The sequence below is a fragment of the Chrysemys picta genome, chromosome 6, assembly GCF_011386835.1.
Source record: "Chrysemys picta bellii isolate R12L10 chromosome 6, ASM1138683v2, whole genome shotgun sequence".
NCBI classification, from domain to species: domain Eukaryota; kingdom Metazoa; phylum Chordata; order Testudines; family Emydidae; genus Chrysemys; species Chrysemys picta.
This window is the reverse complement of record NC_088796.1, coordinates 12835675-13318852: the sequence shown is the minus strand read 5'-3', so window position 1 is coordinate 13318852 and position 483178 is coordinate 12835675. Positions and strand designations below refer to the sequence as shown.

At 45.4% G+C, this 483178-nt stretch overlaps 2 protein-coding genes across 3 annotated transcripts; one reads left to right on the top strand and one right to left on the bottom strand.

Moving 5' to 3' along the window:
- Positions 1-7461: 7461 nt before the first annotated feature.
- LOXHD1 (lipoxygenase homology PLAT domains 1) lies at positions 7462-304601 on the top strand. Of its 2 annotated transcripts, none has more exons than XM_065549964.1 (47): positions 7462-7595; positions 12202-12431; positions 17186-17344; positions 19507-19658; positions 20351-20500; positions 24793-24966; positions 28428-28623; positions 98446-98560; positions 113191-113271; positions 113794-113978; positions 134579-134677; positions 136625-136773; positions 145192-145315; positions 147044-147294; positions 148407-148542; positions 151744-151904; positions 153434-153520; positions 162412-162547; positions 166458-166612; positions 170808-170968; positions 178031-178107; positions 178947-179143; positions 179524-179716; positions 181512-181672; positions 186989-187292; positions 189469-189623; positions 190769-190902; positions 192177-192325; positions 195024-195128; positions 196664-196792; positions 198073-198237; positions 201528-201709; positions 205460-205576; positions 219452-219614; positions 223828-223982; positions 225577-225786; positions 227222-227345; positions 236682-236890; positions 243278-243463; positions 245989-246116; positions 250694-250811; positions 261435-261612; positions 271592-271777; positions 290949-291119; positions 295274-295412; positions 298263-298424; positions 303984-304601. In XM_065549964.1, exons 2-47 carry the CDS (start codon positions 12287-12289, stop codon positions 304462-304464), a joined length of 7494 nt encoding a protein of 2497 aa, XP_065406036.1. In that variant the 5' UTR covers positions 7462-7595; positions 12202-12286; the 3' UTR covers positions 304465-304601. The 2 variants fall into 2 exon arrangements, with proteins under 2 accessions (XP_065406036.1, XP_008164275.3); XM_008166053.4 differs by lacking the exon at positions 7462-7595 and adding an exon at positions 9414-9517.
- Positions 304602-324245: 19644 nt separating this feature from the next.
- ARK2C (arkadia (RNF111) C-terminal like ring finger ubiquitin ligase 2C) lies at positions 324246-433325 on the bottom strand. The gene is made up of 8 exons (XM_005305408.5): positions 433113-433325; positions 349394-349703; positions 344933-345058; positions 334264-334393; positions 332312-332416; positions 330071-330166; positions 327552-327658; positions 324246-324942 (listed from the first exon to the last, which is right to left on the bottom strand). Exons 1-8 carry the CDS (start codon positions 433171-433173, stop codon positions 324825-324827), a joined length of 1053 nt encoding a protein of 350 aa, XP_005305465.2. The 5' UTR covers positions 433174-433325; the 3' UTR covers positions 324246-324824.
- Positions 433326-483178: the final 49853 nt, after the last annotated feature.

Genomic DNA, 483178 nt, shown 5'->3' with positions numbered 1-483178 from the left:
GTCCTTTTCTGCAGAACTGCTACCTAGCCATTCGGTTCCTAGTCTGTAGCAGTGCATAGGATTCTTCTGTCCTAAGTGCAGGACTCTGCACTTGTCCTTGTTGAACCTCATCAGGTTTTTTTTGGCCCAATCCTCTAATTTGTCTAGGTCCCTCTGTATCCGATCCCTACCCTCTAGTTCATCCGCGCTCCGGCCGTGCCACAGGTTTTTGTTTTTTCGTTCTGGCCGCCCTTTTTTTTTTTTTTTTTGCTTGGGGCAGCCAAAAAGCCAGAGCCGGCCCTATCTAAGTATGTCGACTTAGCTATGCTATTCACGTAGCTGAAGTTGTGTATCTTAGTTCGACCCCGCGCTATAGTGTAGACAAGCCCTAAGAGTTCTAGCCTGGAAACAGTCAGTCTCAGCCTCTCTCTCTCTGCAGTGGTAATACTCCCATCACTGCTGTTTCTAGGCATCATCTTGTTCAAGCCAGTTTGTTTATGTTAAGCCAAACAACTCCAGCAGGTTCTATTTCTGTTATCTGTACTGAAAAGTCTAAAAGTCCCATCACACTTAGGAGTGTGATGGGAGCAACTCGTGGGCTGCAACATTGAGCAACCAATGTTGCAGTCCATGAGTTCATTCCAAGTGCTGCTTTACATGGGAGACCAAACAAAATGATTCCAATTGAGTGGGGAGAGCTGTGTAAGGCATATTAAGTAGGTGAGCATTTTAGTTGGCAATTTCTGATACAGTGATCAGCAGTGAAATGGTTAACAATGGTTGGTTTGTTTAAAAGGATTCTAATCAGGTTGAAAAGAGATGACTCTAAAGCAATGAACAGGGGAAGCTTACGCATCTCTAGATGCTACTGATTCATTCTGTCTGCCTGCAGATTTACAAGCCACAGTGCATCAGTTTACATGATTTTTTCAGAACCAAAAGAATTAAAACACCAGTTTTCAAGAATTTGTGAGAATACAAAAAAAAAAAAAAAATAACAGGAAGCCCCTAATTTTTCTGGAAGTCAGAGATTTTCCATGCTGTTGGGTTACTATTGCTCCAGGTTACAAGCAGCTGAAACTAGGGACTGATAATAGAAATGCTGCCCTCTCAGTGTTAACTAACTGCTCCATTCTGAAGAAGATTGAAATTGCTTTGGAGACATAGCATTAAAATGAATACTGGAGGGAATCAGTGCTCATTCTTGCTGACATTAAAACTGATGGGTGCGCTTCCTTCCTACAGCTGCTTGTGATTATCGTTAGTGATTAGTCAATCAAGAAGAGGAAACATGTGGAGAGGGAAAGAACGAGTAGACAAACTTACTCTGTATGATATAATTGCAGTCTATCAGGTTGCAGATCGCTCAGCTAAGCAAGCAATCAAGAAATGGTTCATTTCCTTAACGTCGCAGTGTCACCCTCCATAGCAGTGCATGCAATCCTTCGTCTCCATCAATGGGTAGTGAAATTATTGCCTCAACTGATGGATTCAGGTCAGAATCTTCTCCCACCAGCTTGGACCAGGTGACTCTGCCCACCACCAGCCCCATTGGAAGCAGCCTGGGAGCCTGAGTATCCTTCAGGGGGCCAGGTCCCCGATCCTCCAGCCATTGCCTCCCGTCTCCCCCAGTGGGGACACAGCAGGGGTGGGGAATGGGAAACTGTTTACTTTGGGAAAAAATTGTAAATGAGAGATTTTCTAAATGTGAGAGTGAGGCTATGGCTCCTCCCCGAGCCCCTTCTACCAGCATAGAAATGCCCACCAGGAACAGAGCTCCCAAAAGCCTATGCTGCCCTTACAGAGCCTTAGCCCTGCTCCTCCAGCCTTAGCTTCCATTTGCTGGTTAGAGGGCATTTTACAGTGGTAACTTTCCCCCACTGCTCAATAGTAAGTAGCATCTCCCTTCCTTTCTCCCTTCCCCACAACGCAGATAAGGGCAGTAGGGGTGTCATGACAAGACAGACATCGTATTTCAAGGGAATCATAGAATCATAGAATATCAGGGTTGGAAGGGTCCTCAGGAGGTCATCTAGTCCAACCCCCTGCTCAAAGCAGGACCAATCCCCAACTAAATCATCCCAGCCAGGGCTTTGTCAAGCCTGACCTTTAAAACCTCTAAGGAAGGAGATTCCACCACCTCCCTAGGTAACCCATTCCAGTGCTTCACCACCCTCCTAGTGAAAAAGTTTTTCCTAATATCCAACCTAAACCTCCCCCACCGCAACTTGAGACCATTACTCCTTGTTCTGTCATCAGGTATCACTGAGAACTGTCTAGATCCATCCATCAGAATGGATGTCTGATGTCAGACACACCCCTTTTCTTGGCCTCAGCCATGACTAGTATTATTATTGTTGTTATGCCACCATGCTCTCAGCACACCCATCACTGCTCCAGCCAGGAACAGATTGCAGCCCACAAAAGAATCTAACACCAATTTCTGTGAAGAACCATCATCCTACTTCGCTGAAAAGATCAGGAAAGCGTCACAAACAGCCTGGATCCGATCTGGATATACCCACCAACCAAGAGCCCCCCTGCATCCCCAGAATTCAGTACAGTCACTCATCAAGAAGTATTGGACACTCTAAAGGAGTCTTGGCCCAAGACCTCTGGATCCAACCTATCTATGCCCTTCCCAGTTTGTGAAAGAGAGTCATGAACAACTGATGCCACTCCTGCCTCATTCAATGGCTAGGGGAGACTGTCCCATCCTGGTGGATGATGACTTGGCCTCAATTATACACAGCTTTGTCAACTCCCCCGCCCTCCTGGACTGCAGCAATGGATATACCTGGGCATGAACCCACAGCCCTTAAGAAACTCCAACTATTAGAAAACACTGCAGTGTGTCTCCTAAGCAACATGGGCTACCATGAGCACATCAGACCTGTCCTCCTTTCTCTACACTGGCTTCCCCTAGAATATCTAGTCAAGTTCAAGGTCTCTATCTTTATCTTAAAGGAGCTCCATTGCCTAGGCCCTGCATATCTAAAAGACCACCTAGAGCTCCAGGATGAAGACTGTGGTCAACACCTCCACTCTTCAGGCACAATGGAACTTTCTACCATCAGGGTAAAGCTCGTCTGTGCAGACACAAAGCTTTCTCGGGGGCTGGTCCTACACTGTAGAACAAACTTCCTCAGGAACTAAGGACCATCACAAACTTCACCACCTTTTGCTCCACGTGCAAAGCGCACTTCTTTGACCTGCTTTCTCAAACATAAAGCCATAAAAGCATGTACATTAAAAAGCAAACAAACCTCACAACCAAATCCCTGCCCAAAACAAAACATTCCTCTGCACACCCACTTCTCCCCCTGGGGAGGCTGAGGGAGAGAACAAACAACACATGACAGATGTTAGTCATATTGCTTAATGCACTACTGGAAGGCGCTCAGATACATAACGATTGGGAGTGGTAAAGAACCTATCTAGAACAGACCACAACAGAACATGAAACAAGGGCATTCCCATTTGTTTATATGCAGATGATCCTATGAAAACATAATTGGCATCACCAGAGGTTAAGGGGAAGATTACCATGGGACAACGAGAAGAACAGGGGAGGCAAGGGGATAATTACCTTTCTCTATCAACTTATTTTAGACATTCCTAGAATACCCTTCACTGTAGTATCTGAGTACTAGTAATGGGGCTGAAATAAAGAATATAAGAGAGGGTTGTCACGGGGAGAATTGTCATGCATTCATTTTGTTGTATTTATGTAGAATCAATATCAAATGAAAGTTTGCTTATGTTTGATTAAAGAAATATGATTTGTAAAGAAAGGCCCTAACTAGCCAGCAAAAGAAAGGCCTTGAGTGTAATGGGTTGTAGGGCTAGAAGGAATGAAATAGGAAGGATGTCTGGTTCAAAGAATACCGAATGAAATAAGGGGAAGTTTCTAAAAAGGAGGCCTCCTGACTGATAGGGGTGACTGCAGATGGTTTAAAATAAGACAAACAGAATCTGTTTTCATAGATTCATAGATTCTAGGACTGGAAGGGACCTCGAGAGGTCATCGAGTCCAGTCCCCTGCCCTCATGGCAGGACCAAATACTGTCTAGACCATCCCGGATAGACATTTATCTAACATCAAGTGCCAACAGATTTTCCTACCCACATAGCAGTGTTATCTCAAAAATTAGGGCTTATGTGAACCCATGTGCAATGGAAGAACTGTTCATTTTCAAGCGGGAGGGAAGAGATAGGGAGGAAAGGCCTTGGGGAGAAAGGTGATTGTAAATCTTATCTGGATTAAGACTGGAAATAAGGGTGAACTGTCTCAGAGTGGATTTTATCTGACATCACCAACTGGCAATGACATCACTTCTCTGTTAAAAGGTATCAAAAAGTACACTCTTAAAGGGTTCATTGCTAATACCTGCCTGACTGCATTGGAGCCGACCAATATGGGTCTAAGCAGCCCTTGGTTTAGCCCACTGGTAAGTATCTTGATCAAATGCTTATCAATGTTTTGTTACTGTTCGGTTGTAGTAAATTGCTTATTATGCAGCCTTTTTAGGCATGTTTTGAACAATTGTATAAATACCATTTGGCCTCTGGATGTAATAAAGAAATTTATTGTTAAATTAGTGTTGTAATAATATCCTTCATAAATAATAATAATTCCAGCAATTGATTTGGTGTCACAATGACTTCATTATTGTATTGCATGGCTTATAATCGTGAGAGTGAGACCCCATTGTGCTAGGCCCTGGATAAACACATAGTAAGAGCAAGCCCCTGCTTACAAGCTAAAGAGGCAAACAAAGGCTAGGAGGGGAAGCAGTCTCAGAGAGGGAAAGTGACTTGCCCAAGGTCACATAGCAGGTCAGTTGCAGAGCTGGGACTAGAACCCAAGACTCTTGGGTGCCTGCCAGATACCCCATCCACCGGATCAAACTGCCTCTTATGGTTGTGGTGATATTTCATACTTGAAAACCTCCTAGCTGTCCGTTGCTTACTCTAAAATGTTTTTTTTCTCTTAATGTAATGTAGTATGTCCATCACAGATCTGTGAGTGGTTGTCATGTGCACAGGTGTGAAAGATATACCATCTTCCCAGTGAACTTGTGAGACTATGGCCATGCATGGTTCCTCTTTCTGAAGACAGCAGTATAAGATTGTGTCAAGCTTTGGGCATCAAATTCAGTGAACGGCATCAGGGGTATAAATATTTAATGTTTTTTTATTATTTTATTTTATTGTTACAATTTATTTGTTTGTGGCAGTGGCCAGCAATGGGCTAAGCACTCTACAAGAAGAGAAAGTTCATGCTGCGAGGAGCACACAGGCTAAGGACAGACAAATAGATGATGTGAAGCTTCCCACATCACATCATCTGGGGTTGGGAAACATCTCACTACCACCTGCCAGGGGGTCAGTTCCCTGACCATCCCACCCACAGGCCACACCTTACAGTGCAGCTCCACTTACCACACAGCACTGAGATATGTTTATAAACAAAAGAGGTCTAAGTTTATTTAACAAAGAATAGAGATTTGTATGTTAACAACATCAATAATGGAAACAAAGGGTTACAGATAAAATCATAACACTCATTACAAAGCCTAAACTCGGCTAACAAGATGGTCTCTTGTCAAATAAGCTCCTTCTCACAGCATTTTCAACAAAGATGGCTGAGAGACCCTTCTTTTATGGGCCCAAGTCTACTGGCAACTGACAGGAGCGTGTGGATCACCTTTTGGTGACCTGCCTTAGCTCACAGCCCTTGAGAACATAATTTTCAGTATGCAGGATATACATATTTTCTGTAGACACATCTCAATGACAGGGGTGAAAGTAAGTCAGGACACTTACTGGTACGGGGCCGGGGGGGAGGGGCCTCGGGTGGAAGGGGTGGGGCCTCGGGTGGAAGGGGTGGGTCTGGGAGGTCAGCCTACCTCAACCAACCCTTCCAGGCCGCCTGGCCCATGCCGCCTGGGGCTCCCATGTTGATTTAAAGAGCCCTGGGCCCTTTTAAATCGCCGGCCCCAGGGCAACTTCTCCCTCCCCCGCCCTGCCTGTCAGCGGCTGCGGGGTGGGGGGGGGCAAAAGGGGCAGGGACATTAAAGTGCTGCAGGGTCCTTTGCCGTGGCACCACTTTAAGGTTGCTACCCCTTCCTCCCCTCCTTAGGGACCCGCCCAGCAGGGCCGCTGACAGGGGAGGCAAAAGGGACAGGGACATTAAAGCGCTACCGCCGCAGCCCTTTAATGTGGGCTGGGTATGGGCCGGTGCAGGCTCACTTTCACCCCTGCTCAATGATTATGAGGACTGGTGCGACACAGGCTTTCATTAGAGACCTGACATGACATTCTTTAACAAACTAATATGTAGATACCAGACCTAGGGGATCCCTGTATCTCTTATGCACCCTTATGCCTGCTACCAGCTGGATGGTTGTTTGCAACTTATTTTCACATGATGGAAGTGTCCAATGTATTTTGTACGCCACACATTTTCTTTTCCCTGGTCACTTGTTTCCTCAACACCATTTAAAAAAGTGCCTGCCTTTCTGAAATAGAAGTAGATGAAATTATGAATGGGACATAGAATGTCAAAGTTCTTGACCAACATTAATGGATGTAGTCTCACAACAGCTGTGTGAGGCTAGTAAGCATTATGATCAATGTAATAAGCAGCTTTGACTGCTGCTTATTATGTTAATCATAACTGTTTCAGTCTTACCTTGGGGGGAGGGATAGCTCAGTGGATTGAGCATTGGCCTACTAAACCCAGGGTTGTGAGTTCAGCCCTTGAGGGGGTCATTTAGGGATCTGGGGATTGGCCCTGCTTTGAGCAGCGGGTTGGACTAGATGACCTCCTGAGGTCCCTTCCAACCCTGATATTTTATGATTCTACCTTGTGCTCCCTCAGTTGTTTGTTGTCTGTTTTACAGCTTCTCTACATGGGGACACTCAGAAAAGTTAATCCAAATTAACTAAAGGTGGGAATTTAAAGTGGATCACTTAAACTGCACTAAAGCCCCTTGCAGAGCCTGTTAGTCAGAATTAATTCAGTTCAGCTTGATGTAGGCCTGGTCTACAGAGTGCAGCAATGGGCCATATGGGGTTGTGACTTCTAAAGTGCACTAATTGGTCCATGTAGACCTTGCTGGTGCACCCTAAAAGTTCCCTAGTGCACTTTAATGTAATACTCTTTGAAATGGGACTATGTTAAAGTGCATGATGTAACTTTTAGTATGCACCAGCGGGATCTATATGGACCAATTAGTGTTTACCTGTGAATTTTCCCTCAAGGACTTTCCATGTCAGACAGTCTGACCTTTTCTCAGTGGACTGCATTAGGACCAGAATTGGTTTCTGCTATTGCATGCTTGTTAAGTAGTTTGAAAGGGAAGAAGGTATTCTTCCAGGAAATCCCTAAATTAAATGTCAAGGCTCAGCTGCAAATGGTTTGATATTTAAACTTGTATATAGTTTGTATTTTTTCACTTTGGAAGCTGTCGTTCTGCAGAGGTCTTCCCGAGGGGTGGTTCTAAACCCACACTCAAAGGTCTGGTCTGCCCCCAGTTGCAATGAAGGCAGGGAATGTGACACCGTGAAGACTTTCTGCCCTGGGAGGCACCTAGAATGAAAACCCACGGGTAAGACAAGAATTTTCCCTGTTTCTACTACACCTGATTCCACTAAGAAATAGCTTTGCTTTTTTTAGACTAGCCAGGGATGGAAAGTGTTGATGATGACACTGCTCTTGCTGTTAACTTGCATTACAAACCATATGGGGTTCACTGAAGTGTCCAACAACTTGACAAAGATTTGTACTGGGTCTCAGAGCTGGTAACTAATTAATAAAACCATGAGGCTGTTGTCAGTGCCTTGGCATGTCTTAAGGGAAAACAACATGCTCTAGTCCAGGGGTCGGCAACGTTTGGCCTGCGGCTCGCCAGGGTAAGCACCCTGGCGGGCCGGGCCAGTTTATTTACCTGCTGACATGGCAGGTTCGGGCGATCGTGGCCCCCACTGGCCGCAGTTCGCCGTCCCGGGCCAATGGGGGAGGCGGGAAGCGGCGCGGGCGAGGGATGTGCTGGCTGCGGCTTCCCGCTGCCCCCATTGGCCCGGGACGGTGAACCACGGCCAGTGGGGGCTGCGATCGCCCGAACCTGCCGCATCAGCAGGTAAATAAACTGGCCCGGCCTGCCAGGGTGCTTACCCTGGTGAGCCGCGTGCCAAACATTGCCGACCCCTGCTCTAGTCTGAAGGACAGTGGATGATACTAAGGCAAGACGTTTAGAGCAGCTTGACTCTAGCCCACGATTTCATCAAATGGAAGGGGGCAGGCAGACGGTGAAATAAAAACATTCATTTGAAGCTGCAGGCAGATGCTTTTTGGTTTGAAGCTGGCTCACTTATCCCAGTCAGAGGCTCTGCGAAAAGAAGGCGTGACTTTTTCATACTTTCGTGAATTTTACTGCAAATCCAGCAGGGGATGCAGAAACTGCAAGCGTTTTTTTTTTCCTCCAAGAAGCTAACAAAAAGTGAATGGAAACAAGATAGATACACTTTCCAATTTATATTCTCCTTCCACAAAATACATGTAAACGTGATCCGCAAAGGGGGGAAAAAAGGGATTGGGACATTGTTTTGCTTTTGAAAGACGTATAAAGAAGGCCAGAAAAAGTTTATTTTTAAGATTTTCTTCTTCTTGCTATCAATATCAGTAATAGCAAGTCTGGCTCAGCAAATGTTGGATCTGGATTATGGGCATAATTATTATGCATTTGTATTACAGTAGAGCATAGAGGCCTCATGGAATGAGTAGAGCCCCTTTTGTGCTAGGCACTGTACACACATGGGGAAAAAAGCTGTCCCCAGCCCCGCAGAGTTCACAATGTAATTATAAGGGCTTGTCTACAGGGGGACACTCATGACGGGGGTTGTTCGGCATTACAGTAATGCAAATACAAGAGCGTATTTCTTGCATCACAGCGGTGGCACAACTTTTGTACTTGGGCAATACGACACAGTCGTCACCATAGTGTAATAGATCCCCACGCCGGGAAAACTACTGCGCGGTGGATCTGGGCACACTATAGACGCTCCTGAGATGGCTGAAACATGGTTTATTCTTGCAATGAAGATGGGATCAAAGCGGGTGTTAACCAGGATTTTCCAGGCTAGGCCAGGGCCTTGATTTACGGGACAGGGCCGCAGTCTGGGTGACTGGGCTCCACCCAGCCTAGCTGAGGCCTGTTGTGCTGGATGGGATTTCGGGGGGGGGGGAGCAGGCCCCCGCAGGGCGGCGCTCGGGGGCTACCGAGCCGGGCTGAGGAAGCCGGTGGCCAACCGCGGGGCGCGTCCGGGGAGGTTTGAGGCAAGAGCGCCGGGCTCCGGCTTGTCCCGTCTCCCGCTCCGCCCTTCAGCCCGCCCGGCTCCGGGCCCGGCCCCGCCCCGCCCCGCCCAGCGGCGTCCTTAGCAACTTCCCCAGCCGCCGCCGCCGCCGCCGCCCGGCGGCCAAGTGAGCCCGGACTGGGGCAGCCTCCCGCGCCCCGCAGCCCCCCTCCGACAGGTGTGTCTGTACCCCTCCCCCCGGACAGGTGTGTGACCCCCCCGAGACAGGTGTGTGACCCTCCCCTCCTCAGACAGGTGTGTCTGTACCCCTCCCTCCCCTCCTCAGACAGGTGTGCCTGTACCCCTCCTCCCGGACAGGTGTGTGACCCCCCCGAGACAGGTGTGTCTGTACCCCTCCCCCCGGACAGGTGTGTGACCCCCCCGAGACAGGTGTGTCTGTACCCCTCCCTCCCCTCCTCAGACAGGTGTGTCTGTACCCCTCCCTCCGGACAGGTGTGTGACCCCCCCGAGACAGGTGTGTCTGTACCCCTCCCCCCGGACAGGTGTGTGACCCCCCCGAGACAGGTGTGTCTGTACCCCTCCCCCCGGACAGGTGTGTGACCCCCCCGAGATAGGTGTGTCTATACCCCTCCCCCCGGACAGGTGTGTGACCCCCCCGAGATAGGTGTGTCTGTACCCCTCCCCCCGGACAGGTGTGTGACCCCCCCGAGATAGGTGTGTGACCCTCCCCTCCTCAGACAGGTGTTTCTGTACCCCTCCCTCCCCTCCTCAGACAGGTGTGCCTGTACCCCTCCCCCCAGACAGGCATGTGCCCCCCCCCTCGGACAGATGTGTCTGTACCGCTCTCCCTCAGACAGGTGTGTGACCCCCCCTCCCGAGACAGGTGTGTGTGTGCACCCCCTTCTTCCCCCTGAGTCAGGGGTGTCTGTACCCCTCCTCTCCAACCCCGGACAGGTGTCTTCATCCTCTCCCCCCAACAGGTATGTCTGCCCCCCTCCTGAGACAGTGGTATCTGCAACCCCTCCCCTCACCTTCCCCACAGACAGGTGTGTCTGCACCCCTTATTCCCTGGACAGGTGTGTTTGCACCCCCTACTATTCCCCCCAACAGGTGTGTCTGAAACCCCCTTCCCTGACAGGTGTGTCTGCCCCCTCCCTCCTGACAGGTGTGTGTGCACCCCCCCTCTCTCCAACAGGTGTGTCTGCACCCTCTCCCTGCCAATTCAGGTGTGCCTACTCCCCCCTGACAGGTGTCTGCACCCTCCCCGAGACAGGTGTGTCTACAACCCCTCACTTCCCCCCACCCTGACAGGTGTATGTGCACAGTCCCTCCCCTTCTTGCTGAGACAGCTGTGTGACCCCCCTTCCCTGTAACAGATATTTTTGCCCCCTCCCTCCCCTTCACAAGACAGGTGAGTCTGCATCCCCTTCCCCCACTACAGGTGTGTCTGTACCCCCTCCCCTCCAGCAGGTGTGTTAGCACCCCTCCACTCCCCCAGACAACTGAGTCTTCATCCCCTTCTCCTCCTCCCTTTTCCCCCAGAGATGAGTGTGTCTGCACCCCACCCTCCCCTTCCTCTCCCACCCAAGACAGATGTGTCTACACCCCCTGTCCCGACAACTGTTTCTGTATCCCCTCCCTTCCCCCCCAAGACCGGTGTGTCTGTATTCCCACTCCTCCCCTTCCCTGCCTAAGACAGGTGCTGTCTGCACCCCATCACCATCCCCCTCAAGACAGGTAGGTCCCCCCCCCCCGATAGGTCTTTCTGCACCTCCCCAGCAGGTGTGTCTTTACCCTCTTCCTCACCCCTCCCCATAAAGGTGCCAAGTGTGTCTGCATCCCTTCGCCCACCCCAGTAATGGTGCCAGGTTGCATCACCTCCACCCAGTAATGGTGCCATCTGTGTCTGTAACACCCCACACGGTGTAATGTGTACTTCTTCAACTCCCTGCCTCCAAATAATGGTGCCCGGTTTGGGCAACGCTCCCTTCTGCCATCATGGTGCTAGGTGTGTCTAAACCCTTTCCGTCCAAAATGTGGTGCTAGATGTGTCTGCAACACACACAACACGTGTCCCCGAATGGTGTGGGGTGCATCTACAACTCCTTGCCTTGGTGCCTGTATATTGTTTTTCTTTTACAGCGGGAGTGGGCAAACCTTTTGGCCTGAGGGCCACATGGGGGTTCTGAAACTGTATGGAGGGCCAGGTAGGGAAGGCTGTGCCTACCCAAACAGCCTGGCCCCTGCCCCCTATCCGCCCCCTCCCATTTCCTGCCCCCTGACTGCCCCCCTCAGAACCACTGACCCATCCAACTCCCCCCCCCCCGCTTCTTGTCCCCTGACTGCCTCCTCTCCGGACCCCCCACGCCTCTAACTGCCCCCTGGGACTCCACCACCTATCCAACCAGCCCGCTCCCTGTCCCCTGGCTGCCCCTATCCACACCCCCGCCCATGACAGGCCCCCCGGGACTCCCACACCCATCCAACCCCCCTTTCTCCACCCCATCCAACCACCCCCTGTCCCCTGACTGCCCCCTGGGACCCCATGCCCCTTATCCTACTCCACTGCTCCTCGCCCCCTTACCATGCCACTCAGAGCATCAGGACTGGCAGCCGCGCCACCCGGCCGGAGCCAGCCATGCCGCCGCGCTGCCCGGCAGGAGCTTGCAGCCCCGCCGCCCAGAGCGCTGAGCTGAGGCTGCGGGGGAGGGAGGACAGCAGGGGAGGGGCCGGGGGCTAGCCTCCCCTGCCGGGAGCTCAAGGGCCAGGCAGGAGGGTCCTGTAGGCCGGATGTGGCCCATGGGCCGCAGTTTGCCCACCTCTGTTTTACAAATACCTTCAAAACAAATATCTTTGTGAATACTTGGTTTGAATGTTGTTCTTGCCATTTCACTAATGCAGGAGAGGTACTGAACCTTCAGGAATTTAATAAGACCCAGCCCCAGTCAAGATTTGTCACCTGTGATCAACTGGACACTGACTGAAAATGCCAACCCAAATGCAGTATTATAACTCCTCTCCTTCAGTGACCGGGATTCTACATCCCCAGACTGCACAGTGTGCCTTTGAGAACATGAGACCCAGAGACCCCTATCCCAGGCATACTGCACCACGGATACAACCCTCCACAGGTAAGGGTGTGTGATGGAATCAATCCGGTAACTGCTACATGCTCTCATTGCATAACTTTGGTTTATTCTGTGGCTGGGGAAACACAATTTGCAACTGGTAAAGTCTTAAAGTTGTGTTCTTCCATCAGTGCACATTTGAAACTTCTGAAGTGTACACATACAACAACAAGAAAAGCAGATCCCTTATATTGTAAGCATCCTTCTGTAACCGAAACATCATAACATGTAGGTTAAAAATAAAGTAGAACTACCACTAACTCTTTTTAATGGACACCGAGTAGTGCATTCATTTACCACGAATTGTGATTGTGCAGGTGCAGATGACAGTTAGATGCATACATGGCCATTTAAGGATGTAAAAATACTTGATCTGTGTATGTAGTCCTGGTGTTTGTGTACAATTGCGCAACCCTATGTGCACATTTTGAAAATCAGGCCTTATGTGACTTTCCCAAGGGCACACAATATATTAGTGGCAGAGCTGGAAAGGGTACTCAGGAGCAACGTTCCCTGTAAACTGTCTGCATGGGCGGCCATGCAGCAATCTTGTGTCTACCGCACATGTCACATGTCAGACCTGAGTAAGGAGCAGAGTGGGGAAGGCAGGGGTTCCTGATAGGGGTGGGTGTAGGAGATCACAGGGGGAAAGGAAGGTGCTTCTGTGCATTTAATGACCTGGCAAGAAGGGAGGGCTGTGGGGAAAGAGGCCTTGGTCTGTTGAGTAGCTATAGCAGGCACACAGCCTTCGCTACCTGGCTCACCCTTGTTGCTGCTTAAGGGGTTGCGCACCCCCACAACTGCACTGTAGGTCTGTGAACCCCTGTGAGTCTCCCCCACCCAACCTGGAGAGAGACAATTAATAAATAATACAGGGAGGTGTGAGTCTGATCATTACTAGTCCTAGCAATTCTCTCTTATGTCTTGCTGTTTCCTTATTATGAGATTATGCTTTAATTCTTTTGGGAAACTTGCAACTATATAAACCCGTGTTTCTGTTAAGGTCTCATCACGAGATCTGTTTCTCTGCCACTTGCAAGTTTCTATTGAGATGAATGGTCATTTTATTTTGCCTTAATCTTACTGTATCTATAATGCTGTCATATAAATCAGTGGTGTGCCCTTGCTTGGAATACTGTGTTCAGTTCTGGCTCAAAAAAGTTATAACAGAAGTAGGAGTTTAGAAATAGGTGATGGAAAATGTCTGGAAGAGTGGAGAGACTTCTGTATGACATGATATGAAAAGATTGGATCTGTTTAGTTGAGAGAGGAGAGGAGTCGGAGGAGATATAATAGTGGTATGCAAAATAATGAAGAGTATACATCCATATAGTGGGTGCTCCTATTTATCTTTTTCAATAAAACAAGAACACGAGGATCTTTAAACTAAAAGACGATAAATTAAGAATTTCATTTTAGTTTGGTCATCTTTATAGTTACAGGCCTTGGCTACACTTACCCGCAAGTTCGACGGCTGGAAATCGAACTTCTGGGTTCGACTTATCGCGTCTAGTCTGGACGCGATAAGTCGAACCCGGAAGTGCTCGCCGTCGACTGCGGTACTCCAGCTCGCCGAGAGGAGTACCGCGGAGTCGACGGGGGAGCCTGCCTGCCGAGTGTGGACCAAGGTAAGTTTGAACTAATTCGAACTAAGGTACTTCGAACTTCAGCTACGTTATTCACGTAGCTGAAGTTGCGTACCTTAGTTCGAATTAGGGGGGGTAGTGTAGACCAAGCCTTAGTGTGCTGTCGTATAAATACTTTCCTTCTGAGTGCATATATATAGTTAGATCAGTGTAAGAAGTCTGAAAAAAATAAACCTGTAAGCTTGCCAGAGGACAAAAATGTACTGCCCATTGGAGTTTGTATCCCGCTCACTACAAAGAAAATTTAGAGGGAATGTTGCCCAGGAGTCCTGACTCCCATTCCCCTTCCTTGATGCTCAAGCCTTTTTCCTAAAGTAGTCAAGGATGAAAATAACAAGCCTATTTAACAGTAAAAAATCCACAGTTTGAACTAAGTAGGCACTTATGCTCACCTGCATTGCCGAGGGTAGAGTCAAGCCCAAAGCCCAAAATATAATTAAGTTTACTGGGTTTTTAAAGTTGAAATGTGCCACAAGGAAGTAATTGGTGGTGAGCATGGCTAGGTGCTGTAGTGATACTAGGAGGTCTGTTGTGTTGTCATTATGTGGAGGAAGGGTGATTGTGCTGCCATGAGACTTATTCATGAGGAGTGATAAAAGGTTTAGGAAACCAGACCTATGAGGAAAGGTTAAAAAAAACCTGGGCATGTTTAATCTTGAGAAAAGATGACTGGGGGGACCTGATAACAGACTTCAAATATGTTAAAGGCTGTTATAAAGAGGACAGTCATCAGTTGTTCTCCATGTCCATGGAAAGTAGGACAAGAAGTAACCAGTTTAATCGGCAGCAAGAGAGATTTTTGTTAGATATTAGGAAACATTTTCTAACTGTAACTCTTCTGCCTGTCAGAGCCAGCAGCAACAAGGGCCGGGTTCAGTATCTAGGGGTTCCTTTTCAACAATACAACACAAAACCAGCTCGAGCCCCCACCCAGTGACCTGGGATAATTATACACCACCCCCTGGGTGCCTCTAGGAGGCAATAATTCCTCTCTTGCAGGCACAGAGTCTGAGTGTGGCAAAAAACTTTTAATAAAAGGAGGGAAATAATGTGGCATTGATTTGGGGAAACACTGCAAACAGGGTTTATAAACATAAACCCTGAGCAAAAGACCCACCACCGAGTAAGTTGCGCAGTGTCCTTTCCCCCGAGGTTCTTAAGTCCAGCAACCCAAAAGTCCCTTTAACGTGCCCGATCCTTCCTTGCACCCCACTCACAGTTGCTGTCCTTGGACAGTGCAGACCCAGAGTTCAGAGGTGCAGACCCAGAGTTCACCTCCCACCCTGGGTGGATGCAGGGGAGTGGGTAAGGAGGCATCTTACTCGCTCTGCTGCTCAGGCACTCACTTGCCACCCCTCTCTGTAGGGCTCTGCTCTGGCACTCTCTGCCCACCACCCTGCTGGCCACCCACCACGCCTCTCTGCCAACCACCCTGCTGGCCATGCCAAGATGTCTTCAGGGCCCCCCACTTAACACAGCTCTCAGTGATTTCAGTTCTGAGTGATTTCAGTTTAGTGGGGGAGCTTCACTGTTGCTGTACAGTGGGCAGTCTCTTGCATCAGACACACTGTCCCAAAGCAGATCTAAAACTTACAGCTAGGTTTCAGAGATTTCAGCTCTGTAGCACGTAACAAGACTCTCAATTGAATCTAAATTAGCTCTTTTATTACACAGTGGAGAGCAGAAGGGTCAAATTGTGTCTAGGGCTTTAGGCAACACTCACACCACCAGGTACAAGTGTTTGCCATCCCCCTCTCTCAACTCACTGGGCTTTGGAACCCATGTCCCCTGCCTACCGAGTGCCATTTCGTTGAGGGTGAGTCCCTCAATCGAGAAATGCCAAGTACAGTTTTGCTGCCCTTGATTCACACAACAAGGATAACAACCTTTTATTACTCCTGCCCCACTAACAAGGAGACTGGGGATTCCACACCAGCCAAAAGTGATAATTTGGGCAAGCAATGCCATCTTGCTGAGCAGCTAAGCAGGGTGGGTGTGCCTATGCAAACGAGATCAGCTCCTGAAGTCCTTTTCCACAGCTGACCACTAGATGTCAGGGGAGAGCTCATTCAGATTCCGCTTACATAACTATAAGGATAGTTAAGTATATTTCAGAAAGTTTGTACAGATACACCCCAATCTAGTACAAGATACGATGGTTTGACAGAACAATGAATAGGGATGTTTTGTCCAAGATATCAGGAACAAGGGAGGTAACAAACAGATGTCTTGAAACACGTAAGGTGGTACGTACGTTGTGTATCCCCATTGTTTGTCTCCGTCTACAAATGTCAGGGTACCTCGCCTCAATCCTTTGTGTAGCCTAGCAGAGACTCCTGCTGCTGACTGAGACACTCCTTGCCACTGAGCACTCGTGTTCGTTGTACCTGTAACCACGGAGCCAGGGTACGAGGACTCTGCCTTGAGGGCAATGAACCGGGCCGAGTGCCTTTGTCACTGAACCGCAACTCTGATAGTCCTTTATGAGTAACTTCGAGGTCTGCTGAATTAGCATGATCAGCTAGTCCACGGAATAGAAGCACTGAACAGCCTGACCAGTATTACCGAGGCAGTGACTTTCCAGCCTTCAGCACTTAAGAACACTTGGGACCTCTGAATCTAAAAACCTGAGCTTCTACTGCCTATGCTAAAAGGCCTAGGTCTGTTAGCATAAAGGTTGTCGTGCACTGGTCACTACAGGGGAAGAGAGAGCTACACTGTGTGAGGCTGGTTACACACGGACCGATTTGTGTTGGCCAAGATTGCAGCTAGGATGTCAGGAACTGAACTGGGGAACCCTCGGAGCTGAACATGCGAGTCTTGACAGCTTTAGCTGAAGAGCTGGGCCCTGTAGCTGGGGGGCTCTGTCAGACTCGCATCTGATGTGGATTGGGCACAGAGGGGGACATGTAACCCACACTGACATGTGCGTTACACACACAATACCCTCCAGTCCTGGCTCATCAAGGCATACCCTCTCTACATACACGTCTTGCTGACGGACTCACCTCTTTCACAAAGCCCACAATGTTTTTTCGATTATAAACTCTTTGTCATCTGTCACTTTTAGAAGTTGTGACACATCACTGGTGATTATTTGATTCTGATTAGGATTCCAGTTCCGAGATGTTTCACCTCTGCGGAACAAACCTATTTGGAATGACCCACGCAACAAATCAGATGCTTGGACTAAGTCTCTCCGGAGATATAGGGTAACCTTGAATCACAGGCCTGTTGAATCTGTGCTGAGCAGAAAAGCACCTTTTGCAGGTAAGTAAATATTTCTGATTCAGTTGACACAGTAAGAACATGTCATGATCTGGTGATTCCCTGGCTGGGATAATTTGAATGAGGTGTTAAGAATTAAATCTACTGAAAATCTTTGTAAAAGGAGCAGATTTTGACTGTGGGTTTCAATGTGCCTGTTATTAAATATAATGAATCCTGCTGTCATCACTGTCTGTGACATGTACCTGACTAAGAGAAATGTGTACAGAAGGATTTCAGAAGACTTTGTACCAAATGGCCACATTTCTGAAGCAGTACAGTAGGTCATGAGTTCTCAGACGTTTTAATACTATGCACACTTTCAGTCAGTTGCAATTGCTTTGCCTTCAGTGTGCCCCAGAATCCTGTGTGTCATATTTTCATGGCATTTTTGTGGAGTTACTATGGAAAATGGTGCAATGATAATGAAGCAAGTCCTTAGAAGACTAGAGACTTGCAACAGGAGGTGGTTCATGAGCTGCGCTTACTTTATTCTACCCAGGTTTTTGTACTGTGCCTATCACTTGAATACCATAGAAGCCTTATGCAAATGATTGTGGCCCACTGTGAGTAGCGGTAGGAAGGTGGATCCCTGCCTATAAGCTGAGAACTTCTGAAGTAGATCAAAAACTACTATTCACTCCAGACTGTAAAGCCAGTTTACCAGTTAATCCTTTTGCATTATTTAGAAATTCCTTTAGCAATGAATTCTCAAACATGTTGTTAGCTAGTTCTGAGCTGTTGTTGCAAAAAGCAGGCTGACTGAGACATGTACATATATACTCCCCTGACTTGGCTATTACTTTTGATTTCTATGATTTTTGCTTTTTAAAACATTTATCAAACATCTTTAAAGTCTTTATCATGTATATGGCGAGGGTTCAATTTTGAGAAGTGCTAAATACATTCAGTTTCCATTGGGGAACCAGGCCCTTTGCAGTTTGTATATATTTCATCATGTGTGATTTATGCTATTTTGATCATGGGTAGTGCACATTTTCATTGAGATTGCTATTGAGCTTTGGCATCCAAAATTAATTAGTTCTATGAATAGGAAGCTTCATCTTTATCATGAGAAGAAGAATTAATTTCTGAGGAAAAGTGAACATATTCATTCTCACGTTAAATGTCTGGAAGAATTTTTGTACGCAGTGTTGTTGTAGCCATGTCAGTACCAAGATACTAGAGAGACAAGGCGGGTGAGGTAATATCTTTTATTGGACAAACTTGTTGGTAAGAGAGAGACAAACTTTCAAGCCACATGGAGTTCTTCAGCTGAGGAAGAGCTGTGTGTGGCTGGAAATCTTGTCTCACCAACAGAAGTTGGTCTAGTAAAAGATATTACTTCACCCACATTGTCTCTGGAAGACTTTTTTTACCTTTTTAGACCTTTTAAACTTGTTTCTATTGTCATCAAATGCTGTACCTACAGAATCCAATTTCTTCTACAAGAAAGAGGATATTATAGCTAGAAAGACAAAATAGGGTGTGATAATTCCTTATCACTACAATTACTCTTCAATAGTTCTTAATTTCCATTACCTAGCCATTTTCTAGATGCAGTAATAATACCAACAATTGAAAAAAATAGCAGAAGAGAGATTAAGGAAACGCTGGGATTTGTTCTCTGTAATCCTTTAAAAAAATCCCATTTACTATCATTATGTAATCCAGATACAAAAATGTCATCAAATGTAAAAGAACAGGAGTACTTGTGGCACCTTAGAGACTAACAAATTTATTAGAGCATAAGCTTTCGTGGGCTACAGCCCACTTCTTCGGATGCATATAGAGTGAAACATATATTGAGGAGAAATATATACACACATACAGAGAGCATGAACAGGTGGGAGTTGTCTTACCAACTCTGAGAGGCCAATTAAGTAAGAGAAAAAAATATATATATGTTTCACTCTATATGCATCCGAAGAAGTGGGCTGTAGCCCACGAAAGCTTATGCTCTAATAAATTTGTTAGTCTCTAAGGTGCCACAAATACTCCTGTTCTTTTTGAGGATACAGACTAACACGGCTGCTACCCTGAAACCTGTCATCAAATGTAAAGATGCTGCTATATTATCCTAAACTTGTAACCTATATAATAACATGAAGACATGGTCTTATATACTTGCTATAAAATGCCTTTTATTTATTCTGTTTTTGTAGCTCGAACCTTAAGTGCTGGCTTGAGTGGTCATAGGTATAGAAATGGTTGTGTTGATGTGTTGCCACAGTATAGTTCAATAAATGATCCCCACTTGTTTGACTACTATGCCAGGAAGTTTGGACTGCGGGGGACTACCAGGTGTCTTCCAGTTGTACGTACTGTTTTATTTCAGTTTATTTGTCTATTGCACATTAGTAGGAATACTATTATGTATTTATCTAACCCTTCATCCTGAAGAATTCCAAAGCTCTTATCAGCCATGTGTGTGTATATAATATATACAAATATAACATTCACTTCATGCCTTGCTGAAATGCAGCCACTTCTGGGGTGAGATGTTTAATGCAGGCAATAACATTGCACAACTCTGGAAGATACATAGTAAAATAATGCAGTGTCCAAGCTTTAGGGGGACTTTAAGCAAACTAGAATTTGATCAAGACGCAGTATAACACGCTGTTGCAAAAATGTGCTGTGAAATCTTTAATAGTCACAAGTAGTCAGTATGTCATACATCCCATTTCGACTTCAGTACCATTCTCTCTCAGCTGGTTTTGTAAAATAAATAATAATAGGGCTATGTCATCCTATTTGACATTAGAATTTGTACTTTCAAAGTAGTGTATCACATTATTTATTAGAGAATGTAGAGAGTAGGAATTATATTTATGCCAAGGATTCCAAATGTTTGAAAAAACAGCGCAAACCCCACTTGCTTTACTTCTAAACACTAAACAAACTCCCCTTTCCACAACAACAACAACAAAACAAAACTCTATACAAAAAAAACCCTATAAGGTTTCTCAGCAATAATTTTTCTTCTCTGTTTTTAAACTTCTTAAGTCTGATCACGTGAAGGGACGTCACCAAAGTGCACCCCAATACAGGTACAAGAGTGCTGGTACCAGATCCAGTTCTGCAATGCACAGCAAAGTGTTATACAAAGTCACTGTGAAGACTGGAGATAAGAGAGGTTCGGGAACTGATGCTAGGGTAAGAACATTTTAAATGTCAAAGCCTCCAAAACGGATAGGATCTTTTCTCTTTATATTTAGCAATACTGGAAAAATAATCCTCAGACATAAATTTGATTTACATCTGCTATAAAACTTCAGCCATTTAAAAATCAATTACTGGTGGGTTTCAAAATACAAATTGTCATTTTCTGTACGTGCTCTTTAATACTAATGTGGTAGTAAGTCATACGTGTTTCTAAAGTGGGTCCTTCAGAAGCCATTAAAACAAGGGTTACTGATACCCACTAATCTGAACCAGTATTAGTTCTGTCACTCTGGCTGGGGGACCCATTAATCAGTGTTTATCATTTTCAACTGTATGATTTCTTAAATAACCATAATCACAGTGCAAAGGCAAGAGGATTACAGGTTCTGTTTGCTGTGAAGGAGACCAGATATTTGATGAAAGGATCCCAGTTATCCATCAAAATAAGCCTGAGTCGGTTGGGTTCCTAAAGATTCCTTATTACCGCTTTTTAAGCCCAGTATAACAGACATAAACTCTGCATAAGAAGACTGGACAAGATTCCCCTCAGAACTCATCAGCTCATTAGCTTTGAGCAGCTAACGAGCTCTCTGCTAATTGACAGATGGATTTCCTTCATGCTGAGCTTAATGGCTTGCTCATTGGCAGTGCAGAGAGCTACCACAACCTAAATGAGCCCCGTTAATTGAGTAGTCTAGCACTTCTATGTTGCCTTTCTGTTTAGTGATCTCAAACAGCTTTACAACATTCATGAACTTAGCCTTACAACACACCTGTGAGAGAGTTATTGATAAGGCTACAATTTAGTCACAAAGGTCACAGAATCTGTGACATCTGGTGACCTCCATGACTTCAGCCTGGAGTCGTGGTGCACAAACCCTCGCAGCTCCCAGCTGTGGGCGGTGGGGGACCCTGGAATTCCGACACCCAACCTATGGTGGGGGCCCCCGGAGCTCCTAGCCACGGTGAAGCTGCCCCACTGCAGGTGGTGTGGGGACCTGCAGATCCCCATTTTGTCACAGATATTTTTAGTAAAAGTCACGGACAGGTCACAGCTTCCATGAATTTTTCTTTAATTCATCTTAGCCTTAGTTATTAATATATCCAGTTTATACTTTTTTGGGGGGGGAGAAGGGATGGCTGGAGGCAGAGAGAGGTTTAAGGGCTTGATTTTTTTCCCCCCAGAGGCACTGAGCACCCACAATTCCACTAAAGATCAATGGGAGTTGATCGGTCCCTATCCCTTATGAAAATCAGGCCACTTATTTAGGTGTCTAAATATTGATTTGGGAGCCTAACTTTTAGACCAAGATTTTTAAAAATTAGTGCTTAGAGACTTCCCTGGGGTCACACAGGAAGACTAGATGTTGGGCCTGTGTCTTAAAGAGAAAACAGCCTCTCCTCTCCTACAACAGTAATTTTAAGAGTGGGATTTATTAGGCTATGTTTTGTTTACTGTGGAAAATTACATCGAATTTAAAATCCTTTAACGGGATGAGAGTAAAAGAGTGTCTTGTGTTCACTCTGTGGATCACACAGGCATGAGTTGAGTTCATACCAGCATTCCTTGGCTAAAAGAATGTGTCTGCTTCTCACTGACCCCAGCTATAGTCTTAAAAGATTAAAAATTAAATCAAGGGTCTAATTTTGAAAAGTACACGAGCATATTACTTGTATATGGAAGCATGTGTAAGTTGCACATGCGTTTTTGCACTTACAATATCAAATTGGATCTCAGTGACTGTTTGGGTGCACTAAAGGTAAAATTCGCCAAAGTGGCCAAATCTGACTTGCAAAAGAAACTTGGGTACTTAGGCCTGGTCTACACTAGAAATTTAGGCCAGCATAGCTACATCACTCGAGGGTGTGAAAAATCCATACTCCTGAGCCATGTATTTAAGTCAACGTAAGTCCCTGTGTAAACAGTGCTAAGTCAAGGGAAGCGTAGACCTCTTTCATCAACCTAGCTACTGCCTCTCCAGGAGGAGTTCTTCTGTCAGTTTAGGTCAGCATAACCAGACATAGTGTCTATGTTGAAGTGCTACAGTGGCACAGTTGTTAGTTTCAAATGTAGACAAGCCCTTAGTACCTTAAGTCCTATTAAAAATGAACGGGACTTGGGCTCTTTTGAAAAATTTACCCTACTAGTTGATTTGCATGCATGGTGGTAGTAATTACATCTGCAAATTAAGCAAACATTTTTAACGTGTGATTGTGTGTGCACATTTTTGAAATCCAGGTCTTTAATCTGTTGCACATTTATCACTGCTCATAATATGTTTTACTAATAAATTGTAGATTTAACTCTTAATAACTCCTTTAATCTTAATGAACGTGTCACAGAGATCTTTAACATTTTTCTCACTACTATCTTTCCTGTTATTTTTCCTCTCTCCCTGCCTCAGAATGATATTTTTAGACTTCAGAATAGAAATCTTTGATATTCTTGGCACTCTTATGCGTTTAAATTATATAATTGACTGGATGATTGTGATTACACCAGGGTAACATAGTCAATACAGTTTCTGAAATATTTTTTCCTGAAGCAGAAAAAGACACGTGTGTGAGGACTGAAAGCAGAAATTAGTTTAATCTTAGGCTATAATCCTGCAAACACTTAACCACTGGTTTAACTCTGGTCATGTGAGGATTCGCATTGGCTGTAGTGGCACTACTTCCGTTACCAGAGTTAAGTGGATACACTGCTACTGCTGTTTACATGATCAGACCCTTAGTAGAATGTCTCTTGTTTTCTAGCTGAATAACTGTTGATTTGGAGACTAAGAGGCAATGGCTGATTTTAACAGTTTTTTAAAAAGATATAAAAAATTCCTAGTGCTTTTCAGTTACATAACACCTTCCACTTGAGCCTTTCAAAGAGCTTTACAGACCTAAACTAGTGAAGCCACAACACCCTGTGAGTGAGGGATGTATTATTGTCTCAATTTTACAAATGGGTAAACCGAGACATAGATTTGCAGGGACTTGCCCAAGGTCAGTCGATGAGTCAGTGGCAGACTGGGAAGTAGCGATGAGTTGTGACTTAGGCTAGGTCTACACTAGAAAATTAGATTGGTATGACTACGTTGCTCAGTGATGTGAAAAATCACCACCCTTGAGCGACGCAGTTAAACTGACCTAACCCCTGGTGTAGGCTACGCTAGGTTGACAGGAGAATTTTCCTGTCACCATAGCTACTGTCTCTCAGGAAGATGGAGTATCTACGCTGATAGGAGAAGCCTTCCTGTTGGTGTAGGTAGTGTCTTCACTGAAGTGCTATATTGGCATAGCTGCATGCTGCTGCAGAGTTTTAAGTGTAGACCTGCCCTAAGTTTCCTGCTTTAAATTGTACTATTATTATTATTTATTAAAAAGCTACCTTTATAATTAGATTTAATAGCAACATCTTAACCACATTTTTAGCTTTCAGTTAATTAGAATGTAGGAGACAATTTTAAACAAACAGTTGACTTGACAATATTTAATATACTGGAACGAAGTTTATAACAGCAATGTTCTTGCTAGGATATGGGTACCAGTCCCTTTTGATGGTTTTATAGTAGGAGCAGCTGTGACTGTTTATAGTCTGAAGCTTCCATTCTTCCCCTTCCCTTTCATCTGCTTTTCAGTTATTCATAACTTTTTCAAACAAATTCATTCTAGGCTGGAATTTTCCATGGTTGGCCTTGGGTCAAATACAGTTTTTTTTCTTGTTTCTTTTGAAAGTTCAGCAACATGTTCTTAAATGAATCAATTAAAAATATATATTCTGATGTGCCCAGAAACCTGGACAATGGTTGCCTATTTTCATAGTTACAGAAATAAGATCTAGTTGACATGTAATGTAAGAGTAAAAGTAAACACAAAGGGACTGACTGATCCAAATAGGCCAGACTTGTGTTGCGGGGAAGTGGGTGATTTCATGATACAAGTTGAAATGTTGTGACTTAATTCCCTTTATAATATGTGCAAACTGTTTATATTCTGCTCCATTTGAAGTCAGTGGCTAAACTACTATTGACTCCAGACCTGGTGTTAGAATGCATTTATTTGAGAGATTTAGGGCCAGATTCTAATCTCACCTACACTAATGTAAATCCATAACAACCCCAATCAAATCTACAGTTACACTGCTGTGAAACCAGTATAAGTGAGATCCAAATCAGGGTCTTACAAAAGTGAATCATTTACCTGCTTACCATATCTTCCTAGACAATGAAATCTTAAATGTTTTTAAGGTAGCTGAGTTATTAATACAGGGATATTTGTTATATATTTCTTAGGTATTTCTTAAGATGAAGGGCTCTAAAGGAAAATTCAGCAAGACACGTTTATATAAGAAAACTGGATCTAATGTATCTCAACAAACAGCTGTGTTTAAAGTCTCCAAAGGGTCAATTAATACCTTTAAAATTCATGGTCCAGAAATTGGAGAAATCCAAAACATCACCCTGGAGGTAAACATTTTTTGTGACTTGAAATTAGTATAATTTGCTTAGTGGGGGAAATGTGTATATATAATTTTATAGATCTGAATGGGTCACTTGTTGACAATATTTTAAATTGAGGCTCACATAATTAACTAAAAAGGGAAATGCAATCACAGCTCGATAGACCAGAGGTGAGTTGAAGGAAAAATAAGGTGTGACTCCCAGCTTCTACCCATGCTATGCAAAAGCATGATAAAGATAATAAAAGCTGTCTGAGTGTGCGATAATTTTAACTTTTGAGGCTATAGTTTTAAGAAGTCCATGCATGGGAACAGCAAATCAATCTTCCCAATTAGGAGACAAGGTATAGCAGTGAGAGAAACCTTGCGATAGCGACAAGTTGCGAAATTCTGACCCAATTTTTAAGAAGTTCTTCCCCTCCAGCAAGACAAGGAAAACAAAACCAAAAAACCTCTCAGGGTTTTTTTGGGTCAACCAATGGGAGCTAGTTAGGACATTGAGAATTGAATTCAGATCTACACCCCTCCTCCCCCCCGCAACATTTTGAGGTGTTCAGATCTAGTTTTGTGTTTTGGATTAAGGCCTAGAAATAATTCAACAATTATTATTTCTTCTTTGACAGCTTGAATTGACGACATGGGGTTGAGTCTGGAGAAGGGTTTGAGAGGGAGAATCCTAAAAAAGGAAAAGAAAGGAACATAAAAATTCTCATCACAGAGTAGCTCCAATGTCCCAGAGTCCTGAATCCTATCTCTGATAAATACCAGTAAATACCCCTCTCAAACCTCTTGGAGCTAATATCATGATGGAGGGAAGCTTTCTTCCTGATACGTGAAGATTGCTGACCATTGACTTTTTGTGTAGCTAGTGTTTCTGTAGAGTCTTACTCCTACAAATGACCAGTCCCATTTTTTCTTTTTAAAATTTAAGAAGTTGATTTTGTTGCTCTTTGTTATACAGCTTTCTTTCTGTTGGAACCACAGTGAAACTGGGTAATACATATAGAAATAAGAGCTCTATGAGGTGTTGGTTTTATTACATAAAAAATTCTTTAAAGAATGTTACGGTCTGTCTACTGGCTTCTCTGCCTTTCACTCACACAGACTCACTCATAGCTGCACCAGTCAAACCTCTTGCTCCAGCATTTTCAACCATTTCAGGGAAACCCCTCAGACCACATGGCTTCACTCTGCTCAGTCTTTACCATGTGGCCGATTGCTTTGCCTAGTTGTTTCTGTTGTCTCAGGCTATCTCATTCCTTCCATTTAGTCTAAAAGAATGATAGGTAGCACACCCATCAGCTTTAGTAAGGTCTTTGATAGTCTGTAGATCCAAGTTCTGCTTGATGGCAGCCATTAACAACATCCAGTGTAACTAATTTAAAAAAAAAATGCCTAGGCCTTTAAAAAAAAGTAAACAGCAAAACAGACATTTCATCATGTGAAATCATATTGACATCCACGCGGGTCCTTAATAGGGTTTGATCTTTTAGCTCCATAGCACAAACCACTGTCACTTGAGCTAATGGAGTTACTAGTAGCAGTAGAACAGGGATTGGCAACCTTTGGCCTGCAGCCCGCCAGGGTAAGCACCCTGGTGGGCCGGGCCAGTTTGTTTACCTGCTGCGTCTGCAGGTTCGGCCGATTGCAGCTCCCACTGGCCGCGGTTCGCTTCCTGCAGCCCCCATTGGCCTAGAGTGGCGAACCGCGGCCAGTGGGAGCTGTGGCCAGTGGGAGCCACGATCAGCCAAACCTGCGGACGCGGCAGGTAAACAAACTGGCCCAGCCCACCAGGGTGCTTACTTTGGCAAAGATCCCTGCAGTAGAAGGTTGTTCTATTCTGTGTGGACCAGCAACTAGAGAGGGAAGAAACACAAATTTTGTAAGTGTTTTTTCACAAGTATTTGCTAGACAAGGAAGGAATGTAGAGAATCAAGAATCCTGGATTTAATTCCAGGTGAGTTTCAGTGGCTATAGATCCTTCTGCGCCTGTCCTCCTAGCTGTCCTTGCCCTCCTTCTGCTCCTCTCTCAACTCCTCCCTTGTACTTGACCCGACCTCTGCTCCTGTCCACCATCATATCTGCCTCTGTTCTTGTCTGTCCCTGTCCTCCTTTCTTCTCTTCTCACTACTCTGCTTTTGAGCAAGTCTCAACTTCCTCCTTGTCTTCCATGGTAAGGAGACATCAGCATGCAGAGGAGGAGGGTCATTGAGAGCACAGGAAAGACCAGACTTGAGAGCAAAGAGAATGTGCCACAGCTGCCTTTAGCTGCTGGGAGGAGCATGATATTTGTTTGAAGTTGTTAGTGACAAGGCGTGCAGCAGAATTTGCAGATTCATAAGAATCTGACAGGGGCTGCAATGTAAACGCTTTTGCTATGGCCCGCAGGCAAGGCATGACTGAGGTTACGGAATGAAAGACTACATGCTACATGCCGTCAGATGCACTGAAATAGATCTGAAACCCCTGAGAGGCCGACACAGATTGGTCAACGTGGCAATGCCTGAACCACCTGCACACGCAAACTGGCAGATCAAAAGCGAACATGATCAAATGGGGCTATTCTAATGACACAAATATATGCGAGTGTGCTGAGGTGCTGACCATGGAGCATCTGCTCGTTTCCCGACTCTTTGAGGAAACCTGTACAAAGGAGGATCCCGCTGCAGCAATGGAAAGAACCTTCACTTGTGCACAGTTCTGGAAAAAATATCTAGTTTGTGACAAGGACATAAGAAGAAGAAGCTGGGAGGAGCAATTTCAGGAAAAGTCTTGCTCCACTCTTTTTTTTTTTTTTTTTTTTTTTTTTTTTTTTATAGAGATATCCCATCTCCTAGAACTGGAAGGGATTTTGAAAGGTCATTGAGTCCAGCCCCCTGCCTTCACTAGCAGGACCAAGTACTGATTTTGCCCCAGATCCCCAAGTGGCCCCCTCAAGGATTGAACTCACAATCCTGGGTTTAGCAGGCCAATGCTCAAACCACTGAGCTATCCCTCCCTCCTGTAGCTCTGAGTGGAGCATGGTCATTCGCTGTGTGGAGATGGTGCATATGAAGTCTAAATAACCCACAGGAGCTCTTTGAGGATGGAGGATAGCCTGTGCTGCCAGCCTTTAACAAAATTCATATGTGAATTGCGACTTTCAGAGGTTTACGACTTGGACAAATTTGGATGTTTTTCACAACAATGGCAAAAGACACATTCCTGACTCTAGGCCGACCTTGTGCCAAATTTCAAGCCTTTACAGGTCACCACCAGTCTGTTAGGACAATATCTAAATGAAAATGTGGCATGTCCCATAGGTGTTAAGATTTGTGTGTGTCTGTGTATGCCTGGGTAGTATATGGACATTATGGCATGTAGATGTATGCATACATGTAACACATGCAGTGTGTGTGTATTGAAGTTTCACTAGACCTCCCATCCCTGTAATCTCACTTTTTAAGGCTTTGCATGTTTCTGTTTAAGCATGATGGTCTAGAGAAGCAGCAAGCCTGGTATGTGGAGGAGATAACTGTGACCAATACAAGCCGTGAGAAGACTTGGCACTTCCTATGTCGACAGTGGCTATCATTGTATCACACTGACTGCCAGCTCAGCCGCACCTTTATGCCCACTGGCAAAGGCAGACTCGCTGTCGTGGATGGAAAACCTGACCACACAGGTAAGCACAGTGCAGCCCTTTCTGCAAGCTGCAAGGAGGATTTCTTTCATGGTAAATGCCTGCCCTCCCCGTGTACACCCCAATGTGCAATGTTCAGTTTCTTGGTGGTAATGTTTCATGCAAGCAGGTAGCAGGTGGGGATACATTCCTTTTATTAACATACTACCGGTTATCTGTATCTAATGGTACATGTTGTAACGTGAAATGTAACAGATAATGCAGTTCTCTTTCACATTAGACTGAAATTGGTTGCTCTGTGCAGCAGCTGTCAGCTTATATATAGGAAATGTATATTCATCATGAATTTTTATTGCCTGCTTTAGTGTCATGCTTGTATCTGGGAATCTAAGCATAGGTCACTGCACTATTATTTAGTTCCAGACTGTGAATGAGAGGCAGGAAAGCTGCCCAGTTCATGCACATTTTTCTTGCTGTGAACTGACACAGTGATATTCCTGGGCGGTGCGTATCCATCTGGGTTGCTGTAGAATCTGTGTGCCAAAACAAAGGGACGCGGAGCTAACCAGACTTAAATAGTATAAATGTTGTTCCCGACTGAAAATATTGGCTTCAGGATCCCATCAGAGTGTTTCTTCTTAAAAACACATAACAGCAGTAGGAGATTTACTAACTGAAAAAAAAAATGACAACAATAATAAACAAATAATACAAAGCCAGGCTGGCTTGCGCTTTACATAAAATAGGATATGGGAGGGCGGCAGAAGAGGTAAGCAATAATTACTGGTTGGAAACAGGCAGAATTGGTAAGGAATGAACTCTATTCTCAAGCTTGTAAGAGAGCAATACCGTGTAAATAACAAACCTTAAGGATAAGTGAGTATGTAGATGGTGTCCTTTAAACCACATTTCTGCCCTATTGATTCTTGACTTTTCAGGACATAATTTTGTGACACTTGCCTAGTTCTGTGGTAAAATAAATTCATGATCTGCCGACAACAGGAACAACTACACCTCTACCCCGATATAACGCAGTCTTCAGGAGCCAAAAAATCTCACCGCCTTATAGGTGAGACTGCGTTATATCGGGTCTCCAGCTGCTGTGGGGAGCTCTAGGCCCTTTAAATCACCACCAGAGCTCTGGCAGCCAGCTTGGACAGTGATTTAAAGGGCCTGGGGCTCCACACGAAGTCAGATATAACGCGGTAAAGCAGCGGGGCTCGGGTGGCGCTTTAAAGGGCCCGGGGCTCCCCGCTGCTTTACCGCGTTATATCCGAATTCGTGTTATTAATGAGACCATGTGTAGAGAGTGGCCCACCTTCACAACTGGGTGACAGAATTAAGGCATAAATTCAGTATTCTCTTCCTAATGTGGTTTTGTTTGTTAAAACTGCGATATAAACTTCATAGGGTTTTGTCCTGTTTGATTTGCACCACACACTCCCAATGCCCATGCATAGTAACCATAACAAACTCCAGGGTGATCTGTACAAACTCATATCCACCACTGGCAGCAAGTAAAACAATTGTTAAGAAAATGAATATATGCAGTGTAGTTGTAGCTGTGTTGCTCACAGGATATTAGAGAGACAAGCTGGGTGAGGTAATATCTTTTATTCAACCAACTTCTGTTGGTGAGGGAGACAAGTTTTCGAACTTTTCGAAAGCTTGAGCTCTTTTTTCCGGTCTTGAGAGCTCCATGTAAGCTCGAAAGCTTATCTCTCTCACCAAAAGAAGTTGGTCCAATACAAGGTATTCCCTCACTTACCAGGTCTCAAGAAAATGAATGGGCATTCGATTATAGGCTCTGCCACAGATTCTTGTATGATCTTGGGCAAGTCACTTAGGCCGAAGTCATGAAACTTGAATGCCTAAGGTTAGGCACTTAAATAAGTGCCAGTCTTTCAGAGGTGTTGAGCCCCTGCATTTTCTTTTTATCCTGGGACCCCGGTAAATCAAGGGGGGTTGTGTAGACATAGCACCTCTGATAACACTGCTCTACAGCCAAAATGCTTCTGAAAAAATGTAGTCAAACTTTACTAATTCTGGGTCACTGAGAACGAAAATGATGCTTAAAATTGTTGATTGGCTCTAGTTTTCAAGATATGCTATTGGGTCAGTATATACAACCCTTGACTTGAGAATGGCGGAGGATAAGTGAGTTATAAAGGGAAGGGATCTCAATTTAAACCAGAAATGACTAAAATACATCTTTGACTGGATCTATGAATAAATCTATGACTGGGTTTGGACAGTACTTTTTAGGCAAAACAATGAATGATGGAATCTGAAGCTGGTATTGCGTCATACATGATATGAATTGCATCATGTTATTCCTAGAAGTCATGAATGATGCAATCATAACGAAGCTTGCATCACTCTGCTGAACAAATTGCCCTATATCAGCTCTAGAAATCATACAGTGTCGTGCTCTCTTATTTGTCAGTGTTTGATTTTTGCAAAGGGACACATTTCTGTTTAGCCAAAGTGAGCAGAGATGCCTCGTACTTGTGTGAACAGTGCAGATAACTTCTGCTATGTTTGTGGTGACGTGACTTTTGCCTCACAAAAGCGCAGTATAACCACTATGGTTAAGAAAGCCTCTCACCTTTATTTTGGCTGCAAAATTGGAGATCAGGACAAGAGGTGGGCCCCACACATATGCTGCAACCCTTGTGCAACAAATCTTCACCAGTGGTTGAACAGGAAAAGGAAATCTATGCCTTTTGCAGTGCCAATGATTTGGAGAGAGCCAACAGATCATACCAGCAATTGTTACTTCTGCATGGTGCCTCCAGTTGGGAAAGGTGTGTCAAAGAAGAAAAAGTGGACTGTGCATTATCCAATCATTCCATCAGCTATACACCCAGTACCCCACAGAGAAGGACTGCCGGTTCCTGATGCACCAGAATCACTCTCACTTGAGTCAGACGAGGAAGAGGATGAAACTTCTGGTCCTGAACCATCAATGTCACAGGACCCACATTTTCTCCCATCCTCCTCCTCTGAACCACACCTCATAACACAAGGTGAACTGAATGACCTTGTCAGGGATTTGGAACTACCCAAGAGTAAGGCAGAGCTGTTGGGTTCCAGACTACAGCAGTGGAATCTCCTGGCAGGTGATGTTAGGGTTTCCATGTTCCGTGACCGTCAAAAGGATCTTGTCCCATTCTTCTTCATGGAAGGTGATCTTGTAGCCTGCAACAACATCGATGGTGTGATGGCAGCCCTCAACATCGTTCATGATCCAGATGAGTGGAGACTGTTCATTGATTCATCGAAGACGAGTCTTAAAGCTGTTTTACTGCATAATGGCAATGTTTTGCCATCAATTCCAGTTGGTCATGCAGTCCATATGAAGGAAACCTATGACAACAAGAAACAACTTTTGAGGTGCATAAACTATGACCAACATCAGTGGCAGCTTTGTGGCGATTTGAAGGTTGTTGCTCTCTTGTTTGGTCTGCAGACTGGATACACAAAGTACTGCTGTTTTCTCTGCGAATGGGATAGTCGTGCAAGAGATTCCCACTACATCAAGAAAGATTGGCCACTCCGACAGTCATTGGAGCCTGGGAGGAAAAGTGTTCAGCATCCACCACTTGTTGAATCAAGGAAGATTTTGTTACCACCCTTACACATCAAGCTGGGTCTGATGAAGAACTTTGACAAAACAAGCAGCTTTCAAGTACCTCCGTGGAAAATTTCCAAGGTTAAGTGAAGCTAAGATAAAGGAAGGTGTCTTTGTTGGTCCTCAGATTCATGAACTTCTTCGAGATGATGCATTTGACCATGCACTGCGTGGCAAGGAAAAGACGGCATGGAAAGCCTTCCAGTTAGTGGCAATAAATTTTCTCGGAAACAACAAGGCAGACAACTACAGGTTGTTGGTGGAAAACCTCCTCAAGGCATACAAAAGTCTTGGTTGCAACATGTCACTAAAGATACATTTTTTGCACTCTCAGCTAGATTTTTTCCACCAAACTGCGGAGCAGTGAGCGACGAGCACGGCGAGCGATTTCACCAGGACATTGCAACAATGGAGAAACACTATCAGGGCAAATGGAGCCCATCAATGCTTGCAGACTATTGCTGGACAGTGACAAGAGATGCTCCATTTAATGAATACAAGAGACAAGCCAAGAAGCGCCGAGTAGACACTGAATAGGACTAAACTATGTGCATAATAGTTTTTTGCCTTTTGTTTCATAATAAATTTTATTTATATAACCCTTTTGCTGATTTTTAAAGTGTTCCATAAACGGGACAGGTGAAATATTATCATGTAAAGCAACCATAAACACATGAAAAGACCTAGGTTTACAATTTATGATTAAAACTCTATTATCTACACAATATATATTGACATAAAATGTAAAAACTTAAATATCTTAAACAGTAGCCAATCAGTTGTTTTAATTGTCATATTTGAATTCCGCACATCAAAATACATAATAAATAGCACATGTTATCTCTGAAGCAGATGACGTCTCAAAAATTGTAGACCAGTGTAATCAACCCACTTATTTAGTGCCACCTATTGAATCACTAACCCCACTTTCTGCAGTGCCTCGCTGTTCCTTGGAGGTCTCTCATGTTTATATACTGAGTCAGATGTTCCCACATATGCACCCAACCTAGCTCTGCTTAGCTTGGGAAATCTGATGAGAGTGCTATTGAAGGTGGCACAATTGCAATTTATTTTGATGCTTCTGTTAGTGCTTGAATAACATCTTTGCTAAAGGTCAGACGCCAGCTGTGACTCACAGCATTTTGCCTTGTTTTTTATTCACAGGGAAGAGAGTAAAGAGAAAAAAGTCAGTTTAACTTTACCTTTCCTGGGTTTGTCACATCTTCTTTTTCCTGCAATATTAACATTGACATGTGGTGGGGCAGATTCACGCTAGGTCTGTCTGTAATGGAAAGGCTGCCAGGATGGGTATTGAGGCAGCCTGTGCAGGTGAAAACATTGGGAAAATGCATAATAAAGATATTCAGGTGTCGGGAATTAGGACCTGCAGCAGAGCCAGTCTCCGGGCTACCTAATGCACCCAGCTGGCCTGTAATAGGCTGCCTAATTGGCTATGCCACCTGAGTGGACGGGTCAGCAGATTGACTCTTAAGCCCAGCAACAGTTGCAGTTTAGCAGCTGCTCAATGCATTTTCCCCTGGCTGTGACAGTGCTTGTGCCTGTTTCTTCCCAGCCTTGGTCCCCGCCTTGCCTTGCTCCAGATAACCGGGTTCTGACCCTCGGTGCTGATTCCTGACCTCTGACTTCGGCTGTGGCATCTGACTGCTGACTCTGACCCTGGGCACTGATGCCTGCTCTAACCACTAGGCATGCTCCAGCCACTAGCTATGACCACCCACATCCCAATCGCTGAGAGCAGAAGCGCTGTCCATACCCCCTGGCTTGAAGTAGTAATAGCAACCGAATGCCTGGCTTAATCATATACAGAGTTTACAGTTTTATGTGACGGCTTTCAGCACCCACACTGTAAACATTGTTCCAGCGCCCGTGAAGATGTCCAGAGCATGTGCTGATTTGACACATGAACTCCATAGTCTCTGGTGGCAGGAGACTATGGAGACCTCTGCAGAACCCCAAGTTGCCCAGCATGGTTGAACTTCTAGGGGAGAGTAGTGTTAAAAATGTTACCTGTGTTCCCCAGGGGTGAATTCCCCTGCAGACAGCATTGACCAGGCTGGCATGGGAAGGTGTAATTTGCACCTCCTTCTGCCAGCACAAGTGAATCCTGACTAGTTTCTTTTTACATTTTAATAAAGAAAAATCAGAAAGGTTCAGGGTCAGGTTTCCCTTTGTGAACAAGTCTTGTTATTGTGAACCTTAATTGGCTGTCAGGTCACCACCAGTGCACTGCCTAAAAATAGGCGTCTCCCTGCTTTATTTATTTATTAGGGTAAGTATTTAAAGGTTAATGTCCAGGGCTGCAAGCACTGCTATACCAGACGGTGGCTGCGCTATAGAAACGTGCAGCTGCTGTTGTACTATACGGGCAGAGGTCCACATTTTCCAAAGTGGCCTTTAATTTTGGGAAGCCGCAGAGTGTTCAGCACTTTTGAAACTTGGGGGAATAGTCTGTTGCCAGTTAAGTACTTAAGCCTTTAAATATGCATAATGAAAGCACAAAGGTGTACATACAATAGGTCTCTGTATTTATAATCCTGCATATTGTACAGTAGATGTAAAAGGATTGGGATCTGATTTTTATAAAACATTGCGTCCTTCAGCAGCACCGTCTAGGGACAAACAGCACACAGTCCTACAGCATGCTGCAAACCAGTGAGCACTAAACTGTGGCTCCCTAATGGAGTTGACAGGCATCATCATCCTGCCATATAGTAATATTTCCTGGCAGTTGTTGAGCATAAAATAAGAATGGCCATACCGGGTTAGGGCAGTGGTCCATCTGGCCCAGTATTCTTTCTTCCAACAGTCGCCAGTGCCAGATACTTCAGAGGGAATGAGCAGAAGAAGGCAATTATTGTATGATCAATAACGTCCAGTTCTCTAATCCCAGCTTCTGGCAGTCAGAGGTTTAGGGACACCTAGAGCATGGGATTGAACCCCTCACCATCTTGGCTAATAGCTAACCTATCCTCTGTGAAATTATCTAATTCTTTTTTGAACCCAGTTATACTTTTGGCCTTCACAACATCCCCTGGCAACCAGTTCCATAGGTTGACTGTGCTTTGTGTGAAGAAGTACCTCCTTTTGTTTGTTTAAACCCGCTGCCTATTAATTTCATTGGGCGACCCCTGATTGTTGTGAAGGGGTAAATAACACTTCCCTGTTCACATTCTCCACACCGTACATGATTTTATAGATGTCTATCATGTCCCCACTCGGTTGTCTCTTTTCTAAAATGAGAGCCCATTATGGTAAAGTGTCTCTGGAATAGTTGTCTTTTTTTGAAGGAACAATAACACCTCTTCAAAATATTTCCTTGATTTTAATGGTACAGCAGCTCCACTGTAGTTAAGCTTCTGTCAAGTCGTCTGTTTCAAGGGCAACTTTCTAAGACCTCTATAATCAACATACTTAGTCAGATTCCTTTGAAATTTGGAGTGCCGCAGGAGGGTGCATGGTAGGGTTAGTAACCCAAATTTGGGGTCATTTGAACTAGGGGTTGTAGAGATATAAACCCAGAAAAGAATAGCCATTTTTCAAAATATTTCTAGGTGGGTTTTTTTGTTCAGAGATAGAGGTCAAATTATTGATGTGATGCAGGTCAAAATGATCTCAATCTGTTGAGTTTTACCGAAGGTAGTGTGTGGCATCCACTAAATTTGCAGGGGACCCAAATTGAGAGTGGTATTTAAGAAAATGTACACTTTTACAGTGCTCATGCGCCAATACAGAAAAACAGCTAGTTCCATTCCCACTATTTTATATGCTTTAAAGCGCAACCCTTTCAAGTGCTCTAAAATCTGACCTGTTAATTTGGAGTGCTTTGAAATTTGTGCCTCATGGGGGCTTGGGGTAGCGTTATTGATCAAAATTTGGGGTCATTTAACCGAGGGGATTGAGTTTCATCCCCCACATCCCTCCAAAAAATTTTTTTCTTCTGCTTTGTACTGTTAAACTGAGTGGTACTAATGACTGGATGGCTCAGAGACCTCATTGAGACTGATGGCCGTGAACTCATCCTTCAGTTGACATAACTAAGTTAATCACAAAGGGGGGGAGGGAACTATCACTGGAGGTTGCTACAATCTATGAGTCGTGGGTGGCAATTTTATTTTCTGGGGAATGTAATAAAAGTCTTTTTGGGGAAAAATTAGACCTGGGAATGCTTCCTGAAAGGGGAGAGATGGGGGGTGGAAGAGTGAAAGAGATGCCAGGGCTCAAGCAAGTAGGTGCAGGGGCTCAAGCAATTTATTTACTTTCATAACTGATGTGGTAAGCCGAGAGGTGCTGGGGCTATTAATTGTCAAGCCAAGAGGTGGCCAGGCTCAGCCCTGGCAACCCCTGGCACAAATTAAGCACTGCTCTTGGCACTATAAGATTCAGGAGGTTTCAGATCCTGGCATACATTCAAACACTTAGTCAACTCCCCAGAAAGAATACCACACATGTAAACTTAAGGACCACTTCTCAGCCTTTTAAAACTCCCTTACACATACTCACAGGAGACCATCTTAAGCTACACTTCACTTAACCATCATTAAAGCATTGGAATCCTCTCATATTCCACCTCACTGCTGATAATATCCTTTGTAATAAAAGCCGTGTGCCCTGATACTGACAACCTACATAATTTTGCAAAGAAATGATGGATACTGCATCCTGAAGGTACCCATGCACCTCTTCCCTTTGCTGTCACATACTAGAGGGTGGAAAACCTAGATCTTCTCCTATCACAATCACAGCTTGGTCACACACCTCAAAGAAATCCACAGATCTCACAAATGCATCTCTGCCAAACAGAGCTAACTACTGCCTGTACCATCAGTACAGCTACACCTGACACCGACCACACTCGCTTTACCTGGAGTGCATTCAGATAATAAATGCTTAGACTGCTCTCATATCCCAGCTCACGATTGACAATACTCTTTGTAATAAAAACCCTGGGCCCTGCTAATTATATGGCATACACAATTCTGCATTGAAATGATGCAGACTGGATCCTGATGGTACCCCTGCAGCTCTTCCCTTGCTTACACACATTGGAAGGTGCAAAACATACATCTCCTTATATCAGAATCACAGTTCTGTCACACACCTCAAAGTAACCCACATGTGTCCTAAGATCACAAATGCACCTTTACCAAGCAGGCTCAGCTACTGCCTCCACCACTTAATGCAGGTACACATAACACACTGCCTGCTTCTAGAGTGTAGGCAAATAATTGCCATTGGCTACTGCCTGCTCCAGGAGGAAATAGAAAAGAGCACAATCCTTTCTTTTCTTCCCCTTTTTGTCCTGTAATAGTGTTAGATGGAGTCCTGGAGATGAGAGTGAATGGGTTATTAAAGAGCTTGTACATTTCAGTAACTGTGTATATGTGTTCATGAGGCATATTGGGGCATGCTGAAAGAGGGCAGAGTTAAGGTTGCATGAGCAACCTTAACTGTGCATTTCCTAGTTTTCAGAAGTTTGAATGTTGTTCAAAGTTCTGCAAGTGGAAGACATGCCACCAAGCAACCGTAACTCTATGTAAGTGTAGTTTTTTGCCACTGAATATTTCTTGCAAATCAGAAGTAGGTCCTCCCATGCCAGCTGGAGATTCAAATAACAATCTTTTCTCCTGTACCACTAACAAAGATAAGGTATATTATAATATTATCCTCAGTGCAGATTTTAGAAACTTTCCTATAGAAACAGCAATAACTAAATATCAGGTAACGTGCATAGCTCTGGTAGCAAATACTAAACTTCACAGAGGCATAGATCTTTCTCCTCAGTGTCTTAAATGAAGAAATCTCTTGAAGAAACTTTAACCCCAACCCTGCTCTGACACTTTGTACCTCGGGGGAACACCCTGCACCCTCATGTTCATCCTTATAATATGATTGTGTGGTATCCAATGCTCAGTTTGTCATGTCGGGTGTCTTCAGAAGGCTCATGATGCACTGAGCATTGTTGTTATAGTGATGTTATAGGTTGTAATTTCATGTATCTAGTTATGAGGCTGAAAATGTGTCCTCATGGCTTAAAAGAAACCCAGGCAAAACTCTCCAGGGGCAGAGGGGCAGTTCACACCTCATCAGGGCATGTATGGGACAAACCCAGCTCAGCCTCACAGGAACAAAGGATCTGTTGGACTCTCGAGTGAGTCACCCCCCTATCCTTGGTCAGTTTGGGACTAGGATGAAGTAATGCATACCTGACTCTGAAGCAGAGGGGCAAAGCCAAGAGGGAAGAAAGAACATGATAAAAGGGAGAGACGTTTGCCATGCTCTCTCTCTTCCACCTCCATCTACAGACACCAAGCGACTGAAGCGCTGATCAAAGGGGAGAGCTGGGCAACCAGTCAGGCTGTGGTGAGAAGCATCTAAGTTTGTCAGGGGACTGAAAGAGTTAAGATCATCCTAGAATGCGTTTTGCTTTTATTTCATTTGACCAATCTGACTTCTTGTGCTTTGACTTACAATCACTTAACATATATCTTTTGTGGTTAATAACTTTGTTTGTTTATTCTACGTGAAGCAATGTGTTTGGTTTGAAGCATGTCAGAGACTCCCCTTGGGATAACAAGCCTGGTACATATCAATTTCTTTGTTAAATTGACGAACTCGTATCAGCTTTTAGTGTCCAGTGGGAATAACTGAACACTGCAAGACGGAGGTTCCTAGAGTTGTCTGGGACTGGAGATATTGGCTAGTGTCATTCGGTTGCACAATCCAAGCAGCGGCTGGTCAAAAGTGCTCAGTCACATAGCTGGTAGCAGCTTACATGCTAGAGGCTGTGTGGGAACAGCCCAGGAGTCGGGGTTCTCACAGCAGAGCAGGGTATGGTTGGCTCCCATAGTCAAGGTTTGGAGTGACCTAGCAGATCACCAGTCCAGATAACACCTGGGGAATGTCACAGTGGCGTGGATTTCCCCCAGCTATGAAATGAGGATAATAAAACTGATCTCACAGGAATGTTGTGCAGTTTAATTAATTAATGTACCTAGATACTGTGATTGGTGCTCTATAGATTTTTTTAAAAGATTTGTGAATTACATTTAAGATTCTTGGATAAAGCACTAAGTATTATTGCTGCTTTAAACACTGTTGGCATAGGATTGAAAAATCAGAGTCTTATACAGATGCTATCAAATGGTTTTAAGCCCAAAATATAGTTCTTCAGAGATTTTTTTTTTTTAAGAAAACCTAATGGTCCCAATTCATTTCTAGTGTAAGTCCACTGGTTTATAGGGTGTTATGCCAGTGATGAAGTTGGCTCAATGGAAATAATGCTTTTCATGTTTTTTTTTAACGTCAGTGAAAACACTTTTTAAACGTAAGCACCACCCTACCTGGCTGGGGCTTGGAACCAGACAGAGCAGCATTGTATCACAAGTGGAGTCCTTGGATTCTGAGTTGTCCGTAACTCTTATTTCTCCAAAGGTGCTCGGTGAGATTTTTCTAAGGTCTTCAGCACTCACCTAACTTTGCTCCAGTTGGAATCAGTGATACACTGCCCATTGACTCCAGTGGGAACAAAGTTAAGCCAATGTGGAGCGCTTTTCTGAAAATCCATCTTTGTTCTGCTGCCCAAGTAGAAGGTGCTTGGGAAGGGGAGGTGAGCCTATGAGATGGTCTTTTTCTGTGTGGTCTACAGAATGACAGAACCATGGGTGAACCACTGCCCACTGCTTACATTCTAAAGTAGAAATGATAGTTCAGTGCCCAGATGGAGGGAAATGTGCAAGACCATACAGGCTGAATAGCAAAACAGCTTCTTACAGCTCTCTCCATTTTAAAAATCTAGATGTTCTTAGCTATATAAGTAAGGATTTTTCAAACAAATCTTTGATTTTTATTTTGATAGAATCCTTTTGCCTCTCTGCAGTGACATTAAAAGCCTGAATTTCCCCTTGTTAAAAAAACTCCAGCCATTCAGCAACCCCCTCCCCCCCTGCCCCGCCACTGTATATTAATGATACTGAAGTTCCCCTTTAGCTGCTTTGTAAAAGTTCACTAATGTAAAGCATAGATGAAGAAGAAGGTAGGGGGAAAGGGCAGAATCTCTGTACAAAATGCCATTAGTGATTCCTCTTAGTTTTCACTTTTATCATCTTCTTTCCATCTAGCAGAGGTCAATAGGTCCTTGCCGGCTTCATATTTTTTTAAAGCACTCATTAAGTCTGAAAGGGCTCTCAGTTGGCTGACGCTTGCACTTCAATACCAGAAGTGATAGCTGGTACATCTTGACTTCTCTCCTGGCTGGATCATTCATGCTCCTGAGATAACAGGAAGAGAGCTTCCCTTCTTAAGTGGTTTGGTTAAACAATCTGCTCAGCACCAAGTCCTGAATTAAGGGAGTGGACAAGACCCGCGTCAGCTAAATTGCAATGTGGTGGAGAAAGAGACTTCAGTCTTCTAGTGCACGTACTGGTAGGATAACATTTTGTCTTTTGTGTTGAATGTTTTTTAAACCATAGCCACTTGCAAACAGTTTGGAGTATTCCTGTAGATTATAATGTGGTTTTGTTTCAGAATCTAATAATCCACAAAAAAAATGCACAGATGAAGATATCCTTTTATCTCTGTCAAAAGAAAGTAGTTACTATATGTGAACAAAGCTCTTACCTAGAGGTTGGAAGCATGCAAAAAAAAAAAAAAAAGCCTTGCATTTCTTCCATTCACCTCCGGTCTAATATCAATATTGGCAATCGGACAAACACAACCAAAAGTAAACCCGAATTTGTGGGGTGATCTTCTTTGTCTTTTGAATCCCAACAAATTACTGCCTGGGGAAAGAAATATCGGATGAGATAAAACTGCTGTTACTCTTTAACCTAGATGGGGCATAGCTTTCAGAATAGGCATATGTTAGTATAAAATATTTCATTGTTGCAGAGCCCAATTGGCATTCCCCTATTACTGCTGACCTTTAAAGGAAGCGTATTAATAAGGTTCATGCAGGTTAATAATAAGAATAGGTTAATAATTCAGGATTAAAAAGACAGACTATGTCTTGGTAGTACCTTATATTTTTTAATTATCATAAATTCATATGGCTGTTCGGCTACTAGGCTGCTAAGTATAGGCTTGAGTATAAAATAAGCCGGTTTATAGTTTGCTTTTTCAAATGAAATGGTGAAGAACGTTGCTGGGAGTGAGCTGTTTTGAAAATCTGACCCCAGTTGTGATTCCTGATCCTCGCTGAATGTTCTGGCTGGAGTCAATAAATAAGGGTTGAAGATGCCTTGTTTTTGTTTCTTTTTATTTGTAAGTGAAAAGGTGCATTAAGCATCCAAAAAGAGTGACCAGTGCAGTTATTTTATTTTAATTGTTCCATTCTGTAGAGTCTCATGAGATGATGTGAGGTATCATGTCAAAAAGCAGCATGATTTATCTACTTCTTTCCTAACTAAGTATTGATTTTTGGACACTATTTATTATAATTTTTATCTATACTCATTGCAGGAGCTGGCTCCCTTCCCTATCCCGTGCTGTTCTCTGAAAAAGCACCCTATTCCTAATATTACTAACGGTCAGTCAAGAGCTTGACCAAACAAATATGTCTTAGAGATTGTCCACATTGGAGATTTTAGCATTGATGTGACTGGTTTGAAACTGTGGTGAGTTTGCACAGGTGCAAATTCCATTTTACACCAGTGCAGTGAGTGTGCGCAAGGGGTTGGTACCAGTTCAGCCACATCAGTGTAGCTACACCAGTACAAAAATCTCTCAAGTAGACCTGTGCTCTTGATGTGTTCTGAATCCCACCAAGCTGGTCAGAGCAGGTTCAAGAGTTGTGTTCTCCCCTCTGAGGATGACGTGCTGCTAGATATGGTGGATCTAAGTTCAGGAATCAAACCATGACGGAGGCCCAGCCAAGCACAATGCCTGCCATAAGAGAGAGGTGGTAACTGGGTCTGAGTTCATTTAGTGATTTATAGATAGTAACCAAAGCCTTGATCCATCCTTGGAAATGACTGTAGCTCGAGTCCCGTTAACTTTAATGGCACTTTGTTTGCTTAATTTTAAGTACATGCTTAAGTGCTTTGCTCGACTAGGTCCTTAGTAACCAGATCAGAGCATAGCGCCGCTGTAACCCATTAGGAGTACATAACACTTAACTCAACCCAGAAGCAGAGCACCCCATCTCTTATCTTTCAAAGGTAGCCCTGATTGGAGTACACTACAGCAATCCTAGCACTGAGATACAGTGGTGTGGATCTCGGTGGATAGCTCAGAATCAAGGAGGAACAGTTCCAGCCTCCTAGTCATCAACAGATGGAACCAAGTACAGTAGGCCACACATCACCTAGACATCCAGGACCCGGGTGGATCCAAAGTTACTCAGAGATTATGAGCCATATTGGCTAGGGACAGCTATATCTAAGATAGATAGTCCCAAACTCAGTCCCAAAGTCCCTCAGGGAAGGGGAGGTAGTGTATTCAGCTCTCCCTCCAGTGACTTCATCAGGATGACCTAGGAGCTATGATCAGCCCATGTCTGCCAGAAGGAAACCATCAACAAAGGGACAAGTGGAGAGATCCCAGCAAAACATTTCTGGAAAAGTTTCCTGTTTTGAAATATTTACACAAAGGTAAATAGTTAACTTCTTAGACATGTTATAAAATCTCGTAAGTGGCTCTGTATTAGACAATTGTTTGCACTTTCATCAGGGGGCTTCGCAAAGTATTGCGTGTCACAAAACCATGTGAGGTAGGTAAGTATTATTATCCCAATTTCATGTATAGAAACAAAGACTCTAATCCAGCAAAGCACTTAACCACATGTTTAACTTTAAGTATGTAAGTATTCTCACCACAGCCAACGCGCTTAAAGTTAAGCATGTGCTAAAGTGCTTTGCTAGATCAGGGTTTAAGAACCTGGAGGTTAAGGTGTTTTTTTGTAATCCAACTTGAGAGTCTAAAGGTAGGCACCTAAGCATAATTGTCCTGATTTCTGGAGATGCTGAATGCCTGCAGTGGCTATTGAATTCAATGGAGACTGCAGATTCTCAGCCCCTGTGAAACTCAGGTGACTTACTTAGCTTAAGTGACTTGACTAATGTCACAGAAGTAGTCGGTTGCAGAGCTGAAACTAGAATCAAGGAATGTTGACTCCTTGTTCTCTACCCCAAGGCTTGATCCTTCAAGGGGCTGAGCACTCTGGCCTGATCCAGCAAAGCGCTTACGCATGTGTGAGGTTCTGTTGAAGTCAACGGGTGAAATTCTGGCCCCATTGAATTAAATGGGAGTTATGCCAGGATGTCACCCTATGGGTCTATCTATATGCTGAGAATGGATCACATGCTGAAGTGCTTAGCTCGATCCAGTCCGAATGCTCAGCACCTTCCAGAAGTGAGCCCTTACCCACTAGAGCCGTGGTCTCCAAACTTTTTTGATCGCGCACCCCTATCAGTAAAACATTTTTGAGCACGCACCCCCTGCTGCGCCAGCTCTACCATTTTTGCCAAAGCAAAAAAAAAAAAAAGCAGCGCTCCTCCTGCCACGCACCCCCAAGGATTCTCTTGCACACCCCCTGAAGTGCGCGCACCCCATTTTGGAGACCACTGCACTAGAGTACACTATGATATGGATCGTTTTAGTCTGCCTCTTAAGTGCAGTCAGGATATGTGACAGAGAAGAGAATCCAGCATCGTCTGTGACTTAGTAAGTATCTTCCTGTCTGCCTGCTGGAAAGGATGGTATTAGCACTTCCATTTTAATCTTGCCCTCATAAAGATGCCCTCTAAATTTTCCATAGCAAATTACTTAAGCTGTTTGATATTGCACCTCTGCCATGTTACTTCATGTTACTCCTTTCTATTCTGGGTTCAGCTCCAAGCCTTTGCAAAGAAAGTGCTGGTAGGATTGAGTTACTTCTTACCCTTTTTTTTCTTTCAAGTATTTGTGTGTGTGCTTAGATGCTCTTGTGCCTGTGACATTAGAAGCCCCGCTTGGCATTGTCACACTGTCGTTTTCTCCTGGCTAATGGCAAATACAAGTAACTATATCGCTCTGCTCTTATTTCTGGAGTTCAGCTACTTAGTAGCATAATGTTTATTCATAATCTTGCGAAATCCTCAGTTAGATGATATTGTGGATTAAGCTTTAAACAGCATTTCCAGGCACCCAACTGTCTGGTGCTAACAGTGTGAAAAATCACCAGTTGTTTGCTTCTTGACAGCTGTTCGCTGAGCCCTGTAATATGGAACAGTTTGGGCATTGCACTCAAAATATTTCTGAATGCAAAGTAAATTAGTACGGGAACAAAAGTTCAATGGGAAATTCAGTAGTCTACATTCTCGGGCAGGTTTTTAGTGAGATGCCTTGGGATCTAGATCCAGAGCTTGTGGGCTGAAAATGTACCTTTTATTGCATAGAAACTGGCTCATTTGCATTCAGCTATCTGGCTAGTGTAACAAATGTGTAATTATGCACAGACCAGGATTGCCAGCTAAACAGGACATAGGCTGCATGAAGAATAGGACTCGGGGACCTTTTGGTTCAGAATAAAGATCTCTGCTACTGAAGATTGAGAAGTCAGTAAATGGAGGTTTTATATTTTCTGGATGCCATCCACTAGACTAGAGGGCATCACAACAACGAGAGAGTTCGGATTCTATTTAGCAGCAAGCAACAGAGGGTCCTGTGGCACCTTTGAGACTAACTGTTAGTCTCAAAGGTGCCACAGGACCCTCTGTTGCTTTTTACAGATTCAGACTAACACGGCTACGCCTCTGCTATTTAGCAGCAGGCAGCGGTACACATATACCTGTATGCTGTATTCACTCTGAGCAGCAGTAGAAGCAGCGGCCTTGCTTCTTCGTGACCTATTGGACCCTTGAAATAAGTAATGGCCATGGACGTCCTTCTCTCTAGCTAATGTGGTTCAGGAAGTGATGTGCTTGGTCTGTGATTTGCAGGAGGAAAAGGAGATGGGAACCGGATCTTACTGCCTTTCAGCAATCCGAGCTGGCCAAATGAGAGCAGAGTAGTGTTCATGGTGGTTCTTCTGGCCAGGGGAGAAATCAGATGCAGCAGCAATTAGCAGCAGGATAGGGTGGATGGGGGAATTAATATGGTTTAGTAATAACGGCTGGAATGGGCCGGGCAACTAACTTGTTCCTGGCATGTGAGGAGACTCGGGTTTTTGCTTGCTGTATGGGGCTTGGAGCATTTTAGTGGCAGCACATTTATGGCCATGTTCATTGACATGCTGCTGAGGCATATCAGCACATTATTAAACTGGGGAGTAATTTCATGTGACAGAGTTCCCTGTGTTCTGGGAAGCAATTTGCATGCTTACAGCTACTTACATCCACATATACCAGGTGGCAGCTACTGCAGGAAATAACTAGATCAAATATGAGAACCTTCAAGTAAATCCATTGCACAGACAGATAAGAGGTATGAATATTTCTTGGGTCTGAATCCATGTAATCCTGAGAGCTTCTTCATTTTATGTAAGCCTAATGGAAATTTTCCTATTTATTTTACCTGATCCAGACAAGTACAGCTGCAATTATTTTACTTTTATCCTTTCCAAGATAACTTTTTTTGCCCTTCTGTTTTTTTGGCAGCTTTTAACAATGCCTCTAATTCCCTCTCCGTGTGGCAGAAGTTTTCTAAAAAACCCAGTTCTGTTAATATGATTGTCACTTGCCTTGATTTTCCTCTTACCTAGAGGTTAAGATAATATGAGTGAAGAAGCCTGCAAGTTCCCTGAATTTCACTCCCAGTCCACCTTGCTTTGCTGGTCTGTGCTGCAAAGCCATATTAAACCTCCTCCGAACAAAGGATCTCAGGAGAATATTACTACAAAGAGAGAGAGAATGCTGGCTCAGAAAATCTGCATGAGTGAAGGCTGCCAAGAGCGAGAAATAAAACTGCCTTCTGGATGGCAGGGTCTTCAGCAGAGAAAACTGCCAGTGCGAAGGTCAGCCGGCTAACCAGAGGCAGAGTATCTAGCACAGAGAAAGTATGCATTTCTCAGACAGTTAGATCAGTCCTGGCCAAGGAGTGCTCCCAAAACAGCTTTATTAGTCCCTGAAGAAAGGGCGCATCATGCATTTCTCTAGAGCAACCTTCCTTTGATTCTCAGTGACATTGATGGGGTTGTTACAGGCCTGCTGTATCTGCATATATGTAAATAGTTCATAGATAAAGTGCCAGCAGATGGCATTCAAGAATAGTTCCTGAATTTTGGAGGACCGATAAAACTTCTTGTGGACTGCAAATGGTTTCCTCTGGCTGTTTTCTACATCAGCTCTAACGGGTCACATTCAGCTCTCATCTGGAAGAAGGGTCACTGCTGGGATTGGTTGGGACCAAAAAAAAAAAAAAAAGGTAAACAATGGGGAGATGGGGAGATATTAGCACGCCCATCCAAAAGTATATTTTTTGTCTTGAAAAATATGGCTTTGTTGGGCAAATTGTCTGCTTTATTGTTGATCGATAGCTAATCTAATGTGCTAACAACTGAAGCTGTAGGAAAGTATATTCCATTTTCAAAGTACTGTGCAAACAGACAATTACTTAACAGAGGAGATAGCATGGCCCATTGGAATAGGAGTTGGGACTCCTGACTGTTATTCCTGGCTCTGCCACAGGCTTGGTGTATGACCGTGGGCAAGTCCCTTAACCCCTCTGTGCCCTTGTCTGTGAAATGTGGATACTAATGCTTTACCATTGTAAAGTGTTTGAGATCAATGGATGGAAATCACTACATAGGAATGTAACCGCTATCCTGTTACCTGGCACTAGCCAATGTGTAGAAGGCAGCTGGTTTGTTAGGATGGGTTGAGGTTGAGCTATTTTGTGGAATTATCTGTTTAAGTGCAACTGTATCTGATATAATCAGTTAGAGCTGTGGTTGTACGGTGTCTCCAGGATGTACAAAGTGGCCTACGAGAACAATTTCAATACACACCATGCTCTAAGGAAACAAGGAGCCTTTCAGGACGTGAAAGTAAGAACTCTTAGTGTCAGGGTACTACAGGGAAGGAGTGTGTTGTGGAAAAGGTAATACTTCATAAAGCAAATGAAAAATCAAACTATTCACCCATTAGCACCTTCCGCATCCCTGGTCAGATCCCTGAATCCTTAGAAAGACACCCTAGTTCATGCATGGATAATTCTCAGACTTCTACTGTCCTTAAGGCCCAGTGCAGACAGGTGTGTATCTGGAAGGTGCAGTCAGGAGTTGGGGAGTGGTCTCCAGTTAAGCAGTTCATAGCTGTGTAACAGGGCGGTAGAATCTAGGTGTCTGCATGGGGTTAGAGGGCTATTCTGCCGAGTTATCTCTGTGTCAGGTGTCCTGCACTGCATAGCGAGGCAGAGGTGTGTTTGCGTAGTGACTGAGGTAAGGTGAGGTGTGTCCAATTAGCTTCAGTCTAGGGGCCTGACTCTCATGTAAGCTGTCCAGGTGGGACTCAAGAGGCAGTCCGTTGAAGTCAGTGGAGTTATGCTGGTGTAAGGATCTCAGAATCAGGCCCTAGGAATATTTAATGGGGTTGGAGTGTCACTGAGGCAGAGGCAATTAGATACAGTGACTGGGGGGAGGGGCGGGGAAACACTGAGAATAACCAAGGCTGAATCTTATATGGTAGTGATGTGTAAATGCCAAACCTCAGGAAGAGGGTATGCTTGAACCTTCTCTTGAGTATATATGCTTTGTGAGTAGCAGGGTGGTGATGCTACCTGCTTAGAAAGTACTGGGTAGTATGACTTATAAGTTCAGATGGCTGAATGCAGTGTCCTCCACAATTAGGTTGCAAAAAGAGAGCAAATTTGCGATTTTGGTGCAATTTGGTTGTGTGGCAGATAGAACCATAGGACTTAGAGTCAGGAGACCTGGGGGTTTTATTCCCATCTCTCCCACTGACCTGCTGTGTGACCACTGGTTTGCCACTCACACATCTCTGAGCCACTGGTTCTCCTGCCCCCGCCACCTTGTTGGTCTTGTTTATTTAGATTGTAAATTTTTCTTGCTGTGTGTTTGCACAGGCCTTGGCACAATGAGGCCCCAGTTTCAGCTGGGCACTCTAGGGGCTACAATAATAAATATAAATAATAATAAGCTTTTTCATTATCTAGGTATAATGATGCAGAGGTCTGTCTGATGCTGATTACATGGCATCCTTGAAGATAAAATGTCATTGTAGAGCAGAGGCAAGTCTTTGGATCCATAATGATAAAGCCAGATTGATTGATTCAGCCATTTTTGCTAAGAAATTTCAGAGTACCTCCAGCCCACAGCATAGCCTTGTCAGAAGTGCTCTTTCCTATAACTGTTCCTGACCCCATACTCAAGGGCTTGGCAGATGGGGGAGGAGGGGACTGCAGTCAAAGGCAGGACGATGGTGATGCTCAATAGCGTTTTGCAATGTGATGGCATCCAGAAAAGGAAATTGATTAATACTGCAAAGCTAACTTTGCAGCCTTTGAAGAGTGGCTGCAATCCTCTTCTATTAGGATTGACTGATAGACAAGAAAAGGAGTGAGGTTACCCCAGGTTTTCACTGCCTTGTGGAGCAGTGAAGACATTGCTTATTCTGCCTTATTTCAGTTCTGTGCTGGAAAGAGCAACCGGTGTAGTGAGAAAAATACACACACATTTCAAGTTTGAGTGGTAACTGTGATAGTCTGTATCATCAAAAAGAACAGGAGTACTTGTGGCAGCTTAGAGACTAACAAATTTATTTGGCCACAAGCTTTCGTGGGCTAAAACCCACTTCATCGGATGCATGCAGTGGAAAATACAGTAAGAAGATATATATATATAAAAAATACAAAGAGAACATGAAAAATTGGGTGTTGCCATACCAACTCTAACGAGACTAATCAATTAAGGTGGGCTATTATCAGCAGGATTAAAAAAAAAGGGTAAACATACAGCTTCCCTCTGTTGTGTTAAACTCCCCAGTTTCACATTGTTTTTAAAAAGGAAAGGAAAACCAGCCAGCTAAACAGGCATGTGCACTATGAAAATCCCCAAATTGCCATCCTAGACAAGTCACAGCCTATAGGCCTGAGCCACTGACTGTTACGGACCTGATTCTGACCTTGCGTATCCTGGCGTAACTCCATTGGCTTCAGTGGAGTTACTCCTCATTTCCCCCAATGTGAGAGGAAGGTCAGGGGCTGTGGGTATGTGTGCACTTGGAGCTGGGGGTGTGATTTCCAGCTCGAGGAGATGTATTCGCGCCAGCTCTCAATGCGCTAGTGTGCTAAAAATAGAATATAGCCACAGCAGCATGAGCTAGCCGCAAGTAGCCACCCATCCGAGATTCTAGCCACATACGCGGGGTAGCTAGCTCGTCCTGTGCGCACGCTGCTGTGACTCAATGAGAGCTCGCATGAGCAAGTCACCTCCGGTTGGGAATCACCCCAGCTCTAAGTGTAGACATATCCTATATATTTAATTATCACGCTAACAGTTATGGGCCTGATTCTGCAAACATTCCTGGGTGCCGTGTTACCATTGTAAGTGGGCCCATTGGCTTCAATCATAGTAGTAAGCACTACACCTGGTAATAAATATTGGAAGGAATGGTCCCTTAAGTACCATGTGCTTTGTGTTACATGTATCCAGTTTTTGTAGCTTGGTAGTTTGTGTGACTAAGTTATCTAAATCCAAAGTCTCAATAAAAAAAGGTTATTTTAACAAGCAAAACTTTGGAAATGGCGGTTAGTTTTTATTTTAATTTGCCGTATAATAGTTATGGTCAGACTAAGCAATGCTGAGAGATTTTGGGGGTAATTTTGGATTTGTCAGGCAATTAACACCCCGATCCACTGAAGTTAATAATGGTTTTACATTCAAAATCAGACCATATGTTGTTATGGAATTTTAAAAGGCTGAATTACTATTCTGTGTTCATTAAACCTTGATGCTGTTTTGGGTACAGGTAACTTTTCTTCCTTGGAAATTTGTATTTAGTAGGTCTTAGTGCTAATGACCAAAAAAGTTAAACGTGGTTTCAGTTAGAGGGGTTGATTTCTGATTTAACGAAAGGGTGTGATGCAGTCTATGTGGTTTTATAAAAATATGCTAATGAGTGAATATAATGTAACTGGAATATGCTTCATGCAAAAGGTCTCTTGTAAGGTATCATTACAAGCTTATAATCTACTGAGTGTGATCATCCTATATGTATAAATGTATCACTCTTGTATCTGAAACTAGAAATATGAAATATAACTCTGAGGGCCTATTGTAATTATGCAAAGTGTGGGCCATTAATGGTGGTTTGGAATCTTGATGGCTCCCATTAACCAGGACAATTGTCTGCAGATGGCTGTGTTTACCTGTAAGTCTTCCTGTATACCTGTGTGCTGGCAAGTGGGCAGTGAAGTCTTGCAGTGACATGTGATCATGTCACCTGAACTGGAACCCATCTTTAACCTGGTGTCTTTCCATTGAGAAGGAGAGGGTGGGAACCCAGAGAGGGACAAAGGATTCCCACCTTATGCAAAAGAGATATAAAGGTGTGGAACAGAACAAAGGAGTAGAGCCATCATGAAGAATCCCCTAGTTACCACCTGAGCTGGAACAAGAGCTGTATCAGGGGAAAGAATTGTGCCCAGGCCTGGAAGGTGTCCAGTCTGAGGAAAAAACTTACTGAAGCATCTCTGAGGATGAGATTATGTGTATTCAGTTTGATTAGACATAGATTTGCACATTTAATTTGATTTTGCTTGGTGACTTGTCTGTCTTGTGCTCAACAGTAATTTAAATTTATTCTGAATTTAAAAGGCTACGTTTTCCTTATTTGCTGCTTTTTTCTCTTGTGGTTGTGGTACATTCTCATGTGAGTTTGGAGACCCACTGTCAGGTTAACAATATTAAAACAAACAAAACACTCCTACCCCACAACCAATATTAATATATAGTTTACAGATAAAACTACAGATTATTGCAATTGCCAATTTTTAAAATGTAACTTTTGCTGATAGTGCTATTTAACTTTTTTTTTGTAATATTTCTTTCAGATTGCAAAATGTACAGGGGTTGGTTAGTTTCACTTTTGGTTCTAGTCAATTTCACTCTAAGGTTCTCAGTGCAGCAATGTCTGGGCTGCAAACACAGCAGAAAAACCTTTGTTCAAAAAACAGTGTGTTTCCAATTGGATTTTTTTAAATGGAAATTTATAAATTGATCTTATCCTTTGTAAAAACCTATTTTTAGAAAATCTAAATCTAATCTTTTGGGCAGATAGAGCCTATTTAAGATCCATCATCGAAGTTTCACTGTCCAGGTAAAAGACTCCGGAAGCAGCCCATACATGTCTCCTTCCCATAAGGCCTCTCTCTGAGGCCTTGGCTACACTTACCCGGTAGTTCGGCGGCGAGCGATCGAACTTCTGGGTTCGACTTATCGCGTCTAGTCTGGACGCGATAAGTCAAACCCGGAAGTGCTCGCCGTCGACTGCGGTACTCCAGCTCGGCGAGAGGAGTACCGCGGAGTCGACGGGGGAGCCTGCCTGCCGAGTGTGGACCAAGGTAAGTTCGAACTAAGGTACTTCGAACTTCAGCTACGTTATTCACGTAGCTGAAGTTGCGTACCTTAGTTCGAATTAGGGTGGTAGTGTAGACCTGGCCTAAGATGAGACCCTGCCTTGTTAAAGTGTGCCACACACACTAGTAGTTTTGGGATACAGACAAGTGTTCCCCTCTCCTCAAGCAAGATGCCCTAAGGCTGCTTTCTCTTGGCTTCTAGAAATGAGAATGCAGTAACCCACAATGCAATCTTAACCCCAGGAAGTAAATGTATAATCCTTGTGCAGGGGAAACAAATACAGAAGGCAGAAGTAGGGGCCTGGGAGTCAGGACACTTTTTCTCTTGACTCTACCACTGATTTGTTAAGTAATCTAGGGCAGGCACTTACATTGCTCTATGCCTCAGTTTCCCCATCTGTAAAATGGAAGTAACTTTTTCCTTCTTGGCAGGGTATTGTAAAGGTTATTTAATGTTTGTAAACTGCTCTGAGATATTCGGAAGAAAAATATAGAGGTGCAAAATAGCATTATGAAGACTTTGTTTGTCATGGCCATGACTTTTGTGACAGAAAGCTGACACATAGGGTATTCCATTTTTTGAAAGCATAAGGTCTGATCTTTAATTGGTTTAAATTGGTGTAGCCTCATTTAAGAAAATGCTGACTTGCACCAGCTGATGATTTGACCGATAATCTCTGTTAGTAACCTGCTATTGCGCCAGACTCCTGCATATTTACCTCTGTCTATGTCCTGTGTAGCAGAGTGTAGGGTTTTTCTATTGTAACTCTTTATTTAAATAATCATATAATGGGCCTAAACGATTTTGTTTGTAAAATTATTTGACTTTCCTCATATCTTCCGAAGGCAAACCACCGTTAAAATGTTCTGTGGTATAATTTTCTCTTTAATAAAAAAGCCTAAAATTATAAAACTGCGGTTTTTCATGCACATCCTCTGTACAGCGTTTAGCCCAGTGGAACCTTAAACTTCGAAATATCACACTGGCTCAAGGCATTGCTTGTTAAACAAACAAGCATTCCCATATTTCTTGGGTAGTGGCTTTCAGCAATAAAGATAATGGAATTACCTAGATAACTTACTCCTTATCTGGTATATCTAGTTTCCTTCGTTGTGCTTTGACATTCATGCTTGACTTCTCCACCTCTCTTATAATAAATGAAAAAGGTTTCACCTTGTTGACAACACCAGCTTTTGGCCCGTTATCTCCTCTACATCGAGTGCTCCAGTAATTAAATTACTGCAGGTACCTAGCCAGCTAACCTCATGAATGCCATTAATGAATATGTTTTAAGGAGGAGAGTCTTTATTGTTAACTTACAGGAGAAGCACTTTCATGAACTGCAGTGCAAGAATGGTATTTGGATGCTTTTGAAAGGATTAGTTACGCTTTGTTCTGTGGTACTAGATGATTTCATTTCTGGAGCTCTCTGAAGGCTTTTGTATGCTTTCCATTTTCCTCTGAAGAAGGTACATTTGGAGAAGTAGGCAGATTAACTGTGTTCCCAATCCCTTGAAGGAAAAGCTGAAATATTACCTTCATCATTATTATTTGATGTGCCTATAGGACGTGCCACCTGATTATCCGTCCTCCCCCTTCTCAGCACCCTTTACCCTGTCTGCTATTAACAAATTTGACCCTGCCAGCAGCTAGGGGATCTTGGGGGACAATTACTGCACTGGTGGGGTGCAAAATAAACTTTATTAAGAAAATGCAAAAACAGGGAAAATTCAATAGTGAGGGGTACGGGGTTTGTTAAGGTAGACAATTGGGGAGGGGTTTCTTTTAGTAAATAGGATAGGGGGTTTCAATAGTGGGGTCCAATACAGCTGGTAACCAATTAACACTGAAGCATAAATGTAACAGGTAGCTAACAGTTCCTATGTAAAGGGTGTGTCACAGCAGCATATAACCAACTAACAGTTATGGGTAAAATGTGTTAAATAACCAACAACTCTAGGTAAAAATATGTCACAGTGGTGTAAATGTAAAATGTTAGAGAGAAAAAGGGTAACCAGTGGGGTTTTATGCTAGACTTCAGTAATACAATTGAGGTTTGACAGCAGCAGGAGCGGGGTGAGCATGCGGGGGAAGGGATTAAAGGCTGTGGTAGAGGAGTGAGGTTGGGGGATGGGGGAAGAGGAGCACGTGGTGGAGCAGAGCCCAAAGGCAGAGGCGCTGCGGAGGGAGATTTAAACTCAGGGAGACACAGAGAGCAGACAGGCTGCAAGTTTAAACAGCAGAGAGACTGCAACGAGTGACTGGGGAGCTCGGGGGGAGACACGGGCAAGCCCGGGGGGAGGGGGGGTTAGGGCAGCGGGAAGACAGACTTAACCACAATTATACAGAACACAGTAAAATCTTATCTATGATCTAACTTAACCAAGACTACACAAATTAGCAAGTAACAGAACACAATGCAACAATTTTTTTAAACCTAACTTACAGAGCACAATACAAACAATTCTTTAAACCTAATTTAACCACAGCTCTGCAAAACGAAATTACAACTTATCTAGACTAAGAACCTGATTCTAATAGGTGCACCTTACACTATGCCGCTGCTTTGATCGGGAGGAGGAGCAGTTCAGAGGGCAGAGTGGTGTGTGCCCAGGGTACAGCCCCGGGGGGTGGTGGGGGTGGTGAACTAGTGGTGGCTGCAGCAGTGGGGTGGCTGCAAGCCGGCAGCCCAGGATACAGTCCAGGAAGGCACAGCCTAGCAGCAGCACAGGCTTATTTCCAGCAGCAAAGGCGCTGCGGAGCAAGAAACAGATTACAGATACAGACCAAGGAGTTAGCTTGGGTCTGTCTGCTGGGGAAACAAGGCCAGCGGCTAGGACAGGGGAAGTTTGCAAGAGGGAGTTCTTACCAATCCCCAGGACAGCAGCAAGCGCAGAGACGGGAACGGCAGTAGCATCGGCGGATGGAGAGAGGACTTGATTCGCTTACAATAATCAGGAGATCTCCAGGCACAAATTTGTTGTTCGTGGGAGGGGAGTTTAAAAACGGGGGTACGCTCAAAAACAAACGAGAGCAGGGAGAGGGCCCCCCAAAGACCCCTAGCTGATCAGACCAGGTGGCAAAGCAAGGACCTTCTCCGAGGTCTGATCAGAAAATGTCCGGCTTTAAAGGCAAACTCAGGCAGTTTCCCACCAGTACTTTTGATTGGCTCCTCTTGATCCAGGGGAGGAGAGAAGGCAGGGAAAGGCTGCAGGTAAGCATAGGCATGCCTGGGCATGTTCTGAGCCACAGGTATGACTCATATGCTTAATTAGTTGGCCACTTCAGGTCTTGCATTTCTGGGCAGCGCCCCCCACACCGAGCCCGGGTCTGAACAAAAGAACCAAACAAAGAAGCAAGAAGCCCCCTCCCTAGGCAGAGCAATGGTTCCAGTTAGTCTGTACAAGCCATTCCTATGAATAGGACTGTGACTTTAGTTAGCACAATGGCCGGGAGGGGCGGCCACACAGGACAAACAGAAAGGAGAGGGGAAAAAGGAATGCAGCAGGGGGACAGCTGTAACAGACAAAATTGCTCACTAGTGAGGACAGTGAAAGGTTGGCATATCTGGCCTCTTGACCTTCTGTTATCCCGTATCCTTGTGAAATGACAATGAAAGCACATTTTTGTGTGCCCTATACTGGCAATGCCCTCTTTCTGCTAGCTGAAGATCAATCTCCCTATGCATATACTTGCAACTCTGTCCACTTGACATTTCTTGTCGCTGCAGTAGCTGTCCCTCTCTCTTCACAGACAACTGTAGAAGAGTCAACTCCTAACACTGAAGCCTGGTCTACACTTAAAATTTAGGTCAACATAACTACGTTGCTGAGGGGTACGGGGTTTGTTAAGGTGTTGAGCACTATAGCTCTGCCGACCTAACCCCCAGTGAAGATGTAGCTAGGTCAGTGAAAGAATGCTTCTGTCAACCTAGCTACCATTGCTCAGGGAGGCGGTGTTCCTGTAGTGAGAGAAAACCCCCTTTTTGTCGCTGTAGGCTACCTCTACGCTATGGGGTATATGTGATGTAGTTATGTTACTGTTGTCCCTGTAGTGTGGATATGGCCTTGCACTTCCTCACCCACTCTGAAAAGTAAAGATCTCTTAAAAGGGAAGATTTTGATTGCATTATCCCCTGAGTCACATTGTATTGTTTATTTGGAACCTTATGTCTGCATTGATTTTTGTTACATTGGAAATCGGCTCTATATGCAAAAGAATACATTACTCCTGTAGAAATAAGAATAGCGTAGCTTCTTGTACCCCACTGAGTGTGCGTGGGAACGCATGTACTGATGACTTTGTAAGGACATATGATAAGCCATAATCACTGTTCAATCTATTTTTAATTGTTACTAATTGCTTCTCTTAGCCTCGTTTAAATCTTGTGAATTAAACAGATAAAACTTAAACGGAAGAGAGCCTGTGTTTTCACCAACATTACAAGTTTGTTCTCATAAAGGAATTTTGTTTCATGCTCTCAGCTTGATGATAATCTTCTTGTCTAGGATTGTGTCTTTTCAAATAGTGTCTGTGGATAGTTATTAGTTAGCTAGGGTTACCATATTTCAGCAAGCAAAAAAGAGGACGGGAGGAGCCCCGCCCTAGCCCCGCCTCTGCCCCTCCCACTTCCCGCCCCCCCCCAGAACCCTCAACCCTCCCCCCATTCCTTGTCCCCTGACTGCCTCCTCCTGGGACCCCTGCCCCTAACTGCCCCCCAGGACTCCACTCCCTATCTAAGCCTCCCTGCCTCTTGTCCCCTGACTGCCCCAACCCTTATCCACACCCCCACCCCCAGACAGACCCCTGGGACTCCCACGCCCCATCCAACCACTCCCCACCCCCTGACAGCCCCCCCCAGAACTCCCAACCCATCTAAACCCCTCTGCTCCCTGTCCCCTGACTGCTCCGATCCCTCTCCCCACTCCTGCCCCCTGACAGCTCCCCCCCAGAACTCCCAGCCCCCCACCCTCCCGCTCCTTGTCCCCTGACTGCCCCCTCCTGGGACCCCTGCTCCTAACTGCCCTCCAGAACCCCACCCCCTACCTAAGACTCCCTGTTCCTTGTCCCCTAACTGCCCCCTCCTAAGACCCCCCCCCAACTGCCCCCCAGGACCCTACCCCCTACCTGTACCCTGACTGCCCAAAACTTTCTCCACTCCCCCCAAAAAGCCCCCCCCCCCGTTTCTTGACTGCCCCCTCCAGAACCTCCCTGCCCCTTCTCCTGCCCCCTGGCCCCCTTACCCTGCTGCTCAGAACAGGGTGTTGGGCTCTGTGCGAGCCGAGCCGGACACGTTGCTGCGCTCCCCAGCACAACAAAACCCGGTCCCTGGCTCTGCACAGTGCTGCCGGAGCCGGGCTGCAGGGGAGAGCTGCCGGCTCAGAATGCAGGGCGGATCCGGCTCCTCTACAGCTGCTCTGGAGTCCAGCCCGTGACTTCCCTGCAGCCCTCCCAGCCGCTCGCTCTGCTCTGCCGGGGGAGGGGGGAAATCCCGGACATTTTGAGTTATTTACAAATTCCCCCCGGACGCTATTTTTAGCACAAAAAGGAGGACATGTCCGGGTAAATCCGGACGAATGGTAACCCTATAGTTAGCAGTTGTGTGCACGGTAACTAGTGTACCTTTCAAGATGCAGCCATGCTGCAGATGCTAGAGTCATGCTCCTTCTCAGCCTAGGAATTTGGTAGTTATGCACAGACCCATGTGAGGCGCCAATGACAATAGAGGGGAAAGTGCAGTCTAGGAGTTAGATTGTGGATCCAGATTCCTGTGATCTGTTCCCAGCTTTGCCACTGTCTCACTGCCACCTAGGGCAAACTGACTCAACCTCTCAGTGCCTCAGCAAAACAGGTGTAATACTTAACTATCTCAGAAGGCATTTTTTAGGCTTCAGTAATGGGTGCAAAGCACATTGAGGTCCGGTGATAAGAGGCTATGTAAATGCCACATTTGGTGGTGATGAAGATGTACTAGATAGTGTTATACCATTGCTCTCTGCTGGATGGACTCAGGCCTGCCCAGGTGTGTAGCCATTTGTGCCAATAGAAAATGGCCTTCAGCAAACTTGGTAAATAAAGACCCGTGGCCAATATTTTCAAAAACAGGTGCCGAAAGTTAGGCTCCTAAGTCTGTGTTTAGAACTCTGAATAAGTGGTGTGTTTGCAAATGTGCATAGGCACTAACTCTATGGGTGCTCCGGGGCTGGAGCACCCACAGAAAAAAGATAGTGGGTGCTCAGCACCCGCTGGCAGCTCCATAGATGAGCGCCTTCCCCTCACCCCGAGTGCCTCCCATCTGCCTGCGACCCCACCAATCAGCTCCTCTCCCTCCCTCCCAGTGCCTTCTGCCCACCGCAATCAGCTGTTCAGTGGCATGCAGGAGGTGCTGTGGGGGTGGAGGCTTGGGGGAAGGGATGGAGTGGGGGTGCGGCGGGAGCACCCCCCGGGGAACTGAGTAAGTTGCTACCTGTGATGCTGAATACCCAGTAGCCAATGAAAGCTGCTGGTAGGTCAACACTTCTGAAAAGCAGGCCACAAAGCATATGTCTGCAGTGCAGAGAGTGTGTGTGTGTGTGTGTGTGTGTGTGTGTGTGTGTGACTGCAGCAGGAGCAGACATACCCAACCGAGGTTTAATCTAGCTAGCTCAGATACCAATAATAGCAGTGAAGCCTGCTCAGGACTGGGGCACTTTACTCAAGTGGCTAGCCCATGCTGAAGTCACTGCTGGATTAAAGCGGTCTTGGCTAAATCTACATATGCTGTAATTGCACCTCCGATTGCAGTGTGAACATGACATACCCTTATTTAGGTCCCTAAACATGGCCTTAGGAACCTAACTTTGGGTACCTGTTTTTGAAAATCTTGGTCTAAATCTGTAGGTGTAGTGTTGGTTCCTTCTAAGGTTTCTGACTTTGAACAGTGCATTCAGTCTATGTGTCTGTGTTCATGCAGTCATGCAGCTAGCACAGGGGATTGGGATTCAGGACCACTGTTTCTATTCCTAGCTTTACCACTGACTCCTTCTCTGATCTTGGGCAAATCACTTAATCTCTCTGTGCTTCAGTTTCCCCACTTGTAAAGTGGGTCTAATAACAGTTACCTCACAGAGACATATGTGCTGGAATTAGGGGTGATGCTGCACTCCCTGGTTTGAAGTAGTAATAACCCAAATGCAGTAAAAGCTGTTTTATCTGACATTTTGGGGGAATAGGGGGTGCCGGTAAGTGAAACATGCCGGTTAACAAAGAGGGAGGGAGTTTGGTTGCAGGAGAGCGTGCAGGACTGGGGGTTGGGGCACGGGAGTGGCTGCAGGCTCTGGGAGGGAGTAATAACAAGCCAAATACAGTCAAAGCTGTTTTATCTGGCATGTTGGGGGAATAAGAGGTGCCGGTAAGTGAAAAATGCCGGTTAACGAAGAGGGAGGGAGTTTAGGTGCAGGAGGGGGCTTGGGGCAGGGGGTTGGGGCATGGGAGGGGTTTTGGGCTGCCTCAGGCGGCTCCCTGCAAGTGGCGACATGTCTCTGCTGCTCCTAGACGGAGGCGCGGCAGGCTGCCCCATCATGAGCGCTAGCTCTGCAGCTCTCATTGGCTGGGAACCGGCATAGAGCTTTCCGGTTGGTACAGGGCTGGATAACACAGCTTTTATTGTACCTGGTTTCCACCTTCAGCACCCCCACCATAAACATTGTTCCAGCACCACTGCGCAGTGGTGTTGTAAAGCTCAATTAAGGTTTGTAAAACATTCATACCTATGTGAAGCAAAAGGCAGTGACCTGCAGCTAACTAGCAGCTGTGAATGCAGTGAGATCTGGAGAAAACTGTCTATTCTACCACTAATAGGAAAGAGGCCGCACTGTCCATTAAACAGTGTTCTGATATCTAAAAGTCTCACTCCGTTAAATCACATTTTACCAGCAGGGGACGTTGTATCCATAGATGTGAAAACAGAGAGCTAAGGAGAAAGACCACTCAAAGATTCAACCTTTTAAAAATGCATCTTTTCCTGAGGTACCTCTGCGACATGCGGTGTTTGACAAATTAGGCCCAAATCTTGAACATACAGAACTGCTCATGGGGTAGAGATGGAGGATATATATATATATATAGATATAGATATATTTTTTTCTTCTTCCCACAAAAGTATTTTTTTCTCTCAAAAACATGAGCAGCTGGTGTGAGACTGAGAGGAAATAAAAGCTCCCAGTAGATTTCATAAGCTGTTCTTAAATGTACAGTACATGAAGCCAATGTGGTACAATCAATATTTTGATGAACACCTCACACAAAAGTCACCCCCACAGCCTGTTAATCCCATGTCCCAGCAGCGTGCGTGTGTGTGTGTGTGTGTGTGTGTGTGTGTGTGTGTGTGTAAAAGACTAGAGAGAGTGTTGGTTTTTTTCCTTCATCCACTGAAACAAAGACATTTATCAGATCTCTAACCTGGGCATACAAACATGCTGGCCAGCAAGAAGTATTTACTAGAGATTTTCCAGTTGATGGGGAAAATCCTACCCTAGCCCCAGCTGTGTGGAAAAGATCCGTAACACTTGTGAACCACTATAGTTTTGCTGCATGTTGCAGGGGGAAGCTGCGGAGTAACGCTCTGTATGTGTGAGTGGAGAGAGGGCAGGGGGGAGGGAGGTTATGTGGGTGGCATGGAGGTAGCCATTGGGTGTGAAAACTGTGTAAGATCCACTGGCCAGTGCCCTGTGTTAAGAGATTGCATAGAGGGCTGTGAGTGATACTAGTCTCCAGGAAGGTGATGAGGTGTTCCCATTGATCCCATAGATAATGCTAGCAACCCACTCAACATGTGTATCTTAAAGAATTCGCTTGGGGCTGTGTACAAATGTAGCCCCAAGTAAGAAATGAAGAACAACAATTGTATCCATCAGCTAAAAGATCTCAAAACCGTGAACCATCTTAGTGTAAATTCATAGATCCATAGAGTTTAAGGCCAAAAGGAGCCATTAGATCATCTACTCTGATCTCCTGTGTATCACAGGCAGGTAAATTTCTCCCAGTTACCCCTTTACTGAGCCCATTCTTAAGGTCAGCTCCTCAGTGGGGACCAAGAGGAATACAGCACAGCTGCGGGTGGGAACAAAGGTGATTTTAAACTACCTTTGCATTCCCCCATTCCTAATTAGTGCCTAATCCAGTACTCAGTGTAATTTGGAGCATCCTAAGGACTACTATAGCAGCTACAGATCTCCAGGGGTTAGGGGTGCCCTGCCCACACCCTCTGTTTCCCTGGAATTCTCCCTAAGCTGGGAACTGGGGATGGTGTAATACAGGCTAGCGGGACAGTTAAGCCAGCTTTTTCAGCTGCTTTGCGATGCCAGAGTGCACCCAAGGATCAGGTCCTTAATCTAGGTCCATGTCCAAGAAAATCATTTAGGAGCATGTACGCAGATCATTCTCTACAAACACTAAGACATTGTCCTCACTGCCTATCCTTCACCACATATGACCCCACGACTACCGCCAAGATGGCCCTGTACTAGGATGAGATCAACTCATGGACGAAGAACAGCTGGCTGAAACTGAACCCAAGCAAGAGAGTGGTGATGTTGGTGGGTAGGAGAAAGCATTTTTGAAGTGTTCACAGTCATGGGGCAGTTGGCTTTGGTTGCAGATATACACCCACAACTGGTTACTTCAGTCTGTAGTCTAGAAGTCCTCTTGAATTCCTCCGACATTGACTCTCACATAGCTGCATCCACGAATAACTTTTTCTGAAATCTCCAGTTGAGTACGAAACTCTCTCATCCTGGAGAACGATGACCTGGCCTCAGTTATTCATGCCTTCGTCACCTCTTGGCTTGACTACAGCAATGCAATATATCTGGTCATGAAGCCTTCAGTATTTAGGAAACTCCAACTACAAAACGCTGCAGTGCATCTCCTCAGCAACACAAGCTACCGTGAACACATCACACCTGTCATTCATTTGGTACACTGGCTTCCCATAGACTATCAAATCAAATTCAAAGTCTCAATTCTTATTTTCAAGGTGCTCCATGGCCTGGACCTAGACTATCTAAAGCAGTGGTTTTCAACCTTTCCAGACTACTGTACCCCTTTCAGGAGTCTGATTTGTCTTGTGTACCCCAACTTTCATCTCGCTTAAAAACTACTTGCTTACAAAATCAGACATAAAAGTGTCACAGCACGTTATTACTGAACAATTGCTTACTTTCTCATTTTTATCATATAATTATAAAATAAATCAATTGGAATATATTGTACTTACAGTTCAGTGTGATGCTTGAGCCTGTTTTTCACTTGTGAGTCTTTTATGGGGCCCCAGGCAATTTCCAGGCTTGCTATCCCCTAATGCCAGACTTGCACTTGTAACCCCCTAAACCTGTCCCATGACCCCCCTGGGGTCACAACCCCCAAGTTGAGAAACACTGATCTAGATGATTTGAGAACCTCCTGGAAAACCTCTGTGTACCCCAGAGGTACATGTATCCCTGGTTGAGAACCAGTGATCTAAAGGACTGCCTAAAGCTCCAAGATGAAGACAATGATCAACCACTTCACTCCTCTGGCACAATGGAACTCTCTCAAACAAGAGTAAAGTTCATCCGCGCAGGAGACAAAGCTTTCTTGGGCGTTGATCCGAGACTGCGGAATGAACTCTCACAGGAACTAAGGACCATCACAAACAAAACCAACCAGAAAAAAACAACCAAAACAAGACATCACTGCACATGCTTCTTCTCTGGGGAGAGGATGAGAGAACAAACAGGTGAGAGATGTTAGTTGTGTCACTTAATGCATGTGATGGGATGGCCTGCCATTAAGGGCATTAGTGTCTAGTGGTCAGCCCTCTCCACCAGCTGGCATAGCCCTTTAATGACTTTGAAAGGCCCAATAAAGATATTCAAGGACCTAAGGAGGGATAGGGATAGAGAGAAAGCCATCCCATTAATAAGTAGTGGTTGGGAGAAAGACAGATATTGTTTCTTTAAAGGCCTGGGATCAGGAATCTTTTAGAGTGGGTGGGGCAAGGCTCCTCTCTTTCCCAACAAATCAGGGGATGAAGTGGGAGAAAGGAGCCAACACAAAGGCTGCCTCCTCCCTTACAGCAGCCAGACGCTGACACGAGGAGGCTGGCCTGCTTAATGCTTCAGAGTGGAAGGCTAATGGGAGAGGGTGTTCAGCTGAAGGGCGCTGGCAAAAGCCATTCCAAGGCATCAGGGCTGAGAAGAGGGCCTCCTGCTTGAAGAAGGGAAGCACAGGTTGTCCTAAGGCAAGAGGCCTAAGAGACGAATCCCAGCTCAGGAAGAGGGCTCAGGGGAAACTCCAGTCTGAAGGAGGGAGATGTTGCCTGCTCTAAAGATGACAGGCAGAGGGCCTGGAGAAGAAAGCACCTTCGAGAAAGCACCTTCATCACTGGCTAAGGAGAAGCTGTGAGGAACCACAGATCCAGGTGGGGATAGCAAAGTCCAGAGACCTGGCAAAGATGTTGACAAGCAGGGTGAGGGTAGGAGCAGCCCCGGGAAGTGGTGGAAGGATTGAAGAAACAGTCTTTATCTGCCTAAACCAAGGTCCCTGCGCAGGAACACAGATGAGGGGACAGGCCTGGGTTCCCGTACCTCTCCCCCAGACCAAGAGGAGGAGCATGAATGTTTAAAAGAGTAAAAGAGGCCATGAATGACAAGTTCCAAATAGAGGTAGGGAGCGGGACTTTAAGGCTGTTAGATTGTGACTTTTCCATTTTTGGACTTTTCTCTTTGCCCCGGAAGGGGAATGGACTGGGTAGTACCCTGGCCAGAGGGCTGGGCCATGGAAAACAACAGACCCTTGGGGAACCAGAATTGCTAAAGGGGGCGCTAAACTGGAAAGACTCCTTGAACACCATCCCTGAACATATGGAGATGCTGTGGACGTGAGAGGTGTGCATACAATGCACTGATGGAAGGAGTTCAGATACAGGTGGTGAGTACAGCTTAAAAGCTTCTGTTTGCCAGAAGCTGGGATGGATCACTTGATGATTACCTGTTCTGTCCATTCCCTCTGGGGTGCCTGGCATTGGCCCCTGCCGGAGGACAGGATACTGGGCTAGATGTACCTTTAGTCTGACCCCAGAATGTCCGTTCTTATGTTCTATATAGAATAAAATAGACTATGAAAAAGGTGCGGTCTTACCTTGTGTTAGCTAACGTGCGATAACCCACATGAAGTGAAATCCTAGTGAAAACAAGGAAGTTTGTACTTTGCAGTTTTCACAAGTGTTTGCAGGATGAGGTAAACCCTAAACTCTTCCATAGTCTTTACCTCCACGTGCTCACTCTTGAGCAAACTGCCATGCTTTCATTAGGATGTTATCTCGTGTTAGTGAACAAGAGGTAAGGACACACTCCCCCCCACTCCCCTGCCCAGTGAAGACTCACCTAAAGGGGCCACATTCTGATCTGGGTTACACCTCTGCAAAGCTGGTGTAACTCAATGAAGTTAGTCTGGGTTTACCATATTCTGGCAGAATTTGGTCCTAGATCCCTTTTTAGGGAATCTCTTGCTGAAATCCACCATAAGAATATAAACTGGTATAAATACTGTTGGCAGTTTTAATTAATGATTCTCGCCAATAGCTTGGTAGCTTTCCCAGTAGTTCTTTATGCTCCATTAAAGCCCATTATACTTCTGCCATCTAATATTCAAAGAAAGACCAAAGGATGCTGGAATGGTCTCAGCACATGACTTTTAATTTTACAAAAGTAAAATAATACCAAGTTGAGACAGAAAATGCTAAGTGTTTTTCCAAGTTTAGTGTTAGTTTAATTTTCTTCTTCAAGACTTAGCCAAACAGTCGGCCGTCGCAACATTCACCGCCAGGGCTTCACAGACCGAAAGTCCAATAGATGGAATAGACTTGATGCAGCCATGTAATAGAGGGTCTTCCTCTGGGCCGGGTGGTGGAATTTTATCCCGGATGTTACAAGCTATCTGGAGAACGGCGTTCACTGGAACATCTCGTGGCATTCTCACGACATGTTTGAAAAGCATAAACTGCGGACAGTTTAATCTACTGAATGTAAAATGTCTTTCTTGTTATGCCTGCAAGCCTGTTGTGCCAAAAGGCAGTGTCACAGGGCGCCTCTGTCACTACCTAGTGTACCGCACTGCCTGGCCAGTTCAGGTGGCCTGTCACAAACACATAGCAGGTTGTTACCTTGTCACCACGTGTGTATTTATTCTTTCCTTGCAAAGTAATATAGCGTCCTGCTGTCTTACAGCAAGGAGAAGCTTCTACGCAGCATTTACTTCTCAGTCCAGGCTCACCCTCTGAGATTTCCTTCTGTGCCTTCCCCATTGCTTCCTGTTCCTTCCACTTATATCTTCCCAATTACATGATTAGCCCAGTGGTCACCGCCCAGATGCTCATAATCCCCAACAGAAGTTGATTAATTTGGTGCATCCCAGTGGATTTGGCAAACACAGGGTGGAAATGAAACACTGCCAGCTCATTTACGCACTTATCCTGATTGGCAGCAGCAACTCTGGAGACTGCAGTAGTGGGACAGAGTTACTCTTCTGTCTTGAATTGCTTTTGGAGATGTGCACTGGGCAATATCGAATCATTGTTAAAACTGGATGATGGTAATCTGGATTTTTAGCAGCCAGATTAGAGCAGGAAACCCCATGAAGTAAATAAAAGGGCCGATGGGGGAGGTTTATTTTAGAAAACACAAAGTTACTTGCTGTACATATGGTATGGTAGTAGACAACACTGGGCAAGGCATTTTAAGCCAGAAGGAATCACTATAATCATTTAGTTTGACTAGTTGTCCCTAATGATCATAGTGATCCCTTCTGATCTTAACATCTGAGCATCATTACAAGGTTGTCAGCAACGTCCTTGCACAAATCTGAGATTTAGAAGTTTAGGCCAAAACTGCTGAATGTGTGAATCCACCTTTAGGCATCTAAATACGTGGCCTGATGAAGTGCTCAAATCTCAAGTCATGAAATCACAAAAGAAATGAGCTTTGATTATTCAGCTGTCCGGTAGTTTTGAGGGATTTCTTTTTCATTTTGAGTCACACAAACACAATGTCCATTTTAAACTGAAATGTTTATCCCTGCAAAACATACTGTGGGCTGGTGTCATTTTATGTCAGGGAATAAATGTGAGTAGAAACTTCATTATTATTTAGATAACACACATACTGCATATGCAAAACAAGTGCTCATCAGTGAAAATGTGTTTGATCCCCAGTCCCTTTAGGGGTCCAGAAATGCATTCCAGTGTCCAGGCGTTCAGCTCGAGTTGATTAGCACAGCTCCTTTGTCATCAATGAAGCTATATTGATTTACACCAACCGAGGCTCTATCCCCCACCTCCTTCTTGTTAATGGTGACCTGCAAAGGGGAGGGAAGGGGGAATGGGCTTGTGACTGTTTTTTCTTCTTAATGAGGAAGAAAGAAGGCCTGAAATATCTAGTGAGATGGCAGACATCCCAAGAGCTCAGCAAGTGAAAGCTGACCTATTATGAGGGAAAGAGATTGTTAGTCAGATTGTTTAAACCTTTGAAACCCATTATATTCAGTTTTGTTTGTACTCTATATATTAAAGGACATTATTCAATGATAGCTCCCAGCTAGGCTATGATATAGTAATGCATTCTTTCAGTAATAGACCCATTAAAGAGTCCAGTGCATATTTCAGTAACTCTAAGTTGATGGAGATGGTATACTTCATAGACGCCTGGTAAATGGCATACCCGCATAATTGAGCCAATTGCCTGGGAACAGATTTATCCCACTTGCACCAGCCTCCTTGTGCCTTCTCCTTCCCTTCTCAATACAGGATTCCCCCTCTCTCTTCTTCCCCTTCTGCTGTCCCCTGGCAGTATTTCCCCTCCTATTTGTGAAAAATCCATTTAAATGGTTCACCTGTTGTCTGCTAATCTACTGCAGTTAGTGTGAACTGGTGTTTTCTAAACCAGACTTCCCCCCCATATGACTCTTTGTTCAATTCATGCCAGTTTCCTGTTCTAGTTTGGCTAATAAAAAGTAGGGCTTTGGAGCGGAGCCCGGAGCTGGAGCGCGGAGCAGCTCCGGAGCAGTGGAGCTGCAGGTTTTTGCCTGGAGCTGAAGCGGAGCCGGAGCACAGCTCCAAAGCCCTGATAAAAAGTCCAATTTACCATAGGTGAGTTTTTTTTGTTTTTGTTTTTAAGATTTAACATTGCACAGTGCTTATTTTTTAAAGTAATTTCTGCAATAGAAGCAACTCTGTCTAAGCACCATGACAGAGTTGAGAGCTGCTGTCGGGATGAGTGTATAATTCAACTGGAATATGCTTCCGTTTCCACTTGGGTTTGCCTTGGTCACTGTGGTGCACCTATTATAGGAGTTGCATTTTTAAAAGCCCCCAAATATTTGTTTACATGACACGCTGTAACAATTACAGGACAGGTAGTGAGGATCACCTTACAGATAAGAGACATCTCAGTCTTTCTGGAGGTGGCTCGGGCTCTGGACCAGATCAGATTTCATGACAAATTAAAAACACATCTCCACCTCACTCCACTGGGAGCTGTCTTTGGCAGCATAAACCACTGCTTGCTGTGTAAATAATCTGCATGGTGGACCAAACCCTCAATGCAACTCTGTGGAAATAAATGGAGTTACACCAAAGCTGAATCTGGCTGTATGTTTGTTTGCATTTCATTGTTTTATTTGTTAACACTGAAAATAAAAAATGATTTACCAAGCACTAGTTAATATTGTATCATGAATTTCTGTGGTGTGTATCTGCAACTAACTCACATTTAACTCATAATTTGATAAACCACCTATGCTGCAGGAATTCAGTGCGTTCTATCTTAACTGTAGCAGATGGTAGTGGGTGACTCCTTATTATGATCCTATCATGCTACCATCCTACCTGTCATGAATTTAGCTCCTGTTCCTTTCATTAATATGATTTAGTGCCCATATAACTAGCAAGCTTGGTTACATACAGCTACAGCTATACCATAGAAATTGAATATAGTTTTCCATATAACAATTTTTTAAATTAAATTGCAAACTTTCTCTGACAAATCCAATAAAAGCATATTTATAAAAGACGAGATCAGATTTTTTTCTTTCTTTTTACATCTGCAGCCAGACCTTAAATCATCCACTCTTGACTGTGACTCACATTCACGCAGACTGATGTTATTTGTTGTCTTCTTATATACTGTATTAGGGAATGGATTTTAAAATAGCCTTGCTGTCTGAAATGACAGCATGATTTGCACTGTTGTAAGCAGGTGTGGGATGATCAAACTTTTATGTCAGCAAAGGTCAATTTCACCTTACTCTCAGAAACTGACCAAAAAATTGTAAGTGATAATCATCAAAATGTACAGATAAGCAAAGTAAGAAAAGTGCTGCTTGAGAACTTAGAGTAAAAAATACAGTGATATAGACTTTTGAATTAGCCGTGTTACCAATGGACTTGTGAATGAATAGCAAAAAGAGCTATGATTTGTTGATTTAATGATATTTACTTTGTATATTTTGTCATGTGACGTTTATCGGTTTATAAAGTTTTAACTTTTTGAATATCAGTGTATCTACTGTCATTAAATAGTCTGATCCCCCATAATTTCCTGCAGCTATGAAAATTTAAATTGATAGAAATCTAAAAAATGCTTGAAAATAAACATTGATATCCATTGAAATTATAAAAAGAAATCAAATTCTGCCAAGCCTAGTTATAAGGTACAGACTATGGAGAATTAAACTTTCTTAGCATACAACAAAAAGACACTCCTCAGTACTGGCTTAGCATAAAACAAACAAGACTGGGCACAATCTATGTTGCACCATCCTCCCTAGCTTGAGGTTATGCCATTATTTGTTCTTTTTTCCCTTGAACCCACTGTAGCAGCATTTGTCCATGATAGCAACCAGAGTGGCACATGCCCATGTCCCGTTGCTAAACCAGTCTGTTTGTTCCTTTGGGCTTGGCCAAGTTAGGTCATTACAAGGGCACCGTAGAGCGAACAAAGCATTTTCATTTGCCTACTCTATTTAATTTGCTGAGTATTAATGTTAATTTGATTAGAAACATGGCACTGTAATCTAGGGAACAGAGTAATGGGATCCTGGAGTGGTTTACGATGCTGCGTAGGACTCCATGTGGAGGGCATCTGTGCTGCTTTTCCTGGTCACTATTGTTATGATATCTGGACTGGTCAAAAAAAAATCCATGTAAAATTGAGACCTCTCTTATCTGTAAATTGATCCTGACACCATGAATAATGGAGAGGAAATGCAGACCCAGTAAGGTAAGGTAACTGGATGGGTCTCCTTTTTCACCTGTCTGTCTGTCTTGTGGTCACATGACCTTAGTATCAGTAAGTAATTTTTCATGAGGTTCCTGAAACTGCTTCAGTCAGTGAAGGGATAAAAGCATATTTTTTTCCCCCTTCTAAGCTTGCATGCATGCTAAGGGCAAGGAAGAGTTTGACCATGTGGCCCTGCCTGACCTATTTTCCAAAGAACTATTTCCTTGATTGGCTAGTTCTGATACCATAAACCCAGATTGTTATGTGATTCTCATCTAGAGCCGCAGGGCTCTAAAAACAGAAAGTTCTCAACATGGATCAATGAATAAGTAATGTCACCGAAAAAGAAGAAAACCCCAAGGCAAGAAGAGACAGAAGAGGACAAAGAGGAAGGTGCATGGGTCAAAGAGGTGGAGGAGAGGCAGGAGGCGTTAGAGGAAGAGGGAAGACCAATTGCTAATGAGATCAGTGGTTCAGGAAAGAAAAGCAAGCTTACAACATACCAAAGTTTAGCTGGCAAGGAGGAAAGGGATGCAGATGCTGAGGAGTTAGAGGATCCCAGTCATAGATATAGGAGGAAAAAGAAACAAGGCGTTAGGGAAATAAATCAAAAGGGAACAAATTGGAAGGTAAAGGATCAAGGGAAGAGTGGCAGAGATCCAGGAGAGGTGATAGTAGTGTGTGATATTAAATGCAGTAAGGAGGAGAACAATAATGACATGAAAGAGAAGATTAAGAAGAATAAAGCAACAGAGGAGGAGGAGGAAGATGAGGAAGATGAAATCCATGACAAAAAGAAGAAAAAATCCTCCTCCACTGAGGCCTCTGAAAAGAAGAAATCAAAGTCCAAGGAGGCATTGGATAACGGCGAGGTGAAGAAGAAGAAGAAGAAGGACAAGGGACATGAAAATGCCAGCGAAGATGAGGATGAGGATGCAAAAAAACAGAAGAAAAAGGCTAAAAAAGGCAAGGAAGAGGAGAAATTGGACAAGAAGAAGGGGAAAGGTGATAAGTCCAAGAAAAGAAAGAAAGAGTTGAGCTTCGCAGAGCTATATGAACAGGAGCTGCGGGACTATCACACGGATTCCACCAATGAAACAGAAGATGAGTACAACAAGAAAAAAGGTGAATCTTTCTCTTTGAGCTGGCTCCTGATGCTGCTTAGTTTGCAGATTGGGTGGGGTTTTTTTAGCTCTATGAATTCCCCTCTGGGCGTCTTTCCTAACAGATAGAGCTCTTGTCGTTCCTGCATGGGGAATTCTTAAGTTTAAAAATGTAATATGGATTATTCACATGGAAGAGTCAATAAGCTACTGGTACGATGGTGTGTGTGTGTGTGTGTGTGTTGGGTCTTCAGTTTGTGGCCATTTCCTATATAATTCAAGGCTCCATGAAAAATGTATTCTCCTAAATATAAAAATGTATTATTTGTATTATGATAGAGGCTTCAGGTGGGGATCAGACCCCCATTGTGCTAGACGGTGTACATACTTATAACAAAAAGATAATCCCTGCCCCCAAAGAACTTCCAATCGAAGTATGTGGTGAGAGACAACAGGTGATTTCACCAAACAGGTGAGGGGGGGAGCACAAGGTGACCGTGAGATGATTATGATTAGTGTAATTAGCAGCACTCCTAGCTGTCCAGCCCTTGTAAGTATCCAAACAAGTCTAGAGAAAGTTCTTAAGTGCTCATCCTTAGCTTCAGTCCACCTCGGATGCTAGAACCTGTTGTATTTGAAGGGGGAATTGTTGGCCTGGATGCTGGGGGTAATCTCAAGCTCTTTTGGAAAGGAGCAATGGGAGCTTTAACTTCCTCCTCCATGGTTTCCAGAAAAGACCTCCATTTATCGTTTCATCTGAAGGGTGGCATCTCTCCAATCCTCCTAACGCTGTGCTGAAGTGTTAATGTTGGATTTAAGCCCAATTCAATGAGTGGGATGTGAAACCACAAGCTTATGGTCGACAGGGAAGAGTGCTGCGAAGTGAGCAGTAATGACCCATGACACATCTCCAGCACCTTAAATGTTTCAGCAAGCAACCCTCAGTAAATTAGAGGGTGCTCACAACTAGGGTGACCAGACAGCAACTGTGTAAAATCGGGACGGGGGGGGGGGGAGGAGAGGGGAGGTAATAGGAGCCTATATAAGAAAAAGACCCAAAAATCGGGACTGTCCCTATAAAATCAGGACATCCGGTCACCCTACTCACAACTAAAGCAAGGTTATATATAGAGCAAAGAAATGGGAAAGGAACAGATAATGGACAACTGGGAGATGACACTCATCTATCCCAGCACCTGTGCAACTGATTGTCCTGGAGATCATATGCCAGTCACTGAACCTCTCTGCACTTCACTTTCTCCATTTGTTAAATAGGGATGCTAATACTTACTCCCTACACTTGGAGAGCCTCAGAACTGCATAAATTCAAAGTATCAATTATTATTTGAACCACATAGTGGGATGGGAATGGTGACTCATGGAACAGTGTTTTATGTCACTATTTGAAACAGAAAAGTGACTCTAATTCTGATTCTGAGAAAAGTAAGTTTTTATATCCTGCATTAGGAAATACACACAATTTATTTTGCATAGTTATCTTCCTTCAAACCACAGTTTCTTTAATGCAACAGAGTAACAATAATTGTTATACTTTTCATACTTATACATTCAAAGATTTTTTTTATGGCTCAAAATACCCTGCAGATCATCTAGTCTGACCTCCTGCATAATGCAAGTAAAAAAAAAAAAATCCACCCTGTCATTCCTGCATCAAGCCCACTGGTTTGTGGCTGAAATGGACTGAAGTTCCAGTCCTGAGACTCTTCCTCTCACAAGTGCTCGCAATGAGTTCAGTGGGGCTACTCATGTGAGTAAGAGTTCCAAGACTGAGCCCTTAATTAGTTCACTCAGTCAGTTGGATTTAGTGAAATGTTAAATCCATAACATAGTAAAACCGCTGGTGGTTCTGTATCATCACTGGAGGGTTGCCCTGGGAAATGGACAGAAACAATAGAAAATACTACATAAGTGAACATCTTAGCCCCCTTTTGGTGAAGTCTTCCTTGAAGCACCTTTTAATAGTTCAGATTTGGCTTTATGAGACCATCAGACCCTTGGTTTTACTAGGGTGTTTAAGGGCTCCCAGAGGACTCCCTGGCTGATCAAGGGTCTTTTGGGATGTTTCCACTCTCCAAAAAGGCAGCTTCCCAGGTCTTTATCGAAATGTGTGTGTGAGAGAGACAGGGAAAAAGTGGGGGGACACGTGGAATCAGCACACAACTCCATTCCCTATTACTCCACAAGAGAAGGGCGGTTCCAGAGAACTTTGGCTTAATGCTCGTTTTAAAAGTGAATCATTTGTGCTCTTTAGCATCAACAGCATAAACAATAGGGAGCCGGCTGGCAGATACTAACTGCAGCTACATCCTCTAAACTACTTGAAACAATTATGAAATCCTATAATCCCTTTGATGCTTGATATGTGAAGAGTTTCATCCCTTTTTAGTGTCTCCTGTGCTCTTGCTGCTACATTGCCTTTTTGTTCTAAGCGGGCAAGTTTCTTTTTCGCATGACTTAGTGAAATCTTCAGTGCTGCTTTTTGATGGCATGAACATTGCCTGAAACGTGTGGTGTCCCCTTTGCGGGATTTTAAAGATTTGTTCAAACCCTCCTGTAGGGCCGGATTAACTCTCCCGTGGGCCTGGGGCTATTAGATTTTGTGGGACCCCGTATACAAGTCTTTTTCCTAACGATCACAATTAAGGCATCGAGGCTATTAACTAAACTTGCCTTTTAATTAACATAAAGCTGTTCTGTGGTTACATTTCAGTCTTAAAATATTTAGAATATAGTTAATTCAAAATACCCTACTTCTTATTTTAGAACAGCTGTTATATTCGTTTATTTCTGGGAGGGAGTTTGGGTGGAGGAGGGGGCTCCAGGCTGGGGCAGAGTGTTTGGGTGCAGGAGAGGGTGAGGGGTCCAGGCTCTAGGAGGGAATTTGGTTCAGGAGGGGATTCTGACCTGGGGCAGGGAGTTGGGGTGCAGGAGAGGGTGAGGGGGGCAGGCTCTGGAAGGAAGCTTGGTACAGGAGGGGATTCTAACCTGGGGAAGGAGGTTGGGGTGCAGGAGGGGATGCGGGGTCTGGAAGGGAGTTTGGGTGCAAGAGGGGATTCTGACCTGGGGCAGGGAGTTGGGGTGCAGGAGGGGGTGCGAGGTGCAGGCTCCAGCCGGGAGGCACTTACCACAGGCGGCTCTCAGCGGGCAGCGCGGCAGGCTCAGTCAGGCTGCCTGCCATAGCCCCACGCTGCTCCCAGAAGCGGCCAGCTGCTGGCACATCTCTGCGCGCCCCTGGCGGGAGGGGAACAACGTGTCTCTGTGTGCCGCCTGTGCCCGCAAGTGCCACCCCCGCAGCGCCCATTGGCATGGCCAATGGGCGCTGTGGGGATGGGGCGGGGGCAGCGCGCAGAGCTGCCCCCCACCACCAGGGGCCGCAGAGATGTGCCAGCAGCCAGCCATCTCTGGGAGTGATGTGGAGCCATGACATACAGGCAGCCTGCCTGAGCACTGCTGCACCGGGGCCCCCCTTAGCCTGGGGCCCTGGGTGCAGCCCCTAAAGCTCCGTGTTAATCTGGCCGTGCCCTCCTGTCCCTCCAGACTGCGGGGATGCTGGCTACCTTTGATGCTAGTGAACAGACAACAGCGCTGGATCTTAATTCATAGTGTGCAGGTTGCCTTATTGTAAAAAGGAAAGGAGGTTGTGTAAATGTTTTATAAGCTGTGGATTGGTAGTGTCGCATCTGGTGACTTCTTGATCTTTATTAGTAAGGGATTCCATCCCTTTGTTACATTTGACTGATGACTGAAGAACAAGGGGAATCCAATTCCAAGGGACAGGGAAACAAAAGGCATAAAGTGGCAGGGTGATGCTGTACAGGAAATTATAGCTGAAATAACTGCCATTTTTAACTGAATTGCAGCTATTGTCTCTTCCTGCAACCCCAATGTTAACTAAGTTTTTTACTTATTTATTAGCTACAGCTTGCAAAGTTCTTTGTACAGTATATCTCTAATTGCCATTAATCCAGCAAACGTGGTGGGATTGCATAGTTTAGGGTTAATAGGTGCTCATTGGAAGGCTTTAAAGTAAATTGGGATAAATATGTGGCAATACCATCACACATCATTTAAATTCATCAGTAGTGTGAAATTTTGAGAGCCCCTCTAAATAGCCTGGAGTGAGGTGTGGTAGAAGGAATGGTGCTTTAAAATTAGTGGGCCGAATTCTGCTCGGTTACACACACAGGCATCCTCTCTGACATCTGTAGAGTCCGGCCCAGGGAGTCAGACCTGTGCATCCAGATCCTGTAGCTATTGCAACCTGGACTGCCTGGAGAGTCAGCTGGTTTTATGGAAACGGAGCAGCGTCCTAGGAAGAGCTCTGCAGCCGCTGCAGAGCAGGAGGTGGCAACAAAGCCTTCTCTCAAGGTCAGTTGGGTACATAAAACCCAACCCTCTAAGGCAATTCCCTTCCTCCTCCACACCCTTCCCTAAGTACCCATACAGGCTTACCTGCTATTGTCTGTTCTGGGGATGAGGGGCAGTGGCTTGACCATGCACCCTTAATGCTCACTCCTGGGTTCAGTTGCCTCCTTCAAAGGGCTCTATGGGTGCTGCTGCTTGGCTGATCCCACCATCTTCCAGCTTCAGGGAGGCCACCAGCGAAGGACTACTGTCACCACAGCTATACATAGCTCTGGGTTGGCAGGGAGTAACAGGATTACCTGCTTCCTCCCCCCGTCCCTGCCCCTAGCGTGCACACAGGACAGCCAACTAAACATACCCTCTGCAGCCAGCTGCTAGACTGAAAGAGTCTGCAGCCCCCATGCCTCTCAGGACAGCAGGGGATCATGGGGAATCTGAAAGAGTGCATGCTTGCCGGAGAAACCTCCAGTGGTTCCCTCACCTCTGCAGCAGGGAGTAAAGGGTGCCATCTGCCTCTGTGGGCACAGCAGCGGAGTGGCTGGTAGAGGCCAATGGCTTCAGCCTATGTCTGTGAACGTCCATAGGCCTGGCTTGATGGTTTGTGGGTAGGGCTGGAACTTGATCCCACCTTCATTTCAGGCAGTTCAGGGTCAAACATTTCATGCAGGCTACTTAGCCCTCCTTGCTGTGTTGCATACGGTCCTGTTAGCTCCCTCACAAGTGTGCACTAATATCCAATGGATCCTTTCACCATCCTGCCCAGCATGGAATGGCACAAGGGTGAGCTTGGAGCCTGCTGGTTTTCTTTAGTCTACTGGATTTTCTGATTCAGTGCATGTTCAACAGCTGCCCAAACGGTTGTTCTTTTTTTGCAGAGAAACGCATCATGAGCCTCCTGTTCTGTGGGTGGATTTCTGATGAAACTTCATTGATATTTTTGACAGCTATTGTATCTCATTGGCATGCTTAACAGCATTCATGATTTTTCTCTCTAAGGAGCTGCCTGTAACTCATATTAAACATCCCCGTGATGTACATCTCATTTCAACAGAAAGGGCATTATGTAAATCTCCCTTGTATCCTAATGATAAGCCTTTTCTGCATCTATTGTGGTGTATAGGAATTGGGTCGTTTCCCTTTAAATAATTTGTGAGCATTCTAATGGCCCTCACTATCTTCTGTGTTTCAGAAGCCCCCAGAATCCTGTATACAGTTGCCACCTCAGGCCACTCCCCCCACCCCATCAACAACAAGAGTTGACATGTATTAGCTATGTATTACTAAAATGTTTTAGAGACGCATTTTAGAAATGTTTCCTGGAGATCTTTAGTTGGAAGCTGCTGTAGAAATGTACATTATTATTCGGGCCCTGGATTTGTCATGATGAGTTCTTGATATAATGGTCTTGTAAGAAGGCTTGGCTAAATAAAGTGATCTGAAATGAACTCCTTTAAACAGTGGTACCTTTACGGTCTGCCAGTCTGCAGAGCTGGCCAGGTACTGTGTACGCTTTGCTCTAGGGGAATGCAAATTCTTCAACAGGACAGCCAAGAGAGAAATTCATTGAGAAATCTTATCCAGCCATCTGGAGCAGGGACTCTCAAAAACTTTTCCTTGGTATGGACCAGAGCTTAACAGAGAGATTTACTTATAAGCATCTCCCCTCACATTTGTGTGATCAGGTATCTTCCCTTTAGCAACTACAGAAATTCCATACATGGGAAAAAACATTAGCCAAGTGGTCAGTGTATTTTTAGCCTTCTTCTTAAGGTAATTTAGCAGCTGGAATCAAAGAGGAGAGCAAGTAACGTAACCAACCAGCTCTCCAAGTACCATATAATGTCACATACCTGTGTGATACACATGTGATGAGCTGCTTTCATGATGCGCCGTTAGCCTCCTCACCTGCTTTCTGCCCGCTAATCTACACAAAATGCAGTTAGTGAGTTACCTAAGTAAAAAGTTTGGGAACCTCTTGAAGGTCTTCAGATACAAACGTGACATTATTGCATATAAGAAGACTGTTTTTAAGATATAATTTGAGGGTTTCACTAAGTAGACACACTTATCTAGGAACGGTGTTAAGGCGCAACATAGTCACTTATGTTCCAGTCCAGCACAGCACGTTAAGCACAAGTAGGTCAGCATGTGCTCAAGTGATATGATGAATCAGGGCCCTATATGGTAGGGAAGAAAAATTCCCTACACCCCAGAAATTAACAGGTGAAATTTTGTGGTCTGTGTTATGTAGGAGGTCAGACTAGATGATCACAATTGTCCCTTCTGACCTTAACATCTATGAATTTATAACAGCATTGCCATTAGTGTAGTCTTGATTTGTAGTATAGGAAATGATAATCTTAGTAAGGACAAGTACAATTAACTAAAACTTATAGAACAAACATTACTGAGGTTAGCCAGTTTGAAAGTTTAGAACCTGATCCTGCAAAGATTTACTCAGGAGCTTAATTTTTCACACTCTGAATATTCCCAGTGATTTCAGTGAGACTACTCACAGCGAGTACGGTGTATAACTGTTTGCAGGATCTTGACCTTAAGCATTTTTTTAATCCACAAAAATATCCAAATCCAATATTCAGAAAAAACATTTTAAAAGTGTACTCATGACACATTCATGCCCCATTTAAACTGGCTTAGCCCAGATGGCAGACACAAAATACACATAAAAATACAGCGGTAGTAGCAAGGCTGCCATGCGAATTCTATAGCTGTCCTGCTGGGGAATTCTGGCTGACATCTGGGTAAAACTAAATGAAGAAGAAAGGCCGGATTTTTAAAATGTCACCTCCCTTCTCAAACCTGAATATTTGGTCGCATTAGGACGTTGCCAGAAAATAATTGGGAGTGCAAAAGGAGAAGCCCAGCAAGACTGAATTGAAAATCAGGTGTTAAATGTACAGTTTAGTGTATGTTCAAATTTCTCTTTTCCAGAAGGGAGTGTCTCTTTGGCTGTAATTCAGTGTCATTCAATGGAATTCATCTTGGATATCCCCTGGAGGAAAGGAGACATTTAAAGGTGTCAGGACTAGAGCTAGGTTACACAATCATAACCGCAAAAAGAAGAACAGGAGGACTTGTGGCACCTTAGAGACTAACAAATTTATTAGAGCATAAGCTTTCGTGGACTATAGCCCACTTCTTCGGATGCATATAGAATGGAACATATATTGAGGAGATATATATACACACATACAGAGAGCATAAACAGGTGGGAGTTGTCTTACCACCTCTGAGAGGCCAATTAATTAAGAGAAAAAAACTTTTGAAGTGATAATCAAGCTAGCCCAGCACAGACAGACAGTTAGATAACAAGTGTGAGAATACTTACAAGGGGAGATAGATTTCAATGTTTGTAATGGCCCAACCATTCCCAGTCCTTATTTAAACCGGAGTTGATTGTGTCTAGTTTGCATATCAATTCTAGCTCAGCAGTTTCTCGTTGGAGTCTGTTTTTGAAGTTTTTCTGTTGTAATATAGCCACCCGCAGGTCTGTCACTGAATGACCAGACAGGTTAAAGTGTTCTCCCACTGGTTTTTGAGTATTTTGATTCCTGATGTCAGATTTGTGTCCATTAATTCTTTTGCGTAGAGACTGTCCGGTTTGGCCAATGTACATGGCAGAGGGGCATTGCTGGCACATGATGGCATATATCACATTGGTAGATGTGCAGGTGAACGAGCCCCTGATGGTATGGCTGATGTGATTAGGTCCTATGATGATGTCACTGGAATAGATATGTGGACAGAGTTGACATCGGGGTTTGTTACAAGGATAGGTTCCTGGGTTAGTGGTTTTGTTCAGTGATGTGTGGTTGCTGGTGAGTATTTGCTTTAGGTTGGGGGGTTGTCTGTAAGCGAGGACAGGTCTGTCTCCCAAGATCTGTGAGAGTAAAGGATCATCTTTCAGGATAGGTTGTAGATCTCTGATGATGCGCTGGAGAGGTTTTAGTTGGGGGCTGAAGGTGACAGCTAGTGGTGTTCTGTTATTTTCTTTGTTGGGCCTGTCTTGTAGGAGGTGACTTCTGGGTACTTGTCTGGCTCTGTCAATCTGTTTTTTCACTTCAGCAGGTGGGTATTGTAGTTTTAAGAATGCTTGATAGAGATCTTGTAGGTGCTTGTCTCTATCCGAGGGATTGGAGCAAATGCGGTTATATCTTAGAGCTTGGCTGTAGACAATGGATCGTGTGGTGTGTCCTGGATGGAAGCTGGAGGCATGTAGGTAAGTGTAGCGGTCAGTAGGTTTCCGGTATAGGGAAATCCCACTGAGGATTACCTAAAGAAACTACACCATCTGCTAAAAAAACTCCCTGACAAAGCACAGGAACAAATCTGTACAGACACATGCCTAGAACCCCGACCAGGGGTATTCTATTTGCTACCCAAGATCCATAAACCTGGATATCCTGGACGCCCCATCATCTCAGGCATTGGCACCCTAACATCAGGCTTGTCTGGTTATGTAGACTCTCTCCTCAGACCCTACGCTACCAGCACTCCCAGCTATCTTCGAGACACCACTGACTTCCTGAGGAAACTACAATCCATCGGTGATCTTCCAGAAAACACCATCCTGGCCACTATGGACGTAGAAGCCCTCTACACCAATATTCCACACAAAGATGGACTACAAGCTATCAGGAACAGTATCCCTGATAATATCACAGCTAACCTGGTAGCTGAACTTTGTGATTTTGTCCTCACCCACAACTATTTCACATTTGGGGACAATATATACCTTCAAGTCAGCGGCACTGCTATGGGTACCCGCATGGCCCCACAATATGCCAACATTTTTATGGCTGACTTAGAACAACGCTTCCTTAGCTCTCGTCCCCTAACGCCCCTACTCTACTTGCGCTACATTGATGACATCTTCATCATCTGGACCCATGGAAAAGAAGCCCTTGAGGAATTTCACCATGATTTCAATAATTTCCATCCCACCATCAACCTCAGCCTAGATCAATCCACACAAGCGGTCCATTTCCTGGACACTACTGTGCTAATAAGCGATGGTCACATAAATACCACCCTATACCGGAAACCTACTGACCGCTACACTTACCTACATGCCTCCAGCTTCCATCCAGGACACACCACACGATCCACTGTCTACAGCCAAGCTCTAAGATATAACCGCATTTGCTCCAATCCCTCGGATAGAGACAAGCACCTACAAGATCTCTATCAAGCATTCTTAAAACTACAATACCCACCTGCTGAAGTGAAAAAACAGATTGACAGAGCCAGACAAGTACCCAGAAGTCACCTCCTACAAGACAGGCCCAACAAAGAAAATAACAGAACACCACTAGCTGTCACCTTCAGCCCCCAACTAAAACCTCTCCAGCGCATCATCAGAGATCTACAACCTATCCTGAAAGATGATCCTTTACTCTCACAGATCTTGGGAGACAGACCTGTCCTCGCTTACAGACAACCCCCCAACCTAAAGCAAATACTCACCAGCAACCACACATCACTGAACAAAACCACTAACCCAGGAACCTATCCTTGTAACAAACCCCGATGTCAACTCTGTCCACATATCTATTCCAGTGACATCATCATAGGACCTAATCACATCAGCCATACCATCAGGGGCTCGTTCACCTGCACATCTACCAATGTGATATATGCCATCATGTGCCAGCAATGCCCCTCTGCCATGTACATTGGCCAAACCGGACAGTCTCTACGCAAAAGAATTAATGGACACAAATCTGACATCAGGAATCAAAATACTCAAAAACCAGTGGGAGAACACTTTAACCTGTCTGGTCATTCAGTGACAGACCTGCGGGTGGCTATATTACAACAGAAAAACTTCAAAAACAGACTCCAACGAGAAACTGCTGAGCTAGAATTGATATGCAAACTAGACACAATCAACTCCGGTTTAAATAAGGACTGGGAATGGTTGGGCCATTACAAACATTGAAATCTATCTCCCCTTGTAAGTATTCTCACACTTGTTATCTAACTGTCTGTCTGTGCTGGGCTAGCTTGATTATCACTTCAAAAGTTTTTTTCTCTTAATTAATTGGCCTCTCAGAGGTGGTAAGACAACTCCCACCTGTTTATGCTCTCTGTATGTGTGTATATATATCTCCTCAATATATGTTCCATTCTATATGCATCCGAAGAAGTGGGCTATAGTCCACGAAAGCTTATGCTCTAATAAATTTGTTAGTCTCTAAGGTGCCACAAGTCCTCCTGTTCTTCTTTTTGCGGATACAGACTAACACGGCTGCTACTCTGAAACAATCATAACCATTTTTTATTCATTGAAATTTGGTCTGGTTGGTTTTTTTTTTTTTTTTTTTTTTTTTTTTTTTTTAAAGTTCATGAAACATCAATGTAACTTCTGCATTTTCAGAAAATTTAAAAGATTTCCAATGAAATTTCACTGGGATTATTTTTTACTATCTCACTTTTTACAATGTAATGAATAGCCACTTTTGCTCAAACATACATTATAAGCTGTTTGGGGCCGGGACTGTCTTTTTTTTTGTACAGCACCTAGCACAACGAGTTGTTGGTCCAGGGCTGGGGCTCCTGGGGCTCCATTATGTTTGATAATACAAACAATACATAAAATCCAACAGTTCCACCAAAGCAACATAGACCTGATCTGTTAAGAACTACTCTGGAAGACAGGCAGGCATGAGTTCCATTCCCATCTCGGCTACTTACTAATACTTTGCAAATCTTCTCTCTAGCTTTCTATAAGGTTGTCCATCACGGTAGTCTCTGAGCACCTACGTTGTGAATATTATTCAGTTAAGACATAAGTAATAGTAATTGCTCCCATTTAGTGGATGGAAAATCTGGACTGTGTATGAGTTACTGTAGTCTAGTAGAATAAGCACAGAGCTGGACAAACTGGGTTTTTATTTTAGTTCTGACATGGATTCTTGTGCAGCTTTGGGTAGGGCTATTAATTTCTCCTAGCCCCGGGAAAAGCAGAGATTCACAGTGGAGTTGGTGTGATTCAAATGTGTAACGGCATAAACAGCACTGCTCTAATTTATGATTTAGCTTCATCTGTCAAGCATTATGGGTGCGATCAGGACACAGGTTCCAGATACTTTCACAACATGTCTTCTGTCCAATTTGGTTTTTATCTTTGTGGCATTATTGCCGCTGTTAGCAACGTTTGTTTATTGTTGTCAGCCTGCAGGTGAAGTCTTTCTCCAGGCATTGTTGGCCTGAGGCCCTTATGCCTTCAGTTTCTGTTCCCTTCAGAATGAGAGAGGCTGGAGTCTGGCAGGTGGTGCATTCCATTCCTGCTGGAGGGTGCAGTTCCATTCAGCCCTGGCAGTGCTGACAGGAAATGTCAAGCAGATTAGTCCTTGCTAACATGGTTCCAGGGCCTTCAACTGCTGTGCCTGCTGGCGTGTTCAAAGAGATCTTGCAGCATCAGATTGATTGACATCACTATCATAATCACCTGTAAGGTGATATTTATTTAAAAACAGGTTGCGTACAAATAATTATAGAACAAAGGAGGTTACTTTGCTAATTCACTTGCGTGGTGTGACTTCATGGGCAGATATTACAGACCAGTGACTCAACATTTCTGTCATCTTTTGTGTGATAATCAGATTCTGTCAAGTCTTTCACATGCTTCACTCTTCTTCACTCTTTCAAATTCAGATCCAAATGTATTTTGCAGTATCAATTTGGCATGGTCACTTCACTTTGTAGACGTTTATATCATGATAATACTTACCTAGCCACCTACCTTTCTCTTGCTGCTGCGAGGATTAATTAAATGATGTTTATAAAGACTGAGAAAAGGTTAGGGGGTCACACTTTACATCAGTTCCATTTATAAATCAATTATAAAAGGGTTAATTAGTGATTAGTAGCTGTTTTTAATAAATGGTTAATCGATTGTTAAAGATTGTTACAGTCATATTGCTTATCATCATGTCTTATAATCATCTAGAATATCTTCTAGTTATGTATTTATAATATATAAAAAACTCATTTCTAACATTCTTGTGACATCTATCAATCATTTATTAACCTGTTATAAACCATTTATACATGAAACATTAATCTAAAGTGTGACTAGATAGGGAATCAATTAATGTTTGCAAAAAATACCAAGGGGCAATAAAGTATTGTTACTGTCGTATTTTTAATCTTTATTATAGGTGGCACAGGTAGCAAAGCCTATTGTTAGGTTTCCTGCCAGGTTCCATTATAAAGACCCTGTTTTCAGATGCTTATAACTTTGCTAAACTTTATCTGTTTAGACAGAAATTTTCTTGCCATTCATATTCAGACTGAATAGTTTTGAAAACTGTCAGAAAAAACAATTCAGCTGTTTCTCAGAGAAGAGATAGGGAAATATATATTGTTTTGCCCATGTTAAAAATCTTTACAACTTTTTCATTGAGAAGCTCTAGAGCCCCCATGGTTTGGAAAAGAGACAGGAAATTTGGCTGGGAGTTTGGGAGGGCATAGGCGCCAACACCATGGGTGCTCCGGGCTGGAGCACCCACAGGGAAAAAATAATGGGTGCTGAGCACTCACCGGCAGCCCCCTATCAGCTTTCCCCCCCAACCCCCAGTGCATCCCGCCTACCGGCGGGCCCCACAAATCAGTGCCTCCCCATCCCTCCCCACGCCTCCTGCCCAATCAGCTGTTTCCTCTTTTGAAAACGTCTTAGCTCTTCCTCACTAAAGGGGTGAGTATTCCTGCTCTGTGGCATGATTCCCTGTTCTAGGAGAATGGAGAATGAAGCTCCTAGACTGACTCCCCTGACTTTCAGAAGCAGCAGAACTTCTGGTAGGAGTGGAATTTAGAGGGTGTGCAGAGGAGGGTCAGCCAGATAAAATGACTGACTGCCCCAAAGGCTTGACGCTGAACACTCAAACAGCCAAATGTTGGGTGCCTCACACACGCTTAGAAGAAGCTGCTTGCAGATGGATTGTTGTGGGGCACGTTGTATTGGCACAGGCTTTGGCGGCTCGCTGTTGCTGATAAAAGTCAACATCATACCTTATACAGACTGTGTTGCAGAGCTGATTGCACCTTTCCCACTGGACAGTCATTTCTAAAGCTGCGGTCTGGACACACGATACGCAGACAGCCCCATGCCCTGGCAGGCACTTCGCTGTGCTTGGCAGATATTGAAAGAAGTGGACCAGTTTTCTCCCGCAGCAGGCCAAGCCAAATGCCTTTTCCCCAAGGCATGGCATTTTCCTGCAGCGGATTTTCAACTCAAATAACTAATATGTCAGTTTCTAAGCTAATTCAACTTTGTTGTTTCAACGAAACACCAACATGTTTGTGCTCTGGCTGTGCTAAGGCAACGGCGCTTTTTATTCAAAGCGAGAACACCAGATGAATCAATATTGGCCTCTTGCAGTGCATCAGAAAGAAACTTTGACTTTGCAATGGCTGATCAAGCATCACAAACTCCAAACTGTAACTGTCCTCGCCTGCAGGAACATACAGGATTCTGCTCTGCTTTGGGTTTGTTTTTCAGTAATATACAATGTTTCAGGGCTCAGGATAATGGTATCTGTACTGGTGCTAAATGGGATGCAGAATACAACAATCCTGTCTAGTCTGTGTCGGGATGTCTCACAGAATCCATTGAGACATTATTAATTTTGAATTTCTTTATATGATGCTTGAACAGAACAAATGTATAGCAGAGTGCAATTGGTCCAGAGACTCATGAAGAAAAAACTCCCTCTAGCTTTGAATAATTAATTTGGAACCCACAACAGGATTCAAATGCTGCTTTTGCTAGTTCCTATAAAGAACATGCAATCTTTTATGAATACATAGGTAAAATCTGTTCTCCGTAACACCGAAGTGAATCCACTGAGGTCAAAGATTGACACCAGAGTAAATGAGACCAGGGTTTGGCTGATTTTGCATATGGCACTGATATTTCTGCTCGAGATTAAGGCACCAGTGACAAGATGAAAACCCCAGTGATTTCTGACGGCCTAATCTATAGCCCATAAGATAGATGTGGATGATGGAAACCAGGTGAAATGCTGTTTTGTGAATCTTCAACTAATATGTGCAATTCTCTTTAGTGTGCAGTGCTGGCCCCATAATTTGTTGCCAGTGCTTTTAGGTACATTTCTGAGACTCTGCTCATGCGCTGAACGTTAAGCACATGGTTAAATGCTTTGCTAGAATGGGGTCCGAATTATCAGCACCTCCCAGGAGTCAGCCCTAAGTGAATATTTACAATATTCAAGGAATTCTCTATTTGAAATATAGGAAAGTGTAAGAGACTTCAGCTACTGACATAAACCTATTCATCTTTGATAAAACTGGCAAGGTTCTGAGGCTCTCAGCAGTATCCGTAATCTATAGTTACTATCTAATGTTTTCCTAGAACTTTTGGCCTAACTAGCCATGAATGTACAGACTTGCTTGTGTCCCCCCCCACTTTTATTCATTAGTAGGGGCATGTCTGAATATTATTAATATTTCTATACTGCTGTCAAGGCTGTATCCCCACTTTGAACTTTAGGGTACAAATGTAGGGGCCTGCATGAAAACTTCTAAGCTTAACTACCAGCTTAGCTCTGGTCCGCTGCCACCATCCCAAGGCTAATTTCCTTCCCTGGGTAGCCTTGAGAGACCTTCACCAATTCCCTGGTGAATACAGATCCAAACCCCTTGGATCTTAAAACAAGGAGAAATTAACCATTCCCCTCCTTCCTCCCACCAACTCCTGGTGAATACAGATCCAACCCCCTTGGATCTAAAACAAGGAGAAATTAACCATTTCCCTCCTTCCTCCCACCAACTCCTGGTGAATCAAGATCCAAACCCCTTGGATCTTAAAACAAGGAAAAATCAATCAGGTTCTTAAAAAGAAGGTTTTTAATTAAAGAAAAAGGTAAAAATCATCTCTGTAAAATCAGTATGGAAATTAACCTTACAGGGTAATCAAACTTAAAGAGCTCAGAGGACTCCACTCTAGTCTCAGGTTCAAAGTACAGCAAACAAAGATAAACACTCTAGTAAAAGGTACATTTACAAGTTGAGAAAACAAAGGAAAACTAACACGCCTTGCCTGGCTGTTTACTTACAAGTTTGAAATAGGAGAATCTTGTTTAGAAAGATGTGGAGAACCTGGATTGATGTCTGGTCCCTCTCAGTCCCGAGAGCGAACGCACTCCCAAACAAAGAACACAAACAAAAGCCTTCCCCCCCTCTAAGATTTGAAAGTATCTTGTCCCCTTATTGGTCCTTTAGGTTAGATGCCAGTCAGGTTACCTGAGCTTCTTAACCCTTTACAGGGAAAAGGATTTTGGAGTCTCTGGCCAGGAGGGATTTTATAGTACTGTACGCAGGACAGCTGTTACCCTTCCCTTTATAGTTATGACAACTGCCAAGGTGTGCTAGGGGTTTCACACAGAAATGAGAAGATAAAGCATGTGTCCAGCGTCCAGAAAGGATGGAATTCCAGCAGAATTGTACAAAGCAGTAGCTCAAAAGGCTATTGAGGTGTTTCACAACATCTTGAGTAGCATTTGTGAGGAAGAAGAAATGCCCCAAGACTTCAGAGATGCTATTATTGTACCACTATTCAAAAACAAAGGCAGCAAAGCTGACTGTGGAAATTGCATAGGCATTTCTCTCCTCTGTACAGCAGGGAAAATACTAGCTCGCATTCTGCTGAACAGACTCATTGCAAATATATCTGAGGAGAATCTGCCAGAAGTGTAGTGTGGTTTCAGACCAGGTCACAGTACTAGGGACATGATTTTTTTTCATAAGGCAGGCCCAGGAAAAATATTTAGAGCAGAACATGGACCTGTATGCAGTTTTCATCAACTTGACCAAAGCCTTTGATACAATCAACTGAGAAGGTCTAAGGGCTATTCTACATAAACTGGGCTGCCAAAGAAGGTTCATACAAATCATCTGTCTGTTCCATGTCCATATGACAGTGCAAGTACTCTTGAATGGTGACTCTTCTGATGCATTTGAAATCTCAAATGGAGTGAAGCAAAGCTACGTACTTGCTCCAGTGCTGTTCAACTTGTTCTTTGCCTGTGTCCTCAGCCAGGCCACAAGGGACATGGATCAGGGGATATACATCAGTTACGAACTCGATGGTTCTCTCATTGATCTTTGAAGACTTAACGATAAGACCAAGATGCTGGAGAGATTTCTAGTTGAGACACTTTTTACAGATGACTTCACCATGATGGTCCATAGACATAAAGACCTTCAGGTTGTCGTTGATAGATTTTCTGAATCATCCCAGCTCTTTGGCCTCACCCTCAGTCTCGGTAAGACAGAGGTCTTGTTCCAACCAGCAGCTCATTCCAATGCCCCAGTGCCAGCCAGCTCCATCCAACGCACACAGCTGAAAAATGTGGATCAGTTAAAGTATTTGGGCAGCACCATCTCTAGTGATGATTCCCTTGATAAGGAAATTGCCACCAGAATCAGTAAAGCAAGCCAGGACCTTGGCCAACTCCAAACAAAAGTCCTTAACTTGAAGAGTCCTTAAAAGTCCGCCAAATTGAAGATCTACAGTGTAGTGGTTCTAACATCTTTCCTCTATGATTCTGAGACATGGACTCTTCAGAGCTGGTACATTAAACAACTTGAGGAATTTCACATGCGCTCAATAATGAGCATTTGCTGGCAGGACAGAGTGATCAATATTAAAGTCCTTGAGAGAGCAAACACAACCAGCATCAAGGACATACTACTGAGAGCACCAGAATGAAAGACCACTGCCAACCGGATCCTGTATAGGCAGCTAAGGCGGGCAAAAGAAAGAAGGTTTTTCCGTATAAGTGCTTCAAAGATCATTTGAAGAGCAGTCTCCAGTGGGCTCAAAGAGTTTGAGAAAAATGGCTCAGAACAGAACTCACCGGAAATCTCTTATAAGATGAGCATGCAACAGGTTCAAGCGGGATCAGTGAAATTGTCTCCAGGCTGCACGTGAAAGATGCCACAGACCTGCATCATCAAACATCACGGATACAGACTTCCTATGCCCTTAGTGTGGCCAACTCTGTGCATCAGGATTTGGACTTTGGAATCATATGCATAGCCATAGATGAGAATTGTGACAATATCATCGTCATGGTCAGTGATGGACTACTACTACTAATCATAGAACAATGGAGAGTTAGTAGATTACAGCTTATAATAATGAGACATAAAACCCACACCTCCATTGAGTGTATGATTTTTGGTGTCTAGCTGAGTTATGAATTTAAGCTCCCAGGCTCCTCTTTTGAAGGTGTTGTGCAGGTTTCCTTTCAGGACAAGGGCAGAGAGGTCAGATATGGCGTGATTATTTTGTGAAAAGTGTTCACCCATGGGTGATAGGGTGTTTTTGTCTTTTTATCATTTATCTGTGTGCATTCATTTGAGAGCGCTTTGATTGTCTGGTTTCACCCACCTAGTTGTTGTTGGGGGATTTGATGCACTGAATGAGGTGCACCACATGTTGTGAAAGGCATGTGTAGGACCCATTAATCTTGAAATGTGTTGTTGTTTTTTGGGGGGAGGTGCGGGGGATCATTGTACTAGTAGAGATATATCTACATATCTAGCTGTGACACTCTACAGATGCTCCCCGGGTTACGCAAGACTCGACTTACGCAAATTCGCACTTATGGAAAAAGTCCCATAAGCCAGAAATAGGATTTTTGAGTTGCAGAAATTTTTGCATAACGTACGGGTATACATTTCTGACTTATGGAAAATTCAAGTTACGCAAGCCTTTCGGAACGGAACGATTGCGTAAGTCGCGGGGCGTCTGTACTACCTTTCCCAGACCTGAAGGAGGGCTCTGTGGAGCTTGAAAACGTATTACTTCCTCATAGTTTGGGTTCAAAGGCTTTTGTTTCTTCCTCTTGCTCTCTTAACTAGACTACCCTATGCTGGCAAACCCGCTAACCTGTATATGACCCTTCACAACTTAACAAGAGGATTGCCATTGTAATCAGGAGAATTCACTTGTGTGTGGATATCTGTAGCGGGGTGGTTACCCCGCTCCTGCCCTGAAGGGCTTAAAACAGCCCTGGGAGAGGGCTGGGGCAGGGGAAAAGCTGGGCTGATGGGGGAAGCAGCCTCAGATGCAGCCAGTGCAATCAGGGCTCAGCTGGCCCTTAAGAGGGTGGTGGGCCAGAAGGCAGAAGAGACACTCTCTTTAGCTCCCTAGAGAGAGAAGGACCTGGCTGCCTGGGAAGCTGAGGAGGGTACCTGAGCTGGTGCAGTGCTGGGGAAGGACAGAGGGAGCTGGGGAGCTCCAGCCTAGCAAAGCTGCAGGCCGAGGTAAGGGCCCACAAAAGGGTACGAGGGCTGCAGAGGGGCAGCCCAGGAATAGACAGAGGCAGCTGATCCAACCCCCCTTGCCGATGATGAGTGGTTTACAGACTGCCGTCTGCCCCAGTGAGCGGGGGCTAGATGGCGACTGGCAGCACCCACTGAGGCAAGGTGGGGATAGAGGGTTGGGGGGCCCCCTGGAGGGGGAGACCCAGATTGTGGGTTGCTGCGGTGGGCAGAACCCCTGGGCAAAGGGCACCTGGGTCTGGGAGGGACACGGGGGCCAGCGGCAGGCGAGACAGATGCTCCGGAGCTGGAAAAGAGCTAATTCCCTGGACAACCAGCAGGAGGCGCCGCACCACTGAGTCTCATCCCGCCACATATCAAAGAAATGTTAATTAGGCTAGCAACCTCTAACCCATTTACTTGTGTTGATAAGAATCAAAGAGTAGATGCTAAGTGCATTTGTCTGTGTTTACTTATGTCCTGTTAGAAGAAATCCAATTAGCTTGTAGATGCTAAATCCTTTTCATGTCTTGTAATGCTATATTACGATTCTTGATTGTCTCTGGGTCAAAAGGGATATTAGCGTTTAAATGAAGCTCGGGAAGTTTGAGAACCCCTGAACCAAGGGCTTGTCCACACTGCCCTGCAGTTTGGACTACAGGGGTGTGAATAGGAGCGTGCACCGAAGTGCTGCACTGTAACTGTCCTGTGTGGACGCTGTGGGCACGTAAACTAGGAACCTTTAATTTCATTAATGTAATCCCGATTGAAGAGGACTATATTAATGTGAACTAGGAACCTTTTAGTTCGTGTCCGCAGAGTCCACACTGGGTGGTCACAGCACAGCGCGTTGGTGCACACTGCTCTTCACATCCCTGTAGTCCGAACTGTGGGGCAGTGTAGACATAGCCTAAGGGTATGTTTATACTGCAAAAAAAAAAATGCACGGCTGGCCTGTGCCAGTCGACTTGCGCTTGTGGGGCTCGGATTGTGGGGCTGTTTCATTGCTCTGTAGATTTCTGGATTCGGGCTGCAGCTCGAGCTCTGGGACCCTCGCACCCTGCAGAGTCCTAGATCCCAGTCTCTAGCCTGAGCCAGGAAGTCTGCATAGCAATGAAACAGCCCTGCAGCCCAAGCTCTGCAAACCTGAGTTGGCTGGCACCGACCAGCCGTGGTTTTTTCTTTGCTGTGTAGAAATACCCTAAGCATTTGTGCAAATAAGCCCCTAGAGTTAGGGCTAGGGTTTGCAGGCCTCTCAGAAGAAGTGTGTTATGTGGAGGGATTTGAAGGAGGAGATGGTGGGTACGGTCATGCCAGACCAGATCAGGTAGAAGCATCAATGAGAAGGAGCATGCATGCCATGATATTTGTTCATTTTCCCTTCTGGTGAAGTATAGAATTGGCATCACCCACAGCTACCTCCTGAGCACTTGTATGCTACGCTTTTGCAGATCAGGTTAGTTCTTTTGCATAGTTTCTCTTCCTGGCTGGCTGTCCATGCTCATCCAGGTAGGTTAAGTGCTTATTTCAGCCACTCATCTCTAGGCAAAACTAGTTCTGGTCAATAGTGACCAAAATCATCCAATGGCTGTTCATTAACCGGTGGGACATAAATTGGTTGTCTTAGTTCAATTTGAGTCCTAAAACCACCCTTACACTCGATGCTAACTGATACCAGTGTTGGCAATGTCAGCAGAGACTGGAGACATGAGTTGACTATGCGGTCACCGTGGAGATGTTCCCTCCAGGCTGGTGCTGTGGAAGCTCTACCTGCTGTTGGCTAGAGGACTTCAGTCTCCAGCAGTCTCAAGCTGGCATCTTTCAGAAACATTACGATTGTTTCACCCACAGCTTTGGAAATAGGTGTTTCCTCCTGTCTGACACCTGAAAATGGCTGGATTCAGGGCCGGCTCCAGGCACCAGCCCAGCAAGCAGGTGCTTGGGGCGGCCAAGGGGAAGGGGCTGCATGTCGGGCTGTTCGGCGGCAATTCGGCGGCGGGTCCCTCTCGGAGGGAAGCACCTACCGCTGAATTCCCGCTGAAGAAGAAAGCGGCATAGTGGAGCTGCCGCCGATCGCAATTGCGATCACGGCTTTTTTATTTTATTTTATTTTATTTTATTTTATTCTGCCGTTTGGGGCGGCAAAAACCCTGGAGCGGTCCTGGCTGGGTTAATAATAACCGCCCTCTTCGTGCAGGATTAGTAACTGGATGCAAGTTGTATCAGTAACACCACAGTGTATCTGTATAAATTGATTTTGCATTTTCTACAGTCCACTCCTAAAATGAATCAGTTTTGGATGCTAATCTCTGGCAAAGTAGTCTGTGTGTATTGTTTCCTTTAATTGTGTACTATTCTTCAAATCAGAGATTTTGCATGCTCATAAGAAGCCGTAGCATGTCTGCAGTATATTGCAAAACAGTGGGATTCATGCCCTTTTGCCTATGTTATACCCATTAATATTTTGTATGTCTTGAAGCCTGGCCACCCAGTTCTATCAATAAGAGATGAAGTATCTGTGATAAGACTTTCATCAGCATTTTTAAAGACATGTCATTAGTCAGCTTAATCATGGTCTCAGCTGGGGATTCACTATCCACCAGATGAGACAGAGTTGGAACCAGGCTTCACTTGCTATTATTAAAGCACTCAGTAATTGATGTGATAATTGGAACAGGATAGTCTGCACTAGTGACTGCTGTGCAAGATGCTTGAGGAGCTGGACGTTGCCTTTATCTGACTCTCACTGAGAGAGACATGAGATCTGAGCACAAGACTAGGAGCCAGGCATTCGTGAGTTTAATAATGGCTCTCATTCTAACTCCCTGAATAGACCGGGACAAGTTACTTAGGGCACGGTTTTACTATTTTTCGGTCCACTGCAAAATTTTCAATGCCCCCTGCCCTCTCTGTGCCTCATTTTGCTCACTAGTAAAATTCTGTACCAAATGGAGCATTGTTCGTATTAATGGGTAAGAGTTTGTAAAGTTCTTTGAAGACAAAAAGCATGAACTCCATGTAGGAGGGAATTAGAGGAATAGGTATTAAATTCAAGCGTTTAACCTGAGTCTTTTTTCTAGGACCTAATCTACCTCTTCAGAGCTGTAGCCCCGACGTAGCAAAATTGAGATCTCTAAACCAAATTCCACCTTTGGATGTAAGTGTGGGTCCTGCAGAATTCTGATTTCAAGGTTTTCAGTTAATTCAACTGTATTGCCTCATGTAGTAAAGTACAGGATGTTTAGCTTTGGATTCATGAGGGCTGGGTACATTCTCTCAAAGCTGGAATAGCCAATTTACTCAAGAGCAGTTGAGTACATTGCCACATACATCTGTGGAGAGTGAGTGCAAAGTGGTACACCCATGAGAATTGTAGCCCTTTCCACCCACTTTCTCATTTGCCACAGGTCTACACAAGATACAAGGCAGTGGTGAATCAGGCCTCTTGATTTTTGCAATGGTTCAAATATATAAAAAAATAAAAAATAATAAAGACAGGGTCTGAACCAAACCTGGACCCAAAGATCTCTGAACTTTGAGGCAGTTTAGCTCCAGATCCAAGTTTTACAGTGTGGTCCCACCGCTATAGGGAAATGGAACTATCCTCTTCTTGAGCACAATGGCTTCTGCTCTGACTCTGTGTCCAAGGGAGTCAGATAGCATTAGACTCTAGTTTCAAGAGAAGCGATGTGTCTCTGTTTTCATGATGATGTCTTCATGACATGGAAGCCTTGTAACATCGTTTACTTAGGCAGCTGAGTGTACTGGCTGTAGTGCAAGAGCTGGGAATGGCAATAGTCTCTCACTTCCTGCAGTACATTGATTGTGGAATTGTCTAAACATCTTATTAAATGACCTTCTGATGTTGCAAATTCTGCCTGGCTCCCATTTCCCTCTGTCATCATTTTGTCCTTCTGTGGAATGTTAATTTTAATTAGTACTTAACAGTGTTTTTAATAATAGCACATGTTCCCCCGGCAGAGTTCATTGCATCTGTTTGTGTCCTCCATGCTTAAATTCTTTCCCTTCATAACTGTGGATATGTGCACTGCCAAGAAACCAACCCTGCTCTACTATATGAGTAAATTGTGTTCTTTGTCTTGCGTGTGTAACACACATCCGTGCATATTCACAAAGTTGTGCTTCCATGCACCGGCACGACTCCCATTGCAGGAGGTATAGAAGTATAGAACTCACACTTTTTTTTTGCTACTATTTTGTTCTTTTATTTTTCTTTGATGTCTTAAGGTCTGGTATCTAGGAAGTCTTGGAAGTGAAGGGAAATCAACCTAGACTATCTATTCCACAGCAGTCACCCTCCGCCATTGTGTAGTATGCCAATGATGTCCATAAGTGGAGATAAAATGCACAGCAATCTCATTCAGGGACACAAAAGAAGAGGGTGCTTAATGAGGGAGATGTAGACAAGTATAACTTATATTGTCTGCAACATACAATTTGTAACAACTCTGAATACTTCACTAGTCATGAAGTAACTCACTAAACAACTGCTGACATTTTGACAGAATATATGCTTGTTCTTGATGTAACACTGGTAGCTTAAGGGTGTAATTTGTTGCTGCAGCTGATTTAAAAGCTATTCATTGTCCTTCCATAAGCCTGTTTCTCAAATAACTGGGGAAGTGACTTTTCATCAGTACACTCACATGGCCACCTAGAATGAAAAACAAGGATGGACACAAAGGTTAATGCCATCACCTTTAAAAAAGTAAGAGACCAGATGTTGCCTGGTTTCTGCATGGGAAGAGGAGTCTTCAGACAGGGGTCTTTTACAGTCCTGTCTGAACCCTCTGTCATGTTATTGATTTGAACTGGGACCATATAGAACATGGTTGCAACCAAAGTCCTGTAGTGGCACCAAATCTTGTATAAAGGGTGTCAAATGAGGTGTGTAAGACAAAGTTATGGTTTGCTGGTTATGATTATGCTGTCTATATGTGTGTATCAATTTTGTAGTTCAAGTTATGAATATTGGCTCTATACTGTCTGTATTTCAAACTTATGCTATGCTTCTGGGAAACTTCCCAGACAAGTTGGCGTTAGCTGTGCTAACACCATTAAGGTCCCATTAAGGACCCATCAGCTATACAATTGACCCATTGAGAGAAGACAAACACGCCTTGCAACTCAGCAAAGTATGCAGGGACTGGCCCATGTGACTCCAGACTCCATTTTACTGTAATTTTCCACAGTAAGGACAAAGATGTGTTCTTACACCTGGAAAAGACTATAAAAGGCTGATGCCTCTCCTCCATCTTGTCTTCAATCTTGCTTCATACCTCTGGAGGAACTTTGCTACAAACTGAAGCTCTGAACAAAGGACCGATGACCCATCCCAGCTGGAGATGTATTCCAGAGACTTGATTTTGAACCTGCAGTTTATTTCATCACTGCTACAAGCCTGAACCAAGAACTTTGCCATTACTGTATGTAATTGATTCCATTTAACCAATTCTAGCTCTGATCTGTATCTTTTTCCTTTTATGAATAAACCTTTAGATTTTAGATTCTAAAGGATTGGCAACAGCGTGATTTGTGGGTAAGATCTGATTTGTATATTGACCTGGATCTGGGGCTTGGTCCTTTGGGATCAGGAGAACCTTTTTTCTTTTATTGGGGTATTGGTTTTCATAACCATTTGTCCCCATAACGAGTGGCACTGGTGGTGATATTGGGAAACTGGAGTGTCTAAGGGAATTGCTTGTGTGACTTGTGGTTAGCCAGTGGGGTGAGACCAAAGTCTTCACTGTCTGGCTGGTTTGGTTTGCCTTAGAGGTGGAAAAACCCCAGCCTTGGGCTGTAACTGCCCTGTTTTAGCAATTTGTCCTGAATTGGCACTCTCAGTTGGGTCCCGCCAGAACCGCATCGTTACACCCTCACAGCCTGCATGTCAGCTGGATACGATGACAGGGTCAGCTCCTGGGCTGCAAGCCATGCCAAAGGGAGTGAGGAAGGACAGAGACTGAGGCTATGTCTACACTACAAATCTAAGGTCTCCCATGTAGCTGCTCTGTGCCAACTAAACCAGCCCCAACGAGTGGCAGTAGCTATGTCAGCGGGAGAGCGTCTTCCCGCCCCAACATAGTGCTGTCCACACTGGCACTTCTGTCAGTGTAACTTTTAAGTCGGTCCGGGGTTGTTTGTTTCACACACCCCTGACCGACAAAAGTTTTACTCATAGGCGCCGACTTCGTGGGTGCTCCAGGGCTCCCTCCTGCCAGTGGTCCCGCTGATCAGCACCTCCTCCTCCCTCCCAATGCTTCCCACCTGCCGCGGATTTTGCTGGCCGTCAGGACTTGATGTAAACTAGCTCATTTTTCTTTCCAGCCAAATAGTTCCTAGACTTTTAGGCTAAAACTCTGAATGAGTTTCTTCCCTGCCGGTGTTGAGATGGGTGATAGTGGATGCTCAGTGTGAACAGTTTTGGTGAATGCTTTGTTTCTTTTTTATGTGTGTATGTCTGCAGCCACAGAAAGGTGCAATAATAGAATATGTAATAATTATTACATATCCAGACAAAATTTACATTCTCACAATGTTAAGATGGGACTGCCGAGTTTAAAGGTCAAAAGTTCAGCCTTAACTCCACCACCTTGTGCCTAGAAATATAGTTGATATCAAAGATATCTATTATTCATAGACTTTAAGGCCAGAAAGGACCATTAAATCACCTAGTCTGCCATGTATAACAGAGGCCTCGTCTACACTAAAAAGTTAGGTCGAAGGAAGCTGCCTTAAGTTGACCTGTTAATGTATATGTCTATACTACCGGGTCCTTTATGCCGACCTAAGTCACCTCTAATGTCGACGGCTGTAATCCACCTCTGTGATAGGCATAGCGCTTAATTCAATTTTCATGGGTCGACTGCAAGGTAGTGCAGATGCAGCGTTGTGTGATTTGACATAATTGCCTCCAGGTGGTGTCCCACAATGCTCAACTTGGACCCCTCTGGAGATCATTCTCAACTCTGCTGCACTGCAGCCAGGTACACAGGAAACTGTTCCTCCCCTGCTAAAGCCCCGGGAACTTTTGATTTCCCATTCCCTGTTTGATCAGCATTGGGAGCCTGCCAGCTTGAGCACAGCTGATCATGGAGACTACACGCCCCAAACACGCTCCAGCTTAGTCTGCACAGGAGGTGGTGGATGTGATGTTGCACCTCCATATGATTTTATTAAAATATGCTAATGAGTGTGAATATAATGTAACTGGAATATGCTTCATGCAAAAGGTCTCTTGTAAGGTATCATTACAAAGCTTATAATCTACTGAGTTGATCATCCTATTTGTCTGAATGTATCATTCTTGTATCTGAAACTAGGACTATAAACTATAACTCTGAGGTCCTATTGTAGTTATGCAAAGTGCGGGCCATTAATGGTGGTTTAGAATCTTGATGACTCCCATCAACGAGGACAATTGTCTATAGATGGCTCTGTTTACTTGCAGGCCTTCCTGTGAGTCAGGTCAGGAAGAATGAAGGCTGGGGGTGTCACAGGACATGTGACCATGTCATCTGGTACTGGAATCCATCTTAAACCTGGGGATTTTCTATTTAGAAGGAGGGGTGGGGACCTAAAGAGACAAAAGATTCCCGCCTTGTGCCTAAGCTATATAAGGAAGTGGAACAGAACAAAGCGGGCTGCAGTCATGAGAAATCCCCTAGCTCCCACCTGAGCTGGAACAAGGACTGTACCAGGGAAAGGATTGGGCCCAGACTAGTCTGTGAAAGAAGTTTATTGGAAAATCTCTGAGAGTGAGATTTACCTACATTTAGTTTCCTACTGTATTAGTCTTAGACTTGCATATTTTTGTTTTATTTTTCTTGGTAATTTATTTTGTTCTGTCTGTTATTACTTGGAACCACTTAAATCTACAAGTTGCACTTTGGGATAGCTACCCACGATGCACTGCTTTGTGCATCGATGCAGGTACTGCTAGTGAGGACACACTCCATTGAGACAATGAGCATGGTGTGGCCATGCACAATTGACTTAATTAATTCGGAGGCTTGAGGTTGAATTAGATAAGTCAACTTAATTTTGTAGTGTAGACAAGCCCAGAGGCCATAGAATTTCATCCAGTTACCCCTGCATTGAGCCCAATAACTATTGTTTGACTAAAGTATCTCTTTCAGAAAGGCATCCAGTCTTGATCTGAAATCTGCAAGAGATGAAGAATCCTGATCCAATGGTTAATTATCCTCACTGTTAAAAATTTATGTCTTATTTCTAACTTGAACTTGTTTGGCTTTAACTTCCAGCTATTAGTTCTTGTTATGCTTTTCTCTGCTAGGTTACATAGCCCTTTAATACACCCTTCATTTTCTCCCCATGATGGTACTTATACACCATAATCAAGTTCTCTTCATCTTTTTGGTAAACTACACAGATTGGCTCTTTAAGTCTCTCACTATAAGGTGTTTTTTTTTCCTGCCTTCAGATCATTTTTGTGGCTCTTCTCTGCACCTTCTCCAATTTTTTAACATTGTTTTTAAAATGTGGATACAAGAACTGGATGCAGCATTCCAGTATCCGACTCAGCAGTGCTGTAAAGAGGTAAAATCACCTCTCTACTCTTGCTCACTACTCCCCTGTTTACACATCCAAGCATCACACTAGCCCTTTTGGCCACAGCACTGCTCTGGGAACTCCTGAATTGTATGTCCTCTATAACCGCTAAGCACTTTTCAGAATGACTGATTTCCAGGACGCAGTCCTTTTCCCCCCTGTAGGTATGAGCTGTATTTTTTGTTACTAGATGCATGACTTTGCATTTGCTTGTATTTAAACTCATTTTCTTTGAATGGGTCCAGCTTACCAAATGACCCAGATCATTCTGTATGGCCACCCTGTCTTCACCATTCTTTAACATTTACACTTCAATGAGATCTACAAAACAAGTCAAATTTGAACTTTCTAGCTTTATTCGTTTCTCATTTAGCCTTATGCAAATATCTCATTGGAACAAATAAGGAAGAGTACATTGCTTTGACACATGCATAAATCAAAAATAGTTCAACCAATTTTGCTCAAACATTAATTACAAATTTACCTCTGGGCTTAGACCAAGTATGGAACATGAAGGAGTTTGCCTGAGGATGTTATGAGGATGCAGTTGGAAAAGTGGCAGTAGAAGGAATTTATAACTCAAGCTAGTGGGTGCTCCTAGTGGCTCCTAAATCCAAGGATCTAAGAGTGGAATTTTTAAAAGCACCTAAGTGACTTAGAAGTATAAGTCCCTTCACTTAGGTATTTTTGAAAATCCGAGGAGTCTAATTATAGGTACCTATTTAAAAAAACAAAACAAAAACTTGTTATATAAATAACATACATTAAAAATATGTACACGCATGCATGGATATGCACACTGAGGCTTATTTTGTTCGAATTAACTCTGTCCTGCCCAATTCCAATCTAAGTAAATTTCATCTGTCTACATAAATATCCGCAACAATTTTAGTTGGGTAAATTCTAACCTGTAGTGTTAAGCAGTGATTGTGTTCCACCCCACAGATGGATACATTTCAGTAGTGGGTGAAGTGATCTGTGAGTAATTTTTCTTTTCTTTTCCGACAGTTTATGAGGTGGTGACTGTGACGGGAGATGTACGAGGAGCAGGAACTGACGCCAATGTCTTTGTTACTCTCTTTGGAGAGTTTGGGATCACACCGAAGACTCATCTTACCAGCAAGTGAGTATTAGAGAGAATTGTATAATCCTAAGGGCCACCCTGCAGTCAGTGATTTTTATTGCTTTTGTTGAAACATAACAGTATTTTGCTGATAGATGCAGATGGAACATCGCCTAAATATATGCAGATTTTGCAAGGAAAATGCAGATTCATACTATTGAATATTTCTCACTCCAATACCCTACAAACCCTCATGTGTAAAGATGTGCTGCAGACCATACTTTGTAAGGTCCAACCCTGCAATTTGCTGAACACTCTAATTTCCCAAGAAGTTAGATTGGAGTGGAGAGCACTCATTGGCTTGCAGGTCTGGGCCCTGTATGCCTTGTGTGCCTACATCTCTTTCACGCACAGTTCTGTACATCCGCCATGGTAACGCCTGTAGGGTTCTTGGTACATCCTGACTTCTTCATCACAGTATTGAAATGAAAGGTCAATATTTTCTCACCTGGGTGCCTAAAGTTAGGCTCTTGACTCCCTATATAGTCACTTGTGTATGTAGCCTGTTTTTCAGAACTACTGACCACCCACAACTTCCAGAGAAATCATCGGAAGCTGCCCGTGCTCAGCACCCAGGGTAGAAAACGTTGACCTGTGCTGTTGAAAGTTATGGTCCTGAACATTTGTATGGGGCACGGAATGTAAAGGGTTAACACCCTGGCCTAGAGATGAAGGCCAGCTGTCTGGAACCAGTGCAAATAAGAGTTAGTGGATGAGGAAAGTATGGGCCAGACCTTCCTCTAGTGTAAATCCATTGATTTTGATGGAGCTATGCCAGTGGACGCCAGCTGAATGTGTAGCTCTGCACATAAAGGAGACATTGCAGAACACTGCGAATTTTTTAAAAAACAACCTGTTTCTGCTTTATGGGGCCTGGCACTAGGCTGTGGAAGGTTGGAACACATTATTGGAAAGAGCTAAGACCAGTCAGGGAAACCACTGCAGGGGTCTTCACGGACATTATTAACTTGCAGTTAAAAAACATTATGCAGCTTTCCTTATGGCACAGCAGACTTGTGAGACTACAGTTTTATTTGAAATATGCCTGGCTTTCCCTGGCCCTGTTCATAAGATCCATTTTTCACCCACTGGCTCTTTCACAGAGGAGAGAGCCAGGGGCGGCTCCAGGCACCAAGTGTGTGCCTGGGATGGGAAGCTGTGGGGGGCAGCCTGCCGGTCACCATGAGGGCCTGCGGGAGGTCCACTGGTCCCGCGGCTTCGGTGGCAATTCGGCAGCGGGTATGCCGAAGCCGCAGGACCGGCAGACTTCCCGCAGGCATGCCGCTGAATCCGCGTTACCAGCGGACCTCCGCAGGCACGCCACCAAAAGCCGCCTGACTGCTGTGCTTGGGGCGGCAAAATACTAGAGCCGCCCCTGGAGAGAGCAATCCAATATAATCGGCACTTCACTCATACCCCATAGGCTCCTGAAAAAGCTCTTGGACTAATTTGGGTTTTATTACATAAGCATCTGAGGGCAGGGTTTGAAATTTGTGTCACTAATGTAGACATGTACAGTTCTGTGCACATGGTTGCATGTGCAAAATTGCTCCCACCCACGGAGAGTCTATTTTTTGAAAAACTATTCTACAAATTCTTCTTATTAGTAGCAGTATTTATTATTTGTATTACTCAGTCTCTCAAACTAAGAATGAGAGCCCTTTGTGTGAAGCTTTGTACAAGTGTGATGGCTGCCATCTTGGCCAGCACAAGGGGCTGAACCAGGAATATCCAAGGTAAAAGCATGAGCTGCTACAGTTTGAGCTAACAACCCAAAGCCCTCAAACTTATCCTGTAACAGACTCATATCATTCGTGGATTGACCCAGACTGGAATCTGTAACATACACTCACCAGCGGGTTACACAAGTGCAGTGACAGTCCTTGCCCCAGAGAGCTTACACGCTGAATAGATAACACAAATAGGGGAAACTGAGGCACGGGGTGTTGAAGTGACTTACCCAAGGTCACACAGTGGCTGAGCTGCGAATAGAACCCAGAATTCCTGCCTTCCAATCTAGTGCCTTATTCACCAGATCATATTTTTTAAAAGATAAATATAGGGGAGAGAGGTAGCTCAGTGGTTTGAGCATTGGCCTGCTAAACCCAGTGTGGTGAGTTCAATGCTTGAAGAGGCCATTTAGGGAACTGGGGTAAAAATCTGTCTGGGGATTGGTCCTGTTTTGAGCATGGGGTTGGACTAGATGACCTCCTGAGGTCCCTTCCAACTCCATGATAATTTTGATTTTAAAACCCAAGAGAAACCATGCTCTGTTTGCCCCTTTTGAAAATTATTGACTCTGAGGAGAGAAAATCTTTTTGATTTTTTGAGCATTTCACTTGATTTGGAGTTCACAGTGCTCCAGCAAAGATTACACTCAGTCTGATTGCTTGACAGGGCTATGCTTTATCTGTATCTGCTCAGACTAACGTGCTGATAACAAAATTGTCTGCAATATTAAAATATTATTGCTCAATAGTTTCTAACTTCCCCTTTGGCAGAACAATGTTTTAATAGAAAACCCTTACCTGTAGAATCTAAAGGGGATTATTGGTTTTATCTTTCATTATGCTTGCTAGTTTAGTTTGGTTGCAAATGTGTTTCAAAAAATACTAACCCTCTGTTAATGTCATACGGTAACTTCACATTTTCTCCGTTTCTACAGCACCGACAAGAGGTACCTGAAGCTATTTTAAATTTTATCCTCAAAAGAGCTTCTCTTCCCAGTGAAGCAACTCAAACATGAGACTCTGTAAAGAAAAATGATATGGGAATGGTAATGAAAATACATGAAATTTCAGACCTGTTTGCCATATTTGATATTCTGAAATCACTACTCACAGAGGTGATTTGTTTTGTTTTTACTATTCCAGCCATTATTAGCAACAGCAGTGAGAACTTGCTGTGTTTTTATTAATCTAAAAAAAACCCTAATACATCATATCTCTTATCCATAGATCTCAAAGCACTTTACAAAGTAGGTATCATTTTCCCCATTTTACAAGTGGGGAAACTGAGGCACCGAGCTACAAGGTGACTTGCCCAAGAGGAAGTGAAGATATCCCAATAAAAATGCTGGCTATTTTTTAATCCGTGGTGACCTTAAAGTTGTATAAGTCAACTTCGCTGACACTCTAGTTAATGAGTTTTCCTTCCAGAAGCATTAGTTGTATTTCTCTGAATGAAAGAAAGAAGAGACGGTGGTGGTTTTACTCTACGACTGGCATAAGTATGACTGTGTTCAAAAACATTGTGAGGATGGCTAGCATTATCAACTTCATCCTTGTTATGGAGGAAAGCAGAGGGCTCAGATGGCTGGAAATGAGAATGAGAGTCATAGCAAACAAGCCTTTTTGCATTCTGAGGTTCTTAAAATTTAGTCCCCTAGGAGATAACCATTTCTACCCCGACTCATGGTTTCCTAAGTGCCAGCTAAAATTCCAGCACCTATAAGCAAATGCTTATAGAATTGTGGTGGTTTACCAGGCAAAAACAAGAGGAAATTATTCCAGATATAGGTTGCTGTCCTATTGTTTAATCTTTTCTCCCAGATATGAAGTGAGCAATGGAATAGCCAGACTGCCCCTAAATGTTTTACTCAACTTTGTGAATATGGCAAAAGGATGGAATCTCATGCATCTTCCAACTAGGAGTTTATATAGAGTTCACGGATGAAATGACTGCAAATGCATGACATTTTATACATGTTTATTTTATGGCATAGATGATATGATAAAAAGATAAAATACCATGCATTTCCCAATGAAGGTACTACCATTTCAGCTTCTGGTTAGCACAGGGGTGGTTTTTTTTGTGATTGTGTGCTGGTAGTGAAATACATGACATTTCAGACCTTTTTGTCATGCACACATGCCTGCAAAGTAAAATTATGACAAAACATGACAAGGTGATGAAATATCATGTTTTTTAACATTTTGTCCAACAATAAGTTAATTGTAAAAACCTACATGAATTATCATACTGACTTGTCATAAAAAACATGAATTCTGGAAACGGAAGCTTCCGGAATCTTTCCAGTATAATGAAAGAGAAGTTTTTTGATCTCATTAAATAGGTTAAGTCGTGACTAGGATCTTCAATATACTGGGCCAAATTCTTTTTTTGACTACAGCTCTTTTGCACGTCTTTTCCAGCACAAAGCAGTTGTAAAGCTGGTGGATCTGGTATAAGGAAAATTTGCAGGTGGCAAGGAGCGAGTGTCATGGCTTTGTGCTGCTGGCATCAGAGCCTCAGCATAGTAGGTCATGGCTAGGGTAATGGCCATAACACTGATGTGCTCTGGCTGCTGTGGGCAGCTGGGAGAAGGCTGGAGTAACCTTGAGGCTGGGTAGTTCGCACAGCCCCCAACCATGCCCAGAACCAAAGAGCAGATGGCCACTTTGCTTCCCAAGTGAGGTCCTGCACTCAGTGCAGCTCAGTCAGACCCAAGCACAAGGTAGGGAGACCAGATGTCCCGATTTTATAGGGACAGTCCTGATATCGGGGCCTTTTCATATATAGGCTCCTATTACCCCCCACACCCTGTCCTGATTTTTCACACTTGCTATCTGGTCACCCTAGCACAAGGCCACTGTAAAAAGTTTGTCTTTTCATGGGTTTCACAGTGGGTTTGCACGCTGACTCTGACTAGACCCAGATTCAGAGTCAGCAGTCCCCTGCCTTGCCTCACAGAATTATGGCATCTCTCCTGCCTTCGTCACCTCCCATAGCTGTTCTGCAGGTGTCCCCTGTTCCCAGGGGTGTCCTCTGCACCAGGAGTAGAATTCTGAAGATCCTCCACTAATTTTTCCTGACCTTAGCCACCTTTCCCCAAGATTCGCTGCACTGTGGCCTCTACAGCTCTTGGGCTGAGGGCGATGGAATGGGATAGTCTAAATAAATCACATCACTAGGGTAGCAATGCTGCTACCACTAAATGTATTACACGCCAGTGTTTAGCTAGCTATGTTATTTTTGTTCATTAAATTACAATCTCACAGTTACCCAGTCCTATTTATGACAAGTGGAATATATATTCATGTATTTTTTTCTAAAATAAATTAATTTTAAAAATGGTTTAGCAATTACTGAAACTTGAAACAAAGGTGAAAGAACTGTTCCTGGCTAGGAGCAGATTGGTAAGTGATAGGTGGGTTGTTGTAATATTAATGAGATTGAAGGTACTGTGGATTGATTTAGTTTTTTTAAACGTGCTGCAGTTTTTGAATTGGCAAACTCTTCTACCTGGTCTTGAATTACCTTCACACAAGGTTTTTCTGATTCACAATTCAGTCAAATAAAGATGAATTCAGGAATATCTACACATTGGGCCAGATCCTCAGTTGATGTAAATCTCTATAGCTCTACTGAAGTCAATGGAGCTTTACTGAATTAAATCAGCAGAAGATCTGGGGCGAAACCTTACTCCCATTGAAGTCAATGGAAAGGTGGCCATTAACTTCAATTGGGCCAGGATTTTACACTTGGTTTTTATTTAATAACTATAAAATAAATCAATAAATGTAAGGAAGGGAAGACAGTTAACTTCAGTAAATACATTAACCTAGAAAGTGTTGTTATCCAAGGTTTTTCTTAAAATAAGAAAAATCAACCTATTTTGCATGGCCCATGAAAAGCACAGCTAGAACAATGCTCCAATCTCCAGCAGGCTTAGAAACACTTGTGCAAGAAAAGGGACTTGACTGACACATTTTTCTTTTAATGGCTCAAATTGTGCTGTCATTCATACTAGTGCAATTCCATTGCATTCAGTAGAGTTGATGAGGTGCTGCAGATTAATACTGGTGTAAATGACAACACAGTCTGGAGTTATATATTTCCTTTTTTTTTTTAAAGGGCATTCTTGCTCTTTCACCCACAACCTTTTGTTAATCAATAATCATTGTTGTACGCCAAAAACTACATGAAAAAAATGTTAAGGTTGTGAAGTCTAGTACTCAAAAATTAGGAAATGCCAGATTTCAAGTTGCCTGTGCAACCTTAAATTGATCCCTCTTCTGCATATGCATTATGATGATGTCTTTAATTCAGTAAGCAACACCTGGGAGCTGCAATTGTAGGGAAAGTCTTGCTCAGGCCCTGAATCCTTGGACACATTCTCAGTACAGATAGAATCGTTGAAGAATTCAGCAGCTAAATTCTAAGAAGTTTCTACTGAGCATGTGCACATAGATTTTTCAGAGGTTTATAAATGTGGCCAAAGTAGTGTGTGTTCTCATGGGAATAACATAATACATATCACTGATGTAAAGGGGAACACTCTACCAATTTTCAATTCTCTACTCCAAAGCATGGAAGTGGTAGAGCTTCTTAATAAAACATTTGCAAGAATATTTTCAACAGGGCATTTTTCCGTAATCTCATTCTCAGAAATTACTGAAGCATGCTGAAACATTCAAAAAACAATTCAGCCTGAAACTAATAGCTGTCTTAGGAAATTTTGGCTCAAATGATTAAAGTCTGGCAAAGCTGTAAGAACTGAAAACAGGGTCTTATAATGGGAAGTGTTGAGCAACCTTAAGTATAGGTCCTAAATTTCTACAGCAAATAACTGATATACAAAATACATAACAAGAACATCACCATTAACCCCTCATTAGTCTTAAAAGTATGGAAATTATGACTTAAAGTGACACATAAATGTCATATATATTTGTACAGTTTATTCATTCATTTCACAACAATATCCGCCTAAAAAGTCACATTACAATAACAACCTTAACTCTCACCCACAAGACATACATTGAAAGAGCTCATAAGCTTGTGTTGTGGGTCAAAGTTAAGGTTATTGGAACATGTAATGTGAACTTTCAATCACTGGGTTTTCACCCATCACTAATGTTAAATGAAGGTATGGGCTGCAAGGGTGATAGAACGTTTATTTGTTACTTTAAGTCATCATTTCCATGTTTTTGAGGTTTAGGTGTAAATCAGTCACATTTTTTGTGTGGCAGTTAGCACCAGCAGTTAATTACAACACTTGACTTGCTGGCACTCTCGCTTTGGCCTTTAGCCACTGCCAATTACTTTCAGCACCTGTGCCAACTGCTGCAGCCATGTATAGAACATGTTTGGCAGCTGAGACTTAAGGGCTGAATTCTTGCATTAGCTTTTCTAGCATGGGCAGCTAAGGCATTGAATTGGCTTCTTAAATGGATTCTTGGCAAGTCCACTGTTGGCTGTAAAACAATTTCTGAGCTATCATAGATTTAGCCTAATGCTGGGCTGTCATGTCCTACTGGACACCATCTCCTCTGCGTTCTCACACACTTTGATTGCACAGAATTACATCCTTATCAGTGTGACCATTACATCATTGTGCAGAAGCCAGGCAGCAGGGTTTACATGCTTTGTTTAAACAATTTGCTTAGCCCCTGCCATCTGATGACAGATTATTCCTAGCCAACAGGAAATAATGTCCTTGTCATATAGATGCTTGTCAGGAGCGAGGGAAGCTCCCTAAAAGAGGGGTTGCCACTGGCACCCAAACCGTGGCCCCACCTCCACACCACCCATTTCCCCCTAGCCCCTGTCCTCGCACCATCCCTTTCCCTGAGGAACGGTCCTCACACAACCTCTTCCTCCTAAGACTTCGCCCCCACTCACTCCTCTCTGCCCCTTCTCCCCGTTTCTCACCCTTACAGCCAGTAAAAAGTGGCTTTTAAAAGTGGTGGGGCCATGCTCCCGCCCCCATTCCAGCGCCCCTGATGCTTGTACTTGGTGTACTTTCTCAGCTGCCACCTTTCCCATCTGGGGTGTCTTCTGATGTTTGTCTGCCATATGCACTCCTTTCTGCAGATTACTGATTTAGCACCATTTTATCAGCAGAATGACAACAGGTTATAGTGGATCACAAACTAAATATGAGTCAACAATGTAATATTGTTGCAAAAGAAGTGAACATCATTCTGGGATGCATTAGCAGGAGTGTTGTAAACTCGGAAGCTTGTCTCTCTCACCAACAAAAGATATTACCTCACTCACCTTGTCTTTCTAAAAGGTTTGATGACAGTTTTGAAGGCCAAAACATCTGGATTATTCATCCCTCATGGAAAGACAATAGTGACCGTGCTTTAGGGTGCATCCACACTAAGGCCTGGTCTACACTAGGGGGGCTGGGGGGTCAATGTAAAATACGCAACTTCAGCTACAGGAATAGCGTAGCTGAAGTCGACGCATCTTATTTCGATTTACCTTCCGTCCTCACGGCGCGGGATCGACGGCCATGGCTCCCCCGTCGACTCTGTTACCGTTGCTCGCCCTGGTGGAGTTCCGGAGTCGACGGGAGCGCGTTCAGGGATCGATATATTGCGTCTAGACGAGACACGATATATCGATCCCTGATAGATAGATCGCTACCCGCCGATCCGGCGGGTAGTCTGGACGTACCCTAGGAGAAAAGGTGCTCTCTTACCACATCTTAGCTAGCACATGGTAAAATCCTGTTGTGGACAAGGCAGTTTGTAGTTTTCACATGGAAGTCAAAGAAAACAATAGGATAGAGCCTATGGCTTATCCCCACTAGCTAGCTCATGTAAGAACTGTACTGTATTGTGTCTTGTCCACAGTAGGCTTTTACCACATTAGCTAACACATGTTATAAAAACACCTTTTCTTTTTTTCATAGAAAAGGGCTGAGAGTTGATCTGTATCACCTACGGTACCTTCTAGAGTCATTTCTACTAGAGGTTCTTCTAAAACATCAATAGCAGCTATAATAAACAAGTCACAATCAGAGTTAACAAGAGTAACAGAGTTACTACTAAGATACTAAGAAGATCTCTGTGCTAATCCAATGGAGCAACTCTTTAATTTATCCCAAATTTATATCTTTAATAAGAATACTACGGACTTCTATTCAACCTTTCCTCCATGATCTCAGAGTGCTTTTACAGATTATTCTATGTGGGTGTGCCAGATGAGGGGGAGAGGGAGGGTTCATGATGTATGCAAAATACATTGTCAGGTAAAATGTGCATCAGAAATATAGTTTAATTTATCATTAATCCACTGATTTTTGCCTTTCTTTCAAAGCTAACATCATTCAATCTACTGCATTAACAGTAAAGACTTTTGGTCCTATTCCTATACCTACCTATTTTAGCAATAGGTAGGAATTTCTGTATGTTCCTAGAGGCTAAGCTTTGCAAAGGATTGTTATTAGCTAATTAAATAGGGAAAACAATTTCCCACAAATGTCCAAAATTTCAATTTCTTATGTGAATTTCGATTAGGCAATAATCTCAAGTTTCATCTTTGCTTCCCACACACATTAAAATACTTGAGATATATACTAGTTCTGAAGGTGAATTTTGAATTGTATATTTGACTGTAAAATTTGCAATTTCCACTATATTAATCAGTAACAGATCACAGGTATTGTTTCTATGCCCAAATTGGGTGATTTATATAATTAATCCACACAGAGAACTATAAATATTACAATTGACTGTACACTTCAAAATCACCCTGTGCCAATTAGCTACATAAATCATTCAGTCGGGGAACAGACCACTATGTGACTTGTGTAATGAAAAAAGCATGGTGCAAATTATGACTTCTACATTCACTTGTGAGAACTGCAAGTATGACAGTCTGCAGGCAGAGAATTATTCAGCTGAAGACGTTTATGGATTGATTCATAAATTCTAAATCCAGATGGGACCACTGTGGTCATCTAGTCCAAGGTCTCTCAACCTGTGGGTCAAGACCCCAAATTGGCTCCGTCACCAGAATGTTTCAAAGGGTCATATGGCAGCTTCTGTGGCTCCTGTCCCACGGGGCTGGCTGGGCGGCCTGCTCCAGGCACTGCAACCTCTGGGGTCCCACCACCATTCAGGTTTGGCCCAGGTGTCATGATGACAGGAGTCTGGGTAAGCCAAATTGGAGTGAGTGGCACAGCAATCCCATGAGCCAGGTCACAACTCCACTCACACGAATTTGGTCCAGTCAGGTGAGAGGGGCCAAACCTGAGCAGTGCTGCAAGCCCAGAGGTTGCAACGCCTGGAGTGGAAGCCAAGCCAAGCCAGTCCCACACAGCACTGAAGCTGCAAGAGCTACCACTGTGGGGTGAGTGTCAGGCAGGACCCAACCTCTCCCTGGGGCAGACATGCCAAACCTGTGAAAAAAACACAGAAATTGAGCTTGGTTTTGGCTTAATAGGCTTGTGAGTTGCTTGTTGGCTAGTTTTTGGCTTGTAGGTTGTTGCCTTTTTTTTTTTTATTGGCTCCTGGCAAGCGGGGGGGGGGGCAAGCAGGGGCAAGGTGGAGAGAGTCACGGGTGCACAGCAGGCCCAACACCGTCCCAGACTGCATGCCGGGGGGATCTAGTCACATAGAGTGTTGGGGTTCTTAGGGACTGGCTTGTTTTGGCCTTGTTTTGAAATGGGATTAGCTTGATTTTTGGCTTATTGTGAAAGTCGGGGTGCTTATTTACCGCGTGAAAGTTGGCAACTGTGCCCTGGAGCAGGACCCACCTGAAACCACCCTAGGGCCTGCACTCCCAGACTATTTACGGGGTTGCGACAGGCCATAAACATTTACAAATGGGTCCTGAGCCCAAAAAGGTTGAGAACCACTGCTCTAGTCTGACCTTCTAGGTGAGAGAGGCCACTGGAGTTCTCTGAATGATTTCCTATTTGATTGCTTTGGATAACAAATGTATTTGAGAATTCCATACTCTACTCAGTGAAATTTGTTGCATATACTATCAATTGTGAACTAGTCACTCAGCTTTAGTTTTTATACTGTTACCCACTGTATTACACCTTAATGCTGTTAAATTCAATCCACATCTTCCAGATCATCATAGAAATGTGAAATAAAACCCAGCCTGAAACCTAGCCCTGTAGTCCCCCTACCCTGGTATCCAAGCCAATGTGAATTAATGTTTCAAGAGAAATTATGCAAGGTGGCATGTCAAATACTTTGCTAACGTCTAATCATGTCTAAAACCCCACATCTGAACACCTCCGAGCTTTGAGTCTCAGAAATCTGGAGCTGCATTTTCAAGTCAAGTTTTCCTCTGCTTTATTTATCACTAGAGAGCTTGGTAATTACAGTCCCCCGTGACTACATTAGCTTATAGTATCAAACTCCTTAGTGATAATAGGTCCAGGAATTTTCTGCTGTCACTTCCAGTCTTGATGGGTCTGTAGCAGAGGCCCACAAAAATTTCTCCTTTACTTTTTAGTTTTTGTAACTTTATACAAACTACTTCACTAGTTGGAACTTTCTCCCCACTGTATTTAATCAACTCTACTAAGTACAACATTATTTGTTTTTTCCTCAGCATTCAATTTCAGTTCTTTGATGCTATGCAATCAGTTCAAGGGCCGGGAGACTTTAAATGCTCATTGAATTCCACCCACAGTTTAACAATTACATTTTCCAGCAGCGTGTCTCCCGTGCCACAGACACAGTTCCAAATCCCTTCACAAGCACCTTCAAGACAAGTGATGCATACACCCTGAAACCATTTGAAGCAGTGAGTGCAGACACATGCTCTTTGCTGTTTAAACACTGAGCTTTCATTCTGCATCTTGAAACTGCAGTATCGTGCTTGTGTCACAAACATAATGAAGTCACATATAAACTTAATACCAGTATTACGACATTTCGTGTTGTCACGTGAATGCTGTAAATCAGCAGCAATTCAAATTAGTCTACTAAAAGCTTTTGGACAATTAACTGCAGTTGATACTTTTACATAATTGCTGTAGTACTCTGGGAATCTGCAGTACTGTACTGATCTCCAGGGCATGAGTAGGAAGATGCTGCTGTCATTACAATGTTCACTCACCCCTGGCAAACTAATTGTCTTGCACTTGCTGACTGTTTTCAGTTTGACAGCCAAGCTGCGGTTGAGGGACGCTCTACTGGGTTTAATTGTCTCTTGCCATAGTGTTCTGGCAAGGTTAACTCTTTTAGCCTCTTTATGCAGCAACAATGGTCTAGCACAATATGCTCAGTATCAGTACTGGGGGTGAAAGCTACACATGTATTTGCAGAATACAAAACAGGCAACCTTTAAACACTGGCACACACACACCCTAAAGTGGCGAGGGAAAAGATCTGAGCAAAACTGGATGTTATTGCTCAGATTATTCGTATTCATTGACTTTCTGAGAACAAGTTGCTTGTCACTGCGGCATTGCCATGGTGATATGCTGTAATTTTTTGTTTTCGAATAGGATGACTGCTTTTTGTTGTAGATGTTCATTAGTATTACAGTGGAACCGAGAGTCCCAAATCTGAACTGGGGCTGCATAGTGTTAGGCGCTGTACAAACCGAGAAAGAGACAGTGCCTGCCCTGAAGCCAGACAAAGTGTGCATGGAGAATAGAGACACAGAAAGATGAATTGACTTGTGCAAGCCACATCGAGGTCCCTGGGAGAGTGGGGAATGGAACCTGGATACCCTGACTCTCACTGCGCTAGTCACTGGGCCATGCTGCCCTAAACCTACTGTCACAATTTCAGGGCACCTGAATTTCCCCTCCGTGGCCACCAAGGGCACCCACTTTCAGCTTCCAGCTCCCAGCCACCACCGCTGTTAGGTGAGAACCGCATCTCATTCACTCCTGACTGGGGTTCTTGGGACCACTTGGCTCTTGCCTACACTGTGATATTCGCAACAAGCCAGACTGCTTAAACAGGCCAGGGCCTGCACTTTACTTTCTCTGCAAGGGCTGTCAACAGTGTATTGCCTGAAGTTATAAGTTACCACACAGCTCCTTCTGACCAGGCACATTTACTCTTAAGCAGTGGTGAATTAGCCACTGGGCCAATGCCCAGGTGCCCCAGCCAACTGGGGGGGCCCTGGAAAAAATCCGCTACCAGGCGACAGAAGCCTGGAGCCCCAGTCACAGGGCAGGGGAAGCCCCCCCCCCAGTGGTCCCCGACCCTGTACCTGGCAGCAGTCGCGGGACAGGGGAAGCCTCCCCCAGTGGCTCCAAACCCCACAGCAGTAGCTGTGAGACAGGGGAAGCCCCACCTCCCAGCGGCTCCAAACCCCATTCCTGGCAGTAGCTGTGGGACAGGGGAAGCCCCCCACCAGTGGCTCCTGACCCTGTTCCCAGCAGAAGCCCTTGGGTGTGGAATCCTCCAGCATCCCCACCCATCCCCGGTAGAAGCCGCAGGGTGGCAGGGGAAGCCCCAGCCTCTGACCGCACTCTCCAGCAGAAACGCCGGGTGGGCAGGATGGGAAAAGCCCCAGCGCCCCAACCCTGGTCCCCCACAGAAGGGCGGGGGTTGGCGGGGGAAGCCCAAGCTCTCGGGCCCCCGCTGCGGCTCTGGGACTGGAGGAGCTCTCACTCCTTGCTGAACCCCAGGGTCGGGGCCAGAGCTTCTCCAGTCTTGGGGCTGCAGCGGGGGATGGGGGGAAGGGGCAGAAATGAGCACAAGGAGTTGTGGGGCTGCAGTGTGGGGAGGAGGCAGAATACAATAAAGCCTATCAAGGATATTGCAGGAAATTGCCTTATCTGTCACACATACCTCTGTCAAATGCTTAGCACTTTACAAATAAAGAAGAAGAAATAGTCCCTGTCCTACACACATTGCAATCTAGTTCTGGGGAGGCAGTACAGGAACTGAACATGGTCATTTTTTTAATGGTCTCGGTATGTCAGAAGACGCAGGGGGAAAGAAATCTTTGACCCAGCCGCGCCGTCTTTTATCTGTGCCTGAGCTCCAGAATAGAACTGCCAGCCACAGAGCAGCGCTCTGGGCCATGGAGCCCCTTTAAAACACAACCCTTGTTCTGTTGTTGAAGAACATGCTCCTCTTGTGATGACGTTGGGATGTGCTGAGAAAGCAGAAGGAAGAGGGAGCAGCCTCTGCAGATATGGAGCAGAGAAATGAGCTGAGCTTCTGTAAGCCAACAGACAGGAAGGTCCAAAGTGCCTGTTTCAATGATGCTGTCTAACTTGTGTAGTCATCCAGGCCAAAGCAAATTCTGAGACAAAGTCTACCATTCTGAATTTGCACTTCACAGTGGTCTGAATGACAGCACAAGGTGCAAGGCGACAGAGAAGTACGCCCCAAGCCTTTGCCCGTGGATTCTGTATTTTAGTACCTATCCACGTAGTTTTAGATGAATTCAAGAACAGGAGAAGAGATGTAAAAAAATTTTTTTAAATAGCCTGGAATTTTAAAGATGAAATGGCGCAATGTAAAAATGTCCTCACTGAAGATTGTTTTCTGTTACCTCTGAAAGCCATTAGCAGAGTAACAATCCACTCACTACTGCAGCTCTTTTCTATGCTGGTGATTGTTTAATAGGTGAAAGATTTATTTTTAGCTGATATAGAATATGACCCAAGGTTTGCATCCATTTGGGCCAGCATTGCATTTCTTCCCAAGCTGGTGTGTTGGAGTCTGAGAGGGTGCCTACAGACCTGTCAAGATATTAGCATGGAAAAATTATTTTAAAAAATCCCAGTACATTCAGACCTTTTCACAGGAATGAGGATATTGAAAAGTAGGTTTGTCCAATAACAGAAATGAGGATACTTCATTCTTAAACTCTGACCTTTGATGGGTCTGTGATGATGTATTTGCTGACATAGTAATGATTTTCTTAATGTGTTTTTTGGTATATGTATATTACAGGAGTAGAACTGCCTTTGAGAGAAGTAAAACAGATGTGTTCCGAATAAAAACCAACAATGTTGGACAAATAAAGAAGATAAGGTATCGTGTAAAATTATCACTGCTATATACAGGACATCAAGATGCTGGGGTTAATTTCCATACTGATTTTACAGAGATGATTTTTACCTTTTTCTTTAATTAAAACCCTTCTTTTTAAGAACCTGATTGATTTTTCCTTGTTTTAGATCCAAGGGGGTTGGATCTGTGTTCACCAGGAGTTGGTGGGAGGAAGGAGGGGGAATGGTTAATTTCTCCTTGTTTTAGGATCCAAGGGGTTTGGATCTGTATTCACCAGGGAATTGGTGAAAGGTTTCTCAAGGCTTCCCAGGGAGGGAATCCATTGGGAATGGTGTCAGCGGGACCAGAGCTAAGCTGGTAGTTAAGCTTAGAAGTTTTCATGCAGGCCCCTACATTTGTACCCTAAAGTTCAAAGTGGGGATACAGCCTTGACACCTTGCCTAATATAAAATGTGCCACTGAATCAATGTGCTAGTTGCTGTCAAAAATCACACCAACCAATCCAAACTCTTAGGTATATTTTGTTCCTTCTTTGTGCTGTAGAATTGAGCATGACAACACAGGAATGAACGCAAGCTGGTTCCTGGACCGGGTGGTAGTGACTGACATGAACAGGCCTCACCTCCGTTTTTACTTTTCTTGCAACAACTGGCTGAGCAAGGATGAGGGCGATGGACTTTATGTCAGAGATTTGATGGGCAGCCTAAACCCCATGGATGTGCCCAAAGGTAAGTGTTTCTAGAGAAGCTGGATGATGTGGTTCATTGTCAGTAGAAGAGCAAGTGTAGCCCAGTCCAATTACACATCATTGGAAGAAAGATGGTCACAATTCCGACCATGAATATGAAGCGTTTCCAAATTCTGGTAGCATTCTACAAGCAGCCTTTCTATAGACTCCAACCTCTTCTCTGTAACTCTGCACCAGTTCTCGGATACCTGGGGCAGAATGTGGATGATATCATGATTTAATTGGTGCCTATTTTTCAGAGTGTTTTAAGCTAATGATGTTGAAATGAGGCCAGCACAGCTTGCAAACCTGACAGGTATGCCCAAGCTGACATCAGTGTGTATGCCGGGGGGTGACATACAGTGTACGTAACATGAGTAGGGATCTGATCTGGGACCAAGATATGAAAGTTGAACCTGCGGACTAACCTGCAGGTTGTGTGTGTCACCTCCAACTGCTAATGGGCAACCTCAGGTTGAACTTCCTCGCCCATGCTGTGAGTATGCTAGTACAGTCTAGATTTGGGCATGGAGATTGAACTAGCCTCTCCCCCTTAGACTGGCTTTGAGGGAAGGGCAAAGGCACATTGGTTGGGCTGTGGGTGGGGGAAGCTTGTGCTTCTGTTACATACCGAACGTCTTCAGCGGATAAGTAATGGACTTCTTGCTCCAATGCTGTCAATCGGGCCTTTGTGCCTTGGTTTCCACATATGTAAAATTGGGATAATACTTACTCCACCTTCATAAAGTGCTTTGAGATCCTCCAGTGATAGGTGCTTGGCAGGGGGTATGTGAACCCCACACCGGCCAGGAAGGGTTAATGAGCTGCTGTGGGCTCAGTCAGCCTCACTCACTTCACCTGCTTGAGCTGTCAGGCTTGGAATGGGTCATTGAAAGGAGAGAGCCAACTCAGTTGGGGACAGACAGGGTGGGAGAGCCGGCTGACAGCTCCCAAGCCATGTAAGAAGCCTGCGTGGGGAGCTGATTAGCAGACTTCAGACAGCCACAGCCTGCCTGTGGGAGGGTAGGTCTGACACCAGCTGTTAGTCTGAGGTTTCCCAGGTGGTGGGTGTTAAAGCAAGCTGCTGCAGCCGGGGTCTGCCTGAAAGGAAGGGGGCTGAAAACCGAGCCCAGCAGAGCTGAAGGTGCTTTTGGTTCGGGGTTATGTTGAACCTTGCCTTGGGACATGTCTACACTGCAGCTGGGCGCCTCCCAGCCCGGGTAGACAGACTCGAGCTGGCACGTTAAGAACAGCAGTGCGGACGCTGGGGCTCTGGCACAGACTCGGGCTGGCCTCCTGGGGTCAGGTGGGCTCAAGAACCTGAGCTGCTGCCTGAGCCACAATGACCACACTGCTATTTTTAGCACACTGGCTCGAGCCCCACTAGCGTGAGTCCGGCCGCCTGGGCTGAGTGGCTCGGTCCCAGGCGCAGTGTTGAAGTCTCTGAGTGACTGGGCAGGAGGGCTAAGCCACATCCATAACTGATGTGCGCTGAAGAGTCCATTGGGGAAACTGAGGAAGGGCTTCTGCAGTGCCACGCCATGCCTTGAGGGGCATGCAGGGATGGCACCTCCCCCATAGTGCTGTTTAAGTGCAAATTATTATTGTTCTTATGGTGGCTAGGGTTCCATCAGAAGTGACCTGATGGAGATAATCTATTCTTCCTGTTACTAATGCCGTAACACAGATTGTTCTTGCACTGTGTTCTTAAAGAGTTTTGTCCTTCTAATGAGTTGGGTCCTTCTAAGGGAGGTTTTCGTGCATGAAAGAAATATGACATATCCTTTAATACTCAAAAGTAAGTAAAAATGCATGTGGGAGCCATTTATAAGAGCAGGACCCTGCAGGATCTGAATGAGACAATGTCTGGAGGCACTCAGCCAAAAATCTATCCAGTGACTACATACCTCCCATTGTGACTGTGTGCTCTGATATGTTTTGCTGCTTCTATATTCCATTTATTCTGTGAACTTGAAGAGTTCATGATACTTTAGAGGGATTGGGGGGAGGTAGCATATGATTCAAAGCAGTGCTCAATCAAAGAGAGATCCCGCAAGGGCAAGCAAACTGCCTAAGCTGTTTCTCAGTGGATCCTTTACATGACACAACCATTTCTTTGAATCCAGTATTGTTCCTTTTTGGGGTGGCTGACTCAAATTTAAGTGTGTGATTTCCTGCACCCTCTTCAAAGGCCCGTCTCTCTGCTTCTGTGCATGTACACAGTCAAGAGGGATGGAAAAGGCTCATGGACCAGACCCTCAGCTGATGTAAATCACATTGTGCCACTGATTTCAGTGGAGCTATCTTGATTTTCACCATATGATGATCTAGTCCCATGTGCTTATCAGTCTAATGAAGTGGTTTTATATTCTGTACTGGCCGATGACACTGTATTTGGCACTGTACATACAGAATGGATGTAAATAACATGATTGCAGTCCCAAGGAACTCGCACAGGTACAGGGAGAGAGGCAGCAGAAATTTCTACAGAAATGTTTGCCATCATGTCATCTATTTAGCTTATTTTATCTGCTAGAAAATCATCCTTTGAAATTCTGCAACCTGTAAATGACACAATTGTCCGGATGAACCTGGGGAGTTGGATCTAGTCCAAAAATGAGAGTGAAATGAGGGAAGGATTGGATGCCTTCCAGGCACTAGCTATGAATTTGTAACAGAAGAGGACTAGCTCAGCCGTCTTAGGTTGCAATTCCCCTTGAACCATAATTAATGAAAGATAAGCATTCACAGGCTGCTGAGGTGAACTGTCAACCTGTCAAACATTAATGTAAATTTATCTGAATTCATTTAGCTCCATCTGAATCATGAACGTCTGAAATGAGATTGTGATATGATTTTCCTTGTACACACAAGCTGTTTGCCCTAAGAGTATTTTTTTTTTAATCTCAAAAGGATGAAACAGAGACATTTAATCCTGGCTCACTGGTATTTTCCAGGCTACTAGGCAAATGAATAATTATGTGCACAGGTGATATTGTGTGTGTGTGTGTGTGTGTGTGTGTGTGTGTGTGTGTGTCTAAAGATTAGTCATTCCCGACGAAAGCCATGTTCTGATTGGCAGAGTACAAGACAGGAATTCTTGTCTCTGATGAATTTCCTGATCCTTCTGTTCTTGTTTCATGTATCGTTTTTTTCCCCTCTTGGGAGCCTTCAGTCCTTCTTTGTGAACATTCTAGGCACAGATGCTGGAGACAGGTTTTTCTTACTCTTCTCTCCACCTACAACTGCAGTAGTGACCTGATAAATTCTCCTGTGGCATACAGACTCTCATCCTCCCTTTTTCTCCACCCCCTTTCCCACACCATATTCAACTGGCTCTCTCCTATGGTCTTTGTCTGGAGGTTTCCCTCACCTTTCACTATTGATGGTTTATTTTTCAGTCATGAAATACATAGGTGACTGCTAAGAAGTGCAGGTTTTCTGTCACTTCTCTGAGATCTGGGCTGTAGGAAACAATGCATTGTGATGGGGAGACTTTCGTGATTTTTTGCAGAATTTCAGTATTTTTCAGTAGAGTATTCACGTTGCAACAGCCTCTCTACTCTGTATATGGTATGGTGTTACAGCCTTACTATAAACACACTGGTTTTCACTTGCAGAGGGATTCATTCTGGATGGAATTCACCCCTGTGCATAGTCCTGTTAACACCTAACCCCTCAGAACAGGGATTTAAGTAGTGCCATAGGCCTTCTGCACAGGGCTGGGGGAGGGAAATTTCACCCTCTCTCTTACAAAATCAGAATTCCAGCCAGAGTGCAACGGGATCTCCAGAGCTGCCATTTCCTTGATACCTTGCTGAGCAGCGGCAACTCCCAGATTCATAAGTGCCGACATCCACTTTCTTTTGTTTGTGTTGATTTAAACATTGTTAGATTTTTAAAATCTTTCTTTCAGAGTAAGTCCTTACCTGTGTTACTAACAGATTATTAAAATCCGAAGTATTGTTACAAATCACATGTTTATGCTCTGTGTTTATTTGCTGTGTTCCATTCAGCTTGAACAATGACGAGACTAGTCAGCTTCTAGTTAGTTTTTGACTTCTGGTTCTCATGCACTAGCAAATTCTGCCGGGTTCCGGTTATAAATCCCTACAAGCACCAGTACAAGAACCTGGATAGACAGATTGAAATGACTGTTACGATGGAAATGAGGGTTTCAAAAACATTACATGATTTCTATTAACGGTAGGCGTTTAAAAACTTAAACAAAACAAAACATTAAAACTGCAACGACCTCCCCCTAAACTTTGAGCCTGAACCACCTGACCGAGTCATTTGAAAGTGGGGCAGTTAGAGAATCAGATCAGGCCAAGTAAAATAGTTACAGGTCTGTCGCATCTTACGCGCATTTAACATGCGTGATTTCAGCTTTACGCGGTTGGCAAAAACAAAACCAAAACCAAAAAAAAAGAGGAAAAATAACGATTCTGCCCGCCATTACACTCAATGTAATTTTGACTATACGCAATTTTGGCTTTACGCGCTGACTGCAGAACGTAACCCCAGCATAAGATGCGACAGACTTGTATTGCGATTCTGCCCGCCATTTACATAGCCCCTTTTGTTCCTTGTGCTCCCCGCTATCCTCTCACCTCACTCTTCCCTTCATCTATTTAACTCATTCTTGGCTTAATGCCTTTTGCCTTGTCACCCCTGATGCTTCCATCAGTTTCCAAGTGTGACGGATTCCTCCAGGGGTGCCACCTGGAACTGAGGCACCACTGAGACCCCCAACCTACCAGTGGGGTACTACTGAGATGGGTTCCCCCCCAGGGTGCCACCTGGAACCAGGGCACCACTGAGAACTGGGCTCCCTCTCACAGTGTACTGCTGTGACAAGCTGCAAAGCCCTCCAGCCTGCACTTTCACCAGCATACATACAGGTTGGGACATACTGTGACAGTGTACCCCATAAGGCTTTATGGGGAGGGGGTGCTCATAAATGTATGTATGACATAACTGGAATATGTTTTGTGCTGCCTGTGCCATGTAATATATCTCCGTAAAGGTTATGGTCTACTATATCTGTTCATCCTATTTGTACATATATATCATTTTCTACTTGAGGTTAAGAATATGGGCTGTATGCTTGCTTGGTTTCTAAGTAAGCTTTGGGAGGCATTTGGTCAGCTTCTTTAGGAAGGAATTCACCAGGTTAAGTACCTGATCAGGAAACACTTGGAGAACAATGCATCTTGGAATGCTCCAATCCACATAAGAAGTCTTCCTGGAGACATGCAAGATACCATGTGGACAATGGCTTCGGCCTGTAAAGACTGAGTCATGCAGGGACATGTGACTTGCCCAGGTGACTCCAGAACTCCATCTTGGAGCTGGACTTTGCATAGGAGGGAGGAGGAGGGTCTCCACCTACAAGAGAGAGTCTATTTAAACCCGTGGGCGACCCCTCCATTTGGTCTTCAGCTGGCTAAGGAAGGAACCTCTCCACCCCCTCAGGATACTTGAAGGGAACTGGAACAAAAGACAGTAGCTATAGGGGGTGTGAGTGATTGCTGGACCCAGGCTAAAAGGAGATTAGCCTGTAAAAGGGAGCATTCTGGAACTGGTGAGGAACTTATCTGTATTTAGTTTGATTAGACATAGATTTGCGCATTTTATTTTATTTTACTTGGTGACTTACTTTGTTCTGTTACTACTTAGAACCACTTAAATCCTACTGTCTGTATTTAATAAAATCACTTTTTATTTAGTAATTTACTCAGAGTATGTATTAATACCTGGGGGAGCAAACAACTGTGCATATCTCTCTATCAGTGTTATAGAGGGCGAACAATTTATGAGTTTTCCCTGCATAAGCTTTATGCAGGGTAAAACGGATTTATTTGGGTTTAGACCCCATTGGGAGTTGAGCATTTGAGTGCTAGAGACAAGCACACTTCTGTGAGCTGTTTTCAGGTAAACTTGCAGCTTTGTGGCAAGTGATTCAGACCCTGGGTCTGTGTTGGAGCAGACAGGAGTGTCTGGCTCAGCAAGACAGGGTGCTGGAGTCCTGAGCTGGCAGGGAAAACAGGAACAGGGGTAGTCTTGGTACATTGGGTGGCAGCTCCCAAGGGGGTTTCTGTGATCCAACCCGTCACACATACCCAGCTGCAGTTACATGCAGGTTTTCTGACCAGTCCCTGCATAGGAAGGCTACAGCTAGGGTAACTCCTAGGTCCTCAGGCACGCACCCCCTCTGGAGTGTAAACCCAAAATTATATCGTCTTGTGCTGCACAGGGAACTGTACAGTGTAAGCTCATAAAATTTGCCTCCTCCCTCAATGTGGAGAGGAATATGCAACAGCCTTTTGCTCCTGAGCTAAGATTCCCATATGCTTCACTCCAACTTAGATAAAGCAAAAATAAGTTTATTAACTACAAAAGATAGATTTTATATGATTGTATGTGATAGCAAACAGATCAAAGCACATTACCTAGCAAATAAACAAAAAATGCAAACTAATCTTAATATACTAAATAGATTGGAAATGAATAGCAGATTCTCACCCAGAGATGATACAAGCAGTCTGCAGATTCTTAAGGGGCAAACTGCACTTGCTTTACAGATTGGAATCCGCAGGTGATTCCAGGCTAGAAATCCCTTTAGCCTGGTTCCAGCACTTCTCCCAGTTCAGTCTTTGTTCCTCAGGTGTTCCCAGGAGTCTTCCTGTGTGGGGAGTAAAGAACACCAGATGATGTCACTCCCTGCCTTACATAGCTTTTGCATATGGTGGGAACCCTTTGTTCCTAAAGCTTGGTTCCCAGACCAGTCTGTGGAAAAACACTGATAGAGTCTAGAGACATGTGGTCTTATCACGTGTCCTTGTAGAGTCAATATTTGGAGGCTGTTTGTAGCATTCTCATTCTCCTAAGGTCTATTGTTTTTAACTAATGGCCCATTGCCTGGAATAGGCCCTTCCCCACCCACTATCTGGACTGAAAACATCTTGTCTAGTGGGCGTTTCCCAGGTGTTGGGTACATTGGAAATACAGATACATAGTCAATATTCATAACTTCAGATACAAAAATGATACATGCATACAAATAGGATAATCATATTCAGCAAATCATAACTTTTCCAATGACGCCTCACATGGCATAGCTTGCATAAAATACATCATAATTATGCTATAATCATATCATAATAACATCACTATGAAAAATATGGGGTGCTGTGTCACACCAAACACCACCTCTCTTTCCCCAGATCCTTCCTTAAGACCCATTTCTTTCACAAAAATGTTCCAGGACTGGAAAATCTGATCTCCAGGATTGGGGCATTCATGTGCCAGCAGGCTAAATGACCTTGGGTGAAATCCTGGCCTCACTGGAGCCAATAGGAGTTTTGCCATTCACTTCAATTTGGCCAATTTACGTCTTGTCTTTATGGCCTGACCAAAAACCTACTAAGGTCAAGGGAACCTTTCCACTGATTTCAGTAGTCTTTGATCAGAGCCTTTGTGTGTGTGTTATAGCACTGCAAGGCCTCGCTATGTTTTCTCTATGGCAGTAGGTTGAATTGTGGTGGGGATTGAATTGAGAGGGAGTTGGTGAGTTTGGAAAGGTTGTTGGCTCAGTCATCAAGCTAGTTGGAGGCTAGTGTATATTTTAAGAACTGATCTGTAGAAGCACCTCAAGCTTTGGAGGGGCCCATTTAAAAAAAAAATCTAACTAAATAAAAATGAACAATAAAGATGGTTAAAAATGCAACCAAAATCCATATTTTTACTCCATGAACATTTTATTGAAAAATGTGGGCAAAGTTTCAAAAAGCAATGATCAGTTTAAATAATTAAAAATAGAGATTCTCAAAGGGTGTTAGTAGTGGCTGTGATAGCTCAATGACTGTATTTATGAAGAGGGATCATCTGAAGCTCCCTGCTGAATGACCTGAGTTCCTGAGGCCTGGTCTACACTACAGAGTTAGGTCGACACAAGGCAGCTTACATCGACCTAACTATGGAAGTGTCTACACTTAAATTTCGCTCTCGCCAACGTAACTGCCCCACTATGCCGACTGACCTCCACCTCCACGAGTGGAGTAGAGTCGAGGTAAATGTAGTTAGGTCAACACCGTGTCAGTGTAGACACTGCGTTGCTTATGTCAACTGTTACTGGCTTTTAGGAGCCTTCCTACAATGCCCCCGCACTGAAAGTACAATCAATACAAGTGCTCCTGGTGACAACGCGCACCACCAACAAAAGAAGCAAAGTGTAGACAGACACAAGTGATGGAATTACTGTGGCGGCTGTATGCCGATGTAAGTTAGGGCGACTTAATTTTGTAGTGTAGACACGGCCTCAAGAAGAATATGTCACATTTAATGTGCCTGTCAGAAGAACTTCTTTATCCTCTCCCAGCTCCCTGATCCATAAACACAGTTCCATAGGCCCATGGTCTTTTGACAAGTATGTTGCTACAGATTCTTATTTACCTAAACGCTGCTGTGGGTAGCCTGGATTAATTTACAGCATAGATATTAATTGCAAGGACGGGATCTTGTTCAGCCTTATGTTGTTTCCCCTTCATGAATTCTTAGGGTTGTGTGACTGCAACCGAACCTTGCACAAAGGACCGTATCTAAACTGAAGTCAATAGGAGGCTTTCCATTGGTGTCAATGGCTTTGGCCCAAACACCCATTAGGAAATGAAATTGCTGCCAACTTTCAGTGGATTGAGAATAGTAACATTAGGACATAATCCATGGCTCCTGGTGTACTGCTAAAGCACCAGTGTTTGGAACTCTTTTGGATTGAGGAGAAGCATTGCCAAACAAAACATGGGAGCACCTTCGCTGCCCAGCCTGCATTCGAGGTGGCAGGAGCCTCTCACCTTGCTTTGGAACTATCCCCAGGGCTGCTGATGTTCTCTTCCCTGTTTAGGTGAAGCTCAAAGCAGCACGGGCAGGCTCTGGAAAAAGCTGTGTCCAGACCTCCTCAGCTGGATGGAGGAGCCATCTGGTTCCTCGTGTGTCCACATCAAAAAAATCAGCACCAACATTGAAACCAGTTGGCTCCTTGCTGGCAGTCTGAACAGAAAGCCAAGGACTGAATTGTCACAGATATTGAACTGCCTTGCCATTCCTCGGAGAGGTCCATCTTGGGCAGTACTGAGAAATATTGGTAGGGAGTGAGAAGAAATTTGTACTGTCATTGTCTGCGATGTACCTATTCTGTGGTTTAATGGACAGTGCTGTCAATCCAAAACCTTTTGCCTTTTCACTGTGGTTTTGTCTAGATTAAGAAAAGTGGCTGGCGTTTACTAACATGCTAGCTAAACATGGCCTGATCATGACCTTTCCCCTTGTGAAGTCACAGGTTAATCATTTTGACCTCAATTTAGCTGATCGAGGTCTGCCCTAGGCTTTCCATCACATAACTCTAGCCTACCTGCAAACTAGGGATAAGGTCGTGGTTAGGCCAGGGTTATCTAGCGCATGTTAGCAGACCATGACCTAACCCAGATCTCTTTTTCTAATCTAGATAAATCCTGTAAAACCATTCTTTTACAAAGAGAAAACAAGGAAACTAATTTTCAAAAGGGCATTTTACTTTTCTAAGCTGTAAAACCAATAAAGAAGTATAAGCACCCATAAATAACCTTAGACTTTGCATAGTTTAAGTTAATGCTGAATTATAGGTCATAACATTTTCATGAAATCCTGCCAACTTGGCTATTCCAAACGGGTTCAGAACTAAAGACTGGTCTCCAACTGGCTCCTAGGCCGTTAAAACTCCAAAGTTGCTAAAGATCAAACACAATTGGCAATAAATGTTGCAGATAACAGTTTATGCAACCCCTGACAAGGCTGCATATTTAGAATAGGAGAAAACTATTACTGTACCCTGTGTGTGAGCTAAAATGATCTAACTGTTCCATTTGCTTAATTAGTGATAACTCTTTCTTTGGGAAAAGTTTAATCTTATCCAGCTTATTAATAATAAATTTGATTACAATGGAGCTGTATTATGCCTCAGAAATCTAAAAGGGCTATTGAACAAACATGTCATTCTTTTTGCTAGGAAGCAGAGGTAATGCATTGTTCATCAGAAACTTGAGGGAGGAAGCAGCCAGCGTAATTTAGTGTATATATTATCCTCCAAGTTAAAAGGACCAGGAGTTGCTCACTGATTTATATTATTATTTTTATTATTTGGCAAAAATTGAATATTATAAATAAAGATTAGCCATATCTGTGACTACATCCAAGTAATACAGCTGCCTAAGTTGCTTCCCTAAAAGAACACATCTGGCAACAAGAAATTGAGTCATTATGGATGGGAACTAATGACAAATCCTCCAAGTGAGTTTCTGTATGTGAGCACTCTGCTTAATTTTTTTTTTGCCAGTATTCCTGTAATAGTAAATTATTGAAGGTCAGCTGACCAAACTGAATATTGACATGGGTCTGTTACTTCTTCACATGCTTTCATAGCCACTTGTTAGTACGTTCTTGTGTAGAGTGAAGGTAGTGAGATCAACCAAGGAGATTGGGATTGAGTCCCTCAACAATCAGAGGAAAAGGAAGACCATGATCAGTAAGGACCATAGAATACATTTTCTTCAAATTTTATTATGGTTGGAATTTATCTCCAAAAAGAGACCAAACCACCCAGAACTTGTTTGTCTGGATGCACATCAGTATATGCAAGATTAAAATGTGTTAGCTAATCTGTGAGTGTTTGAGTCGAGTCTAGCCACAATCTGTACTATTCAAAGACAGAATGAGGTTTGCTTGTTTGTTTGTTTTTTGCTAGGAGGAAGCAAACTCCCTTTTGTTATGTTTTAATATTAGCCAATTTGAGGAATTATGAGTTCTTGACACAGTTAGGGCTTGAAAAAGCCCTCAGTTCAGCAAAGCACTTAAGCATGTGCTTAAATCCATCCTGATTCAAAGCAAAGCACATGCTCAAATGCTTTGCTGAATAGGACTTAAATATCTTAAATTGTGGCCAGTATTTCTTAATAATAGGCACAGTGCTACAAGCAATGGTATAGCAAAGCTCTTTGGACTTGGACTTGAGATACAATTTGGTGTGATCCTGTTAGATTTTTGGTTTGATTTTGCAAACTCTCTTTATGCAGAATTCCCATTGAGTTTAACAGGAGTTTTGCACATACTAGGGTTGCTGGATTGCGACTTTAAGTGAGGCTGAACTAATGAAAAACAATGAGAATCTTTGAAAGCTGTGAGAGTTAAGTAAAACTAAAGGAACTCGCCCCAATACACCAGTGCTTCATCTGTAGATTGCTTCTGATGAACTGTTTCGCAGGAATGTCCCTATTGGGTTCCATATACGCTCAGCATTTTGATGGAGATGAAGTGGGTGAAGTAATATATTTTATTGAACCAATTTCTATGGCCCAACATAAGTTGATTCAATAAAAGATATTACCTCATCCACCTTGTCTCTCTCATATCCTGGGACCAACATGGGACCAACAACAGCACTGCAAAAAACATTTTGCTGCACGTTTTAATTTCATACTGAGGCCACACCTGTTGGGGCTTGATCTTGTGGTCTCTGGGCTGCACAATGCTGAAATGAACAGCTGAATTAAACACAAGAGGGTATTGGGCAAAAGGAGAATAATCATAATACTCAATGGAGGAAACAATCATTTTCCTTTTACTGTTAAGGTTTTGTTGCATAATAGCAATCATCTCTATTGCTCTGGAGCATACGCAGAGCAAAAAACTTTTGAGACTAATTAGCTTTGTTTCAGGGTTGCTTCAGACTCAGCAGCTGTTTCTAAATGTATGTACTGCAAAATAATAGAAATACTCTCTGGAGTTTCTTCCCTCCTAATACTGCATTTTGATAGGGTGATAGTCTCCACTCGTGGTCAAATTCGGTTAATAGGAAAGCATCACTGAACTCTTCATAAACATCCCCGGTCCTCCAAATGCTCTTGTACCTCCGAATACACAACCAGTCTGAATTCCCAGTTCAAATATTCAGTTGAAGGAGCTAATGACAGACTAGGAAAGCTGCCGTTCATTACCAAGGATAGTCGTCCGGTACTCTTGACAGGAATTAATTTTCGGAGGCACAGAAACGACCTGCTGATCTAATGACTTCCACATTTTTCTTGCGGGGACAGGGGAAACGATCTTTTATTGGACAGTGTGCAGTGTTTTTATGCAGCAAAAAGCCAAACCTTTCCAAAGGTGCTGGGACAATTTGTATAGTGGGGGTGCGGAGAGCCGCTGACTGTAAACTCTGTATCTGATGGAATCTCCTTCCAGCCAGGGCGTGCAGCAGCACCCCTAATTCCATCTCTCTCTGGGAGCCTGAGCCAACTCCTCTTGAGCTCACGGGGAGTTTTTCCATTGACTTTAGTGGCAGTTGTTCTGGGTTCTTGTTGTCTGTCTCACTCTGCCTGTTGTATGGCCCCTATTATTTGTAGTCAGCAGGGAAGAATTATCACCCTCCTTTCACAGTGAGTTATTGAGGCACAGAGGGTGGGATTCACAAAGGTGCTTAGTCACCTAAGCCCCCAGACTTAGGCACCAATGTCCCGATTTTAGGTGCCACTGCGATCCATAAAACCCCTGCTTGGCTGCCACCAAATCCTGTGGGCGCCTAAACTTGCTTGGCACCTACGTTTTTGTGGTAAAAGTTGCCTAGGTTCCTTTGTTTCTGCCTCCAAGTATGTGTACTGCAGCCTTACTCAGGCTGTCTGGACACCTATCTCCCGCCTAAGTCCCAGAATGAATCATGAACCAGGGGAAGGTCGGTGTGACAGGTTCCCCCGGGGTGACACCTGGAACTGGGGTACCACTGAGCCCTCTGAACCACCAGCCTGGGCTCCCTTTCACAGTGTACTGCTGTGACAAGCGGCAAAGCCCTCCAGCCTGCACTTTCACCAGCATTCACACAGGTAGGGACATACCCGGCGGCAGTTACACACAGGCTCTCTAACCACCAGCTTCCCAGCCTAGGACCCCCAGAGCAGTACTGTCCTGCCCTAGTCAGATCTGGCCAGTATATGGGTTTAATACCCAGTCCACCTCTGCCTCAATGTGAAGAGGAGAATGGGGGATGCAAACACCCCAACTGAGTGCCCTAACCACTGTGCTAGGGGTGAAAAAGGTCCTCCTCCTTGTCCTCTCCTTCTTCATCTCCCCACCTCCCCGAGCTGTTTTGTGTAGATCTAGGCAGTCTCTGAGGACGCCTGCTGCCATAGTCGCTGACTTTATTATATTTTTCCCCAGGCGTGCTCCATCCCCACTCAGCCTGACCCGCCACTACTTCATCCCTCCCTCTAATGCCTCGCTCTTGCTCCGCCTCTTCCCGCCCCCACTCCACCCCCTCCCCCATGGTCCCACCCTTGCTCCACCTCTTCCTGCTCCCGCTCCACCCCCGCCCTGAGGCCCCCACCTCTGGCTGCTCTCCCCCAAATCCCTCCCCCAGCTGCCAAACAGATGATCAGTGGAACCCCCCAAACAGCTGATTGGGGGCGGGCTGCCAAACAGCTAATAGCAGGGCTCTGCAGAACAGCTGTGGCTGGTGGGTGCTGAGCACCCACTAATTTTTTTCCATGGGTGCTCCAGCCCCAGAGCACCTATCTTCCCCCAGCTCGTTACTTGCTAGCAGAAAGAGGCACCTCCCTGAAGCCTGGACTTAGGCACCTATCTCTGAGAGCAGGTTGGAGCTTAGCACCTACCTCTCTCATTGGTATCTCCCATTAGCTAGCTTAGGCAGTTTTCTTCTTAGCATGTGCTGGCTTTTGTGAATCACATTCGAAGGCATCTGTTTGTCTCCAGTCATTGTATAGGGAGCCTAGGTACCTAACTCAGGCTCTGTGAATCGCGCTGTGTTCCTGTGATTTTCTCAGCACCTAAAAGCTGTTGCGATGCTCAGTGCCGAATTGCCTACGTCTCTTTATGACCAGAGAGAGAAATTGACTTTTTGAAGGTCACATAAAGAATCTATGGCAAAGCTAGGAATTGAACTCCCATCACCTGAGTCACAGGCCAGTGCCCGGCCCAGGCTTCCTTCTTCCTCTAGGGTGAATTATTCTGCTTTTCAGATTAGTTATGATTCAATTTCTAGCGCTGCCATAAAGCTGGAGTGCCAGCAAATCACAGGCAACAGGGCTGGCTCGTTTCTGCACACTCCACTGCGTCTTTATGGATCCCAAACACGCGGTGGAGTAACAGTCATAGCGTTCGTCAGTGTGGGGATGCATTTTAACAGACTACTCCCATGGCTGTGTTTGTAAAATGGAATTAAAATGATTAGAAGTCATCTAGCCAGGTAATCACAACGCTGCCTAGAGTTAGGTCTCTGGCTTTTTACCCAGCGTGTTATATATCAGACGGCTGTGCCATTGCTTGATTGTTTGATGCCCTGCTGGTAACCTGCCACATTGCAGGTCATGCACAAGGAAGCTAGTCAGAAATGTATAATGGAGAGCGTCACCGAGCACAGTGGGAGATGATAGCTTTAAGTAATGAAGCATGATCTTCCCTGCTTATTGCAATAGATGAGTTTGGCAGCTCGTGCTTGAGGGCGCCATCTAGTGGCTGAAATTAGATTTAGCTAAAACTATTAGCCGCCCCCTCCTCCCCCCAGCACTTTCTGTTTTTTTTTTTTTTAAAGTACTGCTGAGATTCCCTCTTATGGAATTTCAGGAGACAGACTTCATACCTCCAATGAGTAACTGACAGCTAAATGAACTGCACAGTTAGTGGAATAGTGTGGCATGGCAGAATGGGCATCTGGTCAATATCAATTTGCCAGTGGAAGGAGGGACTGAGTTTAAGCTGAAAGGAAAATAACGAAGTGGTTTTCAAATTTCTGAATGGACTGGGATGGATCCATAAGTTGTCCACGGCTACGGGTGCCTGGAAGTAAGAGTACTTTAGAACAAGTAGGGACGGATGGACAAGTAGGGATGGAGTGACTCAATGGAACCTGTGAAATGCATTATTTATTTGTATTACGGGGGGGCGAGGGGTCGAAAAGCCCCAGCCAAGATCAAGGCTCCATTGCATTTAGTGCTGGATGTATTCCATAGTAAGGGACAGTTCCTGCTCCAAAGAGTACAATTTAACTAGACAAGGGGGGGAAAGGGGGATTTACACATGGAGAACTGATACCCAGAGAGAGAGAGAGAGAGATTACTTGCCCAGGGTTTATAGGATGTCTGTGGAACAGCTGGGAATTGAGCTGAAGCCCAGGCTGGTGCCAACAGTCACACGACTCTCCCACTTCCCAGCAAAACAAACCCTGAACCCTTTAATGCTAGAAAACTCAATCTAGCGCCAGGTAGAATTGCCAGTTAGTTCACTTGGCTGTTGACAGCTGCACCCGAGTTTGTTAGGAGCATACAACACAATGAAGCACTTGACTACTGCACCTCCCACTTCTTCAGTACACCCAGGGCCATGTCAGTTAGTGCCACCCCATTACTTTCCAGAGATAGCATCCGTGTAACATCTCTCAGAATCCTTCCTGGGGACTGCTTTATGAGTGCCACTTTCCTAGATGAATTGTGTCAGTGGAAGCTGGAATGCCTGTAAGTGCACAGCATACATGATTGCATGGAAAAAGAAAAGGACGGCAGACATTATACACGCATAGGATATACCCTTGCAGGTTACACAGGTTGTGCACTAGTTACCGTGAAGATGTAGGAACATCAGGAAATAGTTGAAAGCTCTAATTTCAGAAACGCTGAAATATGATGTTCCTGAAACACCATGTGAAATTGATGTTTGTCAGCTATTCACTGAATAGCAGCCATGAAACTGACAAGAATGTCAATTTCCTTAGCAGCTCTGCAGCAGGGAGCCAGCCTGACCTGTGATGGGCCCCCAGGGCTGCTAGGCTCTCTTCTCCTGCTGGGGGTCTGGAGTCTGGCAGGTGTCCTGCCATGGAGTGGGGATCTTAGCAGCCCCAAAAGACCTGGCTTTAGCCAAGGCTGCTGCCACAGAGCAGGGACCCTACCAGCTCCCAGAGCCCTGGCTCCAGCCAGGAATCTGGGGTTGGCAGGCTCCCTGCCACAGTATGGGCAAATTCCCATATTTAAAAATGTACAACTACAAGAATCAAATATGCTGGTCCATGTGCTGAGAACCTCCAAGCTCAACAAAGAAATATATATATATGTGTTTTACAAATTACATATATGCATGCACTGTAATGACACCACTGGTTTGACAGATATGTCCTTTATTAGTGGGGACAGGAGGAAACTAAGTGTACCAAATGACAAATATAAAAACAATTTCATATATATCTCTGCAGATGTCTAGCCTGCAGAGTGTACATCTTTATTATGATCAGACAACACTCATTTCCCAGGTGAAAGCCCAACCATGGGGCTATTGTCTATTCTGGGGTGGGGTGAGGTCTCTTTCTCTGTCTCTCTCATTTTGTTGTGAAAAACTTTGAAAGGTCTAATCTTCATTCTGATGTGTAACAAAAACAAATACTGAAACAGTTTTTGGGGTTTTTTTTGGTGAAACGGAATGTGTGTTGTCTGAAAGTTAACCACACGCACAAGTGTTTGCAAGAGCAGGGCTATCCCACTTTAGTTTGGAAAGTTCTTTTCTTCCTCCTCTGGCTGTGCAACACGACACTTGGTCCCGTCAGCTCTTCCAACTCGATGGCTGATCCATGAAGTCATTGCCTCAAATTTGCATCCTAGGGATGTCAATGAAATCTTCAAGGTATCTTATCTGGCAAGCTCTTGTACAATCATCTCTCTCACTGACCGGTCCTGCTCCAGGGAAGATTGTGTATTAGCTGCTGTTTGCAAAAATGGGTCAGCTCTGGGTGTGGCTTGAAGAAGTCCTCTCTGCTGTCATGTTTGGACACTTATACCCTAATCCTGATCCCGTAAACGGCTCTGTGCGGAACGCAACATGGACCAGTGAGAGGTTGTGTCGCTTCTTGTCCTGAAACCTAAGTGCCTTAAAATGCTCTGCTGCTATTGGTCCCTGTCTGGATGCTCCCAGCCAGCAGATGACTATGCACTGAGTGTCTATGTGATGAATAGCCCTGGTTCAGCAACTCTGACTCCAGCAGCCTGCTTGTTACACCACATCCACACTCTGCTCTTCACCAGCCTTGGTTACTAGTAGTCAAATGACCTCAACATACCCCACATCCTGAATGGCCCCCAAACCATCTGCCCTGAAATGTCCAGCCCTCTATTGGAACATTTGGTAATAAGGTCCGTTGCTCCTTTAAAGAGACAAAAATACAACAGTTTGTTGCGTTAACTGGAGTTAAACAATCACTTGGATTCAAACGCCGCACTGGGTTAGTTTAGATTGGATGTAAAGGAAGTTTAGTAACAAAAAGAGAGGACTGGAAGTGAGTTCAAGTGTAAAAGAGAAAGGCAGAAACAGCTACCAGCAAATAAAAGTGAGAAAGTGAAATCCTTTGGGGCTCTTTGCCCCCCTCTTTTTTTTTTTATAATCCAGTGAACCTTTGAAATCTGCCCTTCTCAAAGTCCAGTGCCCTTCAGTGAGGAGAGGTACCATGGCGTCTGATGGAGAAGGTTCCATGCTGGTTTCTTCCCCACTGGTGCTTTTTACCATGCACGTTGATCTGACCCTGCAGACTCCAACATGCCAATGAATGGCTGCTTGACTGTGGTTGCCAATTGTCTGTGATTGCACCTGGATGGAGGCATCAGCCTTTTTGTCTGGAAAAAACTTGTTTACCTGCACCCCAAACTTACTGATTCAAACATGTTTTAGTCCCATATTTCTTTCACATTTGTACAGTCCTTTGGGTGCTTACTGTACATACAACATGAAAGAATATTAATGATCAGGGTGTTACTGGTTTTTCCAATGATACCTTACATGACACCTGTTAGATACAGATTATGAGGTACACTGAATCAGGGTCCACTGAACTGGTCAGGCCAGCTGAAACTCACTGATACCAGAGCCTCTTGCTCTCTGGCATTGGGATGCTCTTAGGGTCACAGCATGTTTCCTCCTTCACCAGATTGGGGACTCAAGGCCTAATAATGCTGTTAGTAGCATGTGGGAACAGAAGTCCACCAGCAAGATCAAAGCATTAAACTCTACCGACTCTGGCTTTGGATGTTTAGAAATGAGAACTGTCTGGGGCTTGCATCTCCTGTTGTTGCATTAGCTGTACTGGCAAAAGTCTTCAGGAGTCCTCGCTACTGGGAGTCAGGTTCTGCCCCTTTACTTCTGGTTATTTATTATTAAGAGCATTTTAACTCGTATTATTTTATTGTGTGGTGATGCATTTGGTGACAGGGGCTCTTCAACTGTCAACCTGATTTTTAGTATTTAAAAGATTAGCTGTGACAGGTATTATATTTGCCCCGCAGCCCCCTGGCCAAATTTGTAGTTCTGCAGTTGCATTTCCTACAGATTCAATGAAAACTCATCAACACATCTCGAAAGAGGAATATTAAAGACTTGTAGCAAACTACCCAGGAACAGTCTCTAGACCAGGAAGTACTTGGCAAATAACATAAAATACACCCCTATCCCAATATAACGCTGTCCTTGGGAGCCAAAAAATCTTACCGTGTTATAGGTGAAACCGCGTTCTATCGAACTTGCTTTGATCCACCGAAGTGCGCAGCCCTCCCTCCCTTCCCCCCCGGAGCACTGCTCTAGCGCGTTATATCCGAATTCGTGATATATCGGGGTAGAGATGTAATAAAAATATACAAGTAATTTGTAGGCTGTTCATGGAGAGAGAACCTTCGCTAGATACGTTATTTGCTGCATGTTGTTCACTCAGGTCTAAATATCAATGGAGCTTGCCACCTGGTATAAAGAAAGATGAGTACTGCAACAGTACAATCAGTCAACTAAACTAGGGTGGGATTTTTAAAATTGCTGAACATTGTCCTAAATTTCCATTGAAGTCAGTGGGTATTTTTCCATTGATATCAATGGGAGCCGGGGTTAGGCTAACCTTGATCGTATCTGAAAAATCCCATCCCTAGTTTTGAAGAGTCTGGACAATGGAAATATCTGTGCTTCTTATTGATGTAAGTGCTTTTCGGGCGCCTTAGTGCCACATACGATATAGCATTGCAGTTTGGCATTACAACGTCAAAAGTACAGTGCTTGATACCGTCACTCGCTTATGACTTTTTTTATATTCTAGAAAGCAGCAACATTTTTAAACTGGATGGGATAGCGGGATGGGACCTTTCCAAGTCTTTGCACTTCTTCAGTTGACTGATCTTTCTTCAAACTATTTGTTATCGCCTCCTCTTGCTGAGTGTCGGCTAAGCTGCAAAGTTAGCTGCCGTGTAGTGTTCAGAATTGGAGGGGTCAGATCTAAAGCAGTTGTTTGGGTTAGTCGGATCATTGATGTTTCAGAAAAACAAGGCTAACATAGACCTTAGTGTGTTGAATGGCCATGTGTCAGCACCACAATTTGCACCACTTGTGTCATTTGTTCAAACTTCCGGTAAAAAAGGCCAAGAACTGAATGATCTGCTCCTCCTGCCCTGAGAAGTGGACGCCAAAGGTCACTGAGATCTGACTAGGGAAAAGGTCTTCCTAGAATGGTTTGCACCCCTTCCACAGAGGGAGAGAAGATGATCCAATGCTTTGGGTGCTAGCCTAGCCTGTGGGATGCCTGGGTTCAGTTCCCTCCTGTGCCACACGCATCCTGTCTGAGCTTGGATAAGTCATTTAGTCTCTCTGTGCTTCAGTTCCCTATCTGTAAAATGGGAATAATAGCACTGCCCTTCCTCAGAGGGGTGTTATCAGGATAAATACATTCAAGATTGTGAGGTGCTTGGCTAGTCCAGTGATGGGGGGTTGTAAGTACTGTAGATAGAAGAAACAGGGAGTATCAGATGTCTCTGTGGCACAGTTTCCAACCCCACAGAGAGCTCCCTGCAGAATTGGGATGGGGGGGGGGGGGCGCTAATGCAAGGAGGTGTGTGCACAATACCCTCCAGCAGAAACTCCACTTATCTTGTCACTCTTATTAGGAGAGGGATCAGTGTAGGATTAATTTTGGGAAAGTTTTGGGGGAGTATTTCAATTGCCTTGGTTAAGCTTTGGTTTTCCTTCTTTATTGAAATTTTCTTGTATGTGTTGGCAGCCTGGCTCTCCCTGTAGTGGCAGTGTTACAACAGCCAGGAAAGGCTGTGAATGGAGGCCTGCGTACTAAACCAGGATTGTCATACACATGTTGGGTGAAATCCTGACCCCCCATAATGGCAAAACTCCCACTGACTTCAGTGGGACCAGACTTTCACTCTTTGAGTCTGTTGCAATAGTTACCATAGCATTCCGTGTACTAACCATTATGAACAGTTTTCAGAGTAGCAGCCGTGTTAGTCTGTATCCGCAAAAAGAACAGGAGTACTTGTGGCACCTTAGAGACTAACAAATTTATTAATAAATTTGTTAGTCTCTAAGGTGCCACAAGTACTCCTGTTCTTCTTATGAACAGTGGCTCCTAGCATCCCATATTGTCCAAGTGCTCCCAAGGCATATTGCACCACCGTGGCAGGTCTGAAATGTATCAGTCTGCTTTATGTTGATCCATGGCTTGTATTGTTAATATGCTGGGCATTTCTCCTTCTGTCTTTGCAGTTAACAAGTATGTGGTCAGAGTGTTTACCGGAGACATTAGTGGCAGTGGAACAGATGCGGATGTCTTCATTAATATCTTTGGCGAGAATGGAGACACAGGTATTCAAATGCAAATCATTTCCTAAAATACTTTTTCCTGCTCTGCCCTAGGCGAGCCTGATAGCTGAACAACAAACAGCACAATCTGGAAAATGCAAAATGATTTGGCTCCGTGAAAGGACAACAAATGGCCTGTCTAGTTTAGGATTTTTCAGACCCATAATTTTCAGCAGGTGCAACAGCAGAACAGCTGGAATGTGAACAAGGGTCAGGCTTTTCTACCGCTGTGTCATCTAACACAAAAATTCCTGGTATAGACACACGGGCATAGACCAATTCAACAGGGAAACAATCCACTAAAATATCGGATGTCAATGTGATATCCATACATGAAGGGAAAGCAAAATATTGGCAATCCCTTTTAGGAAGCTGAGAGAAGAATTTTGTCCACTCATATTCTTTCAAACTTTAATCGTTGACAATGATTGAATCTCTGTCCAGTTAAAGAGCGATCGTGTCACCATTTGTATCACCATTTAATTCAAATCAGCTGATAAGCTGCATTTATTTTATGAAACAGAGGCTGTAGCAAAACATCATAGTATGCACTTGATTTTAGTAAACATTATGTTTCATCTATAAGATCAGAATAATAATTAGAGATGGGCCCAAACCAAACCCCCGCACCCACCCTTGCAGAAAAGTCTTCAAGACTTCAGGAAAAAAATGAAGTCCTTTCTATAGTTTAGCTATCCTATAGAATTTAATACAGAAAGATATCACTTATCTTGCATTCTAGGGAATGGTTCTTTAACATTTGTTGAAAGGATTTCATTCCCTATTAAATTCTATCGGCTTTTAGCATAATTAATGTCTAATACTATTGGTTTTATCCCTGTTCAATTCTTCAACACTTTTCCATAAAAGCAAACTCCTTTGAGTTCAGAGGTGTTGAAAATCCAAACCTGGACCCTAAATTTGCACATAACTCCTCTCTTTATAGTGGTCTTGAGCAAAATTCAGAATCCAAAAGCCCCTGAGCTTTGAGGCATGGTAAATCTGGAATTCTGCAGCTTGTATCTTCCCCCGAAAAGTATTTTAAATGGTTGGATAGACTTTTAAAAGCAGAACTGTTTGAAATGTGGCAATAGAGAAAATAAAAGAGCCACCCAGTCATCTATCTTTGGAAACTTCTGAGTGATGTAAATAACTGTCATAGGGCGACCTGGCCTGGAGCAACCTCCTACAGCAAGCCATTACATGACAGGTGTGCCTGCCTCAGTTTCCCTTTCACACAGGCTTACTTGCTTAAGTAGTACCTCTCCTTAGGGCCAGTTAATTACCAAAATAATGCCCAGTAAGAGTCCCAAATATAGTTTACTTCTCACACTCACTGTGTATAGTCCTTAAAATCCTGTTTTTCCCCATGGGAATCCTTCCAGCCTCTGCTGGGAGTCCTTCCATACCATACTGCAGTATCTTCTGCCACACCTGGGCTCTTCGTCACACACCGCCTGTCCTTTTACCAGGACAGCCACCACCCCTCAGCCCTTCCGGGTGGGTGCAGCCCCACTCTTCCCAGTGGGAACTCTCCCTGCCGCTCTGCTGGGAGCCCTTCAGCCCTCTGGCTCCAGCTCAGGCGTGTCCGCCCCCTGCCGTCAGCCCTCTCTGGCTCTTGGCTCCAGCTCTCCGACATGAAAGCCAGCAGTCAACTCCCTCTGCTGTTCTCCTGCCTTCAGCCCTCCAGCCCTGGCTTGGGGAGATCAGCCAGCAAACCCCACTTGCTTTTTTGTGTGCTGAAGGAATGGTGCTATGTCATTGGATTATAAAGTTCCCTGTCTTCTACTATCCGCACTGTAGAGAAGCAGTGCTTTGGTACTGGTTGTTTTAGTCATAACGGTAGCGTTGCTCGACAGAGATTTTTTTTAAATGCATAAATATGTACTGAACCCTTCACCAACTTTTTCCCATCTCATTCACCTTTGCCTTTGCTATTGTTTTGCTTAGGGGAGAGGAGACTGGACAATGACAAGGACAACTTTGAAAAGGGAGCAGAGGACAAGTTCACCCTTGATGCTCCAAATTTGGGAAAGTTACGGAAAATGACCATAGGCCACAATAACAAGGGTGGCTCTGCTGGCTGGTTCCTTGACAAGGTTAGTTATTCCTTAGGAGACAGTTAATTAGGGCTACGCTGGGACCAAAATGTCTAACTTCTCATCTACTCACTGGTTCGAAACCAACAGACCCAAATACTCACTGGTAATTTGGTCATTCAAGTTTCTTGTTACTCAGAAAAGTGTGAGTGAAGCATTCAACATTCAAAGCTAATAACCACACCAAAATCTTCTGAGAGAGTTGATTTTTAAAACTGCAAATCTGGTGTTGACGATGGTATGTGAAGGACGAGTGCAGGTGTTATAGCAGAAACTTCTCTTACCTGCCCTGCCAGCGAATTCAGTCATGTCCTGCAACACTCTAGTTTTGAGCCTGCTCTAAATAGTTGGTCCAATAAAAGATATTACCTCACACACTTTGTCCCTTTAATATCCTGTGACCGACATAGCTATAACACTGCATATATTCTAAATAGAGGCGCTCAAGCATGTGACCAAAAACCAGAGGCGCTGAGTTTCTGAGTTCCTGGGGAGTGCTTGATCCCCACTCTGGCCCAGGCCTCGCCCCCACTCCACCACTTCCCTCAAGCCCCCCTCCCCGCCTCTTCCTGCCCTCGCCCCTCCCTCCCAGTGCCTTCTGCAAGCCACTGAACAGCTGATCACCAGTGGGTGGGATGTGCTGGGGGAGGGGGAGGGGAAGGAACTGATCAGTGGGGCTGCGAGTGGGTGCTGAGCACCCACTGTTTTTTTTTCCATGGGTGCTCCAGCCCCAGAGCACACAGGGAATCGGCATCTATGCCGAAAATGGAGACCAGGTTGTAACTCACCATTGACTTGACCTAAGTCAGTGTTTGGGCCCTGGACTGCAGAGGTATAAGTACTCTGCACCTTCTAACATCAACCCTCCCCGTCCTCTGCTTGCCTCACTCATTCAAAGAAAGAGAGACAAAGAAAGGCCTGTTAATGTGACTCACACCTGTGACAAACACTTATTATTTTACAGGCCAGTGCAAGGTCCTTGCACCACTGAGCTCCCATATAATCCCTCAAAATAATTTAGTGGTACAAGGGCACGCTATAGAGAGTATACAGTTTAGTGTGTCTCGTTTGAATGAAAACTGTTGCATGATCATTTGCATGGTAAATGAAGGGGGGGTTAAATGAGCTACTAACTTTTCTCTGTATCTGCTAATGTGCTCACTGCTTTTACTCCGCATGACTGCAGCTCACCACCTTCTTTGTGCAACCAAAGGACCTCTCATTAACAGTTCTCCTTGCAAGTCCCTGTTTGATTTCTTTCCTCTCCAGCCGCAAACACTCACTGAAGTTAATGGCAAATCTGTCATTTGGAGCATTTGTGATTAGGGGCACAGCAAATGAGTCAAATTGCTGGACCTCTTACAATATAGAAAACTTACCCATGCAGTAGGTATACCGCATCTGGGCAGATTAACAGAAATCGTCCATGTGATTTCAGAGTGCTTTTAGCTCAAGTGGGTCCAACTACTACAGAGCACAATATAGGTATCATTCTAAAAGGTGAGCTGCAGTCAGTGGGAATTGTAGGTTCCCATGTCAGAAAATCATGTGGAATGATCCATGTTTTGCCAGCAGATCCATCCTGACTTATTTTCAGTAATTCCAGGCATAGCTATAATCCTTGTGTAGGAGATTTTCAAGGAACACCTCTTGTAAGTGCTGCAGGACATGGTGTTGGTGATTCAACAGATGGGACATTTCCTGCTAAGTTATTACTGAACCAGTTCCCCAAAATGATGTTAGGGAGCTCTGTACTAGATAGTGTCATTGTTCAGATGAGATGCAAAACCACGGTTATAATCTGATGATTATTATATATATTAAAAAGGGTCCTGATTAACACTGAAATTATGTGGTAATGAATATCATAGTAATTTGTCCTAAGCCAAACTTTGTAACCCACACCATTCACCCTTGAAACTTTTTGTATGTTTTGTTTAATTATGCATTCATTAACTACCCAAACATGATCCAGTGATTCTGATTTAAGCGCAGGTTACTTAAATGCTTGTTTAACAACTTGCAAAATAATTACCTTTGATATCTGGGTGATATGAATCATTCCCACATCTTACAGTAATATGCACCATTTTGGAAACATGGACAGACATAAAACACAAAGAAATATAGAGGACAAAATGTTAATAAAATAGTGTGTCTTCTTTCAAAGCGTCACCAGCACAACCTTATCTGTTATTGTGTGCATTGGGATCGTGCCCAGAGTCCCCCAGCTGTGCATACACAGAGACAGCCCCTCCCCTGAAGCGCTAACAATATAAATAGACTAGACAGCCAAAGGGTGGGGAAGAGGAAGTATTATTATTCCCACATTTGCAGATTAAGCAATTCGTCCACGATCACACAGGAAGCCTATGGAAGAACTGGGACTAGAGCATAGATCCCTTATGTGTCAATTCAGTGCCTTGACCTTAAGACCAATTTTGCTGTCTGTCTGACTTTGCCTTTATCTTGGGGCCTTGTTGTATGGTTCACTCCAGTTAGCTGTCTCTTCCCACTGCAAGGATTGCAAAAAGACTGCTTTTCAAAACTGGCTTGCCCCAGTTACTAGTATCGTTTTATTTGCTTTGTGCCAGCAATGTGTTTGCCTCCTGTCAACTTGACAGAGTTAAGAGTCTCAAATCACAAGGCTCATTCTAATTCAAGATGCAGAAGCTAGGCAGCCCTTTCATCCATTTGTTGCTGGCTCTAGGGATGGTCCAGCAAGGTGCCAAATTTCTTCATCTCAGGGGTGCTCAGGCTTTGAGCCCTTGGAGAAGCAAGTTAAAGGATAGAAGGTGAACTGAGACAACAGTGGTCCCAGTTCAATCAAGTCATTCCTTAGAACGGCACTGCAGAGTGTTTTATAACCAAAGATAAACACTTCTATAACTCACTCAGAGTTCGAACTCCTGGTATTCTCCTATCAGATAATAAAAGGTTAAAGAGTATTTAGATAACTTGAATATAGTGACATCAGCAGGGCCTGATGAATGCACCCTAGAGTGCTGAAGGAATCAGGGGCTGAACCATTGGCAAAAAGGCAATTACTGCACTATATGGGGTTGTATTACTACGAATATCACATGTAAAACAAGTCAGATAATTATTCTGCCCTATTTAGCATGTTTAGGTCTAAAGCATGTGAAAGTTCAGAGGAGAGCAAGAAAGATGATTAAAGATCTGAAAAATAAGAGCTGTGAGTAAAAAGTTAAGTGAACTCAGCAAGTTCTCTTTGGAGAAAAGCAGGCTGAAGAGAGATGGGGTTAACTGCCTGCAGATGTGTGACTAGATTTTATAAAGGGGGCAGCAAGGACCGAATGGGAAACTCCTCATTGTAGGGAAGAGGTAAAATGTAGGTTCAATACCAGAAAATGTACAGAGAACACGCAGCCACTGGACCAAGCTCTAAGAGGAGGTTTTGGAATTGTTTTCACTGAAAACACTCGAAGATAGGCTAGACTACACTCCTGTTTGTGAGAGACGATTTAGGAGTAACAAATTCTGAATTCAGTTTTGCACGTTTACAGGGAGCTGGACTAATCGACCCAGTAAAGTTTCTTTTGGACCCTGCTGAAAATGATTTAAATAGGTCCAGATCCAAAGCCAATGGAATTCAGTAACTTCCTTGTTACTAGAGCTAAAAGAGAGTGTGTAAAAGAGCCTGTGACCCAGGAACGACAAAGCAAAGAACTGAAGCATGCACTTGCCATTCCAGCATAAAGACAACTCCAACCGGAGTCCTTCCTACTGTATTGAGTGGAGATCTGAGTCCATCATGTTTAACTCAAGCTCACTAAGATTGGAGAGTGTGTTAGTTAAATCTGTGTCAGATGGTGCTTGCTTGAAGAAGTGCATGAAGGGTTGGATGCTCTTGAGGCTATGCCATGGGACTAAGGGTTGAGGCTCTTTGGTTCTATTCCTCACCCTGCCACTGATTCTTTATGAGAATTTGGGTGATTCAATCACATCTCACTCACCTCATCTTTATAATAGAGATAATACTTCCCATCCACACAGGTGTATTGGAAAGCTTAGATGAGGGTTTGTAAAAGTGCTGCAAGTTTCTCAGATGGAAGGCTGTACATAGGTTATATGTATCTATGTGTGTATATATATATATTGCACATTCAAAAACTATGTTAAAAGAGCAATAAGGTTGCAAAGTCAAGTACTCAAAAATTAAGAAATGTTAGAATTAAGGTTGCCCGTGCAACCTTAATTCTGCCCTCATGTATTTATGCATTATGATACAGTCTTTAATTACATGGTCACATGCTATTTTTTCCACAAGACCCCTGTCTCTTTCATTGCACAGGATGGACAGTGCTCAGTTAATGACCAGCAGTTCAATATTTTGTTTTATCCTCATTGTCACTAGTCAAACCCTGCTCTTTATACAGAATTATTAATTTCCACTGGGGCTATTCTATGATGTTCATCACAACAGTATCTGAGTGCTTCACAAACGTTAATACATTTAACTTCACAACACCCCAGTGCGGCGAGGGAGTGATATTATCCCCATTTTACCACTGGGCAATCGAGAAGGGAGATTAAGGTCAAAAGTGTCCACTACTTTTGGGTACCCAATTTTAGATGCCTAGGACCTGATTTTTCAGAGTACTTAGCATCATATAGCACTTATATCTTCAAAGCACAGCTTTCATTGATTTCAAAGGCAGCTGTGAGTGCTCAGCAAACCAGATTCTAGTTGGGCACCCAGAAAATAAGGAACACACAATTAGTGGCCATTGGTTAAAATGATTTCCCCAGCATTACCCAGGAACTCTGTGGCAGAGGCAGAGATAAAATCCAATTCTCCAGGGAAGCATTCAACTGCCTTAACCATGAGACCATCCTTTCTCATCCTGCAATCCTCTGCCTCATTTACTACATACCTTCCAACTTCTACAACAATTGGGGCAGGGGTCCTACAGCAACAGCCTCCTTAACTAAGCAACCCCAACTCATCCCCAGTACTGTGGAGCTGTGGGAACTGAAATTGTGCAAAGTCTTTTAACTTGGCCAAATTTGGATGTTTTTTCATGGGCACAGCAAAAGGCCCATTCTTGACACAAAGGTCATATACCCCTGCTAAATTGCAACCCCCTCCACCAAAGCATGGAGTCGCTAGAATTCCCCAACAAGATGGTGGTAAGAATATTTTTTAAATGGCAAAATAATGTACTTTCCCTATTCTCTGAAACAGCTGAGCCATTTTTTGCTGAAACTTCAAAGAAAAAGAATGAGCCGTTCTCAGACACGCAGCATAGAAAATTTCAGGCCAAACAGTTAAAATTTGACAAAGTTATAAACAACTGAAAACATGGTTTTATAATGGCAAGCTTAAGTATAGGCATCACTACCTCCCGTGCCTATAAAATAAGTAAAGAAATAGCATATAAATTCACCACAACCTCAGCTGGTGTTGATTTCCTGATTTACACCAGTTGAGGATCTGACCCAGTATTTTTGAAGCCTAGGTAACATAACTGTTGGTACACTAAAAATGTAAGTATTATCTCACTCTTTAGTATCATTACTGGGGTCTAAACCAAAGTTTGCCATTTAAACTGCCAAGTGGGAACAGAGAAAATGAAGAACAGAGCCCTGGGGAATCCCTCTGATAAGTGGGAACAGACCACAGGAAAAGGAGCATCATTAGGATACTATAAATAGTCCCTGCATGACATAGACTTTAGAGCCACTTAGTTTAGGTCAGTGGTGGCACAGACACTGGGGAGGTGACAAAGGTCAGCCAAAAACTAACCCTCCCCTTTACAGCAGTAATCAGTAAGATAGTTGTGAACATAAATAAAGCAGTTTCTGAGCTGTGAGCTTGACATGAAATCTAGCTGGAATGTAAGTTCGAAGGTGCAGGGTAAAACAGCACAGAATTTGTTTTTCTCCTCGTGCTGTTTTTCCCAAAGTGTTCTATGATCTAGTGAGGGAAGCTCTGTCAGACTCCGACACACCCGTCACACATCTCTGGTCATTCCTCGCACACTTCCCGAGCTGTGGATGATGCTGTCTAGTTGTTTATGCTCAGAGTGAGCTTGCCAGCTCTAAATATAAAATGAAATGTGAATAAAGAGAAGCATAAGAAAAGCATTAATTTATAAGAGAGGGCTTCTAACCATTGATACTCCTATCATGACTGCTATTGGGCACTGCTATGATAGACACCTCCCGTCCACATGTACCTTAATGGAGCAGTCTTTTCTAGGATCCAGTGCACTGTTGCTGCTTGATTTCCCAGCATGCATTTACCACCCAAACTCTGGAGACAAGCTCCATTCAGGGTTTGACTAGATGCCATTTGAACCGGAGGCAGCTGGCACTACCAGCTACAACCAAAGTCTTAGATCAGGGGTGGGCAAACTTTTTGGCCTGAGGAAATTGTATGGAGGGCCGGCTGGGGCATGGGATTGGGACTCATAGTGGGGGGGGGTGAGGGCTCTGGCTGGGGGTGCAGACTCTGGGGTGGGGCTGAGGCTGAGGGGTTTGGGGCACAGGAGGGTGCTCCAGGCTGGGTTGGAAAGGTTTGGAGGCTGGGAGGGGGCTCTCGGCAGGGGCAGGAGATTGGGACACATGGGGGGGTGACGCTCTGGCTGGGAGTGCACACTCTGGGATAGGGCTGGGGATGAGGGGTTTGGGGTGCAGGAGGGTGCTCCAGGCTGGGATCAAAGGGTTTAGAGGGCGATCAGGGCTGGGGCAGGGGGTTGGGGCACAGGGTGGCTTAGGGGTGCAGGATCTGGGTGGCGCTTACCTGAAGTGGCTCCTGGAAACAGCAGCCCAGCCCCAGTCTGGCTCCCACACAGAGGTGAGACCATGCCGCTCTGCATGCTGCCCCGTCCGCAAGCATCATCTCCGCAGCTCCCACTGGCCATGGTTCCCAGCTAATGGAGCTGCAGAGCCGGTGCTTGGGGCGGAGGCAGCATGCGGAGCTCCCTGGCTGCTCCTGCTTCCGGGCACTGTGTGGGGCTGCTGCACGCGTGGAGCGGAGCAAGGCACGCCCCTGATCCCGCTTCCCGGCTGGGAACTTGAGGGCTGGATTAAAAGGTCCGATGGGCCGGGATGTGGCCCGTGGGCCATAGTTTGCCCACCCCTGTCTTAGATGAATGATAAGGTTGGGAATCACTGGTGTCTGGATTTTGGAATAAATAATTCTCAGACTCTCTCCCTCTGACCTTGAAGGCTGAGGGAAATACAACAAGAACAGTCTAGCCTGGAGAGCAAATCTTATTCACTAAAGACATTCACCAGCAACATGAGGGGAGATTCAGATTTTTCATGTCTAGCAGAAAATCTATTCTCCTCTAATGGTATAAAACATTGCAGTAACACTATGGAAATGTACCAATGTTTTGCAACAAAGGACATAGAAATTGTCATATCTGATCAGACTAAGGGTTTGTCTAGTCTAGTGTCCTGCCTCTGGTAGTAACAGATGTTTCAGCAGAAGGTCAAGAAACTGCAAAATTGGTAAGAATGGCCTTTCTGGCCACACAGGGGAAGTTCTTTCCTTGGCTCATCAATGTAGAACATATTTAGTGGGCCCAGAAGCCAAGTCCCACCTAACTCATGGAGGATAGGTCCATCAGCGACTATTAGCCAGGATGGGCAGAGATGCAAAACCATGCTCTGAAGTGTCCCTATCCTCTGTTTGCAAGACGCTGGGAATGAGTGACAGGGGATGGATCACTTGATGATTACCTCTTCTCTTCATTCCCTTTGAAGCACCTGGCATTGGTCACTGTCAGAAGACAAGATACTGATCTAGAGGGACCTTTGGTCTGACACAGTATGGCTGTTTTTATGTTCTAACTAGGAGTTGTTTCTGCTGTAGGTTCACGGCCTCCATTGCAGAGGGAGGGTGCAGAACTGTGAAAGGAGGAAGCTGCTAGTTCAGGAACGGAGTCACTGGGTGAAATTTTCTGGCCTGTGTTATGCAGGAGGTCAGATTAGATCTATTGTCCTTTCTGGCCTTAAAATCTGTGAAAAAAATCTTTGAAAAAGGCGTCGTCATGGGGCTACAAGTTTAGCTGCCATCCAGACTAAGCATAGAGAGAAGGCAGCCAGCTGACTCTAGGGAGGAGTAAAGCAGGCCAGCCAGATGGTCCTGCTGTCAAAGGCAGCTGAGAGCTCCAGTAGGGGGCAGATTCTGACAAAGTTCACTAGGCAAAATAGCCACATTAAAAGGTGATGTATGTGCTGACTTGCTGCAGCTTTCTGTCAGCCACAATTGTGGAGAGGATGGTTTCATCTTGTTCTCTAATAAATGTATTTTAAGTCAGGTAAAACAGAATGGGCAATTCAAATCCTGCACCTTCCCTGCGCTCTTTGGTCTCCTCTCCATGTAACGCCTCCCTTCGCTTTAGCTTCATGTCGGTCACAAACTGGCTCCTCTTTTCCTAGGTGATCATCGAAGACATTGGCAATAAATCTGTGTACGAATTCCCAGTTGGTCGCTGGTTTGCGTTGGATGAAGATGATGGGAAAATTCAGCGGGACATTCTTGTGGGAGGAAGTGAGGCCACAGGTAAAGGCAGTGGGCCTGATTCTAGGGTTCGGGGTGAAGAGAACTGGGGAGGGAGCAAAGGTTTAAATAGCACTAAAATGAGATCCCATAAGTGGAGCGTAGGAAGTGAATGTCCACCTCCAACATGGTCATAAGGGGCATGTCATTCACACAGCTGGGTTAGGGTTCGAGAGGCTGATATAGAGAGGCAGAGTCCACTCCTTCATGGTCCTTGGACCATAGGGACCTTTGCTGTGTGGAGATCTCTAGCCATGCCCCGTTTAGAAGTTAACATGCCATGTTTGTGATTCACCATGGAGACCTGCTGTGGACCAGACATCTGTGACATTCCAGTCCTCCAGTGCCCAGATCACCAAGCATAGCAGATGCATGACATGTCCATTGATGTAGGTCAGGAAGCACCAGCATCAGCAGGCTCCAGGCTGATGGCTAATGGAAGAAGGATCCAGTGTATGCATCAACATGTCGACCGTCTGCCTTCAGAATGTGGGTTACCAATGCCAAATGGCTTAATTATTTATCCGAGTAACTGATGAAAAAGCTTCCAATGTGCTGCTCATCGATCAATTTTATGCTTGATACTATTGCCTGGGAAGCAGAATCTCCTTTTACAACGCATTAGGTTCAATTCCAAACTCTAATATTGACTTTATGATTGTCTAACTTAATTAGAACACACAGACAAATGCTCTATCATTGTTTGAGGAAATCTGAGCTCCTAAGGTTTGATAAAGATGCTCCACTTGCATAGAACGTGCCAACATACAAATGTTAATGCAACTTTTAAAAAGACATGACTGTTTATAAAACACCAAGTTCTGAAGCTCCTACTTAAGAATAAATTGCCATTGAAGTTTGAGCTAGTTAACCTGAGCAGGGACTGCAAGGCTGGGCCCAAAATATTTATGTGTGCACCTTGGAACATTCTTATGGTAGTAGGAATGTTTCCCTACTTATTAATGGAGGTTAGGTGTGAACATATGTGTGGGAGCCAGAAATGGCTAACTTCTAATAATCCCAGCTGGGCCATTGACTCTGTCTGTGACATTGATGTCTCTAAAGTGACATTTTCAGATTTTTTTCAATGGACATAGAAATTGCCTTGCTGGATCAGACCAGTGTTTCATCTAGTTCTGTATCCTGGAGCTGATTTTCAGTGGCACTGAAGATCTACAAGTCCACTTCACTTGGAACTTCTGGTGCTCAGCTCCTCCTCTCTTACTTAGGTGATTAAATATGGATCTAGGCACTTAACGTTAGGCACCCACATTTGAAAAAATTGGTATTGACAACTATGCCTCAGTCTCCTAGCTCTTAAAGTGGGGTAATCTCTGTGCCTACCTTGTGAAATGTAATGCGGAACACTCTAAAGATGTTACAGATGTGTTCATTATTTTTCATTTAACTTAACTGTTATAGCAAGAATGTCAGAACCACTGAACTTCAGCTCAGGGTTCTTTCTTTCTGAGACCTTGTAGTAGAGAGGCTATCACCATATGTGTACTCCTGCTGGAATATATGACGTTATATAAGATTTAGCTGTGTGTTTTATCTGAAGTCACCATGGCATGAAAAAACATATTTACAGCGCACTGCATGGAGGTTGAAAACAAAACACCCTGCAGGAAATCAATGCAGCAATGAACCACATTCCAAGTCAAGTCAAAAATTGTTACTTTCACTTTTTTTTCTTTCTATCTGACTCTCATTTCTTTGTGAACCCCTCAGGTATTGTTTACAATGTTGCTGTAATGACAGGGGATGTCAGAGGGGCTGGCACTAACTCCAAGATCCACATAATCCTGCATGGCTCTAAAGGTTTAAAGAACAGTGGGAAGATTTTCTTGGAAGGAGGTGAATTTGAACGGGCCAGGACAGATCTATTTAACATTGAGATAGCAGCTCTTCTCAGCCCCCTGAGCAGAGTCACAATTGGGCATGATAACTGCGGTGTCAGTTCTGGCTGGTTTTGTGAGAAGGTGAGAACAGGTCAATGTCTTTAGGCAACTGTCAAATTATTTCTCATTTGCAGTCTGCCCTGGACAACCAAATCAGTTTTAAAATTCTACTTTTATTTAGATTACAATATCTCCAGTGTATTAAGTCAATATTATGCATAATGCATGCTATGAGACTGATTGCCACTAATATATGTTAGATGCATAAATCAATCCCTCATTAACTGGGTCAATTGCTCGTTTGCTGTCACAAAGATAGAGATTATTTTCTGCTCAGCACAGAAGCACTGTTAGATGTTTGCATAATGCGTATTGCAGAAATGCAATTTTGTGTTGTATTCAGAACTTCAAAGTTAAGATCCGGAGTCAAACTTGCCCATCATTTAGGAGCTGTTGTGATCTTGGGTTTTGGATGGGTCAAGAACAGGGAAAAGGGTCAACTACATCAGTTTATTAGGGGTCCAAATCTGGGTTTTTCAGATCTATGGGTTTGTGTCTATGCCCATGTGTTCTGCCATGAGATTGTCAGCTCTTAATTCTAGCTTACCAATAAAGGGGCAACTTTCCCTCTACAAGATGGAAGGCCATGCAGTTTCTCTGGGAAATGATGTAGTTTAGCAGTGGAGACACCTGAATCATTTGCATAACTTGGGTCTCCTGCCAATCACTGAAAAGTGTGGCTGCCCGACCCTCAGTCCACTTGGGCTGTTGAATTGAAAATGAAAGATGCGTGCAACAGGCCCCTGTCATTGACTTCAGTGGTTCCTGTTACATCCTGCAACCCCCACTTCCCAAGCCCGTGTCTTTGGAGGATGAGCAATTGACCCTTTTCTCCCTCCAGGCTCTACAGTGGTGTTTGGCTTCTGCTTGGTAGGCACATGTCAATGCACCCTAAGAAGGATCTTCTGGGGCAGTAGGAGGGCAGAAACCATTTGTTGCACTCATAATTGGACAAGAAACACCCTGTTGTTTTTTTCTGATGACTTCCCAAAGAGCTTAACTTTCCACAGAGGACTCACAACTCCTTGCTCAGTTGTTGCCTGAGCTGTGGCAGGTTTCAGACATCTCTAATTTGGGCTGCTAGTGAAAGGAAATGGATAACTGGACTCTCTTTCCTGGACTTCTTTTCCTAGGTGGTGGTTTATTGCCCATTCACTGGCATTGAACAAACCTTTCCTTGTGGGAAATGGCTGGATGAAGATGAAGGAGATGGACTGATAGAACGGGAGCTCTATGAAATGGTCTCCCTGCGCCAGAAGAGACTAAAAAGTATGTATAGGGGCAGGCAGGGCACAAGCAGATTCCTTCTATCCTCAAACTCGCATGCTACCTATCCTGACACAATATGGGTAGACTCTTCTGCAAGGCAGAGGCCTAGGTAATGCAGTGATCAAAGCTCTCAGGTCTTGCTTTAATTCCAGTTTGAGACAGTTAGATGGACATGGGTTTGGGGGTTTCAAGAAATTAAACTTTGAAAATATTGTAAAGGAATGCACTGGTTTCCTTATGTAGGGGAATTATGGGCTTCTCGGGTTGGGTCACTGAGCATGAAGAGAGTCCCTATAGCACCTTTACACTGTAGACATGTTAGATCTAGAGTTGTTCTCCCTATAATATTAAAACCTGCTCTGCTAGTGAAGCTGAATATCTCCCTCCTCACCCCCACCCCAGTGTATCCTAAAAAAATGGAGAAGAGGAAAAATAAAAGAAGCAACCAACTCTGTTATTGTTGATTTTACACAGCTTGCAAACCTTATTTTTCACTTAGGGTGAGTGGCACAGGAGTAAAAAATCCTATAATATTTTGTCATCTTGACCAACTGCAGAATGAGCCTCTCCAGGTAGCAAAGTTAAGCATTTGATCTCCCTGCATTAGAGAGAGGCACTCTGAAATGCATTTGGCTAGGTGTGCCATTCCAGAGGGCAGAGGGCAATATGGTTCAAGACCTGTTTGGTGTCTTTGCAGCAAGAAGGGAGTTCCTACTATTTCACCCGTATTAGAATGTACATGTAATGTGACAAAGTTCCTCCTCTATCTTGGTGGGTCCTGCGCTTATTGGTGGATTTTCTTGCCTCAGAGATTCACCATGTGGGTTGGGGAACAACCCAGAAACCATCCCCTCTGGAAGAACCCACAGTCCAGGTCAATTGGGAGGTTTTGGGGGAACCCGGGCCCGCCCTCTACTCCGGGTTCCAGCCCAGGGCCCTGTGGACTGCAGCTGTCTATAGTGCGTCCTGTAACAGCTGCATGACAGCTACAACTCCCTGGGCTACTTCCCCATGGCCTCCTCCAGACACCTTCCTTAGTCTCACCACAGGACCTTCCTCCTGGTGTCTGATAATGCTTGTGCTCCTCAGTCTTCCAGTAGCACCCCCTCTCACTCTCAGCTCCTTGTGCCTCTTGCTCCCAGCTCCTCACACTCACACCACAAACTGAAGTGAGCTCCTTTTTAAAACCCAGGTGCCCTGATTAGCCAGCCTGCCTTAACTGGTTCTAGCAGGTTCCTGATTACTCTAGTGCAGATCCTTTCTCTGGTCACTCAGGGAACAGAAAACTACTCATCCAATGACCAGTATATTTGCCCTCTACCAGACTCCTGTACCCCACTGGTCTGGGTCTGTCACAGTAAGTAAAAGGTTTTAATTAGCAAAATACATGCTATTTAATCAGAATGCCTCTGTGGATTCCAGTTTGTCCTGTTTAAGCAGCAGTTCCATGTAAACTAAGTTTATCTAAATGTTATCGTTGCATTATGTCTCTCACGCAGTCCATTTAACTAAAGCATTTATGACCTTTAACTGCCATATTATCAACTCTGATTGTTATTGACAGGGTAATTCCCTGGTTGCCATTGTATGCGAGATGGGCAGAGAACATTAGCCTTGAGAAATCTGTGCCCTTTAAATGCCACATTAAAGAATTGTAGAAGCTGGAGATGGGGAAAACCTATTATGTCATCCAGTCCATCAGCTTGCCAGTGCAGAATTGTTTCCTACTGTACATTTATTGGAGTATTGTTTAAACTCATTTTAAATGTCCACAGAGACAAGTCTGCCTGCACTGCTTTTGGAAGAGTATTCCACAGACTAATAGATCTCACTGTTGAGAAGCTTTTCTTGCTGTACAACCAAAATTTTTCCTTCCTTAATTTCATTCTAGACCCCTTTGCACCAAATGATTCCTGTCTCTCTTCGGTGCTTATATCCAGAAGAATCTCTGCTCACCAAACCCTGCTTATGAGAACCTGTTAGCCAAACACCCAGTGTCACTTGATGTGTAGGGAGATGAGTAAGGTGACAGCCTGAAGGCTTCAGATTTATAGAGCCACTAAGATCTGCAAAGATGTGGCAAATGCTTGGGGAACTCCTAATCTCCTCTGACAGCTCCATCCAGACTCTGTGCTTGGTTCCTTCTTCTTTGACCCCTTTACTCCCTTGGCAATCAAATAATCACTGGGTTTTGCAGTCTGTTACTGTCCAATTTTTAAGTTCTTGGCAATTTAATTTTACAAATTACACTTGTGCAATGTACAGCTACAGTAAGGCATGGATCTATGCTACGCCAAGCGTTGTATACTATTGTTATACCGGAGGCAACTCAACCAATCAACACCTTTACTTTGCAGATAATTTGTGTGCAACAATTTCATTAGTTGAGGGGACTGCACACATGATGGATTACTTGGCCCATGTACCCAACTGCCACTCACACAAATCAACGCAAATCACCCAGCACAACCAACCTCACCTAGACACATATTGAAACAATCATTCAAGCAACTACACAACCAGCATACACATATAGCCTCTTACCACAGCACACACCCCTTATTGGCCACTTGCATAAATCCACATAACTCTCCCAACATACCACAACCCTCACAGAACAACACAACCTTCACACACGATAACCGCAAACTCACATAGTCCCTCACCACAGCACACACCCCTCATTTTCTACCCACAGAAATCAACACAACGCAACCCACACACAAAACAACCCAACCACCCACACAACAGCACAACCAGCACACAAAATAACCCCACACATCACTCTGAAGCCTAGATTGTCTGTTAAGTCAGTGTGAAGTGATGGAAACAGACACAAGCCTGGCTGGGAACTCTTTTGGTCTGTTACTGTCCAGTTTTTAAGTTCTCCGCCATTTTTGGCCTTTTGCACATGTGACTTTACAAATTACACCAGTGCAACAGCTCAGGCTTTCAGCTGCTACTTAGAGTTTAAAGGGAGTCACATGGTTAAATCTCCATGCAATGCATGGAATGTTATTCCTGTATGACTATAGATACCTGATTATGTATATGCCTAAGAGGATAAAAGGCCTGAATTTTTCTCATATAAATACCCAGCCTCCTCTTGTTCTAGTGAAGTTATAGGAATGTTTTTATCAGCGTGTTTTAATATTTTTATTTGCTGTTTGGTTTATAAAATGGTTTGACTCTTCTTTGTAGAAAATCCCTGGTCACTTTGGATCTGGACAAGTGACATTAAGAATGCAGGGACAGATGCCAGCATCTTCCTCCAGATTTACGGAGACAAGGGGAAGTCAGATGAAATGAAACTAGACAACAATTCAGACAACTTCGAATCTGGACAAACTGACAAGTTCACGGTCAGAACTTTGCATTTGTGGCAGAAGGACTTGACTGTGGTTCTCTTAGGGCAAATTTCACCTCTCTGCAGAGCTCCAGCAGCCCAAGTCCTATACACCAATTAAATCCCACTTTAAGCTTTGGACAAATCCTTTGCTGATGTAAATAGGTATAATGCCATGGACTTCCGTGGAGACATGAAGATTTACACCAGCTGTGGATCTGGTCCAAGTTCTTAAAATAGGGCTTATGGCTGTTCAGGTGGTGGTGACTTGAAGTAATGATAGTATCGCATAGTACGTTCCCTCCAGAGCTCTGGGCTATATCCTCAGGTGATGTAAATTGGAACAGCTCCATTGACTCCAGTTCATTTGCTGCACCCATTTGTTCCAGTGGAGGAGATGGTCCATTATGCCTGCAGAGGGGAGGAACAAGCACACTACCTACAGTGGAGCTGGGGTGGGGGGAGCTCATTGACTAACAGCCCTTGTTAGAACCTTGGGAAGAGCAGTCTATCCACATTCCATGCAGTGCTAGCCTCTTTGCGCTTGCACAAGTGTGACTGTCATGGCTATTAGTATGCTTAGGAATAGTTTATATGTACAGTGCCCCCAAAGTGCTCTGGGCTCTAGAAAGAACAAGTAGCAGACAAGGTTCCTGTCCCAAATAGTTTATAGTCTTAACCTGGCCACATCTCCAGTCTCCTTGGACCTTCTCCTCAAAGAGTGACTAGTGCTGATGTCAATATTGCCTGCAGAGTTGGGGTTAGGTAGAAGCTTCCTGTGCACGCTAGTACCCCTAATTCCTTGACATGCTTGCATTTGACTGGCCCTAAAACTTAGTTATGGGTTGTCCAGAAGAAGGTTAAAAAGCAAAGAGTTCTGATTACCTACCCTGTTGTAACAATAATTCCTGTATGTAGCCAAAGCTGTAGCTGTCTCACAGAAAGAAGTGCATATGTTTTGGAGGCTTTGTTTGGGGAACAGCTGTGGAGGATTCCGACAAGAATAATGCTGTGAGATGAAGGTGCTCCAAATATTATAGCTGATAGCCCTTATTCAGATGACTTATTCAGGGGACAGCAGATTCTCCTCAGTGCCCAACAGTGAACAGCTCAGGCCAGTGGTTGTCCCCACATTGGTTTCTATGCAGTCCTCCGCATCTGGGAAAAGTTGGCTCTGATGTTGGGACTCTAGGTGTGCAAAGCAAGGAGAACACGGTGTATGGGTGTGTGTCAGTATCCTATCTAAGGCAGAACTCCAAACTATGGCAGCAAATTCTATTCCATGCCCGTGACTTCAGTGACTTTCATGACTAAGGGTTGCAGGATTCTGACCTTACGTTATTTATCATGAAAGTAAATTCATCAAACTGTCTTTGCGGTGTAGGGAATGTTACCTTTCTAGCAGAATTCATTCTCAGCCCCTGTTCTTCCTCCTTTTGACCCTCATTGGAAGCTGTGGATTTCAGGAGGTTTTAAGAGCAATGTATGTGCCTTGCTGAGTTATGTAATGTGTCATTTTGGGTATGTTTGTGTTTGTTTATGTAGATTGAGCTCCCTGATCTGGGCACATTTTATAAGCTCCGGATATGGCATGAGAAGAGGAGCCCTTTTGCTGGCTGGCATCTAGACAAGGTGAGATGATTGAAAGGCAGATTGCACCTGAAAAAGCCAAGTCCGCTTTCAATGGGGCAAGTCATCCTCTCTTGTCACCAAGACAAGAGACATATTACAAATATGCTGCGTTAATGAGCTAGCAGTTGCTTTCAGTATGCAGTGGACTGGTATTAGGAGTCTGAATTGGCATCTCCGTTTACAAGAGTGTGGTTCTGCTGTGCAACGGTGAGGATCAGGATCTGGGGAGTCTGCATGGAAGGTGCACACGCTCTGCATATTCCAGAGCACAGCTCCACTGGGGCATCCCTGCACACCTTTGTCTAACCCAGCTGTGGGGGATACCAAGAGAGAAGAGGGAGCATGGCTGGTGGATAGGCTGCTACAAAGGCCCACTGAATATTGTCCCCATCTGAGTAGGGATGCAGGTGCTGCAGGAGATACCATAACCTTTAGACTGCAGTAGTAGCTAGAGATTGACTTCTATTGGTGTTTCATGGGCTTTGGGAGAGGATTCCTTCTCCTCTCAGCTCCATGTCAGTTCCTCACTCCCACCCCCACCCCCCCCACCCCCCACCCCCAGTATTCAGCCCAGTCACTTTGGCTGTCGGGTTGCAAGAAAACTTACCCTCAGAAATGGGAACTGTTTCCAAGTCCTTTGTTTAATCTGAGCTTATTACCGAGGAAGTTTTGGTGCTGTGCTCAGATCCTGACGGCGGGAGGGTAGAAAGGAGTGCCCCTCATTGCCCAGCAGTGAACAGCTCAGCCCACTGATTGTCCCCACACTGAGTCCTATGCAGTCTTCCTCCACTTGGGGAATATTGGCCCTGATTCTGAGACCCTGGAGTAAGGTGTTCAAAGCAAGGAGAACATTGTGTATGGGTGTGTCAGAATCCTAAGGCCTCCCAACTGATCGGCAATGGATCCTAATTCCCGCCAAGTCAGAGGTCCTGGATTTCACACATAATTATTCTATCACTAGCCAGTCTGAGGACTAGAAGCTAGCCCAGTCTTCGTTGCAGGGGACTAAGATTTCAGGATGGATTTGGGTCTCCTGATGCTTCATGAAGATGACACGTTGGGTAGCAAGTGTGGAAAGGAAGGTGTGTAGATCAGCCCGCTCTTGTAGCATTTACTGTGAAAAGTAAACCAAGTGTAGCGCCCCTCTCCACCCGGGGGCCAATCTGCTGACAGGTTTTGATGGACAGGTCTGGGTTCTTCTGGATCCCGCCACCCACTCAGCAGGGAGTATCTTCTTTATTTTTTCCTATGAATTTATTTGGTGGTGCCTCCACCCCCCTCACTCCTTCCTGGCAGGATCACCAACCAGTACAGCTTGGGAGGAAAACTTTAACCACAGGGTAATCCCAACTTACTTGCCAGATAGTTGGAGACTTCCAAGAAATATCACAAACACATATAATATATTCAACACAATAATTATATTAAATAGGAGACAAATATAACAGGGTAAAACACTATTTTTAGGGTCACCGGTGCCCACTCTGATAAAACCTGTGACTTTACTTTGTTGGGGCCCTTGATGACCTATGACCACAAAATTCTTCTCTGCAGTGGTCTAGCAGTGTGGCTGACGGGGTTCAGTACAGCCCAAAGGACTCACAAGTAAGAGAAGGTGGTAAATCCCTCCACAGGTTTAATATGCAGCAGGTTATAAAATCCCCAAACCCTCACTCCCTGGCTTGAGGACACAGTTCAGGGAGTAGGGGGTCCCCAAAACAAATTCCCTGACTGACTAACTAGAAGATGGTGTACTCACAAACTCCCTGAATGATCCTCAGGTTCAGAGATGACTCTGGACTCCTCAGTCACTGCAGAGGGGCTGATCTCTGCTGGCAGGGATGCTCTTCAGGCAGGAATCAGGCTGCTTCGGTCCCAGGATTTCGCCTCACCACGAAGGGGTGCAGGGCTCAAGGTGCAGATTACACAACTGTACTAACATCCAAACTGTAGCCTCCTAGCCCAGCAGCCAGACACACACACGGAGCAGGCAGCAGCCCTGGCCTAGCAGACAGAGCAGAGCTGACCATGTGGTGACCGGTCTCACCTAGGGAGCTGGAGGGCTAACTCTAGGGTTACCATATCTAATAAATAAAAAAAGAGGACCCTCCACGGGCCCTAGCCCTGCCCATTTCCCCACCCTAGCCCCGCCCCAACTCCGCCCCTTCCCGCCCTAACTCCGCCCCTCCTCCCTTCCACTCCCAGCCACGGGGAAAGGGCTGCCCCAGCGCTGCCGGCTTCACGGTTTGCCGGGCAGCCCCCAGACCCTGCGCCCCCGGCCGGCGCTTCCCCAGCACAGCTGAAGCCCGGGAGGGGAAGCGCCCAGCCAGGGGCGCAGGGTCTGGAGGCTGCCCGGCAAACCGTGAAGCCGGTAGCGCTCGGGCTTTGGGCAGCCCCTATGCCTCCGGACCCTGCGCCCCCAGCTGAGCACTTCCCCTCCCGGGCTCCGGCGGCGCAGGGTCTGGAGGCATGGGGGCTGCCCGAAGCCGGTAGCGCTCGGGCAGCCCGGCTCTTAAACAGAGCCGAAGAGTCGGGGAGGAGCAGAGCCGCCGCGGCTGGGCAGCCCCCCGTGCCTCCGGACCCTGCGCCGCCGGAGCCCGGGAGGGGAAATGCCCGGCTGGGGGCGCAGGGTCTGGAGGCACGGGGGCTGCCCGAAGCCAGTAGCGCTCGGGCAGCCCGGCTCTTAAACAGAGCCGAAGAGGAGCAGAGCCTCCAGCCGCGGCGGCTCTGCTCCTCCCCGACTCTTCGGCTCTGTTTAAGAGCCGCGCTGCCCGAGCGCTACCGGCTTCGGGCAGCCCCCGTGCCTCCGGATCCTGCACCACCGGAGCCCGGGAGGGGAAGTGCCCGGCCGGCAGCTGGGGTCCGGAGGCAAGGGGGCTGCCTGAAGCCCATAGCGCTCGGGCAGCTCGGCTCTTAAACAGAGCCGAAGAGTCAGGGGAGGAGCAGAGCTGCCATTTTCCCAGACGTGTTCGGCTTTTTGGCAATTCCCCCCGGACGGGGGTTTGACTGCTGAAAAGCCGGACATGTCCGGGGAAAAAGAGGACGTATGGTAACCCTAGCTAACTCAGCCTGGCTGGGGATGTTTCCGAACAAAACTCTACAAACTGGGAGTCAACAGTGGAGAGGGAAAAGCCCAGCTGAGGGATCTTGCTTTCAGGTCTCTAGAGGCCTGTTCTCAGGGGGAACCCTGAATGCAGGCCTGGGACTCACCAGCTCCCCACACAGCCAGTCCTGCCCCGGCCCTGGCTGGCTCCAGACTAACTCAAAAAATGGCTTCTCCCCTTTCCTGAACTCCCTGGGAGGGGCATCTCACTCCCTATTGGTTGCCGGGCAAACTGAGTTTGCCTTGGCTCCCACCTCCCTACCAGGGACAGTGCCTCTCCCTGAGTTGCCAGCAGACAGAGCCCCAGGAATCTAGGTAATCTCCTGGGGGGGTTACACAAGGAATAGTAATGGGGGCAGGAGGCCAACGGTCTAATATTCCCGTCGAGTGCAGTCACTGCAGGAGATGAGAGGGATGGGAAATGGCAGCAGCAAACAGCCTGGACTTCAGTGCCTAAAGGGTACATCCTTGCTCCCCGTCTTACACAGACAACTATATTTCGCCCGTTGCCTGTCGTATAGATGTGCTTTCCTGGGGCTCTCAGACACATTATCTTCTGCAGCAGGACCAGCAAGCAAGTGCCTTCCCAGCCTGTTTTGGCTGATTGTAAAGAGAAAAAGATTCCTAACAGCCAGAGCTGGGAGAGTATGACGCAGTCTCCCAACGGATAATGCTGGAAGCCCCATGCTTCAGTCATTTACCTCTTCAGTGAAGGAAACAGTGGAGACTCTGCTGTAGAGGGCACCCCTGTCCTGTCTGGGGGGATAAACGATAACCTACTGAAAAATCTTTACTCGTTTCTTATTTCTCTTGCTCAGCCAGCACCAGTTCTCTTTGTTACTTAGCCAGCAGGAAAATGTTCTTGCGAAGCAGGGTCTAGTTTGTTTCTCCATTACTTTGACACTGATTATGATGCTGTCAGCCTTTCCCTAGGTCTGGAGGCATGGAGTTCATCCCTAAGCTTTATTCTCTCAGCCGAAAAATGCAGGCCACCAGACCAGCTCCGGATCACTTGGAAGATTGTGCCTAAGAAAACATTCATTTCATGCTACAGCCGTAAAGACCAGTGATTCGCCATTTACCGTTTAATAAGGTCACATTGTTTATTCTTTAGTATCGCTGATGCAATTGGGCTGGTCTCTGCCCTCTTTCACCCCGAGGAAGCTGTACAAGCATAGGCAGGTTCTAGTTGAGCTAGTAAACTGTGACATGTTACAGATGCATGCTAGCTCTGAAGATACATCCAGAATTATTCGTGCTTCATGAGCCTTCACTTGCTATCGCTTTTTCTCCTGAAGGAGGGGATGATGCCCTACTGAGGAGGAATCCCCACTTTGTCGCTCTCAGAGGACTCCATTCACTCCCTTCCCTGCCTTTTGCGAGCAATAAGTGGGGCTGGTGTGGGAATATATCATCTTTATATCAGATGGAATGGTCTTGTCTTGCTCCCTCCAGGACACTCCCTTATTTAAGTGAGGGAGCTCTTGAGTAACCGCAGTGGGAAGCTAGGAATGTTTAGAATGGGTTCTGGATAGTTATGTATTCAGTTCTCCATCACAAGGGCAAGGAACACGCCATGGGGAATTATGGGATTCCAGAGGACCCTCAGCTAGTTGCCTGAAGATAATTATTGGACTCCGGGAAATGACATGTTCCCACAATAGATTTATCTCGGTGTGCCGTTCTTTGGAGCGCAAGCCACAAATGCAGCCTCTTTGTGGAGCACCAGAAAGAATCTGGCGGTCACCAGGATTCACTAGAGCTGGTGGGACCATTTTTCATGGGAACATTTCTACATCTAGTGGAACTGAGATGTCTATCCTGGCTTCTGCCCCAGAGTCTGTATGTTACCATGCCTGGTTTTGGCATGTTGCTTCACCATAGCACCACTCAACTCAGCATGTATGAAGTTGGCAGCACCACTGAAACTTTCTACTGTAGGGTTTCATACGGGCATCCATCACTGTAGTATCTGAGTGCCTCCAAAGTCAAATTAATTGGCATGGCAAGGTCCATACTGGAGTTCATGGAGTTTCCAGCTCCTCCTCTTCCCTAATAGGAAGATCCGTGTCGGGTAACTTTTTGCGGGAAGGGTGGAAGGTTGAGGATTTTTTTCACATGGGGATTGTTGTTATAACTGTCATTCTGGTCAGTCTTTATCAAACAGAGAAGTCTTGCAGCGTGTTCAGATTCTGGGTGTCCAGTCTTCTCTGGTAGTTTGTTCCATAGCTACAGAGGGTCCTGTGGCACCTTTGAGACTAACAGAAGTACTGGGAGCATAAGCTTTCGTGGGTAAAGTGAGGTTCTTACCCACGAAAGCTTATGCTCCCAGTACTTCTGTTAGTCTCAAAGGTGCCACAGGACCCTCTGTTGCTTTTTACAGATTCAGACTAACACGGCTACCCCTCTGATACTTGTTCCATAGCTGTTTCCCTTGACCAAGAACACCATATTTCCAGCTCTCTCACACTTCTTCCTGGCTTTATGATCTGCATTGTCTCAGTAGAGTGCAGCTGTCTTGGCCATTTGTAGATGATGATGCAGTCTCTAAGGCTAGGTCTATACTACCCGCCTGAATCGGCGGGTAGAAATCGATCTCTCGGGGATCTGATTATCGCATCTCGTCGGGACGCGACAATTGATCCCCAAATCGACGCTCTTACTCCACCAGCGGACATGGGAGTAAGCGCCGTCGACGGGGAGCCGCGGAGGTCAATTTTGCCGCCGTCCTCACAGCGGGGTAAGTCAGCTCCGATAGGTCGAATTCAGCTACGCTATTCGCATAGCTGAATTTGCGTATCTTAAATCGACCCCGCCCTGTAGTGAAGACCTGCCCTAATATAACTGGGACCTAAACTACTAATAATGATCAAGGTCCTGAACTGGAAGTGGAAACAGACTGCGAGCCCGTGGAGGGACTGGAGCAGAGTGGCCTAGTCCATGGAGAAGCCAGGCCTCTACATTTTATACAAGCTGGAGCCTTTGTGTTGTTTTTGTCTTCAAGTTCAGGTACAGGTGAATTGCAGTAACCAGGCCTGGAGGTGACAAATGCGTAGATTGCCATGGTGATGTCCTTGTCTGGGAGGAAGGGGAGGCATTTCTTAGCAAGCTGGACATGGGGAAAAAATTGTTTTTGTTACTGATGCTATGTGATCCTCTAGGGTATCGTGATGTGTGAAACAAGACCCCAAGGTCCCAGATCACATTCTGATGAGCAGGGATGAAGGGGTGTACGCCTGCAATGGAAGATGAGGACAGTCTCCCAGCATGTTCTTCAAAGTGTTTAACCCTATTGACCTGGTCACTTTGGTCTTGCCGGATTGAGTGTGAGCCTACTACTTTTTATCCAGGAGATGATCTTTTCCAGGCTTGTGGCATCATAGTAGCAATAGGACTAGTATGCAGATGGTGCTTCCTTCCCCTGTGCCATGTGGCCTTGGGAAAAGATTGCAGAGAGCAGCCAACCAGAGATTCTAGCTGGGAGGGCCAGAAGCAGCCAAAGCAGGGACCTCTGGATCTTAGACATTCAGAGCAGTTTTAACTGGACTTTCTCCTCCCTGTGCTAATTGGCTGGTTGTTCCAACCTTCCCCCACTCCCTCACAGTCCCTTGACCTCAGCTCTAGTCCACATCTGTCCCCCTTACTCTCTCCTTCTCTGCCCCATTCCCTTTGCCCCCTTCCTTTCCTTTTCTTTCTGTTTAGCTGATCCCCTCCTAACTAACCCCCTTTACCCCTCCCAAAATAGTGGAACTAATATGTTGATTATTATTATTTATTTATTTGTATTGCCATAGCACCTGCAAGCCCCACTCATGGACCAGGACCCCATTGCGCCAGGCGTTGTACAAACACAGAACACAAAAACAGAGCTTACAGTCTAAGTCTAAATAAAAGACGTGAGACAACAGATGGATACAGACAGACAAATGGGGGAATACAAGGAAACAAGGAGGCAGTATTAGTCAGCATGGTAGGCAGTGGTTTCAGCACACCAGCCACCTAATTGTTGTCAAGTTTTGTGTAGGCCTTACGGCAAAGGAGAGTTTTAAGGAGGTTTTGAAGCTCCTGCCAAGTGGTGGGGAGGGGAGGAAGTTCTGAAGAAAGCACAAAGGTGCTTGTTTGACAATATAACAAATGGGCGATGGAGGCTGGCGTCATGGGCTGATTGGAGGCGGGAGTCAAACTTTCGATACTGGATGAGAGATGATAGGTAGGGTGAGGTCAGGTCATAAAAGTCACAGAATGTGAAAACAAGTAGCTTATGTTTGATGTGATAGAGAAGGGGGAGCCAGTGGAGGGATGCCAAGAGAGGGTGACAATGTCAAAGTGATGGGCTAGGAAAATGATCTTTGCAGCAACATTCTGAATGGATATGAACATGGCAAGATTACATTTGTCCAGGTCAGAGAAAGGGCTGTTGCCGTAATCATGACACAAGATGATGAGAGCCTGGACAAGAACTTAAGCTGTTGTGGAAGGACAGGAAAGGCCGTATTTTAGCAATGTTATGCTGAAAGAATCAGCAAGATTTAGACGTAGCCTGGATATGAGGACTTAATGAGAGGTCCTACTTGAAGATGACACCCAGGTTACAGGCATGAGCGGCAGGCAGAATGGTGTTGTCTGTGGTGATTGAGAAAGGAGATAGCAGGGAGGGCTTTGGAGGGAAGATGAAGAGCTCTGAGATGATGGGAGCCATGTTTTAGCTATGTTTTCCCGCCATCACATTGTTCACTCTGCTTGTGTTTTATACTCTTACCCTCACTCTGTGTCTTCTTGTCTATTGACATTGAAAGATCTTAAGGACAGAGACCATCTACTACTCTGTGTTTGTACTGCACCTAGCACAATGGGGCCTCGTTCTTGGTTGGCCCTTAAGCACTATGTAATAAACACAATTAGGTCATGTGGGTTGCACATTTGTCAATGAAACCATGTAGAAAATGCTGAGGACAGCAGGTCACAACATTTCTTATTCCATGAGGCTGCTGGGCTGGGAGGTCTTCACACTGAAAGATGGGCTGGACTAACGGAGGGGGAGAAAAGCTACTCAGGGAAAATGGGATTTTTTTCCTTCCAAATTCGGAGTGTCAGTTGTACTTTTAATAGTTATCCTCATTATTTCTTAGTAAAGATGAGCCCAAGCTGCAAAGTCCAGATGGCTTTTTCCATGTCGGCCCTTCAGCACTGGACATTATTTTGATCACCAAGCCACCACCCTCTCTCCATTCATATCTCTCCTCCAGACTCACTTCTTCCTGATACACAATCCAACAATAATAGATACATTTAAACAAAAATCCCAGTCATTCCACACAGGGTATCCTGCCTGTTCTGCGTCTTTCTGTTTTGAACTTGCAATCTCCTCAGGGCATAGATTATCTGTATGTTATCTCTATGTTGTCTGTATAGCGCTGGGCATAGTGTGAGCACATAAGAAATTCTGAATAATAACGAGCTTGATCAAAACTTTTTTCTAAGTTTTTTTGGGGGAGGGCAGATGTGATTGAATCAATGGCTTTGCCTTCAGGAGGGTGGAGAAGGAAAGGAATGAAAAGGAATCAGATCTGACAGACGTTAGTCTCTTTGTTCAATGTCCTAATTCTGGAAGGTGCTCATATACCCCAGTGATGAGCATAGTAGGCGAACCTGAATAGGCTCTCTAATTATTAATACTTATTCCTTCGTCGCTCTGAACCTACCCTTCCTCCCCTGGCAGAGCTCATTGGGAGCTTGTCATTTTTGTTTTTAAGCCTGCGAACTCATGTGGTGTTTCGGTTTAATTAAGATAACTCTGCTGAAAACGCTGACAAAAGAGAAATATACGTTCAACTGTGGCCGTTGGCTGGATGTAAATGAAGACGACAATGAGATCATCAGGGAGCTCCCTGCAGAGGGACCTCTAGTGACTGAAGTCATGCCAGGTAAGAATCAAGGATTCCTTATAGAGGCTTGTTTAGTGACTGAATAGAAATAAATCCTCTTTGTTTCAGTGATGCACAGATAGACCTGTGCAATTCAATTAGCCTCTTTTTTTGGCAGTGATTTTCCTACGGGATTTTATTTTTGCACCATTAGCTGCACAAAGTGTTTGAAATTGTAGGCTCTGTTTTGAGCTGACTTAACAGTAGAGATGGGAAAGATCAGGCCAGAACACAGTTGTTCCTTAAAGTGTATTTTCTTTCTACTTATGCAATTTCCAGTCCATTTTTAAATGGAAAGTATAAGATTTGAATGTGTGTGTGTCTATATAAAAATATTTAAATGCTTCACTGAAATGGTGTCTAAAAAGTTTTGTAAAGATATATACACCAAAAGGGTATACACTATATTTTTATCTATACACACAAGGAAATGGGCACCTTTCGTTACATGCAAGTACTCAAATATATGTTTATCACCTTTAGCTTTAATGAAGGAGCTTAACAGGACTCCGTTTATTCAAGAAGAATTCCATCCTATTGCTTTTAGAACTGAATCACTGAGTACAACCTCTCAACTGTATTTCAGAAGCATTAAACTTACTTAACAGAGACTTTCTGTGAGGGGGGGAGGATACTGCACATCTACTTGCTGTGGGGTTTCCTGCACCTTCTTGCACCTCTGTAACATCTGGTGCTGGTCAGTGTTGGAGACAGGACACTGGACTATCTGGACCATTGCATGAGTCTGTTCTCATATGGAAATTCTTGAGAACTCAGTGATCTGTAAGCATGAAGAATAATTGTAATTGCAAATGTTATTAAAATGTCACACTGGGTTTTGAAATTTATTTTTAATCAGCTATGAAGAGGAGGCCTGAGTTAAAAAAGTTTATTTGTTAGGGAACACCGGCTGATGCTGTTTTAGTTCTACTGTTCAGCCAAGTTTCAGGCTTGAGCATTTAATGTGCCTAAACTTGCATTTAGATATCTAAGGGCTAGATTATGAAAGACTCTACTCAGAGTAGTTATCAATGGTTCACTGTCAAACTGGGAGGATGGATCTAGTGGGGTCCTGATAGGATTTAGTCCTGAGTCTGGTACTATTCAATATTTTCATTAATGACTTGGATAACAGAGTGATGTGTATGCTTATAAAATTTGTGGGTGACACCAAGCTGGGAGGGGTTGCAAGCACTTTGGAAGATTCAAAATGATCTTGATAAATTGGAGAACTGGTCTGAAATCAATAAGCTGAAATGCTATTAAATGAAAAATACTACACTTAGGAAGTGTGATCGGCGTCGGCCCACCTACCCGCTAGGGGGCGGTGGGGAGCTACAAGGTCACTGGCTGGCCTGGGTCACGCCTCCGTCAGCGGGGAATTAGCGGCGGGGCGGCCGCCAGCCAGAGTCTGTAGCGCGCCCCTCAGGCAGGGGAGCGCCAGCAAAGGTGAGTAGCGTGCCCCTCAGGCAGGGGGGCGCCGGCAAAGGTCAGTAGCGTGCCCCTCAGGCAGGGGGGCGCCGGCAAAGGTCAGTAGCGCACCCCTCAGGCAGGGGAGCGCCGGCAAAGGTCAGTAGCGCACCCCTCGGGCAGGGGAGCGCCGGCAAAGGTCAGTAGCGCGCCCCTCGGGCAGGGGAGCGCCGGCAAAGGTCAGTAGCGCGCCCTTCGGGCAGGGGAGCGCCGGCAAAGGTCAGTAGCGCGCCCCTCGGGCAGGGGAGCGCCGGCAAAAGTCCCGGCGTGGCTCGGCCGGGTAGGGGAACGCAGGCCCACCCTACACCACTGCGTTCCAGCCCAGGGCCCTGACAGTGGCAGGATGAGGGTCCCGCCACTGGATCAGCGGGGTCCTTCCGCAATACAGACTCACCACTGTGCAGCTCTGTCCCTGGGCTACTTCCTACCCGATTGCTCGTCCGAATCCCTCTGGTCCCGCCGGTGCGTCGGGGTAGTCCGCTGTTGGCAGCTCCAGCTCCCCCTCAGGCTCAGGCTCCTCCAGCTCCTCTGGGTACTCGGCTGCTGGCCGCTCCAGCTCCCCCTCCGGCTCCTCCAGTTCCTCTGGGTACTCGGCAGCGGGCAGTCCTGGCAGCCCCAGTCCGTCCTCCAGGTGAGGTCTCCACTGGTCCAGGGCCTCCCCTGGCGTGGCAGCAGGGTCTGAAGGGAGCAGCCCGTGGTCTGCGTCTGCCTCCCTCCCTGGTGCTGCTCTAACTGAGCTAAGGGCCCCGCCCTTTATACTTCCTGTTCCACCCCTCCCCTTCCGAGGGGTGGAGCGAGCTTGGGCTGGCCCTGCCCACTCAGGCTGAGGGAAAGGCCCTTTACCCTCAGGTTCGGAGGGCAGCCACCCTGGCTCCCTACAGAAGGAAAAATCCAATGCATAAATATAAAATGGTGAATAACTGGCTAGGCAGCGGTAGAGCAGAAGAGGATCTGGGGGGGTTATAGAGGATCACAAATTCAAAATGCGTCAACAGCATGATGCTGCTGTGGAAAAGACAAATGTCATTCTGGAATTTATTAACAGTAGTATCACATATAAGACATGGGAGATGATTGTTCCACTCTACTCAGCACTGGTGAGGCCTCAGCTGGAGTACTGTGCCCAGTTGCGGGCACCACACTTTAAGAAAGAAGTGAACAAGCCAGAGAGAGTCGAAAGGAGAGCAACAAAAATTGAAAGAGGGTTAGAAAACATGGAAAGTTGAAAGAATCAGGCACGTTTAGAGAAGAGAAGGCTGAAGGGAGATTTGATATGATTTCAAATATGTAGAGGATTGTTATAAATAGGATTGTGATCAATTGTGCTCCATATCCACTGAGGGTAGGACAAGAAGTAATCAGCTCAGTTTGCAGCAAGGGAGATTTAGGTTGGATATTAGGGGGGAAAAGACTTTTAAATTCGAAGGATAGTTAAGCACTGGAACAAGTCTCTTAGGGCTGGTCCACACTAACCCCCCAGTTCGAACTAAGATACGCAACTTCAGCTACGTGAATAACGTAGCTGAAGTCGAAGTATCTTAGTTCGAACTACAAGGTACTTACCGCGGGTCCACACACGGCAGGCAGGCTCCCCCGTCGACTCCGCGTACTCCTCTCGCGGAGCAGGAGTACCGGCGTCGACGGCGAGCACCTCCAGGATCGATTTATCGCGTCTAGACAAGTTGCGATAAATTGATCCCAGAAGATCAATTGCTTACCGCCGAACCCGGAGGTAAGTATAGACGTACCCTTAGTCTCCTGTACAGCTGCACGAGATGGGCTGCTTTGTCCCTTTATTACCTTTCAGTGGGGATGATGATGTCTACCTGCCTCACAGGGATTGTTGTACGAATTGATTACTTTGCAAACTCTTGCAAGGTGCCGAGCTTCATGTAGCTCAGTAGCAATTGTACTGCATACAGGTGAGTGAGTTTGTTTGCACCTCTCTTTGGTTAGTTTTGAAAATCTGTTGTTACAGTCTCGGGCTCTAACTAGCTCACATGTATCTTCTCGAGCGCTTCCAGGTCACTCCTGTAGCTGGTTGGCTGGCTTGCAAAGAATGGGAAAAAATAGAAAGGAAGCCTAAAGCTGGATTCTCTCTTTCTAAAACGTATTAGTCTGTTTATTGGTGGGTTTGAAGTCTCTTCGCCCTGAAGCTCTTTCTCAAGTTTGCAACCAACTTTCCCATCTGAATGCTTTGGTAGCGTGCAAGAAAGGGAAACCAGAACTGGTATTTATACTTCGTTTTCCCCCCCTTTTTTCTGTAGCAATGTACTGACTTGCGGCATTCGTAAAGTAAAAGTCAATACATCAGCAAAATTACAAAGTGAAAGTTTGAGCTGTGAATCAGAATGTTTGGAATTAATTATGGAAAATGAAATACATTTCAATTGCAATAAATTGCATTCTGAAGTTGCTTTATTAATTTGTGTCTTCCCAGTGATAAAGTACCGGGTGACCGTCTGCACCGGGACAGTAAGCGGAAGCGGAACAGACGCCAATGTCTTCGTCAATCTCATTGGGGACCAGGGAGATACTGGGGAACGTATCCTCTTCAACAGCATAAACACCATGAATAAATTTGAGAAAGGCAGTGTAAGTTGGCACCATGGCTCCTTAAGCCTGTCTGAGCATGCTGCTTAAAACGTGCGATGGTTGGCAACTCGCTGAGCTCCTTTGGCAATGGGGTTGGGGGAATGTAGTTTCTAGGACTGTTTAAAACGTTGTCGATACCATCTTGAATCACAGGAGCTACATGTTGCACTGAGGCATAGGAGCAGCTGCAACCTCAGGAGATTCAGCTGCAAGCTTGGCACTGATACTCCTTGGGACAGTGGGGGTCAGTGGAAATCATGTGCATGGCAGAGGTGTCCTGATAGGTTTGAGTGGAGAGGGTTAGGTGAGGAGGATGGCAAGAAGGAGGAGTGCCCTTTGCTTGACAATGTCTGGATGTGCATGGTCTGGCCACCCCAGAAGAAAGACAGGAGGCAATGGATGTGGAGTACCTGGTAACCAATTGTACAGTGCAGGTCATCATCCTTTCCTTAATCATTTCCACATGATCCCCAACTAAGTCCCAGTTATCCTGCTGCTGGGACCCCACCGCCCTCTTCTCATAAGAGGGGTAAGGGCGCTATAAAAGGCGGGTGAGTCCAGCTCCCACTGTATGAGACACAGGAACCCCAATCCCCTCTTACTCAGCTCCCTTAAGGGACACTTTCCATCATATTCTTTTCCAATCTATTTCATCCGATAACCATGGTCCCTTCCATACTGAATACCTGCCCTGGACATCCACCACAACTTTTACATACTCAGTGGCATTAGTTGCATGCCCCTGCTCCACCTCACATGGTCTCAGACCTGCTGTGGGGAAGGTGAGAAAACCCACCCTGCCTTGGCCAATCTGGCAGTGAGGAAAAAATTCCTTCCCAGCGCCCCAAGGAAAAGGGCAACTAGTGTAATGCCCACAGTGGGTCAAGAGAGGGACTGGTCCTTTTGCTATGTGAGCCTGATGCAGGTAAAAAATGGCCTCCCCAGGGCTGCATGGGATATAAATACCCCTAGCCTCCACTCTTCTGGTCAGCAGGAAGGGCAGAGCAGTTACCTTCTTCTGACCTGGCCCCAACTGCTTCCTACTCTTCCTGCCCATGCCTGTAAGCTTTTCCCTACCTCCTCACCCATTATAGGGGCAATGCCCCTTGTCTTTCAGCTAGCTGGACAAAGACTTCCCCCGCCCCCACCCACATGGAAGACTGCAGTGAGCACATTCATAGCATCCTGTAAGGAAGCGACTCTCGTTTTGGTCTCTAGGCTGAACGTTGACTGTCGTGATGGTTTCCTGGAGAGGAAGAATTCTAGGAAACTCATCAGTCCTCCAAGAATGAAAGACAGACTTCCCCCATGATCTGATGTTGGGGAGAGCAGGCTATTTGGGCAGGGGAGGGAAGAGCAGAATGTTGCAGGTAAAAGTCAGAAATTCATTATAAGACCAAAAGGGACCATTTGTGAGAATCTAGTCTGACCTCTTGGTGAACACAGGCCGTAGAACTTCCCTGAATTAATTCCTGTTTGAACTAGAGCACCTCTTTTAGAAAAACATCCCATCTTGGTTTAAAAATTGCCCATGATGGAGAATCCACCACAACTTTTGGTAAGTTGTTCCAATGGTTAATTACCTTTCCTGTTAACATTTGCAGCTTATTTCTTCAATAAAATGTTTCCTCTGTATGCTTTATTCTCATTTCCACCCCACTCGCATTGCCACACCAAATTTTCATGTCTTATTCATGCAGTTATTTTCTTGTCAGAATATCATGTGTTTTTCTGTCCTCCCTGGAGGAGCGTGAAATGGCCAGGGTTGGACACTGTGCACTGATTCTGTGCAAAGCATAGAATAATGGAAAGACTCAAAAGTAGCTAAGACAATGCATCGTTAACTAGCAAATAATGCACTGATCTGTCCCATGGGGTCAACCTACTTAATATGCATTCAATTGTGCCTAACACTTTATATTTCTGGTTTTCAGTTTAAGCTGTTAAAAGCCAGGCATGCATCTCTAAGGGAAGAATTTGAGAATCTGATCAGAGAATCACTCAAATTCACCATTTGTGTGTGGATTTTTTTTAAGTCATTTTTAATTAAAAATTGTAAGTGGCAAGAAAATGTAAATAGGAAAGGTGAGATTTTCAAAATTGGCCATTTAAATTGTGACTTCCAAATCTACATTCACAGATGCGACCTGATTTTACATTTCTAGAGCTTCCAAACTCCCACTGAAATTCTTAGACGTCACAGGGTGTTTTGGGGGCTCCCAGGATGCAGAACCGAGCCCTTATTGTGTCTACAAAACCTGTATTTGTGCACACAGTTGGCATTTGCATGGCAGGATGCATAGCTGTGCTTGAAAACTGTGTATGCAATTGCATATTTACTCATGCAAATGTGCATTTTGCAAGTGTAATATATGCACATACATATTTTTTCAGACCCTATTTATAGGCCCAGTTTTGAAAAGTAGGCCCAAAATGTAAGAAGAACTTAAAAAATATGGGATGATTTATTCCGGTAACAATGTAACAATTTTTTAAACTGGAGGAAAAGTTACCTCTTACCAAATAATAGCAAAGCAAGTCTCATTTTTCTGTTAGTTGGAAGCCTGCTTCTGTGGTGTTCCAAAATCATCATCATCTTAGTTCATTTCAGCTAGAAATATATTTTAAACACAGATAACTAGTTTCTGACTTATAAAAATGATTTGTATGGCAATTTGCATGAAATAAACAGTGGATAATAGCAAAAATAAATTTTTGAAATCCTGCTCATGCTGTAATAGCAGCCAGACTATATAAACTAACTTGGGATGTATTAAAGAATAATTGTTCTTTTGGCAGGGTGAACTGAAAGCTGGTGAGTGAAACAGAAAGATCTACAGGGCTTAACTCTGACCAAACAGAACTTGTCCATTCAAAAAAATGCACTAGTTTAAATAAATTTAATGAATTAATCAATCAATTAAAAATTAAAAATAAATAAAAAACAAATAAAAATAAGTAAAAATAAAAAAGTGCAAACCTCTAATCTAGATGCATTTAAACCAGTTTAACCCTAGCTTATATTAGTTTAGCTCAAGTGGGTAGTTTACTGATGCAAGCTAAACTGATGTAAGCAAGGGTTAAACCAGTTTAGTTCGTATACATTAGCAGGTTGCACTGGTGTAATTTCATTGACTTAATTTATACCAGAGTATGGTAAGCGCTCATTTATTTACACCATTGTATGGTAAGTGAGCTCAGAATCAGGTCCAGCATAGCCAACTTCATTAAGTTAGGTCAAACCTGCTAGGTTTTGATCAGTGAATAGATATTTGTGAGTCTGATCCTGTGACCCTTTATTATGTACGTAATTTTTGCTTACACAAGCACACCCATTATTTTTAACACTTAAAAGTTCAGTAGTATGTTTTTGCTGCCTTTTTTTGAAAGGACAGTTTTGCTGAAAACTTTAAAAACATATTTTGAAAGTAGTGGCTGATATTTTTGTAATAATCTTTCTTGGTTGGGAAAATTTGTCACCCTCCTAACCCTCTGTCTGGGCATTAATGAAGACAGGCCACCAGCAGCAGCAAATTTGTGCTTTCTGTGGACAGAAGAGACAAATGCACCACAGCACTATGTTCCCTCCAATTTTCTCCTGCCTAACAAGGCATTAAAGCAAGGGACACTTGTAATTGCATCAGGAGCATGGTAAACTACAGTGTGTATATGTCTGTCTAAGGTACTTATATGGCCCCCATTACTGGAGTATCTGAATACCTCACAATCTTTACATGTATTTAGCTTCAGAGTGCCCCCCTGGGGTGAGGAGGTACCATCTCAGTTTATAGTTGGAGAACTCAGGCAGAGAGAGACTAGGTGATTTACCCTAGCTCCCCCAGGAAGTCTGGGCAGAGTAGAGAACAGAACGTGGGTTTCCCAGGTCCCAGGCCAACACCCTTAGAACTGGACCATCCTTCCTCCCAGGATGAGGTATGAGACTATGGGTAGGAGTAAGCACCCAAAAGCTCTGGCCGCCATTGCTCTATCAATCCCACCCGATGAGGCTAGCACAGATGTTCTGGTTTATTCTTTGGTAGATTAACTTGAACTTAATCCATTCACCTGCTTCTGAGGGATCTTCTACATCCTGCAGCCCTGGGATTGGTTTGATCGCAGTAATAAATGCTTGTGTTTCATTTTGTTTCTTAGGAGCCATATTGCCTAATCTTGTTTCTTTTTCTCTCTGCCAAAGGCTGATGAGTTCTACATTGAAGCTGTGACTCTGAAGCAGGTGAGGAGGGTGAGGATAGGGCATGATGGCAAAGGAGGAAGCAGTGGCTGGTACCTTGACAAAGTGATAGTGAGGGAAGAAGGGCAGCCAGAAAATCAGGCTGTGGAATTCCCATGCTACAGGTACTGGAAATGATGCTCTCAAATGATGCCTTTATTTATTGATTTGTCACACTTTCAAGAGCCTAATTACTGTTCAGGGCTGGAATCTTCTGAGCTCATCTAAATCCTGCCAGATAATTTGTTGCTTGGCCTGAAAGCAAAATGTGTGGATTGGGAGATTAAGTATAATATTGCCCTCTCCTACTAAATAGGCAGCAATCTGAAGAATAAACTTTACAGTGATTAACCCAATGGTGCTGAGGATTTCCCAGAGACAAAATGCCACCTTCCAATGATGAAACCAATGTTAATTCAACCTGCTGGTGCAGGAACACTCTCATTGTTACTGAAGCCACCTAGTTTTGTTGCAGATGTGGAGCCTTCTTCTGCCCTCACATGCATGTCCCATGGTCCTGAGAGCTGTGGCATGCTAGTCTCTTGTTGGGAGTATGCAAAATCAATAAGATGCTGTCATGAAAAACTCACCACTTGAACGGAAGTGCATATTGCACAAGGGCGGGTGGGGATCGTAGAGAAAAGGGCCGTGACTGTGCCATTCAGGCAAGTTACACATGTATTCTTCTCTTTCCTCAAGACAATAAGTGGCCGAAAAGAAGGTGCTGTAGCTGAAGCTTCCCTTGGAGAAGTTATAGCTAGCACTCATTTTCACATCCTACACACAAGTGCTAACCAGTATCTGCCTCAAGGTGAAGAGTGCAAATAATCAATAGCTAGGTGAAAACACAACAGACACAGCTTTAACATAGAGACCTGGGTCCTTCAAATCCCACCTTTCTGTGCAGAGGATTTCACGCTTTGCAGGGTGAATTCCACTGAATAACACTGAATTGCTGTTTTAAAAAAAAAAGGCGCTCTCTTCCCACAGGACCGGTAGAATTTTATATACTAATCTGATTATTCTCAAATTGCCAACAAATGTAAATCCACTGGGTCTGATTCTGATCTCATGTTAGTATAACCAGCAATTACTCCCCAGAAGTGAGTGTAAAACAATGTGAGCTCAGAATTAGACCCACTGAATTACTAAAGCCACATCACATAATGGAGAGCAGAGCCAACTTGCCAGTGATGTAGAATTTGACATGAGATGCAACATCACGTTCATTGTGAAAATTGGTCAAGTTTCCAAATTATAACCTCCTTAATCACAAAATAAACCAATCATGTTATGATGTTGCCAATTTTTAATACCCATTTAATAAGTTAACACACAATATGGTAACCAGACAGGCATTGACTTGGACATGAAATGTCCACATTGAGAACTGTTATGCTGAGTATCTTCAGAGATCCTCACAAGTCTAGCCATGTGATACATCTAGCTCACATTAATGACTACTTCTGAATAACCTCATGACTGAAGCCACTTAATTAATGGCCTTCATCCACCATGGGGTGAAGATCCTGTTCTAGTAAGGTTACAGTAAAGCACTTGGCCCACCGTCCAGTTGTGATAGAAGAGATTTCATTGCCCGTTAAAAACAACAACTATAAACAAGAGGCTGGAAATTAAGACCTGACTGTAGAATATCCAGTTTGCATATTCAGCCTTCACTCCATGAATCATTGGATTCTGCTCTTCGTGTGTTTTCCATGATCTGTTGTCCAAGTGAGACCATTGTCACTCACGTGGGTTGTTTTGCTGTCCTTGTGCCACCATTATCCGTTCCTCTCAGATGGAAATGGTCACATGACTGACAGAGTGGGAGTGAGTGGAGCACTGTTCCTATCACTGCCTCTGGTGCCTGCGTCTTCTGCAGGATCATGAGAAAGTGGAGCAGAATGACAGTCTACAGTTGTCGTGGAGGCTGGAGGTATCTGTAGGCAAAGGTGCTCACTCACTGCATCCTCCATAGGAATGAATAAACTTGTCCATGACCTGCAGCGTTTGGATGCTTCCACTCCTGCTGGCCAGGGATACCTCCAATTCCCTTGCTGCTCTGGATATCATTCAGAGGGGCCTGCTCCTCCAGGATACAGATACTTCTAGAAACTTGGCTAGGAGGAGCAGCCCTTCCTTAGTGAGCCAAGGCAAGCATGTGGTAGTGAGAGGTTAGAGACTACAATTCAGAAAGCCCAGGGGAAGCATCTGTCTCAGTCAATCTGTTGCCAGCTGGTGGATATGTTGTTGTACCCATCACCCTTCTCTTCTGTGGCCTGATCACCTTCAATTGTTACTATAGCACATTGACAAAGTCCAGGGGAAATAATTTTCTTTCTGCTGTTACTTAGGACTGGTCCAAGGACATGCGCTGAGCTCAGCTGCTGCTGCTGTGATCCAGCGCAGCCAGAGCACAAAATACTTTCTCCCAACAGGAACAGATCATACTGGGGCAGAAAATGCTAAACCTTCTCCCACCGGTCTGGATGCACTGAGATATAGGATATAATTCCATTGTGGGGTGTTGGTTACACCGCTCTCATGATTTCTGATGCCAGAAGGACATCAACATGGATTTCCCATCCACGTAACTCACTGAAGTCTGTTTTGTTCTTCTCATTTATATGTGTAAACATGTGGCTAAGATTTTTTTAAATTTAAAAGCTTTTAACAATAAGCATTTATGTAGCACTGGAGGAACATCCACTAATTAAATCACAACAGTCCTACAAGGAGTATTAGCAAACTGAGGTACAGAGAAACTAAATGGATTAACAGTGAGTTTGCGGCAGAGCCAGGAATAGAATCCTGGAGTAATGTCTCCCAGTCCTGTGCTTTAAACTACCAAAATAGTTGCTGTGAAGAAAATGTAATGGCTCATAGTTATTCTCAGAGTCAGTGCATTAAAAATGCTCCTTTGAAGTACATTTCCAAGAGCTCTGTGTAAGCTCAAATGCTTGTCTCTCACACCAACAGAAGTTGGTCCAATAAACGATATTACCTCACCCATCTTGTGTCTCTAATATCTGAGTGTTCTTTGCAGAGTGCTAGCTCATCATTCAGATGCCTTGAAATCTTTTATGACTTTCTGACATTAGAATAATTCAGATTTTTTCAAAGTGAATCACTGAACCATTCAGTGCAATGACTGAAGCCATCTGTATATTATAAGTACCTTACAGTTTGGATGCTATAAACATAAATAGTGCTAACAATAAAAAGGATAGATGAAAGGGTTGAATAAAATAAAAACCACCTTTCCCACCCAAACCTAGAACCGAACCTATTTTGAGGATCAAAGCTTAGGGGTTTTATTTTTCGTTTTCATTGTGGGGCTCAGTCCAAAGCCAGGAACGGAGGAGCTGACAGCCAGTAATATCTCTGGCAGAAATGAAATGGAAATCAAAGACAGCCCAATCTCATGTTAGGCCAGGTCCTCAGCTGGTGTAAATCATTATACCAGCATTGAAATGATTTTATACCGGCTGGGAATATGGCTTGATATTTCTAGCTCAGCTTTGCAGACCCAAGAAATCTGAATATTTGTGATAAGCTTTGGATAAGTGTCCAAACCTGACCCGAATCTTTGAACTTCCTGTGGTTTTCACATCATTGTGCGTTTTGTAAATATTTGTGCAATATGGGATTACAGAACACATCATTTTAGTCTGATAGAGTGTGTGCAACTCAGAGTGGTACCAGAGTGAGGTATGTGTATGTTAGAAATATCTAGACAGATGTATATAAACTACCTAGGGATTATTGATGATTTTACATTGCAAACCAAGTGCTTCTACAAGTACTTTGTACAACAAGTACTTTGGCTGTTAGGTCGAATGAATGCTATTTTAAATGGCCTGATGTGTTTAGAATGTGTTGATCCATTAGTGCCATAACCTAGTTGACATCATTCTAAACCTCGTTCATTATACGTAGAGTTCTTTTGCCCCTCCGAATTTTTGCAAACCTTGCTGCTGAGCATGGGAGGCATCTTGAGCTTGACGTACAAGGAACAAATATATAGATTCAATGCTTTATGACGTTCCATTATGACTTCCGTGGAACAACATTCAAATGGCACGTTGTGAAGAAAAGGAGAAACAAGAATTTGTTTCAAATCAAAATCACTCATCTCTCATTATTCACAAGTCTTCATCTTGCGCTGCTTGAAGGGATGGTGTCTTTGCCACAGCCTGCTGTTCTCTTGGCTAACACAAGATTGGGCAATGGTAGCTGCCTTAAGTCATTTCTCTTGGTAGTCTATCCCCATCTTACTTTTCACCAGCCTGTAGCAAGCTTTCCACACCTGATTTAAACTCTTCCTTGCCTCTTCATCAGTAGCCCCCGGCAAAGAGCGAAGCTCTTCTCCGGAGAAGTCTTCCTTCATGAATTCCTTTGCAGCACTCCCTTCTCCACCAAGGAGGCAGTTAATATTTGCTCTTCTGCACCCAAAGCTCTGTTTCTTGTGGAAGACATTTTGATTCTCTCACCTTGGCTCAGGAGGTGTCCTTGGATTCACTCCATATTGGGTGATTGCACCAGCAACAGCAAAGGATACAAAAACAACCACATATACACCAGCAATGGAAGAAGCAGCTTCCAAGATGACTGATGCTAGATTAGTACAAAAAGCAACTGGCATAAAGTTGGCCATCTCAGGGGCTTCTCTCGTCCTGAAGGGCATTCTGAATTTAGAGGATTGTGGGGTGGGCAGAAATTAAGTTCTGTTTTCTGGCGGTACCCCATTTAAGTTCCATGTATGCAGAGGCATCTTGACTTTTGTGATGACTTAATCCCCTAGTTGTTGGATACCTGTCCAAGGATGGGACCCCTGAATCATCAAGGACTACACGACACACAGGTACTAAGGATCAGTTGCAACAGGTAAAAAAACCCCAAACCCACAACTAATACAAAGACTTCCTTCCATAAAACATACGTTCTGAGACGCTCTTCATGTGTCCTCCGTACTCTCCACGCTTGGCTCCAATTCTTTACATCAATCTCTCATTCTCCAACACAGATAGCTGTGCTTCTATAACCCTACAGTCCCTCTCACTCACCACTGAGGGCGAACATTGCACCTGATAACCTACCACAGTGTTAAACTGATGTTTCTTCATGCTGATATAATTACCGCTAAACCTCTCCAACACACATGGCCACATGTTTTACAGAGTGAAAGGGAAGAATACTGGGTAGATTACATACCCGACAACCAACAAAAGATTAGTGGGGAGCCTGGGGTGGGGGAATGGCATTACATGTGTCTCTTTTCTGCATGCTTCCGTGCACTTAATATTGTTGCAACATCCTGGTGGCTATTTCATGTTCCCCTTATGAATTCTGGCCTACAGAATATTCCTGGTGCTCTTGCCAACTCTGAGTTTTGCTTCATGTTTGGAGTTCCTGCATACTGCTGTTTCTTCCGCATAGCACCTGTGCTGATATTATTTCTGTGTGCAGGGATGGGAGGAAGGAGATTCTAACTCTTTTTTTTTCAGATGGAGGACATTAGAACCTGAGAAATTAAAAAAAAAAATAGCAAAACTGGTGGGAAAGGGAGTTGGTGGTTCCGGATTTGGCTCCGGATCCCTTCACCTCTAGGTCACCATTCAAATCGAGGTGGTTGTGACTTTGAAGGTGTTACAGCTTGATGACCGTTTGGCCTATGAGAAATGAGAAGATGGCCTCATTCTAATTGTTAGTTGACGTTTGTTCACATTCCTAAACCACTGCCTCATGGGCTTCCTTGTAATGGCAGTCTCAGCAGCAAGGCTGAAGATTGGCTATGATGGAAACTGAACTCCCCCCTCCCTTTGTCTCATGGGTAAGGATGGAGCACGTTGACGGAGGACAGCGTGGGGAAACTTGCGCTGCTGCTGCCCTGCACTTGTTCAGTGGCTAAAGAGGACTTCAGCCTCCAGGGCTGTCAATCTGGCACTTCTCAACAGCACTGTCGGCCCTTTGAAAAGTGCTTTATGCAAAACAATTAATGTTGTTGTCGTTTCCCCCCCCACCACCACCTTTCTAGTTTTGGAAATCATTATCAAACTCCTTTCTCTACCAAGGTTTTAAATAATCTTGGTGAAATGTCCAAAGTTTCTCCCTTGTTTTTTGTTCACCCCAATTGGTTCAAAACAGTATTTTTAGCTGCAGGGATGAAGCAGAGTAGAAAAATGAGCTGGGTAATTCAGAACATTAGTATAGCTCTTTTGTGAAATCAGCTCTGATTACCTGATGCTAGATGGTTGAAAAGGCCAGCTTAGACCTGTGTGGGACCAATGAATCTAGAATGATACTTTTAACAACATCTAACACTTTGAAATAATTTGTGCTACAATCTCCTGATCAGGGAAGTGCAAATCTCTGTGAATACCACACCTGTATTGAAATGATTATGATATTTTTTTTCCTTTTGGCTGTAATTTCTTCCTCCTTGGGGTTAAAAGAAACAGCTCTTCCTTTTAAGTTTAAGTTTGAGTCCACAGTTCTATTTGCAACAGATGTCTCTCCTTAATTAGCCTAATGATTTGCTGTTACATGAATGATGTGATGCAAATATATTCCTCCCTCCCTCCTGTGTTAGCACTCAAGGGTGAAGCATGCTGCTTCCACAGCACATCCGGCTCTGGAATCGAGGCAAGGTCCAATAATATGGTTCAGCTCTTGTCTGGTGAAGGAGAAGTGTTTCCTGGTTACCCATAGACAGCATAGGATGAAAAGCTAAAGGAATTGGCAGTCATAAGAAAAGATGTCAATAGCCTTATCTGATATTATTGTCAGAATAAAAGACCATAAGAATTTCCAGATAATGGGCAAGATTTTCAAAAGGCCCAGCCTCCCGGTTTGCAGGAGTGATTTGTATCTGCTGAATTTACACCTTCTATTTAAATGCAAATGTGAGTCACAATAGATGCACCTCTACCTGTGTTTCAAATGGAAGATGGACCTTTTGAAAATATTAGCTCTTCGAGAATTTAGACTAATGTGTGACTGCTGCAGGGTTAGATCACACTCATGAGAACTAGGTCTCGTCTTCTTCACAGATGAATAGCCACCTAAAAATGTCACTTTATCTACACAGTGTTTCTTTTTGTTACATGTTATATTTGTCTGGACCTTAAAAACCCTGAATGTGGTAAATATTAGGAGATAACTTACTTTTATTTGCAAACCAGATGGCTTGACAAAAATGAGGATGATGGTCAGATTGTTCGAGAGTTAGTACCGGCTGGGGATTCACCGATCCTGAAAAGTGAGTTTGGTCTGGGACAAAGAAGGCTTTGGGTTGGGCTATTTATTTATTTTTAAATCAACAGGAAAACTACAATATTTATACCAATAACATCCAAGAAATGCGTGCTGAGCCATATGGGGGGAAATCTGTGATCTTTAAATCCTAGTTTATGAATGGGATTAATTCACATACAAGAGGATGACCGCCACATTTTTGTGTAATGGAAAGAGTTTTTAAAAATTTTTAAGAATGACTTGTTTTGTATGACTAGAGATTGGATCCTTAAACATTTGCCTTCTGTGCAGGGTGAATTCCATTGAATGACACTGAATTTCAGCCAATCAAAAATAAAATAAAATAAAAAAGACAAAGATGACAACCCTCCCTTATAGGGATTTTAAGGCACCAGGAGTGTAATTTCCTAAAACATTGCTAAATGAGAACAAGAACATAGCTCTTAGTAATTATTTGGCATGCAAAAATAAATAAATAAATAAATAAAGAGTGGCTAAAATCAAACTGTAGGCATAAAAGTAGATAAAGCTACTTCAGTTTCTAACAAAGTTTCCTTTTCATGTTTTGGTAACAATCTAACCCTGTGGGTCTGTCATCAGACATTCTCAGTCCATTCATATATCTGTTAGGGTTTTCACCACTTGTACAGCTGGTGAACACATCTCATAGGTTTATGAACTCCTTCCAGTCTGCTCCTCTGGGCAAGCCTCTGATGCAAATGTTTCCAAGTCTCTCTGATTCACGCTTGTGCTCTGTTCTAATTTGCAGCAAGCTTCAATGATTCAGGATGAACTTTGGCAGTGCATCATGTGTCTGTGTTGTGTACATTCATCTCTCTTTAGATGTCAGCTATCACATCAGTGTGAAGACAGGGGATGTTCCTGGAGCCAGCTCAGATTCTAAAGTTTTTATCAAACTATATGGTGAAAAGGCAAACACCAGCAAGGAGCCTCTGTTAGTTTCTGATAATGACCTAGGCAATTACTTTGAACGTGGGCGAGTGGATGAGTTTATTTTAGAGACACTGGATATTGGAAAGGTAAGACTTAATCACAAGTGGGTCAGTATTTTATGCCAGTGATTTGTGTAATAATCAGCACAGTACTAAGGGAACTGCTGCACTGTAAGAGACAAAACGTTACAAACTACCTTTTCAAATAGTCTGCTACAATTGCAACTAGGGATTTTTCTTAGATACTGGTTTGCACATGTAAGGGAATGTTTCCACATGCAGTGTGGCTCTCTGCATGTCCAACTTGCATGTTTAAGGGCACATTGTATGTTCACAAGCCGATACATATAGAAAAGGTGTGCATGCACACAGTGAAAGAACAGAACGTACCGGGGAAGTAGATTTTTATTTTATTAAGTAAATGCCTTCCTTGTTCCCCTTGCTCCTTTTTGCTTTTTCTTTTCAAGATCAACCGACTTCTGATTGGACATGATAATGTAGGGCTCCGATCTGGTTGGTTCCTGGCTAGTGTCCAGATCACAGTTCCTGTCCATGGAAGGCAGTACATGTTCCCATGCAACCGATGGCTTGACAAAGACGAGGCTGATGGGAAGGTGGAGGTGGAGCTCTACCCAAGTGAGATTGTGTCCATTGAGAAATGTGAGGGAGCAAAGCGTTTGTTGTTATTATTATTATTATTTATTATCCGTATTACCGTAGTGTCTAAAAGGCCCAGAGATGAAGCAGGACCCCATTGTACAAACCCAGAAAAGACAGTCTCTGCCCCAGTGAGCTTACAATCTATGTATAAGACAAGAGAAAACAGATGGATACAGACATAGACAAGGAAACCATGATACAGTATTGGTCAGCATGACAGGCAGTGGTAGCAGCACACTGTTTGTGAAAGTAAATGGTAAAGCCCTGTTGCTGTGGTCATTTACAATCAGATGAGAAAAAAATGAAAAAACACAAGGAAAAAACACTGTAGGGTTTATTCTTGCATGGACAGGGATATTGCTGAGATGATGTAGTAAGTTGCCTCCATCTCTGACTTCTGAGATTCTGGAAGAACCCGGGCTATGGCCAGGCTCAGTGCAGTCAGACACTGGGTTTCCTTGGCTGCAACATCAAAGCATCTCTTTGCTGACCTGCAGCTCCCATGCTGTTCCAGAGCGGCATCCTCACACAGCTCTTCCAGTTCATTACAGTCTTGACTTTGCAACAGCATCTGAATTTCCAGTCCCTAGTCGCTCTTGAGAGAAGTTTTATGATAGATACGAATGAAGATCCATTCTGGTTTTGACTGACATCGGTACATTAATTTTCATTTCGAACCAAGATTAAAAGTTGACCTCGTGTCCCAAGGAGGAAAGATGTAGTGCATTTCCCCATGGCTCCACATAGCTCCCTCCTCACTACTATATTATGGAGAGGCTCTAACCTCTCCATAGTTAATGTTGCAACGAGGTTCCATTTTTAAGGCCCTATTTTAGTAGCCCTCTAACTTTGAGTTGGGAGATTCACTTGACCTGACAAGCCAGTGGTCTGATGGAGAATATTTTTATCATCTGCTACTGGACTGGGTCAGACTACTTTTCTTGAGTGAAAGGAAATTCAGGATCTGGTAAATGACTCCTCTTGCATTCTCAACCAAAGTTGAGTTCCCCTTCAGGGAAATGTATATAGGTCCGTTGTCCAAATGGGGTAACAGCAACAGCGTTTCTGAATGACTTGCCAAGAGTCCATATGGGAAGTCTGTGGGTGGTAGACATTTGGGGTATGTCTATGTTGCAGCTGGGAACAAGCCTCCCAACCTGGATAGACAGACTTGCACTAGCTCCATTTGAACTAGTGGGCTAAAAATAGCAGTGTGGATGTTGAGGAGAGGGAGCCTGAGTCCAAGGTCGCCTGACCCCATCGGTCTGAGCTCGGGCAGCTGATCCAAGCCACTGCGCAGGATGCAACATCCACACTGATACTTTTAGCCTGCTAGCTCAAACAAAGCTAGAGTGAATTTTTCTACCTGTGGAGGCATGCACCCAGCTGCAGTGTAGACATGCCCATATTGTATCCACTAGATCATTCAGACTGATCTCTGAGTTTGGCTACTTGTAAAATTAGAACATTAGACAAACGATAATGTTTAGCTAGTGTTTGGAGTAGATTTTTAAAGCTATATTATTAGACACATTTTTCAGGTGGTTTTACCAAAGCAGAATGTGTCAGAGACATTTCTGGGAGATACCCTAGCCTATTGAGATAGATAGGCATTGGCTGTGGAGCCATGAATTTTTTTATACATGATAAAAATATTCTATGTGTATTATAGATAATTAATTTTCATCTCAAAGCAATTCTATGCATTTCACCATTAGCAAACTCACCCCAGAATTAAACTAAGGAACTTTGTGTATTAACTCCTCCATTACATTTATTTTTTCTTTTGGAATAGTGGTAAATTATGAGGTGTCTATAGTTACGGGGGACGTGCGGGCAGCAGGCACCAATGCAAATGTCTTCATGCAGCTTTATGGCGAGACTGGCAAAAGTGAGTTGATCACCTTGAAAAGCAGGTCAAACAACTTTGAGAGGGGAGCAACCGATATCTTTAAGGTACGATGAAGGCAGCCTTTACTGTTTATCTGAAGGGAAAGAAATGAGAATCAAAATAATGAATTTTTAACAAAATGGCAATGCACATTCACTTTTCAACATTCCTGCTCGATTGGCTTTTGCACATCATGAAAAATAGACTAGTCTCCCTTTCAGGTTTCCATGCACTAGTATTTAGGATGCAGGCACTGTAGAAGAAAAGAAATATTCATTTTAGCTTTGCAAAACATTTGTAAACCTATATCTTGGCCTTGATCTAGTGGCATTATCCCTTATGTTTTAATTAAGCTTTTGTATTTAATCGAAAAAGCATGCATGACATATTGTCATGCTTACTTTAGAATGTGCCATTAATTACACATGGCACTTGTGATAGAGATACACATTATTGGCTCAACCCTGCCAATCCTTGCTACTGGAATTACTACTCTTTGTTCCGTAGGAAAGAGTACTCAGATCGTGCTAATAGTGCTAGGGGTGATGCAGAGCCATGTCACCCCATGAAGCCTGCTGCTTTTAAGGGGTGCATCATATGCTTTTCTGTACTTTATCTGTTGAAGGTGCTAACAGTACCCTCCTACCATAGTATCTGAGCACCTTATGATGTCTCTACTGTATTCTTCCCTGACCCCTCCCTACCAGGGTTTGGAAGGGCAGTGCTATTATCCCTATTTGCAGATGGAGAACTGAGGCCCAGAGAGACTAAATGACTTGCTAAGGCCACACGGTAAGTCCAGTGGAAAAGAGAATTGAACTTGGGCCATCTGAGTACTAGGCAAGTGCCCCACTGGGTCTCTGTCAACCTGGGCCTGGCAACCAAAGAGTTAGTGCAGGAACTGCTGGCCAATGCTGATTGGCTGCCTCATAACACCTGGGAGAATAAAAGAGCTGAGGGGCGGGGCAGCTGCCAGAGGAGCAAGGTGGTTAGAGAAAGAAGGTCCTGCCAGCAAGCTGGTGAGAAGCCTCCCCTGAGTGACAACAACCCAAAGAAGGGCAGATCAGAGGCACAGGCTGCAGAAGCCTACAGACCCAAGAGAGGAAGGAAGGAGCTCAACAGGGGAATTGTTGAGAACTGATTCTGCCTGCCTGGGTTCAGGGCCCTGAGCTGGAATCCAGTGGAGTGGGTGGCCCAGGTTCCCCTACCTACCTCTGAACAGAGATTTAAGAACCAAAGGGGGTTCCAGGCCTCTTGAGGACAAGGACCAGATAACCTTTGCCAAACATGAGGGGAAGAGGGCAGGTACGCTCCAGTGGGACAAAATTAATGTTCTTGCCTCTAGAATAGGTCAATAGAGATTCAGACAAGAAGGGCGGACTGACCACCTCGTTGGTCTGAGCAGACTCTGTGCAGTGCCCTGTCTGGCCAAAGGGGGTGCTGACACAGTGGGGCACTGTCCACAGGAGGTCAGAGCAACTCAGTCGCAGCCCCTGTGCTATTCTGAGCACAAGGCAGCAATTCAGTGCAGTCCTGAAACAGGCCATGCAATGGAGGGCTAACACTTTTTAAAGGAAGTAAATAAGAACACTTAGGAAGTCCTGGATAATTAATGACTTCTTTACGCCTCTCATAAGAGGGAGGCAGCATGGTCCACTGGATAGTGCAAGGAGATCAGTCAGGAATAGGCTGATGTGTGTGCTGTCTCTTTAAGTCTATTGAAGGAAGCCGGGCAGAAGAGAGGGGTAGGTGGGGAAGGGTCTAGGCACAAGTCCTATCGTGAAACAGAGTGAGGGATAAAATGTTTGCTTTGTTCTAATAAAGTTCCCTGTTAAGTGTTGAGAAACGGACTTGTTCAGTGATTCTTTACCATTGTCACATTATGCCTAGTACTTTTCCTCAGTAGATCTCAGAGCACTTTATAAAGGTTGGTGTCATTATCCCCATGTTACAGATGGGGAGATGTAGGCACAGAGAGGGTAAAGTGATTTCCTAAGGTCACCCAGTGGCAGAGCTGGAAATAGAACCCAGGTGTCCTGGGTCTGAGGCCAGTGCTCTATCCACGAGGTCACACTGCCCCCGTAAGATAGAGATATGCATTCCTTTCCAGACTGCCTTGCTTTGTGCGTTTGCACGGCTCCGTTAACCTCTCTCGGCCTCCATTTCTTCATCTGCAAAACAGGGACAACTTCTTTGAGTGTTTGGAGGTCCTTGAATGACCAGCACTTTATAAATACACCTCTACCCCGATATAACGCTGTCCTCGGGAGCCAAAAAATCTTACCGTGTTATAGGTGAAACCGCGAACTTGCTTTGATCTGCCGGAGTGCGCAGCCCCCCTCTTCCCCCCGGAGCACTGCTTTTCCACGTTATATCTGAATTCGTGTTATATCGGGTCGCGTTATATCGGGGTAGAGTTGTACTTATCGTTTGTTATAGAGACAAGGGCGATGAGGTAATATCTTTTATAAGACCAACTTCTGCTTGTGAAAGAGACAGGCTTTTGAGCTATACAGAGTTCTTCTTCAGGTTAACATATTTCACGGGTTAACTACTTAAACGAAACATTCAGTCTGTTCCATTCTGAGTTCGTTCCCCAGACCTGAAGATGAACTCTGTATAAGCTCAAAAGCTTGTCTCTCAGCAGCAGAAGCTGGTCCTATAAAGGATATTACCTCACCCACCTTGTCTTTCTAATATCCTGGGACCAACACAGCTACAACAACACTGCATATATAATTTGTTATAACGTTTCAAATACCAGCTGTACATTCATCTGTTTCTAAAGTAAATGAGCTTCCCCTGACACATTAAATCTTACAGATTTTTATAAATCTTCTATGTAGATCACTCTATTTACATAGCCATGATTGTTTCCTATTAAATGCTTACACAATTTGGAAGCCTTAAGTTTGATGTGTTATCCATTTTCTGCAGTTTTCCAAGTACACAAGGTAGAAGTTTGAAGCATTAGGAGATGAAGGATCTCTATCTTTCCCAGTATTAATATTTACAGGAAGATATGGGAAAGAATAAGACTGTATGAGCTACATGTTAATGAGACAATGCTATCAGCTACAGACAGGGAATGCTGGATGAACATGAGCTGGGAAAAGAGACCCTTTTCTCTGTGCTGGGATAGGTGGATCGATTTCATTTTCCTGATAAACATCTCTTTTGCAATTGATTATTGTTTTAATCTGATAAAAATGCTTCTAGGCTGAAGTCTTCTATACTAAAATGACAAATTAAAGCCTGAAAAAGAAAATATTCACAGGGTTCATAGCATATAAACTACATATCAACACAAAAACCCACCATAACTAAAAGTGTCATTGGTTATGGGGCCACCATGCTGAGAAACACTTTCTAATGTAGTGGTTCTCAAACTTTTTGGGCTCACAACCCATTTATAAACCTTGATGGCCTGTCATAACCCAGAGATCCCCAAGACACCCCAGATCCGATGCCCTCCCACCTCCCTGCAGAGGTCCATCCAGGGGTGGCGGACTTGGAGCTAAAATTTTGAGATATGATCAACCAGATGTGAACTCCACGGGCCTCTGGGGGGAGGATTAGCAAACCGAGACACCCCCCCCAAATACAGCTTCCCCAAATGGCCCATGGGGGACAGAAGGTGAAGTGGGGGGGGGAATTTGGGGGCCTGGAGGTGAAATGGGGAGATTGAGGTCCTGGCAGTGTAATAAGGAAGGAAATGGGGGCTGAGGGAAGGCTATGGAGGCAGAGGTGGCCAGGGGAGGAACAGAGAGCCAAAACACCTCAAAAAACACACAGCCCCGTGTGGGTAGAGGGGTGATGAGGATTTGGGGCTGTGGGGGTAAAATGGGGTGGTTTGGGGCAGAAGGGGCCAGGGGTGCAGTGGGGAAATAGCTGGGGGCCAGGATAGGTGGTATGACAGAGGGGGTGTTTGCCCGCTGTGGGGGGGATATATATCGGGGGACCAGTACTTACTGGAGAATGTGTTATTTGTGACCCAAAGCAGCAAGTTGCTCTTCCCCATGCCTGTGGGAAGAAGGGGCAGGTCAGGGGGAGCAGCAAGGATCCTCAAAATCCCTGCCCCCCGGCATATCCCAGAGTGACCTGCTGCATCCAATGCAAACAGACACCAACCACTCCCTCCCAGCCCCTGTCCCGTGAAGCTCACTGGGTTCAGCTTCCCACACTGGGTATTACAACCTCTGCAGTTGCAGCTCCGTTCAGATTTGGCCCCCTCTTCCTGACAGGGGGCCAGCCAGGCCAAATTTGTGTGAATGGAATTACGACCTGGCGCAGGAGATCGCAATCCCATTCGCTCAAATTTGTCCTGGTCGGCCCCCCGTCTTCTTGACAAAGGGGTGACTGTGCGAAACCTGAGCAGTGCTGTGACCTCGTGCACCAGGTCGCAACATCCGGAGGGGGAGCTGAGCCCAGCCAGCCCTGCAAGGCTTTGACACATTCTGGCGACCCAATTTTGGGTCACAACTCACAGACTGAGAAACCCTGTTCTAATGGGGCAAGTTACTAAATAATCTGGGCAAATAGTCTAAAACAATGAGGTGCCCATTCTTCATATCTGCTTTACTGACTAGAGAGACCTGCTCCTTCTCCCCCTGTATAGCCTCCATCACTGTAGTGTCTGAGGATGCTACGATCTTAATGGAGTTTACCATCGCAGCACCCCTGTGAGGTAGGGAACTGTTATGGGAAACTGAGGCACAGGATAGCTTACATTACTTGCCCAAGGTCACACAGGAAATTTGTGGCAGAGGTAGGAATTGAACCAAGTCTCTTGAGTGCTAGGTCAGTGTCCTTACCACTAGGACAGTCTTCCACTTTGGTTTACTATACTGCATCGCTAATATTTATTTAAGGAGCGCCATATGTATATACAGCATTTTACTGATCACCCAACACCCCACCCACCAAAAAAAAAACCAAGGTTCAGACCTTAAGAAGCTTGCAGACTGATAGAGATGAATACAGTAGTCAGCCCAATAATTTAACAAAGGCACAGCGACAGTGTTGGTGAGAGCAAGAGAGGCAGGACTGGTACCCAGTAGATCTTAGTTTGAGTGTCTCTGCCACAAATGTTCTGTATGACCTTGTGCAAGTCACTCGGTCAGTTTAGATGATATTTGGTGGAAGTGCACTACACAGTAATTTAGAACAGGAAGTGAAAAAGAACCCTCAATCCAGTTGAAACTGGGAAGTGGGGCCGGGAATGACCTGTCACATCTCACAATCAAGGTAATAGTGAGGTAATAGCTTTGGATGTAATGGTCCATGTTGAGTTTTAAGCATGTTGAGTTTTAGGCACTGGTTATTTGTGAAGAGAAGACATTTCATGTTCTCTCAGGCCTTAAACTTTTCTTTGGTGGCAGATAGAGGCTGCAGATGTTGGCAAGATCTACAAGCTCCGAATTGGCCATGATGGGAAGGGCATTGGGGATGGCTGGTTCCTGGAAAGTGTCACACTTAAATGGATGGTAATGAAGGTGAAGGAGACTGATAAGAAGAAAAAGAAGAAGAAGAAGAAGAAATCCAGTGAGGAAGAGGAGGAAGACTCCCAGCCAGAAGAAGTGATGGAAGTCTGTAAGTTCGTGGCTCACCGCTGGTTGGCTACAGATGAAGGGGATAAGGAGCTGGTTGTGGAGCTGATACCCGAGGATGGATCTGGACTTGAGGGTAAACTTCCGCAGTAAATACGTGTCCCTAAGCGTCTCATAATCAGTAAAAAAAAAAATTACATTTAAGAGAGCAGTACACAGTTAAGCACTCAAAAGTCTGGAAATGCCATAAAGTCGTATATATCCCCTCATCTCTACCCCCTTGTGCACTCAGGATAGCTCAAAGACTGTGCTTCTGCCAGGCTGCTACACCATCCCCACGCCCAGCGAAATGGAAAAACAGCAAATTTAACAATGAGAAAAACGAATACTTTTCACACCGCATGTACTTCTAGGGGAATTCTGCACCAAAACATTTTAAAATTCTGCATATTTTATTTGTCAAAATAACACAATATAATCACACCAATTTCAATTATTTTGGTAATTTCTTTCAAAATACCTCTCAGCAAGTATGTCTGTAACAATACAGGCAACAACAAAAAAAAAGATTCAGGAAATGTTTGTTTAACAAATAGATTCCTTACAAGGCATATTCATACAGAACGTTGAGTAATTCATTTAAACCACAATACAGAAATGTATTTCCTGCACCCCTCAGAAGTAGTGCAAAGGCTTGGGGGAGTCAGGGGTAATGAAAGAGCTGAGGGAGAGGGTGGGTGTGGGTGGGAGAAGTAGGGAACAGGATTTTTTTGTGGGGGGGAGGGATGTTAGGCAGCTGGGGAGCCTCCCCCATGCAGACCCTGGCTGACCCCTAGCCACTCCCATTCAGTCGGTCACATCTGCCCTATCCCTATGTATCCCTTCACCCTCCTGCCCCTAGTCCCCATGTGGCCCTGCAGTCCTCCTCCTGCATCCACATGTGACCCTCAGCCCCTCTCCCCCAAACTCATGCGGTCCTGCAGCTCCCCTCCCATTCAGTTCATGGCTCAATCCTGTCACCCCACTAGCTCCTGTCTGTCCCTCCCACTAGCCCTTCTGAACCCCAGTCTGTTACCCTCCTGTAGCCCCGGGTGCCCCACTCTGTCCATCCTGTGCCTCCTCACCTGGCTCTACTGTGAGGAACACAGCCTCTTCCCCAGCCTCTCCGCCCTCTGGCTGCCCTCTCTTCTGGTGCCACAGCAGCCCCTGGCCGGCAAAATGTATAATTGCAGCGCCTCTCCAGCAGAATCTATATTCTGTGGAGAAAAAAAAATCTGAATGAATTCTGTGCGTGCACAGTGGCACAGAATTCCCCCAGGAGCAAGCATGTAATTAGCCTGTGGAGCTTACTGCTACAAGATATCATTGAGGCTAAGGGTTTAGGAGGTTTAAAAAACCCAGCTTCAGCATTTATATGGCTAACAAGAATGTACGACATTACAATAGATAGGGTAAAAAATATGATCTAAATCCTCATGCTTCACAGCAGAAGCAAACGTGGGGGTTTGGAAGAAACGTCCTAAATGGCTGGGTTATTCCACAGTGGTCCAGTAGGGGTTTCTTGAAACTTCCTCTGAAGCATCTAGTGTTGACCACTGTTGGAGACTGAATATTAGACTAGATGAGTGTAAGTGTAACCCACACACCTGCTGGATGTGGTGCTCTGTCCCATCTAGTGAGACCACTTCAAGAGAGAGATTAATGAGTCTGTTCTACAACCTTAGCTACCAGCCCTCTGGCTTCTGGCTCATGCAGTAGAGGCTCATGCATTTAGCTGCAAGAGTCCCAGGTTCGATCCTGCCCACCGACAACCGGAGTCTGTCAGCGTTACATAAGTTGGTGAGCAAAAAACCTGGCTAGGGAAGGTTGAAATAAAGCCCAAGTAAGAGTTTAGTTCAAGGCCCTTTCCTCAGAGCTGGCTTTATTATCACAAAAGGATTGGAAACAAGAGTAAACAACTCAGAACACTTGGTCCCAGCCAAGCTAAGAGGGCAGAGGACACAACATTCTTCCTTGCTCTCCTGGCCTACTGACAGCTCCCATGGAGGGACTTACCTCAACTCTTACCTCCTCTAGAATGATCCAGAAGCATTCCTTTATATAGTTTCTGGCAAGCGGTCACATGACAGTCACCAGATCCCTCTCCATCGTGTGCCCTGTCTGGACCACAACTCAGAACAAACCTCATCTTAATAGGGCTGGCCATGCCTGTGCTTATAGGCCAGCATGTTGTTATAATGGACCACTGGTCTGATCCAGCATGACAGTTCTTACGTTCCTATGTCATCTCTTCTGTGCAACTTCACTTACAGAGAACACCTATGAGGTCCATGTCGTCACTGGGAATGTGTGGGGTGCTGGGACTGATGCTAATGTCTTCTTGAGCATCTATGGCGAAGGAGGAGGAGACACTGGTGAGCGCCAGCTGAAAAGGTCCAACCACCTGAACAAGTTTGAGAAGGGCCAGGTAAGGCATTAATTAGTCACGCAAGCAAGCGAAAGGCAGGTATGATCCTCTGTCCTTGAACACAAGCTGCTGATCGTTCATTGCTCCATCTTCTCAGTAAACCTCAGGCTATTCTTTGAATTCAAAGTTTGGACATCTGGTTTTCTCTCTTAAACAAATAGAGCTGGGAAATACCTCAATATATATTTCAGTGAATATTCACTTGAATGAAAAACTGGATTTGCTTCGCCTGGGTTTGTGCCTCTTTTGTGGCTGGATTCCTGCAAGTGTTCTGGTGATGTAATTTACTGGCAGAAATGTTTGGAAACTGCAAATTTTAAATGGATATTAGATAATATATGTCAGAATTAATTTTGAATGTCTGAGTATTTGCATTGGAAAATTGATCCTAAAAGTTACACTCATCTGGTCAGGGAGCAAAAACAATATCATGTGACCTATCTGTCCAGTTATAATTTGCAATCAACAGAGCAACTGTTACTAGTAGGAATTATTCAGAGAATAATTTTGAATAATGAAAAAAACTGAGAAAATGGTAAGCTGCTTGCAGGCAACTTGCAACAAGCAAAGAGGCTAAATTTGCCCCGTAATCTGTTTATTATGAATTATTAGCTCAGATCTAAGAACATCATAATCTGAGCATCGTTCTTTAAGTGGGAGGAATTCTAAGAAAGAGACGTAACACCTTATGCTTTTGGTAGCCGAGGAAGCCCAAAGTCTATCAACAAGCTAATTGCATTAAGGTTTCTAAATAGCATGAAGATAAGGACCGTATTGTCAAATTGTTATTGTTGTTAATGGGTAAGCTTTATGGACGCTGCAAATGACAAAGGGAGAACTTCTTCAGTAGCTTCACCCAAAGCATATTGAAGTCCCCAGGAGTCTTTCCGTGGACTTAAAGGGCCTTTACATCAGGGTTCAGATGCTTTGTTGCAAAGTGAATTCCAAGAAGAGATAAGGACTCTGGAAAGACTGAGAGTTAGGAGAGACAGATTAAAGCTGCTGATAATATGATTTTAATATCTGAGAAAGCACGAGAGAGTTTTCACTTTTTTTTTGTAATGGAAAAAATACCCTGTCCAGGCACTGACTCCCTGTAGGCTTGGGTGTGAAACACCAGTCTGCCTCTGTTTCTGCTCTTGCAGGAAGATATATTCACCATCAAAGCCATTGATCTGGGAGTACTGAAGAAACTGCGAATTCGTCATGACAACTCCAGCGGCAACGCAGCCTGGTTCTTGGACAGAGTGGAGATTGTTGATCTCAAGGACAACACCAGGTGAGCAGATTGCTGCACTCCATTCATGTGATCGGACCCATGGGATTCATACTTCCGGTCAGATAAATATAAAGCCTTAGAAATACAAAGAACATAGTGATTTTGTTACATGTGTCACGAATCCAGTCTGGATGATCCTCTTAGAATGCTAAAATAATGGTGCTGTTGGATGTGGGGATGAATCTCTCATACGTGTGTGCAGAGGACCCTGGCTCTGTGCAAGGGGTAGGAAGAGGGTATAAAGATGTGTGTTCAGGATGCACATCAGTCCCACTGTCATTACCCATCCAGAACTCGTCTCAAAAGGCACTACAGCTCCCGTCTCTGTTTCTATAACCCCCCTTCATGAGAGCTCCTGGGGTAAGTTGCCAGTGCAAGTAGCCCTGGGAGCCCAGCAATAATGGTGTCAAACTCACTGGGAGCCTAGAGCCAGTAATGAGGCAGCAGTGTTCAATACTGATAGCTTTGGGCTCTGGAAAATCCCCTGAGATCTTCTGGGATCAAAATGGAACTCAGGGGCCAGTGAAGTTTGGAAGCAGAATCTACCATTTCTTCCAGGAGGAACACACTCCACTTGAAGGAAATTCCTGTTGCAGAGTCCTTGACCTATGGTATGGGTTCCCTCCTATAGCCTGGACTCTGGAAGCTTGTGACCCAGCACTTGGTTTGCTTTTTACATATATTGAGTGGGGGGGGGAGATAAACCAGTGGGCTAAATCCAAAGGTCCTGACCCAGGCAAATTCCCAGTAACTTGAGAGGGAGCAGACTGAATACAACGTGAGCCCCCAATCCATTGGAATGCTTAAGTATGTGCTCAACTTCAAGCATGTGAATAGTTCCATTGACTTTAGTGGGGCTACTCCCATATTAAAAGTTAAGCATGTCCGTAAGCGCTTTGCTGGTTTGGAACCTGAGTGAGGACCTCAAGACTCGGTCCGTTGTGTGTAAATATAAAGTATATTTTGCTGTGAGACCATCATTAACCCTTAGGTTATTTATCTGCTTCTGGGCCTCAAAATGAAATGAGCCAGGCGGGACTGACAGCTTGACACTCAGTATCTATCAGCAGGCATCAATTGCCAGGCCTGGATAAGTCCACATAAATGGAACAAAAGACAAGGAAGGAGACACATTTATGCTTATCAGCTTTGAGTGCTGTTACTCTTTGTTAACGAGCCTCTCATCTTTGCTAATTACTGCTGTTCGTGTCTGTGAAGTGCTCTGAAGATGAAAAGTCCTGTGTGAGTGCTGTGTGCCACTGTTATTCTTGCAGGTATTATTTCCCATGCCAGCGGTGGTTGGCAGGTGAGGAAGATGATGGTCAGATTGCCAGGGAGCTGGTTCCAGTGGATGAAGCATTTATAAAGAAAGATTTGGACAATGATCATCAATCTCTTGCATCTCTGGGCCTGGAACAGAAAGGTTTACATCAGTCTTGTGTTTCTTTCAATGAGTAAAAGGAAGACAAGTTATTAATAGCTCTAAGACCACTATCAATTAGAGTATTTGTTAGGCCATGAAAAAGTCCCCTCCTGGATTGTCAGGGTTCCCTCCCCACTCTGAACTCTGGGGTACAGATGTGGGGACCCGCATGAAAGACCCCCTAAGCTTATTTCTACCAGCTTAGGTAAAAACTTCCCCAAGGCACAAATCCTTTCCTTGTCCTTGGACGGTATCATTGCCACCACCAAGTGAGTTAGACAAAGATTCAGGAAAAGGACCACTTGGAGTTCCTATTTCCCCAAAATATCCCCCCAAGCCCCTTCACCCCCTTTCCTGGGGAGGCTTGAGAATAATATACTAACCGACTAGGTACCCAAGGTGAGCACAGACCAGACCCTTGGGGTTTTAGGACACTAAAAACCAATCAGGTTCTTAAAAGCAGAACTTTATTATAAAGAAAAAAGTAAAAGAAGCACCTCTGTCAAATCAGGATGGAAGGTAATTTTACAGGGTAATAAAAAGATTTAAAACACAGAGGATTCCCTTTTAGGCTCAACTTCAAAGTTACAAAAAACAGGAATAAACCTCCCTCTTAGGACAAGGAAAATTCATAAGCTAAAACAAAAGATAATCTAACGCATTTCCTTGCTTTACTTACAATTTTTGTAATCTTAGATGCTTATTTCAGGTAGGGTTTTAGGAGAGGTTTTTTTCCCTACCTGGTCCCTCTCTCTGTCCTGAGAGAGCACAACAAAGAGAGCACAAACAAAACCTCCTCCCACAGATTTGAAAGGATCTTCTTCCCTTATTGGTCCTTTTGGTCAGGTGCCAGCCCGGTTATTTGAGTTTCTTAACCCCATACAGGTAAAAGAGGGATTTTATGCTACCCGTAGCTGTATGTTTATGACATGAATCATGAGATTATTTAGTGCGAATAAAATGTGAAATACTCAGTGCCCTGTAAGATAATGAGCCCCACCCCTCCCCTGTTCTCATGAACTTTAATCACCTTGCAAGACTGGACCCAGTGTGTGGAAGGTAAAAAGATGGCAAACATCTGTTTCAGTCTCTCCCTTTCTCTTGCAAGGAGTGAGTGCTACAATACATCTGAATTGGAATGCACAGCCATCATTAAAACCATAGCCACTTAGTAGTGCTAGTTAGCAATGGAAACGAGGAGTCCTTGTGGCACCTTAGAGACTAACAAATGTATTTGGGCATAAGCTTTCGTGGTCTATAACCCACTTCATCAGATGCAAAATACAGTAGGCAGGTACAAATATACAGCACATGAAAAGATAGGAGTTGCCTTACCAAGTGTGTGTGGGGGGGGACGGGACGGGGGGTCAGTGCTAACGAGGCCAATTCAATTAGAGTGGATGTGGCCCATTTCCAACAGTTGACAAGAAGGGGTGAATATCAACAGAGGGAAAATTACTGTTTGTAGTGCTAACGAGGCCAATTCAATCATGGTGCATGTGGCCCATTTCCAACTGTTGACAAGAAGGGGTGAGTATCAACAGAGGGAAAATTATTTTTTGTAGTAACCCAGCCACTCCCAGTCTTTATTCAGGCCTAATTAGTTATCAGTGGGTACAAGTTTGGATGTGAAACTGACCAGGTGTCAGTGACTAAAACCAGAGACTTGTTGCTATCAAGGGAAGGAACCTGAAGATTTATCTTTTTTTCATTCAGCACCCTGCTGTCTTCTGATCAAAGGTGGTGCTAGCCCATTGGGGGCTGTAAGCAAGAATATTTCCCCCCCAGAGACATAACATATCCTAAAAAAGCAAATATGGGGCCTCCTTGAGCAGCTTGGGGACCTATGCAATTGCTTGGTCTGCTTATGCCTCGTGCCAGCTCTGCTTATGTTTATCTTCCTGAAACTACCTTGTATCCAGTGTGCTTGATTGCCCATGCCAACAACTGAATAATGACGCAATCACGGGGCCTGATCCTGCAAGGTGATGAGTGTCCTGGACTTCCACTGACTCCAGTGGGAGTTGAGAGCCTTAAGCTAAGCCCCTGCATCCATATTTATACATCAGAATAAGTGGGCTAATTTTCAAAAATGTTGAGCACCCAGCAGCTCCCATTGACTTCAGTGGGAGCTGCTTCTGAAAATCAGACACTCCTTTGGGTGCCTAAATATGGATTGATGAGTCTAACTTTAAGCGCCCATTTTTGACAATCTTGGCTTATTATTTTGTAGTGTTGTGGAGACAACTTCTAGGAATTTCCACAGCTCTTAAGAGTTTGCCACACTTTTCAGCTGATGGTGTTGTGGGAAACAATGCAAATCGGATATAGTGAAGGGCTGTCTGCCTATGTAAAATCTGGTGCTGTAAATGAAATGTTATTGTAGATTGCAGCAGGAAACAAATCTGAGAAGCATGTGAGACTCCCAGGAAAGAAATGGGAAGTCTGAACAGCTCTCTCTTCTGTAACGATGGAGAAAGTATTACTGAATGAAGAGCGGTCGCGGATCCTGCAGCCCAACAGTCCTGTTTCACTCTAGCAAATATCAGTACAAGCGACAGGAATTACTGTCAGAGCTTTAGGAATACAATCTGACTGTCCAAAAATAAATAAATAACACGTGCAATGAAACAAGAAGAAATAGAATTAATAGCTGCTCAGTGTTCACACTCTCAAATTAAGAAATGCTTTTTGACAGCTAAATCAACTACTTATACTGTGAAAGTGAAAACCGGGGACAAGAAGAATTCTGGGACAGATGCCAATGTCTTCATCATTCTTTATGGAAATAAAGATGACACGGGTAGGAACCAAGTACAGCCCATGTATGTGTGAGAGAGATGGGGTCCGTGCTGTTGGTATAATTGACTGAAATGGCTGAGGAGTGTGTGTGTGTGGGGGGGGGGGGGGGCGTTTTTTGCTTTCCTCAATACAATATCTGTTCTTAGTTAAGATGATTTCATATTCTTGCTGTAAGTCTTTTTCTTATCAGAGTGCATATGGAAGTCAATGTTATTTATCATTTTAGTTACTAGGGGATAGATCCTCAGCTCCTGCAAATCACTGTCATTTCATGGGCCTCAATAGAGCTAGGCCAATCGACACCAGCTGTGTAAGCCGAATTGTTGACAGCATAGATTAAAACAAAGAGTAGGAAAACAGAACACTGGGTCTGGGTCAACTCATTTGTATCCCAGCAAGGAATCAGCCCACTCTAGAAACCCAGCTCATCTTCACTGCTGAGGTGTTGCAGAAATATTTGATCTGTTGATGAGCAAACCCTGTTGGGACCAACACCATGCTTATGTAGTGAATCTTAGTATTTGTGACAGTGACAGACAGTGAAGAGAAGTGTAGGGCAAATTCCCTTACACAACTCGGACCACATCCCTACTGGCCCTTCAACAGCATAGTTGCTGTGGCATTGAAGGGAGACCTCTCAACTCAAGAGAGATGTGATGTGTATTTTGGTGAGTTTTTTATATTCAGTTGAAAATCTAGGGTTCAGCGTGACAAAGGACAGATTGGACACCAAATCTCCAGAGGTGAAAGGCCATTTATTACCCTGTTGCCACATCCCCTGTTCCTGTTTACAATCCCAAAGTATTGATTTTTATACATTAAACCAGTGATACCCAGACTGCAGCCAACAAGCCGCAAGTGGCTCTTTAATGTGTCTCCTGTGGCTCTTTGAAGCACATGATATTAAAATACGGTGTGATTTAATTATTAACCAATCAGTATGGCCTTCTTAGCCATATGGGGGGGAGGGATAGCTCAGTGGTTTGAGCGTTGGCCTGTTAAATCCAGGGTTGTGAGTTCAATCCTTGAGGGGGCCATTTAGGGAACTAGGGTAAAAATCTGCCTGGGGATTGGTCCTGCTTTGAGCAGGGGGCTGGACTAGATGACCTCCTGAGGTCCCTCCCAACCCTGATATTCTATGTATTCAAGTATAAGTGCTGGAAGTAGGTGTGCTGGGGGTGCTGCCACACCCCTTGGCCTGAAGTGGTTTCCATCATACACAGAGTTTACAGTTGGGTTCAATGACTCTCAGCCCCCCGCACCCCACTATACAAATTGGTCTAGCATCCCTGCCAATCAGGATGCTTTTACTATGTTATTAACCAATTATAGTTGATAATATAATAATACCCGGGCTGTCATTTTACTGTGAGAATAATTATACGCGCACGCACACACACGCAGACCTATATAGTAAACAAAACTATGAATTCACACTACTTTTTGGGGTAATGCTGATTGTTAATTTGGCTCCTGAACCACTGAGGTCTGAATATCATTGCACTAAACAATGTCTGTATGTGCTACAACAAACAGGGATAATCAATCTAAAGGCCTCCAAAACTAACAAGAACAAATTTGAGCGTGGGAAGCTCGATGCCTTTACAGTGGAATCTGTGGACATTGGAGACCTGAAAAAAATAAAGATTGGCCATGACAATAAAGGTAAGATGATAAGATGACCTGGCACAACATAGCTTTCCTTGTACCACATTGGGATGTGTGTGGTGTGTATGTGTTATATTTGGAAATATTCCTTTCATGACTTATTTATTAACATGCTGGACACTATTATCATCAGGGGCTTGGTGCTTTGCAGACAAATACACAGGCTCTTTCCCCAAGGAGCCTGCAATTTAATTTAGACGTGGTACAGCAGTGGTGGCAAACGAGGTGTGAGCAGTGTTGAAACACAGCAGTTTTTTCATCCTTTTGTAAGCTGTGATATTACAGCAGGAGTATGCACCAGGGTGGAAAGGCTGCCCAGGAGAAGTGAACGTTGCAAGGGAATTGCTGTACAAAACCATTATTCCATGAAAGGGGTGATGCCAGTCCTCTGTCTGGCTTTATAGCCACCTTGTGGTATATATTCAGGGCATTCCTACCTGATTGCTATGCTTTAAGATGATCTGGATTTCAAAATGGGATCTGCAGATAATAAAATCCAGGTGTTAAATTCACACAAAGGGCCCAGGTTTTCACATGTAACTAGTGGTTCCAGATGCCTCCATTTTTGAATGCCTAACTTCAGACATTTTAAAGGGGCCTGATTTTCAGAAAGGGCTGCAAACCCTCCCTCTGATCATGAGGCCCCTTTAGTCTCCCACTGGACAGTCCGACTCTGAGGCACCCCAAACCCCTCGCCACTTTTGAAAAAATTGGCCTTAAGTTCTGACGAAAGAAGCAAGAGTGAGCAAGAGTCTAATAAAAAGAAGAACAGGAGGACTTGTGGCACCTTAGAGACTAACAAATTTATTAGAGCATAAGCTTTCGTGGACTACAGCCCACTTCTTCGGATGCATATAGAATGGAACATATATTGAGGAGATATATATACACACATACAGAGAGCATAAACAGGTGGGAGTTGTCTTACCACCTCTGAGAGGCCAATTAATTAAGAGAAAAAAAACTTTTGAAGTGATAATCAAGCTAGCCCAGTACAGACAGACAGTTAGATAACTAGATAACAGTTAGATAACAAGAGTCTAATGGTGACCAGTGAGCTCCTCCTGTGTTCTGACCCTGGTTTTCACTCCCTCTGGGACTTTGAGCAAGTCACTTAGCAGTAGCCTGTCTACCGCAAGTGACTTTTCTGTAAAACAGGATGATAACACTTACCTCTTTCACAGGGATCTTGCAGGATGAATTAATTAGTTCATTGTCTGGAAAGCGCTTTGCTGGTGAAAAGTGCTATTCACTCTGAGTATAATCTCCTGCTACAGGTGGCTCTGCTGGCTGGTTTCTGGAATGGGTGGAAATTGATGCCCCATCGCTTGGGCAATGCCTGAAGTTCCCTTGTGGCCGCTGGCTGGATAGATCAGAGGATGATGGAGCCACTGAGAGAGATCTCTTCCCTGCAGAACTGCAGACAAAAGAATATGTTCCATGTATGTAGCATTTTGCCTCGTGGCAGACATTGAATTGCTCATCTCTAAGCCCCCTGCTTTCCCCTTTCCCTATTTCTGTGGGGTGGGAATCCACGGTACTTCTCATCCCTCACATTCACAACTTTGGGGCTCTCTCTGACTCTTCTCCACACATGCTGGCTATCGCCAAATCTTGTCACTTCTGCATCCATGGCTTTTTTTAAATCTACCCCTTCCCTTTATAAGGAAAGATGGTCCAGTAGTTAAGGTGCTAGCCTGGGACTTGGAAATGGAGTTATATTCCTTGCCCTGCCACAGACTTCCTGTGTAGCCTTGGCCAAGTCACTTACCTGTCTGTGTGCCTCAGTTCTCCTTCTGTAAAACATGGACAATAGGACTTGCCTTCTTCACATGATTGGTATCAGGATAACTAACCTTAAAGATTGTGAGGCACTCAGATACTGCAGTAATGGGGACCATAGAGCTACCATAGGTTTATGGATTCTTTCTTCTCTCCCCTGCCCAAACCCTTGTTCATGCCATTGTTCCTTCTCACTTGGACTATCCTCCTTTCTGGACACCCTGATCTTTACCGTCACCTCTTCAAACTATCCAGCAGTCAGAAGCTAAAATAATCTTTCTCTGGTGATGCCCTGACAATGTCCCCTCACTTACGTCCCTACCTCCACTACTGCTCTGACCATGTCTCTCAAGCACATTTGCACTTTCTTTCCACATAAAACATTAGGGGTGGAAGAAGGGGTGCTCCTTGTACCCTTCCCCACCACCATTCCTGGTGCGTTTGGTCTGCTGTCAGACACAACTGGCCCCAGGTTTGGAATAATAAATATACAGACCCATGGGATGAATGTCAACCCATCGCAAGGCCTCTGCACACATAGACCACACTGCATCCCTAGGGATCATCAGTGTCACATTTCAACCCTATGGGACTTAACCAGTGCATAACCCTTGCGCTGGTCCTCTTCAGCTCTCACCCGTAGTACCGTGGTTTTGCTTCTCACCGTGTTTTTCCTGAGATGTATCACACATGGTAATATGATACATAACTTGAGTGGGTAATTTTTAGGGGTATCACATGACGTAAGAGTTTCTGGAATGCCAGCTCTTCGTGTACAATATGTGCAAAGCTTATTTATGTCAGCAGCCCTTTTGCAGCATCTGGAACCAGCAATCAGGGCTATGTAGGAGGAGACTTGCAAGGCGCTAGAACCAAGCGTAAATACACATGTGCGTAAATACACCCGTTGTACTATTCACAGTATTCTAATTTCCCAACCATTAAAATAGTGATTTCAGATTGCCACTAAAATGGTCTGACATGTCTCCTGATCGCTCACGCCAAATTATTTCCCTGAGCATGGAGGATGAAAACCTGTCATTGTTGTGCCCGTTAAAACAGTGCCTGTGGGGTACAACCTGAAAACGAAAGGGGATTCTGACAGCTGAGAGCTGTGACCTTCTTACAGTGCTGAGTTGCTGATTCAGTTCTAAGCTGATGTTAATATTCAAATGAAAAAACCCAAGCATAGCAGACTTGAGAAGATCAGATCATTTTTATTTCATAACACATAGCAGGTGATTTTGTTCTCCAGGATTAGTTCTTTATTTTTACATATTGCAGGAAACGATTTCAGTTTATCTGCAGCACAGGCGAATAGGTTTCATTGGTTCTGGCAAAAAAGAATATTAAGTACCTTCAGGCTGATTGTCTCTAAAATCAAACTTCTTCATCTCTGTTCTCCTGAGAGCTGTGTTTAGAAAGCCTGGATAGTTAATGAATGATTATGCTCTGATATGCATAATCACAGTTACTCCAGCAATAATAGAAGTGGTGCCAGAAATATGCCATCTGTTCTGATCTAGGATGCTGAGTCCTAGAACTGCCAGCACTGTAGCATAAAGCATAACAACGAATATTGAAAGGGGTGGAGTGTGGGAGAGCACAGGATTATAAGCAGCTCAGAAAGATGCATAGAAAAAGGAAGAGGATGGTTGAAGTGGGGTTTGCTATACATGAACAGGTAAACCAAAGAGAACAGAAGGCCAGCCAGAATGACAGAGAAGGGATAGAAGAAATGGAAGCCAATTTCTGCACAACTCTAATGGAGACCGGTAGCATCCTAAGTGTGAGTCAGCAAAGAGATGATCTCTATTAGGGTTCAAGAACTGCAAAGAGGCCTTTAATAATTTGAAATATAATCAATAATATTAATGCTGAGCTCTTGTCGGGCACTTTTCATCCATATACCTCAAACCACTGAACAAAAGAGAGTAAATATCATTCTCCACATTGGAAACTGAGACACAGAGAGGGGAAGTGACTTGCTCAAGGTTATGTAACAGGTCAGTGGCAAAGCCAGGAATCTGTCCTGGTCTTGTGGCCCCCCCAGGCCAGTCCCCTATATCCTGGGCTAGTCTATTTCTTACATCAGGAAGAGGCTGAAAAGGAATAAGAATAAGAAAGAACTGTAGGAAGTACGGAATTAAAGGCAGCAGTAAATTCTAGAGAGACCAAAGTAGGAACAATGAAGGATTAAAGGGTCCAATTCATTGTTGCTCTGCACCCTGTGTAGTCACAATTCTAATTTGGTAGCATTTTATGCCCGCTTTGCACTACTGTAGGTAACTGGACAAGGTGCAGGGCACTGGAGAATCTGGCCTCAAGAGAACACTAGATAAAAGAGTGAAATGGAAATTAGTTCTTTAAAGCGAGAGACGGGTTCACATTCCCCCACCCACCCCCCCGGTTGATGTTTCCTCTGCAAGCTAATACTTAAAATAGTCCAGAAGTTTTAATGAGGTTTATATAGAATTTTTCATACCAGCTCCAGCTAGTTCAGTTTTGCCAGTTTGTTTAGTTACTCAAAAATCTTCTGAGTCTTTTCAAGACTCAGCGTACTGTGGGAGATTCATGTTTCCATGACTTTGCAGTATAAATATTCAGAGCTCTTTTGACTCCCAGGATTAAATCCAATGGGTCAGATTCCAACCTCAGTAAATCAGTATGAATTCAGAGTAGCTCTGTTGGCTTCATTGATTTAAATGGAGTTCTCCAGATTTATGCTGGTGTAACTGAGATCAGAATCCAGCCTCATGACTTGCAACGTAATGTAACAGTTAATTGTGCATAACTTGTGTGTGTAGAATTCCTAATGATGCTTTGTAAATTTCTAATCTAGGTTTGAGTTTGTTAAATTCTAAAATGAATTATAGACTTTCCCACTTGGAAGCCTTGCTTTTTGCTCACAGCCCGTGGTTTGTTTTTTGTTTTCCTCTGCTTAACTTAGTTGTCCCTTACGAGATCACAGTTTACACCAGTGACATCTTTGGAGCTGGCACCGATGCAGATGTTTTCATTGTTCTCTATGGAAGTAATGGGGTCTGCAGTCAACAGAAATCCCTGTGCCAGAACAAGAGAGAGCAAAGGTTGTGCTTTGAGAGGAACTCAGTGGATCAGTTCATTGTGGAGGTAAAATAAAAAATATTTGCTCTTTTGCAGGAGCAATGATTGGGTGAGGGGTTTAGGGACACAAAATGGAGTGGAAAAAAATTGAAAAAGGACTCTTCATGACAGCTGGGTGAAAATTTTTGGATGACTAATTCCGGACAAAAGATTCATTTTTGGCTGACCTGAAACTATTTGTGAATTTGACATGAATTGTTTTGGCCATTCACAGAGTGGCCAGAGAAGGAAAAGATGGAGGTGCTGCTGGACCCTTGTAACCTTTAGCCCAGTGGTTAGGGAACTCATGTGGAGAACCAGGCTTGAATCTCTGCTCTGTGTTCAAATCCCTCTTCTGGAATAGACCTCAGGCAGACTTTTTCCATTTACCAGATAGTCTAAAAATTTCAGATGTGTTTCAGCCCAAACAGAATTTTTTTTCCAGTTTTTTGGAACTTCCACTGAACCAAAAAATCAATTACTTGCCCAATGCTACTCTTTACCTCTCTCCTCACTGGAGACTTGTGCAGGTACTGCTGTGGGGGAGAAAGGATGGTCTAGTGGTTAGGGCACTAGCCTAGGACTTGGGAGTCCTGGATTCTGTCCCAGTGCTGCTACAGACTTCCTGTATGATCCTAGGCAAATCACCAAGCCTCCTTGTGTAACCCACACACCTTCTTGGTGTAGTTTTCTGTCCCATCTAGTGGGACTGAGACCACTTAGAGAGAGAGTCAAATGAGTCTGTTCTACAGCATTAGCTAAGAGGCAGTTGGCTTTTAGCTCATGCGGTAGAGGCTCGTGCACTAAGCTCCAGAAGTTCCCGGTTTAATCCTGCCTGCCAAGGACCGGGGTCTGTTGGTGTTACAAATGGGGTCTCGGCCAGGATTTCAGCTGGGAACTCTGAAGGTTGGGACATGCTTCCTCAGCTAGGGGAAGTATGTAACCCCACACACTGCCTGGGTGTGGTGTTCTGTCCCATCTAGTGGCACCGAGACCACTTGAGAGAGAGAGATTAATGAGTCTGCTCTACAGCGTTAGCTAAGGGCCATGTAGCTTTTAGCTCATGCGATAGAGGCTCATGCACTAAGCTCCCCAGGTTCGATCCTGTCCACGGACAGACCGGGGTCTGTCGGGGTTACACTTGCACCTCAGGTCCCCATCTATAAAATGGGGATAATAGCCCTATCTCACTGCATGTTACAAGGATAAATACATGTAAAGCACTGTAAGGAGCACAGATACAGTAATAGGAGCAACATATGATTGATAAGTAGCAACTCCTGCCATTGCTTGCTAATGGCCTCATCTAGAACCTTTAGTCAATTATAATTTCTCTTCCTCTCTCTCTGTCACACTTACACATATTCTCGCTTGCTCTCTGTCCCTCCAATATTTCAAAAGGAAACCCCTTCTAAGAACCAAAGGTAATGTCTGAAATTGCATGCCCAAATGGGGGATCTATATGCACCATTTTGTGGGTGCACTTTCAGAAGGCACTTTTGAAAAGTTGGTCCATAATGCCTAATGTTTGTGTAGGAATATATAGAGGATCTGTTACCTTACTGTAGGAGCTATGATTTCAGAATATGTTGGACCAAGTTTTCAAAGAGCCTGATGTATTTCTGATGTGTTTGCAAACACATACATTAGTGCATGCAAAAGATACATTATGTAGCTAACTGCCCATTGACACATGCAATGCTGGATTCAACAGTCCTTGCTCACAGCAAACTCTCACTGAAGCCAATACATACCCAAGGTTATGAATTGGCAAATACTGCAAGTTACGGAGGTGTTTTAAAAACCTGGCCCTATATATTATTTCTGTTTGATATTTTCATCCACTGGGTACCACAGAGACTAAGTTCCCAGAGGGACTTAAAACCTTTTTGTGTTTCTTTTCGTTTTCTTGTGGTGGTGTTTTTTTAATAATCAAGACCAAACCTTAGAACATTTTTAAACAAATTAAAATATTTTCACCTCAAATTGTTGTCCTAGGACACAAATCACAATAAACCCTCCTCTTTACATCTTTCAAAGAACAGAACTTACCTCCATGGAGTTTCCCTGGAGTTGTCCAGGATGGAGTTTGCCATTAATCAATCCATGTGTAAAAAATCTTGAACTGCACATTATTTTAATGTTGTAATCCTTAGGATTTATTTTCCCTTTAGAAGAAGCTGAGACATCAGCACGTTTTAGACTAAGTACATGAAAATGCAGTTTGTTCTGTGGATTTAGAAGGAGATATTAACTGGTCCCCAACATTTATTTTTTTCTTTACCAAACAACAACAACAAAAGCAGCAAATTATATTCTTCTTTCACCTATTCATGAGGAGCCATAATTTGAAGCTCAGTAGACCTTGAAAATAATGCTGGGATTTCAGAAAATACAGAGCTGAGAATTGCCTTTTTGTTTTAGTGGTTTTACTGCCGGTGCTGTTTGGTATTCTGCAGAAGGGGCAATAAAAGCATTAAAAAAAACATTATCAGCTGCAGTTCTGAGTGGTGATTTTCTGGAGATGCCTAAAGCGGTGCAATAAACACATCTTTTTTTAATACCCATCTTTACAGTCACATGCCACTTCACTGCTATGTATAGATTGAATGCCTCATTGAAGGATGGTTATTCAGGCTGTGCAGAGGAAAAATAACATCGTTGCACCTATATTAATGTTTTTGGATGAATTCAGAGAATTTGAATTTTTATGCTAGTAAGAGATTGATAATCTTTCAAGGCCCCTTCCAGTTCTAGGAGATGGGATATCTCCATTTATTATTATTATTATATTATTATTATTATATTATAGTCAACTCAGGTAGAGTGAATGCAGACCTCATGCAAGCTTCCCTAACCCATTCTGTTGCAGCACCACACCCTGAATTGCAGCAACCAGTCTATTTGAATTCCCTGAAATTAAATTAACTGTGTTTCAGTACATGACAGTCTTGTCATGTTGGGGGCAAGCAGTAGGGGAACTAAATTGATCCCCGGAAACTTGAAACATTTGCAAGATCGAAAAATAGTTGGTATACAAATCTCTGTAGGGAAAACGCTAGCTTAGCAGGCCCCTCCCATGTGAAAAGGAGGCATTCAGGCAGTGCTGATCTACACTCAAGCTGACACCGAAATAACAGAAAGTGCAAATCCAAACCAATTTCATTATTTTGGTGCAACTATGTTTACAGCCTTCTTTTCAGAATATAAGTGGCTAAAGGGGCAATCAGAAAATGAGTGGCTATTTAAAATATTGATCTATGTGATTTGCTCAAAGTGGCAGTCAGAGTCTGTGGCTGAGCAAGAAAGAGAGAGCAGATTTCCGGGCTCTCAATCTTGTGCTTTGATTTCAAGACCCTCCTTCCCCTGTTATAATCATGTATCAATAATCTAACACAGAGCTGTAAAAAAAAAAAAATCAAACCACAGTAAACTTACAGCTTCTGAGGATTGGTTCAATTCCCATTCCAGCTGAAGAGCTTGAGGAAATGCTCCACACACAGACTTGCACCTATTTAACAGAGTCTGTTCCCAACATGTAGTTATTTCAGTGCAAGTCAATGTGGACACACTTATTTCAGAATAAAAACAATGTGGAGCCTCTCATTCCACGTGCATATGGATGCTACAGTGAGGCTAATATTTTCCCCTTTGGGAACTTAATATAGACTGAAAATAAAAAAATGGATAATGAATCAGTGGATCTTGGCTTAAGCTGTAAAGGAATTGAGGCTGCCGCCTATTACTCACTTCATAATCTATTTTTTGTTTCCATAGCTAGAGGATGTTGGAGACACGATTGAGAAGATTCGTATTGGGCACAGAGGAGGAGGGCTTAATTCTGGATGGCATTTAGATCGGGTGGAGATACGGAGACTTTTGCCAAATGGGAAGGTAGGCATTGAATCATTGGACTTTGTGGAAGGCTTCCAGTGGCAGCTGCTTCTTTCCTTCCCAAAGTAGAGCTGCAATATACCAAGAATGATTAAGAGTGAAAAATGACTCCCTGGAGAACAATGCTAGCTAATGAAGTAGCAAGACCTTGGGGACCCTGGGGCAAACATTTATTATGGTGGTTTATTCTTCAAATGTTGATTCTAAAACTCTGCAGCGTAACAAAAAAAAATGCGTAACCTCCTCCCCTCCACCATTCTCAATGTACTTGTTGAGTAGAATAAAGGTATCAGGGCTCACGTTAGAGCAAAATATTTCAAGACTACGGATGGTTAAAAACAGATTGATCAGGCAACCAGTATGTCAGACTGATGGCCCAGTTATCTGACTTTAAAAACTGAGGACTTGTCTGCTTTCGGTAGCTACGATAAAGATCTCATGGTGGTTTTTGTAAGGGTAGACTTTGGGAAAAATTTCCATTTCCACCACTGTTATGTAGTGCACGCTGGCTAATGTCCTCCCACCCCAGAGTTGGCTGCATTTCAGTGTTGTGAAATGACTGCTGTATGTGTAGATTGTAACGAGTTTGGGCAACTTTGGAATGACTGTGCACTGTATAAATGGATAGGCCACTCTGTCGGTCTATAGGGGCCATACCTGATCTGCAAAGGCCAGGGGAGAATTTTCTGTGAGGCAGGAGTAGTTAAGGGAAACCATAATCAGATGTATGCTGCCCCCTTACATGAGTGTCAGGAGTGTCAGAAGAAATCTTCCCGGTGCTGAGCACTACAGAGATTGTGGGATGCTCCAGGATGTGGTTCTGCCCCTGGCTGTACTGGGGAGTCTGTTGTAAATTTGGGCAGCCCTTGAGGCTCTCTAATTTATGCCAAGAAGGTGCACCAGCCCTCACTAGCCTGGGATCGTTCCCTCACTACCTCTGGGCTGCTACTTCTCTGCTGCACCTCCTGTAAGGCACAGAACAGAAACTCTCCCAGGATGTTTAATGCTCCATTTCTGTGTGGAGAACTTTCAGGTTTGACCCAGCGACCATTTTATTCCTGAGCCAGACAGGAAGCTCTTTACAATAAGGCCTAGGTCCACAAAAGGATTTAGGCACCTAACTGCACCTTAGGCACCCAAGTTCGTACTTCAGATCCTCAGATCCCCCACTTAGTTGCTGCCCAAGGGCCTGAGGTGCCTACGTTTCCACAGATAAAGTCCTTTAGGTACTAAAACTCTGCCAGTGGGAATGAGCACAGCTGCTTCAGTCCTACCACTCTTCACTGGGCCAGGGAAAGAGAGTGAGAATGACTTCATAGCCTAGTGGTTAGGGCACTCCCCCGGGGTGCGGGAGACCCAGCTTAAACTCCCTGTACCAATGACTAGTTCATTATTTATACAAAGTGGAGCAGTTTCAACAGGAGAGATGGAGGGAGCCTCCCCTTCCACTCCTTTGAATACCCCAGAGCCCAGGTGTTAGGGCATCCTCTTGAGAGGTGTGGGTTCAAATTCCTGCTCCACATTTGCACAAAAGGGCTTAGGCACCTAACTCCAAGAGAGGGTTCCTGGCTGTGAATCCCTAGCAGAGATAGGTGCCTAACTCCTTTTGAGGAGTGGGGTTTAGGCCACACCCCTCTCAATGGCATTTCCCTATTGGCTAGTTTAGGTAGCTCCCTGTTGAACATGCTGTGTTTTGTGGATCTCCCTTTCTTAAGTGCCTCCGGGCAGGTCTACACTACAAATTTACATTGTGCAGTGGCGCCACTATGGTGCATCTGGTGAAAATGCTCTAAGGCAATGGGAGAGAGCTCTCCTGTTGGCTTAATAACTCCACCTTCACGAGGGGCGGTAGCTATGTCAGCAGGGGAAGGTCTCCCGTCGACATAGCACTGTCTACAAGGGGGGTTGAGGTCAGTATAACTACGTCGCTCTGCGGTGTATGCAAGTAAGTATGTAGTCTAGACCTGACCTAACTCTGCCCATACATTGTGTAGGGAGCTTGGCCGCCTAACTCATTAGGCAGTGGGGCACATAAAGTTAGGCTCAGCATTGCAACACCTAAGTCCTCTTTGTGTATCTAGCGCTAAGTGAACAGCATTATAGGATGTGGATGGAAGTGTGTGATGTCTACAGAAGAAACATATGTGTGAATGGGGAAAATACCCCTGGGTTGACTGTAACAGGACTGGTTCTCAGACTGGATTTACATAGGACCCTACTGCTAAGTGGATAATGGAGATGACTGAAGCGCTATAAATGCAGTTTGGTAATCAAACATGGGTGAACTTGTAGCAATGGACTGAATTCAGTCTCCATGGATTGGTAGCACTTCTATTTCAGATTGCAAAGCCAAGCAAGCTACTGCTGCTATTGCTGTTGCTACTACAGTAACTTTCATCATAATTAGGTACAATGAGGACACATGCTTATTATTTCTTATTGTTTGCCTTCTTCATCTCTTGAAATCCTAGCTCATCTGTTTGTGGGACCCAAGGGAAAGGCCAGCACCTCATCCAAAGATCTGAATTTTCCTTGACATCCCCTTGAACTTTGGAAGATTTGGATTCAGGTCTGACCTTTACAGACCTAGCCCATCTCTAGTTTCCATGCAGCTGTCCTCATTCATAAAGACCCAGGGGAGAGAGTTATAGAAATGACACTTACATATATCTATGTTTGCTATATGTAATGTTTTTTTTACAGTTTTCCATGCAAACTCTGCAAGGGACGTTAGAAAAATGCTCCAGTTAGAAATCACTATGTACACAAATTTCAGGCTTTCCAAGACCTTGAGCTGGCTGTTTTGGAAATCTTTGATTTCTAATCCCTGACAGACTTGGGCCCAGTCCCCTTGGGAGGAGGCTTTAGAAGCATTTAAAGGGGTCCACAATCACCTCCAATCTGGAGCCATGTCCCAGCTGGCTGGTCAAGGTCAATGCCTCTGGCTATTATTGAAAAGAAATTGTTCAATGTCCATTAGAAAGGACACCAACTGGTGCCTTGAAACACAGCAACAGTCCAGTGTACCCTTACTAACTACCATTTGGCTTCAAACCACTCAATCCTGCATAATACCATCAAGAAAAGTGGTAACGAACCAATGCCAGCAGTACCTGGCCTCCACTCATATCATGGATCCCTCTCTTTCTGGCTCCAAGGTGGGACATGGTACAGAAACAGCACTGGTTGCTCTGATGAATGACCTCCCCAGGGCAATGGACAGAAGTGAAAGAGCAACAGGGGATATTAGTCAATCTCTTATCTGCCTTTGGCAGTGTTTGGGCACATCTATACTGAGCTAGGGGTGTGATTCTAACCTTGTGTACACATACTCAATGAGAGTGAACATGAGCATGGAGTATGGGAGGTTATGGTCCCAAAGAATGCTCCTGGAAGCCTGCAAAAAATATCTACACACCCCCACCTGCTAATGACCTTCCTCAAGAGCCATCTGGGAAAACTAAGCCCACTGACACACAGAGGGCACCCTAAGTAGTGGGGGGGAGCAATGTGAGGGATCGCCAGTCTTGAATGTGGGTCCCCGAGTAGTCTTCAGATTGCAGCCACCTCCCAGCAGCTTGCTGGCCCCACTGGGGAGTGTGGTCAAGTGGACCTTAGCTCACCATAGGCACCATCCATCAAGCTCCCAATTGTAGGAGGCATCCGGCCTCGCTGATTGGCTCAGACTCTCTGTTTAATCCAGAAGGAGGCACAGGAAGTTGTCTGAGCAATTTACACGGATCCCTGGCTGGCCGCGATATTGGACCTTGCCTTCTCGCATGGCTCCTCAGCCCAGTTTTGTTCCTCATTCCCGCCTTCCCATCTTGTTCCTAGTCCCTGCCCTTTTTGTTCCAGATCCCTGCTTCTACACCCCACCCCTGACTATGATTCCAGCTCTGACCCTTGGCTTGACTCCCAACTCTGTCTTCAACTCTGATGCAGGCTTCAGCTCCTGCCTCTGGCTCTGACTACTAGTCCTGGCCACCACTGCTGTGACCATGAGGCCTGACCACCTATGCCCTGGTCTACAACAGTAGTCCAGACAGCGGCAGCATTGGCACAGCTCACCCGTGCTGGGTACAAATCTGCCTGAACTCCATGGGCAAGAACTCAGCATGGCTGAGCCGTTCCGGGGCTACCCATGCTACTGTGGTTACTCTGCTATTTATACTTGCACTAACTCTCATTGAGCTAGTGTGGGGATGTGTACGGGAGCTGGGAATCACAACCCTGGTACACAGTGTAGCTGGTACACAGTGTAGTTCTTGCTGACCTGTCTGCGTGTCCCAGCAGAAGTGGTGGAATCGTGCTATAATGGCTATTCTCTTTTAATTCCAGTACATCCCAAAGCACCATCATGATGACAGCTGCTCCTCCTCCCCAAAGGCTCTGACATGCAAAGTCCCACAGGGATAAATCCTACCGCTGCTCCTGTTTCACGTTTCTGTTCAACACAGGTTGCAATGTTGCAATCAGTCTGTGGCATTCAGCTCTATGCATCCTGTTGAACCAGCTCAAACAGCCCTGTCTCCCAGATAACTCAGTGCACAGGGATGCTGGATCCAAGGAAAGCTGAAGTGATATTAATTAATAGGGTACTGCTTTGAGGAGGTGGCAAGCACCACCATTTCACCTGGAACCAGTGGTCCTTGGGTACAGCTGAGAACCTGCTTGACACAGGGCATGGCTCCTCTCCTGCCTTCTTCCCCACAGAAACAGCACAGACTCCTGATGCAGTATCCACTAAGCCCTTCTCCCATCTCCTCCCCTCCTTCTCCAAGATGGTTGGCATTTTTCTTCACTGCTCCTGTAAGGTTCCAAAATTATGCTAGCCCACAGTCTATAGATGGGCAGCCTCTTTTTAGATGTCCCTGTCTCCCACACTGGTAACAGGTAATTTCCCGCCTCCCCAGAGGGGACTCTGTGTTTTTTTCTCTTTTCTTCTCTGTAGACTTCACCCCTAACACTTCTCCAACCCTCTTTCCAGCTCCGGCCTGTTAGACAGACATGCCCCCTAGCAGGGAAAATTTACTTCCTCAAACTCTGCCGTGAGTTTCACCACTGTCTCCAGGGTTGTGGGTTGGTGCCTCCTAACCCAAAGATGAGTGTTCCCCTGGAGGCCATGTAGAAATTGCCCAAGGATTATGGAGTCCATGATTTTGCCCACAGTCTGAGTGCCTGTCTTTAATGAGTGGGTGGCCCAATCAGTTAAACTTTGAGCACATGCCCTGGGCTATACACATCTGGCCCATCTAGCAGCCCAAAACTTCTGCTGCTATTTCTCTGTAGACAATCCCACATGGTCAAGTATGGCTGCCTTAATGGCATCATAGTCCTTAGCCTGTTTGTCACCCAAGGCCATGTAGGCCACTTGAGCTTCTCCTGCCAAATAGCATACTAACCAGAGAGCCCATGTTCCTCTGTCGCAGCCAGCTCCCATTGCTACCATCTCAAATATCACTAGAGAAGCATTGGGGTCATCAGCAGGCCCCTTTTCCACAGGCTGACCCCCTGGCTTCAGTTACTATTCCCCATTTCGGGACCCACCAGTCTCGGAAGCAACGGCTGCTGCCTCTGTGCTTAATCCCTGATAAATTCCTGCAAGCGCCTCTGTTTCTCTGCTTGCCAGGCCAGCAGGGGTTCTCTCTCCAGTTTGTGTGACGGATGGAAAGATTGCATGCTCTGCTGCAGCTCCTTCTGCTGGTCCACCAGCCGCTGCAGAGTCTGCTCCACCATCCGGGTGCCAAATACTCGCAGAAGCTTCCCCCCTTATGCCTCTCAATTGCCACAATTTGGGGAGTCAAGATCCTGGGCAAGCCCCATGTGTCACAAGGCATGGCTTCTCTCCTGCCTTCTTCCCCACAGAAACAGCACGGACTCCAGTGGTTGTGCCTTCACCTTATTCTTTTATTTAAAATTCCCTCCACCACTTCTACAACAATCCGCGTGCAACAGTTTATTTACAGTGCCAAAGCTCTTTTGGCCCTCTCCCCAAGAACTGAGAGGAACAGAGTTCTCCCTCCCTTGAGGCTTCCATGTTACTGAGCTCAACTTGCCCTGGTCCCCTTCCTCTCCTCCCCCTTGGCACTTCCTTCCTACCTCTTTAATGGCCTTGGGCTGATGGGGTAATTGTCTCCTTAGATCATCCAGCCAGCCAGTCTGATTGACTAATTACCCCTCCAGCTTTCTCCACGGGAACTAATTAATATCTGAGTGATCAGAGTGCAGGCTCACCTGTTTGCACCCTGCACTCTGTCATACTGTGCCTTGAACTTTAACCTTTGTCAATAGTTCAATAGGAAATGGAGGCCCAGCAGAGAGAGGAGGTTAGAGCTGCCTAGTGTCTCTTGATAGCGACCCTAAAGAAGTTTTTGGAACATTGCTGTGGGCGGACTGCCAAGGAATCTGCATCCATTTCTCAGCCATAAGAAAAGTTGCCTCCGTATGAGAGAGTTCACTAAGAAAAGGATATGATAATTTCTTGTTTGGTAACAATGTTGTTTTAAGTGAATCAAAGGGAGAGGATGAAAGGAATTAGGGTGTATAGTTTGAAAGCTACAGTTGCTGAGCATGGGCAAGGAATTGCTTACAATCAGTCTTATAACTAGAAGGATAATTGCAGGTGGCTAGCACTGTTGAGAGATGCAAAACCCCCATCAGTGTAACACAGTGAGTGTTTCAATACTATTGAAAGCACTCTTTTGGTGGTAGAACCTACATCTTCACTAGGAGAGTTTGCTGGCATAGGTCTACCAGCAAGGCTTTGCTGGTGTAGACTAGGCCTCTGATATTGATTCAGTATTTATTGACACAGAGGACCACCTGCTGAACAATCAATATAATTTCCTGAGACCCACAGGTGTTCCTCAGAGATCTCCCATCCAAGGATCAACCCAGCCTGCTCCTGTTTAACTTGTGATAACCGATTGGGCTACAGCATATGTGGTGGTGTTGCCAGTTCTAGAGGAGTAAAAGAAATGGGTATTTGACTCTATGGGGAGTTTCAAGAGCACCATGCCCAAGGGCAAATACGCTTCCTGCCTGCTTGCCCCTATCAGGCCCACATGTTTGACTCAGCACTTTGGACAGCTCCCCCTGCTCCGTGTCTGGTTGCCCTCTCTTCAGGCAGGGAGGTGGGTTCTGAACCAAGCAGCCAGTCAACAGTTAAACCAGCATTTAAAGGATGTTAAGTGAGAAGATGGAGCAAAAAAGCCCTCACAACCTACGATAAAGCAGAGAGATCCACAGTTTTGCTGAGCTTTGATTCTGGCATGTGAAAAAGAAGAAAGCAGAGCACTGCATGATGCCGCTGTAATCAACCGCAGGATATTATGACCTGCCACAGGATAGCAATAAGCTGCCAAAGCTTCTAAAAGCCGTGCTACCTGATTAGACTGTTAAGATGTATCTGTATGTTGCGAAGGAAAAAATGAGGTCAGTAACTTTTAGAGTAAATTGAAAGCTCTTGGGTAGGAAACTAAGCTCATTGCATATCAGTAGAGCTCTGCCTATGCATGTCAATTATATCTGATAATTATATTTCATTTGCTGCGACTCAGACGGCTAAAGCACTGAGTTGAGCAGACTGTCATGCCACCTATAGCTCAGAGCCAAAAATCAAACTCTAATGAAACAAATCCCAGTTGTAAGCGCCGTGAGATTTTACAGTCGTTACCATAAAATAATACACTTTGTGTCACTGTAATAATAATACCATCACTAACAAGTCCTCCAATGGAAACTGCGGCAATGACATGGAGACTAGTGATTACAATACAGTTAACACTTGCCATGACTACATTATTTCCATTGTGCAGGCTTTTAAAGCTAGAGTCCCCCAAATACTATATAACCTAATATATAACGTTCACAGCAATGACTCAGGCACATACAACCAACCATGATAACACCATCGGCATTTAGGATCAGTTAAAATTTAAAGCAACCCGTATGCTTCTTCAGTCATGGCTTTAATGGTGAATCACATTAGGAATCTCTAACTGTAATAGGGAATACCAACGCGGAGGCACAAATGCCGTCTCTTCCTTCTCATTGACACTAGATTATAACTGGGGGAAACCACGTCAACTGGTAGTTCTAATTGTAATGAATTGTTTGGAACATAGAAAGAAAATACCGGTTACATTTCCTGGACTGCAGTCATTATGTGTAGAGCCGTATAAATCCGTGGATATCTATTTTTGCGGATCGTGGATCAGATGTGGATACAAATGTTGTATCTGCGCAGGGATCTAAATATAGGAACTTGAAGGCAGGGAAGCAGCTGTCTGCAGCTCATAGTCTATGAGGCTGCTTCTTCGCCTTCAAGATCCTATATTCCCTCTACCCCCATATACAGGGAAAGGGGAGGTGATAGATCAAGAAGCAGATGTCTGCAGCTCATATCCCATGAGGCTGCTTCCCCACCTTCGAGATCTTATATTTCCTTTCCCTCCATATACAGAGAAAGGGGAGGTGATAGATCAAGACAGGCAGCAAAATCACCCCCATACTCCTATCGCCGCAATTTAAGCAGCCAAGCAATTTAGGAAACCTCTCCCAACTTCATTGCTGTATCAGGTCACTTGGAGAGGGAGGCAGCTGTTTCTGCACAGTAAGTCAGGAGCTGCAAACAGCTGCCTCTTGATCCATCAAGAGGATTTTGAGTATGGAGATGATACTGCCTTATTTGGAGAAACTACTGCTCAACTGCTGCTAACGCTGGGAGTGCTGCGACAGACTGCAGAATCTATAGGACTTAAAATAGGTGGTGATAAAACCAACGCTATGCACGCCTCTTGTAAAATGGAAATGAATGACCTGTCGACACTGCATGTCGATGACAATGGCATTGAATGGGGGAATAGTTTTATCGATCTGGGTAGTCGGTTGAAAGCAAGAGGTTCGGTATCCAAAGTCATACGTTGGGTCGGTCTTGCATCAATGGCATTTCATCACCTTCGGTGGCCTCTCTTTGGGAAGTGGGAGGTCTGCGTGACAACTAAACTATGTGTGTTCAATGCAATAATGATGGGAACTCTGTTATATGGAGCAGAACCATGACTGTAAAAAACAACTGAGGAGAGGAGACTAAACAGTTTTTGGTATCAACAGTTCTGGCGTATTCTTACCATCCGTTGCTTTGATTTTTGTCACAAACAAGGAAATGCTTAGATGATGCCAGTAAGTTGCAGTCTTCCATCAGTTGAGAACAAAGTGATTGCAATGGTCGGATCGTATCCAATGTGCAGATGAACCTCTGTTTTTACAGAAGGATCGTAGAGATGAGGAAATAGATCACAAAGCTGACCATGAATGAGATTGGAAAAGAAAGACTTACAAGGGATCATTCAAGATGGAAGTCTGTTCTATGTGACACCTCCTTCTGCGTCCTAGGTAAAATGGAAACAAGAACTCCTGAAAGTAAAGATTTACAATAATCTAAAGTCCTATTTGATTTGTATATTGCCATTCAGACAGGCCATGCTCCAAAATGCGTTAGAGTTAACTTTTGCAAGTACAAGGTTAAATAACAGCTGTGAGAGGAACAGCGAGAGGAATGAAGAGGTATATGCAATGGAGAAATCATGTTTCTGGCTGAGATTTGGAATGAGAGGAAGGTTATTCTAAATGACAGGAGCTGCAGAGGAGAAGGCTTCTGCACCAATGATGGAAATGTCGGGAAGTATAAAGAGGATGACAGCATTACAGCAGAGTGAACAGGGAGGGTAGTGGAGAGAGGATGATAGGGGGAAGCAAGGCTGGCTCTCGACCAAATGACGACCCAGGAGAGGCATGTCTTTGGCCCCCTCCATTTGTTAAACTTTTCAGGACCTTATTTTTTATTGCATTTGTAGCCCATTTCACGACTTTGATGCACAATTTGCATGCATGATTTATCCCTGTCGTATTGGATGATAAATTTGCACGCTAGGATCTGTCAGTCTGTATTTATTCATGCCATATATAAGCAAATAAAAAATTGTTTTATCTAAGCTTATAGAAACTTTTTTAATTTTAAGAATAACTGAAATGTACTAACATCAAGAAATGGAACTGTGCACCAACATTGGGTGGACTGGTATTAAAACATGTTACAGTAGGTGACAGACTTAGAATGTTAAACCTAGTTCTTTTGTTCTAAAGGTCACTTTTCTCCCCTTTGTCCTTGTGAACTGAAGCGCATCGTCAGAGAGATCCAAAGATTGGCCAATGGTATTTTCAAGCAATAAAATAACGAGCGATATCAGTGTATTATTGGCCATCGTTGATCAAAGATATGTTTTAATGATCCTTCGAAAAGCTGCGCTTACCGCTCACGACTGTGACTGGCAGTATGAGCAGAATCCTCAAAGCTATCCATGCATTAGGAAAAATGTCCTTCAGCCCTGCATCATGAATGAATTGGAGAACTTGGAGTGGAGAGTGTGATGGATGTTGTCCAATTCGACATAGAGGTCTTTATCATTGATGTCCAAACATTCCCCATGTGTCAGCATCCGGTGAAAGGCCATATAATTGTTCAAGAGTGTTTTCCTGTCTGCTGGCAACTTACTAATATCATAGCACACACACACACAGATCTTTTCATAGTGCTTCATTAGTCCAAACCTTTCTTCGATGGACACTCGAGCAATGTCAATGAGCGAGCAAAAAAACTCCTTTTTGAATTTCTTCTAAGCTTCCCGTCATCTCATCTCTGCCCTCATAACCAAACTTTCTCTTCTTCCAATGAATACGAGTTTCCTTGAAGACAGGCTCAACTCCTAAGTTTTGTGCCATTTCTTTGGCAGCAGTGATGGCATCTTCAAATCCATTGTCTCTGTAGGCCACAATGAAATCACGGCAGCTTCTCATTAAAATAGTAGCGGTCACAATGTCCATCGATAGTTTGTAATGCCTGGCTTACAACATTTGGATGGAACAGGATATTGTGCCAAACCACAACGGAGACCAGAAATTTGAAGTCAATGATCTAGTTTGCCAGGCTTTGCACCTCGTGTTGGATTCTGGCTTCGGCTTTACTCGACTGTGCCAGTTCCATCAGGGTGTCATAAACCTCAGTCACTTGATACCTCACTGGCTTTATGCTGTCAATGAGGCTCTCCCAGTGAATGTCACTTAGCGGCTTCAAGTCAAATTTGTAACATTGTCCAGGAGGATCTTCTACGTGACAGTTGATGCTGAAAACAGGATGTATATCCGTTGCAGTACTTCAAAGAGAGATACTGACTCTAAAGCAGATGACACTGCACCTGACACAACCAGATTGAGAGACTGGCAGCCAAAAGGCACGAAGAAAACTCTTGGATTCAGCACAAGGATCCTTGTCTGGACCCACTGTTTCTTCCCTTCATGTTTACGCCATTGTAGTAGTCTTGGCCATGGCAGTCCTGAAGCTTTATTTTATTCTTATTCAAAACCTTCATAAACAGTTGTGTTAGGCCTTTTCCAGTAGCGTCATCCACAGACCAGAAACCGATAAAATGTTCCTTTACTTAGATACAGCTATCCTCGTCGTCAACAAATCTTAATGTAAATGACATCTTTTCACTGTGACTAATGTCAGGACTGCAGTCCATTATTACAGTGTAGTATTTCACTTTGCCAAGCTCCATCAATATGTTATCAAGCACCTTCCTTGCCACAAGGTCAATCAATTTGTTTCAAATTGTTTTGCGGCAGTAATGATCCATAGCTTCTTTACGAACTACTTGACATAGGTGCTCACACATGACATCATCGTATTTCTCAAGGAGCTCTACCAAACCAAGGAAATTACCGTTATGTTCGGTGAACAACTTATCTGAGTCCCAGAAAGGTAAATTAGTCTATGCAAGGAAGAGGGTAATTGAGATCAGAGGCTCGAGACTCTGTTATCAGGCGTAAGCAAGTTCATGGAGGGTTTCAGAAACAACGAGCACTAAGCTACACAGGGTCTTGAAATGAGCGGGAATGCCTGTGGAGTCATTTGAATATAGATTTGAGGTGGCCCCATGGAGAGGAAGGGTAGTCCGGTGGCTAGGGCACTAGCTTGCGACTCTGGCAATTTTGGTTCAAGTCCCAGCTCTGCCACAATCTTCCTGTGTGATTGCAAGTCACATAGTCTCTCTCTGTGCTTCAGAATAGCACTGCCCTACCTCAGAGAGGTGTTGTGAGGATAGATACATTAATGATTGCAGGGGACATACAAGTACCGTAGATATAGAATCATAGAATAGAATCACAGAATATTAGGGTTGGAAGAGACCTCGGGAGGTCATCTAGTCCAATCCCCTGCTTAAAGCAGGACCAACACCAACTAAATCATCCCAGCCAGGGCTTTGTCAAGCTGGGCCTTAAAAACCTCTAAGGAAGGAGATTCCACCACCTCCCTAGGTAACCCATTCAGATGCTTCACCACCCTCCTAGTGAAATAGTGTTTCCTAATATCCAACCTAGACCTCTCCCACTGCAACTTGAGACCATTGCTTCTTGTTCTGTCATCTGCCACCACTGAGAACAGCCTAGCTCTGTCCTCTTTGGAACCCGCCTTCAGGTAGTAGAAGGCTGCTATCATATCCCCCCTCACTCTTCTCTTCTGTAGACTAAATAAGCCCAGTTCCCTCAGCCTCTCCTCGTAAGTCATGTGCCCCAGCCCCCTAATCATTTCCGTTGCTCTCCACTGGACTCTCTCCAATTTGTCCACATCCCTTCTGTAGTGTGTGTGGGGGGGGGACACCAAAACTGGATGCAGTACTCCAGGTGTTGCCTCACTAGTGCCGAATAGAGGGGAATAATCACTTCCCTCAATCTGCTGGCAATGCTCCTACTAATACAGCCCAATATGTGTAATTGTGTATAAATGTTACATGACAGGCAATGGCACATGGCTGTTTGAAAGACAACAGCACGGAGCTGCAATAATCAAGGTGAAAAGAACTGAAGCCCTGTATGAGGATCCCATTTGAGATGGAGTCAAGGCAGTGACACATTCAAAAGCTTTTTCTTCCTTTATGTTGTGTAGTTTGTGCATTGTCTGGAAATTAACTTTGTTCTGTTCACATTTGTGGGATCTGCAGTTTATATGAAGATTCATGTCCACTTCATACAGAGTTACCCTGTTTAAATAACACTTTGAAGGCCTTGAAGAAGCCTGTTACTTCTCCTTAGCAAGTGATCTGACATTGATTTTATTTGCTGTTCCACTGTTTTCATGGCTTCCTTGATAGGATAGAAATCATGCTTCTTTCTCCTAAAGTAGTCGAAACAAAGGATAAAAACTGATTTCATTTTTTTCTTAAAAGTACTCATGGGAAATGGCTTGAGAGTGCTTGAGTTTTAGTAGTATTGGGCAAAATCATGAAGTTTGCACTTCAGCAGAAATCCTGGAGTATGTACTCAAGCAAAACTACTGACTTCAAGTAGAGTATTATCTGAATAAGGACTGATAAAGGGTTACAGGATCCTGCAAACCCATATTCACAAACGTCTTCGGTGGGACGATACTATTGGGAATAAGGGTTTTCAGGATCAGGCACTGAACCCACTGAAATTAGAGAGGGAGAATACCTATTAGATTATATAGTCTATCCCCTGTTAACTAGTGGAGTAGTGTACTCTGCATTATCTAGTGCTTTGTTAGTCTCGTTTGAGCACAGTTTAGCTTTTGATACTGAATAATGGAAAGGATTTTATTACCTAACAGTATAATTTGTTCTGCTTCATTGCATACTTGCGTTGTCTGGTTGTTGCACTTAGCACAATTTTTAATCTGTGCATACACACGTACTGGAATTCACTGTGCTTGCAAATCAATGGCCGTGTCCAATGGCTGAGAAGCAACTGACTAGCTCTCCCTCTAAAAAATAATATGTCTCTGTCATGGTATACCAGGGTTCGGAAACAATCACATTTCCATGTCAAAGGTGGCTTGCAAAATCTGAAGATGATGGCGAGATTGTAAGAGAACTTGTACCATCTGATATCTTTACTGAAAAACTCCTGAAAGATGGGACACTAAAGCAGATAGAACAGGAAGTTGAAGAACCACTAGAAAGTAAGTAAAATTCCACCGCGCCTTGACTTATTATTTTGACCCTTTGGAACAAGCCATTTGGATATGTAGTTCAGGTAGATGCATGCTACTAAAGGTTGCTTCTTTGCAATTATGGCCATTGAGTGAAAAATCAATCATTTAAGCTGCCATATTTTATGGGAAAAAGCGAGTATCTCCCATCTGGATTACTGTAACTTCCCGTTCTCTGGCCTCCTTGATACCCAACACGCTCCCATCCAGTCCTTACAAACACAGCTGCTACAGTCATCTTCCCTGCCTGCTGTTCTGATTGTGTCTCACACACATCCTTTGAATTTCTCTACTGGCTCCCCTTTATACACAAGTTTCCAACATCTTGTCTTCCAGGCCCTGCAAACATCTCTAGTTATTTGTCCTCATCTCCTTTCATATTTTCCTCCACCCCTTCTGCTCCACCTACCAGCCTTGATGCCCCATTTGGAACTTTTTTCCACAATTGTCTTTGCACTTTCTTCCACACTGCCCCTTAGGCAGTGGTGAGCTGGAGCCGGTTTGCACCCGTTCATGCGAACCGGTTGTTAAATTTAGAAACCGGTTTAGAACCGGTTGTTAAAGGGGTGGGCAAACTATGTGGCCCACGGGACCGTCCTGTCTGGCCCGCCTGAGCTCCTGGCTGGGGAGGCTCCCCGGCCCCTCCCCCGCCTTCTCCCCTCTCGCAGAGCCTCAGCGTGCCTCCTGCCGCTTTGAGCAGCATGGTAAGGGGGTGGGGCTGCGAGCTCCAGCGGGCTGCGCGGCATCCATACACGCTGCCCTGAGCAGCGTGGTAAGGGGGCTGGGAGGAGGGGTTGGATAAGGGGCAGGGAGCGGTTGGAGGGGGCAGAGGTCCTGGGGGGGTGCGGTCAGGGGACGGGGAACGGGGGGGTTGGGTAGGTGTGGGAGTCCCGAGGGTCTGGGAGGGTGGTGGTGGATGGGATCGAAACAGGCAGGGGACAGGGAGCGGGGTGAGTTGGGTAGGGGGTTGGGTCCTGGGGGGCAGTTAGGGTGGGGGGTCTCCAGAGGGGGTGGTCAGGGGACAAGGAGCAGGGGGGGTTGACAGGTTGCGGGTACTGAGGGGGGCAGTCAGGGGCAGGACGTGGGTGGGGGTCGGATGTACTCACCGGGCGGTTCCTTACCTGGTCTTCAGCGGCACTTCGGCAACGGGTCCTTCACTCGCTCTGGGTCTTCGGAGGCACTGTAGGACCCGCCGCCGAAGTGCCACCGAAAACCCGGAGCGAGTGAAGACCCCTCACCACCGAAGTGCCGCCGAAGACCCGGTAGGGAACCGGTTATTGGGATGTTGGGAGCTCATCACTGCCTTTAGGTACATAACACCCTCCCAGAACTGGTCTGCAGGGCAGCTACCCAATCCTTATTCAGATCCCTCTGTAAGTAGGTTGAGTTCCTATCCTGCCCTGAACAGAGAATACAAATGCTATGCAACATCTGGATTTACCCTCTTCCTGGTATTTGGCTTTCTAACGTAAATAGCAACAACACCATATAAATTTCAGCCTAAACTTCTCCCTCGAACTTGGCTGTTGCTAAGGATTTCTCTGCAACACCTCCCTGACCCAACCCTTAGTTACCTCTGCCCTAGAGAAAGATTCTTACCCCTCTCATATCCTGATTGGTGCTAATTGAATCCAACTGCCAGTATTACTTGCCATCTTCTTTCAGGGTTCAAGTATCTGGTAACAGGACGATTCAACCATGGAAATCATCCCATCCAGTATTTCTTATTCTCTTTCACGGCTTGATTTGTAGTTACACTATGCCTAGGACCCTACCAAATTCACAGCCATGAAAAATGCATCACTGACCATGAAATCTGGTCTTGTGTGTGCTTTTACCCTATACTATGCAGATTTCATGGGGGAAACCAGTGTTTCTCAAATTGTGGATCCTGACCTAAAAGGGAATTGCAGGTGGGGAGTCGCAAGGTTATGTTAGGGGGCTCGCAGTATTGCCACTCTTACTTCTGTGCTGCCTTCGGAGCTGGGCAGCCAGAGAGTGGCGGCTGTTGACTGGGCGCTCAGCTCTGAAGACAGCGCCCTGCCAGCAGCAGCGCAGAAGTAAGGATAGCAGTACCATACCATGCCACCCTTAATTCTGCGCTGTTGCTGGCGACGGCTCTGCCTTCAGACCTGGGCTCCTGGCCAGCAGCCACAGCTCTCCAGTTGCCCAGCTCTGAAGGCAGCGCCGCCACCAGCAGCAGCACAGAAGTAAGGGTAGCAGTACCGCAACCCCCCTAAAAAAAACTTGCGACTCCCCCCCCACACACAAACACACACACAACTCCTTTTTGGGTCAGGACCCCTATAAGTACAACACCATGACATTTCAGATTTAAATTGCTGAAATCATGAAATTTACGATTTTTAAAATCCTATGACCGTGAAATTGGCCAAAATGGACCGTGAATTTGGTATGGCCCTAACTATGCCATTCTGTCAGTGTACATAATTTATGCACACCTTAAGACCTTTTGTAGTTATAAGACGAGCTAGCAGGTCAAAGTGAGGATTAGACAGGAGCCTGAGGTTTACCTGAACCTGCTAACTCATATTACAACTACAAACTACCTTGTCTTCATTAGGATTTTACCTTGTGTTAGTTACCAGATGTTAACTAACACCAGGTAAGAACATGCTTTTTCTAGTGAAGACAAGGCCTCAGAATATTAAGTTCTTTGAGACAGGACTGTATCTTCTGAATTGTTTTTACAGTTGATTTTGGGCACTAGCCCAATATAAATAATAAAAAATAACTGCTTCCTTCGCTATAGTAGTGCATTCTGTCCCAAAAATTGCTCCTGAAATGATATGAAAAGAATCAAATTTAATAAACTGATTATGCAGAACATATGTTGGGACCACTCCACCCATTATTAAAGTGCAGTTATTTTTTGGCTGGAACACCACAGTTTAACAGAGTATAGCAATGCTACACAACCATTTAGGATATAATGTCAGAAAAGTGCTTTATTCAGTTGAAACTGCAGGTGGAATTTAAGTAGGTACGTTGTAATTAACTACCCAAATTGGAATTTGGCCAGCACGCCAGAGTTCACACCTCTACTCTGATGAAAAATGCCAGAGTATTTTTGATAACCACAAGCCATCAGAATATCTTTTGTTATGGCCCCTACTGCAGCATAATGCTCTCTGTGGTTAGTGAAAAAACACAGCAGAAAAAGTGAAACTGCAGCAAACCAAAAAATATTCTCAGGGCTAAATGAGCCTGCTCCATCTCCCACTGCAATTACAATGGAAGCTGGGGCAGCCCCTGTATTACTCTGAGAGCTAAGTGTGAAAGGACTCTAAAAAAAGCAAAAACCCCCACACCTTAGCTGTGAAGCTATTAATGTACAAAGAAGAATCCCACCATCAAACATGGTAAGTCTCCAATCCCAAGTCTTTGTGCCTCCAATAAAAAGTGCAGCTTTTTCTCCTTCTCATTTTTGAATCATGTGGGAGTAGCATGGGAAGCTGCCAGTGAGACTCTCTTTGGGGTTTGTGTGGCACTAATGTGAGTAAAAATCTGTTAGCTGCTATTTGCGTTTCCAGGGAACGTTCTTTCAGTCACTGTTTGTTCTCCTCATGTACATGGGGCGAAGCAGATACCCGGAAATAGCTGCATTTAACACATTAGAAAAGCACATTCCTAAAGATTGTTATGAGATTTCATTGGATCACTGTTGAGTGAGCTCAACAAAGCAGATACTTAAACAGTACAACTCCAACATGTCTTACATTAAATATTGTCCAAGCAAGAAGATTCTGGAGTCTGCTCTCTTCTTCCTGTGCAGGGAATTTATACGGGTGAGTCCCATTAACTCTGGTGGTAATTTCCCATTGAAATCCCTAGACCTTGTTTGTGGAGAATAGAGTATTAAGAATCCACAACTCCAGACCACTTATCCCACTCAGATGCAGTGGAGAGCAGATCCTGAATCCGAATCCTAAAAGACACTGAGTTCACTCAACTCCCATTGACATTAGATGAAGTCAGTAATAATAAGGATACTTGGCATCTTTAATTGCACATTCTGTGTTCAAGGCACTGTAGAGACATTAACTAGATGGGAGTTCATGAGGGCTCAGCACCTCTTACACTGCCCTCAGCATATAGGATTAGGCCCTGAGACTCCATCTGCTCCCAAATCATATATTTAGATATCTGTTTCTTTACATAGTTCATACATACAAGATAACTGTGTTCACTGGCGATATCTATGGCGCTGGGACAGATGCAAATGTTTTCCTGACTATATATGGAGACCTCGGGGACACCGGGGAGAGAAAACTCAGCAAGTCTGAAACTAACTCCAACAAGTTTGAAAGAGCACAGGTACAGATGAAACTGATTGGTAGCATTTTCCGTATTGCAGGCCTTAAGCAAAGTGATGAACGAATGTTGTAACTGCCCTTCCCTAGTTGCAAGTACCAGTCTGTAAGGATGGTCAGAACTGGTGGATGGCAATCCTGACACAAAGGATCATGTTTATTACCTCTTAAAACCTTACATTTTCAGTTTAATGTTGGTGCTTATGTACTACAATGATAGGCTCTATAACAATACCTAAGATGGACAAGATCTTTCTTTGCTTGGAGTCAGTGAGATAGGGCCAGTCTGGCCCATATCAAGCCTCCTAGGTTTCAGCTGCAACATTGGAAGTATCCAGTGTTTAAATTTTGCAAGGGCTAAGCCCGGGCATTTCTTGGCTTGGCGGTTCATAGCCCCGACACCTCTGGGCTTGCTGCATCAGTTATGAAAGTAAAAATATTGCTTGAGCCCGGGCACCTCTTTCATTACAAATTAAGCAGTGGAAGCACCAATCATTGAGGGTATGGTTACCATCCCTTGAGCTGATTTGTATCTCCTAAAAGGGAGGGCAGCTTTGGTGAAACTGACCATAATGTGTATTATAATTAATCTTGGGGCATCATCTTACGACACATTTTTGTAAGCTCTTAAAATGTGATTCTACTCTGAGAAGTGACGTAAAAATGGCACTAGGTTGTTCCATGTTTGTCACTCCGTGATTTCCAGATCAAATGTGCTTATTTTAAAAGTTACCAACAGCCATCCCTGCAGACTCCATATTATATCTGAGGGTATGTTTACTCTGCAAAGAAAAACCCGCTCACCAAGTCACAGAGCATGGGTCAATCGACTTGAGCTTGTAGGCTCAGGCTGTGGGACTAAAAATAGCAGTCTAGCTGTTCAGGTTCGGGCTGGAGCCTGGGCTCTGAGACTTTCCCCCCTCACTGGGTTTTAAAGTCCAGCTCCAGCCCAAGTGGGAATGTCGGCACTGCTATGTTTAGCCCCGGCTGCAGCCGGAGCCTCGTGAGCCCAAGATAATTGGCCTGTGGTCTAAGACTCACTGCCGTGGGGGTTTCTTTGCAGGGTAGGCATACCCTGAGAGTCCAGCGAGTTTCTTTCCTGCTAACTTCACTAGCAGTTGTGTATGTATAATAACCAAGTGCAGAATTTGCTCCATTGTCTCCAATGTGTTGCACCAGGTATAAATGATGGCAGAATTTGGAGCTGCAGTTGAAATGTAGTTAACAGTTCTGTTGTTGTGTTAACCAGAGGAGAATCCAGCTCGCTTTCTCTTCGCTTTGTTGTCCTTGGAGGGCTAACAGCAGTAAACTGTAAAATCTTACTTTTGACACTAAAGTTAGCAGATACCGGCTCCAAGTGCTCAACACATCTGTTCCCTTTGAGTAAGAGGGTGACTTTTTACATAGTCATGTTCACAGCACAACCACACTTTAAACCTCTCCCTCTAAGGACAGTTTTAAAGGACACAGACTCTTTTACAGAAAACTCTGCTGCAGTTTTTAATCAAATACTGTCCGGTAGGGCTGGGTTTACACATGCATTGTATACATTAGCTACTGTCCATTACGAGAAACTATTGCTATTAAACATCCTGTAGGAGGATAAGTTCACAATACAGGCTGTGGACCTTGGGATTATATACAAGATCAAGATTCGTCATGACAACACCATGCTGAATGCTGACTGGTACCTGGAAAAAGTAGAGATTCTGGATGAAACCACAGAAGAATTGTACCTCTTTCTGTGTGAACGCTGGCTTTCTACAAAGAAGGAGGACAAAAGGATAGAGCGGACACTTTATGAACAGGTACAGTAATAACATCTAGCACAATGATTCTGACCAGGGCTTCCGAGCACTACTACATTGCTGCTAATAAAAATGAGATGCGTGGCCTTTCATCTGTTTGCAGTCCAGCACAGTTCATTAGTGACCTAAACGTGTTACCCCCGAAGGTTGTTTTTTGGCCTATGTAAAATGAATTGGTGGTTCTCACTCTGGTCCCCCATCACTGACTTCTTTTGTTTGCAGTCTCAGTGGAGAGGCCAAGGACTGAATGGTTAGTGGAGACTTACCCTCTTCAGATCAGTATCCAAGTGCACTGGCAGGGCGGTGTAGAGAATGCTGCACTGTTGCTGCCTGTGCTGTCCCTACCCTGTGGATAAGTAACAGATTTCTCTCTCTGGAGCTCTCAATCCAAAATTCTGGGTTGTATGGCCCCTGCCTCTCCACCCATCAATCCTAATCATCAAACAGGGCAGCATCTTTCACCAGCACTAAAAATATGCAGTGAAATGCCCTCTTGCCAGCACCTGGAAAGGCTTCGTATGTATTGTTTAATCAGTCTAATATAGCTAATTAGAATTCAAAGTACATGTATTAATTAAAATTAGCAAACAGGATTAAGTTAATAGGCGCGTCTTGCCTTTATACAGGAAGGCACAGCACTGCAGCTGATTAACGTCTGTTGTGTTTAAGGGGTTTGCTTTACAAAACATAGTTACATTTTAATTGAAAGTTACTACTAAAATTATCATTAACAAATAGGGCCAAACTCATCCCGGGTATAGTGCCAGAGAGGTAAGCAGGGTTGCACCAGGGATGATCCTGGTGCCTTCAGGGCCGGCTCCAGGCACCAGCTTAACAAGCAGGTGCTTGGGGCGGCCAAGGGAGGGGGCAGCACCTGCGGCAATTCGGGGGCGGCAGGTCCCTCACTCCCTCTACGAGCGAAGGACCTGCCGCTGAACTGCCGCCGCCGATCGCGGCTTTTTTCTTTTTTTTTTTTTTTTTCCCAATTGCCGCCGCCGATCGCGATCGCGGCTTTTTTTCTTTTTTTTTTCTTGGGGTGGCAGAAATGCTGGAGCCGGCCCTGGGTGCCTTGCATCTAATATAATTACAGTTCCCAGCAAAGAGTCCTCTGAGCCCACCCAATTGCTCAAATTAATTCCCTCTCAATGAGACAAAATTAATTAGATCAAAAAATCACAACACATTTTTGTTACCTACATTAAGCACATGCCAGTTGCCTTCATTGTAGTACTCCTGGAAATGGTGGAGTTAAGGTCATTACAGTAAAGTAAATGGATGAGCTGTAATAAATGATGAGGAATCATGCTTATGAGAGCTGTACTGAGCATGGAGCAATAGAGGGATTTTGTATAATGTTGTTTGAGGCATATAGGAACAGCTGGCAATACCGTGAGCACTGAACCTGGTTACCTTCACATATGTGTGTTTTAATTAGAGCTATGATGGTGAACGGAACAGCCTGGGTGGCTCGTCTCTCAGCCTGAAGAGCCAAGATACCAATGGAAATGTGAAGAATAAGAAGAAACTCAGCTTGAACGGGTCTGCAAAGGAAGGCTCATGTAAGAGAACTGTGAGCGTGTGTGTGTCTGGATGCACATGTGTGTTCTTGATTTGAGTTCTTTGGGCGATGTTTTTATACTGGTGAAGACCAAAGTGGGGCAGAAAGGTAAATTGTTCTGGTCATCCTGCAGCTGTACCACCTGGGGCTGTGATCCTATGGGATCTCATAAGCTCAGCAGAATCAGGCTGGATTGGTGCTTGGATCTGTTTGTGTATTGCTATTTCTATAGTGGTCTTCACCATAGCAAGTGAATAATCTACACAGTAAAAGACACTTCCTATACCTCCAGACTTCTTCTTTCCCTCCCACCTAAATCTAGGTTATGTAGTGCTAGAGCCCGGGGGTTGAGTCCTTCATCTCCCATGAAAACAAATTCTGTAAGCAATGTGTTTTGTGTGACATGAGCACATAACTAGGTAGATTCTCCAAGAACACCCTCTCCACAACCACCCCAGGTGAAACCTGCATGGGGGACTTCTAACACAAACCCAGAGCTCTTTAGGAAGCAGTATGGCTGGTTCATAGGGGGTGCTCTTTTCCTCAAGTCTATGTTGACTCAGTACTTTCTCATAGTGTTGCTGAAGGTGCTGTCTTTTGCATGAGACTTTTGTGGGCATTAAAAATCCCATGACTGTCTTTAAGAGTTGGGGTGTTAACACTGATATCCTGGACAAATTCCGGCTCATGCAACTGCCTTCTGACTCCTTAAAATCCCCCCTGCGTTTTAATTTGGAAAAGGGTTCTCACTTCCCCTTTCCTAATCTGCAGTGTAATATTATTGTCAGCTGCTAAACAACTGCCGAGTTTCATGTGTGCATTCAGTGGTGGGCAAAGTGATCCCTGCGTATATTGTTTATCATTTGTTAAGCACTAATTGTGTGATTGGCTTTGTACAAAACTCAGAGGAAGATTTCATCCCAGCCACATGCAGCCTCCTTCCAGCCAATGTCACCTTGATAGCTAAGTATAATGCCCTGATCTTGGGTGGGTGACCAGGGCACGGGGAACCTCGCATATTCCACTTAGCACCTACTGGCGCAGGGACCAGTGGCCTCAATACCACTGAGTGCTAGGACAATACAAGGATGAAGGAAAACTGAGGCAGCCACTGGCCCTCCTGAGGTATAATAGCAGGCATGTCTAGATGCATATGGTTTTGAGAAGGGCAGCACCTTCACTAGACTCGCAGCCAATCGTCTAGACTCACAGGATTTGAGACAGGCAGCTAGCCCCTCAGATGAACAGGGCTTTTGGGGAAGACAGCCACCTCCCCAGACACACAGAATCATACACCAGTTCCCTCCTCCACCCTCACCTTCCAGACACCCAGGATTTGAGAGCAGGAGAGTAAAGGCAGCTCTCAGGAAGGGACAGGTTTGGTGGAAGAAGTTGTACAAGGCGTATATAGCTTGTGCACTGCTTCCATTCAAGTATGCAAAGCTCTTTGAGATCCTTTGCTGTGATGGGCTATATGTATGTAAAATGTGTTATCACCAAATAACACCCTCTTCTGTACGGGTTAGAGGATCAATTTCCAGCGCAGGCTTTTACTTGCTGCTTGTATCAGATGCTCTTCCCAGCACGCGCTGTCTTCTGAGGCCTCATGTCCTATGTGGCATATTAGATCTAAATTAAACTCCGTGGGCCCTGAAATTCTATGGCACTGTTTGCCACCCGTATCCCATTCAGGACCCTTCCCCGCGCGGCACAGTCAGTACAGTATGAATGGCAGTGTTTAGTTCATTTGATTTTAAATTCATTTATTTTAATCTGCCCCCGGATTTTCAGCGTGCTGCAGATTTTCCTCCTGCAATGCATAGCTGCATTGCAGAAGCTGGCACACTGGTGATTTTATAGAATCATAGAATCCTAGAAGATTAGGGTTGGAAGAGACCTCAGGAGGTCATCTAGTCCAACCCTCTGCTCAAAGCAGGACCAACACCAACTAAATCATCCCAGCCAGGGCTTTGTCAAGCCGGGCCTTAAAAACCTCTAAGGATAGAGATTCCACCACCTCCCTAGGTAACCCATTCCAGTGCTTCACCACCCTCCTAGTGAAATAGTGTTTCCTAATATCCAACCTAGATCTCCCCCACTGCAACTCGAGACCATTACTCCTTGTTCTGTCATCTGCCACCACTGAGAACAGCCTAGCTCCATCCTCTTTGGAACCCCCTTTTAGGTAGTTGAAGGCTGCTATCGAATTCCCCTCCCCCCACACACACACACTCTTCTTTTCTGCAGACTAAACAATCCCAGTTCCCTCAGCCTCTTCTCAGAAGTCATGTGCCCCAGCCCCCTAATCATTTTCGTTGCCCTCCACTGGACTCTCTCCAATTTGTCCACATCCCTTCTGTAGTGGAGGGGACCAAAAATGGACGCAATACTCCAGGAGTGGCCTCACCAGTGCCGAATAGAGGGGAATAATCACTTCCCTCGATCTGCTGGCAATGCTCCTACTAATACAGCCCAATATGCCGTTGGCCTTCTTGGCAACAAGGGAACATTGCTGACTCATATTCAGCTTCTCGTCCACTGTAATCCCCGGGTCCTTTTCTGAGGAACTACCGCTTAGCCAGTCGGTCCCCAGCCTGTAGCAGTGCATGGGATTCTTCCGTCCTAAGTGCAGGGTTTGGTAGCTGGGAGGGGGACAGTTGGGTCTTTTGGCACTTAGGGAGGTATGTGAAGTGGTTTTGGTTTTTGGCACTCAGGAGGCTTTGGATGCCAGCAGTAGGTTGCTTCTGTTCTTTTCTGGGGATGATGATGGCTTTACATTTGAGAGGATGAGGTTCTGACTGTCCCCCTTAGTTCTCTCGGCTGCTTTCTACCCTGCTGCTCCCTCAACCAATGCCAGCTGCTACACCATGAATCCTGGATAATTCCATTAGATTGAGGTCTCTGCTAAAATGATCAGCAGTAAGAGATGACACTTTTGCCCTGTAGATTGTCCTCATTAGGCTTTACATTTACACCTCTTGAGATGAACTGGGCAGTTCACACATCTCCCTTAGAGCTATTATTTCAGGCTGTCTGCAGACTCCGGCAGATGTCACTGCACTGGTGACAGATCATGTTTTCGTAGAATCATAGAAGATTAGGGTTGGGAGGGACCTCAGGAGGTCATCTAGTCCAACCCTCTGCTCAAAGCAGGACCAACAACAACTAAATCATCCCAGCCAGGGCTTTGTCAAGATGGGCCTTAAAAGCCTCTAAGGAAGGGGATTCCACCACCTCTCTAGGTAACCCATTCCAGTGCTTCACCACCCTCCTAGTGAAATAGTGTTTCCAAATATCCAACCTAGACCTCCCCCACTGCAACTTGAGACCATTGCTCCTTGTTCTGTCATCTGCCACCACTGAGAACAGCTGAGCTCCATCCTCTTTGGAACCCTCCTTCAGGTTGTTGAAGGCTGCTATCAAATCCCCCCTCATTCTTCTCTTCTGCAGACTAAACAATCCCAGTTCCTCAGCCTCTCCTCATAAGTCATGTGCCCCAGCCCCCTAATCATTTTCATTGCCCTCTGCTGGATTCTCTCCAATTTGTCCACATCCTTTCTGTAGTGGGGGGCCCAAAACTGGACGCAGTACTTCAGATGTGGCCCCACCAGTGCTGAATAGAGGGGAATAATCACTTCCCTCAATCTGCTGGCAATGCTCCTACTAATGCAGCCCAATATGCCGTTAGCCTTCTTGGCAGCAAGGGCACACCGTTGACTCATATCCAGCTTCTCATCCACTGTAATCCCCAGGTCCTTTTCTGCAGAACTGCTGCCTAGCCAGTCAGTCCCCAGCCTGTAGCGGTGCATGGGATTCTTCCGTCCTAAGTGTAGGACTCTGCACTTGTCCTTGTTGAATCTCATCCTCGAATTTGGCTAGGTCACCCTGGACCCCATCTACCTTTAAAGGCTCTCTTCCCAATGGCAAAGGCTAGAGACTTAATTTTTTAAGAAAGTGAAAGCACTGATTATGGAGCACAATTGTAAAGCAGCTGCTTTTAGAATGGGGTATTTTGGGGGCCATTTACACACCTTCATAATCTCAGTCTGCATGGGCCCAGACAGTATTTTGCTCTGTGTTTATAAAGCCCCTGGTCACCATGGAATCTATGCACACATGCAGTATTTAACCGCCAAAAAAACCCACAGCTGGTGTTCCTGGTTGTCCTCTCTTGCTTTTTCCATTTCAGTCTTAGGTTATGAATCTGATTTTATGTTGCCCATCCCACCCTGTAACCCTACTTGTCTTGGTGCCACTCAAATCTTCCTCTTGTTCTTCACTCATTCCACAATGAGCAGACCCAGTATTGTGCTTATGAAGGAGGTGTACTCACCACCTGTCGCACTCCCTTGTATCCGGGTGCAGTGCTGCAAGGGTCCTCGTCTGCCCCTTGCCAGGTCTTCAGTGGCTCAGCTCTCTGGCCAAGTCACAGGAAGTTCAGTCATATCACTGTCAGCTGGGAGCGAGCTGGTAGGTCACCGGCAAGGCTGAGCCTGGCCTTAAAGGGCCAGCCAGCCTGTGACAGTGCTGCAATGAGAAATGAGTGAGATCTTTCTGTAATTCTCACCTTCCTTCTGATACCGCTTCCTCAGCAGAGGAATGAATAACTGCCTTACATCCATCATCTGGGCATTCCATGTAACTTCCCAAATCACGTGTAAAATCTCAATGTCTTCCATTCGGCACCATCGCTAACTATAATGGTTTCCGCATTCTTTTGCAGGTATAGCAACTTTTAGGCCTCCAGTATTTTCAATACGTGGAGAAGTACCACAGTCCCAGTAAACGAGAGAGGTTGTCCAATGCCCCAGAGGGAGACTGAACAAACAAAGACGTGATTTTGTAGTGGTCAGGGCACAGGATTGCAAGCCAGAACTCCTCTGATTAACTCATTGGATACCCTTGCGCAGGTCACTGAGGCCCAGATTTTTAAAGGTTTTTAAGTATATGATGTGCGCAGCATTGCAACACCTAACTGATTTAGGAGCTTAAATCTCATTTTCAAAAAGGATATAGGCCATTAAGAGACAAAATCCCATGAACAGTCAATGGGATTTAGGATCCCAGGTGCGTAAATCACTTTTTAAAAAGGAAACTTAGGTTCTTATGTCAGTTTGGCGTAGCAACGCTGAGCACAGCAATGCTTAAGTATCTTTAAAAATCTGGGCCTTAACATCACTCAGCTTATCCATATGTAAAATTGGGGATGATAATACTTTCCTAGCTCACATGTGTGCTGTCAGATTTAATGCTTGTAAAGTGCTTTGAGTTCTATTTAAGTTCTATATAGTATTAGCAGTAATTGTATGAAGAAAGCCATTTTAACCTACCACATGACAGGGAGAAGCGGTCTTCCAGTGGAAGAACTCTCCAAAAGGAATTCAGAATACTCTTTAATGAAGGTGGGAGGCTACAACGTGACACCTCTTGTGGCGTGTGTCAAATGTATGTTACCCACATCGTAATCTTTTCGATGAAGAGACGCCATCATTGCATTGCTTAAACAATTGTACTACAGTGACTTCATTGCACGCTCATTACACTGATGTGCACGATTAAGCATAATTGGTACCGTATAGTGGAAAATAATTCTTGCCTAATGTTTAATTCACTTCTGTGCTGTTACAGTCAATTTCAGAGGCCTGAAATTGGGGTTGTATGAAACTCATTGGTTTCAGCTCACAGGGGAAAGAGCAGATTTAATTTGCATGAATTCATGCCCACGTGTAAGTTTTGCTGGAAGTTTCAAGTTCAAACCAAAAGCAAAAACTTCATCAACTCCACTGTCGTAGAATCCTAGAAATGTAGGGCTGGAAGGGACCTCCAAAAGTCATCCAGTCCAGCCCCCTGTATTGTAGCAGGACCAAGAAACCTAGCCCATCCCTGAGAGGGGTTTGTCGAACCTGTTTTTAAAAACCTCCAATGATGGGGATTCTACAGCTTTCCTTGGAAACCTGTTCCAGAGCTTAACTACCCTTTATGGTTAGAACGTTTTTCCTAATATCTAACCTAAATCTCCCTTGCTGCAGATTAAGCCAGAGGTGGGCAAACTATGTGGCCTGCAGGACTGTCCTGCCCAGGCCTTGAGCTCCCGGCCAGGGAGGCTAGCCCTTGGTCCCTCCCCTGCTGTCCCTCCTCCCCCGCAGCCTCAGCTCGCCGTGCCGCCAGCGCTCTGAGCGGCAGGGCTGCGAGCTCCTGCTGGGCACCGCGGCGGCGTGGCTGGCTCCGGCCGGGCGGCGCAGCTGCCAGTCCTGCTGCTCTGAGCGGCATGGTAAGGGGGCGGGGAGCAGGGGGGGGTTGGATGGGGGTGGAGTCCTGGGGGGCGGTTGGGGTGGAGGGTCTCGGGAGGGGGCGATCAGGGTACAAGGAGCAGGAGGGGTTGGATGGGTCAGGTGTTCTGAGGGGGGCAGTCAGGGGGCGGGAAGTGGGAGGGGGTGGATGCGGGCGGGGGCCAGGCTGTTTGGGGAGGCACAGCCTTCCCTACCCGGCCCTCCATACAATTTCAGAACCCCCATGTGGCCCTGAGGCCAAAAAGTTTGCCCACCCCTGGATTAAGCCCATCAGTGGACATGGAGAACCTCTTTATCTATCACCGTCCTCTTTATAACAGCCATTAGTATATTCGAAGACTGTTATCAGGTCCCATCTCAGTTTTCTTTTTTCAAGACAAAACATGCCTAGTTTTTTTTTTTTAAACTTTCCTTATAGGTCAGGATTTCTAAACCTTTTATCATTTTTGTTGCTCTCCACTGGACTCTCTCCAATTTGTCTACATCTTTCCTGAGGTGTGGCACCCAGAATTGGACACTATAGTCCAACTGAGGCCTCACAAGCCAAATAGAGTGGGACTGTTACCTCCTGTGTCTTACATACAACACTCCTGTTAATACACCTCAGAATGATATTAGCCTTTTTTGCAGCTGCATCCGCATTGTTGACTCATATTCAATTTGTGATCCACTATAACCCCCAGATCCTTTTCAGCAGTACAACCACCTAGCCGGTTATTCCCCATTTCGTAGTTGTGCCTTTGATTTTTCCTTCCTAAATGAATTACTTTGCACTAGTCTGTATTGGATATCATCTTGTTGAATTCAGACGAATTCTCCAATTTGTCAAGGTCATTTTGAATTCTAATCCTGTCCTCCAAAGTGCTTGGCATCACCTGCAAATTTTATAAGCATACTCTCCACTCGATTATCCAAGTAATTAATGAAAATATGCAAACCTTAAATCAGTCCAGGATCACTTGAACCTGGGCCAAGTGTTACTCAAAAGATTTGTGAGCCTTGCCCCCTGTAATTGTGCCTTAGTGGGTCACAACGGCGGATGCCAACTTCAGGACAAACTGCTGAGAAACAGGGCAAACACAACCTAAAACTGGTGGTTAATCTTCCATGAGATATACCAAACCAGCAACAAAAGTAAACTTCTGTTTCACCACACTGGCTACCAAGAAGTCATAAAAGCAGTTTCCTTGGGCATTTCAGTTCTTATGTCACCACCAAAAACACTGGATTTAAAGGTGAGTGGTTCTTTACAACCAGTCTCATCAAATAAAAGGTTCTTCTGATCCCAAAGGACCAGCCACACACCCAGGTCAATATATAACTTAGATCTTACCCAATAATCATGCTGACGCCAGTCCTTTAGTATCTAAAATCTAAAGGTTTAATCATAAAAAGAAAGAAAGGTGAGAATTAAAACTGGTTAAAGGAATCAAATACATACAATAATTGCAAGGTTCTTGGTTCAGGCTTGTAGCAGTGATGGACTAAATTGCTGGCTTGTTAAGTCTCTGGTTGCTTCCAAATCATTGGAAGGACCTCAGTCCCTTGGTTAGAATGCTCCCATTAGTATAAGTCCATAGTCCAGAGGTTTGAGCAAGACAGAGGCAAAATGGAGGTGTTTTCAGGGCCTTTTATAGCTTCTACCATGTGGAGGGAATCCCGCTGTTCTTACTGCGGAAAATTACAGCAACAAGATAGTGTTTGGAGTCACATGGGCAAGTCACGTGTCCATGCATTTCAGCTAGTCACAGCAGGAAATTCCATTATCTGTAGATGGGCATCTTCCATGGGCCATGTCAGTTAAATGTTCTTTTGATGAGCCACTCAATTTGAATAGTCCCTCCAAAATGTGCTGGCTGGCTACCTTGTGGGCGTTACCCCAGGAGCAAACATTTGAAATCCGGGTATAGAGTCAATACTTATAACTTCAAATACAAAAATGATACATGCATACAGATAGCATAATCATATCCAGCAAATCATAACCTTTCCATAGACATCTTACATGCCACATTTTGTACAAGATTTGTTGCAAAAATATAACAGTGGTTGCAACAGTGATCTATATGGTCATATTTTAATCAGATAACGCCACCCCTTCCTGCCACCCCAAAACCCCCCTGTTGATTAACTTGGGCCAAGTTTGGAGTTTGTGCTGAGGCACATTTCACAGAGTTTTGAGTTTTGTTGTGACCATGTTGTACAGCTTGGCGTGACATGTTCTGAGAAATCATAGGTGTATTCATCATCTTTCTCTTCACCGTCCAACAGACCTACCCCTGGAAACCACTTGAAAAGCAGCCAGGCACTGGAGAAACAGCTCTTCCTTACTAACAGCTGAGCTGAAATGTTTCAAAACCACTATGAAACTACCTAGGGAAGCTCCGAAGCTATGGTCTGAAGGGTTTTTTCCCTAATATATATTATATAATGTATACATATTATTCAGTGTCTAATCTTTAATATGAGAACATTCATAGTTTACCTTGATTGTATAAAGGGACACTGGAGCCCTGAAAGTGCCACATGTATCAAAATGATCCTTGAATAAAGAACAAGGAGGAACTACAGTGGTACTGGGGATGTTCAGTCAATGATTCTGTTTGGCTTGGATCTAAGGGAGTTTTATGTGCCTTTATTATCCTATGAGTGTGTGAACTCTTTGGGCTGCTGGCCGATTGATGATGTAGGGCTTGAGTCTCGTTGACATTAATGTCCCTTAATGTAAATCAGAATCAGGCCCTTAGTCTACACAGGAGAATTCTGCACTGAAATGCACCCTATGTATCCTTACGGAAGTGAATGGGGCTGCATGGGAGGTAAGTCAAGGCAGAATTTGGCCCTGTTTGTGTGTATATGGGAAAATTTCCCGGCACCCATTCATAGTCCAATCCTGCAAGGTGATGTGCACCTCACAAATTGAGATTACTCCACACCTCTCAGGAGGCACTCCGCACCTTTTAGGATCAGACCATTGGTACTTGAGCTGTTGGTACATTTGCGTCTCTGTACATGTTTTCTGATTAATGGAACTTTGTCTATTGCAGTGATTCCGTATCACCTCATCATCACTACTGGCACAGAATATGATTCAAGCACCGACAGCCGAGTTTACGTCATCATTATGGGTCCTCAGAAAGTGCAGACAGGCAGGCTGTGGCTGGATCTCCCGAAAGAAAAGAAAGAGTTTGCTGATGGCTCCGTGGAGAAGTTCTCTGTTATGGGATTAGATGTTGGGGAGATCAAAAAATTGGAGGTACTGTGTTAACAAAGAGTGGTCATTGGAGGCTTGAATGAAGCATGTTTCACCTATCTGCAGTATAGTTAGAAAAGGGCAAAAGAGGAGGTGTTTGGATCCAGAATAGAAACTGGGATTCTCTCAAGTTGTTCTCTCACAAGATTTCAACTACACTCAAACCAGATTCAGCAAATAAGTCCCTTCTGGTTTTAGATCTGACTTAGAACCAAGACTTTAGAGGGCAGGTTTAAAATCTGCAAAATTTAAATGGCTTTGCAATTGATGTCCCAGTTTTGTCCCATCTCTAATAAAAAGACAGTTGCTCTTCCATAGGACGGTTGTTTTAACATCTTCAATGTAAATTTGTTTTTTTATCTGGTGCAGTTATAATTTATCCACAGGTGCAGTAAAAATTTCCGGGCTCCTATTCTCTATTCACCTTTTCCCTTTGTTGATTTTTGCAGTGCTTCCAGTTGGGTTTCATAAACTGCTTCCAGTGAGAAAAGCATCTTGTATAATTTTCTAGCTAAACATGGAAATTGTTTTCACAGCTTGGAGGGCCTCACAAAAGAGAATTAATCATGGCTCATAAGCAGTGTGCACAAATCAGAGATCCTAGAGAAGGAACCTTTCTTTTTTTATTGTTATTATGGCTCAGGGAGACAGAATTTACATAAACTCCCCATCAGTGAGTTTAAACGTAGTATGAATCTTCAAAATTTACATCATTCTTGCTCCACATGGCCGCTATCACCTCCTGAAAGTCAACCCAAGTCCCACAAGTATTTTAGTCTTTCTGCTAGCTGAAGCCTACCAGGACTGAGGATTTCAATAGGCACTGCATTCCAGGCCATGCCCAGCTGTTGCTGTTAACCTTCCAGATGTGCTGCAAAGCCTTTTTAGAAAATTTTGTCCGGAGAATGAGGAGTGAAATATACAAAGGGAGAGAACTCCTAAACAAATTGAAAATCTCTGAACTTGCATGCCGTGTTGCAGCAGGTAATGGTTAGAGTGAAATGCTTCCATTAACTTTCATTCAAGCAGTGCATTCTGACACCTTGAGCTGTGCTGTCTAATAGCTTTTAGTTTTTTATCAAGCCAGTTTCTTAATGCACTCTAAGTGCCTAGTTATTAACTTTAGGCCAATTTGTATCCAAGCATTTTTGGTGCAGATTTTCAAAGTTAGGCAAGTATATAACGCCATTTCCCCCTCCCCCTCCAGTGTATGTTTATATGTAAATGTACCTCTGACCTGGACAGGTAAGTTGTGGGTGAGCAAGTATTGGCCTCCGCCAAACTGTGAAAAAGGAAAGGCAAGAAAATCAGGAGTCTAGGGAAAGAGGGATAAAGAAATGGGCAGGAGTGGTGGGAGGAAGGGAGGGAATGGGGAACCGGAGAAGGAAGTGTGAAGTAGGTAGAGACACTGTGAGGAGGGGCACAGGCAGGACGAGGGGAGAAAATAATAGAGAGGAAAAGGGAAAGGGGTGGGGGGAAGGAAATGGTGCGAAGGTGAAATTGAGAGAGAGGAGGAAGAAGAAGAAAAATCAAGAAATAACACACAGCTTTTAAGTTAGCCTCTGGCCATTTGGGCTCCCAAAGCTTCAATAGGCCCTAGCATTCTCCTATCCCCCCTTCTATTCATTTCCCCACTTGTCCTTTTTAATGTGCCCTGACTCTGTTTTGATAGTCACCCATTCACGGTTTTGTGCCTCTTTTCATGCAGTCCCCTGTGCCTGGAAAGTCTCTCCTGGTTAAAATGCATCTCAGCTATGACATCCACATGCCAGTCGGCACTGGCTGCCATGACACGTGTGTTTATTTTCTTGTACAGTATTGTACCCTTTAGGTACCGGGGAAGAAAATTGCTAGCCATCTACTTGATGGAGATGAGGAACACCTGGGTATTTGGAGTTGGCATGTGCTTGCTATTAGCAGAACGTGAGAGGATATAGACATAAATTCTTGAGCAGAAATAACATAGTATATTGCAGAAGATGCTGGAATAGTCTCTGTACTCTGTTCGACTGGCTTTACTAGCATAGTAATATCTGCACTGTGATGCAGTTTGTAATAATGCATTTTTATTCTGCTTTCTGTAAAGAGAGAAACAATGAAGATTTGAGTGATATGAGAGGGCCCCTTTGCTGCCTGCTCTGCCTACATCTCTAAAACTTTGTAATGATGCATTTTAATTTACCCATTGAAATAAAAATAATGTGGACACCTGGTAGTCACAGGAAACGACAGGCAGGCACTTGGTGAAAACTGAATAGTGCTTTCTTAAACTCATGTTCATTTTTTTTTCTCCTAATGAAGAAAAATAGCCCAACATCTTTGATTTCGACTGCCACCGAGAATCACAATATTATTTAAAATTCCACATTTCCCCCTACGCATGGGGTGTCTTTCCTGAGCTGATATGCTAGGGAACTAGTCCTCTCCTCATTCAAATCCCTCCCCAAGAGTCACTTCTGACATGATACCTACAAGAAAGAGCTGAGCTCCTTTCGTTATTACAAATTCTGCCCCACTGTGCTGTGCGCTGGCCCTGGCTGAATAAGGACCTGATCTGGAAAGATGCTGAGCATCCTCTGCCCTCATGAGTCCAGGAGATTCTCAGCACCTCCGAGCGTCAGACCCTAGCCATGTAATCTCTTTGCTGTGACCTTTGTCTGTCTTTCCCTTTCTGTTGTTTTATTTTACCCTAGTGTGTCACATCTGAAATTTGATTGTAGGCTCTTAAGGGCAGGCTCCCTGCCTTATTATCAGTATTGTGAAGAGCCTAGCAAACTTTAGACTCTGAGAAATAATAACAGTGACTAAGATTTTCAAAGGAGCTGTGGGGTTAGGCATCCAAATCTCTCTGAAATTCTGCTTCGTTAGGATCCTTTCAGCATCCCAGCCAGAAATATCATCAGTCTTCCTAGGTGGTCATTACGGCTCTATGTTCAGAGACTACCCTCTGGTGTGATTATGACTTAAGACCATGCAATGTATTGATGTGGCTTATTGCACAATTCATTTAGAAAAGGAACGAATATGACAGCTATTTACCATTCCTGCAGGCTCAAAAGTAACCTGCTAAGAAAACTCAAAATTAAATAATCCCCGAGTTATGTTCTGAATGCCCCACTGGCCATGCTGTAGTGGTTATTCATCACTGAACTAAGTTTAACTCCAGTCCTCAGAACAATGTTTAAAACCTTAGGGTTGCCAACTTTCTACTTGCACAAAACCGAACACCCTTGTCTCACCCCCTGCCCCGCTCCTCCTCCGAGGCCCCATCCATGCCCCGCCCCTTCTCCGAGACCCCCACCCCGCGCTCATTCCATCCCCCCTCCCTCTGTTGCTCGCTCTCCCCACCCTCACTCACTCCAGACTGAGGCAATTGGTTGGAATGAGAGAGGGGTGAGGGCTCTGGCTGGGGGTGCAGGCTCTGGGGTGGGGACCAGGATGAAGGCTCTGGGCTGGGGGTGGAGCTGAGGGGTTTGGAGTATGGGAGGGGGCTCCGGACTGAGGCAGGGGGTTGGGATGTGGGAGGAGCTACGGGCTCTGGGATGGGGGGGGTGCGGGTTCTGGGGTTGGGCCAGAAATGAGGAGTTCAGGGTGCGGGAGGGGCTTGGGGTGTGTGGGGGTGAGAGCTCTGGCTGGGGGTGTGGGCTCTGATGTGGGGCTCGGGATGAGGGATTTGGGGTACAGGAGGGGGCTCCAGGCTGGGGGGTTCAGAGTGAGGGAGGGTGCTCCAGGCTGGGACTGAAGGGTTCGGAGGACGAGAGGGGGATCAGGGCTGGGGCAGGAGGTCAGGGCACGGGAGGGTCAGGGGCGCAGGCTCTGGGCGGCTCTTATCTCAAGCAGTTCCCAGAAGCTGCAGTATGTTCCTCCTCCCGCTCCTATGTGTAGGGGCAGCCAGGCGGCTCTGCGTGCTGCCTTGTCCACAGGCGCCGCCCCCGCAGCTCCCATTGGCTGCGGTTCCCCCTGGCTGCCCCTACGCATAGGAGCCGGAGGGAGGACATGCCAACTGCTTCCCGGGAGCTGTGCAGTGTGGAGGCTAGCAGGGAGCCTGCCAGCCCCATTGCACGGCGCTGTAAACCGGACATTCAATGACCCGGTGAGTCACCAAGATCCCTTTTCGACCGGGTGTTCTGGTCAAAAACCAGACGTATGGTCACCCTAGAGGACTGATGAAAGTCTGCTGGTCTTCTGGATTCTCAAAGGTAGCCCAGAATGCAAATACTGGTGTCAAGAGGTATCCCAGAATGATGCCTAGTGGGACATTTGTAATGAATTGAGACGAGAAGCAGACTTTCACAGGAGTCCCAACAGAATTTCCCCTAAAGCTACTCTGTCTCTGCTTGCTAGGACTTCCCCATCCTCCTCATTCCTGGCACCTTACTACAGATTTAAAGAAACAGTGTACATGTTCTCATAAGGGCCGCTGAGTTGACAGGGAGGGTGCAGAAAAGCAAGTGCTGTATTCCTATTCCCCACACACTCTCGGAATCTGAGAATTACTGCATCCACTGTAGACTTGAATTTCCCTAGTGGTTAGCTCTAATTTTCTGCAGCTGCACAGACATTATCATTGTAATAATATTCCTAATAGGAGTGATGGTTGAGACTGTTGGATGAAATGATCATTTGTTTTTGGATGGAGTAAGATACCACAGACTTGTCATCCTCGATAGAGCTGTTATTCTTAAAAAGTTATTAGCTATTGAGAATGGTTCCGAAAATAATTTGTAAAAGTTGAGAGCTAAGAGTTCCGTATCTCTTCATGATGCATACGTTTTGCTTTGAAAATAATGAACTGTAGGCAGCTCTTATTTCCAGCCTTCTGTGAACAGATTGTTCATTAGAATGACGGACGGAGAGAAGTTTTCTTTTTGTGATTGGGATACATAATTAGGCTGATACGGATGTGCTAAGATTAATCTCCCCAGTTATTTAACAGTGACACACGCGTTCTTGGAGAGGAGTTTGAAGGATTAGCAGTGGACTGCAGCTGTACCATCTCCGGCTGTGATGTTGACAGATCTCATAGACTAAGGCTGGGAGACCCTTCAAGGAGCTGCAGAATGCTGATAACTAAATATGAGGCGTTCTTCACCCTGAGTCAGTACTGAACCAATGCCCAGCCTAGTGCTGGAGTTACTGTGTTGTGTCAGGTACCAGCTTTCAGCTGTCTAGCTAAGGTATGCAGATGGCCCCATCCACCATAGTATCTGAGGGTTTGTCTACATTGCGGGATGGCCACAGCTGGCCCAGGTCGGCTGACTCAGGCTGTGGGGCTCTAAAGTCATCGTGTAAATGTCTGGGCTCTCTGAGGGAGAGAGTCTCAGAGCCCAGATCCAAACGTCTACATTGCTATTTTTAGCCATGTAGCCCAAGCCCAAGTCAGCTGACCCAGGCGCCAAATGCCATGGATGTTTTAATTGCAGTGTAGACGTACCCTCAGTGCCTCACAATCTTTAATGTATTTATCCTCACAACATCCCTGGGGAAGCTATGGAAGGACCATTATCCCCATTTTACAGACGGGGAACTGAGGCACAGAGAGAGTAGGTGACTTGTCCAAGGTCATACAGAAAGTCTATGATAGAGTAGTGATTTGAACCCAGTCTCCCACTTCCTAAGCTAGTGCCCACTGGACCAGCCTTCCTGAGATCCTGTCTGAGATACTGATCAACATTGGGGCCCCATTGAGAGAAGCAGACACAGTCCCTGCCCCAAAGAGCTTACAATTCAAGAAAATGAGCCACATACCAAGGTTAGGGAAGAGGGAAGCAATCCAATATATCTTTTTTATATACAGACACAGATGGGAGCGGGGTTGATGTGTGTATGGGAGGGAGTGTATGGTCTTGCAGCATGTGATGAGGCCATTCTGTACATGAGGAATGGCAGGGAAGAAAATGCAAACTAAGAGGAGCCAACAAGGGGGTGGTCATAACTGTTATTGTTGGAGTGGAAGGGGTGATACCATAATAGTGTGGGACTTTTTGGAACAATAGGGGTGTTTCTTGACCATGTTTCAATGTGGCCAGTTGCTTTATGGCTATTTAATATCGCCCCCCCCCCCAACGTATTTACAGTTGGGTATGGTATTGTCCTTCACGTCTGTCTAGGTTTTAAAACCATGCCCATCAGTATGACATCTGAGCACCTTAACTAATATTAACTGCCGAGGCTACTGACATCCTTTCTTTCGTGTAGAAATGTCATGCATTGTCTTACAGCTGCTCTGTTCCTCCTGGAGGTGGCTGCATTTCAACAGTACATGAAATAAACTGGCTTTGGCTGTCATTACCAATTAAAACTTCTGGTCTGATCATTTCCTATTAGGATCCCTGGATATGTCTACATTTCCTTTAACAGTCAATGTTTTTATCTGTCTGAATGTCATAGCTGGGTCATGATGGTGCCACACCAGAGAGCTCCTGGCTAGTAGAAGAGCTAACACTCATTGTGCCCACTAAAGGGGTCATGTATACCTTTGTCTGTAAATGCTGGCTGGCCAGGGACCGCGGGGATGGTCTCACTTCACGTGTCTTCAACATCCTGGATGCAGATTGTGTTACCATTGGCCACAAGGTATGTTCTAAGATCTTTTTACTCTTTAGCAATTAAATTAAAACCTACATCTATATAAGTGTGTATGTGCCATATATGGTAACAGATTATAACATAATTACAGTGAATATGTTTGTAGATTACTGTACTTTCTACATGAGGTTTGGGTTTCTTGTTTTTAAAGGGTATCTTTATTATTTATTTATAATTTTTGCTTAGTATCATTACATGTTATAAAGCACTGTATCTATTTACAATTCTAAAAAAAATAATTTCTAATCTGTTATTTTGTATGCACAGGAGATCATTTCAAAGTTAACAAAGTAAGATGTGACTTTTTGTGTGTACGAAGTTTGAAGTTTGTTTCTGTACAAAGTTTGTGTTTCAAAAAACATTTCTTTTTGGTTTTGCTCAATTAAAAAAAAGCATCTGGAAACCATGAGACTTTTATAGCTTTGCTTATCTCTGAATCAAGTACCAAATGATTTAAATCAAATGTAGCCTAGAAAAATTAGGAAAGACAAAAACATTTGAGATGAGATGTTGTGTGCTATATTTTAAACCAATACAAATTAAAAAAGCCTGAATTATGCAGTCCTTGGAAATAAGATTCATAATGGAAATACTAGCAGACAATAATGTTGACGAGTGAGACAATCATACAGTGTTGGTCTGAAATCTCTGTTGGTAAATCTATATTCACAGCTAAATCACCCTGCTGGTAAAACAGTAATTTCATACATTGCTCCTGACTTCCAACCAAATGAGATTTACTCATTAAATCTTTTTTGTACCCCAGACAAACAGAAGTATAATAACATTTTTTACTGACAGACACAGCCACTGCACACAGTCTTCAACAGTAGAACCTAGTGCACTCATAAAGAAGACTTTGGGCAGAAAACTGGGGCTAAGATCTACTTTATCTGAAATGTTCCACCAGTTCTTTAACTTCCACCTTGGCAGCTTTCAAAGACTCATACTGGAGACATCATCTAATGTGTCATCCATAAATCAATATTGATGCTAATTAAGGTTTAAGCCTAGTTTTCCATTAAAAGCCCAGCGTTGCCCACCACTTTGCCAAGTTTTCCAAAAGTAATTCCACCCACCTGAAATCTCATATGTCATGTTATGCCAGAATTTTGCTGGAAGATTTAGGGGAAATTAGGGACGGTGACTGTGAGCTGAGAGTTCAAATACTGAAGTGTAGGTTTCACTTTTCAAACAGTTCATAACATATTTTGTCCCATCTTTCCTTATAAATGGCTTGGATCAGAAACTCCAAATTTGTTGGCATTGGTGAGGACTGGCACCCTTAACCATTTTTGCATAGTTAATGGTATGATTTTTCTTCACCTCCTGTGCAGTTAGCTGCTGCATAATTTCAATGTATCAGTTTTAATTTATTTTCCCTCCTATTCCTTTGACACTCTTGAATAATGTGGCATCCATGACTGATGCCTATAAAACCTACATAATATATCACACCAATAAGGAGTACAGTGTACTGGGACTGTTTCAGATATCCCTCCACTGATAAACCCAAGCGCCTTAGTTACCATGTAAAACATCTGCAAAAGTGCCTAAGTGACTTAGGTAACTAACTTCCATTGACTTTCAGAGGGACTTTTGGTCACTTAGGTGCTTATCCAAAGTCCCATTGAGCATTGGGACTCAGGGACCTAAATCACTTAGGTGCTTTTGAAATATTTTACTCCATGAGTCCAGCTGTTCACGTCTCAGAGAAAGAGAATAAAGTAAAACGAATATGTTGAAAATGACCCCAAGTAGCTTCCTATGCATAAGCTGGCACAACTTTAAAGTCTGATATCTTGGGACCTTCCAGAGCCAGATGCAAGTGCTGTGTATCTCACTGGGAAAGTGGGAATCTCCACTTTGCCAGTTTTTGCCTTGCAGTGTGGCGAGATATGTATCTGGCTTTAAACCTGTCACTGAAGCAGGACTGAAAATTGTCCACTTAGGGCATCAGAGCAGTAACATTTGGGGAGGTGGGTTGGGGGGATACTGTATGTGAGGAGAAGAAATAAACATTTTCCTAGCAAGTTGATTTTTTAAAGTGGCAGCAGTTTGAAGCTGCTTGAGGGACTGGAATATCAGAACAGTCTAGAGGGAGATGGATTTTTGGGCAGAGTGCAGGTGAAATAGACAAAGCTGTATGATCACTGCCATTTATCACCTGCCTCTGCAGTTCATCAGATGCCTCTTACTTCCAAAGCGTGTATGTGTGTAGTAATAACAGAGTCTCTCTCACACTCAGACACATTGTGTGGGCTGTCAAAACCCACTAAAAAGGGTTAGGTGATGAAAAAGGAAAATATTTCATGATACGTTTCAGCCAGTAACTTTGCAATAGAAAATATCAGTATAAAGGGAACTGGTCTTAAAGGTACTGGGCTATGATAACTGCACTTAAAGAAGCAGACAAACTGCAGAGCCTGACTAGCTTTTTGCTTAGGCTTTTGTTTGGATCAAGAACAGCTGTTTGTAGTGAGATGCTTCATGATTGTTTCAATCCTTGCCAGATTCTATATGAAGTTACAGTTGTGACTGGAGACATCCAAAATGCTGGAACGGATACCAATATTTACATGACTCTCTTTGGGTCCAGCGGGAACACGGAGGAGATGCGGCTGGAAAAAAATGGAGAGAGGTACAGTATCTTGTCCTCTTTGGTCCTTAAAAACAGGCAACAACAAAGCTCAGCTTTCAAATTTAAACACAGTCAGGGCCCTGCTCCCACTGAAGTAAATGGCAAAAGGGCCATTGACCATTTCCAAGTTGTGGTATTGGACTTAACAGAGCAGTAGGAAGAAATATACTGTGCAACAAATGATATATCATCCTTTGGCATTTGCACAAGTCTTGGAGTTTATCCTGTTTCTGTGCAGTCTTAAAACTAGACAGTTTAAGGAAAAGTGTGATTACTAAAGTCTTGAGTCAGCTTCAGCCAGGATCCTATATATTCCATGGTATCATAGGGGCAGTATCTGATGTGGAATCCACCTTTGCAGGAGAATCTAAGATTTGGGGGTTTTCTAAATTTATCTTTCACAAATTGAACATAAACCGACACTGTAATTCTGCTGACAGTCTGACAGAAAGGTGTGGACTGACCCACCCCTACCAAGGGGTGGTGTACTCTGTAGCCTCAAGATAACCTTTGTAACTATTTCACTAATGATTACTTTCACGGACACAGCTAAAATATTTACCCCATCGTCCTAATCTGACTCCATCGCCTCCCCAGGTGCTTAAAGTTCTAACTGACCCTTACTCAGCTGCCAAAACCTCCAGCATCCCCTCTGATAACTTCTGCCATCCAGTGGTACCTTGTCAAAATGTGAGGACAGCATGGAATGAATATCACAGGGACGACAGCAATGATTATAATATTCCATTTCAATTTTAATTAAATAACCCCCTCAATTTTTAATATTTATACGAAGCTGCTACAGCGTTTCCAGGCTGCCCCACCAGAGTGCTGCAGGATCCAAGGATCCAGCCCTAGACTTTAGACCCAGTTTGCTGTCGGGGACACCGGACCTTTTTTGCCTTATCGCACGTTAACTGACTGAGTTCTGATTCTGGGTATCGCGCACTGACTAGGGTTACTGAAAAGAAGAGCTCTGTGGGCAGGATGATGAAGAGACGTTATACTTGCAGATGCCAGTAAGGAATAGTTCCATGGGCAAGTATGTTCAAATGACCTTGACGCCGTCCTTTATTTCGTTATGCAACGAGAAGGGTGCTGTTGCTTTGTTTTGGAAAGGTAGAACGCATTGACCCCTGCCTAAAATCTCTGCATCATCTTCAAAGGATCCAACCCAGCAGAGTGGATATGCTCCCTTCCGAGCCATGCAGGCGACAGAGTGTCATAGCTTTTGGATCCAGATAGAGATATGCAAAAGACAGTTTGTTTCCAGGCATGCTCAGGTGCTTTTAACCTAAGAGCACCAGCAGATGAGCTTCCCCTGCCTGCTGCCCTTTGCAGCTCCCTACGCTTAGCTGGTCTGTCTTCCGGTGTTTTAAGCCCAATGTGCAACCCCGGGGGGACCGTTGTTTTTCTTGTTTAAGAAACAAAACCAGTCCCATGTCAGCTGAAAATGCCTATGAGGGATGGGAAGAGACTCCCAGTCACTGGAGAGGAGTCCTTCAAGATAGCTCTAGATATCCCAAACTCCCCCAGTTGACTGAATAAGCCGAGAAATAACTTACATTATTGTAACTACTGAGGGAGGCTCACAGAGCTTCTATGACTAATTTTAAAGAGACCTTTCCACCACATACTACATTGTGTGCCGTGAGTCACCACAGAGGCCTATCTTCAGGACAGGGCCCCTCAAAACATAGTGAAAAGCAACTGACGCAGCTGGCTGTACAATGGCTCTCAAGGAATAACAGCTAATGTGTGCAATATATAAAGCAGCTTTGCCCACACTGTAGCTCTGCCACAAGATGTCACAGACCAGGGCATGGGTAGTCAAGCCTACTGCTTGGAGCAGCCACTGTCCAGCCTAGCGCTAGAGTCAAGATCCAGGAGCCAGAGCTGAGGGTCAGGAACCAGGAGTCAGAAACCGAGTAGGGCTGGAGTGGACTGGAGCAGGGTAGGAGCAAGGCAGGAACAGGACTGGAGCAAGGCTGAGAACAAGGCAGGTACAGGAGCGATTGACGCTGTGGGCATACACATTGAGCATCCCCTGGCTGAGTGCTACTAGTGGTCTTCAGAGCAGTCCTGGCAATGCCACTCCAGCAATAGGACCATCTAGCTGATTAGGGGTGTCAACTGCTGTTAGCTAGCTGCTCCAGGCCCAACTGCAGGCCCTCATTCCAGACCCAAGATTGCTGTAACCTGCCTATTACTTGCATTGCCATGGCTGTCCTTAACACCCTCAGCAAAAGGGAACTTTACACAAGGTGCACATTGCCTGTTTACTTGTAATTCCTGTTGTCTCTCAGTCCAGCAATTCACAACACAAACTTCCATTGATTCAAGTCCCATACGGAAACATCCGTAGTCATCACACAACTGGACAGAGAGGGAGGGAGGAGAAGGCACTGAATACAAGATTGTTAAAAGAGACAAGATTGTTCATATTTATTGGGGCCATCCAGTACCAGCTCATTGACAGGAGCTCGCCACCTTACAAAGAAACAACTCTCTAACCTGTCACAGATTTAAGGCGATTTTAGTTACATTACTGTTTATTGCCAAGACTTCTAGGCAATAGAAATATTTATAGGTAGAGGCATGGATAGGAAAACTTAATGAAATCCGGCAGACAAATGGTTCAGTGTTCTGAAGAAGACATTTTGCTAAATACTTTATCTCCTCCAGTATTATCACCCCCAGTTTTTATTCAGATTTACAATTCTTATGTTCATGCTCATATAAATTAGGGATAGGAAAGACCTATTAGGTCCTCCAGTCCATCTCCTTAGGGTGATTGTTTCCCTACAGCGTAATGAGTTCTTGTGAGTAATGGGTTGGATATGAAACCTACAAATTCTGAACAGGATATTGACTGATGACAGCAGGTTGAAAGAACGGGATGATGGGAGACTGCTTAGACTAGAGTTATTTAGCCTGGAAAGGACAGAAGTGTGATGGGGCATAAAGCTTTACGAACAACGGTGTCCATAATGAAAAGTGATGGTTTACTCCTTTTCATTTTGTCTTATAAAGTTAGAAACTGGAGAATCAATCCACATCAGGCATGAAAGGAAATATTATTTTGCAGTGTATCGTGAACCTTGGAACTCACTACCAGAGAAAGGCACTGAGGCAAAGAACATAGCACACGTTTTCAAAAGGGTGAGGGTGAGGTAAATTTAATCATTAATAATTAGAAATGGACCTGAGTCCAAACCCCACACCTGATGCCTCTGTAAGTCTGGGGAAGTTAAAGTCTGGATGAAAATTTTGCAGCGCATGCCAAAACTATTGGTAGCATCTGCAGCTATGCAGGCTGAGATGATGGCTCAGGGATAATCAGATTTATTCTATAGGGTGTAATCTGACCAGAGGTTGAAAAGAAATTTCCCCCTCATATCACAGAGTTGCACAGCTGGTAGCAGGTACAGCCCACTGCCAGAAATGGGGTACCATTACTATCGATTATCTAGGCTGTAGTAGTGCCCACAGTGTACAAAGCTGTGTCCAAACACATGCCCTGGTCCCTAAAAAAGCTCACCGTCAGAACTTTTAAATGCTGGACAAAGGGGAAGACCATACAACACATAAGTAGAGGAGCCAGAGTGGTGGCTGGTCGTTCCACTGGTGTTTGGGGGGATAGTTTATGACCTATCTCCAACTGCCATGCTAGCTAGTGATTAGTAGTTGGCTATTTTCTTGTAGGTCTACAGCAATTCTGCCAGCCTGTGTGGGATATTACAGGGTGGGCCTCCCTGGGGGATGCATTGGCTGTAGAGAGCCTGCAATAACACATGCTTCGCACTATAGGCGAACAGTGGCCCCTCTTGATTCAAAGGCTAAACTCCTGCTGACTTCAATGGGGCCAGGATTTCTCACTGTAAGCATAGATCCTAAGCAGCTGGGGAACTAGACATACACTTAACCAATGTACTACGTCATTCAAGATGCACATTCCAGCCCATTAGTTGGCCCTTTTTTCCCCTGTTGCTCCTCAGCAGCAAAGGCCAATGTTCCCTATACCCTCTTCTCCCTGTAATGCAACAGCATGACAGAATACAACCGATGGCTTGAGGCCGAGTTCCCAAACGCTAGCCTGCCCCAGGTGTAACAGGAGATGGCCTCAATCTGCAAACTTCAATTCCAGAGTCAATCTCTCAAAAAGTTTGGGAATATGTAGATGGGGTTTGTAGTTTTGTCCCGTCTTTACTAGTAACACGGTTTGCATGTACACCATGTAAACGTAGTTATATCTGTGTTACAACCAGGGTAATGAGCCAGGCTGTAGATTAGCTTGGGCAACCTACAGCGGGGTTTGGATTGTCTTAATTCTCAGGGGAAAAGAATTCCTGTCCAAACTGGGCAGGGGAAGCTTGCCAGAACCATGCTAGCATGCAATAACCAGAGTGGAAAACTTAAGTCCAAAACAGTGCACATAGAACGGGTGGTTTACAATCATTTTTACTGAGGTTGCTGGTTTGGTTTGAGCTGTAGTATGCACAGCGCATGGTGAATGCATCAGCACAGGAAACCAAGCCAGATAATACAAAACCTGCGTGACCTTTTAATTTCTCCAGATTTGAGAGAGGTCAGGAGGACACTTTTATCATGGAGATTGCAGATATTGCACCACTCAGGAAGATGAGGATCCGGACTGATGGAAAGGGGACACGCCCAGACTGGTTCCTGGAAAAGGTAACGTGGTTATTTCCTGCAGTACACAAATCTGAACTCTGTTGTGTCGAGGCCCGAGCCCTAGTGGGGGGAGAACAGAAAGGGACCAAGCTGTGAGTAGGAACAGTTGCCTTTCTCATTCACACCATAACTAACATTCTTGTAGTGTTTCTTTCCTTTCCATTTCTGAATTCTTGTCCCGGCAGAATCTGAGACCAGGAGGTTGCGGGGTGCGGGAGGGAAACAAATGCAAGGTATAACTTTACCCAAATGGCCTCTCTGCTGTTAAACATCTGTCTTCCTCACTAGGAAAGAACGCTGGCTCAGTGCCAGTGCACCTGCAATATGTTATGGACTGTATGATGTAGTGAGAGCTTCTAGAAAAACGGAGCTGCTCTGTCTGTATTGAAGAAATTATCATTCACTAGCAAGTGTTGGTAAATAGCACCAGCTGAGTTGGGTGGTACATTATAAAAAGACACTTCTGGGCAACTGTAAATCCTGTAAAAGTGGAATGCATCTCCCTCCCCCCATGCCATTTTTTTTTCTTTTTTCATATGGCAACTATGGATTATTGCTAATGCACGTGCATGATCTGTGGATCCAGCAGATCTATATGAACTGTGCTAATGTTCACTCATCAAAATGAGTAAAATAGAGTATCCTGTTTGTAGGCCCTACAGTAATAGTTACTCTTGCTATATTTTCTCAGTAATGAATCATGGTTTAAACATGGGCGGCTGTAGGAAGCGTCTTTCCATTCCTACTACACACACACGGGAATCAGGCGCCAGGCAGGAGCACTGGGAAGAGGGATCAATAAGCAGATGGGACAGCACTGCATTGGGGTTTTCAAATATGGGATGTAGCAAAGGCCATCACCATATGTATCACTGACAGCAGATACTTAGGGGGGCACATGCTGCTTCTTCCACAGTTATGTGTCAGCAGCCCCCCATCAACACCCTCTCTCCCCCCCATTCCCAGCGTCACCAGCCGCCCCACCGATCAGCACCCCCCCTCCCTCTCCACACCTCCCAATCAGCTGTTTCGTGGCGTGCAGGAGACTCTGGGGGTGGGGGGGGGAGGAGTGAGGGCATGGCAGGCTCAGGGGAGGGGGCGGGAAGGGGTGGAGTGTCTGGCTTTCTTGTCAGTTTCACAGCTGCAGACACTCTTGGCGGTCTTCTCAATTTCGGAGCTCCGTGCTGCAGCTGTGAAATTGGCAAGAAAGCCGGGCAACTAGAGCCAGCTGCCCCCGGCTCCCCGCCAGGCTGCGCCCACCCGGCTCTCCACTCCCAGGCAGCTGGCCCCAGCTCCCAGCGGGGAGGTGAGAAGCCCGGATGGCTGGCCCCAGCTCCCAGCGGGGAGGTGAGAAGCCCAGATGGCTGGCCCCAGCTCTCAGCGGGGAGGTGAGAAGCCTGGATGGCTGGCCCCAGCTCTCAGCGGGGAGGTGAGAAGTCTGGATGGCTGGCCCCTGCTCCCAGTTGGGAATGGGGAGGTCGGAAGCCTGGGTTACTGGCCCCCACTCCCAGCTGGGAGTGGGGAGCTGAGCATAGCTGAGAGCCCTGGCTCTCAGCCCCCCACACTGCCCCTCTTCAGTCAGTGGAAGCGCTCCTGGTGAGGACACGCACCACCAACAGAAGGAGGGTAGTGTGGACATCAGCCACCACAGTTGGTCAACCTAACATAGGTTGTCTTAAGTCTGTAGTGTGGATGTGCCCTGAGACGCCAGGGAATTTACTATTCTTCTTCTTCTTCTGTCCTAATTTCCTTGTGGTATATTTGTAGCCCAATGGTCATTGTTTCAGGACACAGGAAAGTTGCTCTACATTTGAACCCAAATTCAGGTTGTAACAGTTTTTATTGCAGGGTCATTTCTGTTACTCTGAGTGAGCCTCATTTGTCAGTTGGCAGATTCAGTAAGGGCAGAGTTCTTACCCTCTCGCTACGCTTTCCCCAAAGCATGTCAAGCTCAAATATTCTAAAGTTTTTCTTTCATTCTTTAAGGGGAAGAGAGTGATTGGTGACATTTTCAATGAGACTTAGATTTCTAAGGTTACGTTTCTAAGAGCCGTAGGTTTCTAAGGGCCAGATTTCCAAAGGTATTTAGGCACCTCAAGATGCAGATAGCTGCCTAATGAGATATTCAAAAGTGCCTAGGCAGGTGAGGTGCCTAACTCCCAATTAAATTAATACTCCTTCGTTACTAATGGATTGGAAAGTACTTCAATTTCCTCATGTGATACAAGTACATCAACCTGCTTCTTTCCAAATACAGAACAGAAATATTTATTGAACATTTCTACGTTTTCAACATCATTATTAACAAGTTTTCCATCTTCATTTAGTAATGGTCCTATATTTTTGTTAGGGTTTCTTTTGTTCCTAATATACTTTAAAAAAAATCCTCCTTTTTATTTTCCTTTGCCCTACTAGCCATGGATTTTTTCCATGATGACTTTAGCTTCCCTTATCAATTTTCTGCACATAGTAACTTATAATTTATATTGATTGCTATCTACTCCACCCCCCATTTTTTCCATTTGTTATGTATTGGGAATTTTTTTTCTAATTGCTGCCTTCACCACTTAACAAGGATGGGCTTTTACCCAAAGTTGTCCTCTTTCTTGACTGTAGAATTGTGGCTTTTTAGCTGTCTAATATCCTCCTCTTAAACAACTCCCAATTTTCATTCACATTTTTCTGTCTAAAATTTCCTCCCAATCAATTTTGTTCATCTTCCTCAGTTTGAGGAAATTAACCCTTTTGAAGAACTGCTGCATGGAACTGTCTTCTTTTGGCCCACATTAGACATAATTAGGTCATGATCACTGGTCCCTAGGCAACCACCCACTGGGGTGATTAATTCATCTTTATCCACATTAGCAAGGTCCGAAATAGAGTCATCTTATGTTGGCTGCATTTTGTGTTAGAAAATTACCAGCTATAATTTTAGAAACACTAAGATGTTTTACTACTGGCTGCATGAGACCTACAACATATTTTCAAATTGAGGATGCGAAAACATAATTTTTATTTCCACTCACATTACAGAGAGGTGCTTAAGGAGTAATGCATACTGTTCGTTAGTTTGATTCGGTGGTCTGTAACAGACCCCCACCAGTACCCTCTCCTGGGTTTGTTAGTTAGAGCATTGATTTTGCATTCAAGTCCCAGTGGTTCTGAGATATCAATAACTATAAAAAAGTTAATGGTATCTGTAATGTAAGGTGCCATCTCTTTCATCCACTCTATCCTTCCTAATCAGGTTGTAACAATGTAATGATTTGAACATTCTAATAAAGTGTCCCATAAGGTTTCAGTAATACCAATGATATCATATTTCTTCTCAGTGAGCATTTCCAATTCTAATTGTTTATTGCCCAGTCTCCTAGCATCGGTATGTAAGCAATTGAAATTTTCCTTCTCTTTACATTCTTTGTCACATTGGTTCAATTTGTTCATTACAGGCTGAGTTTGTACAACATTCACCTCCTTACCATCCTCCCCTCGGATTGTTAATTTAACAATGGCTGCTCCAACTAAGAAGTCCCTTGCTGAATTCTCTGTCCACTCTTCTTAATATGGAGTCACCAATGATGATTGCTTGTCTTCTTAGGACAGCTGAAGAATCTCTCTTGGTAGCTGATTGCTTCATACCATATCACAAGAAGGTCCATCGAGTATGTCTCCTGTAGCATTCTGTTCCATTCTTCTAGAGATAAATTCATTGATAGTTGGCTCACTGAGCTGACTCTAGCTGGACTGAATGCCACCTGTTTCTCTTTCCTCCCTCTTGGTCTTAAATTGCCTGTCTTCTTCTTTGGTTTATACTCTCTCCAATGGAAAACCCTCCCCATGTGGAATCTGTGGCAATAATTTCTGAATCTGGTTGTCCAAAAAGACTTTGTTTTCTCAGACACTAAACAGTGTTGATACTTGTGCTTCCAGACTATGTATCTCGTCCTCCAGTATGGCCACCAGCTTGCATTTCATGCACCAGAAATCTTGACTGTCTTCCAGCAGAAAGGAAAACATAGCACATCCAAAGCAAAACACAGCAGTTGTTCTCTCGCCATTCAGATTCCACTACCTGGCATAGAACCATACCTAAAACAGAAGGAACCACACTTCCTATTCCAATTCCCTCCAAAACTCCCTTGGTTACTGCTCCTGTTCGCCTCCTTAAATGTTCACTTGGCAACTGACTTATATATTAAGACTTGCTGCTTAGCTTTACCCCATCAGAGACTTCGAACACCAGATCTGATCAAAGAATCCCAGCCACATGGTCCTCATGGAGATGCAACAAATAGACCTCTCCTGGCCTGACCTGTTCACCTGGTAACCACCAGCCACACAGCCTCACAGGGTATGTCTTACACAAGCATTAAAAAACCCCGCTGCTGGCCCTGGCCAGCTGAGTCGGGCTTAGGGTGTCCAGACAGCAAGTGTGAAAAATCAGGACAGAGGGTGGGGGGTAATAAGAGCCTATATAAGAAAAAGACCCCAAAATCGGGACTGTCCCTATAAAATGGGGACATCTGGCCATCCTACTTGGGCTTATGGAGCTCGGGCTCCAGGGCTGAAAAATCGCTGTGTAGACATTCGGACTGGGGCTGGAGCCTGAGCTGTGGGACCCTGCCAGGGTGCAGGGTTCCAGAATTCGGGCTCCTTCCCAAGCCTGAATGTCTACACAGCGATTTTTAGTTCCACAGCCCGAACCCTGTGAGCCGTAGTCAGCTGATCTCAGCCAGCCACCGTCACGCCCCGGGTATTTTATCCCTGTGTAGACATACCCACGGAGACAGACAAACAACTAATGCACCAAATTCTTTTGAAATGCTTTTGAAAATGGGGTTTAGGGTCCTAAGCCATGTGGGCGTGTGTAAAAATCTTGCCCTCATCTCCTTTTTAGTACACAAATACAGGAGAGGGGAAAGAAGCTGAGAAAGCTGAACTTCTCTGTTAGCTATAGTGCAATTTTTGGAACATTCTTTATTGATTCTTTTTTCCTGAGGTAAAAGTACAACATGACATTCTCAACAAGTGAACCAGGACAGGAGTGATCCATAAAACAGGAGGAGGGAGCCATTGTGTGTCCTGATTTGTATTCCGAATTGGAAAATGTATGTAGCTTGGTGTGACATGAAAACTGATCTGAACCATTTCTCAGCAATGCATATTAAAACCACATCATGAAATACATGTGGGGATATTGCTAAAATCTCAGACAGATGGTTCACAGTTAGTGCTAACTAGCATGGTGAAATGAGAAGCTAGATTAAGCTATCAACCCCATAATTAACCATTTGTTGCTCTATTTAGCCATAGGACATTCTCAGTTTTCTTGTTCTGTTGAAATAACAATAAACGTTCTTTTTCATTCTCTTTGGTCTTTTTGTAAACAGTTCGCTGATCATAATTTATGCCGCTTTTAGTTTACTAGAAATAGAAGTGTATAAACACCAATTAAAATGCTTCAAAGATGTACATAGCTAAACCTCTCAATTTACCAGCAGAAAAGATATTTTTCTTCATAATTCTTTTTCTCTATTTGAGATACGTTGCAACCCCCCATTCAGAAGCTCAGTGGGGTAAATAACCGGATACTTAAGATCCAAACTGCATTAAAAATGCAAACGGATTTAAAAGTAAGACTTAAAATATTTAAAAATGGATTTTAAATTATGACTTCAAATATGAATGGGATCAAGATCTTGATGCATAGCATGTTGAGCAGTAGCCATCATTGTTCATTGTTATTTATAGATCCCCAGATATTAACATGCCATTTTACAAACTTAGTCCCCAGTTCTGCAAAAAGATCCCTATGTGCGCACACAACAGTTTGCAGCACTGGGGCTATACAGTAAGGGGTTGAAAGCTCTGAAGAGCTTAGGGAAAAATTCAAAACTTGCACCTGATTTGGGGTGATGCAATTTTGAGACACTTAAGGCCTGATTTTTCAGAATGTTGGGCACCTATATCACCAACGGGAATTGTGGGTGCTCAGCACTTCAGGAGATCAGGCCCTGGGTGGCTGAAGTCAGAAGACCCAACATTCAAAGCACTCAAAATTAGAGGCCACTTTTTACAACTCTCCTGCTGTTGTTGGGTTCTGGGCCACATGGCAGCTCCACCTAGTGCCTCAATGGTTATACATATCCCCTACTGATGAGTCCCCTCCAAGGATCCTGCTAGCGAAGGTAAAGCATCCCAATGGCTCTGGGAGGTGAGGTAGAGGGTTGGGAAGTAATGGGAGGAGATGAGGATTTGCTGAGTGAGAGAATGGGAAACTGTTCGGGTTAGGGTTAAAAATCTGGACATTTGATTCATTGGGGGTTGTACAATCCATGCCCCGTCTGCTATGAAGCTGCCTTAATAAAGCACTCCTTGCATTGCCCAATACCTACAAACCATCCTGAAAGCAACCATCTGAGTTGACATTGTTTGGTTAGAATTTTCCTTTATATTATAAAAATTCCGCGAGAGTTTGAGACCGTTCATTCAAAGCAGAGCCCGCAAGTGTTCTCCCTTTGCAATGAAGAGGGGGTTATTCTCTTTCCTTTTTCAGTGTCCTAATGAGAACAATCACAGAATCAGAACCTCGTTATGGATTCTTCTACACGTGTGCTGGGCACTTTAAAGTATAAGCACAAGGGCAATTACCCCAGCGTTGGTTTGTGTACATTGGGGAGTCTGCAGGCCCCCCGGGGGAAGCTGTTCAGGCTGCTCTCTTCTGGGAGATGTGGGGAGAGGTAAATTGAAATGACTGAGTTACCAAACCTCTCCATTACAGTACTCAGAGCAAAATAAAATTGCAAAATTGCTTGGGTGCAGATTAAGGCTCCTGCCAGTGATGGTATTCACCTAACTACACAGCAGACTACTGGGGCTGTATTTATACACACTATTCCTGAAACACCTTTTTTTTTTAAAGTGAAGGATTGTCACAGGGTGTGCCTGCCCTATAACACCCCCTGCTGGCCAATAATGGCATTGCAGGCGCTCCCTGCTCCATTGACTCCTCTGAGGTGGGTCCTCTCAGCTTTCCTCACACAGGCTGGAGTTGGCAGCAGTTCTTTTGCTCCCCTTGGACTCCACCTTCTGAACTCCCTTTAAGTCTCTCTGCTCTGGAATAGAGCGTTCCTCAAGGAACCCATTTTGAAGCACTTGGAGGAGAGGAAGGTGATCAGGAACAGTCAACATGGATTCACCAAGGGCAAGTCATGCCTGACCAACCTGATTGCCTTCTATGATGAGACAACTGGCTCTGTGGATATGGGGAAAGCGGTGGATGTGATATACCTTAACTTTAGCAAAGCTTTTGTTATAGTCTCCCACAGTATCCTTTCCAGCAAGTTAAAAAAGCATGGATTGGATGAATGGACTATAAGGTGGATAGAAAGCTGGCTAGATCGTCAGGCTCAACAGGTAGTGATCAACAGCTCGATGTCTAGTTGGCACGCAGTATCAAGCGGAGTGCCCCAGGGGTCGGTCCTGGGGCTGGTTTTGTTCAACATCTTCATTAATGATCTGGCTGATGGGATGGATTGCACCCTCAGCAAATTTGCAGATGACACTAAGCTGAGGGGAGAGATAGATACACTGGAGGGCAGGGATAGGGTCCAGAGTGACCTAGATAAATTGAAGGATTGGGCCAAAAGAAATCTGATGAGGTTCGATAAGGACTAGTGCAGAGTCCTGCACTTAGGACAGAAGAATCCCATACACCGGTAAAGGCTGAGGACCAACTGGCTAAGTAGCAGAAAAGGACCTGGGGATTACAGTGGACGAGAAGCTGGATATGAGTCAGCAGTGTGCCCTTGTTGCCAAGAAGACTAACAGCATATTGGGCTGCATGATAGGAGCATTGCCAGCAGATCTAGGGAAGTGATTATTCCCCTTTATTCAGCACAGGTGAGGCCACACCTGGAGTATTGCGTCCATTTTTGGGCCTCCCACTACAGAAGGGATGTGGACAAATGGGAGAGCATCCAGCGGAGGGCAACAAAAATGATTAGGGGGCTGGAGCACATGACTTATGAGGAGAGGCTGAGGGAACTGGGCTTATTTAGTTTGCATAAGAGAAGAGTGAGGGGGGATTTGATAATAGCCTTCAACTACCTGAAGGAGGGCTCCAAAGAGGATGGAGCTTGGCTGTTCTCAATGGTACCAGATGACAGAACAAGGAGTAATGGTCTCAAGTTCTAGTGGGGGAGGTCTAGATTGGATATTAGGAAAAACTTTTTCACTAGGAGCGTGGTGAAGCACTGGAATGGGTTATCTAGGGAGATGGTGGAATCTCCATCCTTAGAGGTTTTTAAGGCCCGGCTTGACAAAGCCCTGGCTGGGATGATTTAGTTGGTATTGGTCCTTCTTTGAGCACGGGGTTGGACTAGATGACCTCTTGAGGTCTCTTCCAACCCTAATCTTCTATGATTTTATGATTGTCTGTCAAGCTTCTTCCCCTCTCACAAGCTCAGCTACGCTGGGTTACCTTCAGGGCCGGCTCCAGGGTTTTGGCCGCCCCAAGCAGCCAAACAAACAAACAAACAAACAAAAAAAGCCGCGATCGTGATCTGCAGCGGCAATTCGGCGGGAGGTCCTTCGCTCCGAGCAGGAGTGAGGGACCGTCCGCCGAATTGCCGCTGAACAGCTGGACGTGCCGCCCCTCTCCGAAGTGGTCGCCCCAAGCACCTGCTTGGTAAGCTGGTGCCTGGAGCCGGCCCTGGTTACCTTTCCATCTTCCCTGCTCTGGGTAGAGCCCAGACTCCCAGGCTACTTCCTTGGAGTCCTTTCAGAGCCTTCCACAAGAGCCCAGACTTGTGGCTCCTCCCACAAACTGATTTTTCTTAGTCCTTGTTTGAGACCCAGGAGTTTCAGGCTGTCTCCTGACCCTGCGGCAGCTAATTAGGGCACGGGGGCAGGGGAGGGGCTGACTAGCTAGCTCCAGGTCTCCTGATCCTTAAAGGAGAAGGCCACCCTCTTATAGAGATACTGACGTTCCCGTCAAAATCCTAATAGGGTCAACTATCACTTATTAATATATTTAGATGTACAAACATTTAAATATTCACATCAGAGCCTTAAGGGGCTGTGCTGAAAAATAGTTGAAACACAATCCATTGCCCCACTGGCGTTGGCAAGCCAGCAGCCAATGCTCTCAACAAAAAGAACAGAGAACAAACAAAAAGAGCCCCACCTCAATGCTAGGATCCTAACCCTTCTGATCCAAATGCAATGAAAATAACATTGGGCTCAACCCATGGGCACTGAGGCCTAGCTCCTTAAAGGTACTTAGCCTCCTAACTGCCATTGAAATGAATGGAAGCTTCAAGAGGAGAAATTGAGGGAGCTCCCCAACATCAGACTAGCCCACATCAGGGTGGGTAGAGCATGCTCCTGCGAGGTGGGAGACTCCTGTTCAAATCCATTCTCCCCCTCAGGCAGAGGGTCGCATTGAACTGCGGTCTCCCCCACCCCAGGTGAGTCTTCTAACCATTGTGCAAAAAATTATTAGGTGGGTGACACTACCACTTCCTTGTCTGCACATCTTGTGTGGAGGGAGGCAGGTGCCTAAATCATGCTCACAAGGAATGACTTTAGCGGCCATACTCCAGGAGAGGGATTGCTAGCAGCGATCGGTGACTCCTTCCAGCATGGACTTAGGCACCTATTCCCATGAGAGGGCTGGGGCTTCAGAAAGACCCCTCTCATCAGCATCTCCCATTCATTAGCTTAGGCAGCTCTCTGCCTACCATGCTGACTTTTGTGGATTGCAGTCTAAAGTGCTTACCTCTCCCCAGTCATTGTATAGGGGAGCCTAGACACCTAACTCAGGCTTCAGGGATTGCAGTGTTGTGCTGTGATTTTTCTAGGTGCCCAAAAGTTAGGCATTGCAATGCTTTGCATCACAATGCCGGAGTCCCTTTGTGAATCCAGGCCTGGCTGTTCCCCACCAAGTATTTTCCTGTAAGTTTTTGTCAGGATATGATGCAACTCACAATGGTGCCAGAATGTATGTGTGGGGCACGGGATCACGAGTCCTGGGAACAGGGTTTGGTTGCGTCTTACATTGAAGATAAATTATTGCATGAGTTTCTGTTTCAATTGACATTTGCTTTTTTTTTTTTAAATCTCTCTAGTTTGGCAACACTGCCATATGCCGATCAAGCAGCACCATGCCAACCTCCTCTTGCGGGGGCTCATGCAGCCGCTTAGCACTTCCTGATGCGCTGCTTCACTTCTGTGTTCTTTCTGCTTCTGCCAGTTAGTCATATAAACTGTTGTTTGCCTTGCCCCCCTCCAAAGTAAGCCGTAGATTTTTGTTTGGTGTCCTCTGGAATACCTCTCCAATTCTTCCGTTGCCTTTCCATCATACGAAGGTCCAGCCTTGTGGAGAGGATTAGCTCAAGAACAGCACACAGTACTTCTCCCATCCCACTGGAACCATCATGAGACCAGTAAAAGTTGCTCAAAAGGAGCTGGTGACCTGAATACGTGTGTGTTAGACTCAGTGCTGGTCTGTGGCCAGAGTTCTACCAAACATGCTATCCGCTCTCAACTGCACAGTGCTACTTCTAAGCCTTATCTCTGCCCTTATTTTAACCGTGGCTGAAATTTCCTTCGTTTCCCCAGATCATCATGAAGAACCTGTCGAATCAAGAAGTGACCACGTTTACATACAGCGAATGGTTGTCCAAGCTCAGAAATGCTAAGGGAGCTCTTGTGTGCGAGATGCCTGCAGTGATAAATGAAGAGCAGATGATGGAGAATACCACATATACTGTTCAGGTTAAAACCAGTGATATTGGAGGTAGGGTCATTTTGTCAATTTCTGGTTTTCTAGCACCAGGCTCAAATTTTACCTACAGATACAATCTCATATTTCAGTGGAAATTATGCTATTTCTGAGGGCAGAATTTGGTCCTACAGTCCTGGAACCTTGAAATTTCTGGAGGATAAGAGTGTCTTTATTACAGAAACTCAACATTATGCAGTGGAGAACAGGAAATCTGCTACAGAGCAAATATAATTTTAAGCCTCTAGGTCTGTATTTGACTAAATTAAATTAAATTAAATTATTTTTTAATTTAAAAATAATGCAGCTGCTTCCCCTTAAAGAATCAATAGAGAACAATTGCTAGACACATTGCTACTGTCACTGGTCCTTTCTTGATCAGGTCCTGCTGTTGTGTACAGCAGAAGGTTGTTCTTGTGGTTAAGACTCAGGGATCTGGGTTCAATTCCTTGACCTGCTACAGGTTTCCTGTGTGACTTGGGTAATTCCCTTAACTGCTTGGTGCCGTGGTGTATTTCTCTGTGAAATGGGGCTGACGATATTCACGCCTTTGTAACGTGCTTTGAGATCCTTGCAGGGATGGTCTAAGTATACCTAGTTCTGCCTCAGTGCAGGGGACTGGACTAGATGACCTCTTGAGGTCCCTTCTAGCCCTAAAATTCTCGGATTCTATGAAAGTGCAAAGTATGTAAAGAGCATGAAAAGCCAGCCCCAGGGTAAGACCCAGACTGTGGAACTTTGGAAAAGTTCAGTTAATGACAGAAGAAAGTTGCAGAGCTTCAAATATCTCAATAAAATGGGCTTGCAATGCCATTAGCTGGGATCACTGCCTATTTCCATGGGATCCTCTCTCCAACTCCTCTGTGCATCTTACACTCATTTTACACAATCGCTGAATGCCAAATCAGTGCAAGATCCACTTTAGATACACTCTGTGAATCTTACACTCATTTTACACAATCGCTGAATGCCAAATCAGTGCAAGATCCACTTTAGATACACTCTGTGAATCTTACACTCATTTTACACAATCGCTAAATGCCAAATCAGTGCAAGATACACTTTATCACGTACACACTCTTTCTGACTGGCTTATCCCTGCTCTGGATCTTCCAACATTGCTCAGTCTTCAGCTCTCTTTTATTTCCCCCTTTCTAGCATTGAATTTACACCATGTGAAGGATTTGTGTTTAGAATATAAAGATCGCCCCTGACGAGGTGTCTTAGTGACATTGCTGCCTTGCTGCCCACTGCATGCCTTAAAAACATGTAGAGAGACAAGGTGGGTGAGGTCTATCTTGTATGAAAAGGATCTCTGGGTATCTTGAAAAATGTGTGTCTGTCCAACAGAAGTTGGTCCAGTAAAAGATATTACCTCATCCACCTTGTCTCTCTAATATCCTGGGACCAACAGGGCTGCAAAACATTAAAAACATGTCATGGAGTACTAAAAACAAGAGAGAGAGTATGAGGATGTGTTTGTGTGCCTGACCTTCCATCTGGTATAAACAGTATGAGCATAGTGTCAACTTTTTCTGCAATTCAGCCCTGGCTCACAAAGGCAAGGGGCATAGAAATGAGAGCGGAATGGGAGATGACAGCAGCAGCAGACTCACCTCCTCTTCATGTTGAATGAAGGGTGATGGGTATTAATGATGAAACATTTTCTTTTATTATGATCCATGGCAGCTGGTGGGAGAGAACAGACGACAATGAGGATGAGTTTGGATCAAATTATACACTGGGCTGCATGATGCTGCGCTTTAGCCAACATATCTGGGAAGGGGTCAAGTTGTGAACCACGCACTTGTCAGGAAAAGCCCTTCTCTCTAGGTAATAAATTGCTTGTTCGGTATGTCGAGCATGATGCATCTGCCACTGTCATACCGATGTAAACCAGCAGTAACTCCACTGAACTCCACTGCTGTAAAGAAATGCAGAATCAGGCCCATTTATTTCTCATTATAGAGTTATTTTCTGCATCCATCTCCACAGCCTCTGGGTGCATTTGAGTAATTTAAACATTAACACAAACTCTGCTACCTACCGGGACACTGTAGAATTGTCCCACCTCCGGTCAGACAGCCCCTGTGCTGTTGAGGAGGATGAAAGGCCCAGGGAAGCAGAGCAGTCAACGGGAGCAGAGGGAAACCTTCCCATAGTTGGGACCCTCCTTCCAGATGGTGCTGGGGTTACCTCTCGCACTGAGGTTACCTTTCCAGGGAGGGAACTCCAGTTGCTAGGAAAAGGCAGGTGTTAGTAATGGGAGATTCGATCATTAGAAACGTAGATAGCTGGGTTTGTGATGACCGGGAGAACTGCGTGGTGACTTGCCTGCCTGGTGCGAAGGTTGCGGATCTCTCGAGGCATCTAGACAGACTTATGTGTAGTGCTGGGGAGGAGCCGGTGGTCGTGGTACATGTAGGTACCAATGACATAGGGAAGGGTAGGAGAGATGTCCTGGAGGCCAAATTTAGGCTGCTAGGGAAAAGACTGAAATCCAGGACCTCTATGGTGGCATTCTCAGAAATGCTCCCAGTTCCACGCGCAGGGCCAGGTAGGCAGGCAGAGCTTCAGAGTCTGCGTGGATGAGACGATGGTGTAGAGAGGAGGGGTTTATTTTCATTAGGAACTGGGGAAACTTTTGGGATGGGGGGAGCCTATACAGGAGAGATGGGCTCCACCTAAACCAAAGTGGAACCAGACTGCTGGCACTAAACATTACAAAGGTTGTAGAGAAGTTTTTAAACTAGGAGATGGGGGGAAAGCCAACTGCTGCAGAGGAGCATGTGGATCGGACAGAGACTTCTCTTAGGGGAGAGTCTAATGATAGAGAATCTCCAGGTTATAGTCAGGAGCAGAGAATGGAGGAGGATAATGTAAGGGCCAGATCAGATGATAAACATTCACATAAAAAAGAATCTAACACATCAGAAAAGGGCAGACAAATAAACAGTGACAAGTTTTTAAAGTGCTTGTACACAAATGCTAGAAGTCTAAATAACAAGATGGGTGAACTAGAGTGCCTCGTGATAAAGGAGGATATTGATATAATAGGCATCATAGAAACCTGGTGGACTGAGAGCAATCAATGGGACACAATCATTCTGGGGTACAAAATATATCGAAGGACAGAACAGGTTGTGCGGGGGGGGGGGGAGTGGCACTATATGTGAAAGAAAATGTAGAATCAAATGAAGTAAAAATCTTAAGTGAATCCACATATTCCATAGAATCTCTATGGATAGAAATTTCATGCTCTAATAAGAATATAACATTAGGGATCTATTATAGTCCACCTGACCAGGACAGTGATAGTGATGATGAAATGCTAAGGGAAATTAGAGAGGTTATCAAAATTAAGAACCCAATAATAGTGGGGGATTTCAATTATCCCCATATTGACTGGGAACATTTCACTTCAGGACGAAATGCAGAGATAAAATTTCTCGATACTTTAAATGACTGCTTCATGGAGCAGCTGGTATGGGAACCCACAAGGGGAGAGGCAACTCTAGATTTAGTCCTGAGTGAAACGCAGGAGCTGGTCCAAGAGGTAACTATAACAGGGCCGCTTGGAAATAGTGACCATAATACAATAGCATTCAACATCCCTGTGGTGGGAAGAACATCTCAACAGCCCAACACTGGGGTATTTAATTTCAAAAGGGGGAACTATGCAAAAATGAGGGGGTTAGTTAAACAGAAGTTAAAAAGTACAGTGACAAAAGTGAAATCCCTGCAAGCTGCATGGGCACTTTTTAAAGACACCATAATAGAGGACAAATTCAATGTATACCCCAAATTAAGAAACACAGTAAAAGAACTAAAAAAGAACCACCGTGGCTTAACAGCCATGTAAAAGAAGCAGTGAGAGATAAAAAGACTTCCTTTAAAAAATGGAAGTCAAATCCTAGTGAGGCAAATAGAAAGGAGCATAAACGCTGCCAAATTAAGTGCAAGAATATAATAAGAAAAGCCAAAGAGGAGTTTGAAGAACGGCTAGCCAAAAACTCCAAAGGTAATAACAAAATGTTTTTTAAGTACATCAGAAGCAGGAAGCCTGCTAAACAACCAGTGGGGCCCCTTGATGATCGAGATACAAAAGGAGTGCTTAAAGATGATAAAGTCATTGCGGAGAAACTAAATGGATTCTTTGCTTCAGTCTTCACGGCTGAGGATGTTAGGGAGATTCCCAAACCTGAGCTGGCTTTTGTAGGTGACAAATCTGAGGAACTGTCACGGATTGAAGTGTCATGAGAGGAGGTTTTGGAATTAATTGATAAACTTAACATTAACAAGTCACCGGGACCAGATGGCATTCACCCAAGAGTTCTGAAAGAACTCAAATGTGAAGTTGCGGAGCTATTAACTAAGGTTTGTAACCTGTCCTTTAAATCGGCTTCTGTACCCAATGACTGGAAGTTAGCTAATTTAATGCCAATATTTAAAAAGGGCTCTAGAGGTGATCCCGGCAATTACAGACCGGTAAGTCTAACGCCGGTACCGGGCAAATTAGTCGAAACAATAGTTAAGAATAAAATTGTCAGACACAGAAAAACATAAACTGTTGAGCAATAGTCAACATGGTTTCTGCAAAGGGAAATCGTGTCTTACTAATCTATTAGAGTTCTTTGAAGGGGTCAACAAACATGTGGACAAGGGGGATCCAGTGGACATAGTGTACTTAGATTTCCAGAAAGCCTTTGACAAGGTCCCTCACCAAAGGCTCTTATGTAAATTAAGTTGTCATGGGATAAAAGGGAAGGTCCTTTCATGGATTGAGAACTGGTTAAAAGACCGGGAACAAAGGGTAGGAATTAATGGTAAATTCTCAGAATGGAGAGGGGTAACTAGTGGTGTTCCCCAAGGGTCAGTGCTCGGACCAATCCTATTCAACTTATTTATAAATGATCTGGAGAAAGGGGTAAACAGTGAGGTGGCAAAGTTTGCAGATGATACTAAACTGCTCAAGATAGTTAAGACCAAAGCAGACTGTGATGAACTTCAAAAAGATTTCACAAAACTAAGTGATTGGGCAACAAAATGGCAAATGAAATTTAATGTGGATAAATGTAAAGTAATGCACATTGGAAAAAATAACCCCAACTATACATACAATATGATGGGGGCTAATTTAACTACAACAAGTCAGGAAAAAGATCTTGGAGTCATCGTGGATAGTTCTCTGAAGATGTCCGCGCAGTATGCAGAGGCAGTCAAAAAAGCAAACAGGATGTTAGGGATCATTAAAAAGGGGATAGAGAATAAGACTGAGAATATATTATTGCCCTTATATAAATTGATGGTACGCCCACATCTCGAATACTGCGTACAGATGTGGTCTCCTCATCTAAAAAAGATATACTGGCACTAGAAAAGGTTCAGAAAAGGGCAACTAAAATGATTAGAGGTTTGGAACGGGTCCCATATGAGGCGAGATTAAAGAGGCAGGACTCTTCAGCTTGGAAAAGAGGAGACTAAGGGGGGATATGATAGAGGTATATAAAATCATGAGTGATGTGGAGAAAGTGGATAAGGAAAAGTTATTTACTTATTCCCATAATACAAGAACTAGGGGTCACCAAATGAAATTAATAGGCAGCAGCTTTAAAACAAATACAAGGAAGTTCTTCTTCACGCAGCGCACAGTCAACTTGTGGAACTCCTTACCTGAGGAGGTTGTGAAGGCTAGGACTAGAACAGAGTTTAAAAGAGAACTGGATAAATTCATGGTGGTTAAGTCCATTAATGGCTATTAGCCAGGACGGGTAAGGAATGGTGTCCCTCGCCTCTGTTTGTCAAAGGATGGAGATGTATGGCAAGAGAGAGATCACTTGATCATTGCCTGTTAGGTTCACTCCCTCTGGGGCACCTGGCATTGGCCACTGTCGGTAGACAGGATACTGGGCTAGATGGACCTTCGGTCTGACCCGGTACGGCCGTTCTTATGTTCTTATTCTTCCACCCCTCCTGCAAGTGAGGGTCCTCTATTGCAAATGACCTGACTCCAGTCTTCCAAAGATCAGATCTAGGGGCTGTCAGAAGTGCTTCAGATGTTAGCTATCAGCATGAAGGTAGATAGGATGAGAAAAGGTCTCTAAAGCAGCCAGGTCCCAGGTTATATTCCTTAAAACCAACACCTTGAATTGCTCCCTAAAGCAGATAGGAAACCAATACAGTGCATGAATGCAGGAATAATAGGTTTACAAAGGCCTGTTCTAAGATCCTTAGAATCCTGATACAGTAATACACTCTCTGGATGCTAGTCCAGCCTAAGATAAGTGACCCTTTAAGAAGATGTGGGTGATTTTATGATGTCAGGGCCCTATCTTGAGACATCCTTTTTTGAAAATCCTGGCATGTCTATTTTGGGTTAAATGTACCCTAAGTCCTGCTTTGGGCACCTAGATAAGTGGCTTGGTTTTTGAAAGAGCTGGTCTCCCAGTAGATGGGATAGAAACTTGAGACAACTTCAGCTGGACTATCAGAGGTGCAGAGTACTCACAACTTCAGATGAAGTTTAGTGAGGGGTATATTTGGGTCCCCAGATATGAAGGTACTCAAAATTTAAAGACATTTTTGAACATTTGTCCTTAAGAGACTTGTCCAAGGTAATGGTGGGTCCATCTGATTCAATGGTGCAGTACTATGCAGTGAGTGTAGGCAATTTTTACTTGAGAACGTTGGAAAGGGAGTTTAGGGAAGGGAATCAGCAGCGAAGGAAGGAAAGAAACATGGTGAGAGCTGTTCCTTTTTAGTGACTCAGGTTTAAACTATTTAATTCAAGATATGACAGAGACATAGCTGGAAATAGAACCCAGATCTCTTGATGCTCAAAACCATCCTCTCTCCTTAGTGATCTTGATTTAAGTCCTCTTTCTATATTTTATTTGTAGCCATCAAATATGTGGCACTGCAAAAATAAAAATCCTGAACTAATAATTATATTGCGCTATCTCCAGAACTCATTAATGAATATAGTTGGCCTAAGAGGCAGGTAAATATTAATATCTCTACTATGATACGATCCGTTATTGTTGTTGTAAGCTCTGCTACAGTTTACAGGTTTCAGAGTAGCAGCCGTGTTAGTCTGTATCCGCAAAAAGAAGAACAGGAGTACTTGTGGCACCTTAGAGACTAACAAATTTATTAGAGCATAAGCTTTCGTGGACTACAGCCCACTTCTTCGGATCCGAAGAAGTGGGCTGTAGTCCACAAAAGCTTATGCTCTAATAAATTTGTTAGTCTCTAAGGTGCCACAAGTACTCCTGTTCTTCTTTCTACAGTTTACAGTTCACCAAATATGAGGTGATGGGTGCAGTCCGTTTCTAAGTGTCTGATCCAAAGCCCAGTTCAGTTCAAGGGAAAACTCCCACTGACTTCAGTGGACTTTGGACTAGGCCCAAGACTGGTAAACCAGTACAGCTCCTCAAAGAGTAAAGGACCCACTCTGGCTTCTGCCACCAGGAGCATGACAGCTACCTCATCACACTGACTTGACCTCTTTGTTTTGTTTGTCAGTTACATGTCAAATTTGCTGCAGTTCCTAAGTGTGTGTCTGTCTGTTTCAAGGAACCAAAAAAAGTCAGCTAGGTGAAATAGCCATTGATTCAGCCATTTCTGTTCTTTTCTTTCCCATCTCGTACTAATTGCTTGTGAGGTTACTGTCACGGCATGAGGCCTTCATAAGCTGCTTCCTGCCAAGAAGGTTTTGCTAAAAGCCAGTCGGTTCTGTGCTTTTTTGAGACCTTGCATTAATTGGGAGCCTGCCTCTTATAAGAAAGTAGACTATTCTGCTTTGTTCATCACCTCAGCAAGCTTTAGGGCCATGAAAGGTACTGCTGACTGAACTGCATGAATCCCTGGTGCTTTCCTTCCTTCCTTAAATTTTTCTCAGGGAACTGCTGAAAATTAGTCCCGATTTAACACAAGCAAAATGTCATGTAGGTGTGAGACATTTATTTGACTGTCCTCTGCATGCAAGTGAGTCACTTTTGCATTGGTTCTGTTTTTCTTTGTGTACAGATATATGTGGTTAATACAAATTTGGAAGAATGTATTATAAAGCATTGTCCTGCAGTGAAACTTATTTTGTCACGAGCTTCCCAGGTTCCTCACATTTTCCCCTTGGCGCTTGAGCAGAGCTGTACAAAAATCATTGTACAGCTGACGGGTTTGCAATATGCTTGTACAAGAATTGGCTTGAGGCCTCCAAAGTCTGAAAAATTGGGGCTTCTAGCAAAGGGTGGCAAAGGCTGAGTTTTTTGGTGAGCCAGGTTTGGGTTTGATCGTCCCTTTTTCAGTTGCCAGAATTAGAAGGCCCCTCAGGTCTGATGCAGCAATAAAAGTCCGGCCTCAGAAAAGCAAATTTGCTTCTGTGAACCAGTGCTTTGTTATGGAATTATAATGATGCCAGGCAAAATGCTCATAATTTCACCCATGCCCATGTGAAATTCCATACTGGGTATCAGATTGGTATAGTGTCCATCTTAGAAATGCTTCTGTGGTGGTGGGATGGGATGTAGGAAAGACACATAATAGGTGGGATTTTCAAGAGCACTCAGTGTTGGCCTAAAAATTCTCCCATTGAAGGAAGTGAGAGATGAATTAGACCAATGCTGAATGCTTCTGAAAATCTCACCCACTGTTTTTATGTTAGATAAGCACACATGTGCATAGACACCATGTGATACAGTAGAGGAGGAGGCGGCTAGAGGCAGCTAGGAGGAAGGTAAGGATGGTGGTGCAGCTGGGAGAGAGATTGGGGGCACTTGAATGAGATGTGCGGAGGGCATTGCGCTGAAGAATGGGGAAAGCAGATGAGCTAGAATTCTGGGAGAGACATCAAGATAGCAGTAGTTTGACCATGACTGTGGAACACTCCCTGTGCTGTTTGCTTAGTCCTGCACTCAAACCCCATGCTTGACAAAGGGAGGAAGGTAGCAGCAAGATGGGCAGTAGCTGGAGGTCCAGTCCGTAGAGCAGGACTAGCCTCTCTCCCATGTGGGAGCACTTTGAGGATCAGTTTGGGGCCACTACTTGCCAGGAGAGGGAAATGGCAAAGTGGGAAGGGGCCCTGGCAGGCCAAGAGAGGCCTGTGGTGTGAGGGGGAAGGTGTCCATGCCAGCTCACAAGCCCAACACAGAGCATTCCAACAGGTACTAGCTCCTTGACCACTAGTTTCTCCACGTCTTTGGGCATCCTACTCTTTAAGCAAAGATGATACAAATCTCTTACTGTAGGCTTCCCTGCCCTGCCTTTAAGAGCATCTGTGCTGGGCCCCAGTGCAGTGCTACTGCTGCCTGCCTCCTATGCAACTGTGTGTCCTCTGGCCTGTGGTGGTGCTTGAATGGCTCCCAATGCCCATGTTATTACACCATGCTATTTGGGAGATCCCAGGCTACCCTGTGAATTAGAACTGCACTGCTGAATGACAGGCAGTGGACATTGGCTGACACAACACGTTCTTACTGTATTACTCTGGCACAGTCACCAGGAATGTTAGGATGGAGCACTGGACTGGGACTCGGAAGACCTACATTCTGTTTCCAGTTCTGCTGGTGGGTGACCTTGGGCAAGTCACTTCATTTCACTGTCCCGTGCCTCAGTTTCCCCATCCATAAAATAGGGATAATGACAGTGCTCTCCTTTGTAGAGTGCTTTGAGATCTGTGGATGAAATGTGCTATGTAAGAGGTGGGTATATTATCAAAATTATTATGGCAACTTGTGTATAAGGACTTGCCACTCACACTAAATTTGTGGGGACAAGTTCAAAGTATTCACTTGTTACCTGCCTGCTGTGAAGCCTCTCTTTGCTGGTCCAGCAAAATCATACAAGAATCAACTCTATTCATCAGCTCTTCCCTAAGAGTGTTGCACATTAGAGCAAGAATCCCAGTCACTTTTAGCCTGCCGTTTCTGTACCCATTTTGGTTGGCTTCAGAGACATTGTAGCAGTTACTGTGTTGTGTTCTGCCATCTCCTTCCAGGAGCTGGGACTGATGCCAACGTGTCCTTGATTATGTTTGGGGAGAACGGAGACAGCGGGACTCTTGCTCTGAAGGAGTCTAACAAGTCTAACAAATTTGAAAGGAACCAGATGGATGTTTTCAATTTTGCCGACATGCTGAGCCTGGGAGACCTGTGTAAGGTGCGCGTCTGGCACGACAACAAAGGTAACTAGACTGACGTGAGTGGTTTGGTGGAGGGTGGGATGGGTAATGGTCTCGAGCTAGGAGAGGCAGCCTGGTCTAGTGGATTTGGCATGGACTCAGGAGTTCTAATCCCACCTCAGCCACTGACCCAATGCGTGAACTGTGGCAAGTCACTTCACCTCTTTGGGCCACTGTTTCCCCTGCCATTCTTTGTCGGGTTAGTCAGGCTCTCTTCAGGGAAAGGACTCTTTCTTACTATAAGTTGTACAGCACCTAGCACAATGGGGCCCCTCTGTCAGTGGGGGCTTATGAGTGCTACTGTCATACCAAGAATAACCTCTATAGCCATCTTTATATTCTTCAAAGTGCCAGACATCCGGCCTCTGCCATCCTAGCAACATGACTCGGTTAATGGAAAACTTTAGCAACATGACCTACCACATTCCAGCAATTTAACTCCATCAGTCTGACACTGACCAGCAACAGAGTAATGTAGCTTGGCGTAATGCACTGAGCTTTAGAAGCTAAAAACATTTACCATAAGGAACTGTGTCTATCTTTATTAAAATCACTATCTTATATGTAGAGTTTGCAGTGCTCTGCCTTTTACTGTTTGAAACCTTAAATGAAATAGGGAGCACAGCGCTCTGTGCAGCTATATTCATTAGAGAACGTATGCAGATGCCAAGTAGCATGTTAGCAAACTCTCCAAGAAGATATTACCATGGTTTATTGTGGCTACATCTTGTATCATGCCTAACAATTGAGTTTCTCATCTCAAAAGGAAGATCTTGCATTCACACTTGGTTTTCATTATAGCAATCCATGTAAATGAATCAAATGCTGAGTCTTATTTTATCTCTCCTTATGGACAATCTAAAGGAATGGGGAAGGTTGTGACCCACATGGAATTAATGTAAAATAATCCTTTTGGATCAGAATCTCAAACTGAAGGGTTGTTTGCCGTTAGCCTCCAAATATAAACGTGTTCTGAAACAGCAGAGTAAAAACATAGGAAATATGAATTTTCATTTAACTTGGCCTCCATTTCTGCTTGCAAGCATAACTTTGGATCCACAATTAGTTGCACCAACAACATAGGTCACTTAGGTGTGTGGTTTCTGTCTCTTCAAATTAGGGATTTAGATAAGTAACGGTCTAAACCAGTTCTCATTGAAGTCAGTAGAAACACGCCTATTGACTTCATTGGACCAGAATGGATCAATACTCAAGATTTCAGACACAATAAATTGTAGACATACAATTTGCCCACAGTTATTTGTATATACAATTTGCACCTGCAAATGTAGAAGCTCAAAATCTGAGCAGCATAACAAGCCAGGTTCAACTTTCATGGGCCTAATTCTGTGCTCACCCAAACTCTACTAAAGGCCAGTTCTGTATCTCTGATTGACCAAGCACTTAAATACTACAAAAGCGCTATAGAAACACATAATAGTGTTTTGGCTATGCAGAAAGTGCAGGCTCCACGTGATTTTTTTGTGCCATGTTTGAGAGCAGAGGCTGACCAACATAGACTTGCAAATCTGTTTTCAAAGAGGTTAGCAATTAAAAATATTACAAAGAGAATTTTTTCCTCAACAGAACTTTTATCTCCCCGATGATAAATCATGCTACCAAAATTATAACATATCCATCAGACGCAAAGCACATCTGAGAAAATAGCCAATGTTTATGTATATATTCATACACTGCGATCTCAAATTCTTCTTTCTTCTTATTCCCCCAGTGTATGTTTAAAACTGTATGTAATAGGATTTTTGCCAGATTTAGGAGCTGTAGTTTTGGGCTGTATGTAAACTATCTACCCAGGTTTTGTTCAATATAAATTTACTTGTTTTCCCCGCCCCCTTGTAAGAAAGAGAATTGTGCTTTAAATCAGAACACATGCCGTCTTCATTGCTCTTGTATTAGTCATGTAAGGAACACATCCTATCACTAGCTTTTAATAATGAACCATGACAGTTTGTTGGGTGAGTGGAGCATTTATTGCCACTGGCATCCGGGGCGATTGCTGGACTTTTTATGCATGTTCAGGCCTCTATTTTCTATTCAGTGGCCATGCCACTGGTTTGAAATTCCTGGCCTTGTGGTTTGGGGGGGGGGGGGTTATCAGATGCTTAGAGGCCTACAGGTTTTCAATAAAAATGCATTTATTTATACCATGATTATTGGTCATCTCATTGGAAATCATGCTCATTTATTTTTTTATTATTGTCGATGGCTGCTATACATTCTCCTTTCACACTGCTAACTAGCAGCTGGTCATTTTATTATCAATCCATCTCTCATTGGAGATTGCCAAGGAATTTGAACTACTCATGGTGTCCACTTTTAAAACTTCTTAATACTCATAGAATCATAGACTCGTAGGACTGGAAGGGACCTCAAGAGGTTTTCTAGTCCAGTCCCCTGAACTCAAGACAGGACTAAGAATTATAGACCATCCCTGACAGGTGTTTGTCTAACCTGCTCTTAAAAGTCTCCAATGATGGAGATTCCACAACCCCCCTAGGCAATTTATTCCAGTGCTTAACCACCCTGACAGTTAGGAATTTTTTCCCAATGTCCAACCTAACCTGCTATTCTCAGAGGTTAAGGAGAACAATTTTTTGCCCTCCTCCTTGTAACAACCTGTTATGTACTTGAAAACTGTTATCATTTCCATCAGTCCATTCCCCGCCTTCCCCCCTCCGCCCCCCAGTCTTCTCTTCCCCAGATTAAACAAACCCAGTTTTTTCAATCTTCCATCATAGGTCATGTTTTCTAGACCTTTAATCATTTGTTGCTTTTCTCATTTGTCCACATCTTTCCTGAAATGTGGCACCCAGAACTGGACACAATATTCCAGTTGAGGCCTAATCAGTGTGGAGTAGAACGGAAGAATTACTTCTCATGTCTTGCTTACAACACTTCTGCTGCAGAATGATGTTCGCTTTTTTGCAGCAATGTTATACTGTTGACTCATATTTAGCTTGTGATCCACTATGACCCCCAGATCCATTTCTGCAGTACTCCTTCCTAAGCAGTTATTTCCCATTTTGTCTGTGTGCAACTGATTGGTCCTTCCTAAGTGGAGTACTTTGCATTTGTCCTTATTGAATTTCATTCTGTTTACTTCAGACCATTTCTCCAATTAGTCCAGATCATTTTGAATTTTAATCCTATCCTCCAAAGCACTTGCAACCCTTCCCAGCTTGGTATCGTCTGCAAACTTTATAAGCGTACTCTTTATGCCATTATCTAAATAATTGATGAAGATATTGACCAGAACCAGACCCAGAACTGATCCCTGTAGGATCCCACTAGATAGGCCCTTCCAGTTTGACTTTGAACCACTGATAACTACTCTCTGGGAACAGTTTTCCAGCCAGTTATGCACCCACCTTATAGTAGTTCCATCTAGGTTGTATTCCCCTAGTTTGTTTATGAGGTCATTCAAGACAGTATCAAAAGCCTTACTAAAGCCAAGATATATCACATCTACTGCTTTCCCCGATCCACAAGGCTTGTTACCCTGTCAAAGAAAGCCAGTAGGTTGTTTTGACATGATTTGTTCTTGACAAATCCATGCTGACTGTTACTCATCACCTTCTCATGACATTTCCCAAAAACGTGACCAATGTTGAAATATGTAATGCCGCTACTTGGGTGTCTGTACATACTATGCAATAACTCACAACTCTGCTTCTGATACTGTGTTCGGCTCGGCTGTACTTACTTCCACACTGGACTCAACTTCGAGCCCTCCCCCCACCGTCTTAGAGAGAATGCTCAGTATTCACCTAGAGTGGAGCACCTCTATGGACGCTACTCGAAGAAGAAGAAATGGTTACTCAGTCTGTGCAGTTCTTTGAGATGTGTCCCCTTACAGGTGCTCCACTATCCGCCCTCCTTCCCCTCCGCTTCAGAGTTCTCTGCTATAGAGCTTCATGGTTGAGAAGGAACTGAGGGCAGTTTGCCCGCGCAGTGCTATAAAACAACAGCATGGGGCACAAGGCTGACTAGCATGCATGCGTGGGCCAAACAGATCACCACCACCGGAGATATCTCCAATCAAAGGCGCAGGGGGCGCTAGCTCACCTAGAGTGGAGCACCCGTAGGGGGACACGTCTCGAAGAACCACAATGACTGTACAGAGTGAACAAGCATTTCTTCCAAATCCATTCCTGGTTTGGGAATTAGTCACCAATGTGGAAGTATCAGGTTTGAATGTTTTCCAGTATCTTAGGTTTCTGTATTTAAGTAACTAAAAACTCTGAGTAGTGACATTATTTCCCTATAGAAGCACAGTGACTCTCTTCTTATCTTTCTTTCCACCCATCTTGTTAGAAGAAGTTCTGTACAGTCTTTCTAGAGTCATCAGTTTCCAACACTTGATCATCTCCATCACGTTGATCCAAAGAGATTCAAAGAGCTTAATTACTGAGAAAACACATTGCTCTATATTGTCATAGAAGTAGCAGAGAGAAGAGAGTCACCATGTAATTCAGTCCATTCCTCTGCCAGAACAGGATTGTCCCCTACATAATATGTATTAGTGTGTTTTCTGATCTTGTTTTAAATATCCCAAGTGCTTTCACCACTTCTTTTGGGTGACTCTTCCGCAGAACAATGAAGCTCAACCACCATTCTTGAGATAGACATAACTGGAGAATACCTTCTTTCTGACCATAATGGATAGTCCTTAAAGGAACTTATCAGCTATGGTCATACTACTGTAGGCCTTAAATTGCCTAGAACTTGCACTCACTATATATCTCAATTCTGAAGAGTCCATCACTGTAGTATATAGGCACCAACTCAATTCCAGTCCTTTCAGACAATAATAAAACAATACATTATGAAAAGAAAATGAGGGACTCTCTATGCTCTTACTAAAGATTTGTTTACGTTTCAAACTCCGAAAGTCTTTTTTGAAGCCCTTTAGTCAATGCTTGATGGTTATCCACGTATTCTATGCATCCAGAGCCCAGTTTTGTTTCCTCCTTTTTTTAAATCAGCCTGCTTAAATGTATCTGAGATTCATCACATGGAAGTGGGTGAACGCACTGAGCTCCTGTTTCAATGAGAGTTGTTGCTGTTCATCCTCTTTATTCATAGCTGGGGGAAAAGGCCCCTTCCTTGTATCTGTCTATCACAAACATGTGCTGTGGGGCTTTAGAGAACAAATAGAAGACAATCACCCTTCCCCAAAGAGCTTACAGTCTGGATTTTTGACAGGATACAAAAAATTATTTAAGCAAACAAAATTGGGGAAGGTAGGACAAGGGTCACATAATAATGTTACGTGGTTACTCATGTCCATCTGATGTAGCTTATTATTGTAGTATCAGACTCTCTCCCTCTCTCTGCCCCATAAGATTAAAATAACTCACTAGCCCATACAGCAGTTGTAGAGTTATCTGTTCTTTAAAAGCATATCTGTACTATGAGCCTCATCTGTTATGCTTGCCTACAAATTACTCTTCACCCATGCTAAGTGCTCTTACATAAAGTGTGCCTCAGTAAAACATGAAATATGCTCCAATCACAAGAATATCTTTAGCATCCTCAAAACACTGCTACATATTCACCCTGAGTAGTAAAGTGTTTTTGCACAGGAGTCTTTTAGAGGTACGATTTTCTGTCTCAGAGCCTTCGTGGAGTTTATTGTTAGGTTTCACCTGAGTCAAATTCCGTGATGCTCAAGTTGTACAGGCAGTGGAGACGTAAAAATACGTCTGTTCCTAAAAGCAGTGTAAAAGATACTCACCATTTGTCAAAAGCTGTTAAGAGACATTTGGTTATCTCTCTACTCAGTGAGAAACAGTGTGGTATGAGATGCTGTATTAATTTAGATGGAATAAATGGGCCCAACGAGTCAAAGGTGTTAACATGACCCAAGTCACTGTCCTACATGAAACAGTTTTAAACAAGGTTTTGGGTTTGGTACACAGAAACCTCAGCCTCAGTGCCATTGTAACGCATGCCTGCTTGGGGTGGCACTCTGTCCCCCTCTGGTGGCAACTAGACCAACTAGAAATTGATGAGTCTGCTATAGCCTTGGCTAAAAGAGACGTGTCTTTTACCTCATGCCGTACCAGCTCATGCATTAAGCTCCAAAGGTCCCAGGTTTGATCTTAGCCGGGGTCTGTCAGCGTTACAAGTGGGGAATCATCAGGAATATCAACTGGGAAGTCTCTGAAGCTCGGGACGCGCTTTCTCAGCTGGAGGAAGAAAGAAAAGAACACCTGGTGAGGGGCTCCCCAGAGTTTCTTTTTTGAGGACCCCAAAAAGGGAAATGATGGGTGGAAAAGGCTGTACCCTCATTATTTTGTCCACCAGTTAAGCCTAAATTCTGAGGTACCAATTTTGGTTTATTGCTTTCCATTTCCACACTTTTCTTGTTTACCGGGTATGATCTTAACACAGTCTTTGAGTTATAGCAGTAGGCCTTTTTGTTTGGACTCATTGAGCCTCTGTCTTGCTTTGCCAGCCTTTCCCGTCAATATTGGTTATTATAACTTATTGTGACTTTTATGATCTTTCCACTCAATTTTTACAGTTGATCTCACAAATCGGGTAAGTTTGTAGGCCCAGTTACCACAACAGGACTAATAGGAGCCCAAATGAGGTGAAATATATAAGGCTGTTCTATTCCTAGCTCTGTCGCTAGCCTGCTGGGTGATATTAGGCATATCTCTCACCTCCCCGTGCCTCAGTTTCCCCATCTGTAAACTGGGGATCGTAGAATCATAGCAATGTAGGGCTAGAAGGGACCTTGACGTCACCAGGTCCAGCCCCCTCATTGTGGCAGGACCAAGTAAACCTAGACCATCCGTGAGAGGGGTTTGTTGAACCTGTTTATAAAAACCTCCAATGAAGGGGATTCCACAACCTCCCGTGGAAATCTGTTCCAGAGTTTCACTACTCTGATCGTTAGAAAAATTTCCCTAATATCTAACAGAAATCACCCCTGCTGCAAATTAAGCCCATTATTTCTTATCCTACCGTCCATGGACATGGAGAACAATTGATCATTGTCCCCTTTATAACAGGCCTTAACATATTTGAAGACTGGTATCAGGTTCCCCCCACAGTCTTCTTTTCTCAAGACTAAACATACCCAGGTTTTTTTTAGCCTTTCCTATAAACCTTTTATCATTTTTGTTGCTCTCCTCTGAACTCTCTACAGTTCGTCCATATCTTTCCTAAAGTGTGACATCCAGAATGGGACACAGTACTCCAGTTGAGGCCTCATCAGTGCCAAATAAAGCAGGACAATTACCTCCCACCACACTTTTATTAATATACTACAGAATGATATTAGTTTTTTTCACAGCTGCATCCACATTGTTGACTCATATTCAATTTGTGATCCACTATAACCCCCAGAGCCTTTTCAGCAGTACAACCACCTACCCAATTTTTCCCCATTTTGTAGTTGTGCATTTGATTTTTTCCTTCCTAAATTAAGTACTTTGCACTTGTCTTTATTGAATTTCATCTTCATTTCAGACCAATTCTCCAATTTGTCAAGGTCATTTTGAATTCTAATCCTATCCTCCAAAGAGCTTGCAATCCCTCCTAGCTTGGTGTCATTTGCAAATTTTATAAGCGTACTCTCTACTCCAGTTATCCAAGTTATTAATGAAAATATTTAATAGTACCAGACCTAGGACAGACCCCTGCAGAACCCTGCTACATACACCTCCCAGTTTGACAGCAAACCATCGATTACTATTATTTGAATGCAGTCTTTCAACCAGTTGTGCATCCACTTCGTAGTAATTCCATCTAGACCACATTTCCCTAGTTTGCACCTCTACTACTTCCCACCTATCCACTAGCCAATAGCCCTGTCAAAGAAGGAAATTAGGTTGGTTTGGCATGATTTGTTCTTGATACGGACTTCGTTTGGAAAGCACTTTGAGATCCACTGATGGAAAATGCTAAATAAAAGCATATAAAGGAATATCTCGCTGACATGCTGTCTGGCGTGGTTCCCACCTCAGGGCAGACTGTCAAAAGCAGGGCAGGCACCCCAGACTGCTGGTATGTTCTATAATTAGATTTCACCAACTCAGTAACAAATGTGAACTCCTAAGTATTGTAGCAGTCTTAACATGAAAAAAGAACGAGGCGTACTTGTGGCACCTTAGAGACTAACAAATTTATTTGGGCATAAGCTTTCATGGGCTAAAACCCACTTGACTGGATGCATGCAGTGGAAAATACAGTAGGAAGATATATATATATATATATATACACACACACAGAGGACATGAAAAAATGGGTTTTGCCATACTAACTTTAACAAGAGTAATCAGTTAAGGTGGGCTATTATCAGCAGGTGAAAAAAAAAGTTTTGTAGTGATAATTAGGATGGCCCATTTCCAACAGTTGAAAAGAAAGTGTTAGTAACAGTAGGGGGAAAAATTAGCATGGGGAAATAGGTTTTACTTTGTGTAATGACCAATCCACTCCCAGTCTTTATTCAAGCCTAATTTAATGATGTCAAGTTTGCAAATTAATTCCAATTCTGCCGTTTCTCGTTGGAGTCTGTTTTTGAAGTTTTTTGTTGGAGTATTGCGACTTTGAGATCTGTAATTGAGTGACCAGGGAGGTTGAAGTGTTCTCCAACTGGTTTTTGAATGTTATAATTCTTGACGTCTGATTTGTGTCCACATTCCAATCTATCTTGCCACCTTGGCAAGCTGGACTTAGTGATACATGGTCACTTACACCAAAGCTCACAAAATATTCAGGTTGTTGCCAGTTCCAACTGACCAGGTCCAGTTCCAACCGACCAGTTCAAACCAGGTCAATTTGTACCTCAGCTCTCACATCAAAGACAACACTTGTAGCCAATCCTATAGTAAAAACTCTGAGAATTCATTAACCAGGAAAAAGAAATGAGAGAGTTATTTACATATTTAAGCAGGCAACATATATACACAATTGAGTTACAGTTTATGGTCCCAAAAGGTGACAGAGTTATAGTAATCTGTCCGCACTGAATGTCTTTTAGGGCTAGCCCAGGTTGAGCCTGGGGGTCTCTGCTTCTGTTTCCTAGCTCCAGCTCTGTGAGAATCCAAACAGCAAAAAGATGTAGAATTTTCATGTGACTGGTCTTTGTTCCCTTCTTCCAGAATTCCAGCTGATGGAACCAACTTCCTTGTAGTATCCTGTGAGAGGGCTATTTGCTCAGTCTTTGTATTGTGATGCTTCACAATGGCCCACTTAGGTTTGATAGTCTTTCTTGAAGAGTGAGGGATCCCTCCTCCAGCTTGGGTTCACAAGTTCACAGCAGGCCTTTTTACAGTTATAAAGCAAAACGTACATATCACCTTAAAGCATGGGATACAGACATTACAAGTAAGCTGAACACATGCAGCAACTTACAAGCCTTTATGGAGACTCAACACATCTTTACAAGTCTCTTGAGCAATACTAACATACAGGTGAGCTGGTCTGGTTTCCAGCTATGAGTTTGTCAGTGTTCAGCTGACACCTACTAGGGTTACCATACGTCCGTATTTTCCCAGACATGTCCGGCTTTTTAGTTCTTAAATCCCTATCCGGGAGGAATTTTTTAATATCTAAAAACGTCCGGGAAAATACAGAGGCATGGTAACCCTAGATAATCAGTTGTGGCAGCTGCAAATCAGCTCTCGCGCATGCGGAGCCCCATGAACCTTTGGCGGGAGGCTGGATTCGCTGTTTCTAACCAATCTACTGTAGTGGGCAGCCACCTGTCAGCTGGTGAGCAGCATGTAGCTGCAGTTTCCAACCCGGCTCCCATGGCAGGTAAAGGTGGTCCGTTTCCAGAGCAGAGCAGGTCTTTACTCCTCCCTGAGCAAGAAGTTGATACGGCTGTCCCGGAGGAGCTGGATCAGCAGCTCCTCTCTCCCCCTCCGCTCTGGGCTGTGGGAAATGTAAACTCCCCATTGCGTGGGCTGCTGCTGCTCCAAGGCTGGGAGCAGGAGAGCTGTCTGGATTGCTCTGTCCTCCCATCCCTTCGCACACAGAGGGAGTCTTTAATGAGTTTCTCAAATGCCCCCTCAGGCTGAGCGGCTGAGAGCCTGTGCGAGTTAGAAATCCCCCCCGCCCCGTCCCCTGCAGCTAGCAGCCCCTGGGCCAGAGGTGCACTCAAAGCACTTCATGTGGGTAAATCGTTCCCACCCAGCTGATAGGATGAGACCCAGGAGAGAGCAGTGTCTGGCTAGCCTTGGCCAAGAGAAGGGACCTGGTGAGTGCTGATCTCAAGTCTCTCCCACAAAGCTGATTGGTTTTATTTTCAGTGTCACAGTCAGGTCTTCCCTGAGACATTTCGATTGCTCTTGATGGAAATCAGAGGAAGTATTATTGTACATACGTCTGCTTCTCAATCTTTTTTCTTGAAATAGTCAATGGATCCTGGGGACTTTTAATAATAATAATAAAAAAAACCCTCCCGGAGTGCTTTTAATTCTACCTGGTTGTTACAGCCTTAGAACAGGTCTCTTTAGTAACTTCTTTAACACTCGAGTATGCCCTTGAAAATGACATTGTTTAGAGGGCAAATTTTCTTAACATTTAAGACGTATAGTGTCATATTCCTTGGAGGTTTTTAAGGCCCAGCTTGACAAAGCCCTGGCTGGGATGATTTAGTTGGGGATTGGTCCTGCTTTGAGCAGGGGGTTGGACTAGATGACATCCTGAGGTCCCTTCCAACCCTGATATTCTATGATTCTATGATTCTATGATATTGTATTTTCATTAAGACCACAGTTAAGAATCGTCCAGTTCAGTCACTGTAGATACATACTCAGGATTTCTTATTACATTGTAAAACTGAACTGTTTCCAGAGCTAAAACGGGCTTTTAGATCAGTCATTTGTAAATGCAAGTTCAATTTTTAAATTTGTTTTTATGTTTTGAATCTTTATACCTTTAATATCTTGAACTGGAGTGTGTTTTCATTTGTGCTGGAGAAATATCAAATGCATTGTATAAATAGATTACAATGTTTTTAAGACTTTATTTCTAATTGCTGAGTAACTTAATAGGAAAAGAAAGCACACTGCCGTTGGAAAAAGATGATAACATTTGTATCTACTGGAAATACACCCTCAGGTGTCTTAGAGCCAGGGACGGCTCTATGTTTTTTGAAACCCCAAGCACGGCAGGCAGGCGGCCTTCGGCGGCACGCCTGCAGGCGGTCCACTGGTCACACGGATTCGGCGGCATGTCTGTGGGTGATCTGTCGGTCCCGCGCCTTCGGCGTGTCTGCCGCCAAATTGCCACCGAAGCCGCGGGACCCATGGACCTCCCGCAGGCATGCCGCCGAAAGCTGCCTAACTACCACCCTCACAGTGACTGGCAGGCCGCCCCCCGTGGCTTGCCGCCCCAGGGACGCGCTTGCTGCACTGGTGCCTGGAGTCGCCCCTGCTTAGAGCTGATAGGAAACAAACAAAAGGAAGTATTTCTTCCCACAATACATAGTCAACCTGTGGAACTCATTGCCAGGGGATGCTGTGAATGTCAAAACCTCGATACCTCCATTGCCTCCATCATCACACAAGCATGAATGGATTTAGCCTAGGAGGCAGGGAAGCATTAGTCCCATTTGGAAGGGGGGATCTAGGGCACCGAGAGATGAAGTGACTTTCCTGAGACTAAGCAGGGAGTCTGTGGCAGAGCAGAGAATCAAACTCAGAACACCTGAGCCCCAGGCCTGTGCTTTAACCAGTAGGCAACCTTTCCTACCCTGAGGAGGGGAACCTCCTGTGTCACTTTGAGTGAGTGGGTGGAGTCAGGTGCTAGACCAAGCCAACAGGAGTGGGGAGCAGAGAGAGGCAGAGTGGGGATGGGGCCTTGGGCAGAGTGGGGCAGGGCCTCAGGGAAGGGGCAGGGCCAGGTGGGGCACCCACCGGCAAAACCAAAAGGCAGCACCTATGCCTGCAAGCCCCGCTCCGCGGCTCCGGCAGCTCCCATTGGCGCTTTTCCCGGCCAATGGGAGCCACGGAGCTTGCGCTTGTGGTGGGCGCAGCACGTGGAGACCCCTTGGCTGCCCCTGATCCTAGGAGCCAGAGGGACCTGCGGCAGGAGGAGTAAGTAGGCAAGCGGGGCGGGGTGAAGAGACGAGCGGTGAGCCAGCAGTGGGTGGGAGGGTGAGTAGGCAAGTGGTGGGCAGGGAGGGTGAAGAGGTGAGCGACGACTGGAAATAGGGTGACCAGATGTCCCGATTTTATCAGGACAGTCCCGATTTTAGGGGACTTGTCCCGCGTCCCAACCTTACATTGGTCGGGACGCACCTTGTCCTGATATTGGGGGGACCGCGGCAAGCCGGCGCCGCCGGCGCCAGTCACCTCTTCCTCCTGGGCCCTGGGGCAGCGCCGGCGCGGCAGCGCCATCCCGCCAGCCAGCAGGAGCTTGCAGAGTGCAGCCCTGCCCCAGGCACACAGAGGCAGCGAAAAGGTCTCCGCTCTGCTGCGTGCTGCAGCGGAGCGGGACTTGTAGATGCGGGCGGCGGGCAGAGAGCCCCCCACCCGCCCCCCTCAACCCAACCCGCCCGAGCGACACGACCCTAGGAACCAGAGGCAGGGACCTGCCTGCTGGATGCTTCCTGGGAGCTGCTCCAGCAGGTAAGCACTGCTGGGACTCACCTGGCCCCTGGCAGGTCCCTCTGGGGGGGGGGCTCCTAGCCACACAGGTGTGAAACCTGGCAGCCAAAGGGGGGGACTCCCAGGGAGGGTTCGGGGCGAAACTGCGGAGAAGGGAGCGGGGCGGGCTCGGGGAGGGGAGACCAGCACCAAGCCACTTGCCTTTCTCCCTGTCTGCACTGCAACAGATTTGGGTTTATCTTTATATTAAGGGGTAAATTCACATGCAAAATTTTCATTGAATTCAATAGGTGTCCCATGCATATAATGATGCCTGGAGATGGCCCATAATTTACACACTGTTTTTTTGCTCTTCTCTGGACTTTCTCCACAATCTTTAACATATTTATCCTCACAACTCCCCTCTGAGGCAGGGAAGTGCTAATATCCCCATTTTACAGATAGCCTCTGTGCATCAGTTCCCTAAGGCCCAGATCCTCAAAGGTATTTAGGCGCTTAACTCCCATTAAAATCAATGGTAGTTAGGTGCTTATTTACCTTTGAGGATCTGAGCCTTAAGTGGCTTACCCAAGGTCTGTGATGGAGCAGGGAAGCTGGGTCTCCCAAGTCCTATGCTAGCACCTTAACCACTGCACCCTCGTCTCTCTTTTATGTTTCATCCGAATCTGTGTCTCTCCATACTTTCATTGTCTGTCATTAATGTAATATTCTTCTAAACAAGATTGTAGTAGCGCAGTGCACTGAAGTAACTGCCACCTCTTTTTTTAACAACACACTCGCCGCTAACGATTTCTACAGGCGCCATGTCACTCTTCTCATCGAATGAAATGTTGCTCAGATTGATGAAAGGGCAACAGATATGTAATCTATTAATTTACAATACTTGGCTATGAAGGGCTAGATTGTGCCTTTATAATTCAGTCCAAAGTAGATACATAGAGCTGAAACACCCCTATGGGAGCTCAGCAAGGGATTTCACCTTGGGGAGACACAATCCATCTGTGAACTTCTAGATAAGCCTGCTACCTCTAGTCCTGTGCTTAGCCTGCTCTAGTCCTCCTTCTTCTCTTCCTTTGAGGAGATTTATCTTCCTGGGGTGTGCACAGAGGGATCAGTCTCCGTGGTCCCTCAAATGCAGTGACTATGGCTGGCCATTGGCAGGGCTTCATTGGGGAAAGCACTAAGCACTCTGCCCCTAGGCTTTAGTCACTATAATGTCCTAAGTGGGCCATAAGACTGAGCCTTCCAGAAAGTCACTCTAGGCTTTAGTGGCGAAAGGACTAGCTATTCTGTGTGGTTTTAGAACTACAGGTTACCAAATTTAATTAATAGGCAGCAGGTTTAAAACAAACAAAAGGAAGTATTTCTTCACACAATCCAACTGTGGAACTCTTTGCCATAGGATGTTGTGAAGGTGAAGACTGAAGAAAGGAAAGAATGAGACCAGCAGAATAAGGACAGTGCACTTCAAAAAAAGCAGACTTCAACAAACCCAGAATTTGTAGGGAAGAAAATGGGATGGGAGGAAATCTTAAGAGAAGTAGGAGTTCAGAAGAGCTGAGGGTTTCTCAAGGAGACAGTATTAGAGGCACCATGGCAAACTATCCTGATGCACACAACGCACAGTCAACCTGTGGAACTCTTTGCCAGAGGATGTTGTGAAGGTCAAGACTATAACAGGGTTCAAAAAAGAACAAGATAAATTCATGCAGGATAGGTCCATCAATGGCTATTAGCCAGGATGGGCAGGGATGGTGTCTCTAGACTCTGTTTGCCAGAAGCTGGGAATGGGCAACAGGGGATGGATCACTTGATGATTACCTGTTCTATTCATTCCCTCTGAAGTACCTGGCATTGGCCACTGTTGGAAGACAGGAAACTGGGCTAGATGGACCTTTGGTCTGACCCAGTATGGTCATTCTTATGTTCTTTTCTCTGGGATAGCCCTGGTCTACATTTAAAATTTAGTTGGACTTAGATCTCTTAGAGGTGTGAATTTTTCACACCACATAGCGCTGTAATTAAGCCAGCCTAGACCCTGGTGTAGACACGGTTAGGTCAACAGAAGAATGTTTCCAGTAACCTAGCTGCCACCACACTGGGAGGTGGTTTACTAGAGTGATGGAAAGCCCCCTTCCATTGATGTAGAAAGTGTCTACTCTATGGTGTTGCAGCAGCAGAGCTGCAGCTCTGTAGCTGTAGCACCACTCCCGGCAGTGCTTACTTGAGGTGGCTCCCAGGAAGCGGCTGGCAGGTCCCTGAGGTAAGTGTCAGAGGCTGCATCCTCCTCCCCAGCAGAGTGTGTGCAGACCGGTCCACCTTGCTCATGGCAGAGCCAAGGAAAGGAGGCACCTGCCTCTGCACATGCTGATTCTACGCAGGGCAGGCTGGGGCTGAGCACTGCTAGGCTGCTGCCCAGTTCACTTACCCACCTTAGCAAGCAGGGATTGCACCTGGCAGCGTGCATCTGCTTAATGTACAATCAGGACGCCATTGTCCCGAGAGTCAGGTAAAATTTTGCATTTGGTAGCTTCCTAGGGCCCCCTCTCGCAGCTTCCTAGGGCCCCCTCTCATGGCTCTGTGCACCTGTGTCTGTCGTCGTCGTCCTCCCCCTCCCCCCCCGCTCGCCCAATGTGTCCTGATATTTCACTCTTGCGATCTAGTCACCCTAAGTGGCAAGCCAGCGGCGGGCGGGGAGTGGTGAAGAGGCGAGCGCTGAGGGAGCCAGCAGTGGACGGGAGGGCGAGGAGGCGGGCCAGCAGCAGGTGCGGGGGTGTGTGTGTGTGAAAAGACAAGCGGTGGGCAGCAGGGGTTGAAGAGGCGAGCGGCAAGGGAGCCAGCAGTTGGTGAGCGGGCGGGGATGAGGAGGCAAGAACTGGTGAGCCAGCGGCAGGCGGGGGGTCTCAGGATGGGCATGGGGGTTTCTGGCAGGGGAGTGAGGAGGTGAGTGGCAGGTGGGAGGAGGCAAGCAGTGGGTGGGGACTGAGGAGGGACGCAGCAAGTCAGCGGTGGTGCAGGGCTGAGCGGGGAGGGGCCGGGACCTGGACCAGAGTGGGGGTGGAGCGTGGGAGGAGTGGGGGTGGACTGTGGGCAGGGCCGACTCTCCCCCCTCCCCCCCGTGGAGTGTCCTCTTTTTTGAATGTTCAGATATGATAACCCTAACACCTACAACCTTGGCAAGAGCTGGCACCTCATCTACCAGCATGTCTCTCCCCACTCTGATGACCTCACACATTTGTTTTGAGTTTCCGATCAATATGATTTATTTGTATTGTCCCATTTTACAGATGATGCCTGTTATGGTCAAATAGAGCGGCTGGTGGGCAGATAAGCAGGAGTAGTGTAGCAGGGCCACGTGGATGGGAATGCATTATCAGCTTTAGCTCTGACAGTGGCCAGTATCTAATGTTTTAGAGGAAGACTAAAAGAAAGCCATAGTGCACCCAGGCAATTGTGCAGTGCTGTAGTGAGGGAATGGGGAACACAGTTGCTTATTGATCCCCTAAAACGGTCATTTTACTGTCTGACGTGGATTTTTGAAATCCATCTCAAGTACTAGTAATTGCAGATGTTATCATTCAGGGATGGCCAAACTGCGGCTTGCGAGCCACATGTGTACAGTTAAAGTACAGTTCGCAGAGCTCCCCCCACCCAATTGTCTGCCTACCAGATTGGGGATGGAGCTCGGGGTTTCTGCCCTGCAGCAGGGGGACGGGTGGGGGGGGGGCTGAATTGACTGATGCATACTGAGAGTGGAGGGGCACAATTTAAAGGTTCAGCTCCCCCCCCCCAGGAGCTTGAGTCATGCCCCCCCCCAAGACACCTCCCCTCTTACACTCAGCGGCCCCTCCCTGCAACTCCTAGATGTTAGCCCCGAGGGCCGTGGCTCCCAGCTTGCCAGCTTCAGCAGCTGCTGTGCAGGGACGGGCCCTGAGGAAGCATATGACCGAGTGGGCCCAGCAAACCCTGGCAAAAATCTGGGTGCGCCACCCCCCAACCACGCATCCCCTCTGGTTCTGCCCAGCAGGAAGGGAGGTCTGAATAATTGGGAAGGGGAGCTTATAACTATTTCTGAGTAGGTCTGAACTGGATTTTTCTCATACAACTGTAAAGAATCGGTATCTGCAGACAATAGACATGACTAGCTAGTCTATGGAGCTGGGGCCATCTTTTCACACTTGCCAACTCCAGCAACCCCATGAACAGAAAACAGATGGAAGAACTGAACTGCTCCTTGTGGCTAAGGTTGCTTGGAGGAGATAATACATCTCCCTACATGACACTAAATTATACAACTGCCAGAGTCGAGCCAGCAAAGTGATTCTGTTTTCCCCAAAGCTCTTCTCCTCCTCTAATTACATTTGAAATGTTTTGCTTGCTATTGAAAATGTCACTTCCAGCAGTGGGACCATGCAGGAAGCCTACGTGTCATAGCCGTGGGTTTTATTAGGACAGGTTTGCTGCTGGGGATTTCAATGACAGCAGAACAGGCTCGGAATTAAGTACCTTTTGTTGAAAACATTGATCTGGGTAATCAACACTTGTGATGGTGATCAGAAAAAAGCATGTTTGACAAAGGCATAGCAGTGACCAGGACTATTTTTAAGACTAAGGTTGTACGCAAAAAGCAGGGACTGGTCAGTCACTTAGTATTTAATATCTTATAAAACTGCAGCAGAGACCAACACATTGGTCCAAGTTCATCCCCAGCATAAGTGCAGCAAAGTCAATAAAGTCCCTCTAGGCTTTCGTACAGTGCACCTTGGCCTGATCCCAGCCCTTCTGTGCATCCCAGGCTCCTGTTGGCATCAGTTTTAGGTCTTCTAGGAACAGGTCTGTTACAAGCATAAAGCAAACCATGCACATTGAGCGACAAAGTCAGCCCTTACGTCTACAGACAGTGGGATCAGGGTGGGAGAGGGAATCAGCTTGCGGGGCTGCTCTAGAGCAGAGGTTCTCAAACTTTTTTTGCTGGGTCCCCTTTTGAAAATATTTCAGGCTGTGATGACCCCGCCCTCTCATTCTTGGTACCAGACATAGCTTTTGCGGTGTCAGAGCAGATCCCTACAGAACTAAGTAACCATACCATGCCACCCTTACTTCTGTGCTGCTGCTGGGCATCTTTAGAGCTGGGCATCTGGCCAGCAGCCGCTGCTCTCTGGCTGCCAGCTCTGAAGGCAAGGAAAAAGGACAAGCAAAGAAAAATCATGGATATTCGTGTTCCAAAAATCCACCCGGACAGAGATCGGAGGACCAAAAAAAAGGTCATGTCTGGGAAAACCTGGATGTATGTAACCCTATTTTTTATGATCTCATGACATTCCCCCCCCCCCCAATAGCCTCATGACCCCCTTTTGGGTCGGGGCCCCCAGTTTGAGAAATGCTGCGTTAGAAGATCTCTGCAGGGCAGCTAACACAGGCTTAGGACTGAGTAGGCCAAGGGAGGGGTGAAGCCGGCAGATCTGCAGAGCAGTGGATCCTCTGGTCTCTCTGCCATGGGGCTACGTTAGGGAAGCTAAGGAGCAGCTGTATGAGCACGAGATGCTCCCACTCTTTGCCCTTCCCATATCTCACTAGAACCCAGCCCAGGCTGGGCTGAGGATCTGGCCCACAATAGGCTACTTTTTTTTGTGGTGTAATTCCATTGGCTTCCAAGGAGTTACAACAGGGATGGGTCTGGGTCCATTTACAAAGAGAGCTTTGAAACAGAATGCTTCAACTGAGGTTTCATTCCCTGAAAGGTGGCTGTGCCAATGCAGCACCTTCTTACTCGGCAGGTCTGCTCCTGGTCTGTAAACGCAAGAATCGTTGTCCTGTATCAGAGTGCTGCTTCGTTCCCAACCCCAGACACAATGGGCCAGATTTTCAAAAGACAGAGTCTCCAGCTCTTCACCCTGGGTTTTTAAATTAGAAACGTAGGGGATAATTAAAAGGATCAATCCAGAATAAGTGTATACATCTGCCTATCTCTTCTGTAGAGAGAGATCTCTTATGTGTCTCCAGGCATGTCACAGTGTGTACGCACACACATATGATGGTCCCCATTTAAAAAGTCCATTTAAAAAGTCCAATTTACTAACAGTTACATTGCCCTATACTTAGACTACGAAATAATTAATATTGTAGAGATTGCAGTGAGGTAAATCTTGACTCTCTAATGGCATCTATGATATATCCATGGTGAACTCTCCTCTCAACACAGAGCTAGCCCCAGCAGCCCTTCACAAGGATATCTGCAATAATAGCAAAGTGGGGTTCAGAAAGAGTGGAAGAACTTACGGTCCAGTTCACCTAGTCTGACTCTTCCCCAACATATTGGGGAGCCTTCTTGGGGTCCAGAGGAGGGGGGCTGCTGCTGCCCTTCAATTGGCTGCCCTGCCTCCTTACTCATGATGAACGTGGTCCTTATAGGATAAGCTCCACAGGGTAGCGACCTTGTCTTTTCTGCCTCTGTAGAGCACCAGGCCCGCTTATGGCCCTTTCAAACAAAGGACATACCTTTTCAGGGCCCACAGGTTCCTTCTGGCGATGGGTATGTCACCTACCCAAGCATTATATATTTGTTCTTTTTCACCAAAAAGGAGTTGCACCTGGCTGGCACTTGGAATACATCGACGTGAAAGACGCCACCCTGGATAAGACGTTCCGCTTCCAGTGTGATCGCTGGCTGGCTAAAGGCGAAGATGACGGTCAGCTCATAAGAGAACTGGCTTGTGCCAATAACGACATCCTGGAATTGAAGGAGCGCACATGTAAGTTGGAGACTTTCTCTGAGAGTCACCGGATGGCTGGAGCTATTGAAACCACTCGTCTGAGAGTCACCGGACTGGCACTTGGTGCTTCTCAGGCGTAGTTTACCTCAGTGCCTGTTGATACCCAGCACCGTGGTTTTATGAGAGAAGATTTATGAGGAGGAAGCACAGTTAGTCTCACTCTAGGCTGAAAGTGAAGATGGCACCATATGCATCTGTTGACGCTAGCACTATGCAGAGATAATTCAAGGTTATGTCTTCATTAGAAATAATGGGCTTGAATCTTTAAGGTGGAAAATAAGTTCAGTTTCCAAAGGTGTACAGGTAACATTGCCCCAGCTGCCTTGGGGCTGCAAGCTCGACTGCAGGGTTTAAAACCCCATAGCCCTGATTCTGCTCTGAGTTATTCCTGATTTGACACCAGGGTAACTCCACTGAGGTCAGTGGTGAGGGAGAAAGCATTATTATTTCATAGCTCTGACAAAAGTGCCAGGCATGTCACAGGTCCCTGCCCTGAGGAGTCTGGAGAATGTATATCACCCAAGGTATGTCTGCATGTGGAGCTTGGGGTGTGATTTCCGGCTCGATGAGGCATACTTGTGCTAGCTTTCATCGAGCTAGCATGCTAAGAACAGAGTGCAGCTGTGGTGATGTGAGGCTGCCTCGAGTACAGACCTGTCTGAGGTGCTAGGCACATCCTCAGGGCAGCTAGCCCCTCCCACCACTTGCACTGCTGTAGCCACATTCTATTGTTCGTGCACTAGCTTGAGGAAGAGACAAACCCATGCTAGCTCTCGAGATGGGAATTACACCCCCAGCTGCAAGTGCAGACATACCCTAACAAATCCTTCATCTTAGGGTGACAGATGTCCCGTTTTTAAAGGGACAGTTCTGTTTTTTGGGACCTTTTTCTTATATAGGCACCTATTCCCTCCCCCCATCCCGTTTTTTCACAGTTGCTATCTGGTCACCCTACTTCAGCTTAATTCAACTCTGTCCATTCAATTGGACACCCTTGCATAATATGCCATTCATCTATCTAAGGTACTTATAAGTACAAGGCTCTTAGGCAGGGCCGTTCTTACCCATACGCAAAGTACGCAGCCATGTAGGGCACCAGGAAATTTGGGGCACCACATTCCCTGGTGCCCTGCGCAGCTGCGTGCTGCTCAAGCCCCTGCTCCGGCTCTTCCCCAGGGCCCCTGCCCCTGCTCCGCCCCGCCTCTTCCCCGCCCTCACTCCCCTGAGCTCTGCAGCAGGGCCGGGGCTGCACTCACAGGCGGCGGGAGTGTAGCAACCCGGCCCCAGCCACGCCGCTGGTGAGTGCTGGGGGGTGGTTCCCCCCTGCCCCCCAAGCCAGCCCTGCCCCCCCACGGAGGCCTGGGGCCAGCCCCCCCCGCTCTCCTACGTGGAGGCCTGGGGCCCCACACACACACACCCTTGCAGGGGGGGCTGCGTAGGGCCCCAGAATAGCTAGGGGTGGCCCTGCTCTTAGGCAAAGTAAGCATGGATCGGTAACTGGTTAAGAGACAGGTAACAAAGGATAGCAATAAATGGTCAGCTTTCAGAATGGAAAGGTCAATAGTGGAGTCCTCCAAGGATCTGGACTGGAATCTCTGCTGGTCAACATATTCAGAGTTGAAATGGAAATGGGGGTAAACTGTGAGGTGGCAAAGTTTGCAGATGATACCAAGTTACTCAAGATAATTAAGTCCAAAGCTGACTGCAAAGATTTACAGAGGGATGTCACAAAATGGGTGACTGGGCAACAAAATGGCAGATAAAATTCAATGTTGATAAATGCAAAGTAATGCACATTGGAAAACATCATCCCAACTATACATATAAAATGATGGGGTCTAAATTAGCTGTTACCACTCAAGAAAGAGATCTTGGAGTCACTATAGATAGTTCTCTGAAAACATCCGCTCAATATGCAGCGACCGTCAAAAAAAAGGGAACAGAATGTTAGGAACCACTAGGAAAGGGATAGATAATAAGACAGAAAATATCATAATGCCTCTATATAACTCCATGGTACACCCACACCTTGAATACTGTGTGCAGTTCTGGTTGCCCCAGCTCAAAAAAAGATATGGGAATTGGAAAAATCTGTAGAGAACGGTAGTGTTATGCAACAAAATGAGTAGGGTTATGCAACAGCTTCCATATGAGGAGAAATTAAAAAGACGGAGTGTTCAGCTTAGAAAAGAGACAACTAAGGGGGAATGTGAAAAAGGTCTGTAAAGTCATTAATGGTGTGGAGAAAGTGAATAGGGAAGTGTTATTTACCCCTTCACATAACACAAGAAGTAGGGATCACCCAATGAAATTAATAGGCAGCAGATTTACAACAAACATAAGGAAGTTCTTCACACAATGCAGTCAGCCTGTGGAACTCATTGCCAGGTGATGTTGTGAAGGCCAAAAGTATAACAGGGTTCAAAAATTAATTAGATAAGTTAATGGAGGATAGGTTCATCAATAGCTATTAACCAAGATGGTCAAGGATGCAACCCCATGATCTGGGTGTCCCTAAACCTCTGACTGCCAGAAACTGGGACTGGACAACAGGGGATGGATCACTTGATAGTTGCCCTGTTCTGCTCATTCCCTGTGAAGCACCTGACATTGGGCAGTATTGGAAGGCAGGATACTGGACTAGATGGACCATTGGTCTGACCCAGTATGGCCATTCTTAGGTTTTAAACCAGAATGGAAATTATTCTGATAAAGGATGTTGACTACTTTTGTTTTACTTTTTAATTTATTTTCTTCGGGTGTTTAAAATACATCTGGAGGGGCCCCTCCAGTGCTCTGGGTGCCTGTCTCATAAATTAAAATTTACAATATAAACGTAGTCAACGGACTGTCCAAAAATACACCCTCCTCAATCCATCCCCTCCTCAGCAGACTAAACAAAGTACAGGGGTGGGGGGAAGATGAGCTTTGCAGCATGCTCAGGAAGTTAACAAATCCAAGCTCTGGCAGAGCAGTGAGGGAGCAAATTCCAAAATCATGGAACCCTCATAGAGGATGCCTTGTCAGCAGCTCCTTCTTATTTGTATTGAAAGCGCCTCTGATGATCTCATCCGTGGCTGCTTATGACAGACCGAGAGGTGATCTCTCATGGTACCAGGTCCAAAACTAGTTTAGGGCTTTATAGTTTAAAACCAAAACCTTGAATTCTACCTGGAAGCTTACTGGAAGCCAGTGCAGATGACAGAACACTGATCTAAAGTGCTCCCAATGTGTAACTCCCTTTAATAAGCAGGCTACGGCATTATGCACTAGCTGCTGCTTCCTGGGGGTCCCAAGGTATAAGCCCATGTGGAGCACCTTACAGCAGTTTAATTATGAGGTGGTCAAGGAATGGACAATTGTGAGAGGATTCCCACAGGAGAGAGAAGGTTGTAAATCGTTTTGCCAGGCAGAGATGGAAGAGAGCACTCATGGCTACAGCCACTGCCTGGGCATTTAGGAGCTGCCCATGACCTAATACCTCGCCCCCATATACACACATATGAAGTGCGGACCTGTTTTACAAATGGTGGTTGCGCTCCCTCAATGAGGGGTGTCCATATGAATTCCACCAGCTCCTCAGCTGCTTCCACAACTCAGCAGCACGATCTCAGTCTTGATGGAATTGCATCCAGTTAGCTCTCATCCAAGCCGCACGTTCATCTAGGCACAAGATCATTCATCCCACTGCTCCAGCCAGGTGAGACATGATGGAGACACAGATGTCATCAGCATACTGAATGCACTGCAGCCCCTATATCCTCACTAACCATCCTAGTGGCCTCATAGCCACATTGAGCAAGACAGGAAACAGTATCAACCACTGCAGCACACCTGCCATCAGGGCAGAGGGACAGCTGCTCACAACTGCCCTTTGAGTTCTCTGAAAGAAGAGAGCCACTCAAGAGTAGCCCCAGACACTCCTGCTTGTTGATCATCCTAAGCCTATTCTGCTTTCTGTTTATTCCTTCCCTGGGGTGAAATGTGGGCCCCACAGGAGTCAATGGCAAAGCTCCCGTTACCTGAAGGCCATAGTGACAGTCCAATAGACAAGTCTCTGTCTGGCCATTGTCATTGATTGCATCTGCTCTGCTCTGGCTATTTAATTTTGTGCTTTAATTTTGCCTTGGAAGCCTATGAGATCGTCACAGTGACGAGTGACACAGAGGATGCAGAAACCAAGGAAAACATCTGGATCATCTTAGAAGGAAAGAAGGGCCGCTCAAAAGAATTCCTTCTGGAAAACTCCTCCAAAAAAAGGAAATTCACAAGGTAGGTGAGCTAGGCCTTGATGGGTGAGCAGGAAGGGAATGTCACCAGCTGTGTCTCTCTTATAAAGGCCCCTCCCTCCCTTCCTCTGGCGGATCCATGGAGCGGCATTAGGAGTGTCAGACCATTTCTTACTTTCCTTTCCGAAAGATACAACAGGTAGTAATGTGGAAGAAAGAAGTAACGTTTGCCTCTGGAGGCCAAGTTTATGAATGAGCAGAAATGTCCATCTGGGGATTGGACACGTACATATATGTGTGCGCATATCCTTCAAAACTTAAACAAGGGTCATGATACTTCAGGGGTTTGCCAGATGAGCCTAAGGGGAACCCCAACAGGCTCAGCTGGGAGGAGCTGTAGAAGAACTCATCTGAGGGGGAGGTGTTTTTAACATCTCCAACAGAAGGTTCCTGGGGTGGAAGAGAGTAAAAATAAGTCCAGGCTAAATATTGTCAGTGCTGTTTAGATCTGACCTAACATTCCAAATCTTTGGTTTAGGAATGAGAGATCTCTGGTATATGTCGTGCGTGCAAGAAAAGGAGAGAGAGAAATGATGAAAGAAAACTTTATACTGCAGATATGAATGGGCGCTATTATGTATGAGTGTATAAACTGGCTGGCGGCACCTTTATATAGATGAAACAAATGAGAATCCCTCTTCCACATTTCAAATCTACACCTGAACACACTAAAAACTGGTCAAACCCCTCTAGTTATTAGTATCCATGAGATAGGTTTTGTGTTGTTTTTGTTTATGGACACTGTACACAGTATGCTGCCTGAAGTATTGGGAGCATAAGCTTTCGTGGGTAAGAACCTCACTTCTTCAGACCCACGAAAGCTTATGTTCCCAATACTTCTGTTAGTCTCAAAGGTGCCACAGGACCCTCTGTTGCTTTTTACAGATTCAGACTAACACAGCTACCCCTCTGGTACTTGACAGTATGCTGCCCATAGACCACAAAGAATATTAGAGTAGCCTGTTTGTTGTGGAGGGAGGGAGTGTTTTTCTGTCAGGAACTCAAGAGAGTTCCTTCCAAAGCAGGCAAACTTATGAGTAAATTGGACTCTAATATTAATGGCATCAGTGTGTATGTAGCTATTTTAAACATCAGTGACCCAACAGCAAACAGCCATGATACGAGGAAACCTCCATCTGTTAACCAGTGCTGTGCTCCTGTTATGAAGCGGTTTGGCACAGTTTGGGGACGGATAGGACTGCAATAAAAAGAAACAACAAGAAAAACATATTTCACAGAATAAGCAGATTGTCTGTGGTGGTTAGGAAGGAACCTCCTCTATTTACACAATTGGCCAGGGGTATAATGGGGCTAGGATTCCTTCCTCTGAAGTAATAAGCATTGTCTACTGTTGGAGACAGACAACTGGATGAACTACTAGTTAAGGCTATGTTCTAGTCAGGGGTATATATTACAAGTCTTGGACAGATCACGGTCAATAAACAAAAAATCATGGCCCGTGACATGTCCATGACTTGTACTATATACCCCCGACTACATTTTGGGTGCTGCGGGAGGGGAAGGGGGAGGCTGCTCGGGTGCCCCCAGGCCAGCCACACCCACCGCTGCAGAAGTCCTGGAAGTCCTGGAAAGTCACGGAATCCGTGACTTCTGTAACCTCCCTGACAGACTCACAGCCTTACTAACAGTCTAATCTCAACCTGTTTATCATAGTGGGCTGCATATGCGGCCCACAATGTATTACATGGACCACAGGTTGAGAACCACAGGGCCCTCCCATCCCAAAACCCACACACAGTCGCCTGTGCCCAGCACCCCCCTACCCAGAGACACCTCCACAGAGTGGGACCAGGAGTGGACCCCTGGGCGCAGGGCTAGACAGCTGGGACCCGGACCTGCCACGTTGGACCGGGCAGCCGGACCGGGGACCTGCAGTGCGGGGCCGGACCCCACCGCGCAGGGCCGGGCAGCTGTCAGCCAGACGGGGACCCCGCTGTGTGGGGCCAGGCAGCTGGCAGCCAGGACCCAAGGTGACAGGCCAGGAGTGGAGCCCCACCTAAAACCTGGGGGTGCTGCAACATCCCCGCAAACCCCTAGTTTCCAGCGCCCAACCCCCTCACTGCCCAGATCTGCCCTCCCCCCCCAACCCTGCCCAGAGACCCACTCTCCTGCCCCCTGCCCTCCTGCAGCACTCACCAGCCCCCTGCTGGTAGGAACACTCCTGCAAGCTGCCTTATGCTCTCTCCCCTTCAGCCAGCCCCGACCTCTGCCAGACCAGAGCGGCAAATTTTGAATTTTTTTTAGCATGCAGCAGGGCTGCAGCAGTGGGCTAACTGGGCTGCGGGTTGAGAACTACTGGTCTAATCCGATAAGGCAGCTACTAAAGATACACAACAGAAGAGTTGGCCAAATGTTTGACAGAGATACATTATTCTTAAAAGCCCATCTTGAGAACAGCTTAAAAACAGGAGGGGTAGTTTGACTAGTGGTTTTAAAAGCAGCTATGCTCAGTAGATCTACAACAGATACAATATCTGTCAGAGGAAAAAAATGAATGCTTTAGGGGAAAATTAGTCATTCTTTAGCTTTCTCTATAACAAGACAAATTGATTTTGGATGTGAAGTAGCTCAAACATACCCTGGAAGGTCCTAGTGGTGGTAATTTAAAGTGTCATCCTAATCAGGAAAAATACTGAATTTAAATACGGAAATTATACTTTGTGATAAATAATTATGGGTTAAATCAAATGACTTTAAATGAAGGTTTGTTTTATATCTTTCATAGCCACGCTCAAATTACTTAATGCCAACATGACACAAGTCATTGCCAGTCTCCAAGATGTTAATTGAAACTCTTCTACGTTTCCTGCAGGGGAGCAACAGACAAATTTCTGTTTTCTTCAAAGAATGTTGGTGATATTGCAGCCATCTGTGTTGGTCACTGTCCAAAAGATGGAAGGAAGTCAACCACAAAAGCTGATGCGTACTGGCATGTTCGAGAGATAATCATAACAGAGATGGAACTTTGCAACAAGTAAGTTGTTTCCATCAAAACAGATATGCAGTATGCAATAAAGAACTCCAGGGGCTAAAGGCAGAATGGCCTGGGAGATTTAAATAGTATTGTAACCCGGTTCTTCAATAGTTAACCTTTCCTAGCCATGCATGTTGAGCCTTAAAAATTCTTAGCATGCTTTAAAAACTAAGGGCAAGATATTTAAAACATTTAGGAACTGCCGCAGACAAGTCTAATTCGCATGCATGGTTTCCATGTTTCTGGTGTGAAGTATTTGCATGTGCGGATGGATGCACAGTCATAAAACAAATCAGCATGTATTTTGCAAAAAAACAACAGCCCTGCACTCCTAAGCTCGTTGAAAATCTAAACCTGGTCATTTAGATTCTGTGGGTCACTTTTCAAAGATTGGCCTCTAAACTGCTTCTGTGAAAATGACATTCAGGCATGTCAGTATTCAACATGGGAGAAACCTCAGATTTGACTCCCTTTGCATTTTGGGATGGTTCCAGTATGAATCCTTGGATCCAAAAGCACCTCAGGAGTCATCTACAAAACTATAACGGGGAGACACACCTCTTGAGCGCCTCCGGCTGCTGTATGCAGCACTGATAGACTTGCTTGGCAGGTCTTCTGTGGCTTGGCTCTCCAGCCAAGTCTAGATGAACACCTTCTGGGTATATACCATCTGATAGATAAACAGTCTATCTGCCCTTAGTAGGTGCCTTTTGCCCTTTCTTTGGGCTCCCAACTCAGTCCTGCCCACTTCGTGGGGTTTACACCACTTTACTTCTAGCCAGTAGCAGAACCCAGGGCTGCCCAATACTCCAGGTTCCAACCCAGGGACCCTATGAACAGCCACCACATACTGCTCAATTTCAATTAGCTGCCACTTCTTTCCTTGGCCTCTTCCTACCTGTCCCCTTTTAGCTTCACCTTTATCTCAAGATTAAGGTGTCTCATGTCCTCTCTCCCTGCAAACCCAGCTAAGCAAATGCTGCCAGTAACAGACTCTGGCTATCCTGTAAGCTCCTAAGGCCAGAGAGAAGCACCCCACCTTGCCCCTCTAGTCCCAGCCAGGAACTGACCTGCTTGGGCCCTGCAGTGCCTTTTATTTGAACCTGCTGGGCTCTGATTGGCTGCTTCCATGCAGCCTTGCTAGGCATGTCCAGGATCCACCCTTGCTGTTCCTTTCCTGGGGCAGGATGATGGGGCCTCCAGGAGGGGGCCACAAAGGCCCAGTACACCCTGTCACAAAAACCAACAGATATTTTTATTCTCTGGTTTGGAGATGGCAGAAACCTTCCAAGATTTTCAAGAGACTTCAGATTATCTTGGTGATCTCGTGTGATCGGCTAACCTCTCAGCACTTCAACTCCTTGGCCCCATCAGCCTGAGCCCTTCATTTGGAAGTGGCAATGTTCATGCAGAGTTAATGAGCTGCTAGCGCTGAGAATAGGCAGGAAAAGGAAAAGAATGGTCATCCGAAGAGCAAATACCTACTAGCTGTCAATCTTGGGCCAAAATAGCTAAGCAAACACATCCAAACTATTAATGGATTCCTTTTCTTCGCTGCGATATTGCCACTACCATTAAAGTATTTAACTTTAAGGGTTTCATTCCTGCTGAGACAGTTTAGTGTTTAAAAAGAAATCCTTGATGTGAGATTTTGATGTTAAGTGTCTCTTCCAGCAAATTAATCAACAGCTAAATCAAATCAGCCTGTAGAAGGGCCATGTTAATATTTGCAATGAAAACTCAGACAGTTATAGTCTTGTCTCGCAATCAGGGGAAACCTGCACGCCCGACCCTGCAATCACAGCCACATGCCCGAGGCTATTGTGCATCTGAAGGGCCTCACTGGAACCAGTGTGGCCCCACAAGGGGGCAGGGGTCTTCTTAAAGCACAATTCAAGTTTTTTATTTAAACATGACATAGTACAGCAACAAGATTCTGCTGTAAGTTGCAGCCTGTCACAGCCCATTCTGCCCAGAACCCTGGCTTCTTAAATGTTCTCCGTAACCACAGCCCTACCTAGCAGCAGCTGCTCCAGTTGCTGGATCCAGCCTTCAGTATTGCCCATCCCAGAGGTTCAAAAATGATGAGAGGAGACACCCCTCCCCCCCCCCTTTCCCCTCTACCCTCTCCCCAAAAACCAGACAAATTATAAAGATTAACTTAACAGTCATGATTTTATTTTAAATAATATATTTTGGTTCTTTTTCTTTGCCTTTTGGTTTTAGAGTCATTAGCATACACAGGGCCGGCTCTGGCTTTTTTGCCGCCCTAGGCAAAAAAGCCACCCGCCGCCCTCCCCCCGCCCACTCCCCCCCCAGCGCGGCAGGGGAGGGCACCGAGCCCGGCCACAGGCCCGCAATCCCCGACCGGCCGAAGCGCCGGGGGGAGGGTGGCGAGCCCACCGCGGCTCCGCTCTCCCTGGCGGTGAGCCCGCTGCAGCTCTCCGCTCTCCCCGACCGGCTGGAGCACCGCGGGGAGGGCGGCGAGCCCAGTCGCGGCCCCGCTCTTGGGCCGTGGAGCGCCCCGCCCCGCCGCGCCGCCCCCCTCCAGGCGCCGCCCCAAGCACATGCTTGGTGGGCTGGTGCCGGCCCTGAGCATACAATTGGGTCATGTTTTCAAGCTTTTCTCTGCAACTTTGAGGGGTAGAAATTTACAAGAAAGAAAGAAAGAAAGCTGAGATTTTCACCTAATGAGACAATTCCCCCAGCTGAGGTTTTAAGGAAAACTCAGAATATCATAAAATCCACGATAAAAATCCCAAGAGCTGGCAACATGGCAGTTGTGAGAGAGTTAAAAAAGCGCTCACTGGGAAGTACGTTCCCACCCCTGAATAAGGGCTTCAGGATTTATTCTCATCAGACCCTCCCAGGTACAACACTTCTTTCCAAACATGGGCAGGTATTTCTGTGGTTTCAGACGCATTCAAAGGGTTGTAAGACCTTAAGGAATATGGTAACACTGTGGTGCTGAAGAAGCCCTTTCTTCAGGTCTTAATTTTATCCGTGCATAATGCAATCCAGCTGAATTCCTTCAGGGAGTGCCTGCTGCCGTTTGGACAGGAGAGGGAGGAAACACAGGTGGAAATGACTTGCATCATTGCAAATAAAATACCTCATTAAAAGCCCAATGTCCAAATCTCTGGCTGATTACCAGACACACAGTAATTTATGAGTATGTTCTGTGCTTCCTGTACATCGCCAGGGGCATCCCAGTGGAGTGAAGGGTTTTCAGCATCTGGTACATATTTCAGTGCTTGCTGTTTCCTTTGTCTGCTCAGGATGGGCTGAGAGTTATAAACGAGGAGAGAGGGGACACACATACTTCCTCCCCCAGCCTTTAATATTCCCTCTTTTCCTGTTCTCCCTCACCTCTGCCCCCTTCCTTGTCATCCCATTGATGGTGGTAATTGCTGAACTTCACCTTGATGGGTGAGAGCATAGATGATGCACCTAACTTTGAAAGCTTGTCCCTAAGTTTGTTTGATTGTTTTAAATCAAAAAGCAGCAGCCTGCCTGCTCTGCTGGGCTCTCCGATAGTAGCCATTTATGATGTTATTTTTATAGTTCTGTGAGTGTACATGACACTTGACAGGCAAATAAGACGACAAGGGCACCACATTCAATTCTGGCATAAGTTGAGCGACTTCAGTTACCTAGGGACATGTTGGATTCTCCATCACTCCACGTCTTTAAATCAAGAGTGGATGTCCTTTTAAAAGCAATGCTCTAGGTCAAATAGAAGTTATGGGCTTGATGCAGGATTTACTGTGTGAGGATCCTATTGTTTTTGATCTTCAGCCCTAATGCCTAACTAAACGTGCTAGCGTCATGTCATGCTAGCTCCTGTCATGACACAACTCCCTCAATAATCCTCCCCTTGGCTCTGCAGCAGGGCTGCCGGGGGGGGGGGGGCAAGTGGGGCAATTTGTCCCAGGCCTCGGGCCCCACAGGGCCCCCCCACGAGAGTTTTTTGGGGCCCCTGGAGTGGGGTCCTTCAGTCGCTCCAGGGGCCCCGGAAAACTCTCACGGGGCCGGGCCCCCGGAGCTTCTTCCACTCTGGGTCTTCGGCGGCAGTTCGGCGGCGGGGGGTCCTTCCACTCTGGGACCCACCGCCAAAGTGCCAGGTCTTCGGCGGCAATTCGGCGGCGGGGGCCCCCTGCTGCCGAAGACCCCAAGCTCCCTGAATCCTCTGGGCGGCCCTGCTCTGCAGAGGGCAGCACTGAACCTGCAACATGGCGGCCTCACAACAGGTTTTCAACCCGGAAATCCGAGGAGGGGCTGTTCAGCTAGGAAGCCCCTTCCCCTTGCTACGTTGCATGTACGAGATGGCAAATCTCAAGGTGCAGCTTAGGAAGATTGAAGTCATTTAAACCATCTGCTTGAAAGCACGGGATTTGAACAGTCCTGTTCTACCAATGTTTAGGGTTGCTGTTCGCCCCTAGAGCTGCAACAGCCTTCAGAATAAGTCCCTGATATCCAAAAAAATGTGAGTCGTGGGCAAAGCTTCTTCTTGGGGAGGCTAGCCCCCTGCCCATCTCTTCCAGCTGAGGACCCGCCTCTTCCAGTTGAAGCCCCGCCCCCGCTCGCTGCTGTCAGCCACCCCCCATGGCCCTAGCTGGGACTGCGGCGGAGCTCTCGGCCCTGGCTGGAGCACCGAGCCCGGAGCTCCTCCCCTGTTCCGCCCCTTCTGCCCGTGACGCCGCCCATGGCTCCACCCAATTCCACCCCCTCCCATCCCCCCATTCACTCCCCCGCCCCGAGACCAGAAAAGCTCTTGCCGCCCGCCCTCCCCCCCCCCCCCCCCCCCCCCCCCCCCCCCACCACCACTGCAGAGTTGCAGCGGGGAGCGAGAGCTCCTCCAGCCCTGGAGCCGTGGTGGGAGGAGACTTTTCAGGGGGGGGTCCCAAATCCACCACTGCCCCTCCCCTATGGTGGCGCGAGGGTTGGGGGGAAGGCTTAGCCTTCCCTGGTCTCCATTATGTGTTGCCCATGCCAAAAAATCCAGTAAAAGCACAAGTAAAATGAGCTACCTCCACTGTGATTAGAGAGTGGGGGCAGAGCTGTTTGAGGGCAAGAGGGCAGTGGAAATTGTTATGGTTGGAGGAAATCCATTACCACAGAACTTTTGAACTTCAGAAGAAGGGTAAGTGTTCATATGCATACTGTGTAACTCAAGCCAGCTGTTTTAGCTCCGCGTATTCAAAGGCGAGTGTATTGGGTAATGCTGAAATGTAGAACAACTGTAAGGTTGAAGGGCTGAGTTGACGTTCTCTGACTTGAATTTGTCTTTCCAGGGAGGCTACATATTTCAAACTTGCAAAATAATTGGCTATGTCCTTTAGAGAGCTTCCTGTAGCACACAGAGCAGTGCTGTTTCTTAAAATCCCAGAATCTTCAGTTCAAGTCCCAAGCAAGGATACGTCCCTCTCATTCTAAATACAAGGTTGAAACATTAGTAGTAGGTGAATTGCTAAATCGTCTGTCCCCATTATACCTGGGCATTCATAATGCAAAGCAAAAGGCCATATTATTAACACACTGTTAACTTTCCTTTGGCAGATATTTTTTCAAGTGCAATGCAAAAATTCCACTGAGGAACAAGAGGGGTGACTACAAAGTCTTTGAGTGTGCCAAGGTCATAGAGAGTTTTGCCAGCAAAGCCCGGAGCTTGGTGCCAGTCAAATATGAGGTCATTGTGGTTACAGGGTCTGAAAAAGGAGCTGGGACCGACGCCAATGTCTTTATCACCGTCTTTGGAATAAACGGAGATTCGGGCAAGCGTGCTCTCAAGCAGAAGTTCCGGAACCTCTTTGAACGGGGCAAAACCAACAGGTTTTGCCTGGAAACCCTGGAGTTGGGGGAGTTGAAAAAAGTCCGGATTGAACATGACAACAGCGGCATAGCAACCGGCTGGTTAGTGGAGAGGGTGGAGATCACCAATTCAGCTACTGGAGTGACCACGATTTTCCCTTGTGGGAAGTGGCTGGACCAGAACAGAGGAGATGGTTTGACCTGGAGGGAATTATTTCCAAGATATTAACAGGGATGCATCTGCAGCCTTTAAAAGGAGCTGCAATGAGGATATTTATATTCACTGCAGAGGGGTTTTTCTTACTCACGTCTTACACCATTTTGTATCATGTTTTACTTTTTAAAATATTATATTTTATATTGAAAGGATTTTAGTAGGAATATATACTCCCTGGATTAACATTTTATAAAACGAATCACACTTTTTAAATAAAAATGTGTGAATGGCACAATTTTTCTGGTCCACTGATTATCCATATCAAATCCCCTTAGTTTACAGTTCAAAGGGTGCGGTTTTATTTGCCCAACTACCAAGGCTGGAAACTCCAACAGAGAACTGATGATCAGGCTGGCTCCTCTTTTAAAGTAAAACAGGCTGCAATAACAATTCCACTGACATAATCAAGGGCGTTGGGTGTCGCAGTCCCAGTTTTGACCCACTTCTACTCAGTTTCTCTGTATTCGAGTGTGTATATTTGTTGGTGTGTACGCGTGAGATGAAGAGTTGAAAGCAACAACCCAGATAAGATTTTCTGAACAGGAATTTCAGCAGGAAAGTGAATCATCTAGGCCAGGTCTCTGCTGGTGTGACTTGGCCTAGCTCCTTTGACTTCAATGGACCGACACCAGTTTACAGCGGCTGAGGATCGGCCCCAGTCCACAGGTGTTAAGCAGCTCCAAGATCATAGCTATGAACTGAACAACATAATGATTTTGTGCTATTCAGCTGAATACATTAACAAAACACTTAACAATAATCAATTCTGCTTTAGGGAAGCAGCAAAGAGCACATGTTCAAAGCTATCTCAGCAGCGTTCTGCGCGGTGTGACATGCATAGCAATCACTTGTAAAGGCAGCTGCCATTGATTTTATGGGGTTTTTTTTTTTTAAGTATTGCAATTTTGACTTTTCAAAAAAGGCTAGGTTCCTGGACACAGTCGAAACTGACAAACCAGCACATGCGCTTCCCAGTCCCTAATACGCTTTCATTCACCTAGTTGGCCCGAATTATATTAGATTTGCTAGCAAATAAGTCTGTACTTAAAACAAAAAAAAAACATTTCTAAAAAAAAAATCTTTGGGACCCCATCTCCCAAGCTAGGAGAGCGTATACTGTCTCCATTGAAGTCAATAGCAAAACTCCCCTTGACTTCACTGCGGCCAGGATTCCACACCAGGAGTATGTCCTGGTCTCCTGATTCTACCATTATTTGGGGCAAGGAGGGAGGAACAGTTTGCCCAGTTGAGGAAGGGGGGAATCAGACTCCAAAAACCTGCAGATCTTGGGCAGGTTCCCATACAGTCTGCTCTGCTCCATACACTGCTTCCTGGCCACCCTCCTTCCCAGTGGGAGTTGTTGTGCTCCCATAGGCATCTCTGCCGGCAGGCACCTCTTCATTCCCCACTCGGGACAGGGGTTCCCAATCTGAGCAAGGGCTAACTGCACACATTAATCCTGATTTGACCATCAGTAAGTTACACAAGCTGCCAACCCCTTGTGGAGTCAGAAGCCTGCAGAGCACCAAAGGGGGGGTTTCTGTAGGGAAGGGGAGAGGATCCTACAAATGCAGCAATCCCTACTTCTATGCATCCCAGCCAGGACCACAAGGGCTTCAGCACGTCCCCTCCAATCTGCTAGCTCGGCAAAGCTCACCCTGTGAAACAACTTCCTGCCCTTTCCAGCTGAAGATTGTCTGTTGTTTCTTTACCAAAGAATCTGCTCTTAGATCCACCCTGCAGCCTTGTGCTCCCGTGCTCTGCTCTCCCTACCTGCAGGGCAGGGGGCATTTAAAGGGCGATTAGCCATAAATCCAGGGGTTAAGGAGTGAATCTCAGTGTGGGATAGGGAGCCATGTAGATTTGCTTTGCATCGAATTGCTGATGACTGGCGATGTTAATCACAGCCAAGGCCCACCAGCTCTTCAGATTGCATAATGAGCTAGGGCATTTTCCTATCCTCTCCCCTCCCTCCCCTCTTTTGTTTACCACACCAGAGGCAGGATACATGATCCTAAGCGGCCTCATTATACGGCTTGTATTTCCGTAGATAGTTTAGGTACAATCTGAGCACTTCGCAACACCCCTGGGAGGGCTGGAAATACTGTTATCCCCATTTTACAAACGGGGAACTGAGGCACAGAGAGGCTAAGACCCAGCACCACAAATACATTTAGGCTCTTAAGTGACTTTCCCACACAGGGAATCCATGGTAGAGCAGGGACTTGTCTCCTACAGCTTAAGCACTGGCCCATCCCTCCTCTCGTCTGCAGTAGCTGTAGTAAAGTAGGTGCCATATAGGACAGCTTATCTGAGCCTACCAAATGGTATGTTTTGGTATCAGTGAGACATTTTTCTTCTAGTATGGGGGAGCCATCCTAAGGAGTGGCACCGTGCCTTTGCAAGCTACTCTCCCCTGGGCAAATTTCACCCTACAGGGGTCCTACATCATGATCTTCTCCTGTAGACGCCAGCCAGTGTAGAGGTTGAGATCTGTGGCCAGGCTGCGTCAGTTAACAGGTAATTGCTTAAATCAATTCATTTTCAAAACCTTTCTGGTAAATGGTGGTTTTGGAGAACAGCGAGTTACTGAAATCTACCTAATAATCAACCGCATAACTGATCAAGTACTCACTGATGGGAATAATAATAGTGATTGACTCTTAGACGCTGTCTATAACTGTCATTATTCCCTCCAACTACAGATCTGATGCTACAAAGTGCTGAGTATTCAAATTGGTGGGAGTTGAGAGGATCAGACCCTGCAATGGAAATAGCTAGGCCCGGTGTCTGTGCTAATGAACACCCGGCAGGCTTCACTGGCATTGCCAGCGAGCCTAGGGACCTGTGATTTTATAATGCAAGCCATTGGTACCGTATTACAGCATGTTTAACCAAATCCTTACAGTAGATTATCCTGTGAAACAATGGGCAGCATTGAGGATTGTACTGCTGCTGTTCATTCGAAGGGCTTGGCTGCCTGATCATCTCCTCCAGTGGCTAGGGAGATTGCTTTATTCCCCCCCTCCCCATAGTAGCACTAGTATGTTATTTATAGATACTCTAGACTACCAGAGCGCTACTGACCATGGAGTTATTATCCAAATTGTGATGGATGAAATTCAGTGGCAGCGGAAACGCAGGCGGTCAGACTAGATGATCCCTGTGGTCCCTTCTGACCTTAAAAAATCTATGAATTAAAATCTATGATGTTAGCCTCAACTGAGATCAGAGCTAGGCTCTCCCAGAGGTTACATGCAGAGGTTGGGAGAAAAGAGGTGGTGTTATCCCCATTTTAAAAATGGGGAATTGAGGGCCAGAGAAATTTAAGTGATTTGCCTACGGTCACCCCACAAGTCTGTGGCAGAGTTCAATCTAACGCTCCTGAGTTCTATGTCAGTGCTTTAACTGCAGTAGGGGGTTTGAACTAGCAAACTAGATCATCCATGAAGTTGCCTAGAGCTATTTTCTTTAGTATTTTTCTACTATCAGCCTTCTAATTTTTTTTTTAAATCCCCCTTGAAGTAAACAACCACTGTGCATAACATTTAAAAAGCCACTTTGTGTTATAGCAGTACCATTGGTCTGCCAGACATGCCATGATAAAACTCAATTCCCAGGGATTTTTAGTTTAACCCCAAGTTCCTTGCTGAAAGTGACAGTTCGGGACTTTCAGCATTTTTGTTCACACTGTGCTTTTATTTTTGCGATAGAACATACATGATCATCTTCTTATGCTTCAGGCGGTAACCGACAAAAAACATAATTTATGTCTGATCAGTCCATCAGGTAGGTTTCTGGCTCTGAGTAAGTGACAAGAAGATTTGTTTTTTTAAATAAAGATCCGTTTTAAAAACATAAATCAAGCAACTTTCAGGCTAAGGAACATTTCATGTCTGTAAAAACAGCAAGGAGTCCTTGTGGCACCTTAGAGACTAACACATTTATTTGGACATAAGCTTTCAAGGGTTAGAACCCACTTCATCAGATGCATGGAGTGGAAAATACAGTATAAAAATACAGCACATGAAAAGATGGGAGTTGCCTTACCCATGGTCAGTGCTAATGAGGCCAATTCAATTAGGGTGGATGTGCCCCATTCCCAACAGTTGACAAGAAGGGGTGAATATCAACAGAGGGAAAATTACTTTTTGTAATGCTAATGAGGCCAATTCAATCAAGGTGGATGTGGCCCATTCCCAGCAGTTGACAAGAAGGTGTGAGTATCAACAGGTACTTTTCATGTCTGTGCCACTGTTTTTAATTTGGCCCAGGCTGATAGTTGCTGTAAATCATGTCCAGTCAGTTGATGGATCCAGTCCAGTACTGAGTGATCAAGTAGCTATGTCACCAAAGGACACACACATTACAAGCCCGAGCTGGCCTCCTCCTAGAGCAGGGGTGGGCAAACTTTTTGGCCTGAGGGCCACATCAGGGTTCCGAAACTGTATGGAAGGCAGGTGTAGTGTATTAAACTGATCCCCGTAGGAATGTGCTACTTACGCTGTACTACTTATGGCTGCCAGTCCTGGTGCTCTGAGCAGCATGGTAAGAGGGGAAGCAGGGGGGTTGGATAAGGGGCAGGGGGTTCCAGGGGGCAGTCAGGGGACAGAGAACAGGGGCGGTTGGATAGGCATGGGAGTCCTGGGGGGGCCTGTCAGGGGGTGGGGGTGTGGATAGGGGTCAGGGCAGTCAGGGGACAGGGAGCCGGAGGGGAGGGTTGGATAGGCAGTGGGGTCCCCGGGGGGCAGTTGGGGTGGGGGGTCCTGGGAGGGGGCCATCAGGGGACAAGGAGTGGGGGGGTGCAGTAGCGTAGCTGGGGGGGGAGCAGGGGGAGCAACTGCTCCCCCAAGCCCAGAATTCCCCAAGTGGCACCTTTTCCACTTGTCCATGATTTCAGCAGCACCGCTGTCCCACTCCGTCTTTCAGTGGCCTTGCGCATGCGCCGCTCCATCTTTCGGCGACATTTTGGTGCATGCGCACGGCCGCCGAAATGCCGCCGAAGGACGGAGCAGCGCATGCGCAGGGCCACTGAAATAAGAATAATTTCGGCAGCCCTGCGCATGCGCCGCTCTGTCTTTCGGTAGCATTTCAGCTCATGCGCAGGGCCGCCAAAATGCCGCCCAAGGACATGCGCCTTTTTTCTCCGCCGCTCCTCCTCAGCAGCAACCCTAGCTACGCCACTGGGGGGGCGGGGAGGGGTTGGATGGGTCAGGCGTTCTGAGGGGGGCAGTCAGGGAGCGGGAAGTGGAGGGGGCGGAGAGGGGGCAGGGGCCAGATTGTTTGGGGAGGCACAGCCTTCCCTACCAGAGGTGTAATGTATTAAATTGCTCCCCGTAGGAATGTGCTACTTACGGTGTATTACTTACGGCTGCCAGTCCTTGTGCTCTGTAAGTAGCACATATAGGGAGCAATATAATACACTACACCCCGGCGGCTCTCGCAGCGCTGAGGGCAAGGCGAGCTGAGCCTGCGGGGGAGGGGCCAGGGGCTAGCCTCCCCAGCCGGGAGCTCAAGGGCTGGGCAGGACGGTCCCGCGGGCCACCGTAGTTTGCGCACCTCTGTCCTAGAGCGAAGGGAGGTCAAGTGGTTCAGCACTAGACTGGGACTCAGAAAATCTGGTTCCATTATCAGCTCTGCCAAAGATGGCCTGTGTTGACCTTGAGAAAGTCACTTAATTCCCTGTGCCTCAGTTTCCCACCTGTAGCATGTTCCATATACTTCCCTCCCTCAAAGGGTGTTTTGTGAGGACAAGCTATACATATCTGGGAGGAGCTCCCATAGTATAGTCATGTGGCCATGTAGAAGTACCTAGGTGGCCTAAATAGGTGCCCATTCTGTGAAGAGTATGACTTTTTTTTATGATGACCACATCACTTCCAAAGATAAATATGGCCTTTCGTCTTTTAGCACAACTTTGCCATGGTTTTAATGAACACCAGAAATGATCCATCTAGTCCAGTGGAGAGGGACCAGCAGCTTCTGCTTCAGAGGAGGGTACAACCTCCCCCGCCAAAAAAAAAAAACAAAAACAAAAACCAACAACCCCAAAACTCCATAATGGACAATAGTGGACTAAACTGCCTATAACTGTGGCCATTAACCAAAATGGTGACGTTTAGTCCTGGATCAAATTAGCCAATTCTCATTCTCTCCATTGTTCCTTTGAGACAGAAATACTTATGCTGCAAGTGAAAGTGACTTTTGTTTTTTTGCGTCTTTATTATAAATACTATAAACTCCAGGAGCGGAGGAAGAGGCATAAACCCTCATAAGCTAGCGTATGAACCAACCGCTAATTAATCAGGGGCAGAAAGATTATTTTCCCTGGCAGGCAGGTTATCCTATAACTGCCATTGCAGAGTTTTTGGCATCTTCTTTTAAAGAATCTACTACTGGCCACTCTCAGAGACTGGAGTCTAGCTGGATCCATGAAAATCCCAATGCATAAGAGTTGCTGGTTGGGAACGACGTACATAAAGCTATGTAGGGAAATCGGCACAGCACCTTTGCTTCCATCCCTCTCTCCCACTATGCTGGCTCTAGCCAATGCCATATTCCCCCTGTGCTTGAACACACTCCAAATTTGGAAAGAAAAAATGGCTTATTAGTTCACTGAGCTCAATAACATCAACTACGTCAGCAAGTCTTACGTTGCCAAGTTACTGCATAGTTCCAAAGTGAGAGCCACAATCCCTCACTGTTGACACAGAGCACACCTGCTGCTGTGGACAGAAGTAATCACATGCCGGTTTTAGCTATACTGAAGGCAGCCTAATAACTGCTGGAAACGCCAGGCAATATTTTGCTAATAAAGAGCCAATGTTAATACCAAGGGTCCCCGATCTTGCTGGGACCAAGGAGGACTATCTTGGCAGGAAAAATAAAATTAAAAAAAAAAAAAGCCTTAAAATTGACCCCTTGTTTTCTATAAAACTAAACACTATCCCATCTCAGGGAACCTGTTCAGTTGCTAAAACAGCTAATGCTATGCAAGTAATACGGTTCGATGGAATTTTTCCAGGGTAGAGATTTGCATGATGTGGCTAAAATGAATGCAATCTTTGCAAAGACCTGTGGGAACAGATCCTCAGCTGGCCTAAATTGTCAAAGCGCCATTGACTTCAAAGAAGCTGGAACAATTTACACCAGCAGAGGATCTGCCTGCTGGGCCTGTAAATTGGTCGGCTGTGACGCCTCTTCACTGCTCTGTCACCATTTGGCTTTCTAATGATTTGCTCCTTAACGAGGGACAGGCAAAGTTTATTGTATTTTTTTTTTTTTTTAGATTCTGACACATTAAAAATTGCCACCACCACTTTAATGGCAGCCAACAATGTGGGAAATGTTGCTGCATCTAGCTATATTTTGTAATGACAAGATTCTCTCCAATGCTTCCTCCTCGGCAGCCTTGTACTCGGTGCAGAAAATGAGCCCTGCGTGGCAAGGTGGTGTTGGGTGAAAGGGGAGTTTCAGAACGTTCTGTGGAAGTGAAAAAAAAATTAGCCTGAAACCGGTTGTAACTGACAGGTTCATTACACTCCTATGCAACCTAGTTTGTAGCAGTGGCTAGCTCTGCTGTAATACTTAGACTAGGTGATCATAATGATCTTTCTAGACTTAAAAGCGTATGGAAGTGGGTTGCAAAATGCCATCATTTTTATTGGGCAGCATTTTATACCCACACTGGACTGGCGTAAGTGGAAAAAAAGAGGTGGACCAGCAGGCCCCTTTCTTCCCAATAAAGTTGTCCATACAGGACTCTTTAATCTGCAGGAAGATGCTAAAAAGACATAAAAGAACCCAAATTCATTTTGATACCAACCTAAAAGGTTTGGTCGCTCACAATTACAATGCAGGGGGCCAGATGATGCTAGATACTATTCACCAGGAAAAAAGAAGAACAGGAGGACTTGTGGCACCTTAGAGACTAACAAATTTATTAGAGCATAAGCTTTCGTGGACTACAGCCCACTTCTTCGGATGCATATAGGAGTAAGTGTTACTCTACAAATAGCCCCACTGAAGTCGCGGAGGCTATAGTGGAGTAAAGAAGCTACTAAGGGTGAATAAGGGCATTGGAATTTGGCCCTATCTGTACTAACTTAATGGGCAGAGGTATTTTTCCCCCCCACACCACTTGCTTGTTACTATTTGCTGTCATTGGGCAGCAGGATGTTATCAGCCCGACACCTAAAAGCAGCCTGGATTATGGTTTGTTGCTGAGGTTTTAAAGATCAAATGATGGTGATCTAAACCGAGTTCTCCCAATGCTATTACCCTTTCGAAGGAAATCAATAAGATTGCCACAGAGCAACTGAGAGGTTGAGATCCGGTACCAGAAGACCATCTTGCCTTGGGCTTCATGTTGCTTGAAAATGATCCCACACCCACTCCCTGTCTTTGTCTCTCTCTCCCTCTCTCCCTTTCAAAAATGACAGCGAAAGAAAGTACATCCAGCTTCTTCTTACCAAAATGAGCTCAGAGTAATTATGAAGTCAATAAAGCTACTCTGCTTGTAACTGGTCACAGCTTTATAGCTGAGGTCACACTCAGGTTTCCTTATGAGCCCTATATTTAGCCCTCAAATAGCTTCCCTTTTTTAGCACTATGATTCCCTAGTTAGGTGTGGATTTGTACCTAAATCCATTCAGTAGTTAGGATTCATCAAGCCTTTATCCCTAGAATAAATATGAACATCGGATAATACATTTTAATAGCTCCAGTCAAGAACTTTGTATTATTCTCTCCCCAGCAGAAATAAACAGATTAATAGGATGAATGCTATAAAACTTATCAGGTAAACTATGTCATAAAGAATACTCCACGGAGGCAGCCAAACATGCAAGGTGTCAGTGAGATTCACCCATTTTTTAGGCATTCCTATCAGCCCCTTGGAAATGGTCCAAATACGCTTGATGCTGGGAGAAAGGAGTGAACCCTCTTTCAGTGGGATATTGGGGGTGACCTGACTCCGAGAGGTTACGTGGAGGGACACTACCTGTATTTGACTGGGTAGGCAGCCGATATGTGTGTTCTCCAGGCCTCTTCGTCTTTGCAGTGGGGTGGGGATTCTGCCAATACCCCCTCCTGGAGCACCTCAGAAGATGTTTGACTAGCTGCAGCAAGTCAGTGGCATTGCAGTTAAGCTCCCATACTGCTGGTGTTGCTGGCCCCTTCACTGGACTGGAGTAAGCTTGTCTTCGTGGGCACTGTAGTCGGAGGAGGAGTTATGCAGCTTTTAGCCAGGGGGCAGTAGGAGGCACAGGACAATGTTGACTATTGCCTGCCTACCAGCCTTGGGCTCAGAGCCTGAATTTGGCTCGCCGGTGCTAAACCTTTTAGAGGGTGAAAGACAAATTTGGTTAATTCGTTTCTCACCATTGTCAGCATCGTGTTTCCAGGTTCCATGCGGGGCCAGAAATGCAAAGTACCAGAAGGCAGGTTTGCTCTTTAGGTTATCCCAGCATGCAGAGGATAGACCAGAATTACCCACCCTGCGGAATGGCCAGGACAATCTCCTTATCTTGCACAAAAGAGCCAGTGTGCCTTTAAAAGCGGCCTAAGGAAACAAAGTTGAATGTGTGTCCCCTTTGATTCTGCAATGTATCAAGAAGTCCTGAAATCTTTGCCTTTTGGAGGCAGGGGGGCAAGGAAGTTCGAAGAAAAGCTTTTTTGTTGTTATTGTTAGTTTTAGAAATATCAGGAAAGTCTCATCTTCTCTGGCTCAGCTGGGGGGGGACTCCTGACAGTGACCCATGTGCAACATGCCTCTCACAGCGCTTCACTAAACAGATGAATTGTTAACAGAGGAGCCTCTTCTCCGAAGAGCATTAAATAGACATGAGCAAAAAAACCCAACCACCCCAGTGTTTAAGAGTCTGGGGGTGGGGGGAAACCATCTTCTCTCAGTTACTTTCACACCCTCCCCTCTCACTTTCCAGTCATTCATAGACTCCTGCAGGCGACACAAAGCAGCCAAAAGCAGCAAAAGAAGGTACACACCTAATGGTGGTTTTGGTCTAGCTGAGTCACGCTCAGGCCACACGTGGACGTTTTACTGGTATAACTATGTGGCTTAGGGGAATGCTTTCTTCCCGCTACAGTTACAAGCCCTAGTGTCAACCCAGTTACACTGGTATAAAGGCAGCTTGTACCAGTATATTATTCCTCTCCCTGTACTCTACTAACTAGATGGGATAAAGCACCTTTATATTGAGAGAAAGGAATCTACACTGGGAGGTTTATGCCACATTAACTATACTGGTATAAGACAGGCCCGTCGGGTTGGAGCCAAAGCCCGCTGGCGTCAATGGACAGTCTCCCACTGACTTCAATGCACTTTGGAGCAGGCACACAAAGAGCCCAGACAGGCTGGTGGGTTTTACAGCTGACCAGAACTCACCCCACTCATAGAATCATAGAAGATTAGGGTTGAAAGAGACCTCAGGAGGTATCTAGTTCAACCCCCTGCTCAAAGCAGGACCAACCCCAACTAAATCATCCCAGCCAGGGCTTTGTCAAGTCAGGCCTTAAAAACCTCTAAGGAAGGAGATTCCACCACCTCCCTAGGTACCCTGTTTCCCCGAAAATAAGACAGTGTCTTATATTAATTTTTGCTCCCAAAGATGCGCTAGGTCTTATTTTCAGGGGATGTCTTATTTTTCAGAAATGAAAAATGCCTTATTATCGGTGGATGCCTTATTATCGGGGAGGTCTTATTATCGGGGGGATGCCTTATATTACAACGAGAGGCAAAACTGTAAGTAGGCCTTATTTTCGGAGGATGTCTTATTTTCGGGGAAACAGGGTAAGGCATTCCAGTGCTTCACCACCCTCCTAGTGAAATAGTTTTTCCTAATATCCAACCTAGACCTCCCCCACTGCAACTTGAGACCATTGCTCCTTGTTCTATCATCTGCCACCACTGAGAACAGCTGAGCTCCACCCTCTTTGGAACCCCCCTTCAGGTCATTGAAGACTGTTATCAAATCCCCCCTCACTCTTCTCTTCTGCAGACTAAATAAGCCCAGTTCCCTCAGCCTCTCCTCATAAATCGTGTGCCCCAGCCTCCTAATAATTTTCGTTGCCCTCCACTGAACTCTCTCCAATTTGTCCACATCGCTTCTGTAGTGGAGGGACCAAAACTGGACGCAGTACTCAGTTACAGTTCTTCACTCTGGTGATGTCACTGAGCCAATACTGTGCTCTTGGTGCGAATACTGTTCATTTAAGCTTTTAGACAAATGGGAAGTCAAATTTTCTACTTACGGAAATTACCGTCTCGACAGACGGCATCAGGAATGTGTCCACCTGGTGGGGCCGAGTCCCAGGTACGTCATTGGGCCGTAGATCAGGCCTTTCCTCCATACAACTGGTACACCATGGCGGGGAGCGGTGGAAGCTCCCTGTTTATGGGGAGGTGGAGGGACAGGAGGTGCACTGGGGGAAGATACCAAGACTGGATGGGAGGGAGGGAGCAGCTGACTCCAGGCTGGGACTGAGGGTCCCAGGGGTTCCTACCCGGTCCCAGGCCTGTTCCAGCCCCTCTGGGTCCCACTCCTGATCCCAGACTCCAACTGCTCCAGACCTTCTAGGTCCCACTCTTGCCTCCAGCACCCTTCCCCCGGGCATGTGCAACTTCCACAGTGGGAGTGCTAGGCCCCGGCAGCATGGGGAGGGACACTAGGCTTCCCTCGAACCAGCCTAGCAGCATTTTCCCACTCTTACCTGAGAGCATCCACAGTCCATGTCTACACAATCTCTGGCCTGTATGTGTCAACAAGGGTGCTAACGTGTGCCGGGGCCCTAACCATTTGTGTCTGAATTTTAATCCTGACGCATTTTCGCCTCAATTTTAAAATTTATTCAAAATAAAAATATTGCTACTAAGTTTGCCCAGGAACCTCTAGTCTCACCACATACCAGGCAAGTTTACAAAGGAGCCCTTACCCCCATGAGTATTTTCCTTGACTCATGGGAGTAAGGGTGGCAAGATGGCACCCCAGCCATGTGATGAATGGCACAAGCCTAATATGTGGCAAGGGGAGAATAATTTGCCCCAATTTCAATCTTAACACAGACTTTCAGATTACTAAACTGCAGATTTTATGTTGATGATAATCTTACAGGCTATAGGCCCAGATCCTCAAAGGTATTTAGGCACCTAATGCCTATTGAAATCAATAGGAAACCTAAATACCTTTGCGGAGTCTGGACCATAGTGCCTTCCATCCTAAAAGAGGTGACCATGCTTTACAGACATCAACGGTTATGCAAAATTGGGCCCCGAGTCAATGGGCTTTGGATCAGGTCCCGTATGCAGAGATCACATCAGTGGAAATACATTAACAGGGCCTGAAATATTATAGGAAACAAAAGGGAGGGTGTGTGTGTGCGCTTACCAGAAATAAATAATTTGCACATAGACCGGGGCTGTAGTTAGCAATGCAATTCATTTTATTAGTTATAAATAAAGTACAAAAAATCCACCAAAAGTGAATCTAAGCATTTACACAATTTCTAATGTCTCTTCATTTCTTCAATGCACTATTGCTTTAATATTAATAATAAATATTTTGTCTAGCTTTCTTCTATAAAATAGTCTATGTAGCAAAATGTTGCACAGCACAACAGAACAGCAGTAGGATTACAAAAAAGGTGGAAAATCCTTTCACTTGCCCGTGCCATTAAAGGAGTGTGTGTTTGTTTGTTTGTTTGTCCACTCATTGCTCTAGTTATCCCCATTACATTTCGAAGGTGCCTATGGGAAAAACAAAACCAGCGCCACATTATGGGTATGTGCCCATTTAAGAACGGTGTGAGATGGAGGTGGACATGTTTTAGCCACAACGACAAAGCAAGCTAAGCAGCACCTTTAAGGGACCAAAAAAAAAAAAATCACATCGAAACGAATTATGGGAAAAACTGGCTCACTGCCGGGATTATTATTATTATTATTTTCTCAGTGATATTCTTATGCAGTTGAACTGCTAATCATTGACATGGCAGCTTTGGCTCAAGGTTAACATTTCACAGCGCGTGCTTCCACCCTCCCGAGCAGCCTATTTGCTTGTTATGGACCAAGCCCATTTAAAAGTGCCCCTCTTTGCCCTGCTGTGGCTGCCGCACTATTCACTGGTCTTGCTGCTGCTATGGTGCCCCCTACTGGAATATGCCCTGCACTGGCTGGGAGAGTGGCACAGCTGTCCCTGCCTGTAACCTTCACCTGGAAAAGGAAGGGTGCGGGGAGGGGGGCTATACTGGTTGAATTGACACCACTGAATGGGAGGAAGGTTTGTTTATCTGCAGTTTTATTAGTGGACCAGCAGCTCAAGGGTGGAAACATCACTCCTAGCAGAGCCCTCAGGGTTGTGATAGCTTGTGGTGCTAGGGCTGTCACACAGTGTGTGCTGTCTCCATGCGTGCAAAATGTTTAGGATCAACAGTGGTGCGGGTTCATTAATCCCCTTTTTCTAACTTCAGTTACGTTCTGGGGGTAAGGTGGGCTTTTATTTGGAATGAACTGCTTGGTCTACACAAGTCCCCTGCAGGATTTTAGGATTTAAAAAAAAAATTAAACTCAGCTGTCACACAGAAGACCAACCGTTGTACAGAATTATCTTTACGTGTATTATAGGTGACACTTCTAATTCACAAGAAACCTACTTACACGTATGTGTGTCCCCTCCTTTGCAGAATGCTTATATGACAAATTTCAACCCAAGAGAATTTGCATTGATTACACTGAGTTACTCCTAAGGAGAAAAGGTTTCAAATGGAACGCTGCCAGACCGTTATTTCTCTAATGCAGCTAGCAAGTCTGACCAGATTATATAGTGGGTGTCATTAAAGAAGCAACATTTGCCAGCCGCTACCATAGTTTTCCTCCTACATACACCAGGAGACATCTAGTGAAATGATTGGCAAATTTTTTTTAAGTGGCTTCTACTACACTACAAGAAGGATGTGGAAAAATTGGAAAGAGTCCAGCGGAGGGCAACAAAAATGATTAGGAGGCTGGAGCACATGACTTATGAGGAGAGGCTGAGGGAACTGGGATTGTTTAGTCTGCAGGAGAGGAAGAATGAGGGGGGATTTGATAGCTGCTTTCAACTACCTGAAAGGGGGTGCCAAAGAGGATGGCTCTAGACTGTTCTTTGTGGTGGCAGATGACAGAACAAGGAGTAATGGTCTCAAGTTGCAGTTGGGGAGGTTGAGGTTGGATATTAGGAAAAACTTTTTCACTTGGAGGGTGTTGAAGCACTGGAATGGGTTACCTAGGGAGGTGGTGGAATCTCCTTCCTTAGAGGTTTTTAAGATCAGGCTTGACAAAGCCCTGGCTGGGATGATTTAGTTGGGGATTGGTCCTGCTTTGAGCAGGGGGTTGAACTAGTTGACCTCCTGAGGTCCCTTCCAACCCTGATATTCTATGATTCTCCGAGTGCACCAATTATATCAGACATCTAGGGTCACATTTTCTAGAGAAAGGGATTTCCCTTCTATGCCTGAAAAAGTTGTAATCACATGGTTGCACCTTCAACTGAATTGTGGGTACAAGGCCGAGCGCTAGCACTCCTGGCTACTTGAGTGTGTGTGCAAAGGAAGATGGAAAATTTGCAGGTGTCCGCGACCTTTTGAAAAGTTATATGCTAGGGTTTAGCCTAAACAGACAAATCTGAAACACTGGTTTTAATACACCCCCAGTGTCTAGAGATACAGGGACTTATGCTACTATAGCATTAGCTAATGTAGAGGTTCTAATAGAAACCTGATCAGCTGCAACACATAGGCATAATGTGGGAAATTAAGGATGGATTTTTTTTAGGACAAAGTTTTTTTTTTTTTAAATGTGCATTTAATTGATGCAGCCCAATACAGCTGGACACACAGAATGGGTAACTGCGCACAGAATTTGCAGTCTTCCATGCTGAATCCCATCTGCTATCAACCTCTTTTCTGTACAGATACACACCTGGTCAATTTGTTCCAAATCCTACTTTTATTGACACCACTGACAAAACACTCACTGACTTCAATGGGACCACGATTTCAGGGTCTTCGTGAATGTAAATGAGAAAAAAAAAGCATTGTGAAGATGCCAGCTGAAATTACTGTGTCATTTTAAGTTACAACTTTTTGATGGGGAGAGTAAAAACTGGAGGGTAGGGCTTTTAATACTGATTTATTTTTAAATGATTAAAGAAACAATTTCCAGGCGTCTTCAACACCCAGGCCTAGAGGCAATTTATAACTGTTTCTAACCAGTGGTGATGCTGTCACTGAACCAGCTGAGGCTTGGAAATGTCAGACAATAAAATTACGCGGGGGGGTGGAGGGGGAGTGAGAGGGGAGTACTCCCAGACCTAATTCTTTGTTGGATTCATGGGTGTTCATTCTACACAGGGGTCCTGCCACACACACGGGAAGGGGCCACACAGGCCACTTTCGGTGGTGCCTCCAGTCTGTTCAGTTTGCACCTGCACCTTCCTCTAGGGGGCTCCAAAGTAACAGCAACTTCCTTGAATTGGCCGGCAGCCACAGCAGAGCAATGGAGTGATCGTTCCAAAAAGTGCCCTTTGTTAATCAGCACTCAAATTCCACCTAAAACTTGGACTCAGCTCTCCATAATGGAAATACTGAGAGGTCAGCCTCTGCCGCTGTGCAATTCTAGGGCCCAGGCGTGCTCTACTCCCACGATGAACTCCCTGTCGTCAAGGGACTTCCACACGTGGGATGAGCCACAAGGTTGGGCTCTACACTTACAAACACAGTTTGATCATCTCAGAGGGCTGCCCCTAACATTTGCCTCATCCCCTTTGAAATGCTTATCTGGCCAGATATGTAGCGTGATGAACAAATGACCACCTTACACACACATGTGCCCACCAGACAACAGACACATCAGGAAGGCGAAAGCCCACGAAAATTTAGTTTAAAGGGAACCAGGCAAGGCCAGCCTGAGCTCGGAGACAGTGGTCGCCAAGAAAAAAAAATAGAGCCATGTGCCTGTTTCCCCGCTCACCCATTTGTTGGTCTTGTCTATTTAGCGTGTAAGACATTTGGGGCAGGGTGTATCATTCACTATGTATGTGTGCAGTGCCTAGCACACTGAAGCCCCAATTTGGGGGGTGGGAGGGAGGGAATCCAGGAACTACTGTAATACAAATAATAAAATAATATCCCCAACAGCCCCGGCACCGTGGCACCGAGACTTGGCAGCTGCGGCTAGCCCTGCTGCCTCTCTCATGCAAGCAAGTTTCATTGACTTCAATAGGGAATTTATGGGAATAAAGGCTAGGCCTGTGGTCAGATTTCCTCTTCTAAGTACAGGAGGAAACTCTGGTATCTCAGTCACCACTGTGTAGTTGATATTGGCAATCACTGGCTTTTTAATAGTGACCACTGCATACTGAGGAGGAATATGGCCTGTAGAGACTCTCTTTCTAAAGGGGATAACCAGCACTGACTCGATCTGCTGTCAAATCCTAGGTCTATACTACGTTATGATGGTCCAGATGCTGCCAGCCCTCTGAGCAAGGAACTCCCATTGAAGACACTCCATGGGGCTTGCGGGAGCCACCCCGATTATTTGGCTCTGAGGAGTGCTATTTTCCTTCAGTGCATACGGGCATGAGTGAAAGGATCACCATAGTTTGATTATGAGTGCAAATAATATTTATATATATATGTGCTAAACACAGTCACTATATTGCAGTTTTCCACTATGTCACAGCATACAGAATCAAAGGTTTGCATTTTTATGGAATGTATCCAAGGTAACAGCACCACAGTAATACAGTTTGTAATCACACACCCTGATTTTTTTTTTTTGACATGATAAGCTTCCCCCCCCCCCCCCACGCCCCATGTTTAATTTTTTTTTAAGTACCAATGCATGCAAAGCATTCCATTCCCAGAAACAATGCAAAAATGAGGTAATAGGAGTAATAAAAAAAATTAGTATTAATTTCTAAATAAATAAATTATAATTAAAAATGCAAAAACAACTATAAAAATAATTAAATAAGAACCCACAATATCTACAAGTTAGTCATAAATTATGATTGTTAAATATAAGGCATTTAAACGCACAAAACCCTGTAAACTATGTTTTGTTTCTAGAGATTTGTTTTGTTTTGTTTTGAAAAAATCACTCTATTAGCTCATTCTACTCATACAAGCTATTTAAAGACAAGGGAACCTGACACACCAAATGCAAATTTCAGACGTTACAAGCGCTCGCGTGCCACGGTATCACTCACTCACACAGACCATGGAAGTTTGGTGCTTTCTTCACCGTTTTAAAAACTGTGCTTGTTCATTAGGCAAATAATAATACTTTCGCATAGACGTAAAACACAGGGGTCGGAAGAGCTCACTTCCTCCCCACTGAATAGTTCATTCCAAGCAAGACCCCGGTCTTGAAAGGTCCTGAGCCCCACCTGCAAGGTGCTGAGTAGCTGTAATTCCCATTCACTTCATTAGAGGATCCTCAGCCCCTCCCTGGACAAGCTCTGCACTGGCAGGACCAGGCTATAACGCATGATGGATTACAGTGCATCTAAAGAGCAACGTCTTGTTTTGCTCGGTCATATTATTTTTTAATGATGTATGAATCTGCTGCTGCTGGAGTGAGGCCCAGGCTATTTATTGCCCAAGGCACTCAGCCCTTCTAGTCTAAGGGCGCAGACCCTCACGTTCAACAAGATAAAGTAGAAACGACCACACGTGTCTCATGTCATCTTGAGGCAAAATTAAACAGTGCTAGAATTTTTCAGAGCGGCATTTTGCAGGAGCGGTTACCTGCCCTGGTTATCTCGTCCCCCTCCTGACACTGTTCTCATCACCCGCACACACAGGACGAGAGCAGTGGTTCCAAATAAATATTTATAGATTGCATCTTCTTCACCTGCCATTGTAAGTTATTATCTTCCCCCCTCCCCACGCCACTACCTGTGTCTAGCAAGACAAATCCGCTGAAGAGAGGGTAACCCTGGGCAAAATTACTGCAGTGAATTGGAGAGCATCTCCTTTGTGAATGCTGATGCAGTCGCTCGTCCCGGCCCTATCGTTAACTTTATTCTCCAGACTGGAAAAAAATAGATCATGGGCGTCTGGGAGGTCAGCATTTTCCAATTACAGCTCGCAGGAATTCTATGATCTCTCCAAGGGTAATTTATGTTCATCTCCACTTACAAAACATTACTTAGCTCCTACGAAACAGGCACTCATGGGAACGAGAAATCATCCTCCATATAAGCATCTTAAATATATGTTTCTGATTAAAAATCCTCTAGACACTTTTTTGCTCCCCTAGTACATGAAAAATGTATTAAAAGCCTGGAGAATCTTGGCTGTTGATTCCAATCCTCCCGAGAGCTGTCAGATAAAGAAGACTGAGTAAAGCGTCAACATGCACTTAATTCAATGTCTCTCATGGCAAATAATCTGAAATATTTATTTCACAGGGAATGTGGCTCAGAAAGCTCCATTATTTTTGGCACTTCATTGATTACTTCTAATCTTTATTTTGCTCATAATTATAACGGAGCCTTCCAAATTAGCGTCCGTTTCATTTCAGAGCTCACGCAGTTCATATGTATTATATAGGTGTGTTTTTGTGCATGTACATACATGCACGTCTGTAGTTTAAAATTCAGACCAAGTAGTAAATTATCCCATACATCTAAATTCCCATGCTGTACTGAAATTTTCACGTTGTCAGCAATTTCTTATGTACAATATGACTGAACTGTCCTCTTGTTCTCCCCCGCATCTTGTCATCAGAACAACTATCTGAGATTTTCCACAGCAAGGTATGAAGAAAAAAGTGGATTTCTTAAAAACCCGCAGAATTCCACCTGAGCTGTAATCTCCTCTCTTATTCTTACTTTCTAAGCTACAAAAGCTGCTATTTCATGTAAATCGCAAAAGGAAAGAGCAGCAGAAAGAAATTTAGTGCAGGATGCAACTTGAATCCATGCCTTTTCTCCTTTGCCTCCGGGAGCCTGAAAAGAAGGCTAGATGACGGCACAGCTCTGGAGCGTTTAATTAGATCACTTGAAATGTCTTAGTCTGCTAGCCAAAGAAGACCATGAGATTAGGAATTTAATTGTAAGAAGGGCATGTTATTGTGTTCAATTTTCCCCCTTCTGGATACCTGCTTTAGCAGAAAAGATGGTTTGTGCTTTTGTTTTTGAGAGACGGAAGAATGCATTTCTCATCACATTGCAAGCATATTTCCGGGCCAATTAGTCCTCCAAAAAACTCTTGCAGGATCTAACGACTACGACCAGCTTAATAGGTTCTCTTTCTCCAGCAAGCAGACAATGGCTCTTTCACCACAGGTGTGGTGTCAGGTTAGCATCTGATACAACTTCCGCTGGGGAATTCTGGGCCTGGTCTGGAGAAATGTGGAACCACCTGCGGCTCCCATTGACATCAACGGGCCATACAGATTGCAGGAGCCACTGCAATTGCACTGGAAGATGAGACGGTGGTAGGAAAAATTACAATAATAAAACACCGAGGGGCCCTCCTTGGATGCTGCGCCCCAAAGTACATCGTTAAGCTATGGAAGCAAAAGAAGCAGAATCAGTCGCAGGATCCTGCCCAATATAAAGTGTCCAGCACCAGCAGATAAGCAAGAACAAAACTTCTCCCTATCATTTTGTTCATTTCATTCCGATTATTTTTTTTTTAGGCTTCTCTAAATGAGCAACACACTGTAAACATAATCAAAGAAATAAACGCGGACGAGGCAAAGAGCACGATCCTTCTAACTGTAAACAGGAATTTGCTATTTCACCTCTCTTTTTTTTTCCTAAAGGTGGGAAGATTTAACTTTTTTTTTTTCTTTCACCTCTGCCACATTTCAGTCAGGCACCAAAATAAGGAATCTATGAAAAAAATATTTGGTGCAAATTAGGTTAACAGCGACATGTCCACCACAAGATGACTAGGGCACCAAACACAACATTTCTTAAGCTAACATGCTCCAGTTGCTGTCCACAGAAATAGCTAAAGACCCCCTAACATGTGTCTACTTATTCGAGAGGTATATATACAATCCTTGTGAAACCCAGGATTGACAGGCCAAACTAACCACACACTAGTTCCTTCATGATCGATACTAAATCTTCTGTAGCACAGGGCCTTCTAGCTCTGGGAATACCAGCTCCCATGCATTGGACCAATATGGCTGTTAGGATCCTCTCCTACCACTAGATATTGTACCACCAATTCCTCCTTTTCGCTAATGTGCTTGCAGACTTTTCCTCTAAATCAAATGGCTCAGAAGGCAAAATTTTGCTGCAAGGGCTTATGGCCATATGACCTGGTAAGGAAAATGGTGCACCGCATTGGTTCTTTCAGCTGTCAGAGCCAAGTTGTGTTTCAATGTCCACTCTGCAGATCGGGCACTTCTTGCTGGTTGCTAGCCACTGATCCACGCACACTTGGTGAAATAGATGCATACAGGGTAAACGCCTGCAAAAGAGAATCACATGCCTGTTACAGTTGGTGCAGTGATATGCATGAGGCGGGTGGAAAAGGGCCAAACACAACCACATATAGGATACAGCGAGGGAGAGAACCAAGCATTCTGCATTTAGTATGTTTATAGATTCATGGATTTCAAGGCCAGGTGGGGCCGTTATGACCATCTAGTCTGACCTCCTGCATAACGCAAGACAAAGACCCTCACCCAGTAATTGCTGCATCAAGCCCACATCTTCTGTTTAAACTATGGCAACTCTTTTAGAAAGCTATCCCGGCTTGATTTAAAGAGGGATGGAAAAACCAGCCACATCCCTAGGCAAGTTGTTCCAATGGTTAACAACCCTCACTGGTAACATTTCTGGCCTCTCTATTTGTTGCAGTTCAGTATCGTTTAAGTGTGGCCAGGCTGAGTGGCCTGGATGGCGCTTGCACACACAGCCCTAGAAAAAACAGTCACCGGTTGCACCCAGCACCTTATTTCCAAGATTTTCAAAGTATCCCACACGCACCAGTAAAAAAAAAAAGTGAAGGGCCAGTGCCTTTAACCCTTGTGCATGTGCCCTTGCATTACCCAGGTGTATGGAGGATGGCAGGGATTGGTCCCTCCATGGGACCACTGAAGGTGCACAGTGCCCCAGAAGAAGTACGTGGTGGGGACAGGGAGAAGGTAGCCAGGGCTCTCCAGGCAGCCTGGATTGGGCTCATCTGCAGAAGCAGGCTCCCCTTTCTTGTGTCACAATCCCTTCCTCCTGCATTTGGTGGAGCCCTGTCCCGCTCCCCTGCAAAGGGCCGTGCCTACATGCTGCCCGTGATTGGACCAAAGTTTCAGCAGGATAGCTCGGCACAGCCCTTACTCAGCTGGTACAAGCCAGGAGTAACTCTGCTGACGTTAGGGTTCCAGCACCACGTATGTAGCACTGTTGGGAAAACAGAAGCAGGCCCTGAATCTTCAGTCTCATCACTTTATGTCTATGGAGTTGGCTCCTACCCCCACTTAATTCAATGCTGGAATAAAGAATCCAATTTCCCCATAAGAATTAATGTAAATGTGGGGGGTTAGGTTCCAGGGAAATTTTTTTCACCAGACAAAAGACTATACAGATAATATATACTGTGTATATATATACACACACACACACACACACACACAGTATAAGTTTTAAACAAACAATTTAATACTGGTACACAGCGATGATGATTGTGAAGCTTGGTTGAGGTGGAGGAGTCAGAGGGTGGGATATTTCCCAGGGAATGCCTTACTGCTAAATGATGAACTAGCATTTGGCTGAGCCCTCAAGGGTTAACTGGTTGTTAATGTAGCCTCACTCTACAAGGCAGCTGGCATGGAGGGAGGGGAGACAGCATAGCAGACAGAGACTGAGACACACACCGTGACTTGCCCCCTCCCCCCGTACAACAAGCAGGAGTCTCGGGGAACAGCTCCAAGGCAGAGGGCAGGAGCAGCACATGGCAGTGGGGGGGAGGGACAGCTCAATGCCGGCAATTGCTAGCCTGCTGGGCAGCTGCAACACAGGGAACTTAGGGGAGGGAGGAGCTGATCGGGGAGCTGATAGGGGGGCTGCCAATCCACCCTGGTTCCAAGCCCCCACCAGCTAGCTCCAATGGGCTGCTCTTCCTGCAAGCAGTGGACAAAGCAGGCAGCTGCCAAACGACGTTAGAAGGGAGCATTGCGCAACTCTAAACGAGCATGTTCCCTAATTGATCAGCAACGTAATAACGAAACCATGTTAACCGGGATGAATTTAAGTGAGGAGTTACTGTATCTTATTGCAGGTTGGTTACTTTAGGGTACAACAGAAGGTCACAACCATTCCATGCTGTCTGCAGCATCGTTGTGTTGCCATTCTGGCTCACGGCAGCGGGAACTTTATGCCAAGAAATCCAAAATTTCCTAAGTGGCCATGACCCATCTTCCAATTTTGGGTGCTCATTTAAGGCTCCGAAAACTCTGGTTGTTGTCCCCCTCTAACCTCCCAAACACACATGCACTGAGCAGCTGGATTAAAGAGGAACCTGAAGCAAAACCCCAGATCCAAGCACCCCTGAACTTGAAATCTAGGTCTTCCTATAGCCACTCCCGTCATAATGGGTTGAGTCCAAAATCCAGATGCAAACACCCCAGAACTATAGAGACTTGCATACAGATCGGAACTGTGAGACTTGCCACCGACTTAGCTATCCAACAACCTGGCTCCTGCCGCCACACAAATACTGATTGGCACTGAAATCTGCAGTGCTGTGGGCCTAAAAACACAGGGGCCCAGAAACAGGTGACCAAAAGCAGAAGTCACTGTTGACAACTTTGCCCTAGTGCTGCAGCATAGCTCCCTTTGGCCCCAGTTTATAAAATGGACTTTGAGAGAATCCTAAAGATGTTTCGCTTCCTACAGACACCTGCACTCAGAGTATCAAAGGGCGCTCACCAGAACAAGAGCATTGGCAGCCCGGTCTTAAAAACATACTCACGCAGCGGTGAATGATTTCCAATAAAATCAAATCCAAACCAAGCAGGAAATGAATGGAACTAAGCGGGGGGGAATCTGAGAGCCAGAAAATCTCTGTGGGAAAGATCATACCTCACGTCTTCTCCGTCTTCAAGCATAGACAGACAGATTGTGCATTTCTCATCGGTGTCCGACTCCTCCCCATCCTCCTTCTCAGCTTTGTCTTCCTGTGGTCTTCTCTGTGACAAGGTTAAAGACGTAATGTAATTACACAAGGAGAGACTCTGACTCGCTACTGTTCTCTAAAGCCTCTGCAACTGGAGGAATCGGAACAGTAAGCGCTTCATTGTCAACTGAAAGGACCCACCAGGTTAGGGAAGCCTGCCCAGACAAAATCCACAGCGGGATGGATGCCAGTTCCTACTCATGCTCCAACTGTCAAATTGTACCAGGAGAGGAAAGGCAGACAGAATAATGTCAGCGTCCCAAAGGGGCCAGGCAGCCACTTTCTTATGACTTCTATGATTAAAGTCACAGTCATTAATGTCACAATGAATGTCATGATTCATTCTTAGGTACTGAAACCTCCACAGTCTCTTGAACATTTCCAGTGAACAATAACAATCCCAGTTGAAGCCTCAGATATTCCAGCACAATTCCCACAGATGCTGCACCTGTATATCCCAGGAGGTATCTGCACACATATACCTGCCAGTTATAGTTGTTTCCTGTAGACTTTAGAAGCGTGACCCTTTCTACACAACTCAGCATTCACTGCAGTAACTTCCATGCCACTAAAAATACCCTGGTACCCAGGGCCTCCGCCAGTAATTCCAGGCCCCAGGGCAAAACAGTCAATGGGCCCCCAGACCGCGTGGACGCAGTCCACCGGACATTTGGCCGGCGCTGCACCTGCGCTGGCTGGCGCCCAGCAAGCTGCCAGCTGTGATGCTGGGCGCGCTCTTCCGGCATGGCCAGGGCTTCCACATGCCTGCCCGGTAGGGTTGCCAACTGTCTAACTGCCCCACCCCCTGCCCCACCCCTTCCCTGAGGCCATGCCCCTGCCCTGCTCCTTCTCCGAGGCCTCGCCCCTGCTCACTCCATCCCCCCTCCCTCTGTCGCTTGCTCTCCCCCACCCTCACTCACTTTCACCAGGCTGGGGCAGGGGGGTTGGGGTGTGGGGGAGGGTGAAGGGTCGGGCTCTGAGAAGGAGTTTGGGTGCAGGAGGGGGTGTGGGCTCTGGGAGGGAGTTTGGGTGCGGGAGGGGGTGAGGGGTCAGGCTCTGGGAGGGAGCTTGAATGCGGGAGGGGGTGCAGGGTGCGGGGTCTGGGAGGGAGTTAGGGTGTGGGGTGCAGGCTCTAAGCTGGGGTAGGAGGCTGGGGTAAAGGAAGGGGTCAAGGGGTCGGTGCTTACCTCGGGCGGCTCCCAAAAGCGACTGACACACCCCTCTGGCCGCAGCTCCTAGGCGGGGGGCCCAGAGGGTCTCCGCCCACTGCCGCCTGCAGGCACTGCCCCCCACAGCTCCCATTGGCCGCAGTTCCCGGCTAATGGGAGCTGCGGAGTCAGCACTCGGGGTAGCAGCAGCGTGCAGAGATGCCCTGCCCCCCCTCCAGGGGCTGTAGGGCCATTCCAGCTGCTTCCGGGAATGGTACTGTGCGAGGGCAGGCAGTCAATTGCCCAGGTCCTGGGGCAATTGCCCTCTTTGCCCCCCCCCCACCCCGTCAGCAGGCTTGCTGGTACCACAAGGACTCTGGAGTGGCAACTGTTACTTGTCTTGTGCTAATGTCAACAAGCCCCTGCCCCATTGTGCTTGGCGCTGTACAAATAGAAAAAGTGTCTTTAATGGAGCTCATAAATGAAAGTAGAATTCGGCCCATAAGCTTTTCCCATTGTTTTCCATACTTTTCAGTTCCACTCACATTCCCTTTCCTGAGAGAGAATGATCTAAACCCAGCCCAGCAAGTAAAACAGAGTCAAAGTCTCAGGTCCCTCTTTCCTGCCTCCTCTCTTGTAGATCAAAAATAAAGTGACCTCCTGGAGTTTTGATCACAAAATCTGGAGATGTCACTGTTCCTGAAGGGAGAGTGCAGATCCTCTCATCATTTCGTGAGTCCTCCTGGTGTGGGACTTGGACTCAAAAGGGACATATACGTACACCCGCAGCTTTGCCTGTGTGTGTGAAATCTGCAGGTGCTACCACTTGTGTGGATAAATGACAAGAGTTTACACACACACACACACACACACACACACACACGTGTGAGCACTGAGACTGAGATTGCTGAGTGGGAGAAGGTTGAGGCACAACCAGCTGAGCTACCCTGGCACTTTAGTCTACGATCCCCACAACACATTATAACCAAACATGAGATGAACCATAGGGATTCTGGATTTCAAATTCCTCCCATCTGGATTTGAGGCTTTGGTTTGGGCCTCAATCTAACCTGAATTTGGCACGCGCACACACACACACACACACACACACACACACACACACACACATCAAGTTTCTTCCTATTTCCTATCCATGAGTAATCCTGGGACAAGAATGATTACATGTTTCTCTAGCAGCTAAACTCATTCCCTTAGGAAGTGAAAGTCAGACCTGCTGGGAGAGTTGCCTGTAGACACAACCCTGGCAGATTTCTCACCTTTTTGTACTTGTGTGGGAAAGTGAACCTCTCGATGATGTTCTGCACAGCTCCCCGGTTCACGCTGCCTAATCTGTCTTCCAGCTGCAGCAGCTCCTTAAGCAGAAAATATCCACAAGGCATATGACAATCTCCCAAGACTATCCCTGCAGATTCATTCTGCTTTGTGATGAACATAGAATGTAAGGTTCTTTTCTTACCATTTATTCAGAGAAAATATAATCTCATGTTAATAATACTATGTTTCATGAAGTCTTTTATCATAAGAACATAAGAACGGCCATACTGAGTCAAGCCACAGGTCCATCTAACTCAGTATCTTTCGACAGTGGCCAATGCCAGGTGCCCCAGATGGAATTAACAGAACAGGGAATCATCAAGTGATCCGTCCCCTGTCACCCATTCCCAGCTTCTGGCAAACAGAGGCTAGGGACATCATCCCTGCCCATCCTGGCTAATAGCCATTGATCCACCTATCCTCCATGAATGTATCTAGTTCTTTTTTTAACCCTGTTATAGTCTTCGCTTTCACAACCTTCTCTTGCAAAGAGTTCCACAGGTTGACTGTGCGTTGTGTGAAAAAATACTTCCTTTTGTTTGTTTAAACCTGCTGCCTATTAATTTCATTTGGTGAGCCCTAGTTCTTGTGTTATGAGAAGGAGTAAATATCACTTCCTTATTTACTTTCTCTACACCACTCATGATTTTATAGACCTCTATCATATCCCTCCCCGAGTCATCTCTTTTCCAAGATGAAAAGTCCCAATCTTATTAATCTCTCCTCATACGGAAGCTGTTCCATCCCCTTTTCTGAACCTTTTCCAATTCCAATATATCTTTTTTGAGATGGAACAAACACATCTGCACGCAGTATTCAAGATGTGGGGCATACCATGGATTTATAGAGAGGTAATATGATCTTTTCTGTTTTATTGTCTATCCCTTTCCTAATGATTCCCAACATTCTGCTAGCTTTTTGACTGCTGCTGCACATTGAGTGGATGTCTTCAGAGACCTATCCACAGTGACTCCACGATCTCTTTCTTGAGTGGTTACAGCTAATTTAGACCCCACCATTTTATATGTATAGTTGGGATTATGTTTTCCAATGTGCATTACTTTGCATTTATCAACATTGAATTTCATCTGCCATTTTGTAGCCCAGTCACCCAGTTTCGTGAGATCCCTTTGTAGCTCTTCGCAGTCTGCTTTGGATTTAACTATCTTGAGTAGTTTTGTATCATCTGCAAATGTTGCCACCTCCTTGTTTACCCGTTTTTCCAGCTCATTTATGAATATGTTGAATAAGACTGCTCCAAGTACAGACCCCTGCGGGACATCACTATTTACCTCTCTCCATTCTGAAAACTGACCATTTACTCCTACTCTTTGTTTCCTATCTTTTAACCCGGTACCAATCCATGAGAGGACCTTATCCCATGACAATTAACAGACATGGGCCCAAGCCACAGAATCCAGACCTGGGTTTCTGACACTTAGAAGTTCAGGGTGTTTGAATCAACAGTTTTCAGTCAGGCCATTGTCTACAAATAAGTGATTTATAAAACATTAGTTAATTCTCCATTCACACCTGTGAAGTAGGTGGAGTCTTATCTCCAGATAGGAAAAATGAAACAGAGAAATTAAGTGACATGTTTATGGCCACACATTGAGCCAGAGCCAAAAGTAGGACCCAGGAGTCCTGGCACACAGGACTTCATTGCCACCCACATTGATGATTTAGTTGGGAATTGGTCCTGCTTTGAGCAGGGGATTGGACTAGATGACCTCCTGAGGTACCTTCCAACCCTGATATTCTATGATTCTATGATTCTATGATATTAAAATGACATGTTTTAAAATAATCTGGACACAAGTATTTTGCCAGATAAGTGCTACTGTCTCTGTATGTTTCACAGAGAAGGTACAAACTGGGCCAAAGTTTCAAAACAGCCTGTAAAATGTGAGCTCCCAATTCTTCTGTGCCCACACCTGGATTTGTGTGTGAACCACTAGGAGTCTGATCCAAACCCCCCTGAATGGAAATCTTTTCATTGACTTCAGTGAGCTCTGAATAAGTCCCAACTACATCTATTTAGCGTTCCTGGACCTAGCACATATATTCCAGTTTGGAACAGCTGTTCTATAGCAAACAGTTTTAAAAATGTATGATAGGACATATGCAGGTTCCAGGGGAAGCAAAAAGGGGTTAAACAATCATGTAAACCAGAAGGTACCTACTTCATAACTTTCCCTTACGGCAGACGTGTGCCTGTTTGGATTCAGTCCCTGAAGAGCAAGTAACTGAAGCTGAGGATAAGGGTAGTTTCTGATTTCATGGACTACCTGCGCAGGAGAGGGAAGACAATCACCTGTATTAGCACATGAAATCCTGACTTCAAATCAAATCTTTTTAAAGTACAAAACTTCAGAGCAGACTGACAACTAGTTTGAGGCCCAAAATGAAGATTTCTTTTAAAACGTAGAAATCATAGAGTTTTTATTAATTAAATCTACTCTCAGGAAAAATACAATTGTGATTTTTTTTTATTTTGTGTACAGTATTGCCAACCCTAGGCATTCAAAAATCATGAGATCAGCTTAAAAATAATCAGCAATACATTTTGGGTTCTGTTTATTTGTCCTGTGGTTTTTAGCCATTTACATAGCATTTGAGTCACACTGCCAAGCTTTTCTTTAAAACCAGGAGAACTAGAAACTTACTTTAAAGAAAAAAATGAAAGCTTGGATTCTCACATAGTCACATGATTCCAGGAGCTGGGGGCTTTAAGAAAAAAAAAAGCCAGACAAAACCCCCACCAAATATCACAAGACACAATAAAATTGCTATGGTTGGCAACACTGTGGGTCAAAATCCAAAACACAACATCCTGCTAGCAGGAGAGTATCACTAAGGCTATGTCTACACTAGCACTTTTGTCGATAAACCTTGTCAGTCAGGGGTGTGAAAAAACACACCCCTGAGCGACATAAGTTATACTGCTAGAAGCACTGGTGTGGACGGCGCTATGTTGGTGGGAGATGCTCTGCTGTCAACATAGCTACCACCACTCATTGGGGTTGGGTTAATGATGCTTATGGGAGAGGTCTCTCCCATCGGCATAGAGCGGCTGCACGGGAGACCTTACAGGGTACAGCTGCAGTGGTACACCTGTGCCGCTGTGAAGTCTCTAGTGTAGACATAGCCAAAGTGAAACTGATCATCATCAGTGTCGAGTGAAGAGCAGAAAGTTAACAAACAGCCGAAAGGTTGTCGAGGATAATAGATTCCCAATCCCCATTCAAATCTCATCTTGATACAATCACACACAGACTGAAGAGTGAGGACTTCTCTTAAAGAGTCACAAATCAGGAGAGGGGCCCCAAAACAGCATTTGTTTTTGAGAGCAAGCTTTTTGGGGGGAGGATCTGACTGATGATTTTTGAACTCATACAATTAATATCACAAATGGTGAAAAGTGAATAATTCGTTTAATTTTAACATACTTGCAGGAGTTGTATTGGTAACACCTCGTCAAAAAAATACCTGGGTGATCTTCATGCTGTTGGTCTCCTTTAAAATGCTACTAGGAATAGGCTTCAAAGATTTGTGTCAAGGATCCTTTTAAGTGGAAGGAGATACAGCAGGAAGGATTCTCAGAGATGCAGAGACTTTAAGGACAGAAGGGACCATCATGATCATCTAGATTCTAGTCTGACCTCCTAAGGTCCCTTTACACCACTCTGGCACTACAAAGGGATTAAATATACTTCAAGGCTGCTTTACATTGCCAGAATGGTGTAAACAGTGCTTAGTCTGAATGAGCATCAGGACCAATTATTGACTTCAATGGAGTTAATCTGGATTTACAGTGGTTTAGCTGGGAGCGGAATTTACCCTAATATCTACAGTGGTACAGTGTTCCATCTCTTTTCCATTCTGTCTAGATTTTGTGGGCCAGCTAGTGTAAAATCGGTGTAGCTCCACTGAAGGTAATAGAACTAATCCAATTTACTTTTCCTGCCCAATGAGTACAATGACGCAACCTTATCCTCTCAGGCAGACTCCCTCCCACAGCCAGAGATAAGTGGGACTCTTAGAAGACAGGTGATGGAAAGATAACAGCCTTTATTTTGACTGCCTTCTGGCAGACAATGCATAAAACATTTCCAGGCAGAAGTGTTTCACTTACCATCTGCGTTGAGGATGTGTTTCTGGGGAAATGGTGCATTCTAGACGTAGCTAAATAATGTTGATAGTGCTGAGGAACTGGCCTGACCTGGAACTGGGCATGTGTCAGTCCAGCATCAACACTAAGATCCCTGTAAGAATGAGACCAAAAATACATATATACAGAAAATATAAATCCAATCTTCCTTTTACATGCCTCACTTTATTTCTGAGCCCTAATACGCTGCCAGTTACAATTCATAGTATGCTCTCACATACCGGGCACGCAGTTCATTGGGTCCCATTCTCAGCTACAATGGTGCAAATCCAGAGTGATGCCACTGACATCGGTAGTTACTCCACATTTACAGCACTGCAGTAGAGCGGAACTAGGCCCGATTCTCCACGGTCTTGCTCTTTGTGCAAGTCACTTACACCTTGTCAAGGTAGTGTAAATTGGTGGCAAGAGTCATGATTTGCATATGTGCAAGGCAGTAGAGAAATAGGCCCACTGGCTTCATAGGTGGATGAATAAAAATTTAGTAGCCTTATTACTCCCCCAGGATATGACGGGTAAGGCAATGTGAATCAACTGGTTCAGAACAGGCCAGATTTTGTTTTCGCTCACGCCAGCGTAAATCTGGAGTAATTCTACTGGCTATAGAATTTGCCTGTTCCACTTTATTTTTTTATTAATACTAATCATACTTTGCTTATATACTTTACAAACATAGGAGATGCCTCCCCCGCCACTAAAATGCAATCACTTCCAATGTGAAACAAAGCATCCGTTTAACAGAGTACAGCAACAGTGGCACAGGGAGAGAAGAACTGAAACTACAAGGAGAATTTTAGGTAGGCAGAATAATACCAAATTGGAATTAAGCCAGAACACCGCTAGAACTTGGTCAAATATGACGGTGGGAACTTTAACACCACCACATAGTCAAGAGCTGGAATTCACATAATATTCAAAACTGGCCCAGCCCATAGAACAGAACCCCTAACAGATCACAAAGGTAATGGTTCAATGCTGACGCAGAGTCCCACCTACAATGCTTTCTGCAGCACTTATGTAGTCATTGGAGTTTTACAATCCCAGGGATAAGCTCATCTGCAATTGCTTGGCTTATGAGAGCACAGTGGTTCACAGCACAAAGCGAGATGGTACATACCTTACCCTAATCAGTCAGGGGCCCAAAGCCTCTGAACTGCAAAATTATTATTAAAAGAAAACAAAGACAAGGAAGCCATATATAGGAGGGGGAAAGGAATACATCTGAGGGGAATGGGGCAAAAAGTGGGCTGGAGTCATAAGGATAGAAGTTCATCAATTTTAAAGCCAGAAAAGACCATTAGACCATCTAGTCTGTTCATAGATTAAATCATCATCTAGTCAGACCTCCTGTGTGACACAGGCCAAAGAATTTAACCCAGCTACTCCTGTGTTGAGCCTAACCACTTGTGTTTGGCTAAAGCATCTCTTCCAGAAAGCATCTAATCTTGATCTGGAGACATCTAGAGATGGAGAATCCACCACTGTTGTAATCTCAGAAAAAAGACACAGTTTGTCTCAATGCATTTCTCATGCTTTCACCAGACAGAAATTTATGATCTCCATAAGCCCTCCAGCGGGGAGCCCCTCCTGTGCACGCACACACAGACACAAACCTGTGAGCTAAAACGTGCTGGCAAACCCCACCCTCTTGATTCCTGGAGTCCAAGGGCAGAGAGCTAGCACGTTATCTCCATCAGTAATTCAATTAACAGATCCCTTGGCTCTCCAGCAAGAGAAATCTCATAGCAAACAGTGCTTTGAATGCTGGTCACTTTATCAGAGTTACAAAAGCAGGCACTCTGATAACCACGGTATTAGCACTTGCCAAAGTGAAGCTAATGAGAACCTCAAACTTCCTTTCCCTTATAATAATTAATGGAGATATCCTATCTTCTAGAACTGGAAGGGACCTTGAAAGGTCATCAAGTCCAGCCCCCTGCCTTCACTAGCAGGACTAAGTACTGATTTTGCCCCAGATCCCCAAGTAGCCCCCTCAAGGATTGAACTCACAACCCTAGGTTTAGCAGGCCAATGCTCAAACCACTGAGCTATCCTACCCCCTCCCTTAAGTGGATGAAGAGAGTAGCCGGCACTGAGGCTCGTTATGAGCTATCAAAACATTTCTTCAAGTGGAAGCTGTGGAAGCTGCTTTTCCTCAGCAGCGGATGACAGACATGAAGACACAGTCACTGTAGAAGTCTTTGGCAGACCTGCTGCTTGAAACATCCTGAGGGGAGGAGAGAACTCCAACGCCCACTCCTGCCATTCCTCTGGCCTATTCCTGCCCTTTGCTTGGCTGTACCATGCCTCCTGTCATGCGGGATCTCAAATGGAGCCGAGCTGCCAAGCCTCAGACCAGAAGAAGGCCCACCGAAGGATGCAAGGTGTTGCAGGAGGGAGACTGACCTATGAGGAGAGATTTAAAAGCTGCCCCAGTAATATTTAATGTGGAAAAGAGAAGATTAAGAATTCAGAGTGAGAGAGAGAGAGGGACAAGCAGTGTGGTCCAGTTGTCTATTCGTGGCTCTGCTGCTAGTTATTATGATAGACATACATAATAGCAGCATAGGTGTGCATAATGCTATACAGAGAAAGTAACGACTCTTTGCTTTCAAGGACCTTATTATAATTTAAGACCTCATTCCTACAATGGCATCCTGCATCGATGCCTAGCTCTACTGTCATCATGAACAGGTCTGACTACCAAAAGGAGGCTGCCAGACAACTCTCCAATACCAAATTCTACAGGCCACTTCCCTCAGATCCCACTGAGGAATACACAAAGAAACTGCACCATCTACTCAGGACACTCCCTACACTAACACAGGAACAAATCAACATACCCTTAGAGCCAGAACCGGGGTTATTCTATCTACTACCCAAGATCCACAAACCCAGAAATCCCGGACGCCCCATCATCTCGGGCATCGGCACCCTCACTGAAGGACTGTCTGGATATGTGGACTCCCTACTCAGACCCTACGCCCCCAGCACTCCCAGCTATCTCCGTGACACCACTGATTTCCTGAGAAAACTACAATGCATTGGTGATCTTCCAGAAAACACCATCCAAGCCACCATGGATGTAGAGGCTCTCTACACAAACATCCCACACACAGATGGAATACAAGCTGTCAGGAACAGTATACCTGATGATGCCACAGCACAACTGGTTGCTGAGCTCTGTGACTTTATCCTCACACACAACTATTTCAAATTTGGTGACAATATATACCTCCAGACCAGTGGCACCACTATAGGCACCCGCATGGCCCCACAATATGCCAACATTTTTATGGCTGACCTGGAACAACGCTTCCTCAGCTCTCGTCCACTCATGCCCCTTCTCTACGCTACATTGATGACATCTTCATCATCTGGACCCATGGGAAGGAGACTCTGGAAAAATTTCACCACGATTTCAGCAGCTTCCACCCCACCATCAACCTCAGCCTGGACCAATCTACACTTCCTAGACACCACCGTGCAAATAAGTGACGATCACGTTAACACCACCCTATACCGAAAACCCACCGACCGCTATGCCTACCTTCATGCCTTCAGCTTCCATCCCGGACACACCACACGATCCATTTTCTACAGCCAAGCACTGAGATACAACCGTATCTGCTCCAACCTCTCAGACAGAGACCAACACCTACAAAATCTTCACCAAGCATTCTCAAAACTACGATATCCACATGAGGAAATAAGGAAACAGATCAACAGAGCCAGACGTGTACCCAGAAGCCTCCTACTGCAAGGCAAGCCCAAGAAAGAAACCAACAGAACTCCACTGGCCATCACATACAGTCCCCAGCTAAAACCTCTCCAATGTATCCTCAGTGATCTACAACCCATCCTGGACAATGATCCCTCACTTTCACAGGCCTTGGGTGGCAGGCCAGTCCTCACCCACAGACAACCCGCCAACCTGAAGCATATTCTCACCAGTAACTACACACCGCACCATAGTTACTCTAACGCAGGAACCAATCCATGCAACAAACCTCAATGCCAATTCTGCCCACATATCTACACCAGCAACACCATCACAGGACCTAACCAGATCAGCCACACCATCACCACTTCATTCACCTGCACGTCCACTAATGTAATATATGCCATCACATGCCAGCAATGCCCCTCTGTTATGTACATCGGCCAAACTGGACAGTCCCTATGTAAAAGGATAAATGGACACAAGTCAGATATTAGGAATGGCAATATACAAAAACCTGTAGGAGAACACTTCAATCTCCCTGGACTCACAATAGCAGATTTAAAGGTAGCCATCCTGCAGCAAAAAACCTTCAGGACCAGACTTCAAAGAGAAACTGCTGAGGTTCAGTTCATCTGCAAATTTGACACCATCAGCTCAGGATTAAACAAAGATTGTGAATGGCTAGCCAACTACAAAAGCAGTTTCTCCTCCCTTGGTGTTCACACCTCAACTGCTAGAAGAGGGCCTCATCCTCCCTGATTGAACTAACCTCGTTATCTCTAGCCTGACTCACTCTTGCTTGCATATTTATACCTGCCCCTGGAAATTTCCACTACATGCATCCGAAGAAGTGGGTATTCACCCACGAAAGCTCATGCTCCTATATGTCTGTTAGTCTATAAGGTGCCACAGGACTCTTTGCTGCTTTTACAGATCCAGACTAACACGGCTACCCCTCTGATACTTAGCTCTACAGTAGCCATTGGAACTTGGGGTTGGTGCAGGAGGTTGTTTGCATGGATGTCTTTGCAGGATCAGGGTCTAAGAAGAGCCCATTAAGCCTCTCCTGTCTGTATATCTCAGGTTTTCCTACCTCCCTGTGGCTGTGGGCCCAACTGGCTAGGGGGTCTAGAAGTGTCAAGGAGAACGTCCGCTTTCATTTCTTTTAAAAACTAAGATCAATATTTTCAAATTTGTATGGCCAAAGTTAGGCACCCAAATCCAGACTTCGGCATCTACCTAAAAGTGGCCAGATTTTCAAAGTCACTATTATACAGGTGTCTAAATATGCATTTTAGGTGCCTACCATCCGCCACCGATTTCTAATTCTTTTCCTTGAATAGAGTGCTTTGAAACGCACACCACCGTGTACTGATTGCTAGGGCTGGGAGGGCCAAGCAGCAGGGCTCTGCTCCTGCAGCAGGAAGCTGAGGAAGTCAGCGGAGGCTCCATCTACACTATGAGCTCGGGGTGTGATTTCCTTGTTCGTGTACACGCACTTGCACTAGTGCCCATCGAGTTAGTGAGAATATAAATAGGAAGGTAGCCACGGTAGCCGCAGCAGCAGAGGGGCCGCACAGCTGAGCCACGCAGAGTACATACCCGCTGGTTTCACGTAGGTTTGTACTCGGCACAGCTCAGCCAGGCCTCCGTTACCAGCGCGACCATGGCTACCCTGCTATTTATACTCATGCTAACTCAAGGAGCGCTAGCCCAAGTCTGCATACACCAGCAGGGAAATCACACCCCTCGCTTGTAGCACAGAGCCTGAGCTCAGCATGTGTGATACATGGCCAGACAGGGTTAAACATCCTGCAGGATGAATGACTCAAATTCAACCCTTCAAGACATATGGGGAGATAATGTTTGTGGTTTTGTGTATTTACATATATATGGGTTTCAGAGTGGTAGCCGTGTTAGTCTGTATCAGCAAAAACAACGAGGAGTCCTTGTGGCACTTTAGAGACTACCAAATTGATTTGGGCATAAGCTGTCGTGGGTTAGAACCCACTTCATCAGATGCATGACGTGAAAAATACAGGATCAGGTATAAATCCATGAAAGGATGCCCAAATAAATTTGTTAGTCTCTAAGGTGCCACAAAGACTGCCTCCTTATATACGGGTAGTGGTCAACAATGTACTCAACAGTCCTTGTCTATGCTGTATTCTGTTAATTCAGAGCTAAAAGAACATCCTAGCATTTAAATGAACTGTAAACGTGGGATATCTCTGTATTCATCTCTCTTTGAAGTGTATAGCAAATCACCTGTGAATGGTGGAAAAACAGGCAATTGCCTTATGTTAATCTGTGTGAATAATTAACAACAATGCTTTAGAAAATGAGAGCCTATTGTTCCCCGAGGGACTCTAACCTGTCAAAGAAGGCCTGAATTGTATAAAACAGGGGTAGGCAACCTATGGCACGGGTGCCGAAGGCGGCACGCAAGCTGATTTTCAGTGGCACTCACACTGCCCGGGTCCTGGCCACCGGTCCGGGGGGTTCTGCATTTTAATTTAATTTTAAATGAAGCTTCTTAAACATTTTTAAGACCTTATTTACTTTACATACAACAACAGTTTAGTTATATATTATAGACTTATAGAATGAGACCTTCTAAAAACGTTAACATGTATTACTGGCACGTGAAACCTTAAATTAGAGTGAATAAATGATGACTCAGCACACCACTTCTGAAAGGTTGCCGACCCCTGGTATAAAAGATGCTTGGGTCCCAATCTTTTTTATCTCGGATCTGCTTGATGCTTCAATGCAGGGGAAGCTTAAGCCACAAGATTGAGATCCCAGTGCTAACTGGACCGCCCTGAATATGATATTGGACTATAATCTATGGACTAAAATCTAAAAGAACTCTTTGCAACTATAAAGCTCACCATCGCTGCCTATGAATCTGAACCTCAAGTATTGCACTCATCTGTATGTATATTGATCTTTTAACCATACTCTCTCTCTTTCTTTTTTAATACATTTTAGTTTAATTAATAAGAATTGGCTGTAAGCGTGTGTTTGGGTAAGATCTGGTTGGTAATGTGTCTGATCCTTTGGAATTGGTAGAATTTTTTATATGATGAACTAAGATTTTCATTCATCTTCATCATATCTGACTTGGGTAACTAGGTGGAGGTCTGAGGCTGGGTTACTTTAAAGGAACTGCGTTTTGGACTTCTGAATAACCAGTAAGATATAACAGAAGCTGTTTAGTGCTGGCTTGGTAAATCTAAGTATTGGAATATCCACCAGCTTTGGGGATTGTCTGCCCCATTCTTTGCAGTGCACCCAGTTGAGTGACCTCAGCTGGCTCCCCCCGGGACCCCAGTCATAGCATGTATCCCAAAGAATCGTCTCACTAACCTTCCCTGAGCCCTTAGACCCACCTAGTGCATGGTGTTGTGAGAGGACTGAGTTACATGGAGAACAGCAAACAAACTGTTTCATGACAGGCCCACCCCAAGAGTGTTAAATCCCTTTCCCCCCACTACACCAATTATAATGTAAATTACTCTAGTGCCTAGAGGCCCCAAATGAGATCATGGCCCCACTCTGCTAGGAGCTGTACAAACACACACCGAGAAACAATCCCTGCCCAAAGATCTCACAGTCAAAATAGATAAAACATGGCAAAAGAAACAGGCCCACCAAGGTGAAGTTAATTGTCTAAGGTTATACAGCATGCGACTGGAAAAGTCAGATGGATGGGTGTCCTATTCATATGACAAGGCATCCTCAAGTGCACATCATGTGTCTGCACAATTACACCATGTACACACGCAACTGCAGCACTATAATTGCATCACCAAATTAATCACACAATTGTGCACCTAACTTTAAAAAAAAAAAATCACGCCTGCTACATGATGTTGCTTCACAGGATCCCAACTAACAGACCATATTGGACGTTTTCTGAGCATTTTGAAATGAATAAATATGACAAGCTAGCTGGGGGAAGCAAAAACAACCACCACCAACATTCTAGCACAAGCCACCATCGGCACAGCATTCTGATGCATGGACATCATAGATTGACATCTTGTTGCAATGCCTGTAGGACTCATCTCACTTGGAAATAATAACTGAAGGATTAGAGGCAGGATAACAGGTTAGATCGTACTCTCTAAATGCATATTCAGAAGACAATTTGAGTGACCAAAGGGAGTGTTTTATGTTTTAATAAAGGTGTGGCTGTTGGAGATATCTGATCACTTTCAGCAATTCTACCCAACCCCTTTTCATGTAAAAATACACTCCCTTGCCTTCAAGTGAACGCAGTCTCCACTGATGTATTAATACGTTACAGGAATGTTTGTACATCTGTCACTGGATAGACTAGTACAAGCACCCTGAGGGGAGATGAGTCACCCAAAGGTATATATACACATATACTATATGATTTCCTGACAGCCACTCCTTCAGTTTTATAAGATTATTGAACAACCAAGGCAAAAATAGGAGGTTAAGTGGTGCTTTATAATGAGCATAATAACCCCCCCACACACACACACACACACAGAGCGCTATTCCATCCAGAGAGAACCTAAAGCACTTGTCAGCGCATAGAAACTTGGCCAAAATTCTGCTCTCGTTGGTTTCAATAATGGGAATGCTCGAGAAAAAGAGACAGAAGAATCAGGCCATATGTATACTGAACTTCAACGGTTCCAAAGTCACAAATTAGGAAATGCCAGGATTCAGGTTGTCTATGCAACCTTAATTTGTCCCCCTTGTGCATATGCATTATGATCCAGTCTTTAATTACATGACCACATGCTATTTTTTCTACAGCAGCCCCACCACATTCAGTGCGCAGAATGGACTGTGCTCACTTATTGAGCAGCTATCCAATAATTTGTTTTTCCCTCATCGTTCAATGTAGACACATGCCTTTTTCACTGCACACTATTCAAACCGTGTCCTGACAATAGAATGATTAATTTCCTGGTGAGCTTTTCTGTCGTTCTCGTTGCTACAGTAGCCGAGCACTTCACAAGTATTAATTTATTTATTTATTTTCAGAACACCCCCCGGGAGATGAGGGGTGCTATTATCCCCATTTTACAGATGAGGAACTGAGGTACAGAGAGGTCAAAGTCAAAAGTATCTATTAGTTTTGGGTGCCCAATTTGAGACATCTAGAACCTGATGTTTCAGAGGACTTAGCATTACACAGCTCTGTATCTGTTCCAAGCACAGCTCCCCTTGACTTCAGTTTCAGCTGTGAGTAGTCAGCACTTCCACAAATCAGACCCCAGGCTCTCAAATCAGGAACCCAGAAAATGAGGAACACACAATTCCTGTGAAAAGTTTGGTTTAAATGAATTGCCTCCCACTGCACAATAACACGGTGACAGAGGCAAGGACAGAATCCAGCTCTCCTGGGCAGCATTCAACTGCCTTAACCAACAGATCCTTCTTTCTCTTCCCGCAATCCCTGCCTCATCCACTACACACCTTCCAAGGCTGTAACAGATAGAACGCACCTGATCTTGTCTGATCTCAGAAGCTAAACTAACCCTGGGCCTGGCTAGTACTTGGATGAGAGACCACCTGGGAATCCCAGGTGCTATCGGCAGCTTTTCTTCTATTTCCAGTCCCTTATCCAATCACACCTCTGGGCAGAGTTCCTCTGGGCCGCATCCACTGACTCCCTGGATGCCTTTGAGGAGCAGTGGGTACTGTCTGGGGCTCTCTGCTCAGTGTTCTCTTCTGGACACCGGAGTTTTGTCCTACGACCTGCACTCCCACTCCTGTTTTTTTCATTTGCTATCCCCTGCATTTACTTGTGGCCTGGGACCACTGGCCCCTTCCGCTGGGGTGGGGGGTTGCCTTTAGTCGTGGGCGAGCTTAGGCCTGCAATCTCCCAGGCACACAATAGATACACACCTTCCAACTGCTGTAACCAAAGTCATAGGGGGTTCTACAGATTACAGCCTCCTTCCCTACACAGCCCTGATTCATCCCCAGAGCATCACCCTCCCGTGCACTGAACGAGGCAGGAGTCCTGCTGAATAAATAGTAAGTGATCACGTCACTAAAGACTGTCTCGTAATGCGTACGCACAAGGGGATAAAATTAAGACGTGCAAGCTTAATTCTGGCATTTCCCAACTTTTGGGTGCCTGACTTTGCAACGTTCATAATGTGCCGCTGACATAGTTTTGTGTGTCATTTCCTTGGTTCTTAAAAAAAAGGAAACTGAAACAAAAACAACAGAAATTCCATTATGTGCTATCGTATTGACACCCACTCATTGAATTGCAGCCACTTCTGCAGTGGAGCGTGGCAGCTGTTTAACAGCACATGGCAACTGTAAACCACCATTTAGGAGCAGAAGTGAAGAATTTCTGGGCTAGATTCTCTAGCTCAATGCCCCTTAGCTCTGCTGGCCTCTATCCTTCCCTCTCCAGAGGCCCTCCAGTGCAGACCACGAAGAGAGGAATCCCAGAACACAATGCAGTAGGGAACTAGAGACAGCTAGGACCATTGAGAGCAGCCTCCAGTCTGCTCCAGTTTGACTAGAGGCTAAGGCAGAGAATCGAGATGCTGTAACTGGCTCCAGGACAGTCTGCTGCACCCAGCATATACCGTATGCAGCAGAAAATCTGACCCACTAGATGTAACTAAAACTGCAGGTGGCATATAAATAGGGAAATGTAATTACCCGAGCTGGGGTCTGGTTGGGCCTCTGGGGTTAACGCCCCACTTGCTACACAAGTGCAAAGTTTTATCATATTGTGAAAAGTGTCATGGGAACATTATCATTAATTTATTATAGCGAGTCAAAGTATAAACATTTTCCCGTAATACCCAGGGGCCATGACCTTTAATGACCACGGTTGCTTATGGCTTTGGTTTTATGCCTCATCCAAAACACCAGGGGAAATGAAAGACTTACCAGTCTGTGCCTTCAGCTAGATACCTGGGCTGGGGCCCCATGGGTTGAGGAGTTTGCAGTTGGTGGCCGAAGTCAAAGCCTGGGTGTAACCGATGAGGTTGAACAGACATGCGCTCCTGAGTCCGCCTGCAGGGGTGAGGAGAAGGGCAAGCGTGTTTAGAGGTGAGAAGGACATGGCCAAATGCTGTCAGAGGGGTAAGATATGGGCAGGTTGCTAGGTAAAACATTGTGTACCTAGAGCTCCCTCACCAAACACATCTTCCTTCCTTTCTTTAAAATAGAGGGGGGAAAGATATTGCTCTTCTGTGGAATTTTATTTTTATATCACAGCCTAAGCACAATAGTAAATAAGGCAAGAAAACAGCAGCAATAGAAATGGTCACACTTTTAAGGGGTGACAGACAAGACACGCAAGGGATGAGAGGGATGGGCAGCAGAGGCAGAGCGGTGATGGGACTTGCCCAAGATCACATGGCAGGTCAGTGGCAGAGCCAGGAGTAGAATCCAGGTCACCTCAGTCCCTTTCCAGCACTTTATCCAAACTTACTCCGTTTACAAGCAAAAACAAAAGTAAGTTATTTTTGAGCATCAGCACCACAAACAGCCTCAAAGCTGTAAGTCAAAAGATATACTTACTGGCTATGGGTAAGTCAATCATAATACAGAATCTGCAAGCCTAATTCAGCACCCAGTTATACCCTCTGTATCCATCCTTGTCTCCACATTCAACTTAGATTTACTCAGTCTTTGCTCAGGCAAACTGCCATCAGTATCAATTATGCAGTGTAGTTGTACCTCACTCACCCCATCAGCGTCAATGGGAGTTTGTTGTTATGAATGGGGTTCCACAGGAGTCTCCACAAATGGTAACTAGGAGAAGACTTTGGCCCTGCCCCTGGAATTTAGTCAACAGGTAGTAGCAGCTGAGTGTGGCAGTTGGGCCAAGCAATCCACCATCTGTGCAGTCTCCTTCATACAGCCAATGAAATTGTGGCATGCAAATTAGCTGTAAATAGGCTTGCCAACTTTGGTTGGAGGTATTCCTGGAGGTTTCATCGGATGACACCATCTTTAATTAAAGATTAATCTTTCATTCCTGGAGACACCAGGAAAATCCTGGAGGGTTGGCAACCCTAAGTAAAGCTGGCAGTGATTGGTTGAGTTATCTCTGATATCACAGTGGTCTAGGACTCCAGGCAATGCATAGATATATGCCTTATTGTAGCTGTACATCCCAGGGGTGGAGTTTGTAAAGTCAAAATGGCTGAACACTTAAAAATTGGGCGGTAACAGACTGTGAATTCCAGTGACGATTCAACCTGGTGACAGTCTAAACAAAAAAGAGCTCTCAACCATGTTTGTAGCTGTATCCATCACTTCACACTGACTCTGACGTTCTAGGCTTCAGAATAACAATCCTGGAATTTTATTATATTGCTTCTCTTGATGACATGCCAGAATAGACCCCAGCTTGCTCTCCTTTAGTTGTTTTGTCTTTGCAGGGCTAAGAGAAGAAGGAGGTAGTACAAGCAGTGTCTAAGGGCTGGTCTACTCACAGCTCTTGACTACTTTAAATGCATCCACACTATGGGGTTGCTCTGCTTTAACAATATCGGTTTCTAAACTGATATCGTTAGAGAGAGACAAAAACTGTGTGTAAACAAGACCTAAAGTACGCAGACGAGGCTCTGAACATACAAAGGGTCAAACCTGTGTGCTCAGTTGTTACGTAGTCAAACTCCCATTGACGCTGATGGGGTGAGTGAAGTACAACTACACTGCATACATTGATACTGATGGCAGTTTGCCTGAGCAAAGACTGAGTAAATCTAAGTAAAGAACTCTGGATATGGCCCAAATGGAGTTAATCTGCTGAGTAAATAGGTTCCATTTTTCACAGAGTCACAATAGAACTCACACGCGGCAAGACATAAACCAGATTCTCCTTATTAAGGGTTTGAAAGAAACTTTCCCTGTAAACAAGCTATTCCACAGCTGCAGCAACAGAGATTCTTGCAGTTTCCTCTGGTGCTAGCTGTTTCCCTGAACAGGATGCTGGACTAGATGAGCACTTCTTGGCCTTTTCCATACTGGGACCCCCTGAGAACTCCCTCCCACATAGCTGGCATCACCCATGTAACATTGTGAGAAAGGCATAGGGGTTGTGAACCTATTACCTGATTTGTGAATCCCCCAGGAGCCCATGACCACAAAGTCAACAACCCATTGACTAGATGTACCACTGATCTGATCGTCTGAGGACATTTTGATGTAGAACTGCACTGGATGGTTTCAGAAGAGTGCAGTATACGACTAAGTGATAAACATATCATCATTACCCTAGCCACAAATATATTTACTACTGATCATTACATCCACTTAAAGAACTGACCCATGCAAAACAAAACAAGCACAAGAAGAGTATAAGAAAACACCTTTAACAAGGAAAACATATGGAAAGGAGGCACCTTCACTCTGCAGCAATCATAGAATCATAGAATCATAGAATATCAGAGTTGGAAGGGACCTCAAGAGGTCATCTAGTCCAACCCCCTGCTCAAAGCAGGACCAATTCCCAGCTAAATCATCCCAGCCAGGGCTTTGTCAAGCCGGGCCTTAAAAACCTCCAAGGAAGGAGACTCCACCACCTCCCTAGGTAACGCATTCCAGTGTTTCACCACCCTCCTAGTGAAATAGTTTTTCCTGATATCCAACCTGGACTTCCCCCACCGCAATCCTTCCAAACACAGCGTTATTGCAAAGTTTCATGCTTTAATTCTTGATCCATTAGTATAACCCACAAATGGTTTCCATATGTTTTCAAATAGGTCTCCCTGTCCTATATTTTATACAAACCGCTCTCTCAGGAAATGCAGTCAGGGTAAGGCCTGACATCAGTTTCCATCTCTGTTGAATTAAAATTATTCTCTTTGCAGTCATCCATCCAGTGTGAAGCCAAGTTGCCTTCCTGGACAAAATGTTCTTCAAATCAGAAGCATCATTTACTCTGCATTCAGCTGGATTATAGCATCAAGCCTGCATCCAGAATGATGATCCTCTGCCTTTCCATAATATTCACATATAAGTGAACAGACCCAGAATAGGTGATAAAGTCTCCTATACGGTTGTGAAACCTCCCGCAAACATTTATAGATCTCATACAAACTACCCATGTTCTCTGTCGCCCAGTATAGATTATGTACAGTTTTAAAACTGATTCTCCTGCCATTTACAGCAGTACTTCCAATGACTTCAGGTGAGTTACACTAGTGCGAGAGAAGACTCTGTCTTAGTACTTTTAAATTCATGTCCCCAACTAGTCTTATAATTAAGAAGCCAAATGTTTTCCCCATTACCTTTGGGTAACTTTCACCTATTCTGATCTCCCATGTGCTGTTAGGACCCACCACTAAACATACATATGTATATATATTTTATATTCTTAATGAGTTTCCTTCATGCAGCTGAGTTTTCTGAGCTTTATGGGCACATCAGTCAGGCGTTTTCTGTAAGGAATCACTCAATGATTTTTTCATACATAGTCACAGCTGTGAGCTCCACTCTTGCTGGAACTTTTTTTAAGTTGGAAAAAAAAAACTAGTGGTTTATTTTCAGAAGAGCTGAGCAGCTACATATCCCATTCTATCTAGGTGGTAGTGCTGCAATTGCATAGGTGCAACAGAAGTTGAAAATCTGCTCTGCAGACTCTCGTCCTCTTGATGATGCCTCACCCTGAAAGACCCACAGACAGCTTTGGTGCTGGCTGAATCTGTGGCAAGGGCAGTTAGAAACCAAATGTCATAGGAAGTGAGAGAAAGACGGGGCCCCAGGATACAGGGCCGGCTCTACCATTTTTGCCACCCCAAGCAAAAAACAAAAAAGCCGCTCGAACTGCCACCCGAACTGCCGAAGCAAAAAAAAGAAAAGAAAAAAAAAGCCGCTCAAACTGTGCCGCCCCAAGATTGGATGGAATGCTGCCCCTTAGCATGTGCCGCCCCAGACATTTGCTTCCTCCACTGGTGCCTGGAGCCGGCCCTGCCAGGATATCATTTGTTCAGAACCACTTTTCAGACCCTGAGAGGACAGGGGCATCCCTCCATTCTAACCTCAGACGGTCTCATGGACTTCTGCATCTGAAAATCAGGCCGGGGTATCTATCCCCTTCAGCAGGTCAGATGTGTGTAGAATGTTCTTTGACATCCAACAAGTCAACTTTGACATCAGCTTTGTTTTACTGCGCTCCATGAACAGGACATGGAGCCAAACTCAGCCCTGATTTAAATGTGTGTGAGCCCCATTGATGACACTGGTGTCAGCCCCAGCTACCCTAGGGCTGAGCTTGTATTGTTATGTCTCGAATGTAAGAAGAGACATCACCCTTGAGCGCCATGGGCTGGCTGGGGTGGGTTAGTTCAGGGCTTGCAGCTGGCTGCCCTATTTCTTGGTGGAAAGGTCACTCACCTGGGATGAGGCATGAGCCTGCGGTGCTGGGCCTCGAGGAGCTGCTGCTGGAGGAGGTATTGCTGGTGTAGCGCCTGAGGTAGGAAGGAGGGTCCTGTCACATCCTGAAACGGCAGGGCTGGCAGAGGTGGTAGGGGCTGGTGTAGTGGGCCGTTATGCTGGTGAGCTGTCGCCATGTGAGGGTTCAGCCCTGGCTGTGGCTGGACAGGGTGAGGGAGAGGGAAGTCAGCTGAGATCTGAGGTTGGGGGCCCAGATGGAAGTGCCGGCAGGAGGTAGCATGAGGGTGCTGAGACCTTTGAAAAGGAGCACCTGCAAAAGAAAAGCAAGTCTATCAAATATGCAAATACCGCCACAAAGGCAATAGGACTTCCTTTAGAATACCCCATCAGGAACAAAGCCTCATAGATGTCTTCCCTCTTCGAATTAATGATCAAAGTCATCTGTATGCCCGGGACCACATTTCCAAACATGCCTCCACAAAAGCCAGCAGTTGCATTACGTGTGCACAAGCTGGGTAGCAGCATTAAACCAGACATGAAATCTTTAAAGCATATAAACCTTCCTGCTTTCGCACACAAGCCAGCCACAAACTGCCAGGAGTGAGGAAGAAATGTTACGTGTCCCCCAATGCCATCATTGTCCAGGGTGGAAGATTTACACTTTTTTCAGAATTCTCTTGCATTGGCTGCTAGCTGAGACAAGATCCTGGATTACATGGGCCAGTGGGCTGATTGAGCACATAAATACCTATTTCTTAGAACTTTTGCATTCATAACAGAGGCCATCTTGGCTGGCATACTAGGGATTGAACATGCATGCTACACACCCACTGAAAAAACATCCTCATGTAGGAAATTAAAAGACAGCAATATCACCATATAAACTACTTATTCTCAGTGTGTATCATACTACAAGATGAGTGTTTGTAATAAATCTCAGAGGTTTATTAGAATAAATCTTCCGGTACAGATCAAAGCCGAAAATGTAGAATCTCTTATCCTCTAAGCCTAAGGCCATCTCTTTTGTTCGGCCCAAGTGAAACCTTATATCAAAGACATCCAGCTTTGTTTGTTTCATCTTGGGAGGCCTGGTTCTCATATAGCCTTTCCGTAACATCTGCAAGATCTTTCCTAAACTAACAATAAACCAGGTGCTACCTGCTAGAGGCCCATGTCCCTCTCACGCAGACAGACCCCCACGAGTTCAATTCCCTTCTCTACCACAGACTTCCCTGTGACATTGCACTCTATATGATTTTATGAAAATATGCTGATGAGTGTGAATATAATGTAACTAAAATATGCTTCATGCAAAAGGTCTATTGTAAGGTATCATTACAAAGCTTATAATCTACTGAGTGTGGTCATCCTATTTGTATAAATGTATCACTCTTGTATCTGAAACTAGAAATATGAAATATAACTCTGAGGGCCATTAATGGTGGTTTGGAATCTTGATGGTTCCCATCAACCAGGACAATTGACTGTGGATGGCTCTGTTTGCTTGCAGGCTTTCTTGTGAGTCAGGTCAGGAAGAATGAAAGCTGGGGGTCTCACAGGACGTGTGACCATGTCACCTGGTACTGAAATTCATCTTAAACCTGGTGCTTTTCCATTTAGAAGGAGGGGTGGGGAACCCAAAGAGACAAAAGATTCCCGCCTTGTGCCAAAGCTATATAAGGGGGTGGAACAGAACAAAGGGGGCTGCAATCATGAGAAATCCCCTAGCTATCACCTGAGCTGGAACAAGGGCTGTACCAGGGGAAAGGATTGTGCCCAGACTAGGAAGGCGTCCAGTCTGTGATAGAAGTTTATTGAAACATCTGAGGGTGAGGTTTTATCTGTATTCAGTTTTCTTACTGTATTAGGCATAGACTTGCGTGTTTTATTTTATTTTGCTTGGTAATTCACTTTGTTCTGTCTGTTATTACTTGGAACCACTTAAATCCTACTTTTTGTATTTAATAAAATCACTTTTTACTTATTAATTAACCCAGAGTTTGTATTAATACCTGGGGGGGGGGGGGGGGGGGAACAGCTGTGCATATCTATCAGTCTTATAGAGGACGAACAATTTAAAAGTTTATCCTGTATAAGCTTTATACAGGGTAAAACGGATTTATTTGGGGTTTGGACCCCCTTGGGAACTGGGCAGCTGAGTGTTAGACACAGGAACACTTCTTAAGCTGTTTGCAGTGAAGCCTGCGGCGTTTGGAGGACATGGTTTAGACCTGGGTCTGGGTTTGTAGCAGGCTAGCGTGTCTGGCTCAAACCAGGCAGGGCACTGAAGTCCCAAGCTGCCAGGGGAAACAGGCTCCGGGGTAGTCTCAGCACATCAGTTGGCAGTTCCCAAGGGGTTTTCTGTGATCCAACCGGTCACAGTATTTTACCTTGAGCAAGTCATTCAGAGCCTGTCTACATGGGATATTAGTGCACAGCAAGCCAGAGTGTTAATCTACAGTGCCCTGGCTGTCACCAAACGGGAGTAGGTCAGAATTCACTACAGAACCGTTAGCATACTGTGCCCCATAGGACATTACTGCATGGCAAACTAGTGCACGGTAAATTCATGCTCTGGTTTGCCTCACACTAAAGTTCCATGTGGGACAAGCCCTAAGTTTCTCTTTGTCTCAGTCCTCATCTGTAAAATGGGGATAATAGCATTTCCCTACCAGTGGTTTTGTAAGCATAAGTGCATTAAATATTGTGAGATGCTCAGACACTACTGTACTCGGGGCCATATAAGTATCAGAGACAAAAAATAATCATTTGCACTTTTGTGGTGCTTTCCTTTAGAGTGTCTCAAACATTACATGAATCCGGCCTCACAACACCCCCGTGTAGGTAGGTGGTATTATCCCTGTTGCCAACTCTTACGAATCTCATGATAGTTCGTATTTTTCTTCTGTGGCGTAGTGGTATAAAAAGAAGTGGGTAAGCTGAACTCCATATGTCCCAAATGAGACATGGGTTAAAACTCTGTTTACCCAAATTTTCCCCTCAACCCCATGACTGTTTTTGTCAAGACCTGGCTCCTGGAGTCGTTATTTCACGAAAATCTCATCTTAAAACCTTCAGAATGTGACTCAACTACACCCAAACGGCTCAGCACCCAAAAAGGAAAGAAAAAGAACCCCAGATTTATCAGTTTTTAAAAAAAAGTTTCATGACCTTTAAACAATTTCATGGTTTTTAGGGCTTGACTCATATTTTAGTGCTTGGGTTTGACAGTATCAGATTCACTTTATAGACAGGTAAAATGAGGCATATGGAAGTTAAGTGACTTGCCCAGGGCCTCACAGAAGCCTACTGGCAGAGCCACAATTAGGACCGAGGTAATGAATCAGCATCCCTTTGGCAAAAGAGTCCGTTACGTATTAAGGGCGCGCAGTACCTCACTACAATTCTTTACAACTCTCCATTCTAACTTTTCTCCCTTATCAAGACAGATTTCATTATGCACCACACTGAGACTAGCCCTTACGTGGATGTATAGTGATTGCACACTGAGCCCCAGCCCCGCCCCCGTCCCCCATCTGCATACACCAGGCAATACAGTCCCTGTGATCAGTAGAGCACAGGGATTTCTCCGTCTGTGACCCCTTGGGTGCAGAAAGGTCTGAAGGTGGAGCCATAGTTGATGGTGTAATATACTGCTCCCTCTGATGGAGTGCATCAGTGATCACAATGCGCTGGGCACTCTAGGAGAAATTCTGCTCCCTAAGGCCCAGCATTCCTTCAAGAACTCCCTCTAGGATGGTGCATCTCCAAACACGCTCAACATGGAGCCATGCATATAATGCACCATTGACCACTGGATCAAGATCACTTCCTACTGCAAGTCATTAGCATCATACGCTCCACCACCAGCCATCCACACCCCATTTGTGCATGAAATAGGATTGCTTCTCAAGAGGCATTTAAATAAATAGACACCCACTTATCTCTTGAAAATACAATCACCATTCTTTCTGGACAAAACTCTCCTTTCAGAACTCCTCTGAGAGAGAGTCAGTGAATCTACTTCCTACAGCATGCAGCCTGGAGACAGACAGCATGCTAAACAGCACACACATTGGAGACAAGTGGAGGTTGCTTTCAAATGCTTTGTTCATTACGTACTTACTATATATTGGACTGCACAAAACACAACCCTGCAACTAGAACAATGCCCACAACGAAGCCAAAAAACACAGGAAATTTACCCACGTTGAAGTTTTCTTACAAACTCAAATCTCTGACCAGATTTGGAAGCCGCTTGAGAGAAGCAGGGTCCAGTTTGGAGTAAACTTGGGACGACGTTATGGTCTCGAACTGGAAGTGTATTATTTATTGTACTGGGTGCCAACAATTAGCATGGTGCTTTGAATACACAGTGAAGTTCAGCCTAATGTGCAAAGCTGAGAAGTGGCTCCAAACTCTCTAGAAAGCAGAGTGCTCCTATGCCAGGGCTGTGTTTTGGGGCCATCTTAGGTCAGACAAAGGCAAAGGAGTTTGGCCATCTATTCATTGGGGTGCCTCTACAAGTCAGAAGAGGTGGAAGAATTATACAGAGGATATCTTTGAAATTTGTGGTTTTGCATGAATTTGTCCTGAAACCAAGTCACAAGCTGGTGATTTCTAGTGGAGAGGAAGGCCATAAACACAGGCCGATTGAAACTAAGGGGACGTCTACACTCGGAGCTGGGATTGGGATTCCCAGCGTGTGTAGACATACTAGTGATAGCTCTCTGCGAGCTAGTACACTAAAAGCAGGAGTGTAACTGGGAAGGTGAGCAGGTCAACAGGTGAGCAGCAAAGCTAGCTCCTCTGATAACAAACCTGCCTGAACATCATGGGTATGTAACTCGGCACCACAAGCACCTGCCGCCGCTCGCTGCTGCCTGTGCTCCCGAGGCTACACGAGTACTCTAGTGTGTTAGCTCCAAGCAGAGACATACCCTAAAACAACTGATTGAACACACAAACCACCAATGTTTGAACAATTCCGTGTGTAACCCGATCGTACACAGGTTCTGATGAGCTCACTCACTGGAAATGGTTGAATGAAGACATTCACACATTGGGAGTCTAATGAAACTGAATGATTTGTCCACAGCTTGGGGGCTCCATTATAAAAGTTTCACACTATTCTGGGGCAGAATATTACACTATGCATTTTCATCTCTGATGAAGATACTCTCCATTAGACCTGGGCCAATATTGGCTAGCTGCATGCAGGAACATTCATTAAGATAAAAGCCACAAACTTGCTTTGATAGAATTTGTGACTTTTTTTTTTATTCCTTTCCTACAAGCGGTGCGTGTGGTTGTGAGGATGTCTCAGGAAAGACAGAATCTTTGTGAAATACATCTGCAGGCCTGTGGTTTCAAAGGAAGTCTTAGCACAGCCATCTTGAAATCTCTGTCACCTCTCGCTTTCTGTTGTGGTCATCCAGACAGAAGCAGAAACAACACCAGTACAATGCAACTGACCAACCACACATCACAAATTGCAAATAGTTGCTGAAAATCACACAGGATGAAATCTCTTAACTAGGGTAAACCCATAGTACCTCCGCTGACATCAATGGAACAGAATTATCCTGGATTTACCCCGATGTAACTGAGATCAGAATCTGGCCTTGCAGAACCATGCCTTTACTGAATTTAATGAAAGATTTCTCAGGGTAAAGTGCACAGGATTGGGAGGGAGGGAGAGCTCAGTGGTTTGCACATTAGCCTGCTAAACCCACAGCTGTGAGTTCAATCCTTGAGGGGGGCCACTTAGGGATCTGGGGCAAAAATCAGTACTTGGTCCTGCTAGTGAAGGCAGGGGGCTGGACTCAATGACCTTTCAAGGTCCCTTCCAGTTCTATGAGATAGGTATATCTCCATATATTAAGCCCTATGGTATTTACTCCAGTAACATTTATTCTTTTCTTTTTGCTCAGCCCATATTTCAGTCCCAGGTCAGATTTGCACTGGAACATAAAGTCACTGCCCATGAGAGATTCTGGGTCAAATGAGAACTTGATCCATTTATTTCAACAGTCCTTTGTTTAGACAGTAATATGTGGCACAGCAGAGAGAAATCCGTAACTAAAGATCTGTCCAGAGACACCACGCTGGCTCAGTGTTTGTTCTCCCTGTAATGATGGCCAGGGTGCCACTTTCACTTTCCAGAGCAGCTCTTGAGTTTGTAGGACATTTCTGCGGCAAAGATGATGACGCTGGAAATGTGCACAGCACATTCAAAAGCCACTAATTGCATCATTCCTGTGCCAGGCTCTGCATAACCTGCCTGCAGCAGGAATTTGCAAAAAGGCAATGTAGTTCTAGGATTAAAGAGGGGAGATGGAGATTCAGATGCTCCCTTTGTCAAGTCACAGAGAGCCCCAAGTTTCCATCTCCATGTGAACGGGAGATCTGAGCCCCTGACTGGACCAACTACAATCAACTTTATTTTTCCATTAATGCACCTTGATCTCCGGACAGGTAAGCAGATAGCTTACCAGTGAGAAGCTAATAGCTCAAAGGACTGGTCTCTGCATTAATAGCTGTTTTCTTAGGGCCTGCTCCAAAGCCAATTCAAAGACTCCCACTGACTTCAATGGCCTTTGGATCAGATCCTTATTCTCCACTCTCCAGACAAACAGGGAAAGAGAGCGTGTTAGCATGGTAACGCGCACACTTCGACCACCGAGTGATCAGGGCCGGCTCTAGGATTTTTGCCGCCCAAAGCAAAAACAATTTTGGCCGCCTCTTCCCCCCCCCTCCCGTTCTTTAATTACCCCACCCCCGGCCCCGGCCTCAACTCCGCCCCTTCCCCAAATCCCCAACCCTGCCTCCTCCCCCCAGGCTCTCAAGCCTAGGAAGGAGGGGGAGAAGCGGCGCCCGCGCTGCGGCCACTCGGGATCTCCCCCTCCCTCCCAGGTATGAGAGCCTGGGAGGGAGGGAGGGGGAGACCCCGAGCCGCCGCGGCGCGCAAATCAGCTGTTTCGCGTGCCATGGCAGCAGCAGCGGAGGTGAGCTAGGGCGGCCGGGGCACATTTTTAGGGGCGGCATTCTGGCGCCAGCCATGCCGCCCCTAAAAATGTGCCTCCCCAAGCACCAGCTTGGTTTGCTGGTGCCTAGAGCCGGCCCTGCGAGTGATGAAGTGCTGCTGCTGTTCCTGCTGAGGGCTTTTGACCCCAAGCGAATCTGGAAAAACAGCACATGCCCCTCCTTTCTCTACCAGCGAGGTGGATTCAAAAGCCACCAGGGCAACCCCTCAATGTGTCCAGTTTATTTATGTGCCTCCCTACATTGGAACTACTAGCTCTTCCCTGAGGTTCCGGATTATTAATGATTTATTTTGTGCTCTCTCTGTCTCTCTCTCAATATCCATTTTCCCCTTGTGCCGCTTACCTGTACTTTCCCATCAGACGATGATATTTAAATAGTAATTTGAAGGGATATTGGATCAGCAGCCCAGAGAGGGACCCTCCTGAAAACCATACCCAGCTGCTGTGTCAGCGGAGGAGATAACATATCACAACTCAGCCAGAGAAACCAGTTCCCACTGAGCTGATAAAGGCTGAACACCGTGAGGATCGGCAATCTCAGGGGCTAGGCTTGCATAAAATTCTCCTGCCGGTATGTCGCTTGGCAGCATAATGGTTTGATTCTCTATCTTCTCCCCTTCATTTCCTGGCTGTCCCTTTGTGATTGATCACACTCCGTCTCCCAGTCATTCTGCACTGACTCAGTGCTTGTCACAAAGTCCTCAACGTGTCCTACCTAACCCGTCCCAACGTCAGATGGCAGGCGACATCCTGCGCTGAGTTACGCCTGTGAGACTGCATGGAAGCCAATGTGGCAATTTCGCCCTGTGCTAGCTCTGGCTGATGGAGAATGGGGAAAACACAAAGGTTTGGGATGGCTCAGGAAAATTGCCCTGCGTCTAACAGCTTGTCCAAATGATTAACAGAGAGGAAGGATGGTCCTGTGGTTATAGCAGTAGCCTAAGGCTTGTCTAAGCAAACAGTCAGTTTGCAGCAAGCTGGGGTGTCACTCTACCCTGCACTAGCGTGCCCCGCATTAAGTGTCTGCTGCCACACACCAAAAGGCTCCTAGGGTGCTTTGATCTACCCCATTTCAAAGCAGGGCAGATCAAAGGGCACGAGGGAATTTTTTGTGCATGGCAGCATGGTCCACACAGACACTTAATGCGGGGCACGCCAGTGCGGGGTAGATTGACGCCCCAGCTTGCTGCCAACTGAGGCCTGGTCTGCACTTAAAAGTTAGGTGACTATAGCTCTGGCAGTCAGGGGTGTGAAAGTCACACCTCTGAGCCCCATAGCTGTGTCAAGCTAACCCCCAGCGTAGATGCACGTGGTCGACAGAAGACTGTTTCCTTTGCGCTAGCTACTGCCACGTAGGGAGGTGGGTTGCCTACAGCGACAGAAACCCCCCTTCCATTGCTGTAGGAAGTGGCTACATTACGCACTACAGCAGCACAGCTATGGCACCACGGCCGCTGCACTCAGAAAGTAGCCATGCCCTAAGACTTAGGAGGCCTGGGTTCAAGCTCCCGTTCCTCTCGGAGCTTGGCCAAATCACTTAGAGACAGATCTTCAAAGGTATTTGGTGCCTAGGGTCACCATTTAGGCACCACTGACATTTTCAAAACCACTGCTCAGCTGCTTCCTATCACTATAAGTGCCTAAGTCCCCTAGGCACCCACATTCCTGTCAGTGGGTGTTTCCAAAGCCACCTAAGCTGTGACACCACTCCACAGCTAACGAGCCCTAGCTCAAGCCGAAGCAGCAGAGGCCCCAAAGCGGGATTCTCAAAGTGGGCAAGGGAATGCCTGGAAAAACGATGGAGCAGGTCCTCAAGGAATCAATTCTGAAGCACTTAGAGGAAAGGAAAGTGATAAGGAACAGTCAGCATGGATTCGCCAAGGGCAAGTCATGCCTGACTAACCTAATTGCCTTCTATGAGGAGATAACTGGGTCTGTGGATGAGGGGAAAGCAGTGGATGTGTTATTCCTTGACTTTAGCAAAGCTTTTGATACGGTCTCCCACAGTATTCTTGCCAGCAAGTTAAAGAAGTATGGGCTGGATGAATGGACTATAAGGTGGATAGAAAGCTGGCTAGATCGTCAGACTCAACGGGTAGTGATCAATGGCTCCATGTCTAGTTGGCAGCCAGTATCAAGCGGAGAGCCCAAGGGGTCGGTCCTGGGGCCGGTTTTGTTCAATATCTTCATTAATGATCTGGAGGATGGCGTGAACTGCACTCTCAGCAAGTTTGCAGATGACACTAAACTGGGAGGAGTGGTAGATACGCTGGAAGGTAGGAATAGGATACAGAGGGACCTAGACAAATTAGAGGATTGGGCCAAAAGAAACCTGATGAGGTTCAACAAGGACAAGTGCAGAGACCTGCACTTAGAATGGAAGAATCCCATGCACTGTTACAGACTAGGGACCGAGTGGCTAGGCAGCAGTTCTGCAGAAAAGGACCTAGGGGTTACAGTGGACGAGAAGCTGGATATGAGTCAACAGTGTGCCCTTGTTGCCAAGAAGGCTAATGGCATTTTGGGCTGTATAAGTAGGGGCATTGCCAGTAGATCGAGGGATGTGATCATTCCCCTCTATTCAACATTGGTGAGGCCTCATCTAGAGTACTATGTCCAGTTTTGGGCCCCACACTACAAGAAGGATGTAGAAAAATTGGAAAGAGTCCAGCGGAGGGCAACAAAAATGATTAGGGGGCTGGAGCATATGACTTATGAGGAGAGGCCGAGGGAACTGGGATTGTTTAGTCTGAAGAAGAGAAGAATGAGGGGGGATTTGATAGCTGCTTTCAACTACCTGAAAGGGGGTTCCAAAGACGATGGCTCTAGACTGTTCTCAGTGGTACCAGATGACAGAACAAGGAGTAATGGTCTCAAGTTGCAGTGGGGGAAGTTTAGGTTGGATATTAGGAAAAACTTTTTCACTAGGAGGGTGGCAAAGCACTGGAATGGGTTACCTAGGGAGGTGGTGGAATCTCCTTCCTTAGAGGTTTTTAAGGTCAGGCTTGACAAAGCCCTGGCTGGGATGATTTAGTTGGGAATTGGTCCTGCTTTGAGCAGGGGGTTGGACTAGATGACCTTTTGAGGTCCCTTCCAATCCTGATATTCATTCTTCCTTCATTCATTCTTCATTCTCACCAGCGGGACCCGGTCCTGTAGGTGTCTCCGAGAACACCTGAAACCTTTCGGACTCTGCAGCAGGAGGGCTGGATGGAGGCCACCTATAGATGGGGGTACAGCACAGCAGCAGAAGAGCAGGGAGATGTAGGGCAAGCACGGGGGGGGAGGGATAGCTCAGTGGTTTGAGCATTGGCCTGCTAAACCCAGGGTTGTGAGTTCAATCTTTGAGGGAGCCATTTAGGGAACTGGGGTAAAAATCTGTCTGGGGATTGGTCCTGCTTTGAGCAGGGGGTTGGACTAGATGACTTCCTGAGGTCCCTTCCAACCCTGATATTCTGTGATGCACACAGGGATGGTTTCACCTGTTAAGGAACGGGCTACTCAAGTGGCTGACCTGGCTTAGGTCCCTAACTCCACGACAGGGTTTGCTGCTGAGGATCCCGAGCAGATGGAAGTGCTGTCTCTGGTCCGTCGGTCAGATGTACCATGTTAGCTGCCTAAGACTCTCTCCTCGGCATTGCACTCAGGGCTAGCTTGCGCAGCTGGCTGGTTCTCACGATCCCTTCCCTAAATGCTTAATTCTCCCCATGCATTGTACATGGAGCCTGGGTGTCTAGCTCTGGGTGGAGATGCCACAAGGCAGCAGGCGACCTAGAGTTAGGCATTGCCCTGCTGAGCTAAGCAAGTCTAAAGACCTTTAACAAGCTGGACCTTAGTCTCTCTGCACCTCTTGAAAAGGGAGATGACAGCACTTCATGTAGTGAGGATATATACACTGAAGACTGTGAGGTGCTCAAATAGAGTAGTGGGGGCCATGTAAGAACCTATGGCAGATAGTCGGAAAGGGGGCAAGGGGGAAATCACATCAGAGCAGATTTTCTTACTTCCAGATGGACTGGAAGCACCAGGCCACTTGGGACTGGGATGGAGTATTGGGTCCTCCCCTTTTATTTAATCTGAAAAACAAAAGAGGTGTCAGGTAGCCTTACAAAACCAGTCAGCCTGAAGCCTAGCTACTACCAAGATGAGTGCGCCACTTAAATGCCTGAACCAGATCCATCAGACAGCTGGCTGGCCCCGAACATGCCATGGCACAGGTGTTAGGCATGGACTTATTTAATACCTTTATTAACGATAATAAGGGGAAAGCCCTAACCACTGGACTATAGAGTCACGCTCACACTCTCTGACCCAATGCGTACTTCATTATTTATACACAGTAGCGCAGCTTCAACAGGAGCGATGGAGAGGCCCACAGTAGAGTATCCCAAGATGCAGTGGCTATAGCACTCACCTGAGAAGTAGGAGACCTATGTTCAAATCCCTTTTGCTGCATCAGGTAGGAGGGGAATTGAACCAGGGTCTCCTTCCTCCCAGGTGAGTACCCTAACCACTGGCCTCTGGGTTCTAGCATAGGCCTGCTCCTCCCCCTGCCATTTTGCCTGGAGTTGGGCGTGTGTTAAGAACACCTACCAGACTGGGCCCCACGGCAAGATGGCTGTTGCCTATCTCCGCCTGGTTTGAGGATCCCATTGAGGCCCTTAGGATAGGTCTACACACCCGCAGGTGGCCCATTTCAGCTGACTCAGGCTTGCGGGGCTTGGACTACAGGGCTGTAAAACTGCGGTGTAGACGTTCAGGCTGGAGACCGAGCTCTGGGGACTCGCAAGCGGGGAGGGTCCCAGGCTCCAGCCTAAGCCCAAACGTCTACACCGCAATTTTACAGCCCCGCAGCCCGAGCCCCGTGAGCCCGAATCAGCTGGCCTGGGGCAGCCACCGGTGTTTAACTGCAATGCAGGCAGACCCTTACATGCGCGATAGGTGCTTAGAGTGAGGTGTCGTACCCATGTCCAGTGGCAGGCACTTAGGCAACATGGGGACTTTATGGCCAAGGGATTTCGGTGCCCCCAGAGTTTGGCAGCAGCTTAGTGGGGGTTTTGAGGAACAGTGGTGCCTAAATCTGGGCTTAGGTGCCTAAAGTGGGAGCTAGGCAACTAAATCCTTTTGTAGATGTGGGGATCAGTGATTACAGCCTGGGCGTGGGAGACAGGAAACCAGGGTTCTATTCTCAACTCTGCCCTCAATTCACCATGGGAGAGATTGGCAGAGCCCTGAGCAAGGGGTGAGGCATCAGCTGTGTTAGCCCCTGCACGTACTGTGCCTTAGAAACCCCCATTCTTCAAATCACCTCTTCTCCTGCTTCCTCCTGGCTCCCTGGAGGTAATAATTTCCTGCTGGCCTTTACCAGCAAGTTACTACCCACCCCACACAGGTTGGGGAGTCCGAAGGGTGAAGCCAAGCCTTGCACTGCCACACAGGCCTATGTGAATCTAGGTTTCGGCAAGCTGACCATCTTCACCGTGCCTCTGTTTCTACGCCTGTGAAATGGGGATAATGATACTTCCCTGCCTAGGGAGGGGGCGATGTATTCACAAATCCTAGAATCGTGCTTTGAGCTCCCTGGATGGCAGGCGCAGAGCAATAAGATAGCAACAGAAACGCCACCAACAAATGAATCAGGTCTTGTCCTAGCAACGATCTCCAAGTCATGATCAACTTAAAGCATTCGAAGGGAGGGGGGAGGGCGGGAAACCCCAGCACTTCATTAATTTACACTGGTGCAAAATCTGAGTACTGCTAACTAATTATCGCACTTCGTTTGGCTCACCTCCACTTCACCGACAAACGGTCACACTCCAATTATGGCATTGCTGACTACACTGATAATCTGACACCGAGCTTCTCTCTAATGCTGCTCTGCAGCTCCCCGGGCTGGTGCTGCTGCATTTTCCGAGAGCAGCTAGTCCAGAAGCTAAGCACCTGCAGTTGCCAGGGAATGACAGTGCGACGGATTCGTTTTGCTGCAGAATAAAAGGACGCCCTAATTGGGAAGTGTCTGATTTTACTCTACTACTTTCTCTGCCATGCATTTTGGTACAAAGAAAGTGTCACAGCAACACAGCCAGGGAAGACAGTTTCTGATAGTTAAAAAAGAAGCTTGGGAGTAAAAAATTCTGGACTTTATCCCTGGCCCTGACACTGATTCACTGTCTGTCCCATAGGCAAGTAACTTAGGGTACGTCTATACTTACCCACTGGGTCGGCGGTAATCAATCGATCTTCTGGGATCGATTTATCGCGTCTTGTCTAGACGCGATAAATCGATCCCGGAAGTGCTTGCCGTCGACGCCGGTAATCCTGCTCCGCGAGAGGAGTAGGTGGAGTTGACGGGGGAGCCTGCCTGCCGCATGTGGACCCGCGGTAAGTACCTTTAAGTTCGAACTAAGATACTTCGACTTCAGCTACGTTATTCACGTAGCTGAGGTTGCGTATCTTAGTTCGAACTGGGGGCTTAGTGTGGACCAGCCCTTAGCTGCTCTGTGCCTCAGTTTCTCCACCTGTAAAATGAAGAAATACTTAACTAAGGAGGATGTTGTGAGGATTGATTAATGGATGTTTATGAAGCACTGTGAGATACTTTGATTAACAGCGCTATTACAGGCTTCAATTCTACAACCCTTCACTCACTGAAGTCAACAGGATTACTCAGGTGTGTAAGGGTTTGCAGGCCCAAGTCCATGCACTCATCCATATTCCGTGGGGAATCTGCATAACGAAACACCCTCTTTTCACACAGGAAGGAAAACAATTGCTCAAGTCCCACAAATTTGTCTTCAGAAAGATAAGATGCAACACAAAGGCCTGAGTTAATTGTAGTGGTTGAGAATTCCCAGCTCTCTGGAGACTTGAGAATTTCCACCTTTTCAACCTGGAAAGGATTAGAGCTGACTGAAAAACACTGTGGAAAATTCAGGGGAGGAAACCACTTTCCTTCCTGATTCTCATCAAAAGTTGAAATTTTGTCAAAATGGAGAGATTTTGACCATCTCTGCAAGTTACTTGAAATACAGCGGGGGGAGGAATTTTCCCAGAAAAATCCTCAGAGTCCATAGTTATACAATCAAAGCATTGTAGGATGAAGGTTTGCATATGGTACCATAGATGTAGATATGTTTTGGACCTTGTTAAATTCTGTAGTGTGGGCCCATGTCTTGACATCTAGGGCAGATTATTTTGGCCCATTCATTTCCCCACCTATGGGCTGTTATAATATCTAGCTTGTATATAGTGATTTTCATCAGTAGATCTGAAAGCACCCTACAAAGGAGCATCATTACCCCCATTTTATAGATGGAGAAACTGAGGCAACACAAAGGTGAAAGGCCCCATCCCCTGTCCACTTCTCTTCCCCCCTCCCCTCTGTCGCTCGCTGCTTTTCCCCTCCCACCCATTCCCCCACACCCGGGTCAGGAGGAACTCTCCTACAGAGCCAGGGCAGGGAGCTGCAGCCACCCAACACAAGTAGGGACTGGCCGGGTGATGACCCAGCACCTCCTTACCTCCCACTCCCGCAGTAACTGGACATTGGGTGCCCAGTCAGTAGATCTGACCAGACACTGTGAAATCCCCTTTCCGACTGGACTTTCCGGTCAAAAACAAGACACCTGGCCACGCAAGACTGCTCGTGGAATAGCTACTCACCAACGTAAAGGGCTCCTAGTCTGATCCTACATTGGCAGAACCAACATTTACACGTAAAGAACAGCATGCACCATTTTATTATCATGCACCAATACTCCATCCAAACTGTTAGTAAAATCCTGGGATCTATAATGTGCATATTAAAAAAAAAAAACTCATCAGTGCTTGTCATGCAAAAATCTGTAACTAATATTCTCAACACAGACGTACATGTTTCAAGCGTTACAGAAAGAAAAGAAGTCCAAAAATCAGGTTTGCCCCTATGAGTAATTCTATTGAATGCAACGGGGCTACTCTGAGGAGGGCTACTCATGTGAGTAAGAGTTCCAGGATCAGGCCCCTTAGTTTTTACTGAAAATGGGCATCCCAAAGAGGTTCTAACAGATGCAGCCCCAGGGGTAGCGCCACTGTGTCACGTTTGAAAGGAAAATAAAAATCTGTTTTATATTGTTAAAGCTGCCCATGATGCATGTGAATTTTCCCCCTTGGGTAAGGAACCCTGGCCAGCGTAAAGAGGCATTAACAGCTTGTGGGTGAGAGGGAGAGCGCTGAGCATGTGTGTGCATGAATGTAGTGAGGGAAGGTGGAGGGAGTTGAAGTCCTATTTATACATCTCTGTCAGATCACAGAGGAGAGGGAAATGGCAGCTTCTGGTGAGCCCTGACTCACAGGACACAGTCACAGACAGATTTTGGAACTGCAAAAACTTCATTTGCCTCTCACAAGCTGCTCAGATTGCGAGAGACCGACTCGGTGGGACCTGGCCGCTCCAAAGAAGTCTGCTGCGTATCTTGATGTTGGCCACTTGCTATTGTTTAAACTCCAGCTCAAAATCTCCCCCCACTCCAAAAATAAAATCAATCAATCAAAAGGCGCCCAGATAAGACTGACACATGCAGCTACAGCCATTAGGGCTGTATTCTGAAGGCTGTTTCTTAAAGTACCAGCCTCTGCAAGGCTGATTTCAGAGATGCCATGCAGCTAGGAAGTCTTTAAATAGAACTATTGCCCGGTAACACTAATAAATCAGCAGCCATGAGAGATTGTGATTTCACTCCAGTTTGGGTTTGTTATCCTAGAAATGCTCACATTTTATAGTAAGGTTCTATTTAGAAATAGTTATAAATGAAGATTGATTACCTCACATATTGATATTAATAATGATTACTAGATGTTAGCAGCACAGTACCGATATGAGTAGTATGTGTTATATATGAGGATTAATACATCAGCATGTGTATTACAAGCAATCTGTTGAACTCTAACAATTGATTAATACTATTTTATAACATCCATGAATCATGTATTAATCTTTTACAAACTATTTGTAAATGTATCCTTATAAAAAAACCCCAAATTTATTCAGTGATCTGAAATGGGAGATTATATTGCATAAAAATACCCATAACAGACATAACCACAGATGCTGTGACTTTAATATGCTCATTTACTTCAGTTTACAAGACAGGAAACTCAATACAGAGGGGAGATTCTGCTACAGTCACTACACATGGAGGTGTGTGGTTCAGGGAGATATATGGGGTGGGGGGAGAATCACTGTCTTGATTTCAGTGCTTTTACAACAGCATTGCCATTTTGTTTAGGAAATTCTGAGAACTGTGCCAAAAACAAAAAGCCAACCAGTATCCATGAAAACAGTCTGATGTACCACACATACGGCAGGATATTGTGAATAAGCAAACTTATTGCAGAGTAGGGTGACTAGATGTCCTGATTTTATAGGGACAGTCCCGATTTTTGGGTCTTTTTCTTATATAGGCTAGGGTTACCATATTCAAACATTTAAAAAAGAGGACACTTCACGGGGTCCCAGTCCCACCCCCGGCCCCGCCCCAACTCCACCCCTTCCCCGCCCCCGGCCCTGCCCCCGGCCCCGCCCCAACCCCATCCCTTCCCTGCTCCCATTCCAACCCCTTCCCCAAAGTCCCTGCCCCAACTCTGCCCCCTCCTCTGAGCACCCCGCATTCCCCCTCCTCCCTCCCGCTCTGATCTTGGTTGGGGGTTGCTAAGTGCTTCCCTGCTCCCCACTCGCCCTGCAGCCCCTGCACCCCCCCCGCCCCTGCAGCCTCTGTGCCCCCTGCTCCCCACTGGCCCTGCAGGCCCTGCATCCCCACCACCCCTGCAGCCTCTGCGCCCCCCGCCTGCCCTGCCCCTGCACCCCCCTGCCCCTGCAGCCTTTATGCCCATGCCTGCTCCTCCTTGCCCTGCAGCCTCTGCACCCCACCGCCTGCCCTGCCCCTGCGCCCCCCTGCTCCTCCTCGCCCTGCAGCCCCTGCACCCCCCCGCCCCTGCAGCCTCTGTGCCCTCATCTGCCCTGCTCCTCCTCGCCCTGCAGCCCCTGCACCCCCCCACCCCACAGCCTCTGCGCCCCCTGCCTGCCCTGCAACCCCTGCACCCCCTGCCTCTGCAGCCTCTATGCCCCTGCCTGCCCTGCTCCTCCTCACCCTGCAGCCTCTGCGTCCCCCGCCTGCCCTGCCCCTGCACCCCCCTGCTCCTCCTCACCCTGCAACCCCTGCATCCCCCTGCCCCTGCAGCCTCTATGCCCCTGCCTGCCCTCCTCCTCCTCGCCCTGCAGCCTCTGCACCCCACTGCCTGCCCTGCCCCTGCACCCCCCTGCCCCTGCAGCCTCTGCGCCCCCGTCTGCCCTGCTCCTCCACGCCCTGCAGCCTCTGCACCCTCCCGCCCGCCTGCCCTGCTCCCCTGTTCACCCGGCAGCCTCTGCCTGGCGGGGGCTTCGGATGCTCAGCGGCGACCGGGGCACCGCGGGTCCCTGCAGCCCCGGCACACGCCGCACTCCCTGCCCCGCGCCACAGCCTCCTTCCTTCCACGCGGGGTGACGGGGCCGCAGGAAGGGTCCCCCAGTGGCCGGGGAGTCCCCACCCGCGAGGGAAGCCTGAGCCGCTGGCTGGGCCCGGCCTCCCCGTGGTCCTGCGGGCTCGGCTGCGGCGCGCGGTCCGCCCGGCCTCCGGGGGCAGCAGCGGCCCCTTCGCCGCCTTCTGCGGCTGCGCCCCCCTTCCCCCGCCCGAGCTCGCTACAATGTAGCCGGGCGGCTGGGCTGCGCTGCGGACCCGACGGGTTGTGCTGGGGCCGGGCAGACCCTGGCTTATGCTGCCTCCCTATTTCCCCGGACATGTCCAGCTTTTTGGCAATTTCCCCCGGACGGGGATTTGAGTACCAAAAAGCCGGACATGTCCGGGGAAATCTGGACATATGGTAACCCTAATATAGGCTCCTATTACCCCTCACCCCCGTCACGATTTTTCACATTTGCTGGCTGGTCACCCTATTGCAGAGCCATAACCAGGGGTTGTGAGTGCTCGGCGCCCAGAGATTTTGCCTCAGTTTGCTTGGTAAAGGACTGCAGGGTAGGTTTCTGCTTCTGTTAAGCCATAAAAAGAAACAACACCACTTTGCATTTACATGGCAACTGGCCCCTAAGAAGAAAGGCATAACAAGAACCAGTGGCCGGATACTAAAGCCAGACACAGTCAATTCGAAATAAAGGCCCAATTTTTTAATTCTGACGGCAATTAACCACTGGAAAAAAGCTACCAAAATATCTCTTGATATCTTCAAAGCAAGACCGCAGGCCTATCTGGAAGATATGCTTTAGTCAAACACAAGTAATTGAGCTCAGTGCACAGGTACTTGGGTGAAATTTTTTGACCTATGTGAGGCAAGACCTCAGACTAGCTGATCTAATCCTTCTGGCCTCACAATTATTATCTCATTGTGCTATGCAAACAGTCATTAAACTTCAGGTTACCCTGGGAAGTAGGTATCTGCCCTGTCCATGTATCAGATAGGCAAACGCTGCTCCACAGAGCTAAGTGAATCACTAAAAGTCACAGGCAAGTCAGTCCCCGTCTCCTGCTTTAACAGTGAAGCCATAGTCCTACATGAGCTATGGGAAAGTGTGAATGAGGGGTAGGGTCTGGTGGCCGTCCAATGGTTACTGATGTATGGTTCTACTCTGAAAAGTAACTGTAGATGCATTGGGGGGGAAGAGTTTCCGGTTTATCACCCTCAATACCTTCTGTATCAAGTGCGCTCAGTTTACGAGGGACGTGGATTAGCGGTAAAGCCTGGAAAAGAACAGTTAGGGATCCAGTTGATTCCCTGACTGAGAACTACACAGGCATATGCTTGTGTCTAGGCAGGTCTCAATACAAAATCATTCTGTGTCCTAAAATGTGCAAAATTCACAACAACAAATGTCTCCAAGACTCTAGAATCCCATTTCCTATGCAGAGGATCTGTTCCCAGTACTATAAACACTAACACGTGCTACATCATTACACACTATGGGGCTACACACTCATTGCTATACAACATAATTAGTCAAGTTAAAATACAAAGTTGTAAGTGAATGTGGAGGTCTCATAACACACTGGCACTCTATAATCAACATGGTTCCTAACGCCAACCCAATCAATCATTTAATTGACATGCAAAACAATATTCTACCTGGCCAGCACAGTACTCCATAGAAATAAAACTGACAGTCAAGTTTCACAGCATGTTTCCACTGAAGATCAAGACAAGGGGTGAAGTTAATTTTGAGCAGTGTAAATTGAGAACAATGAGAGGATTATATGGCACTGGGGACCTTGTTACAAGAGTGTTCTACAAAGGAGACGTCTGTATGTATGGTTGAAAAAATTATAATGACACCATTTTCCATCAAAAAATACAGTTTTGTCAAAATTCCCATAGAACATGTTGATTTCTCGACTTTTCCCATGGAAATTTCGGTCACATCTTGATTTAAACAATGATAAAATGTTTAGATTCATTTTGTTTATTTGTTATTTATTAAAATATTCATGTTAATATTATAGTAATACTATATTTAATATTAAGACTGACACAAAATCAATCAAAACATTTCAGTGACCCTCAATTGAAATCTTTTGGAATTTTTGTTCTGTGGGAGATTCTGGAATGTTGTTTTGATTGTTCATTTGGAACAATTCCCGCCCCCCAATGTCAGAATTTCCCACAAAACGTAATTTCCACTTTCAAACCAGATCTAGGTATGTTGAAAGTCAGTGAATAGTAGTTTGCCAGTAGATGGTGCCCAAGAACATACAGCATTATTCATAGGTGTTGTAGGGCCAATAAAAGTTGGGCTTCACAGAGAGGGCTATTTGCAGTGTACTTTACATCAGCTTTTAACAGAATGGAGCAAATCTTTTAACTATTCATTTCCAGATTTCCTAGCATTATCAGCCAGCACCTCAGCTGATGTACACTGGCATGGCTGCCTAGACTTCAGGGGAGCGGTGTTGATCTATGCTAGCTGAGGATCTCGTCCTGGGAATTGTACTCCCTTGAAACTCACTAGGAAGATTAACGCTTTCTTAACCAGGTTTTCAGTTTGTGGATATAACAAATTTTCCCAAGTGTGCAGTTCAGAGAAGGGTGTTTTAAAAAGTGGACTAAATATTCAGGAAAAGTACCATCCAACAGATTGAAATCTGTTTACCCACAGAATAGATATGGCAGTAATGCAACCTTATTCATTCAGTTAATACACCCCCATCTTATTCGGGAATGACTTTTATTATTTACTGGTATTCTGTGTGTCACTCCCTTTCCCGCCACTCGTGCCGCTGCACCAGCACTTCTATTTTTAGCTTGCTAGCTCAACCACAGCTAACACGTGCATACATCTTCCTGAGCTGGAAATTACATCCCCAGCTCTAATGTACACATAGCCTAAACCTGTCTCTTTGGAAAATGAGCACAGCAGCATTCATTGCTGATCAGCAGCTTGTGTTCTTATATTAATCTCAGGATGAAATCTTGGCCCTGTCGACGTCAACGGGACTTTTGCCGTTGACTTCAAAAGAGCCAACATTTCACCCTGAGAGTCCAAGTTCCAAAATTAACAACCACCCCCAAGGCCAAAAGGTAGTTCAGTCACCACGTGATTCAGTCCTGGTTGTGTCTGATGAGATGACTTCAGATTTTGATTTGGACACCTGTTCACTATTGGACTGAGAACCTCAATTCATTTTACCATCAGAAGGTAACAGCTTTCAACCACTCCTGATCTGAAACAGCCACAGAGAGATTCAGAAATTCCTGATCATGTTACTAAATCCCTGAGCTACCCAACCCCCTAAACAGCAGATGTTTTAAATGAATGGTCTGACTTTCTTCCCCTCCTCCTCTTTATCAGTGGCATGCACTCACACTGCATTCTTCAGTCTTTTCAATCAATGCTTGCAGCGAAGTGTTCTCTGGACAACCCCAGTTTCAGCACCCAAACTTGCATGCATAATTTTTTGGGCAGGCCCCTTTTTGCACATCCTTAGACTCGGATTTATGCACAGTTGGACATGATTTGCTCAATCAAGTGTCAACTGTGTACATCAACCCGTGTTCTGTATGCCCCAGAATGAATACCCTCCAAAACACATGTGCACAAATGTGGATGCTCCAATTGGTAAGCTGTTTTTGAAGATTTGGCCATCAACCATTCAGTCATTCTGTCTGTCTGGGCCACCCTCTCCCATACACTCATTCTAGCTGTTTCCTGTTTACAGCATGACATCATTCTGTACTGTGACAGACCCAGACCAGTCGGGTACAGGAGTCTGGTAGAGGGCAAATATACTGATCACTGGATGAGTCGTTTTCTGTTCCCTGAGTGACCAGAGAAGTGGCTGCACTAGAGTAATCAGGAATCTGCTAGAACCAGTTAAGGCAGGCAGGCTAATTAGGACACCTGGAGCCAATTAAGAAGAAGCTGCTAGAATCAATTAAGGCAGGCTACTCAGGGCACCTGGGTTTTAAAAAGAGGTCACTTCAGTTTGTGGTGCGAGTGTGAGGAGCTGGGAGCAAGAGGCACAAGGAGCTGAGAGTGAGAGGGTGTGCTGCTGGAGGACTGAGAAGCACAAGTGTTATCAGACACCAGGAGGAAGGTCCTGTGGTGAGAATAAGGACGGTGTTTGGAGGAGGCCATGGGAAAGTAGCCCAGGGAGTTGTAGCTGTCATGCAGCTGTTACAGGAGGCACTATAGACAGCTGCAGTCCACAGGACCTTGGGCTGGAACCCGGAGTAGAGGGCGGGCCCAGGTTCCCCCCAAACCTCCCAATTGACCTGGACTGTGGGTTCTTCCAGAGGGGAAGGTCTCTGGGCTGTTCCCCAACCCAAATGGTGAATCTCTGAGGCAAGAAAATCTGCCAATAAGCGCAGGACCCACCAAGATAGAGGAGGAACTTTGTCACAGTACATAACAAACCAATGAATAAAAACACTGAACAAAGCTTTTGCTGAACTTAAGACAAAGCCCCAGGGCTCATAAATGCTTTCCTAAAGTTCATACATAGCTCTCCAATTTACATATAAAGTGCTACAAAAACTGCATGGGGATTGGTTGGAACCAGCATGCTTTGACCCATCCATACATGATACTGCGCATACCCTGAACTTCATGTCTGCTCAGTTTATCAACCACAATACTCTTCCTTTTGGCCATTCCGTTTGTCTTTCTATTCTAGCCAAGCCAACGGTGTCTTTTCCCCCCTCTTTCAGTTAATTATTATTAGCTGGGCTAAATCTCCAAAGGAACTAAGTGACAAGAACGTTCTTTTCGTTCTGTTTTAAATAATGTGCTTAGAAAAGACAGTGGACGTCACAGGAATGTATCCTGGGTATACAGAACACAAAGGTATTAGTGCTTTTTCAAGAGTGGGGTATAGTTTACTGTGTCTCGACTACTTTACACTTGTCTTTCTCCAAGCAAGCAATAGAAAAGTAAACTAAGGGAAGGGATTTCATCCTACACTTTAAAAAGTTTCGGACATGAACAATGTCTTTTTAATAGACCTGCCTGTGCAGAATGCTACAGTAAAGCCAAGAAGCACACATACAAAGGGGAAGCATTAGATCTCAGTCCTTTCCCTGCCAGACCCTTGGGAATGTAAACTGTGCTGACTTGTGCCTATGAGTGTCTCAGAATTTGACAGGCAGCAGTAAGCTGCTAACAGTTGTTTTAGAGGGGGAATTCAATAAATGGTTTTCTGACGTTTGCTTTGCTTTGCAATGGCCAAAAGGCCAATTGGCATTGCTGAAGCGCTGGCATCTAACGATACCCTTAATTGACCTCTAATGACACCCCTAAAACCATGCATACATTAATTGCTACTATTATTAGTGGGAATAGTACTTGGATGGAAAGTGCTGTAGACATGCCAACTCAAACCTCTATACAAGCTGGAGATGGGCACAAAACCACAGCCTTGAAATGAAAAACACCAAACTTGGGGGGGTTCAGAATCTGACCTTTGATCCAGCTCTGAATTTTGTGGCTAGTCTGTGATGGTTCAAAACAAATCTCTGAATCCAAACACCAACAAGCCACGAGGATTTGAAATCTACAGCTGGATCCAAATGCTATTACTTCCTCCCATCTCTAGTAAAAGCAGTCATTAAAAGATCTTTGTACACAAAATGACCTCCTTTCTCCTACTTAAAATCCCGCCTTGGAGAATTCTTCCACAGACCCCTTTTCTGAAGAAGGACTTCTGCTAGGATCCTACGCTGTCTCACGCTTGTACCTGCTCAGGATGTTCTATCGCTGTGTTTGCTGGACCGTGCTCTAATTGAAACAGCAACAGAGTCCATCGATAGATTTGTACAGAAACAGCTGCCCAGCTTGTGCACTCAATAAACAATAATAACTAGAGAGACAGTTTGGTTTGTGAGCCTGGAACTAATCCTGAGTCGGACTGACTGTGTGACAACGGCAAAGTCACTTTGCGTCTCTGTGCCTCAGTTTCCCCCTCCATAAAGTTGGGATAATACAGGGATGCACGGACTGCTCAATATGCTCATTCATATGTAGAGATGGGGCAGCGATGCAAAGTTTTGATAGAAATCTAAACGCTGACAAAGTTCAGGGGGGCAAAGCCAGGGTATTGGTATTAATTTCTTCAACGTTTGGAGAGGTCTGGTTTAGGTTCAGCCCCATCTTTTGCTCATTTGTATTCACACAGCCCCTCCAGCTGTGTGTAACAGATGTTACCCTGCTTAGAGGAAGTTCTGTCATGGCTGCCGGACCTGAGGAAACGGCACCAAATGCCTCTGCCCTGCCACTCACAGGGGAGCTGGCAGGGAGTTGAATGGAAAGCACAAGGCGCCACTTCTGAAGATTGCTCTAAAGCCCAGCTCTCTGCTCAGGAGAGCAGGAAGGGAGGTCGCAATGACTCACTCCAAGGGCCCGATCCCGCTCACCTCACTCACACAAGCAGTCCCGCGGGAGTCAGAGCAACTGACTTGGGAAAGTGCAGCACGAGCAAGTGCAGCACGTTTGGGCTGGGGGCAAGTTTTGGACCCCGTCCTTGCACTGTTTCTGGGGTAGCCCTTGAGTTCTGGTGTACAAGAAAGAGGGGGCTCTGGGCCTGAGGTGCAGCCTGGGGTTATTATTCCCTCCTTGCAGGGGTGTGAGGATAAAGAGCTGGCGAACAACACAAGGCAGCATCATAAAAAGGAAGCCCTACAGATTGGAACATACACTACAAATGACTCACTCAGTAGACATCCAAGTGGGTTATTAGCTTGTCTCTACAGCCTGTGTGACCTACCTGGAGCCCCTGCCAACTGAAACGTCAAGCCCAGCTGGCAAAGAGAAGGATAAAGACCTGCAATTGATAAGGGCCCAAGCTACCCCTGGTCTGTCAATCCTGTGGCCCTTCTCCCACCTCAGGGGGTGGGCCTTTTGTTCTGGGGAGCTCCATCCACCATCCCAGGATTTCAATAGGCCAGATTCTTTCCAGACAAACTGGTGGAACTCATTTCCCCAACCCCACACCTTACAGAAATTGCTTTGCCCATGATCCCTTGCCGAGGACTTGTCAGATAAAGAGGCAAGTACGTTCATATGCCCGTTACGCTTGCCGTCTATTCAGATGCCAGCAGGAGTATCTGAGACTATAACCTAGGAGGCTGCTTGCCCTCTCTGATTGCCACCTTGCCACTGTGTGATTTGTGACCCAGAACAACTGTTACCAGCTTGCATGCGTTTGTGCAAGGCAGCATGGCACTGCTTTCCCCTGGGGCTCTGGGACCATACGGCTTTGGAAAGGATTTTATGTGCACTGCAGCCTTCACTTTGAAGGGTCAGGAGACACAGGAGGATAGTTTTAAATTGTGCTGTTTGTAGGGCAGGCTGCAGTTTGGACTTGTCAATCCTGAGAGCATCCATTTAATTTCTTTTTATTTCAGGGCTCAAAAGCCCTGATGACAGCAAGGGAGAGAGAGGGTCTAGTGCAAGGGTAGGCAACCTATGGCATGCGTGCCAAAGGCGGCACACGAGCTGATTTTCAGTGGCACGCACACTGCCCAGGTCCTGGCCACCTGTCCCGGGGGCTCTGCATTTTAATTTAATTTTAAATGAAGATTCTTAAACATTTTAAAAACCTTATTTACTTTACATACAACAATAGTTTAGTTATATATTATAGACTTATAGAAAGAGACCGTCTAAAAACATTAAAATGTATTACTGGCACGCAAAACCTTAAATTACAGTGAATAAATGAAGACTCGGCACACCACTTCTGAAAGGTTGCTGACCACTGGTCTAGTGGGATGCTGCGTAGCCTATAAGATTAACCTGCTTGCTTGCATATATATATATATATATATATATCTTTTCTTATAGTTTAAGTACGTGGTTTATTGTAATAGGTTTATAGATTTATATTAAAGTAAGTTTGACTGTAGTGCAAGAGACCTACAGGCCATATCCTGTATGTTAAGCTAAGAAACAGTTAGCATATCTATATTAAGACCTTTTACCCAGAAAGTAAAGTTGACCTTCATCTTGTTACCTAAATAGATAAGTACCCGCGCCTATGTCTAGGACCTTTTATCTAGACCAATAGACAATGGAAGAATGGCATGGGGGAGTGGGTTCAATTTGTACCCACAGACTTAACAGGTACACCACAAGGAAACTTATGTGCATATGTACATGTCATCAATATGCACAAACATGCTAGCCTATGGGGTAAGCATACCCTAACATTTTGTGGGTGAGGAATTAAATTTGGGCATAGGAGAAAGAAGAAGTCTGACACTTGTGCCCTCGCTAGAATACTCCGCTCTTTCATTCTCACTTACATTCTATTTCTACTCTATCTCTCTGTCTATTCTATCTATCTACGATGACTACTACTATTAGTAGGCTATACTTGTTCTTCTTAAACTTTAAGTTTCAAGGGAACTAGGCTAAGCTTGGTTTCCCTAAGTTTTTATTCTTAGTTTATTAGGTTTTGATTTTAAGTTTAAGTTAGTCAAGTAAACCCTAAGTAGCATTAGCTTTTTCTAAGCACTGCATCCCTCACTCAAGAACTGAGAAACCTGAACTGCAACGCTGATCCTGTGTCTCTTACCGCCAGGTTATCAAGGAAGGGTGTGAGCATATTAACCAAAGCTTTGTTGCATATAATACTATATTATCATATGTATCTTTTGAATAGCAGTAATGCAATTGTAACTTTGTAACTCTGAGTATTTTACCATTTACTTACTATTATTGATTTTAATAAAAAGTCTTTAAGGCTACATCTGTCATAGTGTGAGCTTCCTGTCATGCCCCCGAGGGTCCTTTGTAAATTCTGTGGAGCCTGATTCAGGACAAGAACTTTTATCTTCTGGTCAAACAGATTGGCGAGCCTAAGACCCATACTAATTAATATTAATAATTATTTTATTAATATTATTAACTAACAAAATAAAATAAAAATAAACTGATAAATTATATTAATATTATTAACACATCCTAAATCAGGCTACAGCTGGCAGCTGAGAATGCCTGAGTTCTAACCCCAGCGCTGACACCAACTCCCAAGAGCCTTCCTTAGCGTACTTTGCAATCAAGTAATTTTTATGCCCATTTTACAGATGGGTAAACATCAGTTAAGCAACCTGTCCAAAGTCACCAGGAGAGCTAGGGCTAGAACCTGGGAATTCTGGGTCCTAAGCTAAACATCAGGTTACCTTTACTTTCTGATCACCTACTTTCACTACCAAAGCAAGTCTTTCCTGCAGGATTCCTTCAGTACCTTCTCTCAAGTGTCTCCATGCACATCTCCCATGATTGCCTTATGGGGAGCAAAATGCAAGCAGTATGGCTTAGTAGATAATGCACCAAGGGGACCCCCAAAGGCCTTAAATTCTAGTCCAGTACTGTCACTAAGTTGCTGTATGACCTTCAGACCTGCTTTACCACTGCTTCTCCTCCCACTATTTCTTTCTCTTGTCTACTTATACTGTAAACCCTTCTGGGCAAAGACGGCCTCTCTGTGTTTGCACAGCACTTAACACAATGGGGCCCTGAGCGCTGCTCGGTGCTACTGTTATGCAAATAATCAACAATCACAGGTGATGTGTACATATTGATGGCTTTACTTTAAACTTGTACCAAAATCACTGCTAATTTTCAAAGCCTTCTGACTATCCCCATTCACCTCCACTAGGGACTGTGGCAGCATTTGAAATGTCTCCTTAAAGCGACCCTGTGCCAATTACTTTTGCATTGGATGTTGTTATCCTATAACAATGGTTTTCAACCTGTGATCTGCAGACCTCCTAGGGGTCTGCTGACTATGTCTGAGATTTCCAAAGGAGTCCACTCCTGCATTCGAAAAATTTTTGGGGTCTGCAAATGAAAAACAGTTGAAAACCATTGTACTATATTGATTTTGTCCATTTCTATTTTAATAACACAAGAACATAAGAACGGCCACACCGGGTCAGATCAAAGGTCCATCTAGCTCAGTATCTTGTCTTCCAACAGTGGCCAATGCCAGGTGCCCCAGAGGGAATGAACAGGACAGGTAATCATCAAGTGATCCATTCCCAGCATGCATTGATTTCCCCAAGCCCCCCCAAATTTAAAGGGGGCTGCAATTACCAGTTAGTTTTGTTATTATTATTTACTTATTGCTTAAACTCACTTGTATACTAGCATCATCAGGTGGGTTGGTACAGCTCTAGGAATAATGGAGGTTGCTACAGCATAAACAGAAATGCTGGGACATTTTTGGCAAAATGTTGGATAATTTTAATATTATCAGCGATGGAATTTTAGATTTAAAGAGAAATCTTTATAATCCAGCCATTATTCTTCACTAGATTATAAGAGCTGTAAGATAAATCAGAGCTTGAGCCTAAACTTTTTCAGACTGCTCCATATCATTGCTTCCCTTTTCATCTTGTGCTATGTGAACTTTCTCCCAAAACCAGTGGCACAGTCACTCAAAAGAAGAGACAGGTCCTAGAGACTGGACCAATTGAAATTCTAAAGCTTAAGAGGCCAGGCAGGCAATTAGGGAAAGGTCCGTGCAAACGGAGGTGTATGTTTCTGTTCATAGCTATTTGCCAAAACAATATCTGTAATTTACTGTTGCTATTAACACTGAGAGTTACTTAACAGGTTGTGTTTTGTAGCGGTTAGAGCTAAGAAATGGGAGTCAAGACTCACGGGTACTATTCCTTGCTCTGCTATTTGCTCATTGTATGGTCTTTGATGAATCACTTTAATCTCTCAGGCTGGGGTTTTCAACAGCGTTCTGGATTGGCCTAACTCTGCTCCCACTGACTAGACAATCTAATGGTCCCTTCTGGCCTTAAACTCTGACTCTTCCAAATTTACATATACATTCCTCATTGTTGAATCTCCTAATATGTGACCCTTTCCCTTGAATTGACTGTTCCTGAAGTTCCTCTCCTTTTGGAAGGTAGTCTGGGTCAGTTTTTAGAAGCTGACTGTTTGAATACCTGACCGTAGGAATTCAAAGCCCAGCATCCTTGATAGCTCTTGGCCTTTCATAGAAGATAGGCTAATCTTTGGTTGATATTTAACAGAGCATTGTAGCTGCCATACGTGACCTCCTGCCATGTATTGTTATGACCTTTCTGTTTCATTTGCGAATTTATTTGATATTTCTGAGATTTTGATTCCTGCACAGAGGATGGAACCAGGAGTCCTACCTGCGGGGGCGAGGTATAGTTCTCCCTAGACTGTACACTGTGTCCTTAAATAGCACCCAAGGATTGCAAAGTGCTTTACAAAAGGTGAGCAAGTACTGCGCTGTTATCCTCATTTTGGGGAAACTGAGGTACAGGGCGGTGAAGTAAGTTGCCTTAGGCTGCACAACAATTTAGTGACAGAATCAGGACAGGGCCTTTCTGCCCCAGACTCATCTCACTCTATTCCACTCTCCTGCTGTTTCACAACAAGCATTAGGTTGTTGGCATTGAGCTAGCTACCACACCAAGTCTTGGTGACGTGTGTGAAGACAACACTTTCCATACATTTGGGAACTAGCTTCACCGACCTGTGTAAGAGGGAGAGCATCTGTCACCTAAGTTCCCTGTAAGCTGCATGGCCACGCAGTAGCCTATTTAGCGCCACTCAGGCAACCTGCCCAGAGACTTGCTGCAGCAGGAGCGCTCCGCTGGCCCCAACCTAGCCCAGCCCCCAACCTGCTGCATGGCCAGGGTGCCCCACCCGTGGCACGGACCCAGCCAGGGCCAGGGCGCATCTACCCAGGCCCGGCCCCAGCCATGGCCGGGGAGGTGCAGCCCAAACCCAGGCGGCCCGGCCCGGACCCAGCTGCGGCCGGGACAGCACGGCACTGCCCAGCCCCAGCTGCGGCCAGGACCTGGATGGCCCAGCCATGGCCCGGACCTGCCCTGGTGCCCTTCCCCTGGCCCGAACCCAGCCCCGGCCCAGACCGGCCAGGGCTGTGGCACCACCCCCACCCCAACTCTCTGCCCCAGCCCTGAGCCCCTCTTCTCTGGCCCCACCCCAGAGTCCACCCCCCCAGCCGGAGCTCTGACACCCCTGCATCTCAACTCTCTGCCCCAGCCCTGAGCCCCTCTTCTACAGCCTCACCCCAAAGTCCGCCCTCCCCAGCCGGAGCCCTCACACCCCTGCACTCCAACCCTCTGCCCCACCCCAGAGTTCTAGCAGTCAGGGGTGTGGTTTTTCCATGCCACTGACTGATATAGCAAAGCTGACATAACTTCTCAGTGTAGAAGAGGCTCAGAAATGGCTTCTCAGAAGCCAGGAAGATCAGTGGGGAGCTGCCCAAGCTAGCTAGAAGTGAAATGCACAGGCGAGGGGCAGAGCTTTAGAGTCAGATCCACAAAGGTACTGAAGTGCCTAACTCCCATAGATCTAGGCCTTCAGTGTCTGACCGACAGAGCGCAGGGAGGCACCTCTGTCCACTCAGGTGTGAAACTTCTCCTGGAGTTCGGTACATATCCCAGGTCTCCCAGAGGAGCGCCCTAAACCATCAGGCAGTTGGATAGTCTGGGGTAGGACTCTGTCAATCACGCTTGCGGAAGCTGGTCCACTTTGTATAAATAATTAAATGTTCAGTAGGCCAGAGGGAGAAGCAAGACATTGACTATAACCTTCTGGTTAAGGCACTCCCGTGAGGCATAGGAATCCTGGGTAGGAGTCCCTCCTTCAAATCAGACAAGGAGGGGAGGAAGATTCAAACCTTGGTCTACCATATCTCAGGAGCAGGAGGAGGGCCCGAACCAATGGGCTATTGAGTATACTGATCCAAATGGATGGATACATGCACACCAGAATATTTCTCACACCCTGCTGTCATTTGTATAGGTTAGGTGCATGCAGGGCCGGCTTTAGGCCAATTCCACCAATTTCCCCGAATCGGGCCCCGCGCCTAAGAGGGCCCCGCGCCCAGTGGCAGAGCCGCCGGTGTGGGGGCAAGTGGCCGAGAATCCCTTCCCTGGCTAGAGGCTCCTTTTTAATTTTTACTCACCCGGCAGCGCTCCGGATCTTCAGCGGCACTTCGGCGGCGGGTCCTTCACTCGCTCCGGGTCTTCGGCAGCACTTCAGTGGCAGGTCCTTCAGTGCCACCGAAGACCTGGAGCGAGTGAAGGACCCACCGCCGAAGACTAGGAGCACCGCCCGGTGAGTACAAGCCCCACGTGTTTGTTTACGTGGTTTTTTTTTTTTTTTAGTCATCCCTGCTGGGGCCTCGTCAAAACTGTTCGAATCGGGCCCCGCACTTCCTAAAGCCGGCCCTGGGTGCATGTTTACCACAGCAGGCCGCACAGGGAATGCCTCGTTTGAGAATCCTGCTGGGGGGTTAGGTGCACAGTTGCCAAAATTCACACAGTAAATAAACACCCCAACTTTCACAATAAGCCAAAAATCAAGCTAACCCCATTTCAAAACAAGGCCAACACAAGCCAATCCCTAAGAACCCCAACACTCTATGTGACAGCATCAGGATTTAAGTGTTTTTAGGATTTAAGGATTTTACCCTATCACTGAAATCAGCCTCTGTACCAGCTGACTGGAAGGTAGCTAATGTAACACTGATTTTAAAAATGCTCCAGAGGAGATCCTGGCAATTACCGTCTGGTAAGTTGAACTTGAGTACTGGGCAATTGGTAAAAACTATAGACAAGAACAGAATTATCAGAGACCTAGATTGATATGATTTGTTGGGGAAGAGTCAATATGGCTTTTGTAAAGGAAATCATGTCTCACAAATCTATCAGGATTCTTTGAAGGTGTCAGCTAGCATGTGGATAACAGTGATCCAGTCAATATAGTGTACTTGGGTTTTCAAAAAGCCTTGACAAGGTCCCTCACCAAAGGCTCTTAAGGAAACTCAGTAGCTATGTGATAAGAGGGAAGGTTCTTTCAATGGTCAGAGACTGATCCACAAAGATAGGAATAAAATAGTCAGATGTCACAATGGAGAGAGGTGAACAGCAGGGTCCCCCAAGGATCTGTATTGAGGCCTGTGCTATTCCACAAATTCATTAATGGTCTGGCAAAGCGGGAGAACAGTGAGGTGACAAAGTCTGCAAATGATAGAAATCACTCAAGATCATTAAGTCCAAAAGTTGACTGCGAAGAGATACAAAGGGATTTCACAAAACTGGTTGACTGGACAACAAATAAAATGGCAGATGAAATTCAAGGTTACGTGCCAAGCATACGCGTGCGCACGGGGTGTGCCGGGTGTGCCCTGGCACACCCTAATGCCCTGAGCTCCAGCTGGGAAGGCTGCTCCTCCCCCCTCCCCTCCTCAGCTGTTAGGGATGGGATCCCGAGGGGGTGGTTAGGGGCAGGGGGTCTTTGGAGGGGGCAGTCAGGGAGCAGAGGGGGTTAGATGGGGCATGGGAGTCCCACGGTCTGTCAGGGGGCAGGGGGTGGATAGGGGTCAGGACAGTCAGGGGACAGGGAGCAAGGAAGGTCCTGGGGGGGCAATTCGGGGGGGGGGTCTTTGGAGGCGGTGGTCAGGGGACAAGGAGCTGGGGGAGTTGGATGAGTCAGGAGTTCTGGTGGGGCTATCAGGAGGCAGAGGTTGGAGAAGGGCTAGGGGAGGCAGGGAGCAGAGGGGGTTGTATGGGTCAGGAGTTCTTGGGGGGGCCTGTCAGGGGGTGGGGAGCGGTTGGATAGGTGTGGCAGTCCTGGGGGTCTGTCTAGGGGCAGAGATGTGGATAAGGGTTGGGGCAGTCGGGACAGGTAGGGGGTAGGGTCCTAGGGGGGCAGTCAGGGGACAAGGAGCAGGGAAGCTTAGATGGGGGAGGGATGCTGGGGGGGCAGTTAAGGGCAGGGATCCCAGGAGGTGGTAGTCAGGGGACAAGGAGCAGAGGGGGTTGGGGATTCTGAGGGGGGCAGTCAGAGGGCGGGAAGTAGGAAGGAGTGGATGGGGGCAGGATGGGGGTGGGGCTAGGGCAGGGTGGGGCTCCCTGGGTGCACATTCTAATGAAAGGGGCTGCGAACGCCTATGGTGCCAAGTAACATACGTTGGAGAAAATAATCCCAACTATACATACTAAATTAGCTGTTACCACCCAAGAAAGAGATCTTGGAGCTATCATGGATAGTTCTCTGAACACTTCCTCTCAATGTGCAGCAGCAGTCAAAACAGTTAACAGATTGTTAGGAACTATTAGAAAAAGGATAGAAAATAAGACAGAAAATAACATAATGCCACTGTTATCAATCCAAGGTGTGCTTATGGCTTGAGTACTGTGTCCCGCTCTGGCGCCCCATCTCAAAAAGGATATAGAGGAACTGGAAAAGGTTCAGAGAAGGGCAACAAAGATGATCTAGGGTATGGCGCAGCTTCCATACGGGGAGAGACTAAAAAGACTAGGGTTGTTCATCTTAGAAAAGAGACAAGGAATGGGTGATGCGACAGAGGTCTATTAAATTGTGAATGGCATGGAAAAAGTGAATAGAAAAGTGTTATTTACCCTTTCCCACAAAACATAAACCGGAGGTTGCCCAATGAAATTAATAGGCAGTAGGTTTAACACTAACAAGAAGAAGCACTTTTCATATACCACGCAACTAACCAGTGGAACTCATTGCCAGGGGATATTGTGAAGGCCAAAAGTATATCTGGTTAAGTTCATAGAGGATAGGTCCCTCAACGGCTATTAGCCAAGACGGGCAGGGACACAACTCTGTGCTCAAGGTGACCCTAAACCAGAAGCCAGGAGGTAAAAACAGAGGTGGATAACTCTATAATTGCCCTGCTCAATTCATTCCCCTGGAAGCTTTGATATGAGCCACTCTTGGAGAAAGGATACTGGGCTAGATGGACCATAGATTCTTATGCCCACCAGTGGAAACTTCAGCACCTACAGGGTTAGGTGGTGGAGGAACAATTGTGTTGAGAATGTCAGTGGGGCCTAGATGTTGGACAGAGGCACTTAAAAAGGCCCAATTGCCTCTTTTGGCACCTAAGTTCCTTTGTGGAGAGAACAGCACTTCCCTACCTCACAGGGTGTTGTAAGGATAAATAGGTTACAGATAAGGCGCTCGGATACTGTGGTAATGGGAGCCATATAAGTACCCAAAATAGAGAGAGATGGGCCTTTGCTATATAGAATGTACAAGCCTGAATTTGCAGTAAACCCAAAGACTGACCACCTAGATCGATCACACTCATCATTCTGGTATGCAAGTGCCTACAGTCCCTCATGAAGGATATGCATGGATTTAAGGAGAAAGATACACTGCCTTTAGCTCCGAATGTAACCTCTAGGTCCCAAGGACTTGTCAATTACTTTAATTTAGTTAATTTAGTTTAATTTCAGTGTCTTTGCAGCTCAGTTTCCGCATGGCTCTTTCCGCTGCCAGTGTTCGGAGACCATAGCAACTTCAAATTAAATATCAATCACAGCATTAAGGTCAAGTAGCTTGATTCCATTAACAGGCAGCTAGATTCAACTTCCATATAATCAACAGTCTATAACCTCCTAATGATCCTGAGAGAAAAACTGGGCAGTGCAGTTAGCTCTAGCATTCAATCATTGGCACCCCACTGACATAGGGGACGGCAGAATTGATTCAAAAAGTCCATTCATCTGCCAAGAAATCTCATCTGAAACGGTTCTGACCTGTGACAAATCTGGGTGAGTATTAATTTAAAGACAAAGCAAGAGAGATGGATTTCAACTGGGCCTTTCAGTTTTGGCTTCTAAGTCTTACTCCCTGCAATACTATCATGTATCTGTACCTCGCTTTTTAACTGAGGTTAGAGATTTTTTTTTCCTACCATGGGTTGACTGCCAAAAAGATATAATGCTCTGTTGGAGAGGATGCATGTTCTAGTGGCTAGAGCCCTGGACTAAGAATCAGGAGGCCTGTGTTCTGCTCCTTGGTTATGATTATTTGTATTACGGGAGCCGTATCATTTGTATTACCATAGCTCAGGGGTGGGCAAACTTTTTGGCCTCAGGGCCGCATCGGGTTTCATAAATTGTATGGAGGGACAGTTAGGGGAGGGGGTTGTGGCCCCCCCTGGGACTCCTGCCCTATCCAACCCCCCCTGTTCCCTGACGCCTCCCCCCGGGACCCCTGCCCCATCCACACACACCTGCTCCCTGTCCCCTGCCTGCCCCCGGACCTCTGCGCCCCATCCAATCCCTCCTCTCATTCCTGATGGCCCCCCCGGGACCTCTGCCCCATCCAACCACCCCTTCTCCCTGTCCTCTGACTGCCCCCCTGTTCCCCCGGAACCCCTGCCCCTGACTGCCCCCTGCCACCCCATCCAACCCCCCCTTCCCTGACTGCCCCCTGGGGACCCCTGCCCCCATTCAACCCCGTGTTCCCCACCCAACCGCCCCGCCCCCATCCATGCCCCCACCCCCTGGGTAGTTTGCCCACCTGTGCTGTAGCTTCACCATTACCTAGTCATGGACCAGGACCTCATTGTGCTAGGCGCTGTACAAACACAGATCAAACCCGTGTTCCCCCCCCCAACCGCCCCGTCCCCTGACAGCCCCCCCGAACTCTCCTGCCCTCTATCCAACCCCCCCCCCCCCCCGCTCCCTGCCACCTTACCACGCAGCACCTTTGGCTGGTGGCGCGGCTAGCTGGAGCCGGGCCACGCCGCCGCCGCCGCCGCCACCACGCAGCACAGAGACTGAGTCAGGCCAGGCTCTGCAGCTGCGCATCCCCAGGAGCTCAGAGCCCTGCCGCCCAGAGCATTGCGCCGGCAGTGGAGCGAGCGAGCCTAGGCTGCAGGGGAGAGGGAACAGCGGGGGAGGGGCTGGGGCTAGCCTCCGGGCCAGGAGCTCGGGGGCCGGGCAGGACGGTCCTGCGGGCCGGATGTGGCCCGTGGGCCGTTGTTTGCCCACCTCTGCCGTAGCTGCACCATTACCTAGTCATGGACCAGGACCTCATTGTGCTAGGAGCTGTACAAACACAGATCAAAAAGACTAGCCGGCTGTGTGACACATCACCTTTGTTTCCTCCTCCATGTCCTTTCTTTCCCTTGTCTATTTAGATTGTATGGCTTTAGGAGCAAGGCCTGTCTCTTACTACATGTTTGTACAACACCTACCACAATGGTGTCTCGATCTCGATGGTGGCTACTAGAACAGAAATAAACAATGAAATAATATGAATAATAAGCAGCAAGAGTGTAATATTATTATTAACATATCACTAGATCTGAGTCAATTTCAAAATTTATATATTTGCAACACAAAGGGGAAAGCATATATTTTTGCAAAAAAAAAAAAAGTTCCCCTTTTCCAGCCAGCTCTACTTATTGCAAAACTCTGTCATGCCAGCTGCAAACGTCCATTTTTCCACTTCCCCCACACGCATCTCCATCCTTCCTCCCATGCTGCCCTTCACACTCAGAACAGATCTGACCACTTCCTTTGTTTTGCTGAGTGTTCAGTGGCAGGTTCAGAGCGACATGCCTAGTCCAAACAACACCTTCCAACATCGGCAAAGGCTGCAGCACCTCATGGTGGAGGGTGGAATTCTCCCTGGTAATTGGGCACGACTGCCCACCCGTAGGGGCTTATGCCAAGAGAAGGTGTTTCCAGAAAAGCCTCCTGCTGGCTAACGCTGATCACCACTGGGCCCATGATGGAGGGGAGATTGTAGAGGCTTTGCATTCGCACTACCTCACCCCCAGGTGGACTTTCCTCTGCCAGGTGCTTGCAGACACTGGCGTGAATCTGACTCTCTCATCCTAGGAGTAATCGATGTGTGCAGATTAAAAGTGACTACAGCCTAACGGGGTTAACCCTGCCTGCTTTATTTACAACCCTGGTTGTCCCCAAGTCCTGGGGCACCTTGCACCTCTGGAGCCAGTGACCTATGGGCTTTGGAGAAGTTGGTGTTACATGATAGCTCAGTGGTTTGAGCATTGGCCTGCTAAACGTTTTGTGAGTTCAATCCTTGAGGGGGCCATTTAATCTCATTTGGGGTAAAAATCTGTCTGGGGAGGGGTCCTGTTTTGAGCAGGGGGTTGGACTAGATGACCTCCTGACGTCCCTTCTAACCCTGATATTCTATGATCCCAGCCTCATTGATGGGAATTTTGGCATAGCCCTTTTGAAGCTGGACAGTTTGCCACCTTGGAAACTTGGCTGAACTTTACTTAACCAGCATGAGGGGAATGGAATTTGACTCCCTATTGTAGAGAATGTAGAAACAGGTAGCGCCACCTATTGATGGAAGAGTGGAACTGTACTTATTTGCATAGCACCAGAGATGAGCATAAAGGTGGAAACGGTAGCTATTCTACTCTTGAATTTGATTATTTCAAACTGAAAAGTGCATCAGTGCAGCACAGGACATAGCTTTATATTGGCTCAGCCCAGCACAGGCTGTGATTTTAGACTGGAGCATGAAGAAATTATCCTGAAAATTAACTACTATAACAAGAAAAGCTTGAGAGAAGGATGACTTACATTGTTGTAAAACAGGAGTCCCTTAACAGACAGAGAGATCAAACTCAGGTCCCACATGTTCTACTACAGACCATCACAAGCCATGATTTTAACTCCACCATTTTGGTGATAGACTTTTAGAAAAAACAAATCAACTCTAAAGCACCCATCAGAGCAATGAAGAACCCTGTATTTCAGATGGTAAGATCATTATTTACCCCTCTTGGCACAATTATTGCATTGTTGCCTAGGTACTTTAGATTTTATTCACTTTGCCCGCCACAAAATATGTTCTTCTAAAAGCACTTGGCTACGTCACTTGAGCAAAAGAAGAACAAACAAACAACACATCTCCAACCTGAAAATAGCCCTTTTGTTTTTTAAATTAAAAAAACACAGTCAATTCCATTTAAAAGTGCAGTCATGTTCATTAAAATGACTGTTAAAATAACATCACGGCATCCCGTATTTATTCCCTTTCAGTTACTTCAGATCTGATTTGCCCACTTAAATAAACATTATGAGCCAAATTCTCTGCTCCTGTGAGATGACACCATGACATTGGCTCTTTACCTGCGAGCACTGCAAACACAACCTCGGATCAGAAAGACGAAGATCTACAAATTGCATATAAGAAATTGATCTGAAGGTCAGAACGACTGGATGAGGTGCTAGGATAACTGGGTTCTATTGTTGTCCGTTAATGTGATATGTGATTTTAGGCAATCTCCTCAATTATTATGTGTCAGATTATCCATTGGTAAAATTAGTGTAATATCTAGGGCTGGTCAAAAATTTTCGGCCTACATTTTTTTTAAATGGAAAATTGAATTTTCAACTCAGCAAAAAGAAAAGTGTCTCCTTTCTGCAGAACGCTGCAACTTTCCATTGAAAAACCTAAATCCGCTTTTCGGCTTAAATTGTCAAAAAAGTAGAAATTTTCAGCAAAAAAAAAAGGGAAAAACTCATTTTCTGACAGGATCTAGTAATAATCTGTGTTTCTCTACAATGGTGTTTGTAAAGTACTTGGAGATCCTTGGATGAAAGATGCTGTATTGGCAGAAACTGTCATTGTCAATAGAGATTCTGCAATCAGAATGTAGCTGTCAATTTTGCCAGACATGCGTAAGGCAGAGTAGAACCTAGCAGGATTTTCCAGACCAGTCTTAACTCCACAGTTATAACAGAGGGATGAGGTAAGACCCAAATACCCACAAGAATCAGATCCAGTGAATAAGAAGGTGCTGTTTTCACACAGGAGCTTTTCTGATCGTAACTGCACAGCAAAGTTTACAAAGCACTTCAGTCCTGGACTAAGGATTTCATTCCAAATTCTCAAATTAATCACCTTCTGCATAATGCACTTCTGGAATGGCCAAAGTAACTGGCCCTTCGAGCCGCATACAATAATCTTCAGAAGTTCGAGAGCCACAGGTTACGCACAACCTGCGCCGCCCTCTCTTTGCAGGGCAGAAGCCCCGAGTCCCACCACCCCACTGCAGGGCAGAAGCCCTGAGCTCCCCCAACCCACCGCTGCCCAGTCTGGTAGGCGGAGAATGGGGGCATGCGTGGGGGGCTCCGCGAGCCGCATCTTAATTGTACAAGAGCTGCATGCGGCTCACGAGACACAGTTTGGCCATGCCTGCTATAAAGCAACACAAAACCCCTTTGCAATGAGTGAGACGGGATAATGAAAGAACCTTTTTCCCAGGTGGCCAGAGTGACTCTTGCCGTCAGTGGCAGAACGGATCTGGGCCAGGCATTGCTACACTTCCCTATCTCTGCAGTTGGGCTCAGTGCAATTTAAGGAAACAGCACAGCCGGGAGTATCTGAGGATGAAGAGACCCAGAGCTACAACCTTTCCCACCTCTTACCTCACAGCACTTCTGTCTTGTTTCTTAGTAGGTACAACCACTTGAAGAAGAAGAATTATAATCAGCACCTTCATTGTTCACAGCCACTAATAAATCCACCCTCCTCATCCCTGTGAGGCTGGTACTATGAGCTCTATTTTACAGATGGAGAAACTGAGGCAGAGAGGTGACATGACTTGCCCAAAGCCACACAGGGTGGGAACGTCAGCGCCAGGAATAGAACTCAGAAGCTTGGATCTCCACCATTCTCTGTGCAGATCTCGACTCCAGGCCTCTCAGAGTAGCTGCTGTTACGGGCTTAAGATTGCTTTCTGCGACCTGCTCGAGTAGCTCCTTTGGCAGCTTAGTCACCTATTGATCATCCACCTTTGTAATAAAAATCCCTTCCTGCAATCCAGCCTAAAGCTCCCCTTCATTAGCTTTAATTCCTGACCTCATGTGACTCTTTTACCTTGTGGTATGAATGAGCCTTGTCCTAGATCCTCGTGTGAACCCATCAAGAAGTTGTAAAGCATGATTAAGTCACCTCTCAGCTGCCTTTTTTTTTTTTCTTTGCAAGGCTGAACCTATTCAGCCCTTGAAACCTGTCTTTGCAAGGCAGGCCCCTTCGTCCCTTGGAACAAACGCTGGAAAACTCTTTTTGAAAGAATCACAGTAGGCGGCCATTAAAAAAAAAAAAAAAAGGGCAGCTGTAGCCTCTCTGTAGTGAGAGTTTCAAAAGCACCCAGCAATGGCTGGATTCTGCTCCCAGTGAAGTCAATGGAAGTTTCACCAGTGACTCCAGTGGGAACGGAATCAGGCCAACCCTGAGAACGTGTGCAAATCCCACCCTACACGCATTGGTCCGGCACTGAAAGGCCCTTTACGTAGACCAATAAAACCTGTCACCTGCTCACTCCTTTCCCTGCACTGCTCAGGCTTTTCTTGGAGGAGTGGGGAGGCTTTTACAGTGTCATTTGCTCTGCTAGGACTGACCTGCAACCCCCCTCTTAGCATCCCTCTTGGTGCCTAGACAGCACTGCACAGATCATCACTTCAGACTAACACTCTCTCCTGTTGTGATCCTGTACAGAGTGCTGCCACAGTCCCTCAGGGAGTCCCACCCCACAATAAGCCCCAGGCTACCCATCATTCCAGCCAAATCATCAGTCCACGCACCATTTTTTTAAAATGATGTTAACGAATTTGGGAAGGATGAGACAGAAACCAAACTCACTGGGCCTAATTCTTCCCCAGTGTAATCCCACCGAGGTCAATGGACTTTCATAAGGAATGAATCTGGCCCATTTTCTTTTGTGATTTGAAGGGAGGTTCCCAGAGGTAGAAGGTAAGTGCATTATCCAACTCTGCTACCTACACAAAACATACATGCACTTTTATTTATGCCTTGGATGTACAATAGATAGAGCATTGAAAAAAATATTGAGCGTTGGCCAAACTGACACAATAGACACCATCGCAGAAGACTGGAATGAGGCTGAATTTCCTATGAGAACATAGATGATTTTACCACTGTGTGTTGCGTTTCTGGGCTAAAGAACTTGACATTGTCCCTTTAAGATCTCCTGGGTTCACCCTAAGCCTGGGTCCCATTGAAGTCAGTGTAAGAAAGAAAGAAGAAAGCTCAATGCTTAAATCACAACTGGTCACTTGAACCTCCTCGACTAACTTTTTGGCCTCTAAAACACAAGGAATGTATGACCGTGGGGGAAGCAGAGTTCAAGTCAACAAAAATCCCCATCTTGCTTCTGGGAATAAAAACTCATGAAAGTCTAATTGTGAAAGATATTCTACTTGCGGCTTAGTCCATGCTAAGTGATCCCAGGTGTCTAGGTAGCAATGTCCAGTGGCTAATCTCAACCCTATACTACAGTGTGCTGTATACCGTAAACCTAGCAGATACATCACCCAGCTGCACAAACATTAGCTGGCCCTCCCAGACTAACACGCTCTCCTGATGGGGACTAAAATAAGGAAACACTTTAGGAACAGCTTGTCCAGGTGAGGTGGGAGTGGGTCCAGTGGCTGAAAAGAGAAAACGGGGTTCTGTTCCTGGCTCTGCTACAGGGTGGCTTTGGGCAAGACACACATTTCTGTAAAAAGCAACAGAGGGTCCTGTGGCACCTTTGAGACTAACAGAAGTACTGGGAGCATAAGCTTTCGTGGGTAAGAACCTCACTTCTTCAGATGCAACATTTCTGGATGCCAGCTTTGAAGAGGGGCTGATAAGACTGACCTACCTCATAGAGGATATGTGAAGCTAAATTAATAAATGTCTGCCAAGCATGTTACATCCTCGGATGGAAAATACTATAGCCATGCAGCCAACTGGTACGGTGTATGTGCCCCTTTGCCCTGTAATGGAGGGGATCAGAACTACGTATTATAGGTCCTATACTGCTAACTTACAGAGGTTCTCCTTTTGCTCAAGCAGCAGCAGCTTGTGTGTGTGTGCATGTGTCTGTAGAGACAAACATACCCTTGAATCATGAGGAATATGCACCTGACTCAAAAGCCAAGACAAAAATAAATCAGTACAAATTAACTGTGTAATTGCAAGCTGCACTGTCCTTCAGAGGGAAACTCCCCTTATGGGAAAAGCAGGAATATGCAATGACACTCACAATGCAAATAAGAGATCCAAGCCATGGCTCAAAGAGGATAATTTTGTCCAAGGTGAAATAATACCATAATAATATCTGATACTTACATCGCACATGTCACCCAGATGCTTAGCAGATTTCAGGAGTACTTTATACTGCCTTTTTTTGACCCCTAAGTGCAACGATAAAATACTTTAAAAGTTTCAACTCTGTTTTAGATCCACTTCCAGGAGACAGCTGTAGGGCAAAAGTCTGTTCTTCCTGTTCAAAGCAAGGGGAATGCCATTGAGCTCCATGGTGCTACCACAGTATCAAACCAGTGTGAGACTAGAATCAGGACTTCAGAAGAGTTACTCCAGATTTACACCCATGTAAGCGAGAGCAGAATTTGGCTCATAAATTCAGTTTCTAAAACTTCCCTCACAAAGAGGGACGTTTAATATTACAAGTGATGTAACGTCTCACTCTGCTACCACTGGCATGGACATGGTATGACATTGGAATAGCTCAGTGGTTTGAGCATTGGCCTGTTAAACCCAGGGTAGTGAGTTCAAACCTTGAGGGGGCCATTTAGGGATCTGGGGCAAAAATCTGTCTGGGATTGGCCCTGCTTTGAGCAGGGGGTTGGACTAGATGACCTCCGGAGGTCCCTTCCAACCCCTGATAGTCTATGATTCGTTTGGAATACAAAATGTGAACAAGAAAACGTACAACTAAAACTACTGATTGAATCAGAGACTGTGGCCCCAATTCAGCAAGGTGCTGCTGTATGACTAAGAGATGTCCCTGAACCAGAAACCTCCAAAACTGGGGATGTTTGAAATCTGGACCCAAACTCATGTTCTGCTGTGGCCTAAGGCAATAAGGCACTTTATCTGCAATGGGCCAAAGTGGTTCCCCAATCCCTGTAGTTTGCATGTTAAAACACTGATCCAAACCTAGATCCACATTTCCTATGTAAGGCCTCACTCTACTTGTTAATTAACAATGACAAAAAATGTATCACAAGAAAATTCCATCTTGGGGCCCTGGTGACAAATTATTCAACCTTCTGCTCAGGTAGTTTTGGAATTATGTGGCCTTCCATTACAAACTGTAGTCATTCAGCTGGTCTCAGTAGTAACAGACTTGACTATTATTTAATAGAATTAATATTAACACTTAAGCTGAAGACTAACTACTTAGTGGTCTGAGTTTCAGGCTGTAAATACCTAGACTCCTTGGAAACACAGATTCAAATCCCGCAAAGGTTGATGCAGTCTGAATTCCATGCATTCTACTATGAGTAGATCTGTTAGCTGAACCCATGGCAATTCAAGATCCTTTAGCATGGAGGCTTGCTCAAATGTGCTTGGTCAAAGTTTCCCTTCCCCACCATTGTTCTGTGTATCAGTTAGCTGCCACCCTTCAGCCCTCTATAGGTATAATGCCGTAAAGTGCTCTGGGTTCATTTGGTTTGACAGGTACTGAGTAAAGTCAGATATTACTATTGTTATAATATTACTTTGTCATGGACAAATTTAATCAATCCATGGCATGGATTTCTTCTTTGCATTGTGGGTCTCTCTTGCATATTCTGTTTGAGTTCCAGGCCTTGATATATTACAGATGTCAATGGCAGTTTCACATGTGGAAGGAGTGCAACATATGCAATAGAAATCAGAAGAGGAGAATTTATCCCTCCTTCCCCAACCTCTGACTTTTAACTAGTCTTGGGTCCTACTAGAAATATTCCTGCCAATGATACACACTTATATATATATATATTAAGGACAAGAGAGTCATCTCTTCACAAGAGGTAGGGTTGTCAAATCCTGCAGTTTTAATCACAAGTCTCGCAACATTTGGTATTTCTCTTAAACCTAGAGTGATGTGATTAGTGATGGGACTATCAGCTTTCATCTGAAAACAAAAAGTAAGTTTCTAGCCCTCACAGTTGCAGAGAAAAAAGTGAAAACGTGAACCCCAAAGGCCTCATAAATCAGAAGACAAACAACGAACAACTCCAAATCTATCCTTCTCTAAAATCGTGATTTTTAAGCCAACCTCAGAGGTCATGCAATACAGTGTGTAAACTCAGAAGACACTGTCACACTCAGACTTAGGGCATGTCTACACTGTAATCAGAGCGCAACGTATGTAGACAGACCTGAGCTAGCTTTGGTCTAGTTAACTCGGATAACAATAGCAACGAAGCCGCAGTAGCGTGGGCTGGCCACTAGAGTACATACTGAGGGCTCCAAGCAAGGTTGTACAGCCCCCACTTCCACCGTTTCATGACTGTTGCTCTCCGAGCTAGCTAGTTCAAAGCATATTTGGCTATGTCTACATGCGCTACAGTCACACCTCTGATTGCAGTGGAGATGTACCCTGAGGGAGGTGAGTCGCATGCACGAAAGGATATTTTTACTCTTAACTTGTTGCAAAGGCATCACTTAGTATGAAGCAGTTACTGAGCTGTTCTGGAAATGGTGCTGCATTTTATCCTATAAGACTTAGAGAAGAGAACAGGCCAAGAACCAAGATAGGGACGAAGGTGAATTACAGTTCAACTCGTACAGAAAGGCCCATCAATCACTGGTGTGAACAGCAATGGAAATGATGTATCATTGTACTGCTGCTCTTATTGGTGCGTACTACATGTAGCGCTTTATCTTTCATTTTCAAGTGCTTCTCAAGGCTACAGCCGACCTTGTGATGGAGCAGAACTTTTCGCGCGTTTGACATTGTTACGTACAATTAGACCCACAAAAAATGACATGACAGATGAGACTTAACACACATGGCTGTAACCGCTAAGAGCTGGCAAGGAGAAATCACATGCATTGAATTCTTTTATTGTTTTGAGAATGTCTTTTTACCACATTACTTTTTTCTTATCACTCAACGTAAATTTTGTACTGGCGGAATAGTTACTAGCTTCACTGCTGTTTCTGTAAATCCTTTGTATGCTCTCCTGCAATGCTATGACTCCATACAGCAGTACTGGTGTACTGGTGACCCCTTTCGCATAGCAAGCTTCTGAGTGCGACCCCCCCTTATAAATTAAAAACACTTTTTAATATATTTAACACCATTATAAATGCTGGAGGCAAAGCGGGGTTTGCGGTGGAGACTGACCCATCCACACTGTTTTTGAATGTTATAATTCCTGATGTCAGATTTGTGTCCATGTATTCTTTTGCGGAGAGACTGTCCGGTTTGGCCAATGTACATGGCAGAGGGGCATTGCTGGCACATGATGGCATATATCACATTAGTAGATGTGCAGGTGAACGAGCCCCTGATGGTGAGGCTGATGTGATTAGGTCCTATTATGGTGTCCCTTGAATAGATATTTGGATAGAGTTGGCAACGGGCTTTGTGGCAAGAATAAATGGAAACAAATTAGACGTCAATAATTATAACATTCAAAAACCAGTCGGAGAACACTTCAGCCTCCCTGGACACTCAGTTACAGACCTAAAAGTCGCAATTCTTCAACAAAAAAACTTCAAAAACAGACTCCAACGAGAAACTGCAGAACTGGAATTAATTTGCAAACTGGACACAATTAAATTAGGCTTGAATAAAGACTGGGAGTGGATGGGTCATTACACAAACTAAAACTTATTTCCCCATGCTATTTTTCCCCCTACTGTTACTCACACCTTCTTGTCAACTGTTGAAATGGGCCATCCTGATTATCACTACAAAAGTTTTTTTTTCTCCTGCTGATAATAGCCCACCTTAATTGATTTGTCCCGTTAGAGTTGGTATGGCAACTGTGTATATATACATCTTCCTACTGTATTTTCCACTCCATGCATCTGATGAAGTGGGTTTTAGCCATGAAAGCTTATGCCCAAATAAATTTGTTAGTCTCTAAGGTGTCACAAGCACTCCTGGTTTTTTTTTGCTGATACAGACTAACACGGCTACCACTCTGAAACTACAGTTAGGAGTTCTGTAGGGTTACCATACGTCCGGTTTTTCCCGGATATGTCCGGCTTTTTGGTAATCAAACCCCCGTCCGGGGGGAATTTCCAAAAAGCCGAACATGTCCGGGAAAAATACTCCCTGGCTTACCTTAGAGCGGGCGCCAGGGGCTGCTCTGCTCCCTGACTCCTGGGCTCTGTAAGCGCCGAGCTGCCCAAGCTCTACCGGCCTCGGGCAGCCCCCATGCCTCTGGACCCTGCGCCCCCTGGCCGGGCACTTCCCCTCCCGGGCTCCGGGGGCGCAGGGTCCAGAGGGAAGGGGGCTGCCCAAAGCTGGTAGCGCTCGGGCAGCTTGGCGCTTACAGAGCCCAGGAGTTCAGGGAGCACAGCAGCCGCTGGAGCCCGGGAGGGGAAGTGCCCAGCCGGGGGCGCAGGGTCCGGAGGCATGGGGGCTGCCCGAAGCCCAAGCGCTACCGGCTTCACAGTTTGCCGGGCAGCCTCCAGACCCTGCGCCCCCGGCTGGGCGTTTCCCCTCCCGGGCTCCAGCTGTGCTGGGGAAGCGCCAGCCGGGGGCGCAGGGTCTGGGGGTTGCCCGGCAAACCGTGAAGCCGGTAGCGCTCGGGCAGCCCTTTTCGCATGGCTGGGAGGGAGGAGGGGGAATGCGGGGCGCTCAGGGGAGGGGGCGGAATTAGGGCGGGGACTTTGGGGAAGGGGCGGAGTTGGGTGGGGCCGGGGTGGGAAAGGGGCGGGGCCGGGGCCTGTTGAGTGTCCTCTTTTTTTATTTTTTAAATATGGTAACCCTAGAGTTCTGCAATTTCACATTTGAGTTCCTTCAGAACTCTTGGGTGAATACCATCTGGTCCTGGTGACTTATTAGTGTTTAGTTTATCAATGACACCTCTATCTGGGACAGTTCCTCACCTAAAAAGAATTGCTTAGGTTTGGGTATCTCCCTCACATCTTCCGCCATGAAGTCTGATGCAAAGAATTCATTTAGTTTCTCCAAAATGGCCTTATCTTCCTTGAGTGTCCTTTAGCATCTCAATCATCCAGTAGCCCCCCTGGTTGTTTAGCAGGCTTCCTGCTTCTGATGTACTTAAAAAAAAATTTGCTGTTACTTTTTGAGTCTTTGGCTAGCTGTTCTTCAAATTCTTTTTCGGCCTTCCCAATTATACTTTTACACTTCACTTGCCAGAAGGCAGGTTTGTGAGGCTGGAAGCACTGGGATGTGCCTTCACAGGCTGCAGCCCTGCAAACCTGCCTGCAGACAGGCAGCAATGGGGAGAAGGGCTGCAACCCAGATGTCTGGGTTTCTACAGGGAGTGAGGGCACTGCGGGGCCTATGGGTTTGCATGGTACCTCTCCCTGCGCTGTCCAGGAGTCGGCGCTCAGCACGTCCCACTGCTTCCTTCTCTGGGTACAGCCCACTGGCAGGGCACAACCTGGAGAGGACAGGGAGATGTAGCATCCAGCTCCATCCCCGGATTCTCTGCTACTGCCCTGCCCACAGCCTCTCCTCCTAGCCTGTAACCCCTTACCTCCTGTGTGGGCCCTGCATGCAGGCAAGTTTGTGAGTCTGCAGCCCCAGCAGGAAGCACTGGGATGGGCTGAGCACCAGCCACAGGCAGGTTCCTGTGGCTGCAGCCAAGGAAGGCAAGTCCCACCACTTCCTTCCCAGTTTTCAGCCCTGCAAACCTGCCTGGGGTGGGCTCTCAGCCCATCTCAGCACTTCCTTCCCTGGCTGCAGCTTCGCCAACCTGCCTGCAAGTAGGGGCTTTCTTCCATAAATGTTGTTAATAAGTGGCATACCAATATCCGAATGCCATTAACATTCAAGTGACTGGGATGGGATTGGTTTCTGGCAAAATGTTGCTATTAACTAGAAGTGATCAATATCCAGGTTGCTATTAAGTGGATAGATTCCCACTTAAGAACGTAGGACCAGCTATACTGGATCACAAGTGGGTCCATCTAGTCTAGTATCTTGTCTACTGTCAGACACTTCACAAGAAGGTGCGAGAAACCAATAGACAATAATGGTCCTCACTTCTTTTGCAGCAGAAGAAGCTGTTGGTTGCACAAGAGTCCCCTTCGTCCAGCTCCAAGAATTCTCTCTCTTAAGCAGTTAAGTTTGCAGCCCTCCCAGAAATCCTAAAGTCAGCCCTTCATTTTTGCGTCTGGGTTTGTCAGGCAGCTAAGCAGACTAGGAGGGGTAAGCATTTCAGATAACAACTTAGGTCATCAATCAAGTAGTCTTGTGGCAAAGATAAAGAAATGTTTCCAGTGGAACTTCCAGGGTTTATATCGTCTCATATTGTTGTGTGTTTCAAAAATACACTCAGCTCTAAAGCACAGTGGAGCATGTCCTTTGGAATTAAGGGCAGATTTTGAAGTAATCAGCATCCACAATGGGGGGGCCCTGATTGTCACTCAGCAGCAAACACTGTGGCCCTTTTGAAACTCTGCCCATAGTGTGCTCAGCTCTCCTGAAAATCTGGCCTCTGATTTTGGTGATTTTGGTAAATAAGAGCTGAGCTCGTTTGAAAATCTGAACACTAGTGTTCATGGGATTGAATGCCTTAAATTAAAATCTGTGAGTGAAATCCTAGCCCTACTGAAGCCAACCAGAGTTTTGGCATTGAATCCAATGGGACCAGGATTTCATCTCATATCTGTGGACCAATACAAGCCTAAAGCAGCAGACTTTGCCATCAGTATCTTAAGGCTCCGAGCCTAGTGACTTGTATGTCATGGAAAAGGTAGAATAAAGAGGGTGACAATAAAGACTAGCTGACCCAGTGGTTAGAGCAGTAGCGTGGGACTCTGGAGGTTTCCTGCTCTGACACAGATGTCGTGTGTGACCTTGGGCATGTCACTAAGCTGCTCATTGTCTCAGTTTCACAGCTGTAAAATGGGGATAATAGCACGTCCCTATTTCACAGGGGTGTTGTGAGGATAAATACATTACATGATTGTGAGGTGCTCAGATGCTACTATGATGGGGGCTGTATGGGTACCTTAGGCTGGGTCTACATTACCCGCCTGAATCGGCAGGTAGAAATCGACCTCTCGGGGATCGATTTATCGCGTTCCGATGGGACGCGACAATCGATCCCCGAATCGACGCTCTTACTCCACTAGCGGAGGTGGGAGTAAGCGCTGTCGACGGGAAGCCGCAGAGGTCGATTTTGCCGCCGTCCCTACAGCGGGGTAAGTCGGCTGCGATACGTCGAATTCAGCTACGCTATTCGCGTAGCTGAATTTGCGTATCTTAAATCGACCCCCCCCCCCCCCCCCCGTAGCGTAGATGTAGCCTTAGATAGACAGAACAAGTATCTTTGGCCTGTTGGCAATCTCTCTTGGCACTGAGCCATGCTGTTGAGTGACCCATAGGATATCCCCTGCAGGCTGCCATTCTTATCCTCTGGTGTGGAAGTGCTTTCTTGTTGCCATGCTTAAAGGCAAGCGACGCACAGCAAGAGGCATTTAAGACACATGTTTCTATCTGTTAATCAATCAAAGACAACGGGAGCATCTGTGATTTATTAAGAAAGAGAAATCGAAGACATATTCAGCTTCTTATAGGGGGAAGACATCTTTGTGGAGCAATTCTTAACAGTCACCCAGGTTGCATCACAGGGGTGTTGGATTTGTTTCTTAATACTGAGACACAACCCTGGGCTGAGCGTGAGAACGAGAGCTCTTGTCTAAGAATCATGGGATTTACTGTCTGGAACCTAGATGTTTGCTCTCTGAATAGATAAACCCTCTGAGCATGCGAGCGTTCATAGAGGAAGGAACAATAGCACTGCCCGGCTGAGATAGTATATGTGCATTTAGCAGTTGAGAAAACAGTGCTAAGAATTTAAAGACCACAGCATTGCAAGCACCAGGCATTAAAAAATCATGAATTGAACCCCTCCAAAATCATGAGCATGGTTTTTTATACTCAGGAGATTTTATAGAAACAATACATTTGGTTTTCTTTTTTGTCTCCTGGAATTTGGACTTTTGGGATAAACTCGGTTTATTTATTCATGCATTTCTCTGCACTATGAGGAATAGTGAGTTGAGATTTAAGCGGAAAGCACCACATATTGTGAGACTTGCAATAAAGTCATGAGAGTTAGCAATACGTGGAGAAGGTGCCTGTTCATGCATTAGAGTTTGGGTGTTCAGCACTACAGCTGGTCTGAAATAAAAATTTCTCATGGAAATTTGCAACAACAACAACAACAAAACCTTGGCTTCATCAAAATTTTCCACAGAAATTTTGTTTTATGCCAAAACCAGAAATATTTTGATTGAAAATGAGATTTATCGTTTGTGCCTCATGCCTAGCTGGACTACATCTCCCACACTGCATCAGGGTGTCCCCTCTTGGTGATGAGACGCTCTGAGTCATGGAGTCCCTGGCAATGGATGCCTAATGGGAAATGTAGTCCACCTGGAAAATCCCAGCACATAGAAGAGAATGGGACACAAGGAGCAAATTACAACTCCCCTTTTTTGGTTGAAATATGTCAGTTTTCAGCTGACAGATTTTGACAACAACAACAATAATAATAATTTTCTGTGGAAAGCAGACATTTTTTGCAAAAAAATTTCATTTAGTCAAAACCTCAATCTTCTGTCGAAAAACAGTTTTGACAGAAAATTTTCAATCATATTGCAGAACTGAGCCTTAGATTATCAACTGAAGTCCAGACAGATGTATGTGGCGTATTAGTACAGTAGATAGAGCACTTGATTTAAGCGTTGGGAGACCTGGTTCTACCACATACCTGCTGATGCTCCCTTTTCTTTGTAAAGTGCTTTGAGAGCGCTGGATGAAAAGCGATAAGTATTATTATTAATTACAGATAGTCTAGCACATCAGTGTGCTCCCAACAACTGGCTGTATTTTAAAGAATCCTTATTGAGGTTGTAGGAAAAAAGACATCCTGATGTGTAGAAAGACTAGTAAATATGGTAGGCGACCAGCTTGGCTAAACAGTGAAATCCTTGCTGATCTTAAAAGCAAAAAAGAAGCTTACAAGAAGTGGAAGACTGGACAAATGACCAGGGAGAAGTATAAAAATATTGCTCAGGCATGCAGGAGTGAAATCAGGAAGGTCAAATCACACTTGGAGTTGCAGCTAGCAAGAGATGTTAAGAGTAACAATAAGGGTTTCTTCAGGTAAGTTAGCAACAAGAAGAAAGTCAAGGAAAGTGTGGGCCCCTTACTGAATGAGGGAGGCAACCTAGTGACCGAGGATGCGGAAAAAGCTAATGTACTCAATGATTTTTTTGCCTCTGTCTTCACAAACAAGGTCAGCTCCCAGACTGCTGCACTGGGTAGCACAGCATGGGGAGAAGGTGACCAGCCCTCTGTGGAGAAAGAAGTGGTTCGGGACTATTTAGAAAAACTGGACGAGCACAAGTCCATGGGGCTGGATGCGCTGCATCCGAGGGTGCTAAAGGAGTTGGTGGATGTGATTGCAGAGCCATTGGCCATTATCTTTGAAAACTCATGGCGATCGGGGGAGGTCCCGGATGACTAGAAAAAGGCTAATGTAGTGCCCATCTTTAAAAAAGAGAAGAAGGAGGATCCGGGGAACTACAGGCCAGTGAGCCTCACCTCAGTCCCTGGAAAAATCATGGAGCAGGTCCTCAAGGAATCAATTATGAAGCACGTAGAGGAGAGGAAAGTGATAATGAACAGTCAGCATGGATTCACCAAGGGCAAGTCATGCCTGACTAACCTAATTGCCTTCTATGAGGAGATAACTGGGTCTGTGGATGAGGGGAAAGCAGTAGATGTGTTATTCCTTGACTTTAGCAAAGCTTTTGATACGGTCTCCCACAGTATTCTTGCCAGCAAGTTAAAGAAGTATGGGCTGGATGAATGGACTATAAGGTGGATAGAAAGCTGGCTAGATTGTCGGGCTCAACAGGTAGTGATCAACGGCTCCATGTCTAGTTGGCAGCCGGTTTCAAGCGGAGTGCCCCAAGGGTCAGTCCTGGGGCCAGTTTTGTTCAATATCTTCATTAATGATCTCGAGGATGGCGTGAACTGCACTCTCAGCAAGTTTGCAGATGACACTAAACTGGGAGGAGTGGTAGATACGCTTGAGGGTAAGGATAGGATACAGAGGGACCTAGACAAATTCGAAGATTGGGCCAAAAGAAACCTGATGAGGTTCAACAAAGACAAGTGTAGAGTCCTGCACTTAGGACGGAAGAATCCCATTCACTGTTACAGACTAGGGACCGAGTGGCTAGGCAGCAGTTCTGCAGAAAAGGACCTAGGGGTCACAGTGGACGAGAAGCTGGATATGAGTAGACAGTGTTCTCTTGTTGCCAAGAAGGCTAACGCATTTTGGGCTGTATAAGTAGGGGCATTGACAGCAGATCGAGGGACGTGATCGTTCCTCTCTATTCGACATTGGTGAGGCCTCACCTGGAGTACTATGTCCAGTTTTGGGCCCCACACTACAAGAAGGATGTAGAAAAATTGGAAAGAGTCCAGCAGAGGGCAACAAAAATGATTAGGGGGCTGGAGCATATGACTTATGAGGAGAGGCTGAGGGAACTGGGATTGTTTAGTCTGCAGAAGAAAAGAATGAGGGGGGATTTGATAGCTGCTTTCAACTACCTGAAAGGGGGTTCCAAAGAGGATGGATCTAGACTGTTCTCAGTGGTACCTGATGACAGAACAAGGAGCAATGGTCTCAAGTTGCAGTGGGGGAGGTTTAGGTTGGATATTAGGAAAAACTTTTTCACTAGGAGGGTGGTGAAGCACTGGAATGGGTTACCTCGGGAGGTGGTAGAATCTCCTTCCTTAGAGGTTTTTAAGGTCAGGCTTGACAAAGCCCTGGCTGGGATGATTTAGTTGGGATTAGGTCCTGCTTTGAGCAGGGGGTTGGACTAGATGACCTCCTGAGGTCCCTTCCAACTCTGATATTCTATGATTCTATGACATTATTATTACATAAATCATATACATGCTTCCCAGGTGCTGAGAGGAGGAGAACGCTGGTCCTTCAGCCCCACAAGCACATGCCCCTAATCACTTAAGCTAATACAGAGCTCCTGTTAGCGTTACCATTAGTAGGCCTTTTATCCTGTATGTGCATCAGCCAATGGTATGCAATACCACCTCAGTCACTCACACACAAAGCCAGCACATGCTCTTTGGGACAGGGACTGTCTTTTTTTATGTGTTTGTACAATTACTGATGCTTGTACAGTTTGTCCATGACTGGGTCTCCTGGGCACTACCACAATACATCTAATAATAATTAATAACAAAGGGCCCACGCTACCCAGTTTGACTCTGAACTTCTCCAAAGTGCCAGAGGGTCGTTCCAGCATCCCAGTCCCGACTCATCTCTAATGTTAGTTAGCTGCCTTCAGGGATGAATTTGGCTGATTATCTTTTAACTGTCTGATGTTGGTAACTATTAGCAACAAATGTAAAACTCCAACCCCAGTGGCTGTAGTTAATGGCTGCAGTCCATGCTGAAACTAAGGAGGAAAGCTTAGTAGAGAGTAGAGCACGTATGAAAAGGGAGGGGTTGTACTGAAATCTTTTTCTTAGCCTGGAGCTTTGTTGGATGGGAGTTGGTGCAGGCAGCTGAATAGACTTGCCCACTCCCCAAATTCCTATACCTGCGAGTCCCTTTTATTTGGGAGTCTGTGGCACTGAACACAGACTCATGAGTCAGGGCCTCAAAAATCACAAGATTGGCTTAAAAGTCATGAGAATGATCCTCGGTAAGTTTGGGGTTCTTTTCCTTTGCCTTCTGTCATTTCCATTTCCAAATTACATAGTCCTGTGTGTTTAGGTCTCCAAACATTGTATTGTTCATACCAAATGAGGCCATTTAGACAACACTACCTGCCCTCTGACATGGCAAGGGCAGAAGTCTGAATATTTTCATAGATGAATCTGATGTTAATTACACACTGGTAATTAAAACGGCAAAAACTGGCAGCACTGCATCAAAAGACTTACATTATTTGGTGTTTTTCCTAAAGTCTCAGCTCCCAGATTCGTGTGACTATGAGAGACTCTCAGCGTTTGTTTGTTTTTAAAGAAGTTTCTGACCCTCAGGGTCACAGAGAAATGGCCCAAGTGAACTCTAAAGACTCAAAACCCAGAAAGCAAATAACAAGAACAAACATTTGTATCTCAAAAACAAGAACTCCTTGTGGCACCTTAGAGACTAACACATGTATTTGGGCATAAGCTTATTTGGGCATACATTTGTTAGTCTCTAAGGTGCCACAAGGACTCCTCATTGTTTTTGCTGATACAGACTAACTCTGAAATTTGTATCTCGTGATTTTTAAGCTACTCTCGCGATTTTGGGGGCATGACATGTCATTTTTTAACCTTTGGGATTGGCAATATTATATTTACAGTCTTTGGCCAAGTCTTAGATTCACTATAGTCTTGGGAGAACCAAAAGGACTTGCTGTTTGTAAAATAAATGTGACTACTGCACCAGATGATATTACACTAGAGTCACGCTGAAGGTAACATGACAGACCACTGTTGCCCTCGGAATTCTGGAATAATTTAAAGAACACCGGCTGCACATCACAAACAAGATGCATTTTTTTTTCCAGATAGACTCATGTAAGATAGTTTTAAGGCAGACCATTAAGGGGAACTATTTGTTCTAAGCAAAGCCTCACCTGATATCAACATATAACAGAGATACTACTTTATGCTGTGATCCTGTAGTTATTCAGGATTAGGCTGAGAGTTCTCCAAGGAACATCTAAGAGGTGCAGAAAATAGTGATTCAGTAGGTAGCATTCTTCTTTCTGAATTTGTACTGAGCCGGCATGATATTATAGAGCCCCATGTTATTCTATTGCCATCTTTCAGATCCCATGGTCCTAACCACTTCGGGTCATTAAATATTTAATGGCACTTTTGTAAGAGTTTGGGTTATAAATCCTGATATTCTATCTTCCTAAATATATCCCTGGCTGTTTCATTTGGCTACAGTATTAGTCACTTCCTGTCTCAACTGCTGTGTAATGTTCCTGTTCACTGCTAATCAGCTGCCATGTTTCACCTCGCAGGTGTGGGTGAACAGTGAATGTTTCACCTTGTTGGAGGCGTAGGTGGCCATTCATTAATATATTAAAAGCATAAGTCAAATGCAGACCAGGATGGTGTAGGGATGAATAATGGCCTCCAGAGCCTTCTGCATCTCAGCTGAAATTCTTAGCTTAGTGGCGACTGAAAAGGAGTTGTGATGCTGTGACTAATCAGTGGCTTACATTAAATGAATCCGTGATCTCGATCCGTCGCCCAGCAGATGGGTCATCACAAAAGCAGCAAACCAGCTGACGTTGACTGGTAGTCTGCTGACAATCTCAGCACAGAGGCAAAGAATGGAATGGGCATGGAAGCTAAAGCCTCTCGGCCTGTCTCAAGGCAGTCCCTTCGCAATGAGGTCCTGGCACTTTGGAGAAGACTGCGCTGTCACGATCTGTGATATAGCTGCTTGGTATTAAATAGAGCCCTTTATTCCCCAGGGCTGTCAGTCATTCTTAGTCCCTTAGGATGAGTTGACTTGTGGGATTTATGGGCCCTCCCCTCACTAGTAGGGCAGACCTTTTGTTCCTCTGGTGGGCTGTACCAACTAACCCAGAATTCATCTAGGATGGCATCTTCCACCAGCCCGAAATTCACACACTAGTAATAAAGGTGCCAAACTATACATGTTAGACTGCATTACAGATGAGGTCCGTTATTATACCCAGACACTTACCAGGGTTATGCTTGACACACAGGGCTTGTGTACACTTGAAACACGACAGGCACAGCTGTGCCACTGTAGCACTTTAGTGTGGTCACTCTACACCAACAGGAGGGGTTCTCCCATCGGCATAAGTAATCCACCTCCCCAGTAGACGGCAGCTAGGTTGATGGAAGAATTCTTCTGTTGGCCTAGCACTGTCCACAAAGGGACTTGGGTCAGCTTCACTCTGTCGCTCAAGGTGTGGATTTTTCACACCCCTGAGCGACGTAGCTGGGACAATTGAGTTTTCTAGTGTAGACCAGCCCACAATGTACTACTTCAAGCTATGGCCATGTCTACACCCCGGGTGGTATAGCAACATAATTACAGCGCCGTAGCTGTGCTGTTGTAATCCCATAGTGGAGATACAGACTAAGGCAATGGAAGGGGGTACTCCATCCCCCTAGGAACTCCTCCTCTCCAAGCGATGGTAGCTAGGTTGATGGAGGCATTTTTCCATTCACCTAGCTGCATCTACACAAGGGGTAGGTTGGCATCACTATGGCACTCAGGGGGGTGGATTTTTCACACCCCTGAGCAAAGTAGCTATGTCGATCTAAGTTTTAAGGGTAGACCAAGCGTACTACAGCAGTTTCCATGTAAGCCAGGGAAGGCTGAATGGAGCAGCCAGCCTAATGTTTATGGGAGCAAATAGCTACATTTTATTTTAAGGTCTTAACAAGTTTGATCTCTAGGGGTCAGACCAATGGTCCTTCTATCCCAGTATCCTGTCTTCCTACAATAGCCAGTTCCAGATGTTCCAGAGGGAATGACCAGAACGGGGCAATTTATTGAGTCATCCATCCTCTGTCGACCAGTCCCGGCTTCCGGCAGTCAGAGGTTTAGGGACACCCAGAGCCTGGGGTTACATCCATAACCATCTTAACTAATAGCCATTGGTGGACCTGTCCTTTTCCATATTAAAGACCAAAATTCCTGCTGTCGTTTAGCCAAAATCCCAGATTTCATTGGAAACTTTGCCTGCATAAGGACTGTAAGTACTGTAGGTATCTCTAATTACTGTCCTGGGGTGTGTAACGTAGAAAGAAAAGTAGATGCTACTGCCCAGTGCAATGGGAGAAAGAGACATGAAATAAGAGGGCCGGGTTCAGGGTGTCAGTTACTTTGGAGTCGTCTGATCTTGGTCAGTTGTGTTCTGCTTTGGAAAAGGCTGGTAGAAATAACTTGCTTGTGGGGTCAAGTAACACCTGTTTTTCCTTTGTACTCATTGTCTATTCATGAAACACACACACCCCCACCTCCCCCCCCACACACACACGCATACTTCCTCTTTTGGCAGAACATTTGTGGCACTTAAACCACGCTCACATTTTTTGATAGCTGGGATAATGAACCTAACATCTACATAGTCTTTTGCATCTGAAGAACTCAAAGCACATTCCTGAGAGTGACTTACCCACACCCATCCAACAGGCCATTGACAACGCTGCAAATAGAAACCAGGACTCCCACAGCCCCATTTGTTGCCCTAACCCCCAGACCACACTGCCTCTACTATAGGATGTAGTTGCACACTTTAAGCACCACTCTTGCTTAACACGAGAGGGTATCTGAACACCAAGACATGACCAGAAAAGTTTCCTGTCTAGTTACTTTTTGCATGGTTACATGAAACCTTCTGATATATTAAATTCCAAGAAAGGGCTTGGGTCATTACATACTGCATCCCTAAACTCTCCCTGTGATTTCACTTAGCTGTGATGATCAGCATATCCTCATCCAAACCGTTCTCTGGTAGGTGCCATTAAACAATGGGCATGTGCCACACACCTCGCTATAGATTATAAAACCAGAAGGGACCATTGTGATCATCTAGTCTGACCTCCTTCACCTCTGATATTTGGCAAGCTCAGTAGTGACCAAAGACTGAATGGGACATTCAGAGGCTGAGCTACCTTCTCTTTCCTGGAGGTTGTCATACCAGGTCATGACCAGGGCACTATTAGTTTGCACCACTGCTCCCCACTGTGGATCAAAAGAAGAGTTTTTAATCTCTAAGGCTGTCGGTGCTTCACCTGAATTCACGTCACATTCAAAGAATAATAATTTTTAAAGGATTTCAGGAACAAACCAAATCTTCCTGCTGCTATGGGGTGCAGGTCAAGAGGCTAGGTGCTATCCAATTCCCTCAGAACGTTACAGGGCCGGGTCCAGGCACCAGCACAGCAAGCAGGTGCTTGGGGCGGCCAACAGAAAGGGGCGGCATGTCCAGCTCTTCGGCGGCAATTCGGCGGTGGGTCCCTCAGTCCCTCTCAGAGGAAAGGACCTGCTGCCGAATTGCCGCCGAAGAATGAAGCGGTGGCAGGAGAGCTGCCGCTGAAGTGCCGCCGATCGCGGCTTTTTTTTTTTTTCCCCCCCGCCGCTTGGGGCGGCAAAAATGCTGGAGCCGGCCCTAGAACGGAAGAGTTAATACCACACCTCACACAACATTGCTCCGTAAATAATGGCAAGTGGAAGACACAGAGCCTTTGCCTTCTGCAATGCTGTGGATCCATCAGAGATTCCTTTCTTTCACTGCCTGTAAATTACACACAGTTCCCTGATATCACTGCACAGCAAACAAACTCCCTCCTTATCTTGGATCCGGGAGATCTGTGGACTATCATAAATAACTTCTGTACAAGATAAGTCTTCTTCCAATACAGCCTCTGCCTCTGCCCTGATGGTGCTGCATAGCTAACACACTTTCTTCCGCCATCAACTGAGCTAAAGCAGCCAGTTTCTGAGAGAGGTCAGCTGTAGCCCGCTCAGTGAAGAGTCGACCCCTGCTCCCTTTGAAGACGCAAAAACCCCATTGACTTCTATGGCGCAGCTTCAGGTTCTAAACCCAGGACCCTGAATGGTGCGGAACGCCCAGCAGCTCCTGTTGATCTCAGTGGGAGAGGAGGATGCTTGGCTTCGGGCATGGTCAAGCCTGATTCTGCTGCCTTTGCTCACACTGTGTAGAACCTTGCCCTGTGAGTCAGCCTGTTGGTTTCAATGAGTCTACTCATGGAATAAGGTACTAATCAGACACAGCAAGGGTGGCAGAATCTAGCCCAGGGCAGGGCAAACTACGGCCCACGGGCTGGATCCCAGAAGTGGCTGGGACCACGTCTCTGCAGCCCCTGAGGGAGTGGGGGGGCAGAGGGCTCCGTGCATTGCCCTTGCCTGCAGGGACCGCCCCCCGCAGCGCCTATTGGCCGCAGCCAATAGGAGCTGCGGGGGGTGGTGCCTGCAGGCGACGGCAGCGTGCGGCAGAGTCACCTGCCCCACTCCACTCCCAGGAGCCACTGCCGGATGTGCTGGCCTCTTCCAGGAGTGGCGTGGGCCAGGGCAGGCAGGGAGCCTGCCTTAGCCCTGCTGTGTGCTGCTGCCACCCCGGAGCCATTCGAGGTAAGCGGCACTGGGCCAGAACCCACACCTCGAACACTTCCTGCACCCCGCATCCCAACCCCCTGCCCTGAGCCCGCTAGCCCCCTGCCTGGAGCCCCCCCCCCGCACCCTACATCCCTCCTGCACTCCAACCCGCTGCCCTGAGCCCCCTCCTGCACCCTGCATCCCAACCCCCTGCCCTGAGCCCCCTAGCCCCCTGCCTGGAGCCTCCCCCTGCACCCCGCCCCCCTCCTGCACTCCAACCCCCTGCCCTGAGCCCCCTCCTGCACCCCGCATCCCTCCTGCACTCCAACCCCCAGCCCTAAGCCTCCTAGCCCTCTGTCTTGAGCCCCCTGCCACACCACAACCCCCTGCCCTGAGCCCCCATCGCACCCTTACCCCCCTCCCTGAGCCCTCTCCTGCACCCCAACTCCTTGCCCTGAGCCCCTTCCTGCACACCACACCCCCTCCTACACTCTACACTCCCTCCCGCACCCCAACCCCCTGCCTTAGCCCTGCATACAATTTCCCCACCCAGATGTGGCCCTCGGGCCAAAAAGTTTGCCCACCCCTGATCTAGCCCTGTTCTAGCCCAGTTTCACCATGAAAAACTGAGCATGCGGAAGGTGAGATGTTTATAGACTCATGATTCATAATACTGCAGTTTGCAGGGAATATAACACCATTCATGATTAAGAAATGCTCTTATTTTCTGCCAAATATATAAAATAATCACTCATCCCCTGAGCAGCCAAAGCGAATTATACATCGTATTAGCCCCATACACTGTAATTCTGGTATAGAATGAAACCACTTCCCAAGTCCCTAAATCTCCTTTCTGACGTCAAATTACAAATGTCTTGCCTAGGATCATCACTGCGATGACTAATGAGCACTTATTATAAGTGAGTTTATAAATGTTATTAAGAGATTTCTATTAAAGGCCAGGCTAAAAAAAAATGTGGATTTAACAAGAACAACAAGAGGAGGAGGAATCTGCATAGATTTCACAGCTCTTTTCCTGCCAGGCAAAGGAAAGCCACAATGTTTGCAGCTCAGTGAATGTGGAATCGTTGGCTGCTCACTGACTTTGACGGACATACCTTCTGAAGTGCTGGAGCCCTGATTATCTTCAGGTTCATTCGGAGCTTTAGAAGGCTCTCGCCGGACTCCTGGGAGCCCATTACCCCACTACTGCACCGCATGGAAAGGGAGGGCTGAGTGCAGGTGGATATTCTTTAAGATCCTAACGCTGCATCTCCAAGCTCTTGTAAAGCATTTTTAGACTACAACTGATTTGAGACAGATTTTAAAAAAAAAAAAAATCTCAGGTGGGATTCTGATCTCACTTACGACAGCATAAATCCAAAGCTGACGTTTATTCTGGATTGGTGCTGGTGTAAACAAGATTAGAATCGGATGCCTTGTTTTCTGATGATGCATTTTGATAGCTTTGTTTGGGAGCCATGGCTCATTTTCACGAGGACTTATCACTGGCACTTGGGCCTCAATGACAGCTCCTATTTAAAACTATCGCCTCCTGCAAGTGGTGCAGGATAGGTGCGCATTGAAGGTGCAATCACTGATGAGATAGGCCTATGAGAGATGGGCCCCACACAAAACCCTGACATGAACTTTGGGGAAGTTCAGATCTGGAGGTAAATGTCATGTCCGGCCCTATCTCCTTAGTGGGTTACACCAAAACCCTGGATCTGAACTCCCCCCTAGCCTGGATCTAGATTTTGCTGCTGGGATCCATCACTAACACTTACACAAATAATAAGCAGCCAGAAAAACATTGGATGAGACAGGTAGTTTTTCCTCATCTCAAAAGCTACACAGCGAAGGGGAAGCACTTGCCTTCTTACTTTTCTATAAACAAATGCCACTATCCATCACAAGCACAGTGATGAGATGGACAGACAGAAGGATAGCAGGATGGGAGGACAGATTTCAAAGCATTTTAGAGGCATTAATGAATTCCCCTTCACAATAACCCTGGGAAGTACACACAGAGGTTGACTTTAATAACTCACCTCAGAGCTCTCAGTATTTGCAGTATCCTAGGAACTCCCTAGCATCAATATGCGGAAGCTGAGGAAAAACTTAAGATACAATTTTTTAAGCAATTGTCACTTTTCGGGGGGGGGGGGGGGGGCGGGGCCTGTGCTAAGTATTATTTCCATCTTGCAGCTGGGGAAACGGAAGCGAAGGAAAGTGACTCGCCCAAGGGGACACAACGAGCAGAGTCGGGAACAGAATCGCAGGTCTCCTTCCTCCCAGGTCCAATCAAAACCCCGTCTTCCCCTTCCAGGAAGGCGGATTGTCTTTTTTACTTTTTTCACTGCCATTTCACATGGCTGGAGAGAAGGAAGCAGCAGAAGTGGATGTGCGGCCTCACAGTACACGCCTAAAGCTTATGCAAGTTAAATTTAGTTCTAACTAAAACCATGTGCCTTGGGCTGCAATGCCAATTGTGAGTGCTCTTTCTCTTCTCTCCTCTCCCCGTGCCCCCTCCTCTGCCCCCCCTAGCTGTTTCTTTAGCTGATGGCAAATCTTCAGCTTTCCCAAAGGAGATGGGCCTTTTAAAACAAGCCTCTAATTCCCTTCCCCTCCCCCAGTTTTGAGTCGGCAATGAAATAAATGTAAAAAGTGGGTGCAAATAAGCAGGCAAGTCATGCCGTCCTCTAGGCTCTGTTGTGTCTGGGAGGCTCAGACCCGCAACAGAGCCTCAGCTGCACTCCAGGTGGCAGGCAGGCAGGCAGGCCCAATGCTGCCTGGAGTTCCCAGGCAGTGCAGCAGAGGCAGCACCCTTCTAGGGTCTGTCTTCACTGAAAAGATACCGTGGGTTCTTATTTGAGTGTTGCCCCTAACACCTCTCCAGTCCACACACAAAAACCTCTCACCCGAGTTAAGCGGTGCTTTCATCCCGGGCTAGCTGGCCCGGCTGGGGATGTGAGTGACAGCCCAGGTACCACATTTACTTGGGCTGGTAGCCCGCCCATTGGGACGCAGGCTCAGTCACTCAAGTGCTGATAGTCCTCCGGTGCCTTCCCACAATTCCCTCATGTGCCAGAGGGACAGACAAATTCTCCCACAATTCATAAAGCAGCTCAGTTTACTGCAGCACAAAGAACCATAGGATGTGCCCCCAGAGTCCTAGCAACACACACAGGGGGTGCACACAGCAGCAGTGAGGACACTGGCTTGGGTAGAGCTTTGCAGTGTGGCTGCTCACACCTGGGCTAAGCTAGGGTGACCAGATGTCCCAATTCTGTAGGGACAGTCCCGATAGTTGGGGCTTTGTCTTATGTAGGCGCCTATTACCCCCCATCGCCTGTCCCGATTTTTCACACTTGCTGTCTGGTCACCCTAGGCTAAGCTAACCTGGGTCCTCAGACAAGGTGCTGATCACCTGGGCTAGCTCTGCAGTGAAGACACTCTTATTAGAGGTTGCAGCAGGCCCTCTGCTCTCAGCCTGGCCAGTTCTATTGGCCAGTCCTGAAGTCATGATCCCTCCTCCTTCCTAGATCTCCCTAGCCCTTTTGCTACAGCTAGCTTTACAGGGGCCAGCAAAAAAACAAAACCTTGTGCTCAGCGGAGCTCAAGAACGGTCATTTTTTCCAAATCTTTGCCCTTTTCCCTTCCCTTGTGCCTTTGCAAGGGGCTCAGGCACGATCTGGGCCCTTAAATACCTTCCTGTACCCACAAAACAGGCCGAAATGCCATCAGCGAGGCCTGCACAAGTTTGAACCAACTTGTGCCTGACAGCAAGGGTGGGTGCCAGGGTGGAGTATGAACTGAGGCCCCTTGAAAATCCAGGTGCAAAGACTCAAAGGAATAAGCTGAAGCTCAGAGGCTGTGTCCACTGCTCAGCCTTTTTCTTTCCGAATGTATTTCCTTGCCCTGATTTCAGAGTAGCAGCCGTGTCAGTCTGTATCCGCAAAAAGAACAGGAGGACTTGTGACACCTTAGAGACTAACAGATTTATTAGAGCATAAACTTTCGTGGACTACAGCCCACTTCTTCGGATGCATATAGAATGGAACATATATTGAGGGGATATATATACACACATACAGAGAGCATAAACAGGTGGGAGTTGTCTTACCAACTCTGAGAGGCCAATTAATTAAGAGAAAAAAAACTTTTGAAGTGATAATCAAGCTAGCCTAGTACAGACAGTTTGATAAGAAGTGTGAGAATACTTACAAGGGGAGATAGAGTCAATGTTTGTAATGGCTCAGCCATTCCCAGTCCTTATTCAAACCGGAGTTGATTGTGTCTAGTTTGCATATCAATTCCAGCTCAGCAGTCTCTCGTCAGCCATACCATCAGGGGCTCGTTCACCTGCACATCTACCAATGTGATATATGCCATCATGTGCCAGCAATGCCCCTCTGCCATGTACATTGGCCAAACCGGACAGTCTCTACGCAAAAGAATTAATGGACACAAATCTGACATCAGGAATCAAAATACTCAAAAACCAGTGGGAGAACACTTTAACCTGTCTGGTCATTCAGTGACAGACCTGCGGGTGGCTATATTACAACAGAAAAACTTCAAAAACAGACTCCAACGAGAGACTGCTGAGCTAGAATTGATATGCAAACTAGACACAATCAACTCCGGTTTGAATAAGGACTGGGAATGGCTGAGCCATTACAAACATTGAATCTATCTCCCCTTGTAAGTATTCTCACACTTCTTAACTGTCTGTACTGGGCTAGCTTGATTATCACTTCAAAAGTTTTTTTTCTCTTAATTAATTGGCCTCTCAGAGTTGGTAAGACAACTCCCACCTGTTTATGCTCTCTGTATGTGTGTATATATATCTCCTCAATATATGTTCCATTCTATATGCATCCGAAGAAGTGGGCTGTAGTCCACGAAAGCTTATGCTCTAATAAATTTGTTAGTCTCTAAGGTGCCACAAGTACTCCTGTTCTTCTTTTTCCTTGCCCTATAATTCACTCCAAAGTGAAAACAAACTCCTCCCCCCTCCCCCCCAAACCCTAAACCACTTAATACTGTTGTGACACTTCAGTGGTTTTCCCTGGGCCCTCAGAGGGAAAAGAGCAACTGCTCACTGCTTTATCGAAGTTAATGGCCCACAAAGGAAATCACAATCCGCTAACAGAGAGGTCACTGGGAGCAGCCACAAAATTCGAAGGTGGACTCTGCTAGAAACTAGTGACCCAAGCTCGATGGCATTCTGCCTCTCGAAGATCAGGAAACCCCCACTTGGAAAGGTCAAGGCTGTTCGCTTAGAGGAGATCAATGAAACCCTGGATTTCCTTAGGAAGCCGATAGAAGGAGCTTGTGCATTAGATACGCAAGGAAGCTGTTTGTCAAAATCCATCCCAAGCAAAACAGATGCCTCAGCTCATCAAATCAGCAGTGCATTTTGAGTGAATAGTCAAATGGCCTTTCCAGATGAGAGTCTAATGAACTTGATTCCTGCAGGGCTGCCAGTTCTTATCAACAAAGATGCTCTCATTTTGCCTCCCACTCTCCCTTTCACAGGGGCCTTCGGAACGGCTAAATGGCTTTAAATTCATCCGGAGCAGAGAGGCCCACATTACACAATGTGTATGCACAAAATGCCTGCGCCGTTTTGCAAATCAGAGCCATTCTGCTTAGGATTGTGTAGCTCTGCTTCGCGGGGTGGGCCCCCTTCTCTGATTTACAGTTGTTTTGACTGCCAAAAATGGCTCCTTAATCAGCACTGCATGAGGAGGAAGAAATGCCAGGCCCGGATTCTGCTCCTAGTGACATGGGTGTAAATCCAGAGTAACTCTCTTGATCTTGACTTCAGTGGAGTGGCTCTGGATGGGTGCTGTAAAGGAGGACAGAATACAGCCCTTTGTCAAAGTCAACAGGAGTGGCAGAGATGTAATTCTGGCTAGAACTGCCTCAGTGAGACTAGAGACAGACCTGGCACAGTTTGAATCCAGATCAGATTTTTACAGTTCAGGCCCATCTCTAATTAAATTCACACTACACCCCTATGAGGTAAAGTACTATTCTCCCCAGTTTACACATGAGGAACAGAGAGACTATGTGACTGGCCCGGGGTCAAACACAAAGTCTGTGGCAGAGCAAGGAATTGAACGCCAGTCTCTGGCTAGTATCTTAACTGCTGAATCATCCTTCCTCTCAAAGGTCTGAGGCTCATAGATTTAAGCTTTGCCTCTGTCTTCGAGCACAGGCAGTTGTTCAGCTCTTTTTGTGTGGCAACAACAAGGTCAGCAGAATGAAAATCAAGTCTTCGGGCTTGTCTACACGGTGGGGTAATGTGCTCTTTAGGGGTGTGATTTCTAAAGTGTGCAAATTTGTTACACATTAATTGACCCGTGTTGACCCTGCCAGTCTGCTGAAACCCTGTTCCAAACAGCACTATGTTAAAGCACACCAACTGGGTGTATACGTTAAAGCACACCAGCTGGGTCTATACGGACCAGTTAACACGCAACACGTCCGCGTGCTTTCTAAATCACTCCCCCAAAGAGTGCATTGTCCCACCAATCTTTGTACAGGCCCTGAACAGCTTACAACCAGTCAGCCTGCAGTGGATGAAGTGAGGACGTGGTTGCACCAGCCATCTACTCACCATTCTGGACTAACTAAAATTCCACATAACATGTAGCTTATGTTCCCTGGGGCCCCCTGCCTGGATGTAACTGAGACGAAAGGAGGACAATGTGTTGCCATTACATCGGTTAATACAACTGTGACACTGGCAGACCAGCTCTTGCCAAGGCTGAGCACTGATAAATTCATAGCTGGACACCAGATCAGCTCACCTGCAGTGTTCCCTCTAATTTTTCCCACCCATGTGCGGAATGAATTTTGTTATATGCACCAATATGGAGATGAGGTGTGGCACATCACAAGCATAACAAAATTCATGTGGTGGGGGTTGGGCTGAGGAATTCTTGTGGGAGGGGGCTCAGGGCTGGGGCAGAGGGTTGGGGTTCAGGTGTGTGAAGGCTCCAGCTGGGGGTGTGGGCTCTGGGGTGGGGCCGGGGAGGTGAGGCTCAGGGCTGGAGCCGAGGATTGGGTGCAGGGGGTGAGGGCTTTGGCTGCGGGTGGGGCTCTGGGGTGGGGCCGGAGATGAGGGGCTCAGGGATGGAGCCGAGGATTGGGTGCAGGGGGGTGAGGGCTCCGGCTGCGGGTGTGGCCGGGTATGAGAGGCTCGGGGCTGGGGCAGAGGGTTGGGAGCAAGGGGTGAGGGCTCCGGCTGGGGGTGCAGGCTCTGGGGTGGGGCCAGAAATGAGGGGTTTGAGGTGCAGGAGGATGCTCTGGAGTACAGCGGGGAGAAAGGACTCCCTCCAGCACTCTCTACCCGCAGCAGCACCTGGGCTGGGGGGGAGAGGCACCTGTCCCCACTGCAGGATAGGTGCCCCTCCTCTGACCCCAACAGGTCTAGGCCGGGAGAGGGCTGCCCGGGCGGGTGCCTGGGTCCAGGCTACTCTAGGGTCGGGCTGACCCTGGCCACACCTCAGGCCGCGCCTGGGCCTGATCCGGCCATGGCTGGGTTCGTGCCACTCTGGCCACAGCAGGTCCGGGCCACAGGGTGAGTTGGGGCCGGGGAAGGATCGCCCCTCCCGTGGCAAGTTGGGGGCCGGGCTAGGTGGGGGCCGGAGGGGTATTCCCTAAGTGCCTGCACAATGTGCAGCCACACAACTTACAGGGAACTTAGCTCACCTGTATGGTAGTATTGTTCAAGATAGGCGTTAGACCTGTAAGAATGCGTTTAGTGTTTCAACTCTACAGAATGCTTGTCAGTTGCTGCATGCATTAATTTCACTTGTAATGTCTGTATCCCGTGCTATAAGGTAATATGTACGTTTTGCTTTATAACTGTAAAAATGCCAGCTCTGAACCTGTGAACCCAGTCAAGAGGAACGCTCCACCCACCGCCCATCAAGAAGGACTATCAAAACTAAATGGGCCATTGTGGAACATCATGATACAAAGACTTGGTTAATGGCCATCTCACACCCATGAAGATGCTATGTGCAAGAAAGTGCATTCCATCAGCTTGAATGCTGGAAGAAGAGGATAAAACAGGAACACAACAAGAAGAAAAAATTCTCTCTCTCTTTTCCTGTTTGGACTCTCACAGGGCTGGAGCTAGGAAACAGAAGCAGAGATCCCCAGGGTCAACCTGGGTTAGACCTAACATTCAGTTATAGCAACTCTGTCACCTTCGGAACCATAGACTGTAGCTCATTTGTGTATATATGTTGCCTGCTTTAACCTGTAAATAATTCTCTCATTTCTTTTTTCTGGTTAATAAATCCTTAGTTAGTTTACCATAGGATTGGTTACAAGCGTTGTCTTTGGTGTGAGATCTAAGATACAAATTGATCTGAAATAAGTAACTGGTTTCTTGGGACCAGGAGCAACCTGAATCTTTTTGTGATCTTTGGGGTACGGCAACCAACTACCACTAAATCCGGCTTGCCTGGGTGGCAATCTACCTTGGCATGCCCACTGGCTGTTACAGTGCTTCAGGAGTTCACATTTGCTAATGGTTTGGTGAAATCTAGTGGTACCGCCAGATTGGGGTGTCTGCCCTGATTTATGACAGTCTGCCCTGAGATTGGCACTCAGGGTGAACCACTCCAGACAGCGTGACGACAACAACAATATTTGGCTCCTGCAAGTGCTGCATGAGCATGAGCCAAACCTCAGAAGAACTCAGCTGATGGGAAAGGAAGGATCATTCTCCCCATTTTACACGAGGAGAAATGGGCAGAGAGGTTAAGGCCCAACATTTTCAAAGACGCACTTGTTAAAGTGCCCACACGCTTTTGTGCATTTTGTGTCCAAAGTTTCCACATGCTCAATCCCCCAATGAGTGTGCACAAGAAGTCTGAGATGTGTATGCACAGATATTGAGGAGTGTGCATATACCCCTGATTCGCACACACCCAAGACACTGTGCATGCACAACACTCCATGCAAATGTTAGCGTCGGTATTTTGAATATTGAGCTCAAGTGATTCACCCAAGGCCACATAGCAAGTCAGTGGCAGAAGTAATATGGGAAGTCAGGAGTTCTTGGCTGTCAGTCCCATGCTCAGACCAGTAAGTGCTGCTTTATACAAACTGACTGGGAGGGAACCCTTTAGATCCCTTTACCCAGTACTGATTGTTAATGTACTTCTGGCAGGGGTCATTCCATGGCTTAGTTACTGGGTGGATCTTTGCTGTCAGCAACCCATCTTTCTCCCCCATTTGGGTGCCTTCTCCCCCATTTGGTGTACCAGGATAGATCCACCAGCCTTGTTATTCTTTCCTAAAACAATTTTCATACATATTAAGGCGAGAAGGGACCATTACGATAATTCAATCTGACCTCCTGCATAACACAGGCCATAAAATTTCTCCCAAGAATTCCTGCATCAAGCCCTTCATTTGCGGTTGAACTAGAGCAGGGATCGGCAACCTTTGGCACGCGGCTCGCCAGGGTAAGCGGGCCGGGCCGGTTTGTTTACCTGCCGCGTCCGCAGGTTCGGCTGATCGCGGCTCCCACTGGCCACGGTCCGCCGTCCCAGCCCACTGGGGGCGGCAGGAAGCGGTGGCCAGCACAGGGCTAACCCTAACCCAGCCCCCATTGGCCTGGGACGGTGAACCGCGACCAGTGGGAGATCAGCCAAACCTGCAGACATGGCGGGTAAACAAACCGGCCCGGCCCGCCAGGGTGCTTACCCTGGAGAGCCGTGTGCCAAAGGTTGCCGATCCCTGAACTAGAGAATACCTTTTAGAAAGCCGTCCGCTACTGTTTTAAAGACTCTAAGTGATGAAAATCCACTCCATAGCTTGGGAAGCTGTCCCAATGCTTAATTACCTTCACTGTTAACATTTTGCACCTTATATCCAGTTGGAATTTTTCTAGCTTCAGCTCTTATCCACTGGCTCTTGTTCGGTCTTTCTCTGCTAGATTGAAGAGAGTGATGGTATCAGAAACCATCGTCCTGAGTAGGTACTTACAGACCATATCAAATCACCTCCTAACCTTCTTTTCAATAAACTAAATAAATTGAGTTCCTCAAGTCTCCCATTGTAAGGGGTGTTTTCCTGACACTGAAAATTTCTCGGAACCTTCTCTCTCAACCCACTGGTTTTTCAACATCCTTTTTAAAGTTAGGCATTGGAACTGGACACAGTGTTCCAACAATAACTGCCTCACCAATGCCAAATACATGGGGAATACCACATCCCTAATCCTGCTCGATATTCCCGTTTATACATCTAAGGATCGCATTAGCGCTTTTAACCACAATCCACTGCGAGTTCGTATTTACTTGACTCCTGAGTCCTTTTCAGAGTCACTGCCTTTCCCCCGTCCTGGAAGTGTGACTTTGCATTTAGTTGTATTAAAACACATGTTGTTTGATTACCTCTAGCTTGTTTGGTGTCATGCTTTGCGGGGGCATGGTTGGGCAGTGTGACACTGCAGGGGTGGGGGTGGGTGCTGGAGATGGGGTTGGGCAGTGTCTCACAGCTTGATCCAGAACCCTATGGGCCAGTGACACGGCCTCATTATCATTCACGTCCTGGCCAATCTTTGTCTCACCTGCAAACTTGATCGGCAATCATTTTATATTTTCTCCCCGATCATTGACAAAAGCATTGACCTCCTCTGCCGTGGCACACGTGACTTTGCATTTCCTATCATCTGCATTTTCATGCCCTTTCGGCTGCTTCCCAGCTGGCCCATTGGCAGTGCCTTTTCAGAACTAAGAGTATGCATGCATCCTTGCCAGTCGTTATGTAGATGGAGTTTATAACCTCATCAAGAACTGGGACAGGTTACTGGGGGGGATGTCTACACTGCAAAGACAAACCTGCAGCATTGAGTCTCAGAGCCCGGGTCACCTGACAGGTTCATGGGGCTCGGGCTGCAGGGCTCAAAGCAGCAGTGTGAACATTCCCACTCAGGCTCGAGCTGGCCTCCAAGACCATCCCCCTTTGTCCAGCTTCAGAGCCCAGGCTCTAGCCTGAGCGGGAACAGCTACACTGCTATTTTTTGCCACGCAGCCAGAGCCCTGCGAGCCCAAGTCTACTGACCCGAGTTCTGAGATTCAGCATGGTGGGTTTTTCTTGGCAGCGTAGATATATCAGACTGCCTTCCCACCACCATGCCATGCTGTCCATTCCATGACCCATCCTCAGGTCGGTATGAATCCGTATTATAGCTACCTGCTGTAACATAGAGGATCGACTTAAAACTAGCATTAAATACATGCAGCCACTTACACCCTAGGATTTCTGGGAAGGATCAGGCCTTAAACAGAAAGGGATTGAGTCCCCACTATCTTTCACCTTGTGCACTTATTTACATCTGTGCCAAATGGGCATAAAACACTACCAAAGGAGAGTTCTCCACTCACATTCCCCTGGGGGTAGCATATCACAGTCATTTGCCACCGGCATAAATGGTTGCACAAGAGTGCAATGAAGAATCAGGCCCATATTGCACAAATGGGTTAGTGGGACTGCAACGAATGAACTATGGAATAGTGCATAAAATGCAAAACCATTCACAACTACGTAACTGTGCAGTTTGAAACTGCGGTGTCTGGTTTTCTGTGCGCTGCCCCTTGAATTCCATCTGGTCTCAGCATGGCTGCAGCCTGTAACCAGAGAGGGACACACTGTGCTCTCTCCTGGAGTCTTTACTTTTGTTCTTTCTTGTTGCTGTTTCCTTTTAATCCAAAATAAAAGTTCTCTTAGGTGGGTGAGATAGGGTGACCAGACAACAAGTGTGAAAAATCGGGACGGGGGGTGGGAGGTAATAGGAGCCTATATAACAAAAAGACCCAAAATTTGGGACTGTCCCTATAAAATTGGGACATCTGGTCACCCGAGGGTGTGATATAGTTCTTGGTATATTGGAAACATAACACAAAACAATTAGCACTACAGAACTAATCACTTCAGCAGGTGAAGGCTAAGTACTAAACACCATTCATGTGAGAACATGTTACGTCCCTAGGAGTAAGGAAGGGAGAACGTGACAGGAGGTAGGAACACTTACCAGCTGAGATAGAGAGCTCCACAGCAGGCAACAAAATGGCCATGTTAGGGCTGCAGCTGTCTGTGTCTGCAAAGTTTAAAGGGCCAGCACCCAGAAAGGCATGCTGGGGGAAAGGTCATGTGACCACTGAAGAGCATCACCAGGGATCAGAAAGAAGAGCCTAAGGGTCCTGCCTGTTGCAGTTGGGCAGCAGCCCTATATCAGAGTATCCACAGTGCAGTGGTTAGGATATTCTGTTAAGAGGTAGGAACCCCATGTTCAAAGCTCTTCTCAAGCAGTATGGGCAACTGAACCAGTATTGCCCACCCCCTGGGTGAGTGCTCTAACCACTGGGTTATTAGGGAGGTCTTTTTTTTCTCCCCACCCGCCCCTGACTGTGAGGGGCACGCCAATGCTGTTCTTGCAAGCAACAGCTTAGATGTCTGACTCCAGATCCCTCTAAGCTGTGAGAGGGGAGGGCTTAGGATACACCCCCTCCTTGCCACCTGCTATTGACTAGCTTAGCCAACTCCCCGCCTAGTGTGCTGGCTTTGTGGATCCCATTTTCAGGATCTGTCTGTTTCTCCCCATGTATTGTACAGGGAGCTTGGGTGCCTATCTCAGAGTTTGTGGATTCCACCTGGTGGCTGGGTGCCTAAAAGTTAGGCATGGCAAGGCTGAGCGTTGCAATATCTAAGTCCCTTTGTGGATCTGGGGCCAGGTGATTCTGGGGAATGGAGATTGTTTCTGCCTGTCCCCAGCATAGCTCCAGTTCTGGAAGCTTCTGCCTGGTTGGTTTCACTCCGAGCCCCCTGCAGAATTGGAGTCCATGTCATGATAAAGAGCTCTGTCGCTAACGCTGACACGGCTCAGAAGTGACTGTTGTGTGTTTGTCTATTTTGGAGGGGAAGGACCTGAGTGGTCTGCCTCCCTCTTAGAAGATCAAGGCGCAGACTACAGTGAGCAGGAATTAAATCGGGATCTCCCATGTGAGAGGGCACAGAGCAAGTAATAAACACACAAAAAGAACCGCACTGCTCTGGGGCGGCAGGGGGAGGTCCATGTCTCAGGCAAGCTCTGCAACACGCAGAACAGTTGTTTGTCCCAGGAAGAGAACCAATGACAGCAGAGGTGACCCATGCCTGCCGATAATGGGGGGGATGGACCCATGCCTGCCTCCCCCCCCGGCATCCCCTCCGTGTGAGAGGAGGAGAAAACTCACTGCTAGGCCCCTGTGCCTTACCCATGTGTCTACCTGCAAAGTTAGAGAAACTCATAGTCTGAGTCCCACTGTTTGGCAGCTTTGAACTTGGCCTCAGTATGGCCAACCCCCCCCCCCATTCATGAGTCAGCCCTCCCCCCCAAAAATCTGAGATTGGCTTAAAGACCATGAGATTTTTAAAAAATAAAGTGATAAACTGTGGATTCTTTTTATTTGCCTTCCAGTTTTGCGGCTTCAGGGAGCACTTGGGTCACGTTTTCAAGTTTGTCTCCACAACCCCGAGGCCTATAAATGTAGTTTTATTGAACTGGAAGCCGAGATTCTCACCCAATCACCTGACCCCAGGAGCAGGACATTATGGAAAACACCAAAATATTGTGAGACTCCCACTAAAAGCAGAAGAACTGGCAATGCTGTTGCTGTTACTTGTGGTCCTACAAGCTGGCAAGGGAGACCACTATCACTGAGAGCATTAGTAAAGTCACAGGGACATGGCCAATTGTCTGATTAAATATCCCTGATTCATGCAAGCGCCATGTCAGACAGAAGGTGCACAGGGCCCTCCTGCGAAAGAGCGTGTATTGTAAGAATTTTACATCAGCGACATCCAACCTTAGGGCTTCCTTTGCAACTTGCTAAGAGACTACAGGTGGCACCGAACTTGCAGAAATGGAGCAGGGTAGCAACGCTGTGCTCATTCTGAGCATAGTCTTAGAGGTCTGTGAGGACTGCAGGTCCCAGTATGCTCCATCTTGGTATAAGCAACCTCCACTGGGATCGATTTGGAGAATGGCATTCTGGGACTTGTAGTCTCCATGGGCTGCACCTGGGAGGGGTGACTATGGGTCACATTGTGAACTGCCTGGACCCCATATAGTCTGCCAACTATAGTTGAGCATCGCCGGCTCACTGGAGTACTATGGAGAGGACAAGGAGCTACTGGCGCATCAGCAGGAACCTCTAAGAAATAGAGGAAATGTTTGCTTTCCAGAGAAGATGATGAAATTATTTTAAAATTAAATTAGAAAAGCTTCAGAGTACAGAGACAGTTATGACTGTTGGACTGACTAATGAAGCGCAGATCAACACTGATAAAGCAATCAGGAATCGCTGGCTCAGGGATCTGGCAAAGCCATTCAGAGCTTTTCACTTCTAGGTTGCTGGTTTAAAGCCAGCTTAGGACACTAGTCACAAAGTCATTCCTATTGATGGCTGTTTGATGCCCTATAGAAAGTGAGTGGGTGGGTCTGGTTGGGTTGGATAAGTGTCTACAATGCACAAAACCCACCACCACCTTTGTGTGCCCTTCTGTTCACTGAACGGGTCTGGAAACAGAACTCTCCTCTCGCCTCGCCAGGTCAATGTAAAGTCCATTGGTAGGAAAGGGGAGAGGGAATCTCATGCTGCGCATGTGTGGATAAACTGAGGGCTTTATTAGGCATGCTCGTCAAGCCATCTCAGCGCTAAATTCACCTTTGACACCAAACAAAAAATAATGGCTAAGAAATAAACAGGGTCCTGTTTCTTTAAGCAGCAAACTTTAGGGTGCTGATGAATGAATCTGTGGACTTTAATATTTCTGGAGTGATCGGACTGTGAGACTCTGCAGCAAATCCCCAGACATAGACTGGGCTATGGCGCGTCATACATCATGGCTTGCTGTTCACATCTTTCTAGTGGTATTCTCCTACTTAGACTTCCCAAATGAGGAGGGGATTTCTTTTCCACTGCTGCCTAAGCATAGTGTCTGGCCAGTTTAAAAGTCCCCCGGGGGAAAAAGAACCTTCTACTTTCAATTATTTTAATAGCCAGGCTTATTCAGTACCAAAGCCCCACATAACAGGATGGACTATAAATGCATACTGGTCTGGGATGGATGTTTAAATGCAATATCCCCTAATAGCTTCTTCAAGTAGGGGAAGCCAGAATGACATGGCAACACGTCTGAAAAAGTATGGGAGGGCAGAATTCCGCCTTCTCCCCATCCATAGCAAGATTTCTCTAGAGAATGCTTGAACACAGCAGTTGGGAAGGCAATACTTTAAGATCTGAACAGCATGAACTGCAAAGTGAATTTCATAATCCTTTCGGGAACGCTTTGAACTGATCTGTTTGGAATAAAAGAAAATGTAGCTCCGTAGGGAGCCGGATGGCTCATGGAATTGGTAATGAGATACAGTCTTTCTCCTGCAGGTCACCTGTTAGAAACTTATAATCTAGCCCAGGTCATTATTAATCAAAAGTTGTTACTATCATCTGATGGCTGTTTGGTGGCCTATGGGAAATGAGTTAGTTCCAGTTCCTTGCCTACACAGCATACAATCCACCCTGATAATGGCAGCCAGAGCTCAAAGGTCAGAGATGAGATGGGGACTCAGATATGTCTATACTGCAAAACAAAACAAAACAACCCCCAGGTTAGTAGTCTCAGACCCTGGGTCAACTGACAGGCTTGTCCTACAGATGTTCCTGCTCAGGCTGGAGCCTGGGTTGTGAGACCCACTGGCCTCGCTAAGTTTCAGAGCCCGAGCCCAAATGTCTACACTGCTATTTTGAGCCCCATCGCATAAGCCCCAGAAACCTGAGTCACTTGACCGAGCCTCTGAGTCTCTCTGCCGTGGGTCTTTTTTTGCGGTGTAGACATGCCCTAAATTACTCCTTCGGCCCTTAAAGGCCATCCCTTCGCATTAGCAGGTTAGCCCAATGTTCTACTGCACCCACTGCCGTATATGTCCTGCAGAATTCTTCAGGCTGCTTGTTTGGAAACTTTTACTAACACTATAGTCTCTCTATCTATATTGATACACACTCGGTATTATTAAGGAAGCAAACTGGAAGCCTTCAGGCAGCTCATAAGGGATGATTTTAGGGCAGTTTCAACAGCTCAGAGGGTTATTAGGAACACCAATCACTGTCCTTTAACATGTATATGCGATGGATCCTTGAATTACAGCCCTTATTAATCTGTGCACAGTGACTTGGTAAAATGTGTTCTTAGCTGTTTTGGAAAACCTTGCTTAATAAACAGGCTCTTAGCATTCAAGCAAAATCTCCCCAGCAAATGGCTATTGGTTCAGAAGACACATTGCTAAAAGGGGCATGAGAATGCTAAACTGTTGGAGCCCGCTACAGCCTAGATGGGTCCTGCTAGTTCAAGAAAGTGATCCATCTTTCATGATGGGCAATCAGACAAAATGAAAGAACTCCAATAGCTTAAGGAAGGACCCCAAGACTGGGCAGTGACTCTAAACCCAGAGTAGCGCCATTCGTATTAGTGAGTCACTGGAGGTAACTGAGATCAGAAGCTGGTGCGTGTAGCCTTCATGACCACACTGCTTCCTCCACATACAGCCCAACCCAGAGAAGATTGGTAATAGCAGGACTAATGCTTGGAGAGTGTTGCAAATGTCAAGAATCCCAGTAATTACACTCTGATTACTGGAGTCACAGTAAACTGGCTATGTGAGCAAAGGTAAATCTAAATTAAGCAGCATCCTTAGGAGACATCACCTATTGCCACTCCATTACGTTTATTGTGTCAGGCCCAATCTTGTCGTCCTTACTGGAGCAAAATTACCATCGACAGTGGTCTGGATCTGCAGCCGCAACCAAGGAGCGCCCAGCACAGCACAGGCAATTGGGGGGATTGGAAAGATGGCTTTAAGCTACCTTCGCACGCTCCCAGTTCTGCACTGGCTTTGCAGCTGCCCCGTGCCCTCTGTAAATTAGTGCAGCTTGATAAGCACAGCCAGTCTCTTTCCTCCTAGACACCAGCTGAACACCACCAGAGCATCACCCTACATTAGGGATCTTCCTTAGGCCAGTGAAGCCCCTACTCTTTAGGGGTCCATTACATCCACAGCCGCACAAAGCAGCCACAGCGAAGAGAGGCATTAGGTCCATTGACTATGGTGGGGGTTTAGCCAGACTATGGAGGACTGAGTACAGACCACAGGAATTAGCCAATAGGACCTGGTTCTGCTCTTACTCACAGGAGTAACTCCACTGGAGTCAACAGGATCAGATTTGGTATCCAAAGGTCAGTTTAGTAATTTCTTCGCCATTTTTTGGCAAAGCATCTGCAGACACCTGGGGCATCCCCAAGGTCAGCACGTCCCCGGTGGAGACCCATTTAATGCAAATTCAGAAACAATTGCTCTTTGGGAGGAAGCCTGGCAAGCCTCAGTTGTATCCATGGCATAGCAGGTGTATCTCTTAGCACTCACGAAGCAGGCTCTAGCTTGTTTCCTCCTGCCTGAAGGACTGACTATCTTCCCCACAAGATGCTGGATCAGATTCTCATCCCAATTTTGCAGCTGCCACCCTCCACTGAAGTCATCTAAACCTAATTCAGCCCTCAGATATACCCCAACTACCCCAAGAACACGCATAGTTGAAGACAGACGAGATCCTTCAAGTAAGTGCGGTTGCTTTAACCAGAGTGACTGAAACCAGAGCTGAGGCTTTACTGGAGTTGGGCTGTGTTTAGTTAGCAGGAATGGTAAGGATTTATGGCCTGGTTTTCGAACATGCTGAGCAGCCCTTACTCCCACTGACTGCCGTTTGAGGATCTAGAGCTGTAAAACTAGTTTGCTGGGACAGGTCCCATCAGGCATCGGAAGAAAACACTATAAACTTATTTTTTGCTAGAGGCCATGACGCAGACCTGGTAAAACTGCTGCCTTGTTCATACAAATAATACAACGTGAATTTGGCTGATGTGTCTGGTCAGGGGACTGTCCCCAGAATATACACATAAGTGGAGTGAGGCTTGTCAGACATCCGTATGGCTCTATGCTCTACATTGAGGCCTAGATCTTTTCCTACCACAGAAAAAAACTCAGGACAAAATGAGGTGGGAAACTCAGCAACCTGTGTGTTCAGGGGGTGTGGTCCTCCCAGCCCCTGGATGCTCTGAGATCTACCTCATCCACAGAGGACCAGGGCATGTGCATTGAGGCCTAGTCCCTCTCTGCTGATCCCTGGGCCCCCGAACTTCCTCAGGAGCTATGTTCCATTGAGTCCCTGGCTATGCTAAGCCAAAACTCCTTGGGGAGGAGATGCTGACAACATGGAATGAGAGTCTGTGCAAGATAAGGTAGCAGGATCAACATTATTTTGGACTGAGGAAAAAGCTGATTGTGGAGGAGAGTGGCACTGTGCAGCCGCTCTCACTCCTGGCTCCCCACATTCCCTGAAATCACAGAGCCCCGAACACACAGAGTTGGCCCGGAAGGGCCGGTGCAGAAGTGGGGGACAATTGTAGTGGATTGACTCACTGTCACACTGTCACAGCATTTAGCTAAGGAGGGGGCTTTCCACTCTTTCCATCAAAATGAAGGAGGGATGAGTTGGCCTTTAATATTTTGCATGTTCTTCATGGCATTACAGAGAATGTTTTCATGTGAGATACATGGGCAGTTTGAGAGAGGGGGCCGTTTACTCCCACTGACTCCTTTTGTCTTACATTTTACCCTATGTGCAACAGAGTCACTGACACCCCAAAATTGCTGAAATGGACAAAAATCTCCTGATGATGCTATTCATTCACTAGGGCGATTGAGGATTCAGACAGAGCAGGATTCAGGCCTTGATTTGCTGTGGCGAGAGCTGAATGCTGTAGTCAACTTGTATGCAGCTAGCCAGAGTAACACCACATACACTCTGACAGGGGCCACAAAAGCACTGAGAGGTGCTTATGCACATAAGCAGATTGTGCAGCTAAGTGATATATGTTTGGTGCAATGCACTGGGCTTTTTTAACATTACAAGAATCAATACTTATTAAGGAATTGTGTTTACTGATATAATCTTGGCCTGCTTGCAGTGGGTTTTTACGTTTCATAGCCACTAAGCCTATCATCTTCAAATTTCGTGATTTAAAAATTAGGCAGCTAAATCCACCGTTAGGAACCTAAATCAAAGAGGGCTGGTTTTCAGAGGTTGTGAGGACCCACCGTTCTCTTTGAAATCCACACGAGTACAGCAGCACTTGGCAGGATTGAGCCCTAATCACTTGACTCACGGTTGATTAGGCCGTGGGTTGGATTTTTTACCACATGCGTCTCACAAGTCCATTTATACTTTGGTTTCTTTTGCTTTTTAATTGGGAAGTGGGTTCGTTAGTATTTAAACATTACACTTACGTGGGCCCAATTCTGCTCTTAGCAGCGTAAATCCAGAGTTACTTCATTAAACTTTGCTGGAGCTGTTCCAGATTTACACCACAGCAAATGAGAGTAGAATTTGGCCCAGTATGTTTATTTCTGAAATAAAATAAAAAAACCCAGTACAGATTATAATAAGACAAGAACCTCACCTTGGTTCAGGAGATGGGGTCAGATGGGCCTGGTTCTTATTGAAATTTCTCTGGCAGCATAAAGGGGCTTAAAGTGAATGTAAGCTATCTAAGACCCTTCTAAACCTGCCAGAGCAGGTAAAGGCACCTTAGCATACATAAGAATCTGGCCCAGTTGCATCCATGGTCAGGATAATCATTCCCCCTCTTATAGAAAGATGTTATTTAAAGCAGCCCATTAATGCATGGTGTGGGGGGCATCTGAGAGAAATATACTTTCAAGAAACCATTGTGAGTCCTTTCCCCACCCACAGCAGCAATGGAACTTTACTTGCCTCCAGTTTTCCCCATCTGTGCTACTGAAACGAAAAAAATAGCTCTCTTGTGTCCAGATGTCTTTCCCGAATCACAGTGTCAAAGGTATTAATTATTAAGCTGTGGATGCCTTCGATGAATTATGAACTATGGAAGCCTTGTGGCTGCTTGCTAGTAAAGTGTTGGGGGGGGGGGGGGAAGCAGAAATATTGTCTCTCATAAGAATGCGTGTTCTAACAAGATAGGTCAAAACATGATGCAGATGATAAATTGCTTAGCATGAGTTCCCATTAACCCAGCAGCTTTCTGTATTATTACATTACTAAACTATGCTCAAAATGTATTGACCAAACAGTTTTGATCTATATTAGCCTAATTTGCAAAATAAGAACTGGTGGCTTGTTATGATGAAACCAGTATCTGTCACAAAGGGACAGCTGCTTCCATATTTCAGTTTAGCAAGGGTTGGAAATGTAGGATTTGGAGTGAGAGAGTTGGTTGGTTGGATTTTTTACTTTCTGAAACCATGAACAAAATTGTATTGTACTATGTTGGGAAAAAAAAATCATGTAATAGAATGATCAGCCCCAACAGGCATGCATGTCTCCCTTCATGCAAGCTAAGAAAAGCACAGCCTCCTGCTTACATATGTGTACGTGTACATGTGTCACAGCAAACAGCTAAGCTTTCAAATCTGGAATAGGCTCGAGCAGAGAACAAAGGGCCAAAGCATACAGTACATCCAGAAGGGGGAGCAGAGAAATATATTGTGTGTGGTCATACAGGAGGGACATGATGGCCAAACAATTACTAAGATACATGGAAAAGGAATATGGAGGAGGAAAAAACTCAGGATATAGCTAGGAGAAAGTGAATAGGCACTGCCTTGCAAAATGATGAGCCTCTTCAAATGACAACCATTTAGGTAGGGTACTTTCCTTTAATCACTTGATTTCATTTGTTTCTAACATGCCTTTTTCTACAGGACAAGTGTAAGATTACTTGTCTGGCACTGAAATTTCGATTGGTGGAACTGTCAACTGCTGAATTTTTGCTCTACTTTACAGAAAAATAACCCAACCCTGCATTTCTCCATCTTCTTTTGAAATGCAATTAGTGCAAAAAATGTTTTTGGAAGCCCTGACTTGTAGTGGCACCTAAATACCACAATGTAATCACTTTTAAATGTATTATGTGATAATGCCCTCCTGCAAGTCTGGGAAACAGTCTGCTTCATTGGCTCTGGTGAGATACCAAAAATGGGTGATCTGCATTATTATTTCATAGCATCTGCAGTCAACTCCCCTACTGACTAAAGGGCAGAGCTCATTCAAATTTTCTGTGTGCTTACATATATTTTAAAGTGCATGTTTACTTACTTGAGTTTCTACGTCAATATTTAACTTGTTAATCAAATCAGATATTCAAAAGAGTGGACCTCAAGTTTTCACACTATACTGCAAGCAGGAAGTGTAGTTATAACCTTAGCATCTTGGACACATTTACTACTCTAGCTCCCCAGCTGTCTATCTAAGGTATTTATAGTGTGCCAGTCATCATAGTATCTAGGCACTAACCACTGCTCTCCTACCAGATGGTGGGCAGGATAGTCATATTCAAAAGGGCAGGGTTATAAAAAGGAGGGAGGAAATATTTTTTCAGATTCATTTACTTCTTGCTAATAAAGCCAGACATATAAAAATGTCTTTTCCCCTCATCCATCTTGGGGCATTGCACCTCTCATTACTCATGACCAAAGTGTAACCTTGTAATCAGAATGCAGTAAGTAGCAGGCTCCTTAATCTCTTCTGATAATTAATGAGTGTGGGTGTGTTTATACACTTCTTTTTTGCCATTCTGGAGTAAAACAGAACTATACATAGGCACAGTGATAATATAGGATGTGTATCTGTCCAGTAGATATACACAGACTAATGCTGACTATAGATATGGGGTAGAAATATTAAAGACTCCCATATCTGTGGTACTGAAAAATTCATTCACTCCAATCTTACAATGGGGAAAGCAAGGAAAAAATCTAAACAGCAGGATACGACAATAAATGGGAAAACAGCAATAGAAAAAGCACACTAGGTTAATATAGGAAAACTAGTTTCTTTATTGAGAGATTGTATATTAGTATTAGTGGAATTGTGTGTAACAATGTCATCATGCACACAATACAAAAAGGCAAGGCCCACCATGCTATGGAGGGGCAACAGAACAAAAGCAGCGTACAATGAGCAGATGTATAGGCTACAGCACATTACATTTCAGCAGGGTATGTCTCTACAGAGAGATTTACATCAGAAACTAGGTAATGTAAAAAAATACAGACCATGCTTTAGTTTTAGTACAAGAAAAAAGGTGAAGATACACAACCAAAGGATATTTGATACAGAAAATTACCCACAAAATAAGAACAGGAAGTAATTTAGCACAGCAGAAAATGTTATCCCTGTTTAATGGAAAACCATTTTGCCAGGAGTCTCTCTTTTTAAAAAAATAATGTCATTAAAATTGCCATTTAATATGCTTCTTTGGAGCAGCGTTAATTGATCAAATGTTTGTGTCCAATTGATACACACTAAATGAAGTGTTTGGATCATTTCTATAACAGGCAATTGTATATACTGGATGTTTCAGCTTTCAAAGAAACAGATGGAGGCCAGCTGTTGAAAGTGGTGTAATTTTGGCCAAGACTGTGTGTGATATATAATGTACAAAGATGCAGTACCCCTTTGTATTACAAAGTCTTTGAATAATCCTTGTTAATACGCAGGGTGGAGGAATATTCAGATGTTCATATGCTTAGTGTCCCCATTTATCCACGGATCTTATTCTCCAACTATTTTTCAAGCCTTTTCTTAAATTAAGGCTAATTTAATTGCAGATTTTATTATTATTATTTTTGACTGTAATTTGTTTAGTCATAAAAGCGTTCTAGATGGCAAACCAATGGTTGTCTAAATAACTAGAAAAAAACCCCACAAGATACTGCATCCACCAACTAAAGCAAAATGAATCCACTTAACAGGAATTTACAGTGCAATGTACTTAGCTAAACAAGATGAAGATACAAAAATGGCTGTTATTATCTACAGCTATTCTGAAATGGCCTGTTTTCTATACTACTACAATGAAATTAAAAAGAGCAGATTTAAGCTTACAGTCTGTCTAATAGTTTTACAAGAAAATTGTGGTTTAGGACTTCAGGTTTAAGCATTAGTATCCTCTGTCACAAGGTCTTTTATGGCTCATTTTTATGGGTCAAATATCAATAGCCCCTTTACAAGTTTCTCTGTGGGGATGTTCAGTTTTAAGTAAAATGAAAGAACCCAAAATGAAATGTAAATTTGGGGGAGAGAAGCAGAGAACCCCTCCCACCCCACTAAAACTAATTTGAAATTGAAAACATTAAATTGCATCCAGTAATGGTATTAAAAATCAGTGTAATTAATGATGATAATGATTTAATCAGGATAATTATACTTTGGGGCTTAACATCAGTCTTAATTATTTTTAATGTATGCCTAGTATATAATAAAAAATCCTAGACATTCTCAAATAATAAGGATAATTGCACAGATGAGAGGGAGGGGGGGAAATTAGTGTTACAGAGAAATCTCATCAATCTAAGCCTTTTTGAAATTGACAGACAGCCCATAGAGAGGGGATACTGCAGCTTAAATATCAATGCCTTCCTCGGATGGATACAGGAAATGGTTAAGAGAGGGGTGTCACAATACAGCTAAATGCAGAGGCAGAGGGCTACAGCACACAGCAGCAAGTTGACCATTCACTGTGCTACACAATGAAGAAAAAAAAATAAAGATTTGATAAATGCAAAATGTCATCATCCCATCATCACAATAGAGACTGCAGTTAACAATGCCACTATGTTCAACCTGGGTCATATGTACACATACAGTAAAGGGAAATAAATTTTAAAGCGGTTGGGCAACAGCAGGAAAGGAAAGACCAGATTCTGATCTTAGTTACACTGGGGGTAAATCAGCGCATCTGAAGCCATCCGTGCAGTGGAGTTACTCTGGATTTATAGCAGTGTAAACTGAGATCAGAATCTGGACTGACTCTAATTATGCTAGATTTTAACCCATCTTTTATTGGGTCCCCAGTGATCAAGATCTCAATGGTAATTACAGCAGTGCATCATCTTTAAGAGGAAATTTATTTTATATATAAATAAAACTATAGGGACTTGACCAACAATAGGCCAAAGGGGGGTGGGCGGTCAGGCTGGGGGCACATTTCCAGGAAAGAAATGTAAGGAGAGAGAAAGGCTGATTTAGAAATAATAATGACTCTAAATGCATCCTGATTTTGATAGAAAGAAAATGGAAGGAATGAGGGAGAAGGGGTGGGGGAGAAGAGGGAGAGGTCCAGGTCCATTGTCTGTAGCAGAATGTGGGGTGGATGGGAACGAGGGGAGGTGGAAAAAATATGCAATGGCCATACACATCCCATATTAAATCTCTGTGAAAAATAATCATCACGCTGCTTTCCTGAAAAATCTCTCTGAGCAATAAGAGCACCATGGAGCTGTGGACTGATGTGCTGCTCTCCAGAAACAACATTACCATTAGAATCCCCAAAGAGAGGAGGACAAATTACAGGAGATGGGAGGCGGGGAAGGAGGGGGGGAATGTCCAACAAGAAATAAAAGTCACCCTAAAAACGGTCGGCTAATTCCAAAGCTATTTTAGTCCATTACAGAAGAAACAGCAAGGGACAAAAAGAAAGGTTAAGAGAGGGTGAACGTGCTCTCGGTTCCCAAGAGAGTGGGGGAGGGACGAGATAAGCTGGAGACCTCAGCTTGTAAATAAATAATAATAAAAGCACAAATCAATGGTTAAACAGAGCACACACACGCCCAAAACACAAAATAAAATCGCTACCTACTGAATGCACAAAATCAAAAAAGAAAAGAAAATCCTGTTTTTAGCCCCCTACCCCATCTGGGCATAGAGCGAGGCAGGTCTGGGCTCGGCTTTCCACCCGAGAGCTAGATGGGTCAGGTGGGAAGCAGGGGGCAGATGGTCCGAGTGAAAGGAAGGAGGCTCTCCGAATCCAAAGGAGAAGACTCTAAAAGAATCCCACCGCTGGGTTGCTGGGTTTTCTTTCTTTCCTTCCCCCTCCACCCTCCTGCATCGGATCCGCAAGAAAGAGAGACAACGAGGAGCCCGGGGGGAAACCCTCCAGAGAAACCAAAGGATCGTGCATTTAAAAAAACAACACACACACACACACACACCACCACCACCGAGAATAAGCCCCGAAGGATAAAGCGATACCTCTGTTTCGTACAGAGCCAAACACTGGAAGAACAAGATAGCCGACGTGCACTAGAACCATCCTGCCTGGCTGCGGCTGCGGTCCCTTTGTTGTGCTGCTCCTGGGTGGAGGTGGGAGCGGGGCTGCTGCTGGCTGGGAGACAGATGGCCCATGGAAATGGTCCCTTCCAATCCCCTATATACATTCAAATGTGGAGCTGGGACTGCAGCTGCCTGGCACACAAAGGGAAGGGCAGCCAATGGGAGGGAGGCCTGAGAGGAGGGGGTGGTTGGTTCTTTCTTGCTGGGGTTTTTATATATATATCTTATTATTATTATCACCAGCTTGGGTCTTTGTGACAGGGAGGAGACCCAATCAGGGGCTGGGGCTGGGCTGAAGCCTGCCCTGGGTCCTGCTGGCTACGCTGCCTCCAAACAAGGAGATGGAAGCAAATTGGGGCCAGGGTCTGGAAGGCTGGGGGTGGATTTCACACCCACTGTGTTTCATACAGATACACTCTCACACACCCCCTAGCCAGGGGGATTCGCTGCCAAACACACGCCCTCCACCCCCACCACAGAGATATGTGCATGCACACACCCACAGAGACACATGTAGTGATTCAGACAGAGACACGGAGATACACAGACTTCACATATGCTCCACACCCGAGCCACAGAGAATCGTGTGTGTGTGCACACCCATAGAGAATCATGTGTGTGTGCACACCCACAGAGACAAAGATAAACATGCAGTACAAAAACAGACAGAGCCAGATTTTTAAAGGTATTTAAATGCCTAAAGATGCAGCTAAGCACCTTACAACCTTTAAATATCTGGCTCACCCATCCTACATACAAAGACACACACACAGGCACTTGTATGCCAACCGTCCACAAAAACACATACACACCCAGACATACATAGGCACACATACACAAACATACAGTCTATACATACATCAAGAGACACACAAATTTACAGAGACATCAACACACCCAACATATGAACACAGACACAGATCATACCCTTATAAAAAGTCCTATAGAAGTTGAGAGAATGATAACCCTGCTATAGAACTCTACAGAATGGTTAAGAAGACTACAGAAATGGCTTTATTAAATCCTGTAGCTTTTCAGAGTAATTTCTGTAGAATCCTATTAAGTATCTCTGTTGGTTTAATTCCTGTTACATTCTATAGGTCTTCTCCACTAAGGCATGGAGAGGTACATATAAAGATACACAATCGGGCATATACACAGCATATACACAATCTACACAAATATGTAAGAAGTGTAGGTACACACACAGGCATGGACACACACAGAGAGAGGGCACAAATATGTACGCTATACATGCACCTAGACAGAGGCACACAACATATACACTGCATACATATACCCTACACTCACAGATAGAGCAGAGATACACAGACAGTGACACATAAACATGCACATTGAACATTCAAAGTCATATATATGCAGCCAAATCATATAGATATACATACACATATAAATGCACACTCCCTAACCACTCAAAGACAAAGGGGAATACCCTAGTCCAGGGGTTCTTAAACTGGGGGTCGGGGCCCCTCAGGGGGTTGCGAGCTTATTACATGGGGGGTCGCGAGCTGTCAGCCCCCACCCCAAATCCTGCTTTGCCTTCAGCATTTATAATGGTGTTAAATATATAAAAAAGTGTTTTTAATTTATAAGGGCAGGTCACACTCAGAGGCTTGCTATGTGAAAGGGATCACCAGTACAAAAGTTTGAGAGCCACTGTCCTATTCAGACACATACACAGAGTCAGACATGCACTGACACCCTGCACATATGCTTATGGAAAGTCCTACAGAGTGAGCAGAGAATCATATTCTCTCTGTAGAATTTCTAAGCCAGTCTATAGAATCCTATAACAGGGATAAAGGTCACTATTAAATTCTATAGGACAGTTTAAAAATTCTATAGCAAGGATATCATCATTCTCTATTAAAATCTATATGGATTTGGAATATTTTTTATAAAATCCTGTTTCATTTCTACAGAACCCTATTGTGTAAATCCCTATTAAATTACCTAGGACATGCATACAGAGCCATAATTAAACATACAGAGAGACAAACTTTACATACTCAGAGGTACACACATACTGCACAAGGACAGCAGCACCTGGGTCCCTCCCATATGCATGTACATCCTACACCCAAAGATGTACAGACATAGACAACAGCCAGACCTGAAAAGGTGTCCATTTCAACCCAAAAGCCCTCCACAGAGTGCTAAAAACAACAGCAAGGAAACCCTTAAATATACAACTAACTGGAAAATAATATGCTACTGAACAAAACAAAAAAGGTAAGAGCGATGGTTTGACATTGATTGCCATAAAGTAACAAGAAAAGGAAGGAAATCTCTATTTTAAAATACTGTCTGAGGCCATTCTGTGCTACATATACCACAACATTCTGCAGAAGGGTAAATCATTGCTCATGTGACAATGAAATAATCACAGTAGTCCCTTTCTTCTAACACTGAACCAGGAACTGTATGAAAATAAGGACAACTGTATTGCCCCTAAAGCTATTCTGTTTCTCTTTGCTTCACTGTAGAACTTCAGGGCTAGAGCTTTTCCCAGTCTCTCTGTGGTCTGGTTTCCTGCTACCAATTTAAAGAAACAGTGCACATAACTTGACTGGGGCTATCATAGAAAAAAGTTAGTTTTTTCCTTCATAAAATCTGATGTTGGTGGAACTAATTGAGGAGACCTGGAAAGAACATAATCCAAGTGAAAAGGAACAAAATGTAGCAATCCAGAATGGTAAAAGCTGGAAAATGTAGAGACACACAGAATCCACATAGAAAACAGACACCCTAAATTATTCACCCTTAGGCCTCATAATAAATGCATCAGGAAGTTTCAAACCAGCTACATATAAGCACTGCCAAAAAAAAAAAAAAAAAAAAAAAAAAACTTCTGTGGACTCCACCATATAAAGAAATCACTAGATAAAGACATGCCACTTCAAGCTGGTTGAAAATGGCCTTCCCCACACCCCCAAACCAAACCATTTTCCAGTTTTTCCAACCAAATGCAAACTTTCTCTCTCTCTCTCTTTCCTCCCCACCCCAGAAGACTCAACATTTTGACCAACACAACACACACCCCCACACACCCCCGCAACATTTTTATTTTAAAAAATCATATTTGGCTTCCTCCCAAAAACTGCAGCAGCTTAAAAAAAAACCCACACACCTCGTTTTTTAAAAAATTCCCATGAAAAACAACTGACATTTTTGACCAGGTTAAAAGCCATCGGCATGAATACTGTGTGACAGTACAAGTCAAACTAGTCACTAGGTCAGAACAAAGTCAGCTCTAACTCAAGACTACAAAATGGAGCAAAACCCTGGGAGAAAACCTTCAGCAATTCTGCAAGCTGGTACTGTGTGTACAGCAGTGGAGAATAAAACTAGGACAGTTCCTCCTATTGATCGATATCTAAAACCATGTATTGTGCCCCGAGTATTACCTCATTAAAAGCAACACAAACTCCCTCCATCAGAAAGCAATACAGACCTACAAGATAAATACAAAAAAATGTCACTCCACTGCTGTGCAATTTCAATCCTGGCACGAATAATACTAGCCCACATGCTTCATTCCTGCAAAAAGTACTCAGAAGGAAATGCATTAATGCAAAAACCCCATAGCTCCATTGGTAGGTGCAAAGTGGGTGGGGACAAAACAGAAGTTGGAGGGTTTGAGATCCATAGGGAAGCTGGCCCCCAACTGGATGGATCCTGCCCAGGTGTATACTGGAAGTAAAAGGTCCCTCAAGCAGAATTAATTTTGTGTGTGCTTATGTTTCACTCTATATGCATCCGAAGAAGTGGGCTGTAGCCCACGAAAGCTTATGCTCTAATAAATTTGTTAGTCTCTAAGGTGCCACAAGTACTCCTGTTCTTTTTGCGGATACAGACTAACACGGCTGCTACTCTGAAACACCACTTAGTGCTGCTCCTCCACCTCGCTTACATACTTTTCCCTATACCCCTTTAGGGATGTATTGAAGAGGGTGAGGGTGGCTACACAGAGACAAGCAACCTCCCACATAGCCACTTTCTCCCTCCTCATGGACAAAACAGAGAAAATGTCAGCCTTAAATAAGAAACTTTGAGAAAGTTCTGGACAGTTGGGGAAAAAAAGGTCTGAATGGAGGTTGGTGCGGGTCACAACCTCCTCATGGACCAATCATGTTTCGTCATAGCTTTCGTGTCACCTGGTTTTCGGAGGTGCTGAATGACAAGAGCTCAGCAGCACCTCTGACAAGTAGGCCACAATCCTGCAAATGACTATTTGAATCCCCCTGAAGCCCCATTCTATCTCTAACACTTACCAGGACGCCATTACAGTAGTGTCTGAGCTCCTCACAGTTTTTAATGTAGTTCTCCTAACATCCCTGTGGGGCAGGGAAGTGTTATCCCCGTTCTACAGCGGCACAGGGAGGCTATGTGACTTGACCAACATCACACAGGAAGTCTGTGATGGAACTGAGACTTATATCTATGTCTCCCAAGTTCTAGGAGGCATCCTGGTTTGAAGAGTTCTGTGTAGCTCGAAAACTTGTCTCTTTCACCAACAGAAATAGGCCAATAAAAGGTATTACGTCACCCACCTTGTGTCTCTAATAACATTTACTGAATTCAGTGGACACACACGCAGGAAATCACACCCCCCCACACCCATGCCAGGTTATTCTAAATTTATTTATATGTAAAGGGATATATTTGTCCCCCTTAGGATAAGCAAATCCACCCTTTAAAAATGGGAATGCTAGTGTGATTAGTCTGTACCAGTCTTCCACAGGCAAAATGTCCCTTCCTGAATCATTGAAACATCCCTGCAAACATGCCATTTAACTACGATACATTTATTTTTAAATAGCATTTAAGCTGCATTGGCGTTTCAGCTTTCATTTAAAACCCACAAAAGCAAAGATATTCAGCATTAAGGTGGAAAACCCAGGCAGCTATTCTGTCCTGAATTCACCCCCTTGCAGCCGGGGGAGGGAGGGGGGGTGCGGAATACAGCAGCGGCTTAAAGCCAAAGTGTCTGTCTGGATTTTCAGCCTTGATTTTGAAAAACAGTTCTGTCCTGTTGTTAGTTTAGGAAAGACCTTTAGTCTTCCCTAAATGTAGGTTTTTGTGATTGATCTCATGGGTTTGTTTTCTTTGCAATAGTATTATTGCATAAGAGCGATTTTACTTGGAAAGAGAACTCACAATTTTTTCCCTATCAGCAACATATGTATATCAGCCCTTCCAATAATATCAATCTACTGTGCTCCTCCATACAATGGTAATAATCTTAACAAAACACCCACTGTCTAGTCTGTTACCACTGACAATTGCTTAAGATGGTTTAAAACTGGAAAATATATATAATGAAGGCTCTGATCCTGTCCTCGTGGAAGACAATGGGAGTACTGTCACAGACTTCAGTGAGAGCAAGATCAAGCCCTAAAGAGGGTGGAGGTTTTTTTTTAAAAAAAAAACCCCATGAATTCTTAACACAATACACAATTATGCTCTATTGTGTTGACGCCCTACATACTTTGAGGACTTATTAATTGGCACATCATTGACCTGAAATGGTTCCAGTCTATCCCAGATGCGAAAAAACCAAGCTGAAATTTCCGTAAGAAAACATCATAGGAGCACCCAAGAATTTATAATGAACCAACTCAGTTGATTTGTTTGCAGTTTCAAAGCAGCAGGTTGGGGAGGGGGGAGGGACCAAACCCAATCTACCCTCATTTAATTAGTAGCTTTGTAACTTGTGTAAGTGGGTGGGTGGGAATGCTCTAAGTATTATCCTACAAACAGAGCTAGTATTCTGGGTTTGTTGGTACTGTTATTACTTTCAAACTCATGTTCTGGACACAGTTTGGCATCTTATGCAGAGATTTTTCTTGTCTACTCAGCATTTTCGCAGATAATTTTTTATCCTAGAAAACAGGAGGTTTGTAATAAGAGAAAATATGATGGACATAAAAGGCCAAATCTATTTCCCTTCTCTTCCCCACCCCATGACCTCTCCAGGCGGAGCTGGTCACTGAAGAGATGCATGGAGGCGTTGAAGAGAATGAAAATTGACCTTGTCCTATTTCCTCATGGAGGAAGCAGCCTGCACATCCCCTAATGCAGCAAGGGAAAGCACAGAAGCACTATGCAGGAGCAGATCAGCCTAGCCCCTCTCTCTCTGATGACCTGCCTGTGTCCTCATGCCTGCTCTCTGCTGTACTGCAATCTGCTATGAAGCTGGGCTCAGTTCTGTGCACACACACGGCCTGGGGTACACCAGGGGATCAGGGCTGATCTACACTTGAGATGCTACAGAGGCACAGCTGTTGCGTTTTGTTGTAGACACTACCTATGCCGACAGGAGGGGTTCTCCCGTGTTGTCAGCATGGGTAATCTACCTCCCAGAGAGGCCGTAGCTAGGGTGACAGAAGAATGCTTCCATCGGCCTAGCGTTGTCTATACCAAGTTAGTCTGGATACAGACTAACACGGCTATCCCCTGATACTTGTCTATACCAAGGGTTAGGTAGGCTTAACTACTGCCCAGGGGGGTCAGTTTTACACACCCCTGAGTGACATAGCTGGGCTGACCTAATTTTTTAGTGTAGACCAAGGCTAAAAGTGCCTTTATTCTGGTTTAGCTTATGTCTTTTGGGAAGGGGTTTAAGCTATTATTGTACTGGATAAGTGTCCATAAGGGGGGGCTATATCAGTAAAACTACTGCCATAAAACTGGTAAAACCTTCCCATGCAGAAAAGGCTTAAGCCATCTTGATCATCACTACAAAAGTTTTTTTTCTCCTGCTGATAATAGCTCATCTTCATTAATTAGCCTCTTACAGTTGGTATGGCTACTTCCACCTGTTCATGTTCTCTGTATGTGTATATATATCTTCTTACTATATGCTCCATCCTATGCATCCGAAGAAGTGGGCTGTAGCCCACAAAAGTTTATGCTCAAATAAATGTGTTAGTCTCTAAGGTGACACAAGGACTCCTAGTCTTCCCACCGTTGCTGCAAGAGTCCCATCCCTCTGCAGGTCCGGCCATCTGGATCATCCTTCCTGTATTCCTCCACTTCCGTTTCTTTTTCCAATTTCATCTTGATCGATAACCCTTTGTTATTAGCTGTACAGCTAAATGCGTCATTCTATTTGCCATGCTGTAGCTCTGCTCCTGTTTACACTGGCTTAGAGGTGTGACTGGGGAACACATCTGACCACATGAGTTGTCATTGTCTGTGTGTTTGTATCCTCATGAAGTCTGCTAGGAGGTCACTGTAATGGGAAAGGGCAGATTTCTTACACAGGCAGACTCCCAGAGGAGGGAGCCTCAGGAGGGACAAGCTCAGACATGCCTCAAGAATGTGGATTGGAGACAATATACTGGTGGATGGGACACCACAGGGTTCCAGGGGGAAAAGAACAAAGGGATGAAGTTCCACCATGAGGCAGACCCTGCTGGGAGAGGAGACACAGAGTTAATGGGACACCAGAGGATGCTGCTTTTCCCAGGACACTCTACTATGTATGAGAAGGGAGAGAAAGAATCAGACAAAAGGTTCTGACAGGGACACTGACATGCGAGGCTCCTGCTACCTCTCCTTGCCCTTTGAAGACCATGCTTCATGACCCATAGTGGTACAGCTTCCCACATGAGCATACATGTCTTTATTTGCATCTGTCCCTCTCCTCTTTGGGAAAGGGACTCTCTTTTAATTCTATGTTTGTACAGTGCCTAGCATAATGGGGTCCTGGGCTGTATCTGGGGCTCCTAGGCATTATGGTAATACAAATTAATAAATCAGCCTCTTCATTTGCATTTGGCTGCTAGGTAAGTTTTTACTCCATTGTGCTGTGCACTAGCTTCTGCTAGCTCCCAGCGACCCTAATGCCCTAACTCCAACCTTTCTTCCTCGTTCTGTCCTTCCATTTTGTTGCTCACATTCACTGTGGGTAAATCTATTCTGCACTGTAAACCTATGTCTGTGGGACACAGGATTATGGACTCGATGTTTCCAAGCCCACGCTTGAGCGTCCATACTGCATTGTAAACCTGGGTTTGTAGCAGCTGGACCTGAGTCTCACCACCATGCTAACGTGTCCATACTGCACTATGCAGACCTTCTGACTCAGATCTGCAGCTTGACCTGTGTCCACACTGCAAAATCACAGGGCTTGGAATGGAGTCACTACTGTGGGATTGGGGATCTGACCCATCCCTCTAGCAGGGTCCTAGGACCCAGGTCCTGAGGGCTTGCTGACCTGAGTCAGATTGATTTGTGTGTGGACAGAAACAGAGCTTGGGCTCAAACTGAAGTCAGAGCCTGTTGTGCAGTGTAGACATGCCCTCTATCATGGTTAAGCTAGAATGACTGTGCTTTGGAGTGGGGACTGCATCTTCTCATTTGCAGTGGGAGGTGTCTGGCACACTTTGGGGCACTGTAAGATAATTAGTAACCAAAGAGTCTGCCTTGGGAGGAAACGTCCGTCCCTCGTGTGAGGAAGAGCAAACAGGTGCAGTCCACTGACCTGGCAGCAGCACCAATGTGCAAAGGGGCTGTGGGTCTGGCCCAATGATGGTCCCCACTCTTTACGTCCATCCACTGACTCCCCCTTCTCCACCATAAACACAAACCACTGGTCTTTATATTAAAGGCCTTTTGTGGGTTGGCCCTGCCCAACCTTTCAGCTCAAATACCTTATTGCGCCGTTGAGCCACCCGACCCCTCTGCCAGCACTGCCAGCAGGGACCGTCTTTTGTTCTGTGTTAGTACAGCACCTCACACAGCGGGGTCCTGGTCCAGGATTGGGATTCTTAGGCATTAGAGTAATTACTGTGTTTACTATTAATTTATGCTTCGTGTTATGTAGCTCTGTAAAGCATTTTGCATGAATGACAAAATAAGGAGCTTTTCTATTCCTATTTACTTTACTTCCAATTCTTTATCTTCATCAGGCCATTGTTGTTGTTGGGTTTTTTTGCTATATTGTTTTCTAGGATTTGCTTTGTCCTAACTTGCACTGATACCCTGGTTTTCACAACAGTCGGAGGCTTCTTTAATCCATGCTTAGTTTATCCATAGCATACATCTGGATACATCTGAAAAATGTAAGCAGTCACCAGTCTCAGAATATAGATGTACTATTAATCTGGATTATTTTATTTTTCTGATCTGAATGAAAATAGGAGTTTGCAACCAGAATCTGATTAACTCTTTTGCACCCTGCTATGTAGCACCAGCATGCTGGACGTTAGCACTAATGCAAATGCCATCTCCCAGCATGACATGGATTAAGCTGATCTGACTACTGCAGAGACAACTGCTTGCAAGCCCTTGTTTGCCATTTTATGGCTGTTAAATTCAGAGGGAGGGAGGCTGATTCTCCTTTTAAAGTTTTCACCCAATTTCTGGGCAGAGACGCACATCCCTAGGGAACCTAGCATTGCAGCAGTCAGCATCTCATATACTATGTACTGGTTTATAGTCGCGTGGTTGAGTTTTCCTTTCATACCCTGTATGTTAAAGGTGAATGGAACAGGAAATTAAAATGAAGTTTGTCCCCTTTTTGTAATGCATAAAGAAGACCTGAAAGAGTTGTTTTTTGAAAAGGTACAAGGAGGAGCTTTTTAAAAAAAAAATAACTAACTAAAGTTGTCTCTCTTTTTTTTTTTTTTTTTTTGGCTTTAGAAATTCAGGTCTCATTTCCCTGTGTTTCCTAGAAGATTGTGTGGATAGCTGGAGATCTTTTGCTGTGAAGTTCTGAGTGAACAAAGCGTGCAGCATAAAGACAACCCTAAAGTTTCTTGAGGGCTGCAGATTTGTGGTTCTTTGCAGCAGTGGTTCTCAACCAGGGGTACGTGTACCCCTGGGGGTATGCAGAGGTCTTTAAGGGAATACATCAACTCATCTAGAGGTTTTTAAGGTCAGGCTTGACAAAGCCCTGGCTGGGATGATTTAGTTGGGGATTGGTCCTGCTTTGAGCAGGGGGTTGGACTAGATGACCTCCTGAGGTCCCTTCCAACCCTGACATTCTATGATTCTTTGATCTAGATTTTTCCTGGTTTTACAACAGGCTACATAAAAAGCACTAGTGAAGGCAGTACCCACTAAAATTTCATACAGACAATGACTTGTTGATACTGTTCTATGTACTATACACTGACATGGAAGTACAATATTAATATTCCATTTGATTTATAATTACATGATAAAAATGAGAAAGGAAGCAATTTTTCAGTAATAGTGTGCTGGGACACTTTTATGTCTGATTTTGTAAGCAAGTCATTTTTAAGTGAGGTGAAACTTGGGGGTACGCAAGACAAATCAGATTCCTGAAAGGGGTACAGTAGTCTGGAAAGATTGAGAGCCACTGTTCTGCAGGATCCTGGATTACTACCACTACTACCTTTAGCATTTTAGAAGGAGAGCTCAACTCGATTAACTCTTTTACCACAATGAAGCCCTTTCTGTGGAGTAATCCTGGTTCAGCAGCAGGCTGCAAACTGATTAGAAATGCAGGTGATTCATTCCAACTAAGTGAGGTTAGTTTATTACACCCTGATCAGGGAGTTCATTACTTAACAGAGAGGCAGTCCCTCTTTCCCTTGGAATTTGATCTCTTTATATTAAACATACCACAGGGACACTGACTTAAGTGAATGCTAACAAACAAAACAAAACGTAAAAAGTTAACACACAAACAACCAGAGAGAAGAATCTGAACATGTATATGGTTACATGAGATTCATTCACCATTACCTGAGCCTTCTTAGTCTGCAATATGCTAAAAACTTCATGAGGTTAAGCCCTTTTATGAGATTTCCAATATTTTCAGGTTTCTGCCATGCTGGAAGGTCACAGTTGAATCCACAGGTGGTTTTAGTGGAGTCAGCTCCATTGAAATCAATGGAGATTTACCTGCTTACACAGTGGTGAATGGGACTCCTATCTCCCCTTTCTGGCTAAAGCCCCTGTCTGATTGAGAGGTTGGGTTGCCCAGTGGACTGGTACTCACGAGGCTGGGTTCCATTCCCAGCTCTAGCAGTGATATGCTGGGTGACCTTGCAAAAGTCACTTCCTTCTCTCCGTGCCTCAGTTTCCCATCCCACCTTTTGATCGCCTTGTTAAATTAAATTAAATTAAATTAAATTAATGGAGATATCCCATCTCCTAGAACTGGAAGGGACCTTGAAAGGTCATCGAGTCCAGCCCCCTGCCTTCACTAGCAGGACCAAGTACTGATTTTTGCCCCAGATCCCTAAGTGGCCCCCTCAAGGATTGAACTCACAACCCTGGGTTTAGCAGGCCAATGCTCAAACCACTGAGCTATCCCTCCCCCCCATAGAGTATAAGATCTTTGGGACAAGGACTGTCACCGTGTGCTCAGTGCATAGCATGATGGGACTCCAGTCTCAGCAGGGGCCTGTAGGTGCTAACAGAACATAAATAATAGTCATCTTCTACAATCACTTAACAGCCTGGTTACACGTTTCTGGACTGGTTGGAGAGCACAGCAAAATCTCCAGGTTCAGATTGTCAACAGCCTCTTTCTAACTACGGCTAGCGAGCTGCCTTCTACATTTGTCTTTCTTGTCATTCTTCACAGCTGCATTTGACACATCTCAACATTTGATTCTCCTCAAATGCCTGATGACATCTGTTGGCGTGACTGGAACGCTTTTTTTTCTTGCGGGCCAATCACAAGCAGTTCATATGTCTCTCAACAACTTCATCTCCTCTGGTGAATCAGTTGTCTTGGGTATTTCACAAGGCTCTGTCCTCAGTCCCCTGCTTTTAATCTGCACATGCTTTCCCTCTGCAATCTGATCTATCGACATGGCTTTACATTTCATTCAAATGCCAAAGGCACAGATTTACGTTAAAATTAGCCATAATATTCCTTCTGCTACCTCTATGCAGTCTATGTGCCTAGTCAATATCAAGGCTTCAGCACCTCAGCAGCAGCTCCAATCACAGTTAAATGTGTTCAGTGTTCAGCTGGGTTATGGTTCAAGATTTGAACTGCATGCGATGAAAGTCTGCTCTTTACCATTTAAAGAACACTGTCAGATCTTGTTCCCTCCTCCCTCTTTCCAATGTTGAGACCAGTGTTTCCTTCTGCCATATAGTGCTTTTGCAGCACCCATATCTGGTACAAATTGCTACTAGCAGAATTCCCAATGGCCCTATCTAGCTATAGGCCTGAATCTGTTCTCACTTTCCTCCAAAACTCCATTGACTTCAAGTTACTCTGGTGTATGTGAGAGGAGCATCAGCCATTGTATATTTATAATGTACCCATGTATAATGCCTCCATGATGTCTGATGTCACACATAACTGCATATCCACATTTGGCTCTGTTATGCTGGTTGCCAGTTTCATTCCAAATTAGCTTCCAGACCTATAAACATCTTTGAAATCTTAATCTGAGCTTTCTCTGATCTGGTCACTCGGTTACAGCCCTAAACACCAGCTGCAGTAACATAATGTTGGTTTACTCATTTCACCGGTAAAAAGGGAGGCCACATTAGATAGCCATTGCTTTCAGTTAGCAATTTCTCAATGGGCAGCCGTGCCATAAAACGTCAGAGGTGCTACTACTCTTTAACTCTTTGATTTCAAAGTGAAGATTTCAGTTGCTCAACAGGCACCTGTGCATGGCATTACTCAATTGTTGTAGATGTTTCATAAAGTGCCTCAAGACCTCATAATATGATAAGACTCTATATAACCTCAAAGTCCTAACAACAGGACACAGCAATTATAAATCCCTTGTCATTTTTGCAATAGAAATGCCAGTCAATGCCTGGCCAAATTCTTGTGTGGGTAATTACCTTCTGCCTACCTACAATTCCTTTCCAATTTTAATTAGATATTGAATTCTTTATTTTGACTCCAGAGTTGTTATTGAGTTGTATTAAAAGGCTGCTGTGGCTTTCCTTGTTTTATGCCAAGGGCTGGCGTTCCAACTGTGAGGATCTCCAGGCAACCTTTGGCTCCCGGCTGCCACCAGGTGTCTTCTTTATAAACAGTTAGTGGGCTGAGGCCTGGTCTACACTACAGAGTTAGGTTGACACAAGGCAGCTGATATTGACCTAACAGCGTAAGGGTCTACACTACAATTTCACTGCCACTGACATAACTCGCCCACTACACTGACTTCCATGAGAGGCAGAGAGTCAATGTCTATGTAGTTAGATTGACACAGTGTCAGTGTAGACACTGCGTTGCTTACATCAACTATTGCTGGCTTTCAGAAGCTGTCCCACAATGCCCCACACTGACACCTTAATAGGTGCAAGTGCTCCTGGTGAGGACACGCACTGCCAACACAAGGAGCAAAGCGTAGACATGCACAAGCTTGTAATTACTGCAGCAGCTGTATGCCGACGTAAGTTACGTTGATTTCATTTTGTAGTGCAGACATGCTTTGAGTGGCTAATGGAATCCGAGCCCTACCAGAGGCACCACCCATGGAAGTCCTGACCAGAACAACACCCAGCCCCACCAACTGGTCAGCCTGTGCTATTTAAGCCAGAAGGAAGCACAGGAAGTTGTCGACACAGCCAGGTGAATTCCTGGTTGGCTGGCACATTGGACACTGCCTTCTTGCCTGACTCCTAAGCCCTGCTTTCCTGACTTGTTCCTGATCCCTGCCCCATGTCTCCCAACTCAGACCCTTGGCTCAACTCCCAATTCTGACTCTGGCTCTGACCCCTGGCTTGATTCCTGGTCTGACGACTAGGTCTGATTACCCGAATCCTGGTTGTGACACACACCAACCTTCATTCTGACCTTTTTTCCCCCAACTGTCCAGAACTTTCTCAAAGACATTTATTTGAGGCTGACATTGTCTCTGTTTTGTCAAATTAGTAGAGAATGGTTTTCAAAAGTTTGAGCAAAATCAGCCGACCCATTTCTCATATGTTCCATTCAGGCACGACTCAAAACTACCTGGGCCAATTTCGTTCAAACTCAGCTTGTTTGGTAGATCCTTAACTCATGACCTGTTCCTTTGTCCTTGTCTGAGAAAAATTAGTTTAAAGTCATGGGAAATTTGAGTGGGACATTTTGTTTAAAATGCTTATGGTTACTATATACAAGAGATACATGAATGACACACTTTCCTTTTCTATTAGATAACTGGCTAATATTTGATTATTCTCCAATATATTGAACTACTCTCTAAATAACAAATTCTGCAATAGCACATGACGACGCAGCGCCGTCGCGTAGCAGGGCTGGCACGCTCCCTGCTATCCTCCGAGCCGCGCGACTCTTGGGTTGGGAAGCAGCATCCTATCCCCTTATGTTTTCACGATAATTTTATGGTGAGGCTCAATCGCAGGATGGATAAGCTTGCTTTGCCAATTTCAAACCCTATTGAATGGAATGAGTTTAGAGTTTAATTCGGAGTTGAATAGTGCAAGGGAAGGAAAAGGGTCACCTCCCACTTGGGAGACTGTGAGAGCAAGAGGGGAAAATATACCGTGAAAAATTCTCTGGAGAGAATGGAGTGAAAAAATGAGTGAAGACTGATGGCATAGAGGGGGGAAAAAATCCCCCAAAAAATAAATACAGCAGCACCATGAATGCAGAGAGGATCAAAAAAACAACGGGGAAGACATTTTAGGAAAGAGTTTGAAGAAATTTTTGTTCCACTCATTTCAAAAATGAATGATTTTGTATTTATTTGATTTTATGCAACACTATTCACTTCTACTTTTTATTTTATTTTCCCTTTCCCCCTTTTCCCTCTCTTTTCTGTCTTTCTCCATTTTGCCACTGAAAAGGAGGAGGGGGAAAAAGATGGAAGAGGAGCAATAATACAATAATAATGGAAAATTTTGGAAAAACAAACATTTTTGGTGATAATTTCCTATTCAGAAAAGGCCATTTTTTGGTGAAAAAAATTGTTGCCCTAATAAATTTCAACCAGCTCTAATATACAATAGCAGCTCTATGCCAACAACTTTGCTTTGGGTTGTTTTATTCTATCCCTTCTACACCTCACTGATTTCTCATTAACTTGAAAAACCTGTTGTTGAATCACCCCAGTGGAAAATAAAACAGATTTTAATTACAGGGGGAAAAGTCAGTGACCGCGAACTTGTTCTGAGAACCCCCAAGAGGATTTACATCTCAAACCCCACAAGTTTCAACCATGCACTGATGAATCCATGTCATGACTCTGCAGCCTATAAAGAAGGTAAAATTTTAATTTGGTGCGTCACCTTTTTTGACTCTTCAAGACACCAGGGCCCTGTGGGACTGATGTTGTCCCCTAGCTCTCACACACGTGCTTTCACTCTTCCTATGACCTGCATTATCATGCATGTTTTAATTAAGTCTATTATTAAAAGGCCAAATAGCTGAGAGCAAAGCACCCCACGCTGCTTTTCTAAGGCAATAACGGTTCCTCTTTGGGAACCACATATTTTATATGGTTATAAAATTATAATTTTATATGATATGTCTCTATATTTTGCCTCAGTAATTATCCCCCAAGGACTGGATGAGGGATTTCTAAAACGTTATGATGATCCTATTGTCATTTCAACATAGCTTCTAGATGAGCGCATGCTCGGATCCGTTCCATGTCTCTCTATGTCTGGCACAAGTCAGTCAGAAAAGTAACAATCACAAACAGAGAGTGCTATCCAAGATACACATTGCTGCCTGCTAGCTAGAACTTGCCTTGTAGGAGACCATAATAAGTTCATGTGAAGTTCTTAGCTCTCAGTCAAGAGCTACAAAATAAAGTGGAACAAAAATGTCGCAATATCCTTCAGCCAGCCAGGCCCCACGGTGCTATATGAACTATGGGCATGGGCTTGCCCCTGCTAGAACAGAGGGGTGGAATTTACATGCCTCTCTACCAGCCAGGGCAGCTGTACCCACGTGGGATTCACCAGCTGATGCCCTCCCCAGCGTTTGCACTGCTGCATTGTGGGGTGGCGGTCCACAAAGCCACACCTACTCCGAACTGCCATCCGGTCACCAGAGAGGTTCCTATGGGACACGCAGCACCAGTTCAGGACAGGAAGTAGCACCCTAAGGCTCCATACCGTAAGGTGCTTAGTCCTTGCTGCAACGTGATGATGAGTTCCCTCAACTCCCATTGACTTCATCAGTTGTCGGGGCACTCAGCACCTCCCAGGAGGCGCTGAGGATCTTGCAGAAGCAGGCCTGTAACCAGTGGAAGCCATATGGGATAGACAGTGAGTATGCCGTTACCCAAGACATTAGGGTTAGCATCTGCAGCTGCTCCTGAGAATAGTGCAAGGGGCTCTTTGACTGACATGAACCTGACCAGAGCACCCCTTTTACATCGTGTCAGAGTGACCCGCGGGAGGGGGCTTTCTACTGCACCACCAACACCACTTCCTACAGCGCCCTCCCGCGCTTTCCCTGGGAGGTCGCCCTTGCAAGGACAGCCCAACCCCAATCTTGCTTTGCTTTTGAGATCGGACAGGTTGACTGGTTCGAGGTGACTAGGGTTGCCAGGTGTCCAGTTTTTGACCAGAAAGTCCAGTCAAAGGGGGACCTGTGCAGTGTCCAGTCAGTACTGCTGACTGGACACCAAAAGTCCAGTAACCGCAATCTGCATCCACTGCCAGGAGGACGGAAAGAGCAGCTGCTGCTGGAGGGGGAGGGATCTTGACAGCACAGAGCGTTTGAGGAGCAGGGCCAGCGGCCGGGCTCACCGCCCATCCTGCCTTCTCAGCCTCCCGGGGCCTTGGCTCTCTCCAGCCCCTCGCTCCAGGGACTGACCCCTTCTCCACCCTCCCATGCCCCAATTGGGCAGGCTGGCAGGCTCCGCGGCAGCTCCTGAGTTCAGGGAGAGCAAACAACTTTGGGGGACGTGAGTAAGAGGGGTGGAGGGAAGCAAGTGACCGGGGTGGGGGCATGGAGTGTCCAGTTTTGAAAAACTGGAAAGTTGGCAACCCGAGCAGGAGACCCAGTTCCAATTCTGGTTCCCCACTGGGTGTGGAACCCACTGCAAGCTTGGGAGAACAGCTGGTGAGATTTTGGCAGCAGCAGACCTTGCACCCTGAGGGAGTCTCTCACTCCAGCACCCTAAAGGTGCATCCTCCCATACATGCCTCCTCAGCCCATCTCTGGGCTTGGCTACACTGGCACGTTACAGCGCTGCAACTTTCTTGCTCGGCTGTGAGCAAGTTTCAATGCTGTAAAGTGCTAGTGTAGACAGTGCACCAGCGGTGGTAGCTGCAGCCCTCGTGGAGGTGTTTTTTCTGCTCTGCCGCAACTACACAAACCACTGCCGTGTAGACTAGCCCTCGGACCACACACTTGGATTACACTCCGCATCAGGCACCAGATTTCTCGACCTTCAAACCTGCCAGTGTGATACATCATAGTGCTTGACCAAAATGCGGAAGGCCCGTGTTTTGATGCATTATTATGGCTTTTTTTTTTTTAAACCATAAAACCTGCTTTTAAGGGCATTTAATCACTGGGTCAATTCAATACAGATCTTGGGTAACCTGTTTCGAGGGGGGAGTACCTGGGAGGGGTCCTTGCTCTGTTTGCTGTGGGATTGGGGGGTCTGGGGAGAAGCTCCCAGCTGGAGTTTCTCAGGATGCTATGGGGAGGAGGGATCTGGGGAGAGAGGGGTGGTCTCGGCTCAGCGTTCCCCTCACTGTGCAATACAGGCTGACCCTACTCCCAAGAACAGTAACTCAGGCCAAACCGCTCCACTTTTCCTCCATAAAGTGAATTCAGTCCCTCCCCCGCAGCCTGACAACTCTGCAGGGCTCCACCCGCCTTGCTGCTGCAGCTCTGGGCTCTTCTCCGCTCTGCCCTATTCCCCTAGGAGAGCAGGGAGAGGGAGACCAGCTGCTCAGGAGGTGCCCGTTGCTTTTCTCGGCATGGGAGCAGGCGAGATGGAGAAAGTGGGCAGTGGGAGCCTCCCAGGCTGTGAAGAGTCCAGCAGCTCAGGGCCGGCTGTAGCCCCCAGACTCCAGCTGGGAATAAAGTAGTGGCCCAGCCTCCTATCCCTGCTCACAAAAAAAAAAAAAAACAGCTGGCACCGTCCGTTTCCTCCCTAAGAGCCCCTCTCTGCTTCATGGAGATGGGAGCAGAGAGGAGCAGGGCCCCTGGGCTGCTGGAGGAGCATCTCTCCCCATCCTCCTATAAAAGCAGCTGCCATTCTCATGCAGACTGCTCCTGAAGAGATGCACACACTGTGCTCTCCCCAGAGGCATTCCCTTGATTTGAAATCTGATGGGCCTTGCTCAGCTGTGCAATCAGCTCCCTGTGTTGCCTCGCGGGGACTTCCTGCAAGAGCAACTCTGTGAAGCATATGGACTGCTTTGATCTCGGTCCCCCCCCACCTCCTGGGAGCAAGTCACCAAAAAGGGGGGGGGGGTGGAAAGGCATGGTCACAACCCCTCCCTCTTCCACCTCAGCTTGTAGAGTAGGGGCAGTGCAAGGAGGGGAGTGAGCGAGCTACAGGTTGCACACACAGCAGCATTTGCAGATTGCTTCTGCCCGCCCTGCAGCACAATCCTCTCCCCCAGGGCTGCTCCCGGGGTGCTGTAGCTCAATGCTAACCCCAAGCAGGGGTGTGGTGTAAATGCCACCCTGAAAATACAGCGGGGCTCTTGGTGCATGGAAAACCATAACACCCACCAGGAAGAAGCCAATCTCCAGATTTCAGCAGATTCCCACTCCCCTTCTGCATGGGTTTATGTCAATCAGAAGCAAGAGAAGAAATGTATGTGGTGGGGAAGGGGGACAGAAACCTGGGGAAGGGGAAAGAAGGATCCCAGGGAAAATCCTTTCACAGAAAAAAAGAAAAAGAGGCAGCAGCTTCCTCCGAGCAATGCCAGGGAAGCTGCATGCCCTGCCTAACTGAACATGAAGGGAGCAAGCCTCTTCCCTGCTATTTCACGGGACTCTCTCCTTTCTCTCTTGGAAGCTCCCCACCTGTTCCAGGCTGGAAAGGGAAACCGGCAGAGCAAATTCAAGGAGCCATCCACGCTGTCTGCCCATTTATGAAAGGGGGGGGGGGAACACACTTAGCCTTTGGTTGGGTAATGAAGGAAGGGGGGAGGAAGGGGAAGGGTGAGATTGTATGACACACCAAAGGGATCCATCCTCCAGGAACTGGTCTCTCCAGCTGAAGACAAAGAGTAAATAGACAGCCTGCACAGAGAGGCCCTCTTTATGGCTGAAAGTGGATACTTTGTTGGAACAGATTTCCAATAGATTGCCGAGCACTTTCTCACAACTCGGAATCTCATTTCTTTATGTTCCCCGAACACTGGGATATGTTAGTGAGCTTGCAGCTGTCTTTGAGGGGACTATTCACCATCTCATAGCTCTTTTTTGAATGCTGGCTTTGTAATTGCTTATAATAAATGGCTTCTTTTGCAGACTGTCCCCGGATTAAAAATAAACTAGATTCAACTCACAGAAATCAGACTTCAGCAGCCAGTCTTAGTTTTGCGATCAAAATATTTGTGTGTGGGGGGTGGGAAAGGGGTTTCTCTGGCGATGAGACAAAAAAAGTCAATTTTGTATTCGTTAACGTGCATGAAACATAACAATGGTGAAACCAACTGCAGCACATGTCTAGTAATTCATTCTGGTAAGTGAGCTGGAATCAGCCAAATTCAACAGTTCCCCAAGAAAAGATCTTGTTCATATAATATAACTCCACCTGCTCTTTTTAAATAAAGCAGAACGGGGTGTATATCTTTCTCTTTATATGGTCCGCATCACCCTAATATCTGGGTACCTCATTGTTATTAATGAGGTACTGCGCTGGGTTAGGCCTCAACTGGAGTATTGTGTCCAGTTCTGGGCACCACATTTCAAGAAAGATGTGGAGAAATTGGAGAGGGTCCAGAGAAAAGCAACAAGAATAATTAAAGGTCTAGAGAACATGACCTATGAAGGAAGGCTGAAAGAATTGGGTTTGTTTAGTTTGGAAAAGAGAAGACTGAGAGGGGACATGATAGCAGTTTTCAGGTATCTAAAAGGGTGTCATAAGGAGGAGGGAGAAGACTTGTTCACCTTAGCCTCTAAGGATAGAGCAAGAAGCAATGGGCTTAAACTGCAGCAAGGGAGGTTTAGGTTGGACATTAGGGAAAAGTTCCTAACTGTCAGGGTGGTTAAACACTGGAATAAATTGCCTAGGGAGGTTGTGGAATCTCCATCTCTGGAGATATTTAAGAGTAGGTTAGATAAATGTCTATCAGGGATGGTCTAGACAGTATTTGGACCTGCCATAAGGGCAGGGGACTGGACTCGATGACCTATTGAGGTCCCTTCCAGTCCTAGAATCTATGAATAAACTATGAATTAATGGAGTCCTCTCACAGCACCTTTGTGAATACAGCTGTCTCACTGACGGATCATTTTACATCATTTTACAGTTGGGGAACTGAAGCATAAAGAAATTAAGTGACTAGCCCAAGATCACACAGCAAAGCCTCCCTCCATCAATCCCACAAAGACTTAATGCAGATGCTTAACTTTCCTATTGTGAGCTGTCCCACTGAAATCAATTGAACCACCCGCAATAGTCAAGTTAAGCACCCATGTGAATCTTTGCAGGATTGGGGTCTATGTCTGTTGCAGAGGGTGGGATTTGAATCCAGATTTCCTGGGTCCCATGTCAGTGCCTGAGTCACAAGACCACCACCCAGCACGTTGTTATTATTGTCAGTCTGTTACATTACAGACAGAAACACCTAGAAGACCCAGCCAGGTAGGAGAAAAGCCTCTGTAAGCAAAGAGATCAAGGGCTTGAGTCTGTTGTTTTATGGCCCTGTTACACTGCTCTGGCAGCAGATCTGCTCGCACGGGAATATTCCTAACATAGGGGCTTACCCCTGGGTGGCCTAGAGCTGGCAGCTGGCTCAGTGCCATCCCCTTTAAAGCCTCTGGCATTGGGGCATGCCAAGGGCATGGCCAGAGGGGCCAGGAGCATGGTTGGAGCATGACTGCACCCCAGATGCTCTCAGCTCCCATAACAGCCTATAGGAATCATGGGAAATGGAGCATGAGTTAGAGCAGCCTTGAGATTAGGGTTCCCCAGGTCTGTGGCCAGCAAGACCCAGAGTCAGGGTTGGACCAATCTACCAAATGCCCCTGCAGTAGATCAGTTTCTGCCTGGGGTTGATATGTTGATCTTCTTCACCTAGTCCCAGTCCCCCTGGATGTCTGTCAGGGGATCCACATTTTTCTTTTTTCCAGCCATGTTCCGGTACCAAGCCCAGCGAAAAACAGCTTGCACAGGTTAGCGATAAGGCTTGCCCAGGGCCGGCTCCAGGCACCAGCTTAACAAGCAGGTGCTTGGGGCGGCCAAGGGAGAGGGGCGGCACCTGCGGCAATTCGGGGGCAGCAGGTCCCTCACTCCCTCTAGGAGCGAAGAACCTGCCGCTGAACTGCCGCCACCGATCGCGGCTTTTTTTTTTTTGCTCGGGGCGGCAGAAATGCTGGAGCCGGCCCTGGGCTTGCCTATGCCCAAAAGTTGTAGGGCTTTACCTGTGCGTAAAATCTGACCAATATATCTTAAAACACGCATGAGAATCCACTACTTCTGGGACCTGAGTTCAAGTTTCCGTGGGAAGGTTTTTACTGGCCTTGCTCCCAGTGGAGTCTGTTCTCCCCAGCAGGTGTTGGGCTTGAAAGTAGGACTAGTGGTAAGAGACATGGGGTGTCTAGATCATAGGCCCAGGAATGGAGAGGGCTTCAACTTCAAGCAAAATGTCCACAGTGACCCTCCCTTCCAGCAGCCAGAAACTAGAGGCAAGGCCCAAGCCGAACTCCCAAACCCTAGAATATCAGGGTTGGAAGGGACCTCAGGTCGTCATATAGTCCAACCCCCGATCGCATCTAGTCCAACCAGATTACTCCCAAGCCTTGGAGGAGTTCAGAGCAGGATCTGAACTTGACAGATGTCTCTGTTTCTAACCAGCCAAAAGCCTGGATCCAAATATCCTGGAACTTTATATCTGGACCAGAACCTTGTGCTATGAATCCATTTCTGCCAGAAACCTTCCCTCCTCCCCAGTGTAAAATTCTCTAGCAAATTCCAAGGCTCCTAGGAAATGTAGCCAGTTCCCAGATGACATCCACCCAGGAATTAACTAGTTTTCCATGGGTAAAGCTAAGGCTTTCAGAATAATTTCTAACTGCTGCAAAATTCATCAGCGTCCCAGTCTGATTTTTGGTGTTTCTGATTTTTGGTGTTTGGTGTTTTGGCCATGCTTGTGTTGTTCTACAGAAAAGTCACAAACAGAGTGAAATAAAACCTGAGGAACAAGCTTTGCAAATATCAGAGAAAGAAAAAGATGTGGAACCAGGGCACATTTTTAACGAAAGAGATCAAGCTAGTTCTTGGGCAATCTCTGAAAAAAATCAGCCCCAATACATGACTGAGTCAATTGCTCAAAGCGCAAATGATTCACAAGTGGCTGGATAAACAAAGGTTTAAGAGACAATGCAACAATGCAAAGCAAAAGAAGACAATAGAACCCAGACCAGAAACAAGAGAGGCAGCCGGAATACTCAGAGGCTGTTAATGGACTAAATAATAAGGGAGTTCCAGACAGGCTCATTGTTTTATTTTTAAAGGGGGGGGAGAGACTTAAAAGGTTATTTCCTCCTCCTTGCTATCTTGGGACAGATAAAGCAGACGGCACTTTGCATGTACATAGGGCCAGGGTTTTGCTATTGATTTCAATGGGATCAAGATTTGGTCTGTAAACATCCCTACAAGGTGTGTGTGTGGGGGGGGGGGGGGGGAGAATTGGGTTTGTTCCTTCTTTATGACATACGGAGGTTGACCTGACAAGGGTTGTTTTTTCCTGCTTGATTTTTTTTTTAACCTTAGGCCTAGTTTAGATGGGGTGGTGCTGTTGACTCTTTTTATACCATTAGCTACACTAATGCAAACTCTAATGTAGATGAGAGGCACTGCTGCGGCTCATACCAGTGCCACTTATTAGGGCATGCAAGTTTTCACTGCAATCAGAGGCGACAGGTCAGTGTGTGTAAACATCTAGATTAAAGATAGCTCAGGGACCTCAACAAGTGTTGCCGCCACACCTCCAAACAGTGCATCTCCATTAGGGGTTTGCTCCAGTGTAGCTTCCTCAACGTTGTTACACCAGCGCAAATTTCCCTGGTCTAGCCTGGTTTTGCTGGCTGTCTTCTTGGAAAGCTTAGATGTTTATTTCTCAGCCTTTATTAATATTGCCACTCCCAACCATTCAAAAATCACAAATCAGCCCTGCCCCCTCCGGGAAAAATCAAGGACTCTGCACTTGTCCTTGTTGAGCCTCATCAGTTTTCTTTTGGCCCAATCCTCCAATTTGTCTAGGTCACTCTGGACCCTATCCCTAACCTCCGTTAACCATCTTCATTAACGATCTGGATGATGGGATGGATTGCACCCTCAGCAAGTCTGCGGATGACACTAAGCTGGGGGGAGAGGCAGATATGCCGGAGGGTAGGGATAGGGTTTCATATTGCCCCTGTGACCCAGCTGTAGCAGTACTGAGAGTCACTAACATGGGGATGCCTTCTCCTCCTTGGCAGTCACGTCAAGATTGAGTGACCATCCCTGGAATCTGCTTTCAGTTCTCTGCTGAGCTCCGCCACAACGGGGAGACTTTAAGAAAAAGAAAATGGATGCAAATGGGAAGAGGAAATGTCAACGCGACTTAAAAACCTACTGATAGAGCTGTAGGGTCAGCTTCACATTCATGTTAAGTCCCCTTTTTGCCACTCAAGCAGTACAAAGGAAGGGGACTTAAAGGGGGAGCTGCTTCCTCTTCTACCCACTTCCAGCTCAATTTACACTGCCAGATTGGTGTAGAGGGATCCCTGATATAAACAAGAATGAGCTCCCCAGTTTACAGGTGTCTGTCCTACGAGCTCTGCAATTCTGTGTCTGCAGCTTGACATATTTTCTGGAGGGTTTTTAAATGCTATTATTCTTCATCCTGAAAGTTACCCACACTGCTCACTATTCTTCCCGTGACCTACGTGTGTCAATCTGCCAGAGTCAGCGAGCTCTCTAAGCATCAGTGTGCTCACCGTGAATGTCTGAGTGCCTTGTCTGAGCTCCAAGCACACTATTCAGAGTGCTTATGAACCTTAGACCTTAGTCCATCCCGTGCTTTGCTGCACATTGGGCTACCCACGTTTACCATCCTTGCCGGACAACTGCCCTTCTCTCCAAATCTTCCCATTTCATGTGGAGGTGCTTGATGTCGTTCAGAACTGTTCGTTTCCATGTTATTCGTGGTCTTCCTCTCTTTCATCTGGCATTTAGTAAAGGACAACACAAAACTCCGTGGGAGCAATAGAGCAGGCTAGGAGAGACGCATCTCGTTTTACGTTGAGATGGGACTGAGCCTCACAGGTCATATCAGACCCTGAATTTTACCAGCGTTCGGATGGAGCTGGGATGCAGGAATTTGGGTTGGCTTATTAGGGAGATTCTGCCCCCAGTTTTGTGCTGTGCCTCTCAGAAAGCCCAGTCCAGGACAGAGATGGGAGCAAAGGGGGCCATAAGCCCTATCTGAATCCTGAACCAAGGCAAAGTAGGTGACCTCCTAGTTATTCCTAGTTACAATGACTTACCTCTGGCACCTGTGGGCCACCCCACCAACTCAAACTAGCTCCTGCCTCCAGCCCCCGGCACAAGGGTTATGAGAGGAGGAAGCATCAGGTTGTGATACCAGTCTAATGCATGGCCACTTTATTCCGAGAGTATAAAGGAAAGAGTGTGGGAGAGAATCAGGGCCAAGGGCTGTAGTTTTGTCAGCAGTCCCATCCCGTATTGATTACTCCATGTTGGGATTTAAACTGCATTTAACCCATCTGGAAGCTAGAGAGCCAGGGGAAACTACAGGGTCTGTCTGTGTTCCCTGGCCCCCGTAAAGAACACCCTTTATAGTCAGTCATGACAAGGCAGGTCTGTCTCTCCTCTCTACCCTGACAGACATTATAGAGGCCAGCTACAAAGTTTGGATCCAGATCTACACTCCCTTGAGTTCAGGAGTATCCATATCTTTGTGATTGGTTTGGGCCCCACCCATCTCTGGTTTTACTGCCGTGCTTTTATCTCTACAGGTCCCGCCAAAGAATTTTACAAGGCAAAGCCTTACATTCCAGCAAGCAGAACTCACAAATACATCCCCCACTAGGACTCAGCACCAGCCCGTGTACTATCTTAAGCATCAGCACATGTGCAGCAGATGAATCCGAGCAGCAGAGCTGTTTTAATTCATACAGCTGATTGTTGGATGTTTATTATTATTTATACTTCAGTAGCACCTGGAGGCCTCAATCCATTGTGCCAGGCACTGTACATCACAGAGAGTGTCTGCCCTGAAGAGCTTACAATCTAAATAGACAAGGCAGACAGCTGGAGGGAGAGGAAAAGAGGTGAAGTGGTTTGCCCAATGACACATTGCACAATGATAGAACTAGGAATAGAGCCCACGTCTGCTAAGTTCCACTCCAGTGCCCTCTCCACTAGACTAAACTACCTCTATCCAGTTTGTGTATTGTCATCTTGCCTATCAAATGATGCCTGATGTACTGGAGTCACGAGGAGGCAAAAAAGAGTGGCTTGGTTTTGCACTGTGGTCCACCCCAGAAGTGGCTGCATTTCAGTGGTGGGTAAAGAGATCCTTGTATATTGTTTACCTCGCTCCCAGCTGAGGTGGTGAGGCTTGATCATTTAGTGCGATCAAAGCACATTCCTGGTGCAATCTAAGATAGCTGCATTAAATAAACAACAGACAAGATGGGAAACAATAGGTCAGATCAGGGTATGAAGAGGTTATTTAGGGGAAAAAAGTAGCAAGTGTTGGAAGAAAATGGGTGTGAAGGAAAACAGAGGGGAGCTGGCAAATCTACATTTGTTTGCAGGTTCATTGTTATACTAGATATCTGCAGCTGTCCTGGTTTTGTAAAGATATTTCAGTCCTTTAGAGCAGAGACCAATCTTTGCATATAATCTCCTTACATTAATAAAAGGAAGTGGCAGGGGTGAGATTCTGATCTGTGCTACGCCACCATCAATCCAGGGTAGCTTCCGTGGATAATCTGGATCTCGCCCACTGACTTTTCATGATATAACATGCCATTCTGAGGCTTGGGTGTGCGCACATGTTGGTTTGTGTGCCCTTGTGCAGCATGTTGATGCTTGAATGAGGATATCGCCTCGTAAGCAGCAGCATTTATGGGGATTCAAAGCCAACTGTCACTGCATCTTCGAATGACTGGCAAGAGCGAAAGCAGTTTTTAGCACAGAAGGTTCCGTTTTAGGTTTTTTCTTGTTCCAAGCCTTTGTCTCCTTTGTAATAATGGAATGTAATGGCTTGCCATTGTTTCACCTTTTTTGATCATGTCAGCCTCTCTAGGATCAGACAAAAAGAACTGAGACGGCATTGCAGCAGACTGTCCTTGCCTGGCATTAACAGGAATCATTTAAAATATGTATTCTATTGCTAAATGGCATGGCATGGAATAAATGAAGAGTTAGACTGATGTGCAATTAGTGGCTGCATTTTGTGTCTGTTCTTCACCTTTACATATAATTGTGATTTTACTGTTTCTTAATCATAGAAAATACATGATTGAGGTAGTGTACAGGAATTGGGGAGTATCTCTTTAAATACCTTGGGAGCCCTCTAGTGGGACTAACTGCTAGTTAGTAAATACTGTCATTTGGAACCTAGCTATGTCCTTGAGGTTGCCTCATATTCTTAATGCTGTGTGGACAGGAAAGACACAACAGAAGTGTAGTGTGAAGCGTTGCTCCTTTTGACCCAAGCAGCTAGTCAAAGTTAGGGGGGGCTGGAGATGTTCCAGGTGGCAGCGTTAATTGGTGACAGTCAGGCATTTCTTTGATGCAGCTTTGTTTATTTGCAAAGAAGGTACAAAGCCCTGTGTCCCTGAACGCAGAAGGACTCGAGGACAAAAGCTGTTTCTTAGCTTGCAGTTAACCCCGTGCCTCTTTAGCCAACATCAGATCCAAACCCTCGCTCTGTCTTACAAACTCCTCCTTGGCTTTTCTTGTCTGTTCCCAGTTTCCTTCTGGGTGTTCTCTCACACACCTGGTCACAATACCCAGTTAAACCTCCGCTGGTGCTGGTTTCTGGGCAGACTCTGTAGGCCCTGTTTTAGGGGTGGCCCTCACCCTTCTCTTAGGGCTTGGCTACACTTGCAAGTTAGAGCGCATTAAAGTGGCCCCGGGCACCCTAGCTCACTCCCCAGCCACCGTGGCAAGGCACAGAGCACTCGGACTCCAGGGCTAGAGCGGTCCTTGTACTCCACCTCGGCGAGAAGATTAACGGTGGGTGCGCATTGGCTGAAACGCCCGGGCGTCAGTGTGAACGGGTGTTGCATTACTGTGCTCTGATCAGCTTCTGGAAACGTCCCATAATCCCCTTAAGTCAAGTGGCCATGCTTGTCATGGTTTTGGAATCACTGCAGGCATGCCGATATGCCCTTTGAAAGCGCCGTTTCTTACAGCCGGCTGCTTATCTGCTCCAAGACAAAGCAACCATTACTGTGGAATGCTGTGTGTGAGAGAGGGGCAGGGGTGGGTAGGGGGGTCTGCTGCTGTCTGAACTTACAAGACAGCATGCTGATATGCTCTCAGCCCCCCAAAACCCACTCTCCCCCCCACATACACACAACACACCCTGTCACACTCCACCACCCCCCATTTGAAAAGCATGTTGCAGCCACTTGCATGCTGGGATAGCTACCACAATGCACTGCTCTCTGTGGCCATTGCAAGAGCTGCTAATGTGGCCACGCCAGTGCGCTGGCAGCTGTCAGTTTGGACAGATTGCAGCGCTTTCCCTACTGCGCTCTACGAAGGCTGGTTTAACGCAAAGTGCTCTACGTCTGCAAGTGTAGCCATGCCCTCAAACTCATTCACCAATCAGCTTGAGTAAGGCTATGCTGGCAGAATCTTAGAACTGGAAGGGACCTCCCATCTCCTGCATGCCTGGAAATACTAGGGCTTGTCTACACTGGCAATTAACAGCGCTGCAACTTTCTCCATCAGGGGTGTGAAAAAAAGACATCCCTGAGTGCAGCAATGACGGACATTCCACAACCTCTCTGGGCAATTTATTCCAGTGCTTAACTACCCTGCCAGTTAGGAAGTTTTTCCTAATGTCCAACTTAAACCTCCCTTGCTGCAATTTAAGCCCATTGTTTCTTGTCCTATTCTCAGAGGTTAAGGAGAATAATTTTTCTCCCTCCTCCTTCTAACAACCTTTTCTGTGCTATATACTAGGAGTGATTCCCCAGCTGGCATATCTGTACGCGCACTAGCTCAGTGATGGAATAGCAGCAGCATGGCTCAGCTGGCCAGGTACAAACACTCCTGAAAACGGTGGTTATGTACCCAGCACTGCTCAGCTGTGCAGCAACGGCGCGGGCTACCATGGCTGCCCTGCTATTTATATTGGTACTAGCTCTCAACAAGCTACTGTAAAATCATGACCAGTGTAGAGAAAGTAGATAAGGAAGTGTTGTTTACTCCTTCTCATAACACAAGAACTAGGGGTCACCAAATGAAATTAATAGGCATCAGGTTTAAAAGAAACAAAAGGAAGTATTTCTTCACACAACGCAGAGTTAACCTGTGGAACTTCTTGCCAGAGGATGTTGCGAAGGCCAAGACCATAACAGTGTTAAAAAAAGAACTAGATAAATTCATGGAGGATAGGTCCATCAATGGCTATTAGCCAGGATGGGCAGGGATGGTGTCCCTACCCTCTGTTTGCCAGAATCTGGGAATGGGCAATGAAGGATGGATCACTTGATGATTGCCTGTTCTGTTCATTCCCTCTGGGGCATCTGACAGTGGCCACTGTCAGAAGACAGGATACTGGGCTAGATGGACCTTTGGTCTGACACATTCTTATGTACTGTGAGAATGTGTATGTGAGCAGTGGAATCATGCCCCTAGTTCATAGTGTAGCTGTAGCCTGAGTTACAGTGATAAAGCTGCAAACACAAAGCCAATACACTATTTCCATCCCGAATTATTCAGCACCCCCCAAGTTCACAAGAGCAGCTTTAAAATCATGAGGTTTTTTTAAAATGATGCATTTGGGGTTTTTTTATTTGCCTTTTTATTTTAGACTCCAGGGCTCATGTTTTCACCTCTCTCATACAGGCCTGGAAACTTTCTTTTAAAAAAAATAGAAAGGTGCGAGTCCCACAATCAAGGCTGCGTGTCTGTCACGGAGGTCACAGAAATCAGATTCGGTGACTTTCTGTGACCTCTGAGACTTCTGCAGCATCTGATGCTGGCTCAGGGGCTGTCCAAGCCGGGCAGCCCCCAGGCCAGCAGCAGCAGTTTGGGTGTGTGGGAGGGGGCTCAAGACTCCCTCAGGAATTGGGGGAGCGCTTATCTGGGGGGGTCCCCAGCTCCCACTGGCATGTCCCTGCAGCTTCTAGGTGGAGGAGCCAGGGGGCTCCATGCGCTGCTGTTCCCAGCCAATGGGAGCTGCAGAGCTGGTGCTTGTGGCAGGAGCAGTGTGCGGAGCCCCCCATGACACCACTCCCCCTAGGAGCTGCAGGAACATGACAGTCAGAGACGGGTAGGGAGCCTGCCAGCCCCGAGGGTCCTGGCCCCAGCACCCGGGAGGGTCCCAGACCAAGTTTTAGTTAGAGGTATTTTTAGTAAAAGTCATGGACAGATCACAGGCTGTGAATTTTTGTTCACAGTCCGTGACTTTTACTAAAAATACCCATGACTAAAATGTAGCCTTACACATAATCACTTGACTCCAGGAGCTGTGACTTTAAAGAAAAACACCAGATATCCTGAGACTCAAAATTTGAAGAGTTGGCAAGACTGCTGAAGTAAGTGAGAGGAGACTCGGGCTCTAAAAGCTTGCTGTTTAAACATCCTGCCTCCCAGTTTTCACTTGTATAAAGGAAAGAACAGTAATACTTACTACACCCAATATAAAACATACATTTTGGTTACTTTTCCTGTGGAGTCAACTCAGAGAATTTCAGAAACTATTGTCTCATTGTTTCCTTGTACGCTCCTATTGGTCTGCCTGTATCCATCTGTTGTCTCGTATTATATTTACATTCGCAAAAAGAAGAACAGAAGTGGGCTGTAGTCCACGAAAGCTTATGCTCTAATAAATTTGTTAGTCTCTAAGGTGCCACAAGTACTCCTGTTCTTATATTTACATTGTAAGTTGTTTGGGGCAGGCACCATCTTTTTGTTCTATGTTTGTCCAGCACCCAGCACAATGAAGTCGCTGAATAAGGCTCCTAGGTGCAATGATAATTGAAATAACCATAAAAACGATTTGCAGCATTCTCGAGGTAGCAGGGACAATCAAGCATCTGGGAAACACTTTTATTTAACCACCATATCAACATCATGATAATAGAAATACCCAAAACACAAGAAGAGGTTCTATAAATGCAGTAGGAGCAAGAGAAAGATGAAAGAAAGTGTAGGTCCACTACTTACTGGGGAAGCAGAGCTAATAACGACAACATCAAGAAGGCCGAGGTGTTTAATGCCGATTTTGCTTCACTCCTCACTGGAATGGATAATTATATCTGACAATTAATATTAAAGGAAGGAACACAAACCAGGAGAGGAAAAGATCAGGGTAAAGAATATTTGGATAAGTTAGAGGTTTGTATTCAAGTTTGCGGGGCCTGATAAAATTCACCCTACGGTACCTAAGGAACTATCTCCGAAGCAATCTTGGAACCATTACTAATTATCTTTGAAAGCTCATGGAGGATGGGTGAAGTCCCAGAGCACTGAAGAAGGGCAATTCTAGTATCTACCTTTAAAAAGGGGAATAAAGAGGATCTGCGGAATTACAGAGCCTGACCTCAATACTGGAAGGATTCTGGAACAAATTATTAAACAATCAATTTGTAAGCACCTAGAGGATAATAGAATAATAAGGAATGGCCAGCATGGCTCTGTCAAGAACAAATCACGCCAGACCAACCTAATTTCCTTGTTTGACAGGGTTACTGGCCTAACGCATGGAGGGGGGAGCAGTAGATGTGATTTATCCTGATTTTAGTAAGGCTTTTGACAGTCCCTCATGACAGTCTCATCAGCAAACTAGGGAAATGTGGTCCAGATGAAATTACTATAAGGTGGGTGCACAACTGCTAGAAAATCTGTACTCAAAAGAGTACTTATCAATGATTTGCTGTCAAATTGGGAGGACCTATCTTGTAGGGTCCTGCAGGAGTCTGTTGTGAGTCCAGTACTAGTCATAGACACTTCCTACAGCAACAGAAGGGGTTCCTCCCTGTTGTAGCAAATCTACCTCCCTGAGAGGCAGTAGCTAGGCTGATGGAAGAATTTTTCCATCGGCCTTACGGTGTCTATGCTAGGGCTTAGGTTCGCTTAATTACATCGCACAGAGCGGGACTTTTCCACAGCCCTGAGTGATGTAGTTAAGCCAACCTAACTTTGTAATGTAGACCATCCTTCAGCAACAGGCGCTGGAGTGCAGAGCATCCCACCGTGATTCTCTCGGCAGTGACGAATGCCCGTCTCTGCACTTCGGGGTGGTTTGTAGTCTCCCAAGGTCTCCCAGTGACACCTTAAGGCAGTGGTGCCCAAACAGCTCCTGTCCGATCCCCCCCCCGACCCCTTCCCAGTAATGGAATCTGTCCACATCCCCACTCCATTGCTGCACAGTTGGCTTAGCAGAGGAGCTTGGGTTGAAGGCAGAGCTGGGGACGGGGGAGGAGCTGAGGCTTGAGGCAGAGCTGGCCTGGGGGTTGACCCAGGCCCTGCTGTGCACCCCCACAAACATTCCCCCAGACCTCCTAAGGGGGCCCGCCCCACGGTTTGGGAACCACTGCTCTAGGCCTAGGGTCCACACAAGGTTGCGCCAGTTTAAGGAAGGAGTGATGTTTAGTTAAAGCAGTGGTGCTTTGCGTGCGGGCACTTTGCCTTTAGTTTAAGCCTTGCTTTCATCAGATGAGCTGCAGGGGGTTAAGGCAGGAAATGGAAGTGAAGTATGTGCGCATAGAGCCAGTCTGGCAAAAGCACCATGTTATGGCAGGTCTGGGTATAGTATTTCTTTCCCCTTCCAGGACCTCAGCTTACCTCTCTGCTGGGGTGCAGACCAGAGGCTGGTGTTTTCGGGAGTTTGAGGTATAGATCTATCTATATTAGAGAAATCTCTGATGGCAGGAGAGTGACCGAACCTCAAAATGAAAACATTTACTAAAGCCCTCTTGGTCCATGTGAATACATGACCATGTATACATATAAACCAAGAAACAACTATAAATGTGGTCAGCAACAACTCTACAAATCAACACTCAGGGGATTTCCCCCCCAGGTTTTAGTACTTACTATCACACGTTCAAATGCGACCTATAATTACTCATGTACATACATACGCTTCCTCTTCTCTGGGAGGATTCACCCTGCTCAGTCTCTGAGGAATGGTGTCCAAACCCTCTGTATGGCATATCAGTTCCTAAAAGATGGGAAAGAAGTGATAGTCCCACAATCTCCTTCAAATTCCCCACAAGACTTTGTACTATCAGTCTACAATTGCACAGCCTGCAGTCAATTCTAGTCCTCTTCTTCTCCAGGGGAGTGATGCAACCTGCAGTCTAAGGCCAACAGAATCGGCAGAGTTTCTGGAACACAATCCTTCCAGTGGACTCGCCTGGGCTTTGACAGGGCCGGATTTACACCGTATGCACCCTTGTGCACAGTGTCTTCAGCGCGCCCCCCCCCCCCCAGCTCACCTTCATGTTTTCCATAAAAAAATGAAATTTTTAACCCACATTTAACTTTTAGGTGCCCCTAGGTACGTGCCTACTGTGCCTAATTGGAAATCCAGCCCTGGGCTTTGTGCTGTGCTACCACAGAGTGCTTCAGTTGGGCTCCCACTTCTATTTATAAACTCCTGCCCCTCCCCTTGAGTTCCCATTGGTTCCACTCTCAGAGAGTGACTTTGGGCATGTCCTGCCCTGCTGCTTGCCCACAATGGAAATCACCCAAGTAACTTCAAACAGCCAATGAGCATGCCTAGTGCCTGCCACACCCAAGTTCTGGATGATTTGGGCCCATCCAGCAGAGTTGCCTCACCTTGCTCCACCAAGTCTGCAGGCATAGAGCCTCTCAGAATGAAAACAAGAACTGTGTATGCTCACCAAGGTTTCTTCCCTTATTTACACCACTAAATGCTTCAATGTAAGCCTGAGGTTATATACACACGCACAAAGCTGTATCAGTTTAACTTAACCAGTGCAGCTTCTTCATCTCAGTAAGCCCTATCACCAGGCAGATACTGTAGTATGGAAATGTTCATTCCAATCTGCCCAATAATATCTCATGGCTAATGTGACGGGTTGGATCACAGAAACCCCCTTGGGAGCTGCCACCCGATGTGCAAAGACTACCCCTGCTCCTGTTTTCCCTGCCAGCTCAGGACTCCAGCACCCTGTCTTGCTGAGCCAGACACTCCCGTCTGGCTCCAGACACAGACCCAGGGTCTGAATCACTTGTCCCAAAGCTGCAAGTTTACCTGAAAACAGCTCACAGTAGCGCGCTTGTCTTTAGCACTCAGATGCTCAACTCCCAATGGGGTCTAAACCCAAATAAATCCGTTTTACCCTGCATAAAGCTTATGCAGGGCAAACTCATAAATTGTTCGCCCTCTATAACACTGATAGAGAGATATGCACAGTTGTTTGCTCCCCCAGGTATTAATACATACTCCGAGTAAATTACTAAATAAAAAGTGATTTTATTAAATACAGACAGTAGGATTTAAGTGGTTCAAAGTAGTAACAGACAGAACAAAGTAAGTCACCAAGCAAAATAAAATAAAATGCGCAAATCTATGCCTAATCAAACTAAATACAGATAATCTCACCCTCAGAGATGTTTCAGTAAGTTTTTCTCAGACTGGACACCTTCCAGGCCTGGGCACAATTCTTTCCCCTGGTACAGCTCTTGTTGCAGCTCAGGTGATAGCTAGGGGATTCTTCATGATGGCTCCCCCCTCTCTGTTCTCTTCCCCCCTTTATATATCTTTTGCATAAGGCGGGAACTCTTTGTCTCTCTGGGTTTCCACCCCCCCTCACTGGAAAAGCACCAGGTTAAAGATGGATTCCAGTTCAGGTGACATGATCACATGTCACTGCAAGACTTCATTACTCACTTGCCAGCACACACATATACAGGTAGACTCACAGGTAAATACAGCCATCTGCAGACAATGGGAGTCATCAGGATTCCAAACCATCATTAATGGTCCACACTTTACACAATTACAATAGGCCCTCAGAGTTACATTTTATATTTCTAGTTTTAGATACAAGAGTGGTACATTTATACAAATCAGATGATCACACTCAGTAGATTATAAGCTTTGTAATGATACCTTACAAGAGACCTTTTGCATGAGGCATATCCCAGTTACTTACATTCACTTATTACCGTATTTTCTCTAAAACTATCTCAGTTACATTATATTGACTTATTATCAAGTTTTTATAAAACCATATAGACTGCACAACGTCACAGCTAAACATCCCCATCCCATCTGTTCGTCTCCTGCTATGTTGCTGTGGGATTTTAGTTAGTGTGACAGGGTGGGGATACCCCATCCAGTGCATGGTGAGTGCACCTCGTGAATACATCTGCCGGAATGGCCTTGGCCTCAGGGCTGTAAGGCCTACGGCCAGAGTAAATAGAGTCACCCTTGCTCTCCGGGTTGTAAGGCCTGGTGGCCAGAATCCATATGGCTGCCCCCTCTCTCAGGGCTGAGTGGTCCAGCAGTCGGTGTCCAGTCAGGGAAGTGGAACATCACCTAGGGGTGGGTGACGGCCAGGGTATGGGGACCTAGTCCCTCCCTGCTCCACCGGATCCCAGCCCAAGACCCTGTTAGTGGCAAGCATCTCTGCCACTGAGTCAGCAGGGATCCAGACCCACACTGACTGTTCCCAGGTACATGGCTGCCTCCTCCCTCTGGGCTACTTCATACCTTGTCCCTTGTAGTTGAGCACCAGACATCTCCAGAGTTTCCAGGCTATTTGGCATGGATGGCTCCCAGTGACCCTGGGTTCCCACAGACCTCTGCTGGTTTCTGGATCTCTGCCTGGGCTTCAATGTCCCTGCTGTCAGAGCCTCTGGCACTTCCCAGGCTGGAGCCCACAGCAAGTGTCCTTCCTTCTCAGCCATCAAGCCAGACTGAGCTGAACTGCTCCCTTTTATACTACAGCTACCCTTGGCACATGCCCAGTAGGGTTGAGGGGGTGTGGGTTCCTCAGCCCACAATGCAGAGTTAACCCTTCCCTTCCATTGGGGGGTGAGTGCACTCTGTCACAGGTAGGTTTAACTTTAAGCATGGGAATACTCCCTTGATGGGGACCCCTTTGTGTTTTCATCAAACAAACACAAGCGACAGTCCCTGCCTCAAAGAGCTACCATCTAAAAAGACAAGACACAATGGAAACAGCGACACAGAGAGTTAAGGAACTTGCCCACGGCCACAAAACAGCTCAGTGGCAGAGCCAACAACAGATCCCAGCCTTCCAGAGTCCCACACCCGTGCCCTAACCACTGGCACAGCCTGCTACACACAGTCTAGCATTGTTAGCTCTCATCTTCCACTGCAGCTCCCTGTTTGGGCACTAAATGCAAAAAGGCTTTTACAATGATGCAGCAACATCCCTGCAACAGGGTGAGGCAAACAGCTGCATTAAGACAGGTTTCAGAGTAGCAGCCGTGTTAGTCTGTATCCGCAAAAAGAAGAACAGGAGTACTTGTGGCACCTTAGAGACTTTTCTACAAGCTCACTGCTGTTGTACAGGCCATAAATATGGTTCTCCCCCGCCCCTCCATGCTTTAAACAGTTGCTTTTGAAAATGATCACTATTGGCCTGGCCTTTAAGCGGTTTTCATTTCTTTTGATAGAAACAAAAAGATAGCCCCCTACTGGAAACACCTGTTACTGCACCAGGATTTAAACAGCTTCAGGAATTGAAGTTTACATTTCATTTGCTAATTATAGAGATCTCAGTGGTTAGTTCAAAGATGCGCAAACTCAAGGTGGTTTTGGTTTTGCAAAGCCTCATTGGTAGGGTGACCAGATAGCAAATGTGAAAAAAATGCAACAGGGGGTGTGGGGTAATATATATAAGAAAAAGTCCCAAAAAACGGGACTGTCCCTTTAAAAACAGGACATCTGGTCACCCTACTCATTGGAGCTGTTTGACTTTTGAAAAACCAGAGTGTCTTGTCCCAATTTATCTCAACTGCGAAAGTCCAGGGCTGCTAGAGCTGGGTAAATGATCCAGGTTTTGCCTCAATTGTAGTTATTTTGGTCTTACAGCAGAATCATTTCATGTCACTGTCAGAGTTGGCTGGGCAAGGTTATTTTCCTCTTTTTATGGTTATTTTACATATCATATACTCTCCTACTCCAAATCTGTCTAAAAACGTATGGGGGGGGGGGGAGTGTTCTCAAATTACTATCCGAGTAAGGAGTGTTACTTGAGCAATAATGTGTCGAGTTTTCTATTTAGCTTTTTTGGTTTGGTTGGCAGTTGAACAGAGACTAGCCTATGCAGTAACATTTGGGTCTAGGGCCAGATTCCCAACACCCCACAACTGCAGCTGTTTGGCTTCTTTGACACAGCTGTTCAGGGAGCCACTCAGGTGACCTTTTTGAGCATGTGGGCTGTAAAGGGAACAAGATTTCTGACTCCCCTATCTTCTAGTAAGACACTACTGCTAACACTTCCATCCTAAACTTTCTGTGTAACCTTGGGCAAGTCACTTAGCTGCTCGGCGTATCAGTTCCGCATCTGCAAAAAACAAAGGGAAAACAGCACTTCCCTACCTCACAGGGGTGTTGTGGAGATAAATACATTAAAAATTGTGAAGCGCTTTAAGATTTACCGATGAGCCACACTATGTAAAAGCCAGGTATTATTATTACTAAGGTGAAATAGCTCAGGAGTGTTATTCTCGTGTCACCAATGGGGAAACAGAGGCACAGAACAGTGACAGGGGGAAGGGATAGCTCAGTGGTTTGCGCATTGGCCTGCTAAACCCAGTGTTGTGAGTTCAATCCTTAAGGGGGCCACTTAAGGATCTGGGGCAAAATCAGTACTTGATTCTCCTAGTGAAGGCAGGGGGCTGGACTCAATGACCTTTCAAGGTCCCTTCCAGTTCTAGGAGATAAGATATCTCTGTTTATTTAAAAAAAAAAAAAAAAAGACATGCCTTTCCCCAGGTCACAAATGAGTAGAGCTGGGTTTGGAAGCCAGGAGTCCTGACCTCCAGTGCTGTGCACCCTCTCCTACTGTGTTCTCTGCTCCCGATCTCTCTCTTTGCCCCTACTTGAGCCTTTCTCCTTGCCTTTCCCCACTGGCTCCTCTTTTCTCAGTTGTCCGGTCTCCCACGCAGGCTGCTCTCTCCCTGAATTCCTTTGGCACCCGTCTCCCTCATAGCATGGCTGGCTAGTGAGGCTGGGATGCTGCTTGGGGCAGGGGGAAGCAGGGCTGTCTGCTTGTTCCTCCTTACTGTGCTGCACTGAGAAGCATTGATCTGTGGGACAAGGGGGAATATGGTCTGGCTGCCTGCGAGGAAGCCCCATGGAGTAGCCTCTCCTAGCCAGGAGGAGAAGCTAATGGCCAAGTCTTGCTCCCTGCCTGCATTTAAGCTGGCATGAGAGAGAGTGAGTGACATCAGAGATTACTGTGTGACTGTGAGGGACCCTTGGCAGCAATGCAGGGCTTTGGTTTGGCCCATCACAAAGCCACTTGCAAAACATAGGTTTGCGTTCATAAGAATATAAGAATGGCCATATTGGGTCAGACCAAAGTATCCTGTCTACTGACAGTGACCAATGCCAGGTGTCCCAGAGGGAGTGAACCTAACAGGTAATGATCAAGTGATCTCTCTCCTGCCATCCATCTCCACCCTCTGACAAACAGAGGCTAGGGACACAATTCCTTACCCATCCTGGCTAATAGCCATTAATGGACTTAACCTCCATGAATTTATCTAGTTCTCTTTTAAACCCTGTTATAGTCCTAGCCTTCATAACCTCCTCAGGCAAGGAGTTCCACAAGTTGACTGTGCACTGTGTGAAGAGCTTCCTTTTATTTGTTTTAAACCTGCTGCCCATTAATTTTATTTGGTGGCCCCTAGTTCTTATATTATGGGAACAAGTAAATAACTTTTCCTTATTCACTTTCTCCACATCACTCATGATTTTATATACCTCTTTCATATCCCCCCTTAGTCTCCTCTTTTCCAAGCTGAAAAGTCCTAGCCTCTTTAATCTCTTCTCATATGGGACCTGTTCCAAACCCCTAATCATTTTAGTTGCCCTTCTCTGAACCTTTTCTAATGCCAGTATATCTTTTTTGAGATGAGGAGACCACATCTGTATGCAGTATTCAAGATGTGGGCGTACCATGGATTTATACGTGGGTAATAAGATATTCTTCACCTTATTCTTTATCCCTTTTTTAATGATTCCTAACATTCTGTTTGCTTTTTTGACTGCCGCTGCACACTGCGTTGACCTCTTCAGAGAACTATCCACGATGACTCCAAGATCTCTTTCCTGATTAGCTGTAGCTAAATTAGCCCCCATCATATTGTATGTATATTTGGGGTTATTTTTTCCAATGTGCATTACTTTACACTTATCCAAAGTTCATTTATCCATCCAGTACATTTATCCATTTGTTTAAAGGAACAGATGTCAGTGCCAGAAACAGTATGTGTGAGAGAGCGTGAGAGCAGGCTTTTCAATGTCCCCTTCCAAGCACCTACGCCTGGCAGCAGCAGGACCCAGAAGACCTGGTGTCATGGATGCTCAGGATTAGTGCCACATCCCCCAGCTGTGCAACCATCTCTTGGAGGAGCCCCTTCGATGTGCCAAACCCACAAGTGTTCTCACCCTTCCTTCAGGCCGGCCACACGGCCTCCCTGAGACCCAAGACGTAAGCTTTGGGCCTCAGCTCTCCTGCTTCACACCGTGAGCTCCGTTCAGCGAGTCCAGCTGAGACCAGCTCCTGGTAGAGACTTGTACATGCCTCGCGGATTAATGCACCTTACCCCCTGTTTGCAGGGACACCCTGTACGGGGAGACTTTGGCAAAGCAGTAAAGTGCCTAAAACTACTATGGCTTATTGTTCAAAGCAAGCTATTAAACAGTCTCCGCTTGACCAAGGCAGGAAGGGGGGCGGGGAGTTTTGGGTGCCACAGAAAGGGCAGCTTGATCCCCCGTCCTTCCTGATAAGAATTGTGTTGAAGTTGGTGATACATGCATTTTAAAAGAGCAGGATGTGCCCCAGGAATGTCTATTGGGGTCTCAAGGCTGCAAACTTTGGAAAACCCCACACCTGGTTAACCAATAATCAGAAGGAACCTCTTGCTTGATCATTGAAACTGCTTACTTAACAAGGTTTCTTTAAGGGACATGTCATTCTATTACTAATGTATAAATAAGGGGAAAAAGCTTGAGGTAGTTGGACTTGTTTGGGGACTCTTTTGGACTCTCCCTCTGGATACATCTTGCGGTCCCCACCAGCAGACGGAAGATTTGGCCACCTGAAGCCTGCCGCTGTGTCACTCGAAAGCCACACTCAGCTTTGGCAATTATCAAGGGTTGGGGGTGTTTTACTAATCTTGTTGCGGACGTGTGTAAGTGCTTGAGACTAAGTAAAGTTTAGCTTTAAGTGAAAGCACTCTTGTGTTGTCCTGTTTGTGCCAGCCATCTATCGGTCGGACGGCCGTGTCTCCCCTGATTTATTTCCTGACACCTCCTCGCACACAGTAAAAGTTACCAAGAGCTTTGGGTTGAAAGAACCCCGGATAACAACCCCAGCAGCGTTGTCAAAACAGTTGGGTTTATTAGTACACTGGAACACAGCATGGGAAGTCCTTAAGTGAGCAGAGAGAACTGAAGGTTAAAGCATAGGCCGTTCTGGTGAGCCCAGAGCCCCAGCCAAGCTGTGGTGAACACCACGTTCAGGCTGTATGTCTCTCTCTCAATCCAATCCCCTTAGATAGTTCCCAGGTGAGAGAGCTCCCAGCTTCCTGCAGAAGCCAGCACTTATCCCCCACTGCATATCTTCCAGTCCTTTGCCCGCGAGCTGGGGTCTTTGCTCAGCTTCCCTACTGAGAGGCAGGGAAATCCATCTCCCTCTATATCAATGTCCTGGAGATTGGGGTTTCCATTTTCTTCTCTGATTTTCCATTGGGGTCTGCTTGGCAAGTCCTTTTTAATGACCCATTCAGGCTCAGAGAACTAGGCGACACCCTCTCCCCCATGTCTCCTAGCCTACTAAGGGAACCAACTTAGTCCTTCCATCTGCCCCCCACTGTAGCCATGCAAAATATCAGGGAAACTGAGGCACACATAGGCATGATAAAAATCTTACAGAAAATTCCCACTTGGTCACACCAGGCTGTGGGAAGAAGGGCACAGGACCCCTGCTTCGAGTTGAGGGGACACACAGGGAATGTGATGGGCTGGAGGCCTGGGGTGGAGGAGACCCGGGAGTGCATAACACAGCAGGCACGCAAGCAAAAAAGAGACCCAGAAAGGAGCAGAGGAGACCTGGATGGGTTGATGGGAAGAAAGACTCTGTCTAGGGGTAAAGTGTGCTCATGTGATCGAGACCTGCATTAAAGACCTGGATGCTAATCCCGACTCCCCAAACAACTGGGTGATTCATCTAGTTAGTACCCAGGCTTACTTTCTGCAGCAAATGGACTCCTTATTTAGCTGTGGATGTCAGAGGAGAGTCTCCAGACTGGGCTCTGGAACCTGGCATTTGTTACGATTATTGCCATGCGATACAGCAGAGCAGATGATGGGCAGGTATGTAGCCAGCAAAACGCTAGGAAAAAATCCCAACACATTAACAAAGCACTGTCGGTTGCATGCTACGAAGTCACGTCAGCGCTGCACATGCCATTTGCTTTAAGAGCCACGGACAGGACTGGCCAAGACTGCATCTTTGTAGATTTCACAGGAAGATTTGCACCGTGCCTTCCTACTTAGCCAGCAGTGTTAGGATTACGACAGCATTCTGCAGGGGAAATGTTTTCATGGCAGGGCCGCCTGGGCGGGGCGGGAGGGGCGGGAGGGGCCAAGAGAATATAGTATTCTGTAGTATTGCAACTTTTTTTTAATGAAAGGGGCCCCCGAAATTGCTTTGCCCCGGGCCCCCTGAATCCTCTGGGCAGCCCTGTTTCATGGTGCTGCAGCTCAAGTCTCATTGCACTTTCTAGCACTGTTCAGAACTCCACAGCACCTGTCATTCAATCAGCAGCTTATCCTGCCTATCCATCTAGAGACAAGAGGCATGACCACAGAACGCCTCTCGAAATGTCTGCAATGCATGTTTATTGGGTGTGGTTTTGAATTGGGTCCAAAAAATGTAGCTAACTTTGGCGCCATCTAGTGACTTTCCAAGGTCTATTTCTAGTTGGAGACTTTTTGAGCAGAAATATCGGGAACACAAAGGTGTTGTGAGCAGTGTCAGAATTTGTTGATGATGAGTTCAAGAAGGAGACCGAGTAACCCCCAGGGTGGAAGGGTAAACTAAATGATTGATGGAACCAGTGATCTAGGAAGTTGGAAACAGTCCAAGGCTACCTAGCCCCAGCCTGCTAGCGCTCTTGTCATCGGACAGAGGGTGATATATGAGCGAGTTCAGGCAGCGCAGATAACAGCCGTGTCTCTATCATGCACAGATTCCAGAACTGTATCTACTCCGATGACTTGTGGGCAGGAGGGAAGTTGCATCACGTATATATTACATTGCAGAAAGTCGTTTGCTCAAAGGTCTCTTCAGCAATTGCAAATCATTGAGTAACAATTCTGTGGCACTGAAGGATTTTCCATTCACCAGCAAACTCTACCACTTGATGTAAAGCAGAATCCCTGTTAGGTGTGCCAGTATGAAGGCTCTGGGATGACCACTAGAGGGAAACACCCATACACACATCCTTGGACAATCCAACCTGTTAGTCAATAGAGGACACTAGTGTATAGATACACTAGCCAATATATTAGAGCCCTGCCAGCCTTCAATGGGACATTGGCTGGTGCTGCCTTGGGTGTGGTACATTTATGACCTGAGAATTGATTCTCTTTCTTCAAAAGCAAAGAGTGCTCACATGAAATCATTGCTTCGTGTTTTTAATGTCAAGGATCTCATTCTGATTTGTTAAATTAAAGATGCAGCGATGCAATGAATTGATGAGGAGAGAGAGAGACAACCTCCATTTGACTGGCATCCAAACTCCGGTACATACTAGGATTTTATATTTCTTGGATTTAAAATGTGTCCTGCAAGCACCTACGCCGGCCAGAGCCTCTCTATTCCCTCCCAAATCAAAAGAAAAGAGAAATGGGGCAGGAAAACTGGGAGGGAAAGTAGTCTGAAGGTCTCCTTGTCCTTGATGTTTTCTGCCTCCTCAAAGAGCAGGGAGTCTCAGGTTTCAGTGAAATGCTTTTAGTTAACCCTTACATCAGCAATGCAGAATTTGACTGCAGAGTCAGTTGTACTCAGAGAGTCCCTCAACTCTGTTTGTCTTCATGTCTCTCCAGTACATCTGGTTCCAATGAACAATTTTGATGAAAGCAAAATCGTTTTTATTTTTGTGTTTTCTTTAATAGTTTTCAGGTTTTCATTAAAAAAAATATAAAATAAAATCCAGCATGCAGAAATGGATTTTTATTCTTTTCAGTTTTTGGACAAATTTGTTTGGTTTTCATTGGAAGTCTGAAGAATTTCATTGAAAATTGTCATTTCCTGCTTAAATTTCTATTTCAACCAAAAAAAAGAGCTGTTTTTCATCTCCCTCCTCTTCTCCCCCCCAAAAGTGTTTCGAATGAAAGATTCAGCCTGTTTCACATTTAGCATGTTTTCACTTGCTTCTGCACAAATGGTCCACAAAGCTGGTGCCTCTGTGGCTGCTTAGAGAATCTAAAAGGGAACTTTCAAGAGCCAGATCTTGTGGGCCCAGCTGGTGCTGAGAGAATGCAATTGGCATGTAGATCAGAACATACTGACGGTTGTGTGCAGTGCCATATTAACTATGGAGCTGGGAGAGCAAATCCTGGGGCAGCAGCAGTCAATGAAGCTCCAGGAAAGGGATCTCCAGATGATTCTTCATTCAATATTTCTATCTGGGTTTTGATCTGACCGAGTCAGATGTTGCACTCTGGCCAATAGAATGTTCTCTCTCTGATCATTGTATCCAAGGCATTCTCCCATAGCCTGCACTTGACGTTTTGTCTCTTTGCCAGATTGACACCGGTACCACAGGCAGGTGCATGTGAGCTTTTACATCCTGCACATAAGAAGGGACGCCAGCAGATCGAGGGACGTGATCATTCCCCTCTATTCGACATTGGTGAGGCCTCATCTGGAGTACCGTGTCCAGTTTTGGGCCCCACATTACAAGAAGGATGTGGAAAAATTGGAAAGAGTCCAGCGGAGGGCAACAAAAATGATTAGGGGGCTGGACCACATGACTTATGAGGAGAGGCTGAGGGAACTGGGATTGTTTAGTCTGCAGAAGAGAAGAATGAGGGGGGATTTGATAGCTGCTTTCAACTACCTGAAAGGGGGTTCCAAAGATGATGGCTCTAGACTGTTCTCAGTGGTACCAGATGACAGAATAAGAAGTAATAGTCTCAAGTTGCAGTGGGGGAGGTTCAGGTTGGATATTAGGAAAAACTTTTTCACTAGGAGGGTGGTGAAGCACTGGAATGGGTTACCTAGGGAGGTGGTGGAATCTCCTTCCTTGGAGGTTTTTAAGTCAGGCTTGACAAAGCCCTGGCTGGGATGATTTAGTTGGGAATTGGTCCTGCTTTGAGCAGGGGGTTGGACTAGATGACCTCTTGAGGTCCCTTCCAACCCTGATAGTCTATGATTCTAAGGCCATGCCAGAGGAACAACATGAGAGTTATTATTTTGCGGTGAGAAATCTTAAGTACCATCCCACATTGATGTGTCAGTACAAGAGGTTTTTAGAACAAACAGATTCATTAAACAGTAATAAGTCCCTAGGACCTAATGGTATTCAGCCAAGAGTTCTGAAGGAATTCAAATATGAAATTGCAGAACTACTTACTGTCCAGTATATAACTTATTGCTGAAACAAGCCTCTGTGCTCAATGACTGGAAGGTAGCTGATGTAACACCAGAGGCAATCCCAGCAATTACAGGCTGGTAGAAGCCTAACTTAAGTACTGGGCAAATTGGTTGGAGCTATAGAAGAGAATAGAATTATCAGACACAGAGATGAACACCATTTGTTGGGGAAGAGTCAACATGGCTTTTGTAAAGGAAATCATGCCTCACCAATCTACTAGAATTCTTTGAGCTTATCAATAAACATGTGGGCAAGGGTGATCCAGTGGACATAGTGTACTTGGCTATTCAGAAAGCCTTTGACAAGGTCCCTCGCCTGGTACTGATGCTGGGCTTACCAGTCTATCATTTCTGGGATCACACTCTGGAGCCTTTTTAAAAAATCAGCATTATTTTCGCTATCCTCCAGTCATCTGGTACTGAGGCCCCCACTGATTGTTGGGCAGGCTTCCTGCTTCTGATGTACTTAAAAATTTTACAGTTGACTTGCCATGGTGGCATTTTGTTTGTTTTATTTGGGGGTATATATTTAGTTTGAGCCCCACTATGGTGTTTTGTAGTAGCTTCCATGCAGCTTGCAGGCACTTCACTCTTGTGACTGTTCCTTTTAATTTCTGTTTAACTAGCCTTCTCATTCTTGTGTAGTTCCCCTTTTTTAAGTTGTGACCAGGGGGGCCACACCGAGATTGCTCAATTAGGGCAAACTGCAAAGAATGGGGCAGACAATCCCCAAAACTGGTGGTTATTCTAATACTTAGATTCACCAAGCCAGCAACAAAACATCTTCCACCATAGGCGCCAGCTTCCTCTGGGCCCGGTGGGGGGGGTGCTCAACCCCCCACTCTGTCCCAGACCCCACCCCCACCCTTCCCCCAAACCCCCACCCCATCTCGCCTCTTCCTGCCTCCGCTCCACCCTGGGCCCCACCCTTTCCCCAAGCCACCACCCCCATCCTGCCTCTTCCTGCCCCTGCTCTGCCCCAGGCCCCACCCTATCCCTTCCCCCAAGGCCCCACCCGCACCCCGCCTCTTCCCGCCCATTCCACCCTCTCCTCCCAGCATGCCCCATCCCCGCTCTTCCCCCTCCCTCCCAGAGCCTCCTACATGCCACGAGACCGCTGATTGCGGCAGGCGGGAGGCTCTGGGGGCGGGGGGGACACTGGCCGGTGGGTGGGAGGCACTGCGGGGGAAAGAGGGACCTGGGTGCCAATGGGTGCTAAAACCATGGGTGCCATGACTACCAAAACCTTAGACTACAAGTTCACTACAACAAAGGTGCCTCTTCCCACTGAGATGAGTAGTGTTTAACCTCATTGTAGCTAGCTGAGGTCACCCATATGCCCTCACCTGTGGTTGTCCTCGACTAGCTACTTGGAGTTAAAACTACAGTGCCGTGTCTCTACTAGGATTTTATACTGAGAGCTATCTCCATGTAAAAAAACCACACTCTCTTTGCAGGAAACACATAGCCAAAGTATTTTGATGCCGCTTGGAGCAGCAATAATTCATTAGCAGCAAAAATCTGCATCTTCGTAGATTTCAATGAAACTATGGACATTTCAGCGTCTGTCTAAGCACACAGGGGCACTTTGCCAACAGTGGGTATACGCGGCTTTTTCTGAAATGAGAGGAGCCTTGGAAAAGCGTGCTGGACATTTCCCCGTGCAGTAGCTAGGCTTTGCAGACTTAGCTTTTATTATTTTTAGATATCATTTTTACTGATCTCATTCGTTTTTAAGCCTGTTTTTCTATTTGGATCCATTTAAATTTTCACAGCTGGGCAAAGTTCTGGGTTTTAAGGATTTTTTTAATTTTTATTTATTTAAATTTTCACGCTGGTGGGAAATTGGGGGGGCAGACAATGGAGGGGGCAGACAATAATTATTTAATAACAGACACTGAGTTTTTAAAAGTTAAAGCTCGATAATGGTTAAAACACAAATTGTCAACGTCACATGTCAAAACCGACAAAGTAAATCTCCTGAAAGTAAACTCCACTGAGTTTGCAAGCCGCATTCTGCTTACTTGGCCTAGCTGTAAATTTCAATCATCATCGATGGATGCGTTTTTTTCGTCGATTTGTCTGTGTTCAGTGAAATCAACAATTACCAGCAAAAGTCTAATCCTTCCAAGCCTAGCTGTAGTCCAATTTTATCAATGTCGCCCTTGGTGGTACTGTCTAAGAAGTGTTGTTGTAGCCGTGTTAGTCTCAGGATATTACAGAGACAAAGTGGGTGAGGTAATATCTTCTATTGGACCAACTTCTGTTGGTGAGAGACGAGTTTTCGAGCTTACCCAGAGCTCTTCCTCAGGGGCAGTAACGTCACATCTTCCCCAGCATAGTCTGCACAGTTTGCCATTCTCTTCACTAGATGTCTCTAGCTGCACTCTCTGCTGGTTAGTAGTCTGAACTGAAGCGGGGGGAGCAGATGACAACGGGAGAGGCTCAGAAAAGGAGCTGGAAATGTGGAAAGAGAAAGGCACATGGAGGAAGGGTTAAAAAAAAGAGGAGGAAAATAGAGAGGCGAGGGAGAATTTCAAATCACTGTTTCCAGCAATAGCACTTACATAGCGCTCTACAAACTGCCACGGCCTTACTGCACCCTGAGAGGGAGGCAAGTATTATTATCCCCATTTTAGAGAACCTATTGATTAGCAAAATCAGTCCCTGTAGTTTAGCAACTGTCAACCATGGGAAAGACACTGGTGATGACACAGTGGGTGTGTTTACACTGTAGTTGGACGAGTAATTCCCAGGTGATCAAGGCAGCAGACTTCCAGCACTGCAAGCAGTGGGATGGGCCAGTCTGAGACCCTAATGACCAGATGTCCCAATTTTATAGGGACAGTCCCAATATTCGGGGCTTTGTCTTATACAGCACCTACCCTAAGTCTGTACTAAGGGCGCTAGAGCGTCCCGGGCAGCCACAGCTACACTGCTATTTAGCATGCTAGCTCAATCAAAGCTAGCCCTTGTATATCTACCCAAGCTGGAAATTACATTTCCAGTGCCATTGTAGACGTACCCTGAGTCTGTGAGCCCGGCTTACGTGAGCGTTTACCCCATTGCTGGAATACAGACACTCATTTTGCTTGTGTCGAAAAAGCCTTACAGACGTAGAAACTGAGAGACACAGAGAGGTTAGTGACTTGCCCACAATTACACATCAAGTCAGTGTTAAAGCCGAGACTGGAACACAGGTGTTCCAGGTTCCCATTCCTGCGGTCAGACCACTAGGCCAGGCCTCTCCATGAACCTCATGTTTTCTAAACATTAGATCATCACAAGTCCGTGAGTTGGGTGGGGGTTGAAGGAGAGGGAGGAGGACTCCCAGGGATCTGATTTGCTGGACTGTGAACATCACTAGTTTAAAGGGGTATGCACGAGGGCATGGAGCCATAACAAGAGACTTTCCACGACTCGTCTTTCACTGGTAGCCTGTGGGTTTTGTCCTCTGCAGGTAACAGGGTTGCCTTTCTTTACGACTCTGCCCTTTGTCAGCTTGAAGGGGGCAGCTGGATACTTCCCCCTGGCTCTATATAAACGGGCTCCCACCCACCCCGGGCATGGCTCCAGGCCACTGAGCTAGGCTCTGGCTGCTGATGCTTTAATGCACCCACGCTGTCTCTAGAGCAGAAGTGCTCAGCCAAACTCCTGGATGAATGGAGAAGCATCACGTGGGTTAAGAATTCAAAAGCCAGGGGCCAGGATGGCTCATGCCATTGGGAAAGGGCCTAGTCTTGCTCTGCTAGAACATTACTTTAATGGGTGGCTCAGAGTAGTGACAAGAATCCACTGTACTACAAAGGCTGTTCAGTAGCCTGTGTGAAATAATACAGGGAACTTTTTGTGCCTGGATCTCTAAGCACAACCCCCATTTCACAGGCAAGGAAACTGAGGCACCGAGATACTAAGCAAATTTATTAACAACACACAGCAAATCAGTGGCTGAACCGGGACTAGAACCCAGGTGCCGCAACTCTTAGTCGAATGACTTATCAGCTGGGCCACATTGGTTGAGTTCAGACCAGCTTCCATTTGACAGGGGTTTGCATCACGAAAGCTAGCCCCATTCATTCCACTACAGGATAGTCTCCAAAGGAAAGTGGTGGACGTTCCAGTTGCATGGCACATTGCTACACACAAAGCTTGAACTGGGTTTATATCTATTTAGCTTAATTATCCCCTGTGTCGCTACTCTGCGGCTGACAGTCACATTGTCTGGTGATCTCCATGTGAGGTTGTGAGGCCTCTCGTGCTGGAAGAGACAGCCTCCTATCTTAAGGGAGTTTGTGCCACAGAGAGTCAAGGGCCATTCACCATTGTAGGTTCCGATGCATTCTGCTGCTGTATCTTGGACTCCTTCTCAGCCAGTAGAGTTGTTGCAAATTTGCGTATATCAAAGAGCTAGGCACCTTTTTTGAAGGATGTCAGAGTCAGCAAAGGAGCAGAGGTTGGCTAGGATCATTGTCTTTGAGTGACCACGTTACAATTTATGCTCAAAAAGATCACAAAGATGGACAAAAAGGCTGTTCTAGCAATAGGGAAGTTCGAGGACAAAGAAACACAGATCAGATTGCACTTAGCAACCATTCCAGGGTTTTGCAGGACCAGGCTGATGAAAGTCTAGAAGACTGGTCAAACTGGAAGAAAATGGTATTGAAGACAGCAGCGGAAGTAGTGGGGCTCCAAAGAGGGCAGAAGAAAGAAGCATGGATTACATCCGGAGCGTGGGCTGCAATTGACAAGCAGAAAGCTCTGAAGGCAAAAAAGGAACAGTATAAGACACAGGCAGAACTCTTAGAGAGGTGGATGTAAGTGTGATACTTCCTGGGGGCACCCAGGGCTCTGAGGCACCTCACTACCACCTGCCTTTAGCACGAGGAAGCTTTCTCTTGCATGACAGGGGTCAGCTCCCCAACTGCACCAGCCATGGGCAACACAAGCAGTCCCCTCTAGGCCAATGCAGGCCCTGCTGTTTCTCTAGGCAATAGGCACACTCCAATCTCCTGGGACAAGAGACAACAGTCTGTAACTGCATAAAAAACAAGGAGAGGGGACAAGATTTAATCCTTCACCGAGGCGGCAAAATGACAGCGTGGTTGTTTCACGAATAGAGGGCCACAGGCAGCCTATTAGATAGAGCTGCTCCATAGAATAGTGAATGGCATCTCAGGAAGACCCAGATCATCCCAGGTAATGCCCATCAGACTCGCAGAGACAGATGTTGAAAGCACATGAAGAACAAGCCAAACAATGGAAAGAACATTTCCCTCCTGTCCAGAGCTGATGATCACACACAAGTGTGAGAGAAAAGCCAATACTAATTTAGAAATAGAAGAGGGACCAAGAACACCCAATGAGATTAAAGCTGCCATCAAAGGCCTCAAGCAGACTCCTGGAGTTGACACAATTCAAGCAGAGGTACTAAAGGCAGGAGGTGAAATTCTGACTGAGCAGCTAACAAAAACACAAAATACATGTGCTACAAGACTGGAAAGATGGTATCATCATTGCCAAAAAAGGGTGATCTTACTCAGGCCTGGTCTATGCTACACAGTTAGGTCGACGTAAGCCGCCTTGTATCTAACACTTAAATTTGTCTCCCACTGATCGAAGCTCTTCTTTACACCAACACTGCAACACCATGTCCCCAAACGGCATTGTGTCATAGTCGATGTACTGAGGTCAACACAACACGAAGATAGACACTGTGTTATCTATGTCAGCCCTAACAGTCCTCCAGCAGCTGTCCCACAATGCCTGACACTGGCTGCTCTGGTCACAATTGTGAACTTCACTA

Coding starts and splice junctions, on each gene's coding strand:
- ARK2C (XM_005305408.5), bottom strand. CDS start 433,173: ATGGTTCTAGTGCACGTCGGCTATCTTGTTCTTCCAGTGTTTGGCTCT. Junction 334,394..344,932: donor CTAGCTGAAGGCACAGACTG/GTAAGTCTTTCA, acceptor TCATTCTTACAG/GGATCTTAGTGTTGATGCTG. Junction 332,417..334,263: donor ACACATCCTCAACGCAGATG/GTAAGTGAAACA, acceptor TCTCCTGCGCAG/GTAGTCCATGAAATCAGAAA.
- LOXHD1 (XM_065549964.1), top strand. CDS start 12,287: ATGCCAACCCAAATGCAGTATTATAACTCCTCTCCTTCAGTGACCGGG. Junction 17,345..19,506: donor CAGAAAAGCACCTTTTGCAG/GTAAGTAAATAT, acceptor CTGTTTTTGTAG/CTCGAACCTTAAGTGCTGGC. Junction 236,891..243,277: donor GGGAGATCAAAAAATTGGAG/GTACTGTGTTAA, acceptor TGAATGTCATAG/CTGGGTCATGATGGTGCCAC.